We start from the raw sequence: 509,302 nt of genomic DNA, 5'->3' as shown, positions 1-509,302 counted from the left end.
GGGTCAACCTGCTCCTAACAAGCCACTTGCAGTGGCTGTATATTCAAACCAGGCAGCAGAGTGCAGAGCTCTGCTGATTATCCTTCCCTGAGAAAGGTTAGATTCGGTGCCTTGGAATCGGCCAAGGCACCTTCAGAAAGTTAAGTCTCTTGGCGTAAGGGCAGAGAACCTCCACCTTTACAGTCGGGCATTTTCCTTGCTTGAAAGGGCCTTATGTCCCCTAGTTCTAGTCTCACCTACCAGTGGAATCAACTTTCCTGCCTCTATCTTATCTATCCACTCCTTTCACAATTTTATATGTTTCTATAAGATCTCTCTTGTTTGTTTAAATTTCAATGAGTATAATCCCAGGCAACTAACTCTCTCCAGATTGTTTTTCAAATGTTAAACAGATCCTGTTCTTCTATTACAAAGTTAGAATTACAATGCACGGCGTCATTGAAACACTAAGTGCTCTGGCATTTTAGGGACTGATTGTGTTTCCTTGGGTGGATCTGCACAGAAGTCCTTTTGCTACATGACATATTCTATTTTCAAAGCCGTTTCCATGAGGCGGCATTCAGTTCCTGGAACCATGTCATAGCAAGGGGGATTAAAAACTGAATAGAGACTTGCTGGAAACCTGCCTCCCCCCAAAAAAAACTGCAGCTCGCTCTCTAATCAAGCATTGCCCACCTATGGAGAGCTCAGCCCAGTTAGAGTCCCTGTTGTGTGTCTTCCAATGCTGGTAAAGATTGACAGGCAGAGCAAAAATTGTTGGGGATCATTTTAAACAGAAACTGGTGCAAGAAGTAACACAAGTCCAATGGTGATCTCAAAAGATCAACAATGAGATATGGGAGAGAAGGACAAGAGTGCCCCTAACATTGTTGGTACAGCTAATGTGCTTGTGTTTCGATTCATTCCTGTGTGGGCTTCACAGGCTGACCTAGCATTTAATGGTCCACCGCTCATTGTCCTTGAAGATGATCTGACCTTGAACTGCTGCAGCGTTTAAGGAGTGGGTGCACCCACAATGCGTTCGGGGAGGGAGTTCCAGGATTTTGACCCAGTGACAGTGAAGCATTTCCCAGTTTAGAATGGTGTGTGGCTTGTTTCCAGGTAGTAGGGATCCCATGCTTTTGTGGCTCTTGTCCTTCTCGTTGGTCAAAGTGGTGGGTTTGGAAGGTGCTGTCTAAGGTGCCTTGGTGAGTTGTTGCGGTGCCTCCTGTAGATGGTACAAACTGCTGCTACAGAGTGAGAGTGGTGGAGTGAGTGAATGGTTGTGGATGTGGTGCCTAACAAGTGGGTGCTGTGTCCTGGACACTGTTCCCTCTAAGCTGTGCGCGTCTGCACACACACACACACACACACACACACACACACACACACACACACACACACACACACACACACACACACACACACACACACACACACACCACACACACACACACATTTTGCACCCAGTGCTCAAAGGAAATGAATGTGGCACAAAAGGTTTGTTACCTAAAATAATGTTGTACAGTAATTAATAATTATACTTATTGAAAATAATCTCTTAGCTAACTGTTTCTGTTAACTAGTTAGTGGGTTAAATAAGTAGTTAATCATACTTGTAGTATATTAAAACATGCCTATACAGTTTTATTAGCTATGAGCGATAGACTGTGCCAAAATGATCTTGAAACAGTTTCAAACAAACATTCAGTGCGCACATGCTTTTGCCACAGGAAAAAGAATTGCACCACATGAGATTTTTGTGCAAATTGACTACTAAAAATTAGAGGGAACATTGGTCCTGGATGGTGTCAAGCTTCTTGGATGTTGAAGCTGAACTCATCCAAGCAAGTGGAGAGAGTACCATCACACGCCTGACTTGAGCCTTGTGGATGGTAGGCAAGCTTTGGGGAGTGAGGCAGTGGATTCCTGACTTGCTCTTGTAGCCCATTGTATACATAGTCTCTGGTCAGTGGTAACTTCCAGGATATTGACAGTGGGGATTCAATAATTTTTTTAAATTTTACATTTAAATTTAAATGTAGACATACAGCACAGTAAAAGGCCATTTTGACCCACGAGTTCATGCCTCCCAATTTACACTCAATTAACCTGTGCCCCCAGTACATTTTGAATGGTGGGAGGAAACCGAAGGACCTGGGGAAAACCACACAGACACAGAGAGAACATACAGACAGCATGGGATTCAAACTCCTGTCCTGATCGCTGGTGCTGTAAAGGCATTGTGCTAACCGCTATGTTAACCGAGCTGCCCCGCTTGCAATGTCAGTGAATGTCAGGAGGTGAAAGCTCAATTTTTTCTTGACGGGGTCATGGAGGGAGCGGGGTGGCATTTGTGTGACATGAATGTCACTTGGCACCTTTTCTTCAGGTCTGGGTATTGTACAGGTCTTGTTGCATTTGGATGTGGACAGCTTTGTCATCGGAGGAGTCACTGGTGAGTGTCCTTACTTCTGACCTTCTGACTGAAGGAAGGTCATTGATAAAGCAGCTGAAGTGTCTGGGCCAGGACACTGTCCTTTGTCTGGTATCTGCCACTCCTCTATCTCTGACCATCACCTTTCACCTCTTCCTGGTTCACCAGTCCCACATGGGGCCTTATCCCACACCGTCTTAATGAAGAGTTCTGATCTGAAACATTGACCATTCTTTTCTTCCCACTGTTGCAGCTCAACCTGTTGAGTCCTCCAGAAGTTGTGTTCACCTGTTTAATTTTATTCTCCAAACATCACATGGGCTCCCTCCCAGATCAGCCACTCACTTACTTTGGAATGTGAGAGGAAACTGGAGAATGTGCAAGAAACCCATTGGGGTCAGAGGGAGAATGTGGAAACTCCATACAGACAGCATCGGAGGTCAGAATTGAATCAGGGTCTTTGGTGCTGTGATGCAGGGCCTCTACCCATTGTATCACCATGCCATCTTTGCTCATCTTGAAATCTCCCCTTCCTGAATTTCTCTATTTCTCTCTCAGGCAAGCAACCACTATTCCCCACCAGCTCCTGGTCAACCACACCCTCTTTGACATCACCTCTCCCACACTGATTCCTCTGAGAACACCATTCCATTCTCCCAGTTTCTTGATTACTGTCCTGATGATGTGCCCCTCCCTACAAATTCAGAATCCTGCCATTTTTATTCACACAGTACATGGCTATGTGTGTTCAAGTATTACAGAGAAAAGGTTCCATTAAAGTAGTGCAAGGGTAACATCATTTTACCAATGAGAAGTCCATTCAAGAGTTGGATTTAAGATAATCAGTGTGTGCACCTCCCTTATTTCAAGCCTCTTCTGTTACTAGATAGGGATGATGGTTCTACCTCTCCCATGTACGTGTCCCCCAAAGCAGCCCTTTCCTTCCTCTCCTGTTCCCCCTCTTTCCCCTTGTTTTGTAACTCACACTCTCCTCCTACCTACCACACACTTGACCTCTTTTTATCTCTAACTCCTCCCATTTCAGGTGAAGTGGCATTGTCCAGAATATTAATCCTGCTTCTCCCTGAACAGATGGTGCCTGACCTGCAGAGTATTTTGGGTTCTGTTTTATTTCGGGCTCTTGAACAGTCCTCACAATCGTGATCAATCTGGCCTTGCAATGTATTAATGGATCTTCCACTGTAAAATCACACACTGTAATGTGCTCTTGCTCTTCTACTTTGTATGGCTGCATTCATGTTAGAGCTGACTTGCTGGAATGATCATAGAACAAACTGTATGAGGTATAACCTGACAATATTCCTGAACTTAAGTTTGAACTTGAATAACTCCTTCATCGCACAGTGTGATCCTCCCCCAGGTGGTTTTCCAGGCGCCCTAGGTCACAGGTATTTTGCTGACAGCTAACGTCAGGCTAACCTGGAAATACTTCACTATCATTTTTCTCTCCCTCTTTAAATTTTCTGCCATCTCTCTTGATATCTCTCCTGCTACCTTTTTTAAAATCCTGGGATGTGTCAGGGGCTTACCTGATTTTTGGCTGCATAATTTCTCCACGAATTACTTTAAGACCAGTACTTTGATTTGATAGTTCCCTATCTAGTTTGATAGACTCTTCTCCTGTGAAGACAGATACCTAAATATTTGTTCCATGCCTCCGTGAGTTTTTAAAAAAATTGAACTTTAACTTATCCTGCTTGTCTGCTCTCCAATCCATTCTTTCTCCATCTGTGGATTTCTCTGCCCAATGCAGTTGAGGCTGCCTCAGTGGGTGTATGTTGATAGACTTTTTTTTAAATATTTTTTTATTTTTCCCACTGTGAAACATATCAACCAAAATTTATACAAATGTTTCTCATTAAATATACACAGTGGCATTTTCTCCCTTTTTCCCCCCCTCCCCTCCCTCCCCCCTCCAAAACCAATAAATATTCAACATATACAGTACAATAAAACCATAAAACAATGTCTTCACACAATGAAAAATAAACAAGGAAAATGTGTCATCTACTTTTACACACTGAATCAAGTCATTTTGTCTTCTTCTCATTTTAGGGGGTGGAGGTACGTTGATAGACTTAAGGGTGATGTGGAACAGGCAGGTAAGTGGAACTGAGTCCAATGAGCGTATTTGCCCTATTTTCCTTTGTAGATATTTTTATGTTTTTTTTAATATTGTGAATAAGGTTTAATTTTGAAAAGTAAAAAAACAATTTGGGCAGCCTCAGGTGTGCACCCCTGAGATGTGCACGCGCGCAGCTCGTGGCCCGGGGGTGGGGGGGGGCTGCGTGCGCGCGCTGCACGTGGCCGGAGGCTGCCCAGAGGGACTGTCTGTGCAAGTGGCCCGGGACTGTCAGAGCGCGCGTCCGCGCATGAGGGGCTCACACTGCTCGTGGCCTCGGTCTGCACTGGTGTGGGGGCGCGCCGGCCGGGAACGCAGGGGGGGGGGCAGGGGGCGAGTTGCTCCCAGGGCCGAGCGCGGCGCAGCGGGCGCGGGAAGGAGGAGGGTCCTCACCTCCGGAGGCTGCGGCACTTACACGGCGCTTGTGTGAAGATGGCGGAGGTGCTGCCAGCATCCCCCCGACGCTCAGGTAAGCAGAGCGGCCGCGCTCCCCCCAACCCCCGCTCGTTACAGTAAGGACGTTCAGCACACGGACGGACACGCGTTCAGGGTCATCGCGGCTGCAGGGAGAGAGTTGGGTGGTCGGTCCCGGGGCTGCGATGTGTGCCCACCCATGGAATCCCATTCCACCATCCATCCTTCCCTCTCACACTCACCATTTTTCTTGCCTCCGATGTCCAGTGACTGCCACCTCCCCGTGATGTTGGAGGGAAGAGGGTATATTTCAGTATTCCATTTATTGTCATGTTCTTCACTCAGGGAAGCAGCTGCCAGACAAAGTGGTGCAGGGAAGTACCCCAGCTTCCTGTAAGAACCTCTTGGATAACTAACTCCATGGATGGGAGGGGATTGGAGGGGCATGGGACAACTGCGGGCACATTATTCAGTGTGGACAAACTGAGCCTTGCTGGAGTTTCCAAGCTGGAAGACTTTGACTTTTTAGCTTGCCCAGTATGGGCTCACAAAGAGGCTCCACTAGTCCAGCACCCCTTCCAAGAAGAGAAAAAGAAGCAACCTTTGGAGACATCGAGAGTCCGTGGACTCTGCCATCTTCTCTGATGCTGTGTCCAGTCCCGCGGTGAACTCAAGCTCTGGACATCCAGAATACCCTCCACATCCCCTGATTCGATCAGCAAGCAGTCAGCACGTGAGGCCTTTGGGAGCCCTGCTTGTCATTGGCACTCCCACGGATCCTGGCCCTGATACTTGGTTCCCATGAGCCATTCCCCAGCACCCCGCTGCCTGGGGTGGAGTCCTTTGAACACTGCACCCCTTGCGGCTATCCCCTACCCTCCTTGCGGCTATCCCCTACCCTCCTTGCGGCTATCCCCTACCCTCCTTGCGGCTATCCCCTACCCTCCTTGCGGCTATCCCCTACCCTCCTTGCGGCTATCCCCTACCCTCCTTGCGGCTATCCCCTACCCTCCTTGCGGCTATCCCCTACCCTCCTTGCGGCTATCCCCTACCCTCCTTGCGGCTATCCCCTACCCTCCTTGCGGCTATCCCCTACCCTCCTTGCGGCTATCCCCTACCCTCCTTGCGGCTATCCCCTACCCTCCTTGCGGCTATCCCCTACCCTCCTTGCGGCTATCCCCTACCCTCCTTGCGGCTATCCCCTACCCTCCTTGCGGCTATCCCCTACCCTCCTTGCGGCTATCCCCTACCCTCCTTGCGGCTATCCCCTACCCTCCTTGCGGCTATCCCCTACCCTCCTTGCGGCTATCCCCTACCCTCCTTGCGGCTATCCCCTACCCTCCTTGCGGCTATCCCCTACCCTCCTTGCGGCTATCCCCTACCCTCCTTGCGGCTATCCCCTACCCTCCTTGCGGCTATCCCCTACCCTCCTTGCGGCTATCCCCTACCCTCCTTGCGGCTATCCCCTACCCTCCTTGCGGCTATCCCCTACCCTCCTTGCGGCTATCCCCTACCCTCCTTGCGGCTATCCCCTACCCTCCTTGCGGCTATCCCCTACCCTCCTTGCGGCTATCCCCTACCCTCCTTGCGGCTATCCCCTACCCTGTAGGTCCTTTCCCAGGCTTCTCTTTCTCATCGGCAGATGAGCCCCATGATCCACCCCCTGTCTACAATGAGTGAAAAACTTTTGAGGTTGAGTTGCAATGGTTTTTTTATACTTCTGCTGGGTTTGAGTCCTGTTTGTTTTTATTGCCTATCCATAATTGTCCTTGAGAATGTAGTGGCAAGCTCCTTCTCTAACCATGGCTGCCTGTCAAAACAAGGGGTCCCATCCTGTTGTTGGTGAGGGAGGGTCATGACCCAGGTGATGAAGACCCTACCACTTATTTGTAGGGTGTGTAATCTGGAGGGGGGATTCTGCAGGTTGTCCCTGGCACCTGCTTCCCTGGTCCTTGGTGGTTAAGGTCTGGAAGATGTGGGAATATCTTGGACGTAGCTGCAGTGCGTTTTGGAGATTGCCCATTATGTGTTGGAAGAAGGAATGAATGGGGTGGTAATGGGTGCTGGTTACTGGTCTTTGATGGCTCGGAGAGTCTTTTGCATGCCCTGAGCTGATGTGTCCACGCAAGTGGAGAGTACCATTGCAGTCTTGACTTGTACATGGAATGTCAAGATTGAGAAACACAACCCCAGGATACACAACAACAACAACAGTGTTGGTTGGTGATATGTGGAAAAAGGGGGAGTGGAGGAGAGGCAGGTTAGCAGATGGAATTGGGCGGGGGAGGGTAAAGGTAAAGGTTGCTGGGTGATGGGCGGGATGATGGCCAGCCAGATGGAGCCAGTGGGGGGAGGGGATAGGAAAGGTGAACCAGTATGTGGGTGATGGGCAGAAGGGGAGAGGAATGAACTCGGCAAACGGGAGTGTAGAGCTGGTTCAGGAAAATGGGAATAATGGGGACTCCAGTTCACGTACTGGGAGCAGGGAAGGGAATGAAAGGCAGCAGGTCCAAGTATGAGCTAGAAGAGCAGGAGAACTAAAGCACACGTCTGAGGCCAGAAAGTTAACACTTATGGACTGAGCTGATTGCTGGAAGCTCAGCGAGTAGGTAAAACTGGAAATAAAAGAGCCAAAGATAAAGTGAGAGAAAGCAGCAAGTTCGAAAATACTCTCTAATCCAGTACAATGGGTAGCATTTAAGAGCCTTTCAGAGAGGCACATGTGTCCAGACATTAGCAGGCAATGGATCATGAGAAAGCAGAAGGGAATTAATTTGGCATCATGGATGTTGCAGGGCCTGTCCCAGTGCTGTACTGTTCTCATACTGTTCAGCAAGACATTGTGAGCTGAAGGATCTGTCCCAGTACTCTGCTTTTCTGTGTTCAAAGCATTTACTGGTGAAAGGGTTGAAAGAAGACAAGAGGGTCCAAACTGGAAACTGACTCTGAGAGGCAGAGGGTGTTTCTGAGGTGGGGAATGAGTGCCCTGTAGAAAGAGAGACAGAAGTAAGGCGAAGATCATTGACCTCACCTATCACATCATTGAGCATTCAGTGCTATTTCCAGATTGTGCTTACTCAGTAGGCCCTTTCAAAATGCCATGTAAAATGGGGATAACCGGCCAACTTGCATGGTTAGAGACCCAGTTACATGGCGATTTGAAAGGGTCCAATTAGGTCAACCTGATCAGAACCCAACCAGGTTCCTGACCTACCTCAGGGGGGGGTCAGGGAACCCAGTTAAACTTACCCGGGCATCCTGCTCGGGTGGTTTGAAAGGGGAAATAGCTGATCCAGTTACTCTGGTGACATCAGCGCTTGCGTCACAGGGAAATCCCTGGCTGAAGTGCCACTGCCAAGATCAGGGAAAGAGAGGTCGCTGCTGCGATCAGTGTGGTGGGGGGGGGGGGGGGAATGGAGAGGTCGCTGCCATGATCGGTGTGAGGGAGAGAGAAAGCTGCTGTGATCTAGGGGAGAGTGGGGGGGACGCAATTGGGGAGAGAGTGGGGGGCCATGATTGGGGGAGTGAGTGGTCACTGCTGTTGTCAGGGGGAGAGTGGGGGGCCATGATTGGGGGAGTGAGTGGTCACTGCTGTTGTCAGGGGGAGAGTGGGGGGCCATGATTGGGGGAGTGAGTGGTCACTGCTGTTGTCAGGGGGAGAGTGGGGGGCCATGATTGGGGGAGTGAGTGGTCACTGCTGTTGTCAGGGGGAGAGTGGGGGGCCATGATTGGGGGAGTGAGTGGTCACTGCTGTTGTCAGGGGGAGAGTGGGGGGGCCATGATTGGGGGAGTGAGTGGTCACTGCTGTTGTCAGGGGGAGAGTGGGGGGCCATGATTGGGGGAGTGAGTGGTCACTGCTGTTGTCAGGGGGAGAGTGGGGGGCCATGATGTGCTGATGCTGCCAACATTGCTTAGTTCGTGGTGACGGCACAAAGCAGGAGTGCGGGAGCAATGGCCATCTTCCTTACCCATAATCCCCCTGAGCGGTTCCAGTGGCCTGGGAGATTAAGGGTAAGGAAGATGACCATTGTCCCTGCACTCCTGCGTCACCGCAAACCGGAGCAGCACATCACAGCAGCAACCACTCCCACCCCCCCCCCCCCCCCCCCCGCATTCGTGGCAATGGCTCATCGCTTGATTTGGGGTGGTGGCGACTGATGGTGGAGGGATGGCGACTGACAGGGGGAGGGGTACTGACAGCCAGTGTGTTGAGGGTGGGGAGACTGACAGCCAATAGTTCCTGTGAGTGCGTGACGCATCACTCAACATGTCATCACGGGGACAGGATCCCCCTTAAATCACTCAACATGTCATCGCGGGGACAGGATCCCCCTTAAATCACCAAGCTGACAATTTAACAGGTAGGTCTGGCTGCGATTTGAAAGATGCATCCTGCACCCATGACCAGTAATCGCACTCGGGTCCCAGGAAGGCTACCCGGGTGCTGCAATTTGAAAGCACCGAGTAATACAATGGACTGTGGAGGAATGGGATCTGAACTTCACTGTTACTGCTCACCCACTGCTCCTGTTGGCAGAGCTTTGACTAGTCTTTGTGATTTTAGATGTCCACCAGGCAAAGAGAGATGATCGTCAAAAATTGGCCAAGGAAAGGCGAGAGGAGCGAGACAGGTCTCTGGGTGAGTCTGTTTGGTTCTCAATGTTTGGGAAGGTTGCATCCCAGCTTATGCACAACACTGGGAGGTCTAGACCACTGAGTGAGAAAAAGCCAAGGGACTGTAAGTGTGTTCAGCTTCCCAAATCTGGAGAGCGCCCAGTGATGCTGCAACAGGTAAAAGCCCCTGCAGAAGCCCCAGCACATTCATGTGATGACCACCCCCTCCCGGACCAACTAAATGCATTGTTATTTCCACTGCAATGCCAGCCACCCATCAGCTCTAGAAGCATTCAAGACCGGAAGGTCAAATTGAATGGGGCTTTGATGGTGGGAGATAGAGGTAGAGGGTTGTTACTGAGGTTGGAGGCCTGTGACCACTACTGTGTCACAAGAATCTGTGCTGGGTCCACTGATTAGATGACAAATTGTTAGCAGGGTTAGTGAGTTTTGCAGTGGATACCAATGTTGGTGATATAGTGGACAGTGAAATAGGTTATCTGAAATTGCAACAGATCTGGAAAGTGGCCCAAGGAATGACAGATGGGATTTAACTCAGTCTAGTGTGAAGCATTGCACTTGAGTTGGTTAAATCAGGCCAGGGCTTGGATGGTGACCAGAAGGTCCTGGGTAGTGATGTTGACCATCGAGACTAAGGTTGCTGGCAGAGATTTGAGGAAATGATGAAGCAGGTGGATAGGGTGATGAAGAAAGTGCTTGGAAAGCTTGTCTTCAAAGTATCACTCCCTGTCCCTCACTGTGCACTGCCCTGGCAGTGAGCATCTCCTGTGCTGCCCTGCAGAACACTCACTGGTCTGCCTCAGGGATTATGGCTTTAATACTCTGCATCCTTTTTCGATCCTTCGCATGTTTCAGTCCTCAACGATTGGTTTCCAGCAGTAACTGAAGGATTGCTTTGCGGACTCTGCTGTCGGTTGCTCTGCTGTTGGCTGTGGTGTTGTGCTCCTGGCCCTGACTCTGGTGTCTCCTGCCAGCTGTGAGGGAGCAGCAGATCCTGCAGAAGGAGAGAAGGGCGCGCCTGCTCTATGAGAGGCAGATGGAGCAGCGGTGGAGGAAGTTGGAAGAACAGCGCCAGCGCGAGGAGCGGCGTCGGGTGGCTGTGGAGGAGAAGAGGAGGCAGAGGTGTGAAGAAGAGAAGGTGCGTGTAATAATCATGGAGATAAGTCTCCTGGCCAACTCCACCATGGTCTTGCTAAGCTAGTCCTGTTTTGCCTGCATTTAGCTCATACCTCTGGAAAACTTTCCTCTCCATGTAGCTGTCCAACTGTCTTTTAAATGTTGTAACGGTCTCTGCCTCTACCGCTTCCTCTGTCAGCTCAATCTGCATATCCACCACCCTCTGTGTGAATAAGTTGCCCCTCCAATCACTTTTAAATCTTTGCCCTCTCACCATTAATCTATGCCCTCTAGTTTTAGATTCCCTACCCTGGGAAAAAGACAGTGACCATTCACCTAATCCTGATTTTATAAACCTCTATAAGGTCAGCCTCACCTTCTGACACTCCAGGAAGACAGTTCTAGCCCTCTGGTCCCAGTAGCATCCTTGTGAATCTTTTCTGCATCCTTTCCATCTTAATGACATCCTTCCCGACGTTGGGCGACCAGAATATTGTAGTGTCTCTGCATTATTTATTTAGATTTCACAAAGTGATTTACTTTTATAATTGCTTAAATATTCAAGATTCTCTTGTTATGATTTATTGTCCTTTGTTTGTCCTGTAAAGCCACACAGAGGCACCACTAATCCAGGGTCACTATCAAGACGAGAATGAGAAACAAAAGAGGGTCCCCTGAGAGACATGGAGTGTCCGGTGATCCCACCACCTCCTCTGATGTTGCTGCCTCCTGTGCTCCTGTAATCTCCAAGGCAGCACGGCCTCTGGCTGGTCCAGCAATGAACCTGAGCTCCGGGTATCCAAGCCATTTCCTTTGCCCCTGTTTCTAAGTCCCAAAGTCAGGAAGCTGTCAGCATCCAAGGTTCTTTAAGAGCCCTGCTTGCCATCATGGATCCGGGTCATAATACTTGATTCCACCAGACTCCTGCAGCTTGTAGACGGTGCAAGTCCTTTGGTCACTGATCCTTTTGCTGGTCTGCTGCAGTGGTCTCCCACCCTGCAGGGGCCTATTCCAGGCTACTCCTTCTTAGCAGGGGTATTCTCCTACTCTGCTGACCTGTGGTGGTTCACTGCTCCCCTGGAACCTGCAACCTGTCATGCATGGGGCTATCTATGGCAATGAACTCTGTAGGTTCTATAAAAAAAAAACACAGCCAGACTCTTCTACAGGACTTTTAAACCTATCTGGGGGTGTTGGTGAATCACCAGGTGGTAGAACCCTGTGGAGGAGTGCTGTGCCTTCACTCCCTGCTCTTCCAGGTCTGCACCTGTTAACGTATTGGGAAGAATTGCTGGCTGGTGTTGTTGATGTTGATAAAGTAACCTTTCAGAATTTATTTGACAAAGTCCTGCATAATAAGAACATTTGAGGTACCTTGAATGAAAAGGGATGTGCAGGCAAGGACACAAAATGGCCAAATGCAGAATATAAAGAGAACCAGTGCTACCTTGCGTCTTTACGGTAGCAGATTAATCCAAGTCACTACGCAGGTTTATCAGAAAACATTCAATTATATCACAGAATGGTTGCAACACACAAGAAGGCCGTTCTTACCTTTGCTTTTTTGCCAGATCAACTTTCTAGCACCGTCCACAACCACTTCTTCAAAGCCTTGCAGGGTTCCTCTCTACAGTAGGTTTTCCGTGTCCCCATTGAGAGGCCACAATAGAAATTGCCCCACGCAGTGTTCCAGAGTCCACATATGCTGTGTATAAAAGTTTTTGTTCACGTTAATCTTCATTCTCCTGCTCTTTATTTTATGACCTCCTCCCCTCGACTAATCCAGGAACAGCCTCCCACTGTGCCAGCCCCTCATGGTTTTGTATCCTTCCACTGAAACTTCTCTTGGGCTTCTCTGCTTCAGAGAATACATTTCCTTCTACTCCATTCTATTATCATAACCTCATCCCTCAGCCTAAGAGCCATTCACATAGACCTCCTCCATACACACTTCCTACAATGGGGCTTTCCAAACAGCACAGACCTCCACCTGAGACCAGGCCAGTCTTTTATGAAAGTAGTTCAGTGTGACTTCTCTCCTTCGGTACTCTATTCAAAGCCTGGAAATGCTCAAACTGTAAAGCAATTTGCTGGAGGAACTCAGTGAATCAAGGAGCATCAGTGGGGGAGGGGGAAGAATGGTCAAATTCATCAAGTCTATAAGACTTAATGAAGGATTTTGGCTTGAAATATCGTCCATTCTCTCTTTTCCACTGATGCTGCTCTACTCGCTGAGTTCCTCCAGTAGATTGTGTTTGGCTTCATATTCCAGTGTCAACAGTCTCCTGTGTGTCTCATTGAACAAATGTTGACACCATCCTGTCCAGAAATGTGGGACAAATGACCTATTTTTTAGTCAGTAAGGATTAGATGAATTGAATTGTTTGTCACATGGAATGAGATATAGTGAAAACTTTGCATGTTATCCAGGCAAGTCAACATGGACATAGCAGAGCAGGTAGTGAAAGAATAAAAGCATAGAATTACTCAAATGTGCATGGTATAGTGTTGAAGGGAAAATCCAGTTAAACAGTGGAACCCATTGTCTTGAACCACTGGGAGGTTCATTCAAGACTAATAATAGCAGGAGAGAAACTGCCCTTGAATATGGTGGCTTAAGCAATGGTACAGGAGGGATATATTCAGATTGCTGGGGGATTGGAACCAATTTTGGTGGAGGTGGGATCAGTACAAACCAGACGGTCTTTACCTAGGCAGGACTGGGATTAATGTCCTTGATGGGGGTGACGGGAGGTGTTTGGTTATGTTTCTGGGGAGGGTTTAAACTAATTTTGTAGGGGAGGTGGGAGTTCATGTAGAAAGAAGAGGAAGTGAAATAGAGCCAGAATCAAGTTGAAAAAGGGAAAAGTAAAAGTGGAAAGCACAAACTGTTGGAGCGGTTGGCGCAGTGCTAGCAATCGGGACCAGGGTTCAGATTCCACACTGACTGTAAGGATGTTCTCCCCATGTCTGCGTGGGTTTCCTCCCACTGTTCGAAATGTAATGGGGGTTTAGGTCAATTGGGTGTAATCGGACGGCACAGGCTCATGGACCAAAAGGGCCTGTTGCTATGTTCTATGTCTAAATTTAAATTTTAAAAAAATTTAAAAATCAAATGCAAGAGGCAAAAGGGACCATCTTGCAATTCGATTGTAAAAAGTCAATGAGTGTGAGGGCATTCTATCTGAGTATCTGTCGTATTCAAAATGAGGTCAATGAGTTTGTAGCACAAATCGTGAAGAGGTTTGATTTAGTGGCCGTTTCAGAAATGTGTTTGCAGGGTGGAGATGACTGGGAATGACAGTGAGCAAAATAGTCTTAGGTTGTTGTATATTGTTGATAATGATGGGAATGAGTTAATCAGAATCAAGTTTATTGTCTTGAACATGTGTCACAAATTTGTTGTTTTGTGGTAGTAGAATTGTGCAGAACAAAGTCCAAAATCACTATAAATTACAATTCTGTAAATATAAGATTTAAAAAAAATATTTCAAAAGAGAGAAAAAGTGAGGTGGTGTCCATAGGTTCATTGTCCATTCAGAAATCTGATGGTGGAGGGGAAGAAAGTGTTTTCATAACTTTGAGTGCATGTCTTCAGGCTCCTGCCCCTTCTTCCTGCAGTGAGAGAAGGGCATGGACTGGGTGGTGAGAGTCTTTGATGATAGAGGCTGCTTTCTTGAGGCAACACCTCTTAAAGCTGTCCATGATGGCACTGACTGAGTTTACATCCTTGGTAGCCGGTTCCTGTCCTGTGCAATTGGCACCTTCATACCAGACAGTGACACAACCAGTCAGAGCACGTGGCCAGTCCAAAGGAGGACATGGTTTGTATCTGTTGTTTTGGCAACACTGTTTAATTCAAAAACACTGTGTGTGTGTGTGAGAGAGACGTGGTAATATATGGTAACCTATGACCATGTCCTTTGGAATGGGCACCCTGATTTATTTTTGTACAGTATATCTATCTATATCTGCACTTAAATGCTTATGTGCTGCAGGCAAAAGGTACTTTGTAAAACAAAACAACCACAATGTTATAATTTAATTAAAAAGAGGTAATAAATACAGTAAAATAGATAGTAAACCTCATAGTTATACTAGTGCAAAAAAAGTGCACATAGTCCTTTTGTGATATTGGATTAGTGTAACAAGGGAGAGCTATTAGTTATTGGAAATAAAGTGTTTTTAAGCCAACAGTTGCTGGACTTTAGGCTTCTCTATTACTTCAGCCTGAAGGGAACAGTAAGAAAAGGTTGGGATCAGGATGGTTGGAGTAATTTTTGATGATTGGCCTCACAGAGATGTCTGCAATGGATGGGAGGTCAGAGCCTGTATTGCCCCTGGCAATCTGCATTCTTGGGCTGATGAATTCCCAAACCAGGCTGTGATGCAACCCTTCCACCCTGTATTCCGGCTCATCATTTCTTGTAATACGGACAATTGTGGTGACATCAGCAAATTTGTGGATTGAGTTGGAGCCAAACTGTGATGTAACTTTACACAGGGCTCATGATGACATGCCAAATCTCCTTGGTCCCTTTGAAAAGTAGAGGTGTTGGAGTACCTTCTTTATAGCTGATTATTTGATCAATTGCTAAGAAGGAGCAAAGGCAGATGATATTTTGTGCGGCATAATGTACTTTGGTAGAACTACACAGTGAATGTTGGGGGCAGGGGATATTGAGCATCCAGAGTTCACTGAAGATGTTAGCACAGGTTGACAAGGCGATGAAGAAGGAATATGGGTGTCATATAGATACTGGAATCTGAAGGAACTTCATGGTCAACAGCATCGGTGGGGATGAAAGACTGGTCAAAATTGCATGATGGAACCTGTGACAGAGTATTTAGATATGGTTTGGGAGGAATTGCTAGAGTAACTTGCACACACATTTTAAAACACAGAATATTTGCAGGACCTTTGCTCTTTTGCAAAAAGCATTCTGCAACGAAGTATCAACATACAGCTTGCCTGGGAGAGCATGTGATTTTTGCAAGCAGACAGAACAGTTTTGCTCTCAGAGAGGGAGGGTGTGAAACAGAGAGAAAGGAGACAGAAATCAGTTCCTGAAGGACAAAGCTGGCAAACCTTTCGAAGACTGTCTGGTCAAAGGAGAAGACTGGCTGTATGAAAGGTGACCTGAAAGAAGGAGGATCATCAGGAGAACCCTGAAGGGGGCAAATTTCGTCAGCAAGACTGATTGGAAAGGAATCGGGTGCGGATGTCCTGGAACAAAAGGAATCTCTCTCAAAAAACCAACAAGAACTCTCCTGAGTGGTAACCATTTGCCTGCTAAGCACCAAAGATTGATGAACTTTGTTAATGCTAACTTCTGTGCATAGTACAAGAATTGCCTGCAACCAAGTGAGATTGGACTGTGATCCAAATAACTTTTCTAATCTTAAATACACATTACACACACCTGCGCTTAGTATTAGAGGGGGGGATTAAGTAGGTTAGTAATAAGTTAATGTTTATTTCTGTTTTTCTGTTCAAATATAATTAAAAACTACTGTTGTTGAAGTAACCCTTTGTGTTGTGGTGCATATTTATCGCTGCTGGTTTTGGGGTCCTCTGGACTCTGTAACAAACCCTACATCAAGTCTAAGAGTGCAAAGGGGATATAGCTAGTATATTGAGAACAGGTTGGGAGGAGGAGGAGTTGGACAGGGGTCTGTGGAAGGGATATCCACCATAGAGAGGTTGCTTGAGGACAAGCTCCTGTCGCAGTCAGCGCCATGCCTGGGTTTTGAAATATCAGAGCCTTTTGCTGAAGTTACTGAGATGTAAGCAGGCTCTTCTGCCAGCCAGTGTGTTTTGCCTGTTGGCCGTTATTCTAACAGGTCGAAGAGACGGGTCATTGATAGGTGATCAGTGTAAGTAGCTGTCTGTCAGGGGTGTTCATTGGTTGGCAGATTACTCTGAGCAGCAAAAAATTTGCTTCCTGAACACTTTTGGTGTATTTTATAGATTTTGGACTGCAGATCATGAAAATTGCCTTAAAAATTTCCTATCACACATTTTATTTTAGATATGACTTATTTTTCTGATTTTTCTGTCATAAGTCAGTCTACTTCTACTTCAAGCATACAAAAATCATGAAGTGCAATATGTCATTGAAAATTCATTTTCTGCATTCGCACTTGGACTTTTTCCCTGCTGATCTTTGTACAGTCAGTGACGAACATGGTGACCATGGAAAAGTGATTATCAGGACATCTAGAATCCATCAATGCTGGCCGACTATTGTTGGACACTAACACAACAGGAGAGGTATCCGATACTGAATACAAATGGAAATAGGCAGCAAAACATTTTTAGATCGTTTGAACTAACGCAATGTATTATTAGACATGCTAAATTCAATAAAAGTTACGGTAATTTAATGTTTCTCCAACTTCCTATGTGATGTAGCAAATCTAAAATTATCTTTGTGTTCAGCTTGAAGTTTTCTATCATAATCCCCAATTTTTTCAGGAAGCAAACATTTTTAAAAAAATTGTTGTTCATTGCTGTTGCTCAGTTTTCTGAGCATCTTCCTTGTCCAGTTAATTTAATAGCCAGTGCAAGGAACTCTTGGAGTGAGGAGTGTGATTGAACTGCTCCTCCATTACCTGGAAGTCATACAAAGTTAAAAGTCAAAATGTATTATCAGAGTACATATATGACATCACATACAACCCTGAGATTCTTTTACCTGTGGGCCAGGTGGAATTTCTACTTATTGGTCGTGCAAATGTAGGCAAGAAAACAATGTTTACAAAAGAGGGAAATGTAAACAAAATGACTGCAAGAATCCAGAAAAAAATATTCAGTAATAAACAATGTGCCAAGTAAGAGTCCTTAAATAAGTCTCTGATTGAGTTTGTTGTTGAGGAGTCAGATGGTGGAGGGATAGCAACTATTCCTGAACCTGGTGGTATGTCTTTTGGCATCTATACCTCTTTCCTGATGGCAGCAGCAAGAATAGAGCATCTCCTGGGTGGTGTGAACCCTTGATGATAGCTGATCCTCTCCAACGGCAGCATTCCATATAGATTTTCTCAATGGTATGAAGAGTTTTACCTGTCATGTACTGGGCTGTGTCCCACTACCTTTTGCAGAGCTTTCCATTTGACACATTGCTGTCCCTATACCAGGCTGTGATGCAGCCAGTCAGCACATTTCCACTACACATGTGTTAAAGTTTGCCAAGCTTTCTGATATAATACCAAACCTCCACAAACTCCTGAGGCAGTAGAGACGCTGATGTGCTTTCTTCACAATGACATTAGTATGGTGGGTGCAGGAAAGGTCCTTTTGAGATAGTGACTCCCAGGAATTAAATTTTCTCACCCTCTCCACCTCTCCAATGATCACTGGATCTTGCATCTCTGGAGATGTTGAATGTGAAGTTGTAGTTAGTACACCATCTCCCTCCTGTATGCTGACTCATCACCCCTTTTTTATACACCCCACTACTGTGGTATCATCGGCAAATTTGTACTGAGCCACACAATCCTAGGTCTAAAGCGAATAGAGCAGGGGAATAAGTGCACAACCCTGTGGTGTTCTGGTGCTGATGAACATTGTGGAGGAGATGTTCTTGCCTTTCTGCACTAACTGGGGGTCCGGAAGTGAGGAAATCCAGAATCCAATTACACAGTGGTGTATTGAGGTCCAGGTCCTAGAGTTTATGGATCTATTTTGAGGGAATGATGGTGTTGAATGCTGAACTGTAGTCAATAAAGAGCATCCTGACGTATGTATCTTTGCTGTCCAGGGTTTTGTGTGGAGCCAATGAGATGGAATCTGCTGTAGATCTGTTGCTGCAGTAGGCAAATGTGGAACTGATCCATGTCACTGCTCAGACAGGAGCTGATACGCTTCAACACCAACTTTTCAAAACACTTCATTATTGTGGATGTGAGTGCCACTGGTTGGTAGTTGAAGACCACACTCTTCTTGGGCACTGGTACAATTGAGGCCGGTTTGAAACAGGTAGGTTACCATGTCCTGTCAGAGTTAGATGTGGAAGATATCTATGAAAACATTGGTCAGTTGATCCGCACAGATTTTCAGTCGTCGGCCAGGTACACTTTCTGGACCAGATACTGATGCAATTGCACATGATTTTTCCCTTTTCCATAAATCTATAATGAAATGCGACTCTGCATAAGAAATCCAGGAGAAATACCAGGGAGTCATGAAAACAGAAAAGATGCACATTGATTATTCATGACTGTTTTCCAAAGGCAGAGAAATGTGTCAATTATTCTTGCTTGAATTGCTCACCAGCACTGCAGAATATGCAAGGCTCTACTTCAGTACAGCTGCTTTCTTCATGTAACATTTCGTTCCTCATGTGCATTTTTTTTCTTGATTCAGGAAGTCTGTTCAATTGATTTGTTAGTGAGAGAATGTTTATTGTCATGCACGTTGTACAATATATATTTGCACCAAAATTCTTACTGCTGCAGCCGAATTAGTGCTTTGTTTAGTTTCTAAAAAAACGTCAGAAACAAATGGAGAACCAATATAATGGGATCCTTAATTGAATTAAAAAGAGACAATAAATACAAAAAAAATCTAGATAACAAATATCCACAGTGCTCTAAAAGTGACAGCAAAAGTGCAGACATTCCTTTTGTGGGGTTGGAGCAGTGCCTGATAAGTGTAACAAGGAAAGATTCAAGAGCCTGATAGCTGTTGAAGATAGCAGTGACAAGAGGTTGCGACCAGGGTGATGGGCTCGTTTAGGATGTTGGCAGTTTTGTTGAGAGTGGGGGTTCGCCCCAGCCCAGTTGCTAGTACCCTAGCTCCTGATCACGAATCTTGAGATGGGTAGTGACTGTCTGGGAGAGTGGTGAGTAATATAAAGGCAGTGAGAAACCTGGTGCGTTAGGGGACTGTCCAATTTTCCGACACAATGTGAAGAACCTCATGGCAATGTTTGAAAAATGTGAGCCAACAGCACCTTGCAGAATACTTGGTTTTCCCACTGAAGGGTTTTGCTGCCTTGCACCATGTGTGTGGTTCCACTTATTGCTCTGCCAGCCTGGTGTAAACTGTGGGATGACTCACTCCATGCATTTGATGCCACATCACCCCACATTACATAGACTTCATTTGCTGAAGAGAATTGTGAGACCTCTTGAGGAGAAGGTGCAGTGTTATCCTAAATCCTGTTTTCCTGCTAACCACAGAATGGAAACAGGCCCCTCTGTAGATGTAAATGCTCAGGCAAAGTGATGGAGTTCTCCGCGAAAATTCATGAACATCCCTTGGGGTACAGGATGTTGTGAGAGGGAATTGTGCTGGTTACCTGGGTGCAGCTGCCTGATTTTTACCCCTCCTGACTCCCATTGCTGTTAAACCAGCACTGTGGGAACCCATTTTAGATGAACACAATGAGTTTATTGTCATACACAATGTTCAGGTGCACCAAACATCTTATTGTGGCAGATACACCATAGAACATACGACTGGAATGCCCTGATGAAGTGTTCCAGCCTGAAACGTCGACCATCCACTTTCTCCCACTGGATCTGCTCAGCCTGAATTTCTCGAGCAGATGTGTTCCTCTACTCAGCTGCACGATCGATGATCCCCTTTGCTGATGATCAAGACATGCCACCTCATGACACTGCTCGCAGACACTTCCTGAAGCTTCTGCCGTCCTCATTGATGCTTCTTTCACCAGAAACATTCACAAGCAGTACTGTGTTTGCTCAGAACTTGGGGTCACTGTGTCACTTGGTGGAGGGAGGGGGATTCATGCTGTGGGCAAGAGAAGGAGATGCTGGACAGGGATTACCAGCTGTCTGGCTCAGCAATGTGTTGAAAGGGAGGGTCAGGGGTAGGCAGATGGGACCTGGATACCATGTGGGTGGTGAGTAGGGGACAAGAGAGCTGAGGAGCTGCAGTGGTAGGAGGATAATAGGGAGGGTCTGGTGGTGGGAGAAGAGATGTGAGAGAGGGAAAGAGTGGCTCTTGAGAGCAGAGAAGAGGAGGTAGAGTTTGCATTCATGCACATGGCCTCTGGTCATCACCATTCCCTTCTGCTCTGATAAGCTGATGGTGAGCTGCTGTCTTGAACCACTGCCACCACTGTGTGAAGGGGCTCCTCGTGAATGTGACCCAATGTTCTGACCAGGATGCAGAGTGGTGCCTGCATCCTTCCAAGGAGTAGGGGATATTGGGAGTAGAATGTGCCAGCACGGAATGGCCACTGGTTATTTTTGGGAATGGCGCCTGCTACAGCTATGGTGTGTGAGGACAGGATCGAGCGAATGTTCAGGATTGGCCACCTTGTCCTCACCACGAGTGCCTGCAGACCCTCGACCTTACTCCCTCAGGGCCATGCAGTACCTGGTCACGGAGGTCCCATTCAGTGCGTGAATGCTGCCTCAGAATATGTACATACTGCCCGTGCGTCACACCACACACAACTCTGGCTCTCATTCCTGTCCCTATGAGAAGCAGTAACAATCCCTACTTTGGTATTCTGTGGATGGATGACAAAAAGTTGGTTTGCAGGCAGTGGGTAATCAAGAAGGCCAATAGGATATTGGCCTTCAATAGTAATTTTTTTTAAAATTTAGACATACAGCACAGTCCTTCGATCAATGAACCCATGCTGCCCAATTGCATCCAATTAATCAACACTCTGGTACATTTTGATGGGTGGGAGGAAACCAGAGCACCTGGTGGAAACTCACAAAGTCACAGGGGAAAATGTACAAATTCCTTATAGGCAGTGCTGGATTCGAACCCGGGTTACTGGCACTGTAACAGCATTGTGTTAACCGCCATGCTGTGTCGTCCCGGTTGAATCTCAGAGGGGGTGGGAAGGAATTTTTGCTCTAACTGTACAGGGTAGTGGTGAGGCTGTAGTTCTGGCCTCTACTTATGAAAAGATAGACTGACTTTGGAGATGGTACAGATGAGGTCACTAAGTTGATTCTGGAGATGAGGGGAGAGTGAATCACTTGGGACCATACTCATTGGAGTTTGGTGGGATGAGAAGGGAATTTATGGAAACATATAAAATTATGAAAGGAATTGAAACAAGGAGGTTGTTTCCAGAGGCAAATGAGATGAGAACTAGGAGACATAATCTCCAGAGTAATTTAAGACAGAAATGAGGAGGAACTGCTTCTCTTAGAGAGTAGTGATTCTGAGGAGTTCTCTGCCTAATTAATGCATTTTTGAAGACCGGGGAATTGAGGGTTATGGGGAACAGACAGATAAGTGAAGCTGAGACCAAGGCCAGATTAGCCAATTGAATGGCAGAGCAGGCTGGACGGGCGACATGGTTAACTCGTTCTCCTACAGTATTTCTTCTTGTTTATTGTCCATGGTAGGAACAAATCACCTTCAAATCTTCAAGGTGACTGCTATGCCATTTGCTAAAGCGTTGAACAGATTCTTGCATCTTTTCAAAAGTTAATGTTTGGATCAATGATAGAAACATTCGAGTTTATTTTTTTTACTGGAAATGTAGTTTATTAAAAATGCAACCAGTTTGTGCGAGTGTCTGCGATAGATGTGCACCGTCTGGACAGGTTGGCTGGCATTCGTGTTAAGGATCCCACTCAGTGATGCAGCTATTGATCCCCTGCACTAGTTCTCATTGCCTTGCGGTTAATGCTTGTTGGAGTATTATTCATGAGCGGATGCAGTCAGAATCTCCGATGATGTTCAAACCTATGACAGCAGATGCTGCTGTTGATGTAGACTGCTATTTGCATAGAAGTTCAGCATCCTATACTGTTCAGTCTTGCTCTTGGGCATGGTGTCATTGTCAGGAGGTTTGGGATGGTAAGTCGTTTTGTGGCTTGTTTTGGGTTGAATTCTGCAACCTTGAACGTTGTTACCTTTGCGTGAGCTCTCCTTTTGGCTTTCGTTCGAGCACGCGAACAGCGCCCACATCCAGTCAAAGTGAATCCACTGACACGGGCGCTCTTGTTTTTGTCTGTTGCATGCAATGCTAGGAGCGTCACGAAGCCATGATGCGTCGCACTTTAGAACGTAACCACCAGTTAGAGCAGCGGCAGAAGAGATGGTCCTGGGGAGGAGCAGCAGCATCCAGAGATGGTGAGTGAACCCACGCGGACTGCATTGCAGCTTGCAGGATGACAGGAGTGCGTGCGGCCTGCCTGAGAGCGGCTCTGGCTGCACCCAGCGCTTCAGGTTGTCGCCGATGCAAAGCAGCCGCTGATTTCAGAAGAGGCAAGCTGATTGAGTTCACCGAGCGGGGCTCTGTGCCCCCCTCCCTCCGCATCCCGTCCACCATGTGGACGTCTTTTCTTTGCTCAGCCCTACATTCCGTCTCCAGCCCCCCCCCCCCCCCCCAAAAGCTTTTATTTGGCACACGCCTTCGGTGCAGTGACTGAAAATCTCTGGATTTTCAGTGATTGAAAACTACATTGCATTTAATTATCTGGGCCAGATATATTAAAGGGGGATCTTTGGATCCACTTACAGTTCTAGTGACCTCCCTTTGGATGTTTTCACACCATTATGTGCATAATTCTGGCCTCTCCGAAGCAATTCATTCATCTCCGCTCGGATAGTGTATTTGCTGAGCACAGACTCCGACCTCTGCCCAATTTGAGCAAGTCACTGAAAACGCCGGCAGCCTGGGAAGGTCGGATTGCGGATGCAGTCCCCTCTGCAGTGCCTCCCGTGCAGAGATGAGTCGATTCCCCCCCGCCCCCGCTTCCCCGCGGGGGGAGAACATGGGCCGGTGAATAGACCGAATTGTGCTGAGCCAGAAAGGGGGCATTGGGCGAATTAGGGAACTGCAGGAACGAGCGAGACATGGGCCATTTTTCTGAGGTTATAACACACTGGGAGAAACCCAGGCATTGAGGGCGAGGAGCCAGGGTCTGAATTTGCTTGTCATGAGCTGTCGGTTGAAGTGTGAGCAATGATACTGTTCTGCGATTGACTTTATTTCCAATTCTGTGTCGTGTAGGTGAATCAGAAAATGCCCCACCCCCTCCTCTAGATGTAGCAGCCAACACCTATCCTCCAGAGCCCGTCGTCTTTGACGCTGCTGCTTCTAAGACTGGTATTTGGGAAAGTTACTCTTTATCTTGCTGTCATTAGTGCGTGGTCCACTTGTTCAACCAACTGTATCCCGCCCACTCTCCTCCTCCCCGGTGCTTGTCGCTGTTCGTTTGGTTTCTGATTGCTTTTTCTTTGTATTTCTTCGCTCCGTAGTCAGTCAGCATGGTGTCGTTGTACTTTGGGTGCTTGATACCAGGACATGCATGTGTGTGCAGTGTGGAAACTATTAAAGAATCCTTGTGTCTTTTTGTTTCGTGTCCAAGCAAAAGGTTTTAACCGACGTGTCCTTGCAGCCACAGCTCGCAGCTTCTGCCGCGAATATCTCCACACTTCCTCCTGTCCCCGCCTACCCCCGAGAGAGACAAGTGGTCGTGCTGCCCACTGCGGTGGGTTGGCCCCACTGAACCGCCTCCCCGCGACCGATCCAGCGCGCTGGTCCCCCAGCCCAGGTTCTGCCGCGGACTGAACGCTGCGCTCCAAGGACAGGAACGCGCCCGGGGTTTGAGATAACCCCCAATGAAACAGGCGTCGGTTGGGGCCACACCTCACTCCACTTACAGAGCACACACAGTGTATCAGTGGGTCCTTTCGGCCCCTCTAGCCTGGCCTCGCCATTACCGAGAGCATGGTTGATCTGGTTTCACCCCAAGTCTGCATTCCCACTCCCCTCCCTTTCCTATCTCCTCCCACTTGCAGAGAGCCCCACAGATTTGGGATCCTCGGAGGGACCCCGGCATTTCTGTCTGAATGTTTGAGCAGCAAGTCCAAGTCAGAGCTTGAGAGTGACAGGTTCCTCACCGGCCAGTGGAGGCTGATCCTCAGGTCAGGCCAACCATGATCTGGTTACTTTTGACGTTTGGGGGTCTTTGGTGAAACCTATTTATCGGATTCTACTGCTTCCTTCACTGGTGAAGAGGATGCAGTGTAAGGAAAACCAAAGGTGATTATAACATTTTGTAAGTGTTGTTTCACACAGTCCTCTTTACTTTTTATTAATCTAATATCCATTTCAAAACTTTATTCACTTTATCTGTTCTTGTAGACCATAAGATACAGAGGAGAATTAGGCCATTCAGCCTGTTGAAACAACTTCACTATTCAAATTGTGGCTGATATATTTTTCTTCTTAACCCCATTCTCCTGCCTCCTCCTCATAACCTTGAACACCCTGACTAATCAAGAGCCCCCACTCTAATAGACCCAGTGATGGCCTCCACAGTCATCTGTGGCGACAAATTCCACAGATTCAACACCCTCAGGGCGAAGAAATCAGTGGGATGAGGGCAAGCAAGAGAACGGGGGAAGGGGTCAGTGGAAGTTGGAGAATTTGATGTCATCAGTTGGAGACTATTGAGACAGAACACGGGGTGTTCCTTCAGTTTACAGTGGTCTCAACCTGGCCATACACAAGGCCATGGACAGACACGTCAGTGGGATGTAGAATTGAAGTGTTTAGTCACAGGGAGATCCTTGTTGTTGCAGTGGATAGAGTGAAAGTGCTTAATGAAGGGACCTCCCCAATCTGCGTCTTCTCTCTCTGATGTAGAGGAGGTCATGTTGTGAGCACCAGATGCAGTAAATAACCCCAACAAGTTCATAGGTGATTTTTTTGCCTTACTTGGAAAGATTATTTGGGGCCCCAAACATGAGGTGTAATGGGAGTGTAGCATTTCTTGCAGTCACAGGGATATGTACCAGGGGGTGATTGGTGGGAAGGGATGAGTGAACGAGGGAGTTGTGGAGAGCATGATCCTACGGAAAGTGAGGAGAGAAGGGGATGATACATTTGGTGGTGAGATCATATTGTATGTGGCAGAAATTGTGGAGCATTATATGTTAGATGTGGAGGCTGGTGAGGATGAGGTGAACCCTGTCTTTGTTACATCTGAGGGAAGGAGGGGGGAGAAAGAGAAATAGAGGAATTGTGGGTGTGCGCTAAGTTTATGGCAGTAGAGGGAAAACGACATTTTCTGAAGGAGAAGAGCATCTCGGATGTCCTGGAATAGAAGGCCTCATCCTGGAAGCAGGTGTAGCAGAGATGGAGGTATTGAGAGAAAGCAATATCATCCTCCTAGGAGATAGTGTGGAAAAAGGTGTAGTCAAGGTAACTGTAGGAGTCAGAGGGTTTATAGATGATGTCTGCAAGCAGCAGAATTTTATATAAGAAATAGCAGGAGGAGGCCATTAGGTTCATCAAGCCTGTTCCATCATTAAAAAGGTTGTGGCTGATCTAGTCATTAACTCAGCTCCACCTACTTGCCTTTTCCCAGAACCCTTAATTCTTCTACTTGGCAAAAAAAAAACATATCTGCCTCAGTCTTATATATTTAATGAGGCAGCCTTGAATGCTTCCCTGGGCAGAGAATTTGCCAGACTGAAACACAAAAGTCTGCTGATTATAGTAAAAACACAGAAATGTTGGAGGAACTCGATAGGTCTTGTAGTGTCCACAGGAGGTAAAGATGTATTGCTGGCATTTCTGGTGTGAGCCCTTCCTCAAGACATGATTCAGACCTCGAGGAAGAGCTCAGCCCCAAAACTCCAGTAATATATCTTTACCTCCTGTGGATGCTGTGAGACCAGCTGAGTTCCTCCAGTATTTCTGTTTTTATTATTGAGAAAATTCACTAGATTCACCACTTTCCTCCTCATCTCCATCCTAAACATCTCCCCTTGAATCTCTAGTTTTGGTTTGATTTGGGCATCACATTTGACAAAGAGGGTCCTGTTTCTGTGTTGTTCTATGTTCCATAAAATGTGGCCAAAGAGGAATAGACATGAAATAATCACGTAAATCAGGGTAACATTAAGCAACTGTAGGTGAAACATTCCATTCTGTGGCACTAACCTCTCTGGACATTTTACACACACCATGGCTTCACAGAGGATGCTGCAGCATTTACAGAATTCGTTGATTGGGTTTATTGTGACCTCTCTGCAATGGGCGAGTGTCTCTTCAGAGTGATGCCTCAAATTCATACAGTGCCATTGTGCCAACTTTGCCTTCATCTAATTGGCTCATACTTTGGGAGAATGTCACCCAATTAATTTGCTCTTGCCACACTTTCCCACTACAGAATTAAGTGGAAACCCTGGCACGGGAGGAAAGGTTGTCTGTTTTGTCATACGGGAAATGTTATTTTAAGGATCTTTTACATCAGGCATTCTTCATTGGGAACTGGATAGTGATTGAAACATGAAGAGAAATGAATTGAAATTAACTCCCAATTATTTCAATGAGTTAATTAAAATCACTGATATTAAGTTGATCACAGGATTTAGTTTTCCAATCGAGTAATATTAAATATCTGATAGAATTAGCCTTTGCAGTAATGATGGGTGACGGTCTGATCAAGGAGGTGCTGCTGAGGTAGCCACTAGTTTCTCCTTGTGCGTCAAGGCTGGACATCTCTCATTACTGTTTTCTCCTTTATGGCAGTGTTTAACTTTGAGCTTCTCACATTCTATCATGGGAAGCACCCCAAACATCACTGAGAGATACCAGGCCATCATCTACGGGAATTAAGGTCCTTGTCGAAAGGAAATCAGCCTCATTTTGTTTTGGAAATGGACATCAGTCACTTAGCTCCAGGGAGCCAAATCCATTTGCATTGTTGCTATTGATCACAAGTAGTGCAGTTAATGCTGTATCTCATGCCAAGGTTCCAATTCTTGAAGCTTTACTAATAGCATTGGGACTCATTGAGCGAAGGAATATCTAGTTTTCTTCTGGTTAATCTGCAGGGTGAAACTTCTGCACAGTGGTACACTGAATCGAGGAGGGGAATGGTGGATTTGTTGGGCTGGATCAGTCAGTCCAGGGACTCAGGACCCCCATTACCCTGTTCACCACCTTTGCTCACTCCTATTTTTAGGAAGAAGGTACAAAAGCTCAGAGAACAACACCTGTAAATTGAAGAACAGTTTCTTTCAATGGCTGTTAGGATCTTGAATCTCCCCTCATTACACTAATCACAGACTGCTCCAACACCACAAAAGGACTGTCTGTACTATTGCAAAGTCAATTATTTTTCACTAGGATTGCAATGAATGTATTATCTATTTTTATTATATTTTTAATTCAATTAAGTATACCATTGTAGTTTTAGTCATTCTTTTCTTTTTCAATATTTTATTGGCTTCATCAAATAAATGTTACATAGGTACATGACAATAAGATAAAATACAGTATTAATGAATCTTATAATAAAAATGTTATTGAAACCTATGTTACATTGAAAAGAAGTTTAAAAAAAAATACCTACTATACTAATTATCGATCCCCTCCCTTCGGAGGTTACTGGCTAAACACAAACAGTCCACTACTAATAATAAAAAAGAAGGTAAATAATAGGGTTGAAAACCAGAAACTAATTAAGTTAACTAATTTTGAAAGTAATCAAAAAAAGAACCCAGTAGAGAAAGTTAAAATTCATTTCAGTAGTGGAGCATCTAATTTTCTGTGCCATCTTATCAGACAACCACTGAGTGTGAGTGGGAGGGACAGCATCTTTCCATCTCATTAATGTGGCCCTTCTAGCGATAAGGAAGGCGAGGGCAACTACATGGGAATCTGAAGCAGTCAATATCAAACCTATTAGCCTACTTACTCCAAAGAGAGCAAGAAAAGGGTTTGGAGTCAAAGCAATATTAAGAACTAAAGACAAGGTACGAAATACCACTTCCCATAAATTGGAAAGAGAAGGATATAACCAGAACATGTGATATAGTGTACCTTCTTCAGTTAGACATTTATCACATTTAGAAGAGAGATTAGAATAGAATTTAGACAATTGGATTTTGGAATAGTGGGCTCAGTGTACAACCTTAAGTTGTAATAATGAATGTCTTGCACAAAGAGAGGAAGAATCCACTCATTTTGTCTTTTTTTTTATAGTGAACCTGTTCAGCTGCAGTAAGTAAGAGTTTTGGTGCATATGTTCATTGTGCAATGAATATGACAATAAGCTCATTTTCTTACAAGATTTAAAAGGCATTTAGACAGGTACCTGGATAGGAAAGGTTTAGAGGGACATGGCCCAAATGTAGGAATATGGGACTAGCTCAGATAGGCAAGTTGGTTGGTATGGGCACATCATGCTGTAGAACTTCAGTGGCTCTCTGACCCTGATTGAGTTGAAACCCGTCTCCCAGGGCAGAGCTGTTAGAATGTGAGGAATGCTGGAATGTTTAGATAAAAGTGGTGGTGCTGTGATGAAGGCTCGTTTTTGAGGAGAGGCAAGAGGATATGTTTCCAGAGACCTACAAAGACTGTTGATGCTGGTACCCTGAGCACACAGCAAGCGGCTGGAAGAACTCAACGGGTCAGGCAGCATCTGTGGAGAGGAATGCTAAAGGGTCAGGACCCTTTCTGAAGACTCGATGTTTCCAGCTTGCTGATTTGGTCAAGAGAGATATGGATGCTCTATGACTAGCTGTTATGTGTGTGGCATGTGCCTGGAATGTGGTCTGTGGAGGTCAGGAGCTGGGAATGCAGACTGACTGAGCCTGTAATGATTCAGATTTATTGTTAGAGTATTTACATGACATCACATATAACCCTGAGTTTCTTTTTCCTGTGGCCAGGCAGAATTTTTACTTAATGGTGGTGAAAAAAACTGCACTCAAGAAAGACACGTATACAAAAGAGAGAAATATAAATAAAGAAAGAAATATAAATAAAGAAAGAAATATAAATAAAGAAAGAAATGTAGGCAAAATGAAAAACAGAAAAAAAATTCAGTAATAAATAATGTGCAAGGTAAGATTCCTTAAAGGAGTCTTTGGTTGAGTCTGTTGTTTAGGAGACTGATGGTGGAGGGGTAGCAACTGCTCATGAATCTGGTGCTATGAGTTTTGTGGCACCTATACCTCTTTCCTGATGGCAGCAGTGAGCACAGAACATATCCTGGGTAGTGTTGATCCTTGATGATCGCTGCTGCTCTGCGATGACAGCGTTCCCTGTAGATTTTTTCAATGGTAGGGAGAGTTTTGCCTGTGATGTACTGGGCTGTATCCACTATCTTTTGCTGAACTTTTCACTCAGAGGTATTAGTGCCCCCATATTAGGCCCTGATAGAGCCAGTCAGCACACTTCTCACTACACACCTGTTGAAGTTTGTAGAGGTTTCTGTTGTCATATCAAACCTCCACAAACTCCTGAGGAAGTAGAGGCACTAACAAGGTTTCTTCACAGTGACATTAGTATGTCAGAAATGAAAACTAGAACCGCAGGAAACTCTCAACAGTTGAGGAAGGAGAAGCAGTGTTACTGGCGGAGACCATGTGCCAGAACTGGGAATGTGAATCAAGCCAGTGTTCTGTGGCAGAGTTGGAGGGTGAGATGTGTGAGGGGAAGTTCTACAGTAACACAAGAAGTAGGAACAGAATTAGGCCATTTGGCCTATTCAAATCATGGTTGATGTATTTTTCCTCTCAACCCCATTCTCCTGCCTTCTCCCCACAACCTTTGACACCCTTACTGATGAAGAACCCGTCAACCTCTGCTTTAAATATAACTTGGTGCCCTCCACTATCTGTGGCAATTCTCTGGCTGAGAAACTTCTCCACATCTCTGTTCTAAAGGAATGTCCTTTTATTCTGTGGCTGTGCCTTCTGTTTCTATACTCTCCCACCACTGGAAACATCTTCTCCAGCCATCTGAATATTCAATATATTTTGATGAGATCCCCTTCACCCTTCTAAACTGCAGCGAGTACAGGCCCAGAGCTATCAAACGCTGCTCGTACATTAACCCTCCCATCTCTGGGATTATTCTTGTAAATCTCCTCTGGACCCTCTCCCAATGTCAGCACATCCTTCCTTGTACATGGGGCCCAAAGCTGTTCACAATTTTCCAAATGTGGTTTGACCAACGCCTTATTAAAATCTCACCATTACATCCTTGCTTTTATATTCTAATCCTGTAGAAATGAGTGGCTGTCCACTCCATTGTAGAAACCAACCACTCATTTGATGACCCCCATCAGTATGCAGGGGCCACCCAGGGTTTTTGGTGGCCTTCACTTTAATTCTCTTTCCTATTCCCACTCTGCCTTCTTTGGCGTCCTGCACCATTCGACAAAGGCACTGAGCGGAGGTGAAGTGCGTAGAGCCATTCTCTCACAGTGGCAGTGATCCGGGTTCAATCCTGACCACTGGTACAACCTGTGTGGTGTTCTAGTTTCCTCCTCTGTCCTGAAGACATGCAGGTTGGTGGGATAATTGTCTGCAGTGAATGATCTCAATGTAGGTTAATGGGAGTTGATGATAATGAGAGTTTGTCATCATATATTTAAGTGCAGCGTACAAATACACTGAAATTCTTGCTTATTACAGGTATGTAAAATACATGAACAAACAATGAATAAAAGGACCACATCAGAGAAAATATATAATAAATATAAAAGAGTAGAAATTAACAGTAAATGTTAACAGTTGATGTTAATGGGAATGCCTGATTTGCAAAAATCAGGACTACAGGGAAATCGGGAGATGAAAAATGGGACTGGTAAGATTATTTCCAAAACCCCGAAGGACCTTGGTTATTATAAATATGGGTATCTTGAAGACCAGCAACTCACCTTCTTGATGCATTGCAGCCACCAATTGATTTTAACAATATCAAATAGCCTGTCACTCCAGTTTGTATAACAACTGGCCAATTCTGTAGCAATGTCATTCAGCTGTGACGTTGACTCACCAATTTCCAACATTTGTTTTTGTGTCAGATTCCCAAAAGCTGCTGTCTCCTGCAACTCACAGTCCCTCTCTCTCTCTCAAACTCCCCACAATCCCACAATTTGCTGATTGCTTTCTCATTAGCTTGCTGCTTAATAATGCGAAGTTTGATAGGTTTATTTTAATTTTGCTGATTAATGTCTTTCAATAATTTAGCGTGAAGAGTTTAGAGTTTATTCTCATTTGTCCTGAGATGCAGTGAAAAGCTTAGTTTTGTGATGACCAAATCAAATTTTGCTGCTTGCATTTCACCCATTCAATCAATTCCCATGTGTTGACCTAGAAGCCTCCTGAACAGTGCAATCTGGTGGGGATGGGTGGGGGTAAGTGGGTGGAATGCATCATCACAGTCCCTTTAGTGGATCTGAGTGAGAAGGTGGATTTAGAAGGAGAAGGAAGGAATTAAACTGGTGGAAAACATTTGAGCGATGTTTTAAAAACTCGGCTCAAACAGGTAATTGCAGTAGTTGTATAGGATGCAGAGTACATTGGGTGGGCATTACAGATGCACATTTTGACTCAGTAAGTCCATGCTCTATTCCCACCATCCCACCCATTGACGCTCATTCCTGCCTCTTTCTCTGTTGTGTTGGGCCCAACTTTGCTCCCATCTGTGCGTAACTTCTGTCCACTCTTTTAATGTAGAAGCTTCTTCCAAATTTCTGGCTGGACTTCCGAGATTCCCAGAAACAACAGCCTTAGATGGTCTTGTGAACAAGTGGAAGTGCCTTCTCTGCCATCCACCCTTCCCAGATTTTACAGCCCTCTGCCAGTATTGGCATTTCCAAAGAGCCCATCATCCTTAGCTGAATCATGCACTCTCTCTGTTCCTGTCGCTGCAACAACTTCAACACCTCTGCACCTTCTTATGGGATGCTGGGACAGTGCATGGGCTAATCAGATTAATTAAGAGCATCAAAAGATCACACATTTGATAGACACTGCTATAAAGGAAGGTAATTTCCCTCATCTAGGTCATCAAGTATTCATATTCAATTGTGAATCTTCATCTTTATTTTTTTTTAAATCTATTTTGAGATACAGCCTTTCTGGCCCACAACCCAGCGATGCCCAAATACATCCATGTGTTCAATTAACCTACTAACCCAGTATGTCTTTGGAACTTAGGAGGAGACCAGAGCACCCGGAAGAAACCCATGTGGTCACAGGGAGAATGTACAAACTCCTTCCAGAACAACAACAGATGTGTACTTGGGTCACAGGCACTAACTGTGCCTACCTTTTATTCCATTTCTTCTATGTATTTGTTTTCTCTGCAGTCTGAAGCATTAACTTGGAATTCTATGTCTATCTGGTCTCAGGTAGTCCCCTCAAGACCCCTTCCAAACTTACAAGTCCAAGTGGAGACAGAGAAAGTGCAGCAGCCACTTCCAGCTCACCAGGAGAAACCAAAGGGAGCCCAGTGTCAGAAGCTCAACAGGTAGTGGAAAGGCTTAGAATGTTAACTGTGTACAAGAATAATTAGTGTTGGTGTAATGTCAAAATACCAGGATTTCAGCTTTTCATGTGTTTTTTCTTATTGAACTAGTATGGTGAGTTTGGGTTGCTTCAATGGCAGACTTCCCCAATATTAGTGTTTCCAATGAAACAACTGTCCCAAAAATACAAATTGAATAGAGCGACACTTGTATTGAATTCAGATTAGACTAATAATCTGTAAATTGTTTTCAATCTTTAAAACTCAGCACTTATTTTTAATTGGATACATGGTATTATCCAGTCCAGGCCTGGATCTAGAATTACATGGGGAAATCGCATTGCCTTTAATCCAGCTCACTTCATGTGGGACATCTCTCTCTGTTGTTTCAGAATACTCATATTGCATTAAGGAACATACCTCCTTAACTCCATTTAATTTCAGTCTTTACCGAAGTTGTGATTGAAGTGTGTCTTATCAATAGACATCCTTATTCCTCACCATCAACACCTCAGTCTTGTGGACAGTCTATAGTCTATAGTTGATTCCACCACAAGTTGCCTTGACGTGGGAGAGTGTCATTGGTATGGGGGGGGGGGGGGGATCGTTGGTACGGGGAAGGAGGTCCTCAACATGGGGGAGGGGGTTCCTCAGTTCAAGGGTTGCCCTGCTTTCAGGCTTAATACCTTCAATAAAACTGCAGCCATTGGGAATATCCAGTATTCTTCACAGACATTTACGACCTGGTTTTTTTTTAATACAGTTAAAATGTTTTAAATGTTTATCACAGTAAAAATGTTGCTACATTAAAAGAGAATTACTATTGGCTAAAAATGATTAGCATATAGTTTACACAAAAATGCTGGAGAAACACAGCAAGTCATGCAGCATTCTTTATAGGGCAAAGATAAAGATATATAACCTATGTTCTGGGCCTGAGTCTTTCATTAACGTGTGCTCGCTTTTTGGCTCACTTTGAAAAGGAGAACTCAACGGTACCAATAAGAATCCCTGAAGAAACTGGTGACCTTGTGTTATCTGTCTCTGAGGCCAACATCACGATGTCCTTCAAGAGGGTGAACCCTGACCAGGTGTCAGGCCAGGGTTGGCACCAAGGGGGCATTCACGGGCATGGACCCCCAATGAGATATTGTGCCCCCCACCACGCTCACAGCCATTGCACGCTGTTACCCCTGCCCTCGGCCACATCACTAGTGTGTGTCCAGCATCAATAGAGTCTAGATTGACACACACTAGCGACTCTTCACTTGCCCCTGGCCATGTCTGTCGGCACAGGTAGGTCCCACGCATCTGACAGCAGCCCCCCTGTGCCCCATTTTGGCATATTTTTAGTTGATAGCAACCCCTTCCCCTCCCCTCCCCTCCACCAGCACCCACAACCCTCCCCCACCCACCTCCACACTCTGCTCCTTCCATTTGACAGGGGGGGCTTCTGCTCTGGCTCCTGATTTAACCCTGCACTTTTTTCCTAAGCCTGTACAAGCTCACACTTCGCTGTGGGGCTCCACAAAGTGTCCCCCAGTGGAAGCATAGAGGCAATATGTGGGGAAGAGGTGTTTGACTCAAGTGCTGGAAGTCGTGAGATGTGTTCAAGCCAAGATGTGTTCAAATTAGAGTATGTGCTGGTGTTAGAGCAGGAGATGTGTCCCATTGGGGGGTAAGCCAATGTTTGGATCAAATGCATGCTGGAGCCCAGTAATTGATTGGTAATGTCCAACAATTAATTTGGTTGTGCTTCCTTCAGTGGATCCTGATTCTTGTTTCAATATGACCAGCACTGCTCAATCAAAGATAACATTCAGACCCAATTTGAAGGTGAATGGGTATCTTCCCTGGTGTCTGATCGGTATTTGGCCCTGTACTAACATTAATAGATCACAAGGCTGTTTGTGTTGGAAGGAGTGGTTTCCACTGCAAAATGGCTGCATAGTCCAAAGTACTTTAGAGTGCTTCCAAGTTCCCAGTGTGGGTGTTATATAAATGCACATTTTTATTCTGCAGAATTAAAACAGCAAATGCTGGAAACACTTGGCAGGTCAGGCAGCATCTGTAGAGGGAGAAACAGAGTGAGTTGGGGTTTTTAGACTGCAGGCATGTAACGACACAATCAAGGAATTTAGCCACTACACGGGCAGTCTAAAAAGGAATGTGCAGGGCTCCTACAACTTTTTGGAGGAAGCCTGCAGTGTAAATTGTACCAGAAAAATTAGTTGTTGGGGGAGTCACGTGATGGAGTAGTGGCCGGACGGTGAACTCCAGCCCTCTCCAGAAAAGTCGGAAAAAACAAAGGAAAACACAAAGGCACAGAAATAAAAATTAAAGAAAAGTGAGTATAAAGGTGGAAAGAAGATGGCGACAAAAAAAGAAAAATCGAAATCAACGGTAAGAAGAGAGGAAGAGAAGACAACGGAGGAAGAAGGAGAAGGCCTTACCTGTTCGAAGAGGCCCGCGGTGGAGAGAGAAACCCACTCCCTCAGGTCGGTAGAAAGTGGACTACAAAAATGGCTCGCTGAGCCGAGTAAAAGTGCGCAACCGCGCATGAAAAAAAACACACCGACGGGAGGGGTGACCAGCTGGGGAGTCGATCTCCACAGCCGGCAACGACAGCTGCAGAACCCCTGCAGCAAGAGGAGAACACAGAAGACAATGAAAACAAGAAAGAAGAGAAGAAAAGGGCAACAAAGAAACAACAGATGGCCAACCCAGAGGAAGAAGAAGAGGAAGAGGAAGAGTACAGTGAAATAGAAGAAGAAGGGAAAGGCAAGATAAAGGATATACTTTCTCTTATTAAAGAATACATGGAGTCATTTAAAGAATGGCAAATGCAGGAATTTAATGATTTAAGAAGAAGAATAAACAACACAGAAGAGAAAATGAATAAAATAGATATGACCTAAACAGAAATGGGAAAGAAAATGGACAAGATGGAAGAGCGGGAAGCAGCAGTAGAAATGGAGGTAGAGGACTTAAAAAAGAAATTAGAGGAATCTAATAAAAAAGTTATAGAGACACAAGAACTGTTAGCTCAGAAAATAGATATAATGGAAAATTATAACAGAAGAAATAACATAAAGATAGTGGGCCTTAAGGAAGATGAAGAAGGCAAGAATATGAGAGAGTTTATAAAAGATTGGATCCCTAGGATCCTAGGATGTCCAGAACTACAGCAAGAAATGGAAATAGAAAGGGCACATAGAGCATTGGCCTTTAAACCACAACCACAACAAAAACCAAGATCTATTTTAGTAAAATTCCTAAGATATACTACAAGAGAAAAGGTACTGGAGAAGACAATGGAAAAAGTAAGAGAGGGCAACAAGCCACTGGAGTACAAAGGGCAAAAAATCTTCATTTATCCAGATATAAGTTTTGAACTCCTGAAGAAGAGAAAGGAGTTCAATACAGCAAAGGCGATTTTATGGAAGAAAGGGTATAAATTTATACTAAAGCATCCAGCGGTATTGAAAATATTTATTCCAGGACAACAAAACAGACTATTCTCGGATCCAGAAGAAGCACAAAAATTTGCAGAACAATTACAAAATAGACTGAGGGAAGAAGACGTGTAATGAGAGTAAAAATGACCACGATTTATATGTATGTGGGTAAAGAGGTATATGTGTGTATATGTATAATGTGCATACGTGAATGTATCCGTATTTAGAGGAAAATATAGATAGTATAGACAAGAATTAATAAGGGAAGGAAATGGAATAGAGGGAATAATGAGGGAACTAAAAGAGTGACCTTTGTTACATATGAAAAGTGAAATCTTTTCTGGGGGGGGCTGGGTGGGGAGGAGTTGCGGTCACTGCAAAATCAGCTGACGCTTGCGAGTGAATTCGCAAATCCAAATGGAGAGGGGAGATGTGGTTGTCCGACAAGGGATAAAGGACAACTCAGGAGGGGAAGGGGAGATTGGGGCTAAAGAAGAAGGAAAATGTTTGATGTTTTAGGAATGTTGTCTTATAAAGGGTTTAAAATAAGAAAACAGAAATGGAAAAGGAGGAAAGGTAATGATGGAAAAACGGAAAGGGAAGATAAACAAAGTATAAAATGGCTACGTTGAACTATATGATTTTAAATATTAATGGAATACATAACCAAATTAAAAGGAAGAAACTGCTAAATTTACTGAAAAAAGAAAAAAATTGATATAGCATTTGTGCAAGAAACACACTTAACTGAATTGGAGCACAAGAAATTAAAGAGAGATTGGGTAGGACATGTAACAGCAGCATCGTATAATTCAAAAGCAAGAGGAGTAGCTATATTAATTAGTAAAAATGTGCCATTTTAAATAGAAGAGGAAATAATAGACCCAGCAGGGAGATATGTAATGATAAAATGTCAGATATATTCGGAGTTTTGGAATCTACTCAATGTATATTCACCTAACGAAGAAGATCAAAAGTTTATGCAAGATATCTTTTTGAAGGTAGCAAATACGCAAGGGAACATATTAATAGGAGGGGATTTCAACCTGAATTTGGATTCAAATATGGATAAAACTGGGAAAAAAATTAACAGAAAGAACAAAGTAACCAAATTTATAATTAAATCAATGGAAGAAATGCAACTTTTGGATATATGGAGGAAACAACACCCAAAAGAAAAGGAATATTCATATTACTCGGCTAGACATAAAACATACTCAAGAATAGACCTATTTTTGTTATCAGCTAGTATGCAAGATGTAGTAAGAAAAACAGAATATAAAGCTAGAATACTATCGGACCATTCACCCTTAATATTGACAGTAAAGCTAGAGGACATCCCTCCAAGAATGTATAGATGGAGATTAAACCCCATGTTACTTAAAAGGCAGGATTTTAGAGAATTTATTGAAAATCAAATAAAAATGTATTTTGAAATAAATACGGAATCAGTGGAAGATAAGTTTATACTATGGGATGCAATGAAAGCATTCATTAGAGGGCAAATAATAAGTTATGTAACCAAGATGAAGAAGGACTATAATCAGGAAACAGAGCAGTTGGAAAGGGAAATAGTAAATATAGAAAAAAAATTAGCAATGAAGGAAGATACAACTAAAAGAAGAGAATTGGCAGATAAAAAAATAAAATATGAAACACTACAAACATATAAGGTGGAGAAGAATATAATGAAGACAAAACAGAAATATTATGAACTGGGTGAAAAAACGCACAAAATCCTAGCATGGCAGCTTAAGACAGAACAAGCTAAGAAAATGGTATTGGCATCAAGGAAAAAAGACAAACAAATTACATATAATCCAAAAGAAATTAAGGAAAACTTTAGAGAATTCTATGAACAATTATACCGAACTGAAAACGAAGGGAAAGAAGGGAAAATAGATGAATTTCTGACTAAAATTGAACAAAATAAATTAACAGAGCCATTTGGAATAGTAGAAATACAAGAGATAATAAAAAAAATTACCAAATAATAAGACACCAGGAGAGGATGGATTCCCAATAGAATTCTACAAAACATTTAAAGACTTATTAATTCTGCCCCTCCTGGATGTAATCAACCAGATTGATGAAACACTAAGCTTACCAGATTCATGTAAAACAGCAATAATTACAGTAATACTAAAGCAAGGGAAAGATCCACTCTCACCAGCGTCATATAGACCAATATCTTTACTTAACACAGATTATAAGATAATAGCTAAACTATTAGCAAACAGATTAGCAGAGCATGTACCGAAAATGGTAAATTTAGACCAAACTGGATTTATCAAAAAAAGACGCACAACAGACAATATTTATAAATTTATTAACTTAATTCATGCAGTAGAAGGAAATAAAGCACCTACAGTAGAAGTTGCTTTAGACGCAGAGAAGGCCTTTGACAGAGTAGAATGGAATTATTTGTTCAAAGTATTGCAAAAATTCAGTTTACCGGAGAAGTATATTAATTGGATTAAAGCATTATATAAGGGACCGTTAGCGAAAGTGACAGTAAATGGACATGTATCAAAGCAATTTAACTTAAGCAGGTCAACACAGCAGGGATGCCCACTATCACCTTTATTGTTTGCGTTAGCTATAGAACCACTAGCAGAATTGATAAGAATAGATAATAATATAAAAGGAATAAAAATAAAAGACAAGGAATATAAAATCAGTCTATTTGCGGATGATGTTATAGTGTACTTAACAGAACCAGAACTATCAATAAAAGAATTATATAAGAAATTGAAGGAATATGGAGAAGTGTCGGGTTACAAGATAAACGTAAATAAAAGTGAACCAATGCCTATGAATAATGTGGATTTCTCAAAATTTAAGAAGGAATTTCCATTTAGATGGCAAATGGAAGCAATAAGATACCTAGGTGTACAAATAAACAAAAATCTCGGCCAACTATATAAACTCAATTATTATCCACTAATGAAAAAATTACAGGACAATTTAGAGCATTGGAAAGATTTACCACTAACACTAATAGGAAGGATAAACTGTATTAAAATGAACATTTTTCCAAGGATATTATACTTATTTCAGGCATTGCCAATACAACTGACAGAAAAATTCTTCAAGGAGTTAAAGAAAATAATAAGGAAATTTTTATGGAGAGGGGGGAAACCGAGGATAGCACTAGATAAATTAACAGAATGGTATAAACAAGGAGGCTTACAACTGCCAAACTTTAAAAATTATTATAGAGCCGCACAATTAAGATACCTATCAGATTTTTATCAAACAAGGTAAAAGCCAGACTGGACGAGATTAGAATTAGATAAAATAGGGGAAAAGATACCTGAACACATATTATATAAATGGGATGAAAAATTGGTACAACATAGAAGTTCTCCAGTATTACATCATCTACTCAATATTTGGAAGAAGATTCATGTAGAAAGAAATAAAACAAATTATCAATTACCAAAACTAATATTGACGCAAAACAAGTTACTCCCTTTTACAATAGATAACCTTTCCTTTAGAGAATGGGAAAAAAAAGGGATTAAAAGAATAGAAAATTGTTTTTCAGGAAATAGATTCTTATCCTTTGAACAAATGAAAGATAAGTACAATATAACTCAAGATACAGCGCTGGCATATTACCAATTGAGATCCTACTTGAAGGATAAATTAGGAAGCAGTTTGAGTTTGCCAGAGGCAAGTAACCTTGAATATGTGATTACAGATACAATGATAATCAAAAGATTTATAACAAATATGCATATTAAACTGCAAGAAAAGGAGAATGAGGAAACAAATGGTAAAACTAAACAAAAATGGGAACAAGATTTAAATATAAAGATAAAAAAGGAAACATGGGAGAAATTATGTTCTGGAACGATGAGAAATACAATAAATACAAGGCTACGTATGATACAATATAACTGGATACACAGACTATACATTACACCTCAAAAGTTAAATAAATGGGACCCAACAGTATCTGATAGATGTTTTCGATGTAAAAAAGAAATGGGAACAACAATTCATGCAATCTGGACATGTGAAAAAGTAGAAAAATTTTGGGAAGATCTCAATCAGATATTAAATAAAATAACAGAAAACAATATACCAAAGAATCCAGAGATCTTTCTCCTAAGTAACATAAAAAACAAAGAATTTGGAATTGATTTAGAGGATGCACAAAAAAAATTTGTTAAGATAGCTCTAGCCGTAGCAAAAAAATGTATTATGTCAACTGGAAATTGGAAGATAATTTGAAAATACAACAATGGTATATAGAAATGAATAAATGTATTCCATTAGAAAAAATAACATATAGTTTAAGAAATAATATTTAAATATTCGAACAAATATGGGAGCCTTACATTAAATACAATAGCGAAAACCTACCGGGGACAATCATTACCTAAGTTGATGGAAGGAGAAGGAAAGAAAAGAATGGACTCAGTAGAATTTCTGGTGTATTTTTGTTGAGTGACAACATTGTCTGACTGGTTTAATGTATCCTAGATTGTATACCTTAAATGGATGGGGGGGGGGGGTGGGGGGGGTGGGTTGTCACTGTATATGTGTGAAAAGGAAAAAGTGTGTATCATGGCTAATGTGATTTATGGTGTGAAAAATAAAAAATTTTAAAAAAAAGAAAAATTAGTTGTTGGTCATTCATTCTACTGCACGTTCAACCCTCGGGACTGTTGCACTCAGGTACTTGCAGTCTAAAAAGGCACCCTGTGTGAATGACCACACGGGCAGTAATTATGTTAATTTTTTCAGCAATTTTTCTTGACATTGCAGTCTAAAAAACATTAATGTTTCAGGTTTCCAGTAATCTCCCCCCTTGTTTTCTCACCCCTTGCATCTCCTGATCCCTCTGACCCTATTCTTCCTCCCCTTTCCTTCTCTTTCCCCTCATCCTTTACTTGCCCATTACCCACCCTTCCTCCAGCTCCCCTTCCCTTCCTTCCTCCTGTTAGAGTGCATCTTCCTCAGCCCTCTGCCTCTTCCTCCTATCATCTCCTAGCTTCTCAGTTCCCCCTGTCTCCCTCCCACCTGTATTTACTTATCACCTGCCAGCCCATGCTCTTCCTTCTTCCTAAGAGGCCTGGTCTCTCCCACTACTGGAAACATCTTCTCCATGTTCACTCAATCCAATCCTTCCAAGATTCATTGCAGACATTGTTGCAATGATGCCGACTCACAGAAGGCTGAGAAATATTTCCTTTGCTTCCATTAAAAATACCATTGCCGAGGTGATGGATGTAGGTGCCATTCTGCGCAGGGGTTGACTTTCATCTACAAACCTGTCCTCTGATCTCCAACTCATCGATTCTCTACTTAAAAACCTACAGCATGGGAACATTCTTTTGGCCTAACCTGCCCCTGCGTACCAAAATATCCCATCCACAATAGTGCCACCTGTTTGAATTTGGCCCATATCCCTCTAAGCACATCCTATCAATGAATCCGTCCAAATGTTTCTTAAACATTGCAATAGTACCTGCCTCAACTATATCATCCAGCAGCTTGTTTCATATACCCTCTGTGTGTAAAAGGTTACTTCTTGGGTTCCTGTAAAATCTCTTTCCCTGCCCCTTAAACCTATGTCCACTGGTTCTCTAGGCAAAAGAGTGTGCATTCAACCAATCTATTCCCCTCATAATTTTGTACACTTCTTCCTCCTGTGCCTCAAGGAATAAATCCCTCGCCTGCTTAATCTGTCAGTACTTTACACCCAATTCCATGTGCTCTAGCTCTGTTACCTTTCTGTGTGAGACATCATGAAACCAAAACATTCACTGATTTCCCCTTTATCTATTCTACTAGTCACTGAGTTCAAAGAACTCCAGTAGAATAGTCAGACACAATTCCGCACTGATTCTACTCAATCTCACTTCTCAAGTTTATTTTTTATTAACCTTTCACTGTAGATTCCATTTTTTCCCGACCACTGATGTCAGGTTAACAGTTCTACAGTTTCCCGTTTTTTTCCCCTCCCTCTTTTCTTCAATAATGGAGTCACATGTGCTGCTCTCCAACCATAGAAACAATTCCAGAATGGATTTTGGAAGGTGATAACCAGAACATTAACCCTTCCAAAACTCTGCTGCATTAACTGCCCCCTTCTAGTGGGGAACAAAAATGAGTTAGGATGCTGGTTCTGATCACTGCATCTTGTCTGGAAGTCAGGTTGTTGGCAGCCAGGCTAAACTGTGGAGATTTCCTCCCCCCCCTCTGTCCCCCAACCACCTGGGATAGTGGAGCATGTCCTATGGCATGGCATGCTTTAACAGTCTAATTGATGTAAGTACTTTGACTCTGGTACGAGCTGCCAGAGGAAACTATGCTGGAGGGTACAACTTCAACCTTAAAAGACATTTGGAGACATATGAACAGGAAGGATATAGGTCAAATGGGAGGAGCAAAGAATGCCAATTTGGTCGGCATGGATGAGTTGGACCGAAAGGCCTATTCCATGCTGTTTGACACTATGACTTTCCTACAAGGGATGTGGCAAATCCATAGGTCACTGTTGCTTTATACTTTAACTCTCCTTGCATTACCGCAACTGAACACAGTTCCAAAGTTAACCCACAAGAATTTCAAGATCCCTTTAAAGGTGTAATGTTACATGAAATTTCCAATGCCCTAGTTCCCCTTACAGACTCCACCATCTTGGGCCCAGACGCTGCAGTTGCAAGATTATGAAACAAATTGCAATTGGCTCCTTTAACTCGCTGTTTAAAGACTATACGGAGCCATCAGTAGTTAGATTGGGCGGTAGAACCCTGCGGAGGAGCGCTGTGTCTCCTCTCCTTGTTCTCCTGGGGTCCAAACCAGTGGACTGATAATGGCAAAACTGTTCCTGCAGGAAGTAATAATCTTGGGCAGATTCTGCCCCAGATTCAAAGCGGCTTCTGGATCTGGTTGGGAAGAAAGGTCTTTGACAGTGACCTGATGTTGGAACCAAGATTTAAACACTGCCTTTGAGTTTGGGACTTTTTATAACAGATTGTTCTGTGCACATATTAAACTTTTATTTTATAAAAGAGGAGCAGAAAATATTTAGAATACCCAATGTGCGAGAAGCTGTGTCAGAGAGAAGCTGGGTTTATGAAACAATGAACATTTGATGAAATAAAGAGTTATGTTTGATTACCTTTTTTAAGATGGTTGAAGCCCCCCCCCCCCCACCCCCACCCATACACATCCAAACTGGCGAGAATTCTCAGCATTTGCATTTATTTGATGCTTTTGTATGATGAAATTTCATAAAATTTTGGAGTGAGGTAAAAATTATTTCTTTCAGACTGAGAAAGTGAAAAAAGAAAAGAAACACTCATCTAGTGTGACGTCTACATTCAGAAGATCCCAGTCTCCAGCGAACATGTCCAAGAGGTCATCTTCACCTGCAATGAAGTAAGTTGGATCAGAATCCAAGTGTGGTTTAGCTCAGTGGTAACTTCTTAAACCTCTGTCCACTTACTCCAGAGTCAGGGCCTGAATGGGCTGGAATCTGTCTCCAGCAATTCGCAGAGAACAGAGACAAGCCCTCCATTTCCTGAATCCTTTGTGGTGATGACCTGACCGTATCCCATCTGCTGTGGCAACTGCCTCACCGTGTAACTCTGAGCTGGGTATGACCGCCTTGCAGTAATGTTATATGTGGAGACGAGAACCAGTGACACGGCACGGAGACAGGCCTTTTGGCCCACTGAGTCTATGCCACTCATTTTACACTAATCCTATTTTATTCTCACCATGTTCTCATCAACTACCCCCTGGGATTTACCCCTCATCTACTGCTGGCAATTTACAGCAGCCCATTAACCCACGTCTTTGGGAAGTGGAAGGAAACTGGATGGGAGAAAAATGTCACAGGGAGAATGTACAAACTCCGTACAGACAGCTTCCAAGGTCAGAATCAAACTGAAGTCTCCAAAGCAAAGTAGCAGCTCCTCTTGCTGTGCTGCCATCAATCACAGCAGGGTTAAAGGAAGCCCAGTGTCAATACATCATGGAGCCCCATGTGATGAGATTTAGGTCCATTGCCCTGTTGAAGTGATGATAACATTTAAGCAGATAAGGCAGCATTTGAAGAGAGAGGAGAAAAATATGAGTCAACATCGGCTTGGGAAGGAGAGAAAACAAGTTAGTTTGGTTGCAAAGTCAGGGAGGGCAATTGTTAGACCAAAGGTGAGGCCGGCATTGGTGTGGGGATACTAGGGTAATCTAGATGACAAATTAACAGTGGCAGAGGGAGATAGAGAGAGAGAGAGAGAAAATGGAACAAAAGCTTTGAGAGGAGACCAGTTCAGACAAAGGAATGAGAAATGTTAACCTCTCTCACGTCCCTTTGAATGCAGTATGTAGTTTGGTACGTAATTCTATAATGCATTCACATCCGCAATGTACGCTGATCTGAAACCACAGTGTTAAAAATCCTGGTGTATCAATCCATGTCTATTCAATTGTACTTTATCCTTCTTGCCTGACCTGTTATGATGTGCATCCATGGATTATTTGGCTATAAAAGGCTCTGCAACATTTCTAGCGAGGAATATCAGAAGCGGGAACATTGGCTATATCTCCACTGAATAGCTTAAATACCGAGGCCAGTCATAGATCAAGATTTCAATTATTACCATGTGCACAAAATATACAAAGATATTTCCTCTCCCCTGTGGAGGCACACCAAGAGACCAAAATAATTCAACACACCTATCTAAGGGAATCCTTTCAGCGATATTGTGCATCCGTAGATCCCACCTCCTCCTCCTGTCCTTTCTGCCTTCCAATTTGTGAACTGCCAAGAAGCAAACCTGGGGCTTGCTTAAATAACATCTCATCTTAATCACTCACAGCTTAATCTAAAAGTACTGTTGAAAAAAATTGAGGTTTAGAGTGCAGTAAATTTAAATATAATTGTCTTGGAATAATCTGTAATGGATAATATATTAGATTTGATATTATAGATAAATAATTATCTTCACCACATAGGCTGAGACACCAAGCAGGTGAACTGATTATCGAGATGTACTTGTCAACCCACTTTCAGTTGTGAACATCAGTGCTCTCAGATGTAGGCTTTCTTGTCTAGGAAGTTTGTATTGGGATAAAATGTCATCACCATGTATTTTAAGCAGCATTTCCCTTCGCTTCACTCTGTATCTTTATTCTTAAAGGTGAACAGAAAATAAGAGTTTACTGTCATACAAGTCCTAGAGTAGGAAAGAGACCTTAGGGTTAGATTTATTTCGACCCAACTTATCCAAGGTGAATAAGTTGACACTCTAAACTAGTCCCATTTGCTTATATCTTTCTATATCTTTCTAAAGCAGCCATTCTCAATGGGGATCACAGCACATTTAATAGGGGGGTGGGATGGGGGCAAGGACAGAAATTATAAAATATTTTAAATGTATTTTATGTAGTCGTTAGGATAAAATTACGGAAGAAACCAACTAAACTTGTCTGCTTCACAGGGAAGGTAGCCATAAACTCTGAGCAGAATCCCAAGGGGGCCATAGAACAAAAGGTTGAGAAGCCTTTTCTTCCCATAAATCAGTGAAAATGTCTTTTGAAAATTATAACTGCACCTACTTCTGTAGCTTCTTCTGGAACCTCAATGCAGATATGAAGTACCCTCTGAGAGAAAAGGTGGTTCCCTTGGGTCCTACTTTAATCTCTCCCCTCTCACTTTAAACCTATGCCCTCTAGTTCGAGAATCATCTAGCCTAGGGGAAAAAAACAGTGAGCATTACATTTATCGATGCCCCTCATGATTTTATAAATCTCTATAAAATCACCCCTCAGTGCCCTTCACTCCAGGAAATAAAGACCCAACCTATTCAACCTCTCCCTATGACTCAACCCCTCAAGTCCCAACAACATCCTGGTGAACCTCATCTGGTAGGGTTGGAGGGTGCAGCTTCACTGCAAGTGTTGTGATGGTAGGGGGATGTCAGGTCGACCATTAGCAACAATTCCTCGAGGTGCTCCCATGGTGTGCTGTAGTGGAGCCCCTGAGATTGGTCAACTCACAAGTGAAGCTGTGACCACCTGACATCTACAAGTTGTGAATATACAAGTTAAAATTGCAGCTCTGAATTTTAAGATGCTAGATTATTTTACTGAGATGTATATCAATGCACAAAAGTAGCATGGTTAGTTTAGTGGTTAGTGCAAGGCAATTGTGGCATCAGCCACCCAGGTTCGAATCCCCTGCTATTTGTAAGGAGTTTGTACATTCATTCTCCCCACATCCGCATGGGCTCTCGTTTCCTCCTGTGTTCCAAAAATGTGTGGGGCTGGAAGGTTAATTGGGCTCATGGGTGATCCCTGTAGATCACTTCGATGGGATGGGGTGGGGGGGGGGGGGGGTTGGGTGGAGAGAGAGAGACTCTGGTGATCCTCTTTGCCACTCTTATGGCCCTGTGGATTGTCCTCCGATCTATTTCTCTCTACAGTAACCTTACCACACTATGATACAGACAGCCAGGACGCTCTTGATAGAGCTCCTCTAGAAGGTTGACATAAAGGCAGCAGGTAGCCTTGCCCACTTAAGTCTTCTCAGGAAGTGAGGAGAATAGGTGGAGGCTATAGAGGGGAAGTTGTGTGTTTATGATGGTTTGAGCTCCACATTCACAGTCCTCTGCAGTTTCTTGTGATCCTGGGTGAATCCGTTACCTTCCCACGCAGTGCTGCACTTTGACAGAATACTCTCGATGATGCACCCGTAGAAGTTGCTGAATTTCCTCAGGCTTCTCATCCCAAGAGTGTTAACTGAATCTGATGCAACTCAAGAATGGGATCCAGTATGTCACATGTATTAGGAGTGTGTAAAGATTTAATATTGCGAAGCAACTTTTGTTTTCTGCAGGACCAGTTCAAAGGTTCGGACTCAGTCTCCCAGCTCTTCCAAAGAATTCCCCCATTCTCCAACGTCCAGTGGGAAGTCTTCTCCCATGAGAAGACGGCCATCTTCCAACAACATTTCGGAGAGTGGGAAAAAGATCCGAGAGAAGGGGGAGGTAGCTCGGCAGAAGTCGGAGGAGGCTGAGAGTGACTCTCCATGTGCAACAAGTCCAGCGAAGGAACACGACAGGAAGAAGACAGCTGGGGGTGAAGGTGAGCACCACAACAATGTGCCCCAAACACCATCAGACCAAAGGAAAAGAAATGAGGACAGGCACCCACAACACCTGTAAGGGACGTAAGCTCGTAGTATTTTGTCAGCTGCTATGAAGGAGTATGGACTTTAAAAGGATAGCACGATTGCAATGAACTTTAACCAACTAGAACATGTTCTGGTGTTTAATTTAACACCAATGGGAAACAAATGTGGTGGAAAATTCCCAAGGCCCCTCACAGAAATAGTAACAAATACTCAAGTTGAGATATATTAGGGCACATGACCAAAAACCTCTCGCAGCTTAAAGAAGAAGAGAGAGGAAGAGAGAAACTTGGCACCTGAAAGCAAAGTTAAAGGAAGCCTGAGAGGTTGTTCCCAGATGTCACAGCTATGCCGTCAGTTATGTCCCACGGAGATTACAAAGAAAATGTACAAACACCCAAGGTCAGGATTGAACCAGGGGTCTCTGGAACTGTGAGGCAGTGCCTCTTCCCGCTGCATCACCAATTAAGCTAAGCAAAGCCAAGAACAGAATGGGAAAGGGAATAAAATCAATCATTACAGCACAGTAGGGGGTCTTTGGCCCACAGTGTGCCTACATATATAAACCTGCTCCACATCAATCCACCACTTCACTCCCTCACAGCTGACAAACCTCCATCTTTCTTAGATCCATGTGCCTATTGAAGTCTTTTAAATGTGTTTATTGTATCAGCCTCCACCACCTGCCCCCTGCAGGGTATTTCAGGTACCCACCACTCTCTATGTAAAAGAAAAACTTACTCTGATGTCTCCCCTAACTTTCCTCCATTCACCTTAACAAATGTCCTCTGGTATTGGTCATTGCTTCCCTGGGGAAAAGTGCTGGCTGTGCACCTTATCTATGCCTTTCAGGATCTTAAGCAGCTCTATTAAGTTACCTCTCAACCTCTGTCACTCCAAAGAGAAAAGCCCTCGTTTGATCAACCTTGCTTCATGAGACTTGTTCTCCAATTCAGACAACATCCTGGTAAATTTCCTCTGCTTCCTTTCAAAATCTTCTACATCCTTCCTGTAATGCGGTGACCAGAACTTAACACAGTAGATAACTAATCAGAGTTTTATAGAGCTGCATCATTACCTCGTAGTTCTTAATTTAATGGCCCAACCAATGGGGGCCAGCACATCATAGGCCTTCTTAACTATCCTATCAACTTCCAAAGCAACTTTGAGGGATCTGTTGGCTTGAACCCCAAAATCTTTCTGTTCCTCTACACTGCTAAGAATCCTGCCATTAACCTTGCAATCCAGCTTCAAGTTCAATCTTCCAAATTGTATCACATTACACTTTTTCAGTTTGAACTCCATCTGCTACTTCTCTGCCCAGCTCTGCCCTGATGCAATCAATGACATCTCAAACCTTCATGAAAGCCTACTGATTCCCCCCTCTAGTTCTTCGTCCAAATCATTTATAAAGATCACAAAGAACAAGGGTCCCAGAACGCCACCAACCACCAGGCAGAATGCGCTCTAACTACTATCATCCTTTGCCATCTGTGGTCAAGCCCATTTCATATTCATGCAGCTATATTTCCATGGCTTTCTGGATGAGCCTATCATGGGGGACCTTGTTAAACATTTTACAAAACTCCATATACACCACATCCAGTGCTCTACCTTCATTGATTTCTTTTGTCACCAGGCTCTGACTCTTTTAGCACTTTTTTCCCCCACTTCCCAGGCCATATTTTATAAACCGATTAGAGGTCTGCTGTAGGTTTTTGTGTCCTTTGATTGGAAACATTAACCCTCCATTTCCTCTCTCTTCAGGTGTTCAAGTTCCAATTCCAGTTTATTGTCATTTGACTACATATACAACCTGCCAAAACTGCTTATCTCCAGACCATAGTACAGACACACAGTACACCTGAAACAAAAACATCTACACATAGTGATCCAAAATAAATATATATAAAATAAGTTACGGTATGTAGGGTTGTTCAACAGTCTCACCACCTGCAGGAATAAGCTGTTTCCCGACTTGGCAGTCCTGGTTTTTAATGCTCCTGTCCTTCCTTGAAGGTAGTGTCTCAAAGATACTGAGGGCTGGATTGTAAGGGTCTCCAATGATTCTCTGAGCCCTCTTTGATCACCATTCCCTGTAGATATCATTGATAGAGGGAAGGGAGACCCAAGTGATTTTCTCAGCAGTTTTAATCACCCTCTGTACTGACCTCTGATCTGATGGCTACCATACCATACTGTGATGCAGCCAGCCAGGACACTCTCTATCGAGCTCCTGTAGAACATTGTTAGTATGGTGGCTGGTAGCCTTGCCCTCTTCAGCCTCCTTGGAAAGTGTAAGCGCTGCTGCACCGTCCAGACCTATGGGGAGGTGTGTGTCCAGGATGTGTCATTTTAAATGGATGCCAAGGAACTTTGTGGTCCCCCTCTCTATCTATGATGAAGCCATTGATATATAGTGGGGAGCAGTCCTTTGACCAGATGAAGTCCACAATCATCTCTTGTCTTGTCCATATTGAGGGTCAGATTGTTGCTCTGTCATCTGCAAACTTGATGATTCTGTTGGAGCTGAACCTGGCAATACAATCAGGAGTTAGCAGTGAGAATAGTAGCGGGCTGATAACGCAGCCCTGAGATCCGGCAGTGCTCATGGGGATGGGGCTTGAGGTTTTGCTGCCAATCCGGACAGATTGTGGTCTTTCCATCAAGAAGTCCAGGATCCAGTTGCAGAGAGGAGTACTGAATCCTAGCGAGGAATTTATCCACCAGCCTCTTGAGTTATGATTGTGTTGAATGCCAAGCTGTATTTAATGAACAACAGTCTAGCTAGTGAGGCAGCTTTCTCTCAGTGGAGGGTCAGGGCTATTGCAACATTTGTGGATCTGTGTGACCAATAGGCAAACTGAAATGGGTACGTTGTCACTTGTAGGTTCACTTTGGTGCGCTCCATTACCAGTTGCTTCAAAGCACTGGATGGTAGTCATTTATTCTAGCTGCTTTTGCTCTCTTGGGCACCAGGGTGATGGTGCCTGTCTTGAATATCTTTGGAGTGAGTTATTGAAGATGTCTGTTGGGACCTCAGTCAGCTGCTCTGCACAGTCCCTCAGCACCCGACTAGATACTTTATCCGGTCCTGCTGCTTTGTGTAGGTTTACCCTGGATAGGATCCTCCTCACTCCAGCTCCGGCTATTCAGGATGCCTGTTCCTCACTAAGGGCTGGGGCTTTCTTTGGCAGTCTGTTGTTTTCCACATCGAACCATGTGTAGAAGGTATTCAGCCTGTCAGGAAAGGAGGCATCGTTATCACTGACCTGCCAGTTATGGTTTCAATACCTTGCTACATGTGCCTCGTGTTGCCCACGTGGCACAATTGACTGTGGATCTTCTCTATGTACCGCTGCTTTATCTTGCTAATTGCCCAAATGAGTTTAGCTATTGCTATTCTGAGTACCATCTTATCACCTGACCTGAAAACAGCTTCCCGAACTTTGAGCAGTGCACGGATCTCCACATATAGCTATGGTTTCTGGTTCGCCCTGGCTGCGTGGTGTTTGGTCACCATGACATCCTCTATACATTTGCCTATGTAGCTGCTCATTGTCCATGTATACTCACTGATGTTCACATTTGTTATCTGTTTACAGTTCTTTATTTGTTTACATGTGTACGTTGTGTACAGTTGTTTTCACAACCAATAAGTGGTAATTCTGCCTCTTCCACTGAAAAAAGAATCTCAAGGTTGTATGTGATGTATTCTGACAATAAATCTGAAATCTGATGTGGTTGTTGAGAGTGGCAGCTCCTTGAATCTGCTTCAGTCCATGGTTCCAAAGTAGTCCTGCAGCTCCGCTGTGGCTTCCCCAGCCAAGTTCTGATCTCTCTGCAAACTGCTTTGACTCGTTGGGGGTGGGGGAGGTGAGTGGGGTGGTGGTTAGCCTTGTACACTCCAGGGATGTTTGTGTACACTTATATTAGATGTTCTCATCTCTGATTGGATAACGCCTGATGTTCAGAATGTTTAGAAACTTGGACTTCAGTTTCAACCTGTACAACATTTTGTTCTCTGAGTATCACTGACATTCATCCACGCTTGAAGCAAACCCTCACCTGTGGCTCTGCACTTGGTTTTAATTTTGTTCGATTTGGATGTCAGCACTCTGCTCTGGGTTGTCTTTGGCATTGACGTGGGTCTGACTGACTTGCGTTTCCTCTTTCAGATGCTTCCAGCACCAAGATCATGGCGGGAACAACTAATCCAGAGGAAGCAGCGAAGCTTCTGGCAGAAAGACGAAGGCTTGCACGTCTCCAGAAGGAGATAGAGGAGCAGGAACGACGGGAGCAGGAGGAAGCAGAAAGGTAGTGAGCGAGTCTTCAGTCACTTCCTGGGACCATAAGACGTTGGAGCAGAATTGAGCATTTGACCCATCAAATCTGCACCGTCATTCAAATCATGGCTGATGTATTTATCCTCCATCCATTCTCTTGCCTTCTGTCTAAAACCTTTCACCTTAACGACCCTTAAACCACCACTTTAAATCTATCCAATGACTTGGCCTCCTCTGTGGCAGCAAATTCTATTGTCAGCACCCTCTAGCTGAAGAAATCTCCCCTCATTTCTGTTCTAAAATGATATTCTTCTATGCTGAGGCTGTGCCCACTGGTTGTGCACTCTCCTCTACTGGAAACATTTTCTCAACTTCTATTCAACAGCCCCTTCAATATTCAGTAAGTTTCAATAACATTCTCCTTCCAACTTTTTAAATTCCAGTCAGTACAGGTCCACAACCATTAAAGGTTCCTTACACAGTAACCCTCTCATCCTTGGGATTATTATCATAAACCTCCCCTGTGAACCATCTCCAACACCAACACTTCCTTTCTTAGAAATAGGGCCTAAAATTGCAGGCAATACTCCAAATGTCGTTTGACTAACACCTCATAAGGTCTCAGCATTACATCCTTTCTCTTATATTCTAGTCCTGCAGGTGTATGGAAACCACCACCAGCAAACTCCTTACTGAAACATTCCCCATGATGATGTGGAAATAGGTCTCTGGTTCTTGATTGTCCTTGGTTCAAAGTCCTGGAATTCTCTACCTGGACAGTCCTGTGTTTCACCATCAACAGCTGGTCTCTCAGGGATGAGGTGGTCAGCTCTCTGTAAGCCATACACACATCCCAAACACAACCCAATAAAAGGATGCAGAAAAGACTCACAAAGGATGTTACTGGGACCAGCAGGCTTGAGTTATGAGTAACTGGGATGTTTCTCCATTTTAGTGGTTTATGAAATCACGAGGAACATAAGTAAGGTTGATGGTCATGGTCTTCTTCCCAAGATGAGGGATCTAAAACAGATATTGAGTTAAGGTGAGAAGGGAAAAGGTTTAAGGGGACCTGAGGGGCATCTTCTTCACACAGAGGGTGGTGGACATGTGGAATGAGCTGCCAGAGGAAGTGGTACTAATGTAGTGTTTAAAAAAACATCACAAACTGGTAAAAGTTTGGTAGTCAACTTGGTCGGCATGGATGGGCTGAAAGGCTTGCTTCTGTCCTGTAAAACTATGACTCCATCAATGTTAACAAATAACAAAGTCTGTGGATGGGACTAAAGGAAGTAGCTTATGTCTTGTCCTATATAGTTGGAAGATAGTTCTACTCATCCAGTGGTGGAAATGAGTGGAGGGGTCAGGGGAGGTGAGGGTGAGGTGAATGAACTGGGGAGCACTTTCCTTAGCCATCCTGAACCCACAGGCTCAGGGGTGATGGGTACGTGGGTTTCAGCCAATGCCAGGGGATGGGCAAAGTTTGAGTCTGTCTGGTGCTTGTTAAAGGAAAATGAAAGAAGAGTTGCAGAGAAAAGAGGCCGAAGAGAAGGCGCGGCATGAGGAAGAGCTGCGCAAGCTTGAGGAAGAGCGAAGACAGCAGGAACTGGAACATCAGAGGAGAGTAGAGGAAGAGAGAATCCTAAAGGAGCAGCAAGAGAAGGAACTCCTGGCCCAACTAGAACAGCAGGTGAGTGATGGGCTGAATTCCACTTTTGCATTAGATAGGTGGGATTGGTGCAGGTGGAACAATTTGGGTGACGTGAACATTAGGCCCAAGGGCCTGTGTCCAAGGTGTATGACTAAGTTTAACCTCTTCACTTCTATTATTCTTGCGTCTGACCATGAATGAGAATGGACAGAGAGATACATCAATCCTGGTGCAGTTATTATTGGAGCTCAGTCTTGTACAAGCTAAGTAAAATGTACAGTGAGATGGTTGCGTTAAAGGGATCATGATCCAAAGAATGGAAACTCAAAGCCAGTCATAACATTATGAAATGGAATTTAAGCCATGTTAGGCAATGAAAAAGTGGTAACCAATGTAGCCATCGCAGACAGAGTACAGAGGTGGCCAACATGGTGGAAGGCTCATTTCTTCACATCCAATGTACCTCCAAGATCTTGATCCCTGCTTCTCCCTTCCCCTATTGTCCCCCTTTCACCCTATCCTCATTATATGATTATCTCCCCTCTGCATTCTTCATCTTGATGAAGGGTCTCACCCTGAAATGTGGACCATTGTTTTTCTCCCACTGATTCGGCTCAACTCTCCCCTTTAGACTGCTTATCTTCCCTTTCTACTGTCAGGGTCTTGACATGCTGATTTCTCCAGCAGTTTGATCAAGTCATTCGTTTCTTTGAGTCTGGAGTCCCAGGTGGGCCAGACTGGGTGAGGTCAGCAGAATTCCACGCTGAAGGGTGTTGTTGAAGTGTTTTCACAACAGTCTAGTTGGATGGTATTCAAGGTTGCCATGGACAATTTCGACTACCAAATTACTTTAAATTAGTCAATGGCCATGGTGGGACTTAAACTCCGGTCTGTGGTGATCTTTGGCCCAGGCCTTTGGATTATTGGTGTGCTATCTGTACCACTGTCTTCCCTGGAGGTGAGGGAGTTAGCAATTCAGACTTTCTCCAGTACTTAATCCATGACTGATGTCCTTACCAGCTCCAATTTCCCACCATTTTTCATGGTCTTCCTGTCTGTGGAACTCTTTGTTCTTGTGCAACTTCTACAGAACTCCACGGACCTTAATGTGTAAAATTATTTTGATTTCATTCTGTAAAAGCTTAGATTCCAAACCCCTCTTATTATTTTAAATAAGTACATTAAGTTACTTTATATCTTTCTTAAACACAAGCCACATAACTTCAAAAATTTAATGTTCTAAATTCTGGTGATCATTTGAACTGCACTATTTCGTCTCTGCTGTAATAACAATGAAGAGATTTTTGAGATCTGGTGAAATATTATCGAGTACCACCAAAGGTGCAGGGTCAGGAATCAAGCTTTCGTTCCCATCAGGTAGACCTCCAGGCTAGCTGCTGGTCATATTAACAAAGCCCATCACTGCTAAGATTAATAACATACTTCACTGTGTTGAGATCTTGGATTGATTTCTGGCGGCAAGAATTGGAACGTTTTCTTCAGATTATTTTTTTCTTCATGACACTTGCGTTATTTATTAGGCCAGGATGCAGATCGGTGTAATGGAAGACTTTTGCCTCCTGTATTTCTCTGTCTTCAGAGGGAAGAAGCTGAAAACAAGGCTCGAGAGGAAGCTGAACGGCAGCGGCAAATGCGGGAACAGGCCATTCAGCAGATTGAACAGGAGAGGATGGAGAGAAAGAAGGTTAGTGGAGAGGGATGAGGTCAATCTCCTAATATAAGAAAGGTTGAGTTCAAAGAGAAGAATGAAGAAATATTTTATTTGACTGGACATATTCTTCTTCTTGCAGAGAATAGAAGAGATTATGAAAAGAACAAGACGAAGTGATGTTGGGGAGACCAAGGTAATAGAAGCTACAAACCCCAATCTTCTTTTGAGCTTCTTCCTCAATGTTTTACCATTCTGGAGAATAGTTTTATTACTGCAACTGGCTATTTTCCTTGAGTCAGGGCAAGAGGAAGTCATGGGGCTGTTTGCTCATCTTTTAACAATCCAGAAGGCCATTCAGCCTTTAGAATCTATGGAAAATTCACATTATTTCCTTGTACCCCTGCAACAATCTCTTACTCCCTTAACTCCCCATCAGTTCTTTTCCATTACTCGACATTAGAGGCCATTCACAGAAACCATTTAACCCACCTGCACTCTTTGGGACGTTCATGGGAGGAGACATGACCACGGCGAGGGTGACCCTCGCAGTCACAGGGAGAGAGTGCAAACTCCACACAGACAGCACCTGAGGTTATGGTTAAACATAGGTCTCTGGTGCTTTGAGGCAACTTGCTTGATGTGGGCTCTATCAGCAATTGCTTTGAATCCAAATGACATAAGCCAAGACGTTTGGCAATCAATGTAGGCAGAATATACTTCATCCTACATATCTCATATATCTGATAAATAGCAGACCATGGAACCTTGATGTAACCAGGTGGTCATAAGAAATAGGAGCAAGAGTAGGCCTTCTATCCCATTGAGTTAGCTCTGCCGTTCAACAGATCATGGCTGGTCTGGTTGTGGACTCTGTTCCACCTATGTGTTCACCATTACTCTTAATTTCTCTACTATGCAAAAATCTCACTGTATCTTAAACACATTTAATGAGACAGCCTCTACTGCTTCCAATGGGCAGAGAATGCAGCAGATTCAGAACTCTCATGGAAAACCAGTTCCTCCTCATTTCCATCCCAACTCTTCTCCCTCAAATCTTGAGGCTACATCCCCTAGTTCTATTTTCACCTACCAGTGGAAACAACTTCCCTCCCTCTATCTTAATTCAAACTTAATTTCAGAATTTTATGTTTCTAAGATCCACTTTAATTCTTCTGGTTTCCAGCAAGTGCAGTCCCAGGGCCTCAATTTCTCTTCAGAGGCTAACCCCTTCATCTGTGGAATCAACCTGGTGAAGCTAAAGTCACACATTGGAATTTAAGGTACCTGATTCTTCAATAACCACCCCACCCTCCACTCCCCCGTGAAGGGGCTGGCCAGTTAGAAGTCTGCATGACCAATCAGTACTCAGTCTCTGATGTTACAGTGTGCAGGCAAGCACTGCCATAGGCTCCCAAAGCATTGACAGTTCATCCACAATGACCGAAAATTCTCTCTGATTTGTGAGCACAGCTGGCAAGAGCATCATTTATCACTTCAGCAAGTAAGTTACTCCATTATGGTGGTCTGGCTTTGGTCAGGATGTGTTGATTTACAATCCATAAAATCCATACAAGAAACTGCTGAGAATGGTGAACGCAACTTGGGCCATCACAAAAACTGACCACCCCTTCACCAACTCTGCACCTCTCACTGACTCAGGAAAACTGTCAACATATTATAGGATCCGACCCACCCCGATCACACTCTCTTCTTCCTCTTCCTGTTGGGCAGAAGATGCATGAAACCACGAACCTCCAGGTTCAAGGACAGTTTCTTTCCTGCTGTTAACAGTTTCTTGAAAAGACTTCCTGTTGGTATAAGATGAATTGTTTAACTATACTTTTCTCTTTAATACCGTCCCCTGCACTTGTAGTTATTCTTGCAATGCTGGTTGTACTATTTATGTGACTAGGATTTACCTGAATAGCACGCAAAACAAAGCTTTTCACGATAAACAATTCAACTCAATTGGACGTCAAATCAGATTATTCTGATTGAACATGTGCAGTTATTCTTTGGGGAATTGCACATCAGCTTCCTGGAGGTATGTCTCCTGGTTTAGTTCATAATTTTATAATATTTCATAATACAGTCAGATGATGAACTTGATATATATTGTATGATGTACAATTACCAAAATTCTTATTTGCTGCAGCTGAACAGGAACCTGTAAATAAAACTAATAATAAATACATTGAATTTAATTAAAAGATACAGTAAATACATAAAATAGACAATAAATATTCACAGTAATCCAACTGCAAAAAAAAATTGATTTGGAATAATGCAGATAGTCTTTTTGTGCTGACGGAGGAGTTTCTGATTAGTATATCTAAAGGAGGTTCAAGAGTTTGATAGCTGTTGGAAATAAACTGTTCTTAAACTCGGAGGTACTGGTTTTCAAACTTCTGTACCTTCTACCCAAAAGCCGCAGTGAGAAGAGGTTATTACCAGGTTGATAAGGGTCCTTTATGATATTGGCTGCCTTCTTGATGCCACACCTCACACTGATGTCTTCAATGGATGCAGATCAGAGGCTGCGATGGACCTGGATAATACCTTCTGCAGACTTCTGCATGGGCACTTGAATTGCCAAATCAAGCTGGAATGCAATCAGTCAATATACTTTCTACCACCATGTACCTGTGGAAGTTTGATAGAATATCTGATGGCATGCCAAATCTCCTTAAACTCCTGAGGAAGTAGAGGTGTTAGTGTGGCTTCTTCATGGCTGCCTCAATGTGCTGGCTCCAGGAATAATTTGTCTTCTTTCGCAATGAGTGGTTACTAAGCTTTCACCTGCAGTGGTGACAGTTTCCCATCAGCAGATACCTGACATGGTCCAGTGGTCAGATGTTGCATGCAGTGGTCATGTCTGTTCCAAGCTCCATCTAACAGTTACAAGCTGAGTGGACTCATACAGCATAGAACTGTAGAAAGGGCCCTTTGGCCTACTGCATCCATCTAGAAGCCAATGCAGGAGCTCAGAGGAATGTCAGAGAGACTAGGGTTACGAGTTATCTGAATGGTGCCAGCAATTCTCTCCAGCTGACTGCAAAGAATGGAAAGGTTGATCTCTTACAGCCCAGGTGATTCAATAGAAGTTTAACATCAAAAACAACACTGATAGAAGAGGGGAGATTATTATTAAAACTTCTGAATGCTCCACTTCCAGAAAGAAGAAAGTAAAGTCGAGGTAGAGCCAATCGTGAACAGGGTAAAGGAACGTCAGACCTTGATTTCTGTGGAACCAGGTAATCTTTGTTACTGTCATTGCACATTACGCTGTAGTGATCATTCCATTGTGGAAAATAATGAGGGAGAGCTGTTGATTGTTACACTTCTGGTTTTCACTAGGTAAAGCAGTTTCTTGAGTTAATGATATTGTTGGGGAGTGGCAGATCCAACAAATCCAAGAATCAGTTCTTGTCCTTATATTCTGATGCAGCACAAAAATGGTGAATGACTTATTTTATATTCCCCTTCATGTGTCAGAGAACAAGTTGTCAGGATTAATGAAGTCACAGTACATTTCTTGTTCTTTTACATTGGCTCTTTGCTTTATATTTTAGGCAGGACTGTTTCTGCTCATCTGAAGCAGAGGATCAAAAGGAGCCCTGGTGTAGGACTCCCTAAAGGTTAACTTGCAAATTGAGTCAGTAGTAAGAAAGGCAAATACAATTAATTTCAAGAGGACTAGAATGTAAAAGCAAAAATGTGATGCTGAGGCTTGGTAAGGCATTGGTCAGACCACATTTGAGGTATTATGAGCAGTTTTAGGTCCCTTATACTCACTAAAGATTAGAAGGATGAGGGGGATCTCATTGAAACGAACCAATATTAGAAGGGCTGGATCGAGTGGACTGGGAGATATTTATAGAAATGGGAGAGTTTGGGACCAGAGGGCGCAGCCTCAGAATAAAAAGGCATCCCTTTAGAACAGAAATGAGGTGAAAAATCTGTGGAATTTGTTGCCACATGTGGCCATGGAAGCCAAATCATTGGGTCTACTTAAAGCGGAGGTTGATGCGTTCTTGATTAGTAGGGATATCAAAGGTTATGGAGAGAAGGCAGGAGAATGGGGTTGAGAGGAGAATGTACAAGCCATGATTCAAATGGTGGAGCTGACTTTGGGCTGAGTGACCTAATTCTACTCCAACATCTTGTGGTCTTATGATCTTTGAATATTTTTTTCTTGATGTAGCATTTCATTAAGTTATCCTTACACAAAGTGATTTGGTCTCAAATTCAACACAGGGATAGAATGACAGAGTATTGCATTTTTTGAAGTTGCAGTTAGATTTTGCCATGCTCATGTTACTGGTACTCTTGACCTTGCATGGAGAACTCACTTATGTGATCCTCCCTAGGAAGAACTTCAGCATCCTGATTAACCTTGTAAAGGAATGTAAATTCTTCAATTACTTTTCTTATTATTGATCATGTAGTATTGCATTTTGTTTTCAAAGAATCAAAGAAATGTTTGTGCAAAAGGTTTTGATTATCAGAACCAAGGCAATGAGGTATCAGGGTTGTACACTGAGCAGACTTTCAGAAATTCCGACTGGAACTCTTCTGGAAAAGAAAGCTGTCACCCTTGACCAGCCTGGATATGTCTGATTCTGCCCCTGGATTGAGTGATCCTATCAAATTACAGAACTCAAAAGAGATGACCTGACATCAACACCTGATGCAACAGTGCTGGCTCCATCAGTAAGGTGCAAAGACAAGAAATAAAACAACGAAAGATACCCAATGTGGTGATTAGAATTATGCTGGTTCAATGGTGTGATTCTCTCGAAGGCAGATATGAGTGCCCCGGCAGGAGTGAGGGTCCCTAAGGCAGATGTAAAGTCCTTTCACCAGATTGAGATCCTCCTCAACATGCTTTTTTTAAAAAATGTTGGTACAGAAAATATTTGAAATATGATACTTCTTGCCACTCTGCCCTTACTGTACACTTCCAGCACTTCTTATTCGGATGAAAGGGGCTCAGAGTTTAAATGTCAAATGCTTGTGGCTTTCGATGTTGCCTGACCTGCTGAGTTCTTCCAGCATTTTTGTGCATTGTTCCAGTTTTCTATCACGTGCAGACTACTTGTTTACCTCTGGAATATGTTTAATGGTTTTACCTCCTTCTGTGGTAGAGAATCCCTCTCAGTGAAAACATTCTCCACTCAGTCATTAATGGCTTTACCCTGTATCCTTTGGGAATCAAGATAAAACAGGTGTAATATTACACAAAATTGATTAGTCTGCTGAAAGGCAAAGATTCACCATCAGCAGAAATCACCCAATGCCCCTTAGAATCAGAGAAAGTGAAGCTTAAGAAACCCTCCCCAGAGTCATTGAGTGTCTGAGGATTAATCTCCAGTGCTCCCACGGCCTCCACAGCCACACAGACTTCAGTCCAAACCATCTGCACCCACTCGCATCCTGGATCCGATAAAAGGTACCCCTTCAGCCAGTCCACCACCATGGTCGCCGTCCCATATGATTGTCTCTTCTGCTTCTCCCTCTCAAATTGGGTGTGTTCTCCCTGTTTTCTGGTGCTCTGCACAAGTCCTCTGCTTCCTCGGAGTCTGCAACCTCGGGAGGCTGCTGCCGAACACAGGCGCCACTATCTTGGGCCCAGTGCCCGTGGCTGCAGGATTTTAGATTAAACAACCACCAGCTTCTTTGACAAGCCATTTAAAGCTTGAATGGAACCATCTGGAGTTGGTTTGAGTGGGGAAACCCTGTGGAGGGACTGCACCAGCAGCAGTGCTGCCTTTGTAGCAGCTCCAACCATGCCTCCATTAAAAAGAAACGTGTATTTGCCTGGAGCAGGCTCTTGGGTTGAATGGGCTGTTACCATTCTGTATCTTTGAATGAAGTGAAAGGTGCTTGCAAACCCTGGGTGGACAAAAGGTTATTTGCATTGGGCCATCGTGTGCAATATGGTACCTGTGGTACAGGTCCACTTCCCCCATGACGTTGAGGGGATCCAGACAAGTTCAGTGTAAGCCAGTTCCGAGTCAAAAGGGTGAGGCTGGAAAGAGAAGTCAATCTTCAGTGTGAGCAGGGTTAGGGTTAGAGGAAGTCTTTAGCCTGAGCATTTGTGCAGTAGGCTGCCTCTGAGTGCAGGGTGATTGTATTTGCCCTATTACCACTGATTCTTCCTCACTTTTCAGCGCAAGTAAAAGTAATTGAATAACAAACCAATTTGTTAGACGAGTGTTTGAAAATCTTGCCTGCTGGTGAATCTTGGGCATGACACTACTCTTGATATCATTGGGGCATATTTGACAATGGGGAAACAGTGTTCATGAACACAGAAGTTTTCCTTAAAAATGAAGCCACTGACATTGGTCCAGTCAGGACACAGACACAAAGTTGCTTTGCTCTGTGGGAATGCCATGTTCGGCATGCAGTGCCGATATTTAGTGCCATTTATTGATAATGACCAACAGAGGGAGTACAAACACCCTCGCTGTGACAGACAAATGAGACTGCGGGAGCTGTCCGGAGTGCTGAGTGGATACAGATGGAACACTGCTGCAGGTAACCATGGAGTCACAGTCATGTACTTAGACTGAACTGAACATTGGTCAAAATAACCTGCTATTTCCAGATGGAGAGGAAAGTTCTTCATCCAGAAACTCATCCATTCAAGATTTCAGCTACTGAATCAGTAGAATTTTCAGCCATTTAACCAAGAGGGACTCAAAATTTGTTTCTTTTATTATCCTTTCTACACAATGCACAGAATGTGTTTTCCTTTGTTTACCCTATGAATTCACACAAAAAGGTGACACTATCAAGACGAGAAAGGGGAACATGAGAGTCCCATCAGAGATATCGAATGTCTGAGGATGCCATCACCACACTGATGCCACCTACTCCTACATCCATGTAACCTCTGTAGCTGCATGGCCTCCTGTCCAGTTCAGTGGTGAACCTGAGCTTCAGGCATCCAAATCACTCTCCTCGTCCCCTGGTTCCAAAACCCTGATCAGGAAGCTGTCAGTGCCTGAGGCCCTTCAGGAAGCCCTGCTTGCCATCAGCACCCTCATGGATCCTGATCACGATACCTGGTATCCATGAGCTGGTCTCCAGCAGCCTGTAGCCTGGTGTGTGAGCCTTCTGGTTGCTGCTCCTTCCTGGTCTGTTCTGTGGTCTTTTGGGTCCTCTCCCAGGCTTTTCTCTTTTGGCAGAGGTTGATGGGGGGAGATGTTCTCGTGCTCTGGAACCCTGCGCTGATCTGCCTCTCTGCTAGAGCTCGCAACCTTTGTTGTCTGGGCTGCCAAGTGTGGGCGCAGCCATCTTGGGAATGGACATCCATGGGTTCTGTGATGTTTTTAAAAAAAACAAACCAGGTGCAACAAAGCAATATTATAAAAAGTACTCTCTATTTTTTTTTGAAGTTAACGGTTTCCTTGTATTTTTGAGTACTGTTTTGTGTGCTTGATAATTACAAATGCTTTTCCAGTTACAATGTAACTTTCAGTTATAAAATAGTAGTTTCTGCACTCTATTTAGCTAGGTGTAAGGTGAGTGACCCATTGTGCACCAATCCTAATTAAAGATGCACCAATGCAGAACACAATGGGCATAACTTTTGGAGATAATTGTAACTCTGCATCTTGTTCTCTAGTGGAGGTCAGCACAACGCTGGTCTGTCTGGATGAAAAGCAGGAGGGAGATGCTGAGACCTTGCCTGAGACTGTACCAGCCCTGCAAGTAGTGCCAGCAACTGAGCAAGTGGACGAGCAACCCAACAGTATGGACGAATCGACAGATGAGTTACAGTCAATGGATGTGAGGTAGGCCAGAGTGCTTCCAATATTGCAAAAATCAATCCAACTGTCTTAAATATATTTAATGAGTCAGCCTCTACTGCTTCCTAAGGCAGAGAAATGCACAGAATTGCTACTCTGGGAGAAGCAGTTCCTCCTCATCACTGTGTTAAATCTATTCTCTGAATTTTGAGGCTATTAAGAAGGAAAGTAAACTATTATATGATTCTGACCAAAATATTTGAAATCTATTCTGTTAAAGGTTGCTCTAGCGATTTCAAGTTAATATTTTGACACATCCTGGAAAAATAGTGTATTGCAATTGCACATCCCCAAAGCAAGAAAGTCACAATCGAAAGAACCACTATCTCTTTCCCTCCACAGGCTGACCTGTTGAGTTCCTCCAGTTGTATTTTGCTGTAGATTCCATCATCTCTTAGTTGCTTTAAACAAAAATTGACTTTGGTTTACTCAAACATTTGACTTGGGAAATGTACATTCCCATGACTACAATGTGACTGAGGGCCAAATAGATTATTATATTTGTATTTGATTGAATTGAATTGTTTATTGTAAAATGAAAAGCTTTGTTTAGCAAGCTATCCAGGCAAGTCAGCCCACACTTGAAAAAAGCAGGTAGTGCAATAATAAAACAAAAGTGCAGGGTGTAGTGTAATACTAAGTTAAAGAGAGAAGAATATAGTGTTACGCTCAGTGAAATAGTGCAAAGGGCAGTGTTACACAAAGTCATTGAGGCCATGTTGTGGTGCTATAGGAAGCCAAAGAATGTAGAGTATGATGTTACAGGAAGTCAAGAGGTTGAAGTATCACAGTAAGTCAGAGACTGCAGGGGTGTAGTGTTTCAGAAAGTCATAGAGGGCAGGGTGTAAGTCAAAGAATATGGTGCGACAGAGACAAAGTGCAGGTTCGAATACACTGCTGCCTGCAAAGAGTTTCTATGTTCTCCTGTGTCCATGTGGGTTTCCTCTGGCGGCTCCAGTTTCCTCCCATGTTCCAAGGATGTATAAGGTTAGCAAGTTCATTGTTCACTGTAACTCAAAATTAAAATTTTTTTAAATTCTGGTTTTATTCCTGGGCTTTCCATTTTCAGTGGAAAATTGGACTGTCAGACAGCAGCAACGCTGCTGAGAGGGTCTGGTCTCAGCAGGCAGCGAACCCTCAACTTTTTCACTGAAATGAATCTGATCCCCACAATGAGTATACATGTGTAAAACAAGGAGAACACTGTTAACTGGCAATGAGAGGTAACTAAGGGTTGTAACGATTGTGAAGGGAAGAGAAGCATGAAAGAGTGAATCTTTCCTAAAGGGTGTTTATAATTATTCACATCAGTTCGAATGAATAAATAACCTGAATTTATACAGTAGAGTTCCCGTCCATGATCTCAGGATATCCCAAAACATTCAATAAAATACTTACATTCTGTGGGAAATGCGGCAGCCAATTTGACCATCCACAGCAATAAATTATTGGGTTTAATTTTTTAAAATTTAGAGATACAGCATGGTAACACGCCCCTCTGGCCATGAGCCTACACTACCCAAATACACCCATGTGACCAATTCACCTACTAACTCCGTTCCTATATGGATATGGGGAGAACGTACAAACTCTTTACAGACAGCGGTGCATTTGAACCTGAGTCACTGCACTACCTGCTACACTAACTGTGGCACCTTTTAGTGTCGAGGGATAAACGGTAAGGGAGAACTGATTAGCTCTCTTCTGACATAATGCAGTGGCGGACTTTATAACCATCTGATCTTGGATAAAGTGCATCACCCAGAAGACCATGAATTTCTACTAGACCTGTTCAGGCAGTTGTCAATTGGGCAGGAATGTTGTGGGAATCCCCTATTATTGGGATGAGACCAGTTTTGGTTCACTGGATACCATGTAAAACCAAGCTTTTCACTGTGTCTCAGTACGTGACAATAAATCAAAAGTCACTAATGCAAGATTGTGTTATAGAGCGTGGAAACAGGGTCTACAGCCTTACTTGGGCACGCCAACCAAAATGTCCCTCCCATCTGCCTGCATTTGACCCATATCATTCCAAAACATTCTATCAATGTATCTATCCAAAATGTTTTTATAAACATTGCAATAGTACCTTCATGAACTACCTTTTTCGGCAGCTTATTCTATATACCCACGATCCTCTTGAGTTTTAAAAATAGCTACCCCTCACGTTCCTATTAAATCACTCACCCTCACCTTAAATCTATGTCCCCTGGTTACTAATTCTCCTTTTCTGGGCAAAAGGCAGTGCATTCACTTGTCCTCTTCCTCTTATGCGTCCCAAGGAATAAAGCCCTCAGCCACTCCCTATAGCTCAAGCCCACTAGTCCTGGCAACATCCTCATAAATCTCTGCACCCTCTCCTTCTTGACAACATCTTTCCTGTAGTAGATATTAGAAGGTGAATAGGGATGAAGTCAAGTCTCCAGAAGGGGTCAACAGTTGAAAAAAATGTATTAAAGGAAGTCAAAATAATTTTAAATAATGAGTTGAAGAGGAAAATGGGTTGATAGATTCTGCCATTGGTCAGCTCATGTTTCCGTATTATCACTAGGATTATTTAAATTTTTCCAAGGGCTTTGTGGCAGATGCTATTTCAACTGAGTTCTAGAACGGAGAGAAAACATCGAGTGGGAGTTTTTATTTTGTTCAGATTCAATGGGGAAATGTTGAACGATGTGGATGAACACATACTCCAACACATACCCCAATCACTGAATGTGCACTTGACCAGAGTTAGAACGGATGTAGGAGGATTCAGGTTGGGCATGAAAACAAAACTAGGAGGCCCATGTCTCATTTTGGATCGGGCCCAGCCAGCTCTTTTTGGTTTGTTTTGCCACAGTTGAATTTGGGGCAGTTTTAATTTTATACTTGAGCATATCTTTAGTTAAAAGCTGGTCCAAAGAAAGAGGAAAAGGTTCACATAATAGAATTATTTCCAGTGCTGAGGGGTTTTGAGAATATTTCTTGCAATTTATGAGATTTTTTTTCCCCTAATGAAGAGTAGTGATCTGGTTAGAGAAAACATTTGCTTCTTTTGGAATGAGTTTATATTTGGAAATCAAATGCAGGACAGAGACAAAGTGTGGGTAGACAGAGAGATAGGTTGACAGGGTGGAAACCTCATGACATGAGGAGAAACTCACTCATGGAAAGCTATCCCACAGGGGATGGCTGAAGTAGATATAATACCACAGGGCAGGAGAACAAGTGCAGGTAAGCAAAAAACCTAGCCCAACCCAGACTGATGAGCACTCGTGATCATACCCATAAAAGCTAACCGTACTTTGCGTAATATTTAATAATTACATGTAATATGTAAGAATGAATGCTGGGGAGGATTCATCAGGATGAAATTAAACACATTACTCATGAGATATATATAAAAAATTCTTCTTCTTTGGCTTGGCTTCGCGGACGAAGATTTATGGAGGGGGTAAAAAGTCCACGTCAGCTGCAGGCTCGTTTGTGGCTGACAAGTCCGATGCGGGACAGGCAGACACGATTGCAGCGGTTGCAAGGGAAAATTGGTTGGTTGGGGTTGGGTGTTGGGTTTTTCCTCCTTTGCCTTTTGTCACATATAAAAAATTACCTATGCACTAAATACTGGAAATAGAAGGTAAAGCAGCAGCTGCTGGGGTAGACAAAATATTAAGTCAAAGACCCTTCTCAACTAGGAAAGAGTGAAAATACATGATCATATTATCATTTAGTTAGAATACTTATTTTCCTCCTCAGTTCTGATGAAGGATTAGAAAATGCTGAGGGTTTCCAACACTTCCTCTGTTTATTGCAATTTACAAGCAGTCATTTTACATGTGAATATTGTTATTTTCTTCTCTGTTTTGGCAGTGAAAGGCTCTTTTTGAAACAAACATGAGATTTAAAGCCATGATAAAATTCTAAGAACAGTGTGTTTTCTGCATTAATAATAAAGGTATAATGGTGAAAATAAAAAAAAACTGCAGATGCTGGAAGTCAAAAATAAAAAGAGAAAATGCATGAAACACTCAGCAGGTAAGGCAGGGAACTGGCTAACGTTTCCAGTCAGATGCTCTGTGGATTTATCTCATCCTTTAGTATTTCTGTTTCTAGCCCTATGTCAAAGGATGAAGGTATTTCCATTCCCGAGTTCTCTCCACTCAACGAGGTGAGCCAAGCTGTGGAACTGGAGAAGGAAATGGAGAAGAATGGGTTGAGTGATGCACAGGCTATTGAAAATCTCATTGACCTGACGGGACATTCAACATTGAATAAGTTATCACAGGACAAGATCAGCTTGGATGACTGCAACAAAAACTTGATTGAGGAGCAATGCATTTCCATGGAGGAGAATCCTCTTATCACATCGCTGACTAAATCTGTTGAGGAAACTCATATGCAGTCATCCGCAGGTAAACTCTTCCACAAGCAAATAATCTCAGCAGGTTTGAAATCTCTGTCATTTGGGAAGTTGGTTAATTGCTGAATTCAGAATTGGGTTTTTGCAGTACAGTATGTTTTCCCCTTATCCGAAATTCCTTTAACCAAAATGTTCCATTAACTGAACTTTTTTGCGGCGTTGAAAAAAAGTTATCACCCATCTTGGCCATGTAGGGCTCTGATGCTCTGCTGGCGCCAGTTTGGTAACAACAGAGCTCAGAACCAGCTGTGAAGACAGACGCTGAATGTCGGCTCAGAGAAGCAGGCTGGGATCTCAAGCCATCAATGAGCGAATGGAGGAAGTCGGCGGGTCAAGTAGCACATGGGAGAAATTTGGACATCGATTGTCCTCAGTTCAGGGAACTCCCTCCCGCTCACTCTTTCCATTTCTTCTTTACCCTCTGCTGAACCTGGTTTACAAACTGCAGATCGTTGTCTTCCAGCTGCAAGCAGTCAGAAGAATCCTTTGTCTTGGTGTCTCCTGCCTCCCGGGCAGGAGCAGGGACCTCGGGCTGCTAGGCAAGAGCGGGGACCTCGGGCTCCTGGACGGTAGTGGGGACCTCGGGCTCCTGGACAGTAGTGGGGACCTCGGGCTCCTGGGGAGTAGTGGGGACCTCAGGCTGCTGGGCAGGAGCGGGGACCTCGAGGTGTTGGGTAGGAGCGGGGACCGTAGTCGGGACCGGCGGCAGTGGGGAGGTATCGGGGTCCGGGGGGAGGTGTCAGGGACTGGCGACGGTGGTGGGGAGGTGTTGGGGACCGGCGACGGTGGTGGGGAAAGTGATGGGGACTTTGACAGTGGTGGGGAGGTGGCGGGGACTGGCGACAGTGGTGGGGGAGGTGTTGGCGACTGGCAGCAGTGGTGGGGGAGGTGTCGGGGACTGGCGATGACGGCGAGGAAGTGTCGGGGACTGGCGACAGTGGTGGGGAAGTGTCGGGGACTGGCGACAGTGGTGGGGGAGGTGTCGGGGTCTGGAGACAGTGGTGGGGGAGGTGTCGGGGTCTGGCGACAGTGGTGGGGGAGGTGGGCGATGCCTGTTGCTATTGTTTTTTTCTGCTTTATTTCGTTAACTGAAAAAACCCAATAACGACAAACTGTCCGGTCCCAAGCTTTTCGGTTATGGGGAAATGTACTGCATTATCAAAAGCAAGTTTTAAACATGTTTGGTGAACAGTAAAATTGGAAACACTGGTTGTACCCTTGATTTAAATTATACAATTTAAAGATATAGAATGCTAATTATAATTTGCATGCAAATGATTCCTTCAAACCAAAGCATGTTTGCTTGAATGCTTCAGCAAGAAGTATTCCTTTAAAGAGCTTTAGCATTTGTGCATTGTACCATTATTATCTCCTAACAGGGTGTTTTAATTTCAGTTCATCTCCATTCAACAAGCGATGGAGGGAATGCACTTTACTCCAGTCAAGGATTAATAAACCAATTGTTGGAAGTCTGAAATAAAAACTGAAATGCTTGAAACATTCAGCAGGGTCAGACAGCAACTATAGGAAGAGAAAGAATTAATGTTTCAGGTCGAATATCTTTTGTGAGGATTGGAGAGGAGAGAAAATAAGTACAGATTTCTTACTAGAAAATAAAATACTTCTTTTCTCTCATTCTCACTTCTTACAAATGTTCTTCCACCAAAAGTGTTAAAACCTTTCAATGGATGCTGCCTTACCAGCTAAGTATATCCAGCACTTTCTGTTTTTATTGTTTCTATTACAGCTGTAGTTCTGTTATAGTATTTACAGAACATAGATGTACAGCACAGAAATAGGGCCATCTCAATGCCAATTTAAACTAAACCCATCTGCCTGCACATACCTGTCTGTCTGAATGTTCTTAGGTGTTGTTATATCTGCTTTCATCAATCTTCCCCACAGGCAGCCTATTCCAGGCACCTACATATGTCTGTGCTTAAAAAAAACTTGCCTTGGAATTCTGTTTACCTTCGCCCCCACCTTAAACCTATTCTGCCCTCTAGTGTTTTACATTTCCATCCTGGGGGAAAGACGGACTTCCAATCCTATTGATGCTCGATGTGCTGCATGAGAACAGTTTGCTGTAGACTTTAATCTTGTAGAGAGCTGCAACACTGAATTTTCTAACCTCCGGTAACTCGTGCTCTTTTATCTTTCTCTCTGGTTTTCCCAGCCTTTATGACACACAAACTCTTATGCATTTTGTCAAATATTACTGACGTTTTCTCTCAATCAATTTTATCCATTGAAAATCTTAATACTGTAATTCATGTACATCTTTTGATCTTAAAAATATTCCAACCCTCTGATCTGCCACAAATTATGTCTACTTTTTAATTTAACATTAAGGGCAACACTGTTAACATAAAGGTCCGTGCAATGCTATTACACCACCAGTGATTGAATCTGGCACTTCCTGCAAGGGGCTTGTACATGGCCTTGTACAATGCTCCGGTTTCCACCCACCTTCCAAGGCATATAGAGTTGGTTAATTATTCTTCATGGGTCTCATGGACCAGAAGGGCCTTCTACCCTGCTGTATCATTAAAATTAAAAAAAAATTAAATGATCCTTGACTTCTGTTAACCGTGGATTGTGCCTCTTTCTCATGGAATCCCTCTTCTAATTGGGATATATTCCTCCTGAGTGCGATGGTCCAGCTGTTTGAATCTCTGTCACACTTCATCAACTGCCCCATCTCTGAGCTTATTTTCCAGTCCATCTTAGACAATTTCACCTTCTTACCAATACAATTGTCCTTAGTTAAATTGAAGAAGGTAGAGAACAAAGCGAAGCTGGAGGGACTCAGTGCTTTGGGTCGAGCCCTTTTTATCGACACCATTTATCTCCATGGACGCTGCTTGATCCGCTGAGTCCCTCCAGCCTCTCCTTGTTCAGTCAGGATTCCAGCATCTGCTGTTCTTGTGTTTCTCTTCATCCTGTGATGTTCACCCTCAGTCTGCATTTGGAATTCAGTCATATTATGGTCCCCAGCTCTTCGGGGACCTTTGACTACAAGATCTCGCATTAATGTTGTAGTTGTATAAGACATTGGTGAGGCTTCATTTAGAGTATTGTATTTAATTTTGCTCAACAAGCTATAGGAAAGATTTTGTCAAACTGGAGAGGGAGCAGAGAAGGTTTACAAGGATGTTGCCAGGGCTTGTGGGACTGAGCTATAGGTAGGGCTTGAGCAGTCTCGGGCTTTATTCCTTGGAATGCAGTAGGACATAAGGTAATATTATAGAGGTGCATAAAATCATGAGAATAGATCAGGTGAATGCAAAGAGTCTTTTGCCCAGAGTAAGGAGAAGAGAACCAGAGAACAGAGTTTTAAGGGGAGAGATTTAATAGAAACCTGAAGAGGATGGTGGGTGTATGGAACAAACTGTTGGAGGAGGTGGTTGAGGCAAGTACTATTGCAAGTCTTAGAAACATTTAGATGATACATGGATAGGTTAGATTTAGAGAGATATGGGTCAAACACAAGTAGGTGGGACTAGTATGGGTGGGACATTTTTGGTCATAGGAAAGTTGGACCTGTTTCCACACTGTATGACAATGACTCTAGTGTACATATCTACCAACATTTGCATTTGCTGTGGCAGTACATATACTTTGTTTAAAATAAAAACTACAGAAAAATAACATCAGTGTACTTAATTGAAAAGAGATAATAAATGGAAATAAATAAATAAATATTGGTACTTTTACTAGTCCACAAAAAGTGAGTTGCAGTAGTGTGGACAAGTCAATGCATCACTAGGGTTGGTGTCACCCCCACCTCCACTCCAACCCCACTCCACAATGGACCTCCTCTAATTACTACTTCATTCTCAAAAGTTATTGATCTCGGTTCACAAATACTAAAACACCAGAAAATTTGACAAAAGCAGCAACTATAAAAACACCAGCAGCAATGAAAACAATAGCGCGTGCTTGTAGCGCATGCAGACGAAACCACATGATTCAAAGTGTCATTGTAATTGGGTAATAGACAGCTCTGACTGGAGTGCATTAGAAGGTTCAAAGAGTAAATCAGCATGGAGTTTTAGCCTTGCAGGTATATTGAGACATGCAAGCTGGGCTTATGAAAAATGACTTTGTTGTTATAACTAACGACAGATATTTTTATATTATAAAGAAGAATAAATTTCTGCTGAAACACAGCACAAAAATATATTTATAGACAGTCATTTTGGCGTCACCCTCTCTGGGGTCACCTGGTGCAGTCCGCACCTCCTGCACCCCCCTAGTGACCCCATTGTGGACAGTCCCTGATTAGTTCAAAAGGCTGATCAATGTTGGAAAGAAAACTGTTGAACTGAGAGGGGCTGATCTTCAGGCTTCTGCCTGAAGGTGGCAGTGAGGAGAGGTGATCTCTGAAGATGTTAAATTTCCGAGTTTGACGATGATATGAAAATAGGTGAAAGGGTAGGTTTGATAAGAGTAGTGTGATTCTGCAACTGGATAGAGAGTGTGTAATTGATTGAGAAAAAACTTGACAAACGGAGTATGGAGACGAGTGGGGTCATGCACTTTGGTGGGAGGGATCAAAATAGAGAGAGACTGCATGAGGGACTTTGGCGTTCTAGTACAGGCATCTCCAGCATATAACAAAAAGGCAAATGACACATTGGCCTTTGTTGCAGTGGAGTGGTAGTTCACAAATAGGGAGCTTTTGTTACAGCGATTAAGGGTGCTGGAGAGATCTCACCTGGAATACTGCACAGTTTTGGTTCCCTTACCCAAGAAAGTGTTGAAGGCCATCCAGAGAAGATTCACCAGGCTAGACAGTTTGGGTTAGTATTCTTTGCAGTTTAGAAGAACGAGCATACAAGATATTCAGTGGGCTTATTGAGATAAAGTGTCACAAACAAGGGGGACATAGCTACTACATAGGGATCTAGTCATTTAAAGAAGGTAGATAGAAATTTCTTCTCTCAATATAGTGAACCACTGGAACTCTCTACCCCAGAGGGTGATGGAGACCAGGTCATTATGTGGAGTTAGATAAATATTTAAAAGTTTGAAAATGTATGGGGAATTGGCAAAGAAGAGTTAAGACCAGAGTGGATCAGCCAGAATTATATTGAATGATGGGGTCAAATGGCCTCCTCCTGCACCTATTTGTTGTGTGTCCTTGTGTTGCATACCGTTATGGTTTTGGCAGCATGGCCTCAGTCTAATGGTGAGGTGGTCCGTGACAATTGGAGACCAGGCTCTACTGATTACATACATTTTGACCACCATGGATACAACCTTATCATTTTGCACTCTTCCTACCGTGTTTCCCACTCTTTGCACCTATCTCACCCCATCCCCAGTCTCACATCATTCCAAGTTAGCCTGCTCCCTCTTTCTTCCTGTCCTGATTCCATGCATGCTCTCCATTCCCATTGTCCCAATCTCCAGCCGAATCTCAAAGAACCTTACTTAAAGGTGGACAGATTTTAATAGCATTCAACATTCAGTTGAAATTTCACATTTTATGTAATGAATGTTAATTTTAAGTAACTCATCAAAAAATTTTTTAAAATTTGATGTGGTCCAAAAATAATATTGCATCCTGTAGCTTATGAAGTGATTTTTATCCTTTTCTAGAGCTCTAAACAGATGGGGCACCAACTTGAGCAGTCTCTTCGCAAAGAATAATGTAGCCTCTGTGAACCAACAGGAATCCTTCATGCAACAGGTCAAATTATTGTATTAAATGCATTTTTTTTAATTTAAGAAACTATGATTCTTTCACTGTTGATCCTGGCCAGAGTGGTCAGTTTCAACAACATACTTGAGTGTCATTCATTCTGCAATTAAATTTTATTAACAGTAAAATAAAATGGCAGTCACAATTACAGTCATACTCATCTTTAATAGCCTCACATTAATTAGGTGAAATGCTCCCCACATTTTCAGATGGTTGTGAATATCATTGCTTCTGCAGACTTCTCTTAATTGAAGCCTATCTATTGAATCGCCTCAGGAGAGAGTATATTTAATTGCAGTATGATTGATGTTTGTTGAAATACAAAGTATAAAGTAAGGGATAATGTCATGTAAACTTAGAAAACTCAGGTATTCTTCTGTGGCAACTGAATGTTAATTTTGACATGTTATATATGTTTTATTGACTCACTAAACATTTTGCGGCATATTTAATGGTTTTATAAATGAACTTCCTGCATTCTTCTCTTCAGTTGCTAAGAAGTGAACATAGCTCATGCACTGAATGTCGACATCACAACTGAGTACTTCAGTGGTGATTTCTCTTTAAGTGTATATTGTTATGCTCTTGTATTTTAAAAGAAAAAGAACAAATTCTGTATCTTAAGTCCTCTACACCTTTGTAATGCAAAATGTTTCATTAACGAGAAAACAAAAACCATTTCACAGAAACTTTCACCTGTTTAGGATTTTCTCTTGCACACAGCACCCCACCTCTCACCTTCCAAGTTTTAATCAACAAACTAATTCTCACTTTTAAATTGAACAAAGCAAACATAAGGGACTTGCTGGTTGGAAGTATTTTATGCTGTTGTTGGGGAAGGTACCCCAATTAAAAGAGCTAAGGAAATGAACATTTCAGCAAGGTAGGATGGCGAATCTGTGGAATTTGTTGCCACAGATGGCTGTGGAGACCAAGAAATTGGTTTGATTTAAAGTGGACATCCTTGTTTAGTAAGATTGTCAAAGGTTATGGGGGGAAAGGCAGAAGAGTTGAGGGGGGGAAAAAAATCACCAATGATTTGTATGGTGGAACAGATTCGATGGGCCAAAAAGCCTAAATCTGCTCCTACATCTTCTGGTCAGGCAGCATTCGTTGAAGAGAAATGAACAACTGTCCTTTTTTTTAAACAACAATAGATCCCATTGGCTAGATAATAACCTCATTTTGTTATTGAGTGGTAGCCAAAAATGTTTAAGGATCCAAGTAGGATTAGAAACCCAGACATGTCCTGACATCTCAAGGAATTGAAGATTTATATCCTTGGAATTGCTGTAGCTAAACATGGAGAAATGTCACATGCAGAAAAAAACGATTGAAATTATATTCTGATTTCCTTAGAGCTTTTCCCACTTTTTAGTTGTCGAGGAGGCAAGAAAAAGAACTGATTGATTGAGCAGGATGTTTAGAATGTCATATTCTGTAATCTCCAGGAATGCCACCAACCAGACTTGCCAGAACATATTGATGCTCTCAGTCAGTGCAGCACAAACACGATACCAAAGACAGGGTTTCTTTGCAGAGGTTTACGTAGCCTTTGTTAATCATGCATCAGCTTGAACTCAGGCAAGTATCTGAACCAACTCTCAGTGGCAAGTTGCAACTGAGTGCAGGGTTCATCCCAGTTTCAATTATTTCTTTCCTTAAATCTTGTTGTTTTGCTGCAAGAACTACCTGATGATAAATGTGAATGATTCCAGATGGAAAAAAGGAGACAATCTGAAACAGTTTGTGATTTAAAACAAAATGATTTCTAAACATGAACCTGACAGCCATATTATCATATTGCATAGAAAGTAATTTGCATATTTCCGGGTAGTGCCCTGGATTGTGACAAGTGGGCATAAGTGGGAAGAATTGTTTGCTGCTATGGTAAGCAAGCTTGGTTAGTTACCTCACAGTGGTCACCTTTCCAGTTGGAAAGGTTGTGTTAAGCAGAGTAAGACACTGTTGGGTTATTTTATCTCTGCAAAGACCATGATTGCTTGTTGCCAACAAAAACCATATATATTTCTTTTAGAAAAATGTAAACATGTATATGGCCAATTAATCAGCTGTACATCAGTTTCTGGTGGATAGTAGAATGTACTTATTAACTACAGAATTACTGTTATTTTATGTGACTATACACACATGTATGTCCTAATTGTTTCATTGCACTAATGGATCTATTCTGTCAATTGATTGTCAGCACAGCAGTTTGCATGTTACATTAGTCTGTTCAAATAATCTCATTTGAGGATGCTGCAATATGTACCACAACTGCCAAACAATTTCTGCCTGCAAGAACTAAAATAGTTATCTTTGGCCAATGTACAATAATTGTAGTGTATTTGCTGATGTGCTAAATCTCATTATAATGTAGAGCATGTATGTGTAAAACATCAATAAATTTTTACTGTAAATGCTGACATGTTATGAAACATCTGTTCCCAATTGATGATTTTAAACTAGAGGTAAAAGCTTTGATGGCATAAAAATCGCAAGGTAATATTTAGAAACAAAGGGATATGAACTGATGCCAAGACTTAAGACAACTGATTTTATGTTTAATAGAATTAAACTTTTAATTTTTTTTAATATCAAACATGTTCAGGTGTAATGTAGTGGTTTAGGTGTTGGAACTGTGCGGGTCAAGCAGCATTAAGAGAAAAAGGATGGTCAACATTTTGAGCTAGAACACCCTCAAAAAATTGTTTCAGCTCATAGACCATTCTTTTTCTCTTGATGCTGCTTGACCTGCTGAGTTCTTCCAGCAGGTTGTTCTGAATTCAAGATTCCTTCATTGTCATGTACCAATAAATACATGAAAACTCGCATTGCCTGGTGCCAACAATAAGAGGAAGTAGGGTCCCTTTAGAGACCCTGAGTGTCCATGAATTTGTCTCCAGTGCTCCCTGCATCCTCACAGTCTTGACAACCTAAGCTCCAGATCCAAACCTCCAATACAATCAGAAAATTTCAGTGCCCTTCAGGAGCACTTCTTTCCTTCAGCACCTTCTTAAATTCCAGTTCCAATACCCGGTTCCTATAAGCCAGTTTCCAGCAGCCTGCAACTTGGAGTCCTTTGATCTCATCGCCAACAGCTAGACAGACTCCTGTTTGATCCATTGGGAACCTGAACCCAGATCCAAACCTCAGACATTACCAGGAAGGCTTCAGCGCCCAAGACCTGCGTGGGTCCTCGGCTGCTGTGCCCCTCTCTGGTCTGCTGCCAGGGTCACCGTCCTGTAGGTCATCTCCTATGCTTCTTCTCAATGGGGGGGGGGGGGGTTCTTTCTGTTTCTGGAGCCCTATGCCAGTCTTCTGCTCCCCCAGAGTATGCAACTCCTTGAGGATGCCTGCCAGCACAGATGTTGCATTCTTGGGCACAGACCCCACAGTTGAAGGATTTTAAATAAAAACACTGTTGGCTCCTTTAAAAAGATGTTTGAAGCCTGTAGGGTGCCGTAAGCATCAAACCAGGCTGATGGACCCTGCAGAGGAATGCTGTGTCTCCCCTTCCCCCCAATTCCTTGATCTCTCTGGGTCCACACCAGCAGCAACGTTGCTGTTACAGCAGCGCCATTATTTTTTAAAAAATTAAAGTCCCACTATGACTTAAGTTTTGCAAATTAAATTGGAATTAATAGTACGAGCAAAATTGAATTTTGGATTGTTGGAAATGGCTAATTGGTTTGTATAGTGCTCGTCGAAAGAACCAAAGACTTGTTGATCCAAACCAAAGCTTTTATTAGCAAAAGACAGGAGCTCTTCACAGGTGGCCGACCAGTCCGGAATGATCCGACCTGGCTAGGGACACAACCCTTTAAGGCCCAGACAGTAGGCGTGGCTAAGCTCTCAGCCAATCGCTGTAAGCACAGTCATTACACTCGAGATACTGTAACTATATACATTGGTGATAGGTCTGTACTATCACATTCACCCCTTCTTGGAGAACTGACCCTGGGGTGGAAGAGCTGAAGAGGGAGAAGGGAAGGAAAAAAAACAAGGGAGAGAATGAATGGAAGGGGTAGGTTAAGGACTGTAGCAGTCAGGGGGTCTGACCATCCGGCGTGACCGCCGTGGTGCCGGGATTGAGGTTGCTGGAGTGGTGTCGCCAGCAGGCTCGTCGGGTGCGACCGCTCCTTCGCTCAATTCCCCAGCCGTGTTGTTGGCAGGGTGGCCCGGGTCGTTGGGGTGCTGTTGGTCCTTCTGTTCCGGCATGGGGCTTGGGGAATAAAGAGTTAGAGAAGGTTGGGTTGGGGGGGTTGCTGGGCCGACCGCGTCCTGAGCTAGGTCCCGCACCGAAACAGTGTCCTCCCGCCCGTCTGGGAACTCAACGTAGGCGTAATGCGGGTTCGCGTGGAGTAGAGTCACTCGGTCGACCAAGGGGTCGTTCTTTGAGTGCCAGATGTGGCGTCGCAAAAGGACAGGGCCAGGGACGGTGAGCCATGCCGGTACAGTGGTTCCTGATTCGGATTTCCTTGGGAAAAGGAACATCCTTTCGTGGGGGGTGGCATTTGTAGCGATACATAGGAGGGAGCGGATGGAGTGTAAGGCACTAGTGAGAACCTCCTGCCAGTGAGAGGTGGGGAGAACTTTAGACCGGAGAGCCAGTGTAACTGCTCTCCAGATGGTGGCATTCTCCATCTCGACCTGGCCGTTACCGCGTGGGTTATAGCTGGTGGTCCTGCTTGAAGTGATACCACACTCCAGAAGGTACTGTTGCAGCTCTGCGCTCATGAATGATGACCCCCTATCACTGTGGATGGAATTGGGGTACCCGAAAATGGCGAAGATACTGTGAAGGGCCTGTATCACTGAGGTGGCAGTGGTATCTGGGCAGGGCACAACGAACGGGAAGCGGGAGTACTCGTCGATGGCCGTAAGGATGTAGTTATTACGGTTGGTCGACGGTAGGGGCCCCTTAAAGTCTACACTAAGACGCTTGAAGGGGCGGGTGGCTTTGATAATGTGAGAGTTCCCCGGACGGAAGAATTGGGGCTTGCATTCAGCGCACACCGAACAGACTCAGGTAATGGAACGAACCTCCTCGACTGTGTAGGATAGATTGCACACCTTCACAAAGTGGGCAAACCTAGTGACCCCTGGATGACAGAGCGCCTCATGGAGTTTCTGTAGTTTGTCCATCTGTACGCTGGCGCACGTCCCCCTGGAGAGCGCGTCAGGCGGGTCGTTGAGCTTACCATGCCAGTACAGGATGTATTGTTAAAGGTGGAGAGTTCAATTCTCCATCTGGCGATTTTGTCGTTTTTTTTATCTTACCTCACTGGGTGTTGCTGAACATGAAGGAGACCGTGCGTTGATCAGTCAACAGTGTAAAGCGTCTCCCAGCGAGGAAATGTCTCCAACGATGCACCGCTTCAACTATGGCCTGGGCCTCCTTCTCGACCGAGGAGTGTCTACTCTCTGGACCCTGGAGGGTTCTGGCTACAGGCCGACCAGCCTGATTCAAGGTGGCTGCCAGGGCGAAGTTGGATGCATCGCTCTCGACTTGAAACGGGACAGACTCATCGATCGCGTGCAGCGTTGCAGCAGCGATGTCAGATTTGATTCGATCGAAAGCCGCTCTGGCTTCGGTCGAGAGGGGAAAGGAGGTGGTCTTGATAAGAGGACGCGCCTTGTCGGCGTAGTGTGGAACCCATTGGGCGTAATATGAGAAAAAGCCCAGGCAGCGTTTGAGTGGTTTCTGGGTATGGGGGGGGGGGGGGGGTAAGTCCATTAGGGGACGCATGCGGTCAGGATCTGGCATCACTACCCCGTTCTTCACCTCGCAACCTAGAATCGCAATTCGTGTGGTCCGGAAGACACACTTGTCAAAATTGTAGGTCAGGTTCAGCCGACCGGCAGTTTGAAGAAATTTGTCTAGGTTGGCGTCGTGGTCCTGCGCGTCGTGGCCGCAGATGGTGACATTGTCCAGATAAGGGAAGGTAGTGGTTAGCCCGTTCTGGTCCACCATCCGGTCCATTTCCCGCTGGAAGACCGCGACACCATTTGTGACCCCGAATGGTACCCTGAGAAATTGATACAGCCACCCATTCGTTTCAAAGGCCGTGAATGGTCGGTCCTCACAGCGGATGAACAGTAAGTAGTGGGAGTTGTTGCTCACGGTTGGCGGTGGGTAGGTCGTTGGTAGCGGCGGTCGGGCCCCAGCGGTCGTCAGCGATGGACACTAGGGCGAGTACCTGGTTGGCGGCGGCGAGTCCCCAGTCGGTCGTGGTGGACGCACCGGCGGCGGCAAGGGCAGCGGCAGCAGGGGAGCGAGCAGCGGTAGCGTCATCTCCGGGGGTGGCTGTAGTGGTGGCAGCAGCAGCGGTAGCATCGGCCCTGGGGGTCATCGTGGCCATGGCAATAGCGGGCTCTACAGTCGGGACCGAGGCCAGGTCGAGTGTTCCGCACAGGGGCGAGAGGTGGGCCAACATCATGGTTGCTAAGGTGGGCTGCCCCTTCAGGGTTCGGCGTCTCTGTGACATCAGGCGTTGTAAGCCCTTGCTCACATTGGACGAGAGCTCTGGGGAAGAAGTGTTTGAATGGGATAGTGGTGGTTGGGCTTCACACGAGGCACTGTGTTTGCCGGCGGCCATTTTAGACCTACAGACTGCAGCAAAGTGGCTGTTTTTAAGGCACTTCTGGCACCTGGCTTTTCTTGCTGGGCACTGGGACCTGCTGTGCTTGTCCCTCCCACAGAAATTACATTTTGGGTTCGCAGGGGGCAGTGTAGCAGCTGCCGACAGGCCGTCAGTATCTCGGGGGGTGGTAGGGTAGAAGGGCACTCTACTCACATCAGAACGTGGGGTCCAGTCCCTAGAGAGCTCGTTTGACTTTAAGGCTGCATCCTCCATTGTGATTGCAATCCGGGCCATGCCCTCTAGTTTTTCTACCCCTTGTTCGAGCAAGCGCAGCCTCACTTCGTTCGATCGGAGCCCGGCCACAAAGGCATCCCGGACGAGATCATTTGTGATCTCGGCAGCAGTTTTGTCCACACAGTTACAGTCCTTGCCCAACGCCTTTACTACTTGTAAATATGCCCTGCTGGACTCGCCGGGCTGTTGTTTCCTTGACGCAAGCACAAGCTGGACATGAACTCTGTTCCATGGTTGATCGTACAGTCCTTTCAGTACCTTTATGGCTGTGGTATAAGTGGGTTCATCCTGGATGTTCTCGTAGACTCTCAAGGACACCATAGACAGCAATGCCATTAGACGCTGGTTATTCTCCTCCACCTCAATGAGCCTTAGGAAGTTTTCAAAGTTCAACAGCCAGAACTTAAAGGCTTTGAAGGCTGTAGCTGACTGTGGGTCAATGTCAAGTTTTTCTGGCCGAGTCAGGCGCTCCATCCCTTTTAAAAAAAAATTCTTATTGCTAATAAAATTGTAGACCTCGTCGCAAGAACCAAAGACTTGTTGATCCAAACCAAGGCATTTATTAGCAAAAGACAGGCGCTCTTCACAGGTGGCCGACCAGTCCGGAATGATCCGACCTGGCTAGGGACACAACCCTTTAAGGCCCAGACAGTAGGCGTGGCTAAGCTCTCAGCCAATCGCTGTAAGCACAGTCATTACACTCGAGATACTGTAACTATATACATTGGTGATAGGTCTGGACTATCACAGTTTGTAAAAAATCTGTTCCTTCTGCTCCCTTCAGGGAAAAGGTAAGATGGCACCCCGAGGTTTAAGAAGTTTTTTTTTCACCTGCTCTCAGGTTCTTGAACCTCCCTGTACTATTATAACCCTAACCATAAACTACCACAGGACCACCAAAATATCTGTCTGCACTATTGAAACGTCACTTTTCTTGTACTGACAGCAACTGTGAATATCTATCCTTTTATATTTATCTCTTTCTATCTTGCCAAGTTGTGGTGACTTAAAATCTACAATTGTAGTTGGTGTGTCCTACAAACGTGTTCCTCAACAAATTTAAACATGGAGCATGGTAACAGGCCCTTTCGGCCCACGAGCCCATGCCACCCAATTGACCTACATCCTTGGTATGTTTGGAAGAAACTGGTGCACCCAAAGGAAAGTCACGAAGACACGTGGAAAACATACAGACAGTGTAGGATTCAAAACCCAGTCCCAATCACTGGCGCTGTAACAGCATTGCCCTAACTGTATGCTAACCGTGCCACAAGTACATTTTTTTTTCATAAACAGACCCTTCTGCACCACGAGCCTATGGCACCAACATATCCTACCTTTGGAAATTTCGATGCATCTGTGCATTTATACAAATAACAATAACCTCTAACCATCATTATCGTCATAAATGTTTTATAAGGGTGAAACGTTGCTCCACTTGGTCTGAACAATATGAACAAATTAACTTCATATTAGTTTTTACAATACACAAAACTGCTGGAGGAACTGATGTAACATCCATGGAAAGTAATAGGCAGTCGGCATTAACGATGCCAAAGATTGGGCAAATGAGGTGGGAAGGGAAGGAGGGAGACACGGCTGATCAGTGAATGCCAGTGAGAGGGGTAAGAAAAGAAAGGTGTAAAGAGGTAATCATCAACAACCAAATATAGTTCTCTGTTTTGTTGATGTTTAAACTGCAAACACTGTTTGGTGACTTTACCCTGCAGGCCTTATTTATTATTTTTTTAAAAGAACCTTTGGTTACAGGTAAAAATGGAAATTGTTCCTTTGCAATCATTTATTTTAAGGGGAGTTGCAGTGCTCAGTTGTCCACCCTTACTTGTGTTTTCTATTCTTGTTGCTTACAATATCTTTATGAACTCGCATCATTTGAGATTGCATTTAATTGAACCAAACTGGGAATAACACTGTAGATGTTAAAATTTACTTAGTTTTACAGTATCTATTAGATAAAATATACAAAAGATTCTTGGGCTTTCTGACAGTCTTTTCTCTTCCTGATTCTTTAAATTGTAGAGTTTCTGTTTCAAACATGAACCTTAGTCATTTGTCAATGGAATCAAATCTGGTTGCGTTTTGCCAAGAGACAGTGATGTAATTCATTATGAAAGGCTTTTCCACTTTAATGAACTGTATTTACATTATCATTCAAAAGGGAATTATGCAGCCATTTGTAAAATGATGTTTTTCTTTGCTGAAGTTTATAGAATTGTCAAGAGAGGAATCATAATTTTAAGAGGAAAATTAGACTTGAGAAGTAGAGCAAAATGGGGAATGCCAGGCTAGATCCCACCAATAGATTTCCTTTTCTATTCAAGAAAGGTGTAAAACCTGTTTCTGCTTTTTGCCATTACTGATGTCATCGGCTAAAGACTTATTATTAGATGTTTTCCAATTTAAAGATAGACATGGCCTTTCATTAAAATATGGTTTGGTTTTCCAAAATACTTGAAATATGAATTTCAATAATAAAATCACTCTCTTAAAAAAGGAAGGTAAACATAAACAAATAGAAATAGTTTATGTTGTTGTATGTGCAGGAGCATTGATAATTCAGAGTTTTGTATTCTTTGTATATTGGTACTTGCCAAAATGGCACTTTCATTTTTAATTAAATATACCAGAATGATCAAATCAATCTATGAAGCCCTTCTTTCTCATATCTCATTGTGTCTACATCTCTCATACTTCAGACACTTCAAGGGACTGGAACTCTTAACAGCTTCATGGAAAAAAACTAAAGGACGGGTTAAAACACAAAAATCTGCAGACACAGTGGTTGAAGTAAAGACACAAAGCTTGGGAAACTCATTTTGGGCTTCAGCACTTCATCAAGGTGTAAGAAAAATGTAGGCAGGTGCCCAAACAAAATGGTGAGGGGAGGAGCAGAGTCCCACGAGGGCACATCAGCAAACAGGAGAGGGAGGATGGTTCTGTGAATGGAGAGGGAAGGAGGGAATAGGGTGGAGAGCTGGAGGAAAGAAAACAGAGGTATAGGGAAGAGAGGAGAATGGGGAGTGGCTAGAAGAAACCAGAGGTCGATGTTAATGCCATCTAGTTGGAGAGTGCCCAGATGGAATATTAGGTGATGCTCCTCCAGTTTACAGGTGGCCTTGAAGTGAATGAAGCCATGGACAGACATGTCAGCGCAAGCATGAAGCACAGAATTCAAATGCTTGGCCACTGGGAAATCCCTATCCTTGATGTGGACAGGGCAAAGGTGCTCAGTGTAGTGATCTCCCGGTCTGCATCCAGTCTCTCCGATGTAGGCAAGCCACATTGGGAGCACCAGATGCAGTATCTAACTCCTGCAGATTAACAAGGGAAGTGTTGCTTCACTTGGAAAGACTTTGGGGACCCGAATGGTGGTGAGGAAGGAGGAGTGGGCGCAAGCTTGGCACTTCTGGTGGGTCACAGGAGGTGCCAAGGGGACAATTAGTGGGAAGAGATGAGCAGATAAGGGAGTCGTGGAGGTAGTGGTCCCTATGGAAGGTGGAGAGAGGAAAACATGTAGGTGACAGAAATTGCGGTGAATCATATGTTAGATATTTCAAACCCTCCTCGTTGGGTTAGGGTGGAATTGGCTATGATATTGGAACCTTGTCCCCATCAGTTTGTATTTAAATGGAATACTGTCTTACTACAGAAATGTAATGTACCAATTTTGAAACATTTATTAGAAATTTGGACTAAAAGGAATTTATTAATAGGATCAAAAGGTAGTTTATCAGTTAAAACCCAAATATATCAAAATAAATTGATTCCTTTTTCTTTGAATAATAGAGTTTTAGAAGATTGGTGAATTAAAGGAATAAAAAGATTGCAGGATTGTTGTGAAGAAGATAAATTTTTATCATTTCATCATCTTCAAGAGAAATGTGGGATTTTAGAGAATTCTCTTTGTTTATTATCAAATTAGGGCATTAGTGAAAGATAATTTTGGAAGAGAAATAAAAATTTCTAAGTTAACTAAATTTGAATTTATGGTTTCATATTTTTCAGATAAAGGTTTAATATCAGAAATGTATACATTATTACAAGATACAATGGTTAAATTTTTTTTTAGATACATCTAGGATTAAATGGGAGCATGATTTAAGTTGTGAGATTCGTCAGATGGATTGGGAAAATAGGTATGATGGGTTGACTAAATGTAAGATATAGTATGATTAATTATAATTTTATGCATCAGTTATATTTATCCCCTGAAAAATTGAAAAACTATGGATTTAGTAATTCAGATCTGTGTTTTAGGTGTGGATTATGTGTTGGAACATTTCTACATTCTGTTTGGTCTTGTGATAAAGTTCATCCTTTCTGGTTTAAAATTAGAAATTTCCTTCAAAATTTGTTTAAAATTCAATTTCCTTTCGATCCAAAACATTTTTTTGTTAGGTTATTTTACTCTGTTAGTGGACTTGGGGTTGGATAAGTTTCAGACAGCATTTATTCGTCTAGCATTGACAGTTGCTCGTAAATGTATTGCTATGTCTTGGAAAGATGAAGCGGAGTTAAATGTAGTTCGATGGCATAATGAGTGGAAGTCGTGTATCTAAATGGAGAAAATAACATTATTTACATAATGATGTTTTTTTGTTAAAATGTGGACACCATATATGAATTTAGTAATATTGTAAATTACTGAATGTTTTTGTTTATTCTTAATGCTTCCCTTTAGGGATCTGTTGTGGGAGGGGGGAGGAGATGGGTTTGTTTTACTGTTTTATTATTAGACTACTTATTCTGTAAAAGTCTGTTTATTTTTATTGAAAAAATACTAAATAAAGTTTAAAAAAAAAGAAATTGCGTTGAATAATGTGTTGGTTGCGGAGGCTGGTGGGGTGATAGGTGAGGACAAGGGGAATGCTGTTTTTGTTGCGTGTGGGGGTAGAGGAGGCCAGGGCAGATAAGTAGTAAGTGGAGACGATGCAGGAAAGGGCTAAGTTGATGGTGGTGGAAGGGAAGCCATGTTTTTGGAAGGAGGAGGACATTTCTGAGAGAAAGGGTTGCCTGAGGTTGGTTGGTTGTTGTAAATTTGTTGGCTGAAAATAAACATTCCCAATCTCTAGTAAACTTCTCTTGGACAAGTTGCAAGTCTATTCTGGACTCTGGTTAAGTGGTCTGTTGCTTGATACAAATGGACAGAGCTCTTTCCCATAATGTATGCCTTATTATTTTAAACAGGGTGCAACAATCAGCAAGGGCTTCTGATTAGTATGTAAACTGCTGTCTATTTTGGATGGCCACATTAAGTGCCAATTAACCGGAGGTCAAGGCTCCTCCATCTCTGATCATGTTTCAAAGACAAGGACTATGAAATGATCCTGTATGATGTACAATTAGTGGGTATATTTGTGAAGAATAGTTGCTCGTATGAAGATGGATGAGGGATAACATGAGGGATCAGTGAATGGAGATCAAGAGTGACAGTTGTCCAGTTACCTTTTCTTAAACAGGAGGATTTTGACTATGGCACGTAATCAGGTGTCCAAGTAATCTTTCTGTGAGTGTAAATAACCTGAGATTGGATTACTGACAAATGTGACACTTTAAACAGATGAAGGACATTTGTCAATAAAATACATGTTCACTTGTTTAAAAGTTTTCCAAGTGTAAAGAACGGATGTTTTAAGATCTTATTGTCTATTTATCTACTTGATCACAGCCAAGAATGCATTCATTCAACAGAGCAGGAGATGCCATGAGATGAATTCACCAATTCTGCCTGGAACCATGCTGCGTTCAAGCAAGCCCTGCTCAAAGGGAAATGTCAGGATTTGTGGTGAAGTCGCCGTGGTGAAGGGGAGAGATTTAACAGTAACTTGAGGAGCATTATTTATTTATTTACTTGTCTGTCTATTTATTTATTAATTACACAGAGGGTGGCGGGTGTATAGAACAAACTGCCAGAGGTGGTTGAGGCAGGTACTATTGCAACATTTAAGATAAAAAATCAGACACATGGGTAAAGATAGATTTAGAGAGAGAAGGCCCAAACACAGGCAGGTGGCACAAGTGTGGGTGAGACATTTTGGTACACATGGACAAGTTGGGCCAAAGGGCCTGTTTCCATGCTGTAAGACTATGACTATAAGTCAAATTGTTCAGAGTGTGGATAAAGGTACAAGAGCATGGTGTAGAAAAAAGGTGCAGTTAAAAACAATGCAAAGCGTTATCTTTTACTAGTGAGAGATCTGGTAACTTATATGTGTATAATAAAGGACTACATTTCCCAGTAGGCAATGCGTGCAGTTGGTGCAGGAACAAAATGGAGACAGAGAAGTCGATTGTGTTGTTGGTTCAACCAGCTTGAAAAATAGTTTAAGTTTTAAAACCCATGCAAGGAAATTCTTCAAGGAACAAACATATTTGATGTCAGAAGTGTGTGAGTAAGTTAGAAAATAGTTTCTGTCATTAATGTTAAATCCTCCCACACCATTGCAGTTTACCTGAAATCTAACTGATAATTGGAAATGCTTCAAACAGTGATTTAACATTTATTTAGAGGCTGGTGGACAGGAAAGACTGATGAAAAAACAGAAAGCATCTATATTTCCACACGTGATGGTGAAGATGCCTTGGACATCTATAACAGTTTTCAAATTGATGAGACAACATTCACGTTGGACACTCTGATGACAAAATTTGAGGAGTATTTTGTTTGAAGTAAAAACATCACTAATGAGAGATTCCAAGTTTTTCTCCTGTGACCAGAAACAAGGTATGAGCTTTGATCAATACTTAACCGAGGTTCATACACTGAGTAAGTCCTTTGAATTTGGAGATTTGAAAAACTCACTCCTTGGAGACAGAATAGTTTGTGGAATCCCAGATAATGGGCTTAGAGAAAGACTGTTGCATGAAAAAGATTTGATGCTAGAAAAGGCTGTGAATATATGTACGGCAAAAGAGACCACAAGAGCACAAGCTAAGGATCTGCAAGGTTAGAAACAACAGTGCATGCAGTGAAAACAGAGAAGCAGAGCACCAGGAGTTTCCCAAAGCTTCAGCAAAGCAAAGAGGTAGGCTCAAACTTTAGCAGGTGTGGAGGAAGACATAGTCCAAAGATGTCCTGCCTGTGTAAAGTCCTGCAATAAGTGTGGGAAGAAGAATCATTTTGCAAAGTGCTACAAAGCAGGGGCTACCAAGAGAAATATGCACATAATGGGCAAAAAACAGAAAGGAATTCTTTGTGGATTCACTACAGACTGCTGCTACTGGTAAAATGGAAAGGATTATTGCAGTGACTGAATGAGAGAGTAATTCCATTTAAGATTGACACTGGAGCCCAGGTGAATGTTATTTATGGATGATTACAAGACCCTCACCATAAAGAGCAAGATTTATCCAGGGAAATTAAAAGTGACAGGGTACACTGGAGAATACATTTCAGTAAAAGGGGGATATATGGTGATCTTCAAATATAAAGGGTGACATCTATAGTCATAGCTACTGATTGTAGAAAAAGAGTACAGCCAATATTAGGTCTGAGTGCATGTGAAGAGCTCAACCTGGTGAAAAGAGTTTTATAGTGGCTTCACAAACTAAAGATGAGCACACAACACTCACAGAAGAATACGCAGAGGCCTTTGAGGGGCTTGGATGTTTATCTGGTGTATACAAGATCCATGTGGATGCTCCTGTTGACCATGCATGCAGGAAAGTTTTGTTTCCACTTAGAGGCAAACTTAAACAGGAATTAGCACACATGGAATGGATGACAGTCATGTAGAAAATTGAAGAACCTACAGATTTGGTCAGCTCAATGGTCATTGTGCAAATGAAAAATGGAGCACTGTGTATATGTCTGGACCCAAGAGATTTCAATAAAACCATCAAGCAAGAGCATTTTAAATTGCTGACACGGGAGGAAATCATGTCCCAGTTTGCAGGTTCCAAGTGGTTTAGTAAGCTCAACACGCCATTGGGGTTTTGGCAGATGAAGCTCAATGAGGCAAGTCTGAGATTATGCACTTTCAATACTCCACAAGGAAGATTCTGCCTTTTTCGGCTATCATATGTGATCTTGTCCACATCAGAAATCTACCATAAAACTATCCACATGATCTTTGAAAGTATACCTGGAGTTGATACGATGGAAGGGTCAACCAGGGATGAACATGATACACGACTAAGGCAAGTGCTTGACATGACACAGAAAGTCAACTTGAAATTAAGTAAAGAGAAATGTGAGTTTGGCTTAAAGACAGTGACCTTCATACGAGATGTCGGATCTGAACAGGGGACAAAGCCTGATCCAAGAAAGACATCAGCCATTGAGGTCCCAAAACAAAGAGGAGGTGAGATGTTTCTTGGGGATGGTGACTTGCCTGGCTAAGTTTATCCCTTGTCTGACAACTGTGGCAGCACCACTTAGGTCATTCCTTGCGCAGAAGAATGAGTGGATCTGGTTGCACAAGCAAGAAGAGTGCTTCCAGGCACTCAAAAAGTCTTAACAAAAAAGCCTGTGCTAAAATTTTATGATCTGGATAGGCGCACCAGGATCTCGCTGTTGCATCCTGCCATAGTCTTTTTGGAGCAGTACTACTGCAGCAGCAGGAGGACAAATGGTAAACTGTGGACTATGCATCAAAGGCCTTAACAAATGCAAAGCAAACTATGCACAGATAGAGAAAGAGCTTATTGTTAGCACTTATGCATACAAAAGGTTCCATCAATATATTTATGGACAAGCTCTTGAAATGGATACAGACCATAGTCTCAGTTCTGTCCAAACCACTGAATGATTGGCTCATGAAAGTATAGCATATATTGATAAGGATGCAGAAATATGATGTGAAAATGATCTACATGTGAGGAAAATACATGTTTGCAGCAGATGCCCTGTCTCAAGCAGGAAGAGCCACCAAGAGGTTAATGCAGAGATACAGGCTTATATTGACATGATTATCACCTCACTTCCAGTATCCTGGGATAGAATAGAGCAGATCAAGAAAGCAACAGAGGAAGATGAAACAATGAAAGAGCTCAAAGATACAATAAAGAGAGGATGGCCAGCAACTGAAAATGACTGGCCAATGGGTATTCGGAATTATTGGGCATGCAGAGAAGAACTGTCAGTTGTGAAAGATATGGTCTTCAAAGGGATAAGGTTTGTGATTCCAGTGTTGCTACACAAGGAAATGCTCCAGAAGATACACAAAGGACAACTTGGTGAGGAAAAATGCAAATATATAGCTTGAGAGGTGATGTACCGGCTAAGAATGAACCAAGACATATCAGATCACTGCTTCATACAAAATATGCTTTACCTATTGACCAGTGCTTCTCAACCTTTTTCTTTCCAATCTCTTACTAATCACAGAGTACCTATGGCACAGGGATTACTTAAAGTGGTAAGTGAGTAGAAAGAAAAAGGTTGAAAACCACTGCTATAGACCAAAGCAGCAAGAAGAACCGCTTACATTGCACCCTGTACCAGACAGTCTGTACTTCAAAGTTGGTGTAGATTTGTTTGACTGTAATGGGAAGAGTCATATAGTGGTAAGACTATTTTTTCAATTACCCAGAGGTAGTAACACCACAGTCAACATCCAACAAAGCAGTTATAACTTTCATGAAAAATATGTCTGCAAGGCATGGAGTTCCTTGTGAAGTAGTATCAGGCAATGGTTCACAAATTTTGAGCATTGAATTTGAGTCCTTTGCCAATACTTGGGGGTTTCAGCATGTAACTTCAAGCCCACATCACCCAAAATCTAATGGCCTAGCAGAGAGTTCTATCAAGGTGGTGAAAAGCCTCATTAAAAAAGCACATGATGGACAAGAGGATATCCACAGAAGTCTAATGATTCACAGAAGTGCGCCACTATAGAAAGGCCTTTTTCCTGCCCCAAATGCTGATGGGTTGACTCATATGTACCAACCTTCCAATGTATGAAAATCTGTTGACACCTAAAGGAACACACAAGGTCAAACAGGCTAAAGTCAAAGAGAAAGAAAAACACAAACAGTATCATAATAAGACTGCCAAAAGCCTACCAGTTCTGAAGCCTGGAGTTCAAGTGTGAATCCGAGATCACAATTCTGGCACATAGTCCATTTAAGAATATGTGTCAGAGGAAAGAGGTCCACATTCCTACCAGATCCAGATAGAGGAAGGGGCACCTCTGAGAAGGAACTATGACCACAAGCTCCAACCCATGGTCATGACCTGTGAGAGAAACAGTAAGGTGGGAGACAGGAAGTAGGCCCTTTTACACAGAGATTGAAAGCCGGATTTTCTCCATCTTCAAGCCCTGAGTAAAAAAATATATCGAAGGCGGATTTGAAGGGGGGGGTGGGGTCCAAACTCACTCATCTGCAATCCGCCAAGAGGAGTACTGCCAGCGGTAGAGCATAGTACTCCATGACCAATCTAAAATTGTAGTGTTGATTTCTCATCTAGTTTCACATTCCAGTATCCATTCTTAGCATCTAGTTTGCTGAAATTTTGGATCCTGTTAGTTCCACTGTGATGTCTTCTAGTGTCGGTGTTGGGTAGTGACCCCTTTTATTGCTTGATTTAAGTCTCTAAGATCCAGGCATATTCTCAAGCAGCCATTTGGTTTTTCTTTGTCCACTATGGAATTTACCCAGTTAGTTGGCTTGGTCACTTTGGCTATGACTTGCATCCTTTCCATGTCCTTTAGTTCTTGCTCCAGCTTCTTCTTCAGCTCTAGTGGGACTTCCCTTGGAGCAGGGATGACTGGTTTGCAGTTTGGATCAATGGCGATGTGATATTCAAAGTCTCCAATTAATCATCAAAGGATTCTGGGTACATGCTCATGAGGTCAGCCTTGTTTGTGACTGGAGGTCAGTTCTCCAATGGAGTGTCTGTTGATCCCTTTGGGTATCTTCATCTGGATCTCATAATTGACAGAGATCAATTGCAACTCCCAGCAGCTATCCAGACCTAGAATTCCTGGTCCGTCTGCATCTACCACATAGAATGTACAGAGGATGTTCTTTCCCTTATGGCAGCCATTGATCTTAGTTCTCCCTAGCTGCTTGATCATGGGTCCACCGTAGGCCGTTAATGTGACATTTGCTGTTTCTAATGCACCGTCTTTTGGATGCCCTTTTATGGTGTTCTCTGGGAACAGCTGGCAGTAGAGTCTGAGTGGAAGGATGTTGCTTTGTGATCCAGTATCCAGCTTCAGCTTTAGGTTAAATATCATAGGCTTGTTCTGGATTTTCCTCTGTATTTGGATCCTTGTGTGCAACTCACTTCCTTCTTTCATCTCATCAGACATCTCATGAAGGTGTATGAATTCTATGTCCAGTATCTGGGTATCGAAGTCCTCATTGATGTTTCCTTTTATGTGGTGGATCTTCTTGTCTCTTTTATTTAAATGGAGACAAGCTAGGGAGTGGGGAGGAGCAAATGGATCTGGGAGTACTTGTTCACCGGTCACTGAAGACTAGCATGCAGGTTCAGAAAGCTGTGAAGAAGGCTAATGGCATGTTGGCTTTCATAAAGAGGGGATTGGAGTATAGGAACAGAGACGCCCTTCTGCAGTTGTACAGGGCCCTGGTGAGACCCCACCTGGAGTATTGCATCCAGTTCTGGTCTCCAATTTTGAGGAAGGACATACTAGCTATAGAGGGTGTGCAGCGCAGATTTACAAGGTTAGTTCCAGGGATGGCGGGGTTGACATATGCTGAAAGGCTAGAAAAACTGGACTTGTATCCGATGGAGTTTAGAAGGATGAGGGGGGACATAATTGATGTATACAAAATTATCAGGGGGATATACAAGGTGAAGTCGGATTACTTGTTCCCAATGATGGGGGAGACGAGGACAAGGCATAGTTTAAGAATACAGGGTAGGCCCTTTAGGACGGAGATGAGAAAACATTTTTTTACCCAGAGAAGTGTGAATCTGTGGAATGCTCTGCCACAGAGGGTGGTAGAGGCAGATTCGCTGATTATGTTCAAAAGAGAGTTAGATAAGACTCTAGTGCGCAAAGGAGTTAAGGGTTATGGGGATAAGGCTGGAAAGGGGTACTGAAGGTAGTGATCAGCCATGATTTGTAAAATAGCGGTGCTGGCTCGACGGGCCGAAGGGCCTACTCCAGCTCCTATTGTCTATTGTTTTCTTCATACCAGACTTGCACATCTTTGCCCAGTGGTTTGTTTTACCACAAGCTCGACATTTAGAACCATATACGGGGCATTTGTTTCAGTCATCGAAGGGGTTGTCTGGCGCACTTCCTGCAGGCCTTGGGGGGGGGGGGGGGGGGGGTTTGCACTTTTCTCATTGTGTTCTTTATAGCATCAACCCTTCCTTCTCTTTGCTGTGCGTGGGTCTGCATAGATAGGGATTTAATTTGCGTCCTCATGGCTACAAAGGCTCTGGCTGTGCCCATAGCTTTGGGCAACTTCAAGCTATCCTTCCCTACAAGAGACTTTTGCACTTTGGGATGGGCACTCCCCCACCTTAACTTTGCATTTTGCAACAACAATTTGCAAATTAGTGAGGAAGTTATCAACAGTTTCATCAGTCTCTTGCATTAAGCCTTGAAATTCATAGCGTTTAATTCTATGATTAGACCTGGGTTCAAGTTGAGAAGCAAACTTTGCAAATATCTGCTCTGGATCATTTTTCTCCACCTCTGTAAGCTCCCAGCTATTAAATAAGTCAAAGCTTTACTCCCCTGTCCAGAGAAGTATATAATTGACCTTCTCCTCTGCTGTTGCATTTTTAAAAATAGATTTTGAACGCTAAATTGCACTTCTGCTGAAACTTTTTAAATGATTCAACGTCTTCAGCCTCCCAGACCAGCTGTTGCTCTAGCCATTTTTTTCAGTCATGTTTTTTCTCTTCTTCCCCTTCATATTTCAGTGGCTTTATTCTTGTTCTCTTTTTTTAAAAAAATAACTTAGAGATGCAAGATTCAAATAACAAGAGACTACTTACACCTTACGCCATCCACCATCTCAGGAAACTGTCACTCATACGCATATACATACACCCCACAGTGGTGCACAACAGTTACAGTTAGAAAGGTGTATTCTAATGTGGTTACAAAATAGTTCACATTCTGACTATATAACACCCTCCACAATATGTTTAATGGATGACGTGCAGTGACTTAAAGACTTTATTCAGTACATCGCAAAGACCATGGGTAGTGATTTAAAGACTTTGTATGTTTCCAGTTAATAAATTTTAAGTAGTAACGTGGGATCTATTGTTACCATGATTAGTGGAAATTATGCTTAAATTCTCTGTAGTGTTTACATAGTGTTGGGTACTATCAGTTGCCCCAATAATTGCAATGACAAAGACTTGAGGGGAACGATAGGCTTTATTGCACAGAAGACTTGAGCTGGCCCGGATCCAAACTAGGGAAGTGTAGGGAAGGGAAGGTGGGCCAAACTTTATGGCCTGGGTCTCAGGGGAGGAGTCCAGGTAAGAGTGTCATCAGGGGACAGGCCAGCCTGAGTCAATTAGCATATGCAATCCATACCATTACATTCACTCCTTCTTTTGAAACAGAAACCCCCCCTCCCCTCCTTTACACAATGAGAGGGATGGAAGAAAGAAAAAAACAATTTTTTGTTAGAGGATTAGGTGCACCAGCAACTTCCTTCTTCTGCGGGACCGCCAGAGGGCAGGCATGTCCGAGCTCTGCTGTTTGGGAGGGCAAGCGGACCTGGTGGGGGGTGGGGGGCAGAGGAGGGAGCAGTCTGGGTCAGGGTAATGCTTGAGGGCTCCCAGGAGGAAGGGCTATTTGATGCCTCCTGGAGGACTGACTCCTGGAGAGGAGAGCCAGGTGGCTCGGCCTCCAGTATTGCGCTCTCGTGTGGGGTGGCCTGCTCCGCGGGATGGGCTATGGCAGGTAGAGCAGACTTGGGATCCCCGCCCCTTACCAGATCTCGGATAGGTTCAGTGTCATCAGGGGACAGGCTATCAGGATACCTCACAAACACATATTGTGGGTTGGCATGTATGAGGTGAACTGCTTCCACCAGTGGATCTGTCTTATGGCCCCTCGTGTGTCTCTGTAGCAGGACCGGCCCTGGGGGGCCTCTCTGAGGAGGAATGGAAGCACTATTTGCCAATTTCCTAGGGAAAGCAAACAAATGCTCATGCGGGGTGGTGTTAGTCAAGGTGCACAGGAATGATCGGATGGCATGAAGCGTCTTGGGTAAAACCTCCTGCTAGTGGGACACTGCCATGTTTTTGGACCTAAGGGCCAGGAGCACCACCTTTCAGACAGTGGCATTCTCCCTTTCCACCTGACCATTACCCCTTGGGTTATAGCTGGTGGTCCTGCTGGTGGCTATGCCTCTGGCCAGGAAGTACTGTCGCAGTACTCATGAACGAGGTCCCCCGATTGCTGTGGATGTATTCGGGGTACCCGAACAGGGTGAAAATACTGCGCAACGCCTTGATGACCGTCGCTGAGATCATATCCGGGCAGGGAATAGCAAAGGGGAACCTGGAGTACTCGTCCATCACCGTCAGGAAGTAGGCATTCCTATTTGTAGTGGGTAGGGGACCCTTGAAATTGACACTGAGCCATTCAAAAGGGCATGTGGCCTTGATGAGGTGTGCCTTCTCGGGCCGGTAGAACTGCGGCTTACATTCAGTGCAGATCTGGCAGCGTCTGGTCGTGGACCGGACATCCTCAACAGAGTACGGAAGGTTCCGAGTCTTGACGAAGTGGTATAACCTTGTGACTCCGGGGTGCCACAAACTGTCGTGGAGGGTCTGGAGACGGTCAAGATGCGTGCTGGCACACGTCCCCCGGGATAGGGCGTCTGGGGGATCGTTGAGTTTACCTGGTTGGTATAAGATGTCATAATTATAGGTGGAGAGCTCGATCCTCCACCTAAGAATCTTGTCATTCTTGATTTTACCTCGCTGTTTAGTATTAAACATGAAGGCTATGGCCCTCTGGTCTGTCAGCAAGGTAAAACGTTTACCAGCCAGGTAATGACGCCAGTGGTGCACTGCCTCAACAATCGTTTGGGCCTCCTTCTTGACCGAGTGACGTACCTCAGGACCGTGCAGGGTGTGGGAGAAAAAAGCTACTGGCCTGCCTGCCTGGTTAAGAGTGGCGGCCAGTGCAAAACTGGAGGCATCACTCTCCACCTGAAACGGGATGGACTCGTCCACGGCATGCATCGTGGCCTTTGCGATGTCTCCTTGGATCTTGAAGAATGCAGCTTGGACTTCCACCGATGACAGGAAAGTTGTGGATTTAATCAGGGGGTGGACTTTATCGGCGTAATTGGGCACCCATTGTGCATAATAAGAAAACAGCCTCAGGCACCTTTTCAACACCTTTAGGTGTTTGGAACTGGGAGCTCCATAAGGGGTTGCATGCGGTCGGGGTCCGGGGCTATGACAGCATGAGCCACGACACAACTGAGAAGGACCAGACAGACTGTGTTGAACACACACTTGTCCTTGTTGTATGTCAAGTTGAGAGACTTGGCCGTATGCAAGAACTTAGCGAGGTTTGCAACATGGTCCTGTTGGTCGTGGCCGCAGATGGTGACATTGTTGAGTTATGGAAACGTCACCGTCAGCTTGTGCTTCTCCACCATCCGATCCATGGCCCTCTGAAAAGCAGAGACACCGTTAGTAGCACCAAAAGGCACCCACAGGAAGTGAAAAAGTCTGCCATTGGCCTCAAAACCCGTGTAGAGCCAATCGCTTGGGTGAAGTGGGTGTTGATGATAGGCCGACGAGGTCAATGGTCGAGAAGACTCTGTATTGTGCGACCTTGATCAAGTCGGCTATCCGGGGTAGGAGGTACGCATCCAACTGGGTGAAGCGGTTGATGGTTTGGCTATAATCAATCACCATCCGGGGCTTTCCCGCCCCTGTGACCACAAGGGCCTGCGCCCTCCAGGGGCTGGTGCTAGGGGCTATAATCCCCTCTGCCAAGAGTCGCTGAACCTCGGCTTGGATGAACGCCATATCCTCAGTGCTATAGCGCCTACTCTTTGTGGCGATCAGCTTACAGTCCGGGGTGAGGTTTGCAAATAGTGACGGAGGGGCCACCCGCAGGGTGGTGAGGCTGCAGGACGGTGCTGAAGGCTGGGTTCTCGATTTGGGGGGGGCGTCCCCGTAAACTGAGGGTTATAAACGGTGAGCGGAGGTTGGGGCCCCCCAAACGTCATCGTCACACTCCTGAACTGACTCTGGAAGTTGAGGCCCAGAAGGATCAGCGCACAGAACTGGGGCACATGACCAACAATAAGAAGTCCTTATAACACTTCCCCCCCCCCCCCACCGTCAGCGACACCACACAATACCCCTGAATACAAGTCCGCTGGTCTTTCGCCGCCATCAGCACGGACCTGGTCATTGGCCAAATGGGGATTGAGGGTCTACGGGCCACCTCGGGGTGGATAAAGCTTTCTGTACTGCCACTGTCGAAGAGGCAGTTTGATTTGTGACAATTCATCTCTACCTGCATCTTGGAGTTCATGGTCGGGTGAGGGCCAGCTTGGTCCAAGGTGATAGTCTTCGTCGTCGGTGGGGAGGCCCGATGCCCAAGATGGTGGGGCCTCCATGTTGACCACGCTGCCAATGCCATTTAAGAAGGCGGAAGTGACATCATTGGGGCAGAAATGATGTTGTTGGTGAGGGTTGCTGTTGTGCAGAGGATGGCGGCGGGAGTGGGTAAAATGGCGCTCGCCTTACTGCACACGTGGCCGGCACCGGAAGCTCCTCAGCCATACACGCTCTGAGATGGGGCTCTGGACTTGAAGACACGTTGGTAGTGGCCATTTTTCCAGCAGCCCGAGCAGGTAGCTCCTTTCGCGGGGCAGAGACGTTGCGGATATCTTGCCTGCCCACAGAAGTTGCACCTCGACGATAATGGTGCTACTGCAGCTGCAGTTGGGTTGGCCATCCCCGATGTCGACTCCCTGGATGGCGGCCCTCATGGTGGCACGTACTGGATAGGCCTACTTCTGCCCGTGATTGACTCTGCATGACGCTGGGCTGAGTTTAAGGTTCTGGCCAGTTGGATCGCCCGTTTCAGCGGGAGTTGATCCTCCTCAAGGAAACCGCCCGTTTCAGCGGGAGTTGATCCTCCTCAAGGAAACATTGTCGGATATAATCCGACCTCAACCCTGACATGCAAGTGTCCTGGACCAGGTCTTCCACGCACTGGGCCCCCGGCACCGAACCTGTGGGGTTCCCCAAACAGTCTTTTCCCAGTGTGATCAGGGCTCGAACGAACTCTTCCACCAACTCACCAGGCTGATGCTTTCTGGATGCCAAGAGATAACGGGAGTAGACCTCATTGATCTTGGGCTTGTATAGCGCCGTAGTTCAGCCATCACCTCTGTGTAGGTTGAGCAGCTTCTGATGGCCTGGAAAGCCCTCTGGCCGACTCTTGCCTGTAGAACCTTTAGTCTCTTTTCATCCGAATTGACCACTCCAACAGCGGAAGTTGCTAAATCAGTTGACCCACTGCTCGAAGAGCTCCGATGCACCTGGGACTTGGAGATCCACTTCTAGCCGATCGGGGCGCAGCAACTTCTCCATTACCGGAGACGTTAAAATTTCTGTGCAATAAATTGTTGGGCACTATCAGTTGCCCCAATAATTGCAATGACAAAGACTTGAGGGGAACGATAGGCTTTACTGCACAGAAGACTGCAGCTGGCCTGGATCCAACCTTGGAAAGTGCAGAGAAGGGAAAGGTGGCTCGACCTTTCTGGCCTGGATCCCAGGGAGGAATCCAGGTACGAGTGTCATCAGGGGGCGGGCCAGCCTGAGCCAATGAGCATATACAATCCATACCATTACACATCGTTAAATTTAACTTTATACACAATTTTTTTGAGGGGCAGTGTAATGGGAACGCACGTGTCGTTGTTATAGACACGGATTACATTGAACGATGAGGTTCAGTTTGGCGCCATCTTGGCATGAATGAAAATGCTTAGTTTCTCTCGAGTGAGGTTATTTTCAAAGGGAAAATACACGACATGGCTGGGAAATAGGAATGATCTGGATTCTTTGTTGTGCACAAGATAAATAAAAGGACACGGAAAATACCCGAGAAGATCCGCTGCAGAACCAATCCCGCTCAGCACAGCAGCGCCACACCGGCAACAAGTGGCACCGACAGCGCGCCTGCTCGGGTCGGCGTCTGCGCGTGCGCACAGCCGTGACGCAGAACGGACATCGCCTCGGCCGAAGAGGGAGGTTCGGCTTGTTGGTGCTTGGGAAAATCGGCGGGGAGACGGAGGAAAAGGTGGGCGTCGATAGCGCTCATCCCATCTGCAACGCGTGGAACTCATCTGTGAACCTCGCCACCACTCGGTACGTTGCCCGGCGTTTACGCGAGGCTCGAACGAGGGGTCGGGCAGGAGGAACCATTAAATCCGGGTCTTTCGCCAACCGCCGAACGCCCGCTGCGCGAGCCGCGGCCCCCAGGTCGGGAGTGCGCATGCGTTCGGGCAGCGGCGTGGACAGGAGACGGAACCAGCTGTGGCGACCCTTTGCACTGGAGATCTGGGGTGGTGGCGCCGGGGAGCTCTGTATGTTCGGGGGGTGGGGGGTGGGAGGGAGATTGTAGGATGAGAGGTCTCCCCGGGAGGACAGTGAGATCAGCGGTTCCCCGTAGGGATTGTCTGTTCTATTATTTCTAATCGTAGGCCTTGAATACTTTATGCATTTGCAATTTGGGTTGTGTGGAATGATTTTAGCCATTATAGGGGAAAAATAAGAAGTTGTAATTGTGAATGTCCATGAACTTCAAGTTCTGATATGTTTGTTAAGAAATTTATATTTTTTTGTTTTTGGGCTACCATCATGATTGGCCATGGTTCTTCAATATTTCTGTTTGGTTACGGTGTGGAACTTGTTGTATGTTGTGTTTATATCACAGGGTTTCTTATTGCTTCTTATAATGGTTCGCTCAAGGTCAAGATCCCCAAGATGGAGGCATAGGTAAGCAAATTCAGTATTTTGAAAATGTATTCATTGAACCACCATGATACTTTAATTTCATAAATGTTATAAAACTGACCAAGCAAATGGAACCTTGTCTAAAATTCAGCGTGACCGTTTTAATGTACATTTCAGCAAAATGTAATGTTTTTCTTGTTTTGGAAAGAAGTGCTGTGTTTGATATTGGAGCTGTGGTAAGGGGATTGATTGTGTGTTCTGATCGTGATACAATTTATATCCAAGCTAGTATTTAGTCAGGGATTTTTGGAATTCATTACGTGAGTAAATTTGTGAAGTCATCTTTTCCAGAAGTGGTCCACGTTGTGAAGCATTTTAGATTTTCAGTGAAAGTAATTATTCTTGTAGTTGTGAAATATTGGATGGTTTGATGAAACCTGTTGATAGTTATTTTTAGATGAGACTTATTTCTAGCTGGTCTGTTTTTGAGGCAGAATCCTGTAATACAGAGAACAAGGTTGTGAACCCAATATTCTTTGGTTAACTTCAAGCAAAACAAATCTGCAGCTCCTTGGAAAGCATTTTAACACCATGGATGAAACTGAAGTAAAATGATATTAGATGTTATGAACGAGTTGGACTCTCCATTTAATTTTTATTTTTATATCATTTGATAACATTTTGTGCTGTATATTTGTGAATAAAGGTCTTTACTATTTAATATGTTGGACACTTGTCTGAGTTCTGGATTATTACTATGGGTTAGAAAATACAAGTGGAAGGAGACCAAGTTTGAATGGAATATGACTCAGGAGTCCAATGTTAATATATTGGTATCCTACATCCGTTGATTTTGGTACCAAGGTTTGTCTCTCCTTCCCTGGTTTAATAAAAGTAAAAGGCCACTTATTTTAACACAATATCCACAGATTTTGCTGATTAACTTCAAGACTTGTTTTCCTACAAAAACACTAGGATCTTGAGGTTTTTAAGTTGTGCTGTGTGAGTGTTGCTCACAAGAGTGATATCAGTATAGGACAGAGCAATGAAGGAGATTTCTTTGGAACAAAGGTTAATAACCAAAGACATCTCTAGTGAGTGAACATAAAATGTCCATAATGATGTTGAATAAGATGAGGGAAAATCAGTCACCTTGCTTTACCTTTCTTTATACAGGGATGAATTTGGTTTCGGCCTTGCCATTATCAATAAAAGTTTCACATTGACGTAGATTGGAAACAAGGTCAACCCCCTTCCTGGCCAAAGTTTTAAAAGTAAGCGTTTGGCTGACATATCTGGCAAGAGCCTTTGACTCTACAAGAACAAATACCAAATCCTTTTTTTTCCCTCTTGAGCACTGATATTGGGTTGTTAAGACTGGCAATATTTTGGTCAAACTTTTTCCTGATGGCTGTTTAAATAGATCATCCAAGTGTTTTGCCAAATTTTTTGTCAAGATCCTTGTTCTTTTTGCTTATTACCTGAATTTGTGGGACACTCTTGATGCAGCCCTTGTCTTGATATCATTTCAGATCTTTCTATGGAATTGTTAATTTTAGATGTGTGAAGTCTCTGCAGTTCAGCCAAGCCCAGAGAAATTAAAATAATTTACCTTGCTTTGCATTGCTCAGAATTTGCTGTGTATTTCCTGTTATCTATTAACAGTTCTTGCTTTTGAAGTATTGTACATGGTTGGTAGGAAATCGTAGCATGTTGACCTGCTTTTTGAAAACCTGCCAAGTCAGGAAATCTAAAATGAAAACAGAAATATCTGGAAATACTGCGAGAAAAAGAACTAGCATTTCATTTGTTTTGTCAGAACTGGGAAGAAGAAAAAAGTTTGCAGGGATGTCTGATGGTATAGAATCAGAAAATTCATGGGAATAAACTGCACAAAGGTGTGTGTTCATTCAGTAAATGGGAGCAGTTAGTGAGATCATAGACAAAATACAGATCAGACTGGGCATCTCCTCCACTCTTGGGAGGTGGAGAAGTTTAAAAAAACACGGAAACTCAACAAAGAAACAGTGCCAATATCACAGATGGACAACTGATGTAGAAATAGTGTTACCTGAAGTTGTAGAATTTAATATTAAGATCAGAGGGCTGCAAGTGTGTTCAACTTGAAGATGAGGTACTGTTTTTCAGGTTTGCATTGGATCTCATGGTAACAGTGTTGGAGGCTCTAGACTATTTGATCAGAGTGGGATTGAGAGTTAAAGTGGCAGGCTCTTGCAGACAGAGTGCAGATGTTCCATGAAACAATCTAATTTGCATTTGGTTTATCCAATGTAGAGGAGACCACATTGTGAACACCATATTTTACATGAGATGTAAAATGCTTTACTGAAGTGAAAGGTGAAGATAGACTTGGGACAGGGGTATGCTTCCATGCTGTACAACTAATGTGCAGGCACCACATAGACAGCAGTGGAGGTCATCATTTGATCTTGGATCACTGGAGCTGATGGGGAGTAATTCAACTTGCTACACCACTGTAGAGGGAAAATGTACTATTTTAGAAAAGTAAAAGACTGGGAAAATCTAGTATTCAAGAATGTGCATGATTGGAAAGTTAACCTGCAAGTGTAACAAATAATTATGAAAGCAGTGTCTTTTTTTAAAAAAAAATCTTTTTACAAAAATATTGAAGTGAGTCAATCTTGCTGAAATTGTATAGGTTTTCAGTGAAACCACACCTCAAGTAAAGTGAATTATCAGTAAATTGATTCATTTATTTTTATCTGACTACATTACAACACCAAGAAACAAGATTTCTCTTGACCATGGTGCACACACATTCAATACTCAGTTCATGAGGATATAATTTAAAATCACACTAACCATCCAAGACACTAGTGTACAAAACAATATGTGTATAGATAAAATACTTGTCACCGAGGACCAGAGAACAATTTTGTCGGGTTGTACTTGTACAATTAAATGACAAACTGACATGACTTAACCCATATTCCTGTAAACTATTCTTAACAATGTACCTGTCTAAATAGCTTTTCAATTTTGCATTTGTGCCCACTTCCACTGGCAGCATATTTGATAAACCCTTTACTTTAATCCCCTTTAAACCTTTTTGTTCTAATTTGTGCTCTCTAGTTTTAAAACCCATATCTTGGGGAGAAAGACTGTCGATTCACCTTATCCATGGCCTTCATGATCTTAATATACCTCTAAGGTCACCCCTCAGCTGCTTCAGCTTCAGGGACAATACTCCATTCTTACCACACTCTCCTTGTAACTCAAGCCCTCCATTCTCAATCGTATCTCATCTGCATCTGTTCCAACTTAATGACATCCTTCCTATAGCTAGGTGATTAGAACTGCACATGGTACTCCCATGTGTGGTCTTGCCCATGTTGCAATAACTTCTCAATCTTGTATTCAATGCCCTGACCTTGTATATCATGCCAAATGCTTTCTTAATTCTGTTTCCCTATGTCTCCATTTTCTTGGGACTATGTACTTTCCCACCAGATCGCATTAACTTTCTAGAGCCCTGCTATTTATTGTGCAAGTCATGTCCTGGTTTAACTTCCCAAAACACCGCATTGAATGAAAGCTAGGCACATGACAGAGGGTGTGCAAAGAATGTCTGGGATGAGAGGGATTGTCCTCCAAGTAGAGATTTAAGCAGACTGGGACTATTTTCTCAAGAATTTAGAACCACCAAAATTGTTAAAGGGCTTGACATGGTAGATATAGGGATGATTTTTTATTGATTGGGGTGGTAGCCGTAATATAAAGGAATGGCCATTCATGTTTGAACTGAGAAGAAATTACTTCATCCAGAGCAGGGGTCCCCAAACCTTTTAGACCGTCGACCCTTTCGGGGACAATGTGGTCCGTCATCAACCCTCAGGCATAGAATCCCATTGCTGGGGGGGGTGGGGGGCTGGGACTGTGGGGTTGGTGGCAGCGCTGGGTAGACCCCACATGCTGGACATTAATATATCCTCCATTCGGGGGTGTAGATCCTACACCCCCAAATGCAGGACAAATTACGGAGCAGAAAGGGCACTTACCTGCTAAATGCAGAGTTCTGGTGTCCGCAGGTCATGCGGGGCCGGCTGGCGCATGTGCGATGAGTGGGGAAGTGTGATGGCGGTGCATAAAGGTTCATGGCAGGTAAGCCTCCCCTCACGTGCTGGGTGGGGGGGGGGGTGGTGGCAGCAGCTGTGCCAAATTGGGTGGGGGTAGATGTGCTATTTTAAATTCCCCCCCCCCCCCCGAGGAACCGATATCAACCACTTTGGAGACCCCTAATCCAGAGGGTAAGCTTCTTTAAAATTCTCTCCTTGAAACAGTTGAGTATAACCAAAGAAGAGAATGGTAGACTTTTTAAAATAGCGGATTTTCAGTGAAATGTGGAACAGAGTGGAGCATTCACTAGGTGGAAAATAGCTGATTCCTGTTATTTCTTGTTATTAAAAGATGAAAGGGGTTGGGCGTGGCGTGGATGGGAGACATGAAAGGGCACCTCTCCCGACAACTGCTAAAAACCCGATTTTTCTTTTTCAAAAAAAATTGTTATTTTTTAAAAAATCAATTATTTTTATAAAGTGCTCTTAACTGCAATAATGAGAAAAATAAAGACACAGACAGTTTTTAAAAAAAAAAAAAAAAAAATGATCCAGAAGCAACCATCAGGAACTGAAGAATTTGGGCCTACCTTGGGGATGGAGCCTGGGGATTTGTCTCCTCAACATCCAGGTCCACAGAGACAATCTTTGGGGAAGGTACAGTTGATTCCAGTGCTGACTCCTTGGAGCGCTGGGGAAGGTTGTGCTGTAGCCTGGAGTTGACTTCCTCCAGACTATGAGGAACAACTGCGTATGCATGAGACTTCGCGCAAGTGTGCTATATCAAGCTCAGCCCGTGTTGCGGAGGGGACGGATCTCTCGCGGCCCGGTGATGCTGGACCTTTGAGGGGGGACCAGACCCTGTGGTCGGGTGGAGATGGTGACGATTTCAACAGAGGAGGAAGAAGGGGATGTCGTTGGTAGAATTGAGGAAGATGATGTTTATCCAGCATAGAAAAGGAAGAAAGTGATATTTAAGATTAGGCCCTTATCCAAGTATACTCAAGAGAAGTCTGATATTTCTAATTATCTTTGAATAATCAATTTACTGGCATGAAGGAAGAAATGTTAACTATTAAGACTGATGTGGCAGAATGTACAAGATAATGTTAAGATTGAAGAGGATTTTCCCGATTTTCATGATGTAGAGCAACGTAAAGAAAGGATGGAACAGCTGGAGGATTCTTTTACTGGATGGGAAATTCAACAAAGATTTATTAAAGAAGATTGATGCTTTGGAGAATCAGAGTGAAAGAAATTGTGTTTAAAATTGTTGGATTACCAGAAGATTTTGAAGGTGTAGATCCGGTGCAATTTTTTCAGAAGTGGATTCCTGATATTTTGGGAAGGGAATATTTTCCAAATGGTTTACAACTGGACAGAGTTCATAATGCAATTAAGAAAAAAGCCTTTTCCTGGACAACCGCCATGTACTGTATTAATCAGATGTTTGTGCTACCAAGATAGAGAACTGATTTTGCTGGTAGCAGTTCAAAATGCAAGAAAAAATCAGGGTACTTTGGTGGTGAAGAATAGTATTTTTCTATGCAGAACTGAGTCAAGTTATTATTAAATTTGTAAAGAGTTTAACTCTTTTGTGGAAGAAAGAATATAAATTTAATTTTGGATATCATGCTATTCTTAAAGTTTTTAATGGCGATTTTCACTCCGTGTTTTTGTGATGACTCTGAAGTTCTTACATTTGCTAACTCTTTTCCTGATAATAAACAGTATTGAAACCAGCTCAAGAGGAGAGAAGAAGAATGGTGTGCCATCATTTGGTTGAAATTGATATTGATGATGATCAAGTTAACAGAGACTTGGAGGAAGCTTATCATACTTGAAATGATTAACCTATTTTTTTGATTGTTCTGTTTGGGATAGGTGGTTTTGTTTGCTTCTCCTTCTGAATTAATTGGCCACTTTGTGGCATTGTTCACTTCCCGTATAGTAGTGGGAGGTAGTACTGTGGTACAGTATTTTTTTGGTGGGGGGGGGTGCGGTTTGTGGTTTTTTTCCTTGTTATTAGGGTCTGTACCTTTCTATTGAGGAGATGTATTTTTTGTTTGCAGATTGATCAAGGATTGGGCATGGAGGTTTATTCATCTTGTAAATTAAGATACTCTAATTTAAATTTTGATACTTTTAATTTTAATGGGCTCAATAATTCAATTAAGAGAATATTGGCTTGTATTTAAAATGTTGAAAGTTGATACTGCTTTCTTGCAAGAGTCGCATTTAACTGAGAAGGGACAACAGGAGTTAAAGAGAATGGGTTAGTCAGGTTATAGCCTCTTAATTCTAAAGCAAGAGGCATAGCTATTTTGATAAGAAATTATTATTTAAATTAGAATCAGTCAATGAATCAGTTGGTAAACTTTTAGTTGTAAATTGTAAAATTTATTCGGAATCATGGACTGATGAATATGTTCCTAATATAGAGGATGAGAAATTTATGTTAGATTCTTTTAATTTGATGCAGGCATATGAAAAAGTTGATTGGAGGTTGTGATAGTACAGATTCTATCACCAATGTGTATATGTACATATATACAGATGGTAGTCTGAGGCGCCTGCAAGCTCACACCAAGACAAGAGCAACTTGTCTGTGAACTACTCTTTGCAGACGATGCCGCTTTAGTTGCTCATTTAGAGCCAGCTCTCCAGCGCATGACGTCCTGTTTTGCGGAAACTGCCAAAATGTTTGGCCTGGAAGTCAGCCTGAAGAAAACTGAGGTCCTCCATCAGCCAGCTCCCCACCATGACCACCAGCCTCCATCAGGCACACTGAACTCAAAACGGTCAACCAGTTTACCTACCTCTGCTGCACCATTTCATCTGATGCAAGGATCGACGAAGAGACAACAGACTCGCCAAGGCAAATAGCGCCTTTGGAAGACTACACAAAAGAGTCTGGAAAAACAACCACCTGAAGAAACACACAAAGATCAGCGTGTAATGAGCCGTTGTCATACCCACGCTCCTGTTCAGCTCCAAATCATGGATCCTCTACCAGCATCACCTACGGCTCCTAGAATGCTTCCATCAGCGCTGTCTCTGCTCCATCCTCAACATTCATTGGAATGACTTCATCACCAACATCGAAGTACTCGAGCTGGCAGAGTCCGCAAGCATCGAATCCATGCTGCTGAAGACCCAACTGCGCTGGGTGAGTCACGTCTCCAGAATGGAAGACCATCGCCTTCCCAAGATCGTGTTCTAGGGTGAGCTCTCCACTGGCCACCGAGACAGGTGCACCAAAGAAGAGGTACAAGGACTGCTTAAAGAAATCTCTTGGTGCCTGCCACATTGACCACCGCCGGTGGGCTGATATCGCCTCCAACCGTGCATCTTGGCGCCTCACAATTCGGCGGGCAGCAACCTCCTTTGAAGAAGACCGCAGAGCCCACCTCACTGACAAAAGACAAAGGAGGAAAAACCCAACACCCAACCCCAACCAACCAATTTTCCCTTGCAACTGCTGCAACCATGCCTGCCTGTCCCGCATCGGACTTGTCAGTCACCAACAAGCCTGCAGCAGACGTGGACATACCCCTCCATAAATCTTCATCTGTGAAGCCAAGCCAAAGAGTGTAGGATGACTGTGATTGGCTGAGAGTGTAGCCACACTTACTGGCAGGTCTTAAAGGATTGCTCCTAGCCAGACCAGGTAATTCTGGACTGGTCGACCTACTTGTGATATGCTCCAGTCTTTTAGTTAATAAAAGCCTTGATTTGGATCAACAAGTCTTTGGTTCTTTCGACACGCATTACAGAGGTGACTTTAATTATTGTTTAGATCCATTATTGGATAAATCTCCAAAAAACGGTAACTAGGACTAAAATGACAAAACAGAAATGTTGATGAAAGAAATGAATTTTGTTGATATATGGAGGAGATTAAATCCTAAAGAGAGATTTTTTATTTTATGCATTTTGACATGATTTATTCTAGAAAAGATTTATTTTTAATATTGTTGGAATTACAAGGTCGTGTTATATTGGCCTCTGTGACAACTTCTCAAACTTGTAAGTTTGTAATGAATTATTGTGATGTCATATTAATCAAATGTACTTTTTAGTCTCTGTTGAATTCTGTTAGAAATTTTAGAAAAAGATTTAATCTCTTTTTCCAATTTATTAACTTCAAAAGAATGTTATTTCTTAATTTTAGATGTAAAGTTAATCATATGTCCTCTTAAGTATGCCTTCAAAGCATCCCATGAAACAAACTTACTATTAACTAAATCTATATTTTCAAAAATTGCTGTATTTGATCTCTTATAAAATAATTTTTAAAAGTATTGTAAAAAAATTTAAATTTTGACTAATTATTGGTTGGATTAAGGCTCTATATAAAAATCCTATTGCTAGAGTTGTGATGAATGGGCAGACATCTTTGCCTTTAACATTGGAAAGATCTAGACAAGGTTGCCCCTTGTCACTAGGTCGTTTTGCATTAGTTATTGAACCTTTGGCTCAGATGATAAGGCAAGATAATGTTATAAAATTAATTGTCATTAGTTGAAGTGGATTATAGTCCTTGTAAACATATTAAATTTAAATGGTCAGATCTATTTGGGTATTAAAGTAGATAGTAATTTGAATTATTTGTATGAATTAAATACTGTTTTATAAAATTAAGAATGATTTTAATCAATGGAAAGACTGATAATGTTAATAGGTAGAGTTAATTGTATTAAGATGAATATTATCTTAGGATTCTATCTTTTTCAATCATTCCTTGTAAGGTCCCTCAAATTTTTTTAAGATTTGAATTCTATTGTAAGGAAGTTTTTATGGAAGGATAAAATGGTAAGGGTGTCTTTACAAAATTAACTTGAAAATTTGAATTAGGGGGGGTCTACAGCTTCTGAATTTTTAAAATTACTATAAAGTAGGACAATTAAAATTTATTAATAGAATGTTTGATTTGGAAAAATCATTGGTATGGGCAAATATTGAATTATCTCAAATTGGTGAGAAAATGGATCATTATTTATAAATGGAATTCTAAGTTATTCCTTATAATTCACCTATTCTTATACATCTAATGGACTTGTGGAATAAAATAAACAAAGTAATGGGTATACAAGAGAAAATTTCAAGTAAGACATCTTTATATTAGAATAAGGTTTTTCCTTTTACGCTTAACAAGTTTTTGAAATTATGGGACCAAAAGGGAATTAAATTTGTACAAGATTGTTATGAAGCAACTTATTTTAATTCTTTTCAAAGAATGAAATAAAAATACGTAATATCATTAAATACTTTTTTGTTATCAAGTCAAAGCTATTATTGGATAATTTTGGACATACTTTACGGTTACCAAGATGATCTAAATTTGAAATTTTACCTACAGATGGTGGGAAGAAAGGATTTATATCGGAAATATATTTATTACAGAATAAAGTGCATAAGTTAGATTTGCATAAATCTAGGTTAAAAGGGGGAAAAAAAATTAGGGATAGTAATTAATCAAGATGATTGGAGAAGTTTATGTAAAGATAATACGACTAAAATTGTTAATGTGAGATATCGATTAGTTTATTATAAATTTTATACATCAATTATTTTTAACTTTGGAAAAATTGAAGAGATAATTTAATTTCAGATTTGTGTTTTAGATGCAGAAGGAAGTAGGTTATTTTTTACTTTCTACTTGGTTATGTGAAATGGTAAAACCTTTTTGGCAGCGACTTAAAGAATTTTTAAAGTTAAATTTTCATTGGATCATTAGTATTTCTGTGGGGTAATAAGTTTGGAATTAAGACTAACTAGAATTCATATTACATTTTTGAGATTGGCATTAGCTGTAGCTAGAAAATGTTTAGCGATTACTTGGAAAAATGAGCCTGATTTGAGTGTATATAGATGGCATATTGAATTGAGATGTTGTATTCAATTGGAAAAAATAACAATTTACATGATAATTACTTTTTTATTTGAAAACTTGGAGCCCTTATTTGGATTATATGGTTTTAAAATTTTGAATTCTCCGGCCACACTGTGGTGGTGGTGTTATTCTAATCCATGGTAATTAATTAAGTTATTATGGTTTATATCTCCTTTTTATCTTGGGCATTAGGTTTGTTGGTTATCGAGTTGGGTATAGGGGAGGGTGGGTGTTAGGGGGAGTAGTATGTCATATTTACCATACTTTTTTTGATATGTATGTATTTTTTTGAATGTATGGTATCATGGTTCAATAATATAAATAAAATATTCAAAAAAATAAAGGAAAAGTGAAGCAATAATGATCAAAAAATTAAGGAATGTGAACTGACAGGAGAGGCTTGGCAGATAAGAATTGAGGAATCAGGTTGACACCAGGTCAACAAGGAAATATTTAAAAAATGAATCTTATAATTAATAATGCAAAAACTTAGTGATTTAAAATTAATTGCACTGAAAAATGATGTTTATGGGCAGGATTGTTTCAAAATTATGCCTACGTACAGCTTCGGTGACCTTTTGGGCTTGACTAGAGTGTGGTATCTGTCACTATTATTGACCTTGTCTTCAGTCAGCTTACATTGATGCAACAATACATTGCATTGTTTGTGCTTGATCGCATGTATAAGAGTTTAAACTTTTCAAAACAAATTGTGTGCCTCTTTGTAATGTTGGAATGTGCTATATGATCTGCACATAGTGCAGATGATAGCTGAGTAATGCAAATATTGGCCCAAGTACCTTTTTTAATATCATGCAGTGAGATAATCTTGGTTTGCATAGCTGATGTATTTTGCTGGTTGACTTAGTTTGGGACTGGAAAATATGTCAAGATTTGCATGGTTGATTGTTGGAAATGGTTGTACAGTGGTATGTAAAAGTTGGGGCACCTCTGTCAAAATTTTTGTTACTGTGAATAGTTTAGTGAGTAGAAGATGAACTGATCTCAAAGTCATAAAGTTAAAGATGACACATTATTTTCAGCAAGAATCATGTATTGTATAATTTTAGAGTGGGGGGGGGGGAGGAAAGGAGCACCATGCAAAGGTTTGAGTACACCAAGAGATTTGAGCTCTCATAACTTTTACCAAGGTCTCAGAACATAATTGTTATGAAGCAACTTATTTTAATTCTTGTTCACAGTCATTGTTAGGAAAAGCCAAATGATACAAATTTCAAAGCTTTATAAATACCCTGACTCCTCAAACCTTGTCCCAACAATCAGCAGCCATGGACTCCTCTAAGCAGCTGCCTAGCACTCTGAAAATAAACGATCCGCACAAAGCAGGAAAAGTCTATAGCCCCGTTCACACTTGCAAGTGGTCCCAGGGATTAATAGCCAATCGACCTAAAAAGGGTATAGTGTGAAAGCAAAATCTTCTCGGCACTGGTGTGAGGTGACACCCTTTCATGCCGGGGATATACTGCATCAACCCCTAGTACAATTCCTGGTGTCTACAGATGCCAATGTTGCAATAAAGTGTAGAATGGATAATTGAATTGTGGGATAGAAATCACGTCATTTTATGCGTGAGCACATTAAACCCTGTGGGGAAATGTGCTGCAGACGTGTTGCAGTCCTAAGAAACACACTCCTCCTTTGAATATATTAAAAAAAACAGGCACATTGGGAGAGCATTACAAAAACTAATTTATCAGATCAGGTGTTACTTGGTGGTGAGATTTTTAAAATAGTTTAAATCAAGTCACATACACAAACAAATATTAAAAATGCCTTCTGCAAACTTGGGGGGGTGGAGAGGGGTATAGGGAGGTGCAACAGCTCCTCACCTTAATCTTGGAAGAGGAAACTGCTTGAGTTAACAGACACAATTAAAGATGGTCAATTTTGAGAGTCTTGTGTCGAAGTTCAGAGGGACATAAAATGGCCCATTAACAAGTTAAATACATTAAAAAGGAGACTTCACCAGCTCATGGACCACAATTTGCGGGGGTTGGTGGGATTAGTGCAAACTGTTGGGGCTGGGGTTATTTTAACCTGGCATATGATATCTGGGGTTAAAGAAGGCAAGCTACACATCTCACCCTTGTCGCCAACCTGCACACTGGGAAGGGGGATGCTGCACAATCCTTGTACCCAGTTTGCAACCTGTGGAGGAGGAAAGTGAGGTGCAGGAACAGAATGCCCCTTGTACCTCGTCTGCCCCAGATCCATCAACCACCCCTGGTCCCTTATTTGCTCCTGGTGCCTTCTCCACCCACTCCCCTCCCCTGCTATTACCTCAATCCCTCCCTCTGGCTCATCCCCTGCCTGCCAATAGTACCTCATCTGCCCGATAGACTGCAATTGACTAGACAACAGAAGTGGAACATATATGTATCACATCTCTTGTTGTACTGGAAACTGGTAAGACTTGTAATTAATGCCTTCAAAGTTAATTCTGGTTTGATTTAATGGTCATGCTGTAGCATCTTAATTCACATGTCTCAGCTCAATCCATTTCTGGAAATGTAAGAAGCCCACAAAAAGGCAGGGGTGGCAACCAAAATACATGAGCTCTTATCTGAAATAGATCAGGAAAGAACAGGACTGAAGGGAGAGACAACATCTGGCACAGCAATAGACTGAAAGTCAGGAATGTGCCACCGACAGACAGGAGCACTGGGCTGACAAAGATGGATTTGATAAGTGAGATTAGACAGGAGATGCAGGCTCATACTGCAATGATAATAGACCTGCCTCATCCATTAAAGTAATTGTGCAAGTCTGGCCTTGGCCCTGCACCATCCAGTCCTATTCCTTTTTGGCAGACCTACTTCCTCCACCTTGCAACTGACTTCCATCTCTTTCCCACCAGCTTCCCCCTCCTTCCAACTATCTTCTGCCTCCATACTGCCACAGGCCTCATTGCATATCCCTCCCTTCTCTGACCACTGTCACCATCCCCATTTTAATCTCCTCCCTCCTACTGCTTTACGCAGCCTTCCCCATCCCGCTACTGTCTTCTGGCTCCAATGATGAACCCCGCCTACATGCCAACTGTCAACACACCCTCAAGCAGGGCACACTTGTCACAGGGTGGTTTTGAGGGTTCAGCTGATCAATCCCTCATTGGTTCCTCCATTCACTTGCTTTAGGATGACAATGCCCAATGAAAAGTTTCACATGATTCATTTATTACTGTAGTCGTTTTGTTTGCAATTTTTTTAGTATGTTGAACTAATGATTTCCAGACATGTATCTGTGCATTACATTGCCTTGATCACTTCTGAAACCTTGTTAAAGATTGTTGGAAATGTTATTAAAATGTTAGTTTTATTCCAGAAAGCTTTTGCACTGTCTTTATTGACAATTTTTGTCTGTTTACACAACTGTTGCACATGATGCTTTAATGGTTATTAGAGGTTTATTTTAGAGTTCAGATTTTACAGTTGCACTATGTTCTAAGATGAGCAATAAAATTTACTTGTAAGTGAAATGACTTAGTTGTTATCCTCATTCTCACACAGGACTGTCATTATATACTCGCGTGGCCTGCAGACCATGGCCTGTTGCATCTCTGTAGGAGGTTCTTTTTGGAGGAGGCAGATCAGATGCAACAGCCCTCCATTCTTCCAGGAAGTGCTCCTTGTTAATCTCAAATATTATGCAAGGCACAGTAGGCAACAACAACCTCTGACACAAAAATGGTGTTAATTAATTTCAGCAGGCACCTCCAGCAACCTTTGAGATGGCCAAATGCATTCTCCACAACTACTGTTGCAGAGCTCAGACTGTAGTTGAATGTGTGCTTACGGGGATCAATGAACCCCTTCATCAGCGATTTTTCTCAATGGGCAAGCGTGCAGGTATTTTCACGCCGTCAACATTTCTGGAGACTTGTGATAAAATCATTGAGTGTGTGGGTTACTCAGAGCAGAAGGAAACAATGGCAGTGCCGACTCACCATCCCGTTCAAAGCAAGGGTCCGCCTAACACTTAAAATGATAACATGTACATGTTAAAGCATCATCATGCACTGTCATATTAATTTATGTCACTGGGGAAATAGATAACTGCCTGCATCCTCAGCCATTCTGAAAATTGGAGAGTTGTGAAGAACGCAAGAATCATGAGTGCGACCTGGTCAACCAGCATACACGTCTGTGAAGCTGGAAACACAAGGAAGCTAGAGTGACATTATGCTTACATTTTCAGATGAGGAACACTGATATTAATGGATGTCATCCATACTATATGGTTGACAACAGCTTGCAGAACAATGGAGTGCCACTCTTTTTGATTGTAGTATGGGTGCTGGATCATCCTGTGGGAATATGTGTGCCATTGATGGCACTTGCACACATTGGATATCCGCCCTTTCTTTCAAATGACTCCACTGTCTCCTGAAGATGCTCCCCATTCGGCAGCCTGATGAAATGTGTCATGAGGTTCTTTTTCACAGCGACTATCACCTGCCTCCTCACTGTGAATAAAGTGGAGATACCAACAACAAAAAGAACACTGATGGAACAATACCCTCCAGGAGTGACATTACACCACAAAGCTATTGCAATTCTAACCTGAGGTTCCAGAGGACTTAAGAATTTTGTTTTCTTGTGCCTCAGGTATGGCCCCAGTATCCCAGCAATGAAATCAAACGTCGCACGAGACATTTGTAGATTCTCACACCATTGGTTTTTTTTTAAAGACTTAATTCCAGAATACAGGTCCCTGAGGTCTCCCTCTTCCACATCCTTCTGTTATTATGTACCCTTTCAAGATGCTTCATTATAACCAAGCATTTTTATGGTGGACTCTTGACTCAGCCACTCTCTCCTCCTTAAACACATCACAGGTTAAATGCAAGATATTGTTAAAATTCTGCCACCTGCAATCAGGTATCAGCTGTCTTTTAAGTCCCGTTATTATTTTCATCAACTTGCAGATAAGGAGGCTGATAAGACCTGACTGGTGATAGATTCACACATCTTCAGGGCGTCCAAAGCAATCTGTCTGATGTCTGCCATTGTGCAGAATGAGATGATGTCACTTCTGTTTTTTTGCTTGCTGCGTCATGTGAATGCATGCAGTGTCCCATTTAGGAGTGGTCTAGTGTGAAAAGTGAAAATGTCATTCCTATCCCGAGACACTGAAGAGCCGATTTAGTGGGACACAAATGTAAAAGGGTCTTTTCAGAAGATAGCAAAGAGTTTTCAGGTGGCTGTTTCCTCAGTTCATAATGTCATTAAGAAATGGCAGTCAACAGGAATCGTTGAGGTGTGGAAGACCAAGAAAACTTTCCAAAAGCTGTTCATAGAAAGGCAAATCAAAACCCCTGCTTAACTGCAAAAGGTATTCAGGAAGATTTGGCAGATTCTGGAGTGGTGGTGTACTATTCTACTGTGCAGTGACACCTGCACAAATATGACCTTTGTGGAAGAGCCATCAGAAGAAAACAGTTCCTGCACCATCACCACAGAATTCAGTGTCAGAAGTTTTCAAAGAAACGTCTAAACAAGCCTGATGCATTTTGAAAATAAGTCCTGTGGACTGAAGTTAAAATAGAAGATTTTGGCCGCATTGAGCAAAGGTATGTTTGGAGAAAAAGGGTGCAGAATTTCATGAAAGAACATCTCTCCAGCTGTTAAGCATGAGGTGGATCAATCATGTTTTGGGCTTGTGTTGCGGCCAGTGGCACTGGGAACATTTCACTGGTAGAGGGAAGAGTGAATTCAATTAAGCAAACGTCACACTCTGGTTTTATATTTAAAAAAAAAAAGCTGGAGATGAAAAGAGGATGGCTTCTACAACAGGATAATAATCCTAAGCACACCTCAAAATCCACAACGGACTGCCTCGAGGTGCAAGCTGAAGGTTTTGCTATGGGCCTCACAATCCCCTGACCTAAACATCCCATCAAATCTGTGGATTGACCTCAAAAGAGCAATGCATGCAAGACAGCCCAAGAATCTAACAGAACTAAAAGCCTTTTGCAAGGAAGATTGGGCGAAAATACTCCAAACAATAATTGAAAGACTTAGCTGGCTACAGAAAGTGTTTAAAAGCTGTGATGCTAAGTACTGACTATGCAAGGTGCCCAAACATTTGCTTTGGGCCTTTTCCTTTTTGTTATTTTGAAACTATGAAAGATGAAAATAAAGTAATCTTAAAATATTTAAAAATGTGTCCTCTTACTTTATGCTTTTTGGAAATTGGGTCATCTTTTACTTGGCTATTCAGGGTAACAGAAATTTTCACCAGGGGTGCCCAAACATTTGCATATCATTGTATGTGATTGTCGGGTGACAATTGATGCTTGTGGTTGTTAGAAGGCAGTTATTTTGACTCCAGGTCATCACTATAGTAATTCCTCAGGATGGTGCCAGAGAAATTTTCCAGGATAGAATTTTCAACCCAAAATTTTCTCTGCCAAACTGAAATATGGATTGATGAACAATGTTGCCACTATTTGCCCTTGAGCATCACCCAGCGATCATCAAGAGACCTCACTGGGCCCTTAACAGTCAGTGGAATTGCTGTGATCAAGTCTCCTATCATCAGCATTCTGGGGATTATCATCAAAAATTGATCCAGACCAGCTTCACAGCTGTAAAGGGACATTTATTCTACAGCATATAATTTGACTCCAGTTTCTCCAAAGCCTTTCTGATGATTATTGGATGTTTCAGAACTTTGAATTAAATATTCTCCATTTGCTTGGATGGCTGAAGCAGTAGTAAAAGTGAAGTTCTAAGCATCTTCTCTGACAAAGTCATCTGCGACTTAAATGTGTACCCTCTCCACTATTAACATTCTTGAATTACTGCTGAAAGTTTCCAGTATTTATTTGATTACATTAGTGTCCTCTTCTACCCGGAAGGACAAAAGTCACATGGGAGATTCATCCATTTGGGTGTATATCATCTCTTCATTGTTATTGAACTCGTCTTGCTGCAATATTGGAACAATTTCATGGAATGAACATCAGTTCAAGAAGGTAGGGCATCAGAACTATCTTCTCAAGGACATTAAATACCAATTTTTTGGAAATGAAGCCTACATTCCAAAAATAGCCTTGAAAAAGATGAGATGTACCTCACTGCTGCTTTCCAGGAATTGAATAGCCTGCACTTTCACCCCATCTGTAAAATGCATTTTGTGAGGTGGTTAGCATCTGAAATCCCAGCATAAACAAAGAAATGTTTGATTTGAGCCTGATACTACTTCCTCTAATTGCATTTCTGAAATGAAGTCTATTTTTAAGATGCACTTACATTTCGCACACCTGAAAATTGTTGAAGTACGTGTATCTTTGTTTTTGAAGACCTCCAAATTGAAAGTGTTCAAATTCAATGGCAAATCCTCAATTGTTGGGACGCTGTTTTAACCATGATTTTTTTTTTAAACCTTATCTGTGTATTAGTACGAAACAAAAACATTGCCCTGTGGATTTGATAGCTTTGATGGAGTTTGTTAGGTACTTGTCATGTTGGTTTCTTATATTTGCAACCTTGAATATTTTTGAATACATGACTTTTTATATATTCATTGCAAATTATCAGAAATAGTTTTGAAACCGTTTCTTCTTTTTGGGCCACCTATTCTGACAATATACAATTTCATTGTGGCAGTAGCTGTTGCATATATTCTCTGCAGCATCTGTTTCAGTAATGCTGCCCAATGTAGAAGTCTAACATTGAATGAAAGTAACCAATCATCTTGTAAGAAAATTGCATACATTTGTTCTAATTAGCAATTCAGGGTTAAGGATCATTAATTTTAAATTTGTATACAGTTTTGGCAAGCTCTGGTATAATTTCTAATAAAAATTGTTTTAATGTTTCTGGTTTTCAAATACTGTACATCATAACCTTTTAGATATCAGATAGCATAGTATAATCCAAAAGTGAAAATTAATCATTTTGCAAAAGTAAAAAAAAATTAGAGTGAGGTTCATTATGTTTTTTTTTTGAGTTGTACCAAAATGTCCCATCTTCTCCAAATTATTGTAGGTCAATCTCGCCAACCTATGGAAGAAGCCAAGATTACCATGTTGAGAGACGGTTCTATCCGTCACATAGTAGTGAATTGAGAGGATTCAACCAAAGTTCTGGAAGACCTACAGAGTGGAGAGGCCCACAGGATAAATGGACTGAAATGGGCAGTGTAGAATCGCGATCAGGAGATGCACAATATGGCCACGTTCATCAAATTTTTGAGTATAGGCAGCCCTCCCCAATTACAAGAAGAGTGGGATCAGAACATACTATGGGAAGAAACTTTTACCCACAAGAAAGAGAAGGAAATCGATCTCATACCATTCTTTCAAGATCCGCTGAAGAGAATCCATACCACGACCATGATGAGCGGCATCATGACAGCAGTGACTGGCACGATGAATGGCAACGTGGCCAGAGTGAACACCATGGCCACAGTGAACGACACCATGATCATGATGAATGGCGTAATGATCACGACGACCGGCATTACCATCAGAGTTCAGAAATTCTGACCCATTACAAATCAACTGCTGAAAAATCTAAGATTGTTAGAGGTGATCCACAAATAAATTCATTTGATCGACCAGTCACCGACTCCTACAGTTGTGCAGAAAAGTGGTGTGACTCTGAAGGCTTTAGAAGTCACAGTTTACATGAGGAACGGCATTCAGGTCCTTTACGTTCTCCTGGAAGACGGTCTGAAGAAATTCTGGAAAGGAGCTCCTACCAGAAGAGGTATTGGGATAGATCCATTAAACCTGTATGTTTTGGTATAGAACCTCAACAGAATAAAATTGTATTTCTTTTTAAGTTGAGGATTTAAAATCGGAAAGCCCTTTGTCCTAATCTGAAAGTGCGATCATGTATTTGTATAAAAATCATCAGCTCTTTACCTGTAGTTTTGAAATACAGCAAATCAAGGGCTAGATGCCATTGCTTAGCAACCTGCTGAATGCCTTTCAGAAGGATAAAGGGTTAAATTAGTAACCACTGCTTTCAAGGCATTGCTCCCAAACTTCATGTTACCTAAATTAATTCTCATTGTCTTCTCTCTACTGCAAGTGTAAACTGCTTTATGTCAACACAGGTATCCAGAAGATGATGATGTCAAAGGGTACAGAGAAACATCTGGAAGAGGCTGGGTGCCTGGAAAGCATGAGACAGTAGATCATGAACGAGATTTGAAATGGAGAGGGGATAAAATGCCTCATAATAGAAAAGCCTACTCTTCTACATTATACAGTGACACTGAAAATACACGTCTCAAAGATGTGTCAAGAAGTTGGTATAGTGATAGTGATCGCTTTGAAGAGTGCATGCCGGTAAAGAGTGGGTTTGCGCATTCGCAAAAATATCCTGAAATGCACTCATCTTCAGAGCATCACCAGAGGTTTTCCAGTGAAAGACCGCAAAGATATTCCAGGAAAGATAAAGAATATATGACTGGATCCTCGAGTATTAAGGAGGTGAGTCGTTTTCACAGTAACAGCAGGAGATCGGGTACTGATCAGAACAAAACAGAGGGTCACCACCCTGTCTCGAGCAAATATCCAGTTCCTGAGCATTACTCTGACAGGTTTTCACGTGCAGGCAAGAAAGAAGTGAGCCCAAGATATGCAGCAAACCCTACAACAAGGGGACAAGTGGAAAGAGGAAGGGAGTTTAGAAGCCGTTCTGATTTTTCTAAGGACCAGCGTGATGATCCTCTGAAGCGATCAAGCCATAAATCTCATCACATGGAAACTTCACATTGTACTGCCAATAATGAACGAGACAATACAACAGAGTCCTTAACCATCAAATTAGACATGAAGAAGACTGTGAACAAGTACAACAGGTATTGTCCTAAATTTTTTGATCGCTTGAGGCTGAATAAAGAAATTTCATGCTTTTTTTAGCACCTAATGGCTTAAATTGTAGTATCTTTCTTCCTTTTGTAGAAAACACCCAGTTACCAAATGAATGTCAGCATTTAAAATGTTTCTTCAACTGTACTTGATCCAATGAAGCTCATCATACCCAATTGTTTTCTCTAATCAGGATAGCATTCTTCCCAGGCAAACTATTCTACTAAAGTTCGACAAATATCTCCACTCTTCATGAAAGGAAAAGGAACAGGAAAAATTCATTCAGAGGAATGTACAATGTTGCTACTTTTTTTCCTGAACGTTTACCAAGTGATTGGATTCTAAAACGCTTCAAATTCTATTGTGTGAACAAAGAACATTTTTGTTGGTGCAATCAACCAAAAAAAACCAAAGGGTGAAAGATACTTTGGTGGCTTCTTCCTTGCATAATGAAAATTGAACGGTGTCTCAAGTTGATACAAATTGAAAATGACGATAACTCCAATATCAAGCAATTTTATCAGCTGCAGTTTTTAAAAGATTGGTGAAAATTCTCTCAAACCAAGCATAAAATGAATGAAAAGCTATGCCAGAAAAGTAGCAATGGCCTTGGCCAGCGATTAAATCTTTTACCTGGTTAAACAAAATTCTAATTGCAAATATTCAAGAAAATGGTAGGGCTCATGCCCAAAACATAAGTAAGAATCTTTACCTCCGATGGATGCCGTAAGACCTGCTGAATTCCTCCAACATTTGTATTTTTACTACAATCACTTTCATGTTTTGCACCTTAAAGTTGGATATTTCTCTTGGGCAATACAAGTGCAGCAAGGAATGAGTTGGAATTCTATAGAACATTACAGCATGGGAACAGTCTCGTATGGTAACCTATTTGCCAAAGGTGATGTCCAAATCAAACTGCTGCTTATGCTTGATCATATCCCTCCATCCCCTTCATATTTGTGTGTCTAGGTTCTAGAAGCCTCAGACAACACTATTGTATCTGCTTCCAGCTTGTTTCTGGGACATAGCATTCTCTAAAATATTTGCCCTGCACATCTAAAACTTCCTTTCCTCTCAGCTAAATACGTCTTCTATTTTGCGCTGGAGAAAAGATTGACTGTCCACACTATCAATGCCTCATGATTTTATGTACTCTATTCAGCTTCCTGCACACTAGAGAAAACAAACCAAGTTTTCCTATCTCTCCCCAAAACTCATACCCTGTAAACTAGCCAATATCCTGTGGAGCCTCTTGCATACTCTTCCCAACCTCCACATTCTTCCTGGTGTGGAGTGACCAGAATGCATGCAATATTATATAAAAACACAAAATGCTGGAGAAGCTCAGCAGGTCAAACAGTGTCCTTTATGTAGCAAAGGTAGAAATACAGAACCAATGTTTTGGGCTTGAGCCATTCATCAGGGTTTTATATAGCAGAATCATGACTTGTTCTCATTGTCACACCTGATGAAGCTAAGCATGCCATTTGCTGCCTTTCCCATCCTATCACCTTGTGAGGTCACTTTCAATGAGCAGTGAATCTGCAATTCCAGATCCCTCTGCATATAAAAATTTGAAGGAGCCCTACCATTAATTGTATATATTCCCTTCATATACAGCCTCCCAAAGGGCAGCATCACCCTTGTCCAGATTAAACTTCATTCACCATTTCTTTGCCCATATTTGTAACTGACCTATATCTTGTGTATTCTTTCACAGTCCTCTCAAATGTCTACAGTTTCACCAATCTTTGTATGCAAACATACCCATGTACCTACTTTTTCATTGTATTGATGTACAATGCTCTCCACAGTGTTTGGGACATACTTTCTTTATTTGTTCCTGTGCTCCAGTTTTAAATTTGTAATCAAACAATTCGTTTGATTAAACTACCCATTCCAGATTTTATTTAAGGTGATTTATATATATTTTGTTTGACCCTTTAGAAATTACAGCACTTTGTATAAACAGTTTCCCCCATTTCAGGGCACTATAATGTTTGGGATATTTGGCTTCACAGGTGTTTGTGATTAATCAGGTATATTTAATTGCTTCATTGGTGCAGGTATTAGAGACGTTAGCTTCTAAGCTTTTGATCACCTTTGGATTTGCCATTTTTCAACACGAGGACCATGGTTGTGGCAATGAATGTCAAAAAAGCCATTGAGGCTGAAAAATAAGATTAAAACTAAGAGGCATCTCCCAAACCTTGGGGTTACCAAAATCAGCTGTTTGAAAAATCATTAAGAAGAAAGAGCTAACTGGTGAGCTTAGTGATCACAAAGCGACTGGTGGGCCGAGGAAGACTTCCACTGCTGATTTCAAACATTCTCATCATAATGAAGAAAAATTTGCGAAGGCTTGTCTGACAGATCGGAAACACTTTTCAAATGTCAATGACTACTGTCTGCAGAAGACTTCATGAACAGAAATACTGAGGCTACGCTGCAAGGTGCAAACCACTAGTTAGCCACAGAAGCTGGATAGCCAGATTACAGTTTACCAAGAAGTATTTGAAAGAATTTGCAGAATTAATTCAAAGGTTCTTATGGACAAATGAAGCCAAGATTAAAGTGATGGCAAGAGCAAAGTGTGGAGGCATGCAAGAACTGCCCAAGATCCAAAGAATACCACCACCACTGTGAAACGTGGTGGTGATGTTATGGCACTGTATATGATGGCAGTAGCAAAATGAATTCTGAGGTGTATAGAAACATATGCTCAAATTGAGCAAATCCCTCCAAACTCATTGGACGTTGCTTCATCCTATAGCAAGACATTGATCTCAAACATACTGCTAAAGCAACAAAGGAATTCTTCAAAACTAAAAATTGGAAAATTCTTGAATGGCCAAGTCAGTCACCCGTTCTAAATCCAATTGAGCATGCCTTCCATATGCTGAAGAGAAAAATTAAGGGGACAAGCAACTGAAACAAACAAGCAGGATGTGAAGATGGCTGCAGCAGATGCCTGGCAGTGTATCACCAGAGAAGATATTCAGCACCTGGTGATGTCTATAAATCAGACTTCAAGCAATCATTGGATGCAAGAGGTGTGCAACAAAGTACTAATCATGACTAATTTAATATTGTATAGATAACATTGCTATGCCTTGAAATGAGGGTACTGTATAAAAAGTTTTTATGTATGATCTCATGATTTATCCTTGTAATCCACTTTGATTGGATTGGTTAATGAGAAGCTACATTTTGTTGGATAAATTTTTGTCATGGCCTACCTGAAGATTATGGAAGGAAAGTCCACTATGAAAAGTTCATGCAACAGATTGAAATTTTGTACTGTTGTACTAAAATGACTTTTTTCAACATACATTATAATGATATTGAACTTTAACAAGACAGTATGGCAAAACCACTTTTGCTAATAAAATTACCTTTATAACCAACTCAGGAGAATTATTAACTTTTCATACCCTCATTGGATTTGTATAGTGGAGTCATCGGAGAACGGAGCAACTCGTGTATTGTTTGATCAAATTGGAAACACTAAGTGGAATTTGCAATTCTAATGTGCCTTGTGATCACAACCTTCAAGACTGCAGATTATCTTCTGAAAAAGGCCATTTAATGATAATCTTGCTTTCCTTTTCAACTGGTAATTTGATGCCAGGTGCTTTGAACATTGGATTTATTTGAAGAACTTGCATTAACAATTCATTCTCCTGACAGAGTTCAAATTTGATGCAAATACCTTGGATTGCGACTGCATGGTTCTCTCGTGATCGCAGCATTAAACAGAATAGACAACTTTTGTGTCTTGTTTTATATATGGAATCCAAGTTGTGATTTACTGAATTGTCAAAACAGTGTGATGACAGCTAAGCATTTCGGAGTGAAGCCTCCAATTTCAGGATGGTGGATCGTATTTTACTATAATTTTACCACAACTGAAAATGTTCGACTGTAAAATGATGAAATGATGAATTAATTGAAGATGACATTCAACTGATTTGGGGGAGTAAAAGCAAGCCTGGAGCATATATGGTTTACAGTTTCTGTATATATAAAAAAAAACAACTAATTTGTATGTTGCTTTTTTCCATTTCACATATTTGAAAGATTCTGGCTATTAATTCAGCAAGATCATGTTCTTTTGCTTGCTTCATAGTACATGAAACATTCTTGTCAATCTTTGGACATCTTACAGATGAAAATTAAAATTTTGGATACAGTTTGGGAAGAGCTCATTGAAAGAGCAGCATGCTGCCTTGCTGTCATCCTGGACTGCAACTAACTGAATTGTTGATACATCATTTTAGTTTTCCACAACCAGGCCCATATGTGAGTTGAGCAAAAACCTAACAATGGAGAAGTTTGGAAAATTTAGGCTTGAAAGTCATCTGACTCCCAAACCTGCTATATTTCAAATTACTGTTTCATCCTAGAACACTTTGAGAAATAAATCAAATTTTCATTTGAATGATTTAAAATCAACATCTTGAGAGCCTGTTCCATGGAGTTACCAGTCAAACATGAAGATAATGCCTATCTACAAGTATAGGCTTCGTGTTTGAATTCTGCTGTCTGGACAAGGTGAAATGTCATAATCTATAAATCATTACTACCTTTATCTCAATGTTTGCTGGAGGAATGATTGGGAAATACAGAGCGGACTTCTGAAAATTCAGCAATTTTGTTCCATTAACCTTGCTGCACTTCAAAGAAGCACTTGAGCACCAGCTTAAAATGGAAGATTTTAATCAAAAGCTGTCTCAGGACTACCCGATAGCAGATTATGGGATGTGAAAAAAATACTTTGAATTTCTAACCACAGAAGTATTCAGTATGAAATTTCTTTATATTCAGCCTCAGTTCTTTGTATTGAACAATGATAGATTTTGATTAAGGCTTAACTGATAAAATTAACGTTTTCCCTTAATCAGCTGAAAACAAATCCTCTAAATAAATCACTTGTTTTTTTGTAGTCATATTAAATTGTGTAGTATGTGCAGGAGTTATTTTACAAGAAGACTTTAAGGAAACCAAGTTCAGATCATTATACAAGGTATGGACATGATTTTTACAGTTGCACTTCCTATTCTGTTGCCTGTAAATGTAACATGAGTGACAAAAACTTTAACAAATTGGTTTGTTTCAAAAAGTTGGATAATGGGCTTAATTAGTCAAATTAATTTATTAAGTCCAGAATTTTCATTAGAACTAAAGTATTTGGTTGAAATTTTTAAGCCAGTATATTTAAACAATTCTCTATCAAATATGATATTGTACAGGTTGGCCTGTGTTTTAGCTTAATTTATCCTGTTTCTTTTGGCACTAGCTTTTGCCAGTTTTATGAGCCAAAGTACTTTACAAAGTTTTCTCATTAATTTATGTAGCATTAAAGTTTTTATGGAGGAAAATCTTGTCTTTTACAAAAAAAATACATCATTGTGTTCTTATTTCTGTACACCATACATTTTCAATCCAATGGGAAACTTGGTTCTTAACTGCTTCAGTGACAGAAACTAACCTGTCTCTACATTGGGTTTTTAATAAAGAGATGAGTTAGGGCGGCTCAAGGAACTGAGATTGCTCAATCAGCATGGGCTTCTTTGACTGGATTAGAATTAAGGCTCTTGAACTGATTAAGTTCGCAATGGACACAGGAATCGGTGGAGTTAACAATAGTGACAGGTTGTCAAAGGATACAGTAGGAAATAATTAATTTGTGATATGGGTGGAGAAATGTAGATGGAATTTAATCTGGACAAGTATGAGCTATTGCGCGTTGGGAAGTCAAACACAAGGGAAAGTATAGACAGCAAGACCCTTAGGATATTTATGTCCAGAGGGATCTTGAGGTGCAAGTTCATAGTTCTGTGAAATGGAGTAGATAGGCTGGTAAGGAAGCCATATGCAAAGCTTGCCTTTGATTGGGCAATGAGTATAAATTGGCAAATCTTATTTCATCTCTATAATACTTCTGATTTGAAGCATTGTGTGTAGTTCTGACTTTGGAGAGGGTTCACCAGGATTTTGTGTGGCTAAGAGTATTAGCGAAGAGGTTGGAAATATTTGGAGATTCTTTTCTCCTGAGTGATGGAGGCTGAAGGGAAACCTAAAATTGAGGTAAATAGTCTTTTTTTTTCCTGAAGGTTAAGCACTAGGTGGGGGGGGGGCATAAATTTAAGGTGAGAAAGAGAATGTTTAAAGAAAGATGTACAAGGCAAGAATTTATTTTTTTAAGCATAGTGCGAGGTGTCAGGAATGTGCTGCTTGGGGGAGGGGTGAGAAGCTGGGTAATGGAAGCAGATACAAGAGTGATGTTTAAAGGAAGTTTATACAGATACTTAAAACAGGCAGGAAATCGAAGGTTATGGATCATGTGCAGGCAGGTGGGATTAGACCGGAGGGCCTGTTCCTGTGTTGTACTATGGTGTCTCTCAGTGATATTACTGATATATAATCCATAATTGGGCAATATAGTTGTTTTTAAAATATCATTCTGCATTCTTGAAACAAATAGTACCACCTGGAAAATGTTTTTATGAATATTTATTCATTTACAATTACTAATTTCAATAACTGTTTTTCATATTTGTTTATCTACATGTGCATATGATGTGGCTACCTCTGCTCAGTTATAAATATTTAGTTGTGAATTTGTATGTGGGGATTTCTCCAGGCCTACTACATCAAGCCATGCTTCAGAGAGACTAATGTCTCGCGATTTGGTTAGTGTTGGCAAGAAACGGGATGAGTTCCATCATGTGTTTGAGCATATGGGTTCATCATTGAAGGCTAACCCGAATATTTCTTCAGGAGAATTTGCCCAGGAGATAATCACTTTGGTGCATCAAATTAAAGGTTGGACATGCATTATTGCATTGCTTTTTTTAAATTTAGTTGCCAAAAGTGCCAGTAGTATTGAGACAGTTTTGTTTATTGGTGGTTTAACTAATTAAGTTCTTAAGATGCTGTTTATTAGAAATAGTGTTAATTAGAATACATGCATTCTTCAGAATGGTTTAAAATGTTACTTTTCACTCTTGGGCTGCTTAAAATTTAACCAAAACTTGTCTGGTTGTCGAATGCTGTTTGATGAAATGAGTTTGAGGTGCAGAATTAATGGAGTTCTATATAAGCCAGGAGTTTTTCATTTATTGGGGAAACTCGTAGTGATGTTAAATTGGATCTGAAATATATAACTTGAGTTTTGGATCTATGGTGTCTATAATCTCATTGCACTGTAGAGTGTGCAGAGGAGATTAACCAGGATATTAATTATTTTTATTTAAAAGTTGCCTTATCCATAATAAATACTGTAAATTAAGCCTACATTATGAAAGTTTTTTCCCAAATCTCAGTTGGCTGGCGTATCACTGTATTTAAAAAAAAATGTACTACAAACTAAAGTGATATTTCTTGTGAGTATAATAGCAATAATATTTAGTAGCAGAATACAATTGCTTAATTGAGATTCTGTCTTGGCTCTAAATTCTCATTTCACTCTTTAATAAGAATTTTGTAAGGGCTTTTCCCTTATTTGTTCAAAATCTATTGATCTGCCTTGACCATCTGAGTATTTCTGAATGGCCCATTCACTTGTTAGTTGATGATACCTACTTCTATACAGATACAAGAAGCACTCTGACACTACCAGCCCTATAAAGTTGCCATTATATTCATGAGTCCGATTGATTCTTATTCAACTTGCTTCTGATAATAAAATAAAATTCTCTTATCTGTGGAATCACTCTCGTGACTCTGTAGCTTTATTGTCCACTAATGTCTTGCCTGAGGAAGTGTGTTTTCCAGTCTTTATAATTTTAGTGGCAGAGTTGTATGGCACAGAAGTAGACCCTTTGGCTCATCATCTATATCACCAAATACCTATTTACTTGCACCTGGTCTGTGGTCTGCAATGCTGTGGCAATTTGAATGTCCATCCAGATATTTCTCAAATGTGTGAAGGGTTGTAGTGTGGAAACAGGCCCTTTGACCCAACTTGTCCATGAATACCAAAATATCCCAACCACGTGAGTCCCATGTGCCTGATCCTTTCCAAGTGTCTGTCCAATTTCTTTCTTAAATGTTGCAATCGTACATACCTCAACAATCTCCTTTGGCAGCTTGTTCCATGCACGCATCACCCTCTGTTTTATGATTAAAAAAAAAGTTACCTGTCCCTCCTGTTAAATATCCCCCCACCCCATCACCATAAACCTGTGTCCTCTGATCACTGATTTCCCCCCCCCCCCCCCCAACTACTCTAGGCAAAAGACTCTGCATTCACCAGATCCTCATGATTTTGTATCTTGCACTTCAAGGGATAACGTCCTGGCCTGCTCAACCTCCCCCATGTCTTGTGCCTCTGTGTTCCTGTCAACATCCTCTTCAATATTCTTTGCAACTTCTCCAGCTTGACAACAATTTTCCTGTAGCACTTGCCTCTTTTACCTTCTCAGGCTGTGCATTCCAGATTGCAGCCACTCTCTGGGTGGGGAAAAGTAATCCTCATCCAATTCTCTTTAAAACTCTTACTCACTTTAAATGTATGCTTTGGTCTTAGACACATCTGCCGCAAAGTTATGATGGTTCTGATCTCGGGTTTTTTCAACCAGTTTCAATAATTTCAGCTTGCAATGCAAATCCGGGAACCAAACTCCATTGTAAGTTGGGGTCCACCTGTAAAGGCAGGCATCCCAAGTGATCTGCACCACTCTTTCTACCTCTGATGCCACCTTCTGAATCATTGTCTCAATTCTCCCAAGGGCATCTGTGGTGTATGTGCTATCCATATTAAACCACCCCAAAATGCATCACCCCACCCTTATTTAGTACAAAATTCCATTGCCTGTCCATCTTGCCATTTGATCAATATCATTCAGTAGCTATCACCAACCTCCTCACTGACAACATGAACAGTTTTTGTCACTGAAAACGCAACTTGGGTGTACAGATTTTCCTTAATCTTGTCTGCCATTATGGTACCTCTTCTAATTTTTTAAATCATTCCTACTCCCTCTACATTTCTATATATGGAACCTCCATGTTTATTTTTTAAAATAATCCTCTGTCCCTTGATGTATCAGGGTTCCCTACACTTGCTGTCTTTAACCTTCACCCTGATGGGGTATATTGACCCTGAATTTTCACCATTTCAAGTTTTAAAATATTCCAACTTCCAGAATAGATTTACATGCAAGTATGATGCCCTTGTAATGTATGGGACAGATTTTTAAATTTGCTCCTGTGCACCACAGTTTTAAATTTTTAATCAAGCAATTCACATGTGATTAAAGTGCACATTCCAAATTTTATTAGAGTATTTGTGTACCTTTTGGTTTGACTATGTAGAAATTACAGCACCAAATTTAGGACACTGAAGTATTTGGGACATAGCACTGACATGTATATTGTTGCAATATCCCTTGCATACAATGATTGCATTGATTCCTAGACATACCAGGTGCTGAGTATTTTCTCTGGTGATGCTCTGCCAGGCCTCTTCTGCTTGTTTCAGAGGCTTGTCCCCATATGTTTTTCTCTTCAGCATATGGAAGGCATGCTCGGTTGGATTTAAATTGGATGAGTCCCTTGGCCATTCAAGAATTTTCCAGTTTTTTAACATTGGAAAAACCCTTTTGTTGCATTAGCAGTACATTTGGGATCATTGTCTTAATGTAGGATGAAGCACCGTCCAATGGGTTTGGAGGGATTTGCTCAAACTTGAGCAGATAAGATGTTTCTATACACTTCAGATTTTTTTTGTGACTGCCATCAGCAGTTTAATAATGAAGACAAGTACATCAGTACCTCTGGCACCTTACATGCCCATTCCTTTAGCCATCCATTCAGCTGACTCCTCTTCTGATTCCTTTACTCAGTACATGACACTGGAAATAATACAGGCATTACAGTTTTTGAGAACCTGCTACTTAATCTGCTACCCAGGCTCCTATCCATGTTGTTGGTGCCGATAATCTCCATTGGACACTGGCTGTTCACTGTGCCTTGTAGTCACTCTGGCAAGCAATACTCCATTTTAAAATCTCATTTGTGGCAATGGAAATACCCATCACCTCCCTTTACACTGCTTCCACTATCACTAGTTCTCTTGCCTTCTCCCCCTCATTATGTAGTGGAGGCAACTTGTGCCACAAGCTCATTTGTTGCTGCTTTTCCTATATAAAACCTACGACCCAAGGACCTCGCTGCCACGTCCCAGCTTGCTTGGCCACGGCACACGAACCATGGGTGTAAAGGGTGGGGCCATAACTGTGCACACTGCACTCCACCTAAAAGCTCCTTTGTGCAGGCCCAAGGACATGTCCACGTCCTCCCCCTCAAAACCGTGCCTGCCTGTCCCGCATCGGACTTGTCAGTCACCAACGACTCTGCAGCAGACGTGGACATACCCCTCCATAAATCTTCGTCCGCAAAGCCAAGCCAAGGCAAAAAAAAAAGCCATGGGAGGACAAACCATCTAACAGTATCAACACAGTATATTGAGAGGGGAATGACCATGGGTCCAGATGGTCACCCACTGCTTTTCAGGCTGTCCAGCCACGGCTTGTGGTGTGACCAGCTCACTAAATGTGGTGTCCACAAAGTCCTCAGCATTGCAAATGTTCCATGGTGAGGCTATCCATCCACAGTTTCAGCTGAACTTGGATGCATTTCCTGCACATGTGGTTGGAAGGTATAATGAAAGTCTCCCCAATTTCCCATTTATCTACATAGTGGAGGAGGAGTATTTCACAGGTCCAAGTTCTCTTTATCATTCCCTTGAACTCAGCACCCCCCACTCCCATTTAATTTAAGCTGGGATCTTCTGCTTTAAGTACTAAATAGTATAAAGAGCTAAATAAGGTAGAAAATGCTTGAGCTGATGGTATTTGCCTTTGTTACTGCATTTACTTTGGGAATGAAAGGTAGAAATGTGCATTTGCTGCTTGTCGTCCTGCTCATTAAAATCCCCTCACTCATCAAAGCCTGTGCTCTTGACACCACTGTTCTCAAGATCCACTGTGCAAAATCATCCTTTAGTTTCTGTGCCTCTCTTATTTAGCGACTCAAACTTCTAATACAGACCATTTAATTAATTGAACTTCACTCGTTCATTCTCCAGAGTTTGATGGACTTGGGATATGCTGTGCACAAAAATTGCAGCAAAATTTTTATTATTCACTCTTGCAATGAAGATTCATAGTTGCTTTTGGTACTAGAGTGTTAATTTTTTATGACTCATGTACTGATTCATGCAAATCAGTTGAATACACGTATAAGTCTTTAAATAAAAAAACAGATAATTTTGCAATTTCCCTCGTGTCTTCACTTTCCATTACCATCTGGCTTTGTATTCTAAGCTCGTTTACATTGTTGATGGAGATCAACACTGGTTCACTTGATTGTAGCAAAAAACTTTAATTTTCTGTACTTTTAAAAAGTTGTAATTAATTTATTAATGTAGTATTGGGTCTGTCATGAGATTTTAAATTTTTTTAATTTAATCTTGACTTTTTAAGTGTTTTATGTAAAAGACTTATGGATGTAGTGATGCAAACATTTTGCGTTTTTTCACCAAGTTGTTGATAGTGATAATTGATTGATTTCTGTTACAGAAGATCATTTTAAGTCTTCCGATCTAACTTTGCATGATCGCTTTTCAAAGTTACAAAATGCACCAATTCCACAAAAAGAGGCAAAACATCTGGGTCCAGAAATACACAGGTATTGTCATAAAAGCCTATTTTAGTTTATAATACAATTTTGTTTTAATCCTTACAAACATGTTTTTTTATTTTTCTTTCTGAAAAAGACGGGTTGATGTGTCACTGGAAGAGTTGCACAACCGAGAAAGGAAACCTATTGGAAGAAAGGTGATATGCTCTATTTAATGTGATCCTATTTGTCTTCTTGTTCTATTTTGATTTTACCTAGTATAACATTTTGTGTGATTTAGTCATATAAAGTAATACAAATGAAAGAAAACTATCAACACTTCACTGAATCATGCACTTGTACCATGCTTAAGCCTGATTAGTCAAAAGTTATTCTTTGATACCAGCAGCAAAGCACAACTGGGGATGTCTTGAAAACTTTGCAGTAAAATAAATGGAAAAGTACATCAAAGCCAATAACAGTAAGGTAGGAATAAGTTAGAATGAGGCAAACAAATGGATTTTCCAACTGAAGGGACCTATAAACTATTGCCAATTTAATTCTTTGCACCTTGGCATAATGATAGATGTTGCTTTCCCCTGCTGTCATTAAGAAAACCCTTACCTGCAAATTAGCTGTTATCCCACCTACCCACCTCCACCCCCCCTGACACAACATGGATAGAGTTCCCTTGGTCGTCACTTTTCACCCCACTAGTCTCCACATCCATTACATCATTTTTCAATTATTCCATAACCAGCCAAATCTTCCCTTCCACATCCCTGTAAGATTTTCACGGGATCATTCTCTGTCTCCCTGGTCTGCTGTGCCTTCTCCACTTTCCATTCCCTTGAGCACTTCCTGCTGCAATCACGGAAGGTGTGATGCTTGTCTCTATATCTACTCTCACCTCCATCCAGGACCATAAATAGAGCTTCCAGGCGAGGCAGAGTTTTGCATGTACCTCATTCAACCTAATCCACTGGTGAGCCCAAACGTAGGTTGGGCAACTTTGCTGAGCAATTTTATTTTGTCCTTGGATGCAACCTGGAACTGGTTGCCAACCACTTTAATTCCCCTCACCATCAAGGCACTTTTGAGCTTATCCTCACCCATTGCCAGGGTGAGGCCAAGCGTGGACTTGAACAACATGTTTGCCTTGGGTAGCCTAAAAACCCACTGGCATGAACATAGAATTTTCTAGTTTTAGGTACCCTACCAACCCTCATTTCAATTCTGTTCCACCGTTTTCCTGTCCCTTGCTTGCTTCTGTTCTCACTTTCCTCAAATTTTCTAATTGGAGTCCTAGATCTTGGAACTGGACTTCCAGTCCAACTTGTTTTTGCTGATCAGGATGGCATTATGGGCCAGTCCCATTTTCCTGCATTTGGATCATATTCTTATGAGTCCTTCTTTCTAAATATATCTTTTGAACATCTTAATTGTACTCAGTTTTATAGATTCCTCCGGCAGCTTGTTCCTGATGTAGACTACCCTCTGAGTGGATAAAGTTGCCCCATGGGTCCTTCTTTAATGTCTCACGTTTAAACCTATGACCTTTTAGTTTGTGAATTGTATACACTGGGAAATAGATTGTGAGCATTTACTTTATAATGTCCTGCATGATTTTGTATAACTCTCAAATCCAAGTATAGTTTCACCAACACCTTGTACAGCTGAATGAGAGGTTCCTTGTTTTGTACTCAGTATTCTTCCCAATGACGGCAAACGTGCCAGATGCTGTCTACACTACCTTGTCTACCTGAGTCACCACTTTCAGGGACTTCTATTTTTGCATTCCGAGATCTCTCCTGTTGCACTCTGCGGGGCTCTTGTAAGGAAACTAGTTCTTTGCTACAGATCTCTCCATGAACTGTTTTGGTCCCAGGGCCTGTGCTACATTCTTTCCTTTCACTTCTTGTTTTGCATCTTATCTAGTTGTAATCTTAAGGGCCAATTGTGGTAAACAATTGGATGCCCCTGCATTTTTTACCGGAATTGAAACTATTAGGTAAACTGAATAAACTATAGCAATTGAATCCCTTTTCCAAAATAAGTACAGGTCGAGGACCCCTTATCTGAAATACATGGGTCCTGAAGTGTTTCAGATTTTGGATTTTTTTGGATTTTGGAATAAATGCTTAGGATAACTAAGCAGCGGAGTAGCATCAGCAGAATTACCTGTATCAGCTGTTAAACAAAAACAAACAACATTACTGTGATTTGATCAAAAGATTACAGCGCACTTTTTTTCAACGCAATAATGTTGCTGGTCATGTTACACTCAAACATGGCATTTAAGGTGAAGATGAATTTCAAATGAAAATAATGTTTGTACTTTCCAAAAAAAACTTGATCTCTGCTGTTATGAGCCCAGAGGACCCCAAAACCCAGCAGCAACAGAAATTCACCAAGACAAATGGTTACTTAAACAAAAATTGCTTTTAATTATCTTTAAACATGAAAATAGGATCACACTTTAACTTATCACTATTAATTTAACTAACCTAACTTAGCCCCCTTCTAATTCTAAGCACGTGTATGTAAGTTTAGAAAAGTTCTTTGATTCAAGGTCCAATCTCACTTTGCATTCCTCCAAGTTCACAGGTTGCAGGCAATTCTTATACTGTGCACAGAATTTAACATTTATAAAGTTCACCAGCCTTTGGTGCTTGAAAGGTAAATGGTTACTGCTCCGGAAGGTTCTTGACGGTTTTCGGAGAGATTTGTTGTTCCTGGACACAAACTGATCCCTTTTAATCAGCCATGTCGGTGTCTTGCTGAAGAAACTTGCCCCATCAGGGTTTTCCAGATGATGACCTCTTTCTTTCAGGTCATCACAGAGTTCCTTTTTGTTTCTCTTATTTCAAGTGAAACATTAGGCAGCCAGTTCTATCCTCTTGCATGAACCACAAGGGGTTTGACCAGGCTGAACTAAGCACTCACTTCCAAATGCAGTTTTTCTACAAGCTTTCCAGCTTACCCTGTTCCAGTCCCAGCTGATGCTGCTGACTGTAGCACAGCAGAACTGATCGATCTCTCTCTCTCTCTCTCTCTCTCTCTCTCTCTCTCTCTCTCTCTCTCTCTCTCTCTCTCTCTCTCTTCCCCTAGGTAACGCTTGTTTGACTCTCTCTGCTTGCAAAACCACATGATAACCGTCTTAGTACAGCAAGCTGCACTCCCAAACAACCTGCAACTCCGAACTACTCCTCCGATCTTTTTCATCTGTTGCTTTTCAAAACAACAATCCATTAGTGAAGTCTCTTGGGCATTCCCCAAAATTTTTGCAAAGGGCCCCAGGAGCTGCCCTGTCTGGCTTGAGCAGAGCTCCAGTATTTTAAATGAGATCTGTTTTGAAGTGTTTGTATGTGACCTACACTAAAAAAACCTGTCCCAATTTATCTCCGAAAAACATATCTATATTAAATACAAACACAATATAATCTGTCACACTGCTTACAAAAGAAAATAAATGCAGCACCAAATACTAGAAATTCTGTTGGATGGCTTTTTTCAATGTTTCCTCCAGTGTCATCACAGTGACCAATGCACGTAGGTCTGGTCGTGAGTTCTGACGATGGTTGTTAACAAACTGGCGCCAATAGAGCGTCAGAGCCACACATGGGCAAGTGAGGCCAGGAGTGGAATTTTTACTACTTGTCTCATGTTGGCGCTTAAAAAGTTTCAGATTTAGAAGCATTTCAGATTTTTAGGAAAGGGGTACTCGACCTGTATTAATTGGGGTAGAATTGGAAGGCCTGTAAAATGTTTCTATGATAACTATCGAAGTTTGCTTTATAAGGCTAGTTATATTTTACTTGTTTGCTTCTTAATATTCAGACAAGCACATGGGTTGCAGTAAATCCAGATGATCTTCGCCATGACATAGAGAGGAGGAGGAAGGAAAGATTGCGGGACAAATATGAGGAGCCATATCAAACTGTAGAGCACAGGTGACTTGAAATAATTGTTTCCATAGTTTCAAATTCCTCCTATTCTTAGGTTTATCATTGTCTGTCAATTCAAACTCAAGTATGATCATTTACTCTGGTCAGACTTTGCCTTGTAAGTAGAAGTCTTCTGTCAGAAGTGATTAGCAGATATGTCTGCTGATCATGATGTCAAATAAAATTTCTGCTAATTTCACTTGACTGTTCTTTGATCCTGAGATGCACGTCCATTTATAACATTTTGGTTTCTGGGCCTCTATAATGAGTTGAGATTCCCTGAGTACTGACAATAACCACACCAGCAGTGCGAATATAAGACTGCTTTAATAAACTAATATGTACACTAAGAGGTTTTGTCTCTCTGCAAGACGAACCTGGAAGGCTAGACTGTAGCTCTGGACTGCTTTATATACAAGGTCACCGGGATGACCCCTGGTGACCTAGTGGTGTAATTACATATCACCACTCCCTGTACTTGAACCAATGCTAACACTACCAGAGTGGGAGGGCTTTGAGCATTTGTCTTATTAAATATAGTCATGACATTTTATTGTAGATTTACTGGAACTGATATGTAGTGTTTTCTTCTGAAATATGTCAACTACTTTTAATAATGCAACAAATTCTGAATTCAGTCATTTATTAACTTTCTCATTAAACAACCCCTCCCACCTATAACCTAAATTAACGTGATGTAAAACCTGTATAATCTTATGCAACTAATCATGTGTTCCAAGGGTTTAATATTCTGCTATCTAAAAGTGCTGATTTCTGCTCTCCCTTCCCCTTGTTCCAGCCCAGGTTCCACCATCCCATGAAAACCTGCTAGGTTGTTAATAGAAAATATATTGTTTTGCTGTGTAACATTAAAAATGTGTTGGCTTGTTAATAGAATTATATCAAGTAGTCTGGAAAATCTGCTGGCCTAGCACTGCCATTCCATATTGCAGTTGCATGTTTGTGGAGAGTATAGTTACTCTGTTGATCTTTTTCCGGAAACAATAAATGTGACCAACTACAAAAGTCCCAGTCAAAAAATGACTGATGTTCAAAACCAGACTAATTTATTCAGACAAGCCTCAGACCCTTGCTAATGAGGTGTTCAATAGGTAACTTAAACTGGACTATTAATATACTTTGTTTATTTTCATTTTGTGTAGCTATTTCTTTGATTATGAATTTCAGTTGCCCAAGATTGAATGCTTTTTTTAAAAAATAGATCTGAGCGGCATGAGAAGTCTCATTCATCCAACCAAATGAAAAAGTCAAGAAATCCACACTTTAAAGAACCAAGATCAAGGCTTGTAGAGCACAGAGTGAGAATACCAAGAAAGCCTACCACGGTCAGTAAATTTTCCTTAGTGGATTAATCATTTTGAAGTTTGTGTTGTAGATGATAAATGATGGGGCATGTTGCTGGATATTTAAAAGTAATTTGTTATTTTAGCCTTTGTGATGTGTTTCTAGAAATTGTGTTCATTTAACATATTTGCATCCTATTAGAGGGGTTAAACCTAAATTAAAATTGAATATTAAGTGAAGTTTGTCCAAATTGCTTTAGCAATAGCTAGAAAATGTATTACTATAACTTCGAAGTGTGATAGATTTGGGAATGGAGAGGTGGCATGTGGAAGATTGGAGTTGTACACCACTTGAGAAAATGACTTAACTTGAGACAAATATCATATTTTGCAAAATATGGAGCCCATATTTACAAACTGTGGGTATGAATATTTGAATTAATCTCAGACATTCTCTTTCTCCTAAAGATCTGTATATTAGAAGACGTAGTAAGGAGCGTAGAAGGGTTAAAGCCTTGTGTTTTTGATTCTTAGTTAGTTTTGTTCCTGTCTCTTTGAGAGAACTATTGTTTGTAGTGTTACCATAGTGACTGATGTAATATGTCGTAATATTCGCCCAGGCTAATGGCTTGCCTCTCATTTTCTACAAAATGTGAAGGAAGCATGAGCACAAGAAATTTTTCTGTGAATTTTGTCTCTAAGTACTTTGTGTATCTCTTTAAAGTTTTTATATCTCTTTAAGATTTTGTATCTTTATATGCAATTTATATCTCTGTACATCTTTCTATCATTATACAGTAAATGCTGAGTTATTGTTATGAAAGTCTTGTTGCGAAGCTATGCAAAATTTTAATCTGTTTAATCAATAAATTAAAACTAAAGTAACAGCCACAGAGTTTGATTTGTTGGGTTAAGGAGATCGAAATTTGGGATATCGCAGTTCATGCTTTGGAAGATGATACTCTGAAATTAGGACATGTTAGAATAAGGAAAGTGTTGTCTCTAGAGCGCTCCTATTAAAGATATCTTGCCCCATTCTTGTTTTGTAGAGGATTGGAGGGGGAAGGATGGGAGGTTTATGGGAGGGGTTCTTTCTCTTCTAATCTTTTTCGTATGTATTTATAATGGACTTGTATTTCTGTAAAATGTGAATTTTTGTTTTTAAATTTATAAATAAAATTTATTAAAAAAAAACATTTGCATCCAATTGTGTGCCCAAGACCTTGCAGGGATGAAGATAAAATATTTTAAGAACTTTTGCTGTAGAATGCGAGGATAACATAAAGCTACAGCATGATATTGACCAGCTGGTCTGTTAAGCAGAGCAATTTCAGAATTAAATTTGACTTGTTTAACTCTACATAACTGCAGAATTAAATAAGAACTGCATTCAGGAGCTCCAACTTGCAATGGGGTTACGTTCTGGCAAACCCATCGAAAGTCAAAAAAATTGTACATTGAAAAAAAAACCCGCACCTGTCATTTTTATAATTAAATTTTGAATTCCTTTATTCCACACTGGAAAAAAAGTAATGTACACAGCTGAAAGTATATTGGGCATGAAGAATGTTTGAAGCATTGAGACTGCAAGCGTGGTTGAGTCACCATGGCGAGAGAGTATGCTGTATGGTACTCTCGCGATGGCCAGCATCACGAGAGAGTAGCGTACCACATATCACAAGCACGGGAACATTTCTGATTCAAAATTGAAAGTACGGATTTGAACCATCGTAATTTTGAAAAATCTTAAGTTGGACCATCATGTAGGCTGTATGCTGTTGTATAGAACAATCCAAAATGTAAAATTTTCACCTAAATGTTTGGGTGAAAATCAATATACAGAGTATAATATTCTTACCTTGACAACAAAGTCGCAACACTGCCACCATCTTCCTTCTGGCTCCGAAGCAATCTCACCCATACCTATGTAGTTATTTGCAAAGTCTCATCACTCCTTTGTGGGTCCATCTGCTCGATGCAAAGGTTACGGAGGTTAAAGGTTACGGAGAGAAGACGGGGACGGGGTACTGAACTTTAAGATCAGCCATGATCTCGTTGAATGGCGGAGCAGGCTCGAAGGGTCGAATGACCTACTCCTGCTCCTATCTTCTATGTTTCTATGACTGCTGTCTGCTCTGTACAGGCTTTAAACGGCATGATACAGGAGCTGACAGTGGTTTATTTTAAAATATCCAAATAAAATTTAAACCTGTAAATGATCGTTTGTTATTAAAATATTGTGATTTGCTTTTTACAATATCCACTGGTCAGTAGTAAGTGCCAGATTTTGGGGGGGATGGTCATTTTATTCAAAGGTTATCTCAATCCCAACATTTTAGTTAAAAAAAAAATTCCAGGGTTGTCCTATACAGCAGCATATGCTTTACTATGAAGTGATTATGTATTTTGGAAGGTTAGATGAAGGTAGAACAATCACAATAAACAGGAGAGCCTTTAAGAGAGTTTAGAGATTTGAAAGTGGCAGCACAGATGGGGAAGGTGGTGAAGATGGATGTGATCTTGAAACTTTATAAAACATTGGTTAAGCTAAAGTTGAAGCATTATGTGTGGTTCTTGTTTCCACCTGGGTGTATTTACACATTAGAGAAAGTGCAGTGGAAAGTCATCTAGATCTTAGATTGAGGCATTTTGTTACAAAGTGAGATTGGATAGATTGTTTATTTTTTTTCTGGAGTGGAGAGAGAGATGCTGAGGGTGACCTGATGGAGGTGTACTTGCATTAACTTGTTTAGGAATACTCAGGATGAGACTTGGTCTTATAGTGATTTCATTATTTAAATTATCTGCATGTTTGTCATTTTGATATTTTTTTTAGCCAACTATGTCATTGATTTATTTAGAATTTTTCAAAAGAATATGCATCATCTGGACGAAGGAAGAGTTTCAGCATTGAGTCAAAATATCGACGTCTGTATGGTGTTGGTTTTGGACGAACTAATCCAAGGATGTTCACCAAACACTTCAGGGAAGGGATTGTGAGGAAAAGGAGAGATGAAAGAGTAAGGATTTATTTCGTTTTTGATTTAATAAAAAAAAAACCATGGTAAAATATTATTGCATTGACATTTCAAGCTACTGATGCTAATGTGTGCTGCATACATTCCCTTTTTAGTTTACTAATTTTTCTTTGCATTCTGTTTCCAAAAATACAAACTTGAACTAGTAATTTGTCTTAACTAATTTGACTTTTTAAAAAAATATCCACAAGATTCAAATGAAGCCTGGAGAGTACCTTTTTAATACTTAGCAAAGGAAGGAGATAGTTCGGAACAAAACATTTCAGAAAAAATAATTTTTATAGAGTGCTTTAGAGTTTCTTTTGAGCATGTTTAATATACAATTGCAAATGTTGAAAACAAGATTTACAAATATTTCTCCTTGACACTTCCAGGCTTCTGCTCATTGTCCCATTACTTTGTGTTTGCTGACTGACTTGTCTATATTGCTCTCCTTTTTGTTTGTATAATTACAGCCAATGATTTGTGACCATCGCAGCCATATCGGTGATGCTTAATTGGAATATGAATTTTTTTGTGTTAAATGGATGTGGACATGGCTAGCATTATTGGCTTTTGCTGTCTGTCCCTAATTAACCCTGAACTGGATACAGGTACACAATCCTTTATCTGGACATCTAAAATCTGAAAAGCTCCCAAAACCAGCATTTTTTTCCTGGAACAGCGGAGGGAGGGAGAGAGAGAGAGAGATGGCAGTGTGACTTGGGTGGGTGGAGAGAGATACGGCAGTGTGACTCAGGCGGGGGGTGGGGGAAGAGAGAGACGGCAGTGTGACTTGGGTGGGTGGAGAGAGATACAGCAGTGTGACTCAGGCAGGGGGTGGGGGGAAGAGAGAGACGGCAGTGTGACTTGGGTGGGTGGAGAGAGATAAGGCAGTGTGACTCAGGCGGGGGGTGGGGGGAAGAGAGAGACGGCAGTGTGACTTGGGTTGGCGAGGGGGAGAGAGACGCCAGCACAACTGAAAGAGGGATGGATACGGCAGCACAATTCGGATGGGCTTAAATCTGGGGTAGCTGGCTTTTGTTCTGAAATCCGGAAAAATTCAGAATACACTGACCCCCCCCCCCCCGGCAAAGGGTTCCGGATAAAGGATTGTGTACTTGTAGTTATATTCAATCTGTTGGAGGAACTCAGTGAGTCAAGTAGCATCAATGGGAGAAAAAGAATTGTCAATGTTTTGGAAAGGAGCTCTTCATCAGGATTTATTTTCTCTCTCTCTCTGATGCTATTCAACGTGTCGAGTTTCTCCAACAGCTTGTGTTGCTTCAAATTTCAGCATCTGCAGTCTCTCGTGTGAATGGTTACGTTGATGGGTATGGAGTACATGTGTAGACTGGATGTGGATGGCAGTTTTCTTTCTATCTGGTGTTTTATAGATCCCATTTCTGATACCGATTTTTACTTTTGGATATTACAGGTATTCCCCGCTTTACGAAGGTAGAGCATTCCTGAGAAAACGTTCGTAAAGCGAAGATCCATTGACTACTATTGGAAGCAATTTTCGTAAAGCGAAAATCCATTATAAACCCATTATAATTTCTTTGTAATAGCCAACACAGGTTTCTTCATACAAGCGAATTTTCGTAATTCAAATATTCGTAAAGCGGGATTTACCTGTATTACATTTTGAAATGCAATCAGTGGTACAATCTGTCCAAACTCTGGTTATGTCTAAGAAGAACAGTTTGAACAACTTCACATGTGAATTGTTTCTATTTTAAGACAATTGTTAAAAATGAGAATGGTAATTTGCAGTATATCAGAGCATCTCATATTTTAAGTGTTTTTCTTCCTTTGTGTAGTGTTGACTATTTTTACTTGAAGCTTGGAAATCTAGGCTTTAAACACTAGTTTTAAATGATGCTGTTAGATGTAAAATTCAGTTAAAATTTAGTTTTGGTTTGAAATTTTCAACTAAGTGATTATCAAGATTACCTTCATTTAGCCCTGGATTTCTAATTATTTGATCTGTTCCTTAAAGCATGCAAGTTACTTGTGTACAAATTCAGAATAACATGTCTTCACACATGCATCCATATATTTCCAAGCATAAATGCTGTGAAACAATGCAACTTTGCCAAGCTCAAGTTCTAGATGTACGATTCAGACAATAGAAATATGTAGTAGGAAAGATGACTTTTCTTTCCCATACCCCTCTCCAAAAGTCATCAAGAAATTTAGGTACTTTTGATTCTAACTCTTGATTTTTATTTCCTTTTTAATTAGGAATTACCCAGCAGTACCACAGACAAGTAATTGCTCAGAGAGTGGAAGAGTTCAGATCTAACTGTTTATGAAGAAAATTCCCCAGAGGACAACTTTAGTTGAAATGAATCTGTTTGTTAAAGACTGCTGTGAATCCTTTCATTTATTCACCTTATTCCACTGTAGTTAGTGATTAAAAACACTTTTTAAAGTACCTTGAATAATTTGGACATTAGTGAAAATAGTTTTAACAGTCTGAGTAGTTAATTTAGGAGCATTGTTCTCCAAATGCTTTTTTTTCCTCTGCTGCAGTTTTAGTCATGATCTTGCATGATTAAATTACTGTGTACTGCACATTTGAAAACATAAAATATAGTGGTTAAATACCAGTTTGTTTAAATGTTATCACTGAAATACCAAGGGCTAAGGATAGTTACATTATGCTTGCAACATGAAAATTGATCAACAATTGATTGAAATAGGTGGAGGGAGTAATGTTTGAAAATTAAATGTGGATCTCTATAATTTCCCCTTAGCTACAGAAAATGCTTGGTGTTTATTGATGTAGTTGAATAAAAATGCTTTTGCTTGTATTCAAACTTTAAAGTTAGTTTTGCTCCCATAGTTGTGCTTTTTATGTGATCATGCAGTTTTGCATGTCCAAATAAACTGTTAATATTTTGGTAAAATAGATACAGTTGCTTGTTCTCTTATTCAAATGTGAATGGTTCTCCACTGTACAATTGTTTAGGATTAACACAGAATTTGGTTGATAATTTGGATGAGACGGGGGGGGGGGGGGGGGGGGGTGGAGGGTGTTACCAAAACAGGATAGAAATGAAAGATTACAAATCTAGAGAAGACATGGAACATATTATGAAAGAGCAAAGCAAGAATAGGGAGAAATAAGATTTTTTTGCGCTTTGATCTTTCACTTGTAACTCTTGATTGTTTTCCCCTATGACATAAACAAGTTGTTGGGGGAAGGAGCAGTGGGATGAGAAATATTTTTTTAAACTTTGAGGTCTTTATTCTAAACTCTATTCTTATGCTCATTCACAGGTTGGTTCTGTTCTCTGATTTAAACTTTTTCATGGATGCAGTTTGCAACAAGGAAAATTCAGTAGAGAGGCAGTTGGAAGAATTTATTCACATTAAAATTATGTTTGCTCTTCAATGGACTAAAGTGTCAGTGACTAATTAAAACAAAAACGATCTTAAAATTGGCTATGTAGACAAGATTCAGCTGTTTAAAAAAAACATGGATGTTTTGATTTTTGTTTTTTTAACACTTAGATTTGTATTTCCATTTTGAACTTTTGCAGAGTCCCAACTGATTAAATTGCCTATTTTATGAATTTCATTAGGTTTTGATAGTTGGTTAATTTTGTTTGCCAAGTGATGATCAAGTAATCATTGCAGTCATCCATGGAAAGAATTATGGGGATGTTGACTTTTCATCTACAGTTAAGTGCTTAAAACCATTCATATGCCAGTATTGTCATCTTTGTATTTTTGAGTAACATCTGAAATCAATCAAAACCTTTTATAAAAGGTCTTTGCAAGCATTTCTCTTTTGAATGGAATGATTGGCTTAAATTTATTTGTAGATTGTCCAATAGTTTAAATAGTCATATAACAATGAAACTGTTTTACAAATCCTAACCACTTGTTTGGTTTCTGTATTTGTATAAACCTATTAGTGACTGATTTGGGTGTGTAAAGAAATTTCAAGCATTTGATCTTCAATAAACTATCCAAGTGGTTAATTTACTCTATCTCTATTGGAAAAGACATTTTTCCCCATATTTTGTATGGAGGTTGCTTTAAGAAATTTCAAGCATTTGATCTTCAATAAACTATCCAAGTGGTTAATTTACTCTATCTCTATTGGAAAAGACATTTTTCCCCATATTTTGTATGGAGGTTGCTTTAGGTAGCTTTTTTTGGTAGTGATAATGTGTGGTAATACTTACAAAACCAAAACACCGGAAATGCTCAGCAAGTAGGGCAGCATCTCTGGAGAGTTAAACAGTTCTCATTTTAAATCAATTTTCTTTCATCTGAAAATTGCATGATTTGTTCATAGCTTTCCAATAGTTGATTGTGATGTTTTATTATAAACTGAAAGCTGTTAATTTCACTATATGCCAAGAATTGGTTGAAATTACTCAAAATATTTTGAAACCATATTCTTTCATTTAACTGGAACATATGTTTGTCACTACTTTGTCTTATTGATTTAAAAGTATATATTGAGTGTTGTTCAAACTACAAGTTTATTGCATTAAAATTTTGTTGCTTCAAACATATATTTGCATTGTTTACTTCATGCAATTCTGGCTGCTTCACTAAAACAGCTATTAAGTTAAATTCAGTCACAAGTATATTTTAAGTTTAACATGTATGTGTATATTTATCCTGATGGTTTTTTTAAAAATATTTAGTTAAATCCTTGCTTTTATTCCATGTTCTTGGGATAAATTTTCTCCAAATAAGGTTACATCTCTTCCATTTGAAACCCTGACTGTCTCTTTTGTCTTCCTGGTGAATCTCCTCTGTTCAACAGGGAAACAGTTCAGCACATGAAATTCCTTTGCAATGTTAAATTCTTTGAAACATTTTCAATACAGGTGCTATATTAAGTATTTTTATTGCCTTACTCCTGTTTATTTTGAATCACTTAGAAATGTTGGAATTTGCTTTTCATGTCAAACACAGTTGCAGAAGAGTGATACTGAACTGTTGTCAAAATTCCTTGAAACAAATATAGGAATAATATTTGTGCTGCACTGCATTATCCGAGACCTCTCAACTTAATCTCTCCTCCACAATTCTTTTCAATTTTCTTGACTGAAAAGTTTAAACTTAATTGTAAGAATTGCAAGGGTTATGGAACAAAGATAATATAGTAAAGCTATAAGGGTTATGGAACAATAGGGCAGCACAGTTGGCATTGCGGTTAGCGCAATGCATTTGCAGCGCCAGCATTCAGGATTAGGCCAGAGTTAGTCTAAGGAGTTTGTACATTCTCCCCCTTTCTACGTGGGTTTTCTCCAGGTGCTCCAGTTTCCTCCCACAATTCAGAGTAGTGGGAGTATAGGTTATTGGAGTGTAAATTGTGCAGCATGGACCCGTGGGCCAAAATGGCCTGTTACTGTGATGTATGTCTAAACTAAATGATCTGGGAAAAGTGGGGAATTATTTCCGAGGCACTAATCTACCAGTGTTCCTTTCACTTGGGCACTGGAAGAGCCAATAGTGACACTTCAGATAAAATGTTTCAAAAACCAACACATATGCATTGTTGTCCCAGTCTGCAGTGTTCATGTTTGTCAACTGATGTACTAGTACATCCTGATCAAACCGCATTCTCTGGTCCTCAGTGCAGATGTAACATACAGGCTATATTATACACAGTACATATGAACATAAGAATATTTGTTTTAATATAAATAGTAACAGTTGTTTTAGCAGTCATGCAGCAGATCCACTGTCTGGGAAGAAGCTGTTTCTCAACCTGGTGGTTCTGGCTGTAATATTTTTTCCTGACAGGAGTAGTCTGAAGATGCTGTGTGCAGGGTGGTAGGGGTTCACCCCGATTTTGCGAGCCCTCTTTAAACATCTATACCAGTAAATCACATCGATGGGGAGGAAGACTAGTAATCCTCTTCACTGCTTTTATGGTCTTGTGGATGGACTTCCAGTCTGATTCTCTCACTGTGATGCAGCCAGCCAGGATGTTCTTGATAGAGCTGTAGAAAATCATCAGAATGGTGGCCATAAAATAAACATGGAAAAATGGAATGTTTATTTTAGAATGTGGGCATCATATGCAAGGCTTGCCTTAAGGGACCTTGGAAAGGAGCTGGTGGTATATGGAACAAATACACTGACTAAATTGGAGACAGGTTTTGCCCAAACTAAAATTTCATTAACTTTCTGACTGTAGAACATGACAGCACAGTACAGGTCCTTTGTCTGACTACTATGTGCTGACCTAAAAATATTTTTTTTTAAACTAAACCTTCTCTTAGGCACATGGATGAAAGAAAAAAGTTTTAAATGTCTCATCACCACCACCCCTGACAATATATTCCAGGTTGTCGCAACTGTTACTTTTTTTTAAAAAAAAAAAAAAGACACTCCTGATGACTTAACTTTCCTTCCTTCACTTTGAACAGAAGTCCTCTGGTGTTGGCTACTCACCACCTTGGGAAAAAGGTACTGGCTAACCTTGCCTGGAGATATTTTCCAGTCCAGGCTATATCCTGGTAAATCTCCATAGCTTCAACCTCATTGTAATGGGGTAACTGGAACTGGACATAATATTCTAACTGTAGGTTGAGTACAGTTCACACGACGGATAAGTAGAAATTCTGCTTGGCCTGTACATAAAGAATCTCAGGGTTGAATGTGTTCTCATTTGTACTCTGAAAATAAATTTGAACTTGAAATGATTTGATCAATTACACTGGAGCAAGCAAGAAATAAATAATCCAATCTGCTTACTTGTTTGCCTGTTTTTGGGGCATTTTCCCATTGCTGGATTTACATTAGGAAGTACCCCTGAGAACATTGTCCATGGGGCTAGCACCCAATGCAGCACGTTCCTCTGCCTCACCATCTCCCTCTTCAGTGGCTTTATGGAAAATGAAATCGCAAGAATAGGCCCCTTGGCCCAGCTGTTTTAGTGGTTGGAGAATGCCAACTCCATTACACACGTGAAATATCTTTAATTAGCTGTGGCTGGGCATTATCATTCCAATTTCATCCATAGCTACGGGAATTTGCCACCTGTTTTGGATTCAGTTCAGATGAGAACTTGAGCGTTAAACAATAGAAAAAAGTGGTTTCGAATAAGTTGATAGAAAAACAACTCAATCATCCAAAAGTTACACTTGGTTCCACTGGGGCTCGAACCCAGGACCTTCTGCGTGTAAAGCAGACGTGATAACCACTACACTATGGAACCATACAGAAGCAAAGAATCACCAGTGTTCCCCACATCCATGCTTCTCTGTACTATGTTCCCTGGTTTAATATTTTTTTCTCTGAACGCTTCAGGGGCACCCCTATCGGGTGAGCAGAGCCAGAGAAATCTGTCTCTTACCAGCCGGGAGGTGAGGCGAGGGGTGTCACACAGAACCATAGGGAAGGACGGCCTGTTGCTGACTGCCTGGGGTTCGGTGGCAGCGAGGGCGGTCACTCAGGGTTCGGTGGGCGGGGCGGATGCTGTCACTCAGGATGTGGTGGGTGGGGCGGAGGCCGACACAGGTTCCGGTCACAGCGAGGGCTGTCACTCAGGGCTCGGGAGGTGGGGCGGAGGCCATCAGAGAGCCTGGCAGAGGATGAGGGCTATCACTCAGAGTTCGGTCGGAAGGGTGAAGGCTGTCACCCAGGGTTCGATGAGGGGAGCGAAGGCTGTCACTCAGAGCGTGGAGGAGGGACGAAGGCTGTCACAGAGGTGGAAGGACGGCAAAAGGTGTTTTTGTGTGCAATTCACAAATGTGTTTCTTTAGTGGCTGTCACTCTGGGCCCAGTGGGGGATGGGGGGGGGGGGGGGGTGGGGGTGGGAAGAGCTGGCTTGGCTCTATTAATAGTCTGGAGGTTATTCCTTATGGGATCCTGCATTTTAGTCATTCACATACCTCCCTGGACCTCATCTGCCTTGGAGCATTGTGGACCACCACCTTGCAGAAACAGGCCATGTTGGCCTTTCGAGTCTCACTAGAACAACTCCACTAGTTCACACCTCCCGCTCTCCACCAATAACCCTCAAACCCCCTCACCTCCATGTACACATCCAACCTTCTCTTAAATAACAGAAGGAGCAACATTAATATCTGAATTATTAGCAAGGAGCATTTCACTGCATTCTGTGACAAATTATTGGATTGAGGATATTGTTTCTGCCGCACTTCACATGTTCAGTAGTCTTCCCATTCTTTATGATCATTACAGGTACACACAGATATCCAAACAATAGAAAATCCACAAGTATATGAAACATTTCATTGAATATTTTAACCAATTGAACCTTCTCACCTGCAAACTGTCTTAAATGGATCAAAATGCTCAGAGGAACATGACCCAGTCCTCAGTAGTGGAGAGAGTCAAAAACTTCAAATTCCTGGGTGTCAACATCTCTGAGGATCTGTGCTGGAGTATCCATGTGAGGTGTCTGAGGAGATTCTGTATGTCACCAAAGACTTGTAAATATCTACAGGTGTACCATGGAGAGCATTCTGGCTGGTTGGATCTGGAGGTGCTAACTCTCAGTACAAGAATAAACTTCAGAGGGTTGTGAACTCGGCCTGTAACATCACAGGCACCAGACTTCACTCCATCGAGGACACCTCCAAAAGGCAGAATCTGAAAGAAGTAGCCTCTTTCCTTAAAGACCCCCACCACCCAGGTTGTGCCCTCTTCACTCTGCTACTGTTGGGAAAAAGGTACAGGTGCCTAAAGATGAGCACTCAATGGGACAATGACAGCTTCTTCCCCTCTGCCATCAGATTTCTGAATAGTTAATGAACCATAGACACTGCCTTACTTTTCATGCACTATTATTTTTATGTTTTTAGTAATGTTATAGTAATATTGCAAGATGGTTATAAGATGGTTTGCGTCATGATGCTGCCGCGAAACAACAAATTTCATGACTTTTTCATGACAATTAATTCTGATTCTGATCAGGACTGAATTTTAAAAGCTCGCTCACCAGCTGTGCATCAAAATGATGCTCTGCAAACAAAAGTAGAGCAGAAAATCATGCATTTAAAATATGCAGGTAATTTTATTAAAATTTGCATTATTGCCATGGTAACTAATTCTCATCAACTATATAAAGTAGAATAAGCCCATGCAAATCAAACCTATGAAAGTATATAAATAGAACTGTGTCTTTCACCTTTTAATGTTTGTTGGCCTTTAATAGAGCTTTTCATTTTATTTTTTCATCTTATGAAAGGGTCAGGATGAAGACTGAAACCACTTTGATGACTTATTTGAATTATGGATGACCTGTAATTGAATTGCTTGTTTTGTTCAGTTTGATCCACAGCAATTTAAAGAGGAATTTTGTATTGACACTGGGCTTTGGTGATTTTATGAAGAATTTCTCCTAAATGCATTGTAATTGTTCCACTCCCTTCTACTCCAACAAGATTATAAGTCCTTGAATGGACCTCTCAGAATCAGAATTTATTGTTGTGAACATGCCACGCAATTCATTGTTTTGCCACAGCATCACAGTGAAAACATTTATACAAACTACTTTACAAAATAAATAAAAGTTGTACAAGAAAAAGAAATAGTCAAAGAAAGGCAGTGTTTGTGGTTTATTGTTCATTGAGGAATCTGAGGTCAGAGGGGAAGAAGGTGTCCTTATGTCGCTGAGTGCTCATCTTCAGGCTTCTGTACCTTTTTCCCAGTGGTAGCATAGTGAAGGTGGCATGGTCTTTGAGGTGGAGGTCTTTGAGGATAGAGGCTGATTTCTTAAGACACTGCCTTTTGTAGATGCCCTCGATGGAGTGAAGTCAGGTGCCCATGATACACAGGATGAGTTAACAACCCTCTTGTTCTGGGTGTTGCCACCTCTGTTTTAGACATTAGCCCTTTTTTCACTGGCATCCCAGTAATTTGGCCATTCAGTGTCCTGGTTAAAAAGCCGTTTTTGCTCTTCCCACTGGGCCACTTTTAACCAGGACACTACACACTGCCCCATTAACCACAAGTCATCCTCAGGGTTAGGAGAGTCTACCTTCAACTGAAAATGTCCCATGTGACTTGTCCTTTTCACACCGGGTTAATCGGCATGCTAGCATCATTGGATACCAGGGATGTGAGTAGAGGTTGAGGCCATCAATCCCTGCCATGACTTGACGCTGGCCTGCTGATTGATTCGCTTTCCAACTGAACCCTTAACCAGTAAATTGCTGTCAATTCCTGGGACAAGGTGCCAGTGAAAAAGTGACAAATGATACAAACAGCTAGAATTAGTAAAGATGGTACCTTGCACTGCTTAACTGTACTTCTCTTTTTAACTTTATACCCTGAGCTTTTTGTTTTTATTTTTGCACTATCTGCTGCACTATGGACAGGTTGACTGGCCTGGATAGCAAGCAAAAGAAAGTTTTTCACTGAACATCAATACTTGTAACAATAAACAACTCAATTCAGTAGCCCCATTCATACTGGCATCTTAACTCAGTAATTAACCACTAATCTACAGTTAACTTGTCAGTGAGAACCCTTGCGAACTGACACGCAGGTGTCAGAACGCCCTGAGGATGTATCATCACTGATTTATTTTGAATTGGCGTACTGGTTAGCCCAGTGTGAAAGGTACAGGGGGCACACAGGACATCACTGCTGGAGGAGAGGCGCCTATTTACTCTGGGATACCGGGTAGTGAATGTGAAAGGGTGCAGAGAACCTGTTAACATTGGTTCAGTGTGAGTGGCAAAGAAACTGTTTTGAACCAGTTCATTGAACCACTAGTTAGCCAATTTAAATGGCTAACATTGCCTTCATTTTTCAACTCTTGTGGTCCCACTTATCAATTTCCATTCAGTGGGGTTATTAATTCTAAGCAAAGTAATTGTTAAAAAATTGTTTCCCCCAATATTACTAAAAAAAATCCTTTTCTTCCTCTGATCAAAGCAGGGACCTTTCCATAGGCTATGGCTATTTTTCATGTATTAGATTAGCTTTATTTCTTGCCTCCTTGCACTGGGTTGACATTGTGGGCCTAAAGTAGGGGAATCAAACAACAGAGGTTTTAGGTGACAGAAGGGTAGATTAATGGGAACCTGAGAGTAACTTTTTTTACATAAAAGGTGGTGGGTGCATGGAACAAGCTGTCAGAGGAAAGTATTATTACAATTTTAAGAAACATTTAGATAGGATGGCTTGAGAGAGGTATGGGCCAAAAACAGGCAGGTGAGGCAAATATGAGTGAGATTAGACATTTTGATTGGCATGGGCAGGTTGGGCCAAGGGTCTGTTTTAAATGATGTAAGGCTTTAAGTCCCACTATTAAGAATTGACCACAACATCTCAGCTGACACTGTCATTAGAGGTGAAATCCATCCATTAAAGACATCTAAGTGAGGCAGTGCCTCAAGGAGGCATCCAACATCATAAAGGACCCCATCATCCTGGTCACAACCTCTTCTCATTTCTACCTTTGGGCAGATGGACAGAAACCTGAAAACCAGCACCTCTAGGTTAAAGAACAATTTATTTCCAAAAGCGGTGGTTCTCAACTTTTTACTTTCCACTCACATATCACTTTAAGTATTCCCTATGCCATTGGTGCTCTGTGATTAGTAAGGGATTACTTAAGGTGGTATGTGGGTGGAAAGAAAAAGGTTAAAAACTACTGTCCTAAAGCTTTCAGGCACTACTGGTGTTGGTGCTGTGTAATTGCTCAGCAAAAGGGGGTGTAAGGCGCTCCTTCCATCCGATAGCCTACAGGTCACTTTTGGGCAAGATGCAGTACCTGTTCAGCCTCCCAATCAGGGCCACGTGAACCCATGGATTGCTTTTTTACAACCAGATTCTATAAATTGGAATTTATGGTTGCAAAACTAAAAACGCTGGGCAGATGAATCTGCAGACCAATGGCCAAGGTTACCCGTCCAGTATGGGCACTGCAACTGAAGAAACCACCAGTATTTTCCCCTTTATAATCATGAACTCAACATCAACTATGGTCTCAGCTCAAAGATGAAGCCTTCACCAAAGGAAAACAGGGGAGGCAACAACTATAATTCAGAAGGTCAGAGATCATGATAGATGGAGAGGCATGATCGCCCACACTGAACAGCAAGGCACCTGAATGACGATGATCAGGTTTTGGAGCTGCCCCTTGTAACATTAATCGGGCACTGCTCCGAAACCATAAAAGTGCCGTCTGCATGATTGCTGTCACCTTACCGTGAATATTTATTATCTATTTTATGTATTTATTGTCTCTTAATTCAATTTGTTTACTATTATAGCTTTTCTTTCCAAAAACCTGTTCAGCTGCAGCAAGTAAGAATCTTGGTGCATTTTATGCATTATATATATGACACTAAATTTATTATTTAATGATTCCTTATCACAATTGATTTAAATCTGATCAGGTCTGAGGGATGAAAGGAACAATTGCCAATACTCTCAGTGTTTCTAACAATTCTATCTGAACCATGTGGGAGAGATTCTGGAAAACAACAATTTTTGTAAAAATAACATGTTAATCAACTCCTTAACCTGTTGATTTATTTCACTGAAAGGAAAAATAGAATTCTGTTTGAAGCCTTCCAGGCAATATACTCCCACCTCCCAGCTTGGTTTACACCAATCATGTGAGTGCATATTGAAATCAGATAATGAGCACATCATTGCAGACTGCACACTGTTGGAGGAGACAGAGCATCGTATGGAGACTGGAGGAAAAGCACAGCTTGATTCTGTTGGCCAGTTGGTTCAAACACTGCAGAGAACTTTGGAATTGGTGCCTGGAGGTCAATCCTTCATTGTGTCACTGAAAGGGTGTGGCTGAAGTTGTGCAGGAGTCTGGAAAACTTTGGAATTGGTGCCTGGAGGTCAATCCTTCATTGTGTCACTGAAAGGGTGTGGCTGAAGTTGTGCAGGAGTCTGGAAAACTGATTGAGGTGAAGCTGATTGGATGTAATAAGGACACTCGGATTTTGCTGACTACCCATTGTCAGGTAATGGGGGAATTACTTACTAGATAAAGAAGATGTATGATATGCTTGACTACATTTTGTGGGGCATTGAGTATAAAAGGAAGGAGGTCAGGTTGCAGCTATGTAAAATATTGGTTGGCCTGCACTTGGAATATTGCATGCATTTCTGGTCACCTAATTACAGGCTTTGGAAGGGGCACAGAAGAGGTTTACTAGGATATTGCCTGGTTCAGAGGGTATGAGTTTTGGGGAGAGATTGGACAAACTTGGGTTGGTTTCTCTGGAGTGTCGGAGGCTGAGGGGAGACCTGAAAGAGGTTTATGAAGTCATAAGAAGCATTGATAGGGTGGGCTTTCAGAATCTTTTCCCCAGGGTAAAAATATCACACACTTGATGCATGCATTTAAAGTGAGATGTGCGATGTAGATATTTTTACACAGAGAATGGATGATGCTGTTGGAATTAGTGGTGGAAGCAATATAATAGTAGCATTTAAGAGGCTTCTAAATAGGCACAGGGATAAGAAGGGGATGGAGGGATAAGGATCACGAGCAAGCAACAGAGATTTAGTTTGATTTGGTATATTGTTGGCGTCATCGTGGGGGTATTGCTGTGTTGTGCTAGTTCATGTTCTTTGTTCTATATAAGATGAAGAATCTAGGACTTGCTCGTGATTTACCGAAAGGGGACGAACCCTGAACAAAGTGAGTCAGGAAACCTAGAGGTTGGAACTGAAACAGTTGGAGTTCCAGTACATGGTATTGAGATTGACAGGCTACCTCTTTTGATAATACAGCTTGATGAGATGAATTTGATGTTTATTGTAAGGTTTCAAGAAGAAGTATGCAGTTAACACTGTCTCGACGAAAGAGATTTCCAACATCCTGAGGCCATAAGATATTTTTGATGATTCCTATCTTTCTTGAACTAAAACCAAACTGCAACATTTTCCAACAATCTGCACACACGAGATCAGATAGACTAGTTTTCCTTGCAGCAGAGGAGGATGAGAGAAGACTCTTTGAGGAATACCAAATTAGGGGGTGCGTAGATAGTTGGAAACATTACCTCCCAGCGGAGATGTTCTAGAACCAGAGGAAATAGTTTCGAGTAAATAGTAGATTTGAGGGATTGGAGGAAGAATCTGCACCCGATCTGGAACACAAACTGTCCAAGGCTGAGAAAGAGACTCGTATAACCTTTAGAAAGTACTTGAACAAGCATTTGAATTGCCGAGGCACAATGGCTATGGATTAAAGTGTTGTAAATAGGATAGCTCATATGGATGTAATGGGCTGAAGGGCTTGTTTCTTTGCTTTGTGACTCTATAAATCCTTGTCACTAGTGATAATTGAATTGGGCGTAGTTGTTAGGTTCTCAGAGGGCTTTTGAGGGAGTGCTACTCAAGAGAGGCAATGTGAGTTAGGTGAGTAGGTGGTCTAATTGATTCCACATTTGGGAAAAGTTTGAAGAAATGTGCAGGAAAAATATTTCACACAGGGAGTGGTGGGTGCCTGGAATTGGCTAACATATCCATTTAAGCCTATCTTTTTCCATTAATCCTTCCAATTTTTTTTCTGAAACATTGCAATAGTACCTGCCTCAACCACCTCCTCTGGTAGCCCACTCCATGCAGTGGAAGCAGATACAATTAGTCGTGTTTAAAAGATACATTAATATTCAGTGGATGAAAGGATCTGGGTCATGTTGGAAGCAGTGTTTTAATTTGGGGCGGATGTTGTGGGTCACAGAGCCTGTTCCTGTGCAATTCTACATGGGAAGGATCTAATGATAATGAAAATAAATATATTGTCATATAGATTGTACATAGTACATTTGCAGTGATGTTCTCATTTGCTGCAACTGAACAGGTACTTGTAAAATAAAACAACAAAAGAACTAAAAGCAGCTATATACTAAACTCTTAATTGAATGAAGGGGAGGCAGGCCTCTTCAGCCCGGTTAAGCAACCTGCAAAGGAGAAGGACACTCCGATATAAAACCTACGACCCAAGGACCTCGCTGCCACATCCCAGCTTGCTTGGCCACGGCACACGATCCATGAGTGTAAAGGGTGGGGCCAGTACTGCACGCACTGCACTCCACCTAAAAGCTCCTTTGCGCAGGCCCGAGGACATGTCCACGTCCTCCCCCTCAAAACCGTGCCTGCCTGTCCCGCATTGGACTTGTCGGTCACCAACGAGCCTGCAGCAGACGTGGACATACCCCTCCATAAATCTTCGTCCGCGAAGCCAAGCCAAAGCAAAGAATTGAATGAAAAAGACAGCAAGTACAAAAAAAAATAGACAATAAATATTCAGTTACCCTCGTGCAAAAATAAAGTGACTTTGGATTAGTACACAGACCTTTTGTGGTGTCAGAGTAGTGTCTGATTAGTGTCACATCTGATGTGTATAGCAGTGTAATCTAGAAGAGATTATACTGATGGCTGCTAGTACACACAGCCCGGAAATAGCCATCTGGCCCAACCAATTCATGGTGCATTCATACTCCACGTAAGCCTCTTCTTGATCTTCCATCAATAGCCCTTGGTATTCCCTGCTTTCTCTCAGTCTGCCTCAAGCATTCCCTGTGGTGGTAGCCTTCACCTTGGTGCTTCTTGGGATCATGAATGACCTGCACCTGCTCTGGTTCTGCAGGCTCCAAGGTGACCCAGGAGACCAACATAGGAACCACAGACTCCTTCACAGTCGGGCCAGAAAGTGACTGCTGTAAGTCGGTGAGGTTCTCCAGTTCTTCCACTGCTGACTCTGAGCTTCTGTTTGCTCTCAATGCTTACCCTTGGTGACATCTCCAATCCTCTTCCTTGTGGAGTCTTTTGCCATAGGTTCCTAGGAGCTCTAGAAGATTAGATTGCATGGGATCCAAGGAGAGATAGCCAATTAGATAAATGAATGGGTCCATGGAAGAAAGAAAAGGATGATGGTAGAAGAGTGTTTTTCAGACTGGAGATCTGTGATTAGTAGTGTGCCTCTGGGTTTGGTGCTGGGCTTATTGCTGTTTTTCATTTATATCGATGATTTAGATGAAAACTTTCATGGCATGATTAGCAAGTTTGCAAATAACACTGGTAATGTAGATAGTGAAGACAGTACCCAAATAATTGCAGCAGGATCGTGATCAGTGAGGTAGGTAGGCAGTTGATGGAAGTTAATACTGAGAAATGTGAGGTGTTGCATTTTGGGAGGTCTAATTTGGGTAGGAGCTACTCAGTGAATGGTAGGGATGTGGGGAGTGTTGGATAGCAGAGGGATTTAGGAGTACAGGTATATGAAACATTTAAAGTGGTGTCACAAGTAGACAGGGTAGTCAGAAAACGCCTTCATCAGTCATAATCTTCTGTACAGAAGATGGGCTGTCAAGTTGCAATTGTGAAACATGTGGGTGAGGTCCATTTGGAGTATGCTGGAGAGGGTGTAGAGAAGATTTATGAGGATGTTGCCAGGACTCAGGGGGCCTGAGCTACAGAGGGAGAGGTTGAGCAGGTCATGGTTTTAATCATTGGAGTGGAGGAGAATGAGTGGTGACCTCATGGAGGTGTACAAAGTCATGTGTATATAGAGTCCTTTACCCAGAGTAGGGGAATTAGTAACCAGAGGACATCGGTTTAAGGTGAGGGGTGAGAAATTTAGTAGAATCCTGAAGGGTAATACTTTTTACACAAAGGGTGGTGGGTGTATGGATCAGGCACTGGAAGAGGTGGTTGAGGCAGGTGTTGCAATGTTTTAAGAAAAATTTGGAAGGATATGTGTATAGGTTTAGATGGATATAGGCCAAATGTAGGCAGGTGGGACTAATGGGTGTGAGACATTTTCAAATCTGTTTCAATACTGTTTGACTCTCAGTCAGTGGAAATGTTGCGTTCCTTTCTGGAAGTTTTGATAACCTGGTGGAATCTGAGCTCTGCTCTAATTTAATTTTGAGATGCAGGATGTATTAACAAGCCCTACTGGTCCACAAGCCAGATGACCAATGAATTTACTTACCTGTATGTCTTGAATGTGAGAGAGGACTAGAGCACCCTGAGAAAAACTCCTGCAGACTCGGAGAAAGTGCAAACTCTTTACAGACAGCGGCAGATTCGATCCGGGTCGCTGACACTATGATTAGTGAAATGCTTACCACTACGCTAACTGTGCTACCCCATCTCACACCTCTGTTGACTCTGTCTTGACTGAACTATGTATGCTCCAAGGAGGAGCATTTAAGGAGGTTTTCAGGCTATGCCTGGATTATTTATTGGAGAAGGGTAGGTGCTGAGTGTGAATGATCTGCTCTGTTTACCATATCCCAAGCACGACTACTCTTCAAAGCATCCTTCACAGTTGGCAAAGCCTTGGGACATCCTGAGATTGTGAATGGTCATATAAATAAGCACCTTTTTAAATTTGGCACTGAACAGGCACTTCATGAATCAGACGTTCCATTACGTATGTTATATTCATTAGTCAATGTTCAGGAGTAATTTGTCAAAACCATTTTTACCAATCTATTTATAAGCTGAAATCAATTCCAGTTTACCTCACCTGTTTGTCCAGATCATGACATGTCAATCATTATATATTTACCGACTTATAATCCTGTTTAGCCTTAACTGTGACGTCTTTAAGCCCCATTATTTATTTAGGGGTAAACCTCAGGTGGATGATGATTATGTATGAATGATAAATGAGAATGTGCTTCTTGTGGAAGTAAACCTTTACAATCTAAAGTTTTGTGCAGAACTGAATCCTGTTTTAGTTGCCAGGATGGGAAATGCTAAAGCAACCAAAACCTGTGCTTCACAATAGAAGCAAGGTAGGAGGATGTGGTGAGGGGCTTTATTTGCTGTATGCGTGGCGCTTGTATCTGGTTTCCACAAGGTTATGTTACAGTGATATTCATGAGTTGCCCTGGATCAACCAGTTCATGTCGAGATAAACAGTAGATGCTGGAAAACCAGAGAAACACTAAGTGCTGGGGGAACTCAGTGGGTCAGGCTGCATCCACAGAGACCAATGGACAATCAACATTACGTGTTAAAACCCTTCATCAAGTCAAGAGCTTCAGTTTGTGATCTGAGCTAACTTGTGAATTATTTTCATTTGCTGCTTTCACCCAAACCTTTTTTTTTGTACATAAAGAAGAAAGGTGAAGTTTTCTTGAGTGAAGTAGAATTTAAGGTGAGAAGATTGCACATTCTTGGAAAATTGTATGTTAAGGAGAAGTCTGGAGGAAACATTTTTGCCAAGGATTTTTGTGGAGAGAATGCAGGTTGTGCTCAGCAACTGGGACTTCCCTTGTTCCTTTGTTCTATTTCACTCACTGAAGACGACTGACTGAATCTGGATGTTGAAAGAGATTGAAAGTAATTGAAATGTTGTGATGTGAAGCCTTCCTTGATGTGATTCCAGCTGGTAAGGTTGGGAGCAGATTAAGGAGCACCCCCTCCTCCCCGGACAGACAGAGTTGTGGTGATATATAGTTCTGCCAGCAACAAAAAATCAGGTAAGAGTGGTGAGGCAGAGATGAGAGCATTGCTCATGTGTCACAGAGAGTGAACCTGCAGGCACAGTCACCCATTAGATCTTAATCTGTGGGAGCACATAGGAGTCTGCAGATGTCAGAATTTGAAGCCAAACACAACCTTCCGGAGGAACTCAGCAGGTTGAACAGCATCTGTGAGAGAGAAAGAACAGTCAATGTTTCAGGTTGGAACTGAAGTTAAATAAGAAAGTCTGCAGACACAATGATTATAGTTTACAGAAAAATACTGGAGGATCACCCCAAGTCATGCAGCGTTCTTTATCCCTTTCTTTGGCTTGGCTTCGCGGACGAAGATTTATGGAGGGGGTAAATGTCCACGTCAGCTGCAGCCTCGTTTGTGGCTGACAAGTCCGATGCGGGACAGGCAGACACGGTTGCAGCGGTTGCAGGGGAAAATTGGTTGGTTGGGGTTGGGTGTTGGGTTTTTCCTCCTTTGTCTTTTGTCAGTGAGTTGGGCTCTGTGGTCTTCTTCAAAGGAGGTTGCTGCATGCCGAACTGTGAGGCGCCAAGATGTACGGTTTGAGGCAATATCAGCCCACTGGCGGTGGTCAATGTGGCAGGCACCAAGAGATTTCTTTAGGCAGTCCTTGTACCTCTCCTTTGGTGCACCTCTGTCACGGTGGCCAGTGGAGAGCTCGCCATATAACACGATCTTGGGAAGGCGATGGTCCTCCATTCTGGAGACGTGACCCACCCAGCGCAGCTGGATCTTCAGCAGCGTGGACCCGATGCTGTCGGCCTCTGCCATCTCGAGTACTTCGATGTTAGGGATGAAGGCGCTCCAATGAATGTTGAGGATGGAGCGGAGACAACGCTGGTGGAAGTGTTCTAGGAGCCGTAGGTGATGCCAGTAGAGGACCCATGATTCGGAGCCGAACAGGAGTGTGGGTATGACAACGGCTCTGTATACGCTTATCTTTGTGAGGTTTTTCAGTTGGTTGTTTTTCCAGACTCTTTTGTGTAGTCTTCCAAAGGCACTATTTGCCTTGGCGAGTCTGTTGTCTATCTCGTTGTCGATCCTTGCATCTGATGAAATGGTGCAGCCGAGATAGGTAAACTGGTTGACCGTTTTGAGTTTTGTGTGCCCGATGGAGATGTGGGGGGGCTGGTAGTCAAGGTGGGGAGCTGGCTGATGGAGGACCTCCGTTTTCTTCAGGCTGACTTCCAGGCCAGACATTTTGGCAGTTTCCACAAAATAGGACGTCAAGCGCTGAAGAGCTGGTTCTGAATGGGCAACTAAAGCGGCATCGTCTGTAAAGAGTAGTTCACGGACAAGTTTCTCTTGTGTCTTGGTGTGAGCTTGCAGGCGCCTCAGATTGAAGAGACTGCCATCCGTGCGGTCGTTCTTTATATAGCAAAGATAAATATGCATAAGCCACATTTCAGTCCCGAGCCCTTCATCAAGGTATGAGCAAGAAGAAGGCAAGCGTCCGAATAAAATGGTGGGGGGAGGGGCGGGAGGAGGAGCACAGCCCTACAGACAAGAGGTGGATATGGTGGGGAGGACACAAGCTGAGAAGTGATAGGAGGGGGTGATTGTTCTCTGAATGGAGAGGTGGAGGAAAGGACACAGAGGACAGGGAAGAGAGGGAGGCAGGGGAATGGCCTAGTGGAAACTGGTGAAATCGATGTTAATACTATCTGGTTGGAGAGGATCAGATGGAATATAAGGTGTTTCTCCTCCAATTTACAGGTGGCCTTGGTTAGGCAGTGCGTGCCCTGGGCAGACACGAAGGCATGAAAGTGGGACTAATGCCATGGAGTCATAGAGTCACACAACGTGGGACTACTGGGAGATACCCGCCAGTGCTGCGGGCAAAATGAAGGTGATCAATGAAACAATCTCCCTGTCTGCGGTTTCTAAGTATCAACTGAATTTTGCTACTTTTGCGACAATTGTCAAAAGACAGCTTTTTCATTGCAATTGGAAAAATCCATAAAGTTTGTCTCAGCATCCCCACACACGGTGCTTGCAGAAAATGTTTGACTTGTGATGGATACGGTTCATAAGGTGTTAGGAAACAGGAGCAGGAGGAGACCATTTTGGCCTGTTGAGCCTGCTCCACCATTCAAAAAGATTATGTCTGATCTGGCTGTGGACTCAGTTCCCCTACCCGTGGAGCTCCTGTTCCTCTTTCTTGTAGTCTTGTGGTCTATCTTAACCATAAACTATCCCGAGACCACTAAAATATCTGTCTGTTTTTTCTATCTTGCACTATATGCATCTGTGAATATTTATTTATCTATCCTTTAACATGTTATCTCTTTTTCAGTCTTGGCATATTGTAGGAATTTAACTCATTATTGTAGTTGGTCTATCTTGCATACATATGTGGCTGCTGCAAGAAAGAATTTTTGTGTGCTTGTTTATGGTACTTTTTTATTTGACAATAAACTCACAATGAACTGGGGGGATCTCTGGCCCTTCTTCAAAACACAGTCAGGATTAAGGGTGCTGACTCGAGATGTTGACTGATTATTTCTCTCTGTGTACATTGCTGAGTCCCTCGCACCCAGTCCCAACCTCTTTGTCAAGCTGGAGAGGATGCAGAGAAGATTGACAAGGATATTGCAAGGAATTGCAGACCTGCACAGCACGGTTAATGTAGCAGTTACTGCAAACCTATTACAGAACCAGCGACCCGGGTTCGAATCCAACCTTGTCTTAAGGAGTTTGTATGTCCTCCCAGTGTCTACATGGGTTTCCTCTGGGTGCTCTGGTTTCCTCTCACCTTTCCAAAAAAAGTACAGGGGTTGTAGATTAATTGGAATATTTGGGTTCCATGGAAAGGGCCTGTTACTGTGCTGGCTCTCTAAATTTTAATTTAAAATTAACCTAAGCTGTAGGAAGAGGTTGAGCAGGCTTGGGATTTATTCCTTGGAGCGTAGGAAGATGATAGGTGTTCAAATTCTTGAGTGGAGTAGATTAGAAAAAGAGTTTTTTGCTCAAAGTCAGGAATCAGTAACCAGAAGACCAGTTTAAGACAAGGGGAAGAGACTTAACAGGAACCTGAGGGGGTAACCATTTTACACAGAGGGTGGTGGGTGTATGGAACAAGCTGTTGGAAGAGATGGCTGTGGCAGGTATTATTGCAATGTTTAAGAAACGTTTGGGCAAATACATGGATCAGATATGGGCCAAATGCAGGTAGGAGGGTCCAGTCGTCGTGGATTTGTTGATCCGAAGGGCCTACTCCCACATTGTATGACTCTATGACTCCATGACATTAGCCCTGCATTCTTGCACACAATTCATCTGACAGCCTCGATTCCAATGTATTGGTCAAAAGCATATTCAGCAGGTTTCTTTTACAAATTAATACAGAAATATGAAACTGCCAAAGCTGTCAGTGTAATAATTAATTTGGCTGTGAGGGCTGGGACCGGGATTGGCTTTCAGGTGATGTGGCTCACTTGTCTTTGCGTCGCTATGTGATGAAATCGCTCACCCGTGTAAGTGTCTTCTCATCCAGCATCACCACTTTTTCATCTTTTATGGTTCGGAACAGTTAACGAAGGTTTCAGGAGAGAAGAGATGTCTCTGAGCAGAAGCCTCCACCGAATAGTGGTATGACGTCTGGGCATTCCAATACGAAGAGGATTGATGAAGCTGGAGCAATGGGATGCAGTTCATCTGCTGTAACACAGAACCAGACAAGGCAATGTGACAGAGGTGGGTACTCTGCACTCCTTAAGCCTCAGTATTACCAGATTCCTTAGTTTATAAGTTCCAGTGCTGTTAGTCTTGACACCTGCTAAAGAGATGTGACAAAGTTGGGAAACAAAAGACTTTCAGATACAAGGAAAGGTGACATATAGTTGTTAATTGTACACAGAGTGAAAGGTGGTGAGTTTATTGTCATACACATTATTCAGTGTACATATGGACTAAAATGTTTACTCGCTATAGCCGAGCAGGTACTTGTAAAGAAAAACTGTACTAGTAAACTAATTGAATGAAATTAAAAGAGACATAAACTCATAAGGTAGATATAAAATGCCATATTAATCTGAGGTAAAAAAAGGATGTGTATTAGTGCAGATAGTCCTTTTGTTAGGTCAGAGGAGAATTTCAAGATCCTGATAGTTGTTGGAAATAAACTGTTCTTGAACCTAGGGGTGCTTGAATTCAGGCTCCTGAAGGTAGAGGTGATAAGAGTTTGTGACCATGGTAATGGGGCCTTTATGATGGAATGATTGGGTAGTCAGAGCCTGTGAAAGACCTGCCTATGGTCTGCATCCCTGGGCACTTGAATATTCTTGGGAGTTTGAGTGATGGGAAAGCTATTAGCAGCAAAGTTCCACAAATGTTATTGTTAGGTTCAAAACAAAATCTGCTGGAGGAACTCAGCAGGTCGGGCAGCATTAGTGGGAGAAAAAGAATGATTGACATTGGCCCAGAATCCTTCATCAAGACTGAGAGTGCAGAGGGGAGTTAGCCAGTACAATTAGGACAGATTGGAAGGAGTTGGACAGGACCAGTAAGGGATTGCTGAACCTGGGAGGGGTGAAGGATGATGGACAGAGGCAGGTGCTAGACAAAGGGAGAGAGAGAAAAACAAGGGTTATGTGGAAGAAGATGAGTCAGACAGGGTAGGGTGGGTGATGCTGCTCAGCCAGTCAGTTCCTCCAGCACATGGTGTTTATGCTCCAGATTCTAACCCCTGCAGTCTCCCATGTGTCTCTTGTACCCTTGGGTTGCTTGCTTTTCTATAAGCAGGTTAATAGAACACTTGATTCAGATGTTTGCTGGTGATACAAAAGTAGGCTAGGGAAGAAATCTGTAGACTGGAGGAAGGTGAGGTGTACAGAATAGCAACAAATGCATTTCAGTCCAGAGGAGTGGGAGATAATGTATAGGGTGTTGTATTGGGAAGAGTATCAGGTTCAAATCTGGACATAATCAGATGTAATTTTACTGAACAAACAGGAGACAAACGGGAGAACGTTAAATTGTGCTCAATTACTATATTACTTAAATTACGATATAATCATTCACATTGGACCTAAGTTGGACCCTGGCAATAGTGAACCTATACTTGACACGCTCACACACTTGAGCACATGCTCTACAAACAGGGACTTGCACACACCTACCTGGTTCCCTGAACCAACGGGAATGCGGTTCTCTCATGTAGTGATCAATTGCAGTACTACGGCTCAGCTTCAGTGTAGTGCACACCTCACCCGCGGCACTTCCAGCGATGTCTACAGTAGTGATCTGGCATGGACCAATGTCTGGAAGCTAGGACCATGAGGCAGAGAGAAAGAAATGTACTGTGCATCGACGTTTTGTACAGCTCTAATCTGGGCACCTAGCCAATAATGACCCTAGGTGATTTGAGTTAGCCAAACGCAAGGTGTGGACTAATGGGTGGCCAGTGTCCAACCTTGATTGACAGGTGATGTGATTTATGAATAAGTTTCAGACAGGGAAGAAATGTGACCACACGCAGTACTCACATTTCACTACATATCAAAAACTCTATAATAGAGAAAGTGGTGAGCACCAAGTTTCTTGGAGTTCACTTAACTAGTGACCTATCGTGGACACACAACATCTCCTTACTAAACAGTGACTGCACTTCCTGAGAAGACTGAAGCAGATAAGGCTACAAGCCACCATTATGTCAACCTTCTATAGGATTGTTCTGGCCAGCTGCATTACAGTGTGGTATGGTTGCTGCAGAGAAATGAATCGGAGGTCAATCCACAAGACCATAAGAGTGGCAGAGAGAATCAATGGAGTCTCCCTCTGCACCCCCCCCCCCCCCCCCACTATCGACATGATCTGTTGGGATCGTGTCTGAAGAGGGCGTGCAAAATCAAAGATGTATTGATGGGTGTAATTAAACAGTGGCTCACAAACCATTAGCATCTGTACACCCTGATTCTGCTCTGTGGAATTCTCTGTACTTCTGTGTGATCACTTTAACTTTATATTTGCTCTCTCTCCTTAGTCCAGAGCAGTATTTCACAGACTCTAGCTCCTTTTCTCCCCCCCTGTTTGCTGGACTCTGATTTTGTAGACTTACAGATTATTTTGTTCAGTTACTTCCGATGCAGTTGAATTGTCAAAGATTCCAGCTTTCTTAACAGGTAAGCATTTGTTATGTTCCGTTGAATGTCTATTCTTAAACATTTTAAACGTAATTAATGTTTTTGCAAGTCCTGATCACAAAAGCATTTGTGTTTCTGACACTGTGCAGCCACTCCCAGCTTTGACCAGTAAGTTCCAGTGTGGGATCACTTTGCTCTTCTGATTTCATTGGGGCCTTTGGGAATGGTGCAGGGGACCAATCAATAATACATCGATGTGTCTGCATGCTCTCTACAAACTTTAGTTGCTTATGTCACAATGTTCATGCACACATTGAAAATGTTTCTGTCAGCAATTACAACAGGCAAACCTAATGTCACAACACAAGAACAGAAGAATATAGGAGCAGGAAAGAATGTGACATATTGTATATACCTAAGTACAATGTATAGATGCACTAAAATTCTTACTTGCTGCAGTCACACTGGTACTCATGATACAACAACTACAACAGTATACAGATAAAGAGATGATAAATATCAAAGGATAGATAAATAATCACAGTTGACTGCCTTCTTGAGACAGTCTCACACAGATGGCTGGGAGGTTGGAGTCTATGATGGACCTGGCTATGTTTGCTACCTTCCACAGCCTTCTGCATTTCTGGCAGTCAAATTCCCAAACCAGGTCATGATGCCAACAGACAATATACTTTCCACAGTGCACCTGTGGAAGTTTGATAGAATATCTGGCTAAATGCCAAATCTCGTCAGACTCCTTAGAAAGTAGAGGTATTGGTGTGCCTTCTTCATGGTTGTCTCAATGTACTGGATCCAAGAGAGATTTTCTGAATTATGGACCAGACTTCAAGGAACGTGAAGATACTAACCCTCTCCCCCTCCATCCTATCAATGCGGACAGGTGTGTGGTCTCTCGGCCTCCCTTTCTAAAATCAAAAATCAGCTCCTTGGTCTTGGTGATGTTGAGAGCAAGATTATTATTCTGAACCCAACCACGATCTCCATCCTGTATTCTGGATCATTGTTTCCAGTTATTTGGCCAACAATGATGGTGTCATCAGCAGTGAGTTTGTAGATGGAGTTGGAGCCGCTCTTGGCGATGCAGTCATGAGTATAGTAGGAATAGAGCAGAGAACTAAGCACGCAGCCTTTGGGTGCCCCTCTTTTCAAACCTGTTTGCCAGGTTTTCGCCTTATCACTATATATCCATTTGCAGAATCACAATATTCCCATTGAAACTTGCCCTGAGCCAGCACTTATGGCCCAACCTAAATTGTTCGTGACAAGGTGGGGGAGAGCTGCTGCAGGCTCTGAGGTGTGGGAGGGTGATCCAGGAATTTGGCCCAATGATGGTGAAGGATTGGTGATGTATTTCCATGTCAGGATGGTGTTGGCTTTGAGAGCAACTTCCAGGCGGTGGCTTTTGCTGCCTTTGTCCTTCCAGCTGGTGGAGGTGTTGTGTTTGGAAGGAGCTGTCTCAGGAGTCTTGGTGAGTTGTTGCAGTGCCTCCTGTAGATGGTGCAAACTGCTGCCTCTGTGCGTTGAGTGGCTTTGAATGTTTGGAGATGTTGGGCCTATTGAGCAGGCTGCTCTGTCTCGTGTGGTCTCAAGCTTCTTGAGGGTTGTTGAAGCTGCACTCAGCTAGGCAAGTGGAGTCTGCTTTTAGATCAATTTTTGTTCAAGGCAAACTTGTAAACCCTACAATCAGTGCTGTGCAGATCATTGATATAATTAATATGCAACCTAAAGAATTGAGTGTCAGGAACCGATCCTTGGGGTATTCTGTTGGTTATAGCTTGAAAAGATATACAGAATATTTTTGCATATGTCGAGTCTTGAAACCCTCAAAAAGCACTCAAAAAATCAGGGGTCGACTTGTATGCCAGGTACAAAAATTAGACAAATTCAATTCGAAAGTTTCTCGATGTAGTTTTGGCATATAAGACGACCCAGCATCAAAAAAGAACCCAACCTACAAATTTTCAAGCTACCAGTAAATTAGAAATAAATTTTTATCCAAAAAAAAAACCATTTAAAATCCTTCAAAATCATTATCATCTGAGGCAAAGACCTTGGTAAGTACATCCAGAGTCTCATTGTTTATACCGTCATCATACTGGCCTGAATATGATGAGTTGGCTCCCACTTCATAATCAGTGTCCCACAATAAATCATCCTTCATACCATTTATTGCACTAGAGATGCTGCACTTGTTGAAAGATTTTATTACAGACTCTACTGGCTTCATATTTTCGTCATTTTTTCTGGAGGCTCCATGATAACAACGACCTTCCATCAATGCCCAACATCTCTATCAACAATTTTTTTGGGGGGGGGGGATTGACTTATATGCCTGATAAATGATAAAACCATGAAGATGAGGCTGAAAATGGGGACCCGACTTATCTGAAGGTCGACTTATACGCCAAAATATATGGTATTTGAACATTTAATCCTCCAAAATGTGCCCCAGCCTCTTGTACACCATCTTGTCAAATGCGTTTTTAAAGTTTTAACGATACAGCACAATAGAAGCCCATTCTGGCTATTGATACATGTACTGCCCAAACACACCCAATTAATTAACCTACCAACCCTGTACATTTTGGAGGGTGGGAGGGAACTAGAGTTTTTATATTGTGTATTATCTTTCATCAAAAACTCCAGGGATGGAAAGATGAGGGTTATATCCACTGAAACAAGAGGAAATGAATGAGAGGGGATCTCTGAGACATAAAATTCCAACAGGTTAGATGTAGGAAGAATTTTCTCAAAGCTGGCGAAATCCAGAACAAGGAATCACAGTCTAAGTCAGCTACTTGACTCAGAGAGTTGAAAATTTGTAGAACTCCCTACCACAAAATTGTCAAGGCTGGTTCATTCGATATTTTCAGATGGAAGATGGATGCGGCCCTATAGGCTAAAATTGGCTAAAAGGATTGAGGGGTATGGAGAGAAATCAGGAATAGGGTAGTGAGATCACATGATCAGCCATGATTGGGTTGAATGATGGAGCAGGCTGGAAGAGCTGAGTGGCCTCCTTCTCCAACTTTTTATATGTTTCTGAATCAGTTTTCCCCATGAGCTTTTTCGTCTTTTGCTGCTGGTTCCTGAAAATATTCCTGCTCCTCTGCTCTGCCACTAGTCCTTGATAATTTGGCCAACCTACTGTTTGATATATCCTTATACTTCAGTTTACAGGTTAACCATGGACAGATACTCTTTCTCATGGAATACCTCTTTTTAATTGAGATAAATTTCTGCCAAGTGTTTTGGATTGTATTTCTATCTGACAGGTCTCGTTCTCCCCAGGTTAATTTACCCAGTTCCCTCCAGACAACTCCAACTTCATACTGTTATCGATGCCCTTAAGCGATAGAAATAGGCCCTTCTTCCATTTAATCTCTCATCACTCATAGGTCCCCCATCACCCTGGTCACAACCTCTTCTCACTGTTACCTTGGGCAATAGGGACAGAAGCCTGAAGACTGACACCCAGGTTCAAGAACAGTTTCTTTCCAGCAGCCATCAGGATCTTGAATCTCTCCTTATTACACTAATCAGGAACTTCTGACTAATCACAGACCACAAAAGGATTAAATGCACTGTTGCAAAGTCACTATTTTGCATTAAAATAACTGGATATTTATTAAGTACCTATCTTTTGTATTTATTGTTCCTTTGTATTCAATTAGGTTCACTGTTGTAGCTTTTTGTACAAGTACAGTAAAATCCCCATTATCTGGAATTCAAGTAACCGACAGCCTCAAAATATAAAAATTTAAAATTGGCGCCCCCTTGGGGTTAATTTGCCAATCATGCAGCACGCAACCAGCAAATTCACTTATCTGGCATCTACCAAACCCAATAGATGCCAGATACTGGGGGTTTTACTGTACCTGTTTGGCTGTAGCAAGAAATAATTTGGTATATGTGTACATTGTACAATGTGTATGACAATAAATTCATTATCTTCTCCATCCCTGTATCTGACCCAGATCCCTCAGAACCATGTGGACCTGCGGTTGTTCACCCTTGACCATGTCTAGAATTCTTCCATGTTGTGATTACTGAATGTCTTTGAAGCAATAAATCATTTGGGCATGGGGTGGGTGGAGGGGGGTTCACAGGACTATGAGTAGGCACTCGCTGATAATGACCCATGATGTCAACTGTCAGTTCTGTCAAAGGGATGTGTCTTAAGGGACATCTAATAGGCCAAGGTATATGGGATCAAAGCTTAGGAGCTGAAGGCAGAACCAATGGGTATGTTCTGAAAACAGCCAGGATTATTTAATCCTACAGAGATACATCACCAGGATGTTATCCAGGCTGGTTAGGAGAGGAGGCAATCTAGGCTAATGCTGTTTTCTTTATGACAAAGAGCACTGAGGGGAGACACACTGGAAACTGCAGATGCTGGAATCTGGAGCAATACACAATCTTCTGGAGGAACTCAGTGGGTCGAGCAACTTGAGTGGGAGAAAAAGAGTGGTTAATAGTGTTTCAGAGCGGGTGGATGAAGTTGTATAGCATGGAGGGGTGATAGATGGAGACAAAGGCTGCTGGTGTTGGAATCTGATCAGAAGAGGTGACAACAGTGGTAATATAATGAAAGCTGTTGATGGAGAATTGTTGGGGATGGCCAGATGGAACCAAAGACAAAAGGATGGGGAATCCGGGAGACACACGAGTGGAAGGAACTAGTGAGAAAGGGGGATGAGAATGGATAGGTGTAGGTGGGAAAAGAGAAAAGAATGGGTAGCTGGGAAGAAGATTACCTGAAATACAACAATTCAGCATCCGTATCATTGGATATGGATTTCCCAGGCAGAATATGTGGTATTGCTCTCTGGTTTATGTTGGGCCTCACTGGCAGTGGGGAAGGTCCAGGATAGACAGGTCAGTGTGGGAATGGGAGTTGGAATGGCAAGGAACTGGGAGCTCAGGATGTATATTGCGGACAGAGGGTAGATGCTCTATGAAAATGTCCTCAAATTCAAGGACTGGGCGGGGGGATTTAGATGGATAAGGACCTAGCTGAGAAGTAGGGATAACCCATTCCCTGAATTATAGGCTGATAGCCCTATTATGCCATAAATCTCCTCCAGCTTCCTCTTATCCCAGTTGCTCTAACGTATCCTCACACTCTGTAGCTCTCATTCCAGGACCCAATCCCACGAATCTTCTCTGGACTCTCTTTTGTGCCTCCACATCCATTCCATTCTGAGGTGAGCTCACTACTCCTGTGTTTCATCACTGTTCATCATTACAGCCCTGCCTTTGTTGATAAGACCCGGAATTGTCTATCTCTTTCTCAACCTTCCTTGCCACTTCCAATGAGGCTACACGTGCACCCCTTTTAGAACAGTGTCCTTTATTCTTTCCCTTGCCTCTTCCCATTTTTCAACCCAAAATGCATCATCTCATATTTTTCAGCATTAAAATTTATCTGCCATGTGACTACTCATTCTCCCTGGTTGTTTAAATTGGTTGCAACCTCCCCTTGTTACATTAATCAAAGACTGCTCTGACACCACAAAAAGGACTGCCTGCACTATTGTAATGCCACAATTATTCTTTCCCTATACCAGCTGTGAATATTCATTATTTATCTTTTGTATTTCAATTTAGTTTATAAAATGTGTATGATTTTTTTTGTAAAGTATCTGTTTGGCTGCAGCAATTATGAATATCAGTACATATTCTTGTTGTACAATGTGTATGACAATAAACTTATTATTACTGTCTGTGTTATCATCACTTCGCAGCCATTAAAGCAGCCATACTCATTCAGCGCTGGTATCGACGTCACGTTGCACGGATGGAGATGAGGCAACGTTACACATGGAGCATCTTTCAATCTATTGAGTATGCCGGAGAACAAGACCAACTACAGGTGAATTTTATTCTAATTGTGTATTGAACCACAAGTATGCTCCGGTCACCACACAACAGAAAGGATGTGGTGGCAATAGAGAGCATGTGGAAAAGATGCACTGGGATGAATCCTGGAGTGGAGGGCCGTAATTACAAGAAAATGTTGAGCACCTCTGTTCTGCTGCTTCAACAGCAAGGACCTCCCAGTGGCCATCCCTTGTCACATGATATGTCTGTCCATGGCCTCAGTATGGCCTTATTGAGAATACTCGTACATTGGAGGAACTACATCTTGTATTCTATCTCTCCAGTCTCCAACTAGATGAAATAAATATCAACCTTGGATTTTGGCAAACCCTGATGAAGAATCATGCCCACTTTCCATGAATGCTGCGAGGCCTGTTGTGCCTGTGGCACTATACTTTAGTGTATTGAGATGTTGGATGTGGGATCTCTTCTCACCGGGTTGTAGGAAGCTGAGGGGTAACCTCACACTCTGTAGCTCTCATCCCAGGACCCAATCCCACGAATCTTCTCTGGACTCTCTTTTGTGCCTCCACATCCATTCCATTCTGAGGTGAGCTCACTACTCCTGTGTTTCATCACTGTTCATCATTACAGCCCTGCCTTTTATAAAATTATGGGGGCATAGGTAATTGGAGACTTTTTGCTGGGACAGAAGGATCTAGAGCTGGAGGGCACAGGTTTCAAGGTGAGAGAGCTGGAATCTTTTTGCTGGGACAGAAGGATCTAGAGCTGGAGGGCACAGGTTTCAAGGTGAGAGAGCTGGAATTTAAAGATCTGAGGGATGTTTTTTCTGTTGTGGTGGTGGCTAAATGGATTGAGGTGGTCGAGCTAATAATTATTAGTGTTTATAGGTGTTTAGACAGGTACTTCAGAAGGAAAGGAGTAGAAGGATATGGGCCCAATTTAGGTGAATGAGATTAACACCAATAGGCATCACACTCATCATGGATATGGTGGGCTGAATGGCCAGTTTCTGTGCCGTACGATTCTATGACAGATGTACAGCAATAGGTGAATAGTTATACAACCTTTGACTCCTGGAGTGTCTGTCAAGCCCCTGTTTACACCTTTATGCTCCTGATGTCCTGCACTCTGAATGCCAGATTCAACTTCTTACCTACATACCTGGTGCAACTCCCAGCAATTATCCAAATTACCACCTCCATCATAATGGGACCTAACATTTTTCCAACCAATGGGCATTATTCTAACTAGCTTATCGTGCCCTTACTTCCTCGAATAGAGTTGCTACACTTGTGGCTTTCCATTCCCCCACGGTCTCTTTACAATGCTAGGTATGGGGGAACCAGTACTGCTGAGCGGAAAGCCCTGCAAAAGGTAGTGGACACAGCACAGTACATCACAAGCGAAACTCATTTATGTACTCAGACAATATATTTGAACTTTGAATTTTCCCAGATATCTGTTGATGGCATGTCCTTCTCCCAGAGATTCACTGCTATTTACCTTTGCTGAGATTTGTGGAAGTAACTCTATAAATGTTTGCCATGGCTGACCTACCATTTTATCCTTGGGTCTGTTTTCCCAATTCGTCTTTAGCCAACCTTCTTCTACAATTCCAAGAACGGCAGAGTCAAGGTTCTTTAGATGCTCTAATTAACACAAAAGAGTATCTCTGTGCATATTCTTTTTCTGCTTTAGCACATTAGGGCAAACTGCTATTTGTAGATTGTTTGAAATGCACCAAAATCTTTCCTTTCTTAGAAGACCAAGGAAATTGGGCCTGTTCCCCTTCTCCCTGATCAACTTCTTCACATGTACCATCGAAAGCATACTTGCTTGATGCATTGCATTGTGATACGGGAGCTGCTCTGCTCAAAATTGGAAATAGCACAGAATACAGCTTAGAACAAAACTAAACCTTCCCTCCCCTCCGTGGACGTCATCTACACCTTCTGCTGCCTCAGAAAGGCATCGAATGTACTGACATGTACATGACACGTACACATCCCAGACACATTCCTTTCTCCTCCTCCCATCGGGGAGAAGGCTTTTGAGTGTGATAGCATGCACCAAAAGAACACCGTTTCTACCCTGCAGACATCGTACTTCTGAATGAATGCCATAACAGTTTGTATAACACTGCCTTTGCTTGGTGCTAATTGATATTCCTTTTCATTGTAATCATACACACTAAATTGTGCAGAGCTTATGAACGATCGAGATGACCTGTTAATCTGCTCGCAGAAGAACCCTTCTCATTGTACTAGGTATTTTATCACAAATAAAATTAAATGTCATATTAGGATATTTGATCTCCTCACTGTCTTGACTGTAGCTGTAACTGTACTTGTGACTATGCACTCAACACACATTTTGGAGTTAATGAGCCGTACAACCCAGAAACAGCCCCTTTGACCCATCATGTCCATGTTGAGGGTCAGCACTTGGTCAATAGCTCCTTGGCAATTCAAATAATTGTCCAGACACTTTATTAAATGTTGTGAGAGTCTCGACCTCCTCTGCTCCATTTTGTTTCATAACTGTTTTGAGCCTTTCGGACTCTGGCTGGTATCTAATTTACATTCCAGTATTGATTCTATTGAGAGATGTTGAGTTGAAAGTGCAGCTTTGGCGCAGATGTTCCACCGGGTGTCAAAGATTTAATGACCCAGTTTGTGTTTTTTTTTCCCCCAGCTGTCACACTTCTTCACATTTCTGATGGATCACCATGCCCGTCATCGTGCACAGCTCAGTGTGGCAAGCAATGGTGAGTTACAAAATTCTCCCAATAAATCTTTTCTTCTGCTATTGGTGGATGTGGAGAACATATTGACGAATGTGCATTTTAGTGGATACCTTGAAATTATTTCAGAATTATCTCGCAAAGTACCTTCCAAAGCAGCAATGTACTTGTTGAAGAAAGACTATACATTATAGCCTGGTTTAGGGAATTTGTGTACCCAAGAATTCAGAAAGCTGCAGAAGGGAGCAAACATAGCCAGGTCCTCCTGTTCACTGAATATGGCTCTGTGAGGCTCTGCCTCAATAAAACAGCCAACATCATGGAGTGCTCTAATCACCCTGGTCAGATCCTCTTCCCACTGCTCCCTTCAGAGAGAAGATACAGAGGCCTTCTGTAGTCCTCTAGAGATCCAACACCCCGAGGTTCAAGAACTGTTTCTTTCTAACAGCTATCAGGCTCTTCAACCTCCCTGTATTGTCCTACCCATAACCATAAAGTACTCCAGAGCCACCAACAGATCTGTCTGTTAATTTTATTTGACAATTCATGTTTATTGTCACATGTATGTAATATATATGATTTAACATGTACATAATGGTGTGATAGGTTCTGCAAGCAGACTTGTTAGACCTCTCATATATAGAACAACTAAGACATAGTACAGAAATGCAGGTACAGAGAAACATCAGTTAGTACAGAGCAAAGGGAGCATAATTTTACGGGTGAGGTGAATTCAAGAGTTTGATAACAGTGAGAAAGTCACTGTCCTTGATTCCGGTGGTGCATGATCTCACCACCCCTTTACTTCTGATGGTGCCTCCAGCAGGCCTCATGGTCGCTAATAGTGGCAAATTGGAGAGGCAGGTATCAGAGGGTGATCCAAGTCCCAGTGCAAAGAAATGAAGAGAATGTCTGGAAAAGGGCTGCACTCACTGAGCAACTAGTGTTAATGTCAATGAGATTGGTTTCACTCTCTCTTAAGGATGAATTATAGCTGCTATAATTGTTAATGTTTGATTATTTTAACAACATGACTGGCATAAAACTAATTGTACAAGGTTTGGCAGATGCACACAGTAAGCAGATGAGTGACAAAGATGGCAGAATCCTTTGTACATGTGCAGATATTGCTTTAAGCATGCAATTCATTAACATTTGCTCACAATTGCAATGCTAGTAATTCATTTTGAAAGTATGAGAACGTGAAAGCATGGATGTAATGCTTAGTCATTGGTCAGACCACATTTGGAGTATGGTCAGCAGTTTTAGGTCTCATATCTAAGGAAGGATATGCTAGAAGATTCAGAGGAGGTTTATGAGAGGATGGAAGGGCTAGGGTTCTCACTTGAGTTCAGAAGAGTGAGGGGAGATTGAATTGAAATCGGCCGAATATTGACAGTGCTGGATAGAGTGGATGTGGAGAAGATGTTTCCATTGGTCAGAGAATCTAGGACCAGAATAAAAATATGTCCCTTTAGAACAGAGATGAGGAGAAGTTTCTTCAGCCAGAGGGTGGTGAATCTGTGGAATTTATTGCCACAGAGGGGTAAAGAGCCAAGTCATTGGGTATATTTAAACGGAGATTAATAGGCTCTTGATTAGTTTAGGTGTCAAAGGTTATAGGGAGAAGGCAGGAGAATGGGGTTGAAAGAAAAAAATCAGCCATGATTCAAATGGCAAAGCTAGCTCAATGGGCACAGTAGCCCAATTCTGCTCCTACAGCAGATGACCAGAATCAATCCTCCGTGAATATTTTATTCATGTTTCCCTGCAGACATGCAGAATACTAACCAGGAGAGAGGTGGCACCAGTTCATCTGCACTCCAGGTCTGTTGTGACCTGCATTTAACATCATTTGCTTCTATGGGGGTTGGTTATTCCTGGCCAACCATGCTTGGGGATCATCACTGTTAGGTGGGATTCTTACTTGGAGAAATTCAGTCATAATCCAACAGATGGAGCTCTGCCCCATTGACTCCTCAGCCGTGTGTACACAAAGTATGCTAACCTACAGTTCCTCTTGCTAACCTATTGTTAGCAGCATAAAGTCATTCTTTCTCACAATGGTCTAGTCTTGAGAAAGTTTTTTTGTTCAAAATGTTGACTGACCATTTCTTCCCATGGATCCTGATTGACCTGCTAAGTTCCTTCAGCAATTCATTGTCTACTCAAGATTCCAGCTCTGTATCTCAGGCAGGTTAGTGCAGCAGTTAGCACAATGCTAATACAGCACCAGTGATGTGGGTTCATATCTGATGCTGCCCGTAAGGAATTTGTACGTTCTCCCCGCGTCTGTGTGGGTTTCTTCTGAGTGCTTTGGTTTCCTTCTACCTTCCAAATTCTTAAGGGGTGAGTAGGCAAAATGGGGTCACATGGGTGTATTTGGGTGGTGCGAGCTCATGAGCTGGAAGGGTTTGTAACCGTGCAATAGTTCTGAATTAATTTTAAATTAAATCATTTCATAAATGGCTCGGTAGACTGAGTTATTGATCAATATTTGCTGTATATAAATCACACTTTTTATCCTCCCTCTTCCAGGCTTGCTTTCTCAGCTCTTGAATCCTTTAGGAGATGCGTGTGACAGTGCAGAGTATGACCCTGTGCCAGAAGATTTAAACTGCAAAATTCCCAGTTATTACTCGGGACCACGACTTTCTTTTCCTCTCACTGCTTTTGATGCCAGTGCATTGCTTAAAGCGTTCAAACAGCGGAAAGTGAGTCAATGTACCCTTATACAAAGATTCAGGGTAAGAGTCTCTGAGGTTAGGGAGAGGGGGTTTACCGGTTCACCTAGGTGTGAATTGATATTTCAGCTTTTACAAAAGGAATCTCTTAGATTATTGACTCTGTGCATAGATCATAGAACAGCACAGTACAAGTTCTTTGGCCCGCGATGTGGAATACATAAACATATTTCACCATCAATCTACCCTTTCCCTAGCTCATTTCCGTATCCTTCCTGAAATTCATGTGCCTGTCTATGAGCCTTTTGAATGTCCCTATGGTACCAGCCTGCACCACCATCCCTGCTAATACATTTCAGGCATCCACCACTCTCTGTGCATTTAAAAAAAAAACTGTCTCTTACGCTTGCCTTAAACTGATGTCCTCTGATATTAGCCATTGCCCACCTGGGAAAAGGTGCTGGCTGTCTCTCATAATATTGTATACCTCGATTCAATCATCCTTCATCCTCTGTCACTTCAAAGAAAAAAGCCCCAGCTCACTCAACCTTTTCTCCTAGGCTCTGTTCTCCAATCCTGGCTACATCATGGTAAACCTCCTCTGCACCCTCTCTACAACTTCCACACCTTTCCTACAATGAGGTGACCAGAACTGAACATAATATTCTTGAGTTTCATAGAGCTGCAACATTACTTCATGACTCTTGAACTCAATCCCTTGACTCAATGAAGGCCAACACACATATGCCTTCTTAACCACCCTATCAATGTGCAGTAACCTTGAAGGATCTGTGGACTTGGACCCAAGGTACTTCTGTCTCTCCTCATTGCTATGAATCTTGCTATCAACCACGTACTCCGCCTTCAGGTTCTATCTTCCAAAGAGTATAATTTCACACATTTCCAGATTGAATTCCATTGCCACTTCTCTACATAACTCTGCATCCTGTCCATATCCATTTTTCATATTAATTTTTTTAAATCCAAATTCAATCTTTAATTTTTATTATAATTTAGAGATAAAGCATGATAATAGGCCATTCTGGCCCATGAGCCCAATTATACCCAAATGATCAATTAACCTACAAACCTGAATATTTTTGGAATGTGGAAATGCACTGAGGCACCTAGTATTAACCCACACAGACTTGGGAAGAACATACAAACTCTTTACAGACAATGGCAAATTTGAACCTGGGTTACTAACACTAATAGCATTATGCTAAAATGGGTGGAGCTGTTACAGTGCCATTGATGGGGACTGGGGTTCGAAGCCCAACTGTCTGTAAAGAGTTTGTACATTCTCACTGTGTCTTTGTGGGTTTCATCCAGGCATTCCGGTTTCCTCCTGCCATTCAAAATGTACCAGGATTTGTAGGTCTAATGGGTGTAATTGGGTCGCATGGGCTCATGGGCCAAAAGTGCCTGTTACAGTGATGCATGTCTAAATTCTTTTATTTTTTAATTGGTTTTTGAAAAAATAATAATATCAAATACATAGATACATATGATATAAAGTTCAGGTAAATTAAAATTACAGATAGCAAACATCAGTAAACAAGGTGCACATGATCCGTGTTGTCGATTTTTTAAAAAAAGGAAAAGAAAAAAGAAAAAAGAACCTGTAACTAATGTAATTTCTAACCCCAACCGATTATCTGAGTGATTACCATCAAAGCCAGGTGTGAACTACTATTTTCAATACTAATAGTTCAAAAAGAAGAAAAAGAGAAAACAAGAAAAGATTTTTAATAAAGAGCAAAAATAATTGATCTATAAATTTGGAAAATAATTAAAAAAGGAACCCCAAAGAGAATTTTTTTTTACTGCTTTTAGTGGTTGAGCATTAATTTTCTCTAGAGAGAGGGATGCCATCAAATCCAATAACTATTGTGTATGTGTGGGAGGGACAACATCTTTCAAAATGAGCCTTCTAGCTATCAGGGAAGCAAAAGCAGTCACATGGGATTGAGATGGAGTCAAAATTAAGTCCATTAGTCCAATCAATCCAAAAATACCAATAAAAGGGCTCAAAGAGAGATTTATATCAAGAATTAAAGATAGTGTCATAAATACCTCTTTTCCAGTAGTTACAGAGGGAGGGATATAACCAGAACATTATATCATATGTTCCGGAGTTGTACACTTATCACATTTAGAGGATATATTGGGGTTGTAGCGGCCACTACAGTAGATGCTACTAAATAAAGGCAAACACACACAAAGGTAGTCAACTCAAGACTGGTTTATTACAGACATACACAGACCTTTTATTCCCTGCCTGTTAATGAGCTCATTAGTGAAAAGCTGCTGGTCCACAGGACCAGCAGGTTAAAGCTATGAGCCATTAGCGCCCTACGCCTTTAGGCAGGGGCTTCATCTGATCCACTCGCTGTACTTTGGCGCCCAGTACTGCTAGCCAAGATGCATAAGATGCATGTGTCAGGTTTGTAATACTGCGCTGTACGCCCGCTACATTGTAAAATTTAGCTCATTGAACTTTGGAATAGTGGGCCATATGGACTACTTTAAATTGTAATAAGGAAATTCTATCACAGAGAGAGGATAATGTACATTTTTCAAAATAAACTCCCGTATATCTTCAGCAAACAGTTGTTGAAAGCCATGTTCCCAAACTTTCTTAATGTTAGATAAAGAACTATCGCTAAATCTTAAAAGTAGTTCATAAAGGTTTGGGAGCAGTTCTTTCTGATTAGGTCTAAAAGTCTTGGGGAAGCCTTAAATGTTAAGAAAATCCTAATCTGTAAATAGCAAAAGAAATGTTGATTAGGTAATTTAAATTCGGCATATAATTGCTCAGAAGAGGCAAGGTTTTAGTCTATATACAAGTCCAAGAAAGAATGAATACCTAACCTGGACCATTAAGTATATCCAATGTCTTGAATTGAGGGTTAAAACAAAACGAGTTATGTAAATTTGGCCTAATTAATGAAAATCTGTGATAACCAAAGTCCTTTCTAAATTGGAACCAAATACGTAGTGTGTCTAACTACTAAATTATCAGTTAGTGTGGAGAGCGAAAAAGACAATTGTGCTCTAAGTATAGAGATAAGAGTGTCTTTTAATGGATTTAATCTCTGCCAATCCATCCTGAGGCACCTGAATATTCATTATGAAGTATCCAAATAAGATGTTTGCTGTCCAGTAATAAAGTCTCAAATTAGATAAAGCCCAGCCCCTATTTCTCTTAGTATTTTGAAGGAATTTTTTTTTCAAATGGGGAAAACAATGGGACAGCTTGAAAAACATGCAAGCAGAATATTCATCTTAATAATATTAACCCTCCCTATTAACGTCCTCAAAAGAGACTATTAAGATAAGGATTTCTTAACATGATTCAAGAAAGTAAGAAAATTATCCTTAAACAAGTTGGTGATCTTTCTAGTAATAGTAATACCTAAACAATTGAATTGATTTTTTTTGCATGTCTAAATTTTAAAAGTTCTAACTTTATTGGGTGGTCAGTTGAAGGCTCTTCACGTTGAAACTGATCATTAAGGTCACAGGAACAAAGCCCTTGGGAAGGATGCAAACTTCTCTTGGACTCCACATGCATCTAACTTGGCCAAACTGTCACCATGGTACTCCTGTCAGCCCTTTAACTTCTCTAGCTTCCACGATATTCTGTTCTGATGACTGAGGGCCTGGGGCACACAGAGCTGTTTGGTGGTTAACAGCATCAGCAATTGGGACCAGATGTGGGTTCGAATCCCGCCCTGTCTGTAAGGAGTTTGCACATTCTCCCTGGTTCTGTGTTAGGGGCTCCGGTTTCCTCCCACCATTCAAAATATACTGCAGTGTAGGTTAATGGGGTGTAATTTGGGCGGTACAGACTCGTAGGGCCGAATTGGTCTATCCAGTGCTGTATGTCTACATTTTTTTTAATTAAAAAAAAAATTAATGAGTGCACCAGCACACTGTGTCCAGTTGCACTTCTAGCTGTCACCTTGATGTGGTTTGTTATTACAGCAACTGCACAGTTTGTACGTACTACAGCTCCTACAAGAGACCAAGAAAGTTGTGAAACAAATGCCAAACATCACCCACCTTTCAACCAGCTATTCCAAGGATATAACTGTCTGTGGTACGACATTTTATTTCTGGTTGTCATAGCAAAGATGATTTCATCCTGGGCCTTTGACCTGACAGAGTACCCATGACAGCGGTCTGCCATCTAATGGGTAATGGGAAAGCACTCCTTATTGAAGAAGGTCAACTGTAAGATGGGCTTTGATAACCAAGGTGCTTGTTAGTCACACGAGAGATTGCAGATGCCAGAATCTGAGGCAAAAAACATCTACTGGAGGAACTCCGCAGGTTGATTAGCATCAATGGTTGCAAACGAATAGTCAATGTTTTGAGCTGGGTCCCTTCCTTAGGACTGAGTGAGCACAGGGGAAATAGCTAGTACAATGAGAACAGGGTGGGAGGGGTTGGACAGGGGCGAGTAGCGGACTGTTGAACCTGGGAAGGGTGAAGGGTGATGGACAAATAGGGAGGTGGAGACAGGGGGAGAGAGGCAAGATTTGTTTTGTAAAAAAGCAGGGCAGGTGAAGGAAGGGACTTGACAAAGGGCCAGGCCTGAAATGTTGGTCATCCTTCACTTTGTATAGAAGTTGTGGGACCTGCTGAGTTTCTCCAGCACATTTTTGTATTGCACTCAGCCCTAGTATCTGCAGACTTTCTTGTTTAAATAAGGAAGATGAGTCTTACATGGAGGCTGTTGGACAGTGGGGGGGGGGGGGCAGAGATAAATGGAGACAAAGGCTGACTGTACTTGAATCTGATAAGATGATGACAAGAGTGGTATAATGGAAATTATTGGGGAGAGGGGGAGAGATGAGGATAGATGGATCTGATGGAACCAAATTTGGGAGGGGTGGGGGAAGGATGCAGAGGGGGGAAAATCCTGTTGATTGGAAGTGGATGGAATCAGAGTGGGAGGGGGATGAGAATAGAAAGGGGACAAGAATGAGGGAGAAATACAAAAGAAGTAGGAGCATTCTATGTCCACGTTACTGGGCTGTAGACTACCCAGGCAGAATATGAGGTGTTATTCCTCTAGTTTATGTTGGGCCAAATTCTGGCAATGGAAAGGTCTAGGACAGACTGATCAGTGTGGAAATGGGAAGGGGACTTGAAATAGCATGTGGCCAGAAGTTCAAGATGCCCATTGCAGATAGAGTGTGGATGGTCTGATATGTTATATAAGAAATAATAAAAGAGAGGGCATTAATGTTTCTTTAAATGTACCAGGGTCTTTTGGAAAATCTTAAGGAAATGCCTAGATTCCTGTCATTGCTCATTTGAAATCATCAAAGATACATACAGTTATTGTTAGAAAAACTAGTGAGCAAAAATTTTATTCTGTAAAATCCTGATTTATTTACAGCATTTGTTTTTAAAAGTGTCATTCTAAATGTAATAGCTTGCTGTGATGTGGAACTATGGGGCTCTGTAAATTATCAAACTGTTGGGGTACTTCGAGGCTGGAATCCTACAGCACCGAAAAGGTCCTTCAGCCCTACTTATCCATGCTGACCCAGTCAGCATTTTCAGCTCACCCCATTTGCCTGCATTTAGACCATCCCCTTCTAAGCCCTTCTTATCCATGTATCTATTCAGTTAAGCAGAAAAGTCTGCAGATGCTGTGTCGGTGCTGCACAATTGATCACCAAAGAGAGGGGTAAAGCGCTCCTTCCTTCTGATAGCCTACGGGTCACCCATGGGCAAGATGTAGTACCTGTTTAGCCTCCCAATCAGGGGAGCCATGGATTGGAGATGGTGGATGGCTTCTACAAGCAGATTCTACAATTTGGAATTTATAGTTGTAAAACTAAAAATACTGGGCAGGTGAATCTGCAGATCCATGGCCAGGGTTACCCATCCAGTATGGACACTACAACTGAAGAAGGCAACAAGAAACTATTTCAGTATTTTTCCCTTGTGTAATCATGAACTCAAATTAACTATGGTCTCAGCTCAAAGATGAGAGTGGAGCCTTCACCGAAGGAGCCTCATCCATTAGAGGATCTCATGAGCCACAGTTGAACCTTGACCGTTTTTCCAGCGACTGTCGGCAGATTAAAAGATACTTTAGAACATTTAGTTACAATTGGAAAAAGGAAAAAGAAGCAGAGGCAGACAGAGAATGAAAATGATTAACGTCATGGTTAAAAACAACTACAATTCGGAGGGTCAGAGACCATGATGGATGGAGAGACATAATCACCCTCGATGAATAGCAAGGAACCTGAACAAACACCAAAGTGCTGTAGAAACTCAGCAAATCACACAGAATCTATAGGAAGCAGTGTTTCAGGACTGATCCCTTCATCAAGACATCGCATTTACCCATCCAAATGTCTTTAGACTCCACTTCTACAGCTTCTTCTGGCAGCACGGTCCAGATAAGGACTACCCTCTGATGAAAAAGCTGGCCTCTCTTAAATCTCTCACCTCTCACCTTAAACAGATGCTCTTCACTTCTAGAATCTTCTACTCTGTGGAAAAGATCTGAGCACTCTCTTTATCCTTGCTCCTCATTAATTTATAAACCTCTATGAGGTCACCCCTCAGGGAGAAAAATCTCAACAGATCCAGCCTCTCCTTCTTATTGAAGTGCTCCAGTCCCAGCAACATTCTCATGAATCTCTTCTGCACCCGTTCTAGCTTAATGACATTCTTCCTATAGCTGTGATCAGAATTCCACTTGGTGTTCCCGTGTGTTGGGCCTGACATGTCTGTTTCTGTACTTAGTGCCCTGACCCATGACAGCAAGTGTGCCTAAAGCCTTCTTCACCACCTTGTGTTGCCATTTTCATGTAACTGTGTACCTGTACCCTTTCTGTTCAACAGCACTTTCCAGTGCTCACCACTTAACAAAATGGCATAACTTAAGGAAGAATCTGCAGGCAGAAGTGTTTGCCCTCTCCTGGTTTCCTGTCATTCCAGAAGCTCCAAGCACAAATAGGAAACTCCAAGCACAAATAGGTGTATGGGCAACTGTTAGATTATAGCGGGTACTCCCCCTCCATTGTCAGGCCATTACATAGAACTTCATGGACATTCAGCATGGACTCCGGTAACTGCCCATCCAGTGAAACACAAAAGTCTGCAGATCCTGGGATTGTAGTAAAAACACAGAAATGCTGAAGGAGCTCGTTCATAGGAGATAAAGATATATAACTGGCATTTCAGGCCTGAGCCCTTCTTCCAGGTATGAGTAAAAAGCAGGCAGGCGTCTGAATTAAAAGACTGGGGAGAAGGAAATAAAGGGCTACGGAAGAGCACGGACCAACAGATAAAGCGTGTTAATTGGATCTGGATAGGAGGACAGGAGAGAGGAGAGTTGCAAATTGATTGGGGGAATGGGGACAGGGGAGGGGGAAACCATAATCTCCCTTTAATAAAATTCTGCTGACTACATAATAGTCAATGCAGAAATTTCTCTCTGCCCTTTGACGTACAATTTGTTGCTCTCACTTTAATCAACAACCGAGTTATAATCAGCTCCTGTCAACTTGATGGACAATCTCCTGAATCCATTTGAGGTTACTTGTGCAATTGCTCACATTTTAACAGTTCATTTTGTGTTGGTGGTGAAAATTGAAGACTCTAAATAACTTCAGCATTCAGCTTGATACACTAGTTTATGGAATATTCATGTTTTCTGATGTCTTTCAGGTGATTTACATGGGAAGCTGGATGACCTATTGCTAATATTCTACAAGGTAAGAAAGGCAGTCCATTCTTGGATATGATCATTTATGAGTTTAGCTTTGCATCATTATCTAGTGCTTGAGAACTCACTGATTAAATAGGGCATAGCTAAACAGCACAGGAAAAGTCTCTGGTCCACCATGTCTGTACTGACCATGATGCCAAATGAAACTAATTCCATCAACCTACTCATGATCCCTGACCCTCTGTTCCAGCATGTAAAAACTTCTTAAATGTTGTTAATGTACCTTCTATCACCTGTGCAAAAAGAAGTTTGCCTCACACACCTTCAAATTTCCCCCTCTCACCCTGTGAGAAAGATTCTGACCGTCCACTCTATTAATGTCTCTCCGGATTTTTAATCAACTTGTATCAGGTCTCCCCTTAGTCTGTGACATGCCAGAGGAAAAAAAAACCCATCTCCTGAAAGCTAACACTCTCTAACCCAAGCATCATCCTCTGAGCCTCTTCGGAGACCTCTCCAAAGAATCCATGCCTTTCCTGTATTGTGATCAGGACTGCACACAGTACTCCAGATGTGGCCAAACTAATGTTTTATACAGCTGCAATGTGACTTCCAGACTTTTGATACCAGCAGCCTAAATGATAAAGGCAAGAAGTCCATGCACTTTCCTTATGACCCTACCTACTTGTGTGGTTCCTTTCAGAGAGTTATGGATATGCACCTCAAGATCCCTCTCCACATCAATTCTCCAACATTTCAAAGTCTCCTTATATTTGCCCTCTTTATTCAACGGTTAAACCTAAATGCACTTCAGTAACTTGGATGATACCTTGTAGCTAACCAATTGTGGACTGTAATGTAATTGCAACATTAACATTGTTGATGAATTAAGTGGAAAACGTGGGTGGAGAAATGGCAGATGAAGTTTAATCTGGGCACATATGAGGACTTGCACTTTTCTTTATTCAACAATAGAGTTATAATCTACTCCTTTCCACTTCATGGACAATCTCCTGAATCCATTTGGGGTTACTTGTGCGATTGCTCTCCTGTGGTTCAGACCCCCAGACCTGATAACTTCTTCGTATGCCTTCTGTGTTCCCTCTCCAGATCGACAACATCTTTCTTGCAGTACGGTGATCAAAACTGAGCACAATACTCCCTTTGGACCTCACCATGCTAAACATATTTTACAAATTATTTAGTTTGTCCAACAGAATGTCAGAATAAAATCCTTACTTGGAAAATTCTTGTCTTCTCAAAATGAATGTTAACATTGTATTTGGGACATGCAAAGTCTGAGGGAGGTGCTACTTAAATGAAATGCTCTTTCCACTTAGATTTCAGTGTTGTAGATTGAGTGTCTACTGAACTCTCCCTTTAAGTGTATATATTTGGCTTGACAGAATGGCCTCCCAATGCCAGAGAAACCTTACATCTTTAATGGGGACTTTGTGGACAGAGGAGAAAATTCAATTGAGGTTATAATCATCCTGTTTGCATTCCTGTTGATCTATCCAAACGATGTCCATTTAAACAGAGGAAACCATGAGGATTATATCATGAATATAAGGTGACTCTCAATTTTTTTTCCTCTCTGATATTGCCAGTCTTTGGAAGATTCTTTGTGAGGTAAAAGTGATTGCTATCAGAAGGGGCTCTGACCATGTGGAGGTAGTCCTACCTGGACAACCCAACTTTTGGGATGGGGTGGGTGGGGGAGATTACAATAGGCCTCTGAGGCTTTAATAACAGTGTAGTCACTCAGTTAGAAAATACAGTAAAGATATAAAAATGACAAAATATATAGTAAGACTCTAACAACCTGGTATGTGATTGTTCAAAATGCCTGTTAGTCCACCACCTGTTCACTCACTAATGCAGAATGTTAGTCAGGGGTAGATGTAGGGCCAGATCCAGTGGTCTGGAGTGGATCTAGAGCTGGGGTCCAGACTGTGGGCCATATTGAATGGCTGGTCCTGGGGATAAGGGATGCCAGAAGTTGGGATAATCGAGAAGTTTTCAACGGGACCCAAGCTCTGTAGTGATCGTACATTCCCCATTCCCTTCAAACAGACCCGGTTCCCTGGGGAAATTCATTACATTACCATTAATATTTTTTTAAAACCCTGAAATATAAGTGGGTTGGGGCATTAAAGCTCACATATTTCTTGGAGGTGTATAAAAATATCAGAATAATAGATCACAGAGTCTTTTGCCAGAGTAGGGGAATTGAGAACCAGAGGACATAGGTTTAAGGTGAGGGGGAAGAGATTTAATAGGAACCTGAAGGGTAAATTTTTACACAGGTGTGTTGGGTATATGGAACAAGTTGCTGGAGGAGGTGGTTGAGGCAGGTACTATTGCAATATTTAAGAAACCTTGGGACAGATAAATGGATAGGTATAGAGAGATACGGACCAAACACAGGCATGTGGACTGGTGTGGCTGGGACATTTTGGTTGGTGTGGGCAAGAAGGACCAAAGGGCCTGTTTCCATGCTGTATGACACAAACTTAACAGTGAGAAAGTTCATCTTATGGGAATTCCAGTGAGTCATCCCATACATATTTCTTCAGGTAAACTCATAGTACAAAGTTACAGAGAGATTGATTGGTGTGGAGCAAAGACCACATTATTTTTCTGGTGCGAAGTTCATTTTGAGACTCATAATGGTGGGAAAAAAATGGTCCTTGATTCTCGTGGTACATGATCTGACACTCTTGAATCTTCTTCACGAGGGGAGTGAGAGGCAGGTGAAGAGAGGGTGGCTGGGGTGGTATGAGTTTTTTAACACGTCGACTGCTTTTTTGAGGCAGTGGGAGGTATACACTTCGTCGATGGAGGGGATGGGGTGGACCTGCTTTTTGAGCTGTTATCATCTCACTTTGAGCATTTATCCAATTCCCATTTGAAAGTTATTGATGAATCTGTTTCTCAAAGAAGCCCATTCAGGTGAAATGTTCTACAAATGTGCCTCCCCTCTGGGGTGAAGGAGAATCTCCTCTCAGAATTAATTAGAGAGAGTAATTTAACAGATAATTTTGTTTTATCTTGAGGTTTATGATTTTATTTGAGGAAACTTGAGCCGTAAGTCTTTTACCATAATGTATTAGCTATATTGGTGATAACAACAGCCTGAATTCCCATCATTTGCTGATTTTTCACACCTGCTTATTATTTTAAATGTTTTAGATATGGTTTTCAAAAAGAAGTTTTGAGAAAGTACAAGGTAAGGAATTTTATTTTTTAAATTTCTTTCCTTCCTTGATTCTCATATAAATGATCAGGCAGCATTCAGTAGAAGCTCAGCAACACACTCCAGCAAATTTATTAAATACACGGGCAAGAAATAGATCAGGTGAAATGCACAGAATCTTCCAATCAGAGTAGGGAAATCGAGAACCAGAGGACAGAGGTTCAAGGTGAAGGGGAGAGGTTTAATAGGAACCTGAGGGGTAACTTTTTTTTACACAGAAGATGTTGGATGTATGGAACAAGCTGCCGGAGGAGGTTATTGAGGCAGGTACTATTGCAACATTTAAGGAAGATTTGGATGGATACATGGATAGGATAGGTTTAGAGGGATATTGGCCAAATACAGGCAGGGGGACCAGTCTGGGTAGGACATTTTGGTCGATGTGGGCAAGTTGGGACGCTTGGTCTGTTTCAAAGTTGAATGACTCTTTGACTCAAGTTGGGAGGAGTTGGGCTATTCTCTGTTCCCACACAACCCCTTCTGTCTCTTTACCGACCATCAGAGGATTCTTGAGGGGATAAGGCATGGCTGCACTAAGCAATGTGTCATGGACGCACAGATCCCAGGTCTGGAGCCTGGCATTGTTAATGTCCTTGTTGTCTTGGATTAATCTCAGAATGCTTGTGGTTGATAACTCTTAGAAATAAATGTATTTGCAAATCAAATGTGCCACAGCCTGGTGCCTTAAGCCTGTCATTCCTTTGTTTAGTCGCAAGGGAAGAGAATCCTTCAACTTGTCCAGGATGTGTTCCGATGGCTGCCTCTAGCCACAGTTATTGACTCTAAGGTGCTGGTGGTTCATGGTGGGATCTCAGACTCAACTGATCTAGATTTCCTGGCTTCAGTACCAAGACAGAGGGTAAGGGGAAATGTTATTTCATAAGTTCTGCTACTTAAACCAAGGTCAATGTCCAGCAAGGAAGATGGAAGGAAGGCAGAGGAGGTAAATTCTCTTTCTGTTTTATGTTATTCTGGTAATAAGCATGCATTTAACTCATTGTCCCAACGGATTTGATGTCATCACAACTCTTTCTTCCTTTCTGCCTTACCTAGCTAATACACACTAGAATTTATTCATGAATTCTCAGGGAGCCATTTCAGAGCTCTTACCCACAGAAAGTCTACCTCTTGGCTCAAAGCACAAGGAATTACTAAGGTTCTCCCATCACCCTTCCATGTTCCAGGGAGAAAAGTTTCAGTCTATCTTGTCTCTCCTTATAACTGAAGCCCACCCATCCCCCATCCCCCCCAGCACCATTCTTGCGAATCTCTTCTGCACCCTTCCAGCTTAATGGTATCCTTCCTTTAGCTGGGTGCCAGACTGCACCCTAAATGTGTGGTGTCATCCGTGTTCTATACAGTTGGAACAGGGTAGGGGAGTCAAAAACTAGAGGCTTAGGTTAAGGTGAGAGAGGTAAGATTCAAAAGGGACCTGAGGTGTACCACTTTTACAGAGGTTGTTGGGTATGTGAAACAAGATGCCAGAGGAAGTAGTAGAGGCAAGAACATTTATAATGTGTAGAAGATGTTTAAACGGATACATAGATATGAAAGGTCTCGAGGGATGTCGGTTGAACACAGGCAAATGTTGCTTAGTGTCGCGGTTAGCACATCGCTGTTACAACGCCAGCGACTTGGGTTCGAAGCCAGTGCTGTCTGTAAGAAGTTTGTAAGTCTGCATGGGTTTCCTCCAGGTACTCCAGTTTCCTCCCACCCTCCAAAACGTGTGGGGTTGTAGGTTAATTTGGTTGTAATTGGGCAGCATGGGTTTAAATGGCTGTAATCTACCGTGCTGTAAATAAAATTGTAAAAATGTAAAATGAAACTAGCTCTGGTATAGATGGGTTGGGCAGAAGGATGCATAACTCTGATTCTCTGACGGGGGGTTTCCAGAGATTCTCCCCAGGTTTTCCTTTATTTTTGATTGTGGATTTGCTAATGGACCTCTATACTGTTTCAAATTCCAACCAAAATACTTGGTGTTGAATATAACTTCCAATGCAATTTTATATATACTGGCATTATGATTGTGGTGAAAGGTTTATCTAATGAAAACATAAGTTTTTATGAATTTTTGTGTTTGTACCTTCCAGTTTTGATTTTTTAAAAGAAAGCCGTATGGTCATAACCCATTAATTAGCAACACACACACACACACCCACCCACCCACCCACCCCTTGGCTATCTCCTGACAAAAGCTCACATTCAAATCTGATATGCTATTTTTTTCTGATGATGTGCGTTAAATGATTTTACAGCTGGTGTCAGCATTAAAATTGGTGTATTCCTTTTAGTTTAAATCTCTACTCAGGCTGCATAGAAGTCCCAGCAAGTATGAAGAACTATGCCAGAAGAAACCCAACTTGGAGGGACATCCTTCAAAGATCTTAAACAGTGATGGGAATGTCTGTGGACCAAGGCTGAGTGATCAAGACTGCAAAACACAAACGTTTGGATCATCACCACCTTCATCTCCTCACTCCATCTTTTCTTGCACTCAGCCTCATTTGAGTGAAGGCTACAGGTCCCCAAGTGATTCCAAGTTCCAGTATGATCCAACACTGGACCTGAACAAGTATGTGGTGACTCAGAATGTTGAGTGCAATGGCACTGACATTTTACATGTGTCCCACCCAGACTGTGAAAAAGGATTGCGTAAAGTTCTACTGAGAGAAGAGCTGGAGTGGAAGCAGGTGAATAGGAGTTAAACGTACCCAAGTCTTGCTAATTATAATGAGTTTATTATCATACACACTGTACAATGCAGGTATGCACCAAAAATCTTACTTCCTGCAGCCAAACGGGTACTTACAAAGAAAAATCATCATCGTAAAGTAATTGAAAAGTGACAATAGATACACAAAATAGATAATAAATATTCACAGTAATCCTTGTGCAAAAAAGTGACAGCAATCACGCAGACAGTCCTTTTGTGGTTTTGGAGTGGTCCCTGATTTTCTAACAAGAGGAGATTCTGGAGCCTGATAGCTGTTGGAAAGAAACTCTTCTTGTACCTAGAGATGCTGGTTTTCAAGCTTCTGTACCTCCTGCCTGAAGGGAGCAGTGAGAAGAAGCTGTGAACAAGTATTTATCATATCGGAACAGAATCTCCAGCCCAATTTGTCACTGCCTGTGTCTACCTTTCTCCATGTCCCTGACATCAGATCCTTTAATGAATGATAATGATCACATATTTACTGTCATATGCATTGTACAATGTACATATGCACTGAAGTTCTTAGTTGCTACAGTCAAACAGGTACTTTTGTAAAAAAAAATTACAAAACAACTAAAAAATGAGTTCAGACTAAATAGTCATTGAATTAAAAAAAACAATGAATACATATATTTTCACAGTTATCCTAGTTCAAAAACATATGAAATATTAGAGATCTCTGTTCACAAGGCTCCCACCAAGTTCTGTGGCCCCACCAAGTTCCCTCCTTAAACCCCCATCTGGGTTTAATTTAATTTTAAGTTAACAGGCCCATCTGACCCACAACCCTGTGCTGCCCAATACACCCATGTGACCAATTAACCCACTAACCCATATGTCTTTGGAACATGGGAGCGGCTGGTGGAAACATAAGCAGACACAGAGAGAACATGCAGTGGTGGATTCTAACTCTGGTCACTGGCACTGTATTAGCATTGATCTAACCGCTACACTAACCATGCCTCCCACTCAACCCATAACAGAGACACATTCTCTTTCCTCTGTCAATATTTTTATTAGATTTTTATATAAGAATACATACAGAAAGAGAATGATGCATAAAAATGATACAACTTGCTATAACAGAAAAAAATGACATTATGTAACACTATTAATTTAAAGATAAAGTAGAAAAGAGAAGAAAAATACCCCAAAAATAATAAAAATAATTTTCTTATTCAAACCCCAAGCCATTTCAAAGTTGCATGGCTAATATAGAGTACATGATGAGTAAACGTCAAAAGATATCAAATCCACGAGAATCACAGATTACCTAATTATCGTCTCCATTAAAGGTTTGTGAATATAATTCAAAAAGGAGACCCAAAGATTTGAAAATTTTAAATTTAAAACAACTGTTGAATATCTAATTTTCTTCAACATTAAATCATGTAACCATAGATTATGAGTGGGCGGGACTGCTTCTTTCCATCTGATCAAAATAACACATCTTCCAATAAGAGAGGAAAAGGCTAATATATGACATTGAGATGAAGACAATTTCACTCCTTCTGTTCAACCATCCCAAACAAGGCCATTAACGGATCTGATGTTAGGTTTACATTAATATTTACTGATAAAGTATGGAAGACCTCTTCCCAATATTTGACAAGGGTCAAATAAGACCAGAATATTAGAATTAGTGAATGTCCTCATTCCAGCATCTGTCATGATAAGAGCTAATATTAGGATAAATATGAGCTAATTTAACTTTTGACATATAAGCTCTATGCACAACTTTAATTGTAGAGATGATACATTAACCAATTTATAAATAGAGTTCCAAGAATCTTCAGAAATTGAAATATGGAGCTAGATCCTGCTCCCATCTCTTTTAATTTTATCCAATGAAGCTTGCCTTGATTTTTATTCAAAAGATATTGACCTTTTCTGAGATGGTTGCAGATTGTAAATTGCTTCTATCAAATTCATATCAGGAGCTTGAAAAAGGTTTGATAGTTGAGAATGGAGAAAGTTCCTAATCTGTAAGTACCTAAAAAAAATAATAGAGAATTTGGTAAATTAAATTTGCTCAAAAGTAGCAAGATTATTATCAATAAATAAATCATTAAAATGTTTAATACCTAATCGGAACCATAATGAATTCTTTAGATTCGTGAGTGAATAAACAAGGATATTTGTTACTCCTTTAACAGAGCAACTGTCCCAAGTTGTCAGACAAAAACAAAATGGCACCAATTCACTGAAGGAGTACTTAGATGAAATGAACAAAAGCTTAGGAGTTTTATCAAGTGTCTTACTGGAGCAAAGAGTGCTGGGTAGTTGGAGAGATTTATGGGATCAGGAATCCAGAGAAGAGGTTTGAGCAGCCGTATCCCACCTAGTTGAAGATATCTAAGTATTGGAAAGATTGGGTGGCATGGTGAGCGTAGCAGTTGGTGCAACACTATTACAATGCCAGTGACCTGGGTTTGAATCTGGCCGTGTCTGTAAGGAGTCCACATCAGCATGGATTTCCTCCAGTTCTCTCCCCCCCACACCCCCCCCCATCCTTCAACATGTACGGGGGTTGTAAGTTAATTGGGGGTGGGCAACTCGGGCTCGTGGGCTGGAAAGGCCTGGTACTGTGTTCTATGTCTAATTTTTAAAAATTAAATATTTAAAAGGAAACCTTGAAGTTTGAAGTTCAGTTGAAGTTGGATACTTGAACAAATCTGAAGGATAAAATTATAGGTTAAAACAATCAGAGAACTCAACAAATTTATGGACCTTTGGACTTCATTCTGCTTTGCATTCTGATTACATCGCAGAGGCTGGACAATATAAAAGTGACTGTATAAATGATGACTTAAAGTATGTTGTGTGATCAAGGGAAATATGGAGGTGAAAGACACAATGATCTTGAATGTTAGAATAGATGTTATGTCAAAATATTGGCTGTAAACCAATACGCAAGATGCAAGTAGAATATTTGCGGGGAGCGGGTGGGGTGAGAGAGCATGTTGATCCAGAACAGAGTGGGAGGAAGAAAGGGTGGCAAGAGGGGGAGATAGAGAGGGAAAGGTAGAGAGAAAAGGAAAGAGGGGTGTGGTGATACGACCACTGGACTGTTGGTGACTACCTGCGCCTGTCCGCACTCCTGCACTTCCTGCTGCAGGGGGCAAACCATTGTACCTGTAGGAGGTAACCTGGGAGACTGGCTTCACTTACTCCCTGCCAATCACTGGCCCCACATAAAGGCTCATGCTGACCCTTGGACAGGAGCAGTGCATACGGAGCCAGAAAGAATACAGAACCTTGTGTGCAAGTTTTAAGCTAAATAAAGCCTTTCGTTGTTTGTGCTAGTTTGTTTGCACTGCAGTGCATCACAAGGGGGAGAGAGGGGCAGAGAGGGAGGCATAAAATAGTGGGGAGAGAGGGGCAGGGAGGAAGAGGGATAAAAGGAGAGAGTGGGAGAGAGAGAGGCAGGGAGGGAGGGGGAAGACAAAGGGAGAGAGTGGAATAGGGATAGGGAGGGCGGTAGATTGGGACAGAGAAGGGAGGAAAGAGAGAGGGAAGGAGAGACGAAGAGATAGAAAATAGAGGAAGGAGAGAGATCAATTTTAAAAGTTTCTGTATAAGTTACAGTTTATGTTTATCAATTATGCAAATACACTCAAATCCTCGTAGTTCTGAGCCCTGGATGAAACCATCAATATATTATCACAATATTAGTGGCACTGGTAATTGCAGAGACTCTGGATAAGGATACAGGGCATTTGCAGCTTTTTAGCATCTGTGATGGGATCACTGAACTGAATGTTGATTCAGCTGTTTCTTTTTCTTAGATTGTGGATGTTCTTTGGAGTGACCCAAGAAGTCAAACCGGCTGCATCCCCAACACCATGAGGGGGGGTGGCTGTTACTTTGGTGAAGATATCACAGAAAAGATGCTCAAAAAATACAATTTAAAGCTAATCATAAGATCCCACGAGTGCAAACAGAATGGTTACGAGGCGTGCCACAATGGGAAGGTGAAATAGAAATGTTCCACCCCTTCCTGTGATTTACACGGTTATTTATTAATTTGTAGTTAACCTATACCTGTGTTAAGTCACCAGCAGCTAACTGAAATATTTTTCATTCAGGTTATCACCATATTTTCTGCCTCTAATTACTATGAGGAAGGCAGCAATCAAGGTGCTTACATTAAACTTGGCCCTGACTTAACTCCTCACTTTGTAAAATATCGGGTTAGTAAAGCAACACGGAAGCTGACTCTCAAACAACGGTGAGTGCACAACCTTCTTGAACAGTTTGCTTGACTGTCCACCGACTGACATGTTAAATGGCAAATTGAATGGTCAAATGCTGGAAACATTCATCAGGTCGGGCAGCATCGGTGAAGAGAGTTGGTGCTTCAGTTTGGAGATCCTTCATCCAAACTAAAAAATGTAAATGGAAGTCTCAGGTGGGCCCTTTTTACAGGAAGGGTGTGGCCAAGTTAGATACATGTGCTGTTCAAGTGAAGTTTGCGAAAGGGTTTAACGACCAGTTGCAATGTGCAGAATACTGCAACTGATCACCAAGCACACACAGTGTAGTAGCTAGCACAACACTATTGTAGTTCCAGTGACCTGGGTTTGAATCCACCACTGTTGTAAGGTGGTTGAACTTTCTCCCTGTGACTGCATGGGATTCCTCTGGATGCTCCGGTTTCTCCCGCATACTAAGTTCGTATAGCATTAATAGGTGAATTGGTCACATGGGTGTATTCGGATGGTTTGTCTTTAGAACATGGGAGGAAACCCATGCAGTCACAGGGGAAATGTACAAACTCCTTAAAGACAGCAGTGGATTTGAATCTGGGTCACTGGTGCTGCAGTAGTGTTGCACTAACCATGCTGCCTAATGTTCTATGTTCCACCATTCTATGTGCTACTATGACCATAAACTGAAACTTGAGCTTAAGTGTAGGTTGACTTGATGGCGCACAAAACAAGGCCCTTCACTAAACCCAGATTTGGGGAGGTTTTCTTGCCTTGGAATACTCAGGATGCTCTTGCAGTCCCTCTCATTCACATCTAGAGCTGGGCTGCAACAAGTTGCACTCACACTTGTGGATATTGACTTGCTATGTGCTGGGAGGGAATGGAGGAGGATGCTTTTTACAGAGAGGTGGGTGGGTGCCTGCAATGAGATGCCAGCTATAGTGGTGGAAACAGATATGATAGTAGCCTTTAGGAGGTTTTTAGATGAGTAAACCAGTCCATATTACTGGGTTTTTGCTTTATTTAATCCCTTACATTTAAGTTGCCTCGTTGCTGTTGGTGGAATTCATGGTCTCTGGAACAAAGGTCAGGATCTCAGTCTGCTGGCCTAGAACTGAACCAGTGTGATGCTTTAGCTCGGCCAAGTGAAAGCTAGTGGCTGAGTGAGCAACTCGCAACACGTGGAGACATAAGAGATGTAGGAATCAGGAACAGAAGAAAGCATAGACTGAGGCAACATACATGGGGTGTGGTAAACCACTGTTATGCTATGAATGGCTGCTGCCATCTAGACATGCCTCCTGAGACTGATCCTACCCATAGCCCTTTGGATGCTCCTCATTTCACTCTGGCCTGATCAGTCAATGAGGTTGACGGCTGTTCCAGTCTATCGTCAATAAAAGCCTATCAGTTTCACAACTTCAGTCTTCTGTGATTATTGATGGTCCATCAAGGGGGAAATGGAGAGTGGAGTGTGAGTCAGGACTCTCCATCTGTGCACCTGTCTGTTAGGCCAGTGAGGACGGAAATCTCACTGCAGACAACATTAACACATTGCACTCCTGTTGATAACAGTTTACTGGAAAAGAGTGAGTGGGCAAATGAAAACCCCACCAACAATGCAGAGACCAGTTTCTCACAGGTGTTAAGGGACCCTGGAATAAGTGCAAAGTTACTCCATTCCAGTTAACCTGATTTTGGAGTTCAGAGAATGAATTTATAGCTTGTTAGTTCAAATAGAAACTCTGGGTTCAGAGAGATTTCTGACATGGCTAAGAAACAGGGACTCGTACACTTTATATATTGGAAGGGTAGTCAGTGTGAATGGAACCCATGCATGAAGCATGAACTGATCACTCATGAGCAATGTTTAATGCAGTCTTTGATGCTTACAGTAAATTTCTGGGCCTGCTTTATGACTTCCTACTTGTAAAGGATTATTGGATGTGAAAAATAGAGCCAGAAAGGCAAACCTTCTCTTGCATTGTTCAAGAAAGTCTCAGGAAGAGTTCAGGAGAAGGGGTAGACTCCACACTCCTGTCCACATTATTGATGCTGTAGTGGAAAGAGTAGGCAGCTTCAAATTATCTCCAATGACCAGACCTGGGACAAGAACATTGATGTGACAGTCAAGAAAAAGCACCCCAATGCCTCAATTTTCTTAAAGAGGAAGTTTAGCATGTCTCCCCCACCCCACTCCCCACCCTGTCCCTCAACAACTTCTACAGGGCCACCATTGAGAATATTCTTCCAGGATGCATTACAGTGTGGTATTGGAGCTGCTCTCCTTAAGATCGAAAGAAGCTACAGAATATGGTGAATGCAGCTCAGAACACCATGCAAACTTCCCTCCCCTCTAACGACTCTCTCTCCAAATCCCACTGCCTAGGAAAGGCAGCCAACATACTGAATGACCTATCAGACCAGAGAGACACTCTCTTCTCTCTCCTCCCATTGGGGAAAAGGCTTTAGAAAGAGTTCACCACAGGACAGTTTCTTCGCCCTAGACATCAAGCTCCCCTTGCTCCCCTTGCTTGGTGCTAATTCCTTTTCATTTGAATCGTATACTCTGTAAATGATACTCTTTACATGGTTCTATAGATGTTAGAGATATCGTGTTAGCTCGTTCATAAAAGAACCCTACTCACAGTACTGGATACTGACAAATAAACCTAAAGAAAGTCAAGATGTTGGTGCACTTTCCTGATCGTGGCTTCAATGTTTTTGTCCTGGGTCAATCATTGAAAATATTCGTTCCTAAAAACTTGAAGTTATCTCCTCTTCAACTTCACTGCCATTAATGTGGACAGAGATGTGGACTAAAGTTGATAATCATTTCCTTCGTCTCATAGATGAGATTGCTCATCGATGGCTTGGTTTCAGATTATTATCCATTCACTGATGTTGGCTGCTCTGAGCAACTTCACGTTTAATGTTCAGTCGTTCATGCCCACCACGCTTAAAATCTGATGCTTTTTTCAACTTGCTGAATAATTGGCTGCCTTGTTCTGTTCACCTTCAAGAGTGAGTGTGATTGAAGAGTCTGCCCTGACGTCCTTGCGTGGAAAGCTGTTTGCACATAAATCTGAAGTTATTAGTGCCTTCAGAGAGTATGACCCAGATTGTACAGGTAGGAACAGATAGGCCATCCCTCCTTTGCCTTGTCTATCCAATACCTTTGTTTTGATGTGTTTTCTTTTTATTGATTCTGGGTAGTTGTAAGATTCAATATTCATTTTATGGTTATGTCAAGAAAGCTGTCCATTGCTTGCCCTATGAAGAGAAAGAGTTGCAAAGTAAACTGGTGCCATTATTAAAGCAATAAAGGAGAGACACCTCAGATATTGAATGCCCATGGATCCTGCCCCCTCCTCCTATGTCACTGCCACTGGCTCCCCATAACCTCTGGAGCTGTACAGCCTGTTTGATCAGCGGTAAACCTGAGTTCTTGTCCCTGCATCCAGATCACACCTCCTTGACCCCTGGTTCCCAACCCCCAGAGCTTTAGGAGGTCATCAGTGCCCAAGGCTTTTCATGAGCCCTACTACCATTGGCACCCTTGTGAATCCTGGACGTCAATCCTGGATCCAACAAGCTGTGGCCTTTGGGTGTCAAGCCTCAAGCTGCAATCTGCTGCATTTGGCTGCTTGCACTCAATGCTGCAATATATACACCCCGTTCCTGAATGTAAACGTGCAGACAAAGAATGGCCAGAGGCACTCAGCAGGTCAGACAGCATTCAAGGGTATTTTCAGTCAGGACACTTTATCGAGGATCCTCATACAGGGTCCTGACCGGAAACATTTACTGACCATTTCTACCCCTGGATGTTGTCTGATTTGCAGAGTTCTTCTAGCAGTTCTTTGGTGATGCTCAAGATTCCATCATCTGCAGTTTGAGTTTTTCCTCACTTAATGTGCATGGTGAACATCATATAACAGAAATAACCCATTTATATTAAGGTGCCATGGGCATTCTTGTTCACATCCCTGATATGACAGTACCTCAGCTCACTCAGATAAGCATTCTGATATGCTTCCAACTCCATAAAAATGATTGAATCATGCAACAAAGAAATAAGCCCATTTGACTGATTGTGTCCATGCCAACTTTGATGTCTATCTCTTGCCTGCATTCGACTCCTATCCTTCTATGTGGTTCCAGTCTAAGTACCTGTCAAAGACCTTTTAAACATAGTGTTTGTATCTGCCTCCTACACTTCCCTTAGTTCCACATTCCAGATCCTCCCCACCCTCTGTGTTGGAAAACAAACCCTTTAGTCCTCCTTTATACTTTGCCTCTTTTACCATAAACCAATACCCTACACCTCCAGACTCCCCTACCTGGGAAGTGTAATTAAAATATCTATCCACCGTTCCCTACTCAGAACTTTAGAAATTTAAAATATATCTGAATTTTGAAATGAACAACTTTTTCTTATTAATTAGTCCCAGCATTTATAAACTGGTGATTAATTTTGAAATGTATTTTCCACTAATTTAAATGTAATATTGATTTTTAAATTAATACAGGTATACCCCACTTTACAAATACTCAAATTATGAAAGTTCACTTTTACGAAGAAAGCTGTGTTTGCTTTTAGAAAAGGATTTGAATGGGTTTTGAATGGACTTTTGCTTTTAGAAAAATAGCCTTCAATAGTAGTGAATAGGTCTTCATTTTATGCCATTTTGGTTTACTGTAGCAGACTTCAACAGGAATTTTATCTGAAGGCTGCATCTGGCAATTGGAGTCAGGTGACTCAGGCAGTTGGATTTGAAAAGATCAGATTAGCAGAAAGCTGATTACGCATTAGAGATCAGGTGATCCAGGGAACTTGTGACACAGGGTGGTATTAATTCACTTCCATTCAGCAGGCTAGAGAGATTATACTTTTTGATGGAGTTCCACACAGTACCTGCAGCAATGAGTACATGAATAGGAAAGGTATAGTGGAATATGGGTTGGACGCAAATAACTGGAATTAGCTTGGTTGGTGTGGGCCAAAGGGCCTAGTTCCATGCTGTAGAAAGATTAGTCATGGAGTCACAGAATTAAAGGGTCAAGTTATGCAGAAGGTGCTTGTATCTCCTCCAGTACCTTCAGGAGTTCTTCAATGAGCAAGATGTTCATGTTCCTTCCCACTTTATAACCATATAACCATTTACAGCATGGAAACAGGCCATGTCGGCCCTTCGAATCCACTCCGGTTCACTTGAACAACTCCACTATCTCCCCCTCCCGCTTTCTGCCCATAACTCTCCAACCCCCTCACATCCATGTACACATCCAACCTTCTCTTAAATGACAGAAGGGACCCTGCCGCAACTATCTCTTCTAGAAGACCATTCCATTCTGCTACCACTCTCTGAATGAAAAAGCATCCTCTAACATTTTTCCTAAAGTTTTGCCCCTTACTCTTAACATATACCCTCTTATTCCAACCTCCCCTGCCCTCAGGGGAAAGAGTCCATTTATGTCTAGCCTACCTATTCCCTTCATAATTTTAAATACCTCTATCAAATCCCCTCTCAACCGTCTACATTCCAATGAATGAAGTCCCAGTCTCCTTAATCTTTCTCCGTACTATAGATGCTGTAAGCCAGGCAACATCCTTGTAAATCTTCTCTGCACCCTCTCCACCTTATCTATATCCTTTCTATAATTTGGAGATCAGAGCTGAACACAATACTCCAAACCTGGCCTCACCAATGCTTTAAACAGCCGCAGCATCATTTCCCAGCTCCTATACTCTATACTATGATTTATGAAGGCCAGCATACCATATGCCTTCTTAACTACATATGCCTTCTTAACTACATGGGAATCCACCTTCAATGAACTCTGTACCATAACCCTCAGGTCCCTCTGTCCCTCTGCATACCTCAGTGCCCTCCCCTTAACTCCATATGTTCTATTTTGGTTATTTTTTCCGAAATGCAGCACCTCGCACTTGTCGACATTAAATTCCATCTGCCCTCTTTCAGCCCACTCTTCCAAACAAACTGAATCCTTCTGTAATCCAAGAAAACCTTCCTCGCTCCCCCTATTCTCGTATCATCTGCATATTTGCTTACCCAGTTAACCACACCCTCCAAATCATCAATATAAATGATAAACAACAAGCATGGACTAATTATTTTCCCTGTGCAATTTATAGGGAAGATTGCTCTCAGTCAGTGGGTCTCAGCTGTGGATTCTGTGCTCCATTTAAATGTGCCTTGGAGGACCTTGCGGCATCGACTGGTACGGACCAATGCAGATGGTAGTGTGGATTACTTCTCAAGCTTTGAATCTCTTCAGATTGAGCAGCCGATGAAAGAGGTAACATGACATTCAAAACTATTGAATTCAATGGAATTGTTCATGGTCACATGTACTGAGATACAGTGAAAAACTTTGTTTTGCAACCTATTCAGGCAATTTAACCCATGCTTAAGTACAGCAAGTAGTGCAATAATAAAACAAAAGTGTAGGGTTTAGTGTTACAGTGAGTCAATAGGGGCTTTCAAACTGCCTTGTAAAATGGGGTTAACCAGGTAATTTGCCCGGTTAGCACCCCACTCACAAGGCAGCTTGAAAGAATTTGACCTGGTCAGCAGGCTCCAAAATCAACCGGGTCCCTGCCCTACCACAGAGGTAGTCATGGAACCCAGTCAAACTTACCCAGCTCACGTCCACCAGTGGCTGTAAAACAAAAATGGCCAACCCAGATACTCCTGTGATGTCAGTGCTTGCATGCTGAAGTCACAGGGAAACCCCTGCTAAAGTGTCTGCTGTGATTGGAGGGAGTTGCTGCTATGGGGGGGGAGGGGCAGTGAAGTCACTGACATGGGGGGAGATGCTGTGATCAGTGGGGGCAGAGGGTTCGCCGCGATCAGTGGGGGCAGAGGGGTCGACTGCCACAGTGGGGGGAGCATGATTGATGGTGGGGGGTGACTGACAGCTGATGGGGGGATGGGGAGACTGACCACCGATAGTTTGCATGATGCATCACTTACACATCAACGCAGGGGTGGGATCCCCCTTAAATTGCCATGTTGGCGATTTTCTAGATTGGTTTCCCCCCTCCCCCCCAAGCTTGAAAGGAGCTGGAAGCACCTTTAGCCCACTAATTGTACCTGAGTCCCTGGAGAGCTACCCAGGAGCTGCAGCATAAAAACGCCTAATGAGTGCAGGGTATAATATTACAGTGATTCATTAGATAAATTTCAAAGGTGAGTGGGATGTGGCCTTATTAGCTAAAGAGATCAAGGGGGATGGAGAGAAAGCAGGAATAGGGTACTGAAGTTGCATGATTAGCCATGATCATATTGAATGGTGGTGCAAAGGCCTGAATGGCCTTCTCCTGCTCTGAATTCTATGTTTCTTTTTTTAAACAACTTTATTTATATTATTAAGAATATACAAACAGTTATATAAAAGCAAAATCCCCTATTACAAAGATATATTAATAAAGTACTTAACCATACATTAGTAAATTAGTAATATATTTATCTCCTCCCCCTCCCCCCAAAAATCCCTAACTACACCACATAATATATTATTGTAATGGAGTCTTTTACAAAAAAAATTAAGTACCTTAATATTACATTAAAAATATATATAATATTTAAGATATAGATATATCCACACATTTAAATATGGTTCCCACATTTTTGTAAAAAAAGAATAATTGTTATGCAACTTGAAAGTTATTTTTTCTAAATGAATACTATTTCAAATCATTATGCCATCTTTGATTATTAATTACTATATCGTCCTTCTATGTTACTGCTACACATTTTCTCGCCAGAGCCAAAGCCAAACGAATAAATGCAATTTGAAATTTATCCAATTTCAAACCCCTTAAATCCTTCAGAGAACCTAATAAAAATAATAAAGGATCAAGTAACAACTGTATATTATATAAACTTTCCAAAAATTGTCTAACTTTTAACCAAATATTCTGTACTTTATCACATAACCAGAGTATAAAAAAGTCCCCTTTTGTATTTCACATCAAAATCACAAATCCAAATCCCTAAAACCATATTTTTTCAATTTCTCCTGCGTCAAGTATAATTGATGTTGAAAATTATAATTCACCAAACCACATTAAGCAATCTAGTCACAGTGGCTTCATACATCTTTAACCAATCTTCCTCTAATATAAACCATTTGTAAATCCTCTTCCTATTTATTTTTAATTTTAAACAAATCAGATTTATTCAACTTGTAACAAACTATACATTTCCGAAATAAGTCTTTTCTTAGAAGGATCAGTAATTAATATTTGAAACCTAGTTAAATTAGGAAGTTTAATTTCTAGCCCAAAATTTTCTCTTAAGAAAGCTTGCATCTGATAATAAGCAAACAATATTTGATATTATTTTAAAAAAAGAGTGATATTAGAAATTTTTTTTTGCAACTGAACAAAAGAAAGAAAAACACCTTTTTCAAAACAATCTTCTACTCTTCGAATGCCTTTCAGATCCCATTCTTTAAAATAACGACTATCCATTGAAAATGGTATAATCCTATTTCTATATAATGGAGTCCACCAAGTAATCTTGCCCTTAGATCCAATCATAAAATCTCTCTTAAACTGCACTTCTAATAAATGTCTAAGTATAGGAATGTTATAATCTTTCAAAAAATTTAGTTTCCATTTATATATTTAAAAAAATTAACATCTTTCTCTGATAATTGAGACAGTTTTAGCCAATATTGGAACTTGTTCAGCATCTAACATTCAATTAATAAATTTCAATTGGGCTGCCTCATAATAATTTTGAAAATTTGATAACTGTAAACCTCCTAATGCATATTTCCATGTCAATTTTTGTAATGAGACTCTAGATAAATTATTCTACCATAAAAATAAACAAACCACCGCATTTAATTCCTTAAAAAAAGACTTTGGTAAAGAACAAGGGATAGACTAAAAAAGATATTGTATATGAGGATATATATTAACTTTTATCCAATTAAACTTTACCTATTAAAGTTAACAGTAAATCCTTATTTAAATCTGTCTTAATTTTTAAAAATAAAGGTATATAATTCAATTGATAAAGTTGATGGTCTTTCACACTTATTATCACTCCTAAATGCTTAATTTTATCAGACCGTTGGAACTACGTAACCCGTTTACATTCCGAATAGTCCTCATCTAACACTGGTAATAATTCACTCTTATCCCAATTAACTTTATATCCAGACATATTTCCATATTTCTCTAAACTTCCCTGCAAATGAACTAATGATTCCGTAGGATTTGTCAAATAAATTAATACATCATCTGCAAATAGATTAATTTTATATTCTTCCTCTCCCACCCTTAATATTAACATTCTGTCTAATAAATTGGGCTAAGGGTTCAATTACTAAAGCAAATAAAGCGGGTGACAATGGGCAACCCTGTCTAGTTGATCTTGATAACATAAACATAGAAGAAATTAAACCATTTGTTATCACCCGAGCTGAAGAATTATTATAGAAAGCCTTTACCCAACCAATAAAAACCGGACCAAATTTAAAATGTTCTAGTACTTTGAATAAAAAATGCCATTCCACATGGTCAAAGGCCTTTTCTGCATCTAAAACTGCTATTAAAGGTAAATTATGTTGAGTTTTAGATACATTGATTAATGTAATTAACTTAACAATATTATCAGCTGAGTAACAGTTTTTAATAAAGCCAGCTTGATCTACATGAATCAATTTTGGTAAATATTTCGCCATTCTATTTGCAAAAACTTTAGCCGCAATTTTATAGTCTACACTTAACAAAGAAATTGGTCTATATGAAGCTAATTTAAATGAATCTCTATCTTTCTTTGGAATAACCATAATTAAGTCTGGAAATGAAGATGTCTCAGAAGCTTGTACTAATACTTGTCAAAATAATGGTAATAATAAATCATAAAATTCCTTATAAAATTCTAATGAAATCCATCTTCTCCAGGTGATTTTCCATTAGGAATAGTTTGCAATACTTCCTTAATTTCCAAATCTGTAAATGACAAATCCAATTCCTGAACTTCTAAATCATTTAAAACAGGAAGATCTAATCCCATCAAAAATGTTTCTATTTGTTCCATATCTTGCTCAATTTCTGACATATAAATTTTGATAGAAAGAACAAAATTCATCATTAATTTCCTGAGGTTTCGTACCTCTTTTTACACCATTTATTGTCCTGGAAGTCTGTTCTGTTTTTAACTGCCAAGCTAAAGCCTTGAGATCTCTTTCTCCTAACTCATAATACCATTGTTTAGATCTCTGAAGCATTTTCTCATAATGATATGTTTGTAAAGTATTATATCGCATTTTCATATTAGATAATTGTATCTTTTTATCTTCCGAAACATTTCTCTGCAAATCTTTCTCCAATTCTTTAATCTCTTCCTCAAGTTTATTACTATCTGCCAAATATTTCTTTTTGAGCCTAGTTGTAAAACTAATAATCTGACCTCTCAAATAAGCCTTCAATACATCCCATAAATTTACTTTGAACTGAATTCTCATTTAATTGTAGAAACATCTTAATTTGATCTCTAAGAAAACTAACAAATTCAGATTGTTTCAACAGAGCAACATTAAATCTCCATCTATAACTAGTTTTGACCATATCTGAACGAATACTTGATATTAATAGAAGTGAATGATCCAATAGAATTCGACTTTTATATTCTCCCCTGTAGTTGAGCAGATATTTTTAAAAAAATCATTTCTTGAAAATGAATCATGTCTCACTGAATGGAATGAAAAGTCTTTTTCCACCGGGTTCAATCTTCTCCATATTTCCACCAAATTTAAATCCTTCATAACCATAGCTATATGTTCTGCCATCTTTAATTTTCTTACTGATTTTGGTGATTTATCCAACAAAGGTTCCAAATAACAATTAAAATCTCCTCCTACCAATATATTTTTATTTGCTTGATTCAATCCCAAAAAAACTTCAGTAATAAATTTTTCATCATTGACATTAGGAGCATATACATTTAACAATGTCCATGCTTCAGAAAAAATCTTACAATTAATCATCCAAGCTCTACCCTTTTCCAACGTAAAATCCAATGTAAAAGGTAAATTTTTATGAATTAAAATTGCTACTCCACAAGCCTTGGAATTGTAGGAAGATGAAATAACATGCCCAACCCAATCTCTTTTTAATTTCAAATGTTCTTTTTCAGTCAGATAGGTTTCTTGCAGAAAGGCAATATCCACCTTCATTTTCTTAATGTAATTTAAATTATATTAAGAGAATTCTATGTTTCTATTCTCTGGCTCTGACACCAGCACTGCCAAGTTGACCTACTCTCCTCAAGCTAATGGTGGGTGTCGGTCACACATAGAGTAGCAAGGAGTGCAGGTACATAGCTCTTTAAAGATGACAGCGCAGGTAGGTGGAGTAGTGAACAGTGTTTGGGACACCTTCCTTCATCGGCCGAGGCATTGAATGCAAGTGATGGAATGTCATGTTGAAGTTACTCAATACATTAGTGAGGCCACACTTGGAATGTTGTGTGCTGTTTTGATCACCTACCCATAGGAAGTTTGGAAAGGTACAGAAGAGGTTTATAAAATTGTGACCAACATTGGGGAAGTTGAGTTATCGTGAAAGACTGGAAACACCAGATCTGTTTTTCTTAGATCATAGGCAATTAAGAGGTGTTCTTATTGAGGTTTATAAAATCATGGGGGGCATATATAGAATGAATAGTAACAGTCTGTTTCCTAGAGAATGGGAAGAAAGAGCATAACTATAATGTGAGGGGATGGGATTCCGAGGGGACACTGCTTCATTGAATGGGTAGTGGAGGTATGGATCGAGCTGCCAAAATGGTGGAGAGAGGTACGTAAGTTTCCTTTTAAGAAACACTTAGATAAATCCATGGAAGGGAGGGTTATGGGCCTAATGAAGGCAAGTGGACCTAAAGCAGGAAGGCCTGTGGTTGAGGTTGGACACAAACAAGCTGGGCCTGTGGGCCTTTACTGAGCTGTGGAACTCTATGACTCTTGTGACAATCCAGCAGTTTTATTTTTACAGTGACTGAGATAAACTTTTAAATTTAGACATACAGCACAGTAACAGGCCATGATCTCATGCTGCCCAATTATGCCCAATTGACCTATACCCCCAGAGCATTTTTGAATGGTGGGAGGAAACCAGAGCTCATGCAGACATGGGGAAAATGTACAAGCTCCTTACAGACAGTGTGGGATTTGAACTCCAGCCTTGATCACTGTTGCCGTAAAGGTGTTTTGTAAACTGCTATGCCAATCATGCCACCCCAAATTTTTGGGTATTTTCAAATGATTTTATTTTTTGAGTCGACAGATGAAATCAGGCTATTCAGCCCAACTTGCCCAAAATTTGTCCTATTCTGTTCATGCATCTGTCCAAATGTTTCTTAAATGTTGCAGTAGTACCTACCTCAACTACATCTTCTGGCAGTTTGTTCCATACATCCTCTGCCCTCCTAGTAAAAATCTTACTCCCTCAGGTTCCTGTTAAATCCCTCCCTCTTCACTTTAAATCCAATTTGATTGGTTTTTGATTCACTGACTAGAACACAACAGCACGGAAACAGATGTTTAATTGCTGTAACAGATTGACTTTGGTATGCAGGTTCAACCAAACCTGATTGAAGCCATGTACAGACATCGTGCAGACCTGGAAATCATTTTCAGAATGATTGATAAGGACCATTCAGGTAAATGGAAGGAACACATCGAAATGAATCATTGAGTTAATAGCATCTTGGATATTATGGAAATTGTAATGATCTTGTCAGGTATGTGAGAAATTGCTTTCTGCTGCATGGAAGATCCGAGGATATTTAATTGCAAGGGACTGCAATGTCTAAATAAGAAGGACCCAATTCTCCTTGTAGACTGGTCAAAACTAGTGCACGTTAAAGGATGAGGTGAGGAGGGTCATGTTTGGGGGTTGAGGATTATTTTAAATCTGGAGGGTGGTGGAGTCTGGAACTCTGAAACCATTATCACATTTAGATAGGCCTTCGATGTGTACTTGACCTGTGGCCTGCAGAGTTAAGGATCCAGTGCTGGAATTAGAAAGGGTGGAACTTATTCATGGCACAGAGACAAGATTCCTTCCATTGTCATATAACAAATGCACTAATTTGTCAACTTTTGTCTGGTGTAAAGACGCAAAGTGACACCACTAGCCCAGTGCCCCTACTGATAAGAGAAAGAGAGGCAAAACAGAATCCCTTCAGAAGCACTGAGTGTCTGTACATTCGCCTCCTGTGCTCCTGCAACTTCTTCACTGGATGACCTTCTGTCTGTTTTAGCAATGAACCTGAACTCTCAGTTTTGAAGCTACTAACATCCAAAGCCCTTTGGGAGCCCTGTTCACTATCAGAACTCTCATGAGTCCCAGTGCCTGGATCCCATGAGCTGGTCTCCAGCAGCCCACAGTCTGGTGCGAGTCCACCAGCTGCCAGGCCTCTCACTGGTGTGTTGCTGTGGCCCAACAACCTGCAGAGTCCTCACCCAGGTTTTTCCTGAGTGGGGGAGTCTGTCTGTTCTCCCAGTCTGGTGCGAGTCCTCCAGCTGCCAGGCCTCTCACTGGTGTGTTGCTGTGGCCCAACAACCTGCAGAGTCCTCACCCAGGTTTTTCCTGAGTGGGGGAGTCTGTCTGTTCTCCCACTCTGGTCTTCTGCTCCCCAGAACCTGGAACCCTTGTGGCTTGAGCTGCCAAGTGTGGGTGCACACCTCCATGGTTTCACCGATGCTTAAAATAAAATCACTGCCGGCCCCTTCTACAGGCTGTTTAAAGCCTGTCCGAGGTTGTCACTGTAACAACTGGTCAGTAGGACTTCAAGGAGGACAGTGTCTCCACTCCCCACCCTCCTGGGTTTGCAGCAGCGCTGACATTGTATTTATCATATGTCTACGTGCCACTGGGTGACACAGAGCCACTGCCTTACAACTCCTGATACCCAGGTTCAATCCTGACCTCTGGAATCTCACTTTCTCCCTGTGACCATGTGTGTTTTTGCTGGATGCTCTATGTCCCAAAGACATACAGATTGATGGATAATTGGCTACTGTAAATTGCCCCTGGTGTGCAGGTACACACATATGCAGCTCCAGTTCTGAAATAACATAGAGAAGACTGCTGGAAGCTCATGGGATACGGTAGCAAGCACGTCCTGCGTGCTCACCCATGACCAATCAATCTCTCCCATCAGGAATGATCTCCATGGAGGAGTTCCGACAGACCTGGAAACTCTTCAGCTCCCATCTACAAGTGCACATGGACGACCAGTCGGTGGACAACCTTGCCCAGAGCATCGACTTCAATAGCGATGGCAGGATAGACTTCAATGAATTTCTAGAGGCTTTCCGCTTGGTGCAGAAGGACAAGGACAAAATTGTAAACATTTCCAGTAAACACTGAGGAAGAACACTTACCTTAAAAGCAGAACGCTCCAGTTTCAGACTTAACTCCATCTTGCCTTAACATCTTCAAGTTAATATAATTGTAAAATAAGTATCGCTTGTAATAAATGGGAAAATACAATTCCAAAATATCTCATCTTTCTGCTTTGTTCTCTCTGACCACTGTATATTCCCATCATCAAATAGAAATCTACATGTAAATGAATGAATACTGAAGACATAAATGGATTTCAGATGAATCAGTAGACAACAGTGATGAGAAAAATAAGATTGCCATTTCAGGCCAGAGCACTTCATTAGGACTATTCCTTTTCTCCTCACTGATGTTGTTCGAAGCACTGAGTTCCTTTAGAGGGATTGTATGTTGCTCTAGGTGTCGACCTCTGCAGTCTCCTGTGTTGGATCAACAGCTTGCAATTGTACAGCACAATTTAAAAAGTGGGGCATGGAGAAGTAATTGTGCCTGATGTGGGTGGGTCAAAGTCTCCGATGGTGCCCCATGTGAGTAGGACCAAGGTGTGGCACCTGGTTCTAGACCAAGATCTTTTGTGGACGGTGTCTGTCCATATGGGGGTGGGGGTGGGAGACCTGTAAAGGCTGCCCTTCCGGTCTGGGTCATAGGGTCACACAGCATGGAAACAGGCCCTTCAGCCGACAAGATGTCCATTTAAGCCCTATCCCATTTTACTGCATTTATCTCGTTTCCCTAAAACACTTTTCTAAAAACTCGCCCAAGTGCTTCTAAAAGATTGTAATTTTATCTGCATTTACCACCATCTTTGTTAGCTTGGTCCATGTGTATATATATATATATATATTTTTTTAAATTAAATGCCCCAGGGTCCTCTTTTAATTGTTTCCCTCTTATCCTAGAGCTGTCCCCTCAAGGTTAACAATGCATAAAGTAGGTCAGGTAGCATCCATGGAGAGCAGCATTAAAATTATGAAAGGCTTAGATTGAGATAGGTAACTTGTTTCCACATATCCTGGTGGTTGATCCAGCTTGATGATCATCAATCTCCCAAATATTTCTTCTTTGCTGACACACATTTGATCCAGATTAGCAGACAGAAACAAAGCATTCATTCAAGGCTCCATCCAAGACGTCTCTCAAGGGGTTCAACTCTTTCCTGAGCTACCCTCCTTCTTGTACATTTATAGAAGGCCTATGGGTGGGTTCTGTATGAGGGGTGGGACAGGCTGGGTGGAGTCTTTCTGTGGACAGTGTGTCTTCCTGTGGGTGGGCTCAGTGGGAGGGGTCTGTCTGTGGGTGAGTGGGGGGGGTCTGGGTGGGGTGAGTGTGGTCTTTCTGTGGTGGAGTGTGGGTGGGGCGAGTGGCATGTCTGTGGTCTGTCTGGGTGGGGTATGTTCTGTCTGTGGGTGGGGTGAGTGTGGTCTGTCTGTGGGTGGAGTTACTGTCAGCTCCGCATTGTCACAGTGGTTCCATTGAGCACCCACTGCCCATGTAGCCTGGGCCAGGGCCCCAAGATGGCTCAGGGACAACTCGGGTGGCACAGCTGTGCTTTAGGTTAACCTTGCCGGGGAGAGCAGGAATCACTGGGTCAGCACAGGTGCAATGGGATGAATGGCAGAGGAGTGCCCACGTCTTGCAGCAGACGTCTGGGTGGGGACTGGGAGAGGATCCAGAAGCAGTTCATCCCATGAGGATGAGCATGAAGGTGGGGGAGCGCAGCTCATTCACAGCCACTGGTCAGGCTGCTGCCATGGGGAATGGACCCTTCAATGCCAGGACTCCAGCCAGTTGCTTCCTCCATGTTTCCTGACAGGAGCTATCGGGATGCGACTGCTTGTTTGGATCTACCTGTTGCGGTGAGTGCAGTTGTTCTGTGTCCATTGTTTAGCAGAGTTTGATGTTTAGACACAGATTATCTCGCCCTCTGTGCCCCCATCCATGAATCTCCCTGTTGGCTATGACCCGACGATTGAAATGCAGGCATGTCTACCTTTCACTTCCATCACTGGTGCAGAAATCAATAATATTTGTCTTGCTTCCAACTCCGGACCCCTGAGCTTTCCAACTCCATACATGTACATCTCCATTTAGGCAGAGGGGTTACACATTATCATTCAGTAACATTGAGAGTGGAATCCATGCTGATATTAAGATTTATATTTGAGGTGATTGAATTTTGTACTCCAAGGTGATACAGGGACCTTCATCATCCCAAATTCCTCTCCGATGGAGGTACTCCCTCCATGTTATTGGATAAGGGGACACAGTGAATCTGAGGCACCTTCAATTATATATTTACAAGTCATATGTGTTGTAAATCAATGTATTTTCAGTTTTTAACCTGTTGTTATCAAGACTCTTAAACACATCTCTTACTAGTAAAAGATAACGCTTTGCATTGTTTTTAACTGCACCTTTTTTCTACACCATGCTCTTGTACCTTTATCCACACCCTGAACAATTTGACTTATAGTCATAGTCTTACAGCATGGAAACAGGCTTTTTGGCCCAACTTGTCCATGTGTACCAAAATGTCTCACCCACACTTGTGCCACCTGCCTGTGTTTGGGCCTTCTCTCTCTAAATCTATCTTTACCCATGTGTCTGATTTTTTTTTTCTTAAATGTTGCAATAGTACCTGCCTCAACCACCTCCTCTGGCAGTTTGTTCTATAGACCCGCCACCCTCTGTGTAATTAATAAATAAATAGACGGACAAATAAATAAATAAATAATGCTCCTCGGGTTACTGTTAAATCTCTCCCCTTCACCACGACGACTTCACCACAAATCCTGACATTTCCCTTTGAGCAGGGCTTGCTTGAACACAGCATGGTTCCAGGCAGAATTGGTGAATTCATCTCATGGCATCTCCTGCTCTGTTGAATGAATGCATTCTTGGCTGTGATCAAGTAGATAAATAGACAATAAGATCTTAAAACATCCGTTCTTTACACTTGGAAAACTTTTAAACAAGTGAACATGTATTTTATTGACAAATGTCCTTCATCTGTTTACAAGTGTCACATTTGTCAGTAATCCAATCTCAGGTTATTTACACTCACAGAAAGATTACTTGGACACCTGATTACGTGCCATAGTCAAAATCCTCCTGTTTAAGAAAAGGTAACTGGACAACTGTCACTCTTGATCTCCATTCACTGATCCCTCGTTATCCCTCATCCATCTTCATACGAGCAACTATTCTTCACAAATATACCCACTAATTGTACATCATACAGGATCATTTCATAGTCCTTGTCTTTGAAACATGATCAGAGATGGAGGAGCCTTGACCTCCGGTTAATTGGCACTTAATGTGGCCATCAAAAATAGACAGCAGTTTACATACTAATCAGAAGCCCTTGCTGATTGTTGCACCCTGTTTAAAATAATAAGGCATACATTATGGGAAAGAGCTCTGTCCATTTGTATCAAGCAACAGACCACTTAACCAGAGTCCAGAATAGACTTGCAACTTGTCCAAGAGAAGTTTACTAGAGATTGGGAATGTTTATTTTCAGCCAACAAATTTACAACAACCAACCAACCTCAGGCAACCCTTTCTCTCAGAAATGTCCTCCTCCTTCCAAAAACATGGCTTCCCTTCCACCACCATCAACTTAGCCCTTTCCTGCATCATCTCCATTTACCACTTATCTGCCCTGGCCTCCACAACCCCCACACGCATCAAAAACAGCATTCCCTTTGTCCTCACCCATCACCCCACCAGCCTCTGCAACCAACGCATTATTCACCGCAATTTCCATCACCTACAATGTAATCCCACCACCAGATATGTCTTCCACTCTCCACCTTCCATAGGGACCACTACCTCCATGACTCCCTTATCTACTTATTTCTTCCCACTAATTGTCCCCTTGGCACCTTCTCCTGTGGCTCACCAGAAGTGCCAAGCTTGCGCCCATTCCTCCTCACTCACCACCATTCAGGTCCCCAAATAGTCCTTCCAAGTGAAACAACTCTTGCCTTGTTAATCTGCAGGAATCATCTGGTGCTCCCATTGTGGCTTCTCTACATTGGAGAGGCCATCTGTAAATTGGAGGAGCATCACCTAATATTCCATCTGGGCACTCTCCAACTAGATGACATTAACATCGACCTCTGGTTTCTTCTAGCCACTCCCCATTCTCCTCTCTTCCCTATACCTCTGTCTTCTTTCCTCCAGCTCTCCACCCTATTCCCTCCTTCCCTCTCCATTCACAGAACCATCCTCCCTCTCCTGTTTGCTGATGTGCCCTCGTGGGACTCTGCTCCTCCCCTCACCATTTTGTTTGGGCACCTGCCTACATTTTTCTTACACCTTGATGAAGGGCTGAAGGCCAAAATGAGTTTCCCAAGCTTTGTGCCTTTACTTCAACCACTGTGTCTGCAGATTTTTGTGTTTTAATCCGTGCTTTAGTTTTTTTCCATGAAGCTGTTAGAGTTCCAGTCCCTTGAAGTGTCTGAAGTATGAGAGATGTAGACACAATGAGATATGAGAAAGAAGGGCTTCATAGATTGATTTGATCATTCTGGTATATTTAATTAAAAATGAAAGTGCCATTTTGGCAAGTACCAATATACAAAGAATACAAAACTCTGAATTATCAATGCTCCTGCACATACAACAACATAAACTATTTCTATTTGTTTATGTTTACCTTCCTTTTTTTAAGAGAGTGATTTTATTATTGAAATTCATATTTCAAGTATTTTGGAAAACCAAACCATATTTTAATGAAAGGCCATGTCTATCTTTAAATTGGAAAACATCTAATAATAAGTCTTTAGCCGATGACATCAGTAATGGCAAAAAGCAGAAACAGGTTTTACACCTTTCTTGAATAGAAAAGGAAATCTATTGGTGGGATCTAGCCTGGCATTCCCCATTTTGCTCTACTTCTCAAGTCTAATTTTCCTCTTAAAATTATGATTCCTCTCTTGACAATTCTATAAACTTCAGCAAAGAAAAACATCATTTTACAAATGGCTGCATAATTCCCTTTTGACTGATAATGTTTTCATAATGAATTACATCACTGTCTCTTGGCAAAACGCAACCAGATTTGATACCATTGATAAATGACTAAGGTTCATGTTTGAAACAGAAACTCTACAATTTAAAGAATCAGGAAGAGAAAGGACTGTCAGAAAGCCCAAGAATCTTTTGTATATTTTATCTAATAGATACTGTAAAACTAAGTAAATTTTAACATCTACAGTGTTATTCCCAGTTTGGTTCAATTAAATGCAATCTCAAATGATGCGAGTTCATAAAGATATTGTAAGCAACAAGAATAGAAAACACAAGTAAGGGTGGACAACTGAGCACTGCAACTCCCCTTAAAAGAAAAGATTTTCATTTTCGCTTGTTCCAAAGGGTTCTGTACAAAAAAAAATCATTTTAAATATGCCCTTCAGGGTAAAGTCACTGAACAACTTTTTGCAGTTTAAACATCAACACAGGTGAGTACTTAGTTGATGATAAATTATTACTACATGGGGCTGTTTGTCTTCAAGAATCTGTTAGCAAGGTATCACGTCCTCATACTCTTGAGTATCTTGTTCTGGCACGGTAGTTTCTTGCATGCTACGGAAGGTAATTGCTGTATATTCACACGTGCTGGTGCTCCTTAGATGTCCTTCATTGGAACTGCTTGGGTTGGTGTGTTCTAATGTGGCATACAAGATGTCTTCATTTCTCTGCATTTAGATTTCACAGAATTATTTCTTTATATTTTCAACAGAAATTAGAGTGGGAATTCAAACCAATGTATTTCGGAAAAGTGCATTAAAGCGTGACTATTAATACATTGTCATTTCAGAAGAGCCATTGCAGTATGCTTGTTAAGCAACTTATCTCTAGCAGACTTAATACAAATGCAATTCTAATCATTTTGGTTGTGTATCTCTATGAATATATTAATTTTCACTCATTTTACATGGGCTCTTGTGGGTGACCTAATGAAACATGAAACAGAACCAAGGCACTTCTGTTTACGTAAAGTACAAGCAACTTCAAATGAATAAAGTGGGAAAGATCATGGAAAGGGAGGCACAATAAATGGGTGCAAATTTCCGGTTAGGTCAAATATACAGCAATGAGTGCAATTTGGGCCATTTTATAGACATTTTCAGCCATATGAACCAAAATGTAGTTTAAGAAGTAGATTAAACTTACTGGTGTAAAGTTTAATTACAATATGATGTTATAGTACTTAACTGAGCCTCTATTTTGAACATGATGTAATTGGCAAAAAAAGCCACCGGGATAGAACTGCCACCATTCACTTGTGCAAGCCAGAGCCCCTTCACATGTCTACACATTTTCCTATCGAAACATTGTATTGATATAAGAAAATATGTACATAAAATTAAATTAAAAATCATAGATATTCCCTCTAGCTACCTATGTTCAGATATTATTCCCTAATGAAAATATTTATTCTATCTGCTATTATATTCATTAGGTATTTCTATTATAAACCAAAATAACAAAAAAGGTGACTCAACCGTGGATAACAAGGGAAATTAGAGATAGCATTAGGTCCAAAGAGAGAGCATATCAATTGGCCAAAAAAAGTACCACAACCGAAGACTGGGAGCAGTTCAAGATGCACCAAAGGAGGACAAAGGGATTAATCAAGAGAGCAAAAATAAATTACGAAAGTAAGCTTGAGGCAAATATAAAAACCGACTGCAAAAGCTTTTATAAATATGTCAAGAGGAAAAGACTGGTGAAATCCAGAGTAGGTCCTTTGCAGTCGGAATCAGGGGAATATATAATGGGGAATAAGGAAATGGCAGACCAATTAAATTCTTACTTTAGTTCTGTTTTTACAAGAGAGGATACAAATAACCTCCCAAGGATGTTGGGAAACATAAGAGACTAATGCAAGGGAGGAACTGAAAGAAATCAGTATCTCTAAGGACATGGTCTTGGGGAAATTGATGGGATTGAAGGCAGATAAATCCCAAGGGCCTGATAATCTACATCCTAGGGTACTTAAGGAAGTGGCCATTCAGATAGCAGATGCTTTAAGAATTATTTTCCAGAACTCGATAGACTCAGGATCAGTACCCATGGATTGGAGGGTAGCTAATGTTACCCCACTATTTAAAAAGGGGGGGGTAGAGAAAAAGCGGGGAATTATAGGCCGGTGAGCCTTACATCAGTAGTGGGCAAAATGATGGAATCCATTATTAAGGATGTAATAGCGGAGCATATGACTAGCAGAGAAGGGATCGGACGGAGTCAACATGGATTTACAAAAGGTAAATCGTGCTTGACAAATCTATTGGAATTCTTTGAGATGGTGACAGGTAAAATAGATGGGGGAGAGCCAGTGGATGTGGTGTACCTGGACTTCCAAAAGGCCTTCGATAAGGTCCTGCATAAACAACTGGCTTACAAAATCAAGGCTCATGGGATTGGGTGCAAAGTATTGATGTGGATTGAGAACTGGCTAGCAGGTAGAAGACAGAGAGTTGGGATAAATGGCTCATTTTCTGAGTGGCAGGCGGTGACCAGTGGGGTGCCACAGGGATCTGAACTGGGACCCCAGCTGTTCACAATTTACATTAATGATCTGGATGAAGGGATTGGATGTAATATCTCCAAATTTGCAGATGACACTAAGCTAGGAGGGGTTGTGTGCACGGAAGAGGGGTTCAGGAAGCTCCAGTGTGATTTGGATAAATTGAGGGACTGGGCAGATACATGGCAAATGCACTACAATGTGGATAAATGTGAGGTTATCCACTTTGGTAATACAAACCGGAGGGCAGATTACTATTTGAATAGCAATAGATTAAGAGATGGGGAAGTGCAGAGAGACCTAGGGGTACTTGTACACCAATCTCTGAAGGCGAGCATGCAGGTACAGCAGGCAGTTAAAAAGGAAAATGGTATGTTGGCCTTCATATCAAGAGGGTTTGAGTATAGGAACAAGGATACCTTACTGCAGCTGTACAGGACCTTGGTGAGACCCCACCTGGAGTATTGTGTGCAGTTTTGGTCACCTTATCTAAGGAAGGATGTTCTTGCAATGGAGGGAGTGCAGAGGCGATTCACCAGGCTGATACCTGGAATGGCAGGAATGACTTATGAGGAAAGATTGCGGAAATTGGGATTGTACTCGCTGGAGTTTAGAAGATTGAGAGGGGATCTCATAGAGACATATAAAATTCTGGCAGGTCTGGACAGAATGGATGCAGATGGGATGTTTCCAATGATGGGAAAATCCAGAACCCGGGGCCATGGTTTGAGGATTATAGGCAAACCATTTAGGACCGAGATGAGGAGGAATTTCTTTACCCAGAAGGTGGTGAATCTGTGGAATTCATTGCCACAGAGGGCAGTGGAGGCAGGTTCATTAAATATATTTAAGAGGGAATTAGATATATTTCTTCAGTATAAGGGTATTAAAGGTTACGGAGAGAAGGCGGGGACGGGGTACTGAACTTTAAGAACAGCCATGATCTCGTTGAATGGCGGAGCAGGCTCGAAGGGTCGAATGACCTACTCCTGCTCCTATCTTCTATGTTTCTATCTATGTTTCTATTAATGTTGGTAATTTTAGATAGGATGTTTAAACAATATCACCCCAAAGTGTTTTTTTTTTCTGTGTTTCACTCTCCCTCCATAAATTGGCATACATTGAAAAAGTGGATTCACATGTGGCTGTATGAGAAGCTTGCACCAGTTTAGCATGAGCCTACCCCACTTCTCAAATTGATAATCTCCTTGAGATTTTTAAAGCCATGAGTTACTGCAGAGCATGGAATTCAGAATAGAATTTACCTGATGGTGGAATAAGAATGGGGAGGGAAGGTGAGGAAAGGGAAAGGCTTGTAAAGGGAAAGTGAGCAGGAGTTATTGTGGAAATGCTGGGGGGGGGGGGGAGGTGTAGGGAGAAAAATGGTCTCGTCAACAGAGGATGCAGTCAGTAAGCGGTGGCTGAAGGTGTTCATTGAGGTTGCTGACGCAGGATGATTAAGTCTACCATTTACCTAAAATCAATATTGATTGCTATGCAAAATATTGAATGTATATCTTCATAGACTGCAGAGGCTCAGCTAGAATTTGTTTTCCTTTAAATAATGCTGAAGTAAGCCATAAACTTCTATAGCCTTAGTGGCTATCCACTACACTAACTGCTGCCCGCAGAATCTGGTCAAAAAAGTCATATGAAAATCATTTGTTCGCTGCATATTAAATAAAAACTACAGATGTTAAAAATCTACAAAAAAAAACCCAGAAGGTGCTGGAAACACTCAACAAGTGTCTGTGGGAACTGAAACAGAATTATCATTTCCAGTGGAAGACACTTCATCAGAAGTAGGAAAGTAAGAAAGAAATAGTTTTAAACTGTTGAGGGTGTAAGTCAAAGGGATCATCAGTGATAGGAGTAGGCCGCAGTTGTTGTGGGCAAAGGGCTGGGGTGATAAAGAAAGATTGTATTGCAAATAGCAAGTCAGATTGTCCAATGTCGAGAAAAAAAACGATGCACCTGTATCACAAACGGATGACTTGCACCAAAAATAGCCAGTTCTGATATAGACCAACATAGCAAATTATTGGAATCTGGAAAATTAGATGTTGACTCTGGGAGGTTGCAACCTGTCCAGATGGAAGATGAGGTACTGTTTCTCAAATTTGTATTGGGCCTCATTGCATCCACTGAGGAGTCAGAGATCGTGAATTGTGTGTGTTTTTTTCAATTTTTGTTGCTAATATCAGTTGGCAAGCAGTATGGATACTCACTGTTGACTTTTTTCCTTCCATTTCACCTGAAATAGAAAACATTTTTATTAAAACTATGATTATCATGGTGTTTGTATCAATCTACAACTCCCTCCTCCCACCATTCTCCTCAACCTCTGACCCCACTCCTCTGCTCTCCTTCACAAAGCTCCTCAGAGGCATTCCTCTGATTGTTGAAGGCATCCTGTCCCCTGTGTAGCCTCAGTCCTAGACAACACATTGCTGTTCAGGAAGAGGTGGGTGCAACTCTTTCAGTAGTACCCAATACCCCAAGTGTAAGGAAGAGCCACAAACAAAAGCATCATAAATTTTGTACACAATAATTTGATATCAGTACTGTTCTCTTTAAGCAGATTGTGGCAAAACATGAGGACCAAATTGATAACTCTGTTCATCAATCTGCTGAAAACCTTGCACTGTTGGTGATTCTGAATTCTGCACTTCTGCTTAATTCTAAATGAAAAGTGAAGCAATTCTAGAGAACACCAAACTATTCAAATAGATTTTGATCTTCTGCTCCAAGATCACAATCACATTGGTCTTTGCTGGTAAGCTCCAGTAATTTATATGGACTTCAAAGGAAAGTTGGGCTTTCTCATCCGTCACATAGTAAATGCAAAAGTTCTCAATCAATACGACAGACACATAACAGCCTTGCATCCAGTGATTACCATATTTCAAAGTGCCACACTTGCAAGATGTATATTATACCTCTAAGTAGTGGCTCTTGCATCCACAGTGATGAAGTGATTTGAGAGGCTGGTGTTGAAGAATATCAGCTCCTGTCAGCATGGTGACATGGATCCGTTCCAATTTGCCTACTGCAGCAACAGGTCTGTGGAAGATGCCACCTCACTGACTCTACACAAAGAGCCCTGAAACACATGGACAGCAAAGATGCATACATCAGGATGCTCTTTGTTGACTTCAGTTTGGCATTCAACACTGTCAACCCCTCAAAACTGATCAGCCAATTCGAAGACCTGGGGCTCAATACTCCTCTGTGTAATTGTATTCTGGATTTCCTCATCTCAAGTGAGGATTAGTAAGAACATCTCCTCCACAATCTCCATCAATATTGGAGCACCACAGGGCTGCTTTCTTAGCCCCTTGGTCTATTCACTTTCCACCTATAACTGTGTGCCTTGGTATCACAATTATGCCATCTACAAACTTAATGATGATACCATGAGTGGGTTGTATAAAAAGGAGTGACGAGTTAGCCTACAGGAGGGAGAGTGCAAGTTTGGCTGAAAGGAGAATTAACAACAATATCACACCCAATGTCACCAAAACCAAGGAGCTGGTTGTCAACTTTGGGAGGGGAAAACCAGAGATGATCTAGTGATCATTGGGGGGATCAGAGGTGGAGAGGGTGAGCAAATTTAAATACCTGGGAGTCACTATCTCGAAGGACCTTTCCTAGACCAATGTCATCGTGAAGAAAATAGATCAGAACATTAACTTTGTCAGGAGTTTGCGGAGATTTGGTAAGACATGTAAAAGATTGGCAAACTTCCACAAATGTGTAATGGAAAGTGTGTTGACCAGCCTGGTATGGGGCCACCAATACCTCTGAGTGGAAAGCCCTGCAAACGGTAGTGGACACAACCCAATATATCAGAGGCAAACCTCTCCCCACCATCGAGAAAATTTGCATGGAACGTTGTAGTCAGAGTGCAGCAAAAATCATCAATGTTCAAACCATCCAGGACATGCTCTATTCTCGCTGCTGCCATCAGGAAAGAGGTATCAGTGTCGCAAGACTTGTAGCACTAAGTTCAGGAACAGTTGCCACCATCAGACTCCTGAACAGACTCAATCAGAGCCTCATTCAAGGACTCTTACTTGGCTTTATTGAACATTTATTTCCTGCATTGCACAGTTTGCTTGTTTGCATTTCTCTCTTTGGTAGAACTGCCTTTACTTGAGTAGAGCTTTATGCACTACTGATAAACAGGAATTCTACCTGGTCTGGCCCACAGGAAAAAGAATTTCAGGGCTGTATGTGATGTCATGCATGCACTCTGACAATAAATATTTGATATTTGTATCCAAGCGGCTCAAATGAAAGCAACAAATTTGTTGTGGTTCAACAAATAAATAACTTCAAGCAAACAACTTTCCAAATTATTCACACATTCAAAAAAATCAGCACTGATACTTTGCTTTACCTCGATTAGAAACTGGATATTTGGATGCAAATACTTTGTTACTTATTCGACATGATACATTGTGAAATGAGGAGCCTATGAAATCTTCATGGTAAATCTGTACTGTACCTAATAACTTTGGAGATCGGCACCGGAAAGGATACAAGGAGGGGAAAGAATACCAAATGGAGCATTAAATGCAGAATAACAAATAATATTTTTCTATTTATTGGTTACTGCCTTAATTGTGCTAATTTCACTTTGCCAATTCTAGTTGCTGTGGATATATAGTTTTCCAGAAAGCCTTCTGTAATTGCATTCAAATTGGCAATGATAAATTGAATATTTTAGTTAAGAGAATGTATCAGACAAATGTATCGGGATTCTTCTGAGGTTAAGCATTAACTTTAACTTGCCGCATATCCTGACCAGAAGTCTTTAATATTGGATTTATTTTCCCTAAAGACTTGACCATGTATTCTAAGGCATTAATTATTCTCACTGGACTTTAGAGACCATTCAATTGTTCAAAACTCAATGTGGAAACAAGGAAAAATACTTACAGCTTTAAGCATCTCATACGCATATTCAGTAGTTATAGTGACTGCAGCTGACAGAAAGTAAGTCTTGAGTGAACCATAGAAGAGTGAAGAGCCAAGTTTGATGAAAGAGGTACAACTGTTGCTGGGAGAGATGGAATAAAAGAGACTGTTCCCTTCTGAACCTCTCCCGGGAGAGCATGGCAGGATATCTCTATGACAGCCTTAAACATAACAGAGTCACACCACTGAAAGCATGGCCTTGATGTCATTGTTCATTTGATCAGGGTGATTGAAGGTGCCCTTTCAGAAGATGATATCATTCTGCCACTACGCTGGCCCATGACACGGTATCACTCCTTGGCCACGTTGACGAACAGCCCGATGGAGGAACTCATTGAGCAGGTTCAGTGGAGGGGGAGGTTTTGGGGCAGTGGTGAGAGGAATAGAATTGTCATTGCCCAGGTCAAACTTCTTCATGCAGACTTATTGCAGTGAGAAGAGGTGTCTATCTAAGGAGGCAAGGGTGGGAGGCGTGAAAGAGGGTCTAGTAACCAGGGAGGACCAAAGGAATCCAGCAGATTGTGCTTTGCTCCCAGAATCTGCAGTTAGATGCGTCCCTATTGATAATTAGCTAGGTAGAATAACAGATGTATTTAGCAGTAAAATGTCTGTTCCCAGCGGTTGGTGCTGGTCTTGTTCTTGTATCACTTTCATCCTGAAGAATTTCAGGTGCTGCATGCTGCATGGCTGTAATCGTCCTCGATATTAATGTAAGCTAGACTTGCTGTGCACCATTGGTTCTTTACCGTGTGTCTCCAAAAAGCTTGAATCCCTGCAATCATCCTGGGATATTTTTCAGTTCTTGCTACTCTGTTGAAACCTTTCAGTTGAATTAACAAATTATATTTTGTATTCCCATACTAATAGATGTGCTAAGTATTAAATCAGAGAATAATTTGGAGATGTTCTGATGAATAAAACAATAAAGATGCAAATAGACGCTAAAAGGCCTCAAATGCTTTGGAGAGAAGAAAATCAGATTTATTGTCATGAACATGTCACAAAATTCACTGTTTTGCAGCAGCGTCACAGAGAAAAAAATTCTATAAACCACATTTCAAAACAAATAAGAATGCAAGAGAAAGAAAAAAGACAAAGTGAGGTAGTGTTTACTGATCATTCAGAAATCTGATGGCAGGGGTGAGAGGGTGAGAAGCTGTCCTTGTGGCACATAGTGCTATCTACAGGCTCTTGTACCTTTTTACCCCCCCCCCCCCCACCGATGGTAGAGGGTATGGTGTGGGGGTCCTTGACAATAGCGGCTGTTTTCTTAAGACACCACCTCTTGTATGAAGTGAAGTCTGGTGCCTATAATGGGTCAGGCCGTTAGCAACCCTCTGAAGTTTTTTTTTCCTGTCCTGAGCGTTAGCACCTCCATACCAGGCAGTGATGCAACCAGCCAGAACCCTCTCCACAGTGCTCCTGTAGAAGTTGAGAGTCTTAGCTGACATAACAAATCTCTTCTAACTCCTCACAGCATATAAGCTGCTGGTGATCCTCCTTCATAATTGCATCAGCATGGAGGCTCCAGGACAGATCCTAAGAGATATTGACGCCCAGGAATATGAAGTTCTTGACCCTCTCCAGTGCTGAGCCCTCGATGAAGACTGGTTTGTGTCCTCTTAATTTCCTCCTGAAGTCCACAATCATCAGTTTGGTTTTGCTAGCATTGAGTGCAAGGTTGTTGGGGTGAGACCACATAACTAGCTGATCTATCTCCTTCCCGTCTACTTCATCATTGATTCTGCCAACAAACCGTGTTGAGAGCATTTGAATTGTGGATAGGCACACAGTCATGGGAGTAAAATGAGGTACTGTTTATTTGAGAACCTTGCCTTGACTCTTCAGAAGGGCAAGCAAGTGGATCTAGTTAATTTTAACCCACATTTAGGGGAGTGAAGAACAACACTCTGAAACACTATGAAAGAAGAACTCGTGGTTTACAAAGTGGAACAATCCCAGGGGCTTGACCAAACATCCAAAGATGTGAGAATCGATGGAAGAAGGCAGAGATTTTAAAGTAGGTTTAAAGTAGGGGAATGATTTGAAGGGGCAAGCTTTTCTCGTGGAAAGTGCAGTGTATATGGAAAAGCCTGCCATAAAGTGCAGTAGAGAAGGGAATAATTACAATGCTTAAAAGATATTTGGACAGGGTCCTGCATAGGAAAGGTTTGGAATGATATGCGTCAAATGCAGACAAATGAGACTGACCCAGCGAGGCACCTTAGTCAGCATGGATATGTTGGGCTGAATGGTCTATTTCTATCCTCTATAACTCGATGATTAAATATTCATTAAAAGTCAATGACTCACGATGCCTCCTCCTGGGTACAGATTGAATTGCACCCTCTAAAAGATTTCTGTATAAATGGAATTCCAGAATTATAGCCAGCAAGACAAACAACCCCATTTTAAAACACATGGTTAAATATGATGTGGGATCTGTGGACTGAAAAGAGGATTGTCACCAAGGATACCTTTAAGACAGAATGAACTTATACGCATGACTTTGAACAATAAAATTTTGGAAACCTGGTATCATAAAGGGATACAATGCCTGGAAGATGGTTATGAAAAAAGACTTTTCATGTCGTTTGAACAACTGAAGAAGAAATATGACTTCTCTAATAAGACCCTTTTTTGTTACCTTCAGTTATGATTCTTCCGTAGGGCCAACTTGGGCTCTGAAATGACCACTGGGACGGAGAAACTACTCCATGAAGGAAATGTTTAAAAGTTTATTTCTAGAATGTATTTTTATTGATGAGTGAGAGCCAAAGCCAGGTTGGCATAAATCTAGGGTGAGATGGGACTTAGACACAACAAGTGACGATCAACTCTGGTCAGATCTATGTCAGGGATGTTTGTTGGCTACTATCAATGCCAGGTATAGATTGGCCTATTATAATTTTCTCCATCAATTGTATTTCACCCCACAGAAATTACACCAGTATAAACCTGAATTATCAGAGATGTGTTTTAGGTGTGGTGTAGAGGTTGGTTCCTTCTTACATTCTACCTAGCTTTCTGGTGTGACCCTAACCAAGATCCCAGGAGTCATCTTACTAGCTTGGAACAAATTTAGTGTTTAGATTTTCCATTATACCGCTGAGACATAACATTTTTTTTATTTCTATATTTTATCAGTGGACTTACTGATGAATTGAACTTTAACGTACAATGAAGAAAACATTGTTACAGAACCAGCAATTTTGCGACTTACAGAATCACACAGGTATCCAAATTAGAGCCACTCTACAATACATTCCCAAAATATTCACTATTTTAGATCAGTTCCCAATGTTTTCTTGGCTTTGGTCTTTCTAATATCCTGTCATAAATATCAAATGAACCACAGAGAATAGCACAGTACAGGCCTTTTGGCCCTCAATGTTATGCCAACCCATATATTCCCTGCCAAAAAGTACTAAACCCTCCCTACCCCATAACTCTCTATTTTTCTTTCATCCATGTGTATTTCTCTTAAATGTTCCCAAAGTTTCAGCTTCCAGCACCATCCCTAGCAAGGAATTCCAAGCACCCACGACTCTCTGCATAAAAGACTTAACCCTGATGTCTCCCCTAAACTTCCCTCCTTTAACTTTGTACATATGTCCTAGGAAACTGGTGCTGGCTGTCCACCCTATCTATGCCTCTCATAATCTTGAAGACCTCTATCAAGTCTCCTCTCATCCTTCTATGGTCCAAAGTGAAAAGTCCCAGCTCTGCTAACCTTGCCTCATGAGACTTGTTTCCCAATTCAGGCAACATGCTGGTAAATCTCCTTTGCACCCTCTCCATAGCCTACACATCCTTCCTATAATTAAGTGACCAGAACTGAACACAATACTCTAAGTGTGGTCTTATCAAAGATTTGTTGAGTTGTAACATGACCTCGCTACTCCTGAATTGAATCCCCTTATTAATGAAGCCCAGCATTCCATAGGCCTTTTTAACTATCCTATCAACCTGTGCGACGGTCTTGAGGGATGTATGGATTTGTACCCCAAGCTCCCTCTGTCCATTCACACTCTTAAGTAACCATCCATTATTTGGGTTAATGGTTTCTGGTTGTTGGTTCAGCCTTCTGGTTTCTCCTTCCCAAATGCTCATCTCACACTTATCTGGATTGAAATCCTTCTGCTACTTTTCTGTCTAACTCTGCATCCTGTCTACATCCTCTTGTAACCTTCGACAACCTTCAACTCCATCCACAATTCCTTCAACCTTCATGTCAACCGCAAACTTACTCACCCATCCTTTCACCACTTCATCCAGGTCATTTATATTTTAAAAAAATCACAAAGAGTAGGGGTCCCAGAACAGATTCTTGCAGCACTCCACTAGTCACCGACCTCCAGGCAAAATACTTTCCTTTCACTACTACTCTCTACTTTCTTCCTACAAGCCAATTTTTTATCCACACAGCCAAGGTTCCACTGATCCCATGACTTTCTAGATGAGGACCTTGGAAATGTCTTGTAGACCATATCTACTGCCCTACCCTCATCAATTACTTCTGTTAACTCCTTAAAAAACTCAATTAGACTCATGAGGCATGACTTTCCCTTCACAAAGTCATGCTGACTATCCCTGAGTAAATCCTACTTCTCCAAATGCTCATAGATCCTATCCTTAAGAATCCTCTCCGTTAGTTTACACACCACTGACATAAAACTCACTGGTCTATAATTCCCAGGATTCTCCCTATTACCTTTTTTTAAACAAGGGGACTACATTTACCATTCTCTAATCCTCCAACACCTCCCCTGTGGCCAAAGAATATTCAAAGATCATAGTTACTGCCCTAGCTATCTCTTCTCTCACTTCCCACAGCAGCCTGGGGTAGATTACGTTCGGCCAAAGGCACTAATCTTGATGTTTTTAAGAAAATCCAACACTTCTTCCTTAATCTCCACACTGTCCAGCACACAAGTCTGTTCTATTTCGACCTCACCCTGATCAAGGTCTTTTTTCCTTGTGAATACTGAAGCAAAGTCTTCATTTAGGACCTCCCCAACCTCCTCTGCCTCCAGGCACATGTTGCCTCCCTTATTCTTTAGCGGCCTCACCTTCATTCTCATAATCCTTCTGTTCTTCACAAATGCATAAAACGCCTTGAGGTTCTCCTTAGTCCTACATGGCAAGGCATTTTCATGCCCCCTTTGAGCTCTCCTAAAACCTTTCTTAAGTTCCTTCCTGGCTACCATATACTTCTCATGAGCCTTTCTTGTTTCCTATGTCTAATGTATGCTTCCTTCTTCCTCTTGACTAGTGGATTGACCTGTTTCATCAGCCACAGTTCCCCTTTTCCTACCATCTTTTTGGGACAAACCCATCTTGAATCCTGCTCAAGTGGCCCCTAAACTTCCTCCACATCACTTCTGTGTTTACACCATTAAACATATGTTTCCAGTTTATTCTCACTAGTTCCTGCCTCATCCCCTCATAATTAGCCCTTCCCCAGTTAAGCATTTTCTGACTTTGACAGTTTACATCAGGGGTCCTCAAACCTTTTAGATCTTCAACCCACTTCATGGAATACTTGATCTCTCATCGACCCCCTCCCCCACCCAGACATGGAATCCTGATGGTGGACTGGGGGGAGGGGGTGGTGGTGCTGGATGAGGGTGGGGGCAGTAGATGGGGGTGGGGGGGGGTGTCACTACCAAAGAACACATACATCTTTCTTCTACACTCAGTCCGTCCTCCCATTAGTTGTCAATGTATTCAAAGTCCAAAGCCAAATACAACATGGCGCCCACCAAGGCCTGCTCTCGCAAGAGGTTGGCCACAACTGCCATTGACACTATTTTCCATTGATCCGCCCCAGCTTTCCACTGCAAAATTTCAATCAAACCCCCCGCCTTACCCCCCCCCCCACCCCATCCCCGTGTTATCGATCCCCTTTTGATCCCCTGGCATTTATCAACCCTCGCCAGGGATTGATATCAACCACTTTGGAGGCCCCTGCTCTAAACAACAGCACAGGAAAGAATGAGTCTAAGGAAATAACACAATGGTAGCATTCATGATGATAAAGGTTAAAAAAAATCAAGAAAGGATAATTACCACAGTTAAAGACAAATGGAATTTAATTTGTGTCTTTGATAGGAATTTTAAGAAGGCTTTTAAAACAGCAATTTTTATTGTTGTCTCAACTGTTAGGATATTTTCTTTATTCTGAGTACAGGGAAATATCTCAGCCATTTTAGGTCTAATACTAAGAACAGCTTTTTCCAGAGAAGTTCCATTCCTTTGCTCATTTCCTGCATACTTGTTTTAATGAGTTATGTGTTCTGATAAACTTCTCAAATTCTCAGAACTGAATCAAATTATGTCAATTTTTCATTCACTAATTCGTAGGAAATGACATTCATTATACAATGGTGCCCATAATTAAACTGGAATAATAATCTGCTAATTTTCAGGAAGTTACTTTGAAGATAATTATGAGGAGGGAGGGAGCGAGGGAGGGGGAAGAGAGAGACAGAGAGAGAGAGACAGAGAGAGAGAGAGAGAGAGATGCATGTTTTATCTTTTGTACCTGGGGAGGAAGCATTAAATATCCCTGCATTTCCCTGAAAATTGTGGGCACTTTAAATCTTAGAACCACAGTATGATACTGCATAAAAGACATTGAGTCTATAGCAGAATGATGCCATTAATGTAATTCCTTCTTCACATCACTGTCAATTACTTTCCAAATTTCCTTTGGATGCTGCATCTGAATCTGCTTTCACAGCTCTCTGAAACAATGTAACCCAAATCCTGACATTGTCTCACTCTTCAATTTAAATCTGTGTTCTTTGCTTTCTGCCTCAGGAATATGCTTCACTGAAACCACACATGATTTTGAACACAATTGCCAGAACTCCTTTTACACAGATCCCCATAAATAAACAACTGTAATATTTCTCTCATCTATGTGCCTCTCTCTCGGATCTAGGATCTTGACACCTCTCCTAGACACTGTGCATCCAGATAGGGTCATTCTTCCATGGTGGGTGGGGGGAGGGTGGTGGTGGTGGAAAGATTGAGAATGGCTGTTGCTTCATTATTACTGGCATATTCTTTTTTACTACTTCCTTAAACAGATCCTCCCTTTGAACACCACCTTAACTATTTTAAAACATTTTTGCGTTCTATTCTCTTGTAGACTTTATTTTGCCTCGAGAGAGAGATCACTGAATGTGGCAGCATGGGTAGATATTATGGTAAAGAGGTAAATGGGATACTAACCTTCATGAGATGGGAAATAAAATACACAAATGGGGAACGTGTTACAGCTCTACAAAACATTGGTGGGGCCAACACTGAAATATTGTGTCCAGTCTTGGCTACTGCAGAATAGAAAGGATGTGATTGTTTTGGAGAGGGTGTAGAGGAGATTCATTGGGATATTGTTTGGGATGCAGTCCTTGTTACAAAGAGAATCAGGATGGGCTGAGAAGCCTGAGAGGGCACCTGATTGAAGTGTACAACATTATGGGGGCACATGGTATATAGCGGTAAACTTTTCCCTGTGGTTGACATGGATAGGATGGGGCAAAGGCCAGTGATGGTGCTGCAAGACCTTTTGGCTGTAATAGTGGAGAGGGAAGATGGACTGAATTTAGTATAATCCTGTCCATTAGACTTAAAATGAATATACCCCCACGCTCTCCCATTGAAAAATTCCATTTTCCCACTTTGTTATCCAGAACTAGATCAAGGATTAAGTTCTTTCTTGTCAGTGAAAAATACTGATACAGAAAGTTCTTGTGGTTTTTTTTCAAAGCGCGTTTTGTGTGTCACAAGTATTTCACCGCATGAGAATATATTGAAAACTGCTTACTAAACACTATATCCCAAATCTTCTTTCCTTTTCATTTAGTTACAGACATGCCATAAAAGTTTCACAGGCAAAGCAGCCTCCCAAAAAGTAGCAGCTCAGTAACTATGAAACTAAACAGTTGAAACTAAACAGTTAAATGAAACTAAACTAAACGAGTCACTTATTTGACTTCAGAACCCAGTTTTGTCATCATCCAACATTAAAACACATGAACCTTCTATTACATGCTGAACCAAATTCCTTCTCATTTAAGTACTGCAAACATTGGCTTGGTTGAGTTTGCCCAAGTTAGCACTGTCCAGAAATTTAACATCGACCAGACTGCACTTTAATTCATCTGCTAAGCTCTCAAGAGAATTTTAACATTCCAACATTAAACAATCCCTTTACTTTATTCTGCCATATAAAGCTCTATGATCACTATAAAACAATGGCACAGTATTTCCAAGCTGTAACTCATCTACTACACAAAGTCAGACTTACCCAATTCTTTATCATTGCCTTTTCTGTAAAGAAAGAGAAAGAGAATTAACATTACTCTCAGTTATGATGGGTTAGCTTTTATTTTAATAATTTTACTTTTCTTGTTGTGTGCACTATTTTACACTTGAAAGATGATCACCTGTATTTGACAGGAAAATTAGAGGAATTAATTGGGATCAAAGTTATCATGGATCTAGGGGTGAAAACTTGTATTTGACTAATCTGACGGAGCTTTTTTTGAGAATATTGCAAATAAGGGGAAATAGGGAGAAGTAGGTTTTTAATAATATACTGCACAGGAGATTGGTCAACAAGTTTGGAGCACACAGGATGGGAGGATTATATCCCACCATGGACTGAGAATTGTAATCTGGGCAGAAAGCAAAGAGTGGGAATAAATGGATCTCTCTCAGGTTGGCAGCAAATGACAAGTGGATCAGAGCATGGGCTTGAGTTATTCACTATCTATTCACAGCCATTAGTCTGTGGGGAACAAACGTCATGTTTCCAAGTCTGCTATAATGGGATTATGGAAACAGAGGACAATGTAGGAAGGCTACAAGGGATATATATACAACTTTGAAAAGGTAAGAAGATGTCAGAAGGTATATAACATGGAGAACTGGTAAAAGTTGAAAAGGGGTTTTTTTTTTAAATGGTAAGAGATGGGGTGGCATTGATATTCAGATTCTGAGGTGAGTTTGTTCTCATCAAAAAACTAAAAGGCAGGCAAGACAAATTATTAGAACTTCAAATGGTATGTTCATCTTCATCACATGAGGATTTGAATGAGGAGTAAGTAAGGTTTATAGGAACTATACTGTCCTGGTGGAACACACAGAGTGTTGTGTACAGTTCTGGGCTCTTTAGCTAAGAGGGATGTATTTGTCAGAGGGTGGGTGTAGCAAAGAGCCACCAGACTGGTTCCAGGGATGGCAGATATGTGCAAGAACAGAGAGAAGACTAGGTCTGAATTCAGAAAAAAATGAGAGGAGATCTCAATGAAATTTCAAAATTCGTACAAGGCTTGACAGGTTGGATGCAAGGGGATGATTAACTTGGCTGAGCATTTAGAATGAGCGGCATGGGTCTCAGAATCAGGAGGAGGCTGTTTAGAATCATAACATGGGGACGTCTTCACTCAGAAATTGGTGAATCTTTGTAATTCTCTATTTCAGAAGACTACATTAAAAAATGGCACCAGCGACCCATGGTGACTTACTGCAGGCTGTCTGCTTTGTGTGCAGATTTAAAAAAAAGAATCCCAGGGGTGTATGTGATGTCATATGTGTTCTTGGACAATAAATCTGAACTTTAAACTTTATAAATGCTCAATCATTAAAGCAGGGAAAATAATTATCTGGATGTTAGGACAATCAAGGGATAAGGCAATGGTGGAGCATATTCAAAGTCTGAATGCCCAACTCCTGCTTCTGATTTTAAAAAATTTGTATTAATGTTTATCATCGCAATTTTCCTTCAAAATATCCAGCTAATAGTTGTGTTAAGGCTCTCAGGATTGTTATAGCTGAAGGGTGGTCGTGGGGACAAGCTCCCACTGCTCCACAAATGGTGTACATCTCAAACAGCCTCCAACACCCCCTCCCCGCCCTGCAGCAGCAACCTTCACCCCCAGGCCCATGAGTCCATGCCATCCAATTGACCTACAACCCCCAGTACAGTTCGAACAGTGGGAAGAAACATGAGAGAATATACAAACTCTTTACAGACAGCATGGGATTTGAACTTTGGTCCCGATTGCTATCGCTGTAAGAGCATTGCAATAACCACTAAGCTAAACGTACCGCCTTGAAGGATCATCTGGCTTGGTCAGACATGAAATTTCCCTGGTGGAACACATCTTTATGGTTTTGTTTCCCCCAAAATGGAAAAGCATAGGAGGACCTTATCCACCTCGCTTCAGTCTTGGAATTGTTGGCCAACGACATGGCTGATGGGCTCCAGGCTGCTAAGAATGTGATGAGAAAGCTGTTCGCTGAAATGGTTTGCCATACAAACGGTGGTAATTCAAAACTGGATGGCATATGGAAGAACAAACACCCTCACCTAAATAAAGTCAATGTACAAAAACTTAAAAAGAATGGAAGTTTAGCCTTACCAAACTTTAGGTCCTATTATTGGGCAGTCAACATACGAAATCTTATGTTTTGGTCATGTTATATTAACCGTGAAGATTGTCTAACTTGGATTTCTTTGGAATTTAATTATGTTCCAAAATTTTCTATTATTTCTTTTCTCAGATCCTCACTTCCTATATCTTTAAATAAAGTAACTGAGAACCCAGTGGTTAAACATACTTTGAAGATCTGGATACAATTTAGAAAACAATTTGGCTCATTGAGATTTTCTCTTTCTTGTCCTATTTTTTCCAATTTTTTCTTTAAACTTTCCATGATTAATGTAGCTTTTAAATAATGGTATAGATTAGAAATTAAATGTTTTAAAGATGTACTTATTGAAGGAAGTCTTGCTTCTTTTGAACAACTGTCAGTTAAATATAGATTACCAAATACTCATTTTTTTCATTATTTACAGATGAGATTTTTTGCAATCTCAATTACATACATTTCCTAAGAGCATTGTTAGGAATTTAATACATATAATTTTTTATTTACATTCTTTCTATAATGGTTCAATATCTAACATTTGTAAAATGTTATTGGGAATAAGAAATGTTCCTTTAGATCAAATTTTTAAAAAAGCCTTGGAACAGGACTTACAGCTTTTAAACTCTGAAGAAATTTGGAATGCAATTATTAAATTAATTAATACCTCATCTTTATGTGCTCGCCACTCCCTCCTACAATTTAAAATAGTCCATAGGGCTCACATGTCCAAATTCAAACTATCTTGCTTTTATGTGAATGATTCTCCTTTTTTTAAATCTTTAAAAATTTTTCACACTATGAACCATATTAATCAAAATACACATAAATATTTCCCTCTTGAATATACACAGTGTCATTTTATCCCCTTTATCCCCCCTCCCTTCCCTCCCTCCTTCCCACCCCCCTCCCCACCCACTCAACGCTCAACATATATGACACATTAAACCCATTAAACAATGTCATCGCACAATGAAAATAAACAAGAAAATTGTGTCATCTACTTTTATACACTGCGTCAGTTCATTTCGTCTTCTTCTCATTCTATCATTTTAGGGGGTGGAGGTCCGTGCTAGGCCCTCTCTTTTGTGTTCCATGTACGGTTCTCAAATTTGTTCAAATAATGTGACTTTATTTTTTAAATTATATGTTATTATTTCCAATGGAATACATTTATTCATTTCTATGTACCATTACTGTACACTCAGGCTCTCTTCTGATTTCCAGGTTGACATTATACATTTTTTTGTTACAGCTAAGGCTATCATTATAAATCTTGTTTGCGCTTCATCCAGTTTGAGGCTTAATTCTTTACTTCTTATATTACTTAGAAGAAAGATCCCTGGATTTTTTGGTATGTTGCTTTTTGTGATTTTCTTTAATACCTGATTTAGATCTTCCCAAAACTTTTCCACTTTCTCACATGCCCAAATTGCATGTACTGTTGTTCCTGTTTCCTTCTTACAGTGAAAACATCTGTCTGATACTGTTGGGTCCCATTTATTTAACTTTCGGGGCGTGATATATAGCCTGTGTAACCAATTATATTGTATCATGCGTAACCTCATGTTTATTGTATTTCTCATAGTTCCGGAGCATAGCTTTTCCCATTTTTCATTTTTTATCTTTATGATTAGATCTTGTTCCCACTTTTGTTTGGGTTTACATCTTATTTCCTCATTCTCTTTCTCTTGCAGTTTGATGTGCATGTTTGTTATAAATCTTTTAATTATCATTGTGTCTGTAATCACATATTCAAATCTGCTTCCTTCTGGTAATCTCGGTCTGCTTCCCAATTTGTCCTTTAAGTAGGTTGCAAACATTGTACCACGAGTTATTTTCTATAATTGTACTTCATTTTTTCAAAAGATAATAAATTATTTCCCAAAAAACAATTTTCTATTCTTTTAGTTCCTTTTCTCTCCCATTCTCTAAAGGAAAGGTTATCTATTGTGAAAGGGATTAGTTGATTTTGCGTCAATAATAAATTTGGTAGTTGGTAATTTATTTTTTTCCTTTCTATGTGAATCTTCTTCGAGCAGATGGTGCAGAACTGGTGAACTTCTATATTGCACCAGCTTTTCATCCCACTTATATAGTATGTGTTCTGGTACCTTCTACCCTATTTTATCTAGCTCTAAACTAGTCCAATCTGGTTTTTCCCTTGTTTGATAAAAATCTGATAGATATCTTAATTGTGCTGCTCTATAATAATTCTTAAAGTTTGGTAGCTGTAAGCCCCCTTGTTTGAACCATTCTGTTAATTTATCTAGCGCTATCCTCGGTTTCCCCCCTTTCCTTAAGAATTTCCTTATTATTTTCTTTATCTCATTGAAGAATTTCTCTGTTAAGGGAATTGGTAACGATTGAAATAGGTATTGTATCCTTCGGAAGATATTCATTTTAATGCAATTTACCCTTCCTATCAGTGTTAGTGGTAAATCTTTCCAATGTTCTAAGTCATCTTGTAATTTCTTCATTAATGGCTGATAATTTAATTTGTATAGATGTCCTAGATTATTATCTAGTCTAATACCGAGTTATCAGATTGTTTGTGCTTGCCATTTAAATGGTGATTCTTTCTTAAACTTTGTGAATTCCACATTATTCATTGGCATCGCTTCACTTTTATTTGCGTTGATCTTGTACCCCGATATTTCTCCATATTCCTTCAATTTCTTATGTAATTCTTTTATTGATAATTCTGGTTCTGTTAAGTATACTATGATGTCATCTGCAAATAGACTGATTTTATATTCCTTCTCTTTTATTTTAATCCCATTTCTTTTCTTTTCTTTTCTTATCAGTTCAGCCAAGGGTTCTATAGCTAAAGCGAACAGTGAGGGAGATAGTGGGCGTCCCTGCCTAGTTGATCTGCTTAATTTAAATTGGTTCGATATATATCCATTTACTGTCACCTTCGCCATTGGTCCCTTGTATAATGCTTTAATCCAAATAATATATTTCTCTGGTAGGTTGAACCTCTGTAGTACTTTGAATAAATAATTCCATTCTACCCTGTCAAAGGTTTTCTCTGCATCTAAAGCAACTGCCACTGTTGGCGTCTTATTTCCTTGTACTTAACAAACTTACAGATATTGTCTGTTGTTTGTCTTTTCTTAATAAATCCAGTTTGATCTAGTTTTACTATTTTTGGAACACAGTCAGCCAATCTGTTGGCTAATAGTTTAGCTATTATTTTATAATCTGAATTAAGTAGAGATATTGGTCTATACGATGCTGGTATTAGTGGATCTCTCCCCGTCTTTGGTATTACTGTAATTATTGCTGTTTTACATGAATCTGGCATGTTTTGTGTTTCTTCAATCTGGTTCATTACTTCCAGGAGAGGAGGAATTAGTAACTCTTTAAATGTTTTATAAAATTCTATTGGGAGTCCGTCTTCCCCAGGTGTTTTATTGTTCGGTAGCTTTTTTTAATATATCTTGTATTTCCTGTATTTCATATGATTTTAACAATTTGTTTTGTTCCTCTTCTTGCAATTTCAGTAGTTCAATTTTAGCTAGAAACTCATCTATTTTGTCTTCTTTCCCTTTGTTCTCAGTTTGGTATAATTGCTCGTAGAATTCCTTAAAGTTGGGTTATATGTAATTTGTTTGTCCTTTTTCCTTGATGCTTCTTTTAGCTTGTTCTGTTTTAAGCTGCCAAGCCAGTATTTTGTGCGTTTTTTTCTCCTAGCTCGTAATACTTCTGCTTTATTTTCATTATGTTCTTCTCCACCTTATACGTTTGTAGTGTTTCATATTTTATTTTTTTGTCTGCCAATGGGACCCTTTGCTTTGCTTCTGACTCATCATTAAATCAAGAAGCAATAAGTAAGTTGTTAACCCCTATCATACGCTCCCTCAGCTCATGATTCATTTAACACAGTGCCAATCATTTGAATGGGGGTTATTGGACTTCATTTAAAAGGTAAAACTAAGGAAGCTTTTTATTTCCTTCTGCACTTTAACATATATTTATCTTTTTAATTAATGATGCTTAAAAGTAAATTTGTTATTTGTTGAATTTACTTTTGTAAGTTTCAATGTTTTTCCTTCAGAATCACTTAGAAACTGAAGAGGCAGTCGACAGCAGGGGCTGCCAGAGGGCAATATACCCTTTGTTACCACCTCTTGTAGTGCACTGTAATTCCCCCAAAAAATTGCAGCAGAAATTTTGCAGTGTGTGGGGAGTTGCAGTCTGCAGAAATGTAGTGTAGCCACAGGGTTGGAGGGGAAGTTGATCACGGCATGAGCTGCGTATGTCAGGAAACATGCCATCAAAAGATAAATAGAGCCCAAGATGATGGATGTCCCCAATTACTTCATTGTGTTTCACTTGACCAACACAAACATGTTCCACATGAGGCATCCTGAAATGCACTAAAGTTGATGTACATATGTCAGGCAGAAAAATCTATCAGACTTAAATTATTTTTTCCTAGCAAAGGATCAATTCCGACTACCAAAGATAATGATGCAGTTCACATCCAAATCCAACAAGACCTGTACAATATCTAGAACAGGGTTGACAGACAGCCAATTGCAGTACATCCAGTCATTTGCTTAGGTTCGTGTTAATTCTGGCTATGACCAACCTCTCAAAGCATTTTATCCCACTAATTGTTAGAGCTACAGGGTGATAGTAGTTGAGGCAGCTCCCTCCGCTGCTCTTAGACACCTTCTCAAGGCATTAATGCCCTTTTGAAGTAGGTGGGAACCAGTGTAGCAGTGAGAGATTAAAAATGCCCATGAACACTCTGGGTAGTTGGTTGGCACAGATTTTCAGTGCCAGGCACCCTGCAAGGTATGCCTTGCGAGGGTTCACACTCTTAACTGATTTCTGATGTCAACCTCTGACAGATATCAGGGTCCTCAGTCTTTGCAGAGATTCCATATTCATTGTTGGGTTCTCCTTCTCAAAATGGGCATAGAAGGTGTTCAGGTCATCGGGTAATGAAGCATTACAGCCATCTCTATGGTTATTTTCCCTCATCACGTAGGAAGGTAATGGCCTGCACTCCCTGTCATAAGTTGGCCATCTCTCTGGAATTGCCTCTGCTGCAGAGATAGCCTTTCACAAGTCGACTTCTTGTGGAGATCTGGATCCCTAGCCTTAAACACCCTTGATCTTGCCCTTGGCAAGATTCATCCAAGGCTTCTGTTTGGGGAACTCCTGGTATGCGTGCATTTGCACACACTTATCCATGGAGTGAATGCAATACACAATGTGGCTATGAGAGCAGGTCAGAGGCTAGGAATCCTGTGGCAGGTAACTTGCCTCCCAACTCCCCAAAATATGTCCACCATCTACAAGGCTCAAGGTAGGCATTGATGAATACTCTCCACTTGATTGAGTGCAGCTTCAATAACACTCAAGAAACTTAAATACCATACAGGACATACCTGGTCACTTAATAGGCATCCAATTTACAACCATTCACTCACTCTACAATCCATGCACAGTTGCAGCAGTTTGTACCCTAGAGGAAATGCTGAAGCCACTCCCCAAGACTCCTTCGACAATGCCTTTCAAACCCACAACCTCTACCAGCAGATGAGGCATGGGTAAACATCACTTGAAAGTTGCCTTCCAAGCCATAAACATTCTGCTTAGAAATATATGGTCATTCCATCACTGTCACTGGCTCAAAATCCTGGAACTCACTCACTAAAACCATTATGGGTATATCCACACCTCAAGAATATCCATCAATTCAAGAAGCCAATTCACTAATGTGACAGATTTTGTTGTATTTTGTATGTTTTAAAGGAGATAAATTGTGGCATGTTTTTAGTGTAGGCCACATACAAACACTTCAAAACAGATCTCATTTAAAATACTGGAGCTCTGCTCAAGCCAGACAGGCCCGGCTCTGAGTGCCTTTGGAAAAATTTTGAAGAGTGCCTAAGATACTTCACTAATGGATTGTTGTTTTGAAAAGCAACAGATGAAAGAACTCGGGGGATTAGGTTCAGAGCCGCAGGCTATCTGAGTCCAGTTTGCTGTCATATGGGTCATGTGGTTTTGCAAGCAGAGAGAGTCAAACAGGGGGGGAGGGGGGAAAGAGAGAGAGAGAGAGAGAGAGAGAAAGAGAGACAGAGAGAGAGAGACAGACAGAGAGAGAGAGAGAGACAGAGAGAGAGAGAAAGAGAGAATTCAGTTTTACAGTCCAGCAGCAGCAGCTGGGACTGGAACAGGGCAAACTGGCAAGCTTGTGGAAAAACGCCTATTTGAAGACAGGTTGTGAGTGCTTAGTTCAGCCTGGTCAAAGCCCTTGTGGTCCATGCAAGAGGAGAGGACTAGCTGTCTAATATTTCACTGAAAATAAGGGAAACAAAAATGAACTTTGTGGTGACCTGAAAGAAAGAGGTAATCATCTAGAAAATCCTGATGGGGCAAATTTCTTCAGCAAGACACTTACGTGGCTGATCAGAAGGATTAAGTTTTGTGGGTGCGCAGCGAACAACAATTCTCTCTCTGAAAACTGACAAAAACTTTTCTGAGCAATAACCATTTAACTTTCAAGCACCAAAGCCTGGTGAAGATTCATAAATGTTAAATTCTGTGCACAGTCGAAGAATTGCCTGCAACCAGTGAACTTGGAGGAATGAGAAGTGAAATTGGACTGCGAATCAAAGAACTTTTCTAACCTTATATATGCATTACATACTTTGGTTGGGCTTAGAATTAGAAGGGGCTTAAGTTAGGTTAAGTAAGTTAATAGTAATAAGTTAGAGTTTGATCCTTTTTCCATGTTTAAAGGTAATTAAAAGCAACTCTGTTTAAGTAACCATTTATCTTGGTTAATTTCTGTTGCTGCTGTGTTTTGGGGTCCTCTGGAATCGTATCATTAACACCTCCTCAAGAGCAATTGGAGATTGCAAATTACATACTGGTTCAGACTGAAGTGCACATCACTTAAATATTAAAAAAAATCCCCTATTGTACTGGGAACTAACAGATTACGAAACCACCGCACCTGTTAAGCATCAGCTATACATATATATATATATATATATATATATATATATGTGCAGGAGTCCTGTTTAAGGTACAATCTTAAGTCAACAGCTAATGCTAAATGTCAAGTAAACAAAAACCACAACTTTAAAAATATGACATAGTTCCTTTTTTTTGCACTGTTAGATTTAAGGACATTAACCTGTTTTTGATTAAGAGTGGTTTTATTTTCTCTAAATTTCAAAAACTAATCTTTTTATAAATTTGGCTTTTTGAGATTATTGTGATAATTTTGAATTTTCTATTACCTTCCAAAGATGTAAAGATGTACATGTTGTTTCTCATAATCTCTGGACACCCAAAACATTTTGCTGGCAACTGAACTTGCTTGACTAGTCCTTGTCATACAGGAAGAAACAGAATCCAACTTAAGACCGCAAGACACAAGAGCAGAAATAGGCTTTTCAGCCCATCGAGTCTGCCCTGCCAATCAATCAGCCCCACTGCCTAGCCTTCTCTCCATAACCTTTGATGCCCAGGCCAAACAAGAACCTATCAATCTCTACCTTGAATTCCTCGGCCTCCACATCCGCCTGTGGCAACAAATTCCACTGATTTACCACCCTCTGGCTGAAGAAATTCCTATTTATCTCTGCTCTAAGTGGACACCCTTCAATCATGAAGTTGTGCCCTCTTGTCCTAGACTCTTCCACCATGGTAAACAACCTTTCTTACATTTTCTCTGTCTATGCCTTTCAACATTTGTTTCAATGAGATTCCACCCCACCCCCCCCATTCTTCTGAATTCCAATGAATACAGGCCAAGAGCTATCAAAAGTTCTGCATATGATAATCCTTTCATTCTTGGAATCAACCTCCTCTTAATGTCAGCACATCCTTTCTTAAATGAGGAAACCAAAACTGTTCACAATACTCCAAAGTGAGGTCTCACCAGGGCATTATAGAGCCTCAACATCACATCCCTGCTCTTAAATTCTATTCCAGTTGGGCTGAATCTTATGTGCAACAATATGATAAGGAACGAAAATGAGGTTTCATAATAATTTTAAGAATTGTACATTTCCCCCATGCCATTCATCTCCACCATACCATGAGATTTCCCTATATTCAACTGAGAAAACAGATGGGAATTAATTGAACATTTGATTCAAAAGGCATGACTTCTGACAGTGCAGGCATTCCCACAATAATAAGCTACATGAATGTGCTCAAGTCTTTGTGTACTTCTCACTGCTCATGGAATTAGTTGTGAACCTGACCAGAGAAAGTCAAAGCTCTACATGACGTAAGACACATCTCCAACATTCCTCTACTTTCTTATCCAAACACCTGCTCAAACGATTTAAAAAATGTTATTTTATCTGCCTTTACTACTTCCTCGGGCATCTCCTTCCACATACTAACTACCTTTGTGTGGGAAAATATCCCCTTGATTTCCTGTTTCCTACTGATGATCAGAAGTCCACTCAGAATCATCTTCATTGACAAAAGCAGTATCTGTCATTTAGAGTTATGCTGGGTAATCCATTGACTTTGAAGTTTGGTTAATACTTCAATGTGTTGCTCCTTCCTCCTAAACACATCTGGCTCTGCTTTCCACCCATTGCCCTGCTTAAATTATCATCCTGGTGACGTGGTCCCAATGATCAAATCACACTTGGGATTCCTCTGGTTTTAAAATACATTTTTCTCTCCCATCCAGCAGGATGCTGTAACTCTTCATCCCCCAAACACTGAATTTCCATCACCTTGCTTTCTCTCTTCTGATTTTACAGATGTGAAGTCCTCAATTAATTCCTCAGACTATATCCTTGGCCTGCATTCTATTATCATCTCCAGCCATCTCAGGTCAATTTGTTCTCACATGAGTTTGTTCCTTTCTTCTTCCAACTCCACTGCTTCCACCATGGAGAAATGTATGCCATTTCATTCACAACTCTCAAGGTCTCATCTGTCCATCCTTTGGTAGTCCATTGACCAAAAAATAAGGTAAAACCCCTGTTATCCGGATTTCAAGGAAGCAGCAGCCTTAAGCAACCAGCAATTAAAAAAAAAAATAGATAGGTAGATATTAGTTTAAAATTGGCACATCTTGCCTTTCGTTCGTTAATCATGCAATATCCAATCTCAAGCAACCAGAAAATTCACTTATCTTGCATCGTCACTGGATACCAGAGGTTTTACTGTATCTGCAAGCATAAATCAAACCCTCCCTCAACTTCAGCTTCCATACCTTTGTCTTCCAGAGAAATTCCCACATGTTCCTAGTTTAGCATCCATGTTCCATATAATTTATGGTTGGTAAGAATTATTCCTAGTTTAGCTATCCAACATAAAATTTGACTGGACCATTATCAAACCTTGTTCCCATCAGCTGTAACTGCTCACTGGTTTCAAAATTATTAAGATATTATTAAGATAATCCAAATTCTTCTTGATTATCAACTGTTCAGCCCTGCCCTAACAGATTTTTAGGAGTTCCTGGATTTCTTCAATATCTACCCTGTTGCTCTTCTTCCTGTTTAAGTTTCCTCATAACAGCCACAAATACTCTGTAATTTTTTTCCCTGTCTCCTGCAATACATTCACTGAGCTCATTTCATCCATGACACCTGTCATATTCTCTCTTAACCCAGTTCTTATTTAACTGCTGGGTGCCAACTTCACTTCCTGGCATAAGACAATGACATTATAAACAGCTTCATCTCCTGGGTCCAATCCACATCCCTTGACTGTACTAATGCCCAAACAAATTATTAGTCTGTCTCCTTTCTCCCCAAAGTGTGTCTACAAGAGCAGCTTACTTTTGGAAGTGATAATCTAACAGTGAGTCCCTGTTTTTCTTCCCTGTGCTTCACAGAGTGCCTTTTGCTTGTACTTGTCCAAGTTCTTAAAAAGATGAAAGTAAAATTATTGTTTTTGGACTAATGACTGTTTTATGATCAATCTCATGCAACAGAATTTCACTGAATTTTGAAAGCACACAAAAAAAAGCTTTAGTTGTGGTCGCTAACTATTCGAGTCTAAATGATCAGACATCCTGTGCTTGTCTCTTGTAGAGTCCTGCAATGTTGCCTTCACAGTTTAGATTCAAGTTGCAAACAAAAAGTTGCATTGTGTGCCTCTCAAACATAGCAGCACCTATGAAGTGGCAGTTTTATCATATTGTCGTGCCTCCATTTTCATTTCAGAAATATTGCAAATTTTCTAAATAAACTAGATGTACATAATACAGAACATTTAAGTATCACCATTTCTAATTCAAGCTACTTGATTCCATTGCACACCATTCATTTCTCTTTATGTACCTTTCTCGAGTAGGCAGGCTTTTATGTGGGGTCTGTCCCTCAGCTTGAAATGCATCTGGATCTTAAATTTTTTTTAAAACTTCGGCTGTAACAGACCATTCTGGCCCATGAGCTGGAGTTGTCCAAAATACTCCCATGTCACCAATTAACTTACAAACATCATACATCTTTGGAATGTGGGGATTTAAAAAAACTGGAGTACCTAGAGAAACCCACACAGTCACAGGGAGAACGTACAAATTCCTTACAGACTGCGGCGGATTTGAATGCAGGTGAATAGCTCTGTTATAGCTTTGTGCTAACCACATCACCCATGTTCACCATGGACTTTTGTGGCAGCCTTTCTGGCAGCTGCCCCAGGATTCCACATCTCCTTGAATGCAGTCGTGGACTTTAGACACTGTCAGTTCATGGCATTCAGTCATGAGAGCCTCTTGCACTGGAAGACCAGCATCTTTTGGGAAAACTAATGGATGCCTATCATGAAGTTGACAGTCTTCCAGCAGTAGCTGCTATTTGTCTCAGTGGGTGTCCCTTGGAACAGCTCATAGTGCACAAGTGTCCTGATTCACACAACTATATGAAATGAAACCTCAACAGACCATGCTGAACACACATTGAACAAGGACACAGACAGTGATTTCAACCCAACTCAGCTGTTTCAAGGGACACATTAAGTAGTGCTGCGCAAGAAGGATCTGACAGAAAGGCCCTTCTCACGGCACTCTTTTGAAAGAACTGGTGAATAGACATCTTGACAAATGCCTTTAGCAGTGTGCTTGTGGAACCTCTAGCAGAATCCATCATCTCCTTTTCCTCCAGAGCCTCCTGGACACTCCATGCAGATCTCTGCCTGGTCGACCACAAGTCAAGTGTTCTTCTGCACTAACATTTCTGCCACGGACATAAAATCCAACTGAAAGGAACATTTCAAAGCTAAATGGCCAACTTTCAGAACACATGAAATAATTAAAGCCTCAGCACAAAGAAATGCTTGACATTTACATACCCAAGGACAATGCATAGTTTGATATCAAATAGAAAGATAACTAGCAGGATGAGGGCCACATGGATGCATCACTTCTCTGGAGAAGATCATGTCTCTACAAATACAATGAATTTTTAAATGTCAGAAAAATTGGAAGAGAATTCAAGGCACTTTCCTACATAAGGGAAGAAGCACCATTTGAACAATCCCAATATTTGGCCACATGTTCCATCTAGTTTTTTGCTGGATGCCCAGTTCCTGCAAACCACATTATCCGTACCCTCAGTTAACTGGAGTGGATGATGTACAAGACAATCAGTTATCCAAGGTCACAGGCAGTACAAAAACATAAGAAATATGAGGAGTTGGTATCACCAGTACCCTGTACATTTCCAGCAAAACCCCTCTAGCAATGAATGCCAACATCCCATTCATGCCTCCTGATTATCTGTTGCACCTGCAAGGCAACTTTTGCAATTCAAGTACAAGCTCTCCCAAGTCCCTCTGCACGTCTGCAATCTTTCACCATCTATATAATAATCTGATTTACTTTTCCTTCCAAAGTGGATGACTTCACATTTATCAATATTGCATTCCATCTGCCAGACCCTTGCCCACTCACAACCTATAATCTCTCTCTGTGGACTCTCCATATCCTCTTGTGATAGCCACACTCCTGTCAAGGGTACAAAAAGTACAACCAAGCCTCACAGTACAATTCAATTCAAACAGACTTTATTCAAATAATGCTAGCAGGAATGAGCAGTCGATAGTGTGGGTAGACAAAGTCACCTTGCTCAGACTTTGGTCTCAACCAAAGAACACAGTCACGGTACAATATTTAAGGCATTTTCCTGCAAACAAATTGGATATCATTTCTTTGAATGTATTGTTACAACTTATGTTTTGCATTTTGCACATTCTCTTCCTAGAGATAGGGAAATGGTTTGTTGTCAATTATTTATTCTTATGTGCAAGTCGTAATTAAGAGACATATTTCTTGTATACCTTCTGCGTGCCTGATTAGTGGTTTTCAATCAACACATGCAAATAGCTAGTTTCACTCTAATCTTAAATTATTAAAGTTAACAGTGGTGGCCAAAACTTCTGGGCAGAAACAATGTCAACCAGGGACTGAGTGGTACCGTCAGCATTGCTGGACAATTTACATTGCGTCTAACAGCTGCATTTGGGTGGGAAATGAATGGGCTGCTCCGTTGACTCTTATCGAGAAGTCAGTTAGCACTATTGTGTTAAAGATATCAGGCAAACATCAGGATATCTGGGGCCTGGGGGTTCTGTAGAAGAGGTGAGAATTGATTCCAGTCTGGGAGGTTTGTTAGCTTTAAACTTATGCCGTTCTCTAGAAGCTTCTTGACTGAGTAAAACTTATGCTGGTTTTCTTATAAACGATTTTTGTAGCTATCTTAAAAACATGACTTTCAACATTTTTACATTCCTTATGAACACAGCTTTCTACATTTCTACACTCTGCACAATTTGCTTTGCCACTCAGTTTAGTAAACAGGGCCTTAGTTTTGTTGCAAATAATTCTAAACCCGAAGCCCACTTTGAACTGATTTTAGATGCTCATCAATCTGCAGACTGACATGAGATTTGAGCTGAAGACAGTGATATGTAGAAGTCTAGTTTGTTCTGAAAATCTCAATGCCTGGGATCATCAGCCTTCTTTTGCCAACATCTTTCCTGATGGAATTGTTAAAGGGCCTAATGCAGCATGCAAATCAGACAAAGAAGAGCGGCTTGGCTAGCTTCATGTTTTGCATATTGCCAGGACAATTCTTGCACTCTACATCTAGACACTTGCCAATGAGTGTCAATCACTAAGTAAATTTTTCACCATCACAGCTATACAGTCAGTACCATTCTTATATGATCCATTTGCAGAGGCATGTGAATGGACTCAAATCTGACCACTTCGGAAGAGCAAAATAAACATACTTAACTGTATACATTCAGACCTTGGTGCACATCTTTAATATGACGAATGACTATTAGGGAATACAAACATTTGTGTCAGAACATGGGAGGCACCATGTAACCAAAAGTAATGTGCACTATTGTCTGGCATTCTCCCACAGTTGCATTTGCATTTTGCTTCACATAGTCAAAGCTGATGTTTGTAAACCACCTCTTTTATTGTATACTTTTGCTTCATGGAACAGAATAAACCACAGTCAAACATGCAACATAACCACAGCTTTACGATTTTAAGATAAACCAAGGGAAAAAATGCTCTAGTGGCTTCATTTATCCTTGTTTGTGGAAAACTTGACTTCATCCATCTTAGTTTAGTTAATAATTAGCTGCTGATTTTTGTATTTTCCATTTTTTCCTGCAGAGCATTTTTTTGTGAGTACCATTTAAATTAAAAATTGTGGAGGGAGGAAACGACTGCAACTTCAGTCCCTGCAGAAGAAATGAGCTGAAGTAATTGAGTATAGGTGAAGGAGGTCAGGAGAAGGAAATCTAGGACATGCAAATTACTGGAATAAGGAGAAGGAAAGTATTCTTTTCAAATTTATCATTTGATTGGTTTGTAATATTAACCAAATTTGTTGTATGAACTAATTGTCTACAACAATGAATTTGAAAAAGCTTGGGTTAACACGAGGTCGATCCAATTGTCTTAAAAATCCATTTGGTACCTCAGTCTCATTCAGAGACTCAAGTTACCATCTGTACCTAAATCCATGGCAATATAGTTGAATCTTAGTCACCCTCATAAAAAAAACAGCCACTCATCTCAAAGGAATTAGAAATGAACATCAAAAGCCAGCAACACTAACATCTTGAGAATGATTTAGAAAGAATGTGAAATGTGGTATATAAATATAAATGTCTCTTTTTTTTACATCTGGATTTCCTTAACTTTCTACTTTTATATGTTGTGTATATTTGCATATGATACATTCTTTAAATAGATTTTTTTTAAATGACCACAATTAACTGTTTCTTTAAAGCTTTTGGATTCAATATAGCATTCTACAACTTTGAGTAACTTGAATTCTGCTTGTATCTGTGAATATTGGCTCAGAGAGTTTGTTGTTTTTGTATCTCATTGTTTCTTTTATTTTCTTTGGGTGCTTTGGCCATATCCAGACTGATCTTGCAGACATGCCCTCTTGCTTTGTGTTTTCCATCTCCCACATTCTTTTGTCTTTGTTCCTTTGCCTTTATTCTTATTCTCCAACTGCTCTCACTAACTGGCCAGATAATGCGGTTTACATCTTATCCCCATGGTCACCCCAGTTTTACCTTGTCAGAGATTTCCCTCTTTCCCCATTCTCCCTATAGCTTTGAAATAGGGGTTATCAACCTTTTTTATTCCTCTCACATACCACTTTAAGTAACCCCATATGCCATCGCTGCTCTATGATTGGTAAGAGATTAATAAAGGTGGTATGTGAGTGGGAAAGGAAGGTTGAGAATCACTGCTCTGGACCCAATTGTTACTGAAATATTTTGCTTGAGAAAAATTGCCATTGGCCCATTTCCTTTGGAGTTATGAAACCGTGTACAGAACGAGTCAATTAGGTACAATTAAAACAGTGGATTTCAAACTTTTTCTTTCCACCCACATACCACCTTAAGCAATCCCTTTCTAATCACAGAGCACTGATGGCATAGGGAATACTTAAAATGATATGTGAGTGGAAAGAAAAAGGTCAAGAACCACTGATTTATAAGCTTCTTTTCTCTTTTTCTTGGCTCGATGAAGGCTCATTGACCTGAAACATCAGCTCTATTTCTTGTCACATAGGTGCACCTGATCAGCTGAGTATTTCCAGCATTTTCTGTTTTTATTTCAGATTTGCAGTGTCTGCTGTCTTTAAAAAAATTTCAACATTTTAAATTGCACAGAGCTTTAACTTTAACCAAAATTTGAAGTCACAGGTTCCTTAATGCCAATTTGATTGGCATGGCTTAAAATATTCCTCGATGTCAATAAGCGCAAAACTTACATGATGATGTTCTAACATTAAAAGTCACCATGCTTCTGAAATTGCAAGAAGAGGAGCAAAACAAATTAAGAAAATCATTTGAAATAGAGGAAATACAGGATATATTAAAAAAACTACTGAACAATAAAACGCCGGGAGAGGATGGAATCCCAATAGAATTCTATAAAACATTTAAAGACTTATTAATTCCTCCTCTCCTGGAAGTAATGAGCCAGATTGAAGAAACACAAAACATGCCAGATTCATCCAAAACAGCAATAATTACAGTAATACCAAAGAGCGGGAAAGATCCACCAACACCAGCATCGTATAGACCAATATCTCTACTTAATTCAGAATATAAGATAATAGCTAAACTATTAGCAAACAGATTGGCCGACTGTGTACCAAAAAAATAGTAAAACTAGATCAAACTGGATTTATTAAGAAAAGACGAACAATGGACAATATCTGTAAGTTCATTAACTTAATCCATGCAGTACAAAGAAACAAGACGCCAATAGTGGCGGTCGCCTTAGACGCAGAGAAAGCCTTTGACAGAGTACAATGGAATTATTTATTCAAAGTACTACAGAGGTTCAACCTACCAGGGAAATACATTAATTGGATTATATAAGGGACCATTGGCGAAGGTGACAGTAAATGGATATATATCAAACCAATTTAAATTAAGCAGAGAAGGAATATAAAATCAATCTATTTGCAGATGACGTCATAGTATACTTAACAGAACCAGAATTATCAATAAAAGAATTACATAAGAAATTGAAGGAATATGGAGAGGTATCGGGGTACAAGATCAACGCAAATAAAAGTGAAGCGATGTCAATGAATAATGCGGATTTCACAAAGTTTAAGAAAGAATCACCATTTAAATGGCAAATTCAAGCAATCCGATACCTAGGTATTCAACTAGATAATGATCTAGGCCATCTATACAAATTAAATTATCAGCCATTAATGAAGAAATTACAAGACGACTTAGAACATTGGAAAGATTTACCACTAACACTGATAGGAAGGGTAAATTGCATTAAAATGAATATCTTCCCAAGGATACAAGACCTATTTCAATCATTACCAATTCACCTAATGGAGAAATTCTTCAAGGAGCTAAAGAAAATAATAAGGAAATTCTTATGGAAAGGGGGAAAACCGAGAAAAGCACTAGATAAATTAACAGAATGGTACAAACAAGGGGGCTTACAGCTACCAAACTTTAAGAATTATTATAGAGCAGCACAATTAAGATACCTATCAGATTTTTATCAAACAAATGAAAAACCAGATTGGACCAGATTAGAGCTAGATAAAATAGGGGAGAAGGTACCTGAACATATACTATATAAGTAGGATGAAAAGCTGGTGCATCATGGGAATTCACCAGTACTGCACCATCTGCTCAACATTTGGAAGAAGATTCACGTAGAAAGGAAAAAAACAAATTATCAACTACCAAAATTAATATTGACGCAAAATCAACTAATCCCCATCACAATAGATAACCTTTCCTTTAGAGAATGGGAGAGAAAAGGGATGAAAAGAATAGAAAATTGTTTTTCGGGAAATAAATTATTATCTTTTGAACAAATGAAGTGCAAATATGGTATAACTCACGGTACAATGTTTGCATACCACCAACTGAAAACATATTTGAAGGACAAATTAGGAAGCAGGCTGAGGTTACCAGAAGGAAGCAGTTTTGAATATGTGATTACAGACACAATGATAATTAAAAGATTTATAACAAACATGTACATCAAACTGCAAGAGAAAGAGAATGAGGAAATAAGCTGTAAACCCAAACAAAAGTGGGAACAAGATCTAAACATAAAGATAAAGAATGAAAAATGGGAAAAGCTATGCTCTGGATCTATGAGAAATACAATAAACACGAAGTTACACATGATACAATATAATTGGTTACACAGGCTATACACCACGCCCCAAAAGTTAAATAAATGGGACCCAACAGTATCAGATAGATGTTTTCACTGTAAGGAGGAAACGGGAACAACAGTACATGCAATTTGGGCATGTGTGAAAGTGGAAAAGTTTTGGGAAGATCTAAATCAGATATTAAAGAAAATCACAAAAAGCAACATACCAAAAAATCCAGAGATCTTTCTTCTAAGTAATATAAGAAGTAAAGAATGGACTCGATTTGGATGGAGCACAAAAAAGATTTATTATGATAGCCTTAGATATAACAAAAAAATGTATAATGTCAACCTGGAAATCAGAAGATAGCCTGAGAATACAGCAATGGTACATAGAAATGAATAAATGTATTCCATTGGAAAAAATAACATAATTTAAGAAATAACATCACAGTATTCAAACAAATTTGGGAACCGTACATGGAACACAACAGAGAAGTTCTCCACCACCTAAAATGACAGAATGAGAAGAAGACGAAATGAACTGACGCAGTGTATAAAAGTAGATGACACAATTTTCTTGTTTATTTTCATTGTGCGATGACATTGTTTAATGGGTTTAATGTGTCATATATGTTGAGCGTTGAGTGGGTGGGGAGGGGGGTGGGAAGGAGGGAGGGAAAGGAGGGAGGAAAATGTGTAATATTCAAGAGGGAAATGGTTATGTGTAGTTTGGTCAATATGGTTCATAGTGTGAAAAAAAAAAATTAAAAAAAAAGTCACCATGGTTCACTACCAATTTTTCAAAGACTATATTTCTGATTCATTTCATGAATTCAAAAGCAGGAGGTATAGGTCAGCACAATTGTAATATTTAGGATGTACACAGATCAGAAAGGCAAATGGGACAAACTTGGGTATGCAACTTTGTGGGCAGAGACAAGTTGGGCCAAATAGTTCTATTCTGTCAACCTCTACAACTCTAAAATTAGAGGAAGGGCTCAGGAAAGTGGCTCAATAACTTTGGAGTATGTTTCCAACTTGTGAAAACAATCATGGTCAAAAGAAAATCAAAATCATTGGACCCACAATACAGAACACAATTCTATTTCACTGCATCTTAAATATTTTTCCTCATTGCCCAAACCAAATATATGTTGCAGAAGCTGCTCCCAATTAGCCGAGGGTGAAATTGAGTACTGTAGTTTCATCCATGCCAAAACTTCCTGGTCTATACAGGTGATCTCAGGCATTTAGAGTCATAAAGTCAATGAGCTGTACAACACAGAAATTGGACTTTTAGCTCAATTTGCCCATATTACTGCGATGCATAACTATTCCAATCTCTCAGCATGTTTCCTATCCAAATAATTTTCCAAACATCTTTTAAAAATATAATTGTATTCATCTTTACCTCCTCCTCTGGTAGCTCATTCCATATCAACACCATCCTCTGTTGAAAAACAGGTCTCTAAGATCTCCTTTAAATTTCTTCTCTCTCACCTTAAATCTGTGCCCTTGAGTTTTAGACACACCTATCCTTGGAAAAAGACAGTGACTATCAGCCTTCTCTAAGCTGCCTACAATTGTGTCCATAGGTGTTCAAGCATAATGTTAGCAAGGCACATACAACATTCATTGCAAGTGCTGCAAACGTCTTCAATCTAAATGGAATTTCTCAATCCCAAAGATACTCAGGTTCAGAATTTATTATCATGAAATTCATTGTTTTGTGGCAGCCTCACAGTGCAAACGTTCATATAAACCAACTTATAAAAATAAATAATAAAAGTGCATGAAAAGTCAAAGTCAGGCAGTGTCTTTGGTTCTTTGATCATTCAGGAATCTGATGGAGGAGGGGAAGAAGTTGTCCTTGTGCTGTTGAGTGCTTGACTTTAGGCTCCTGTACTTTTCCCCCCACTCAACGGTAGCAGAGTGAAGAGGCAATGGCCTGGGTGGTGGGGGTCCTTGAAAATAGAGACTACTTTCTTAAGACACTGCCTTGATGGAGTGAAGTTTGGTGCCATTGATGTCGCAGGCCAAGTTAACAACACTTGAGTTTTTTCTTGTCCTGTGCGTTGTCTGTACCAGACAGTGACACCACTAGCCAGAATGCTCTCCACAGTACACCTGTAGAAGTTTTCAAGAATCTTCAGTGACATACCAAATCTCCTCAAGCACCTCATATAGCCACTGATAAGCCTTCTTTGTGATTACATCGGCATGGAGGCTCCAGCACAGATGCTTGGAGATGTTGACACCCAGGAATTTGAAGTTTTTGCCCCTCTCCACTCCCCTCTCGATAAGGACTGGATTGTATTCTCCTGACTTCCTCCTGAAGTCTACAATCATCTCCTTTGTTTTGATAATGTTGAGTGTAAGGTTGTTGGCGTGACACCACTCAACGGGTTGATCCATCTCCCTCCTGTACACTTCCTTGTTGCTGTTTGTGATTCTGTGGTGTCATCGGCACATTTGTAGGTAGCATTGGAATTGTGCCTGGCCACACAGTCATGGGTGCACAATGAATGGGCTAAGCATGCATCCTTGAGGTACGCTTGTATTGATAGTCAATGAGGAGGAGACGTTGTTTCCAATTTATACTGACTGTGGTCTTCTGATGAGGAAGTCAAGGATCCAGTTGCATGGGGGGGGGGGGGGGGGGGGGGTTGCAGAGTCTCAGGTATTCATAGGAAATAATTTTGAAATTAAAGATGGCTGCAGGAAGAATCTAAATCTTGATTTTGGCCCACGAGCCTGTGCCGTCCAATTAACCTACAGTTTTGTGGGAGAAAACCAGAGCCCCTGGGGATACAGGGATAATGTACAAACTTCTTACAGACAGTGCGGGATTCAAACCCTGGTCCCAATCGTTGGCACTGTAGTGTTGTGCAAACCGTGCTGCCCTAAGATTGAGCTCACCCAAGATTTGAACCCAGAACCTTTTGCATCCAAAGTGAAAGTCAGACCTCCTAGACTAAACAAACAAGCCAGCTGCCAGACCAATGAGTTTTTGCATCTAATCTATACATGGCAGCTGCAACATTCTAATTACTTCACATCAATATTGACAGAATTTCTAGTCACATAGCTTAATAATTCCTTTCTTAGCTCAGAATGGAGTTTGCCTTAGTAAGTACCTATGATATACCAGGGGCACATTCCCATCCATACACTCTAAATGCAACTATTGCCATGTAAATAATTTCCTCCGAGTTTTCAATGGTGAATGCAATGAAGTAAAATTAGTAAAGAGCACAACCGAATGAACTTTACGATATATTGTACTTTTAAAATCTGATAAGCAAGCTGGACAATACACTATGTGTCACACAGCATTTTCAATAAGCTTAGTGGTGTGAGATGGAAAGAAGAAACATAGTTTCATGGGGCATTCATTTCATTAGTCTGCAGGGTTGTTCATTGTCAAAAGTCTTTTCCATGGCCATAATATAAAAGATTAATTTAAAACATTTCAAATTTAGACATACAGCACAGCAACAAACCCTTTTAGCCCACAAGCCTGTGCCACCCAATTAATCTACAAGCCGTTAAGTTTTTCAAATGGTGGAATCTATAGAAGACAGAATTGGCCAGGGAGGGGAGGTGATAAAATTAACAAGTTCCTATCAAAATTGAAACTACCACATTTAAACATAGAAGAACAGGAAGGGTTGAATCTCCCCTTCACAGAGGAAGAAGTAGCCAAGACATCGAGTTCACTGACTAACAAATCTCTGGGGGAAGATGGGTTCCAGCTCGAGTTCCACAGGGAATTTAAAGATTTATTGATACCTCTTTTTATGGAGGTGGTAAGCCAGGTGATTGAGACCCATACCCTTCCAGAATTCTTTTCAACAGCAATTATTAAGATAGTTCTCAAAAAAGGCAAGGATCCATTGAAACTGTCCTCTTATAGACCAATCTCATTATTAAATACGGACGACAAGATACTTGCCAAAGCCCTAACGAATAGATTGGCAAAACATTTGCCAAAATTAATAAATAGGGATCAAGCGGGCTTTGTGCAAAAAAGGCAGGTGGCGGACAACATAGGCAGACTGCTGAGTAGAATGCATCTGGCACAGTCAAGGGATGAGAGTGGCCCTGGATGTAGAGAAGGCATTTGACAGATTGGAGAGGGACTTCTTGTTCAAGGTACTGGAAAAATTGGGGCTAGGGCCAACTTTTATAAATTGGATAAAGGTGTCGTACCATGTGCCCAAGGTTAAAGTTGTGACCAATGGACAAATATCTTCAGCCTTCCCACCATCAAGAGCCAGTAGACAAGGGTGTCCATTATCTCCACCTCTATTCATACTAGCTATGGAACCATTGGCCGAGGCCAATTGCCAGAATCCAGACATCAAGTGATTTAGGGTAGGCCAGGAGGAACACAAAATCAATTTATTTGCATGGACCCAGTCAATTTGGTGGCCAGGCTGCATGCACTCAATTGCAGAAGACTATGGAAAGGTCTCTGGATACAAGATTACTAAGGGGGATTACAGTCAATATCATGAGAATAGGCATTTGAAGTGGCCACAAAATGGGATCAAATATCTAAGAGTTAGGGTAAATAATAACTTAAATCATTTATATAAGCTAAATTATACCCCTTGCTCAGGAGAATTGAGGAGGTCTTAAATGGCTGGATGACCCTGCCTATAATGCTGATGGGCAGGTTCAACTGTGTTAAAATAAATGTGTTGCTGAGGCTTCAGTACCTCTTCCAAATTTTGCCCATGGTGTTGCTCCGGGGATTCTTTCACATGTTAGAAGGTTTCTATGGAATGCCAAGGTAGCCAGGGTCGCTATGGAAAAACTAACCTGGGACTTTAGTCTGGGTGGCTTAAAGTTACCAGACTGAGAAATATTATTGGGAAGCCCAGTTGAGATATATCGCCACATTGGAGAGGGATGTCCTGAAGAGGGATAAGTCCATGCAGAAGAGATAGAAGTACACAACAGGTGAAGGTGTCTCAAATAAAAGGGGAATAGATAGCTGTAAGGTGGGCAAGAAGTAAAATGTTTGAAGGAGATTCAAGTGGAATTTGTTCACGAAGAGAGTGGTTGAAATCTGGAATGCATTGCATGATGACCCGACTTGGATTTCTGTGCTCATTTCTGCTTGCCTCATGACTGGAAGGACATGGTGGCCATAGAAAGGGTGCAGAGGAGATTTACAAGGATCTTGTCTGGATTAGGTAGCATGCCTTATGAAAACTGGTTGTGTGAACTTGGCCTTTTCTCCTTGGAATGTTGGAGGATGAGAGGTGACCTGATAGAGGTGAAAATGAAGAGAGGTCATATGATCATGTGGATAGTCAGAGGCTGAAATGGTTGCCACAAGAGGACACGGGTTTAAGGTGCTGGGGAGTAGGTACAGAGGAGATGTCGGGCATTTTTCCTTCACCTAGAGTGGTGGGTGCATGGAATAGGCTGCCAGCCACGGTGGTAAAGGCAGATATGATAGAGTCTTTTAAAGAGATTTTTGGATAGGTACATGGAGCTTAGAAAAATAGAGGGCTATGGGATAGCTTAGCAATTTCTAAGGTAGGAACATGTTCAGCACAACTTGGTGGGCTGAAGGGCCTGTTTTGTGCTAAAGGTTTTCTATGAGGTGATGGAAGCAAGACCCCTCACCACATTTAAACTGCCACTGGGCAAGCATTTGAATTATGAAAGCAGAGATGGCTACAAACCCAATGTGGGAAAATGGGTCAAGTAGAGACAGGTGCAATGGTCAGCATGGTGGTCTGAAGGGCCAGTTTCAGTGTTGCTTCAGCACTGGTCTATGACTCCATGTATCCAGAAGGAGACCGTGAAACTCAAAGATGAATGGTAGAATTCACTCGCTCAAGGGCCCGAGTTCTGGCAGATCTTTTCTCATAAGGCAAATAATAGCCAATGAGTAGGCCTCTTGCAAACTGGTGACATTTGGTGAAGACGTTCGGGGGTATCAGGCTCCATCAATGTCGATGTCAACTTGAACCAGCAGGGTGACGTGGGCATGTCCTCATTAGTGAGGGTATCAAGGGATCTGGGGAAAAGGCCAGAAATTGGAACTAGTGTAGAGTTGCTTAGTGTAGATTTACGGAACAGACTCGATGGGCCTAGTGGCCTGCTTCTGTTCCTTTTGTGGTCTTGTGACACTTTTACCAGCGCCAGAAGCCTGGTTTTCGAGGTGGGGCAGACAACTAACAGCCAGGTATCTCACCAGCTCCATGCCACTGTGGCTCCGGAAAGCCACACGTGGTACCACCAGCACTGCAGCCCCAAGGCCAATTTTTAATCCAATTTCTGTCACTTATAACTGAGGGTAGTCAACATTCACGAAGTGGTGCAGACCAGCCTGTCAAAGAGCTTGGAAATGCAGTTCCAGCGCTGTGTTTTGTCTCTGCGTGACCGGGCTCGCCAGCCAAGGGTCTCTGCTGGTCGGAGAGCACCGGGAGGTTTGAACAACAGGCGATGGCCACCTTCCAGGGTTCTGCTCATGAACACCCATTTCTTTATAGCAGACCCCATTTTCTAAGCACTTTCCAAGGGCGAGTTCTTCTGATCTCCTCGGATCCATGACTCGGAGAGACTTTGCTGGTCCAACATACCTGCCCCCGCGATTTACGTCCTAGATTCTCTCAAACAATACTAAGCGTTATTATTACTTGACTTTCGTAAGGACCGCGCAGTCAATCAAGGTGGGAACGGATGCAATCGCCGTCTGAGCATCGCCCTCCCCCCACCCCCTGAGCTGTTTAAGCTGCCGCTGACGGACTCCGAACATCAGCTACTTACTTTCCGACTTTCTTGCAACAGTTTCCCATAACGCGCGTTGGCCGAGAGCAGATCTGCACCTCGACACTCCGGCCCCTGAACCGAATGGGCACAGGCAACCCTCCCCAGGCGGAAGGAAGGATTTCGTTCCGAGGAAGAAGAGTTTTCGTTCAAATAAGGGCGTCATTTCCTCCGATCTGTCAGTGTCTGGCGGCTGTCACACTACACACACTCACACACACACTCACACACACACACACACACACTCTACACACACACACACACTCTACACATACACACACACTCTACACATACACACACACTCTACACATACACACACACTCTACACATACACACACACTCTACACATACACACACACTCTACACATACACACACACACTCTACACATACACACACACTCTACACATACACACACACTCTACACATACACACACACCACACATACACACACACTCTACACATACACACACACACTCTACACACACACACACTACACATACACGCACACACTCTACACATACACGCACACACTCTACACATACACGCACACACTACACACACACACTACACACACACTCTACACACACACACTCTACACACACACACTCTACACACACACGCTACACACACACACGCTACACACACACACGCTACACACACACACGCTACACACACACACTCTACACACACACACTCTACACACACACACTCTACACACACACACTCTACACACACACTCTACACACACACTCTACACACACACTCTACACACACACTCTACACACACACTCTACACACACACTCTACACACACACACTCTACACACACACTCTACACACACACTCTACACACACACTCTACACACACACTCTACACACACACTCTACACACACACTCTACACACACACTCTACACACACACTCTACACACACACTCTACACACACACTCTACACACACACTCTACACACACACTCTACACACACACTCTACACACACACTCTACACACACACTCTACACACACACTCTACACACACACTCTACACACACACTCTACACACACACTCTACACATACACACACTCTACACATACACACACACACTACACATACACACACACTCTACACATACACACACTCTACATACACACACACTCTACACATACATACACACACACTCTACACATACACACACACACACACTACACATATACACACACACTACACATACACACACACTCTACACATACACACATTGCACGCACACACTACACATACACACACTCTACACATACACTACACATACACACACACTCTACGTATACACACACTGCACACACACACATACACACTACACATACACACACACTGCACGCACACACTCGACACATCCACACACTGCACACACACACTCGACACATCCACACATTGCACACACACACTCGACACATCCACACACTGCGCTCACACACAGCGCCCTCGCACCCACGCGCCCTGCACCCATGCGCCCTGCACCCACACACTCTCTACACATACTCTACATCTACACTACACATACTCTACACCTACACATACACACACTGCACACATACTCTACACGTACACACATTGCACCCACACACTCTACGCCCACACACACAGTGGCCACACACTCTACACATTTGCGCCCCCGCGCGCGCTCCCCGCCCCCGCGCGCGCTCCCCGCCCCCGCGCGCGCTCCCCGCCCCCGCGCGCGCTCCCCGCCCCCGCGCGCTCCCCGCCCTACACACTCTACACACACACACACTCTACACACACACACACTCTACACACACACACACTCTACACACACACTCTACACACACACACACTCTACACACACACACACTCTACACACACACACTCTACACACACACACACTCTACACACACACACACTCTACACACACACACACTCTACACACACACACACACTCTACACACACACACACACTCTACACACACACACACACTCTACACACACACACACACTCTACACACACACACACACTCTACACACACACACACTCTACACACACACACACTCTACACACACACACACTCTACACACACACACTCTACACACACACACTCTACACACACACACACTCTACACACACACACACTCTACACACACACACACTCTACACACACACACACTCTACACACACACACTCTACACACACACACACTCTACACACACACACACTCTACACACACACACACTACACACACACACACTACACACACACACACTACACACACACACACTCTACACACACACACACTCTACACACACACACACTCTACACACACACACTCTACACACACACACACTCTACACACACACACACTCTACACACACACACACTCTACACACACACACACTCTACACACACACACACTCTACACACACACACACTCTACACACACACACACACTCTACACACACACACACACACACACACTCTACACACACACACACTCTACACACACACACACTCTACACACACACACACACTCTACACACACACACACACTCTACACACACACACACACTCTACACACACACACACTCTACACACACACACACTCTACACACACACACACACTCTACACACACACGTGTCATGTCATTCTAGACCGGACTCTATCTGGTCGCCACAAAACACCTTCCACATTCTTGACACAAAGCCGCTTCATAAAACCTGGAAACCTGCAGCAGATTGCAGACCTTTCGGCCCTCAGTCTTGAGCTGGCCTCCTCTAACAACTGTCTGCAATGTCCTCGCTGCATACCAACAAGATCCCCTCAAATTCCCAAATGGAGGTCGGTGACCCTCGACTTCTCTCGGGTTTTCTGCTGTGGATGTTTAGCCCGTGGGGTCACAATGGTTCCTTCAGTAAAAACTCCACACGTTAGGAGAAATGCATTACTATATAGTCAGTGTGACAGATTGTAAATGAAGCAGTTACTTGTTAAAATGTGAGAAGGGTGAAATTAATTTTTTTAAACCACAAGACATTTGTGAAGTTCTTGGAAAAATTACAATTGGAAATAAAATGCCAAGTAACCCTCTCGTGAAATAGTTAAATTTCACATTGATTTATCTGTTTTATTGAACGTTTCTTGTTGTTATTAAACCATTCGGCAGAAGTATTTATTACCGAGACGATTTGCTGAGTATTCATGATTAAGACATCAAATTAAAACTTCCATCAACATAGGAACTAGGAGCAGGAGTGAGGCTTCACCATTCATTGAGATCATGGATGATTTTCTCCCTCAGTGACATTTTTCCACATTATCCACATACCTCTCAATTCCTAGAATGTGCAAAACTCTATCAATCTCAGTTTTGAATTAAAGCCAGGGCAGAGAATCCAGAAATTCACCAGGTGAAGAAATCACTTGTTGCCTCAGTCCTACATGGCTCAACTCTGGTTAGAGAGTTCTGAGCCAGGGGAAACATCATCCCTGCATTCAGCCTGTAAGAAATTTTCTTCTTTAATTCTTCTAAACTCCAGAGAAAACAGGCCACCAACCCTGAAGCTGGGTTTTGACCGAAAATGTAGACTGTCCATTTTCCTCCATGGATAATACATTATCTTCCTTCAGCAATTTACTTTCTTCTTTAGATTCCAGCATCTACAGTTTCTTGTGACTTCATGTATCCATTCTCCTTATATGGGAAATTCTGGTACCGTCCAGCATCCTCCAGATGCACCCTCACCAAGAATCCATACATTACCAGCAAGACATCGTTACCCCTGGACTAAAACATTCCAACAAAGACCAACATTTGCCTTCTAGTTGCTTGAACATTGACGTTACCAAAACTCAAAGTCAGAAACTAAGTGATTATTTTCTGGATTTGACCATGCAGCCCTTTTCTGCACAGAACTCTTTCAGATGTTACAGCCCTCCAAGTCTCCTTTACGTCTCCTTTTTCTTTGTTCTGTGTACCTTTCTTTTCCAATTGGGGAATTTCCTTAGTCATTAATAAAAATTTCTTTTCCAATTGGAGAATTTCCTTAGTCATTGATATGAATATGAAAGCACAAACAGAGATTTCAGAATATTATTATTAAAGTCTGCCTGAAAACATTAACAACTATTGCTTTAGCCGAGGCCTCTGGCTACAGCTGAGAGCATCAGGACAACTTTACCTAAATCACTGTCTTCACCTTGCTGCCTACATACAAGTGAATTTATAATTTTTAGCAGAATACTTTGGCAAAATTTTTAAAGAGTTCACACCGTAAGGAGTTTGGTAGTTAAGTTACTCCACAAACCTATACATTTGAAAGAAGAACTTACTGAGGGGGAGAATGGATCAGCTCATTATGGAATGGCAGAGCAGACTTGAGGGGCCAAATGGCCCTGCTGACTTGGTGGCAGAGCCAAGAAAGGCGTAACATTAATTAACCAACTTAACTCAAGGCTTGCTGTAAATAAACCTCACATTTCAACACCCACTTTACAGCACTAAACAACTTCGTATCCCTGAAAGAAAAAAAGGAAGTACAAGGGAAAAAAAAACACTGTCTGTCTCATTCACCATTGTTACCCTGTGTTGATGTGGGATGAGGATGAACAAGTCCTCATCGAGGGCTCAGTAGTGGAGAGGATCAAGAACTTCAAATTCCTGGGTGTCAATATCTCAGAGGACCTGTCCTGGAGCCTCCATGTTGATGCAATCACAAAGAAGGCCCACCAGCGGCTAAGCTTCACTCCATCGAAAACATCTACATGAGGTGGAGTTTTAAAAAAAAAACAGCCTCTATCCTCAAAGGCCCTCTTCACTCTGCTGCCATTGGGAAGGAAGTACAGGAGCCTAAAGACGAGCACTCAGTGGCTCAATAACAGCTTCTTCCCCACTGCCATCAGATTTCTGAATAATCAATGAACCAAAGACACTGCCTTACTTTTTTGTTTTATACATTATTGTTGCAAGATGGTTCATAAATATGAATTTCGTGACTTGTTCATGACAAATTCTGATTCTATGTTGAATTTGCAATCTGGTGTTTAAATTGAGGAATAGAATGGTCTATTGCCACCTTGTGGCCATTTTGCAATACAATTCCTCCAGATGCCTTAACACTGCATAAGCAAAAGGTGTTCAGGAGGTCTAGTATTCTTCTGTTACTCTCTTAGAGCGCAGACAAAATCTTCAGCCACACCTAGCCTCTGCAAAGTTGGACCCTAAATCTTACACAGTGAAAATTTACATTGCTAATGCTCATGAATCAACTTGTTCCTTACGAATGCTTAGAAACTGGCATGGTTTGATGAATACTGCTGATTCAGCAACAACATTGTCTCTTTCTGAACCTGCCCAGAATTTGAGCACCCAACAATGCTACTTCCATTTTCTCCTCACATTACCTCACCTCAGATTTTGCTATTCACGTGCATTGCAAGGGTTCTTGTGGAGGGGAGAATTAAGGGTTATGGGGAGAAGGCAGGGACAGGGTACTTATAGTGAAAGGTTAGCCACAAGTGGCTGTGCTGGCTCAATGGGCTGAATGGCCAACTCCAGCACCTATCGTCTATTGAAGATATTGAAAACTTCATGAAACCCACAAAGAATTAGCTTAGAAATTGGAATACTATAAATTCTGATGGAAGTGGGTGTAAAGATTAGGCCAGGATCAGGATAATTGAATCTGTCTGGATCACAGCCCTTTCCTGCACCAGTGACCTTCGGTTGGAATCTGTTGCTGTTTCTAAGGAGTTTGTACGTTCTCCCCGTGACCATGTGGGTTTTCTTCCATGTTCTAAAGATGTTCAGGGTTAGTAGGTTAATTAGTCAGTACTCGAGCTGGCAGAGTCCGCAAGCATCGAATCCATGCTGCTGAAGACCCAACTGCGCTGGGTGGGTCATGTCTCCAGAATGGAGGACCAGCGCCTTCCCAAGATCGTGTTCTATGGCGAGCTCTCTACTGGCCACCGAGACAGAGGTGCGCCAAAGAAGAGGTACAAGGACTGCCTAAAGAAATCTCTTGGTGCCTGCCCCATTGACCACCGCCAGTGGGCTGATCTCACCTCCAACCGTGCATCTTGGCGCCTCACAGTTCGGCGGGCAGCAACCTCCTTCGAAGAAGACCGCAGAGCCCACCTCACTGACAAAAGACAAAGGAGGAAAAACCCAACACCCAACCACAACCCACCAATTTTCCCTGGCAACCGCTGCAACCGTGCCTGCCTGTCCCGCATCGGACTTGTCAGTCACCAACGAGCCTGCAGCTGACATGGACATACCCCGCCATAAATCTTCGTCCCTGAAGCCAAGCCAAAGAAGAAAAAGTCAGTGCAGGTTCATGGGCCAGAAGGCCCTTTACTGTGCTGTATTTCTAAATTGTTAATAATGTTCAGGCCATCACTGTTTGGTTGTTAGAGATGATTACATCTCTCAAGCCTCTATCAGGGCTGCCAAATTAATAACTAATTTCTTGGAAATTGAAGAGGTTAGAAGGGCAAGCAATCAGCAGGCTTGATAGTATTGATAATAGGTTGAGAGTCAGATGAAAGTACAAAGTAAACCACTTAAAAGGAGGAGCTACCTAGAAGACAAAGGACTCCCTTGCAGTTCACCAAGATAAGTTTAACAACAGCCTCAGCTTTTCAGTGATGACCTGCTTCTGTGCATGAAGTTCTGAAATGGGCCAATGACAATTTTTCTCAAGCAAAATATTTTGGTAACAATTGGGTCTAGAGCAGTGGTTCTCAACCTTCCCTTCCCACTCACATACCACCTTAAGCAATCCCTTGCTAATCACAGAGCACCAATGACATAGAGAATACTTAAAGTGGTATGTGAGTTGGAAGAAAAAGGTTGGGAACCACTGATGTAAAGGCTCTCCCAGTTTGTTAATGACCTGCAGGAAGGAATCTATTCTCTTTAGCCAACCTATCCAAGTGATATGCCACCATTATCAGGTTAGAAATGGGCATTAAATAACACCCTAGCCAGCAATGAATATTTCCTGAGAGTACATAAAGCTTTTAAACAGTCTTTTACTAATGACTATAAATAAATAAATACTAATCAAATAAACAATCAAATCTGTGGTGAATAGATTCCAATGTACGCAAGCATTTGTCAAATCGAAATAGCAGCAGCTCCACATTGATCTTTGAGAAAGTAGAGTACAAATTGTGTGGGGCGGATACTTTTCACAGCCATGGTTTGAAAATCTTGACAGGAAGTCTCAGTACATGCATCTTCCAGCTTCTCAATATAGTTCAGCCCTCCTAGTTAAAGCTTTTCACTGTCATCACCTCCACAAAGGCTGTTTCACTTTCCTTTCTCCCCACCTTTTACTGCAGTTTCCCCCTCAGTAAAACCAGTCACCAGGAAACCTCATCACCCCTCTTACCAGTGATGGGTCAAACAATCTCCTGCAGTCTCAGAGGGTTGATAATTGCTTAAAGTCAGGACAGTTTCATTTAAAAAATGCTTTGAAACCTTCGCCGCAGATTAAGACCCTTCTAAGCTTCTCCAGCTCCCAGCTCCAGAGACAGAGTAAAACACATGATGTTAGTGGTCAATATTAACTCACGTTGGGCACAAGCATACTTCTATCTCTTCCTTCCTGTTTTACCCTTGATCCACTGAAGGGTACTTTTAAATCTTACCTTCTCTCATCATCTTTATATGCATTTATTAATTAGTATTGGCAGGGCATACACATGGCAAGTCTTTATGATCCTGTTGCCCTGTTATGGTACCGAAGAGGCACAAAATAAAACCTAACGAGCCTCACTTGGGTCTTGGAACAGCTGGGCAATGGGTTTCAGACCACAGGGAATGTGAGGAGGCAGCTGTCAGCTGAAATGGTTGCCATGAGAACAGTGGCAATTCAGAATCTGATAGCATTGGACTTGCTGATTATGTATCAGGTCGATGTAAAGCAGTGGTATGTATCAACATGTGCTATTATAGGTCAGGAATGTTGTATATATAGTATATTCCAGACACTTCTTTGCTGCTTACATGAACTTGCTTTTCACCAGCTCATTAGTACTCAGTTATAAATGGTCATAATGTAGCGGCGGCTACACTGCTAACTGAAGGATCGCACAACCAGATGGGTTGAGTTCAGTGAGCAAAACTGACTTATTGCAGGCTGCCTGGCTGGACATATACTCCCAGCCCGGACCTGGCTGAGAACCGCGCTGGGGGGTCCCGACGCCACTGAGGCATCACGTGGGTCACCAAGTGCGGGCTTCTGAGCCCGGAGCCGAGGTCGGGAGGAAACCCCCAACGACGCCATTTTGGCCGGCTGCCCCGCCGCGTGCGTGACAAGCAGGGCCGATTCGCCTGCCTAATGGCGTAACACCACACAGCCCCCCCCCCACCCCCGAACCGGCAGCAATGTCTTTTTTTGCAGGGCGGCCTCGCTTCTTGGGTTGGGCCACAACTACTGGCTCGATGGGGTCAAGGTGAGCTGGCTTTAACCTGTCCACCGTAAACAGTTCCCTCGTACCACCGACGTCCAGTGTGAAAGTGGATCCTGAACGCTGGACGACTTTGTATGGCCCTTCGTATGGTCTTTGTAGAAGTGCTGTGGACAGGCCCCGCCTGATAAAAAAGTACTCTGCGGAGTACAGCTCGCTGGGGACTTAAGAGGCCCGTGTGCCGTGTATGGGCGGCGGTGGGGGCGTGAAGGAGTCCAACTGGGCCCAGGGCGGGGAAGTAGGCCGTGTGGTAATTGCTGGGGGTTGTGAGGTGCGTTGACGAACTCACCGGGTAGGGCTAGCAGTGCACCATAGACCAGCTCGGCTGATGACGCCCGTAGGTCTTCTTTGGGTGTTGGGCAGAGGTGAACTGGGTGCCTCGATCACTGGTGAGGTGGTTCAGGACGCCGAACTGGGCAAACCAACCATTCAAAAACACTCGGGAGCAGGAGTCTGTGGAGGCATCTGGATCACCTCGGGCCAACAAGTGGTGCAGTCTACCACTGTGAAAAGGTAACGGTTACCTCAGGAAATGGGTAAGGGTCCAACGATGTCCACATGTATGTGGCTGAACCATTCCTGGACATGTACTGAATCTTGTACAGGCGCACTGGTGTGCCTGTGTACCTTGGAAAGCTGGCAATGGGTGCAGATTCTGGCCCAGTCTGCAATCTGCTTCTGAAGCCTGTGCCAGATGAAACGTTCTGCCACCATACGGACCGTGGACCTGATGGAAGGGTGGGAAAAGGTCATGGATATGGTGGAAGGCTTGCCTGCGCCACTGCTGGGGAACCACTGGTCATGGGGTGCCCATGGAGACATTGCACAGGATGGTGCCCTCACCGTGAGGAGTTGAGAGGCCCTGGAACCATAAGCCCACGATGGCAGTCCTGAAGGCCCGCGTCTCCTTGTCGGACTTCTTGTCCCGGGCGAGCTGGTCGAAGTCAAGGCCGGGTGTCAACACACAAATTGCCAGTCATGAGAGTGCGTCAGTGACCACATTGTCTTCCCTGCCTTGTGACGAATGTCGGTGGTGAACTCCAAGATGAAGGAGAGGTGACGCTGTTGGAGGGTCGACCAGAGATCTCTTGCCATAGCGAGCGCCTGAGTGAGGGGTTTGTGGTCGGTAAAAATGGTGAAAGGCCTCCCCTCCAAGAAATAGCGGAATGACGCACCGCCAGGTACATGCCCAGCAACTCACGATAGAAAGTGCTATACTTGCGCTCTGACAGGAGAAGAAGTTGGCTAAAGAATGCCAGTGGTTTCCACTGTCCATTCACCTGCTGCTCCAGGACGGCACTGATGACTGTGGCAGAGGCATTGACGGAGAGTGCCATATACAGGTCGCTGCGTGGGTGGACGAGCAGGGTAGCCTTCGCGAGGGCATATTTCGTGGCTTCGAATGCCCTGCTGGCCTCTGGAGTCCAGGTGAGTGTCTTGTCTTTGGCCGCGATGAGGGAGAAGAGTGGCTGCATGATGTGCGCAGCACCTGCAATGAAGCAGTTATAGAAATTGACCATACCGCGAAGTCATGTAGCCCCTTGAAGTTGTCCAGGCATGGGAACTCCCTGACTGCAGTGAACTTCGTAGCGGCAGGTGTAGCTCCTTCGGCCATGATGGTATGGTCCTGGAACTGCATGGACTCTTTCCCGAACTGGCATTTGGCTGGATTGATCGTTAGGCCAAAGTTGGCCAATCGGGAGAAGAGGGTGCGCAGGTGAGACTTGTGTTGTGCCCCGTCTCTGCTGGCGCCCGAACAACATGGGTAGGAACTTGAACAAGCTGAAGGGGGTGATGATGCCGTTTTGGGTATGTCCTTGGGGTGCACCGGGGTTTGGTGATACCCACACATCAGGTCGACCTTGGAGAATACCCTCGCACCATGCAGGTTGGCCATAAAGTACTGGATGTGAGGGATCAGGTAACGGTCAGGTACTGTTGCGCCGTTAAGCTGTAGATAATTTCTGCAGGGGCGCCAGCCACCGGAGGCTTTCGGGACCAGGTGGAGTGGTGAGGCCCAAGGACCGTCGGAGCATCGAATGATCCCCAGCTCCTGCAGATGCGAGAACTCTTCCTTCACTATCTGGAGCTTATCCGGCAGGAGCCGGTGTGCCTTAGCATGGACCAGGGTGCCATGGGTGGGGATGTAATGAAACACCCCATGGCATGGTGAGGTGGTGGAAAACTGCGGCTTGAGGAGGGATGGGAACTCATCCAGGATACGCTGAAACTCATCCTTGGGCATGCTGACCGTGGCCATCTGCGGCTGCTCTGTGCAGGTGGCGTGAACCGAACGGATTGGAAGGTACGGGCATCTACCAGTCGCCTACCTCAAATATCAACCAGGAATCCGTGGGCGAGGAGGAAGTCGACATCCAGGATGGCGATTGGGAGGGACGAAATGGTGAACCTCCACAAGAAATTCTGTTGGCTGATCTGGAAGTGTACGGTTTTGTCTCCATACGTTTGAATCTCTGTCTAATTGGCTGCACAGAGGGGAGGTCCTCAAGGCCGGTTCCAGGACTCAGTGGCTGTGGCCGGGATAAGGCTGATCTGGGCCCCGGTGTCGACCGCTGACTGAATCCTGCAGGTAGAGAAGGCTGTGTTCTTGGCCAGCCCAGTTCGGCGTCCTGAACCACCTCACCAGTGATCGAGGCACCCAGTTCACCTCTGCCCAACACCCAAAGAAGACCTACGGGCGTCATCAGCTGAGCTGGTCTATGGTGCACTGCTTGTTTCCCTGGAATGAGCAGGGCTGATGACATTTCTGAGCCTTGGCTCCCCAGCACTGGTGGAAGCAGCAGAGGACTTAAGTGGATGGCTTGCTTCTGGCTATGATCTTTGAGGTCACGGCAGGGGCCGGGTGTTCCACTGCAGCACTAGAGGAAGGCTTGGCATGGTCATGGCTGGGATTTGTAACCTGCTGGACTGCTGAGTCCTCTGGGAATCGTTCGAGCAATAGCTCCTGAGCCTTTTGAGTGACCTTCCTAGGGTTGACGAAGCTCTTCTGGGACAGTAACGACCGGATGTCTTCAGGCAGATGGTCGAGGAAGATGCGCTTGAAGAGTGAGCATTTGGTGTGATCACCCATGAGTGCGAGCATCTTGTCCATCAGCTCGATTGGAGTTCTGTTCCCCAAGGTGTCGAGGCGCAGCATCCAAGTGGCACCATGGTGCCTGGAGAGTCCAAGGGAGCCGGTGAGCATCCGCTTGATGGTCCCGTACTTATCTTCCATGGGTGAGTGCTGAATGAGATGCAGCACTCATTTGGCGGTGGCCTGGTCCAGGCGATGACCGCATGGTAAAACTTGGTCGAATCCAATGAAATCTGATGGAGGTGAAACGGAGCCTCTGTATGGCTGAACCAGGTCTCTGGCTCCTGAACCCAGAAGTCAGGAAACTTGATGGCTATAGCGTTGATCAAAGGGTCATTCATGTCGGGTTCAAAGACGTTTGAACCTGTCAAGGTCACCAATTGTAGCAGCGGCTACACTGCTAACTGAAGGATCGCACAACCAGATGGGTTGAGTTCAGTGAGCAAAACTGATTTATTGCAGGCTGCCTGGCTGGTCTTATACACCCAGCCCAGTCCTGGGTGAGAGCCACTCTGGGGGCCCCCGACGTCACCGGGGTGTCACGTGGGTCACCAAGGGCAGGCTTCTGAGCATGGTGCTGAGGTCGGGAGGAAACCCCCGATGGTGCCATTTTGGCCAGCTGCCCTGCCGCGTTCATGACAAGTGGGGCCGGTTCGCCTGCCTAATGGGGTACCACCACAATAAAGTGATATAAGGTAATGAGAATGGAAGTTTTAAAGTAGTAACCAAAATAATATATAAATATAATTTTTAAAAATACTACGTTTTGATAATTCAGCATGGTTAAAGCTGATTATGAAGTTGATGAAGACAGTAAAAGACTATTATCCATTGGGTAAGGGAGCAAATCCCAAGAGAAATCTAAGAAACATACTTATATCGAATGTCCTGGAAATGTATCTGTATAAATATGCAGCCTGTGAGCCATGAGGCAGACTCTCGTGATGAGACTAGATGCTTGTGACAGTGCTTCTTGCTGTAATGGAGTTCCCACACTTTGCAAAGTGATTAAAATTTGTTTTGATAACTGTATTCATGTTTGTTTTCAAACAACCTCAGATCCACTTCAACCAATATATGCACTTTGTCTTAAACTTAGCTAATATTTCAAGGCTAACCAAATGAAATACGTCACTACTTGTTTCAGTTTTAATTACTGTCCTTTTTTGTTTCAGAATTAACTGCAGATTATTAATATGTGGGCTTTTCCTAACTGAATGTTATTTCTAGCTCTATTAGGTGAAGGATAATGATGAATAAAAGTAGTTTAGAATTCAACATCATGCAGATGAATGAATACCAAAAGATTTTCTGTTATTAAAATGACAATGTTGCAGTTTAGCCAGATCAGAAAACTGCCAATAGTTAAACAGAAAAAAAATTGTAGAAATCTGATCAAATTATTATAGCAGGACTTATTTAAGCAGTCAAACGTAGATTTAAAATCACTGTCCATTGAATTCACTGAAAGAATTCTGATCCATCATTGCCCTTTTCCAAATGTTCACATCTTGCCAAGGTTGAGAGCTTTTCACCTTGAGATGCTGAACTATGAAGGCTGGTTATAAGAGACTAGAAAATGACGACAAAAGACCGCAGAGCCCACCTCACTGACAAAAGGCAAAGGAGGAAAAACCCAACACCCAACGCCAACCAACCAATATTCCCCTGCAACCGCTGCAACCGTGTCTGCCTGTCCCGCATCGGACTTGTCAGCCACAAACGAGCCTGCAGCTGACGTGGACTTTTTACCCCCTCCATAAATCTTCATCTGCGAAGCCAAGCCAAAGATGTACTTCAAGAAAAATAAACAGAAAATGCCTTGGTTATCAAGAGAAGATAGAGATAGTACTAAAACTCAATAGATTTGAGAATTCAGGAAATTTTGGAATTCAAGGAAAAGGGATCTAGTCTTGAAAATAGGTGATAAATCAAGTGTAGAGTGAAACATAAGGCATACTGTAGCAAGCATGAGTGCAAGACTGCATGAATTTGTGAAAAGGTTAGTGGGTTGCTGCAGGAATTGGTCAGAGTGTCCCACATGTTCACAATTTGTATTCATGATTTGGATGAAAAGTACCAGGTGTAGTATATCCAAGAATGTAAGTGATGCAGAGCTATAGGGGTGCGAACTGTGAGAAGGATGCAAAGAAGCTACCAGGAATTCGAAGTAGGTGAAGTAAATGGGCAGTGACATAGCACATGGAACGTTATGAAACACAATGTGATATTATCCGCTTGAAATATATAGAAACTGGGTGCATTTTAAAATGGTGCATGACTAAAGAGTGACACTGGTCATAGCTGAAGGGTATTCATTTACATGAAGGTATTAAAGTTCATATGAAGGTGAAGCAAGAAATTAGGAAGAGAAATGCTGTTTGGCTGTTAGTGTAACAGGCACATAGATGCATCATCCTCCAAGGCATCATCGTTATTTGACTACATCTGGAACAATTTTCCTACTTGTGGAAGGAAACATGACAGAGAGAGAGTCCAAATGATTGCCCATCAACTTGATTTCCAGGTTGACCAATTTGTATGAGGTTAAACAGATTGGATTTGTGCAGAATGTAGAATAATGAATGGTAACGTAGCTCATAAGAGCAGGCAAGCATCTTATGGGGGGGGGTGTTGATAGAAGGGACACGGGGATGATGTTTCAACTGGGTTTATATCTAGGACCACAGCTTCAAAACCAGAGATTACTATTAATCTCTATCAAGAATGGTCAATGTCATCACTCAGAGGGTGGTGACAGAGACAGAAGTTTAAACATGAAAGTAGAAATCCGACTCAAAGGGCTGAGCAAAGGGCAAGGAAGCAAGTCAAAGGCTAGAATTCTCTAAAAAGAATGCTCAGTCACTAAGAATATTCACTGGAGAGGTTGATAGATTTTAAGGTTAAAGGGAATTGAGTGATATGTGGGTTTCTATACGAAAGTGATGCAGAGATAAAAGATCTGTCAAGCTCTTATAGAACAATACCACCTAATAACCTTCTTTCTGATGTTCATGTGAAAAATAAAGCAATTATGGTTTTTAGACTGCAGGCATTGTAACGGCACAATCAACAAATTGCCGTTACACGGGCAGTCTAAAAAGGAAAGTGCTGGGATTTTTAGTCAATTCCTGCACGGCGATTTATCCTGCAGGACCCCGACTACTTTTCGGGGGAAGTCTGGAGTCTAACTCACACTGCAAAACTCACCTCATGAATTCAATGTCCAGCTGATGACTCACGTAAAAGCACCGGAACTTAAGGAGTGCGGTGTAAATGACCACAAGGCGAGTAATTATGTGACTTTATGTTAATATTTTTCCAACATTGCTGTCTAAAAAAACACTATTGCATATAATGGGTAAGTAATTGTAAAGTCTTATTTGAAATGTCATTAAAGTTGATGCACTAATTAATATTTTTGAACAGTTAGAAAAATTACAAGGTTTTTTGTTTCTTGTTCAGATATTCAAGATAAAACGAAGCAAAAGATAAACCACATTTAAGTAACTGAGTGAAAACATTGAAATGCTGGAGGAGCTTGCAGTCTCCATAGGAGATAAAGATATATAACGGTCGTTTCTGGCCTGAGGCCCTCTTCAAGGTAACGGAGAAAGAGAACTGGCTGGTTAAAAAACATCACCGAGGCAGAAGTTTTTAAGACTTCAGGCATGTAACGGCAGAATCAAGGAATTTTGAGTCAATTCCTGCACCGCGATTTATCCGGCAGGACCCCTACAACTTCTTGGAGGAAGCCTGCAGTGTAAATCGTACCGGAAAAATTCGTTGACAGTCATCCACTTCACTGCACGTCCAACCCCCGCGACTGTTGCACTCAGGTACGTGCAGGCTAAAAAGGTGCCCAGTGTGAACGACCACACGGGCAGTAATTATGTTAAATATTTATCCACGATTTTCCGGACATTGCGAAATCCGACTCATCTTGTCTAAACTCGGGCTGGGTGGGAGTAAGATCAAGAAAGCAAGTCAAAACTAGCCAAAGATCCAAGAATGATCCGAGACGGTCTCTGTGGGGATCATCTAACAACTGATTCGGGGATCTTCCTGAGGTGCCGTGGCTGTTTTAATGTTAAAAACGGCTGTGTGTGTTTTAAAAAAAACACCTAAGGAATGGAATTTACTTCTCAACGGCCAAGAGCACAGTTTGGAACCAGCCCCCCCCCCCCCCCCCCCTACCAATGCCACACTATCAAGAAGAGGCCCCAGAAACAAAGTTCCTCCGTCTGGCTTCTGTCGCCTTTCCTGGCCATTTGGATGGTCTCGGAAACTGTTCATAAATTGCGTTTCTCCTGCTACCTCACACCAGTCCGCACTTTTACACGGGCAGTCTAAAAAGGAAAGGGCAGGGATTTTGAGTCAATTCCTGTACTGCGATTTATCCTGCAGGACGCCTACCACTTTTCGGGGAAAGCCCGCAGTCTAAAGCGCACCGCAAACTCACCTCATGAATTCGACGTCCCGCTGGTGACTCAGGCACCTGGACTAACACCCACAGGAACTTCGAGGGTGCAGTGTTAACGACCTCAAGGTGAGTAATTATGTTAATTTATCTTTAAAAAAATTCACTGATTTTTTTTCCCAACATTGCTGTCTAAAAAAACACTAATGTATAAAATCCGACTGCACAACTGGACCTGGAGAAGCAGTTATTTAAGATCTAACTGATAACACTGGTATTTGTGTTAGGACTTGTTCGACGCAAGTTCACACTGATCTCTCTGCTGGAGAAAGGAGGGTCCACGTACAGTCAAACGGATCAAATTATAGATGAATCTTCTGTCAGATAGTTGTTCAGGCTTCACACGTTAGAACAGTTCGTCAATTCTTGCTATTTGCTGGGCTTGGACTTTCTGTACGATGCCTCCCATCCCAAGGAGGCCCAAAACTGGCAAACACTTTCATCGATAGTCCACTGATGAATATACCAAGGTAACAATACAAGGAGAAAGTGTGGAGTTTGGAACGAGTATCTGCCGATGTCAAGCTTTCATTTCAATCCCGGTCCGTGTACAAATTATGCTTTGCCCACACATTCCACGGGTTGTATCTGTTCCAAGGTGCGCGGACTCATTAAAGTTGACCAGCCTGAATGGGCGGGTGTATTTACCTTTCTTCCCCCTTTCCATCAACACTCATTACTTTCTAGCTGGGAACTGGATCAAGTGTGTCGGTTAATCATTTTCAAACTACTGACGCGAGTGTGGCACTTACTTGTTGCCGTTCCCGTGTACATCGCTTCTCCTCCTTTGGGTGTGACAGGTGAACAAGCTTGATTCACAATCCCCTCCGTCCTTGCGCTCTCTCTTAATTGCGCCGGCCCTTCACACACTCCACCTTTCTGGAAGCGCTTCGTTCATTTGTCCCTCGTGTGGAAGGAACACAACTGGACCTCACCCCTGCCTTGAACAATCCGTCGTTTTGATCATTCGGTTGCACTCGTTATGGTAAATTTGCAGAGGACATCGTGAATTAATTGTAGTGCATTGGATATCCAGAAAATTGGACAAACGAGTAATTTGTTAGTTGTAATCAGGCCGCCGATTTAACACCCACGTTGCTGTGTAATTTGTTTTGCATTTCGAGAATTGGCGAACACCATTGGCGATGGGGGGATGTTCTCGGTCAAAATCATACAAAATTAGCTATTTAAAAAATATAACGATGCAGTCCTCCGTTCGATGAAATCCGCACATCTAACAGTTAATTAAGGAAATGAAGGGATTTGCGCTACTCTGACTGAGCTGAGCCCCAAAGTGACACGATACCAGGTAGTGCTTAAAAAACCCACACAGTACTGGAAATGCCCCAACGGGTCAGGCAGCAGTCAGGGAAAGAGAAAAAGAATGTTTCACGTCTTCATCATTAACCTGAAACGCCTGTTTTTCCTTCCACAGATGCTGAGTATTTCCAAGCTTTCTAGAATCTGCAGTGTTTTCTTTTGCCACAACAGTTTCCCTGTTGTTACAACAGCTACGTGTCACATTGCAACTGCACCTGGTTCCCGACTGCTCAAGTGAATGTATTTGTCAACCTTTCAAATTAATTTTGGCTAATTTTCGGAAATGTATCTAAGTCCCCCAAATCATGAGCGTCTGTCTCTTCCAGAGTTGGGTCTGTGTTAAGATTGACGTAGGCAAGTTCATGATTAAGAAGGGGGGGGGGGGTCAAGGGTTACGGGAGAAGGCAGGAAACTGTGGTTGCAAAGGACAGTAAATCATCCATGGAATGGCGAGCGAACTCGAAGGGCTGAGTGGCCTAATTCCGCTCCTATGTCTTATGGTCTTAAGAAACAAATTGCGCTGCAGTTAATTATTATAATTGCATCTTCAAGGGTACCTTGCATTGTTGATGACCATAGGAATGAGGTACATAACCGCTCACCGGATATACGAGAAACAAGACGGAATGAACTCCACAGGGGCAATTAAGCTACTTCAATCCCCTTTTACTTAATTTGAATAAAATACCATTGATCAGAACATTAAGCACCTAAAATGTTACCTGCTTCTCTCTGCACAGATGCCGCCGGACCTATTAAGTGCTTCTATCGTTTTTCTGTTTTTATTAGAGATCAGGCTTGTCCGTATATGTAACAATCCAGCAGCCAGTTGCCACACTTCCTGATTGTAAATAACCATATAACTGTTTACGGCGTGGAAACAGCCCGTGAACTCATTCCAATGTGATTTGAGTTGGACTCGTTTTAACTCATTTCAATGGTCATAATTTCCAACGTGAGACCAAGTTGAAGATGTGACGCTTCTTCAGGCCTATTTCTTAATTCTCAGATGCGGTGTGGCGAGTTTGGAGAACTGGGTGACTGCATATTCTATTACGCCCTGATGTTACATTCAAACATACCACCATCACCACATAGTGATCGGATTCCAGTAAATGCCGCCTGCAAATTTCACGTATCCTGTGATATTTGTATTCTACCTCCTTAAATGTTGGATACTTTCTAGTTTTATTTCCCCAAGAGGGACAACCATTGCAATCCGTGGCCCTTCCTTTAATCACAGGCTGAAGTTTTGTATTTTAATGTAAAACTAATATTTCAGTTCGGTTACTCGCCCTTATTTCCTCTAACCACTACCTGAGCGGAGGCGAGACTCACTGGCTGATGCTACGAGATTGAACCAACTGCATTCAGGTTGAAGGTGCAGAATTGGGCTCGACGATGAACTGGTCAGCATCGTCCATGGCGATGGCACTCTGCAGCTGTTGGCTACAAGGTAAACCGTGACCAGGCCACTTTGGGCAATTCGGATTCTGTTCGGGGTTAACTGTCTTTTAACCCTGTCTCCGTCCCCCTCCTCCCCTCCCTCCCCCTCTCCCCCCAGTAGCACTGCAGGTGGCGGCCACAGAAGCAAGCGTCAAGGTTATAAACGGTACGGTCAATGGCAGTATATTCCTAGCGGGGCCAGTCATTGGATCCTCGGAGCAGATACTAACCGTGGAATGGAAGTACTCCAACGGCTCGGTTTGGCGCTGTGTCGGCAAGTTGTTATCAGATTCGAGAACATTTCTCTTCAACTACTCGGACAGAGTTAACTTGTATCCGAATGGTTCGCTCTCCCTCAAAAATGTGCAGGTGAACGATTCCGGCATATATTCCAGCACAGTCACCGTTCAGAATGGAAAAGAGTTGACCCAGATCACCAAGGTGAACATATTCGGTGAGCATGTCCCTGCAGTCGGCGTCTGCTCCCGTATCCCTTGCAGCGCTTTAAGACCACTGTTAACAAATCTTATCTGTTTAATTACTTTAATAAACTATTCGGGAAGACAAAATAGGAAAGTAGAAAATGCTGAAGATACTAAGTTGGTCAAGCTGCAACAGTTTGTGGAGCGAGAAACAGTTTTACTATTTCAGAACGATGACCTTTTATTAGATTCTGGAAACATGAAGACTAAACGAGTTTAAGGGTCCAGAGAATGGAGGGAGGGGAGAGCAGAATCTAGGGGGAGGGTCAGATAAGGTCGAGGACAGGGGAGACGGAATCACACCAGTGGGAGGTGAAAAAATGTTGAAAAAATGACAAAGGGAAAATCAATTAAATCTGAAACGATTCGAAAATGGCAGAGAAAAAGTGAGATGCAAGGCTGGGATGTCAGACGACATATTTAGGGTTTCTGGCTATTTTTCAGGTTATTTTGGACCCAATGGAATGAATTCACAGATCACACTCGTATTTTTGTTACTATGTTCCAGGGTAACCATCATTTTACTTGAAAAACGATGTGTATACTTTTAAGGTTAAAGTGGTTTCTTTATAACTGTTAAAGTCACCATTTATTGACAGATATAAGTGACTAAACACTTCAGGTTGTAGGAACTGCAGGAAACACCACATTTTTTTCTGTTGACTGCAGTTTAAGTTGCTGTGGATGGCCAGAGGAACACCAAGGGAAATTCATTCCCGTCACACCATCTGCTCAGGGCAAAGCCAACCGAAAACTACAAAGGCAGGAGTGCTCATCAACCAGCTCAAGTTGGAACTTTTATTATTAAAGTTTGAATGGAAAATGAAAAATACATTATCAGAATTTTTAAAAAAAAAAATCAAAAAGTTGAATGGAGAAAGAGGCTGAGGGAACTAAGTTTTGAACCCAAGTCTATCTACCTGTCATGTATAGTGGATGGTATTTTTCGGGTTTATCTCTGACTCAAAGGTCATGTTCCAGGACCAGCATTGCAAATAAATAGAGATGTGCTAGGTACACCAGCCATAACAAGCACAAAGTTCAAGGGCAAGTCATGAACAGCCCCTAACCTTAGGATGAACTGGAACCAGCCTGACTCAACCACCCTGTCTTAAAGCAGAAAAGCAGGTCAGGAGCACGGGTCAGCTTATTCAGTACATCTGTGTTGCAAAAGACAGCACGGAAGTCAGAAGGTGATTGACTAACCTTTGTCAACTTGTGGGTAAAATATGTCTTTTATGAAACACAGACATGGCTAAATACAATTCAAAACAGGCCTGGTCCATTTGATCTACCTCCTCACTGGTTGACTCTCCTGCAGGTTTAATTCTTTAAAGGATCAACTGATACTTTGAAAGGATTCATCCATGGGAAAGGCCTGACGGTAGCTTAACTCTGTTTTTGCGGGGTTTTCTGACCTTCTCCGTGGCTTTGTCCACCTGGGTTACAGAGTTTCTCCTCTGCCCTCAACCCAGGTGGAATGGGAGACTGACTAACCGTCCTCACTGTATGACCATGTCCTAATTCACAAGCAGGTGTATTAATAACAGGCCATTTCTCATTAATTTCTCAAAGGAAATTTTGCTTTTGAGAGAATGGAGACAGAAAATAATGAATGGAGCAAAAAAGCAGAATTCAACCAAACCCACCACATCAAAAGTAATGAAAACAATGGTAAGAATAATGTCAAATCAGCCATCTACACTTTTTATAAAAAAAATATACTTTCTGCAATTTTCCATAATGCAATGCAGGTTTAGGAGATTAACTTACAAAGCTCAAGGGCTAGTTGGGTTTATTATGCAGAGAGAGAAATTTTTTTCTTATTTTTAATATTGTCTGACAATTATTAAAAACTAATTCCAACAAAACTAGTTATTTTATCTCTATAACTCGTTCTAACATTCTCTTAATTACTGGGTATGGTATTTGGAGGAAGTTACAATCTTTCAATAATTTGATAGTTTATCTCAATCTCATTATGAAGCCTGAAAGGAAAAAGAGTTATTCTTTTAATTAGGAAGTCCCTCACAGCAAGAATAATACACTTCCACTGCATTTATATGGGTTCTGAGATGAGTGAAGTCAACAAGGGAAATGCAGAAAGCTCCAGGCAGGGAGACTGGATGGGTAGTTTGTAAGATCATATACTCCTTCTGTCATTTATATTTCTATTTGGTCCCCCCAATGCATGGACTTGAGTTCTCAGTACTATTCCAAAAAGTTATTATTCACATGCCAAGAATTACCAAGGGTCAGTGTGGAGATGGTTTTCTTCAAGGAAGCTTTAAGCGCATCTCTCAGTTTTTTTTTCTTCATTCCACCTAGCATTTGCTTCTTTTGACAGAAAGAAAGGTCTGATTTTAAAGGTTTGATCAGACATGTAATTACCCTGGCCTGTCCAGGGGAACTATGACTTAGTCTGGGGATGTTTGCTTATGAGAGGACATTTGGGAGATGAATATAGTGAGACAATATTCATGGGCACTGTTTAGCTATCAAAGCCATGATGCTGTAGTAAAACTCTAATCCAGTGATTTTCAAACTTTTTCTTTTCACTCACATACCACTTTCAGTAATACCTATGCCATCGGTGCTCTGTGATTAGTAAGGGATTGCTGAACGTGGTATGTGAGTGGGGAGAGAAGGTTGAGAACCACTGCTCTAGACCCAAATGTTATTGAAATATTTTGCTTGAGAAAAATTGTCATTGGCCCATTTCCTTTGGAGTTATGAAACCGTGCACATAACAAGTCAATTAGGTACAATTAAAACAGTGGTTTTCAAACTTTTTCTTTCCACTCATACCACTTAATCAATCCCTTACTAATCACATAGCACCTATGGCATAGGGAATACTTAAGGTGGTATGTGAGTGGAAAGAAAAAGTTTGAAAACCTCTGTTTTAATTGTACCTAATTGACCCGTTATGTGCACGGTTTCACAACTCCAAAGGAAATGGGCCAATGGCAATTTTTCTCAAGCAAAATATTTCAATAACATTTGGGTCTAGAGCAGTGGTTCTCAACCTTCCCTTCCCACTCACATATCACCTACAGCAATCCCTTACTAATCACATAGCACCTATGGCATAGGGAATACTTAAGGTGGTATGTGAGTGGAAAGAAAAAGTTTGGAAACCCCTGATCTAATCAGTTATCTGATTCTTTGAAAATTTTGATGGGTTGGTATCTGGCTCAACAGGCCACTGTTTGCTTTGCTCTTTTTAAATTCACCAGTGAATGGTTCTCTGCACTCCTTTTAAATTCACTTGGAACCTGTTTCCTGTGCTCTTTTTATCTTGATCACAGACACTTTTCCCAAGCACCCTTTAAATATATTTGGACCACATTTTCAGCAATTTCCATTAAATTCATTACTGCCCTAGTTACAACAATCCCTTTAAACTCGATGAGTTATCTGGAAAATGTATATACCACTACATAACTAATTTATAAAAAAAACCAAATTCCTAATATAATGGGATATTAACAAAAGTGATTTGTAATACTCTAGAAAATCTGCCAGTCTACATTACCAAAATCCAGATTTTTGGAGTTTTATTTAATCCCTCTTGAATCAATTTTTACTTGTGGAATATATTTCATTCCAAAATTCTCATCAGATATTCCTTTTTTTTAGGTTACACTTTGGAAAATTGTGCTTATGTTGGTTTACTCACTGGAACAGCAATAGGACTATTAGTTATCATTTGTGTATCAACGTGGGCTATTGTGAAGTCTTGCAGGACAAGATCAAGCAAGCAAGGTAAAAACAGAAATCATATATTGCCATATTATTAAGAGAAAGATAAATTCTGCACAAAGTACATGTCGAGATTTAATAGCACAAATTTAAAAAAAAAGGATTAATTACATCCAGATTTAACCATAATCTAGAAATCTAGAGCATTTTTATATCACCAAAATATATCCTGGATATATATATATATATATATATATATATATTCTTTCTTTGGCTTGGCTTCGCGGACGAAGATTTATGGAGGGGAATGGCTAAAATATTTGACAATTCTTCACATTTTCAGATGCAGCTTTTCAGAAAATCTTTAATGGCACATTAATCAATTAATCTATGGAACCGTGTAGAGTGGGAATTTTAGGTTAAAACGACAAAATCAATCCATTAAGGCTGCATTTTTATGATTGGTTTGGTGATAAATTGTTTAATTAATGTTTAAATTTTAACATCACTGTAAATCCATGATTTACCACAAGGTGAGGGGAAGGGCCTTTTTAAAAAAATCTTGAATCACTTGGTTGTCTGAAAGACTCAATGCCTTGATAGATCATACCACAGCCACCTAGTAGCTATATTGATACATCACTGAAATTCATATAGAGCATATGATAATAATAGTCTTATTTTACTGAGGGACATTTAATGAACATATTGAATTTATGAAACCAATCATAAAAATGCAGCCTTAATGGATTGATTTTGTCGTTTTAACCTAAAATTCCCACTCTACACGGTTCCATAGATTAATTGATTAATGTGCCATTAAAGATTTTCTGAAAAGCTGCATCTGAAAATGTGAAGAATTGTCAAATATTTTAGCCATTCTTCTCATGCTGAGGTTTTGAATATAGAAGCAGGGAAGTGTTACTCCAGTTGTATAAGGCCTTGGGAGGCCACATCTTGAGCATTGAGTGCATTTCTGGTCTCCTAATCTAAGAAAATACAATCTTGCCTTTGAGGGGGTTTGAAAAAGATTGCATAGACTCATTGGAATTGAGAAGAATGAGGAGGAGGGGGGGGGGGTCCTCATTGAAACGTATACAATTCTGAGAGGAATAAACAGGTTAGATGCAGGAAGTATGTTCCCAATAGTGGGGAAGTCTACAACAAGGGATGACAGTCTAAGAATAAAGGAAAGCTACGTTGGATCAAGATGAGAAGAAATCTTTTTACTCAGAGTTGTGAACTTATGGAACTCCCTGCCACAGAAACTTGTTGAGCCTGGTTCCTGAAATATATTCTAAAGGGAGTTAGATGTGGCCCTCTTGGCCAAAAGAATCAAGGGATATGGAGAGAAAGCATAAATAAAATGTGGACGTCATATGATCAGCCATGATTGTATTGAATGGTGATGCAGGAGGATCTTCTTTTTTCAACGTTTCTATGAAAAATATACGCAATGCTCCCACAGAGATACACCTCAATGTTTTTTTTTAAAAACCATGTATTTAGTTCTATTTTATCATATATAGATATTAAGATCTAAAAATTGACAGAGTGGATAATAGGAATGAAGCCCAAAAGCTTGGTTAGAGATGAAAGATTAAATATGGATGAAGAGACATTAGAACAATAAATGCACATGAACAAAAGTGAAGAGATGAGAGAAATTACATTATTCTGATCATGATATTTCACTTTTTGGAAAATGTAGAACACGTGGTTGCCGTGCAAGTTGACTTGCATTAGTTGGGGGATTGAATTCAAGAGCTGGGAGGTAATGTTGCAGCTGTACAAAACTCTGGTTAGACCACACTTCGAGTATTGTGTTCAGTTCTGGTTGCCTCATTGTTGGAAGGATATGTAAGCTTCAGAGAGGTGGAGAGGAGATCTACCTGGATCCTGCCTGGACTGGAGATAATGTCTTACAAAGCAAAGTTAATCAAACTAGTGCTTTTCTCTTTGGAATGATGGAAAATGAGAGGTGACATAATAGAGGTGTGTAAGGTTATTTGAGGCATAGGTAGGTTGGATAATCACTACCTTTTTCCTGGGGGGGGGGGGGTGGTGCAATGGCCAATACGAGAGGACATCAGTGTGAGGTGAGTAGAGGAAAATTGAAAGGATGTGTCACTAGTAGGCTTTTTTTATGCACAGAATGTTGAGTTCCTGGAATGCATTGCCAGGAATGGTGGTGAAAGCTGAGACAAAGGAAGACTCTTAGATAGCTACACAGGCGTAACAAATATGGGGATCATGGGCTGTGAGGATTGGAAGGATTATGGTGGCTAGATATGGAGTACTTAATTTAATTTAGAGAGATAGCATGGTAATAGGCCATCCCAGCCCATGAGCCTGCGACGACTAATAACACTATGTGACCAATTAATCTACCAACTCTGTTCATCTTTGGAATGTGGAAGGAAACCGAAGCACCCAGAGGAAACACATGTGGTCATAAGGAGAATAGACATATTCATTCCAAACAGTGACAGACTCAAACCCAGGTCACTGGGGCTGTAAGAACATTGTGCTAACTGCTGCGCTAACCATGCCAACCAGGTTAGTGTAGGTTTAATTGAATATAATTTAGACATACAGTAAAGTTACAGGCCCTTCTAGCCCACAAGCCCGTGCATCCCAAATTCCCCAATTAACCTACAACCCTGTTACGTTTTGAAGAGTGGGAGGAAACCAGAGCACCCAGATGAAACTCACACAGATATGGGAAGAATGTATAAACTCCTCACTGACACCAGATTCAAACATTGTTGACTCACCGCTACGTTAATCCTGGTGCCCTGCTCCACTAGCCGTGCTCTTTACCCAGGTCGTCCCAACATTAAGGCTAAAAGCCTTGTACCGTGCTCTACTGTTCTATGTTTGTTTTTGGTAATGGATCTCGACCACAGACACTTCTTGCGTGGGGGGTGAATAAACCCACAAGTGCCATTCAACAATTTCTTATGTGATGTTCTTTACGTTGACTGCACACATGAAAGGATTATGGAAATAACCTCACATCTAAATAATGGAATGGACTTTAAAGGATGGCGTGCAATATAAAAGTTAACTCTACAGATGATTCATACAGAGAGTATTGAACAATCCATTCTATCAATTTCTGCACCAATAAATGTCATATAACCATATAACCATATACAGCACAGAACAGGCCAGTTTGGCCCTAATAGTCCATGCCGTAACAATTCCCCACCCTCCTAGTCCCACTGACCAATATAATCATATACAGCATGTAAGCAAAATTATCCTTTCTGAAAAAAATCTTAGAATAAATACAAAATGAATCCTTGGCATTCTTTAAATAATTAGTAATCATAATGTATTTACTTTTAGAAACAAAATATTACAAGAATGGCATTTTAAAATTACGTAGTCACAGCAAAACTCGTTTATAAAGCTACAAATTCTCGCAGCAAAGATTTGACGTGGTTTTGAGGGGCAATTTTGTGAACATCTGGAGAAAGTTTAGAAAAATTGACTTGGATATGGAAAGCTGATTCCATTGGGTTTAAAGTCTGTCTGTAAGGGAAAGGCTGAAACTGACCAAAAGGAAGATTATCTGGAATTTTCAAACAGAGGCAGTTTTCATTCAGTACCTGGTCAGTAATACAGGTGCTCATAGCTGCTGAGGGAAAAATAGATGCTCAGAATGAAGTGTCAATTGCAATTTTAAAACAACCTGCTTTAAGGATAAAACTGGTCCAAGTCGGACTTCAAATCATCAGAATCAAAGGCAATATTGTCATTGGCATGGAAAACCGGAAAGCAAGCAGGACGAAAAGGCTAAAGAGCAGTTGCTCTGATAGAGTTTGACGGGTGTGTTTAAATGATAGCGGTGATAAGTATCCAAGCATTATTTTCCAGTTTAAAATCTCCACCCAACTTAAAGTCCAGTTGGACATTTTAATTTTTGCTTTGCCATGCTTGAATGTTTATGTTTCAGAAATGTGCCAGGGAGAATCACTTTTTTTTAAAAAAACAAATACTTCAGAGCCAGTTTCTTTTTTTCTGTTGTAATCTTTTATTTATAATTTTAATATACTGAACAATCAAACCAAATGTAAAACATCTAGAAAAAACCTCTGTCCACCCACCCCCCCCACCCCCCGCCATCTTCTAAGTTTCCTTTATCTTTAAAAATGCCAAAGACCACATTTCCATGAGTCACACCTGCGCACTCTTTCTGTGTTCTTCAAATCGGGTGGAGGCTTCCACCAGACAGTTTCTCACACTTCCAAATTTCAATTGTCTCAGTCGACAGATCAGGTTATCACTTTCATCATTTTCATCATCATTTTCACACCGAGCACATCATATCAAAGTGAAAGTATTAATAAAGTGGGATTAGTCTGAGAAATTGCCCTCAATTCTCACTTTCTCTCTCTCTCTCTCTCTCTCTTCATTTCTTACCTCCCCCCACCCCCAACCCGCCTTAAGGAGTTCTAATGACTTGAAGCCCATTTAAGATAAAGATCAGGGGGAATTTCCTCTCTTATAGAGCTGAAAATCTTTGGCGTTCTTAACCTTTGAGAGTAGTGGATGTTGACAAGATATTGCCAAATTATAGAATCCAGACTTCAATAAACACAATGGTGATATAACTCCCTTTAAGATAGGATGACTGAAAGGGGGTAGTGGGTTTGTTCTTGGAAAAAATATAAAGAGCATAAAAAATGGAAGTACGAGTAGGCCACTTGGACCATGCAGCCATTCAGAAAGATAATGGCTGATTTGAGTTAGGTTTCAAATCTCTGCCCATTTACATTTGCCTCAGCTTGTCTATAGGCTAGTCATTGGTGCAGCTCAATCTTGAATACATTCAACTTCTTTGGCTCTATAGGGTAGAGAGTTCTAAATATTTACAACCTTCCAAGCAAAGAAATTCCTCCTCTTGAATAGGCAACTCATTGTTCTGGAATTAGGCCACATAGTTTTAGATTTCTTCTTGAGTGGAAGCATCCCATCGAATCATTCAGCATGGAACAAATCCTTTGGCCCAATGGGTCCAAGTCGATCAATATGGTATTCTGGACTAATCACATTTGCCTGCACTTGGTCTGTATCCCTCAAAGTCCCTGTGATCCACAAGTTTGACTAATTGTCTTTTGAATATTGTTATTGTGCCTTCTTTGACAGTTTTCCTTTGGCAGCTTGTTCCATATACGGACCATCCTCTGAGGCCAAAAAATATCCTCCCAGGTCTTGCCTAAACTTTTCCTTCTCAAGGGGGAAAATCTGTGAGCATTCACTTTGCCCATGCCCCTCATAATTATATAAACCTCTAAGTTCACCCTACATCCTCCTTCACTCTGGGGAATATAGGCCTATTATTTCCCTACAACTCAATCCCTTCAGTCCCAGCAACATCCTTCTGAGTCTACTCTGAAACCCTTCCAATTTGTTGATATCCTTTCTATGGCTGGGCAACCAGAACTGTGCAAACCACTCCAGATGTGGTCTCACCAATTCCTTGTACAGCTGAATCATGACCCAGCTTTCCAATGAAGCTCAATGTTCCAAATGTCTTCTTCAGCACCTTGTCTATTGTGATTGCCACTTTCAAGGAACTATGGATCTGTACTCCCAAGGTCTGTTTTTTCCTTCAGGACTCTGCCTTTCATCATGTAAGTCCTGGTTTGAGGAACAATGCCTCACACCTGGCAGAGTTAAATTCTATTTGCCACTTTTGGCTCACCTTCCCAATTGATCTAGATCCTGTTGTAAACTTAGATATCCTTCATCATTGTCCAATACACCACCTATTTTGGTGCTAGCTGCAAATTTATGAATGCAGTTAACTGCATTAATATAAATGACAAACAGTGGGGCCCTGTATTGACCCCTGCAGCATACAATTGAAAACAGGCCTCCAATTAGAAAAAAAAAATCCTTCCACTATTACCCACTGCCTCCTTCTACTCTGCTTGTTTTGAATCCAACAAGCTAGCTCACCTTTGACTCCATGTGATTGAACCTTCCAGACTAACCTGCCTTACAGGACCTTGTCAATGACCTTGCTAAAGTCCACATGTATAATATCCACTGCCCTGTCCTCATCAACCTCTTGGTTGCTTCTTCACACACTTATCCATAGTGACTACCTCCAATCTGTCTCTGAACATTCAAATTATGGTAGATCTTGGCCCTCAGAATCTCCTCCAGCAATTTTCCAATCACTGGCCCATAGTTGCCTCTCTTGTTCTAAATAACAGCAAATTTGCCACTCTCCAGTCTTCTGGCACTTCACCCAGGTGCAACAATGATGAAAATATCTCAGCAAGGGCCTCCACAATTTATCTCTCGCTTCCCACAAAGTGTGAGGATGCCTTCACAGGGCCTAGGGATTTGCCCACTGTAATACACTCCAAGGGTGCTAAAATTTCCTCTCTGGTACTTCTGATATGCTTCGACACTTCAACACTGGTTTCCTTCAGTTCTTTGGCTTTCATGATCTCCTCCACTGTAAAGACTGGTGAGAAGTATTTATACAAAACCTCACTCATTACCTGTGTAGATGGCCCTTTTGATCTTTAATGGAACCAATTGTCAAACTAGTCACCTTTTAGTATATTTTGGGAATCTGTTGGGATTCTCCTTTATCCATGGACATGTATCCCAAGGTTCCTCTGTTTATCAATACTCTCGCGTGCCCATCATTTACTGTGTTTGTCTCACCTTTATTTGACCTCACAATATGCATCACTTTACATTTATCAGATTAAATTTCATCTGCATTGGCCTGCCCAATTTACCATCTGATCAAAATTTTTCTGTAGCCTGAGGCTATCCTCGCTTTCCACAACATTAAATTTTTGTGACATCTGCAAATTTACCAATTCCATCCATTTGTTAACATTTAAGTAATTAATGCTTTGTAACAGCCTAACAAATCTAATGATCTATTTTTATATATTTTACTAGTTTACTTTCATAATCCATAATGACTCTTCATTTCTTGTTAGTCATACTTTCCTGGTTTCTAAATGTTTCCCAGTGTTCTGATGCACCACCACTGATGCACGCACATTGTATGGCTTTCTTTCAATTTGACACCAAGTTTGGTTCATCTGTACATTGTACTCATGGAATGACAATGAACTCTCATGCTATCAAATTCTTTGGTTAGCCATTTATAGATTATCTTTCTCATAGTCTTTATTTCTCCATCAAATATATCTTTGAAAATCCCTTTAATACCTGCTACTTACTATTTTACCATTTTAATTTATTTTCCAAGTCTTTTTTATCCTCTGCTATTGCTTTTATTTAAATTTAAGACATTAGTTGAGACAAAAATGACTTTGCGATTAAACTGTGAAATTCCATCATACTTACTAAATTATCTCCAGAGCATTATTTATCCTTGGATACTTAATCCTGACTTAATATTCATGGCCACATTCTTAGTGACCTGTTCCTTTAGGTAAATAACAACCACACCACAAAAGTTAAAGGCATTGATCATCTCTAACAAGACAGATGACTTTTATCATTTGTTATTTCATATCTTTAGCCAAAAGCTGAATCTTTTCTTAGTCTTTGAGACAAGATCATTTTTCATTACTGTGCTGATCTATTCCTTTATCAACAAACCACCACCACCTCTTTTTACCTCTTTGATTGTATTTGAAATATCACATTGGAATATTCAGCCCCATCTCTTGCAAGCATGTACCTGTAATAACTATCCAATATACTTGTGTAATCGTCAATACCGTGTAATAGTTGACCACCACCTTTTTTTTGGCCCAAAATTTGTGTTTGCATAAGACCTGTGTAAATGTTGGCCCCAATTGCCCACTCATCCAAGCTCCCGACACCTGGACTGCCTGCCCACCCAAGCTCCTGATGCTCTGAACGCAGATTCTCACCCTGACCGCTCATCCAAGTTCCCGATGCCCCAAACACGGACTCACCACCTGGTCCCAGCCATCCGAACTCCCGGTGCCTTGAACGACGCAGGTACTTACTGCGGTGAAAGGTATGACCCTTATAAAGGTCAACACCCCCCCTCCCCAAATTTGACCTGAAAAATTGGTCCAAAAAATTTGACAATTATACAAGTATATATGTTATTAATTCATATTCTTTCTATCTGTGCCATCAGTTAGTGTGTTGTGTTGTGAATACTGTATGCATTCAGGCAATACTTTTTTTAAACTTTTTTTCATTTTTTTTCTTGTCAAATCTATTTTAGTCACACATTATGCTTGTACGCTGTGCTCACATAGCCAAAAGTGTGGCTCATTTCTTTTCTCTGGGAGGACAATAGCTTTTTTTTTTAATCATACAGACTTTCCATATGGGGACATCACCAATATTGTTATGCTACAAATGGAAATTTTAGTAAGAAATATTATTTGAATTCATAGTCCTTTTATATCGCTATCCCTGACTCTCAACAGAATGAATTTAGTACCTGTTAAGTCTAAACCAATTTCCAGTGGCACTCGGTTCGTCATTTAATCTAAAATTATGAAGATGTAATACTCAAAATTACTTAACATTAATGTACCATATGGAGGAATTCATACATTATTCCTTATGCAGTACATTAATTGTAAAACTATGAGTAAGTATAATTGTAAAACTAAGAGTAAATATAATTTTATCCCCATCTTCTTGGAAGAAAGGAGTTACTTTGTGTTATCATTTTATCCCAACAGATAAAAGAAACAAAGCTAAACGATCAGAAGGAGTCATAAATTTGAATGATGACATCTATGAGAAAATGGGGAAGGTGCCAGAATAAGTGTCAATATGTAGGCCAAGATGTTGATCTGTGAAATTTAAAAATAAAAAAAATGACCATGTACAGATGAAAATGATCTTAAAGTATGTAAACTGGTTTTGTGCACATTTCTGTGTCGAGTTAGTGTTCTTGGTTAATCAGATTGGCACAGGAAGGTGAGAGATTTTGTTGTAAACAGGCATTCCACTTGCTCAAATGATGTCAGCGGCAGAGCTAAATTTGTTTTTCATGTGATTTACAACTATGTTGGTCTGAATTACAACTGGCTGTGTTCATAAAGTCCGGCTTCAATTAATATTGAAGGCTCAAACTCACTGTGACCTAGAGGTTAGACGTCTCTCCTGTGATGTTAGACAGAGTGCTATATTTAAATGGTCTAGAGCAAATTGAGTTTGGAGGCAATGAAGCTCTTGACCATGAAGCCTACACCAGATAGGCGTCGTTCATCCGAAGGCTTGCCAGACCAGTAGAGTGTGTAGCCCGCGCCGCGTTCTTGGAGGCTGCCTACATCTGCCAGGCGGACTTCACTGAGAGCGGCTATGTCGATGTCAAGTCTGAGGAGTTCATGTGCAATGAGGGCAGACCGATGTTCAGGTCGGTGGCTGTCAGCCTTGTCTAGCATGGTTCTGATGTTCCAGCATGCTAGCTTGAGTTTGTGAGCATCTTTTGAGGGGGAGGACGTGGAGGGGGAGGACATGGAGGGGGAGGACGTGGACCTGTCCTCGGGCCTGCGCAAAGGAGCTTTTAGGTGGAGTGCAGTGCGCGCAGTACTGGCCCCACCCTTTACACCCATGGTTCGTGTGCCGTGGCCAAGCAAGCTGGGACGTGGCAGCGAGGTCCTTGGGTCGTAGGTTTTATATCGGAGTGGCCTTCTCCGATATAAAAGAGCCAGCTCTTCAGCGCTTGACGTCCTGCTTTGTGGAAACTGCCAAAATGTTTGGCCTGGAAGTCAGCCTGAAGAAAACTGAGGTCCTCCATCAGCCAGCTCCCCACCATGATTACCAGCCCCCCCACATCTCCATCGGGCACACAAAACTCAAAACGGTCAACCAGTTTACCTATCTCGGCTGCACCATTTCATCAGATGCAAGGATCGACAATGAGATAGACAACAGACTCGCCAAGGCAAATAGCGCCTTTGGAAGACTACACAAAAGAGTCTGGAAAAACAACCAACTGAAAAACCTCACAAAGATAAGTGTATACAGAGCCGTTGTCATACCCACACTCCTGTTCAGCTCCGAATCATGGGTCCTCTACCGGCACCACCTACGGCTCCTAGAACGCTTCCACCAGCGTTGTCTCCGCTCCATCCTCAACATCCATTGGAGCGCTTACATCCCTAACGTCGAAGTACTCGAGATGGCAGAGGTCGACAGCATCGAGTCCACGCTGCTGAAGATCCAGCTGCGCTGGATGGGTCACGTCTCCAGAATGGAGGACCATCGCCTTCCCAAGATCGTGTTATATGGCGAGCTCTCCACTGGCCACCGTGACAGAGGTGCACCAAAGAAAAGGTACAAGGACTGCCTAAAGAAATCTCTTGGTGCCTGCCACATTGACCACCGCCAGTGGGCTGATAACGCCTCAAACTGTGCATCTTGGCGCCTCACAGTTTGGCGGGCAGCAACCTCCTTTTAAGAAGACCGCAGAGCCCACCTCACTGACAAAAGGCAAAGGAGGAAAAACCCAACACCCAACCCCAACCCCAACCAACCAATTTTCCCCTGCAACCGCTGCAATCGTGTCTGCCTGTCCCGCATCGGACTTGTCAGCCACAAACGAGCCTGCAGCTGACGTGGACTTTTTACCCCCTCCATAAATCTTCGTCCGCGAAGCCAAGCCAAAGAAAGAAGAAGAGCAAATTGAAAAGCCAGTCAATATCCCAAGGTGGTTTCAACAAAATCTCACTGAATATGAAAGGGCAAGAGATGCTAGAAGAAATCATGGAGTTTGAGACACCACTTCATGAATTTTATTAAATCAGATTATTGGGAAACAATTGCCACAAAGTCCAGAATTGTTTCTTCTAGGAAATGTTATGGACATAAGACCTAAAATGAGGCTGTCCAAGTACCAATTAGAATTTCTTAAAACTGAATTGGCAGTGGCTAGGAAATGAATTGTGGTTACCTGGAAGTTGACTCCCTTCTGGACATAGCCCGATGGAATGCAGAAATGTATAGTTGTGTTCCCCTGCAGAAAATTACTTGCAATTTAAGGAAAAAAAACATTATGTTTTTGCAGGTATGGCAGCCATATTTACAAATACAGGGTTGAAAACTTAAGGCACTTGTATTACTTTTGAATTCTCTATCTCTTTTTCTCCCATGTTTGAGATTGAAGTAGAAAAACGAATTGGACTTTCTGAACTGGATACTGGATCCCAACAATTCCTTTTTCCTTCTTTCTTTCCTCTATCTTTTCATTCTATTTTATTACTTCTCTTTCTGTTCTTTTCTAATTTTGATTTTCTCTTCGAGGGATTTTTGAATCTCCTGGCAGCATCCCACAGTTCAGGCAGCTTCTGTGAAAGGGAATTAATACTTGATGTTCTGGGTTGAAACCTTGTTTCATGATTGAGAAAGGAGAGGGAAGACACTCGCCTGTCCCAGGGCAGGGCACCCACCCATCTTGGTGCCAGGGCTGAGTTTCAACCCAAAACACTGTTTGTCCATTTCCTTCCACAGATGAATCCCACAGATAATCAAGTTGGGAAGTATTTCTGAAAATAAAGAAATTCTCCAGATAATAGGAGCTGAGGTCATCTGGGCCAACGGGGGCAAATTCTACCCTCTCAGATAACTCTTTCGAAGCAGACATGGAAAAGCTCATCCAGAAGAGATGTTTTACAGTTAATGTTGCTACCTTGTTTCTCCAGTATAGGATGTGATTGCACGCAAGCTGCCACAGCTGCCAAAGATCTGTTTGAGACTCCAGCTTTGTCCAGAATTGTCCTTTGGCATTGGTAAAGGCCTTCTGGAGGTTGTACCTGCATTTCCTGTACGTTTGTGAATACCCTGATTTGAATGTCACAGATCTGTTCTTCATTAAGTTGCTTCTATTTGGAGGAGTCACGTGATGGAGTAGTGGCCGGTAGGGGAACTCCAGCCCTCTCCAGAAAAGTAAAAAAAGGTAGAGAAAAAACAAAGGCATTAACACAGAAACCATAGCAAATTGAAGGTGAAAGGGTGGAGAAAATGGCAGCAAGAAGCCCACTCCCTGAGGTCAGTGGAAACCCTAAACTCAGGACTACAAAAATGGCTCATGGAGCCAAACAAAAGTGCGCAACCGCGCATGCACAAGACAAAAATAACACTGACGGGAGGGGGGACCAGCTGAGGAGTAAATCTCCACAGCTGAAACAGACAACTACAACACAACAGCAAGACTCACAACAGGAAAACATAGAAAATAATGAGAACAAGAAGGAAGAGAATAAAAATAGGAAATCAAAGGTAAACAATAGATGACCAACCCAGAGGAAGAAGAGCAACACCAAGACACTATTAATAAAAATAAGAAGACCAAAAATACCCCACAAAATAAAACAAACAACCCAACACGAAAACCAGAAGAGACAGAGGTAAAGGATGCAGATCCTGGAGTGGACTCAGAAGAAGAGGAGGAAGAACACAAAGAAATGGAAGATGAAAGGAAGGGCAAGTACATGGATATATATTTTTTTAAAGAATATATGGAAACAGTAAAAGAATGGCAGTCACAAGAATTCAGTGAAATAAAAAGAATAAAAAGTACAGAAGAAAAAGTGAATAGATTAGAGATGATCATGGCAGATATAGGAAAAAGAGTAGACAAGGTGGAAGAACAAGAAACAGCCATAGAAATGGAGGTAGATGACTTAAAAAAGAAATTAGAAGAATCTGATAAAAAAGTTAAAGAAACACAGGAGCTGTTAGCTCAGCAGATAGACATAATGGAAAATTGTAATAGAAGAAACAATATAAAGATAGTGGGCCTTAAGGAAGATGAAGAAGGCAAAAATATGAAAGAATTTATAAAAGAATGGATCCCCAGGGTCCTAGGAAGACCAGAATTACAGGAAGAAATGGAAATTGAAAGGGCACACAGAACATTAGCCCCTAAACCACAACCACAACAAAAACCAAGATCCATTCTAGTAAAATTTCAAAGATATACAACAAGAGAAAATATATTGGAGAAGGCAATGAAGAAAATAAGAGAAGAAAAGAAAACCACTGGAATACAAGGGTCAAGAAATTTTTTTCTATCCAGATATAAAGTTTTGAACTCCTGAAGAAGAGGAAGGAGTTTAATGCAGCAAAAACGACCCTATGGAAAAAAGGTTATAAATTTATGTTAAAATACCCAGCGGTACTTAAAATAGCTATCCTGGGGCAGCAAGGCAAACTATTCTCGGATCCAGAAAAAGCACAAAAATTTGCAGAACAACTACAAAACAGACAGAGAGATGAAGAGATGTAACAAGAACAAAAATGACAACAAACTATATATGTAATATATAAAAAAAATAGAGTATAAGTAAGAACTAAGAAGGGAAATAAAGGGAAGAAAGGAAGTACGGAGGGAATTAAGAGAGTGACCTTTGTTATATATGAAGATTAAAATCTTTTCTGGGGGGGGGCTGGGTGGGGAAGAATAACAGTCACTGCGAAATCGGTTGACGCTTGCGAGCGGATTCGCAAATCCAAATGGAGAGGGGAGATGTGGTTGCCCGACAAGGGACAAAGGGCAACTCAGAAAGGGGAGGGACTATTGGGGTTAAAGGAATTTTAGATATGAGAATAGTGGAAATATTTTATGTTTTAGAAATGTTGTCTTATAATGTGTTCAAAAAAAGAAAGCAGAAATGGATAAGAAGGGAAGGTGGTGATGAGGAAATGGAAAGGAAAGATAAACAAAGTATGAAATGACTATGTTGAACTATATGACTTTAAATATTAATGGAATACATAACCAAATCCAAAGGAAGAAACTGTTAAATTTACTGAAAAAAGAAAAAAATGATATACTATTTGTACAAGAAACACATCTAACTGAAGTGGAACACAAGAAATTAAAGAGAGATTGGATAGGACATGTAACAGTAGCATCATATAATTCAAAAGCCAGAGGAGTAGCTATAATAATCAATAAAAATGTACCAATCAAAATAGAAGCGGAAATAATAGATCCAGCAGGGAGATATGTAATGATGAAATGTCAGATATATTCAGAATTTTGGAATTTACTCAATGTATACTCACCTAATGAAGAAGATCAAAAATTTATGCAAGATAGCTTTTTGAAGATAGCAGATACGCAAGGGAACATACTAATAGGAGGGGATTTTAACCTTAAATTTGGACTCAAATATGGATAAAATGGAAAAAAAACTAACAGAAAGAACAAAGTAACCAAATTTATAATTAAATCGATGCAAGAAATGCAACTTTTGGATATATGGAGGAAACAACACCCAAAGGAAAAGGAATATTCATATTATTCGGGTAGACACAAAACATACCCAAGGATAGACCTATTCCTGTTATCAGCCACATTCAAGGGAGAGTTAGGAAAATGGAATATAAAGCTAGACTATTATCGGACCACTCACCCCTGTTATTGGCAATAGAGCTAGAGGACATCCCACCAAGAATGTATAGATGGAGATTAAACTCCATGCTACTTAAAAGACAGGATTTTAGAGAATTAATTGAAAGAAAAATTAAAATGTACTTTGAAATAAATACGGAATCTGTGAAAGATAAGTTTATACTATGGGACGCAATGAAAGCGTTCATCAGAGGGCAAATAATAATTATGTAACTAAGATGAAGAAGGACTACAATCGGGAAACAGAACAGTTGGAAAGGGAAATAACAAATATAGAAAAATAATTAGCAATAAAGGAAGATACAACTAAAAGAAGAGAATTGGCAGATAAAAAAATAAAATATGAAACACTACAAACATATAAGGTGGAGAAGAATATAATGAAGACAAAACAGAAATATTATGAACTAGGAGAAAAAACGCACAAAATTCTAGCGTGGCAGCTTAAGACAGAACAAACTAAAAGAATGGTATTGGCATTAAGGAAAAAGGACAAGAAAATTACCTATAATCCAATGGAGATCAATGAAAACTTCAGGGAATTCTACGAGCAACTATATCAAACTGAAAACGAAGGGGAAGAAGACAAAATAGATGAATTTCTAACTAAAATTGAACTACCGAAATTACAAACAGAGGAGCAAAATAAATTAATAAAACCATTTGAAATAGAAGAATTACAGGAGATATTAAAAAATCTACCAAACAATAAAACACCAGGAGAAGATGGATTCCCAATAGAATTCTATAAAACATTTAAAGACTTATTAATTCCTCCCCTCCTGGAAGTAATCAACCAGATTGATAAAACACAAAACATACCAGATTCATGCAAAATAGCAATAATTACAGTAATACCAAAGACAGGAAAAGATCCACTAGCACCAGCGTCATAGAGACCAATATCTTTACTTAACACAGATTATAAGATAATAGCTAAACTATTAGCAAACAGATTGGCTGACTATGTACCAAAAATAGTAAATCTAGACCAAACTGGATTTATTTAAAAAAGACGAACAACGGACAATATCTGTAAATTTATTAACTTAATTCATGCAGTAGAAGGAAATAAAACTCCAACAGTAGTGGTTGCTTTAGACGCAGAGAAGGCCTTTGACAGAGTAGAATGGAATTATTTATTCAAAGTACTACAAAAATTCAGCATACCAGAGAAATATATTAATTGGATTAAAGCATTATATAAGGGGCCATTGGCGAAAGTGACAGTAAATGGATATATATCAAAACAATTCAACTTAAGCAGATCAACAAGGCAGGGATGTCCACTATCTCACTCACTGTTCGCGTTAGCTATAGAACCACTAGCAGAACTGATAAGAACAGAAAATAAGAGGGATAAAAATAAAAGAGAAGGAATATAAAATCAGTTTATTTGCAGATGATGTTATAATATACTTAACAGAACCAGAAATATCAATAAAAGAATTACATAGGAAATTGAAGGAATATGGAGAAGTATCGGGGTACAAGATCAACGCAAATAAAAGTGAAGCAATGCCAATGAATAATGCAGATTTCACAAAGTTCAAGAAAGAATCACCATTTAGATGGCAAACACAAGCAATGCAATACCTAGGTATACAACTAAATACAAATCTCGGCCATCTATATAAACTAAATTATCATCCATTAATGAAAAAATTACAAGACGACTTAGAGCATTGGAAAGACTTACCACTAACACTGATAGGAAGGATAAACTGTATTAAAATGAACATTTTCCCAAGGATACAATACCTATTTCAGTCATTACCAATTCACCTAACAGAGAAATTCTTCAAGGAGTTAAAGAAAATAATAAGGAAATTCTTATGGAAACGGGGGAAACCGAGGATAGCACTAGATAAATTAACAGAATGGTACAAACAAGGAGTCTTACAACTACCAAACTTTAAATATTATTATAGAGCCGCACAATTAAGATACCTATCAGATTTTTATCAAACAAGGGAAAAACCAGATTGGACCAGATTAGAACTAGATAAAATAGGGGAGAAGATACCTGAACATATACTATATAAATGGGATGAAAAATTGGTACAACTTAGGAATTCAGCGGTATTACATCATCTGCTCAACATTTGGAAGAAGATTCATGTAGAAAGGAATTAAACAAATTACCAACTACCAAAACTAATATTGACGCAAAATCAACTAATCCCTTTCACAATAGATAACCTTTCCTTTAGAGAATGGGAGAGAAAGGGATGAAAAGAATAGAAAATTGTTTTTTGGGAAATAAATTATTGTCCTTTGAACAAATGAAGGATAAATATAATATAACTCACGATACAATGTTTGCATACCACCAACTGAAAACTTACTTGAAGGACAAATTGGGAAACAGTCTGAGGTTACCAGAAAGAAGCAATTTTGAATATGTGATTACAGACACAATGATAATCAAAAAATTTGTAACACACATGTACATTAAACTGCAAGAAAAGGAGAACGAGGAAACAAACGGTAAACCTAAACAAAAATGGGAACAAGATCTAAACATAAAGATAAAGAATGAAACATGGGAAAAGCTATGGTCCGGAACTATGAGAAATACAATAAACACGAGGTTCCGCATGATACAATATAACTAGATACACAGGCTATACATCACACCTCAAAAGTTAAATAAATGGGACCCAACAGTATCAGACAGATGTTTTCGCTGTAAAAAGGAAACAGGAACAATTCATGCAATTTGGACATGTGAGAAAGTGAAAAAATTTTGGGAAGATCTAAACCAGATATTAAATAAAATCACAAAAAGCAATATACCAAAAAACCCAGAGATCTTCCTCCTAAGTAATATAAGAAATAAAGAATTTGGACTCGATTTGGATGGAGCACAAAAAAGATTTATTATGGTAGCCCTAGCTGTAGCAAAAAAATGTATTATGTCAACCTGGAAATTAAAAGATAACTTGAGAATACAACAATGGTATATAGAAATGAATAAGTGTATTCCATTAGAAAAAATAGCATATAATTTAACAAATAATATTACAATATTCAAACAAATATGGGAGCCATACATGAAATACAATAGAGAAATCCTACTGTTGACTTCCATCACCTAAAATGACAGAAGGAGAAGACAACGAAAAGAACTGACTCAGTAAAATTTCTTGTTTATTTTTATTAAGTGACAACATTGTTTAACGGGTTGAATGTATCTTATAGATTGAACTTCAAATAAATAGGAAAGGGGGTGAGGGAGGGAGGGAAGGGAGGGGGAAAAATAGGGAGAAAATGACACTATATATTCAAGAAAAAAATGTCTGTATGTATCTTGGTCAATATGGTTTATAGTGTGAAAAATAAAAAATTGCTTCTATTTATTATTTCTTTTTACTTTTTTTTCTCTTCATGGTATCTTAATTTGTGTGTTTCTCGTTACTTTTATTGGATCAGAACATTGTCATTGTGTTCATGTGAATAAACTCTTACTTCATTCATCCAGGTTATTGGGCTGATTTCTGTTTGGTGAATAACTGCAAAGGTCACTTCTACTGGTTTCTGTCTGCTTCTTTCTTCATTATCAGCTGACTCCTTCCCTTTTTGTTCTTCCTACACTCCTTCTGATGTCCTTTCACTTTTAATTTCTTCTGGGAAATACACAACTTCTGGAAATTCCTACTTTTTGTTTCCTTTTCAATTTTTTCACGGATTTAAATGAGATACAGCTGGGGTGAGAATGTACATGATTTGGATGAGGCATGATCACAGCCTGGACAAAAGAACTAATGGTGGAGCTTGCTACCTCCCCCTGCCATTCTTCAATTTTTATTCTGATTCCTTGTTCTTTGCTTATACCTTGAGGAAGGCCTTACCTCCTATGGATGCTCCAGCATTTCTATGTGTTTTTATTACAATCACCGCATCTGCAGATGTTCATGTTTCACCTTACAATTATGATAATCGCTTTATCATGTGAAACCCCAAACTTGAGGCCAATCTCTAGATTTTGTGCTCTGCTACCACTTTCTTGTTCATGTGAGTTGTGTTTGCACTCATTTGTATAATCTCTCTTCCTTAATTAATGATGACCTTTGCCTCAGTGTATCTCCTTCCCAGGGGAAGGAGTATCCCTTCATTCCTAGCACTTGACGTTGGCTTTTCTCTGCTCTAACCAATTGCTGCCCTACCCCAATAGCATTGCCAGGAATTAGCAAGGATATTTCAGGATTCTCCCTGGTTTGCTTAAATATTTTGCTCCAACTCCCTTAATTGTGATTTTGTCTACTTTCATAGCTCATAGGGCTGCGGGTGAGGGCTGTTGCCACCTACGTATGCTCCCTGGAGATGGTCTTCACTCATTTCTTCGTATATTTGCTGCTGAAGCGAGCACTACTACTTAATTTCTTATCAAAAATTTCCAAACACCTCTTCATTACTGATATGCTCTGTCACCTCCCTGAAATTATGTGTGGGACTTTCCCATCTATCCCAAGGTCATTAAAGTTTTACTAGCACATCCTTTTAAACTAGTTTTCAGGATCTGGGTGACATTGTCAAAGCCAGCATTTATTGCCCATCTCTAATTTCCCTTGAGAATGTAGTGGTGAGCTACCATCTCGAATCTTTGGAGTCAAAGTTTGAAGTTCAGATTTGTTCTTAGAGTACTGTCCATCCATGATATCACATACAACCTTTGAGGTTCTTTTCCCTGTGGGCAAGTCTGAATTTCGACTTATCGGTAGTGCAAAATAAACTTCACTCAAAGAAAGATACTCATGCAAAAGAGTGTAAACAAAGTGACTGCAATACAGGAGAAAAAGTTCTTCAGTAATAAATGTGCAAAGTCAGAGTCCTTAAATGAGGCTCTGAGGTTTTCTTTAGGAGTCTGATGGTGGAGGGGGAGGAACTGTTCGTGAAACTGGTGGTATGAGTCTTGTGGCAACTTGTGGTGTGGAGAGTCTTGTCTATCATGTGACCCCAACAGCGAGTACCTAGTCAGAAACCGCAATACTTGCCAATCAAGGTGGACTCCACACATTCATTAGTGCATATCTGACCAATGGCCCATTTCTTTCTTCTTTCTTCTTTGGCTTGGCTTCGCGGACGAAGATTTATGGAGGGAGTAAAAGTCCACGTCAACTGCAGGCTCGTTTGTGGCTGACAAGTCCGATGCGGGAGAGGCAGACACGGTTGCAGCGGCTGCAGGGGAAAAATGGTTGGTTGGGGTTGGGTGTTGGGTTTTTCCTCCTTTGCCTTTTGTCAGTGAGGTGGGCTCTGCGGTCTTCTTCAAAGGAGGTTGCTGCCCGCCAAACTGTGAGGCGCCAAGATGCACGGTTTGAGGCGATATCAGCCCACTGGCGGTGGTCAATGTGGCAGGCACCAAGAGATTTCTTTAGGCAGTCCTTGTACCTTTTCTTTGGTGCACCTCTGTCACGGTGGCCAGTGGAGAGCTCGCCATATAACACGATCTTGGGAAGGCGATGGTCCTCCATTCTGGAGACGTGACCCACCCAGCGCAGCTGGATCTTCAGCAGCGTGGACTTGATGCTGTCGACCTCTGCCATCTCGAGTACTTCGACGTTAGGGATGAAAGCGCTCCAATGGATGTTGAGGATGGAGCGGAGACAATGCTGGTGGAAGCGTTCTAGGAGCCGTAGGTGGTGCCGGTAGAGGACCCATGATTCGGAGCCGAACAGGAGTGTGGGTATGACAACGGCTCTGTATACGCTTATCTTTGTGAGGTTTTTCAGTTGGTTGTTTTTCCAGACTCTTTTGTGTAGTCTTCCAAAGGCGCTATTTGCCTTGGCGAGTCTGTTTTCTATCTCATTGTCGATCCTTGCATCTGATGATATGGTGCAGCCAAGATAGGTAAACTGGTTGACCGTTTTGAGATTTGTGTGCCCGATGGAGATGTGGGGGGGCTGGTAGTCATGGTGGGGAGCTGGCTGATGGAGGACCTCAGTTTTCTTCAGGCTGACTTCCAGGCCAAACACTTTGGCAGTTTCCGCAAAGCAGGACGTCAAGCGCTGAAGAGCTGGCTCTGAATGGGCAACTAAAGCGGCATCATCTGCAAAGAGTAGTTCACGGACAAGTTTCTCTTGTGTCTTGGTGTGAGATTGCAGGCGCCTCAGATTGAAGAGACTGCCATCCGTGCGGTACCGGATGTAAACAGCGTCTTCATTGTTGGGGTCTTTCATGGCTTGGTTCAGCATCATGCTGAAGAAGATTGAATTTAATCACCTAATAAATACCTGGACCGGTCCTGCCATCTTACTGTACTATGAAGTCCAGAACGTGAAGTAGCTCTTTTTCTATTGCTCGGAACTGAGATGAACTCTAAGAAAGGTCGAGGGATCCAGTCAGCTGGTGGCAGTAGCACTAACCCTCCACAAGCCCTAAGCTTAAATATACTAACTCCTGGGCAGTGGCTAAACGTATGCGTGGTGCTATGACATGGGGTGGCAAATTCAAAGTTGTCCCACTCTGGGGTCAGCAGCACTGGAAATATATCTGGGAGAAGGCTGGGCAGCAAGTGCTCACAATCCACCATGTGGACATGCACATGAATAGTGAAAAGGTAAAGGCTGTACATAATGCCGCCCTGGACTGCATAACACCAATCTGCTCAGCCACCATGCACACTGATCACACTGACCTCAGTGCACTGGCACCAAAGACACATCGCCAAGAGCGGTGATGGCACATGATGGTGGGCAAAGGGTTTGGAGGTGGCACTTACTCATAATGAAGGCAGAACCACGTGGGGAATTGCTCCACCTGGCAGCAGGTCAAATCACGGGGCTGGCCAACAGGTCCACCAGGTCACATTCGCCACAGCATGGAAGCAGGCCAGGTCTGGCAGACAGACCACACTGGGCCTCTCCCATGCTAAAATAAAAAGACCTGTTTTAACAAGAGTGGACACCGACTTGGGTGTCCTGTGGCAGTGCCTTGTGAGAAGGCTGACCAGGACAACACCATCAGAGGATTACAGTACCTCTCCTCCATTTATGGAGTCCCATTGGAGATACAATCTGACCAGGATTCACACTTCACTGGGGCCAAAGCACAGAATTGGGCGGGTAGAAGTTGATATCTCTTGGCTGCTCTCCAACCACCCACAGGCATCGGGTTTAATCAAATGCATGAATGGTCTGTTTAAAAAATAATTGACACCCGAACATACACTGCAGGGGTGGTTAAATGTGCTTCAACAGGCGGAGTGGTCCAGTTAAATTCGCACCCTACTGGGCAGGGGGGTTCCCCACTCTCACACCACTTGGCAACCTCCGATGTTCCCAAGAATGATGAGGTCGACATTCAAGACACTGAGGGCTCCAGTAGAGTGTGGGTGCAGCAGCCAAAAGGTGCCGCTGAAAAAGGGGGAGATTATTCTGCATAGTCTGGGCGATTCGTAATGGGTCACGATACCAGGCGAATCCAATCTGTCATATTTCTACGTCAAGCAACTCACTAGGCATGATTGAGTTCTTCCAAACTCCCTTCCCATCCACCCAACTCCCCCCACCCCCAATCCCCCCTCAACCAACAGGAGAAGACTACCTTTCCAGCTGCTCCTCTTCCAGCCTCTGCTGATCAGTACTGTGGGAGCCTACGAATACACACGAGCCCCATCACACCAGATGGCAGCACCTGTATCACTCCTGCTGCACATGCAGCTGACTGTCTTCCACCTACACTGACCCCGCTGGACGACAGCTACAGCAGCTGCCTGTATGGACTCTCTAATCCAAAAGTTTTGGTAATGCCGGCGATCTTGCACTCCCCTGACCAGTTAGCTACCTCACTTCCAATAATCCTTGTTCAGGTGGGTGCTTCGGGAACTAATTTCTTTTTCCCTTTCTATACAATTGGCACACAAATAGACCTGACTCTCCCAGAGAGTCCACAAAAGGAGCACACCTCAGCAATGTGGTGAACCGAGATCAGTCAGCATCAGTCCAAGAAATTGGTGGGAATGCGAGCAAGAGTGGCATCCTGGCATGAGATGACCAACAATCCACAGCACAACAATGGGGTGCTCCTACGACATTCATTGGTATGCCCTGGATGCATGCCTGCTGGACTGACCCCTGGCTTCCCATGGGATTGCATGGTGGCAGCCATCTTCTGCTTGTCAACCTGTCCATTAATGTTGCCCAATTCTTGCTGCATGGAATTAAACATTGAACAATCTTCAACAGCATTTCTGAATTTATGACGAAAGGAAGTTCATTAAGCAGTTAAGAAACCTGGACCAAGGACATTGCCCTGATAATCCACAGGGGCAACTTTGGGCTGGGATGATGTTGCAGACATAACCATTCTCCTTTATGGAAGGAATGCCTCCAGCCATTGGAGTCTCTCACTGATGGTCAGATACACCCTTAGTTATTCAGAATTAGAGACAACAGCTGAAGATAGTGATACAACCATATATATGTGTACAAGGTCATCTGCATTCTCTTGCCCATCACAATGGTCTCAACACCCTGGACAAAGATTAACACAACAGGCTAGTCATCTGGCTGCATACTTTACCTTATTCTTAAAATTATGAAGGAAGCCATTCAGCCCATCAGGATAATGATGTTATTGTGACCATTTTCGGAAATGAGATATCCGATTGCACTAATTGCAGAGAGATATCTCTGCTGTTGACACCAAAGAAGGTGATTACCACAGACATAGATGCGGAATTAGTCCATTCGGCCCATTGAGTAGTCTGCTCCACCATTCGAATCATGGCCGTTGTATTTTTTCCTCTCTCAACTCCATTCTCCAGCCTTTACCCCTTAACTTTTGACACGCAGTAGTCAAGAACCTATCAACCTCTTCTTTAAATATTCCCAATGACTTGCCAAAAAAAATGATCTCCATGGCTGTTTGTGAAAACCTATTCCACAGATTCACTACCCTCTGGCTGAAGAAATTTCTCCTCATCTCTTTTCTAAAAAGAATGTCCATTTATTTTGAGCTCTTTGGTCGTAGACTATCCCACTAATGGAAACATTTTCTCCACCTTCCATTCCAGGGGTATGCCCCTTGGGCATTTTTATAGGTTCCCGTGTACCCCTAAAAATTAAGGATTAAAAAAAATTAAATTGTAATGTTTTGATATTATTTTATTATGAAATCTGTATGTGTAGACATCAATAAATTAAACTCGGGTAATTTATAAAATATCTTGACCCATCACATACATATCTTTTTTATAATTATCCATAATGATCATTACTAAGAAAAAGTACACAAAACAATTCAAAACAATGTAACCAAAACTAAACAGTACTAATGAGATGGTTGAGCTTGTTTTTTGGAAGCAAGCTCATTAATAAGAGGGGAAACTTTAGCAACTGCACAACGAAGATCATGTTCAGGTGTTTTGAGTTTTGATCTGTATTTTGATTTAATTCCCAACTCCACTGAAAATGCTGGCTCACTAAGCCATGTTGATGGAAATAACACAGTGCTCAAATAGCAGGTTCAGCAATCCGTCTGTATGAGTTTCGCATCGAAAACCAAAAATCATACAAATTCTTTTCAGAATATACATCATGCTGGAGTTCTACCAGCTCCTCTTACATACCTGTCCCAGCCTGCAACACCTGAACATTTGCGGTAAAAGAATTCCTAAGATACATAGCTTCATCTTCACCAAGGCTTGGGAAATAGCCACCAATTTCTTCTTCCAGCTTCATAAGATTCACAGTGACTAATTCTGTGAATTTGTCGGTCTTATATTGTGGATTTTGATCTAGAAATTCTGTTACAGTACTAAACAAAGACAAGGTATCAGACTGAATATTTCCCCTCCACAGCTGAAGTTTTGCAAGAAATGCTTTGAGCTTAGCTATAAATTCGCAAACTGTTACATCTGTTCCTTGGAGACACTGGTTTAGCATATTTAGAACATCAAAGATATCAATAAGGTAAGGAAGGTTAAGAACGAAGGAATGATCCTTCAAGGAAGTGACAAAATCTTGACACTTGTGGGAATGTTGAAAAAATTCTAGCAATTCTCTATGAAGCTCATAGACACGTTTTGTAACATTTCCTCGGGAAAGCCAACGTACATCAGTATGGAACATAAGTACACTGTGATCAGCACCAAAATCTTCACACAGTAAAAATAACTGGCTGTTAAGAGCACTCCCTTTTACATGGTTAACCATCTTGACCACCATGACCTTGGATGACAAAACAAACAGATGCATCATGCAATGCCTAAATGTCACACGAGGAGCTACTTCCATGACACGACCTCTAAAACCAGACCTTCGTCCTAACATAGCTGGTGCCCCATCAGTTGTGCAGCCTCTCAGATTTTCCTACTTCAAGCCATGTTGCTTGAAAAAATGAATCTATCATTTGAAAGATATCATCTCCTTTAGTTATTGCTTCTAGTGCTGCATTTATCAAGAATTCTTCCTTAATGCCTTCATTTCCTGCATACCGAGCAAATAACTGAGCACAAATTGTCATATCTGTGGACTTACCAAGTTGAATTGCAAACCCAGTTTCAGACAGAAATCTTGCTAATCACTTGCTGAAAAATATCTATTGACATTTCTTCTATTCATCGTTGGACTGTATTGTTAGACAGGGAGATAGAGTTAAGCTTTTTTACAGATTTATCTCCAAGGACACAATGTACCATTTCTTTTGCAGCTGGAAGAACAAGATCTTCCCCAATGGTATAAGCTTTCTTTTGTTTGGCAATCATAAGTGAAACTTTTTTTATTTTTCACACTATAAACCATATTGACCAAGATATATACAGACATTTTTCTTCTTAAATATATACAGTGTCGTTTTCTCCCCCTTTCCCCCCCTCCCTTCCCTCCCTCCCTCACTCCCTTTCCCATTTATTTAAAGTTCAAACTGTAAGATACATTAAACCCATTAAACAATGTTGTCACTTAATAAAAATAAACAAGAAATTTTACTGAGTCAGTTCTTTTCATTATCTTCTCCTTCTGTCATTTTAGGTGGTGGAAGTCCACGGTAGGATTTCTCTATTGTATTTCATGTATGGCTCCCATATTTGTTCGAATATTGTAATATTATTTGTTAAATTATATGTTATTTTTTCTAATGGAATACATTTATTCATTTCTATATACCATTGTTGTATTCTCAAGTTATCTTCTAATTTCCAGGTTGACATAATACATTTTTTTGCTACAGCTAGGGCTATCATAACAAATCTTTTTTGTGCTCCATCCAAATCGAGTCCAAATTCTTTGTTTCTTATATTACTTAGGAGGAAGATCTCTGGGTTTTTTAGTATATTGCTTTTTGTGATTTTATTTAATATCTGGTTTAGATCTTCCCAAAATTTTTTCACTTTCTCACATGTCCAAATTGTATGAATTGTTGTTCCCGTTTCTTTTTTACAGCGAAAACATCTGTCTGATATTGTTGGGTCCCATTTATTTAACTTTTGAGGTGTGATGTATAGCCTGTGAATCCAGTTATATTGTATCATACGTAACCTCGTGTTTATTATATTTCTCATAGTTCCGGAGCATAGCTTCTCCCATGTTTCATTCTTTATCTTTATGTTTAGATCTTGTTCCCATTTTTGTTTAGTTTTACCATTTGTTTCCTCGTTCTCCTTTTCTTGCAGTTTGATGTACATGTTTGTAACAAATGTTTTGATTATCATTGTGTCTGTAATCACATATTCAAAATTGCTTCCTTCTGGTAACCTCAGACTGTTTCCCAATTTGTCCTTCAAGTAGGTTTTCAGTTGGTAGTATGCAAGCATTGTATCGTGAGTTATATTATATTTATCCTTCATTTGTTCAAAGGATAATAATTTATTTCCCGAAAAACAATTTTCTATTCTTTTCAACCCTTTTCTCTCCCATTCTCTAAAGGAAAGGTTATCTATTGTAAAAGAGATTAGCTGATTTTGCATCAATATTAGTTTTGGTAGTTGGTAATTTGTTTAATTCCTTTCTACATGAATCTTCTTCCAAATGTTGACCAGATGATGCAATACCGCTGAATTCCTAAGTTGTACCAATTTTTCATCCCATTTATATAGTATATGTTCAGGTATCGTCTCCCCTATTTTATCTAGTTCTAATCTGGTCCAATCTGGTTTTTCCCTTGTTTGATAAAAATCTGATAGGTATCTTAATTGTGCGGCTCTATAATAATATTTAAAGTTTGGTAGTTGTAAGACTCCTTGTTTGTACCATTCTGTTAATTTATCTAGTGCTATCCTCGGTTTCCCCCGTTTCCATAAGAATTTCCTTATTATTTTCTTTAACTCCTTGAAGAATTTCTCTGTTAGGCGTATTGGTAATGACTGAAATAGGTATTGTATCCTTGGGATAATGTTCATTTTAATACAGTTTATCCTTCCTATCAGTGTTAGTGGTAAGTCTTTCCAATGCTCTAAGTCGACTTGTAATTTTTTCATTAATGGATGGTAATTGAGTTTATATAGATGGCCGAGGTTTTTATTTATTTGTATACCTAGATATTGTATTGCTTGTGTTTGCCATCTAAATGGCGATTCTTTCTTAAACTTTGAGAAATCCGCATTATTCATTGGCATTGCTTCACTTTTATTTGCGTTGATCTTGTACCCCGACACTTCTCCATATTCCTTCAATTTCCTATGTAATTCTTTTATTGATATTTCTGGTTCTGTTAAGTATATCATCTGCAAATAAACTGATTTTATATTCCTTCTCTTTTATTTTTATCCCTATTATTTTCTGTTCTTATCAGTTCTGCTAGTAGTTCTATAGCTAACGCGAACAGTGAGGGAGATAGTGGACATCCCTGCCTTGTTGATCTGCTTAAGTTAAATTGTTTTGATATATATCCATTTACTGTCACTTTCGCCAATAGCCCCTTATATAATGCTTTAATCCAATTAATATATTTCTCTGTAATCTGAATTTTTGTAGTACTTTGAATAAATAATTCCATTCTACTCTGTCAAAGGCCTTCTCTGCGTCTAAAGCAACCGCTACTGTTGGAGTTTTATTTCCTTCTACTGCATGAATTAAGTTAATAAATTTACAGATATTGTCTGTTGTTCATCTTTTTTTAATAAATCCAGTTTGGTCTAGATTTACTATTTTTGGTACATAGTCGGCTAATCTGTTTACTAATAGTTTAGCTATTATCTTATAATCTGTGTTAAGTAAAGATATTGGTCTATATGACGCTGGTGCAAATGGATCTTTCCCTGTCTTTGGTATTACTGTAATTATTGCTGTTTTGCATGAATCTGGTATGCTTTGTGTTTTATCAATCTGGTTGATTGCTTCCAGAAGGGAAGGAATTAATAAGTCTTTAAATGTTTTATAGAATTCTATTGGGAATCCATCCTCTCCTGGTGTTTTATTGTTCGGTAGTTTTTTTTTATTATCTCCTGTAATTCTTCTATTTCAAATGGTTTTATTAATTTATTTTGCTCCTCTGTTTGTAATTTCGGTAGTTCAATTATAGTTCGAAATTCATCTATTTTGTCTTCTTTCCCTTCGTTTTCAGTTTGATATAGTTGCTCATAGAATTCCCTGAAGTTTCATTGATTTCCGTTCGATTATATGTAATTTGCTTGTCCTTTTTCCTTAATGCCAATACCATTCTTTTAGTTTGTTCTGTCTTAAGCTGGCACGCTAGAATTTTGTGCGTTTTTTCTCCTAGTTCACAATATTTCTGTTTTGTCTTCATTATGTTCTTCTCCACCTTATATGTTTGTAGTGTTTCATATTTTATTTTTTTATCTGCCAATTCTCTTCTTTTAGTTGTATCTTCCTTTTTTGCTAATTCTTTTTCTATATTTGTTATTTCCCTTTCCAACTGTTCTGTTTCCCGATTGTAGTCCTTCTTCATCTTAGTTACATAACTTATTATTTGCCCTCTGATGAACGCTTTCATTGCGTCCCATAGTATAAACTTATCTTTCACTGATTCCGTATTTATTTCAAATTACATTTTAATTTGTTGTTCAATGAATTCTCTAAAATCCTGTCTTTTAAGCAGCAAGGAGTTTAATCTCCATCTATACATTCTTGGTGGGATGTCCTCTAGCTCTATTGCCAATAATAGGGGTGAGTGGTCCGATAATTGTCTAGCTTTATATTCCATTTTCCTAACTTTCCCTTGAATGTGGGCTGATAACAGGAATAGGTCTATCCTTGAATATGTTTTATGTCTGCCCGAATAATATGAATATTCCTTTTCCTTTGGGTGTTGTTTCCTCCATATATCCAAAAGTTGAATTTATTGCATCGATTTAATTATAAATTTGGTTACTTTGTTCTTTCTGTTAGTTTTTTTCCAGTTTTATCCATATTTGAATCCAAATTAAGGTTAAAATCCCCTCCTATTAGTATGTTCCCTTGCGTGTCTGCTATCTTCAAAAAGATATCTTGCATAAATTTTTGATCTTCTTCATTAGGTGAGTATACATTGAGTAAATTCCAAAATTCTGAATATATCTGACATTTCATCATTACATATCTTCCTGCTGGATCTATTATTTCCTCTTCTATTTTGATTGGTACATTTTTATTGATTAATATAGCTACTCCTCTGGCTTTTGAATTATATGATGCAGCTGTTACATGTCCTATCCAATCTCTCTTTAATTTCTTGTGTTCCACTTCAGTTAGATGTGTTTCTTGTACGAATGCTATATCAATTTTTTCTTTTTTCAATAAATTTAACAGTTTCTTCCTTTTGATTTGGTTATGTATTCCATTAATATTTAAAATCATATAGTTCAACATAGCCATTTCATACTTTGTTTATCTTTCCTTTCCGTTTCCTCATCACCACCTTCCCTTCTTATCCATTTCTGCTTTCTTTTTTTGAACACATTATAAGACAACATTTCTAAAACATAAAATATTTCCACTATTCTCCTATCTAAAATTCCTTTAATGCCAATAGTCCCTCCCCTTTCTGAGTTGCCCTTTGTCTCTTGTCGGGCAACCACATCTCCCCTCTCCATTTGGATTTGCGAATCCGCTCGCGAGCATCAACTGATTTCGCAGTGACTGTTATTCTTCCCCACCCAGCCCCCCCAGAAAAGATTTTAATCTTCATATATAACAAAGGTCATTCTCTTAATTTCCTCCTTACTTCCTTTCTTCCCTTTCTTTCCCTTCTTAGATAGATACACACATATACCTACATACACACATACATATAGTTTGTTGTCATTTTTGTTCTTGTTACATCTCTTTATCTCTGTCTGTTTTGTAGTTGTTCTGCAAATTTTCGTGCTTCTTCCGGATCCGAGAATAGTCTGTTTTGCTGCCCAGGAATAACTATTTTAAGTACGGCTGGGTATTTTAAAATAAATTTATAACCTTTTTTCCATAGGGTCGTTTTTGCTGCATTAAACTCCTTCCTCTTCTTCAGGAGTTCAAAACTTGTATCTGGATAGAAAAAAAAATTGACCCTTGTATTCCAGTGGTTTTTTGTCTTCTCTTATTTTCTTCATTGCCTTCTCCAATATATTTTCTCTTGTTGTATATCTTAGGAATTTTACTAGACTGGATCTTGGTTTTTGTTGTGGTTGTGGTTTAGGGGCTGTGTGCCCTTTCTATTTCCATTTCTTCCTGTAATTCTGGTCTTCCTAGGACCCTGGGATCCATTCTTTTATAAATTCTTTCATATTTTTGCCTTCTTCATCTTCCTTAAGGCCCTCTATCTTTATATTGTTTCTTCTATTATAATTTTCCATTATATCTATCTTCTGAGCTAACAATTCTTGTGTCTCTTTAACTTTATCAGATTCTTCTAATTTCTTTTTTAAGTCATCTACTTCCATTTCTATGGCTGTTTCTCGTTCTTCCACCTTGTCTACTCTTTTTCCTATATCTGCCATGATCATCTCTAATCTATTCACTTTTTCTTCTGTACTTTTTATTCTTCTTTTTATTTCACTGAATTCTTGTGACTGCCATTCTTTTACTGTTTCCATATATTCTTTAAAAAATATATATATCCATGTACTTGCCCTTCCCTTCATCTTCCATTTCTCTGTGTTCTTCCTCCTCTTCTTCTGAGTCCACTCCAGGATCTGTGTCCTTTACCTCTGTCTCTTCTGGTTTTCTTGTTGGGTTGTTTGTTTTATTTTGTTGGGTATTTTTGGTCTTCTTATTTTTATTAGAAGTGTCTTGGTGTTGGTCTTCTTCCTCTGGGTTGGTCATCTGTTGTTTCTTTGATTTCTTATTTTTACTCTCTTCTTTCTTGCTCTCGTTATTTTCAATGTTTTCCTCTTGCTGTTGTGTTGTAGTTGTCTGTTTCAACTGTGGAGATCGACTCCTCAGCTGGTCCCCCCTCCCGTCGGTGTTATTTCTGTCTTGCGCATGTGTGGTTGCGCACTTTTGTTTGGCTCCGTGAGCCATTTTTGTAGTCCCGAGTTCGGGACTTCGACTGACCTCAGGGAGCGGGCTTCTCTCTCCACGGCGGGCCTCCTCGTACAGGTAAGGCCTTCACCTTCTTCTTCCGACGTCTTTCCTCCTTCTTTTCTTCCCGTTGTTTTTGGCTTTTCTTTGCTGCCATTTTCTCCACACTTTTACTTTCACTTTGTTTTGGTTTTTATGTTTGTGCCTTTGCTTTTTCTCTATTTTTTTTTAAACTTTTCTGGAGAGGGCTGGAGTTCCCCGACCGGCCACTACTCCATCACGTGACTCCTCTCAATCATAAGTGAAACTTCATAAGATGCCTTCACTGCTGCACTGGTTTGTTGGAAAAACCTTCCTCTTTGTTTCTTGAACATTGCTTCTTTATGCTTGAAAAAGTCGAGAACTTTGTCTTTGAATTCCGGATGAGCTCTTCTCCAAATGTTGAGTGAGAAGGCTTGGTTTCATTGAATCATTGCCCAGTGTTTTTTGACAAAGTGCACACAGTGGAATATCCATACCATTGTTTACTATGAATGTAAACCCGAACTGTAAGTAGGTCTCTGAATATTTCCTTCTTTAGCTCATCATTGTTTACCTTTTACTGAACGATAGAAAGAAAAAATAAACTTTTTGTTGCAAGTGTTGCATAAGAAGTTAAATATACATAGCGGTAACAAAAACTATATACATAGCGGTAACAAAAACTATATACATAGCGGTAACAAAAACTATATACATAGCGGTAACAAAAACTATATACATAGCGGTAACAAAAACTATATACATAGCGGTAACAAAAACTATATACATAGCGGTAACCAAAACTATATACATAGCGGTAACCAAAACTATATACATAGCGGTAACCAAAACTATATACATAGCGGTAACCAAAACTATATACATAGCGCTAACCAAAACTATATACATAGCGCTAACCAAAACTATATACATAGCGCTAACCAAAACTATATACATAGCGGTAACCAAAACTATATACATAGCGGTAACCAAAACTATATACATAGCGGTAACCAAAACTATATACATAGCGGTAACCAAAACTATATACATAGCGGTAACCAAAACTATATACATAGCGGTAACCAAAACTATATACATAGCGGTAACCAAAACTATATACATAGCGGTAACCAAAACTATATACATAGCGGTAACCAAAACTATATACATAGCGGTAACCAAAACTATATACATACCGGTAACAAAAACTATATACATACCGGTAACAAAAACTATATACATAGCGGTAACAAAAACAATGTACATAGCGGTAACAAAAACTATATACATAGCGGTAACAAAAACAATATTCATACCGGTAACAAAAACAATATACATACCGGTAACAAAAACAATATACATACCGGTAACAAAAACTATATACATACCGGTAACAAAAACAATATACATACCGGTAACAAAAACTATATACATACCGGTAACAAAAACTATATACATACCGGTAACAAAAACTATATACATACCGGTAACAAAAACAATATACATACCGGTAACAAAAACTATATACATACCGGTAACAAAAACTATTAAAGAAATGACAAGAATTTTTAAAATTAATAAAACATTTATTATTGTTATTTTTTAAATTTTAATCAGGCTTGGGTTTAAATATCTTTTTTTACTTGAGTTATAAAGTACGATTACATTATGATACCACAGATCCTACGTAATGTATAGTATCGTAGTATACTGGTACTTCATTTTACTGAGACACCCCAAATTAAAATTATGATGCAATATGGATAAGGAAACTGTCAGATACCGTATTCTCATATATTACAAATTACAGCTATTACCTCCAGCATTACCCGAACTGACTATAATTCAATACATTTATTTATTACTGAATATATGAATTTATGTGCAGATAGTTTGGGGTAATGATAGGCTGCTCTGTGCTTGGGTGGCCCTGTACACAGTGTCAGTGACACAGCCTGCCAATCCAGGCAGTATCATGACAGATGTGTCTCAACCCTTGCAGTTACACCTCTTAGTATATTAATAATAGGAGTAGCACTAAATCTCACATGACATCGATGTTACCAACCCAAGACACATCTTTGTTAATTCCTTACCCTTACATCACCTCCACCCATACTGGTCATAAAACACCACAATTCACTTTTACATTTTCAAGTTGTACTGTACTCGAAAGTACTCGTAAAATGGTCGAGTACTTGGAGTCCAAGTAACATACAAGTACATGATATTGTGCACTTAAGTATGAGTACATGTACCAACTTGGACCCAAGCCTGGTATTGATATGACATTTAAAAAATATTTTTTAATATCAATTTTGGATATTCTTGTCTTTTTCATTTATTTTTCTTGTGTGTGTAGTAAATTTTTTATGCAACACTGGTAACAAAGCTACGGCAACAGTGCTGGCGATGAGTAACATTATCGCACCTTCACTAGTTGTGAGTCTCAATCGGACTGAGAGTGAGTGACTCAGACCAGTGCCACCTGCCACTGTCTCGAGTCGGTATACACGTCCCGTACCTGATCTTTTCAGGCCCGGTACAGATTGCGGCTACGGGAAGTTTCATAATAGTGAAAAACAAATGGTATTCACCCTACTCTTAATATAATTTAAATAAAAGTTTTGCTCACTAAAATGAGGAAATGAAAAAAAAACATTATGCAATCTGACTGCAGATTACAACACCATGTATTGTACAGTAGTGGTTATTTTCTCAGACCCAATGTACCCCCTGAAAAGTGTAAATGTACCACTGGGGGTACATGTACCCCAGGTTGGGAACCCCTGTTCCAGTCTAACCAACCCTTTCAATATCAGGCACGTTTCAATTGGACTCCATCCGTTCTTCCAAACTCCAGTGAGTACAGGCCCAGAACCAACGGACACTCCTCATTTGTTAACCCGCTCATGCCCTAGATCACACTTGTAAACCTCCTCTTTGTCCCTGTCCACTGGCAAAGGGGCCCAAAAGTGCTCACAATTCTCCAAATTCACCAGGGTCTTTCTCAAATACCTCTTCACAGGGGTCAAGGAGCTGCATATGATAATATGCAGGGATATTATCATCACCCTGCATGACAAAACCATCCAGGAGATGGCAACAACCACCATGGCCTTTTTTCTTGAGCTTTATGAAAGTATTTGATTTGATTAATCAAGAACAACTGTGAAGTTTCTTCTTAAATTATATCAAATGCTGAAATTTTCTGCCATTTTATGTCTGCTTTCAAAGACGTGAAAGCAGTGATCTTCATCAACAGGTCCATAATAGTCCCAAAACCAGCGCAGACCCAATGTTATGAACTCAGACAGCAGCAACTGGAATTTGCCAAGAGAGTGTTATATTTAAAATAATATCTTTATTATTAATAATATAAAACCTTATCTAACTTATCTCAATTTATCCCCCAACTCTGCACAAATTTACGTGTGTGTGTGCGTGCGTGTGGAAATGCCCGAACTATCACAGCTTAGGCCCAATTTTGGAACACCAGTTCAAAGTTTAGACTGAGAAATCCAGTGTTGAAATGAAGACTTTTAAATTGATGTAAAGAAGTGGCCACGAAGTAGGTAGGATAGACAGGGCGACAGCATGTTGTAAACTCACAAAATCCTTGTTGAGTTGCTTCTAGAAAAACGTCCTTTCAGGCAAGTGGTAGTCAAAATTCCCCTTTTCTTGGCATGGGGGACATGAAGCGAGTGACTTCCACAAAGCTTCCAGAGCCCTTTTTCTCTAGTTACTGTGGGGTTCAACAATTCCCTTCAAAATGACATTTCCTTTGGCTATAATGGGATTCAACAAGTCACCTTCAAAAGTGCCCTTTCCTTTGGTCACATGAAGTCACTTCAGCATATTATTCCTCAAAGAGCTGCTGCTCCTATGCTGCTTCCTTAAAACAGCCCCTGATCAAACAGTGTACTATTTCTTTAATATGTTGGCCACATTACTCTGCACTTGTGTTCCAGGAACATTTATTCTCTCTTTAGAAGTAGTGGATTGAGTACACGCTGCCCACAGTCAGTCTCCAAAGTTTGCAGGGCTTGCAGGTCGATTTAGTTAGCTCTTAAAGTGACAGTCCCACGAAAATGAACTGGGAGCACGTAATAACCGGTGGCGAGCAATTCTTTTCATAATTATTCTCTTCATAATTATTCTCATCACAATGCTACACCTCAGCTCCAATAACTTTCCTGCTGGAATAGGATTAATCTACAGGGCAAATGGTACACAGTACAAACTACACCACCTCCGCTCTAAAACCCAGTTCACTATTGTTTCAGTAAGCAGAAAATGTTTGTGTGTATGCACATTTGGAGGCTAAATTCCACCATCTCCTACTCTACTTCTGTGCTATTGAGCTGTCTTTCCTCCTCCTCACCTAAGGGCAACATCAACAACCTGTGGCCCTAGTCTCTCCTGTCATTCTGCCATGAATTAATCATCTTTACTTGAACCTCCTTTGCTAACTGGTCATAAAATTAGATCACATTGCTGGGTGCTGTTACTCCTGGGTGGGATCGATTTCATTACAATATAAAAGAACTTACTGCCCGACTGCATTGGGTCGATGGTGCTATCTTGAGCAACCTAAATCCTGGAACTGCCCTCTCACAACACCATGGAAATAATTTCACCTGAAACTACTCACAATTCAGGAAGGCAGCTCGCCAATACCTTTTAAAGGTCAACGAGGAATTGGCAATAAGCACTGGCTGTGTCGCAAAAATGAACAACTTAAAAACAGTCTCCATGCAATGATTGTATTTCTAATTCCCCACCCAAAGAGGAATAAGCCAGATTGCTAGAAGGTGAAAAATCCATGTGCACTGTTCAGGACTGCTCAGTCTGCTTCATTACTTCCTTTTCTGTTAGGTCATTGTGACTTCCTTCGAACACATCAAAAGTCACACTGTATGTGTCCTTCATCAGCTATTAATCGGCCTGCTGCTATGGCCTGACACTGATACAAAAATAATAAAGAATTATAAAAATTAGGTTTGATTTCTCGGAAATGCATTAAAAGCGTAGAGACCAGAGTGTAGATGATTACCGATACACGAACCCAACACACCAAGTGAGAGTGAAAATACAAGAGGATATATGTGAAGATCATTGGAACGAGCCTTATGCTTGGAGGAAATGTGGTCTTCCTGCCTGTCTGGAATGTGTGTATTGTGGGTGGTCACATGTCCTCCCTGTCTGAAACTTGTTCAGAAGTCAGATCCCTGTCAATCAAGGTTTGACACTGACCACCCATTCGTGCACACCTTCCTATTGTCTAATTTAAATCACTTAGGGTCATTATTGGCTAAAAGCACAGATTAGCTTTGTATATATCACCAATGCACAGCACCTTCTTTCTCTCTGCCTCATGATCCAAACCCAGGACATCGTTCAATGCCAGTTTGCTGCTATGGACATCGCTGAAAGTGTTGCAGGTAAAATATGCACTACAGTGAAGCTGAGGCGTAGCATTGAAATGGATTAATACTTGCAGAGAGCTGCACCCTGTTGGTCAGGGAATCAGGTGTATGTGTGTAAGAGTCCCTGTTTATAGTGTGTGAGTGGGTCAAGTATAGGTTTACTGTTGTCAGAGTCCAACTGAAGTCCAAGGTGAATATCTATGTCATTGCTTCAGTGAAATAGTGATTAAGTACGTTTAACATTCTCCCCTGTTTGCCTCCCATGTGTTAATTAAAGTTAAGTGTGATTGTAGCACTGGTGTCCAGACTCATCTCTCTGTGAACCCACCAAATCTGATACTCTTCTCAACTCGACAATTGGCACTGCAACCAGTGGGGAACCATGTACGAGTTAAGTAATCAGGGCACACAGAAAGCTAGAATCCCTGCAACATGACTGTTGTGAACTGCAAGAGGCAGTACAGTACAGATTTCCCAAGGGCAAGTGACCAACTTAGAAATTAAAATCATGGAGGAAGCTTCCAAGCTAATTGAAACACTGCAGCAGCAAACAGCTCACTGGTCTGGCTCACAGCTTGATTCAGGAAAAGTCCAAGCTATTGGCCAGTGGGTAGAGGAGATCAATACATGTTTGGGGAATGGGTATATATGGATGGATGGTTAAAAAAACCTGAGGAAACGGAGTCCCACGACACACTTCCTCCTCCCTGCATGCCCGAGCCTTTACAAGCCCGATCAGTGACCAAGTGGACCCAGACATGCCACCAGGGCATCCCACTGACCCTCTAAAATTTGGAGGTGCCCGAAAAAGGGGAGACCTCGAGTAGGCACGTAGGTGGTCACTATGAGAGTGAGGGGATCTATACCACCAGTGGCCATGCGAACAATTAGTCATGCTGTTGCTTCACTTGGGAGATGAGGGGGCTCCCAATTCCCTTCTCTCTCATTGGGAAGCAAGTGCCCTGGGCGGTCTGTCTGACCAGCAGATGATTGTCAATGCCTTGTGGGCACCATCAGAAGGGGTCAATGATGGCACCACACTGTGGCAACAGGTAGTGACTGTAGTCTGGGCCAGGTTTCCTGCCCTCCTAGAATGGGGCCAACATGGCCAGCTGTAGTGGTGCTCCATTGGCATTGGGTCACGGGGTGTTAAGGAGTGGGCACTGATCATGGGTCTCTACAGGGGTGCTTGTGAGCACCACCTTCCAGGAAGCACGAAGGAAAATGGTGCCTTGTTGGGCTATTTAGTCATCGCCACATGCCCTGACCTTAGAGGGGTGGCCTTGCCCTCATGGGATTGGCAACCTGGAAAAAATGTCCAAGAAGCTACTACCCTCCTGGAGGGATCTGAGTACATGGAGCAGAGACCTCCTGCTAGTATTTTCAGGGCTGAGGGGAAGTTTGGTGATGTCATCTTGCTGGTGACTTACAGATAAGTGAGCTCTCTGGAGACAGCATTGTGGGGGTAGGCCCCGTGGGGGTGGAGCTCCCCACACGCTGCCCACTCCGACCTGGACCAGCTTCCCCTTTGTTCTTCCCCCACTGGTGGTGGCCCCTGACTAATCTATCTTTTGAGCCCTCCCAAACCACCACCCCCCCCAGCTGTTCCTCTTTTCTATGTGAGAGTCTACAAAATGCTCATCAACACAGACAGCAACAATCCCATCACTGATATCAGCCAACACCCTTACTGCAACTCTCTGGCAAGAGCTTTGCCAGGGATACCTAAATCTCAACATTGGGTATTCGGCCACATCCTTTGATATGCATTTTCCAAGTACAGCCTTTGTAATGGTCCTTTTTTTTTTGCACCTGAGCTTTGGTATCTACTCTCAGCACACTCAGGAAATTGAAGTTTCAGCTTGTAATTGGAATGTAACAGATCTTAGTTACAATGCTACAGATCACACATTAGAAGGAAATATTGCATTTTTAAAAAATCACTCAGCAAGGACAGTGTCCCCACCAGCCCTTCAAATAACAGTGTAATGGATTTGTGTTAACCTTTAATTTGATGTTAAACTATATTTCTTTTATAAAAATGTCTTAGTAAAGTGAATTATAGAGTTAAAATATTGTGTCTGTACTCTTAGTAAGTTAGCTGTGGATTGGTACAGGGTCACACACAGGTCACAGCACATTTATAGAGAACCACTGTTTTCAGAGAAAGGAGTTCATTCTTGGAGTCTTAGACAGAGAGAGCTTAATTCTTCAAGTACTGCAGAAGGAAACTATTGGCTTTTAATCAAAGCCACTTAAGATGAGACCAGAGATGAGATCGGAAGTTGTTATGGATATGGAATTGTGAGAGATGAGTAAAACTGATATAAAAATATGAAGATGAGGAAACTAGTATAGATATATGTGTAATAAATAAAGCCAGTATGAATAGGATAAGGATAGATAATAGACAATAGAATGTAGGAAGTAAAGTTAGTTTGGATAAGATAAGGGTCTGCTAGCCTTAGACAGAATTAGCAAGTTCTGCATATAAGGTTGTAGCCCTGAGAGTCAGGAAGGTGTGAATTAGAACAAAGGCAGGTTTGTGAATAAGAACAATGACATTATGGGACACCGACAGGATACCCCCTGGTCCTCCAAGTTCACAGAAACAGCAAGTAGGCAGACAGGATTGCCTAATGCCAAACTCATCTAGGAGGCAGAAGAATGTAAGGGGGAGGGTATTCCTATACTGAAATCAACTGTATAAAAGTTGGGTGAGTCCCATTGTATGTGTGTATACCCAGGGTAAGGGGAAGCACCCAACTTTGCATTGTTGTATAATAAATGTTCTTTGTTCTCAATTTTTGTCTCGAGCAATTTCTGTGAAGGTACTTCTGTTTCTAACAGAATGGTTTTGACAAAGGAACAGAATATTTGTAGAAATAAAACAGATGGCCATGTGGTTTCCAAGAATTGGGACTCAACTTGATGATGTAATGGTCACATGATTTGTAGAAATAGATTACTGAATTCAGACATTTTGAGTTCAGTTTTGGAAGAGTTCCATTTGGAGAGTATAGAAGTTAAAACCCCTGTGATACAGGGGTTGAAATCTTTTTTAAAAACAGGGTTGAGTTACAGTAACCAGAATGGGTGCTGTTGTGTGTTAACTTCTGGGGAAAGGGGAACATAGAATCAGTGGCTTTTGATATAATGAAGATCATTTCACTGTCTCTTTGGAAAAGAGGACAGATTTCTACTGGGTCTATTTTTGTGCAGCCACTTCATTTGATCCTTGTCTGGGTTTGTGAATTTTTCATGGAAGAAAATAGCCATTTCATTTAACTCTTATCTGAGTTTATGAATTCATTGTGGAAGAAAATAGCCATTGTGAGTAAAGGGGCCTGAAGATAAAATGTTTAAAATCACTTTATAATTTCTAAACTGAGAATTTGAGACCATGAAGCAAGACTTAAATGATGCTGAACTTTTAAAGATTGACTTTTCAGAGTTGGACTTTAATTACACACACACACATTTACATTCGCGCATAGTGGGGTTAAATTTAGAGTTTATTAAGTTTACAGATAAGGTAAGTTATGTTGTTAATAGTTTAATTAAAAAACTATTATTTTGAATTTACCATTCTCTGGTGAATTTTCCATTGCTGTTCCTGAGTTAGTGCTAACAAAGTCCCTTTATTCCCAAAAATAATTGCAGGGTTGTTGTTAGTTTGTAACAACAGAAACAAATACCTCATGGTGGGGGGCACTTCAGAGCTTTAATTTAAAATCACAAATTGGCTAACTTTCCATCCCGACTCCTCCTGGTTATTGTTGCAGGGATCCAACACAGGCACTTGTGGCACCCACTTAAAGAGAATGTAAGCAGGAATGGCATCCTGGTGTCAGACAACATCACAGAAAAATGGGGTGCTCGAGGTATACCCCGGATGTACACCTGACCCCTACCTCACCACAAGATAGCATGGTGACAGCCATTTTGGTGCTATGCTTAGGGAGTGCTCAAGTGTGAGGCCAAGGTGCAGGATGCACAAGCCAAGAGAGGTCTCTGGCACCTGATGGATGACCTTGCACTTCCTCCTCACAGATGTTGGTGGTAAGCGTGCACACATTTGCCGGCCAAACCAGAGAAACCAGGCATGCAAATTTATTCCTCTTCCTTCCCCTCTGACACTGCGGAGCAGCTCCCACAGCACCCAGTTCCATCAGAAACAGTGACCCTGTTTGGTTGAGTGTTGGGAGGGTGGTGGGAGCTGATGAGGCATTGTCATTGAATTTTATTATGTGGCTTGCACAAGCAGCAACTGTATTTTTTTTTACCTAATCCATTAATCCTTTGTTAAGATAATTCTTTAAACATTCTTTCACAGTCTCACAACCACAAATTGCACATAATGCTAGCAAAACCAAAGAGCTGATTGTGGACTTTGGGAGGAAATCAGGAGATCATGAACCAGTCCTCATCAAGGAATCAGAAGTGGAGAGGGTCCTCTTCCTTACCCATTAAAGTAATAGGTAGAGTCATCCACTTTTTCAGATCTTCTTCAACTTTATGAAGTAATGGTAAAATAATTCAATGTATGTAGAATCTTTAACTTATCATCCATCCTGATCCTTAAGTACTTAATCCTAAGTGGGTGTTTCTCTGACATTGCATAGAGTTTCCTTTTGTAAAGGGAATAACTTCACTCTTATCCCAATTTATTTTATATTCTGAGACTTGCCCATACTCTTCCAACCTAAGATGTATTTGTCTTAAAGATGGTTTTGTTAAATATATCAGTACGTCATCTGCAAATAAACTCTGAACACTTTAATAATTATTTCTGAAAGTGTTTCAATCACCAAAACAAATAATGCTGGCGACAAAGGACATCCTTGTCGACTAGATTGTTGTAAATGAAATGGAGCAGATATATGCCCATTTGTTACTACTTTAGTCTTCAGACTAGTATACAATGCTTTAATCCAATTTATATCACTTTGTCCAAGTCCAAATTTTTCCAATACCTTAAATAAAAAATCCCATTCCAGTCTGTCAAATGCTTTTTCTGCATCCAACACCATGCCCACACTTAAATCTCTTTTTTGTGCTAAATGAATAATACTCAGTAATCTGGCTATGTTATCAGCAACTAGTCTCTTCTTAACAAAGCTTGTTTGATTGGCATTTATTCACTTACAAAGTAATCTATTTATTCTGTAAACCAAAATCTTTGCCACAATTTTATAATCTGTATTTAATAAAGATATTGGTCGATATGAAGCAGGTTTCAAAGGGTCACAGTCATTACTGCGGTTGAAAAAGTCTCAGGTAATCTATGTATTACATAAGATTGTTGTATCATTTCTATAAATAAAGGAGTTAATAAATCCTTAAATTCCTTATAAAATTCAGATGGTTTATCATAGTCAAAACAGTCTCATTGTTTTCCATCTGAGATACTCTAACTTGTTCCACAACTTCTTTTACTGTTTTAACTTCTTGATTTATTTCATTCATATTCACCTTATTCATGGTCTCTGTTACTTTCTGTATTTCTATTTTCATTTCATCTTTCATATCATTTCTCATACTTCTAATTTCTTTAAATATGTCCACATTACTCACTTTAATTGGGAAATTATCAAACCAGCAACCACAAAGAAGGCTTATCACACAGGGGTAAAGATGAACAATTAATTTAGCAAAAAATTCACCTTCAAACTTTAATTGAAAATCCCCCCCTTTTATAACAATGCCCACTGGTTACTATGCAAATTTCTATAACAGTGTAAAACTAATCAATTCCCCAGCCTAAATATTACATATATAATTAAAGTCAAAGTTATATTTCCAACAAGCCCACAGAAAAACTTAGACACAAAACTTCAATCTCAAGCAAAGCAAAGATCATAAAGATAATTTTGTTTGTTTGGTAAACTGAAGCCAAAAGATCTTAGAGAGAGAGAGAGAGAGAGAGAGAGAGAGAGAGAGAGCCACTGGTTTGGTCCGGATCCTTCTGACTGTCTTCGGAATGTTCATCCTTTTTGAAATCCCAACATTCTAAACTGTCCTCCAGACCATGACTGATGCTCTGGGCCTTCTTCCACTCCACAGCACCCCCAATTGTAGTTTATCGTCCAAGTCCAGAAATTTTTAGATCATTTTCTGCACATGCTCAGTCTGTCTCCCACACTCTCAGCAGTCCACCTTCACCTTGGCTCTTCAAGGCAAACTGTCATTTTTTAACATAAAACCACACAACACTTAGACCAATACACAACACAGAACTCTGTAACACTCTGGCCACCCTCCAGCCAGATGGATTTTACATCGACTTTTCAGGTTTCTGCTAACCTGGTCTTCCCCCCTCCCCTTGATCGCTGCTGTCCCCTCCCTCCCTCCCCCAACTATCACCTCCTGCCTTGCTCCCTCCCCTTACTCTTTTGTTCAGATGCCACAGAGTGATGAGAGTTTTTCAGCTGTGCTATAATAAAGGACGTTACTTGACCTGCTGCTTCGCCATTTGAGCAACTTTTAGTGACTTCTATACATCCGCCTCAAAGTGTCATGCTCCTTGCAGTATAGATCTAGAAGGTGGAGTGATAAGTTATCTACGAAGAAGAATGTTATGTGAATTACTATAAGGAAAGTGCGGAATAACCGGATCTAATGAGTACATGAGTAATTTTTAGAGAGCGAGTTTCAGGAACTCAAGCAAAACCATGCCACTGCAAATAGAGTGGGAGTAAGTTAGTCTGTGCCAGACGAAACATTGAAACAAGCTCAAGATCGCGGACCCAACGACTCCTTTGGCGAATTGAAATCCAATGCTTGGACCGCTTGACGTTCTACAGATGAAACTCGTTGCGCTCGCCCTGCTGGTCTCTATAGTCCACGGTGAGAACCGTTCATCTTTTCATTAATTCAGCATGTTTTGACTGAGAATGATGGTGAACTGTAAAATTAGCAAGTCAGCTGTAAATACACAGTGGCGAGAAATGAGGCGCAGAAATGTTCAGATTGAAACTTTTTTTCTGCTTGCATTCACACGGCGAATATCTAGTTAGCTACCACTTTTCGTTTATTATCTTTTTTCATATTGTGGGTGATTTAATGTCTACTGTTGTATTTGGTGCCTCGTGTGCTCCTATTTGGTACAGCAAGTGAGAATTTCGGTGCATCTTTACATGGCATTTTTGCTACGAGAATCACTGAAATTCAGCGTCATTTACCCTTCTTGGGAAAGTTTTTTTTACATTGTATCTGGCAAACCGTTTAATTAAAGTAATGCAAGTAGGCTTCCCCCCCCCCCCCTCCCATTGATGTTGGGAGAGATACGAACCAGAGGATATGGGTTAAAGATGAAAGGGGAAAAGTTTAGGGGGAATATTAGGGGAACTTCTTCACCCAGGGAGTGGTGAGACTGTGGAACGATCTTCCAGCTGAAGTGGGTTCAGTTTTAACATTTAGGTAAAATTTGGATAGATACTTGGATGGAAGGGGTATGGATGGCTATGGACTGGGTGCCGATGAGTGGAACTAGGCAGAATAATATCAGCAGACTAGAAGGGCTGAAGTGGCCTGTTTTCTATGCTGTAATGTTTTATGTTTTCTATTGGGAACATGCTGGGTTGTATACCACTGTGGGCAATAATTCTAGGGTGGGAATAGTTTCAAATAGAACAGAGTGTAAAAAATAAGAGGGATTAAGAAAATCAAAAGAACCTGAAATGCACTTCCACAAATACAGAGCATAAAGAATAAATGTTGGAAATATTGATACGTAGAATAGTAAGAAATATTGCAGGAATGACTGAACCTAGTTGGAACTAAATGATAGTTGAGAAATTAATTTGCAGTGTTCAGTGTGTGTTATGAAAGGTCAGGGAAATAAAGAAAGAATGGAAAGTATTACATGTCAAAAAAACGAGTTGAAAAGGAATTGATTAATTAAAGCGGTATTACTTTGGTTGATGAAATTGAAAAAATACGAGACAAAATTACCCAACAGGCCATTAAATCATCCAAAAGCAGCTGATAGGAAACACTGAGGTAAATTTGTGACAAATTTTCATACTCATTCAAGGACAGTGGTTTTGAATGCAAGTCCCGTGTACAAATGTAGTCACATTTCTATCTATCCCCCACATTCTTAAACATCTGATGAAGTCATGTATCACTCCTGTCAAGGAGTTGGGCTACCTCAGAGAATTCCAGCAGAACCAGGTACTAACCAGATCAGATGGCATAACGCTTATTTTGAAAATTATTTCATTGTTGATGATCTTTCAAACCAAGTTACTTAAAAAAAATATTGGCTTCATAGAAGCCCTGTGAGGTTTGACAGACTCCTGAGTTGGGAATCATTGTACCAGGGGATTTTAGTCTTCCTCATGGGGATTAAAATGCAAAACATTTGTGAGAATTTATTGCTTCAGAGGGAGAATTTACTGAAATACTGAGAGACAAATTTCTAAAATTTCTAAAACAGAAATGTAAGGAACCACAATGGGCTTATAGTCAAAATTAATGACTTCTGACATATAGTGAACTTTAAAGTAATGGCAGACAAAGGTATAAAAACAAATGTGTTTCTTTCAATAGAAGATTTTAAGACTACAGTACCTACATTAAGAGCAAAAACTCCATAATGAGACAGTCATTTGAGCCCAAACTACACACAAAAAATTGGTTTTCTAAACTTTAAACATCAGCTTTTACAGCTTTTCTTATTAAGCTGCAATGTCAGACAAACATCTTGCTTTAAATTACATTTTACTAAAAGGTAAACAATATTAGTGAATCTTTGGGTTAATTCTATGTGAATCCAGAAGGTCAAGAGGTACATGTTTTATTGTGTATGGTTTAAAAGTCAACCAGTTTTGATACTGATACACCCATCAATTACCACAAAAGACTGAGGTTGTGAAACTGATCGGCTTTAATTGACTATAGATTGGAGCAGCAACCAACCTTATCGACTGATCATGGCAGAAAGAGTGGAGAGTATGCAAAGGGATAATGGGTAGGATCGGTCTCAGAAGGCATGTCCAGCAGCAGTAGCTAAATACAGTATAACAGTGGTTTGCCACAGATACTCAAATATGTTTTAAAATATTCCAATGAATTAATTTTGAGTCTCCGTTGGTGATAGCGCCTGGTTCTTGGTGTTTTACTGTCTTTGTGGGATCTGAGCCTCCAGCCTGAGGGAATGACTTCTTTAAAAAATACATGGTGGTACTGCTGGGGCTGCTGTACTGCAGCGCTGCCTCTGGTTAAGCCCGAGAGAGTGGCGAGCGAAGATACAATGCTGCTCTGAAGGGTTAACCATGTGGTGCCAAAGTCAATTATTTCATTCAGGCTTTAAATGGCATGTTAAAGGAGTAAATACTGTCAGAAACCTTTCACATGATTCAAACACAGTCTTCATTTGTTTACAAGGACAAAAACAACTTCTAATTTATCAGTTTTGAAATGTCCAAAAATCTTCTATTTTCTCAAGTTAAATTTTACAGAAGCAACATTTCTTATTGGGCTTCATCTGAATCTAATCCATATTGTGGGAAGTGGAGTACATTGTGATTTGCTTCCTTGAAAGATGATTTTTATTATGAGAATCTGAATGTAAATAAATTCAACAGCCCCCAAATGAGAATGCTAAGCACCATTCATTGTGTGAGCCGAGGTGAATTTCAGGTCAGGATACAGTGATGACGATTCTATAAACTGAGTAATAAACATTACTAGTGTTATCAACATCCTACAGACTATTATTAAAAATTGTTTATTTCCATAGAAGCTACAGAATTAGTTTGATCAAACCTTGACAGATTCCGGTGAATCGTCATTTATTTCCCCCTACTGTCGGTGCAGTAAGCTGAGCCAGCACTGGCCCAGTAAAGTAAAACAGATGCTAATGTTCCACCACAGAGAAATTAAAATTCCTTGTCAAAAATAGAACTTTGCAGCACAGTGTGAGCTGGTTGGGGGCCAGGGCGGTGTGGGGGTTATACTGTACTCATAAATAGACATAGAATTATGGAGGATAGTAAGAATCACCTCCGTCAGAAGCTTTATCTATACTTTGGGGGGGGGGGGGTGTTCATTATCTATAACATTATTGTTCATCTTTCGGGTCGCTCCATGAATGGAGAGGAACCTGCAGACAGTTAAATGTTTTCAAAGAATGTGGCTGAAAATAAATGAAAATGCTTTCAGGTTTATAAATTCATGCAAGTAAAGTTTGTTCAGTGCAAGTACAGTTTAGTACTTTTGTCTTTATTTAAACTGTTTATTCTTAATGTAGGTGTATTAGTTAGGCATTGTAAGAATCTCAAGCAACCAGAACAACACTTATCTGGTATATAGGAATCCCCAGATAAGGAGTTTTTACTCTACATATATACTTCCTCCTTCCTGACGTGCTCCAGAATGTCACCACGTCCCCCTTTAACCTTTGCCCTCCATACTCTTCTCTCACATGAATACTGCTTCAGCATTGATCCCTGGGTACACCACTGGTTACAGACACAGACAAAAAAAACACTCATCCCCCACCACCATATACCTCCCATCAATGTCAATTTATGGTCTATTTTGCACAAAATGTCTAGGTTCCTTAATGTTCTGGACTAGCCTACCATGCAGGACCTTATCGAGAACCTTACTGAAGTGCATGTCTACCACACTGCTTTCATCTTTTTAATTTACTTTCTCAACAAACTTAACCAGATTTGAGACATGATCTCCCTTGAACAAAACCCTGCTGACTCCTAATCAGTCTCTGCCTTTGCAAATTATCATATATCCTCCCCCTCCGATCCTTTCCAATACCTTTCTTACCGCTATGTAAGGCTCACTGGCCTGTAGTTTCCAGGATTATCCATCCCACCCTTTTTGAATAAGGGGACAACAGTTATCCTTCAGGAAATGCGAACATTTCCCTCCTTTGTTTCCTTTCGCATCCTAGACAGATCCTGTCTACCCCCAAGGGAATTATCCACCCTAATGTGCTCCAATATTTTTAACACTTCCTCCTTCCTGATACAGATATTCTCCAGAATGGCACTATGTCTCTCCTTTAAATCTCTGGCCTCCATACATTTCTCCCATATGAATAGAGAAGAGCTTAAAATCTCTCTAAAGAACATAAATACCCACAGTTTTGGGAATCCTTGGCCCATGACTTGATGTGGAGAGCAGCACTCAGCATGAACTTGGAAGTCCATGCACTAGGATGACAGAAGTCCAGTGTAAGGGGTGGAAAGAGTGGTTATCTCAAACTACCAGCAATGTTATTTCAAAACCAACAAACTGAAATAGAAGGAAATTATTCTCTGTCTTGGAGAACAGCCAAAGAAGAGATCCTAATTTCCCCAGAACTGAAGGGGTAGTTGGTGTGATTAGAATCACATGGAGGTCAAATTGGATAAGGCTGGCTCACTTTCATGAGCACAGGTATACCGATCAATCAGATGGATTTTTTAATGCTGAAAATAAAGCAACCAAAACATTATTATTAAGACAGATGCTCTGATTATAATAGCAATCCTGTTAGTAGGACCGTGCAGTGAGCACATTGGCTACTTTGTTTCCTACATTAGTGTTATCTGATAAATAAATATCGGCCAGAGGAGCAAGTAAACTTCTTTGCTTTCCCCCCCCATGTTGTCAAGACACATCTTATGTTTTTCTAAGAGACCAAAAGGGAGTTCCTATTTCAACGTCTGATTTGAGAGATGCCAGTTCAAACTGTTTATCATTCCAGCTATATTGTCACATGAAAATGAATCTAGGGCAATAATTTTCAAACTTTTTCTTTCCACTCACATACCACCTCAAATAATCCCTTTGGCCTAGGTGCTCTGTGATTAGTCAGGGTATGTGAGTGGAAAGAAAAAGTTTGAAAACCACTGTTTTAACCGTACTTAATTAACTTGTTATGTGCACGGTTTCATTACTCCCAAGGAAATGGGCCAATGACAATTTTTCTCAAGCAAAATATTTCAGTAACATTTGGGTCTAGAGCAGCGGTTCTCAACCAGAGGATACACAAAAATCTTAGTTATAGGCTTTGAACCCTCAACTGACTCATGCTTAACACTGCCTTCACTGAAATGTAGCCAGCATAGTTGTATATCTCTAGTTGAATTGGGGATAAATGTTAATTTTTTTTTTTGCAATATTTTATTCTATTTCTATTTCACAGGTAAAGGTCCAGATGTGGAGACAAAAGAAAATTTGATAGCAGTTTTAGGCGAAAATCTTACCTTCACCTGTAAAACACATTTAAAAGATATCCTACAGGTGACATGGCAAAAGTTAAATGGTCAATCGGAGGATAATATTGCCACTTTTAATGAAAAGTTTGGACCAAAAGTATTTGGACCATTTATTGATAGAGTTTCTATTTTGCCATCAAACCACCAAGAATCTGCTCTTGTACTTTCTGGAGTGAGGATTGAAGATGAAGGATGTTATCAGTGTCTCTTCACAACATTCCCAACTGGATCAAATATTGGGAAGACCTGCCTCACTGTACTTGGTAAGATTTGTACAAATAACAAAAAAGTATATTTTAAACCACTCAAGTCCACTTGACTCATTAAATCATTTTGTTCTACAGTCTCTACATGATCATTTAATCATGTCTGCATAACTCAATACCTCAGATTTTTAAATTAATTCTTATATTATTCAAACAGATCTATTAATATACCTACAACAATTTTGTTAAGTCTCAAGTCCTTGTGGTATAATTGATTGCCCCCATATTAACACCATCGATGAGTGTCTATTCTGTAATTCTAGTACCTCAAGTGGAAATCTAATCTTGTCATAAATACAACATTTGCAGTTTTAACTTCAAAGCCCTATCAATATCGAGTTACCTTGTTTCTGGAAATCGCTACAATTAATGAATAATTGCAATCTAGCATTGTCTATTAACTACTGAAAGTTAAATTTAGATTGATTTCAAGCATGTGTCTGATGAATTGTTGATTAATATTTGAGATTTATGATTTCCCATGTAGCTGAACAGCAATCGGACCCTTCTTTTGCAGTTTATAGCACACAAGTTTAATTACATCATGGATTTTGTGCATTGCATTATATATTTTAACTATTTTTAATTTCCTAGTTACATTGCCAGAAATTCTTCCTGGGTCAGTAGTTGTTTCAGTACTTTGGAGATCTTGTAGATAGTTTTGAAATGCTTAAATTGCAGGACTGGTAATTTAGAAATTAACTTAAATTTCACTTGGTACCTGGGTTTTTTAAATAAGCGAGTTAAGTAATCTTGAATTAAAATGAAACTAACCATGATTTGTGCTACTGGGACAACAGATCATAGAGCTGCTACCTCACAGCTCCCAAGATTCGCGCTTAATCTTGATCTCTGGTACGGTCCGTGTGGTATTTGTGCTTTCTCCCTCTAACTATGTGGATTTCCTCAGAATGCTCCAATTGACACCCACATACCAAAAATGTGCAGATTGGTAAATTAATTACCCGCTGTAAATTTCCCAAAGGTGTAGAAAAAAGGAAGAGACCTTAAAAAGACAGGGAGAATAAATTGAAAATAGCATGAAAGAATGTTTGATATTTAGTGCAAACTTGGTTGGTTGCATCAGTCTGGTATGGGAACACCAGCACCCCTGAGGGTAAAGAAGTACAGAAGTCCTCCAAAAGGTGGTGGACACAGCCCAGGACATCACAGGCAAACCCTCCCAACTATTGAGTACATCAACAGAGAATGCTGCCATCAGAGAGCAGCAATTATTAAAGACCCACACCACCCAGCACATGCTCTGTTCTCGCTGTTGCCATCAGGAAAGAGGTATAGGTCCTACAAGACACACTACCAGGTTCAGGAACAGCTGCTACCCCTCAACCATCAGATTTCTCCATGAAAAACTTAATCAGAGACTCATTTAAGGATTCTTACTCGTGCACTTTATTGATTTTCTTTTTGTTCTCTCTGTATTGCACAGTTTGTTTACATTTGTTATCTGTTTACAGTTCTTTGTTTGTTTACATGTTTTACACTGTGTACAGTTCATGTTTTGCACTACCAATCAGTGGTAATTCTGCCACTCCTGCAGGGAAAAGGGATCTCAGGGTTGTATGTGATGTCATGTGTGTACTCTGACAATAAATCTAAAATCTGAATGATTTGTACAATAGTAAAACAGCAAAGTCTCCAGACACTGGTTGAAGTAAAAACACAACGATGGCAAAACTCAGCAGGCCAAACAGTGTCCTTTATAGCAAAGATAAAGATACATTATCAACGTTTCACATTTGAACCCTTCTTCAAGGTCTGGACGAATGTGGGCAGGCACTTGAATAAATGGTAGGTGGGGGTGGGGCAGGGGAAGGAGCACAGTAGATAAGGGAAGGAGGGCATAGCAGCAAACAAGGGGAGGAAGGACGGCTCTGTGAATGGAGAGGGAAGAAGCTTGAGAGTTGGGGGAAAGAAGAGGAATGGAGAAGAGAGAGGAAGAACCGGGAGTAGGCTAGTAGAAACTGGAAAAGTCGATGTTAATGCCATCTAGCTTGAGAATGCCATGACAGAAAATTAGGTGTTAATCCTGGAATTTATGGGTAGTCTTGGTTTGACAGTAAATGCCATAGGCAGATATGTGTGGTGATGTGATCACCAGCCTACTGCAGGGGGTGACCTTTATACCTGCAGGAAGACCACCTAAGGGGCTGACTCCACCTAGCTGGCTGTCAATCAGCCAACCTGAATATAAACCTGAGCTGGCTCCTCCTGAGCCAGTCACATGGGGAGCCACCAAGGCTTGAACTGGTGTTCAGACTTTTACTGGAATAAAGCCTGTTGTACAGTATGAGATTTGTACTTGCTTGCTGCTACCTCAGTGCACCACAATTTATTCTAGTAAAAATTTTAAAGCGAGATCATGGAGAAGTTTCTGATGATCGGGAGCCTGGAAATTGACCCCAAACTTCTGGATGCCCAGGCATGCTTTGAGATCTGAAAGCACGCGATTGAGGTGATAATCCTAACACAGGCAGAGGTGATCAACACCAACCAGAAACAATTCATGATGCTCCACACCAAGCTGGGCCCATGAGCTTTCCAGGCCATCAAGGACTGTGTGGACTACGAACCTATGATGGCCATCCTGGAGAGCATGTACAAGCCCCTGACAAATGTGGTCTACCTGCTCAGTATCAGATCCCAGCAGCCAGGTGAGATGGCAGATGCCTCTCTGGGGGCCCTGCATGATCTAGCCTGCCTGCGCCGAACCGAGACCAGGGTGACCGAAGGAGAAGTGAAGCTGCTGATCCAGGATGCCTGCATGCGAGGGCTGTGCTCGACGAGTGCCCGACAGAAGCTGCTGGAGGAAACTATTGCCTCACTTACCAGGACAATGGAAGTAGTCCACTCCCTGGAGGCTGCACCTCACATGCAGAGGTCTTTGATGCCCAACTCCCCCAACCCATGGCCTGGCAGATGCAAATGACCACCGTCGCCAAAGGGCCCTAGGTGGAGGAGACTATTGCAGCTGCCAGAGCTGCTTGCCCCTGTAAGTACTGAGGGTCCCAGTGGAGGTCAGACAGGTGGTCCACTGTGACCAGCTGGGAGCCCTCATGAATGCCACCATGTGCAAAGACTGGGCGACGCCATTACTTTCCCTGCCACTTCCACCTTCACTGCTGATGTCACTTTTGGCCTAGCCACCGACCCGCATCACTGTCGTGTGCTTGGTCCAGACACTGCCATCTTCCTCCGGATGACTTCCGCCCACACCAAAGACATCACTTCTGCCTGCTCAGATGAGTCACCTCCTACTTCTCTGCCGGTGGGTCACCTGATGGCACCTGATGCCATGTGCGTCTACCGGGCACTGCCATCTTGGGCCAGCCAGGCCCCGAACACACATCGATGGGATGATGTGGTAAACATGAGTGCATACTCAATCACCCACCCATTGCACCCCACGCCCTGGAAAGAAGCTGCTGGCCACTTCTTGCCTCATCCATTGGGGAGCAGCGACTCAGACCCTGAGATGATCCTAGCATCCACCACCTTAAAAAGGGACATTCCCCATGGACTCGGGCACTCAATGATGGATATTGCTGTCAATGGGAAGGTAACAAAATGCCTGTTCGATAGCGGTAGTACTGAGAGCTTCATCCACCCGAATCTATCCCATGAACTTTTCCATCGCTTTCAGTGCCCAGGACTACTCCAACACAGCCCTCGGGCGTTGCTCAGTGGAATTGACAGGGGGGGGGGGAGAAACATACCAAGGGTTCAGGCTCCTGGTCATGCCCCCCTCTGTGCCCTAGTCCTCTTAGGGATAGATTTCCAGTGCCAATCAGAACTATGCCTACATCAGGTCCCCCAGTTCTGTAGGGACACTGTCTCAACCAGGGATCTGGCACCAGCAGGGCCCCCCCCCCAGCATGACAACTACCCAGCCCAATCTCCCCACTATGGGTACCCTTGGCCCACCCATGATCTGGGGGTCGATCTCCTCCCACTGTCCCTTCAGAGACCCCCACTCCTAGTGGACCACACCCACCCAGCCAACCCCCCCCCCCCCCCCCTCAGTGGACAGATGTACAGATAGACATCACGCTGCCCACACTGACGCCTGCCATGGGTACGCTGGACCCTCAGGAAGCAACACACCCCCCCCCCCAACCTTTGACCAGAAGCCAACCCTGCGAGGTCCCAGAGACTCAGACGGCCGCCGGACCACCTGAATCTGTAAATACCACCCGATACCATTTTACACACCCCCCAGGACAATTTTAAGAAGGGAGTGAATGTGGTGATATGACGACCAGCCTACTGCAGGAAAGGGGCTGACTCCATCTGGCTGGCTGTCAATCAGCCAACCTGAATATAAACCTGAGCCAGTCACACGGGGAGCCACCAAGTCTTGAACTGGCATTCAGATTTTTACTGAAATAGTCTGAGATTTGTGCTCAGCGCACAATAATATTCCCAGCACAATGGCTGGGAATGGGGCACAGAATTAAAACTGTACAATGTAATCCACTGAGGTCATTGGAATGGACTTCAGAGCAGACTACCACATGTTGGTAAACTAAAGTAACAAGTATGGCAGTACCAACTGGGGATGAATAACTTCCTAATGCTTCCTTAACACAACATTAACAAGAGAAACATGAATTTTCCACACAAAGAATGACTCAATATTGCTTATCATGAGTACCACATAAGAGAGAGAGAAAAAAAATTGTTGGGTTATCTCTGGTCTTGTTCCAACATTTATTGGAATGACTTCATCATCAAGATCGAAGTACTCGAACTGGCAGAGTCCGCAAGCATCGAATCCATGCTACTGAAGACCCAACTGCGCTGGATGGGTCACATCTCCAGAATGGAGGACCATCGCCTTCCCAAGATAGTGTTATATGGCGAGCTCTCCACTGGCCACCGAGACAGAGGTGCACCAAAGAGATACAAGGACTGCTTAAAGAAATCTCTTGGTGCCTGCCACATTGACCACCGCCAGTGGGCTGATACCGCCTCCAACCGTGCATCTTGGCGCCTCACAGTTCGGCGGGCAGCAACCTCCTTTGAAGACTGCAGAGCCCACCTCACTGACAAAAGACAAAGGAAGAAAAACCCAACACCCAACCCCAACCCACCAATTTTCCCTTGCAACCGCTGCAACTATAACTGCCTGTCCTGCATTGGACTTGTCAGTCACCAACGAGCCTGCAGCAGACATGGACATACCCCTCCATAAATCTTCGTAATGTTCACGATACTCAAGGTATTGCTGTTTGAATCATGAGAGATGAATTAAGGTACAGTAACCAGGAACTAAATACATACTGAAGTATTTCTTGGTCTCGGGCAGCCATTCTCAATGGGGGCCCTATGTTCCCCTGGGGGCCAGAGCATATACAAGTAAAATCTGGAAGGAGAGAAGTATGCAAGAAACCAAAACTTGATTGCTTCACAGGGAAGGGGTCCCATAGACTTGGAGCAGAGTCCGGGGGTGGGGGATAGCCAAAAGAAGGTTGAGAATGGCTGGTTTAGAGGTTAGTTCTTGCCCAATGTCAGGAGTAATCTCTTCAGCAACAGTAAAGTGGTACACAAATTGTCTCTTGCACATGACCAGGAAATAACAGGTATGGTGGGAGTGCCATGCTACATGAGGAACTAGTATGACAGTTCGACTGAAGACAAAGATCAGCTACCTTTCACCTTCTGACATGATTTGCAGGTAAATAAAAATATTTTTGGTGTTTTTTTTGGTGATAGCCTCCAGCAGACACTGTCAGATACCTGGTTCAGATGTTCCTGTGTCAGAAAATGGATCACAAGATGAGGCATCAATCAACTACTATCAATCAGATTAAGATTCTTTAGTTAGAAACCAATGGAAACTTACTATTTTCTTTGAACAGTCTCTGGACCCAGGTGTTTAATTATGGCCCCAATTTATCATCTCATTTGAAAGACAGAACTTCCAATAGGGTCCTGTTCCTTCAAAACAGCACAAATGTGCATGCCCTGGGCTTGTTCTTGAGATTGGAGTGGATCAAAATTGCTGGGAGTCCTTTTGTCAAACTAAGGTTGATACAATCAACTATCCCAATATGTAAACCTCAAAATCCTTTAGAGGAAGCATTAACTGTATTTTGTTTCCATTTTGCAGCAAAAGGTTCAAATGAGGAGACACAGGAGAATAAGACAGCAGTTATAAATGAAAATGTTAACTTCAGCTGTACAACAAAATTAAAAAATATTCAGCAAGTTACTTGGCAAAAGCTACATGATCAATCTGAGGAAAATATCATCAAATTTAATGCAAAACTCAATACATTCAAGTTACCTAGTGGTAGAGCTTCTTTTATATCAACAAGTAAGCAGAAGTACACGATTGAACTCTCTAGAGTAAAGCTTGAAGATGAAGGATGTTACCGATGTCTATTTAGCACATCTGCTATTGGATCAAGTTCCAGGAAGACATGTCTCATTGTAACTGGTAAGCCAAATACATTAATGAGGGCAAGAAATGAAAGGCATGAGCAACATAACTGAATAAAAAAATATTGAAAGCAGTCAGCAGATCAGGGGAGAGGAACTGAGTTTTCAATGATCTGGGCAAATATCCCACTTGGAAATTGGCCGGAAGGACAGAAGTAGAAATTTATCCCAGTCCATTGTGTTTCTAAATACATTCCACTGAAGTTAATTGAACCAAATTTGAACAAGGGAACCAATGTAGTCCAATATAGTTCACTAATTAATGGTGCAAAGACCCCTCTGGCTTGGTATCTTATTAACAAGGGAATGCTTACTATAGACCCACTGGAACCCTAGTTCCAGTGCTCCCTTACACCCAGAGAGGCCCTAGTTTCATTGCCCCTTTCCCATCTGCAAAGACTCTAGTTCCTGTGCTCCTTTCCACCCCCAGAGGCCCAGGTTCCAATGCTTCCTTTCTACTTGCAGATGCTATAGATCCTGTCCTCCCTTTTGACCTGAAGATGATCTATGAAAGAATTTCCTGAATTTGATTGTTTATATTCATTATAGCTTAGAAGAATGAGAGGAAATCAGCTTGAAATATTACAAAATTCTGACAGGGCAAATAGACTTGTTTTGAGTGTCTGCCCCTTGGCTGGGAGTTGTCAAAAATGAAGGGTCACAATCTCAGGAAATAAAGACATTTGAGCCTAAGGTGAGGAAAAATGGAAGTGATACAGAGGAGTGTTACCTTCCTTAACCACACTTCCAAAGCAATAGGCAGGACAGTATGAGAAGAAGACAGTATGAAAACAGTATGACCATTAATAAAGTTTCGTTGAGTTGAAGCATGGTATGAACGTGTGGATGGTTGGGTGAATTTTTCCAAAAGCAAAGAAATTACACAGTATTCCTTGAAAGTGGAGTCACAGGTAGAGAGCTTTTGGTGCATTGGGCTTTATAAATTAATGTATTATGTGCAGGAATTGAGATGTTATGTTGACAATGCATAAGTCATTGGCAAGGTGGGAAATGAACAATGGAACAAGAGCCTCTGTGGGTGGGGAGCATTAGAATCAATATCAGATTCCTGCCCTCTCCCCAAACCTTTCAAGCTTTTTACATCAAGATATTTTTAAAAACTTTTAAAAATATCTTCATGGTAATGGATTCCACAGGTTCATTACCATCTGGGTGAAGACATTTTTCCTCACCTTAGGCTCAAATGTCTTTCTCTATTTCCTGAGATTGTGACCCTTCATTTTCAACAACTCCCAGCCAAGGGGCATACACTCAAAACCGGTCTATTTGTCCTGTCAGAATTTGTAATTTTTCAAGCTGATTTCCTCTCATTCTTCTAAGCTATAATGAATATAAACAATCAAATTCAGGAAATTCTTTCATAGATCATAAGCTGCACACAGCATTTGATGTATGATAATATCAAGTTCCTGCATAATTAGACATGCAACAGGACATCCTTCCTCCAGTACTCAAATCATATAAATATATAACAATTACAGCAAAGAAACAGGCCATTTTGGCCCATCTAGTCCGCCCCGAACTAAGTACTCCCCTCTAGCCCACCTACCTGCACCCCGTCCATAACCCTCCATTCCCCTCCCATCCATATACCTATCCAATTTTTCCGTAAATGACAAAATTGACCCTACCACCACTACTCCCAGAAGCTCATTCCACACAGCCACCACTCTCTGAGTAAAGAAGTTCCCCCTCATGTTACTTCTAAACTTTTTCCCCTTAACTCTTTTTTAATTTGTTTGTATTGAAACTTACCGACCGTCACCCCTACCCCCCCCCCCCCACCTTAACTCTTAACCTCTTGTTTCAATCTAGCATTGAAGGCCAGACTACCATCTACCTTCTTAACTGTTAGCTGGACATGCTTGTTTTCTTTCTACAAGTGGTGGGCAAAGACACCCAAGTCCCTTTGCACATCAACACCTCCCTATTTAATCTTCCTTTCTGTTTTCTTACCCACATGGATAACTTCCCATTTATTCACATCATGCTGCATTTGGCAAATTTCTACACACTCATTCAGTTTCAGCTGGCTGAGTTCTTCCAGAATTTCTTATTTTGTTTTATATTCCAGCATCAGTAATTTTATTTGTTTCCCATCCATTCATTCTCTTTCATTTCCTGCCTATTAATCAAATTTCGATCTGTGCCAATTATTATTATTCCAAGGCCACGTACTTTAATTTTTACTCACTGACCTGGGAAATATCTATTCCATCACTTATGTCCTGAAATAGTTCAGTTGGTTTGTTAAGCATGATTTCTCTTCCCGAAATCCATGTTGACTTTGTGTAACCTCACAGGTTTGTTTTGCCAAGTATCGTGTTCTCTTTTCCAAGTTTTTTTTCCCCCCAGTGACTAATGTTAGGCTCAACAGCCTGTCATTTTCATCCTACTCCCTCTTTAAGTAATCGTTTTTTTTGCTTGGACAGTCCTTCAGATCAAGGATGACTTGCTTCTACTCCTGTTTTCTGGGTTCTAAGGAGACTAATGAGGCCAATGTGGGAACGGCAGACTCTGGAGGTAGCTTATAACAGTTATGTGTTTAGTTTGTAAGATAGAACACATCCTTTGCCACTTACACTGGGTCTTTGTGTTTTCCCGAAGCAATGCCTTGCTCTTTTCATCATCATCCAGAATACACTTTCTCCACTCTGACATGGGCCATTTTACCTTAAGGAAGCTTTGAGCAATCCCCCCCAAATAACAGATCCTAGAGAAGAGACTGTGCGAAAAGTGTAGCCAGTTGACCAAGGTTGACTGAGAATTACATTGGGCCTCAGTGCTACGGATGTTGGTTTCAGCATTGACTCATCGACCCTTAGTGCTTTTATCACTGACACACTCCTATAGGTGGAAACTGTTCCATAACACTGGAGAACAGATTTGTAAAGGTTTGCTTCCTAAAAAAAATGGGGGATTTTGATAGACTTCAAGCTGAATACAATGCTAATTTCAGATTTGCTGTATCATGTAGGAAGTGGGAGAAACATTAAATTAACTTTTTATTGAATTGAGCCTGTTTAATCACATTGATGCACATTGCATTAGTTGAGGTGACCCAGGGTCAGCACCAAGGTGGGAGGATGGGGGGCATCCATGGCATTGCCCCCCAAAACGAGACATTGTGACCCCCCCCCCCACCTGTTCATGGCCATTGCCCTCCCACCCCCACAAATGATGCATGGTGCCCTGTAGCCTAGCATCTAGTGTCACAGTGAGATCAATGGCTATCTTCATTATCCATAATCCCCCACACAGCTGGAACCATTCTGCCAGTGTTAGTGCCAGAGAATTTACATGCCTGTCGGTCGCAAGGTTGACGATATAAAGCAGGAGAAATCCCCGGGCGCCGTGGGTGAGGAGAATGGGGCAGGAAGGGTCAGTGCAGCGGCCTGTGATTGTGCAGTGTCACAGTCACCCTGCAGTGCTGAGGGCCTGTTGAACTGGTCTCAGTCTCCGCGCTGAGTGAAGCTGTTCTCCTGTGCTGCCTTCCTACCTACCGTCTGTCAAGGAGATGTACAGAGAAGGTTCATGATAGGCAGCTGATAGCTCTGCATTTTTACTTTATCTTTTATGTGCGTGATTTTTGTTTACTGTGTATTGTGTGTGTTTCAGTCTGTGTGTATGTATTGAGTGTTGTGTGTGTGTGTATGCGTGTATGCACCATGGTCTGGAGAAATGCTGTTTCATCTGGTTGTAATATGAACAGACAGATGATAATGAACTGATTGGGACTGTTTATCGCAGTCTACCACATAACACTAATGGGAGACATTGAAACCCTGGATGTGCTCTGTGGAGCATACACCTCGGACAGTGCTGGAACCCTTCAGAGGACCGAGAGCTCCTGGAGAAGACCAGCCCGCATGCTCCAAGACCAGATGCAGATGCCAGAAGCGAGCTCACAAGCACGTGTAGGGCAGCATCACCTCCCCACCCATCCCCCAAGGCTGCAGGGTACACTTAAGATTAGTGTAGCACTCATGGAAAGAGAAAAATTGCATCAATGATGATGAGCATTTCAACTAAAAATATGGAATTCAACTCTTGAATTTCAATACCTTATCTGGATTTTTATCTCCCTTTCACTTCCCTCGGATTTCATGGATCCTGCTATTTTTTTTCCATTATCCCTTCCGATCTTGCCCTCTTTTATCCCCAATGCTCAGTTCTTAGCAGAGCCATTAACAACATACCTGCCCCATCTCCCCTACCAAATGATTCATTCTTATTTCAAAGAAAAGCTGCAGGATATGACATACATTCTGAGCTGGAATTTCCTTGTGAACAACAATTCCATTTGAAAAGTTTCATAATCCCAGGGAACAAACATGCTTAGGTAAAGATTTCCAGTAGTAGATTTACATTTTATGCTCTTCCATACTGCACTACAACCTGAATTCAAATTTATTAATTCGAAAGACTTATCCATATTTTTAGTTGTTTAATACTTTATGTCTTTCAGCAGATGGATCACATCTTAGATCGCAACATAATTTCTGGATTATTTCAGGACTGCTAGCAATTACAATATTTTTTTAAATTTCTCTTTCCACTGGAATAAGAAGAGGTGATTAAAAAAAGGTAAGGAAACTATTAGTTCGCACAAAATTGATCCAGTCTATTAAAGTAAGAGACGTCCAGCACTTTTTTTTCCAGATACTTTTCCAATCATATTTCAGCTTGAAAAATATTTGAGTCGTAGCTCACTAAAAGATGAATGATTGATAACAATGTGGCTAGATCAAAGGGACCATCTGTCTTTGAGATCCATCGAAGCCATCCGTGATTTCTTTTTTTATGGCAGAACAGAAACAGAACGGGGAGTAAACAAATTGAATTAGAGCCAAACTTGGTGAAGTGAAATAAAGAGAAGATGGCTTAACAAATGAGAGATAAACAATAAAATATCAGAAAATAATGTTGAAATGTTACACTTAAAAAAAAATTCAAGTTCAATCCTGCCTGAATGAGTTTCATTGTAACTCAGCGCTGGAGTGATAGATTATACAGTGAAAACTTTAATCTCAAAAGTGATAGATACTGTGAAAACTTTAATCTCAAAAGTAACAGGTTACCTTCTGAGTTTGCAATGGAGTGATTATGAGTGAGTAAATAATCTTCCATCAGGTGGGTAGGGTTAAATTAATTACCGAATATTTTCCATTATAATGAAAGTGTAAAAAATCTGAAAATAAACTCATGTTTACCTTCTTGCAAATCTATAAATATTTTGAACCTAAAATCTAATGAGCACTGTACCATCAGTACATGGGGACTCTCAAAATGCATGTTGAAATTTAATGTACATCTTGCATAATCACCAAGCAAATTTTATTCTCAAGGTTTCTTGGAACTTAAAACTATAAATTCAGATGGTTTCAGTAGATCAACTAAATTATAAAAATATATAGAAATGTTTAAAAAGGATGGATTTAATATAATGGTGTTGGTTCACCTCCAAGGTGAGTGAGTAATCCTGACAACACACAGAACAACCTACCATAACCTGTAACTCACATTGCTAAATGACCCTTCCTAGATCATTATATCTACTGCTTTTGTACATGTATTAATTGTAAAGCCAGTGATCAATTGACATGAAGAATTTGTCAATCTTCCCTATTTGTTAAATTGAAAATCATAGTTTAATTAATCGGCGATCAAGGAAAGAAATGCATTTTAGATTAGGTGCCCAAAGTGTTTTAAATGAAAGCCCATCTGTTCACCCTTGGTAAAATAACCATCCACACCCTACCAACTGCCTCCACTACTGTACTTCCCACACCACAACCTAACATTTCTGAAGCCCAGCAGAAGTCTATGACTTCTGACCGCTGTACTAACTTGATTGGACAATCTTGGCAGTAAAGTATGATGCCTTGGATGGTTCTGCAACCAGGAAATTAAAGAAAAAAACAGGATAGATGGAAAATAATATTATATTCAGCATATACTAATTACATTTTGTAATGTTATTTAAAACTCACACAAACAACAAAAGGAAAAGTTGGTATCAATCATACAGATTAAATGGAACATTGTTCGGGACAAATAGTGCAAACATCTTCAGAAAGCCTCACTACAAATTGAATGATTGTCTGCTTGCCTGAAACTATAGAACGGTGATGCATTTATGGAGGGAAATTCTGTAAAATCACTCAAGTCTAAAAGGGGGATAACAAGGGGCTCCAACCTATTTTGATTATTATGTTGTTTTGAGAAGAACTAGTCTATTATTTAGATTTATTGTGGGGAAAATGTGAGGTCATGGTCTTCAGCAGGAAGAATCAAAAGGCCGATTATTATCTAAATGGAAAGGGATTACAAATGTTATGTTCCTTCTGTGGCTTCTGATGAAGTTGATTTAAAGAAGTAAAATGCACAAGTCTGCAGTCACCATGGTTTAAGTAAAAACAGTGTTGGAAAAACTCAGTGGATAGAGCAGAGATAGATACATAACCAACATTTTGGGCTTGAGCCCCTCATCAAGGGATGACAAACTGTAGGCAGGCACTGAAACAAAATGATGGGTGGAGAGGCAGGGCAAGGAGCAAAGTCCCAAAGGCAGGGGTTAATAGGCAGATAAGGTATACTGGGGAGGGGTAATAGCTCTGTGAATGGAGAGGGAAGGGGGTGGAAAGCTGGACAAAAGAAGACAAAGCCAATGGAAAGGAAGGGAGAACAGAGTAGGCTAGCAGAAATGTTAATGCCATCTGGTTGGAGCATGCCCAGATGGAAAATTTAGTGTTGGTCCTCCAATTCGTGGGTGGTCTTAGTTGGATAGTTCATGAGGCCATGGATAGACATGTCAGCAGAGGAAAGGGGCGCAGAATTGAAATGGTTGGCTACTAGGAGATCCCTGTCACAGATACGGACAGAGAGGAGGTGCTCAGTAAAACAATCTCCCAGTCTGCACCCAGTCTCTCAAATGTAGAGAAGGTGACAATGGGAGCACTGGAAAACTCCCATGGATACACAAGTGATGTTGCTTCTCGAAAGGACTATTTGGGGCCCAGAATGCTGGTGAGGGAGGAGATGTAGGCGTGCGTGGCACTTCCAGCAGCTGCAGGGGAAGATGCCAAGGGGGCAAGTAATGGGAAGGAATGAGAAAAGGGAATCATGGAGGGAGCAGTCCCTGCAGAAGGTGGAGACAGAAAGATGTGTCTTGTGGTGAAATCATGTTGTAGGTGGCAGAAATTGCAGAGGATAATGTGTTGGATGCAGAGGCTGGTGGGTGAGGACTTGGGTAATTCCTGTTTGTTATATCTGGGGATAAAGGGAGCCAGGGCAGATGAGCAGGAAATGGAAGCAATGCTGGCAAGGGCTGAGTTTATAGTGGTGGAGGGGAAACCACATTTGTGGAACAAGGAGGTCATATTAGATGATCTAGACTGGAAGACCTCATCTTGGGAACAGGGAAGAGATGGATAAATTGGGAGAAAGGAATAAAATCTTTGCAGGGAATTGAGTGCAAGGAAGCGTGGTTAAGGTATTTGTGGGAGTTAATGGGTTTGAAGCATACATCAGTGGAATGTGTGTGTCCTGTGATGGAAACAGTGAGATCAAGAAAGGAGAGAGTATTGCAGATGCATTAGGGCAGCACCAATGTAGTCATCGATATAATGGAGGAAGAGATGAGAGGCCTTGCCAGTCTAGGCTAGCAGTATGGATTGTTCCACAAAACCTATAGACAGACAGCCATAGCTGGGACCCCTGCATGTATCCATGGCTATTCCTTTGACTTGAGAAAGTGGGATGAGTCAAAGGAGAAGTTATTGAGAACATGTTATCCCAGGCAGAGGAGGGTGGTGGTGGAGGGACACTGGTTAGGTCACTGGTCAAGAAAGAAACAAAGGGCTTTGAGACCTTGGACATCCATAATGAAAATGAGGCAGTCAAGTTCATGGAATTGGAAGTCATTGAAGAGACGGAGGGCATGTGATATATTATGGATATGGGTGGGGAGGTATTGGACCAAGGATGAAAAAATAAAGTTGAGGTAAGATGATACTAGTTTGGTACTGCAGAAGAATGTGGAAAAAATGGGTCCCCCTGGGTTTGTGTATCTTGGGTAGGAGGTAGAACCGGGCAGTGCGGGGATGTTAAACAATCAGGTTGAAGGCCATGGGAGTGAGGCGACCCTTGATGTGCTGTGGAAGGGGTAAGTAGGAGGAGGTGTCTGAGAACTGTCATCTGGCCTCAGCGGTCAGTGCACCAGACCGCACCTGCACCACCCTTGACTGTGGGTTTAAAGTATTTTTCAGCTCTACATATTTTCTTTTTGCTTCACGTCCATGTTCATTTGTTAATTTTTTTAAAAAGTGCTAGAAAAACCCAATGTTTTAAGCGGTGGGTAGGGTGATGGGAGGGATTAGAGGAAGGTGCAGGCATTTGAATTGAGACACTGCATCAGGAGAGCCTGCATCCTCCACTAGAATCCTTTCCCCATTCACTGGCTGCTCCAGGTTTCCACCTATTCAAAAATGGAAAAATTAGAATGCAGAGAACAAACTGGAGTCGTGTGGTGAAGTCCAGAGACCAGAAAAGAGCTTTAAATGAAAACTGACAGCAACTTGTAGAACAAACAAACTCCTTTTCACCTCCTTATTCATCTCTGTGCCTCTCAGGTGACCACTCAAATATCAGACCCCATGCCCTTCTCTACTTGCTCATCTGTCCTACTTTCAGAGCAACTCTGTTCCTTGGCCTCTTCCATTATGGAAAGTACAGATTCTGCATTCGAGGCGTCAGTAGCTTCGAAGGGCGGGCTGCCGGGGCCAAGGCAAGAGTCTGCGGTCAGAGAATCAGGAGCTTGGATGGGCAGGCGGCCGGGCCAAGGCAAGAGTCTGAGGTCAGGGAATCCGGAGCTTAGATGGGCAGGCGGCTGGGGCCAAGGCAAGAGTCTGCGGTCAGGGAATCAGGAGCTTGGATGGGCGGGTGTCTGGGGCCTAGGAAGAGTCCACGGTCAAGGCGTCAGGAGCTCTGATGGGTGGGCGGCCAGGATCACACTTTGTTAATTTTACTGCCCGTGACACAGCCCACTAAAACTACCTCTGTGAGCACCAGACCGTATGATTTCTGTCTCAACCAACACATTTCTGTGAGCCTCACGTCATACTGTATGTCAAAGCCGCATGTGGTTCACAAGCCACAACTTAGCCACCCCTTGTCTCGAGTCTCATTGTTTAACATGCTTCCTACTCTGAAGGGCAAGAGAGTACAAATGGGGTTTCAGTCTAGCCCATATTATGATCAGCCTTTCTGAAAATTAACTTGTTTGAAAAAAAAAATCCAGGTTATTATCTGTATTTAATTTTTCCCATTGCCATGGTCGGATTTAAACTTAAAAGTCTCACAATTATTAGGACAGGCCAATGAATTACTGATCACATAGATCAACAGCTTCACTGCTGCCACCTGCATCCTCATTGCGATCTCTAAGGCTTCACAAAGTATATTTTAACACTTGCAGAAGGTCTAAATACTGAAAATAACTGAATGTAAATTCAATGTTATTTTAGGAAGGCAAAATCATTTTTACTTCAGGGTGAGAATATAGTAAAAGTGAAAAACAAAAAGTTTTTCATTATGTGTACAGTGTGTGGTTATTTAATCACTATTTGTGTTGCTTTGCTTTTTCTTTGGATTTGTTTGATGATTCCAGATTGCATTGATTATTAACTGGCTGGCAGAGTTCATGTCACTGACTTTAGAAGGAAATCAACTGGACGGGAATATTACACACAGTGGAAAGCAAGTCAGTAAAATGAGAATGTCTCATGAATAAGAACATTGATACAGCCAATGAGTTTATTATTTTATGACTATGTTGCCCCAATGTGTGTATGAACAGAAAGTTTGAGGCCATAATACTTCCTATGGATGTGGTAAATGGTTTAGAAATGTACTTTTGATACAATCACATGAGGAAATCCAGGAGCTGCTGGCAAAGAAGCGAGCTGCCCACCAGGCTCACCTTACAAAGCCGTCCTGTCCAGAGAAGAAACAAGCCTTCCGTCGCGCATGCAGCCATCTTCAGCGCAAACTCCGGGAGATCCAAAATGAGTGGTGGACTAGCCTCGCCAAACGAACACAGCTCAGCGCGGACATTGGTGACTTCAGGGGTTTCTACGAGGCTCTAAAGGCTGTGTACGGCCCCTCACCCCAAGTCCAAAGCCCGCTGCGCAGCTCAGACGGCAAAGTCCTCCTCAGCGACAAGATCTCCACCCTCAACCGATGGTCAGAACACTTCCAATCTCTTTTCAGTACCAACCGCTCAGTCCAAGATTCCGCCCTGCTCCAGCTCCCTCAACAGCCCCTAAGGCTAGAGCTGGATGAGGTTCCCACCCTGGATGAGACATATAAGGCAATCGAACAACTGAAAAGTGGCAAAGCAGCAGGTATGGATGGAATCCCCCCAGAAGTCTGGAAGGCTGGCGGCAAAACTCTGCATGCCAAACTGCATGAGTTTTTCAAGCTTTGTTGGGACCAAGGTAAACTGCCTCAGGATCTTCGTGATGCCACCATCATCACCCTGTACAAAAACAAAGGCGAGAAATCAGACTGCTTAAACTACAGGGGAATCACGTTGCTCTCCATTGCAGGCAAAATCTTCGCTAGGATTCTACTAAATAGAATAATACCTAGTGTCGCTGAGAATATTCTCCCAGAATCACAGTGCGGCTTTCGCGCAAACAGAGGAACCACTGACATGGTCTTTGCCCTCAGACAGCTCCAAGAAAAGTGCAGAGAACAAAACAAAGGACTCTACATCACCTTTGTTGACCTCACCAAAGCCTTCGACACCGTGAGCAGGAAAGGGCTTTGGCAAATACTAGAGCGCATCGGATGTCCCCCAAAGTTCCTCAACATGATTATCCAACTGCACGAAAACCAACAAGGTCGGGTCAGATACAGCAATGAGCTCTCTGAACCCTTCTCCATTAACAATGGCGTGAAGCAAGGCTGTGTTCTCGCACCAACCCTCTTTTCAATCTTCTTCAGCATGATGCTGAACCAAGCCATGAAAGACCCCAACAATGAAGACGCTGTTTACATCCGGTACCGCACGGATGGCAGTCTCTTCAATCTGAGGCGCCTGCAAGCTCACACCAAGACACAAGAGAAACTTGTCCGTGAACTACTCTTTGCAGATGATGCCGCTTTAGTTGCCCATTCAGAGCCAGCTCTTCAGCGCTTGACGTCCTGCTTTGCGGAAAATGCCAAAATGTTTGGCCTGGAAGTCAGCCTGAAGAAAACTGAGGTCCTCCATCAGCCAGCTCCCCACCATGACTACCAGCCCCCCCACATCTCCATCGGGCACACAAAACTCAAAACGGTCAACCAGTTTACCTATCTCGGCTGCACCATTTCATCAGATGCAAGGATCGACAATGAGATAGACAACAGACTCGCCAAGGCAAATAGCGCCTTTGGAAGACTACACAAAAGAGTCTGGAAAAACAACCAACTGAAAAACCTCACAAAGATAAGCGTATACAGAGCCGTTGTCATACCCACACTCCTGTTCGGCTCCGAATCATGGGTCCTCTACCGGCACCACCTACGGCTCCTAGAACGCTTCCACCAGCGTTGTCTCCGCTCCATCCTCAACATCCATTGGAGCGCTCACACCCCTAACGTCGAGGTACTCGAGATGGCAGAGGTCGACAGCATCGAGTCCACGCTGCTGAAGATCCAGCTGCGCTGGATGGGTCACGTCTCCAGAATGGAGGACCATCGCCTTCCCAAGATCGTATTATATGGCAAGCTCTCCACTGGCCACCGTGACAGAGGTGCACCAAAGAAAAGGTACAAGGACTGCCTAAAGAAATCTCTTGGTGCCTGCCACATTGACCACCGCCAGTGGGCTGATAACGCCTCAAACCGTGCATCTTGGCGCCTCACAGTTTGGCGGGCAGCAGCCTCCTTTGAAGAAGACCGCAGAGCCCACCTCACTGACAAAAGGCAAAGGAGGAAAAACCCAACACCCAACCCCAACCAACCAATTTTCCCTTGCAACCGCTGCAATCGTGTCTGCCTGTCCCGCATCGGACTGGTCAGCCACAAACGAGCCTGCAGCTGACGTGGACTTTTTTACCCCCTCCATAAATCTTCGTCCGCGAAGCCAAGCCAAAGAAGAACATGAGGGAACCTGAGGTAAAGTTCAAGGAGTGTAAAAGAACCTGGAATCTTAAGATCCTACCAGGAATGATGACTGTAAAACAACCAATTTGTAATAAAAGCCCATTTTGTACAATAATATATTTTAGAGAAAGAAATATGTCACTCTATCCCATTGTTGTGCGCAAATGCAGCGAAAAAACTGAGTTAACAGGCTGTGAGCTCATTTAGCACAACTGATTTACTTTGAAGTTTTGTGTGCCGCCTGGAGCCTGCCCCTCGTGTAAGCTTGTACGTGCTCTTCCAGTCTCCACTGGAAGAGAAGGACCCGTGGTGCCATCTTTGCCACGGTTGCCTGGCTGACTGCACATGACAAACAGGGCCAGTTTGCCGCTGCGATTATGTGCGCCTCCACACAACCACCCACCCCCTACCCCAGAACCGGCACTGGTGGTCTGACAGTGCATCGTGGGTGAGATCTGCTGCTTCGGTGGCTGACCTCTACGTACTAGCAGTGGGGCCTTTATCAGCCCTGACAAGTCCAAATGTGCTGGTTTGAGGCAGTCCAGGGTGAAAAGTTCCTCTCTGTCCCCGACGTCGAGAATGAAAGTAGATGCATTGTAGGGTCCCTCATAGGGATGCTGGAGGGGTGGTCTATATCCACCCCTCTGAACAAACACAGTCACAGGAGTTTAAGTCTGCTTTGTAATTGGAGGTTGGGTAACAATGTCATGATGACAGTGGTGGTGCAAGCGATCCCAGTTTGTCTCTCACAGTCTTTCCAGTACGATAGCGGTGTCAGAGGTTTGGCCTGGCGATAAAAGGAGGAATTGGCCTGGGACTGCAAGGGTCTCGCTGAGACTAACTGAAGACATTAGGCTCCTACACAAGCAAATGTGAGGAGATCTTGAGGTTGTCCTTTGGTGCTGTGCAAATACCGAGAAGGACCCATGGCAGTTCGTCCACCCTGTTTGGCCTCATTAGCCTTGCCATCAGTGCCAACTTAAGGTGGTGATGAAAACGCCCGACTAGTCTGTTGGACTGGGGATGGTAGGCAATGGTGTAGTGTAGCTGGGTGCCCAGAAGTTTGGAGAGTTCGTTCCAAAGGGTGAAAGTGAATTGGGCTCCCCAGCTGGTAGTTATGTGCATTGGGACTCCAAAGCGGGAGACCCAGGTGGAGAGGAAAGCTCTGGCGCAAGTGTCAGTGGTGGCATCCAGGATGGGTACGGCCTTCGGCCAATGAGTGAATCTGTCCACTATTGTGAGCAGATGGCGCGACCCTCGGGAGACTGGCAAGGGGCCCACTATGTTGAGGTTGACATGCTGGAAACAGCGAGTTGATGTGTTAAACTGTTGGGAGGCAGGGCTGGGTGAGCCGCTGAACCTTCGCCATTTGGCAATGTGTGCAGGTTTTTGCCCATTCGCTAACTTGCTTTCACAACCCGTGCCAGACCAACTGGGAGGGTATCATCTATACCATCATTCGGATGGAGGGATGGGAAAGGCTGTGTAGCGTATCGAAAACCATTCATTACCACTGAGCGGGGACAATCGGTCAGGGTTGGCCTGTGGAGACGTTGCAGAGTAAAGTCGCGCCATTGGTATCCAGTGGGAGGTCTAGCCTTGGGTGTTCACTTGGGCAGCGGCCTTGTAATGCAGTTGACTGTGTCTATGAGCTCATGCTTAGAGCGGAGGACATCTGCTTGTGTCGCGACCATACATAGGTCATTGAAATCCACATTTGCTTGTGTAGGAGCCTAATGTCTTCAGGCATTTGCTCGAGGAATGCCTGCTCAAATATGAGGCAGGGTTTGTGTCCCTCTGCCAGGGTGAGCATTTCATCCATGAGGGTGGACAGCGTCCTGTCCCCAGGCCATCTAAGTGAAGGAGCCTGGAGACCCTTTCGCATAGTGAAAGCCCGTATGTGCTAATGAGGAAGTTCTTTAGAGAAATGTATTTACCTTCCTCTGGTGGCACCTGGATGAGGTCATCAACTCGTGAAGTAGCTTCCTGGTCCAGCAAGCTGACGATGTAGAAGTATTTTGTCGAATCCGAGGTCATCTGTATGATCTGGAACTTGGGCTCTGCTTGGCCAAACCAAGTCCAGAAGGTTGGCAGCTTTAACGCAATGGTGCTTACAGCTGCGGGGCCCATTATGCTAAGTCTTCAGAACATGGAGATTCGTCAGGGTCACCAGTGTAATGTGTTGTGCGTGAGCACAACAAAAGAACGGAAACAGCAGGCTGCGAGCTCGTTAAGCACATCTGATTTACTTTGAAGTTCACATTGCAGTCTTTAAGGCCGCACAGATCCCACCCCTTGCATCCCAGAAGTTGCGTCACACTGATGTAAGCGCATATGCGGTCTTCTGGTCTGCACCGGAAAAGAAGAACACACGATGCCAACTTTGCCACGGCTGCCCCACTGACCACGCGTGACAAGTGAGGCTGGTTTGTCACTGCAAATTTTAATCTAGATTCTCCAATGTGCTTGCTGATTAAAGAATAAAGGCGGCTGCAAATTAAGTTGTGCAAAAGGTGGAACATGATCTACCTTTTCTTTGCACACACCTTCATATCCTTGTGAAGGACGAAGGGGCATATGCTCGACAACAGGTCACCAAGAGGGTCCCCAGAGTCTAGTATCAGGACGTGAGATCACTTTCATGAGTGAGCATCTTAGACTTTGCAACAGTGTAAAGGAAATTCCACATTCACATTCAATTTGTCACTGACATAATCTTTGGTTGACAAATCCAGCCTTCCATCAGATATACCAATAGCACATGTAGACTCCAAAGAATACATTTCAACCACTTGGACACATTGCCACACAAGCAGACCACATACTCAAAGAATTATTCCAGTAATACAATTCCTTGTACAATTGTAAACTCGCTCTGTTTGCAATTCACATAACAGACTGCCTTACTAAGTTGTGACCAATATGGCAGTGCATGACCATATTAGTCACAGCTCAGTGTGGCATCACACTGCCATTGACAGTCATCTAACCTCCAGCTCGTATCTGATCCCTATGTTTCAATGCATAAGAATAAAATTAAAGATGTTCAGAACAGTGAAATGAAGAGTGCTAGATCTTCTCTATTGGACAGTGCTTTGACACTCAGGCCCCAAAAGTGGTGCAATTATTACTTCCATTTCACTACATATTCACAGTCCAAATAAATAAAATGTCACAGTCTAAGATTCCTCCTACCTTTGACTGTTTACCAAACCTTTCACAACCTTTGCCACAGTAAGGTCATAAAGCCAAATGAATGAATACCATTGTAATAAATGGAGCAAAGTTTTGCATGGATTTCCTCCAGAGGCCAGTCCACAATTCCTTCTTTCATTGACTGTTCCATTCCCATTCATATTTTTTGATATAGAGCATGGAAACAACTCCTTTGGCCCAATTAGTTTATGCCAACCAAGTAACCTGTCCCTATCCATGTACCCGTCAAAGTTTTTTTAATATTGTCATTGTTGCTGCCCCTACCACTCCTCTGGCAGCTCATTCCATATAACCATCACCCTCTGTGAAAATGTTGCTGTCGGGTTCACTTTTAATATTTCCCCTCTCACCTTAAATCTTGGCCCTCTTGTTTCAAACTCTCCCAGTCTGGGAAAAAGTCAGTTACTATCTACCCTTTTTATACCTCATAGTTGTATAAATTTTCATACGGTCACCCCTCAGCCTTCTTTGCTCCAGGGAAAAAGACCCATCTGATCCAATCTCTCTTTATCATTCAATCCCTCCAATCCAGGCAACATTTCTGTGAATTTCTACACCAATACAATCTTAATCACATCCTTTCTATGACATGTTGACCAGAACTGCACACAATATTCTAGGTCTGGCCTAACCAATGAGTTGCACAACTTAACATGATGTCCCATTTCCTCTTAATACCTCTACCAATGAAGGCAAGCACACAATATGTCATCTTCAATGCTCTGACAACCTGTATCACCACTTTCAGGGAACTATGTACTTGAACCCTCAAGGTCTCACTCTTCAAGCACAGTCTTGTTCTCTTCCATTCACAGTTTATGTCTTGCTCTGGTTTAATTACACAAAATGCATCACTTCATTTTGATGCAAATTAGATAACTTCATTTGGAATTCCTGACTTTCACTGAACCTCAAAAAGGATGTTGGTAATTTTTCAGTAATTTAAAGTAACATTTCCACTAAACCGATCAAAAAATAGTGTGGAAATTTATTTCCTTTTTTAAAAACCTTACATCCATTATTACCAAAAAAAAATTCACTTCTCAGATCTGGTTTTGATTATTAAAGAGGGATGCTCAAGATAAAACCCAGGTTTCTCAGGCCCCAGGTCAGATTTTGGATATAAATTCCATGGCCTTATTTCTTTCAATTTTGAACTGAAGGGGGCAAGAATGGATCATCCTCCATTATTCCCCTGCTATTAATGAGTGTTTTGGAGAAATTGTCAGGCTAATCACCACAATTCCATTCCAAAATCCTCAATAATACCAGTAACAGGGTATCAGACCTACAGAAAACTCCTTCCTCCATTGAAAGCCAATATGTATTTAGTGGATACATCATAATAATGGTTATTATTAGATGAGCATTTGGGACCAAACTATTGATCCTGAAAGATGGGGAACTTAAATTCAAGTACATAAAAAACTTAATTGGAATAAAAAATGAAGTAACTGGATTGCTTGTGAAAACTTTGTCCTTCCTTTGTCATCAATTCAATTGCTGGGGATTCACTTCAAGTAATCAGAGGAATTTTTATATTAAAAAATAGTATCATAAATAGAGGTCATGAGCCTAGAAGACTCACCAAAGTGGTTGAATTTTAAAGTCATTTGAAATGATATAGCATTTATTTTGAGGTGGTAATTACCTTTGAAAACAAATTTTGGTTTGCTGGCAGTGTCTACAATCAATGAACAAATTGAAGAAATTAAGGCAAATTGAGGAAATAGCCTGTAGCATCCAGAAAATTTTCGCTTTGTTTACACAAGTCAGAGAATTTTCAATGGTGAACTAAGCTTTAATATCTGCTTAGCGACCTCTAATGCGGTAAAACTAATTTTGTGCATTGTACTTTCCTTTATAAATATTTAAAAATATGAGGATTTTTTCAATTAAAAAGTTGCAGATCAGAAACTTTCTCTCTCTCTTCATCCCTTCAATGTACTTTCAGTGTGTGCCCTAACTCCTCTACTGCCTGAAGCCCTTCAACCCCCACTTCAAAGCTTGATCCTGACTTTTTTTTCCTCTCTCTCCATTATCCCTCTATCAGAGTTTACCTATTGGAGATCCTCACATTAAATTGGTAGGTCACTAGAGGTGTTCCATGGACCATTACTATACAGTATTACCAGTCTATAATTGAAAAGTTTTTTTTACTGATACTTTGGCTCCTAATTCAATCACTTACATATGTTTGCATCTATATTTGGCACCTTGTATAAAGATCATATGATTTTTTTTTGCTGCCTGTTAGAATGTTTAATATGGCTGCTCAGCCATTTTGATGATGCCTCCCACCTCTTTGTGCCAAGGACCTAAAAGAACTGACATCTGACAGCAGCAGGTGTCAGAATAGGGAACCTTTTGCACCGAAACCAATACATCATTGAGGTTGATCTTTTTTGCTGATAGGAGGAAACAGCATTAGTTTGCTGCAGATTTCAAATTATTGGCCATGATGCCAAATTACAGACACAAAGGTCATTTGGGTAACAAAAACCAATTTTCATATGAGGTGTTTTGTGGAAAGAGTGAATGACCTACATTTTTGCACGTATTATGACAGTAATTTCTGAAGGAGTTTCTTTCATTTTTCAAAAAACAATTTTCTCCCTCCACTACAAATGTCATTCATCAGACACACCTGCTGTACCTCAGTTATGACTCACCATGCAAATAAACTGGAGCTGTCAAAGCTTGTGTCTGCTCTTACAAATGTTTATAAATGATAGGGATAAAGGGGTTATTTTCAATATACTGTTTAAGTTGGGGGAGGCATGTGGTGAGGAGGATACAAACCGTTTACAGGACTGAATTTAAAAAAAGACAAATGAAGCATAATATTGGAAAAACAACTTGAACATTGTGGAATGAAGAATGATAAAGCAGATTTTTATTTAAATGGAGAAAGACTGCAGAAAGTTGCAAAACAAAGAGAATGATAAATGAAACACAAAGAGCCAGAACGTGGGTGCACAGGAAGGCTGATAATACTGTACTTGTATTTCAGGATCATTAGTTTTTAACAACAGGGAAGTCTAATAACTTTTAATATGGCACTAGTTAGATCTTATCCAGAGAATTGGGCAGATAGTTGTCTGTTCAAGCCAAAATGTGTTCCAATTAAAGGCAATTAAGAGAAGATTCACTGGGATAATTCTTTGTGTGGGGTGATTATATTATGAAGAAAGGTTGAACAGGTTGGTTCTGCACTAAATGGAGTTTAAAAGAATGAAGGATGATCTGCATGAAACATAATTCTTAGAGGGCTGGATATGATAACTATTATGGGGATTTTTCTCTTTGTTGGATATCAAGGACAGAGGACATGGTCTCATTTAACCTCAATCTGATATGAGGAAAGATTTTTTTTTCTCCCAAAGTGTTGTGAGTCAGAAAGTAATGGTGGTTGAATTCTGGAATATATTTAAAACTCAGTAAAGGATCTGAGGGCTTTGGGTCTTGTGCAGGTAAGTGGACACTAGGAATGTTAGATCAGCTCTGTCTTTACTGAATGGCAGATAGCCCACTTCTGTTCCTGCTTCTTATAGCTTCAAAGGCTCACTCCTAGTTAAGCTAGTGAAGTTATCAACACATGGTGGATTTTAGGGTTCTGGCCGAAACATAAACACAGACATATTCTTCCAAATGTTACATTGCTTAATAAAATGACAGTATCTTTTGCATTTTAGTCACTTGTATTAATTTAAAATATGACTTTTCTTTTCTTAGATTGGACCTTATTTGGAGGTTAAGGCACCTTATTCGACAAAAGCTCTTTAAATGAAGAAAATTAGAAAATTCAAGCAGACAAAGAATATCCCCCAACCACCCCCCCCCCCCCAATCTTCTTGATGGTTTCTCCCTCTATTTGTCTCTTCACCTACCGCACCTTTTATCCAATACTCTATCACCTCTGGGTCCCTCTCCCAGTTTCTTTCCCCCTTTATTTCTTTAATTTTATCTATTCTATTTGAGTCTTGATAAAGGGGTCAGACCCAAAATGTTGACTGACCATTTCTACCCATGGATACTGTCTAATCTGCTGAGTTCCTTCAGCAATTCTTCATCTGCTTAAGATTCCAGCACCTGCAACTTTTGTGTTTCTGATAAATTCATTGCAAGCACTTTGACTTCAAAACAAGATTTGCAAGAACTGAAACTAAGCACAGAAGTTGCTGATTCTACATATGTGTTGATGGAGTTCCTTTATAGGATTGCCAGAGAGTTTGAATGAAATAATACACAGTAGCACATTGCAATTATATGTTTACACAGTTCAAATAAAATTCCTTTGACATAATGTTAGCATTAGTGAATTACTTTTAAACAGCTAATGTTATCCACAAACGGAACAATATTTTTATTTGCTTATTATTACCATGTGAAATTAGTTCTGTTGAAAATTCATTTATATCTAAAATAGAAAACTGAATATAGCATATATCCTGTTCTCCACATATTGCATTATATACATTGTAGTGATATTTTTATTGTGAATTTAGAAGCTCTTCTTAAATAAAAATTTCCAAATAAATAAATAGAAGAGTAGAATAATTTCTGACCATTCATTGTTGTTTATTTTTTCTGTTGGGCTGAAAGTTACTCAATCAACTCTTCAGTGGAGGTTTAGTCCAATGTTATTGAAAAAAACCGGAATTTGTAAAATTCATTAAGGATCAAATTGCTTCTTTTCTGGATTTGAATAGGAATACAGTTCAGAGTAATTTTACTTTATGGTTTGAAGGCGTTTTTATGTGGTCAAAAGAAAAAAGAAATTTTTGGCGGAGAGTCAGTTATTGAAAAAAGATAGCTGATTTGGAAAAAGAATTTCAGAGGAATTATACAGAGGATAATAAGGCAGTTTTAACTAAATTGAAGTTATGATTTAATACATTACAAACATATCAATTTGAATGTTTGATTCAAAGATCTAAGCAACGTTATTATGAGTTAGGGGATAGAGCCTACCTTAGTAGGATTGGCTGGTATTTCTGAACCTTATTCACATCAATTTGTATTTAAGTGGAATTCTTTTTCATTACAGAGATATAATGTACCAATTTTAAAACATTTGTTAGAGATTTGGACTAAAAGGAATTTATTGATAGGTATGAAAGGTAAAATATCGGCTCAAGCTCCAATATATCAAAATAAATTGATTCCTTTTTCATTGAATAATAGATTTTTAAAGGAATGGCAGATTAATGGAATAAAGTCGTTGCAGGATTGTTTTGAAGAGGGTAAATTTTTATCATTTAATCAACTTGGAGTGAAATTTGGAATTCCAGTGAATTCTTTGTTTGTGTATTATCAAATTAGAATGTTAGTGAAAGATAATTTTGGAAGAGAAATGAAAATTCCCAAGTTAACAAAATTTGAGTTTATGATTTCTCATTTATTAAATGAAGGGTTTATTTCTGAGATGTATGCATTGTTGCAAGACACTATGGATAAAATAAATTTAGATAAATCTAGGATTAAATGGGAAAATGATTTAATTTGTGATATTAATCAGGCCGATTGGGAGACTATGTGTTTTGACGGTGTGACTAAATTGCTTAATGTAAGATATAGTATGATTAATAATAATTTTTTGCACCAGTTATATCTAACCCCTGAGAAATTGAAAAAATATGGATTTAGTAATTCAGAGTTGTGTTTTATATGTGGATTATGTGTAGGAACATTTTTACATTAATTTTGATTTTGTGATAAGGTTCAATCATTTTGGCATAAAATTAGGGAATTTCTTCAAAATTTGTTTAAGATTTAATTTTTGTTAGATCCCAAAAAATGTTTGTTGGGTTGTACTACCCCATTTATGGATTTGGGGTTGGATAAGTTTCAGACAGCATTTCTGCGTTTAGCATTGGCTTTAGCATGTAAATGTGTTGCGATTTCATGGAAAGACAAGGTTGAGATATATGTAAATCGTTGGCATAATGAGTTGCGGTTCTGTATTTATATGGAGAAAATAACATAAACGCATCATAATTACGACTTTTTTGTTAAGATGTGGTTGCCTTATTTGAAATGTATGAATTTAGTAATATCTTAAATTGTTGTATGTGTTTCTTTTATTTTCTTAATGCTTCCCTTGTGGAGTTTGCTGAGGGTGGGTGGGGGGGGGGGGGTAATTGTAATTTTCATTTTTATATTACAGACTTTGTAAAAGTTTCTGTTTTGAAAATATTAAATAAAGTTTAAAAAAAATTCTAGCACCTGCAGTTAAGCTTCAACATACTATTTGTTCCCGTTCCGCATATGTGATGCTGAATGTACAGGAGAGGCATGTTTGTGTAGCTTCATTGCAACAGTTTTCCATTGTCACATTCTGCCACCTTAATGCATCTACCAAGTAAATAAATCACTAGCTCTTTGGATATATACAGTGTGCCACTGCATTTCTGAAGGCTTTAAAGTAATCACTCCATTTGATGAATCTTCAGCATAGAAACCAATTGCTCATATAAACCTAGTCTTCAGCACTCAATACACTGAAATATATCTATCGATGAATGAATGTGTCTGAACATAGAACATAAGACAGTACTTCAGCCCACAATGACGGCATCAAACATAAATCCCATATTAAATTAAAACTCTGCAGCTTATTCATGATCCGCATCCCTCTAGGTTCTGTGTATTCATGATGTAGTGGGTGCACACCGCCACCGTCAGTTCAGACTTACCTGACACATCGCAGGCTAGCAGTGCTGGGTGCCAAAGTACAGTGAATGGATCAGATGAAGCCCCTGCCTAAAGGGACAGGGTGCTAATGGCTCATAGCTTTAACCTGCTGATCCTGTGGACCAGCAGCTGTTCACTAATGAGCTCATTAACAGGCAGGGAATAAAAGGTCTGTGTATGTCTGCAATAAACCAGTCTTGAATTGACTACCTTTGTGTGCATCTACCATAGTAGCTGCTACAATGTGTCTAGAACTACCTTACTATATAGCCTGAATATACCTAAGATTGTTGGATCTCAGAAGCTAAATAGGCTCAGGCCTGGTTAGTACTTGGAGGGGAGACCAACTAGGATAAAAGCAACGAGGTGTTGTAGGTTTCTGTGAGGGGTGCTTTCATCTAGAAAGTTAAAGAATTTCATGTACAAGACTTCAAGAAGGGAAAATCAGAGTTGCATCTAGTGATCGTTGAGGGCTCAGAGGTGGAGAGGGTGGAAGTCACTATTTTGGCAAGATTTTGTGGAGGTTTGGTATGACATTAAAAACCCTGGCAAATTTTGACAGTTGTGTGTTGGAAGGTGTGCTGACCAGATACATCACGGTCTGTGGGGACACCAATCTTCCTGAGGCTAGCGTCAAGCCCTCCGAAAGGTAGTGAACACAGCTCAAGACATCACAGGCAAATGACTTCCAAGGTGGAGGCACTGTGGGGGTGTGTGGCATATATGAGCCAAGTGCATCAGTACTGGGAGAACCTTGCACCTGATCACTAGGTACTTCCCTGTAATTGAGAGGGAGCACCACTCAGGTAGTCCCAATTTCTGGCAGACCTTTGGCATCCATTCAACCCAAATTTTCTGCAGGGCTCATCCCCTCCGAGCCAGATCCCCAGCACATTCAAGTAGTCAGACCTGACTGTGAAGGAGATAGTGGACTGGTTAAATCTGAAAGCATTGCCTCCCTCTTCTTCTGGTTAATGCTGTTTGTGCCAGATTATGTTATATTTTATATTTTAGATATGTTTTATAGGAGATAAATTGTGGCAGGTTTTTTTAGTGTAGGGCAGGACTTGAAGTTTGCAGATCAATTTTGAGGGGATGATAGTTTTGAATGCCGAACTGTAGTCGATAAAGAGCATCCTGATTTATGCATTTTTGCTGTCTAGGTGTTCCAGGGCTTTCCACCATTGAGAACTTCTACAGAAAACAGCGGCAATCCTCAAGGATCCACATCACCCAGCACACGCTCTGTTCTCGCTGCTGCCATCAGGAAAGAGGTGTAGGTGCCACAAGACTCACACCACCAGGTTCAGGAACAGCTGCTGCCCCTCCACCATCAGACTCCCCCACAACAAACTCAATCAGAGACTCATTTAAGGACTCTTTCTTTTGCACTTGTTTTTTTAAAATTTTCTTTTGAATGGCGGAGCAGATGTGATGGGCCAGATGGATGACTCCTGCTCCTGTTTCTTGTGTTCTTATGACAAAGAACACTCTGCCTCATGTGGCTTACACTACAAACCCAGCCTATTCAGTGTATGATAAAATTACTGACAGCCCAGGGCAACATTTTTGGATGATAGATTATTCCCATGAAAACCCTCATCTTGATCGCTTATGGTTACAATTCTGTAGCCTTAAACTGCCCCTAAATAAACCCTGTCAATCTCTCTTAGAGACTTGGGTATAACTAGTGAGAAATGTAAAACATTATCCAGATTATCTTCTGAGGCTGGATATTGCCAGGGCAGAGGCAAGACAGGGAGAGTGTGGACTTTAGGAGAAGTGAGTGACAAGCAGATCCAAGGATTCTGATACTGTGAAAAAATTCATGGTAAACACAGTGAGGATGTAGGAAGGCACAACCTTTGGAAACCAGGATGTTGGCAACTTAAACATGAAAGTAACATGAATAGCTGCAGTGAATAAAGGGTCTCTGATTTAAGATCAGAGTAGTGTTTGAAGGTGCACTTTAACGGAACTTGCAGAACAAGTTGCCAAGCTCCCCAACCCATCCTGTAATCCCTTTCTTCACAAAGTACCCCAGCTGGTAATGGCAAATGCCATTGGGCTTAGATCACACTCATTCAGTTCCAGACAAGCCCTCATCTTCCCACTCATGGTGCACTCAAAATGGAAAATAAACACCAGGATGGCCTTGAAAACCTCTTGGCTATTCTATGCAGTCGTAGGCCAGCCCAACATAAATGAAAATAGATCTGCACCCATACCATTTATCTACTCTGTCATACAACCTGTGGCAGAGTCAGATGTTACCATCAACCACCTCAGAACCCACAGATATGGAGCAGAAACAAGTCTTCCTCAACTGCTTAAGAACAAAAATCTATCTCTGAATATCCATGGTTTGCTCCTTCCATCCTTTATGCTTGGATCCTTAAAATGTGAATGGTGTCAGGATCTTGGCTAGTGGATATCAGATGTATTGGCACAGTGTGTTTGTCCTTATGTGAACTGAATGCTTATCTTAATATATCTCAGGGGTTCAATGTAGGAAAAGTACAAAAGTGTGTTCATGGTGAGCAGTGAAGTTGTGGGGGGAGGGGGTAATGGGAGTGGGAGGGGAATAGAAGGAATATGAGCTAACTGCATAAATTAGGCATTTGACTGAATGTGGCATTAAAGAGTCCAGAAGGAATACCCAGCTGAGTACTGAAAACCTGTGTTGACCAACTGGCAAATGCTTTCATGGATATCTTCAACATCTTATTCCACCTGTTTTCAAGAGGCTTCGATTGTATCGGTGGTGTCCAAGAAGACTGCCTACCAACTAGTGGCACTCACATCTAGAGTGATGATGCAGTGTTTTGCGAGGCTGGTGATGAAGTATACTAGCTCCTGTCTGAATGGCAATATGGATCCATTCTCATTTGATTACTGCAGAATAGGTCTATGACAAAGGCCATCTCACTGGCTAAACACAAAGCCCTGGAACACCTAGACAGCAAAAATGCATAAATCAGGATGCTCTTTATCGACTACAGTTCGGCATTCAAAACTATCATCCCCTCAAAATTGATCTGCAAACTTCAAGTCCTGGCCTACACTAAAAAAACCTGCCACAATTTATCTCCTATAAAACATATCTAAAATATAAAATATAACATAATCTGGCACAACCAGCATTAACCAGAAGAAGAGGGAGGCAATGCTTTCAGATTTAACCTGTCCACTATCCCCTTCACAGTCAGGTCTGACTACTTGAATGTGCTGGGGATCTGGCTCGGAGCCCTGCAGAAAATTTGGGTTGAGCAGATGCCAAAGGTCTGCCAGAAATTGGGACTACCTGAGTGGTGCTTCCTCTCAATTGCAGGGAAGTACCTAGTGATCAGGTGCGAGGTTCTCCCAGTACTAATGCACTTGGCTCAGATATGCCACACACCCCCCCACCCCTCCACAGTGCCTCCACTTTGGAAGTCACCTGAGTTTTTTTCTTGTTGTCATGCACAAATTAATGAAAATGGTCCTATAAATGGTTATGGTACAATAACTGAATATGCAAATGAATATGATACTATGAATATGGAAAGATTTTGCACTGTATATATATTTATAATTGTAAATAAAGTTTATTATGAAATTTTTTTTTAATGTAATTTCCTGGAGACTGTGACCCCAACATTTCTTTTCCTTTAATATTTATTGTCTGTTCTACTCATGGCCTTTAATTGGAAATAAATTATTGTTAGTGTGTTTACAATTGGAAAGCTGCAACAAGTAAGACTTCATCTGAACATAGGACTTATGTCCATGACAATAAACTCTATAATTTATTCATACATATATTTATTTATCTTTAAGTTATTCTCTCCATCACCAGTGTACAGTGTTCCAACATGTATTTCCTATAAAATACATTTACTTGCGTAAGTAGCTTCTTATATATGATCTTTATCCCATCAGGAACAAAGGCTTTAGGTAAAGGGAATTCCACTCCTTGCATGTTTTCTTTCAGGTCACATAACATCTTGAGGTAGAAGTATTTTGTCATTCTTTCATCATTGCTAACTCCAAATTCTGGTGCTCCACATTTTATGGGTACCTTCACTGGGAGGTTTGGAGCAACTCAAGAAGGCAGTTCACAACCACCCACCCTCTCAAGGACAATTAAGAGATGAGCAAAACTATCTGTCTTGCAAGTACTGTTATGATCCTGAATAAGAAATACATTTTAAATTAAAAAAAGAATATAGACATACAGCACAGTAACAGCCCTTCAGCCCATGAGCTCTTGCTGCCCAATTATATCACAATCCGTGGTGCATTTTGAACAGTGGGAGGAAACTGGAGCCCCCAGGGAAAACCCATGCAGACATGGGGAGAATGGACAAACTCCTTACGTGGGATTCAAACCCAAGTCCTGATTGCTGGTGCTGCAACAGCATTGCGTTAAACCATTACGCTATCCATGCCACCCCTAAAACTAACGGCCAGAGTGGGGCTTAAACCCATGACCCTCGCATTAAAAGTCCCATGCTCTATCAAATGAGCTCAATGGGCTATTCCTATATAAGTAAATCAATATATTGCTAAGAATGTCACCTAAAAAGCTAACATTTTTAGGATTTTTTTCGTTTCTTGTCAGCTGCTACGGATCTGCACAGAGCAGGGAGTGAGCTCACAGCATTCTTGCGGGGTCTGTCCACCCAGTCCGATGCCGCCATCTCTGTTCAAGCTTTAAATGGGCTGTTAATGGAGCTGGTGGTGGTTTTATTTGAAAATCCTGCAACTGTAGGGTCTGATCCAAGATGGCGGTGCCTATGATTGGCAGCAGGCACCAGGGGTTGCAGATTCTGGGGAAGCAGAGGACTGGTGCAGGGCACCAGAAAATGGGGAGACCATCCTCCCATTTGAGGAGCAGCAGAGGAGATGGCCCATGGGATGGTGACCACAGCAGAGGACCAGTGAGAGGTTCTGCAGCTGAAGAACACACAGGTTGTGGGCTGTAGTCAACTCGAGGCAAGGAATCCATGCAGGCTGTGGGCTCAGTGGTGGATTAACCATTAGGCTGAGTTGGCTGAAGCCTAGGGGTCTGGAGGGTAAGGGAGGACAAGCCACCTGAGATATTTCTGTGCTTTTGCATTTATTATGTTTACCATGTCCATGACTGCAGATTGTAGGGCAATACACAAATGTGCTGGAGCAGGTCACACTCTATGAAGTAAAGGGTAGCCTTGTCTTGGTTTATCATTTCACACTTCTTGTGTGGGTGAAACCGGTGACTGTGGGCCAGGGTCAGTGTCGCGTCATTGCCGGGGTGACGCATGCAGTGGTTTCTGGGAGCTGGCTGCGGTAGCATGAAGATTTGCGGCATGTGTGAGGAGGGGACTCAGCCTGTCCAGCCTGTCACCTGTGGTAATAAGTGAGCCATGGGAGGGGTGCACAGCCAGCGGTGTCTGACTGGTGGCTGGTATTGCTAAATGTGAGGCCATAGCAAGTGGCATCTGGGTGGCCAGGCCCTCGCTGGGGAGTGAGGGTTGGCAGGGGCAGCCTGGGCTGTGGCAGAGAGCGAGGGGCAGCAGGGTAGCCTGGACCCTTGGGTGGGACAAGGTTGGGGGGGCCTTACTAAATCTCAGCCTAGGATAGTTAATCCACTAGTGTGTGGGCTGCTGGTGACTGTAGTCGAGGGATTCACAGCAGGCTGCAGACTGCCAGGACTGGCTCAAAGCTGGCTGAAGGGGTACCTGGTGTCGGAACTGGGATGCGTGAGGGTGTTAAGAGTCCTGAAGGATTCGTGATCATGCTGGAGGTTCTGATAAGGGGTTCGGGCTGCTGATGGTTTGGAATAGACTCGATGTGACTGCAGAGGTTGCAGGAGTGCAGGAGGCGAATCCATGTGTCTCTAAGGGGACTCTCTTTTGCTTTTCTTTCTCTGACTATAAGAAGCACTTCAGGCAATTTTTGCCAATGGCAGACAGAAACAAATTTTGTGAAAAATTGCACTGTCTTTATTACATGGCAATAAATTGAATCTTTAATCTAGAATCTTGAATATTTGACATAAATTCTCTTTGATACAATAATGTGTTATTGCTTGGAACAACTGTAGTGAGTAGTTTTAAGTTACTGACTCACCAAACACTCATAAGTAGTATGTAATTTCATTTGTCTGGATTTTCTGGAACATTTTGTCTCTGTGGAGTAGATAGTGCGTTGCTTTAATTCACTCACAAAAACAACAATTTAGTCTTGTTTTATATTTAGGAAGTGATTCAAATAGACTAATTTAAGAAACATCCTGTGGAGATACGCCATTAGGTAGGTGAACCAGCCCGCACTTGGCGACCCACGTGACGTCCCGGTGACTTTGGGGCCCCCCCAGTGCGGTTCTCAGCCAGGTCCGGGCTGGGAGTATAAGACCAGCCAGGCAGCCTGCAATAAATCAGTTTTGCTCACTGAACTCAACCCGTCTGGTTGTGCGATCCTTCAGTTAGCAGTGCAGCCGCTGCTACAATCCTTTGTTTTAACATATCCATTAACCACATGATGTGCCTGCCAAAACTAATGACAGACCTATTTGGCAATATTTGTTTCATTTTCCATCAGTGCCATCTCATCAACATGAATTGTGCATTGTTGGTGCATTAAAACAACAAACATTCTTTAGAGTTAAACAGGAATAAAGTTACCCTTTTCTTCCTAAAGATGCAGTGGTAGATTAACTATCACCTGAGATAAGGATGAGCTTTAGTAAGGCCCCACCACACCAACTTTGCTCCCTTGTTTCATTGTGCATGATGCCCTCACATATTCTAAATTTATCCACTGGGTAGGTGCAGGGAATACACAGGTTCATGGCCAGTGTAATGGGTGGGGGGATTCGCGGGCCAAGCTCCCCCAAAATGAGTGATTGTGTCCCCCCACCAACCCACAGGCCAAGCCTTTGGCACAAAACTTTGCATGTGCGAAGGGCAGATCACAGGATCATGCAGTCGACCGTGCAATTCCTCGGAGATCACCCCATTCCTCTCTCCCAGCTGGCGGTTGTTCTTTGGGATGAAGATCCCCACCTCCACGTTGATGAGACCAGTGCAGACTCCCTGCCTTGCAGCTCCGCTCCCATTGCTCCCATTCGGGCTGTTGGAAAACACCGTGCATGCTCCTTAAGTCACTTTCATGTTGTGACTGTGCCCTTGGCTCCTTCAGCAGAGATAAGGTCCATTCTTGTCATGGGGTTTCTGGGTATTTCTGGTAGCCATGAAACTGGCCGCTGCGCTGTTTGGTGTTCTGTGATGTTTGCCCCGTCACTTTTCAAAAGTCTAGTGCCCCAGGTTGGTTTGGCATTTTGGAGCCTTGATTGATCGAGTGGACCCAAGACTAACGTGAGGCCACATTGACAAGTGGTGTATCAGTGGTTTAAATGGGTCCCTTTACCTTCCAGGCCCCTAGGTTTCGGCCTACTCAGCCTAATGGTTAATCCGCCACTGTATAAATGCTGTGTAACCTACTGAGTTTCTCCAGCATTTTTTGTTATCAAACATTCCTCGGTAGATCACTTAATGGCACCCAGTGCATACCATTGATGACATTCATATTGACTGATTTACTAATTTTCATCCTTTAAAATGATCTTTGAGGCTATCTTCTAAATAATGTTTGTATTGTCTGCTTGTTTCCCATTTATCTTACCATGTTTCTCAAGAGGGTAATATGTATTCTTCAATGTGAATGCTTAAATGAAAGGCATCACATCAGTGTTCTTTCTCTCACTGAGTGAGATGCTGAACATTTCCATTATTTTCCATCTTTTAAATTTCAAATTTCCAGCATCTTAAGGTGGATAAGAGGAGCTCTATTGATGATTCCTGCTTTTATTTCACTCAGGAGTGTACTGTGGGCACAAGGCTTACGAACAAGTTCATGTGTAAGCAGTAGGTGGAAAGATCACACTTACACTGAACTTTCTTTCATAGTAGCTGTCACTCACAGTATTACCAAGAGGTGCCATGAGGGCTCGTAAATCAAGAGAATAAAAGGTTGCGAATGCAGGCATTATGCATTGCAAGCTTTTAGAGTAAGCGTACATTTCCAAATGTCTAGGACAACTAAAATATCAGTTTGAACATCACTCGTGTGGTGGGGCTGTTCACCTTTCTCCTGCTTCTTTGAATGTGCCAGCATGTCTGGAAATAGTGCAAGGGGCATCCACTGAGTCGGAGGTGAATCAGTGGTCTTGATGTCCTTCAGGGCATACGCAATCTCTGAGGTTCAGTGGAAATTACATCGTTTCCCTTACTTGCATGTTTTAACATTCAGTTATGTTCTGCTCTCTTGGAATGTTGGATTTCTTTCATGTGTGTAAGAAGGCTCTGGGTTGTCTCAATGTCTGTTTACAGATTCTTAGAAAAGACACATGTCCAGACAACTGAAGTTGTCTCTCTCTGGGGTCCATAGTAGTGTTTTTTAGACAACAATGTTGGAAAATCTGTGAGAAAAAAAATTAACACAATGACTCACCTTGTGGTCGTTTAAGTGGGTGTTAGTCCCGGTTGAGGATGGAAGCGCTGATGGAAGCATTCTAGGAGCCGTAGGTGATGCCGGTAGAGGACCCATGATTCGAAGCCGAACAGGAGCGTGAGTATGACAACGGCTCTGTACACGCTGATCTTTGTGTGTTTCTTCAGGTGGTTGTTTTTCCAGACTCTTTTGTGTAGTCTTCCAAAGGCGCTATTTGCCTTGGCGAATCCATTGTCTATCTCTTTGTCGATCCTTGCATCAGATGAAATGGTGCAGTCGAGGTAGGTCAACTGGTTGACCGTTTTGAGTTCAGTGTGCCCGATGGAAATGTGGGGGGACTGGTGGTCATGGTGGGGAACTGGCTGATGGAGAACCTCAGTTTTCTTCAGGCTGAGTTCCAGGCCAAACATTTTGGCAGTTTCCGTAAAACAGAACGTCATGCGCTGGAGAGCTGGCTCTGAATGGACAACTAAAGCGGCATTGTCTGCAAAGAGTAGTTCATGGACAAGTTTCTCTTGTGTCTTGGTGTGAGCTTGCAGGCGCCTCAGATTGAAGAGACTGCCATCCGTGTGGAACCGGATGTAAACATCGTCTTCATTGTTGAGGTCTTTATTGGCTTGTTTCAGCATCATGCTGAAGAAGATAGTAAAGAGGGTTGGTGCGAGGACGCAGCCTTGCTTCACGCTGTTCTCAATGGAGAAGGGTTCGGAGAGCTCATTGCTGTATCTGACCCAACCTTGTTGGTTTTCGTGCAGTTGGATAACCATGTTGAGGAACTTGGTGGGGGGGGGGCATCCGAGGCGCTCTAGTATTTGCCAAAGCCCTTTCCTGCTGTCTCTGCTCCATCCTCAATATTCATTGGAATGACTTCATCACCAACATCGAAGTACTCGAACTGGCAGAGTCCGCAAGCATCGAATCCATGCTGCTGAAGACCCAACTGCGCTGGGTGGGTCACGTCTCCAGGATGGAGGACCATCGCCTTCGCAAGATCATGTTCTAGGGCGAGCTCTCCACTGGCCACCGAGACAGAGGTGCACCAAAGAAGAGGTACAAGGACTGCTTAAAGAAACCTCTTGGTGTCTGCCACATTGACCCCCGCCAGTGGGCTGATCTCGCCTCCAACCGTGCATCTTGGCGCCTCACAGTTCGGCGGGCAGCAACCTCCTTGAGAAGACCGCAGAGCCCACCTCACTGACAAAAGACAAAGGAGGAAAAACCCAACCCCAACCCACCAATTTTCCCTTGCAACTGCTGCAACCGTGCCTGCCTGTCCCGCATCGGACTTGTCAGCCACAAACGAGCCTGCAGCAGATGTGGACTTTTTACCCCCTCCATAAATCTTCGTCCGCGAAGCCAAGCCAAAGAAGAAGAAAGAAGAGTCCCGGTGCTTTGACGTGGACAGTCTGAGTCATCAGCTGGACGTCGAATTCATGAAGTGGGTTATGTCATGCGATTTAGACTGAGGGTTTCCTGCAGGATAAATCGCCGTGCAGGAAATGACTTTCCTTTTCCTTTTTAGACTGCCCGTGTAACGGTAAATGTCGCTGATGGTGCCGTGACAATGCCTGCGATCTAAACACCCTAAGGGGTGGATCAGTTGAACCTCTGGTGTGCAGTCAGAGACCACACATTCCGGCCCTTTGACTTGCCACCACCATAATCTGAAGACAAACTAAACTGTGGGGGGGGGGTTTAAAATAAAACTGGGAGTTTGAAGCGTGGGTTTCTCCCGCATTGTGGTTTTACTTCACTCACGGTGTTTGCAGACTTTTCGTCCTTTGCTGCTAATCGGGGAGTCGCTGCTGCGCTACCCCCCGGACCGCGGATCCAGGGTTGGAGCGAGCAGCACCGAGGGCCGTGACGTCATAGACCGCCGCTGCTGCGCTACCCCCCGGACCGCGGATCCAGGGTTGGAGCGAGCAGCACCGAGGGCCGTGACGTCATAGACCGCCGCTGCTGCGCTACCCCCCGGACCGCGGATCCAGGGATGGAGCGAGCAGCACCGAGGGCCGTGACGTCATAGACCGCCGCTGCTGCGCTAACCCCCGGACCGCGGATCCAGGGATGGAGCGAGCAGCACCGAGGGCCGTGACGTCACAGACCCCCCGCTGCTGCGCTACCCCCCGGACCGCGGATCCAGGGATGGAGCGAGCGGCACCGAGGGCTGTGACGTCACAGACCACCTGGCCATGCAGGCCTCGTCACCAGGACGACGGTCGAACCCGGGGACCCGCGTGGCAACCGTAGACATAAACAGAAGGGACCGCAGTTTCGGATAAGGGGCTGGCGTGGTGAGTACACCTGGGATGGGGCTCCGATCGGCCGGCCTGGGCTTTGCAAGGAGAGCAGGCCCGGCCCGCGGCGCGTCTCTCTCTCCCTCCCGGACACCGCCTCCCGCCTTGTTTGCTGGGTAACGAGCGGTGATTGGCGAGCCCCGGCGCTGCTGCCGGAGGGAATGGCTGAGATTTGCGGCGCGGTCTTGTTTGGCGCCCTGTGTTGCCGCGATCTTTCATCCGCACTTGGGCAAGGAACTGGGAGACCCCGAAGACGTCGGCTTGGGTTGTGTGTCTGTGCGCGCCTGGAGGGCCGGGCAGGGCTTGGACATGGAGCCACTGGCGTCATTTCGGGGGAGACCCCCAAAATGACTGTCTAGAAAATAAATCTTTGAGCATTGTTTCAGCAGAAATTTATTTATATATAAATATACCTGTATTTTTTGGAAGCTCAGCTAACAAGGCTAAAATTCTATGCTAATTTACTTATTGAGCCTCTAATCATTCTATTTATTACCTAATTACAATGATGCTTTGAATCCTGGCTTCATCTGCACTTGCTACAAGCATGAGCTGTTGTTTTTGTTGCTGCTGGTGTTTCTATAGTTGCTGCTTTTGTCAAATTTTTTGGGTTTTTTTAGCGACAATATTGTGGCCATTGGTATTTGTGAACCTATATCGATAACTTTTTTGGGCATGAAGTAATAATTAAAGGAAAAGGAGGAGGGAAAAAAAATGACAAATTGGCTCAGTTACTCAGTCCATGGGGAGGGGTCAGTCAGCACACTGGGTGACACCAACCTGAATGATGCCACTGGTTGGAGCTTTCCAACACTAGAAAATGTTCTTTTTTTGTAAATCTTATTGAATTACTTTTGTTTTTGGCAAAACAAAAATAATTGAGATTTTGGACAAAATCTGTTCCAGAGAGCTCCAACTGAGTAAGCTGTAATTCAATTGCATTGTAGTCGAACTGATAACGTCAGGCACTGCTTGTCGATATAATGTTATCCAAAATTAGTGTACTTAGTTTCAGAAGAAGTTGCTGCCCATTTCAGATGCAGATGACTTTCTTCCTCAGAAGGTCATGAATCATTTGATATATGTATCCCTGAGAGCTGAGAAGGGTCATTGTCAAATTCAAGGCAGAAAAAAAACCCCACAAAAGCTGTAAAGGCTGGAATCTTGAGCAAAGAATTGCTGGAGGAACTCACTAGGTCAGATATTATGGTCAGAAATGGTTTGGGTTGGAATTCTTCATCAAGAATGAAGGGAAGGAAGTGATATCCTGCCTTCCTACAAACCTCTCCAATCCCACATTTTCCACTTGTTTCACCCTTCCTTGTTTCCTCCCTTTCTTTCTCTTAACCCCTCTCCCCTCCCCTTGTGCTGAAGAACATCTCTCTTCTTCTTTGGCTTGGCTTCGCGGACGAAGATTTATGGAGGGGGTAAAAGTCCACGTCAGCTGCAGGCTCGTTTGTGGCTGACAAGTCCGATGCGGGACAGGCAGACACGGTTGCAGCGGCTGCAGGGGAAAATTGGTTGGTTGGGGTTGGGTGTTGGATTTTTCCTCCTTTGCCTTTTGTCAGTGAGGTGGGCTCTGCGGTCTTCTTCAAAGGAGGTTGCTGCCCGCCAAACTGTGAGGCGCCAAGATGCACAGTTTGAGGCGATATCAGCCCACTGGCGGTGGTCAATGTGGCAGGCACCAAGAGATTTCTTTAGGCAGTCCTTGTACCTTTTCTTTGGTGCACCTCTGTCACGGTGGCCAGTGGAGAGCTTGTCATATAACACGATCTTGGGAAGGCGATGGTCCTCCATTCTGGAGACGTGACCCACCCAGCGCAGCTGGATCTTCAGCAGCGTGGACTCGATGCTGTCGACCTCTGCCATCTCGAGTACTTCGACGTTAGGGATGAAAGCGCTCCAATGGATGTTGAGGATGGAGCGGAGACAACGCTGGTGGAAGCGTTCTAGGAGCCGTAGGTGATGCCGGTAGAGGACCCATGATTCGGAGCCGAACAGGAGTGTGGGTATGACAACGGCTCTGTATACGCTTATCTTTGTGAGGTTTTTCAGTTGGTTGTTTTTCCAGACTCTTTTGTGTAGTCTTCCAAAGGTGCTATTTGCCTTGGCGAGTCTGTTGTCTATCTTATTGTCGATCCTTGTATCAGATGAAATGGTGCAGCCGAGATAGGTAAACTGGTTGACCGTTTTGAGTTTTGTGTGCCCGATGGAGATGTGGGGGGGCTGGTAGTCATGGTGGGGAGCTGGCTGATGGAGAACCTCAGTTTTCTTCAGGCTGAGTTCCAGGCCAAACATTTTGGCAGTTTCCGCAAAGCAGGACGTCAAGTGCTGAAGAGCTGGCTCTGAATGGGCAACTAAAGCGGCATCGTCTGCAAAGAGTAGTTCACGGACAAGTTTCTCTTGTGTCTTGGTGTGAGCTTGCAGGCGCCTCAGATTGAAGAGACTGCCATCCGTGCGGTACCGGATGTAAACAGCGTCTTCATTGTTGGGGTCTTTCATGGCTTGGTTCAGCATCATGCTGAAGAAGATTGAAAAGAGGGTTGGTGCGAGAACACAGCCTTGCTTCACGCCATTGTTAATGGAGAAGGGTTCAGAGAGCTCATTGCTGTATCTGACCCGACCTTGTTGGTTTTCGTGAAATTCATCAAATCATTGTTGTTACCAGGACACCAACATTGCAGAATCTCTTGCTGTCCAATGTTAGGGCTGTCGTTGCCAGGCCATACACATCCTCTGTCTCCACACTGTCCTTAGTTATATGTAACTGAACCAACATTAGTATTAACTAAGTTATATTTATGCATTGATATTTTGGTTAATGTGTTAATGTATTTGATGTATTAATCAACACCATTCTAAACCAGAAAGCCCATTACTTTAACGGCACTCAGCTTTCCTGAACACAGGCTTTTAGTCCCCATTGATTAACACTCACTGCTTGGTGGAGCTTGTCCTCAGCCTTAACAACTTGTCCTTGGATACCTCTCAATTGTACCTGATCCCAGATGTAGCCTTAGGCACACATAATCAGCTCAAGCTATGTCTTCCTTTTGATTGGGTATGTGGAAGAGTACCTGTTCTAATCCTACTCAGATAATAATCCCCAACTCTTCCTCCACTACATTGGTGACAGTTTTGCTGCTACCTCCTGTACCTGTGCAGAACTTGACAATTTCTTAGTTTTTCTACCAACTTCCATCTGGCTATTAAGTTTATCTCAATTGTTTGACACCTCTCTCCCCTTGCTTGACCTCTCTATCTCCATCTCGAGACAAACTGTGCATGGACATCTATGACAAAACCATGGCCTCTCACAGCGACTTAAATTTTAACTCTTTCTGCCCTTTCTCTTGTAAGGATGCCATCCATTTCTCACAATTCCTCTGTATGTGTTATTAGATTATGCCATCCTCTTCAGCTCATCTGAAATTACCTCTTTCTTTAATAAAAGTGGATTCTCCCCTCCTATTATTGATAAAGCCCATGACCGTATCTCTTGTACTTCTGCCCTCAACCTACCTGTTCTCCAGGCGGAACAAGACAGGATTCCTCTCTTCCTAACTTTCCATCCCAGCAGCCTCCACATCTGACACATTATCCTCCAACAATTTCTGCCAACTTCAGTGTGATCCCATCTTTCCCCTTTCTACCCCTATCCATTTTTTGTAGGGATAAGTCTCTCTGAGACTGCCTTGCCTGCTCTTCCCTTCTCAGCCACTCTTCCACCCCCTTAGGCACTTCCTGCTGTAATTGCAGAAAGTATAAAGCTTTTTACTACATCTCCTTCATCTCCATCCGGGGACAAAAACAGATCTTGTAGGCGAGACAGCTTTACATTACACCACCCAACCTAAACAACTGCATTCCCCACCCCCCCTCCAGGAAACAGGAAAGCGGTTGAGACCATATCTACAATGTTATTGATTGATAGTACAGTTTAAGGAACCAATGGCCTATCCCTTTAGTTGCTTTTTCCCGGATATTTTTTGGTGTAGGAGTAAATCATCATTTCCATCTGGCATGTTTAAGATCCTCATGGGAGTGAATAGCATTGAAACAGTACTTTATTTGATGGCATACCAGACCCTCCCATTTTTAGTGTGAGATTTCAGAAAAAATTTGTTTTAGTATATTTACCTTAACTCACCGAAGCCTCCTCACACACGATAAAATCCTGTCTGCTGCACGCTGAGACTCATTCTGCTTCCCCTTCACCATACAAACGGGGGCGGGAGGGAGGGAACCCAGTGCAACAGGAATGATGCAGGACCATATCAAGGGGCAACTGATTAATTGCTTGTTTTTTAAAAAAAAAATATTTTTCACACTATGAACCATATTGACCAAAATACACATAAACATTTCCCTCGAATATACACTGTCATTTTCCTCCTCCCTCCCTTCCCCCCCCTCCCCTCCCTTCCCCCCCTCCCTCCCTTCCCCCCTTCTCACTGGGGGAAGTGAGCAGCGGTGGTGACTCCAGAAAGCACGGACCACCCAGAGGAAAGGTGGTCTGCCAAGCTGCTGGCCTGCTTTCTGGACATCCGCATCACCTTTGCAGGTTTCTTGAAGCTGAGTGAGTAGTTAGAGCATTTTCCCCCTGTCACCATTTTGTGGAGGTAAGTCTCCACTACGTTTGTATTTTGATGCCAAAAATGGCAGCACCAAAATGTCACTTTCCGTATAGGACCAAGGGTGGATTTTTAAGTTTTTTTTTTGTCTGGGGAGGTGGGGTCCTATGTGCCATTAAATATAGTACTTTGTTAATCCCACTTCTTTGCAGCAAGTTAGGTAGGCCATTTGCAAATGAAGCTGAAAAGTTCATGATGGCTTTGCATCTTCACAAAACTCCAACAATTTCCAGTGCTTTGCTCTTCACTGAGAAGGGGAGAGATCTTCATTGTCATAGGGTGGTTTGTTGGATGATCTATTATTTTCTGTATAGATATGACTGACCTGTAAAATATTTCTAACATTTGTTCTTGTTGAGTTTCACAATGATGTTATCTTTCCCCCTTCACTTATGATGAAAGGTCATTTGCACAAAATGAAATGTTACCTACTTTTCCTCTATGCAGTTTTCAACTGACTTGAAGGGCATTTCCAGCAGTTTCAGTTTTTGTTTTAGATTTTTTGTTTTTGAAGTATTTTGGAGTATTTTTGCTGAAATTTAGCCAGTGTTACTTTGTGGGCTATTAATCGTAACTAAATAATTGGAGTAGAATCCATTTATTTACTCAAGTGTTGAACAACTGGTGGCCATGGAATTGTATTTGGCATTTTTGTAAATTAAATGAGCTATAGTTCATTTTCCTGCCCAGGTAGGAAGTGCAGAAAAAGGAGCGAAAGTTGGGCAACATTTGTTACCTGTCAGCTGTAGCAGGGCATAAATGACCTAATCTGCAACAAAATCAAATCCGATGCAGTAGAAGACAGCAAAGCTTCTCTCCCAGATGAACTCGATACCTTTTATGCCCAATTTGACACCAGAACAAGGAAGAACTACTGCGCACCCCCATGTGTTTTATTGATCCTCTATTGTCAGTATCCGAGGATGATGTGTGGACTGCCTTCTGGAGAGTGAGTCCAAGGAAAGGATCCGGTCTGGTTGGATTACCTAGCCGAGTACTGAAAACCTGTGTTGACCAACTTGACAAATGTATTCAACTTTCCCCACCTTTCTGAAAATCTGTATGGAACGCTGCCTTTGGAGAGCAGCACAAATCATCTAAGATCTGCACCACCCAGGACATGCTCTGTTCTTGCTGCTGCCATCAGGAAAGAGATGTAGATGCCATATGACACATACCACTTGGTTCAGGAACAGTTGCTACCCCTCCACCATTAGACTCCTGAACAACAAACTCAATTACTTTGCACTTTATTTATTATTGAATTTATTTTTCTGCATTACACAGTCAGTTTATTTAGATTTTTTTTCCTTGTTTACATTTCTCTCTTTTGTATCCATCTCCTTTCCTGAGTACAATTTTTTGCACTATTGGTAAGTGGACATTCTTCATGGCCTGCAGGAGAAAGAATTTTGGGTGCCATGTCAGGTTTGTACTCTGACAATATATCTGAACTTTGCACTTTGATGTATATTGGAAGTATGAAATAAAAATGGAAAATGCTAGAAATACTCAGCATGCAGTTTATGTGACTACATTTTATCTTCAGACTAACTTTTTTGATTTTGGTTTTGTACCATTGGTGGCTATTCAGAAACAGATAAACATATGGTTATTTGATCTGGTAATAATTACAATTGCAATTCACGAAATTACTTGCTTGAGATAGCTTGAGGTCAACAAAACATTATCGAAGCATTTTACTTACTGACCATCAAACAAGACTTCTTGCTTGATCCACCGGGAAAAACTGACCCCTTCTCCAATTCTCAAAAAAAGCTCCTAGTCTATGACTTTCACAGAATACAGCAAAAATATGAAATAAGCAGTCCTGTAAATATACTAATACAGTAATTCTATCATTTTGGTTCCTACAATCTGGCCCCTAATTATTATGATTAAAATAATAATTACCAAAACAAAAATGAAAAACCAAAAAAGAATACATGGTAACAAATCAATTATTAGAATTGTAAGATTTCTCAATATCCAGCAAAAGACAAATTTTGGTAATCACCCGAATCCAAAAAAAAATGTTTTAGCTTTGATCTGAACTTGATGAACAAACTTTCGATTGTCTTGAAAAGTATCAATAATTTTCCCAATCAACCATAAACTCCGAGGAGCTGAATCATCCATAATGATCACCATATCATGAGGTGAGAAACTACGCTTTGTAAACCATTTATGTCGTTCTCCTAACATAGGAAGATATTCTTTTACACATTTTTTCCAAAACAAATCTGACATAAATTCGATCTGCTTCTACTTGTGGCGAGAATATATATCTTCCTTTCAAAATTGTCCAGGTGGCATCGAAGGCTTAGTCTTAAGAAGTAGAAGATGATTTGGAGTAAGAACTTCAAGATCATTTGGATTTGTTGAAGCCTTGGTAATTGGACGGCTATTGAGAGTAACAATTTCACACAAAACTGTTTGAAGACCTTCTTCAAGATTTTTTATTTTTAATATAGAATTTAGAATTTTTCTTACTGAACAAATTACTTTTTCCATATACCTCTATGATGCGATCCAGTAGGAGGGTGGAAAATCCAATTAATACTCTTTTGAAGCATTACATCATGAATTTGATTCTGCTTCCAATATTTAATCGCTTCCTTCAACTCCAGTTGTGCTCCAACAAAATTGATACCATGATCATATCTTAATTCTTTCACTTGACCACGTCTGGCTATAATTTGCTGAGGACCACTGATAAAAGATGTGGCAACTTTTAAATGAATTGCTCTTATAGCTAAACCAGTGAAAATCACACTATAACATTTCACAATACTTCTTCCTCTTTTAACTTCAAAAGGTCTGAAATAATCAATTCCAACATAAAAGCACTTTGTTATATCTGTGAATTAGACAAAAGAAGCTTTTATGCAGGTCAGAGAAACACAAAATCTACAGATACTGGAATCTTGAGAAAGCTATGACCTGGAAGAATTAATCAGGTAAAACACAGAATTCTTTGGACATCGTGGTTTAAGTAAAACACAAAAGAACTCAGCAAGTTGGGCAGCATCCATGGGTAGAAATGTTCAGTCAATGTTTTTGGTTTCAATCGTTTGGGGTGACATTAAGGGGCATAAAAGCTGTTGACAGGCTGAGGTAAAGAATGGAAAGAGTGGAAGCAGATTGCTGCAAGAGTTACCTACAGTTAGAAAAGTAGATGTTCATGCCATTATGTTTGAGGATATCCAGGGGGAATATGATGTGCTGTTCCCTTTGGTCCTCACACTCCTTTCCACCAGCCTCTAAATCTGACAGAGTATCCTCCAACACCTCCAACTTCAGCACAATCTCTCTAGCAACCACATCTTCTCAGCATCCCTATCTATTTTTCACAGGGAAGACTCTCAAAGACTCTCTGGGCTGCTCTTCTCTCCCTATCCCTTCCATCCCTTAGGCACTTCCTTCTGTGATTGTAGAAAGTAGACAACATCTCTCACGCCGCCTTCCCCACCTTCATCCAAGGCTGTGAATAGACCTTCCAGATGAAGCAGAGCTTTACGTGCACATTATCTAACCTGTTCTACCACATTCAGTTTTACCGAGGCAGTGTTGTTAGCATTCAAATCGAATGCTGTCTAGAGGGAGTTTGTACATTCTGTCAGTGTTTGCATGGGTTTCCTTCGGATGCTCTGGTTTTATACCACCCTTCAGGTTACTAGGTTAATTGGTGTATTTGTGCAGCATAAGGGCCTTTGAGCTGGAAGGGCCTGTTACCATGCTGTTACCATGCTGTATGACTATATTTATTCCTCTATATTGATGAGACCAAATTCAGATTTGATGACAACTTTGTGACTACCTATGCTCTGAGTTTGTGGTTGTGGGATTGAACATTCTGTGGCCAATCATTTCAACTCTCCTATAATTCCTACATAGATATGTTTTATTAATTGTCAGGATGAGGCCAAACGTGCATTTGAGGAAAGCATTTTTTTAAATTGGGATTCATTAGGTGTTGCCAATTTATTCCCAATTTGTGTCCAACCTTCCCCCTCAATGATGCACTTTCCTCAGTACAGAAATGAAGCATAACGTGATTTGTGAGCAAAACTTTGGATGGTCATCACTGGCATTAATGTAACATTTACAGTTGAACATCCTTCTACCCATGCTAATTAAAACTCTTTTCTTTCTTTCCTCTGTTCCTTGTTCATGTACTTTTTCCTTTCGCCCTAGTAAATCTGATGATATAAGAATTTTGTATCCATATGGTGTAAACATAACACACGTCATGTTTTTGATTTAATTTAGTAAAACTAATTCTCAATGTTAATAGGAATCATTTTTTATCACTGCATTCAACTGCACAGTTCTAAACTCAACATGTAGAATATGAATGAGGAAAAGTGACTTGAAATTCTGGAAATATGAAACAAAAACATAAATGTTGGAAAGGCTCAGCAGGTAAGGTAGCATTGGTGATCTGTTTCTTTTTTCACTGATGCACTCTGACCTACTGAGTTTCTCCATCCAGTGTTTTGTGTTTGCTTATCTATTCATCTGGGTAGAAAGAACCTGGCTATTGACATCAGTAATAAAATAACAATTTGTATCATCTTCATACTTGTTTAGTACGGTACAAGTATTCAAAATAGTTAATCCTTTTATTTTCATGGTATAACATTGTTTTTGATAAGTTTGAAAGTACCTACTTGTAAACTGCTTGATGCAAGCTTTCTTCATTCCATTACAGATATTGTTTCTTCACTGAAGTTTGATCCTCCAGGTTTTCAGCGAAGAAATGTTTAGGCTCATGGCGAACTGCTGCTTATGGCTAAAACGTTGGCGAGAACCCATCCGGTATGATTTTAAACGTTTACTTTGGACTAGCTATTAACGATGAAGTTCTACATGATAGGTTTGCATGCAACTGAATTTGATATGAAAGTCACCTTGCATGACAATGTAGATATCAGTGTACTAGAGCCAAGGATATTTCCAAAACCAATTCTCACAAACTGGCAAGTATGGGTTTTCAAAAGTTTGCAAAGATGTGTTTCCTGTATGTTAGACAGTAATTTAAATTAGAATGATCATGTTTATTGTTATATACATTGTTTAGTGTGTATTTTCCAGAATTATTACATGAGGAAAATAAAACTGCAATAGTATACATTAAATTAAAAATAGACTATCAACCATTGCTCTACCCATGCTAGTATCCTTCCTGTAATTCCAAGGGCTCTCAGCATCTTGTTTAGCACCCTTGTGTGTGGCACCTTGTTGAAGGCTATTTGAAAGTCCAAATACACAGCATCCTCTGCATCTGCCATGTCTATCCTACTTGTGATCTCTTCACAAAATTGCAATAGATTTGTCAGGCATGATTTTCCTTTAAGGAAACCATGTTGACTTGGGCCTATCTTTTCATGCATCTCCAGGTATTCTGTAACCTCATCCTTACCAATCGACTCCCTACAGCTTCCCAACCACAGATATAATTTCCTTTCTGCTGCTTTGCTCCTTTCTTAAACAGTGGAGTGACATTTGCGATCCTCCAGTCCTCCGGAAGCATGCCAGAATCCATTGATTCCTGGAAGATCATTACCAATGCTTCCACAATCTCTGCAGCTACTTCATTCAGAGGGTGCATTCCATCCCATCCAGGAGACTTATCTTCCCTTACACCATTTAGCTTTCCAAATACCTTCTCATTTGTGATCTTGACTGCACTCACTTCACTTCTGAGAGAGCCATGAGAGTCTGATATGCTACTAATGTCTTCCACAGTGATCCAAATTATTCATTCAATTCCTCTGCCATCTCCTTGTCTCCCATTACAGTTTTCTATCGATTCGATGTCTACTTCGAACATTCTTTTACTTTCTATATTTAAAAAAACTTTCTGTATCCTTTTTGATATTATTTGCATAGCCCCTTTCATAATTTATCTTTTCTTTCCTAATCACCTTCTTATTCTTAGTTGTCTTCACTAAGTTTTTACAAGAACCTGATAGCTGTTGGAAAGAAACTGTTCTTAAACTTAGACATTCTGTTCTGGAATTGTCTCTTTGCATTGTTAATGGCCTTCAGGAGGTTGTACCAGATCTTTCTGTATATTCTTGAATCTCCTGATCTGAAACCTAGAAACCTGATATTCTAAAATTTATGGGTCTGTTGATTCATTCATGACTTCTGGTTAGTGTATACCCAATGTTTTTAGTTGGGAACACACTCATCAGTGGATTTCCTTATAAAGTTGGTAACCACTGTGGCATATTCATTTAGATCTGCCATCAAGTCCTTGAACATGGCCTAGTCCACTAATCATGAAGCCACTCTTCTGCCTTCCCAGACCATCTCTGTCCAGTTTTCACTACTTTCTCTGTACTCTTCACCTTCTGCCTGTATGCAGGAAGGAGGACCACAGCTAGGTGGTCTGACTTTCCAAAGTGTGGGTGTAGACTGAAGTGGTATGCATCCTTGATGGTGGTGTAGTAGTGATTGAGAGTGTTTAATACCCTGGTTTTGTAGGAGATGTGGTATGGAGTACCTTCTTTAAGTGCTGGAGAAACGCAGCATGTTGTGCATCATCCACGGGAAGTAAAGGATAATCAGTATTTTGGGCTTGGGCCTTCAGTAAGCTGGCCTCGTTGAAGTTTCTGATGAAGATTAAGAAGATATTAGGATGCACCGTATGATGTTTGTTGATCATTGTGTGTAGATCGTCCAGTTCTAGCTTAGTATCTGCCTAGTGAAGGGTACAGACTGTAATCAGGACAACAAAGGTGAATTTCCTCAGGAGGTGGAGGGGTCAACACTTCAGCACCAGGGGAGCAGCCCTGGCACAAGATTGGTATGTCTAAACACTATGTAGAGTTTATCATGAAGCATACACTGCCACTTTTTTCTTTACCTGAGGAAGTAGTCCAGACTGTGGGGTGAGGGTTTGAGCCATGTCCTTGTGAAGCAGAATACACTGCAATTCCTCATGTTCTTGTGGTACAGCAGTCTTTCCATTTAGCCCTCATTTTTATTTTCCAAACATTATACATTAGCCAGAAGGATACTAGGGATGGGGCACAGGATGCTGGGGGGAAGGGCACATGCCCCTGAGCTTCAGTTTTACATGGAGCCCACTCCAATGGCCACATTTCTGAAGGCAATGCTTGCAGGATCTGTTTTTACTGACCTTGTGACTAGTAGCTCATTTAAATGACTTCAAACCATGTTAGTCTGAGCAATGTTTTATTTTTGGTAAAACACGGAATTCTGTTGACACAGTGGTTAAGTGAAAAAAAACAAATGCTGGAGAAACTCAGCAGGTCAAACAGTGCCTTTATTAGCAAAGATAAAGATACATCACCAATATTTCAGACTTGAGCCCTTCATTAAGGTATAGGAGAACATGAGAGATGTCCAAACAAAAGGGGGAAGGAGGGGATGGTGAGGTTGGGAGATAATAGGTGGAGGGGAGGGGGAAGACTGCAGGAAGTGGGGGGGGAGGAGTCTAGGCTAGGTGGAAAGAGAAAGGAAGTAGGAAGTGGAAAATAACTAGTTAATGGGGGTGGGGGAGGCAAGCTAATTAGTGGAATATAGTGAGTTCGTTGTTCATGTCCTGGGGTTGGAGAGTGCCCAGATGAAAAATGAGGTGTTGTTCCTCCATTCTGCGGGCGGTTCGGTTAGGGTAGCGTGAAAGGCCGTGGACAGACAAGTGAGCTTGAGAGTGTGACTCAGTTGATGATGCATCTTTATCTTTCCTCCGTAAAGGCACTTTTTGACCTGCCGAGTGTCTCTAGCATTTGAGTGTTTTTCAATGTTTTATTTTTGGCTTTGTCCATAGTTTGACTTTGTAACAGCACCGATTTAACATAGCTTACAAAAAACTAAAAGTATACACCACTCTAAGAAGTCAACTTTCTTTTATTATTCTCTAGACACATTACATTCTTCAAGTCCCCAAACACCTCCCAGCTAAACACCTCCCAGCTAAACTCCTCTGACCTGCTGAGTTTCTCCACCTTCCTGCAGTTCTCCCCCCTGCCCCCCCTTCCCACTATCATCTCCTACCCTCACCACTTCCCCTCCCCCTTTTGTTCAGACATCTCTCATGTTCCCCCACGACTTGATGAAGGGCTCAAGCCTGAAACATTGGTGATTGATGTGTCTTTACCTTTTCAACATAAAGACATTGTTTGACCTGCTGAATTTCTCCAGTATTTGTGTGTTTTTTCTCTTCTGACCTTGTCATTGGTTCACTGCCGCACAGGGTGATCCTGATGCTCTCACCCTTCTCTTGACGAAGGTAAGTACGCGACCATGACAACAACATTCCAAACATTGATGACTTGGCTTGGTACACTGAAATCGTAGAATGGTTAGTTCCTTTAACTGGTTTAAATTAAGCCTGTCTGTAACAGTGATGTTCTGTGCTGTTTACCTTAGCTTTAGAACGTTTAAACACGAATATTGTAGCAAAAGGGGTAGGTTTCTCTGCTCTGCTGCTTGCAATGTGTAGCCTCTTCCCAGTACCATCTTGGGAAACAAAACTATCAAATGAAAGGATTTAATCATTTCCAACATTAAATATTTACTTCATATTCCGTTTGTGCTTCAATAGCTTCAGTGATTTTATTTATTTGATAACAATATAAATTTGGTTGAGATTAATCTAGCAAAGATATTTTTAAAAAGTACTGTGGATGCTGGTAAAATGATTTGTGTTCTTGCATTTTCATACTTGTTTAACACTTAATTTTTGTTTTGTTGCATGGAATACCTTAATTTCTTGCACATTTGTGATTGCGATGAGAGGAAAATAAACCATTTACTGTGAATTAAGTACCACAGCTTGTCTTCCTTCCTTCACTCAAGCCAAATTGAGTACATTCTCATGAGTACTAACTTGCTTCAGGTTCACTAGTCCAATTGTCCTGGGTTGCCTTTATTCCAGAAATGTGTCGCAATACTTTAGTGTGGCCTTGACCACATCCAATGTAGTGCTGAGACCATGTCCCTCAAATGTCGCAACAACCTTTGACAGAAAGTAAGATTCCATCAGTTTTGTTTCCTATTGAAGTCTATAAGACTTTATATATTTGTATGATTGTTAAAACTATTAGAATTCTTAATTTTAAAAAGTAGAAATAAACAACACAAAATCTAATTTTAGTTCTAGGATAGGAATCTCCATTCAGATTTATGGGTCTTTCCACCAACAGCAGGTTTGGTTGATTTTCCCCATTGTAGTGCTGGGGAATTCCAGTGCAATGTGCCTCTAATATTCATTTGTACTTTTAAAAACACTTCAGCCCATTTCCTCGGGCTCCTCTGAGGTTCAAGATCACAATCTTAATATTGTTGGTAATATTTGGAGTATTACAATTAATATTCAGTTAATTTGTGCTTTTGAAAATTAAAATGGATATTAGGACATAGCAATTTTTCATTTGCAGTTTTGTTTTTGTTAAAATGAATACTACAGAGCTACAGCTTGGTTGCCTCTTGAAAAAATCATTTAAAATACACATGCACGTGCAAAAGAGCACACTGCTTGAAATCTAAAATATGGTGGAACTGAATCTGACACTGACAGAGAGGATTAATTTAATTACAGCATGGTAATAGGCCATTTAAGCCCACGAGTCCGTGCCACCCAATTTACACCCCATTAACCTACAGCCCCCAGTACATTTTGAACAGTGGAGGAAACTGGAACTCCGGGGAAAACCCTCGCAGACACGGGGAGAACGTACAGAGGCACAGTGCAGTCTTGAACCCTGGTCTGGTTCCAGTTGCTAGCGCTGTAAAGGCTATGCCAACCTTGCTACCCTAAGCCAATGGTTGAGTACAGTGATTTCTATCTAACTGGTGTCGCCAGACCCAAGAACTTAAATGTAATAAGCAGAAGAGTTTAGAAGAAAGAGTTGATAAAAGAAGGTACTATAGGCACTCTGGTGTTTCATTGTTTACTTCATGTCCCCAAAATTGTTATTGGACTTTGTTTGAATTGAATGATTTTCCACTTTCTTCTTTAAGGATATTATCATCACATCCACAAAACTTATTTTCATTCCCCTATTCTATTCTTCCCTTCTCCCAACCCCTAAATTGCTCAAGATCCTCTTGTGGGGTCTGAACTGTGGCCGTCTTTGCTGCAGGAAATGTTCTTGACTAATTTACTCACATATTTCTTTTTTTTCAAACTTTATTTAAAAGATAATAAAAACATTACATACAGTATAGAAATAATAAAAAAAACAGATTTTGCATTAACACCCATCCCACCCTCCCACCCCTACAGCTCCTTAAGGGGAGCAAAAAAAATATAATTTTTAAATATAAATATAATCTAAATGTTAATAACATTTCAAAGTATATCTAAATGCATATATTTCAAATACTGAGACCACTTACTAACAAAAGAAGAATTATCATGTAAATTATAAGTAATTTTTTCCATAACAATACATGCTTTCAATTCATTATGCCAATGTGATATATTAATCTCAGTATCATCTTTCCAAGTACTAGCAACACATTTATGCGCTACTGATAACACCAAACATACAAAAGCAATTTGAATTTTATCCAATCCCATTCCCCTTAACGAATACAAATTTCCCAACAAAAAAAATCCTTGGATCTAACGGTAATATAAAATTATATAATTTCTCCAAAACTACTTTAATTCCTTGCCAAAATGATTGAACTTTAACACAAGTCCAAACAGGATGTAGAAAAGTTCCAATATATGAGCCACATCTAAATCAAGAATCCGAATTACTAAACCCATGTTTTTTTTAAACTTTTCCGGGGTCAAATATAATTGATGTAAAAAATTATAATTAACCATTCCATATCTTACATTAGTCAATTTAATTACATTGTCCTGACACGTATTCGCCCAATCATTTTCGGGAAAAATAAATACTAAATCATTCTCCCATTTAAGTTTAGATTTCTCCCAATCTGTCTTATCCATACTATCTTGTAACAAATTATACATAACTGAAATATAACCCTTTTTCAGAATAGAGGAAATCAAAGATTCAAATCTCGACAAAGTAGGTAAAATCATCTCTCTACCGTAATTATCTTTTATCAAAGCTCTAAGTTGATAATACGCAAACAAAGAATTTACAGGTATATCAAATCTTTCTCTCAATTGATTTAAAGAAAGAAATTGCCCCTTTACAAAACAATCTTGTATTGTCTTTATACCTTTAGAATCCCAAATATTTAAATAATTATTAAACATTGAAAAAGAAATAAGCTGATTATATAATGGAGTTAAAATTGATCATTTATCTTTCGACCCTAACACCCTGTTTTTTTTTAACCAAATCTTTCACAAATGTTTCAATATCCGCATATCATATTGCTGTAACAAAATCAAATTCCAACGAAATATAAATTCATGTATTTCAACCCTAGAAATACACGCTATCTCCACTTTAGCCCAGATGGGAGGCTGATCTAAATCCATCAATCTACTAATAAACTTCAACTGGGCCACTTCATAATAGCTTTGAAAATGTGGTAATTGTAGTCTGCCCAATGTATACTTTCATGTAAGTTTATGCAACGCCACTCGAGCTAATTTACCTTTCCATAAAAACTCTCGCACTGCTTTATTCAAATCTTGAAAAAAGCCCTTAGAGAGTAAACAAGGTAATGACTGAAATAATTATTGAATTTGAGGGAAAATATTCATTTTAATACAATTAACCCGACCAATCAAAGTTAATGGAAGATCTTTCCACATTCAAATTTGCTTTAATCCATCTTAATATAGGTACATAATTTAATTGATATGATTGATAATTCGTATCCATAAACGCACCTAAATATTTAATTTTACTTGTCCACCTTAATTTTGTAATTGTTTTAAATTCAGAATAATCTCCCACTCCAAAACGGTAAAATTTCACTTTTATTTCAATTAACTTTATATCCCAATAATTCTCCAAATTTTAACAAACACTCTTGCAATTGTTTCAATGACTGTTCCGTTTCGGTCAAATATACCAACACATCATCCGCAAATAAGTTAATTTTATATTCTTCATTCTTAACCCTCATCCCTCTAATTTCTTCATTTTGTCTAATAGCCTGAGCTAACGGTTCAATAACCGACGCAAATAAGGCTTGTGACAACGGGCAGCCCTGTCGAGTTGAACGAGTCAATTTAAATGGTAAAGAAATCTGTCCATTTGTCACCACCCTAGCATTTGGGTTCGTATATAAAGCCTTAACCCAACCAATAAAAGAAGGGCTGAATTTAAATTTCTCTAACACTTTAAATAAAACATTCCACTCAACCCTATCAAAAGCTTTTTCTTCATCTAATGCAACTACCATAGGATGGTTAGGTTGCTTTTAATATACGCTAACCAAAGTAATTAATCAAAATGTATTGCCTGATGCATTTCTAATCTTAATAAAACCTGTTTGATCAATATGTACCAATTTAGGTAAATATTTATCGTCTGTTAGCTAATGCTTTCACTATAATTTTATAATCTACATTTAATAAAGAAATAGGTCTATATGAAGACACTTTTAATGGATCTCTATTTTTTTTGGAATAAAATGAATAAAACTGGTCATTAATTTCCTGAGGTTTATGTAACTTTTGAATTCTTATTAACAGCATTAATAATCCGAGATGTCTGTTCAGCTTTCAATTGCCAAGCAAGTACCTTATGAGCTCTTTCCCTCAACTCATAATAATGTTGTTTAGATTGATTAATTAAACGCTCAAACTGATAAGTTTGTAAAGTATTATAACGTAATTTCAACCTCGCTAATATGACTTATTTATCTTCTGTTACATCTTTCTGAAAATCTTTCTCTAACTCAGCAATCTTATTTTCTAACTCTAAACTTTCTGCCATATTGTTTCTTAACTTTCGTAGAATAACTAATAATCTGCCCCCTCAAATAAGCTTTTAAAGTATCCCATATTACAAAATGACTATCCACAGAATTAACATTCTCGGTCAAAAATAAAGAAATATGTTCTTTAACAAAAGTAACAAACTCAGGTTTTTTCAATAACATTGCATTAAACCTCCATCTAAACGACGGACGTACTACCTCCGAACTTTCACAAGAAAAAAGTAATAATGAATGATCTGATATAACTCTACTTTTATATTCAGCTCTTAATACTCTACCTTGTAAATGTGCTGATACCAAAAATAAATCTGGCAGCATTCCCCTCTGAAGATTCCAATTCAAAGGGTAAATTTTTATGTATCAAAATTGCTACTCCTCTTGCCTTAGAATTAAAAGAAGAAAAAACATGACCAACCCAACCTCTTTTCAATTTCAAATGTCCTTTTTCAGTCAAATGTGTTTCTTTTTTAAAAAAAAAACAGTATCAATTTTAATTTTTTGATATATATAAGACAATATTCTCTTTCTCTTAATTGGATGATTTAATCCCTGAACATTAAAAGTTGAAAAATTCAATTTCGACATCTTTTTAAACTACTTGTATATTTGCACACTATAAAATGTTCCCTCTATAATTCCTCCCAAAAATTACAGAAAAATACAAAAAAAACCACCCAAAGGTAGTAATACCGTAAAAATCTGGGTGTGTTAAACCTACTAGCGGCAGATGACTATCAAAGTTTTCAGTGTTATCCCACCCCCCCCCCCCCCCCCCAGCCAGATACATATTTATTATTTAATCAAACACAATAAAAGATAGTGCATATATTAAGCCCAATGATTCCAAGCCCAACGACTGCTCCGGATCTTCAACATCAAGAAGACTTTGTGTCAACTCTTCTTTCTTTCCATACTTTCCATTTCCATTTACCCTCCTCTTAGGAGGCAACGGAGGAGAACACCCATTTCTTCACAATTCCGGCAAAGAATTAGTAAAAACCAAAATATCATGATCATTCTCAAAGAATTGAGATTGAAAATTTCCATAAAAAAACCTTCAAAATTGCAGGATAATGAAAAGCAAACTTATAGCCTTTTCACCACAAAACATCTTTGGCCGTATTAAATTCTCGTTGTCTTCTAATAACCTCTTGGCAAATCGGCATAAAAGAATACTATTATTTTGAACCATTAATGGAGACTGATTCTGCAGTGCTTTCTGTACTGCCATACGTAAAATAATTTCTCTATCTTGGATTTTTAAACAACGAACCAAGACTGCCCTCGGTGTTTGTCCTGGAAGTGGTTTTCTTCTCAGAGCTCTGTGAGCCCTATCCAGTTCCAAGCCTTCAAGAAAAAGCTCTTTACCCAGCACCTCTGGAATCCAGTGCTTAAAAAATTTTATAGGATCAGCACCTTCAATGCCCTCTGGAAGACCAACTATTTTCACATTATTCCTTCGGCTTTGATTTTCCAACGAATCAATCTTCTTCATTAAATCCCATTTTTTGAATTCCCCAATCTACAAAAGAAACTTCCACTTTTTCCATTTTTTTTCTTTATTATGTTCCACTTGATTTTGACACTCAGAAAAGGCTGTTTCAATTTTCTTAAAATTATCTTGCACAGTATCAACTGATTTTATACATCTATTAATTTCAGTCTCAACTACAGTCATTTCCTGTTTCACAATTGTCATTTCATCACACAGGGTATTCATTTTTATCTTCATAAATCCTTGATTCACTTGAGTTGATATTTGTTTTGACATATTATGCATTTGACAAGCAATCCCCTCCAAAACAGTAAACACTGAATCCATTCCAGATTTCACTTCCACTTTTTGAGATCTACCTCCTTTAACTACAGGCTCCTCCTCCTGGACAAATTCCAATAAGGTAAGTTCCTCTTCTTCCTCAGTCATCGTAGGTCCTTTGGCTGAACGGCTGCGGATCTGGACACTCGACGCCGGCGCCCCAACCTCTTCGGGACGCCGGCGTTTGGGCTCCCCCACAGCCCATACTTTATCTAGCAATTCTCGACCCCAGGATGCCCCACGCAGGCCAGGCAAAGCCGTCAGACGCGCAGGAGCGTCCTCTGACCATACACTGCGCGCTACCGGCCGCCCAGCGGGTTCGCGGGTCCCCTTGTCGGCTGTGCCGCCCGCACGCACGGCTTCACTTGAAAGCGGGTCGGCAACGGCAGAGCTCACCAAGGTGTCGGCGCCATCTTGCGGAGGCAGGATCGGCGCCGGAGTCAAATTCGAACGGGTTGGAGTCCTCTGAGGCTTGGAGACTCCCAACGACGATTCCATGGATTCAGCTATGCAGGTAGGCCTCAATTCTTCCGCACTTTTGTATGGTAATTTTTTCTGAAGTTGAGGTTTAACTTTTTTCACATTGGATGCCATCATAAATCACTGTTATTTAAACAACTGTAAATATTATTTTTAACCACTTTTATGCTTTTTAAAAACCAGGTATTTAGCGATCCAGCTGGGGAAAGGTGGAATACACATCTTTCTTCTATGCCATCTTGTCATGCCCCCTCCTCACATATTTCTGATTACTTTGAACTTCATTTACTCACAGACCCTTAAAATTATTGATAAATCACTGCAAGGTTTTGTTCTTTCAGCTTTCCACGTTAATTGCTCCCTGAAATGTGCCTGAGGATCCATATCCTTTGCTTATTTTGCTGGAACATGCAAGAGCATTATTGTTGTGGTGGTAATATAATTCTGAAAAAAGTGATTTTATTGGTAAACAATATATCAATGATTTATATTTCTGGGTCACACATTTTAAAATTGTTTATTTTTCTAGTCTGGAGAATGAAAGAAGTGTTCATAATTAATGCAAAATGTTTATTTCACAGGAAAGTCACTCTAGTGATGGTGGGATTGGATAATGCGGGAAAAACTGCAGCTTTAAAAGGGATTCAAGGAGGTAAGGAACCTCTGGAAATACATTGAGTTTTTAAGCTAAGTCTGCCTCAAAACACTAAATGTAACTTGATTTTTGTTTATCAGGATGTTGTGGCTCCTCTTGATTTTAATACTCAGAATTTATTTAGAATCATTTTAGTCATTTAATTATATTGCACAAGTGGCATTTTTTTTTTAGCCAAGAAGGCTTGGTACTTGCACAGAAGAAACCCACATTTGAAGTTTCCAATATTTGATGAGGATGTGATTAGAATATTTTTATTGAGTAGCCATACACATACTTTTCAGCTTGTGGTCAGTATATGTTTTTTTTTATAAACTCAGCAACAGATAGGTAAAAATAGTAAAAAAAAAGTTTTCTGTTGTGGGGAAACATTTTTCAATTTCCTGGATCTGTTTGATTGATGGAACCTATTTAAATATCACTGGCAGTGTTAAGTGGCAGCTTGCAATTTTTAGAGCCAAAAAGCATTTGATGGTCCATTGGCTCTTTGAAATGTATTTAATGTCTTTCAACTCAAAATAAGCTTTGAAAATAATTTTCAAAATTTTTCTGGTGTTGTCTTTCGTGGTTGCCCACAGACTTAACAATACAGCAGAGGAGGTCCTGGTAGAGCATTCTTCCAAAAATTGATCCTCTTTCCCTTTCAATGCATATGCTGTGGCAGGGATGGGATTTGCTGGGTTATCCAATGCCACTATATTTCTTGAATTTACTAACCAAACATTCATTTACCAACCTAACATTTTAGAAAATCTAATCTCTGGCAAGTTGTATTTCAGCAGATTGCCACTCTTGCCAGAAATCCAAGAAGTGTAATTTGATTGTTTGCAGGTGGGTGCTGTCTGGCAAGTAGATTCACATTATACATCATTGATTTTTGGTTGTGTGTCAGCTGGAAATTGAGGAAGTACAGCTGGTTAGAATGTTTTAAGGCAGCCATTCTCGACCTCCTTTCGGCTATAGCCCCCTTCCCTTTCTGGGTAAGTTTGGTTGGTTTCTTCTGTACTTCTCTCCAACTGACTAAAAAAAAAATTAGGATTTCAGTCCATGGCCCTCCTTAAATGCACTGTGCGGCCCACATTGAAAATGGCTGCTTTTTTAAGATGGATTCTAATGACTACATTTATTCATTCGCTGATACTCTAACTATGCCAGTTCTGTGGTGTTTAGGTCCTGCTGCTCTTGATATAAAGGTGATATTTTAAGTCTAGTAAGCCCCTTTTCCTTGCTCTGTGCATTACCGTGGTGTTTTGCATAGATTTTTGGTAGGTGCTGTAAAACACCTCTACACTGAAAATATTACATTCAGATTGAATTTTGGATTACAATTTTTTTTTGACTGCAATAGGAACGTTAACTTGAACTTTAAAATTTCTTACTTTGACCTTTTGCCTCCTATACTGTTTCAATGTAGCTTGAGGGAAGCGCCTAATGATTAAGTTGGTAACTTTCTATCCTTTTACACTAGTCTTTTGAGCTCCAGATCACAATTACTTTGACTTTTTTTTGTAAGACATTTGCATTTGAGATTTACAACTCATTTGGACCCTTTTTTCTTGCCCCAATTATCATTCTGCAATATATATTTACCATAATTCCTCCTGCCTTTTGCTCTATTGTGGAACTTCTATTTTGATCTTTGCTGTCCTTTCCATCCAAACGTGATTCTTAAAACCATTTGCATCTCTTGTATTGTCCAGGTTTTTATATAGGGCCCAGTTTGGGGGTGGGGGGGGTGGGGGGGGGGGGAGAGAGAAAAGAGAAACTACACCACATTGACCATTGACAATCCACAGTTGAGGTCGTCAAGAATATCAAGTTTCTTGGCATGCACTTGGCAGAGAATCTCACCTGGTCACTTAACAGCAGCTCCATACCCAAGAAAGCCCAGCAGCACCTCTACTTCCTGTGAAGGCTGAGTAAAGTTCGTCTCCCACCTTCCAACCTCACTACATTCTACAGAGGATGTATTGAGAGCATCCTGTCCAACTTCATCACTGCCTGGTTTGGAAGTTGTACCTCCTCAGACTGTAAGACTCTGCAGAGGATAGTGAAGTCAGTGGAAAAGATCATTGGGGGCTCTCGTCCTACCATTAGGGACATCTACAACACTCGATGGAGGCGAAAGGCAGTAAACATTGTGAAGGACTCTACACACCTATCAAGTAAATTGTCCTCCCTTTTCTTGGTAAGAGGTTCTGCAGTACACAGACGGTTATGTCCAGATCAGGCAACAGCTTTTTCTCCCAAACCATCAGGCTTCTGAATTCTCAAAACATTTGTCGATAGAGTACCGTAGACTGTTACTGTATACGTCTTTTAATATTTGAAATGTGTTTAACTTCTGTTCTAAGTTATATTTATGTAAATATGCTTTGTGGACCTGGAGAAATGCTATCTCGTCTTTACCGTGTGACTTGACTTTCCATATATCCAGATAACCACTTACAGGTTGAATGTTGTCCAGGTCTTGCTGCATGTAGCTGTATATTGGGTTAAACATTTCCAATGAACCTTACTTCTGATCTACTGGAAGTATGGTTAATGATGAAGCTGAAGATGGTCAATCAGACTTAGCCTACTGTTCTGAGGTATGCAGTGATGAAGTAGAGATGGGACAATGAACTTACAACTAAAAGCACCCACTGAAGTTATTCTACTTAATAACCATTTCTTTCACTTGTATCAGGGCTCCTTGATATATTTGCACAAATGTTTTTGTTATGGGCCATCATTTTTTTTTTGTCACCTCTGAAACTTGGCTCTTCTGTTTCATCCAAAATGAAATCTGAACCCAAGTGGTTCTAGTAAAATCCAAACTGGACATCCACAAGTGGGTGTACAGGTATTGATGGCACCTTCCAGCACTTCATTGATGATTGAGGTCTGAATTGAAGATCCTGCTTATTGTACAGCCATACGTTGACTTACACTCGATCAGGCAATGACCGATCGGAAACATGTCCGAAGTCACCATGTAAAATATAGAGGTTTAGGTAAATATGTATGTGTCATGGTATCTTTTGTTGTACAGTGTACTTCACCTATAATTGACATGCCCAAATCTATTTGCGTCCCCACTTCCAGAATGTAATGCAGGCACAAGTAGATGCACGACTGTACTGTATTCAGAATGGTATTAGTTTTTTTTCCCTACATCGTTGGGGAAATGCCAGTATTGTAACTGTATTGGGATGGCTTGGCTAGGTTATGGAACACTTTCATTTAGTATAAACATACGAGAAGGGTGGAATGCTATCAAATGGAAAATTGACATTGAGCTGCTTTTGAATTGGAGCACAGGACCAAAAGTTCAATCAAATGGAGGCTTTAAGTATTGTGCTCTCGATGGGAAGAGTTAGGAAATTGATGTGGTGTAAGGAGGGGGGAATTTATGGCACTTTAGCAGTTGAAGGCACAGCTGTCATGTTTACATTTGGAATGTGCAATAATTATAAATATACATGCTGAGATAGATGTACATGGCTGGAGAAGGAATAGAAAACTGAACAAGTGAACTAGTGATGAGAGTTTTAAAATTGAGTAGTTCAGATCTGAAACTCTGGATAAATGGACTTAATTTTGAGTTATGTTGACATCTGGATATCTCATAGTCTCACTGCATTCTCATCAGCTCTCCCCACTTATTATCAATTTACAATGGTCAGGTGACTTACCAACCTACAAGTCTTTGGGATATGTGAGGAAACCAGAGGTAAATGAAACATTAGATACTGCCTGTCCTTAAATATCTAAAGTGTTTTTATTTCAAATTTCTGGCATTTTGTATATTTTTTGTTTGTTTTACAGAATCCCCAGAGGATGTGGCTCCCACAGTGGGGTTTTCAAGAATTGATTTAAAACAAGAAACATTTGAAGTCACCATTTATGACTTAGGAGGAGGTAAAAAAATCCGAGATATTTGGAAGAACTATTATGCAGAATCCTTTGGTGTTATTTTTGTTTTGGACTCCAGTGATATTGATCGAATGGAAGAAGTTAAAGATACTGTGGCCAATGTCTTGAGGCATCCAAAGGTTGCTGGAAAACCTGTCCTCGTGTAAGTATCTTGACTGAATAGAGAACAAAGCACATGCAGTTGTATTTATTTCCTCCAATTCTTGGTTTAAGAAAAAATAATAGTAGGAACATGGGCCTCCAGTAGCTAAACACCAGGGTTAATATGCATTCTGCTTCTGTGCACACAAGGCTCAAATTTTCTGTGCAGTTATAGGTAGGACAGAATCAAAATGTTTGGTGTATTGTATTAATATGTCAGCTTTAAAAATCCAAGCTCAAGAGGAAACTGGATCATGTAATTTTCTGCAGGTAAAGTAAACCTTTCCACTCATAATTAAAATGTCATGATTTTTTTCTTGATGATTAAGGATGGGGGGGGAGCGGTATAGAGGGCCATGGTTTGGGTGCAGGTCAATGGGACGAGGCAGAATAATAGTTTGGAATGGTCTAAGTAGACTGAGGGGCCTGTTTCTGTGCTCTAGTGTTCATGATTATGATGGAATACCTGACTGACTGTCAAAATATCTCCAGGATTAATGGATGAAGTCCTAACAATTGTATCAATTTTATTTATGGCAAGGAGAACAAGAATAAAAACTAAAATGCCTCTGAAAGATGATCACAGGAATCATGAACCTCCTGAGAGTTTCTTGCCCTGACGTTTTGACTACACTCTGATAATTGAACTTTCTCAGGCAGTCCAATGACAGGGCTCCAGTGTCCTACCATTTACCAACAGTTACAATTGTAAACTTTCCAGCAGAATCTTTTGCCAAGCTTCGTGACTCCAGTCATTTCAGTGGAGAACAATGTTTCTGAAAGAAACAAATTACAAACCATTTAAAAATTAATTAGAACCATAGAATGTTGCAGCACAGGAAACGGGCCATTTGACCCTTTTGGTCAGGGCCGACCAATAAAACTAGCTAGTCCCACTGACCTGCTCTCATTCCATAACCCTCTAGACCTTGCCTATCCATGTATTTATCCAATTTATTTTTAAAACTCAAGGTTGAAACTGCATTCATTACTATTCTATTTAAATGTTTTCAAGATTTTCTTCATTGATTTCAAAAATTTACTTGTTAATCATTTTATAGATTTTGATTAGTTTTCAATGTATATGAATGCCAGAGACTTTCACAAAAAGAAATGTCTTCAGATACGAGGACAGGATCTGTTCTTTATAGCAGGAAGGACCTGAACTGTGAGAACTTTGTCAATTAGGAAGTAACTTTGGGAATCATTTTTAGAATACAATGGCTTAGTGACCCAAGCTGGTCTATTCTAATGCCCTATTGTCCATTCATTTTTCTTACCTTGCAGAAGAATGGTACCAGCTTCCAGCAGTATTTGGCACTTGTCACTTTGTGGTCTTTTGGTTTGCAGCAAAAAACATTAACCATAATCATATAACCATTTATGGAGCGGAAACAGGCCATGTTGGCCTTTCGAGTCCGCACCGGTTCACTGATTTTGTACGCCTTCTTCAGGCATTGGTCCCGGCTGATGTACAAATTTATCACCTAACTTGTTCCAGGATTTAAAATTCTTAATTAGCTACATTGGTGAAGGAATAAAATATGATTTGCTGAGGGGAAAACCTTCATTTGGTAAAAAGTTTCAAATGTAAAGTAATTATAATGGAACTGTGACATTATTCATTTTTTATCACTATCACTACCTCTGGAAACTCTTTCCTAATACCCATCACCCTCTGTGAAACATTCACCCCTCAAGTTACCTTTGAATATCTCTATACCTCGTGCACTACTGCACCCATTGTCAGTGGTGGTGACATCAGATTGTCATTCTGGAACGTGTGGAATGCGAGTGGTCCAATGGAGTCCCTGGATGTGTCTTGCAAGCCTGTGCAGATCAGCTGGTGGCTGATTCCACATATATTTAATCTCTCACACCGGAACTATCATGACCAATCCTGAAGAAATGCATCATAAATGACTATCGACCCGTGGCTCTGATATCCACGTCGTCATGAAATGTTTTGATATAATTTCTCACCTCTTGGCCAATCTTGGCCCACTTCAATTTGATTGCCATCTATGGGGTTCATGGCAGTCATTGTGTCTCTGACTCTCTACCTGGCCCTGGTTTCCAAGGTCACTTATGTTTAACTGTTTATTAACTGAATCTTTAATACCATAGCCCCTAGTAAAGTCATCCCCAAACTGAGACCTTGGCTTCAGCACCTTCCCTCTGTAACTGGATCCTTGACTTCCAGTCTAACAGATTGCCTCCTTCCCAATCATATTCAAAATTGGTGTCCATAAGAATGAGTGCTCAGTCAGCCATCCTCCCTCCATATCCATGACTGCATAGCCAACTCCATCTTGATTCACTGACAACACCAAACATGTAGGCCAGGTTCAAATGATGGAATACAGGAAGGATTTGAGAGCCAAGTGCAGAAGAAGTGCAGATGCAGAAAATTCACATCAGAACATCTTACAAATCTACCTCTCCTCCATCTGCACCTCCCACTTTATTGGAAAGGCATGCACGCGGAAGAATCCTTCCAACCATGGCCGCCACATTCTCCCCTCCCCCCTATCAGGGAGAAGGATCAAAAGTGTGAGATCATGCAACAACAGATTCAAAGACCATTTCTTCCCTCCAGCCATCAAGCTCCTAAGTGAACCTCCTAATAGTGATCTCGTGCTGCCCTAACTACGTACTAATTAATCCTTTCACTGTAATACTACACACTGTAATGTGCTCTTGCCCTTCTACTTTTATATTACTGTATGAATGTTAGAGTTGACTTGTTGGACTGCTTGTGAGATGAACCTTCTCTCGCTCATGATTTTCAAAACCTCAAAAGTCACCCTTATCCTCCATAGAAATCTTTTGTTGCCAATTTGAAATGGCAAATCTTATTTTCAGCATTTAAAATTGTGACTTTAAAATAATAAAATAAATAGCATCACACTTTCATAAAAATGGTCCTGACTTTATAGTTGCATTGAGTATAAAACTTAGTATTTATTGATTAGTTTTTATTAGCATGTTAAACCATAAAATGATGTTATGAACTTCAATGTCTCCTCAAAGCTAAATTTGTATGTCTGTGATTAATATGCAACTTCTGCCTATATTTTAATCCATTTGTTCCACTCTGTAAAACAATTGTGAAAAATTACTTTTTGGTTGGCTGTATGAGAATTTGTTTTAAACCTTTAGTGATACAACACAGTAATAAGCCCTTCCAGCCCACAAGCCCATGCACTCAAATGCACTCGTGTGACCAATGATCCTACTACCCCATATGTCTTTGGATCATGGGAGGAAACTTGTGTGGAGACAGGAAGAACGTACAATTTCCTTGCAAAGAGTGCCAGATTTGAACCCGGGTTGCTGGTGCTGTGATAGCATTGTACTAACTGCTACGCCAATTCTCCTCAACTCAACTAGTTTGTTTCGTATCTTGTGTTGGTAAGTATAAGAGAATGCTATTGTCAATAGAGAACAACAATTTCAGAAAAAGTGATACTAGCCTGTACAGTGCTCCCCATGGTTCTTTTGAGCTCAGTGATGAGCACAGGCACTTCACTAATGGATATTGAATGGAAGGATAGCTCAAGCAGAGTGGTCATTGTGTGAGTGGCCCAGTGTAGGAGTGGAAATTTGAGTCTGGGTCTAGAGGCTTCAGTGAGTAGAGGCTTCGGTAGTGGTGCAGGAGTTGAAGTCTAGAAAAGACAGTTTTTTAAAAAAACTTATTTAATAGACAATGGGAATGGCTGCCAGGGCAAGGAATGTTCCTCTTGAAGAATTTGGATAGTCACGGAAGCAAACATATCCCCAATGACTATATTTGCAAGAGATGCATCCAACCACAGCTCCTTACAAACCATGTTAGGGAATTGGAGCTAGATTTGGACGAACTGGATCATTCAGGAGGCTGAAGGGGTGATGAATAGGAGTTACAGAGATGTGATCACACCTAGAAGGCAGGAGGAAGGTAGCAGGGTGAGAGTCAGGAGAGGAAAGGGAACAGGCAGGCAGTGCAGGGTACCCCTGTGACCATTCTCCTCAAGTACCCCTTTGAATATCTGTATATATTGTTACTGACAGGGATCACAATTTCAGTAAAATTATATTTAAAAAAAAAAGTACCCCTTTGGATACTGCCAAGGGGGAATGATCTATCTGAGCAAGTGAGCAGCCAGAGCAAAGCACTGTGGTCGGCTCTGAGCCTCAGAAGGGAAGGATGAACTTGGGTAGAGCTAGAGTCAAAGGGGACGCGATATTTAGGGGAACAGATAGGAGACTTTGCAGCCACGAAAGAGACACTAGGATAGTTTGTTGCCTCCTGGGTCCAGGATGTTGGCCTGCTGAGTATTCTTCAAAGGAGTGTGAGCAGCTAGAAGTTGTCGTACATTTTGGTACAAATGAATCCTCTTCAAACTAATTTGGACCCCGAGCCTGGGGTGGGGTGGAGGTCATGCAAAGTGAGTTAAGAAAGAGGGTGAAGAGCAGGACCTCCAAGGTGGTAATCTCAGGATTACTCCAAGTGTTTCGAGATAAGGAAGGTCAGAACGGGAAGGAAATGCAGACAAATGAGTGGCTGAAGAGATGGGGCAGGGTTTCAGGCTCTTAGATCATTGGAACCTTTTCTTGGGAAGGGGTGACCTGAACTGGAGAAGAATCAATATCCTGGCTGGGAGGTTTGCTAATTCTGGTGGGAGGGTGGTTAAAATAGATTAACGGGGTGGTAGGAATCAAAGTGAAGAGGCAGAGGAAGGTATACAAGCAGAGACAGCTGATAGGAAGTTTGTGTGGAAGGACAGGCAGATAGGGCAAAATTGCAGTCAGTGAAATGAGTTGTAATGCAACAGGGAAATGGAGTTTAAAAAGAAAAGTGACAAATACAGGGCAAATATATAAATGCACGCAGCATAATAAATAATGTGGTTGACCTTGTAGTATAGCTACGGTTTGGCAGGTATGATGTTGTGGCCATCATGAAGTCGTGGTTAAAGGATGGATGTCATTGGGAGCTGAATGTCCAAGGATACACAGTGTATAGAAAGGACAGGCAGATAAGCAGAGGGGTTGTGTGACTCTCTTGGGAAGGAATAACATCAAATCATTAGAGATAACGTAGGATTAGAAGATACAGGATCATTGTGGGTTGAGTTAAGAAATGGCAAGGGTAAAAAGACACTGTTGCAGTTATATACAGACCAAACAGTAGCTGGGATGTGAACAACAAATTAAAACAGCAAATAGAAAAGTTGCATCAGAAGGGCAATGTTATGGTAGACACGGGGTTTTAACATGCAAATAGATTGGGGGAAAAACAGGTTGGGACGGAATCTTGAGAGAAAATTTGTAAAATGCTTATGAGATGGCGTTTTAGAGCCCACAATTTAGTCAAAAGGATTCTGACTATTGAATCGTAAGTCAAAAGAAAACTATTTAGTCCAAAAAATTTGGACTATTGATTCGTTCATCAATAGAAGACGGATTTGAAGACATAGAAAGTTGGAAATTGGATTTGGAAGAGAAGAATGGATCAATTGGGCATTGAGCAGATCGATAAAGGAGGTACAAACATCAACAGCACCAAGACCAATGAAGAACATTAAGCCTTCTGTGTGTTTATTAAATTAGAAAACAGTTTGGTGAAATTTCCACTTGTTATGGCTTTGAAAAGATTGTTGTGCATATTTGGTTTCTGAGGGCGACAATCGAGTGAATGGAGGAAGCCGCTGTGGTAGCTGCTAAAGAAGTATGTGCCGCGAAGATTAAAATTTATGAACTTGTAGAAGAATTGTGAAATTGGCAATTAGAGACAGATGGAAACAAAGCGACTCTTCAAGCAAGACTGAGAGAGAATATAGATAAGGTTACAGTTGCTGGGGATACAAATCTCACAGAATTACTGCAGATTCCAGTAATAAAAATTAAGATCAGCCACAAGGACATGTCTGAAGCTGTGCCACAAGATGGTGGTGAGGAGGATGAAGTGTCCAAAATGGAGATGGTCAGATATTAAGGCAATGTCTGATGTACAAGACCTAAAAGGACCTAAGGATAGTGTGTTGACTGCTAGGAGCAAGAGAAGTTTTAGATCAAACTCCAGTATAACAAGTACTGCATCTACACATGTAAAGATTCAGAATGATGCGGCAGGCTTAAAGTGGAAAAAGCAATGCTTCAGTTTAAATTGAACATAGAAGATAAAGAGGAGAGGATTAATTGACATGGACGTGGTGGTGAATGTGCATCAACTGCGGATGGAAAAGCAGCGACCGAGAGAAGAGGAGCAGCTGTGGATGGAAAAGGAGCTACAGGAGGAGCAGCTAAGAATGGAGGAAATGCAGCTAAAAAGGCAAAAGGAGCAACTGGAACTGGTCGAAAAAATACTGTTAATGAGGCCAGGACACAGGCACTAGAAGATGGTGATATTTTGTGCTTGAAGTAAATGATCAAAAGCAAAACATTTTGAGGAAAGACTTCAGAAAAAGAAAATATGAAACACCAAAGCTGAGCCAGTGCTACCACCACAATACGTGCTTGGTCCTGAGCCAGTGATAGAATCACAGGACATGCTTGGCCATGAATCAGGCAGGTTAGGGCATGGGGCTGAACCAGTGCCGTGGATGCAAGATCCTGAATTAATTGGGTTGTTGCAAGGAGCCAGATCTCAAACACATGATGGCCACATTAATCAGAAATGGGAGCCAAATGCCTTTTTATGGAGGGTCATACCAGGCATTCCAGCAAGTATTAGAAATCTGGGTGAACAAAGTAACATACGCCGAGGCACAACAAGACAAGATGAGATAGCTGCATCATTAATGTAGTTACAGACTCTCTCTGCCCAAGAGAGAGACTCCACTTTTTGATGGTGACCCCTCCCCACCCTTTGAATTCCAATTGTTTATAAAAACTTTGAATGCAGTATTAAAATTAGCTGTCAAACCCAGGAGGATTGATAACATTATTTTCAGGAGTTCATGAGAGAACCACCAAAAAATCTTGTAAAGAGTTGTCAACATATAATTAGGATTCCTAGGATTCAAACCGGCTTAAATGGTTACTATTAGAGAAGCATTCTGGCGACAAGTATAGAATTTCTACAGCTTATTTATAGAAGGTTCTTTCATTGTCATTAATAAGACCAGAGGACATGAAAGGTTTACAAGCTTGCTCCCTCTTTCTAAGAGGATGTTGCAAAGTCATGAGGGAGATTGGCCATCTTTGAGAGTTTGACATAACTTCATAATATGGTTATGGAGGTCAAGTTGTTGAATTCCAAAAAAGAAACCGTGTCAGCTACTTTTAAGGATTTGGTGGAGTTCATTGAAGGGCAAATAGACGTTATCACAGATCCAGTGTATGGAATTAAAGGTACTCAAACAGTGAGTAAAGGAGCTGAAGTCCAGATTGTATCCTCAACCAAAGTTGAAGAAAAGTACATTTGCCATCTCTGACAGTGGCGGATAAAGAAATTAAGAAAAATGAAAGTTTGCCTTTTGTTTGTTCTGTAATGATAAGCACGATTTGGGAAAAGTGTGTACAGATGGAAAAGAAGATGCGTAGTGAGAAAATAATTTTTTTGAATGAAAATGGAGTACATTTTGGCTGTCTGTGTAAAGGACACACCAGCAAAAACTGCAAAAAGCAACTCAGCTGCACCATATGCAGTCAAAAACACCCTAAGATACTACATTTCCTTAGGGAAAAGAAGAATATAGAAAAGGGACAAACAACAATAAAAACGGTGCTGAAGTTTCAGTATTGACAAGTGGTCTTACTGAGCCCAAAACTTAGTCTCTGTGCAGGTCAAGGAAGTGCCATAGTACGTACTTGTGCATTTTTTGCGCCATTTGTACTGTGGGGCTAATGAATAAGCCGTCTTCAAGTAAGAAGTACAAAGAGTCTATTGAAAACTATAGGTCAAGTTGAACACATAGATGTATGAAGGTTCTTTCTCATGATGGGAGAGTCTAGGACAAAGAGGGCACAAATTCAGGATTGAAGGGCATCTGCTTAGAACGGAAATACATAGAAATTTCTTTAGCTAGAGGGTGGTAAATCTGTGGAATTTGTTACCACAGGCGATTGTGGAGTCTAAATTATTGAATTTATTTAAGATAGAGATTGGTAGGTTCTTGCTTAGCCAAGCATTAAAGGTTATGGGGGAAAAGGCTGGGGAGTGGTGCTGAGTGTGAAAATGGATCAGCTCACGATTAAGTGGCGGGGCAGACTTGATGGGCTTAATTTAGCCCATTTCTGCTTTTTCGTCTTATGGTCTTAAATGGTATTTTAATGTTTTCTCAAATGTTATCTTCAGTTGAAATAATTTATTTTTAGCTGCTTTTATTGTCTTTCTTTCTGATGTTTCTCCCCTGATGTGCTTTTAGATGAATAAGTATTCATGTGAATTACATCTAATTACAGGAAGTTAGATGCAACAAGTGAAACACCAACAACATAACTTTGTGCAGAGACTTTGTTTTGCATATTTTCTTGCTTGGTTGATTACATCCTTGCTTTCCTCTGTGTATTCTTTTGTGTTCAACATTGCTCTTTCAATGTTGTTTAGAGAGTCACTTTGCTCTTTCACCAAAAGTGAAATCTGCACAAAGAGATCTTGCAGCTCTTTGATCTGATTCTCAAGGCTTATTAGCTCTTTATGGCAGAATTCGATTTCAGACACGTGTTGTTTAGTAATTTTGATATCACTGAGGAAGTTTTCATTGAAAACGTACCACTTGTTATGTTCAACCATGTTGTTTAGCTCCTCTTCGGATGTTTCTTTGCCAATAACTTCAAGCTGACGTTGCATGAATTTTTTGCATATTTCTTGTTTATTAGTTAAAACTGTGTTGAATTCTAACATGGCCATCTGATATTGCTTAAACAGCATTGAATATTGTGCTTTCTTAATTCTTGAAACAACTGCATCTTTGCCACACTCTTCCTCTGACTCTTTGGCATCTTTTGATAAAGAATTTAATTGCTTGTGGATGGACTCAGCGCGGACCTTGAGACCTTTAATAAGATTGGAACTGTCCTTTTTTATAATACTGAACCGTCTTGTGAAAAGCACTGTGGCAGTGCTTTGATCACATAGTTTCTTTATATAGTTTTTAAGTTCATTAATGTCATTTTGAATTCCTTGTGTATAAGCTAAGAAATTCAGTATGACTGGTTCATTTTCAAAAATGATGACTTGCTGTTTAAAGGTCACATTAACTTCATTTTGCTTTGTTTTTCCTCTTGCATTGTCTGTTGAAAGTTCAGTCTCTTTTGCCCATTGCCTAAGCTCTCGAAGTCGGTCTCTCATTTTGCTTCCTGTGGTTAATTGTGGGAAGGTTTAGCTCCCATTAGAACTACTGTGTTCTCTTCAGATTGCTGGTCTTTGAATCATTACACATTTTTTTGATCAACAAAACGAATTGCTGGAGGGACTCAAAGGGTGGAGTAGAATCAGTAGGGGAGAAGGGAAGGAATTGCTGACATTTCAGATTGAGAACTTGCATCAGGTTTCAAGTCTGAGAAAAGAAACTTTTGTAAGTTAAAATGTAAATCATTTGAATATTTCTTTAGCAACTTTCTTAGGATCACATTGATTTTCTTTAAAAATTAAGGAAAGTTTCTATTTCTTGATGGAGATGATCTTTTCATGAGAATACAATGTTGTAATGCATTTTGAAATGTGCCTTAACATCAAAATGCTAATTTAGTCCTGTTTAAAATGTTAACAATTGTTTTAGAATACAATTAAGACATTTGGTCAGGCCACATCTCTGGGCAGAGAAGCAGTTAAAGTTTCAGGGTTGAGATTCTTTGGGAAGCCGAAGAAGAGCAACTTATTAAAGTGCCGCATGGGTGGGGGAGGGGTATGACTATGATGGAGTAAAATTGGATGACCAAGGGAGTAAAGCTGTAAACCAGGTTGTCTGGAGAGCAGCTGGAGAGTGGGAAAATAGGCAACCAAAAAAAAATGTAGGAAATGTGCAGGACAAATATTTTACACAGACAAGTAAAAGGGCTGCCAGGAGGAGTGGTGAACACCGATACAAAAGTAGGAATCAAAAGGATTCTAGATGGAACAGTGTCCAACGGGTGCAGGAAGCAGATATTTTTGTTTGATTTGAACATCATGTTTGGCACAAGACGAGCTGAATGGCCTGTTCCTGTGCTGCACTGTTCTATGCTCTTTAATGCTACTTTGAGTGTAGCCACCGCCCTCCAACCCCAGGCTCGGGGTCCAAATTAGTTTGAAGAGGATTCATTTTTAAAACCCAAGGAAGGCAAGTGAAAATCATTATTACTGCTGTTTCATTATTGGTGAAGTATTAGGTCATATTTTTCAGAATAGTGTAACATGATTGCAATTGCGTAACACTGTGGGAATAACCAATTTTTGTACATTTAACATAAAAGATAAATAGTACTTTCTACACAAAATTTAAATTCTTCAGATATTGTGAATATTCGTGAGGAGCATTCTGTTGATGGAGAGATACAACACAGAAACTATTGATGTACTAAGTCTATATTGAACATCAAAAATCCTTTTTTACAATATTTTGGTTTCCTCTTCCATCAACTTCCACACCAGATTCTATTTCTCCGCTGTACAGTAGGAACAATTTATAGTGGCCAATTAACCTACCAATTCATACATTTTTGAGATGTGGGGGAGAAAAACTGGATATCCGAGTGGAAACCTATGTGGCCTTTAGAGACAGCACTGGAGATCACGGTTTAACCTGGATTTGTGTTGTGTGGCAGCCACTCTAAAAGATGCACAATGGTACAGTTGTAGATAATTTAATTTGGAGTCTTAAGTTACACAGCACAGAAACTGGTTCTTCAGCCCATTTTGTCCACCTTGACCAAGCTTTCCACCTCATCTACTCCCATTTACCTGCATTTGGCCCTACGTGTCTTTTAAATACTGTAAATGTACCTAGCTCTGTCTGTGTGTGTGTGTGTGTGTGTGTGTGTGTGTGTGTGTGTGTGTGTGTGTGTGTGTGTGTGTGTGTGTGTGTGTGTGTGTGTGTGTGTGTGTGTGTGTGTGTGTGTGTGTGTGTGTGTGTGTGTGTGTGTGTGTGGTGGGGAACTACCCCTCTGATACCTTTTAAATGTTCCCCTCTCACTTTAAACCCTTGCCCTCTACTTTTAGAATCCCTTACCTGGGAGGGGGGGGCGAGAGAAATACTTGTGACCATTTACCTTATCCATACTCCTCCTCAATTTATAATCCTCTTTTAAAGTCATCCCTTAGTTTTCTATGCATCGGTGGGGGGGGGGGAACAATCAATCTAGTTAAACCGCAGAGCCCACCTCACTGACAAAAGACAAAGGAGGAAAAACCCAACACCCAACCCCAACCAACCAATTTTACCTTGTAACCACTGCAACCGTGTCTGCCTGTCCCGCATCGGACTTGTCAGCCACAAACGAGCCTGCAGCTGACGTGGACATTACCCCTCCATAAATCTTCGTCCGCCAAGCCAAGCCAAAGAAGAAGTTAAACAGGAAAGTCAAAAGATGATGTAATTGTCATTCAATACACAAAAATGCTGGAGAAACTTAGCAGTTCATGCAGTGTTCTTTATTTTGCAAATGTTTTGGTCCTGATATAGCTGCCTATATCTGACATACACCTCCATATCTTTTCTGAGCAGATTTTCAATATTCGTATATTTGGAGACATCATTTTCCACTCGGACTATCCTTAAGTAGTCCTTCTTGCCTTTTCAAATGCTGAGAGATCTTGATTTTTAGAATCTCCTCCAATAATGAACTGATGTTTGACTCACTGCTGTGTAGTTCCAGACTTCTTGCAGCCTTTCTCAGATAAAAACTCCAGTCTACCAGCATGTCACCTGAGCTCAGTGATGAGGCAAATACCTCTGTCATGGCTCTCACAATTCCATCCCTCGCTTCCCACAATGCCCATTCTTTAATGATACAGCACAGTCACATGCCCTTCCTGCCCTTGAAACCCGTACATTTTTAAGGGTAGGAGAAAGCTGATGAACCTGGAGAAAACTCTCACAGGGAGGAAGGGTCCCTTCTATCATTTAAGAGAAGGTTGTTTGTGTACATGGAGGGGGTTGGAGAGTTATGGGCGGAGAGCGGGAGGGTTGAGCTAGTGGAGTTGTTCAAGTGAACTGGTGCGGACTCGAAGGGCTGACATGGCTATAATGAGGGTTCCTTAATCCTGCCAACCTTGACATTCACTGAAACAGGTATATGCTGTCATTGAACTTTTAAAAGCCTCCCACTTGCCAGATGTTGCTGTATTTGCACAGAGCACCCCACCCCTCCCCCCACCTCCAATCAATCTTTACAAGTTCTTCTCGATCCCTTTCAAAATGATCCTTGCCTCAGTTTAAGGCTTTAATTGTGGAGCGGTTCTATCTTTTACCATCATTGTTTTAAAATCAATTACGGTCACTCATCCCAAAATGCTTTCCTACTGACATTTCAGTCACTTGCCCTACCTTATTTCCCAATAGGAGGCCATTGTTGTGTGAATTCTGGTATGACTATCTACATTTTATTTGAGAAAACTTCTGGAGACATTTAACAAATTTCACTGTAATTTGCACATTCTTTAAATCGTAATTTTAATGTAGAAGTTGATGTTGAAAATATCTATTTGGTTGATTTTTTTTGGTTTTATTCTGGTGTATGTTTTAATCTATTGGTTTGTGTTTTTATTATTAACTCCAGCTATCCTTTGATACATGACTCAATTGAGGAAAAATCTCAGTTTTCAACTTGGACTTGTGCTTTGCCCTAAAATTAAGAAATAGGATTTCTGAAGCAATTTGCATTCCAATGTTTGTCATCAAGAACATTCAAACAGTTGTTGCAAATTCAATGTATATGTCATAAATGTGAGAAAATGAAAACCACTTTTAGAAAATTATTCCTGTAATATTAATTTACAAATTCCCTTGAGTACAACTTTCCTTGTAAACTTGCATTAACTGGTGAACCTAACCCTTGTACAGATGAGGGGGGGAAAAAACTGGAAAATGGCCAACACAAATCTTTTGCAAAAGTCCTCTACTCATAGCAGAAATTAACTTGGAAAAGATGACAGAATTATGGATTTTTGTTTATCTCCTTAATAAAACAAAATATATGTGGTCTTGGAGGCTGAAACAAGCATGCATTTCGATATCATTTATAAGTTTCTTTCTCTCTTGATTGCAATAATACTGCCAGAGAGACTAATGGGGGAAAAAAAGCACCCATGAAAAAAGATAAGAATTCAATTGGTTTGATTTAATCTTTTTGTATCTATCTCTCACACCTTTATATTTTAGAAATAAACTCTTTCTTGCTTTTATTCCCACAAAAAATGTTATTTTATATCAAAATCTTTTTCCCTAAAGATATGTATATGCTCTGCATTTGTGTCGAATTTCAAAACATGAACCACTTCAATATTTCCCAGTATCTTTGGCTCTTTCAAAATCAGTTTCAAAAGCTGAACATTATCACTTTTCCTTTCCACCATAAATTTTATGTTACATTTCACCATAATTGTTACTAAAACATTCTGACTCTAAACTGCTCTACCATTCCCTGTGTTGTTCCATCAAACATTTCAATGAGAGATTCTCTTTAATGTAATAAAATATCTGAATTTTACTGGAACATAATTTGACAAAACTGATGTATGATATGAGAGTTTATTGTCATTTACTCAAGCACAATATTCTTGCATTGTACATTTTATGTCCTTACTTGGTGCAGCCATACCGTTAAGCAAGACACAGCAACAACAGTCTAAATTAAATTACCACAAGGCACCATGAGGCAAAAAAAATATGATAAATATAAAAAGATAAATATTCTCAGTTTCAGATGGTGTTTTTAAAAAAAAAAAAAATAAATAAATAAAAAATGTGATGTTTCAGTAAGGCAGAATTTTTTTTGGTGGTCCCTGAGAGCCTTATGATTATATGTTTTTAAAACAAATGAACCTGTTTGTGTGCAGCAAATAAGAATTTTGGTACAAATGTACCTTACACTTGGGTGTATGACAATAAAGTCTTCATCATTATAATACTGTTATTTACCTGGTCTTACTCTGCACAGCAATACCTCTGTCACTTTGTTTTTCCAGTTTGAGTACTCCTTTTACCGCTTTTGGATTTCTCCCCTTATTTGCTTTACTCTTTTAAATCTCATTTCTGTCTCTTCAAAGATTTTGGAAGCCTGAGCGAAAGTCAGTTTCCAAAATATTCAAAATACTAAAGGTGCTTTCAGCTTATTAAATGTACTACTCCTGTTAATTTTGTCATAGTATAAAGGATTTTGAGTACTTAAAATTCATAAAGTAATTAATAGTGCAATATTTAAAAACAGGGCAATACAGTTGTGATCTTTTGCTCGGTATAACAGCTGTAGAAAAACTTAATACTGTCTTTGTTCACAATAAGTAGATTTTTGCCACTGATATTTTCATAAAATGTAGCTGAGATTTATACAGTACCTGTTTTCAATCTTAGCTGGAACTCTGGCTCCCAGGATATATTTTTAAAAAATGAAGTACGCATGAACAGCAACTTCAACAGAGCGTTTCAAACTTGAAGAATGTTGTAGCTCATAATCTGTGGCTTTTATTCAAAATAACTCCATCTTGTAAAAACAACTTTCAACTGTTTGAATTTGGCAAGCTTCCAAAAGATGGATCCAAATGATTTAGCTTGTCCTAATGAAGTCAAGAATGAGAGATGTTCTTGTTTTTTTTTGGTCTGGGAAGCTGGTTCTGTCTGCATCTCTTCAGAGGAATATACTTGGCATGACCTGTAGCTTGATGCTTTTAAAAACAATTCCATAATTATTGGGGTAATAAATATAAGGCAGTGCCTACAAATTCATTGTTTATAAGTTCCAAATACATTGAGAAACAATCAACTTGGATAATGTAATGTATTTAAATAGTGCAAACTAATTTGGCATGTTATATCTCATCTTGGAAATTCCTGTCTGAACAACCTTTTCACTGAGCGGCCTCAGATATGGATATCGGAGTTCATTATTTCTACTGTAGTAGTTGTTTCTAGGCTGAAAGAGATGGCAAAAAAAACTCTCGGTTGATTTTATAATGACAAATATAAGTTCCATTGATTTCTATTTTCCTTTATAAATGGAAATTTATTTAAACGTTGTTATATTCAGCCTCCTGTTTTCAATGAATTATAGTCAAGAATATTAAAAAGCAGGGACTTAATAGTAATTCTGAAATCTTTTAAAGGAAAATAAAAACAGCACTTCTGAAAAATCTGAGTTGCAGTTTGAGTTACAAATAATAGAACTAACTAGTGCTTCCAAACCTGATGAAGCAAAGGAATTAATTTTTTTACACAGATAAACTAAAGATGCAAGAACATACCAGATAGTTTGTATCTGAACTGACAACAATAATTAATAAACAATCTTCCTGAAAGAAGTAAAAATACAAAACTGGTAGAGGAATTCAGCAGGTCAGTCATGCAGTGTCCATAAGAAACCAATGTTTCAGGGCAGAAGGGCTTAGGCATTAAATGTTGGTTATAGTGGTATATCTCTACCTCCCATGCCTGTTGTGTAACCTGCTGAATTCCTCCAGGATTCTTGGTTTTTACGACAATCAAGCATCTACAGACTTTTGTGTTTCACTTCCTGAAAAAAAAATTGTGAGAAAATAAAAGACTGCACGGGGTCAAACAGTTGGACCCATCTTGAAAATGACCAGATAATTTAACCAAAAATAATCAGATAATGTGTTTATTTTAGATTGGCAAACAAACAAGACTGTGATGGAGCTCTATCAGAGGCTTGTATCATAGAAATCCTTAAGTTGGAGAACTTAGTCAATGCAAATAAATGTCGCTGCCTAATAGTAAGTACCAATATATTCAACTACTTAAATGAAAAACTCCTTTCTTTTCTCCTCATTATTAAATCCTGCATGTTACCAAAGTAAATCTTTGGCCCCCTCTACTGTCTTGACAGTTTTCCTAAACTAAGATACAGCAAAGGGAATATCATATGTGTTGACCAATGTTCTGGGTCTGTGGTCAACCACTTGAGCATGAACCTAGTTTGGGAGAAAAATAGCAGGAGTATACATCAAAAATGGAAACCTTGTCTATGGACGTCATAGACATGTGACTGAGTAACAGAATTTGATATCCTGAGGATGATTTTGAAAAACTGGGACCAATTTTTGACATTTGTTGAATTTAATCTGCCAATGAAACTAGAGATAGTTAAACTATGAAGTAAAGCAGAAGTTGCCATTGCCATTGCTCATATTTTTATTCCCCATTTGTACCAATAGAAACCATGTTGTGCTGTTTGGGGATATGGAAAAAACGTGGACCAAGCTATTAAGAAAGGCCTTACTTGGCTTTTAACCACCATAGCAAAAGATTATGATGGCCTTCAAGATCGGGTTCAAAACGATACAATGGAGCAGAAGGCACAGGAAGAACAAGAGAAGCAAGAACGTGCAGAAAGAGTACGAAAAATACGTGAGGAAAGGTAAAGGACATGCCATCACACTTGATCAATTTAAATTATTTCTGATCTTCGAACACTATGACCTTTTGAGAAATTTCTTTCCTCCCTGTGATATGAATGCAGAGTAATTCCTATTTGTGTTCCTTCATGATGCAAGCTATATTTGTAAACAAGTAATGGTATATTCACATGTTTTAAAATCTAATGCATTGAACTTTTATTGTATCTTTTAATATAGTAACCATTATAAGCTGCTTCATGGGAACATTATCAAAAAAGTTTATTCTAAATTACGAGGAGTAATTAAAGCAGATTCTCTTGGTTAATTGGGAAGGTTTTAGGAGGGGCCTTCAAGGAAAGGAACGTGGAAAAACTTTGGAAAAGAATTTGGAGCTTGGCACCTCTGCCAACCACAAATCAGGATGGAATTTTCCATTTCTCTGCATGATGAGTTCTTGGGTCCTCTGATGTTGGATCGGAGCATTTATCATAATTTCTTGCTTTTATGTAATGTATGAGTCATCAAGTGAATGATGCCATAGTTTACTGGTAAAATTCCTCTCACTAGAAAGGAATTTGATATCCCCGGAGGTCCTTTACAGTGTCCAGAAAGGAGTTGTTACATTCTGAAGCAGACTGGATTCAGCTGTAGTTATACTCTTCCTCCCTTGTGTTGTACAGCCAAATATAAAATCCCTGAGTATCATGATTGCATTGTCCCTTTAACTATTGAAGCTGAACTTGAATCATGTGTATTTTCACCACATCCATTGGGAAAGATGAAAGTAATATGTTTGTGCTGTGATTGCCTTAAAACAGTGGTTCTCAACCTTTTTCTTTCCATTCACATACCACTTGAAATATTCCCGATGCCATCGATGCTCTGCAAGGGATTGCTTAAGGTGGTACGTGAGAGGGAGGGAAGGTTGAGAATCACTGCTCTAGACCCAATTGTTACTGAAATATTTTGCTTGAGAAAAATTGTCATTGGTCCATTTCCTTTGGAGTTTTCAAACCGTGCACATAATGAGTCCATTAGGTACGATTAAGACAGTAGTTTTCAAACTTTTTCTTTCACCCACATACCACCTTAATCAATCCCTTACTGATCATAGAGCACCTATGGCATAGGGAATACTTAAAGTGGTATGTGAGTGGAAAGAAAAAGGTTGAGAACCACTGCATTAAAAGCTGCTCTGCTAATTGGCAGCCCCCTTTGCTCTCCCATTGTGTTAAGATGTTAAAATTTAATCTTCAAAATGAGAAAAATTCTATCACTATGTGTAAATGTTATACCTTGAGCAAGATAAAATAACATTTACCAGTATAAATACATAAAGACTCTGATTCACATGAACAGATCTCTCCAGATTTTTTGTCAATCCTTATTTTAACACCTTTGCACGTGATCCTGTCATTATAAAAGACATATATTTTACTAAAGTGCAAGCACTGCTCAAGAGAGTTACCACACTAATAAATCTGAGCACAAGAATTCAGGTTGTTAGTGGATGTTATTTTGTTCATAATTTCATAATGTTTCGAGAATTCAAAAGTTTGAAGAAATAAAGTTGTCAGAATCTCATCTAAATCTAACATTCACAGATGGATGTTTCTTTCTGGAGGGAAACCTACCCTATTTACTAGACTGGCCTATAAATGTCACACTAATATGGTTGGCTCAGAAGCCATGCTATCATGTAAGACCACAGTTGTATCTAATCGCTCTAGACCAGCCATTCTCGACCATTTTTTTGGTTATGGCCTCCTTAGGACTCTGCTCAAAGTTTATAGGCCCCCTTCCCTGTGAAGCAGTCATGTTTATTTGGTTGCTTCTATACTTCTCTCCTACTGACTATGTAAAATGTGTAAAAAAAATTATTTTATAAATTCAGTTTATGGCCCTCTTAAATGTGCTATGCCGCCCCCCCAACCCCCCTTGAGGGCGTGGGGGGAGGGTTTTTGAAGCCCCCATTTAGAATGGCTGCCCTAGACAATAACCATCATAAGCACTTACTGAGAATTTTTTTTCCAAATCTTATGGCTCAAGACAATGACAATTCACAGGGAAATGTGATTAAAATTGTATTTTTCCAGAGAGCAGAAAGAAAGGGAAGGTACTGAAAAAGACGATAACTCTTTAAATCAGTTTGCCGATGATGAACCAAATCCTCAAATAAATCCCTTTCAACCTATATCCAAGGTTATTTCTGTGGTAAGTATTGATCTGCCTAAAGATTGTCTTTTATTAAATGGTATGTCATTTAAATATTGGATTTTATCATTCACACTAAGATCTAAACTGAAGTTTGAGGTTAATCATAATGTAATTTGATTATTCTAAAATAACTATCTGATATAATGTAATTACAGGTTTACAGTAAAGTCTGCCAACATTTCTCACAGTTTTATTGTTTAGTCCTCAGTTTCTTCTATTCCTCATTCTTGCTGGACTTTTTTGTTCTCTTCTACATCTGGCAACTTTTTATGTTAATCTTCTTTTATGACTGATATATAGCAATAGTTTAATTCCTCTGCCATTTCCTTTATTCTCCATTTTAAATTCTCCTTTCTCCACCTGTAAGGGGTCCACATTTGCCTGTGCTAGTACTTTTTTTCTTACGGTCAATTTTATGTTCATACATCTAATCTTATGTTTTACTTTTATCAATTTTGTGATCTACTGATATTTCTGTCAGCTGCACATTAAAAGTATTTTTACTGTTGTTGATCTCAGAATGAAGAGAAAATCAGAAGGCAGAAGGAAAAGAACCAAATAAAATCTAATGAAGAACACCTGCAAAACATTGTCGATAAGGAAGCACCCAAGATGGAAGAAGGTATTGGAGATGATATTCAGAATGCTGACCAAGTTAAATCAGATGCCAATGCAGAAGCATCAACTAAGCAGCGAGAAGAAGAAACTGGACATGACCGGAAAATTCCAGGCTCTGGTAATTAAGCTAATAAAGTTGTTTTGGCTCCATAGCTCAGTGGTAGAGCTCTGGTCTTACAAACCAGGGATTGAGAGTTTGTTCCTCGGTGGGACCTCATTTCTGTGAGGGGTGCGGGATAATGTACACTCTGTCTTTCTTATGGTAGACAAAGTTAAAGAATTTCCCGTATGTTACATTCTAAATGTAGTATTACGTGACCATAATGGAACGTTTGCTTTTTAAAAATATGAATACATTGCAATATTCTTGGGCAGCAACTATGTTTTAATTGGAATTGACATTATTTAGTGTTCATTAAAAATGTTCATATTTTTGTTCTGTGTTTAAAATGACTTATTTAATACAATGACAGGGAAGAAAAAGATCAAGAAGATTCGAATGAAGCGAAAGAATAAGGTTGAACCTATCAGTACTGATGACGATTCTGAAAATTCAAGTCCATCTCCTTTGACTGGTAAGTTTAAAAAAAATCCTTTTGTTCTGACAAATCCCTAAGAAAATGTATTGTTTGAAGTAGTCACCAAAGGAACAAATGCTGCATGACCTGCTGAGTTTCTCCACCACCTTTGGGTATTGCAAACCGATTTAAATAGTATGTTCATATTAAACTAAATAATACATTGCAGTTGGTGAAATTAAATTATTATTGTTTTTATTTATTAATAAGATTGGTTAATTCAGCTCTACAGACTCTCCCTCCATCTCCAAAACAATAAACTGACTTCTATTTGTTTATATTCAATAATGTTGGTTCAAATGTATGCAGACCAGGAAGAACCCAAGTCGCTTTGTGTTGCAATCACCTCGGAAAGGGAAACAGTCTGTAAGGATTCTTTTTAAAGTCCTTTGTAATGATCTGTACCAGAAGGTACATTGCCTGCTGATATTCAACCACATATTGTAAGAATTAGTGCCTGGGTAAGATAAATGTTCGTTAAGACTTGTATAATTGTACTTAGCTGAACTTTTGTTTTAAGAAGTGTATCAGCTTGGGGTAAAGAAGAAGCCTGGTGTTGTACTATCCAAGTAAAAGCTTAAGTATCTTAATAATGTAAAGCATCACAAAGAAAGCTTGTTTTTTCATGTTCTTCATCTTGAACTGATTTTAAACTGTATTTTCATTGCTTGCTGTAGTAAAATGGTAGCGACTAAAGATACTGGATGTGACATCTTTTTCTCTTCCTTTCAAAGTACTGCCTGTAACCATTTGAAACTAAACATTGTTTCCTTTTTTGAATATTTTATTTTCAAGACTCATGTAAGTCCAGATGAACAATATAGAACATTTTCTTGTTACGCAATATAATTTACAGAGTCCAGTAATTTTTTTAACCACCTCTCCCCTTATTCTCTTCCCTCAACTTGTATAAACAGTCAATAACATAAGAAAAATAGTCTAGTATCATCAGGATCTATGACCTTTCTCAAACATTGTTTCTAGATTAAAATATATGGGATGATTCGATGCTTGTACATCAGGTAGAATTTGACTATTTTTTTGGTTATTCTTCAGTACATTCATCAATTAGAAAGAAACCTATTTTGTGGGTTTATTCTGCAAAATGTACAGAACATTTCTAACCTCAGAATGTCCTGAGATTTAGAATTTACTCCACAAATCGGTGAATTAATTCAGCCAGCCATGGAGGTTACTTAACTAGGTCACCTACCTCAGCAACATATGAATAACACGAGCATAAGAGCACCAATTTCTGCATTTTCTGGAATATCAAGGTTATTTTAAAGTCGTATCTTTTTTGATATTGTCACTAAATATATTTCATATATTCCTGGATACTTTTAAAAATATAGATGTGTTAGAAAGGAAAAAGTTTGGTTCAAAGAATAGCGGATCTGGACTCAGGCTAAGTGCAGAAATAATCTTACTTGATGGACACGTAAGAGGATCGCAACAGGGATAACACATGCAAGCATTCACTCTCTCAGAAGCACAGTACAATCCAGTCACATCAGACTTAGTATTACTGATACTTGCAACTGTTTAGAGACATCACAACCAAGGACTACAATATGTTACCTGCTGTTCCTTGTCTAACGTGGGTATGGCTCAGATACTATCTGCAACTACAAAGAATACAGCAGTGCTGATCTCTATGTGGAGCACACCTTGTCAGCACTCCTCCAGCATTGTCCTTCTCAGGGCCAAAGAGCTACTGCACTTGGTGGACTGTATAGTGCAGTAAGCTGACAACAGCACTGGTACCTTCTGTGAGCAGGTAATGCAAGGTCATCTGGCTTTCCCTTAATCCGAAATACCGCTGCCCTTTCTTTGGCCAGAATCTCTACCACAGTGGTTATTCATCTGGGTGTTCCATCATTTGGAGGCATGCATCGTAGATGGCTATCCCGTGTGAAGCCAGGGGACGGCCCAGCAGGTGTGCATCCAGGGCACACCAGTATTGTTGTATAGCTGGGCTATTTTTTAAATGCTGTTCCTGTTTGCATTCCCACTGTTCACTTGAACAAGTGCTGATTAAAGCATCTATACAAGAAGCTTCTGTTACTCTTGTCAAGCTGGGTTGGTGTAGGTGGAAGACCCTCAGCTGCATGTGCCAGCCGCGATCTGGTGTGGTATTCATAGGGCTCTACAGAGCCGATCAGCATAGGCTGGAAGGGGAGCCGCTTGAAAGGTGGTCTTGTTCTGTTGGGTGGGGGGTGGGGGTGGTTTAGGAGTTCTGTTGGTCAGTGTGGTAACGTGAAAGGTTTGATTTGCCCAGTATTGCGACCCATCACGCATCACCTGGACCACGCAGACTAACGGACTTCTCTGAGTCTTGCATGTCAGTTTTGGGGCCATTGGAGGATGCCAGGTAGCGTGAGAGTGGAGAACCCCCCCTGTCCAACGTGACGTAAATTTAACTGGTTTACTGCCTGCTGGATTCCATTGAGCCACCCCTGCAATGTATGTTTGGGCACCAGTGTGCAAATTTTCTCTAAGTAGACCATTCATTTGTTCTATTAAGCCAAATGCTTGTGGGTGGAAGGGGATGTGCAGCAGTCCCAAGGTACCAGCCTCCACCACCCATTTCTGTATTTTTGTCCCCATGAAGTTAGTCCCCTGGTTGGACTGTACCTCCCACGGTTCTCCATAAATGGAAGAGAGGTATTGTAGCCCTTTACTGGTACTATCCTGGTCGGTCCTCTGGCAGGGCACTGCCACCAGGACACCCGAGTGTGTTGACCATTGTGAGGATGTACTGTTTTTCATTTTGTAATGGGAGCGGCCTGACAGTTGACCTGCCATATCTGGCCTGCTCCCGAGTCGTGGCTAACATGACCTGCTGGACCCCTTTGCAGACTCATGGTTTGACCTATTAGCAGGTGGGGCAGTTGTTCACAGCAGTTCTATCCTCATTGTGTGTGAATGCCTAATCTCCTGGAATTTTTCGAGGACGTAACAAGGAGGATGGACTTGAGAGAGCCAGTCGATGAGGTGTTCTTGGACTTTCAGAAAGCCTTCCATAAAGTCCCACACAGGAGGCGAGTTTGCAAAATCAAGGAGCATGTTATCGGGGATAGGGTACTGTCATGGATAGATAATTGGTTGAGAAATAGGAAACAAAGGGTTGGGATAAACGGGTCATTTTCTGGATGGCAGGATGTGATGAGTGGGATCCCGCAGGAGTCGGTGTTGGGCCCTCAGTTGTTTATCATTTATGTAAATGATTTGGACGAGGGGATAAATATCTGCATATGCAAATTCGCAGATGACATTAAACTGGGTGGTAGTGTAAAGAGTGAGGAGGATGTTCAGGAAATTGCAAGGGGACTTGGACAGTTTAGGGGAGTGGGTGGAAAGATGGTAGATGAAGTTTAATGTGAGTAAATGCGAGGTTGTCCATTTTGGAGGCAGAAACAAGAGAGCAGAATATTATTTAAATGGAGTTAAACTAGGGAGTGGGGTACTGCAAAGGGATCTGGGTGTACTTGTTCACCAGTCATTGAAAACTAGCATGCAGGTTCAGCAAGTGGTGAAGAAGGCGAACGGTATGTTGGCTTTCATAAAGGGGGGATTGGAGTATAGGAGTAGAGAAGGCCTCCTGCAGTTGTACAGGGTCCTGGTGAGACCTCACCTGGAGTATTGCGTTCATTTCTGATCCCCATATTTGAGAAAGGACATACTTGCTATAGAGGGAGTGCAGCACAGGTTTACGAGGTTAGTTCCCGGGATGGCAGGATTGTCATATGCGGATAGGTTAGAAAGACTGGGATTATATGCGATGGAGTCTAGAAGGATGAGGGAAGACATGACTGACATATTTAGGATTGACAAAGGACTTGATAGGGTGAAATCAGAGCACCTGTTCCCAGTGATGGGTGAGACTAGGCTAGAGGGCATAGTTTAAGAATACAGGGAAGGCCATTTAACACAGAAATGAGGAGAATTTTTTTTACCCAGAGAGTTGTGGGTCTGTGAAATGCATTGCCACAGAGGGTAGTGGGGGCAGATTCATTGAATGGATTTGAGAGAGTTGGATAAGGCTCTTGTGGGCAGGGGAGTTGAGGGGAGGGTTATCGGGATAAGGCTAGGATTGGTTTTTGAAAGGGAAAGATCAGCCAGCACCTATTGTCTATTGTCACTGTATGCTGTGGGATCCCAGATGCTTGCTCTTGCCTATGTTGCCAGTGCACAGAGGTCAGTGTGATTGATGAGCAGGGTGGCTGAGCAAATTTGTGCTGTCCATGGCAGCATTATGTGCAGCCTCTGCCATGTCTCTGGTGTGCGCATCCACACAGTGAGCACTCTGTCCAGCTTGCTCCGAGATAAACCACTAGTACTGCTGACCCCAGAATGGGTAACTGAATTTTCCAGCCAGAGTAGTACCATTAGGCCATTCATTCAGCCATGTTGTTTACCACTGCTCAGGAATTGGTGTTTTTTTTTTAAAAAGGATGGGGCCATGCGATTTCTCAGAGGGTGTGCCTCCGCGACCAGCTCCACCAGCTGATTTTTATCCCCCCCCCCCACCCCATCTTGTGTAAATGTCTTACCTGTGGTAGGGTGTCGTGCCGCTGCCTTCCAAAGTTGCTTGCCACTCTTTCACCAGTTGGAGCCATCTATGACCCAGGCCTGACATTTCCCAGTGGTGTCTCAGGATAGATGCCATAAGCCAAAGGCATGACTCCCCTTGGTTTCGGAAAATCCTGGGTTCTCAAGGAAGGATGCCATGTGGTACCCAATCTTTTCTGTCTACAGGTCCAAACTGTCAGCCCAGTCTACCAGTCTCCAATGGTCTGCCAGTAAACCTGCAAACCTACTAAATCCCACACTATCATCAGTCCACATGGGAATTCTACTCTCATGCCCCAAGGCTCCCTTACTAGCTGTGGGGCACTTCCTGCTGGTCTTGTTTGCGACAAAGTATGCCATAAATCACACACGTGACAAGAGACTCACGCACATGCTAGTTAGTATCACTTCAAACATTGTGACCGCACATGTCCAGCCTCAACTCCTTGAACCCTGCTCGCACTGCCAATTGTTGTATCAAAAGGGAAAAGTTCAGTGGGTCCAAAGAATAGCTGCTCTGGACACAGGCTGAATGCAGAAATAATCTTTATTGAAACACAAGGAGATTGTGATGGGGATAACACACACAAGTATTCTCAATCATCCAACACAGTGCAAACAGTCACATTGGATTTAACACTACCAATGCCAGTAACTGCTTACACTCTCACAAGCACAGTACAACCCAGTCACACCAGACTTAATACTACCGGTGGTAGCAACTGGTATACAGACTTATCACAACCAAGGACAATATACCACCCAGCATTCCTTGTGTAAAGTGGGCGTGGCTCAGATGCTATCTACAACTACAACAGAATACAATAGCCCCGATTTCTACGTAGTGCGCACCTGACCAGCGATTCCTCCAGCATTCTCTACAGCAGGTTTCGTCTCAGGGCTGAAGAGCAAAAGAGAGCTACTGCACGTGGTGGACTTTATAGGGCAGTAAGTTGGAGGGTCCAGCTCAAGTAATAACTAGGTCATTAAAGGGATCAATGATCAGGTGTATACCAATGGGTGGGCAGAGTCCAAGCTTCATTGGCAGGTGAAGAAACTTCCAACTAGGTTCCAGACGGAAAGGCCACATGACCCTTTACAATCCATGCTGCAAGATGTTACATAATTCTCTCTCTCTCTATTGTTTTTTTCTAATTTTACTTCAATAACTTTTTGCTCCTTTTTAAAATTTCTTTCTTGCTTTTTTGAATATGGCAAAGATCTTCCATTTATGTTTAATGGCTATTTTGTCTGTCTTCCTTTAGCTGGCTGGGGTACTCCCAAAGTTACCAGACTTCCAAAACTTGAACCTCTTGGTGAAACCGAGCACAATGGTATTTTTTTTTTCCCAGCATTTATTGTTGTTTGATTCTACTTATTTTGAGACCCATTTAATTTAAACCTAAGAATTTAATTTGCATCCAATAAGGAATTTCAACCTAGACAAAAAAATCCTGAATTTTTTGTGTTGTTTTCAAAGCCTTAATGTATTATTTAATATTAAAAGTAATATAGAATGACTAATATGCATAATTGAATTTTAAAAATTCAAGAGTAACAATTTTGGAATTATTTGTCTGCAACAGCATCACGATATAATGAAATGTATATATTAGTCTTAACTACTGTTGCAACATGCCATATCTACTCGAATGTAAATCCATGTTGAAATCCATATTGTAGAAACAGGAATACATCTGTAAACTATATACAGTACCCTCCATAATGTTTGGGACAAAGGCACTTTTTTTTTCTTTATTTGCCCCTGTGCTCCACAATTTTAAAAGTGTAATCAAGCAATTCTCGTGATTAAAGTGCACATTCTAGATTTTATTCAAGGTTGTTTGTATACATTTTGTTTTGTCCATGTAAAAATTACAGCACATTTTTACATGATGTTTTGTGACAGCATCAAAGTGCAAACATACATATTATAACCATCTTACAACTTTACTATAAAAATAAAATAACAATAGTGGATGAAAAGTAAGACGGTGTCTTTGGTTCATTGATTATTCAGGAATCTGATGGCAGCGGGGAAGAAGCCGTCCTTGCGCTGCTGAGTGCTCGTCTTCAGACTCCTGAACCTTTTCCCCAACAGTAGCACAGTGAAGAGGCCATGGCCTGGGTGGTGGTGGGGGTCTTTGAGGATAGAGGCTGGTTTTTTTTAAGACACCACCTCGTGTAGATGTCCTCAATGGAGAGAAGTCTGGTACTTGTGATGTCGCAGGCTGAGTGAACAATCCTCTGGAGTTTATTCTTGTCCTGAGAGTTGGTGATGCCTTCGTACCAGCCAGAATGCTCTCCACAGTTGACCTGTAGAAGTTTCGAGAGTTTTTGGTGACTTACCGAATCTCCTCAGACACCTCACAAAATATAGCAGCTGGCAAGGCATCAACTTGGATGTGACAGGATAGATCTATGCTCGGAACTGAACTCTACACTCGTTCATTCAGCTGTGCAAAGAGCACAATTGATAGTCAGAGTTAACCTGATAGATTTTACTCACAGAATAACCTCTCATTGTACTGGGTAATAATGTGGCAAATAAACAGAATAGTTATTTTCCCAGTCGTGATTTACTCGTAACATGAAGATAGAAGTAGGTGGAAAAACACTAATGGCATGTTTTCAGAAGGAATTAAACTTGCACAATGGCTTTGTATTTTTGATTCTAATTAGAAAATATTATTGCCTATACTATTAACAGCACATTTCCCATTCAACCATTTTTTAGACTTTTTCAAGAAGCTATTCCCACCAGTACAAGCAAGTCAGAAACCGAATTCTGACACCCACGATGTCATCTCCTAGCGGTATGGATGACCTGTGGGACCTATTATCAAGAAGGAAAAGAATTGAATAGTGTTCCAGAAAACAAACAATTATATTCTGCATTCAAGGAAGCTACATTGAAACCTCATTGCCCTGATATCAAATGGAAGCAATGGCTGATATGGACAGTCTTTAGAAAATTTTTGGACCTATTTTGCCATCTTCGTAAAAGAATGATGTGGTGAGATGACACATAATTATCTTTCTGCTTAAGCCAGAATAGATTGAAAAACTCTTGAAACACTGAAAACTGACAGAAAAATCGATTATTTTCATGACATTTGGTCTTTATATAGCACGAAGTATTTTAAAGTCTTTTGAGCTTAATATCCTTTGAGCAATCTTCCGAGAAAATGCAATGCAGTCATTGGACTAATTATTTTTTGAACTGTAGTTGTTTTAGATTTGGTTCAAAATACAGGCCAGAACTTAAAGATATCTTCTGATTCTGATTGGCTATACAAATGATGATACAACAATTATTTGCTCCCAAAAGTAAAATATGTCACTTTTAAAAAAAAAAAAAAAAAAATGACATTGCATATAATTACTTCCATAGTGTGTTTTTTTCCTCATTCTGTGGAGTTGCCTCTGGATAAGCTCCCATAATGGCTTTAACATTATTCCAGGTTTTATGTGCAGTATCACATGTTCTGTAATCACAAAATTAATAATAGCTATGTTGATTACAGTCAAATGAAAAAAAAATAGACGTAACATCTCATTCTGAGATGGTGATCAATCTGTTTTTGCAGATGACATAACAGGTATGTCAGTCATCATTAAAGATGAATGTAGAATTTGGGGTTTATCTTCATAAACAGTCTATATTGATTTATAATTGTTTTTTTAAAGACTTCGATAATACAATTACACATTTGTCAAACAGCTCTGGTTATTTTTCAAGCACTTTGTATATCTAAGAAAAGAATGATAAAGTCACAGAAAATATTAGGAGCTGTGAAAAGTATGTGCTAAATTACTTTATAAGATAAATAATAATAATAATATAAGGGGCTTGTGTTTTAGATTTGGAATTTCATTTGGATAACAATACTTTCACAAGTAATGTATTTAATATCCAATATCCATTCACTTGTGATTGTCACTTCAGTTTAAGGGTCCTGAAATAATTTGCTTGTGTATTTTGAGAAAGATGGAAAGACGAAGGATACAGGCTGCTGTCTTGTGTCATGAACTGTCTTTCTTTTATTTTCCAATATCCCCCTGTAACTTTTTTAACTGCGCCAATCACAAAACCATTAAACAGCGGGTATATTTGTATGTAATGACTAAATCTTGATTGTTTTCTTCAACATGTGAAATGATCAATCAAGTATGGGGAGATTCAATTTTAATATAAAATTTTCAATCAAATATACAGTAAAGATGCTCAGAATTTGTAGATCACATAATTTTTCATAGTGGAGAATTTTCATGGGTTTTGTTGTATCCACACCATTTCATATTTTCCTCCTCCAATGAATTCATCTTGGCTCACCTGAAGACATTGCTTTTATTTAGAGCATGAATACCAGTAAATCTCCTGTAGCTTACTGAGCAGTAACTCTATAATTATAATCCTGAACTGACTTTGTCACAGAAATACCTAACCAGTTGCAATAAATATTCTCAACTCAAACCAAGCCTTCAATTTTCCAATTTTCCCACATGCAGTCAGTCCCATGGATTGTTCTTGACTGATTCCCCCTGTTTTTGTTGGAATCCTTGCTTTCACCTAAACAATCTTGCATGCCTTGGGATGACATTGTCATATTTGTCACAATGTAGAACAGGCCAATATGCTTGAGGCACAACTGAAACTATGACTTTGTACTGAGTGCAACTAATAATGATTTAATTTTTAAAATTTAGAGATATAGAAAGGCCTTTTCAGCCTGCGAGCCCATGCTGCCCAATAACATAAAATTAACCTACACTCCTGGTACTTTTTGAACAGTGGGAGTCCCCAGGGAAAACTCACACAAACACAGGTAGATTGTACAAACTCTTTAGACAACAGCATGGAATTCGAACAACCGTCTCAATTGCTGGCACTGAAAAGGTGTTATGCTAACTGTATTCATTTTGGAAAGAACATTTAATTGTCAGATTTATAACATTAACTATTTGTATTGAAACATTGATATTTATTATTGTAGATTTCTTACTGAATTTTTAATACAAAACACTAAGTGTATGAACTTGCACAGACAGTTATTTATTTTATTATGGAACAGCCAAATTATTCATGATGTGCTTTGTTTCAAGTACATTCTTGGTCTGCATTAGTTTTTCTGTAAATAAAACATTATATATCCAATCTTTCAAATACCATTGATAAGTATTACAAGTTAAATATTTTGATTTACAATGCTCTGTCCTTGAAAACATTTAAAAATAACTCTCCATTATTTTGAATATTATTGTAGTCTTATTTCTAAAAGTCATTTAAAAGTATACTCATTAATGTGTTTTTGTTTGTTGTAAGTTAATACTATGAAATAATATTTCAAATGTTGTAAAATTGTTGTATTCAGAAGCTGATAGCTTTATTTTTAACAGGTTATTAAACTTCAGGGCTTGATTTAATAACAGTGAATTTTGTGTGTTTTTTAAAAAAAATAAACTAATTACTTTTAACAGTGCTGATGGTGTTTACTCAATAGTAATGTTTGGAGATTAGTGTATCCTTTTGCCCCTCAATTTACAATTGAGAATGATTTAGACACAGAACCTCTGAGTAGATTTGTTAAGTAAATTGAATCAATTCTAAGTGACCTGTTTTGTACTGATTAAAACTGCAATTCTGCACTCTGCACTGTTTTAACTACCGGTACTATGGGGTAACTAGCTCGACAGCTTGCGAAATTGGCTTTTTCACTATACCCTCCGAATATGTGACACCAAACATGATACTGTAACAGAGTTAAAATGTGTTTTAATAATTTTTATTCTCAATTCTGTGTAAATGTTATCTCATTATTTACTGTCATTTTAATAATTTTTATGGTGGGAATGAGTTTGGCGGCAAAGGGGCAGAAAAGGATTAAAGATTAGAAACAATGGTTATTATTTTGTCTTCTACAAGGAGTGAATAAATGCTGGAAACGACTCTTTCTATGCCCTATGCAAACCTATTACAATACCATGATTCATTTTCCTGATAACAGTCTGTCAGCTTTGGTTATGCAGAACTATCATTGTTGTAACAGTTAATGTAAATATTTCTGTTCACTAGATATTTATAATCTCAAGTTCTTTCCAGGGTCCAATATTCAAGACTTTGTTATTCCTGATTGTTACATTTTCTGGTTCTTAACAGATCCAGCTACTTTGACAAAAATCATGAACTGAAGCATTTTAAGATAGTTGTGCTTGATAGGAACAACAAATAATCACAAACTGTGGTGGTTAAAATGTTCATCTTGTATAATCCTTTTTGGGCATTAGACTTTTCTGTGTTAATTCAGACACTTGAGATGCTTAGCACTTTAACTGTTATTAAAATTTTCAAATCACCAACTACATGTCCAAATTATACTCAGTTTGCAACTACACACAAGCCATGTTGTTCACAGGTCTGATCCCATAGGTTTGAGCAGGATGATTTCAGACCCACAAAGAACATCGTTGGGCACTATCAGTAGCCCAATAATGACGCAGATAGAAGACTAAGGGCTTTATTGAGCAAGAGACTGCTGTCCCTGGTCTAGTCTAGGATAAAGAGAGGGGACTGGATCTTTATGGCCAGGGATCAAGGGAGGAGCTAAGGCAGGGAGACAGCCATCTCACCACAAAGATGTCACTAGGTAGATAGAGTTTTAAAAAATTAAATCCTGTGCTGGAGAAGTACAACAGGCCTGTTGATCAATGGGAATTCCTGGCCCATAACTTCTCAAAGTGGGGAAGAACTATTTGGGAGCCTCAAATCCTCACATTGGAAGGACATGCTTGTCTAGTACCCCTCGCTCCATCATATTGGCCTCGTAGGTCACCTGGGAACCTTAGTTTGGGGTGGAAACCCATCATGAGACAGTTTGTCACCGGTGAGAATCTTTTAACCATCGGCCCTCCCCAAATCTTTGATCATGCAAACTGGAGAACACTAAGCCTTCAGTGCGTCACGTTGCATGTGACAAATACACTTGGACTTCATTTGCCAACGTTGCTTGGTCCCAGGACGGTGTTGCCACATTCCTGGGCTCCACGAGAAGGAGCGGGACCGGGAATAGATCGTCATGGAGGCGAGGGAGGGGCAGCGCCACGGCTTTGCCGGATCCTGCAGCGCGCCGACTGCCCAGCCGAGGGCGCTAGAGGCTGCGGCGCCGCCATGATGCGAGGCGCCGCTGGCGGCGGTAAATGCGCTGGGCTGGCTTCACTTCTCTGGCGACTGGAGTCTTCTGGGGTCGCTGGGCAGCTGGGGCGGATGCGTGGCCTGGGCTCCGGGGCTGCCGAAGCACGGGTAGGAGTCGCGAAGGACACCGGTCCGGTTTTGGGGACGCTGAGCTAATGGGGTGGTGGAGAGAATGAAAAGGGGTACAAGTTCAGGGATGTGGGGGTTGAGGGGGGGGAAAGAGGGGGAGGTAGGGGAAGGGGGAGGTTGGGGTAGGGGGAAAGAGGGGGAGGTAGGGGTGAGGGGGAGGTAGGGGTGAGGGGAGGTAGGGGTGAGGGGGAGGTAGGGGTGAGGGGGAGGTAGGGGTGAGGGGGAGGTAGAGGAAAGGGGGTGGTATGGGGTAGGGGGAAAGGGGGAGGTAGGGGTAAGGGTGGAAGTAGGGGAAAGAGGGGAAGGAAGTGGTAAGGGAAAGGGAGAAGTAGGGGAAAGAAGGGGAGAAGTAGGGGAAAGAAGGGGAGAAGTAGGGGAAAGAAGGGGAGAAGTAGGGGAAAGAAGGGGAGAAGTAGGGGAAAGAAGGGGAGAAGTAGGGGAAAGAAGGGGAGAAGTAGGGGAAAGAAGGGGAGAAGTAGGGGAAAGAAGGGGAGAAGTAGGGGAAAGAAGGGGAGAAGTAGGGGAAAGAAGGGGAGAAGTAGGGGAAAGAAGGGGAGAAGTAGGGGAAAGAAGGGGAGAAGTAGGGGAAAGAAGGGGAGAAGTAGGGGAAAGAAGGGGAGAAGTAGGGGAAAGAAGGGGAGAAGTAGGGGAAAGAAGGGGAGAAGTAGGGGAAAGAAGGGGAGAAGTAGGGGAAAGAAGGGGAGAAGTAGGGGAAAGAAGGGGAGAAGTAGGGGAAAGAAGGGGAGAAGTAGGGGAAAGAAGGGGAGAATAGGGGAAAGAAGGGGAGATAGGGGAAAGAAGGGGAGGTAGGGGAAAGAAGGGGAGGTAGGGGAAAGAAGGGGAGGTAGGGGAAAGACGGGGAGGTAGGGGAAAGACGGGGAGGTAGGGGAAAGAAGGGGAGGTAGGGGAAAATAGGGGAAGAGGGAAGGTAGGGGTAAGGTTGGAGGTAGGGGAAAGGGGGAGGAAGTGATAAGGGAGGAGGTAGGGGAAAGGGGGAGGAAGTGATAAGGGAGAAGTAAGGGAAAGGGAGAAGTAGAGGAAGGGGGGAGGTAGGAGTAAGGGGGAAAGTAGGGGAAGATGGGAGGTTGGGGGAAAGTAGTGGAAGAGGGAAGGTTGGGGGGGAAAGTAGGGGAAGAGGGGAGGTCGGCCCTCTTATGTCTCAAAATTTATGTGCTCCCCTTCCCTGTGAAGCAGTTATGTTTAGTTGTTTTTTTTAAATCTTCTCTCCTACCGACTACATTAAAAAAACATTTTCTGATTTCAGTCTGTGACCCCCCCCCCCCTTAAATGTGCTGTAGCCTTGGGTGGTGGGGGGGAGTAGGGAGAGGAAGGAAAGGAGGGAGTGCATATGAATCCATTGGAATCAGGAAGGAATGTGGGAGAAAAGGTGGTGGTTTAAAGGATGGTAAAAGTTTGTGGGAATTGAAGGGGAAGTTGGATGGAGTTTGAATCAAGTCAAGTCTATTGTCATCTGATTGCACAAGTGCAACCCAACAAAACAGCATTCCCCGGTCCTTGGAAACATGCAGACACACACACACACACAAAACATATAAAGGACAAGTATTCACATATATAAATAAATATTGTTTCATGAATATGAGAGTCTTTGATGGTTCGTGTGAGCAGTTCCTTTAGTCGTTTAACATTCTCACTGTCCGTTGGAAGAAGCTGTTCCTCAGCTTGGTGGTACTGGCTCTGATACTCCTGTTCCTCTTTCCAGACGGGGGCAGCTGAAAGATGCTGCGTGCAGGATGGTAGGGGCCCGCAATGATTTTTTACACCTTCTTCAGACAACAGTCCCAGTAGATCATGTTGATAAGGTGGGGGAAGGAGTGAGGCTCCAGTGATCCTCTCTATGGCCCTGTCAATAGACCTCTGATCCATTTCTCTGCAGAAACTGTACTGAACTGCAATGCACCTAGACAGGACACTCTTGATAGAGCTCCTGTAGAATGTTGACATAATGGTGGCCAGTAGCCTTGTCTGCTTCAGTTTTCTCAGGAAGTGAGGAGATGTGTGTCCAAGATGGGTCACTAGTTAAGTGAACTCCAAGGAACTTTGTGCTCTTCCCTCTCTCATGTCAGAGTTATTCACTACAGTTTATTTCCATACTTCATTCACACATATAGCATTGTCTATGGAATGGTTTCACCCATACTTTTTACCTCCCCTCTTTTTCCTGTCCTACCTACCTTCCTAAAGGAAAGGTCACAGACTGTCGGGTTGGTAGCAGATCATCAATCACTGTCACACCTCATGGATGTGTGCTTAGTCTGCTCCTGTTCGTGTTACTGACCCATGACTGTATTGCCAGATCCAGTCCAACTCTGTCATCAAGTTTACAGATGACACAATAGTAGTTGCCTCAACAGCAACAATGATGAGTTGCACTACAGAGAAGAGGTGGAAAATCTCGTGATATGGTGTGAAAGTAACAACCTGAGTCAACGTGGACAAGATGAAGGAGGTGATTGTGAACTTCAAGAGGACCAGGAAGACCACTCTCCACGTCAGCAATGCTAGAGTGGAGAGCACCAAGTTTCCTGAAGTTCACTTAACCTGTGATCTATTGTGGACACACAAACACTTGTCAGGAAGGTATAACAGTGACTGCACTTCCTGAGAAGACTGAAGCAGGCAAGGTTATTGGCTACAATTATGTCAACCAACAGGAGCTCTAACAAGTGTCCTGGCCGGCTGCATCACAGTATGATACAGTTGCTGCAGAGAAATGGATTGGAAGTCAATCCACAGGTCCATAAGACTGGCAGAGAGGATCACTGGAGTCTCCCTCTCCTCATCGACGTGATCTACCGGGATCATTATCTGAAAAGGGTGCGCAAAATCATTGAGGAACTCTTTTACTCAGAGCCAGCACCACCAGGCTGCGGAACAACTTCTTCCCAAGGGCAGTGAGAATGCTGAATGACCAAAGGAACTTCTAACACTACCATCCGAGACTCATTTTCACAAAGCAACATCCATCTATTTATTTATTTGTATACATGAATACTTGTCCTGCATATGTAATTGCTTGGCTGTATGTACATGTGTTATGTCTGATTGTGTATCTGTGTTTTGCACCGAGGACTGGAGAGCACTGTTTCATTGAGTTGTGCAATCAATTAACAATAAACTTGATTTGTCTTTGTAACAAAACAAACTTGAGTGCAAAGCTGCGATACACAAGGGTGCAGTGATCATTGAGATCTGGGGCTGGAGCATAGCATAAATGGGAGAGTGTTGATGAATGGAGAGAATTTGGGGTTTCAGGCCATGGTTCTCATAAAAGGGAAATATAGTTGATACAGTAAAAACACAGAAATTCTGGAAGTACTCAGCAGGTCTCTCGACATCCAGAGGAAGTAAAGCTATATTACTAGCATTTCAGGCCTGAGTCCTTCATCATGCTTTGAGTAAAACGCAGGCAGGAGCCTGAATGAAAAGGCTGAGGGAAGAGGAGCTCAGGCCAACAGGCAGAAGGTGATAATTAGACATGGAGAGGAGGACAGGAGAAGAAAGATGATGATTGATTGGGGGAGGGGTATGGCTCTGAATGCAGAGCTGGAGGAAGTTAGAAGGATGCCCGCACACGTACACACCAACTAGAGGAAAAGGGTCATTGGGATAGGGAAAGCGAAGCCCCTTTTCCATTGGCACCCTGTCCCAGGAATTAAATGGGAATTTACTGGGACAGGGTCCAGTGGAAAAGGAACACTGTTTGAATGCCAGTATCAAATGACATCATTTCACACCAGGAAATTAACCACCTCCACCCCTAATCACATCCCCGGCATTTGCTGACACCGGTGTGCTGATAAAACTAATGGAAAAGGATCAGCTGAAAGTCGCCCATTTTCAGGTGAAGGTAGAACACTCCTATCCCCAGGAATGATTGTGATTAGTGGAAAAGCAATTAGTTTCCCACTTAAGGGTGGCCCAGTGGAAACAGCACAAAGGAATTCCTATCCCGGGACACTGCACAGCCAAATGACTGGGATGCCAGCGGAAAGGAGGATAGGGATAGGTGAGGGTGGGAGGATGGAGGAATGAATGGAAACTAGAAAGTTGATGTTAATACAACCTGGTTAGAGAGTTCCCAGTTGGAATATGAGCTGTTCTTCCAGTTTGAATGTGGTCTCAGTCTGGCAGTGCATGAGACTATAGACAAAAATGTTGGCAGGGGATTGAAATAGGTTGCCACTGGGAGATCCCTGCTATTGCTATGAACAGAGTGGAGGTGTTCAGAGAAGTGATTTTTCCAGCCTACATACAATCTCTCCAATGTAGAGCAGACCACAACGGGAGCACTGGATACAGTTGATGACCCTTGCAAGTTCGTAAGTGAGGATTTGCTTCACTTGGAAGGACTGTTTTGGACCCCAAATGTTGTTGAGGAAGGAGGTGTGGGCACAAGTGCAGCACTTCTTGAAGTCACTGGGATTGGTGCCAAGGGGACGATTGGTTGGAAGGGAGGAGTGGATGTGGGAGTCATGAATGAAGCGGTCCCTGTAGAAAGGATTGGACACAGACTGGAAGATTGCTTTGCTGAACACCTTAGCTTTGTCTACCGCAATAGCAGTGATCTCCCAGTGGTAACCCATTTAATTCCCTGCCCCAATCCCTCATCTCTATTCATGGTTTCATTTGTCAGTTTCCATTGGCATTGGTATTTAAAATGTATTTCTGAAACCTTAATATCAACAAGACAACCCACGTCAGCTGGGCCATCCATTTTGCAGTGAAGAAAACATATAGCTTCCTTGCTTTCATACATGAAGGCATAGAACATGCCTCCAAAGTTATGTTGCAACTTTGTAAATGACTAAAATAAGATGAACTTGGAGTATTATGCACAATTCCAGCTGGTGAACTGAAGAAAGGATGTGATTGTCCTGGAGGAAATTTATCAGAATCAGATGTTACCTGGATTGGAGAACTTCAGCTATGGGGAGACATTAGATAAATGGGGTTTGTTTGGCTTGGACTTAGAGGCTGAGGGGGTGACCTGACAGAATTTATGCAGGATTATAGGAAAGATAGGGGGGATAAGTCAAAATCTTTTTCTCATTGTAGGAGTATCAAAACAAGAGGGCATGGATTCAAGGTTAGAAAAAGCAGTTTACAGGAGGAATTGAGGTTTTTTTTAAACACAGAGAATGGTTGATATCTAGAACATGCTACCAAAGAGATGGCAGTCAGATGTAATCACTTTATTTAAGAGACATTTAGACGGAAACTTGAATTATAAGGTATAGAAGGATACAGACCTAATGTGGGCAAACCAGATTTGTTTAGTTGGCATAGATGTGGTGGGTTGTAGGGTCTATTACCCTATTTGGAATTTCTGGTGAACAGCATATAGAATAAACATTAAGGTTAGGGTTAAAAGTAAATTAAAACAAATATAATGTCAAAGCTGAACAAGCAAGGAATCTTTTGCTCTTTTGAATTTTCTATTCATCTTTAGATCAAGAAGAATAAAAAGTCTCACATCCATCTGAAGCCATTGAAACAAATTTGTATACCAGTTTTGGAACATTTTGATAAAAAATACAGACAAGAACATGGAGAATTGTGGGATAAAGTCAGGTAATGAAAGATTATTTCCTTTTCAGTAAATAGTGAACCAAGGCAAGAATTATTTTAATATCCATCAATATTCTGATTTTATGCCATAGAAATGCTCATGTCAATTTATCATATCTTCTAATATCACATGTGCAGAGATACATTGAAAAGCTTTGTTTTGCATCAGCATATCAACCCATAAATACAGAATTGCAGGGTGTAATCTGATTTGTTCGCATTAAGTCTGTATCCTTCTATGCCTTATAATTCAAGTTTCTGTCTTAATAAAGACAATACAGTGAATATAAAAAAAAAGAAAAAAAGTACAGTTAAAGCAATGTAAGAACAGGATACTTTTTTACATTGTACTTGGACATGTCCAAAATTAAGACCCTTTTGGATAGAACTGGGTCTATTTTTAGAATGAGTTACATAAGTCAAATTTCCACAGGATCCAAGTGTTTTTCTACTTGGGAATATATTTAATTTGAAATTGGAATTGAAATTTACAAAAATTATAAATAATTTATAAAGATTGCCCTAGCAGTGATGGGGAAATGTATAGCAGTAACATGGAAATCTGATGTTTATCTGAGGATGGATAGATGGCATGCTGAAATACATATTTGTATAACACTTGAAAAGATTACATATAAATTACGGAATAAATTTGAAAATTATGGGAACCATATCTTCAAATTGCAGGAATTCGGTTGTTATCACCCAACCTAGTCTTTCGATTCCTTAAAATCAAGATGTGCTTTGTGGATAGTTTTATTAATCTTTATTTTTATTCATTAATGTCCAGATGTTTTCTTCTTTCTTTTTTCTTTGGGGCTGAAATTTATAGGTGGGGGGGGGTTTAAATCACTATGCATTAATTATTAATATTTTGAACAAGTCAGTTATGTATAACTTTAATGCGTATGTAAAAATTTCAATAAATTTTTCAAATAAAAACAATGTAAGGGCATCATCTTTCACCTGTGAGAAATGTTTATACTGCATTAAAATGTTGGTAAAGGTTATGCGGCATGGTTGGCATAGAGGTTAGTGCAACACTGTTACAGCACCAGCGATCAGGACAGATGTTCGATTCCTGTGATGTCTTGGAGATTGTACGTTCTCCCTGGATTTTCTCCCGAGGGTTCCAGTTTCCTCCCACTGTTTGAAGCATAGCGGGGGCTTGTGGGCTGAAATGGCCTGTTACCGTGCTGTATGTCTAAATTTAAAAAAAAAATAAATATAAAATTTAAATTTAAAAATTTGGTCAGTTCTGCCAGATTGCCTTGATGTCACACTTGGCCAAATGTTACCTAAGTGGTCAACAGCAGTCACTTCTACCTCCCTAGTTGTGTTCAACTTTTTGTTTCCTACGTAGACAAAAACCTGGAGTCTGCAGAATCTTGGGGCTGGGGGTAACTTCCATCACTTCCAATAACTGGTGATGAGGGGAATCTAACATTTGAGTGATTTGACAACACAGTGTAGCCACTACTACTCCTCAGCAATGACCCACATTCACTGTGCCAGGTAGAGTGCACACTGAGCCCATGTCTTGGCACTGAATAGTCAGACCATTTTCCTTGGTTTGCCTCACACCAGTCTCTCAACACCAATCCGTGGAGCTAATCATTGTGCCAGGCTCTCAGCCAAGCATCATATAACTATGGAGAGGACAGAAGTTTGGCCAAGATTCCCAGCTCTTAGTAACACTCTTCCCTTTTTGTGCTTAATGAAGAGGGGAGTAAAAACCCTCCCAGTTCAAAAACTGATTTTGGTCCAGTTTCCCTTGTGCAATTATGTTAGACATGTCCATGTTGGCTTAGGCTCTGATCCTTTAGCCCTTTTTTGCATCATTTCCTTTTTTTTTAAGTATTACCCTGTTGTCAATTGCAGGGCCTGCCTCTAAAGACCATGTATCTGTTTAGTAAAGATTTGTACTGTACCTGTTATATTTTCACTATTTGTAATAAAATAGGTAAATAGTTTAAAATTAGTAAATGTATACAGTATGTTTGCCATTGCAGAGATGTGGAAGGACAGGCAAAATGGGTAATGGCATAGTTGAACACCTTGCAACCTCAGCCACTGAGAAGGATAAGGGCAGAAGGTGTTTGGGACCTAAAACTGCCCCTGCAAGTTGCATACCTTCCTGACTTGATCGTTGCAGGATTCTGGAACTCCATTACCCTGAGGGAGGACATTGACCAAAAGGACTGCTACAGTTCAAGTGGGCAATTTGCCACCATCTTCCTGTGGGCATTTGGGGAAGTGCCCAAACGTTGATCTTGTCACCCCGATCCATTAAATTCATAAATAAAAAAAAACCCCGGCAAGTAATGTAGTGCATATAGTAAATGTTGCTCATGTAGCCACGAGGCAACAGTGGAGGAGGGAATGAGAGTGTTGAGGGCAGTGGATGGGGTATCAGTTAGGTAGACTGTTTTATCCCAGATGGCACCCAATTGTTTAGGTGATGTTGGAGCTGCCCTTTTTGAGACAGTATCTCATTCTAATGACAATAATGGAAAGGGCAGTATGGATAGTGCAATGCTGTTACAACACCAGCAACCAGGATTCAAATCTGTTGCTGTCTGTAAGGCGTTTGTTCTCCCCATGTCTGCGCAGGTTTTAACCGGGTTCTCCAGTTTCCTTCCATGTTCAAAATGTATTGGGGATACAAGTTTATTGAGTGTAATTGGGCAACATGGGCTTGTGGCCGAAAGGGCCTGTTACCATGTTTGGTCTTTACAAAAAAGACCTGTGGTGTTAGGAGAGGGATTCCCAGTTCTAGAATTGTTCTTGATACCATAGAATTTGTATAATTGGCCCAGATTTTCTGAATAATCGTAATGTCCAGAATGTTGATGATGGGAGACTCCTCAATGATAATATGATTGATTGCATGTATTGTTTTGTAGGTTGTGTTATAGGGTTTGTTACCTTGCATTTATTGTGTGCAAATGTAACTTGAGGTTGCGTGGAAATTAATGCCCTATACGTGGAACTCTACTTGTGGCTATATATTTTGGGGAGTACTTCTGGTCTCTACCCACATCTAATTAGTGCTACATCTGGAGCACCTGCAACTAATTAGCACAGCAAAATTATAGGATTTGCATCTAATGAGCATCACAGGAGTTGACCTACCTATGTCTAATTAGCATGACAGCCATCCTGCAGGAGGAGTTGAACTGGGTGATTACCATTGTGACTTGGACTCTTTCAAAAGGAATGAGTATTCATCACATTAGTCAGTGACCATTCTGGGGAAAAGCTCTGTCATTTGGCTTTGAAAGGCTCATTAATTAAAAAGTGGGCTTGGTCTTTTTATCCAATGCAATAAGTTTTCGATCAACGAATAAAACTATTCCACTTGGTTGAATGGAAATATGGTTAGCTAGGCACATGTATCCTCTGTTTACCAAGCTATTTGCTTGCAGTTGATCTTTTTTTTCTATGGTGGCAATGGAGGAAAAAAAATGAGCAATGATTTGTGTATGAAAATACAAAATCGTCAACTTAATCTAAAAACTTAATTTCAGAAGTAGCATGGATTATAAAGCTGGACTTTTGGGAATTTTAGCTTTGGATATTTTGTTCTATATTCTATTGAAATTTGTGGTGTGTTAACAGATAAACAACTGCACTTTTGCAATGACTGGATGTTATTTTAATATTATATTGACTCTGGTATAATGTTTGTCTATTGAATTGTGGACTTTCCCAATAGTTAGCATACAGTGAAGATTTGGTATAGTTCTACAGTACAGCAATTTGAAGAATTATATAATTTGAGTCTGTAAACGAGTAGAGTAATATCTGCAGAGTACTCATTCCTTAGTTGAAGGTCATTGTGAAGGTACACATTGTGGGGGATGAATACCATTTAAGAATGGTCTTTCAAATCACTGAAGAATTAAAGATTTTTAAAAAATTATACAATGAAATATAATTGAAAATTATATATGCTTGAAAAGGAAATTAGATCATAGCATTTGTTGCATTATCTTTCAAACATTTTATCATTGGGCCAGTAATTACATCGATACTGGAAAATAATACCATGAAGATACAGGTGTCTAATCTTTTATCCAGGATCCTCGGGACTAGACACCTGCCGTTGTTTGGAATCTTCCTGATTCCGGAATCATTTTAAAATAGCAGTCGCTTTAAGCAAATTTGATGTTTCAAAATAGGGGCCGCAGGGTGTTAAATGAATTTAAATAAATAAAGACCATAATATCACTCACGTTTTTTATTTTAAAGTAAAACTTCAAAATAAAACTGGCTCAGATCCCCGTCCATGCCGCCCCTTACCTTTGGTGGAAAGGTGACTCTTGACCCTGAGCCCAGAGTTCACTCGCGGTGGTGGCTGGCTCTATGCAGGAGCAATGGCCGTCTTCCTTGCCCATTTTCTCCCACGCAGCAGGAACCGCTCTGGCACTGACAAAGTGGTTCCAGCTGCGTGGAGGATAGTGAGTAATGAAGACGGCCATTGCTCCCACATTGAGCCACTGCTGCGAGTGAACTCCGGGCTTGGCAGCACTGTACCCCTGCTGTAGTGTCGGGAGTTAGATGGGGGGGGGCAATGGACGGCTGGCATGGGGTGGGGGTGGCGAACGACGGACAGCCGGGGGCTGGCAACGGATAGTCAGGGGTGGGTGCGACTGACGGATGGCCAGCGGCTGAGTGGTGACCGATGGGTGACTGATAGAGGGCCGTGACTGACGGATGGCCGGGGGCTAGGAGCGAGGTGGTTGGGTGTTTTCATTACCAAAAATAAGTGCCAGGTTTTGGAGGTGGCTGGTGTTCAGAATTCCAGAAAAAAAGATTAGGCATCTGTAATTATTTATCATTCTTCTTGCTGTTTTGTATTTCATGTCTAATGTCTAATTTTCAATTGGTATACAATCTTTAGTAAATTTAATTTTTAAAGCCTAGGTAATTTTCCATGCACTTCCCAGTTTGTATGGTAAAGTGAGATTGAACATAAAATCACAATGTAATTGTGCAGAGATGTAGTTCTTTCATGAGAACGAAGTATTATAGTTGCAGCTTGTCATGAGTATTCACAGAGGTGCTGATGAGATTAGAATTGCTGAAGATAAAATTAAAATGTTCAATCTATATGCATTACCCTCAAGCATCAATTTGACTCGCTTAATAGTGAGCTTCCCTTTGGACCAGAAGTTGAAGGAAATACCAGTTTTTTAGCTCCTGTTACTTGTGCCTAATGAGGTCTCAAAATCATGTCAGTAAGATCTCCTTATCGAGGGTTTAGGAAGATGAATAGATCTCTTTGGAGTTGAGATGGCTCTAAAACACATGGTGACACAGGAATTACAAAATTGTTAATTTTCATCGCAAAGTTGATAGTGAAGTGACCCAGCAATTTTTTTCCATTGTTTATTTCTTCGATTGATGAGATGTTCTGTTTCATTGGTTACCACCTGTCAATGGTGCTGTTATTTCCGCCGATGCTGTGTGAAGATTGTGTGTTCTAATACTACTGTAAAACCCCTGGTATCCAGCACCTATGGGGCTTGGTAGATGGAGGATAAGTAAATTTTGTGGTTTGCTTTGGATTGTGAGATTGGAGAACAAATGGGGAGGCGCACCAATTTAAACTTACTTTTTTAACATATTTATTTTCTGTGGTTTTTTTTTTGCTGATTGTTTGAGACTGCCAGTTGCTTGAATTCTATAGTTGCTCACTATACCAAAAAAAATGATGGTCTGTCAGAGTCTTTTTTGCTTATCTTTCAGAGAGGTGCTGCTGTTTCCATGTAGTTGGCAGTATGGCGTGCTTGTGAATAAGTTCAGCGACTACGAAGCACTTGAACAGTTTCTTCATTCACAGGGTTATTGGAATTTTCTCCAAGATGCTTTATCAATTTCCCAGCACCCTTTGCGATGTTACATTAGCGAGGGTCAGAGCCGGTTCCCAAGACTTCTGCATCAAGCTGAAAGGTTGAAGGAATATTACCTACTGAACGCAGCCTCTCTGCTGCCTGTCCTTGCATTGGACGTCCAAGATGGAGAGTGTGTATTGGATATGTGTGCTGCTCCTGGAGGGAAATCTGTGGCAATAATGCAGTATGCCACTCCACGTAAGTGTTGTAATATTCCAGGTTGCTTATTTTCATGCTTCTATACTGTAAATTTGTGATTACTGCACATGTCGGCATATAAAGTGACTGGGGATAGTATCACGGCTACAGAAAAGGGGGAAGGCTGTAGAAGGATTGTCCACTGAATCATTGTGGGTGGAAGTTAGAAATAGGAAGGGAGCTATTCACTGGGATGGGAGTAGTCTGTCGGTCCCCAAATAGCCCTCGGGTCACCAAGGAGCAGATAAGCAGGCAGATTTTGGAATGGTGCTGAAATACAGGATTGTAGTTATGGGTGATTTCAACTTCACTAATATTGATTGGCACCTACTGACTGCAAGAGGGATAAATGGGGCTAAATTGTCAGGTGCGTACAAGAAGGATTCCTGATGCAGTTTGTGGACTGGCCGACTAGAGGAGAGGCCACACTGGGGAATGAACCTGGTCAGGTGGCGGACCTCTCGGTGGGGAGCATTTTGGTGAGAGTGACCACAACTTCCTTATCTTCTACATAGCTGCGGAAAAGGTTAAAAACAGTCAAACTGGGAAAGTGCTTAACTGGGGAAGAGCTAATTATGAAGGGATGAGGCAGGAACTAGTGAGAATAAACTGGAAACAGATGTTCAAAGGTGAAAGCACAGAAGTAATGTGGAGGAAGTTTAGGGGCCACTTGAGCAGGATTCAAGATGGGTTTGTCCCAAAAAGTTGGTAGGAAAAGGGAACTGTGGCTGATTCAATCCACTAGTCAAGAGGAAGAAGAAAGCATACATTAGACTTAGGAAACAGGAAAGGCTCATGAGAAGTATATGGTAGCCAGGAAGGAGCTTAAGAAAGGTCTTAGGAGAGCTTGAAGGGGACATGAGAAGGCTTTGGTATGTAGAATTAAAGAGAACCCCCAAGGCTCTAAGTATGTGAAGAACAGAAGGATGTTGAGAATGAAAATGGGGCCGCTAAAGGATAAAGGAGGCAACATGTGCCTAGAGACAAAGGAGGTTGGGGAGGTCCTAAATGAATACTTTGCATCAGTATTCATGAGAAAAGGACCTTGATCAAAATGAGGTCGAAACTGAACACTCTGTGTTGGAAAATGTGGAGATTAAGGAAGAAGTAGTGTTGGATCTTCCTAAAAACATCAAGACTGATAAGTGCCTGGGGCCGGGCGCAATATACTCCAGGCTGCTGTGGGAAGTGAGAGAAGAGATAGCTGGGGCAGTAGCTATGATCTTTGAATCCTCTTTGACCATTGTTTGAGTCCAAATTTGAAAAACTATAAATAAAGTATTCAAAAAAAAGTGTGGATGAAAAGAGGGACCTTGGGGCACAAATCCGTACATTCCTCAAGGACCAGAGATGATATCAAAACAGATGTTTTTAAACTGGATGGGATTGGGATGTGGAATGCACTGAAAAGTCAGCAGAATGGTTCAATTGGTAAAGTGGCAGTTTCAGTCCTTGATGGAGATTGCATATCTTCCTTGTGACCTTCTGGGTTTCTCCCGTTCCCATCTCAAGTGCCAGAGCTACATAGGTTCATAAGTTAATTGGCCACTTCCACATTAAGTGTCAGATTTCTTTGTCAATTTAGACATACAGCGCAGAAACAGGTCATTTTGGCCAGTGAATCCGTGCTGTTCAATTACACTTAATTAACCTACACCCCTGGCATGTTTCAAATGGTGGAAGGAAATCGGAGTCCCCGGGGAAAACCCACGCAGACATGGGAGAATGTACCAACTCCTTATAGACAGCACGGTATTTGAACCCAGATCCAATTACTGGTGCTGTAACGGCATGGCGCCAACCGTGCTTCCCTGTTTAGCTGTTTGTGAGTGATTGTTTCCGAGATGCTTGAGATGCTCCATGATTTCCAGTCTCCCTGGATCTACATTGGTAGAATAAGGATTGCTCACTAAAGACTCTTTTGATGCGGAATTTTAATCTTCTGAGTACTAATTGACATTCCTGTTTTCCTATATAACCATATTCGGAGCGGAAACAGGCCATGTTGGCCTTTCAAGTTCGCACTGGTTCACTGATTTTGTCTACAACAAATGACAGAAGGAAAACATGAGGGGTGGTCACTTTTCTTTACTTAACAGAAATACATCTCAAATATCATTTTTTTTTTAAATCTATCCAATTCACATTTGAACAAATCAATACTAATACCTCAAGAGATTGTGTCCAATATTATATTTGACTTTTAGATTGTGGCTCTTGCTAAAGTTACAATCTACCCAAGTAAACCCATCTTAAAAGTTCATGCAACAGAAGAATTGAAACATTCAATTGCCATATAAAAGATGCAAAAGAAATGGAAATATATTTGTTGCAGCCAGCATGGTCCTTTCCATTTATATTCAATTGGCAGTACATTTGATTGATGCATGTTCTCCCTGCTTTGAAATTTTAATTACAACAATTTGCATCAAAAATCCTTGATATACATTTGAAAATAGCTCATCTTATAGTTAATAGATTGGAAATCTCCATCAGGAGCACGGCACCTGTTAAGTGCTACACTCATTTCTCAGTTCAATTAAAATCCATATCTTTGGTAAACATTATGTTTCTATGAACATACACTGCAACACTATTGCTTTGTGACTGAAGTCAAGAAGTTCTTGGGTCTGGATTAGTGTCAATGAGTCTAATGTCTGTCTGTTCATCCAGTAGCTTGCTGGGGCCTGGTAGAAGCAAATGGACCATTACAATATGCTATACTGAGAATAGCCTTCACTGAGCCCCACTGGAGGTTGTTCTGGAGCTCGTTCTGTGAATTGCAGTTTGAATATTATTGTTTGGTAAAGTGGCGACGTGATGAAATATACTTCAGAATAATCATCCACAGTGCCTCTTGGTAGAATTGAAATCCTTTGCAATCAAAGAAGACCTTGCAGAGAGAATTGTGCTATTCCTGATAACCCGGATTGTGTAGTTGACGGCCATATTATCCCTACAAAATTTCAACTTGGAGCTCTTCTTGGAGATAGTTATGATCATGACCACCTTGAGGGCATGTGAGGTTTCCTCAACATGCTAGGCCAGTGGTTCTCAACCTTTTTCTTTCCACTCACATTCCACTTTAAGTATTCCTTATGCCATAGGTGCTCTGAGATTATTAAGGGATTATTTAAAGTAGTATGTGGATGGAAAGAAAAAAAATTGAAAACCACTAATTGGCTCATTATGTGCACGGTTTCATAACTCCAAAGGAAATGGGCCAATGACAATTTTTCTCAAGCAAAATATTTCAGTAACAATTGGGTCTAGAGCAGTGATTCTCAACCTTCCCTTCCCACTCACGTACCACCTTAAGTAATCCCTTACTAATCACAGAGCACCGATGGCATAGGGAATACTTAAGGTGGTATATGAGTAGAAAGAAAAAAAGTTGAGAACCACTGTTCTATGTCCTCCAGGAAAGAGGGCCTGGAATGCCCTGAGCCTTTTCGGTGTTACAACTCGTAATTGTTGGGTATCTGAATCTGCTGCAGTCCACAAGGGACTGAGGGCTGCTGTGAACAGACAAGGGGAAGTGTGTCTTCAATTAATTATCCTTAAAAATCCTTATTAAGGTATCTAATTGATCCAAATCAGGCATGACTATTATGTTCAGTGTGTCTTTAGATGTACAGATTAATTGGTTAGAAGAAAGTTGGGTTCAAGAGCACTAAGAGGCTGAAAGGCCAAATTTTGTATTCAATTTATTTCTTAAATTATCAGTGCCAAATTAGTGATTGGTCAATAATTAAGATTTCTCATCATTTGTACGTAAATAGACATGTCTTCACATTTTCTAGCATGTCCTGATCGTATCTACTGATGTCTGTAAGGGTTAAAATGACTTACAAACATATTTTTGCAAGAAACCAGCTGGGGAATGTGGTCTACAAATTACACATGTATATCTCCAGAGTAACAGCCTTTAAGCCAAGATCTCTTTTTGCATGATTGAGATAAACCGTTTAGTTTCAAGCTTTGCTTTGTACTTTTTAGAACCAGGGACATAAAGACAGTCCTGATAATTCTTTTTAACCATTCTTTTGAACGTTCTATTGAATGTATTAACATCTTATTGACTGTTTTGTTAATTATTTTAAGTATAGTTTAATTGTTTTATCAAAGTTCTTAACGCATAATGTTCTAATAAATAGTGAAAAACTCAATGCTACTTTAAAATGGACTTTCAAATGAGTCAAAATAACACTGCATTGTAATGGAGGATTTAGACCCTGCTTTTGCTTATGCAAGGCTGAGTATCAGTAACCTACTTTGAGAAGAATGTAAGAATCAGCAGGCAGAAGCTAAATTCCACCGTGGGGCCCAGAGATGCAGTTATCTGACAAAAAGATATCTGGTACCAAGAACGTTTAATCTTCCTGCTTGTTAGCCGGTTGCTGTTTGAGACTGATGGGATTGTTGGTCGCAGACTGTCAGGCGAGACTTGAAGCTAAGTAAACCATTGTATTCAAAGTGATAAGCTAGAATGGGTATTATAAACCATGGTCCCGCTGCTGAAGTTTGAGACTCTGAGGGATGGCAACATCTCTCAGCAAGAAGAAGAACTTCTAGAGTCCAACCAACGTCCTGGTCGGGGGAGGTGGAGAAGCTGCTAAAAGTGTGCGGTCATTGCCTCGCTTTGGCAGTTGGGACCAGTCCAGGCGTTGATAAGTATAATTGGGAAGGGCTTGCATATTGTAGTTTGAAATCAGCTTAAGATTTTGTAACAAAGATTTGTATAAACTGAAGTGCTCTCGGCGTGTATCTCTGTTTTCTTTCGGTAGCTCAAACACAGTGACCAATCTAAAACGAACAAAGTGAGAGGTACAAGTTTACCCAGGACATGCATGCTGTTCAAGCAATTATAAAGGGAGATAGTTGTAATAATGACTCGTGTGTATGAGTGCTGAATCTTTCACACTTGAAAGAGGTCCCAGGAATTAAGACCAATTGGCCTAAAAAATAGTCTAGTGTGAAACAAAAATCTTCTCAACTGCCTTGATCCCTAGTACAATCCCTGGCGTCTGCAAACAGGCAAGTGTAGAACAGGCTAATTGCATTCTGGGATAGAAATTACACAAGTTTTTGCATGAATGTAGGAACATGAAAGAAGAAAAAATTAAAATTAAGTTATAAACTTTGCCATGGGAAAGTAACAGTGGGGAGAGAGAGGGGAAATAAATAGCAATAAATAGCAATAGCGGACAATTTTAAACAGTGTGGAAAAATTGGTAGTGCTCTAGCACACAATTTATAAAGACCAAGGGAAAAAGCGATGGTGGACCTGACTTTGCCTTGTGACAGAGAAACCCCTCCATGAGTGCTCTATGCATGCAGCCATGCATACAACCAGTTCTCTGCTTCTCTTTCCCTCAGTCCTTTTCAAGGTTTATAAAGGTTGGCACAACAACAACAGGGGTGGAAAGGCTCATACTGTGCTGTACATAAAGCTTAATTATTTAATAATTAGGTATGATTAATTTTGTTCAAATATAATACATTGATCAGGATTTAAGACAGTTCCATCATCGCTTGATGTATCATGACATCACCTGTAGAAAGTAGAAGCTCCTTGCAAGTGTGAACACATGCAGTGTCCCAGTTAAGAGTGGTCAATGTGAACAGCAAAAAAGCCATCCCTATTCCCAGGACACTAAATGGCCGATTTAGTGAGACACAAGTATAAAGGGGGCTATAGACTTATTAAGTTCTACAGCATGGAAACGGGCCCTTCACCCCAACTTCTCCATGCCAGCTAAGCCAGTCCCATTTGACTGCATTTTTCCCATATCCCTTTATTCCTTTCCTATCCATGTTCCTGTCTAAATGTCTTTTGGATGTCACAATTACACCATTTCTACCACTTCTTCTGGCAGCTTGTTCTTAAAACCTATCACTCTATGTGAAGATCGATCCCTTTGTGTCTCTTTTAATCTTTCCTCTCTCACTTTAAATCTATGCCCTCAAGTTCAGAATCAGAATTTGTTGTTATGAACATGTCATGAAATTCATTTGTTTTTCGGCAGTGTTATCGTGCAAATATTGCTATAAATTACATTTAAAAATAAATCAGTGCAAAAAGAAGATAAAGTAAGATTCCCTTACCCTGGGAAAAAGCTAGTGACTATTTATGTGATATAAATAGTTCCATTGTTTTATAATCCTCTTGGCTGCATACTCTCTATGCAACCTCTCCTGGTAAATCAAGCCCACCAGTCCTGGTAACATTCTTGTGAATCCTTTCCAGTGTAATAATATTTTCCTATAGCTGCATGCCCAGATCTGCACACAATACTCCCAAGTGCAGTCTCACCAACATCTCGTACAGTTTTAACATGGTCTCCCTGCACCTGTGCTCAAAACTCACAAAGGCTAGCTTGCCAAATGCCAAGGCTTCATCACTCTGTTTGCTCAGGTCTCCGCTTTCATGGAGTCAGGCACCTGTGCCCCCCAAGTCTCTTTATTCAGCAGTTTTTTCCAGGGCCCAAATATTTACCATGTAAGCCCTGTCTAGATTTAACCTACAAACCATCTTGCTCTTGACTCGGTTAAATTCCATCTGCCATTCCTTGACCAACTTTTCCAGTGCATAATAGATCAGCCATTCTCTGTATGAATGGGCCATAGCCCATTTAAGTAAAAGCCTGGTTTTCACCTTGCGTAACATAAATATTTTTGGCTTTTTATGTAGTCCGAATCATGGGTCCTCTACCGGCACCACCTACGGCTCCTAGAACGCTTCCACCAGCGTTGTCTCCGCTCCATCCTCAACATCCATTGGAGCGCTCACACCCCTAACGTCGAGGTACTCGAGATGGCAGAGGTCGACAGCATCGAGTCCACGCTGCTGAAGATCCAGCTGCGCTGGATGGGTCACGTCTCCAGAATGGAGGACCATCGCCTTCCCAAGATCGTATTATATGGCGAGCTCTCCACTGGCCACCGTGACAGAGGTGCACCAAAGAAAAGGTACAAGGACTGCCTAAAGAAATCTCTTGGTGCCTGCCACATTGACCACCGCCAGTGGGCTGATAATGCCTCAAACCGTGCATCTTGGCGCCTCACAGTTTGGCAGGCAGCAGCCTCCTTTGAAGAAGACCGCAGAGCCCACCTCTCTGACAAAAGGCAAAGGAGGAAAAACCCAACACCCAACCCCAACCAACCAATTTTCCCTTGCAACCGCTGCAATCGTGTCTGCCTGTCCCGCATCGGACTGGTCAGCCACAAACGAGCCTGCAGCTGACGTGGACTTTTTACCCCCTCCATAAATCTTCGTCCGCGAAGCCAAGCCAAAGAAAGAAGGAGAGAAGTACTGAAGAAACCAAAACTTGACTTCTTCACAGGGAAGGGGTTTCATAAACTTTGAGCAGAATCCTAAGGGGGGGCCATAGCCAAAATAAAGTTGAGAATGGCTGCTCCAAACCACCCCACTACCTTTATCTTGTTGAGTTAACAATAAGTCAAAGAAAACCATGTTTAAAAGTCACCTCTGGATTTGCATCTTTAGTCACTGCCAATTTATTTCTTAATTATGCCCAACTTAAGGAAGAGCTGTATTTCAAAACAAAGTTGTGGGATCTGCATTTAATTCAATATAATTGAACAACAACTATAAATTATGCTTGTTTTATACAGCAGATTCTTCACAATATAAATTTGTTGACCAAAAAATTACTTTGTAATATTTGTCTACATATGAATATAAATATCAGGGTATTAATATCATTAAATATATTTTTGACGTATTTTTGACATATTTGATCTTTTCTAAACCTTAAATATGGTAGATTCACTATTTTCTTTTAAAATGAATGCTTCAACATAATGCCAGATATTTTCTACTTGAACAGTTAGCTTTAGATAGCATATGCAAATTTAGAATCCATTAGATGGCTCCATTAATTTTCTAATAGACATGACTATTCTAATAGACATTTTCTAATAGACATGACTGCGAATGACTTAAAAGCTCTTTCTTCTAAGTGGATTCAGACTTTTCCAGGTAGATTGTTTTACTGAAATGCTTTTGAACTTTCTATAAATTTTAACATCTCCAACATTAGTAAAACATGAATAGTTGCAGACCAGGTTGTGTAAAGAGACACTTGGAAATGAAGTAGCAGTCGGTTTATTTAGGAAGTCTAACATTGAATCAACGTTGTCAGGAGTGCATTAGACCTCCGACAATTTTTATTTTTATTTCAGGCATACGGTCATTAAAGGCAATTAAATCTAAGTTTTTAAAAAATTTTTATTTGTTAAAGAATTTGATATGTTTCTTAAAACAAAAGAATAAGAATCTCTTTTAATCAGAGTTTTAATGTTTCCCATACTAACCTGCAAGAATGAGAACATGGTTTGCAGGGTCATATTTACTCTGTAGAGAATCTCAAAAAAAAAGAGGTCCCTTTCTGAGAAAGCATGTGTATCAAGGCAGGCAAACACTTGAAGGATCAGAGGACCCACAGCATATGAAGAAAAACTTTGAATTCTCTTCCCATTCTTGAACCTCATTTGAAAATGGAAGGCAGCTGAACCTTGGGATGGTGTAAACATTGAAATTTAAAATACCAGTAGCTGGGTGCTGGGCAGAGGTGGGTGAACAGGTAGTTTCCTTTTGTTTTATAGTGACATCGAGGTGGTCGAATAACATTTAAGACAATTTGACATTTAAAAAAAGCAATTGTGATACATTATGATGCTAGATTGAGTATCTGATTCTAATATTTGGCTTGTGGTGAAGTCTTTTATTATGCAGAGAAACAATTAAAATCAGCTACCCAATAGAACTTTTCAAACTCTTTAACAAATGAAAATAAAATGCAGTTTCATATGGTGCCTTTTGTAGTTGTGTGATGCTTTAAGTACAAATAAAGCCTCGTCATTGTTGTGGGAAAGCGCTGCAATCTATTTAGTCATTAAAAACTATGATGGGCTGAATTTGGGTGAACAATCAGGTATTCTGTATGGCAGTGTTAGATAAGGGATTAAATATCATTCAGGGAGATTTCACACTTGTCTATTAATAGAGCGTGGAATTTTTTTGCATTTACCTAAGAACACAGATGGATTTTTGGTTTAAAGTCTTTGATAGGGCAGCATTGCAGCAAAGTATAGCCTGATTAAATATTATGCCAGTTGAGGAATTCCAGAACAGGTGACATTTCTCCTGAACATCTAAAATTTGAGTGTATGAAGCTTTGGTGCAAATTCACCATTTCATCTGGGAAGAGGATGAATGCCATTTGATTGTGGGGGAACTCTTTTGTGTTTCAACAAAAATGGGCAGAAAACAATATTGTAATCTACAAGAATTGTTTTCTTGATTCACAGCAAGATGTTTGCAGCTGTACAATCTCAGATTTGTTTCTCTTTATTTAATAGGTAATTTATATTGCAATGAACATGACATTTTGCGTCACAAGTGGCTGAAGGAAACACTTGAGTCTTTTGTACCTAGAGACCTGAGGGGGTTAGTTTCTGTGACCAACAAGGATGGAAGAAATGTTGGTCCACAACAGCCCCAAGTGTTTAACAAGGTGAGTCTGTATTTTTATTGTGCTTCATTGGGCCATACTGAAAAACTGAGTATCAAATCTTCCCATTCCTGCGCAGTTGAGATGGGTTTATGCCCAAGGGCCAGACAGCACTGAAATGATTTTTGTGTTTGGCTGTGATATAGAGTGCAGGTGATACAAAGGTAACAAAAATTATAGAAAAACCTGATCAAGTATGAACGTGGAAAGAAAGATTTATTAAGTGCTCTGCATTTAAGTGGTAATGTGAGCCGACCATAACTATTGTCAAGTTCTGATTATCAAGAGACGATCATTACTGTCAATGTGGAGGGAAAAGTCCTTCTTAATAAAATAACTCCCTTTCTGAATGTCCAAAGTCCTTCATAATAACACATGTCCATGCATTCTGAATTTTTCTTATAATTGCCTTTTTCTGTGGCATTCTGGCAATCTAGAACTCCTTTAAATTCCCAATGTATCTTCAGTAGTGGCTCCATCATTTGGAATTTATTGTCATGAACAAGTCATGAAATTCAATGTTTTGTGGCAGCGTCATAGTGTAAACGTTCATATTATAACCATTTTTTTGACGTTACTATTAAAATAAGTAAAAATAATAGTGAAGGAATCTGATGGCAGAGGGGAAGAAGCCATCCTTGTGCTGTTGAGTGCTCGTCTTTAGGCTCCTGTACCTTTTTCCCGATGGTAGCATGACCTGGATAGTGGGGGTCTTTGAGGATAGAGGCTGCTTTTTTATGAAACCGCCTCATGTAGGTGTCCTCGATGGAGTGAAGTCTGGTGCCTGTGATGTTGCAGGCCAAATTAACAATGCTTGGGAGTTTATTCTTGTCCTGAGAGTTGGCACCTCTATACCAGGCAGTGATGCAGCCAGGCCGAATGCTTTCCACTGTACACCTGTACAAGTTTTCAAGAATTTTCAGAGACATACTGAATTCCCTCAGATATCTCACAAACTATAACCGCTGGCGAGCCTTCTTTGTGATTGCATCAATGTGAAGGCTCCAGGACAGATCCTCGGATATGTCGACACCCAGGAATTTGAAGTTCTTGACCCTCTCCACTACTAAGCCCTCAATGAGGACTGTGTTGTGTTCCCCTGACTTCTTTCTGAAGTCCACAATCATCTCCTTGGCTTTGCTGATATTGAGTGCAAAGTTTCTCTTGTTACACCATTCAACAAGGTGATCTATCTCCCTCCTGTATGCTTCCTCATTGCCATTCTCTGACAACTGTGGTGTGGTGTCATCAGCCAACTTGTAGAAAGCATTGGAATTGTGCCTGGCCACACAGTCATGGGAGTATAACGAATAGAGCAGTGGGCTAAGCACGCATCCTTGGGGTGTGCCTGTGTTGATAATCAGTGAGGAGGAGACTTTGTTTCCAATTCATACTGATTGTGGTCTTCTGATGAGAAAGTCAAGTTGCAGAGTGGGGTACAGAAGCCTAGAGTGTGTAGCTTCTTGACCAGCACTGAGGGAATAATAGTATTGAAGGCCGAGCTGTAGTAGATGAAGAGCAGTCGTATGTATGTATTGCTGTTTTTGAGGTGATCCAGAGTTGTGTGGAGTTCCAGCCAGCGATATTGCATCTGCTGTGGAGAGATAGTGATGCTAGGCAAATTGCTTAGGTACGTGTTAATTCTGGGCTTGTCCAGCATTTCATCACAGTAGAAGTTAGTGCTACTGGGTGTAGTCCTTGAGACAGCTCACACTTCTTGGATACTGGGATGATTGAAGCCCTTTGGAAGCAGGTGGGAACTTCTGATTGTTGCAATGTGAGGTTCAAAATGTCTGATCATTGATGTCTTATAATATTTGATAATTGATATCTTATTTGGGACTGAAGTCAGTTATTTTGGATTTGGGTGGCATTCTGCCATCATTCATCAATGGTACAATACTACATCTTTGCCCATTTGTAAATAGTGATTGGTTCTGTTTTCCCTTGAAAGAGGGAACATAGTTTCATGATAATAGGCAAGTAATTTAAAGCTGAGGTATCTAGAAATTTATTTTTGCAGAAGGTAGTGAATGCTTGGAATTTCTACTCCAGAGAATTGGGGAGTTGGATTGGTTTAACTATTTAAAGTGAAGGAAGATACAATATTGAATAATCAGGAGATTCATGGCTGTGGAAATTTGACACCAAGGAGTTGAGGCCTGGGGTAGATTGGCTCTAATCATGTTACAGAATTTAAGCAACTGGCAGCCTCAAGCAGCCAACAAAAATATCGAGGAAAATAAATAGGTAAAAAAATATGCATTTAAAATTGGTGTGCCTTGCTGTTAGTTTGTCAATCACACATCGTGCAATCTCAAGCAACTGGAAAGTACATTTATCCCACATCCACCAATCCCCATAGGTGCTGGATACCAAGGGATTTACTGTAATTGATGCTATGGGCTTGAGAGGTTGGGTTGTCTACTGTATATGCATAATAGTCAATTTCCCTGGGCCAAAAATCGCATGTTTTCCGTATGACGTGCAAAAGTCGACCCCCCTGCCCCCGTCATTTTTGGCCCTGCCCACCACTGGATCTCCCAACACCTCAACGACAGACTGCTACCCACCCAACAGAGCTCCCGACGTCCCAGCCACAGTCTTTCTCCTTGGTTCTGGCTGTCCACCCACCCAAGCTCCCAACGTCCCGGCCCTGGCCATCCACCCATCTGAGCTCCTGACTCCCTAAATGGACTTAACACCTTGTCCCAGCCATCCGAGCTCCCGACACTTCGAACGATTCTGTTAATTGCTGTGGTCAAAAGGATGACCCATGAAAAAGTCTACCACCTCCCCCCACCCCCCAAATTTTATCTAAAAAAAAGTCCAAAAAATTTGACTATTATGTGATACTTATATTGTGCTGTTGAATTTTGGAACATCCATGTACTACTGACACCAACCACATGGGGGTGCTATGGTGTTAGATTCAACAAAATGAAAGAAATGGTCCATATCATTTTGCAAATATATTGTTTTTATACCTTTGTGCTTTGGACAAGGATAATCAGACCAAGCACAAGTATATTTCAGTTGGTTGCCATCTTAATGTAGTTTCGATGACAATAGTATAGTGTAATTTATTTTCAATAATAATATTAACCATTTTAGTTTTTTCAGATTTCTTCCCTATTATTTGTAAATTACAATTAAATTTCATTATATCTATGAATCTGCATGGCCATAGAACTCATTAGCTGGATGCAAACACTGTAAACCTTTCCTCCCGATATCTTTTTTCAAATCTGCTATTTATGTTTTAACTAACTCCTACTGGATACTGGACTTTTATCTCCATTGATACATTGAGCCTGGCACTGTCAGAAATTGTATTTTGCAATATATGTAAACCTTAGAAATAGTACCTGTGGTGTTTAGGATCTTGTACTGTTGCCAATCTTGTGTTATTGCTAGGCAAATAACATTTCCACAATTTTCTCAAGATAGAGTCAACATGTCAACAACTGCAAGTCCAAGATTAACTAAATAAGGAGTTTCCCCAATTGTCACAAATAGCTTTTACAATTCATTGGAGTTACAGTGAAAGTATTTTTTTTACTCTCCTTTGGTCAGCACTACTTGTAAAGTTGCTCCCTGACTAGTCAATTTTTGACAAATCTCTACCCTAGGACATCTGAGAGTACAAATAATTTCATAATTCAAGAATTCACTTTCTCTAGCCTTTTTCAGCTCAAGTAGAAATAGCTGTTTAATTGTATTTTCATTTCATGTTTTGTGATGTTTATAGAGTGGAATGTGATACTCTTTCTGCTGCATATTATTTTGCAAAATGATGACAAGTTCCTTGTCACATTATTAGCTATTCTTTAAAGCTTTGAGTTACGATTTAATTTTTATTTGGGTAAACAGTGCCGATAATTTGGCTGGATAAGTTATCTTCCTGTTCCTCAGCCTGTGACGAGATGGCCACTTTGAATAAAATAACTGTCACCTGGACATGCACACTTTTTACATAACCTTATTGGGTTTTTTTAGGTCCTTGTGGATGTCCCATGTTCAAATGACAGAAGTTGGTTATTCTCTTCTGATGTCCTTAAGGCTTGCAAAAGGATTGTACATACACCTAATCTACCTGTTTTGCAGAAGCAATTACTGAGGTATGAGGAGTAAAATCTCAAAGTGCATCTGTTCATTTTTGACATTTTAAATGGAATAATTGTTCCATAGTTTGACCACTTAATTGAAGTATTGGACACAATCTCTTGAGGTATTAGTATTGATTTGTTCAAATGTGAATTGGATAGATTTTAAAAAAATGATATTTGAGATGTGTTTCTGTTAAGTAAAGAAAAGTGACCACCCCTCATGTTTTCTTTCTGACATTTGTTGTAGACAAAATCAGTGAACCAGTGCGGACTCGAAAGGCCAGCATGGCCTGTTTCCGCTCCGTAAATGGTTATATGGTTATATGTTTTGATTAATTATTAATTGGGCAACAACTCCACTTTCATGTTCAATGTAACTGCTAAGATGATAGGTGAACTACATGAATAGTCTTCATTTCATTTAACTACTCCTAGTAAATCAGAAGCTTATCTTAACCTTAATTAAAAGCTTGCTACAAGAGGCTCTGTTCTTTCATTTGCTTTAAGTTTATCTGCCATTTTGTGTGTGGCATTTATTATTTAACAATGATATTTGTCTTGAAAAAAAAATGCTTGGAGTCATACAGCAACAATGAACAGTTAACGTTTCAGGTGGTCATTATTGGGAATGAGAGAAGAACAAGTTAGTTTTCAGTAGGAGAGAAGAACAAAGAGAATATATCTGAAGTGAATCCATGTATGTAAATACATGTAATGACAAGCATGTTGTACTGTGTCTACTGTGTAGTCATTGATGTGGCAGTGGGTGTTCCCCATCCAGGCAGACCACGTAAATAGAAAATGGAATAACTGAGCCAGAATGGTGACATGCAGAAACAGCCATTTCTGAAGGATAATTAAAAGTTGGAGAATTCAAAATTGAAATCGGAAGGCTTTTATGGGATCATTTGTTTTAATATGGTCTTTATGAGAAGTGCCCATTTCTGTAAATCATGTATTTCTTACTGGGTGCATTATGTTCATTTTTTATATTTACTTTTTTTCTGTCAAATTGTACAAATTTTAAATTATGATTTTATATTGATTTTAATTCAAAACATTGTGTGGAGTTTAAAAAACAAGAAAAATAATGATTTCTGATAAAACAATCAACAGTACTGTATTTGATTGTCATTACATTATTATAGATGGTTTGTGATCACACTGTTATTTTATTTGTGACATGTTCTTTCATGTGTGAAAGGGAATATTATTCCAAATACGCTTTATAAAACTAGAGCGTTCCTGTGAAAACTTTCGTAATCCAAAATGGCGTAAAGTGAAGACCCATTCACTACTATTGAAGACTATTTTTGAAAAGTGAAAACCCATTCAAATCTTTTCATAAAGCGAACACGACTTTCTTCGTAAAAGTGAATTTTCACAATTTGAGTATTGGAAAAGTGGGGCATACCTGTATCTCTTTGGTGATACCTGACCACTTTTCTTTGGCTTCCATTCACAAAAATTACAGGAAATATGAACTGCATTATTTAGTCAAAAATATACTGGCACTCTTCATCCACCAAACTTGTGCAATTTCCAGAAAGAGGCAGATTTTAAATAATTCTTTAATTATGGCATATATATTGGTCTAAACTGTTATTAATTTAAAACAACTGTAATGTGGAAGTTTAAATTCTGTAATTAGAATGAGAAGAAATAAGAAAAGGCCTTGCAGCAATATGTAAAGCAGTTTGTAATATCTTTTTGCAACGTGAAATACAAGTGGGCTGAATTTTGTCATAAATAATGTAAAAAGTCTAAACAATGAAGATCATACTGCTGCTACCAGGATTCTCAAATTTTCAATTAATTATAATGTTATTACTGTGCCTTGGTACATGTGACAATAAAGTTGAACTTGATTAACCACACAAATCAGAAAATTGCTGCCTGAAGGCTCCAGATCTTCAGTGCTGGCTGAAGTGTTAACCATGGTTACAGTGTGGAAAGTGCTGTGTTTAACTTGAAGGATTAGGAATTGCAAGAACCAAAATAACTTTGGCCTCCTCTATTCAAGAGGAACCACCATTTTAAGATGTGAGAGGTCTTACTTATTGCCATTCTTGATTTCTTTTATCTTTTAAATATCACTATAAATTTACCTTTCTTTTGCTTTTTTTCCCTATTTGATTTATGATTTGAATTCATGTGCTAAGTAACATATCATGGATTGGACTGTGAACTTGTTCATAATTATCATCAATAATTGGTAAGTGGTGGTGGTAGTGGCCACAGCCAAGTTATCACAGGCAAAACTCTCCCCACTATTGAGTACATCTAGAGGAACTCTGCCATCAGAGGGCAGCAGCCATCATCAAAGACCCACACCACCCAGCACAGCTGCTGCCATCAAGAAAGAGGTATAGGTGCCACAAGACTTGCACCATTAGGTTCTGGAACAGTTGCTACCTGTCTACCATCAGAGTCCTCAATGACAAACTCAATCAGAGACTCATTTAAGGACTCTTGTGCATTTTATTAATTTTCTTCTGTTCTCTCTATATTGCACAGTTTGTTTACATTTGTTGTCTGTTTACAGTTCTTTTTGTTTACATGTTTTATGCGGTGTACAGTTTTATTTTTTGCACTACCAATTAGTGGAAATTCTGCCATGCCTGCAGGAAAAAGGAATCTCAGGGTTGTATGTGAGGTTATGTATGTACTCTGACATTAAATCTGAAATCTGAAAAGTAATTGATAAAAAAAACTGTTAAATGATTTGTGCATATTCCAGATGCAGTATAGAGGTTCTTAATTTAGAGCAAATTTCAATATGAAACCTATGAGAAACTCACCTGGCAAATGTTACATATTCTAGCCTATTGTTTTTTTAATGGTACAAGAACCTCAGGTTCTTTTAAATTAAATGATATGTTTTTATAGCAGTTTTTTTACAGTAGGGATCCAGAACTACATTTTCAATATGGACATGATTGAGAGGGTTATGCTGTGTATAATTGAATGTTTTAACTTTTTTAAAATCTGTGTGATTATGTCAGCTTATCAGGTTGTTTACGAATCCTGGTGCTTCGTCTCAAAACAGGTGGCTCCTTTGCAACCTTGGGAACTGGTACAGGTCCTGGGTCAGTAGTGTGGGAAGGACTGACTTCTGGACCCACTCCAGAATCGCTAGCGTGAGGCAGTGGAGCCTCAGCATGGCCATCTGAAAGCTGACTATGGGTCACAGGCTGGGGGGATGAGTCCAACCTCTCAGGCTCACTCTGAGTAGGGGTGTGAGAAAGGGGTGAACCAGACAAGGCCAGATCTCTTAGGGGTACAGTGTCAGTACTCCCGTCTGGGAATTTAACACAAGCGTAGTTGGGGTTAGTATGCAGTAGCTGAACTGGTTGGACAAGGGGGTCTGTTTTACGTGCCTGAGCGTGGCTCTTCAGCAGCACGGTTCCAGGCTCAGATAAATGGCTGGCAAGTCCATCACAGTTCCTGATTTCCTAGGAAAGGCAAACCTACGTTCATGAGGTGTTTGATTTGTTGCAGTACACAATAAAGACCGAATAGAATGTAGTACCTCCTGCCACCGGGTAACAGGGTAACCATGTGTTTTTAATGCAAGATTAACAGTCTTCCAGACTGTAGCATTAGCCCTTTCAACCTGCTCATTGCCCTACGGGCAAACAGGACAGATTTTAGTCAGTTTCCTGACTTCTTCCAGAGAGTAAGGAAAGTTGTTAGCCCTTATGTAGTGGAAGAATCTCGTGACTCCTGGGTGGCACAGTCTGCTATGGATCTCTCTTTTAGCTCCTCCAGCTGAGCACCAGCAGCAGATCGTGACAATGCGTCAGAGGGATCATTTAACCTGCCCGGTCTGTTCTGGATCTCATAATTATAAGTTGAGAGTTCTATTCGCCAGCGTGCTATCTTATCGTTCTTGATTTTACTTTTGTGTTTAGTACTGAACATGTGGGCTATAGATTTCTGATCAGTGACAGGAGTAAATTTTCTGCCGGCTAGTAAGTGTCTCCAGTAGCGAACAGCTTCAATAATAGCCTGGGCTTCTTTTTCAATGGCTGGATATTTAAGTTCAGGTCTGCGTGCGGGAGAAGAATGCCACAGGTCTGCCCTTTTGATTAAGGGTTCCTGCCAAGACACAATCTGAGGCATCAGTTTCCACTTGGAATGGGACATCCTCGTCAATGGACGAGAGTGCAGCTTTGGCAATATCAGCTTTAATTCTCTCGAAAGCCTTCAAGGCCATTGGAGAGAGAGAGAGGAAAAGATATAGTGTCAAACAGAGGGCGTAAGCAACTAGAATTCGTAAACAACCTGATAGGCTGACATATTCATAAAACATCTCCAAGGGGAGTGTCGTTAACAGTAGAGATAATGCACAGCCAATGTTAATACAGCAAGGCTCGCCAGAGGGGAGACAGGCAGCTTGGCAGACATTCACCACACTATGATTAACAGAATATTCTGGAAACATTGAAGAGCCATTTTTAAAAAAAAAGTCTGGTGTAGATCATTCATCCTCACGAGTATTCTGTAATTCAGGAGTTCATCTGATCCTTTAGCACAAATTCACCTCGACACTTCATCTTTAAATTCAATTGGTTTCTAAATCTTAGGAATTTAAATTATTAGCCTATCAGTCAGCACAGAATCCAAACCACTCACTCTCTTTCAAACTTTTCACCATTTTCCGTCAGTATGCTTTGCAAGTAAAGTTTGTTATTTTACAACTGTGCTTGGAATTCTTTGTCTCCAAAAAGAAAATTGATGTAATTCCATACACAGGAAAACATTTCATGTGCCATCATTGTGGAATATTTTTCTCCGATTACAAATACAAATATTCGGATTAATGACATTGAATTTGAATCAATTATTTGCAATTGTTTGTCAAGGAATTTCCTGTTATTTCATCAGTGGGATAACCAGTTATGAAGTTTTGAATTATCATCTTATCAAATTGAAGTGACTTATATGTAACGGTTGGTACGTCATTGGATTAATCTGGCATTTAAAAGAAACAATTGTGATACATTTTTTGTGTTTGAGTTTAAATTTTTGGTCAAGAGGGCTGTATCTGCCTCAGGAAATTTTGCAAAATACCTAAAATCTATTTTTCAGATATTTACTATCAAGACTAGCTTTACTGTCCAACACTTGGCGAGGGGTCTGAATGTATTAATCTAGAGCAGCAGTGGCCAAAGTGCAACCCACGAGCCACATGCGGCTCTTTGACGTGGCTTGCGGAAATATATTGGCTGAGACAGGAATCGTACAAGCTGATGCTCACAGTGGTTGTCTTAGTGGGTGCGCAGACGCGTGATTGTGGCTGTGTTGCGGGTAGTAAAATTAGCGGAATTTTAGTGTGATCCAGGCTGCCCACCCTCCGGAGCTCCTGACGCCTTGACCGTGAAATCTCTCCTAGGTCCCCCAGCTGCCCGCCCATCTGAGTTCCTGAACTCGGACTTACTACCCAGCTGCCCTGCCATCCAAGCTGCTGACGTCTTGAATACGGACTTACCAATATAAACAAAATATTTATGTACTTTTTGATTACTGAAACTAATACAAATTATCAGTTTAAAAATTACATACATGATTAAATATTATTACACACATGCATTTCCTTATATAACCATTTTGTAACAAAATGTGCATGAAAGAGTAAAAAGGTGTATGTAATTTTTTTCATGTCTTGTGGCTCTCAAACAGCTGATGTATATCGTAAATGGCTCTTATGTTAAGCAAGTTTGGCTACCACTGATCTAGAGTGCCCCAGTGCTATATTTTCCTACCTTTTTAGAAGGTTGATTTTTAAGCACAAACAAAATGATTTATATTTGTTTTAAGTGTATGTTGAGAAAAATATAGTTGTTGGACCACCTTCTCCTTCCACTTGTGGAATTCAACTCAAACTGGTTGTGCAAGTGTCTGACCCATGGATTAAAATGAATAACATCTGGTGTGGTCTACCTTTATTTGGGTTTGAGAGATTATAATAGATGTAATGGCTGTCACTGGGATTTGCTCTTGCTTTCACATTCATTGTATGCAAACATTGACAAAACTGAATTGGAGCCAATGTGTAGTAAATGGTGTGAATTAAACAGTTCATCTGCAAGTGAATTGATCATCTGTTTTGGCAAAATGTAATGTGAGAATTATGCTAGCAGCTTGATTTTACTGAGTATCTGCATCAGCAAATTCTTAGAATGTAATTGGAGAGAGTGATGGATATTGTGAATTTGGGGTTCTGGAGTCAAATTTTTAATTGCTTTGATTTTCTATCTGAATCTGCCTGCTTCCATTAGGTGGCACTATTGATATTGTTCAGAGAAATGATCTTCCCAAGTAATTTGTAGAGATGAAAATGGTCAAAACTGACCATGGTTTATTGTTTTAAAATAATTATGAACCATTAAGTATAGTAGATATGCAAGGAACAGTATTAGTGATTACATGAACACTTTTGGATAAAAATTCACTGCTTTGAATGTGTAAACTACTTTTTTGACAAATCGGAGACTGTCCGCTGTCGGTTATAAAAAAGATAGTTGTGGCAGGGCCCCTTCTATCATTTAAGAGAAGGTTGTTTGTGTACATGGAGGGGGTTGGAGAGTTATGGGCGGAGAGCAGGAGGGTTGAGCTAGTGGAGTTCTGGTGAATCGGTGCGGACTCGAAGGGCCGACATGGCCTGTTTCCGCTCCGTAAATGGTTATATATGGTTTATATGACTCACACTAAGCATCAAAAGCAGAGTCTTTTCCACTTGTGTACAAGTCATGTTTATTCAACCTACCCCCACCTCAAACATCCAGCCTCTGAAATCCCCGCAACTCAACCTTATTTAGTGTAAACGCCCTGCCTGTGTGAATGGTCATTCCGTAAGTAAATATGCTAAGTTATTATGGGAAATTAATGTTATCTATGTGTAAAAAACCATATTTGATGAGCAGATGCCATCTACCAAAATAGGTGCCCAGTTTTGGAGGTTGCCGGTGTTCGGAATCCTGGATAAAAGGTTAGATACCTGTATCAAACAATGTACTCTTCAGGCTTGCACAACAGTACTGATCAGGCTTTATAAATGTATGGAGCAAAGCTGCTTCTGCTTCTGTTATATATTGGATACAATGATGACATTTTGAATTGGGGATTTTGAAATGAGTAGATAGTATTGATAAGAGTGTTTAAGCTATTTGTCTACATTTATAAGATTATGGAAATCCACCAAAACTAACTTGTTTTCTGCAATGCATTTGAAATTAGGTTGAGGTTGATGTTTTGCTCTATGTGTGGATTTGTTGACTTTGTTTTAACTGAAAATTTGAGGCATAACTGAGCTTTAACTTCATCCTATTTAATGCTTAATAGCAATCCTGACAGTCACCGTTTAATGGAAACTCATTTTCAATCCATATTATTATTGAATCAGCTCTTTTTTTTAACTTAATTGGTTTTTCAGGAACTCGCAATTCCAGTAATCCATTTAGCAGAAGCTGATCATACTTAGGATTGCATAAGATTTGTATGGAGAGGTGCTTACTACAGACTACCAAACGCCACAGTCTTTTGTGGTATAGTTAACTTTCAAAACTGTGTCAGATGATTGCTATTTTATTAATGTTATAAACCTGTGGAGTTAATTGAGTATAAATTGGATAGGCTTTTTCATTGGTTGATATTTTACTTAATATCCCAATGTTGTATCTTTACCATCCTACAGTACTTTTGTGTTAATTTGTGTTGTAAGTTAATATAGGTCTAACAGCTACTGCTTAAAAAATTGATCGTTGGTTAAAGCTATTTCATTTATGTCCAAAATGATGATGGCAGCTCTGCAGTTAGAAGGCATAAATGGGTTGAAACAATAGCATTACCAACTTGTACTGTATTGAAAGGATGACCTCAACTTGTACAAGTGAATTGCATATATATTTCTATGAATATTATGTTCTTTTTATTTGTACAAATGTCAATTGATGTAATTTCTTTTTGTGCTACTTGACATCATGCATTTCCTTAAGTCTACAATGTTTATGTTGGTCACCAGCAAGTTTGAGCATGTTTATTTTAAATATTATTTTATTGTTTAATACTCATATTAAAGCAGAACACATTGAGCATTATGTAAGGAATAATTGAAACCACAATTTTATTGATTGATTACTTGCATTAGACAGTGACTATCTGTAAAACCTGACACAATTTTGGGAAGAAGGTTTTAAGTGAAGTGAGTTCTGAATTTTCCAGTTAATGACCCAGAAACAAGATTTGGAAGTAAATGTTTTTTTATAATATTGTGAACTTTGATTGTAAGTCTACCTGTGGTATTGTCAGAGCACTTCAGAACGATTGAGATCTACTGTTGTGGCATTCCTGGAAACACATTTAGGAAATAATGCCCTGTGGAGGTAATATTAAATATGTTATTGCTTAGTTACAAAAAAAATGTTTTAAACTTCTATTCTGGATTCGCTAGAAATTGCCTCATTTTCTTTGTACTGGTGGCTTGCAGGTCGGCTGTTGAGGCATTGTGCCCCGGAGGGACAATGGTTTATTCTACATGTACGCTGTCTCGAGCAGAAAATGATGATGTTGTGGCCTCTCTCCTGAATTCTTGTGACAACATTCAGACTGTGGATTTAACAGACTTGGCTTGTTCCTTTTCTCATAGTTTCACATTTGCGGAAGACGTACAGTATGGACAGTTAATTGTGCCAGAAAAGGGTAAACCTTGGGGCCCGATGTATGTCAGCAAATTATGGAAAACACATTGACTTGAAATCAAAGTATAAACTAAAATGATGGGTATGTATTGACAATGATCATGGCGAGATTAAAAACTTTTTAAATGCCAAGGTTAACTTGCAGTAATTAAAATCTTTCTTCACACATGGAAAACTTGCATACAATTATAAAGTTCAATTAATAGCTTTCAACATTTAATTATATAATTGATTAGATGTGTAAATATTCAGGTAATCAGTACCTGAATATATATTGTACATGTGATAATGTCAAGGAAAGATGAAGATTTCTTTTGTAACCAAACTAAATTGACATTAATAAATTTCAAAAAAGGTGCCGTGCCATTTTCTGTTCCTTATGTCGTTCCAGTAATATTTTGGTGAAAATCATAATTTTATGAGATTACCGAAGTCATCATTTTCAGCAAGTGACATATCAAGTAGTGTAAAGACCGGTTTAAATTGCCAAAGCCCAGTAGTCTACATCACAGGGTATGTAAGGAATTGGTCTGAGAAGTAGTGGATCCACTGGTTGTTATTTTTCAATATTGTTTTGAATTTGGAACAGTTCTGACAATTTGGAAGAAAGCTAATGTTCTCCCATGTTTTAAAAACTGGAGGAAAAGATGAAAGAGTATCATATTAAATAGTAGAACACTTGGAAAGAGTGACATGATTGGGGAAAATGTCAGCATAAATTTGTGAAAGGGAACTTGTGGTTGATAAATCTACAGGAAAAAGTTTGAGATGCAACTAGAGGAATAAATGGAAAATAACCAGTAGATTTGGTTTATTTGGATTTTAATAAAGGTTTCAATAAGGTTTGACAGAAGGAGATTAGCCTGTAGAATTAAAACATACGAGATTGGAGTTACGATGCCGAAATGACTGGTTGACCCAACAAGGAACATAGCCCTAATAAATGCATAGTTTTCTCAGTAGAATGCAGTGACAAGAATAATATTCAAGATGTGTATCAATGACTTGGATGAGGGAATTAAAAGTATGACATTAAACTGAGTAGTAAGATGGGGAGAAGCTCCAGTTTGATTTGGGCAGCTTGAGGGAGTGGGCAAATAGCTGGCATTTGTGGTATAATGTGGTTATCCACTTTGGCATAACTGGAAAATTGTGATCTGAATGCTGAAAGATTGGGAAAGGAAGTAGTTCAAGAAGACTTGGATCACTATGTTTCCTAGCTCGTGAAAGTAAGCATTTAGATGCAGCAGGCAATAAAGGCAACATATTTGTATGCTAGCCTCCAATAATATGAGGATTCGAGTATCTAGGTATTGAACAATGCCTTGGTTTTGGAGGGGGAAAAGTACCTTCAGTTTTGAGCTCCTTATCTGAAGAAGGATGTTATTGCTGTGGAAGAGGTTCACCAGTGGTCCACCAGACAGACATTCCTGTGATGACAGCGCCAGTGCATGTAATTTATTCTTACATGCTTGAGAGGGGAACAAACAAAACTATTACAGGACCAGACTGGTATGATGCAGGATGGATGTTCCTGATGATGGGACCAGGAACTGAGAAATTTCTTCTCCTGAAGGGTACGAACCTGTGAAGTTCTCCATCAAAAAAAGGTAATGTAAAGGAAGTAATGAAATATTCAAGAAGGAGTTGGGTCATTTTTCTCAGAGCTTGAGGATCAATGAATATGGGGGAAAAACTGAATGACACCCATGATTATATTGAGTGGTAGAGCAAGGTTAAAATGTCAAATCGCCAGCTCCTTCAACAGTATACTGTGAGGTTCAAGCTCGGCATCTGAGGACCACAGAGATGGCTTCAGTTGGAGGAGTTGCAAAATGGCACCAGAGCATGGCGACTCTTTGAATGGCACGCAAAAGAAAGCTTTTTTTTTACTGTATCTCGGTGCATGTGAGAATAATAGTAAATCTAAATCTTCACTGGTGTCACAGGAGCAAGACTCTTTTAGTTTTTATGTACATGAAAATCAGGTTAAAGCAAAATCTGAATAATACACGCATTAATATCTTCTGTCTAAAGTTGACATCTTCAGTAACAGAGAATTAGAATAAGGAAGAATAGAATACATGACTGGGGTCATTGAACTTTTACTGGCATGGGCCTTCAATTAAATGGAAGGGATGGATGGTGTTCAGACCCACTTATTGCCTCCTTCATCCAGCATGATAAATGATCTTTAAAACTATGTCCTGTGGACATCTGAAGAAAGAAGTGGTCTTTGGTCACTGATGCTGGACATGTGCAAATGCCTACTATTGGCTCCTTACCCTTTCATGTGATTTTTTTTCCATCAATAATAAAACACAAGAGTATATTTTAGCTAATTCATACACATTGTTGCCAATAACCAAAAAGAAACTTCTCTATTCCAATCTTTTTACCTCTCAACTTGCAGGCTGCTTTGTTATTTATTGCCTCCCAACAGCTCATAGATCTTTGTGCTGAAATTATTTAAAATCTAGTGGAAAATCTTTACAAGTTTGCGAACCATTGCATTCCAGTAGAATGATCAGTTTCCTGCTCCTTTGCCCTTTCAACACTTAGGTGTTTTAAAGGTCTGTATACTGTAACAACCTCCTCCTCCTCACTTCATGCCAGCTACATCCATAATGCAGAAAAATCCCATTTTTTTAATTTTTAAAATGTACCTTTTAAAATGATTTTCAAGTTTATTTACAGCACCGTAGAAGCTGATTCTGGCTATATAAACATGTGCCACCCAATTACACCCAAATTAACCTACAACCCTGTACACTTTGGATCCACACAAGTAAAATATCAGCTCATGGAAATTATGGAGCAATTTGTCAACTAGAGGAGCTTCCTTTCTGGATATAATTAGGTTTGAAGATTCTGAAATACGATGCTGATTGAGGTGGAATGCAGAGATGATTCTGGCTTTAAATCATTGAGGTATGTCTGAAGCTGTAATGTGTTAATTACCCTAATGGCCAATACCTAGTAATATTGAAAAATCACCAGGAATCTCAATGTAGATCATGTAATTCAACTCCAAGCTTCTAATTTTTCTGGAACAAAATAAATAATCATTTAAGTAAATTCCTCTGTTAATTCTCAGTTTGGATATCGCTGATGTGACGCAGTATTGCTACCAATAAAAAGCATTAACCAATGTATATTTTTAAAAAAAGTTTCTTCCAAAATTGGAACAGCACCATGTTTTATCAGATCTCTTCCACTTTTTGAGATCTGATAAAAGCTTCTTTTATTTTGCCATTTGTATTAAGAGTACCTCAATCTGATTAGATCTGTATGTAAGATAGGATAATGATTCAATAAATCAGGCTGACCTTTTCATCTGTAACCTTTGTTGAGTGATTTAATAAACACACCAAAATGCTGGAGGAACTCAGCCGGTCTTTCAGCATCTATAGGAGACAAAGATGTGTTGCCGACATTTCGGGCCTGAGCCTTTACTGATTTAATAGTTAAAGTTAGATAAAAGGAAAACAATACCAGCAAGAGTCTGGGTCAAAGTTTTAAACAATCCATTCATCAGCACATGTAAAAGGAAAATACATGTTCAGTAAGAATAAGCCTCATTCGAAATAACATGCTACGTCATTTTTTTCCTGATCTCTTCAATGATGAGTTGAATTATTTCACACAAAATTAATATTTTTATTCTGTGCTTTGCATTGTTTAAAAACAACTGCATCTGGCTTCAGTTGGCAATATTGCTAGTGACCTGGCACATCCCTTTTCCCAGCAATTTCCGTGTTTTAGATGCTGGTAGGAAGCTCGTGTGATTGGTCATCCACATTAAATATAGTTATTTGCCTTGGCTCATTTTCATTTTGAAGTTTAAAAAGCAAATGGAATAAAATAATGAGAATAGCTTAATTGGAATTTGCAATCAGTAACATAGCAAAGGTGGTCACCTCCTCTTACAGCCCAGGTTCTGAAAGAATTAACTGCAATGATGACAAATACTTTAGTGATTCCCTGGATTCTGAAACCATTCCAGCAGATTAGAAGACAGCAAGTGTAACACTACCATGTTAAAGAGCGTAGCGAGGACAGTGGAATATAGATCAGAAAGGAATAAGAAATCTGGTAAATAATAATATGATTAGGTAGAGTTCTCATGAACTTTTAAGTGAAAACCATAGTTTTTTTTTAGAACCAGCAAGTGATGGTTTAGAAAAGAGGGTAACCAGAAATTACTGCTAAAAGTGAGCCTTTTTTCCCCTTTCTACCAAATGCTGGAGGAACTCAGCCAGTCTTTCAGCGTCTACAGGAGACAGAGATACATTGCAGATGTTGCGGGCCTGAGCCCTTCCTCAAGGAATAAGCAGAATGAACAAAAAACAGGAAATCTCAGAATACAGACAGTGCTGGGCTGGGGGAGGGGTCTCAACCAACAAAAGGTGTTAATTAGATAGGATAAGGGGAGAGGAGACAGGGAAAAGGGAGAGAGAGACAGCTGGTGGAAGGCAACTGGTGAAGAAGTGGTGGTGGGCGGGGTTAATGAAAGCCAGAGAAGTTGATATTAATGCCAACTGGTTGGAGAGTGCCCAGTCAGAAGGTGTTAGACAATACAGAGCTTAAATCTTGCTCCAGAGAGCACTGTTCTGTGGAGGACAAGTTTGAATTCTGAGTTTGCCATCCAGTAGGATATGTGAACAGAGTGATTGTTGTTGGACACTACCTTATCATTGAATAGGTTTTGAATTCCACTAAAATAAATCTTAGGTTCAACCCATTTGTTGCATATCTTGTTATGGCTGTGGAGTTAGCCATTCTTGTGGGCTATCACATAGTTAAATTATTTTTGGTAGTAAATCACCACTGCTTCATATAATTCTCCAAGGGAAGTCTGTGCAGATACACAAGAACTTTTAAAAAGCTTGCATGTCTTCTATATATCTGTACTTGCATGTTTGTGTCTGTAAAATACAATTTTTCCATTGGACCTCTGAACTCCACTATTATTCTTGTACTTTCACTGTGCTTTTGTAACACATTCTTGCTTCACAGCTTGCCAGCAGAGACCTGGGTTTATTGCCAATGCTTTTCCAATGGTGCACCCATTCTGCACTGTAAGTTTAGCCAATGGGCTCCATTATTTTTCTTGTAGCCATGATTTTGCATTTTTTTTAAGCCAGCTAGTTCAGGGAAGACGTCTGCCATCACTGTGCAACCTGGATGCTCTCTCATTCCCTTGACCTCGTGATGTCCTATTAACTTGTAGCTTCCCTTTGAAATGGATCAGTAAACCACTCCGTTCAAAAGGCAGTCAGAAATGGCCGATGACTTCCATGTCCAGTGAAAACCCATTTACAGGGGAGGGGTGCTATCATCTGATGGGGGAAAATATGCACTCTTCTGGGAATTGTGTGTTGATAGATGGCCCTGTAATGATCCACAATTAAGACATGAATATCTTGAGCATTCTCCATGGTCAAAATGCTGCACAACGAAAAAATTCTCCACCAAATGATGACGATTGAGAACTGAATTATTTCCCCAATATTTACTGTTATGAAAATTATTTCTCCTAACACCTTTTTTCTTTAAGAGACTATATCAATGTCACGTTGCTGTATTTAGATCCAACTCCGGGACAAGTCACCACTTCACAGATTTTATTTTCTTAAAATAGCGCTGCATTCTTCCGTTATTTACATACTCCTTTTCTTCTGCAGATAGTCTCTAACTTCTCATTCTAACCTGTGCTGATGGCATAAGCTAATGCATCATGTTTCTTTACAAGCACTATAAAAGCTGCTATTTGTCTATTGTAATTTTGATCCATTTGTGCTCAACTATATTGTTCATTTGCTACTAAATCAGAGGCTCCTTTCAGTGAAGAATGGACACTATTTTATTATACTGCTCTCTCTTAAAACCTCTCAATACCTTTAAGAGAGATGCAGCAGGTGACCAGCAGAATTCCTGGCAATATTATGATACAACAGCAGTGTTGTAAATCAAGAAGTCCTCTCAATTGTGACAGCAGGAGATCATCTGGAATTGTCATCTAAACCCTGTTTTCAGGAACTTCTATCCAATTAGACCCATTGCAAACATCGAAGAGTGCCATTCAGTCTGTTGTGCCTCCACTGTGTCTTTAAAAAAAAAGATGCCTCATAAACCCCTCCTTATACCCCATAAGACTCCAAATTATTCAGCCCTACTTACCTATTTTGTGATAGTTCCCGTTGCATTTGAATCCTGCACTGTCTGTAAGGAGTTTGTATGTTCTCCCCATGTCTGTGTGGGTTTCCTCTAGGGGCTCCAGTTTCCTCCCACCGATTAAAATGTATCAGGGGTGTAGGTTAATTGGGTGTAAGTTGGGCAGCACGGACTCATGGGCCGAAATGGTCTGTTACCGTGCTGCATGTCTAATTTTTTTTAAATTAAAAATGGATTCAGCTAGTGATTCTGATGGTGGATTAGAATGCATCCCATCAGATCAGGAGGTTTATTAGCATGTCTAAACTTCCTTCTCTTTGTGTGCTATCCATTATCTATTTTTCCTCCTCCTATGCAGCAACGTGAACTCCATGGTGTTTTAAGATAGCAACAAGTAATTATTCAGTTCCCCAGTCTCTGCTGACAGAAGTCTTTCTTGTGTGTGTCCAGCTGGTCTTTAATAATTTATTTATTTTGATCTTTCAGAAGGATTTTGGCTTCCCTTGTAGGGGTCTAGCTGATCTTTTATCATAGTTTTTCATGTATTCTTTTGGAGATGTTATTCCAGGTTAGTTAAGGGGGGGAACTAGTTTACTTAAGATGTAGCATCTCAAGATTTTCAAGGTTCCTTTATTGTCATGTAACATTACACAAAATTGCCTTTTGACTGCAATAAGGCAGACAGTGGCTATTACTGTCACCCGCCACCCCTTACAGTGCGAGAGAAAGATAAGCAAAAATGAGTCCCTTCAGAGTCACTGAGTGTCCGTGGATTTACCTCCAGCGCTTCTGCAGCCGCACAAACTCCTGTTTGATCCACCGGCCACCCGAGCTCCCCATCCAAACCTACAATACAATCAAGAAGCCTTCAGTGCTCAAGGTCATTCAGGAGCATTTCTTGCTCTCATCACCCTCGAGTCCCAGCTCCGATACCTGGTTCCCATGAGCCAGTCTCCGGCAGCCATGTGTGTTCCCCGACCGCAAAGTGCCCTCAGCTAGTGTGGGTCCCTCACCTGCTCAGCCTCTCACTGGCCTGCCGCCATGGTCACCATCCTTCCCAATGGAGGGTGTCCTCCCCTTTTCTGATGCCCGCTGCTCCTCCGGAGTCTGCTACCCCTCGTGGCTGTTTACGAGCATGGGTGCCACCATTATGGGCACAGACCTTATGTTTTCTGGATTTTAGTTTAAAAAAACGCCGATGGCTCTGATAAGCTGTTCAACACCTGTACGGAGCAGCCTACATTAGGACAGGGAGGTTGAACCCTTTGGAGCAGAGCTGTTTCTCCGCTTCTGGCTGCTTCAAAAGGCATTTGATAAGAAGCTACACAAACTTTTTTTTAAAAGTTGTGAACTTTTATGATCAAATGCCACATTTTAACTTCAGTAGAAGAAAGAGACCAGGAATAAATGTGAAATTTTGAAGTTACATTCTTACTATTTGAGTGCCTTAATAATATATACAGTATTAACTCTAGTAAAGCATAGTTTGAGAGCAGGGACTCTTTTTGCTGTGCTTGTACTTAATATTTTGAATGTTAATTTGACCTGATGAAAAATGTATCCGAATACTGGGAGTAGATAACACTCATTTAGCTAAGTGGGATCCACTTGTACTTGAAGATGCTATAGCAAAGTCTGATAATTACTGAAGTTTGAAGTTGACTGGCAAGCAGCATTTCCTGTGAATTAATGACAGCATCTAAAATAATGTGGCAAGGTGTTGAGAATATGTGAGAGCAGCTTATCACCATGAAGTCTTCTCTTGCATCATCCACGGTCAATTTAATTACTGTTCGAAATATTTGAATGGAGATCTTTATGGAAAGAACTGAATGAATGTATTACGAGCTTCTGTTTTAGTAAAAAGGGATTATCACTGAAAGGGATAGTATAGACAGGAGGGACTGAATGGTCACAGTTAGCATTTCACACAAGTACAACACAAGTCACAGCCCAGGGATAATTCAATTCATTGGAAGAACTGAGGGAAGGCTTGTCACCGTCTGTTCCAGAATTTGATAAATTTGCCAAGACATTGTGATTTTGCAAAGGGGAGACTGATGCTGATGGCTGGAGGGAAAATAGCTTTTTGAAGCAGCTCTTGTGCCAGCCATTTTTGTGGAATTCCGAGCAAACCATGGTCTGTGAATGACTGGGCTTTTCGGTGGATTGACCTGTACCAGGAGAATTCTTTTAATTATGACTAATAGTGGAGGTCACTTAAGGAGGACTGCTTCATTTTTAAGTGTGACTAGCAGTGAAGTTACTGGGAGAGACCGGTGCCAAGGTCTTGAAGCTTCGTAGAGGCTGCCCAGTTTGAGTCTTGCCTACAAAAGGACCAGGAGTGTTATGATACAGCTTGTGTGGATCGACATTTCTTCAAAGGCAATGAAAGAATAATCCATGTGTCTGGCAGCCACAGCTCCAATCTTCCCTCAGTTCATCATTGAAGTTTGATGCCCAGAATTAATGATGAAAAAAAAAAGCTGGACATAGTACATATGTAAACAAATAAAGAAATGTAAAAAAACTGCAATGCAAGGATGAAAAAAATTAAGTGCAAAAGGAATTGATCCCTGATTGAGTTTATTGTTGAGAAGTCTGATGGTAGAGGGGTAGCAGCTGAAGAAACGCAATGGTGGAGAAACTCAGCAGATCAAATAGTGCCCTTTTTATAGCAAAGATAAAGATATTTAATTGACGTTTCAGGCTTAAGCTCTTCATTTAGGTAGCAGCTGCTCCTTAACCTGGTGGTTCGAGTCTTCGGGCACCTATGCCTCTTTCCTGATGCTAGCAGCAAGAACAGAGCATGTCCAGGATGGGGTGGATCCTTGATGATTGCTGCTGCTGCTCTCTGACAGCAGCGGTCCCTGTAGATTTTCTCGATGATGGGGAGGGTTTTGCCTGTAATGTCCTGGGCTGTGTCCACTCCCTTTTGGAGGGCTTTACGCTCGGCTATTGATGTTCCCCATGCAGCCAGTCAGGACACTTTCCACCACACATCTGTAGAAGTTTGCCAGGGATTCTGGTGTCATACCAAACTTGCACAAATTGAGTAAGTAGTGGCACTTGTGTGCTTTCTTCACAATGTCATTTGTGTGTTGGGTCCAGGAAAGATCCTCTGAGAAAGTGATTCCCAAGAACTTAAATTTGCTCAACCTCTCCACCTCTGATTCCCTAATGATTGTATACCTCTGGTTTTCCCTTCCTGAAGTCAACAATCAGCTCCTTGCTTTTGGTGACAATGAGTTGAGGTTGTTGTTGGTGCACCATTCAGCCAAGTTTTTAATCCCCCTCCTGTATGCTGACTCATTGCCCCCTTATATACAACCCACTACCAGTGAATTTGTAGATGGTGTTATTGTCGTACCAAGCCCCACAGTCATCGTTGTAATGTGAGTAGAGCAGGGGGTTAAGAACGCGGCCCTGTGGAAGAAATGTTCTTACCAATCCTCACTGATTGTGATCTGAGGGGTGTTGAGTCCTAGGTCTTGGAGTTTGCTGATCAATTTTGATGGGATGATGGTGCTAAATAATTAACTGTAGTTGAAAAAGAGCATCCTGATGTATGCATCTTTGCTGTCCAGGTGTTCCAGGACTTTGTTTAGAGCCAGTGAGACGGCATCCGCTGTAGATCTGTTGCTACGATAGGCGAATTGGAACAGATCCATGTCGCCACTCAGACAGGAGCTCTGCTTCAACAGCAGCATTTCAAAACACTTCATCACTGTTGATGTAAGTGCCACCGATCAATAGTCATTTAGGCAGGTTACCACACTGGCAAGAGAAAAGGAAATATTGTCAACTGTCTTTGAATAGAATATAATTGGTGTTATCTGCTATGCCACACAAAATGCAAAGTTACAAAAAAAATCTCCATTCCTACTCTGGAAGAAAATTGAAACTGACATGGCCATAGTCATTTTGATAGACACTTGAAATAGGTCCTACTGTGAGGTTTCCAGTTATGATTGAAACAGGTCATATTTAGAGAGGATAGTTTTTCTAGCGTATCCTGCTTTTGTTTCAGAACTCTGGCATCTGCAGGTTTTTGCTTCACATTAAAGTGCTCTCTTTTCCCCATCAAGTTTCAAATCAGAGAATTTCCTTCAGAGATTGCATGGGGCTTCCAGCTGGATGTTCTCCCTCTCCACCTCCATCCTCATTCCCCTGCTCAAGCATTCTTTTCACAGCATAGTACAAGCCCTTTGGCCCTTGCTATTGTGCGGGCCCACATATTCCTTAAAAAAAATACTAAACCCTCCCTAACCTGTAACCCTTCATCTCTCTCCCATCCATGTGCCTATGTTTCTGATGCTCCTATCATGAGATTTTGACTATACCCTACTGATACCTCTCATAATCTTAATTTTTTTTCAGGAATATGTAGGTCGGTACAATATCGAAGGCTGGGGGGCTTGTACTGTGCTGTATGTTTGCATCTGTCGAGGAGTAATGTGCACATTGGGGATAAACAAACTTCTGCAGAAGCTTCAAATTAAATTTTAAATTTAAACATACAGCACAGTAGCAAGCCCTTTTGGCCCACAAGTCTGTGCTGCCAGTTACACCCAATTAATTTACACCCCCAGTACGTTTTAAAGGGTGGGAGGAAACTGGAGCCCCTGGAAGAAACACGGGGAGGAGGTACAATGTCCTTACAGACAAAAAAAATAGTTGTTTGGCAGGAGGTAAATTATTCTGACCAGTAATTTTAAAGAAATCTGAAAAGCACCATGCACTCTTAAATACCATATAAATGAACTAGTGGGACCTGTGCAGAACCTTCAGGTGGTTGATGATCAATTTCAGTGTTTCTTTTTACTGCTGCTGAGGGGGCATAAAATGGAGCTTTGACCTTAAATGATTTTACATACGTGTGGGAAGCATGGTTAGTGCAACACTGCTACAGCGCTAGCAATCAGGACCGGGGTTCGAATCCTGCACTGTGTGTTAGGGGTTTGTACATTCTCCCTGTGTCTGCATGGGTTTCCTCCCACTGTCAAAACCTACTGGGTTGGGTAGGGTAATTGAGTGTAATTGGGCAGCAGGGGCTTGTAGGCCAAAACTAAAATTTAGACCTGTATGTCTAAATTTAAAAAAATTAAATTTGCTTCTTTGGAATCTTTTTCACTCTTTGCAGCCAGCTAATGGCAATACAGAGTTAAATTCTGCAGTTATATTTTACATGAAGTTTAGAAAAAAAATGTCAGCCTTATTTGATCCTCCAGAATTCAGAAAATAAGTGTAACAAGAATGCCAGATATTAATTTTCTGTTCATGGTCATGTTAAATGATTTTTAGTTTCTCTGAATAAATCTCAGCAGCATTTGGAGGTGAGATCAGGTTCTAGTGTCACACCAATGTTATCTGTCGGAGACCAAAGTGGTGTTTAAATTATCCATCTTGTGGATTATTTCCTGTCTCCTGCTTGGGTTTTCTTCTTAATGGATGAGGAGATCTAGGGATTAATCACCAAAACCCCTCGCAGCCCGAGTGACGTCACTAGTACTTCTCATCTAAAATTTTCCAACCTAATTGGAGCTTTAGTCCCTCCAGAATTAACCAGAGTTCATAAAATCTGAAGATTTAATCTATATGATACTTGATCAGCCCTAAAAAAAAATAGTGAATTATAAATGTCCTTTGCCATTTAAAAAAATATTTGCAATTTTAATGGATAATTAAAATATACCCACAGCTATCTGCCTGGATAGTGTGGAATTTGTTTTTCAATCTCCATGGGAAGTCAAGTCGCCATGCAGAAAGCATGTTAGTGACCATTGACTGGAGGTTATGTGTGTGGTCCATCCAGACAGCAATACAAATGCTACTTAAAAGTGGATGTCCCATTCATGTGGCATCTCCACTAATCTTCACGCAATATAAGCAGCGCGTTTGTCTGTTATGTTGGAGGGTGGGTGAAGGGGGACGGCGGCACATGGAGAAGGTTCATGGTAGGCAGCACCAGTAACCCCCCCCAATTAGTTTTCGATCTTTGATGGTCCTTAATGATCCCTGCTAGTTCTGATGGCGACCCTATGCAGAATTCTTCTGTTGTCTCTGTGCCTACTTCTTCTACAACCAGGATTCTTCACCACTTCTGCATTAATCCTTCTTCTTCCTCATGGACACCTTGTTCTGGTCTTCTGCCCATTCTGGACCTTAAAGTTTCCAACTGCTGTTAAGACATCAGCCATCTCCACTTTACCACTCACTGCACTTATTCTAATAGCACCTCATCCACTCTCTCCACACCAATCCCAACCTAACTACCAAACTCGCAGACAAGGGTTATGCTGTTGTGGTCTGGCACACTGACGTCTATCTGTGTCAGACCACAACTCTCAGGCACCTCCTCTTACCCCACCAAATCTCACCGAACCATTGTCTCAAGCACTATCTCTATCACTTCCAGTCATCTCCCTTGCACAACCTCCAACCTTATTATTTTCCCAACCCCACATTGCTCAGTTCTATATCCAACCCTAACATCAACAAACCCAATTTTCACGTTAGGCCCATTGTTTTCACATGCTCTCACCCCACTAAACTGCTATCCACTTACCTCTACTCTATTTTGACTGCTGGTCCAGTCCCTCCTGACTTCATCTATGGTACTTCACATGCTCTCCATCACTTCAGTAACTTCCAGTACCTTGAACTCGACCACCTCATCTTTACTATGGACATCCAATCACTATACACCTCTAACCCCATGTAAGGCCTCAAATCACTTTGTTTCTTCCTCGACAACTGACCTAACTAGTCCCCTTCACCACCACCCTCCTTTTCTGGGCAGAACTTATCCTCACCCTCAATAATCTCTCCTTTGACTTCACTTTCTCCAGGTCCAACTCAAAGGGGTAGTCATGGGTACCTGCATGGGACCCAGCTATGCCTGCTTTTTTGTTGGCATGTGGACCAAACCATGCTACAAGCCTACACAGGCAAGGCTTCTGATCTCTCACTGCCTTTACTTCAGTGCTGCCTCACGCATCCGTGATCAGCACGTTAACTTTATCCACTTTGCTGGCAACTTTCACCCGGACTTCAAATTCATTGGGTCCATGTCTAGCAACACTCTCCCTCTTGGGAGACAAACTCTTAAAAACATCTTCTACAAACCCACCAACTCCTATTGCTTTCTTGACTACACCTCTTCACACTCTGTAATGATTCTATTCCTTTCTCGCAATTCCTTCATCTCCCATCTGCTTCCAAGAAGGAGGTCTTCCATGTGAGATCCCGAGATGTCCTCCTTCTTCAAAAAATGTGGCTTTCCCTCCAATACCATCAACTCTGCATCACCTGCATGTCCTCCGTTATGCAAACATTGCTCAAAAGGACAGGATTTCCCCCTTATCCTCACCCCCCCCCCCCTCTTCCATTCTCTGCCTTCTGCAGGAACTGCTCCCTCCACTCCTCTCTTCTCATAATGTTCCCCCTAGACCACAGTAAGTGCTACACTTGTGCCCACACCACTATTCAGGGCCCCAAACAATCTTTCCAAATGAAGTAACACTTCCCTTGTGAATCTGCGGGGGTCATCTACTGCATCTGGTGTCCCTGTTGTGGTCTCCTCTGCATCAGAGAGGCAGGTCGCTGACTAGGAAATTCCTTCATTCAGTACCATGGCTCTGCCTGCTGTAATACCTGGGATCTCCCAGTGGCATCTCATTTTAATTCTTTACCCCATTCCTAAGCTGATATCTCTGTCCATGGTCTCGTGCACTGCCAAACTGAGACCACCTGCAAATTGGAGGAACATCACCTCGTCTTCAGTTTGGGCACCTTCACTTTTCTGGTTTCTGTTAGCTTTACACCCTCCAACGTTTCTACCCTTCCCCATCCCTGTTTCTCCTTTCCTCTAGCTCTAGATCTCTCTTTCCCTCTGCATTCTCAGAGCCTCCTCTGGTCAATTTTCACCTTTCCTCCCCTGTCCTATCCATGTCCAATGATCATCACCCTTGGTCTGTGTGCCTCCCCCTGCCCTTTCTTCCATTCTCTCCAATCTACAATCATAGCCTCTGCAGACTTTCGTGTTTCATTCCCTATTCAAAAATTGTAATTTTTACTTTACCACATTTTCAAGTAGATTCACATTGGGCATATTTGTTTAGTGGTAGCAATGGAAACCTGATCTCTTGCCCATTATATGCCCCATTCAGTTTTATGGACTTTAATTGAACTGAGAAATGGGTGTAGCACATAACAGGTGCCGTGTTCCTGATGGAGATTTGCAATCTATTAACTATAAGATAAGCTATTTTCAAATGTATATCAAGGATTTTTGATGCAAATTGTTGTAATTAAAATTTCAAAGCAGGGAGAACATGCATCAATCAAATGTACTGCCAATTGAATATAAATGGAAAGGACCATGCTGGCTGCAACAAATATATTTCCATTTCTTTTGCATCTTTTATATGGCAATTGAATGTTTCAATTCTTCGGTTGCATGAACTTTTAAGATGGGTTTACTTGGGTAGATTGTAACTTTAGCTAGAGCCACAATCTAAAAGTCAAATATAATATTGGACACAATCTCTTGAGGTATTAGTATTGATTTGTTCAAATGTGAATTGGATAGATTTTTAAAAAAATGATATTTGAGATGTGTTTCTGTTAAGTAAAGAAAAGTGACCACCCCTCATGTTTTCCTTCTGTCATTTGTTGTAGACAAAATCAGTGAACCGGTGCGGACTCGAAAGGCCAACATGGCCTGTTTCTGCTCCGTAAATGGTTATATGGTTAAGTATCTGAAACTTGATAGGCAGATCGAAAACAAGCAATTGTTGAGTAAAGTCTGACCTAACTACACAAACTTATTCATTCTACAGCAATTAGGAACACCATAGGTAAGTGGATGGGAGTATCCCACAGCACCGTGCTTGATAAACACAGCAGGTAGTGAAATTTGTACAAACAAGTACTGTAAATGCCTCTTTGATAAGATATTGTCATTGGAATTGTACTGGTTTAAATAGCCAAGATTTTTTCTTTCAGTGTCAGAAAACTCTTGGTAACTATTCCCAAAAACTGTAGGACTTTTGCAGTGATTATTTTTCCAAGGGTGCAAAACTAATGTCAGGAATGGTAAATTTTCTAAGGAGCATCTTCATTTTCAGGTAATTCCTCCAGACAGTTATTATTCTAATAAATGCTGCAGAAATATAATTTAACTAAGTGAACTGTCGGAAGGTGTTTCAGCTGTCTTTTATCTTCTGTTGAGCTTTTTATTAGCAGTCTGTTGCAAGACTAAAATTGCTGCTATTCATTGGTGTTAAACCCTTTAAATGACTTCATTATGTCCCCCTTTTATATTTGTTGCCTGGCAGCTGTAATAATTAATGACACCCTTGTCCTTTTTCAGCACCTTTCATGAGTCTCATGTCAATCTTCCTACTACCAATCAGGCAGTTGTGATGGAACCATTCTCCAAAGTATTTCTGATGTGTCCCAATGATATGCAACAAGCAATTAAGAAGCTTGATGGCATAATGAGTGGAAGTCGTGTATCTCTATGGAGAAAATAACATGATTTTTTTTTGTTAAGATGTGGACACCTTATATGAAGAATATGAATTTAGTAATATTGTAAATTACTGAATGTTTTTGTTTATTTTTAATGCTTCCCTTTAGGGATCTGTTGTGGGAGGGGTGGGTTTGTTTTACTGTTTTATTATTAGACTACTTATTCTGTAAAAATTTTTTAAAAAAGAAGCTTGATTAAATTTATTGAAATTAAATGCATAATTGTTAGGTAAAAACATCATGAGCTGGGAATGTAGAGGGAGTCACCCAGTGCTGGGCCGTAACAAGATGCAGTTGTGACCTTGTACTCTCAAGATAAGAGTGGGGATGACAAATTGATGTGCAGGAAACTAGCAGAGAAGGATAGCAACAGTTTATTCATTGGACAATGTCATGGTATGATAATTTACTAAGTACGTATCCTAAGGTATATAAAAAACACCACTTGCTGATAACGGCAGAATGCGCCTTCTCCAACTAACACTGTTAGTTGCAAGTGTTACAATCCGGCAATAAAGAACAAAGAACCTTGATTTCGACTCAGTCTGGTGTTTGACTCACTCATTCATGAACAAAGCAGACCTAACATAATCTATGACACTTAATCTTTACTTTATAAAATAAATATGTACAAAAATTCAAATACTGATGCACATGAGTACCATTTTTCTGAATAGTGATTTTTGAAATAGAAATTTCAGATATTAAAAACTGAGTAAGTGGGTGCTAACCCACCCCCTCCTGGAATATATAACCATATGAAAACTGCAATCCAAATCCATGTGGTCCTTTTCCAATAGACTTGAAAAGGACTAACCACAAAGTTCGAGAGTTGTTGGTGGTGGGGTGGGGTGCAAGGAAATGAGAAGGATTCCAGTGTTGCAATGTGTAAGGAAGGAGGACAAAGCATTGGGAAACTACATCTTGGCCAGTTATCGCTCTATACATTGAGATAGATGTATATTATCAGCTTGGTTGCGAGATAGAAAATCCCAGACCATGAATAAACTTACAAAGTATTGTTCTAACTGTCCAGTCCATTACTAAAGGTGTGTAATATTATGGGGAGACAATAGGAGAATGAAGTTGGGGGGAAAAAGTACATCAGCAATGCAAACTTGATGGGCCAAATGACTTAATTCTGCTTGTGTCTTATGGAAATGTGAGAGTTAGTTAAATTTTAGATTCTGTGTATGTTGTAAGGTGAATGATTTTTGAAGCTTGAAATTCCAATTAGCCTTAATTCTCTTTACTGCGTGAGTACAGATCTCCATAATCAGAGTACAGGCAAATCCAACTTGAGTGGTGCTCCAGGAATGTGTTTATCTTTTGGTTTTGTTCACTTCCTTCTCTATTAAAGTATTTTTGATGTATGTACAATGCACTCAAGCATTTGCAATGAAGATTTACTTGACACCATTTCAAGACTTGTTTCCTACCAAAGACTTAATTGAAAATTAAAGTTTATCACTGAATCTCAGTACTAGTAACTAAACAATTTAAGGTAATAGCAATAAAGGTCCCAACACCAATCATGCAGTACATCACTGGTCACAGGCTTCCAATCACAAAAGCAATCTTTACCATCACCCTCCACCTCCTGTTTCCAATTTGTCCACTTCCTTTGGACCCCATGAGCTCTAAACCTTTAGGTCAATTATTTTTTAATAAAATTCAGTCAGATTTGCAGTTTAATAATTGAAACTATTTCAATCACTGTTTTACTGGAAAGTTTCAAACTGCCTAATAATTTATGTGGAGGCATTACTGTATTTTACCCTTGAAAGCCTTGGGTCAGTTTTGCAGACTAGTCCGAGTTCAGTGCCTGCCCATTATTCATGCTGTCTGTAAGTTTCCTAGCCAGGTTAATAATCTGCTTTCCAGGAGTTCTGATTTTGAAAGGGATGGAGCGTTTAACTCGGCCAGAAAATCTTGATATCGACCCACAGTCAGCTACAGCCTTCAAAGCCTTTAAGTTCTGGCTGCTGAACTTTGAAAACTTTCTGAGATTCATTCAGGTAGAGGAGGATAACCAGTGTCTAACAGCATTGCTGTCTATGGTGTTCTTGAGAGTCTACGAGAACATCTAGGATGAGACCACTTACACCGCAGCCATAAAGGTACTGAAAGAACTGTATGATCAACCGGTGAACAGAGTTCGTGCCCGGCTCGTGCTTGCGTCGAGGAAGCAACAGCCCGGCGAGTCCAGCAGGGCATATTTACAAGTATTAAAGGCGTTGGGCAAGGACTGTAACTGTGTGGACAAAACTGCTGCCGAGATCACAAACGATCTCGTCCGGGATGCCTATGTGGCCGGGCTCCGATTGAACAAAGTGAGGCTGCGCTTGCTCAAACAAGGGGTAGAAAAACTAGAGGATGTGGCCCGGATTGCAATCACAATGGAGGATGCAGCCTTAAAGTCCAACGAGTTCTCTAGGGACTAGACCCCACATTCTGATGTGAGTAGAGTGCCCTTCTACCCTACCACCCCCCGAGATACTGACGGCCTGTCGGCTGCTGCTACCCTGCCCCGTGCGAACCCGAAATGTTATTTCTGCAGGAGGGACAAGCACAGCAGGTCCCAGTGCCCAGCAAGAAAAGCCAGGTGCCAGAAGTGCCTTAAAAACGGCCACTTTGCTGCAGTCTGTAGGTCTAAAATGGCCACCGGCAAACACAGTGCCTCGTGTGAAGCCCAATCGCCACTATCCCATTCAAACTCTTCTTCCCCAGAGCTCTCGTCCAATGAGAGCGAGGGCTCCCCTGCACGGCAACGCCTGATGTCACGGAGACGCTGAACCCAGAAGGGGCAGCCCACCCTCGCAACCATGGTGTTGGCCCGCCTCTCGCCCCCGTGCAGAACACTCGACCCGGCCTCGGTCCCGACTGTGGCAACCGCCGCTGCTGCTGCCGCCACAGCCACCCCCGGGCCCGACGCTACCGCCACTGCTGCCGCCGCCACAGCCACCCCCGGGGCCGACGCTACCGCCGCAGCTGCCGCCGCCACAGCCTTGGTTTGGACCAACAAGTCTTTGATTCTTTCGACAAGCTCTACACTTTTATTAGGAAAACACAGGAGCTCTTCACAGGTGGCCGACCAGTCTCACTATCAAATGCCTTCTGTAAGACCTTCTCTTGATGGTAGAGATTCTTTGAAATACTTCAACTCAGTGAACTGTGAATGATTATTAACTTTTTATTCAAGCTTGAGATTATTGGAGTTTTGGATACTATGGGAATCAAAGAACAGGAGGTTAAGGTCGGGTAGGATAATAATGAATCATGGAAGAGGCACAAAAGATTTTATGACCTAATCTTGTTTCTGCTGAACTTTAACATGAGCCAAATTGCTGATCACTACAGCACCCCTTGAGCTCGTTACTACCATCTCTGCTGTTGGAGCACTGTAGTTCCATTGTGTAGTATGTATGTTGAATCATTACACAGCAAAATACAACCCCAGTGTTCTCTGCCATTTTTATGGTCCTGTAGATTGACCCCCGATCCATTTCTCTGCTGCACCCATACCATACTATGATGCACATGGCCAAGACACTCCCGATAGAGCTCCTGTAGAAAGTTGACAGAATGCTGGCTGGTAGCCTTGCTCACTTCACTCTTCAAAGTAAGTACAGTCACCATTGTGCCTTCCTAACAAGTGAAGAGATGTGTATCCAGGATTGGTCACTTCTTAAGTGGACTCTCCCTGTTCTCCACTACTGAGCTATTAATGTGTAGTTAAGGGTGGTCATCTCTGGTCCTCCTGAATTCTACAATTATTTACTTTGTCTTGTCCACATTGAGACTCAGGTTGTTATTCTCGCACCTCATTTTCTCTGTATTTCGATTCATCATTGTCGATGAGGCCACCTACTGTTGCGTCATCTGCAAACTTCATGATTCTGTTGGAGCTGCTTCAGGCATTTCAGTTGTGAGTTAGTAGCATGAAGAAGAGCGGGCTGAGCACCGAACCCTGAGGTGCTCCGGTGCTCAGCCGACCCAGACACACTGTGGTCTTTCCGTTGGGATGTCCAGAATCCGGTTACAGAGATGGGCAGTTACTAGTCTAAGGCCATAAGTTAATATTTATATGTTGATGAAGTTGGCTGACAAATAGCAGATTTAATCTTGATAAATGTGAGGTGGTGTATTTTTTGGGACTGCTAATTAGGCCAGGACATAAACCATGAATGGTAGGTTTGAGGGAGTATTAATGAACAGAGAGACCTTGGCAAAGAAGTCCAAAAATCCTTGAAGGTTGGCAATGCAGATTGGTAACATTGTTAAGAAGGCATAAGGGGGTAGTGGTCATCATAAGTTGAAGCACTGATTATAAGACCAGGGAATTATGTTCTGCCTTTATAAACATTGTCAAGTATTGCATACAGTTCTGGTCACCGATAGCCCTGGAGAGGGTACAGAGAAGATTCACTAGAATTTTGCCTGGGACAGAACATTTCAATTACGAGGAAAGACTGTAGTTGCTAGGCCGGTTTTTCCTGGAGCAGAGGAGGTTAGAGGTTAAGGACCTTAACCTCCTGTCCTTTGAGGTTAATAAAATTATGAGTGCAGGAATTTTTTCACCTTTATCAGAGGTGAATAAAACTAGATGACATAGATTCAGGGAAAGGGACAAGAGGTGTCGAGGGGACCTGAGGGGAATGTTTTTCATCTTGAGAGTGGTGAGCTCCAAGATGGCATTGGCAGAGAAAGTGGTTGACATAGAATTGCTGAGAATGTTTAAGATGTATCCAGATGAAAACTTAAATCATCTAGACATAAAAGACTATGGGCTAGTGCTGGATTAATACTGATTGGTGCTCACTAGTCAGCACAGATGTGATGGGTTGAATGGCTAATTTCTATGCTGGTTGTCTTTAGGATACATGTTAATTCTGTGATGTAGGAGAAAGTACAGCCACAGTACAGCTGTAAAATAGCACCTTTACAACTCACCTGTTTCAAACAGGCATCAATTGTACAGGTGCCCAAGAAGAGTGTGGTAACATGCTTAATTGATTATCAACCAGTGGCACTCACATCAACAGTGATGGTGTTTTGAAAGGTTGGTGTTGAAGCATATAAGCTCCTGACTGAACGGCAACATGGATCCATTTCCATTTGCCTGCCAGAGCAACAGGTCTATGGTGGATACCATCTCACTGGCTCTACACAAAGCCCTGGAACACCTGGACTGCAAAGATGCATACATCAGAATGCTCTTTATTAACTACATTTCGGCAGTTAACACCATCATCCCCTCAAAACTGATCAGCGAACTCCCAAGACTTGTGACTCAACACCCCACTGAGTAATTGGATCCTTGATTTCTTCACCTTCAGACCACAATCCACAATCTCCATCATCACCAGTGCATCACAGGCCTGCATTCTTAGCCCCCTGCTCAACTCGATTTACACCCTTAACTGTATGACTTGGTACGACAACACCATCTACAAATTCGCTGATGCTACCACAGTAGTGGGCTGAATAAAAAGGGGCGATGTGTAAGGATACAGGATGGAGATTGAAAAACTTGGCCAACTGGTGTACCAACACTAAGCTCGCACTCAATGTCACAAAACCAAGGTGCTTATTGTTGACTACGGGAAAGGAAAACCAGATGTGTATAAAGTTTGGTAAAACATTGGAAGCTGTGGAAAATTTCTACAGATGTGTGGTGGAAAGTGCGCTGACTGGCTGCATCATGTTCTGTACGAGGACACCAATACGCCCAAGAGTAAAGCCCTGCAAAATATAGTGGACACAGCCCGGGACATCACAGGCAAAAGCCTCCCCACCATCGAGAACATTTAAGGGTTACGCTGTTGTTGGTGAGCAGCTGCTGCCCCTCCACCATCAGACTCCTCAACAATAAACTCATTCAGGGACTCATTTAAGAGCTCTTCCTTTTGCACTTTATTGTTTATTTTCCTCTCTGTCTTGCACCATCAGTTGTTTACATTTCTTTATTTGTTTACATGTTTATATTGTGCACTACCTATCAGTGGTAATTCTGCCTGGTTCGCAGAAAAAAGAATCTCAAAGTTGTATGTGATGTCACGTATGTACTCTGACAGTAAATCTGAATCAACGGTTCATTTGTACACAGCTAGTTTCAACAAGGAGCCAATGAATGAACAAACACAATCTATTTTGTCATTTGGTTAATAGAACAATATTGATGAGGATACATGTAGGATTCTGATCATCTTTGACTAGTGTCGTGGGACCTGAAGTACAAATATATCACACCATATATCAAAAGTGAAGACATTTATAACTTCCCTTTGATCAGTGTATTCTCCTCTTCGTTTCATTTTTCATCTAAGAGTTATTTTTAATTAATGTAATGAAGATGTTGGCAGTCTCTTCAATCTGAGGCGCCTGCAAGCTCACACCAAGACACAAGAGAAACTTGTCCGTGAACTACTCTTTGCAGATGATGCCGCTTTAGTTGCCCATTCAGAGCCAGCTCTTCAGCGCTTGACGTCCTGCTTTGCGGAAACTGCCAAAATGTTTGGCCTGGAAGTCAGCCTGAAGAAAACTGAGGTCCTCCATCAGCCAGCTCCCCACCATGACTACCAGCCCCCCCACATCTCCATCGGGCACACAAAACTCAAAACGGTCAACCAGTTTACCTATCTCGGCTGCACCATTTCATCAGATGCAAGGATCGACAATGAGATAGACAACAGACTCGCCAAGGCAAATAGCGCCTTTGGAAGACTACACAAAAGAGTCTGGAAAAACAACCAACTGAAAAACCTCACAAAGATAAGCGTATACAGAGCCGTTGTCATACCCACACTCCTGTTCGGCTCCGAATCATGGGTCCTCTACCGGCACCACCTACGGCTCCTAGAACGCTTCCACCAGCGTTGTCTCCGCTCCATCCTCAACATCCATTGGAGCGCTCACACCCCTAACGTCGAGGTACTCGAGATGGCAGAGGTCGACAGCATCGAGTCCACGCTGCTGAAGATCCAGCTGCGCTGGATGGGTCACGTCTCCAGAATGGAGGACCATCGCCTTCCCAAGATCGTATTATATGGCGAGCTCTCCACTGGCCACCGTGACAGAGGTGCACCAAAGAAAAGGTACAAGGACTGCCTAAAGAAATCTCTTGGTGCCTGCCACATTGACCACCGCCAGTGGGCTGATAACGCCTCAAACCGTGCATCTTGGCGCCTCACAGTTTGGCGGGCAGCAGCCTCCTTTGAAGAAGACCGCAGAGCCCACCTCACTGACAAAAGGCAAAGGAGGAAAAACCCAACACCCAACCCCAACCAACCAATTTTCCCTTGCAACCGCTGCAATCGTGTCTGCCTGTCCCGCATCGGACTGGTCAGCCACAAACGAGCCTGCAGCTGACGTGGACTTTTTACCCCCTCCATAAATCTTCGTCCGCGAAGCCAAGCCAAAGAAAAAAAAAGAAATGAAGATGTTATTTCATTGCTTATTTTCACTTTTGCAATGCCTTTTTTCAAAAGGTAAAACTTAAATCTTAATTCTATCTAAATTGTCCTTTTGGGTGTATGCTTTATTATTTCTTCAGCTTAGATGATTATAGATCTGGCTACTTGTTGAGAATGGAGGCCTGAAGCCAAAAATACTTTGCTATCAAGTTCAATGATTCTATATTGACATATGAATTTTTAAATATTCTAGATTGATAAAAGTGAATAAGCATTACTTTTTCTAATTTTATTCATGGGGTGGGGGTGGGGAGAGGGTGGCTTTGGACATTACATTCAGGCCCGGTTATTTTGTCCATCCCAAAATCTCAGTGGTACTGAGGCACCTCTTTGAACTGCTGTGGTTCTCCTAGTGAAGCCATTTCCACGACACTGAAGGCAGTGGAACTCCAGGGTGGATACAGGATCAGTGAAGGAATAGTAATGCATTTCCAAATTTGAATGGTTTTCAATCTGGAGGGGATTATGGTGCTCTCATGTACCTGTCCTCCCTGATAGTAGAGGTCGAAGATTTAGGAAATGGTGTGAGAGCAGCCTCGATGCATTTTTTAGGTGGGACACAATGCAGCTACTGCAGGCTGGTGATGGTGGGAATGAATATTTAGGGGCCTGGCATCTTCACCTCTGAACATTTTTCTGTACAGGCACTTCCTGGCTTACAAACTATGTGACTTACGGCCATCTGTACATACGACTGAATTTTTAAAAAACGAAATATAAAAATAACACTGTTACAGTGAAAGTAGGGGCCTATCTAGAAAATAAAGTCAATGGCAGGGGTGGCCAACCTCTTGCGAGAGCTGGCCTTGGTGGCCACCATGTTGTAATTGATGAACAATTACGAGGATTTTTGATGTAGGACCATTTCGAGATATGACCGGTCAGTCAGAACGGAACACCGACGTAAGATATAATGCTAAGTCAAAGAAGGAGCAATCTAGTGGTGCAACCAAGGAACTGTTAAGGAAGTGTGATGCAAAGAAGGAAGATGTTGGGAGTTGTGGGAATATTATTGTAATCCTGTCAGTCACTTCAACATCTGCACATGTGGCAACAAGTAGTCAGGAGCTGTCTCAGTGCACCGCCATTGACGTGAAAGGCGCCCGAGACCCCAGAATTATCTGAATGGAAGCACAGATACTTCATCACATTCTGCCAGTCATCAAGTACTGAAAGATTCAATTTTGAGAATATCATGTATGTGTCACCAAAAATTAAATCCTATGCTTGACACTTTTTCAGTTGTGATTTAACAATAATGAAAATACCCAGTGAACAAGTAAAGATCAAAATGTAATCATCTAAACAAAAAATGGCCAATACATGGGCATGTGACATCCAACAATGATCAGCAACTGGGACAATGGCCAGCTGATGGAAGAGTGGGCTGAACACACAAAGTAACACTGAAAATATCTTACAAAATGTTTGGAGCAGGTGGGAGGGAAGTGGAAAAAGAATTATGTACAATGTTTCCTCCAGAATAAATGACATAGAAAGAAATTTAAAAAAGAACTCAACATGATCTCATCTAAGGTATACCATTTTCATTATTTTATGTGAACTACTTTTTGCCTTTGCAGGTTATTTTCAGTAACCCCAGAAAGATTTGTGTTGGAGCATATAATTTGGTTCAGAAATGTTCTCTGATATGAGAAGGACAAACCAAGGTAGGACATACACGGTGCATGGTTGGGCACTGAGGAGTGCGGTAGAACTGAGAGATCTGGGAATGCAGATACATAATTCCCTAAGGGTACCATCGCAAGAAGATAGGGACGTAAACCCACCCACCTGGAAAACAAGGATTCCTATGTTTGAATGCTGTTTATTGACTTCAGCTTGGCATTCAACACAATCATACCTCAATACCTGATAAGGAAGTTGAAACTACTGGATCTAAACAACTCCCTCTGCAATTGGATTCTCAACTTCCTGTCGGGGAGAACACAGGCAGTCCGGATCGGAAACTGCACCTCAAAGATCATCATACTGAGCAGGGGAGCCCCCCAGGGCTGTGTGCTCAGTCCACTGCTGTTCACTCGGCTGACTCACGACTGTGCAGCTAAACACAGCTCGAATCACATCATCACGTTTGCTGACGTGGTGGGCCTGATTAGTAAGAATAATGAGTCAGTGTACAGAGATGAGGTGTAGTCACTAACGGACTGGTGCAGAGCTAACAACCTATATCTGAATGTTTAAGAAAAAAAGCAAAAGAGATGGTTGTCAACTTCAGGATGGCCTGGGAGAACCACCCTCCACAGACCATTGAGGTTGTCAAAAGTATCAAGTTCCTTGGAGTCTACTTGGCGGAGAATCTCACCTTGGCCCTTAACACAAACTCCATAGCCTAGAAAGCCCAGCAGCGCCTCTACTTCTTGCAAAGGCTGAGGAAAGTTCATCTCCCACCCTCCATCCTCACTACATTCTACAAAGGATTGTTTTGAGAGCATCCTGTACAACAGCATCATTGACTGGTTTGGTAGCTGTACCTCCTTGGATCATAAGACACTGCAGAGGATGGTGGTCAGTGGAAAAGATCTCTCCCTTCCATGAAGGACATCTACAACCCTTGATGCAGGCAAAAGGCGATAAGCATTATGAAGGACTCCACACACCCCTCAAGTAAACTATTCGCCCTTCTGCCATTTGGTAGGATGTACTGCAGCACTCAAGGCCCGTATGTTCAGATTGGGCAACAGTTTCCCCCCCCCAGCCCATCAGACTCCTGAATTCCCAGAATATATGTACGTAGAGTACCTTGGTACCGGGGACTCTTATAGTATACATCTTAATATTTTATGTGTTTAACTTCTATCTTAATTTATATTTATGCCAATATGCTCCATGGTCCTCGAGAAAAGCTATAATCTTTACCGTGTGAGCATGGAATTAACAATAAATAAAGATGGCTTGACTTAAAGAGAACTTTTGGCACATTAACCTTCATAAATCAAAGGAGTTGGGATATTATGGTAAAGTTGTATTTTGTGTTCAATTTTGGTTACCTAACGCAAAGGTTCAAAAAGTTCATAAGTCCCTTTTATTGTCGTGTAATAATGCATTAAAATAATATGCATGATATACTTCAACTTTTGTCTGATGCAAGGCAAACAAAGAGTCACTATGAGCATTGCCTGATCCCCCAAAATTAGGAGAAAGAGAAGTAAAAGAGAGTTGCTACGGGAAAGCTATCAGTAAGATTGAAAGAGTTCAGAGAAGACTTATTGGGTCAGTGGCATTAGGCAGAAAAATAATTTGTCAGGGACTAGTAGGTCTGAAGGGCCTGTTTCTGTTCTGTAATGTTCTATGGTCCTAAGTGTCTATATTTGTCTGATTGAAAGAAAAATGCCATCTTGGATGACCTGGGAAATAGTTAACTTTAAAACAATGAACAGTGTCAGCACTCCATCAAAACACAACATTGGTTCTGTGCAGTGTAACAGACATATTTAGACAACAGACATTGATACCTGTCCTATGTTGGAGTAAGCTGCAATATTCCTCCATGGAACAGTGCACAGTCCAATTTGATATGGCTAGAGGACATTCCTGTGATTGACAGAGTACTTATTTTTGACTGTCATTCAAGCTAGGAGATATGGATTGTACGAGTGCCAGAGACGAGAGCAGTTCCATTTTGTTAATGTGATTGAAATAGGCAAATGTAAGCTCTGTCAGTAACTACAATAGCACCAGAGTCAGGTAGCAGGATGGGCTAACATAAAACCATTCCCCATGATTATTGTTGTGAAGCTTGAAATAAATGAGAAATCAAATAATGTTTTTAAACAAGCTTGTGTTGAATTGCACTTCACTTCACATATTCAAATTTTGTGAAAAGGAATATACAGTAAAACCCCTGTTATCCAGAATTCAAGCAATCGGCAGCCTCAAGCAACCAGCAAAAAAAAATCATGGAAAATAAATAGGTAAAATATGGAAGTTTAAAATTGGTGCATCTCGCCAATAGTTCACCAATCGTGCATCTTGCAATCTCAAGCAACCTGAAAATTCACTTATCCAGCATCCTCCAATCCCCATAGGTGCCGGATACCAGGGATTTTACTGTATTTCCTTTTTACCTAGAAAATAATAGTTAGTGTGCTTGGTGTCTTGTATATAGAATACCATGAACTTAGGCAGGCTATCTCTATTTTAAAACCTGCTTGATTTGTGAAATGTGAGTTATTTAATGCTTAACTTACAAGAATTTTGCTTTAGTATTGAAGTAGATTTGTAACTAATTGCATTTTGCATATGTTGGTAAAATTGTTTTTACGCTCACTTTTTCTCCCAATAGAAAGCAAGCGGTATGGAGCACAATGATTTGGAATATCAATTAGATAAGAAAGGTCAAGATCATTACGAACAATCTCAAGCATTTTGCACAATTTCTAATGAAACCATTCTTTATCCACTTGATGGTGTTGAGCATCATTCTATTCTATTCACACAGCTGGGGACCTAGCCAAGGCTGATACATTCTGCTTGAATCTCATTAGATAAACATGGTTGTAACTTGGTTGTAACTGTAACCTTCCATTCTCTCTGAAATACAATAGGCTGCAGACACTGTGATGTAGTAAAAACACCAAAAAGCTGGAGGAACTCAGCTGGCCTTTTCAGCATCTAGAGGAGACAAAAGCCCCTTTCACACTTGTGTCCCATTAAATTGGCCATTCGGTATCCTGGTATAGGAATGGGGGATTGGCTTTTCACACTTGACCACTCCTAACTGGGACACTGAACCCTTTCACACGTGCAAGGAGCCATCCCCGGGGTTAGGACTGTTCTACCTTCTACTGGTGACGTCATGACCTGCCCTAAATCCTGATTAATGTATTATGATCGTATATTTGAATAAAATTAATCAAGCGGGAGGGGAGGGTGGGGACAAAAGCCAGAGAAGTCTATATTAATGCCATCCAGTTGGAGGGTGCCCAGTTAGAAGATGAAGTGTTGTTCTTCCAGTTTACAGGCGGTCTCAGTCTGGCAGTACGAGACCATGGACGGACATGTCATCAAGAGAATGGGATGGAGAATTGAAATGGGTGGCCACGCTATTACATATGGCGACAGAGCCGAGGTACTCAACAAAGCTATCTCCAAGTCTTCGTCCTGTCTCTACGTCAGAGCTCCAATGGCTTCAGTTAAATGATCAATCCCATTAGGCATATTCAAATTAATTTTGAAATGATTCTGAAACATTTTTATCTTTGTTACCACAATTATTGAATCACACAATATCAAAGTTATAGATTTCTAACATAAACTCCATGGGAGTTATTTAATTGGAAATTGTTATTTAATTAATACTGCGAGATAATTCTCAAGCCCTTTTCGCAGAAGAACACTGAATAATAAACAAGTATAACTGGCATTATGGTTGAAAAATTGCTAATATTCCTGTTATTTATACTCCTTCATCTCTGGAGGGTGATTTCAGATGTATCCAGAAACCTTAGTTCAACTCAAAGCAGATGAGTTGAGATTTATTTACTTTGGATTGGTTCTCGAGAGCCATGTATTCAAAGCAAGTCATTGCCATAAGTGCCATCATTTTAGCAGCCTGTGTACAAAAGGTTGGTATTGACTTGTAGTTATAAAGCATGAGATATTTGCTCCCTCTGCTGTAACCATGTAATCTCTGATCTAACTCCTGTTCTACTGATAAGTAATTCAAAGTATATTGTCGACACAATCAAATGGAATAAAAGGAATACATGAAAATGGAGGAAATAATCTTGACTCAAATATTAACATGTCTTTTGTTCTAAAAAATGTCAAATCCAACTAAAGAAGTTTTCAAGGCCCCCTAAAATTAAAATGCTTGAAGAAAAATGCTCATTAACTAGATATAATCAATGCAGATTTTTCAGTACTTATTCATTTATCTTAATCAGAAGTAATGAAGTAGTTTTCTATTACACTGATGATGGATCCAGATGGATCAGTGGAAGCTGTCAGATAATTTCCTATTACATATGATTGTGGTTTTTGGCTTATGTGGCATCTCCGGATCCACATCTGTTCCTAATGAAGTAGCTGTACAAAGAACATTTGAGAACAGTCTAATTACCTTTAATTGAGACTGCTGAGTTAATTCATTCATTATTGTAATCTCTCATCATGGGCATCTGTGTCCAAGCTGTACTCTGCAGCAAAGTAAATCTGCAAATGAGCTCAGGTATTTACAAGTGGTTTCAGCTGGAAGTCATCACAGAACCAAAAGTCCAAGCTGTCCTTTAATCAGAGAAAGTCCCACTGAAATCCACTGCTGAACAGAAATCCAACACCCAGAAAACAAAGTTTATTTTGCACGTATATTGAATATATTTTTGGGGAGATTATTATACTCTTCAGTGAATGATCTTGGGGTCATTTCCTTTAGATTTAGAGTCCACAGGTACCATTGTCTTTAGTTTGAAAAGGTTTGTTCGGCTAAGTTCCACTGACACAATGCATTATTATATTGCAATATTTCTCTAAACCAATATAGAACAAAATCTTATTTAAGATATACAAATCTGCTGGAGAAACTCAGCAGGTCACATAACATCCATAGGAATTAAAGGATTGTAGCAACTACTCTAGTAGAGCTACTAAATCAATTCACCAGACACAATGGCTAGTCAGCAAAGACTGTTTCTTCAAATTTGCCTCTTTTAAATCCCTTCCAGCCTGGACACCCGGGACCAGAAGTGACATCACCCCATGCCTACAACTCACTTGAATTGCATGTGACTTAAAGTGAAGATGATGGGAGGCACGTGCCATCTTGTAAAGTCCCTAATGTGTTGCGATTTGGCCTGCGGCGCTGCACGGCCTTTGGACCAGGTGAGTGAGCGACGATTAGGCCCACGGCGCTGCGCGTTCGTTTGGTCAGCTGCACGGGCGACGATTCAGCCCACTGTGTTATGCGGCTGCTCAGCCTGCTACACCGCACCCCGCCCCCCCAAAATTTTGGCCCAAAAGAGATGAATCAGCTGTGCGTGCCTTCGGTGCATGCCCTCCTGGGCTGGGGGCAGCGAATAGGGATACTAGGGTCCACATTTGCTGGTTTGAGTCTGTCTAGAGTAAACAGTTGAGAATGTCCCCCAATGTCTAAAGTGTACACAACCCCATCCCCTTATGATCACGTGGAAAGGGCCATCGTATGGTCGTTGCAATGGCGATCCTGGGGCCTGTCTATGCACAAACACAAAGTCAGTGTCGAGGAGGCCTGGAGGCACATGCTGTTTGGATGGTCCATGCCAGTTGGTTGGAATCGGTTTTCTTATTCCGACATGGTGTCAAAGCTGCTGAAGCACGTCCAGATCGGAAGGGCAGGAGTCAGGCGAGAAGTGAATGTCACCTGGAACTGATAGAACTCAACCATAAACCATTTCTGCGGACGACACTGGCATGACTTCCTTCGGGGTAGTGCGCACTCCCAGCAGAGCTCATGGAACTCATCTACCCATTTTGGCCCAGTGAGTCAGGTGCAGTCTTGAGTTGCCGGTGGAAACGTTCCACAAGACCATTGGGCTGTTCGTGGTACGCTGTGGTGTGGTGCAGTTGTGTTCCACAAAAGTACGCAAAGGCAGTCCATAATGTGTGTGTGGGAGCTCCAAATCTTGAGATCTAGTTGGCAATGAAAGCTCTGGTGCATGTCTTAGCATCGCTGGATGGCAATGGGCTGGCCTCTGGCCATCATGTGTATCTCATGTTCTGAGACACTAGGTCTATATGATCATGCTCAAAATGTCCTTGCACTGCTGGGAAAGACTGGAGAGGCGCCTTGGTGTGCTGCTGTAGTTTGGAAGTTTGACAGTAGCTATACCTCTGGACCACTGTGCAATGTTTTTCTTAAATCCATGCCATATATATTTAGTTGTCGTGAGCTTGACCTTTGCTCTGATGGAGGGATGGGACAAGTTGTGAACTTCATCAAAAGGCGCCATCTCCAAGATGCGAGGTCTACCGGCTTAGGGTAGCCCATAGACATGTTGCAAAGCAGACTCGGCCCACCTGGTTGTGGTGCCACAAGTTGTATTTCTAAGTTTGTGATGGAAGTTCTATACACCTGAACATCCGGGTCCATGGCCTGTGCACTTGCCAATTCAGAGTTATTGACGCACTGCCAGTCTGGACAGAATGATGGTGACCAGATGGCTTTTTTTCCTGAAACTTGACGCACATCTGTAGTGAACTTGGAAATGTACGACAAGTGGCATTGCTGCCTGGCCGACCACAGGTCCAATATCTTGCTAAAGGCAAAAGTGAGTGGCTTATGGTACACGAAAGTGATGAAATGACAGCCCTCCAAAACGTATCTGAAGTGTCGTGTGGCCAGGTACAACACCAACAGCTCTCGATCAAATGCGCTGTACTTCATTTCTGATGGCCGTAGGTGGTGGCTAAAGAAAGCCAAGGGGTTGCCAATGGCCGTTGATGGACTGTTTGAGAACCATGCCCACTGCTGTATCAGAGGTGTTTGTGGTGAGTGCCAGGATGGCGGTGGGATTAGGATGCACGAGCATCGTGTTGGCCAGAGTGCCTTTGGCAGCTGCGAACGCAAACTCCGCCTTTGCAGTCCAAGTAACTTCTTTGCACTTTGTGGTGAGGAGTTGAAATAGTGGGCGAAGAATGTTAGCGGCTGCCGGAATGAAACGGTGATAGAAATTCACCATGGCCAAAAATTTCTGCATTCTCTTAACCATGGTAGGTTTCAGGAAAACACGTACAGTGTCCATTTTGGTGGATAAGGGAAATATATCTTGTGCCCTAAGAAGTCGATGGTGGTTCTGCCAAACTGGCATTTGCTAGAGTTGACGGTAAGTCTAAATTTATCCAGCCATTGGAACAGGTGGCATAAATGCAGTTGGTGATCTTGCTCATTTTGACTGGCAATGAGGATGCAAATCCCTGCCCAAAGCATCCACAAGCCGCTGGAACGTTTGAGCGGCGTTCTTCAAATCAAATGGCATCCTGAGGAATTCAAAAAGCCTGAAAGGAGTAATAATTTCTGCTTTGTGAATGTCATCTGGATGGACTGGGATTTGATAATATCCCTTGACGAGGTCAACTGTGGAAAATTCATGGCAATTGTGCAAGTGGGCAGCAAAATCCTGTATGTCCGGAATAGGGTATCTCTCGGGTGTAGTTATATGGTTGAGCCTGCGGTAGTCACCGCAGGGCCTCCACCCACTGGTGTTCTTGGGCACCACGTGTAATGGTGACGCCCAAGGGCTGTTGGAATGCCCAGTGATACCCAATTCCTCCATGGCAGTAAATTCTGCCTTGGCCTGATGTAGTTTATCTGGCGGGAGATGACAAGCCCTGGCGTAAATCGGTGGGCCCGAGGTGTCAATGTAATGAGACGCACTATGGACCATTGTCGAGAAATTGAATTTAGGAGAGAGCACACCAGGAAATTCGTTGAGCAGGACAGCAAAGGTGTCAGTGCATAGAGGATGCACCTCAAGTAGGGAGACTTGTCGTTTGCTGCTTTTCGGAGGGTACGTTTGGAAAGTAGTGGCGTTGACTAGCAACTAGCAGGTCGTGGGCCTGGAGGAAATCTGCACCCAAGATGGGCTGTGAGATGAGCCAAAATGAAATCCCAATGGAACACTGCCTCTCCTATCTTAATCATGATGTGTGTCATGCCAAAGCTGGGAACGGAAGTCCAGTTTGCAGCTTGAAGGGCGAATCCTTGTCACTTCTGCGCCTTTCTGAAGTATGTTGGTGGGAGTCAATTGAACTCAGCGCCTGTGTCCACGAGAAATTTGTGCTTATGAGCGTCATCATGAAGATAGAGGAGGCCAGTACTCGTGCCAACTGCCGAGGCCACTACTGGCTGCTGTCGTTTCCTGACAACGTTTCAGGCTTGCCACTGCCGCTGTGGTAGCCACATGGGGGCATGCATTTACAGGCATTTTTTCCCTCACTGACGGTGGTAAAAAAAGACCATTCTCAGCGCCTGTCGGTACGTTCATCCCTTTTTGTTTGAACCGTAGCTATGGGCGGTCCACAGGGCACGGGAGATGTCTCTGCCGAGAACACGGGCTGTATATGAACAGATTCTTGCCTTGGTATGTGGTAGTGTCTGTCAGCCTCCCGGGTCATGGGAACAGCTGAAATCAATGTTTGCTATTAGTGTGGAGAAAAGAAAGCAATTGGAATGAGCATCTGCTAGCGCGAGCATTTCATTCATTAAATCGGACGGATTCCTGTCGCCTAGCCCCTCCATATTCAAAAACCGCATGCCCCGTTCATGCCTGGTTAATTCCAGAGTGTCCAAGAGTATCTGCCGGAACCTAGAGTATTGGTTTTCTGCAGGGGATGGCCAATAATTTCATGTACTTCAGCTGCTGTATCAGCATTCAGTGCCCTGATGACGTGCCAAAACTTTGTGTCTTCAGCTGTTACTCCACAAAGGCAGAACTGGTTCTCAGCCTGGTTCAGCCACATTCGAGGCTGGTGGGCCCAGAAAGGGGGCTGACTGTGGTAACTGCAGCTGCTGCTGTTGTTGCGTCCATGTTGACTATGGATTCAAACCTCGGCCGAATCTTGCAGTCGGGATCACCAGCTGTAGCGACTACTCTAGTAGAGCTACTAAATTAATTCACCAGACACAGTGGTTAGTCAGCAAAGACTCTTTATTCAAATTTGCTTCCTCTTTTAAATCCCTTCTGGCCCATATACCTGGGACTGGAAGTGACATCACCCCATGCCTACAATTCACCTGAAGAACACGTGGCTTAAAGAGAAGATGACGGGAGACCCGAGCCATGTTGTAGGTAAATACCTAACTCCTTAATGTGCTGCGATTTTAGGTTGTGTGGCCTTTTGGCCAGGCGAGTGAGCGGCGATTAGGCCTGCGGCACTGTGTGGTTGTTCGGCTAGCTGCATAGGCGACGGTTCAGCACACTGTGTTACAAGGCCACGAGGCCCACTAAAGGACAACCAAAGTTTTGGGCCTGGGCCCTTCATCAGGAAAAAACATAGACAAGGGGGAGAAGGGCGAAGGGAAGGAGGAAGAGGGATGGATTACAAGCTAAAAGGTAAGAGATAATAGGTGAATACATGTGAAATAGGAAAAAAAGGCTGAGAATAAGCATCTGCTGTCAATTTTAAACCAAAGTTATTATATGTGGTATTAGTGCTCTTACATTTTCTAGGCTAATATATAACTTATCATAATGTCTCTGTAAGCTTTCTTCGTATAGGTAATGGATTTCAGACGCAGTGGCAGTAGGTCAGAGATTTCCCCTGAGCTCCTTCCAGTAAACTCTGTGTGCTGGTAAACTTTTATATTAAAATAAGATACCTACCATTCTTTTATAATTTTTTTCAGATGAAAACACCTTTCAGAGATTCCTCAGGTCATGCATTTTGTATATAAACTGTAACTATATAATCTGTTGCAAAGAAAGCTCTCGGTGCACAGCTTCCAGTCATGCAGTTAGTGTCAGGATGAATAAATTAAAGCTTAAAAACTTTGCAGCCTTGTTTTACACAATATGTTAATTTTAATCAATTCGAAGATCAAAATACTGAACTGGAAATGAAGTAAAAATAACAAAGTACTGTAGTTAGGAAACATTGACATTTTTCAAATTAAATTTACATCGAAGTTTCACTGGAGTTGAAAGTGTTGTCCAACCTTGAGCTATTTAGAGAATTTGTTTATTCCATTATTAGGGGTAACGTACTGATAAGGCAAGCAATACATTTTAAAACATGCAAATTATGTCATATGCATAATCTTATTTCTATCATAGGAAATGTTTTCTTTTGCTGTCTTGAAAGATGTAGTTATTGCAAAAATAATTAGGTTAGTTAGTCTTTATATATCCAAACAGTTTACACTTCGTGCAGGTGTCATTGTATATTCATGGTCTCATTAGTTTTAACATTGATTAATTGTGCAAATCAACCTCAATTTGCTTACAGAACCTAACATTTATCCACTAACTAAAAACACGTGTATGTTTGTATTTGGGAGTGTTTAACCAACCACTGTAATTGAACACATTTTACATAATATTTCTGTCCAATAATAATATAAATTATGATTTAAATGTTTTTCCTTTATATGCAGTGATGCCAATATGTAAATGAACATTTCATAAAATAAAATGGAACTAAAATATTAAAATACAAACAAGTTAAATCTAACAGACTTGTAAGCGGGTGCACACACATGCACAAGCACACAAATACTGTCATTATGTTAGAATCAAAATAAATTTAAAGTGCATTAAAAGTAATTAATCTTCAACAGAACTATTCAGAAACATGAAAACATAAATTGTATATGATAAATGTATGTTGTAACTGGCATTCTAAGTTAACCATCTATAGTTAGGACTTTGACATAGCTTTATATATATTTTTCTGTTATCTTGACCATGAACGCAACAGTCAGCAAATGGGTAATAGGTTCAAATATATTATGGGGGGGGGGAGATGATGAAAATCATGCAACTCAGTCGGGCATATTATGTACTCTTTGTGAAAGTTTTCATGTACAATGAAACCCTCCTGAGAATGAAACAAACTAGTTTTCTGACTATTCTACTCTCGAATTGGAAGCTGTTTTCCCTTAAACCAGCACAGCAGTCTCTGGACTGTTTACAGCTGTGTTACTTTGTACCTCACTCTTCTACTCTATTGGTATGGGGTTCTCGCTATCCCCAGGTCCTCATACTCATCCTCAAGCCCATAGAGGGGAGGGTAACTGCTCAGAAGCAAATTGCTTATCATAGATTAATTCAATAACTTGTTTCTCATGTGGATTAAGGAACTGTCTAATGTAGTTCCATCCATTTGTTTATTTAGTACATGTACGCATATGAGATGACTTGTTATGTGCTTTCCTTGAAATGTTGTATGTAAGTTTATGTGTTAAACGATAAAAAAAAATTTAAAAAGAAGCAAATTGCACTCCAGTTTATAATGCGCCGAAATTGGGATTTTGAGCAGAATTCTCCCCCTTGGGGCTCATTAAATCAGTAAAATAGGTAGGTACTCTTAAAAATTAATTTGGTAAGATGGAGTGACCCTCAATATAAACTCTCAATTTCTTAAGACAATCCATAAATCGTTGAAACTTATTAATATTCTGCAAAGTCACTTGGGTCAATTCGAAGAGAATTCTTCAGGCACCTGCTGCATTAGTGGCAGCAGAATAAAGGGTTTGCAAATACTGTGCTCTACGACCTGAGCTGCCTTTCCCTAGAGATTACTTGCTGCAGGCTTAAAAATTCTCCAATGGAGTGATCTCAGGCACGTATCCTGCTCTCATACTGCTCTTTTACGAAGTTACTAGGTAAAAGAATCTGCTGTAAAATGCTGAAGTTTAACAGTGAAAAGTAAAAGCAGGCAAATTACTGTGGGGAATGTTCGAGCAGGCAGCAGTCAGGAAACTTTTGGAAAATTTAAATTATGAAATTAAGATCAGCACACACACATTCAAAATTTTCTACACTAAAGCATGAATAGAGGTTTTTATGGCCTAGAAAGTTTTTCTGCAGTTTAAACTGGAATTAACATAATATACTGAGAATGACCCCAATGATAGCCTTTTATGAGACTATTGGAGATTGATCTTATAACTTGCGTGATGAGTAAATGCATAAACATGTTTATCTAAATAAAATTTCTATCCCTTTATGTTCACTTACACACTGGGGACAATAAAGGGCAAAAGGATATGCATTTCTACTGCAGCCTTCTTTATGTCCCCAAACACCAAAGAACCTTTAAATTAAAATGCCTCTGTACATGGTAGGCTCATTGGTCATGTAGCCTGAGTTTGTCTTATGGCTTTGAAGATGTGTCAAAGAGATCACTCCCAGAGCCCAATATGTAGAGGGGAAAAGGAGACAAACTCAGGGTTAGAATCATTCCGCTGGCACATAGTAGTCCAAGTCCACCTCAGTGGCCCAGGTCTGATTACACTCTTTTACTCAGAGTTTGGGATCAAGGGTCTGTAAATTGAACAGAAGGTGGTGATAATGAATTTATTGTTGGATACACAGTACATATCCACAAATTCTCCATTGAGTCCTCATCTCTTAGTGTCAGCATCATGTTCCATGTTGATTGCTGTCTTATGGCCATGAGGTCAAAAGTCAAGTTTATTATCATCTGATTGCACAAGTACAATTCGACGAAACAGTGTCCTCCTGTCCTTAAGCCTTTTCATACCGCTGGCAAGCAGTGATCCAACTTGGACCTGGGTGAAATTCCCAGGAAGGCAGGATCAATTATGTCATTCTCCCAGCCTTTCACACCGCAGTTCAAATTCCCTCTAATTTGGCCTCCCCAGCAATTTAGGGGGTCCCGCTCCAGTGAAGGCACATTATGCACTTACAGGAGTAAGAATAAGTTTTCCTTCCCCTCCAACCTACCCTACTCTATGTCTAAATTTAACAAATAAATAAATAAATAGTTTGAATGCATTTAAATTTAGATTTTAAATGTTCAGATTTGTGTGAAATTGAAGTGGTGTTACCAATGTACAGGCAGTCCTTTTCGTAGTGTTTGAGAATTTTGTGATTGCTGTTGTAAGGAGAGGTTCTAGAGCCTGAATGACATCAGAACAAAACTATTCTTGAACATAGAGGTGCTGGACTTTAGGCTCTGTATCTTCTTCCAGAGGGCAGCAGTAAGAGGAGGCTGTGACCAGTGTCATGGAGGCTCTTTGTAATGTTGGCTGCCTTCTTGAGGCAGGGCCTTGTATGGACATCTTCAAACGATGGGAGGTCGATGCCCATGATAGACTTGGCAAGTTTTGCTACCTTCTGCATTCCTCAAATTACCAAACCAGGGTGTGATGCAACCAGTCAGTATACTTTGTGTAGTACACCTGTAGAAGTTTGCTGAAGTGTTGAATGACAAGCAAGTCTCTTTAGAAAATAGAGGCATTGGTGTGTCTTCTTCACAGTTGATGTACTGGTCCAGGAAAGGTCTTCCTTTATGGATATGTGGACTCCCAGGAACACGAAGGTTCTAACACTCTTCACCTTTAGCCCATCCGTGCAGACAGGTGCGTGATCACCTGGACTCTCATTCCTGAGATCCTTTGTCTTGTTGACAGTGAGACCAAGATTATTGTTCTGGCATCACAAAGCCAGTTCTCGATCTTCATCCAGTATTCTGACTCATCTTCTCCAGTTATCTGGCCAACAACAGTGGTGTCATCAGTGAATTTATATATTTCATTGGTGCTGAACTTACACAGTCATAGATATACAGGCAATAGAGCTGTGGATTCCACAGGCAGCTGTGGGATGTGTTAATGGTCAGTGAAGAGGGGTTGGTGTTGCTGATCCTCATCATTTAAGGTCAGCAGTTGAGGAAGTCGAGGATCCAGTTTCCTAAGTTTCCAGATCCCTAAGTTTGATCATAGGTTTTGCTGGCGTGATGGCGTTGAATGCTGCTTTTCAATGAACTGTTGCAACTGTAGAAGGTACTGGTGAGACCGCACCTGGAGTACTGTGTCCAGTTCTGGTCTCCATATTTGAGGAAGGATATACTGGCTTTGGAGACGGTCCAGAGGAGGTTTACTAGGTTGATCCCTGGGATGAAGGGGTTGACTTATGATGAAAGATTAAATCATCTAGGATTGTATTCATTCGAGTTCAGAAGAATGAGAGGAGATCTTATAGAAACATATAGGATTATGAAGGGTATGGATAGGATAGATGTAAGAAGGTTTTTTGAGTTGGCCGGGGAAACTAAAACCAGAGGATACAGTCTCAAGATTCGGGGGAGTAGATTTAGGACAGAGATGAGGAAAAATAATTTTTTCCAGAGAGTAGTGAATGTTTGGAATTCTCTAACCAGGGAAGTGGTTGAGGCTGCCTCATTAAACATATTTAAAATTTGGTTAGATAAATTTTTACATGATAGAGGAATTTGGGGATATGAGGAGAAGGCAGGTAGGTGGAGTTCGGTCATAAATTAGATCAGCCATGATCATATTGAATGGCGGAGCAGGCTCGATGGGCTATTTTTGGCCTACTCCTGTTCCTACTTCCTATGTTCCTATGAACAGCCAAGTGTAGGTGTTCTTATGGTCCAGGTGATAAAATGCAGAGTGGAAGACCAATGAGATGTCTTATGTTGTTGACCTGTTGTGATAATCGGCAAATTGAAGTGAGTCCAGGTTCTTCTAGAGACAGGAATTGATTTGTTCCATAGCCTACCTGCCAAAGCACTTCATCAGGGTACATGCAAGTGTAACCAGCCATTAGTCCTTCCAGTAAAATAATATAGAAAAGAGATCATTGATTTTTCCAGAGAAAATGGTTTATTCTGAGGTATAGGTTAGGAGCATTAGTTAAGACCTTATTTGATGACATCAATATTTAAGTCTAGAACACTTTATGTTGCTCCCCTGGAAAACTATAGTGCTCTTCTTTAAGCTTGCAATTAGTTTAATTGGAAGAATGTGAGTCTCTGAGAACAAATTAGGAGAGGGAGGATAGCCAAAAGAGCAGGAAATTCTGGGTTGTGTTTCTGGGTAGAACAGAGGGACTTACCTTGTGAGTAAGGTCAAACACAGACTAACGGGTGGCAGAGCTGTGGAAAGTTTTCATAGCCCTTAGTGAGTTGAGGGGAAGCACAAGCAGTGCAAAATTCCTCCTTTGAAAAGGTTTACCAAATGTTACCAATGACATTTACTGTATATTTCTTGATTTGCTTTTGTCTTATGTATATAAAAATGTCAACACTCTGATGGATTCCATTATTACAAATCTACTGATTGCAGATTCTTACATCAGCTATTTTGGGAAAACAGTCAACAATGTTCTCCCCATGTCTGTGTGAGTTTCCTCCGGATGCTCTGGTCTTCTACGTTCCAAAGACTATGGGTTTAGTTGGTTAATTAGTCATGTGGGTGTTTTTGGATGTTATGGGCTTGTGGGCTGGAAGAACCTGTTACTGTGTGGTAGTTCTACATCAAATTACATTTAAAATTATGTTGTGGGCACAAAGTCACTACCTATGGGAAGGTACGAATGATTATGACCTAATGTTTGCTCTTCATCTTTAATCTTTGCCAAGAAACATGGAATGATAGGAGACAATATTTCACCTTAACACACAGAGCCCATTGTTATTGGCAATTGTTGATTACCTGCTGACGAAGGTTCCTTGATACAAAAAGTTGGGAATAGTTTTTAGGATTAACCAAAATAAATATAAGACAGATCAAAATATATACAGCAATCCTTCAACCATCCTGATTGGGAATTGGGCAAGACCAAAAAAAACCAAATTCAGAATGATCACGTGACGAAATAACGGCTGAGTTTATGGTGTTAGCAGTCTGATGAATCCTGTTGCAGCCAGTGTATTACTGATCTATCTGATTGAATTAAGTGACTTGTCCATATCTATTTTAATACATTGATGCACAACTAATCCTGCATACACTTTGTCCTTTTAAGGACATTTATAAATTCAACTTGTTGTGCTGTTATTTTCAACGGGCAGTTTCTAGGCTGTTATTGTTCATTTCAAAGAATCTTGAAAGAAAATACCAGTACATAAAATGCAAACACTGGTGTTTTATTGCCTTCCTCTACATCAGATGAAAAGTTACACATTGCATTGATGCGTGCTGATATTAAAATAGAAATTTATTAGAGAAGAATTACAGTGGCCCAGATTTTCTTGAGAAATGATAGGAGTTCCATATGAAACAGCCAGCATTTGTTACTGTGAGGAAGAGTACATGATCACAGAGGTCCTAAACTTCCTGAAGTGAGCTCGCTAGCAATTTCCCAGCTCTGATTAGATGTTGGGCGCTCACTGGAACATCAACATGCCTCAGGGAAACTGCCTGCTAAACCTTTATTGGGTAAGAACTGGCACATATCCAGCAACACAACTCAGTTCAACGGACAGAAACAATCAAAACGAAGGAGAACTTGTATCTTTTGAATTAATTTACTAACAAGTGGGTTCCCATCATTAGTTTTCTAGTTCGTATCAGTGTCAGAGACATTCATAAACATGGAGGAGAAATATTTTAAAGTTTATCCCAGAAAGTTTTCTCAAACAATATGTAGATGGTTCTTATAGACAGGCAGCAACAATGGATCTCTTCTTGGTTAATAAGGCCAGCAAGTGACGGAGTGTCCTTGGGAGGGCACTTTTGGAAGAGTGATAATAATTCTATTCGTTTTAAAATAGTATTACGAAGAAAAGACTGCTCCTCTTCACATTAAAGTCCTGAATTGGGCGAAGGCTGATTTCAGTGGGATCGGACATGAAGTTGATTGGGAGAGGCTGTTTGCAGGTAAAAGGATGCCCAGAAAGTGAGAAATCGAAGGAGTCCAAGACAACCTGTTCCTGTCAGAGTGCAAGACAAGGCTGGCAAGATTAGGGAACTCTGACTAATGAAGGATATTGAGGTGCTGTTCAAAAAAATAGGAGGCAAATGCCAGGTATAGTCAGCTGGGGCAAGCAAATCCCTTGAGGTGTATAAAGATTGCAAGAGTTTTCTGAGAGGGCAACTGGGGCATGAGATGACTTTGGCCAATATGATAAAGGAGAATAAAAGATATTTTATGAACATATTAAGAGCAAAAGGGTAACAAGGATGGGAATAAGGCTCCTTAAGGATCAACATGCCCAAGTGAAACATGAAAGTCTGCAGTCACTGTGATTGTATTAAAGCACACAAAAATTCTGGAGGAACTCAGCATCTATAGGAGGTAAGGATACACAGTATTACCTACATTTCAGGCCTGAGCCCTTCTTCAAGGTTTAATAAAGAACAGGAAGGTGTCACAATAAAGACTGAAGACTGGCAGAGGGAGGAGTCCAGATACGATGAGAAGAGGTGGAATTGATTTTGGCTCTGTGAAAGGAGAAAGAGGATAAAGGGAAGAGAAAGAGAGCTGGGGAAAGCTGACAAGGGGAAGAAGATGGAGGGAAGGGTTAATGGAAACAGGTCAAGTCGCTGTTAATGCCAACAGGTCAAGTCGCTGTTAATGCCATCTATTTGGATAGTGTCCAGATGGAAGATGAACTGTTGTTTCTCCAATCTGTGGGTTGCCTCAGTCAACAGTACATGAGACCATATCAGCAAGGGAATGGGGTGGCGAAATTAAATGGGTCACCACTGGAGAACTATGCTATTGTGGCGGATAGAGCCAAGGTGCTCAACAAAACAATCTCCCAGCCTGTGTCCAGTCTCTCCGATGTAGGAGAGACCACAATGGAAGAACCGGATGCAATAGAAAACCCTTGCAAATTCACGTGAAATGTTGCTTTGCTTGAATGGTGGTGAGAGAGGAGGTGTGGGCGCAAGTGGAGCAGCTCCTGGAGTCACAGGGGTAGGTGCCAAGCGGATGAATGGTGGGGAGGGTGGAGTATACATAGAGGAAGCGGTTCCTGTGGAAGATGGAGAGGGGAATATGTAATTGGCCGTGGAAATAGCGGAGGAGGATCTGTTGGACTTGGAGGCTGGTGGACAAGGCCTTGAATGAATATTTTGCTTTTGTATTTACCTTGGAGAAGGTCATGGGAATAAACAAAATAAATTGTGATGTCTTGAACCATATTCACAAAGCAAAAGATAAGATAGATAAATCTCTGGGACCTGATCCAGTGTATCCTAGAATATTGTGGAAAGCTGGGGAAGAAATTACAGGGGTCTTGGAAGAGATACATATTTCATCTTTGAAGTACTGGAAGACTTGATAGTAGCTAATCAATTTTTATTTGAGAAGAATTCCAAGGATAAGTCAGGGAACCAGTCAAAGTTCAGAATTATTGACAGAGTACATACATGATATCAGATACAGGCAGAATTTCTACTATCGATAGTGCAAAAAAACTGTGCTCAAGAAAAGATACATATACAAAAGAAATATCAACAAACTGTGCAATACAATAATAAGTAATGTGCAAAATAAAGTCCTTAAGTGAGACTCTGATTGAGTTTGTTGTTTAAGATTCTGATGGTGGAGAGACACCAACTGTTCCTGAACCAGGTGGTACGAGCCTTGTGGCACCTATACCTGTTTCCTGAAGGCAGCATTGAGAACAGAGTTCCTCTTTAGGAGAGCGGATCCAAGAAAATCACCTGGAGTATGTGGCTGAGCGCTGAAAACCTGTCTGACCAACTTGCCAATGTTGTTACGATATCTTCAACCTCTCCCTCTGACAGAGTGGTACCCACCTGTTTCAAACAGGCCTCAATCATACCAGTGCCCAAGAAGAGTGTGGTAACCTGCCTAAATGACTCCCAACTAATGGCACTCACATTCACAGTGATGGAGCGTTTTGAGAAGCTGGTGTTGAAGCATATCAGCTCCTGCCCGAGAGGCAACATAGATCTGTTCCAAGTTGTGTCCCACAGCAACAGGCCTATGGCAGATGCCATCTCACTGGCTCTACACAAAACCATGGAACACCTGGACAGTAAAGACATATACATCAGGATGCTTTTTATTGCCCACAGTTCCACATTCAACACCATCATCCCCTCGAAACCCCTCGAAACTGATCAGCAAACACCAAGACCTGGGGCTCAATACCCCACTATGTAATTGGATCCTGGATCTCCTCACCTCAAGACCCCAATTGGTGAGAATTGGTAAGAATATATCCTCCACAATCTTCATCAGTACCAGATCACAACAGGGCCACACGCTTAACCTCTGCTCTACTCGTTTTACACCAATGACTCTGGCTTAGTGCAATAATCATCTACATATTTGCTGACAATACCATGGTCATGGGTTATATAAAAAAGGCCATTGAGTCAACATGCAGGAAGGAGAGTGAAAACCTGGCTGAATGGTATACTATCACCAAGATCAAGGAGCTGATTGTGGACTTTAGGAAGGGAAAGTCAGAGGTGTACAATCCAGTGATCATTGGGGCATTAGAGATGGAGAGGGTGAGCACATTTAAATTCCTGGGAGTCACTCTCTCGGAGGACCATTCTTGGATCCAACACGTGAATATCATAATGGCAGGACTGGACAGAATGGATGCAGTTTCCAATGAAGGGAAAATCCAGAACCTGGAGCCATGGTTTGAAGATAATAGGCAAACCATTTAGGACCGAGATGAGGAGGAATTTCTTTACCCAGAGGGTGGTGAATCTGTGGAATTCATTGCCACAGGGGGCAGTAGAGGCAGGTTCATTAAATATATTTAAGAGGGAATTAGATCTATTTCTTCAGTATAAGGGTATTAAAGGTTACGGAGAGAAGGCGGGGACGGGGTACTGAACTTTAAGATCAGCCATGATCTCGTTGAATGGCGGAGCAGGCTTGAAGGGTCGAATGACCTACTCCTGCTCCTATCTATGTTTCTAAGAAAGCATGTCAGTGCCTCTACTTTCAAACCCCTCACTTCAGGGCACCATAATATCTGGGTCATCGTAATGGTATGCATATTAAAGTAGTCATCTTCAGCACTTTGTTGCATATCCCTTGTATGCAATGACTGCTTGAAGTCTGTGATTCATAGACAGCACTAGGTGCTGAGAATCTTCTCCGTTGATGCTCCTGCCAGGCCTCTACTGCAGCCATCGCCGGGGCTTGTCCCCTTAAGCTTCCTCTCATATGCAAGGCATGTTAAATTGGATTTAGATTGGGTGACTGACATGGCCAATCAAGAATTTCCAAATTTTAGTTTTGAAAAACTCCTTTGTTGCTTTAGCAGTATATTTGGGATCACTGTTTAGCTGTAGGATGAAGCACCCGGCCAATGAGTTTGGAGAGATTTGCTTGAACTTGAGAGCAGATATGATATTTCCATGCACCTCAGAATTCATTTTGCTACATCCTTCAGCAGTCACATCATCAGTGAAGATAAGTGCGCCAGTACCAGTAGCAGCCACACATGCCAAGGCCATAACACCCCCACCACCATGTTTGACTAATGAGGTGGTAAGCTCTGGATCTTGGGCAGTTCCTTTACGCCTCCACACTTTGTTCTTGCCATAACTCTGATGCAGGTTAATCTTGGTCTAATTTGTCCACAAGACCTTTTTCCACAATTCTGCAGGCTCTTCTAAATACTTTTTGGCAAACTATAATCTGACTTTCCTGTTTCTGTGGCGAACTAGTGGTTTGCATCTTGTAGCCTCTGTATTTCTGTTCATGAAATGTTCTGCGGACAGTAGTTATTGACACATCCACACCTGCCCCCTGAGGAGCATTTCTGATCTGTCGGTCAGGCGTTTTGGGATTTTTTTTTTCATTCTCTTGAGAATTCTTCTGTCATCAGCAGTGGAGGGTCTTCCTTGGCCCACCAGATCCTTTGCAATTACTGAGCTCACCAGTAAGCTCTTTCTTCTAACTGTTTTATTCTTTTTTTTTTCAGCCTCATAATGGCTTCTTTGACTTTCATTGGCACAACTTTGGTCCTCATGTTGAAAAATGGCAACTGCAGACTCCAAATATAATCAAAAGCTTAGAAGCAAGAATAACTTTCTTCTACCTGCACCAATGAAGCAATTAAACATACCTGAGTACTCACAAACACCTGTGAAGCCAAATACCCCCAAAATTAAGGAGCCTTGAAATGCTGTCATTTCTACATAGTCAAACTAAAATGTATACAAATAATATTGAATAAAATCTGGAATACGCATTTTAATTACAGTGAATGATTGATTACAAATTTAAAAATGTGGAGCACAGGTGCAAATAAAGGAAAAAAGGTGTCTTTGTCCTAAACATGGAGGACATTGTGGTGGGAAAGTGGTCAAAGAACAGTAGATGGAAAGCTAATCCTACATTAATCCAATTTGTTCATGCTTCATTCTCGTGAACTCCTCCCTGATTCTCCTACTCACACTAGCAATTTACAGTGGCAAGTTAATCTTCCAAATTCCCCATAGAGTCATTGGAAACCGCCCTTCAGTCCATCTTGCCTCATCGATCCACATATCCCACCCATCTTTGTCCCACCTCCCTGCATTTGGCCCATAATCTATCCTATCCACCTCCTTTGGGTTGTGGGAGGAAACCCATGCAAACTACACCCAGGTAGCTTCCAAAACCAGGCTTGAACCAGGGTCACGAAGCTATGAGGCTGAACTCCACTAGCTGGGTCACTGAACAAATGATGTGCAATTTCTTTCTGAGGGAATTTAGTGCATAACCAATTTCCTTCAACAGAACAAGGAAAGAGCACTCTTTCCAAGTTTTGATGATGGATTTTACACCTGCAACATTAGCTCTGATGTAACCTGGCCCACCAGAGAAAGTTTTGAGCATTCTCTGATTTTGTTGTCAATAGTTTTGTAATGTGCAAAGCCAAAGTGACTTTAAATTGCATCCTTGATTTTTAAATATCTCAATGTTAGAAAATTATCAACATACCAAAGTACAGAGTACCTATGGATAGATGTTAAAATTCTCAAAGATACACTACACTTAAAATCACCAATGCCTGAAGAGGGCACACAAAATCAGTGAACCGGTGCGGACTCGAAAGGCCATCATGGCCTGTTTCCGCTCCGTAAATGGTTATATGGTTATATATGGTTATATTTAATCTTTTTCAAAGCAACTCTTAATGGCTGGATAGATTCAATCCCTTCATTTAGGCATCTGTTCAACGATGACCAACGATTCAAGGACTGACTTCCCAGTTTTTGTTTCGTAGCTTCTCTCTACAATTTTGTTAACATTTGGTGGCATTTTATACAATGTTATGAATTATTTTCTCTTCCACAGAGCAACGTTTATTGGCATCTTATTTTGCATCTGACCTTTATGTGAAAGACTGGGGATGTTTGATCATTTCAAGGCACAATTGCATTTATCTTGATCGCACAAGCGCAAAGTATATCTCATAAAATGAAACTAAGGTCTCATTATTAGTAATGGGATCAAATCCATTTTGGGGCATATAATCATAGCCATTTGTGTTACATTTTGAAAAATTATTGTTTTAAATGAAATGATTGGATATTTGTATACGGTATTCTTTCAGTGCAAAATGTAATATAAAAACTGCTGAGGGTATTGTTATGTTACAACACTGGCAGATAAATCATTTGAGTAACGTGAGTCACATTCTTATCCTGTTCTGTGTCATTTTTATAGGTGTCAGCTCATGCATTGCCAGACCTGTGATAAAGACTCCACTGTATATACTTTGCAGATCTAAATGCATCATATGCTATCCTGTAAATTTATACAAGGCATTATTATTTCTCACATTTTTCATGTGTTTTAAAAATGTCATGTTGCAAAATTAATTTGTCAAGACCATCACTCCTCAAACTCAATTATTCTTCAACCTACAAACCTTATATAATAATTTATAAGCCTTTCACCGAGGTATGGTCTTTTCTGCAATAAGTAAGGAAACGATGTAACGAATGGAAGACATCAAGCTCGTACACTAGAATTGACGCTGCAATTTGATTGAGTTTTTTATGAAGGGACTTTTTAACCTAGCACGCTAGTTGGGAGACAACTGGGATCAGTTGCAACTTTGATTTATACCACGACTGTATGTAAAGCTACATTCCAGCAGCAAACTGTATTTAAATGCCAAAAGTTACAGGAAATTCTCATTTGTGGGGAACGAACAGAGGTCAGTGATTTTACACCAAAGCAAGTTGAATATCACGCGATCAAGCAAATGGTTTGTATCATTTACCACAATCACACACTGTGACTAAACCTTAAATGTAGGAACCTTACATAATTTTGATGGTAAAACTTATTTATCCAATCCCCTCATTATTTAAAATGATCTACCCAAAAGCAATAATTGCAAAATTCAGTTAAAACGACTTAATTGATTTGGTTGAGCTTCATAAGTACATGAAGTAGTTGCAATTGGTTTTTTTGTGAATAAACCTTTTTTGGGGAGAATAACCGATGAACTTCAGGTAGTTTCTTTGAGGAAAATAAACTACTTATTGTTATAAGTAATACTTGCCATGCTTTTAATTGTAACTTCAATGAAGATATTTATTAAATAAACTTTTCGTGCGCCTATAACTCAAAAAAAAATTTATAATTTTTCTGATGTCATTTATTGGAATATCAACTGTGAGAGAAAGTAACCAGAATTGATTTGTTCTATTAGTTTTCTGATCTGGTTTAGCTTTGGTCCATACTCCAACTCCAGAGAAAAGTTATTGACAAGCTGCCGTGTGGGATAAAGGACAGTGGAGAAAATATCAGTCAGCACAGGGTCATATAAACTTCAATAGGAAAGCATTAGTATTTCATCCCCAACCTCTGTATCAATAAAACTAGACGCATATTGAATCAGATTCTATGACTCCGGCGACAAGCAGTGACACTTGTGTGTCCAGTTGCATGGGCCTTACTTCCATTACTATCACTGAATCCACCACATCATCTGATCAGGAACTCAACCCAACCAGCTAGCTAAATATTGTGGATATCAGATAAGGCTTTGAAGCTTAGTATTCTGGGATGAATCGGTCACCTCTTGACATCTCAGAGCCTTTTCAATCATCCACAGGGCGTAAGTCAGGTATCTGATGGAATATTCATTTGTCTGGATCAATGCAGCTCAGAAAACTTGATACCTTCTAAGACAAAACAGCCTGTTTGATTGGCATCCCATCGTTCACCTTAAACATTCATTCCCTCCACCAGTGCATGTCAATATTGTGTACTATCTACAACCTGCACTGCCGTGACTCATCTTAGTTTCTCCTTAACTGCGAGCTCAACCTCAAAGATAGACAAGTGCTTCAGATTACCCTGTAAGTCACACTGACATCCCTTCATCCTGAGACTTCCTTGGTCAATAGCACACTGAGAATACCTTCAACAGCAGGGGTTCAGCTTTCAAGACTGTGGCCCATTACCTTCTTCTCAAGGCCAATTACAGATGCACAATAACTGTTGACCTTAACAGTAAAATGCGCAGCTCCTAAAAAATTAATAAGAGCCACCGAAGGCTGACAATTTAACTAGCTTTACCACTCTAAATGCTAAGCCATTGAACTGTGACTTACCTAATGTAGTTATGGAGAAAGAAAAAAATATTATGACCCTATTTAGAGGGGCTAACGCTTCCTTCCTGTATTCTAATGTGCAACCTGGTGCATGATCAGGGAACTGGTTCCGATTTGGGATGTAAGGTCTTGCTTTTGCCAATGCTGTTGGATTTGGCTCTTTTACACAGAAGAACCCTTTGTGATAATACATAACATCCAGAGCTCTTTAAAATTTTACTGACTTGTGGGGAAGCAGTGTGTAAATGGAGTGTTAAATTCGGTTCAGCTTTCAGACAGACAGACTGGAAGCTTGCTTTTTTGATCTATTAGTTGATCCCTTAGGGCACTGATAGAGATGTTGCAATTAGGATGCAGCTAGCTTATGTCAGGGTAAAACTAATACAGGCATTGAGGGAAGGAAGTTAGCCAGGGTTACTGATACTTGTTAACTTCTGATGACCACCAAATGAAGATAATACGAATACACAGTAAAGTCAGAATTACAACTCAGATTTCAGGTATATTGTCAAAGTACATCACATACAACCCTGAGATTCTTTTTTCTACAGGCAAGGCAGATTTACCACCTATTGGCATTGCAAAGCAAACTGTACACAGCATACACGCAACAACAAGCAAAGAACTGTAAACAGATAGCAAATATAAACAAATGGACTGTACAATACAGAGAATTTAAAAAATAATAATTGCACAAGTTCTTAAGTGAGTCCCTGGCTGTGTTTGTGATGGGAGCAGCTGTTCCTGAATCTTATGGTGTGAGTTTTGTGGCACCTGTACCTCTTTCCTGATGGCAACAGCAAGAACAGAATGTGTGCTGAGTGGTGTTAATCCTTGATGATTGCTGCTGTCCTCTGATGGCAGTGTTCCCTGTAGATGTTCTCGATAGTGGGGAAGGTTTTGCCTGTGATGTCCTGAGCTGTGTTCACTACCTTTTGGAGGGATTTATCCTTATAGGAATTGGTGTCCCCATACCAGATCATGATTCAGCTGGTCAGCACACTTTTCTACCTTGCATCTGTAGAAATTTGCCATGGTTTCTGATGTCATACCAAACCTCCACAAACTCCTAAGGAAGTAGGATGCCATTAGTGTGTTGTGACCAGGAAAGATCCTCTGAGATGGTGAATCCCAAAAACTTAAATTTGCTCACCCTCTCCACCTCTGATCCCCCAATGATCACTGGATCATACACTTCTGGGTTTCCCTTTCTAAAGTCAATAATTAGCTTCTTGGTTTTGGTGACATTGAGTGGCAAGATTGTTGTTGGTGCACCATTCAGTCAGAATTTCAATCTCCCTCCTGTATGCTGACTCATTGTCTTTCTTTATACAACTCACTACTGTGATACTGTCAGGAAATTTGTAGATGTGTTATGGTCATACCAAGCCACACAGTCGTAGGGGTAAAGTGAGTAGAGCAGGGGGCTAAGAACACTGCCCTGTGGGGGTCCGATACTAATGGAGATTGTCCTGACTTTCTGATCATCTGTCTTTCAAGGTGAAGACATAGACATGAGGAGACACAGACATGAGGAGAACCACTGGCACTATTGACCTTTACATGAGCATCAATTTGACACTGTCAGAAGTGAGGAATTATTAATGCTGGAAGGTTTTAGTCTAAGAGTATGTGTGTAGGTGAAAGAAATGAATCAGGAAATGGCTTGGTTCATTGCAGATATTGCAAATGGTCTACATTCCTGCAGTATTAATACTACTTCTCTTTTTACAGGCAAGAATGTGAATTTTAAAGTATTAACAAATGTAGAGTAGCAGAAAACATTCCATTGTGTGTTGATAATTCAACGAGGCTAAAACAAATAGTGAAGAATAACAACAGGTCCATATTTGGCAAAGACTGTAAAAGACTATTAACATGACCCGGTATAACCAATCCTAAGAAACACCTGAAGAAACGTACTTATATAAAAAATTCTGCTTGAATGTTCTGGAAAGTTGGAAATTTATCTGTATCAATATGCAACTTGTGAGCCACATGACAGACCCCCTGGGGATGAGATTAGTGACAGGTAGTAGTGCTTCTTGCTGTAATGAAGTTCTGAAGCTTTGCAAAGCAGCAATAAAGCAATTGCAGCTGTATTTGCGTTTGTCAAGTATTCACAGGTCCACTTTAACACATGTACTGACCGACTTGTAGAGTGTTTTAGACATTTTCAGTTTATATTTCAGACTTTCAATATCTGCAATTTTTCTTTACTTTCATTTATTGCAAATTATTGCGGGTAATTACAATCTACTGGAGCTCAATTGGCAATTTCTAGAGGTTTTCTAAAATTAAGCACAAGATTCGTGGTCTTTCTCTGATGTCCCTGCACTTACAGAAGAAGCTGTTGAAAATTTGTCATTTTTCTAAAAGGTGGAGTGATCACGGAAGATTGGAATGTCTCCTTTTGGATCTTTGTGTTTTTTCTGAACATTAGTCCAAATTTCATAGTTTGAAAAGGAGCAATAAACTGAACAATAGCATCTGATATATGCTTTGCATCTTGATTGCTATTAAGGAATGCAGCTGTGAGCTGCAAGCTATTGAAAGCATTATTGTAGATTTAAGACCACTGATTGTACTCTAGGGATAACAGATCAACAATAATAACTGGTAAATATCAATTTCACACCATCACGTTACCAGCAGATCAGTTTTTCTCTGCACTTTCAATAACTGTTAATGATTTAGCTTTCAATGTGATTATCAACAGAATGCTGAAGTAATGTGTTTTCTGATTGGCATCAATGGCTTCTAGATCATATTACAACAATTACTGTATGTAATTCATTTCAGTGGACCATCATTTGTAATTTATTTGAGGACTACATTAATTACATATTAAAAAGATGCACTTCACTCCCACTATTTTACTATGCAAATATACTCTTATCCTATTTAGTACCTACTTGGGTATTTTGTTTCATTAAAAGAATTGCATCAACTTCTTTGTGGTCAAGTTCTTCCCTCTTATAGCTAACCATAATATGTCATTTGTAAATGAATGGATCAGCTACTAATAAAATGAAGCAAATTAATTTAGGAAAAAATTGTTGTACCTCAACATTAATTTCCTGAGTTGGGAAAACAACCTCCTATGTTGGAAACCTACTTGCTTAATTTAAAGGCTTGGTTGCCTGTTGATTTGTTTTTAGCGCGATGCACGAATTCAATATTCCTTTATTGTCACAAACATAAATACACACCATTTGCTTGCCCATAAAGTCCCACAAAGAGGCCTTTTCACAAAGGAAACACAGAATTTGGCAAGTTCAGCACATAAAATGTTGACACGATGCTTATTGGAGATTGTGATAACAACAGCCAGCGAAAAGGTAGCGTGGAATCAATTCAATGAAATGATTAAAATTTTTTAAAATTTAGGCATACAGCAGGACAACAGGCCATTTCAGTGCACGAGTCCGTGCTGGCCAACTTTCACCCAATTAACATACACCCCCAGTACATTTTTGAACGGTTGGAGGAAACCGGAGTCCCTGGGGAAAACCCACGGAGACACAGGGAGAATGCACAAACTTCTTACAGACAGCATGGCATTCAAATCATGGTCCTGATCGCTGGCGCCGTAAAGGCATTGTGCTGTAAAGGCATTGCGCTAACCACTAAGCCAACCGTGCCGCCCGTTCGTGAAATGGTAGACTCTTGATGACTGCAATATGCAAACTGCCAAATGTTTACATTTATACCAAAACCTGGATTCTGCAATACCTTCTGCGCCCCTTTGTCAATTTGTTTTCAATACCTGTACTGTTTTCATTTCTGCCAAAATGACTGACTGAACTAGCAACAAATGAGTTTGGATGGATGGATTAGAATTTTAAGAAATGGTTAGTTAAAACTCACTCAATAGTACTTTGAGCAATTCGTCCTAAAAATTAATCAGTGTCAAACCTATGGGCTCACCCTGTCTGGGTTCACCTACTCCCTTCCCTTCTCCCATCACCACACCTTTTCCCCATCACGCACCCACCACAGGACACACTGGTTGGTGCAAGGCCTGGTGATGAGCCATATTGAGCTTCTTGTTTGAAGTGCCTCAGGTGAACTGGTGGCATCCAGTCCTCCCACAACTAATTTCACCAACAAATCTTGATTATTTGTTCCTTCCTGGTTGCATTTTTAAGGTAAAAAGTAAAACACGACAGTCTGCAGACACTGTGGTTGAAGTTAAAACACAATGCTGGAGAAACACAACTGGTCAAGCAATATAGCAACAGTAAAGATACATCCCCAATGTTACGGGCTTGAGCCCTTCATCAGCATATGAAACAATGTCAGCGGGTGCCTGAACAAAATAGTGGCAAGGGGAGCAGCACGATCCCAAAGGCAGGAGGTAATGAGGGTGGGAGGGCACACCAGCAAGCGGTGGGAGGAGGGATGGGTCTGCAAATGGAGAGGGAGGAGGCTGGAGAGTTGGAGGAAAGAAGACAAAGGGAAAGGGAAGGAGAATGGAGAGTAGGCTAGCAGAAACCGGAGCAGTCGATGTAAATGCCATCCGATTGGAGAGTGCCCAGACGGAAAATCAAGTGTAGTTCCTCCAGTTTATGGGTGATCTTGGTGGGATATAATCTGAGGCCATGGACAGATATGTGAGCGTGGGAGTGGAGCACGGAACTGAAGTGGTTGGCCACTGGGAGATCCCTGTCACAGAATGAAGGTGCTCAGCGAAACAATCTCCCAGTCTGCATACAGACTCTCCGATGTAGAGAAGGCCACAAAAGGAGCACGGATGCAGTAGATAACTCTTGTAGATGCACAAGCATTGATTCACTTGAAAGGACTGTTTGGGGCCCCGAATGGTTGTGAGGGAGGAGGTGTGGTATTTTTAAGGTGACTTTTGGGATTCAGCTTTTATACAGGAGTTTGAATGTTCTTGGCACATGAAAGATTTGACCTATGCACGTAATAACAAGGATAGAAGCAACCTGCCTCTTTAACTGATGTGCCCTTGAGCCCTATCAGATGTTCTTGTAGTAGGTTAAGTGAGTTGACAGAGTAATTGTTAATTTGATTGTTTTCAGAGATTGT

General features: G+C 41.1%; 9 protein-coding genes, 2 long non-coding RNA genes and 1 other non-coding gene across 48 annotated transcripts; 7 read left to right on the top strand and 5 right to left on the bottom strand.

Moving 5' to 3' along the window:
• Positions 1 to 9,358: 9,358 nt before the first annotated feature.
• LOC138739980 (MAP7 domain-containing protein 2-like) lies at positions 9,359 to 75,542 on the top strand. Its single transcript, XM_069892436.1, has 16 exons — positions 9,359 to 9,437; positions 9,538 to 9,930; positions 10,583 to 10,746; positions 22,701 to 22,803; positions 23,687 to 23,782; positions 32,844 to 32,962; positions 43,709 to 43,818; positions 47,282 to 47,529; positions 51,754 to 51,892; positions 53,371 to 53,551; positions 55,113 to 55,217; positions 55,324 to 55,377; positions 58,360 to 58,438; positions 62,821 to 62,989; positions 67,103 to 67,401; positions 73,017 to 75,542. Exons 1-16 carry the CDS (start codon positions 9,359 to 9,361, stop codon positions 73,022 to 73,024), a joined length of 2,346 nt encoding a protein of 781 aa, XP_069748537.1. The 3' UTR covers positions 73,025 to 75,542.
• Positions 75,543 to 96,436: 20,894 nt separating this feature from the next.
• LOC138738716 (BCLAF1 and THRAP3 family member 3-like) lies at positions 96,437 to 143,195 on the top strand. 7 transcript variants are annotated; one of them, XR_011341704.1, is made up of 12 exons: positions 96,458 to 98,331; positions 98,900 to 98,961; positions 116,928 to 117,650; positions 118,003 to 118,752; positions 125,412 to 125,593; positions 130,354 to 130,462; positions 130,551 to 130,611; positions 134,234 to 134,346; positions 135,563 to 135,686; positions 138,506 to 138,664; positions 140,100 to 140,185; positions 140,909 to 143,195. XR_011341704.1 is itself a non-coding variant. In XM_069889472.1 (12 exons), exons 2-12 carry the CDS (start codon positions 98,921 to 98,923, stop codon positions 140,967 to 140,969), a joined length of 2,343 nt encoding a protein of 780 aa, XP_069745573.1. In that variant the 5' UTR covers positions 96,458 to 98,331; positions 98,900 to 98,920; the 3' UTR covers positions 140,970 to 143,195. The 7 variants fall into 7 exon arrangements, 6 of the variants coding, with proteins under 6 accessions (XP_069745578.1, XP_069745579.1, XP_069745573.1 ...); XM_069889472.1 differs by having other exon boundaries at positions 140,100 to 140,119; XM_069889476.1 differs by having other exon boundaries at positions 140,100 to 140,140.
• A 1,124-nt stretch (positions 143,196 to 144,319) lies between these two features.
• LOC138738718 (uncharacterized) lies at positions 144,320 to 146,092 on the bottom strand. Its single transcript, XR_011341705.1, has 2 exons — positions 146,001 to 146,092; positions 144,320 to 144,642 (listed from the first exon to the last, which is right to left on the bottom strand). It is a non-coding gene; the product is annotated as an uncharacterized lncRNA (long non-coding RNA).
• Positions 145,790 to 145,862, bottom strand: trnav-uac (transfer RNA valine (anticodon UAC)). The gene has a single exon. It is a non-coding gene; the product is annotated as a tRNA-Val (tRNA).
• A 112-nt stretch (positions 146,093 to 146,204) lies between the features above and the next one.
• Positions 146,205 to 206,920, top strand: LOC138738713 (serine/threonine-protein phosphatase with EF-hands 1-like). 11 transcript variants are annotated; one of them, XM_069889466.1, is made up of 19 exons: positions 146,205 to 146,372; positions 158,831 to 158,963; positions 160,647 to 160,810; positions 163,189 to 163,236; positions 168,969 to 169,096; positions 171,763 to 171,835; positions 174,350 to 174,525; positions 178,486 to 178,600; positions 182,203 to 182,249; positions 183,610 to 183,776; positions 185,399 to 185,435; positions 186,172 to 186,321; positions 187,757 to 188,155; positions 191,967 to 192,152; positions 192,267 to 192,409; positions 195,413 to 195,519; positions 198,550 to 198,713; positions 204,994 to 205,096; positions 206,603 to 206,920. In XM_069889466.1, the coding sequence occupies exons 3-19, from the start codon at positions 160,708 to 160,710 to the stop codon at positions 206,809 to 206,811; spliced, it is 2,355 nt and encodes a 784-aa protein (XP_069745567.1). In that variant the 5' UTR covers positions 146,205 to 146,372; positions 158,831 to 158,963; positions 160,647 to 160,707; the 3' UTR covers positions 206,812 to 206,920. The 11 variants fall into 11 exon arrangements, 9 of the variants coding, with proteins under 9 accessions (XP_069745567.1, XP_069745566.1, XP_069745564.1 ...); XM_069889465.1 differs by having other exon boundaries at positions 174,350 to 174,558; positions 205,012 to 205,096; XM_069889463.1 differs by having other exon boundaries at positions 174,350 to 174,558.
• LOC138738715 (uncharacterized) lies at positions 194,983 to 199,110 on the bottom strand. The gene is made up of 2 exons (XR_011341703.1): positions 199,056 to 199,110; positions 194,983 to 195,662 (listed from the first exon to the last, which is right to left on the bottom strand). It is a non-coding gene; the product is annotated as an uncharacterized lncRNA (long non-coding RNA).
• Positions 206,921 to 211,307: 4,387 nt separating the features above from the next.
• LOC138738710 (uncharacterized) lies at positions 211,308 to 364,260 on the bottom strand. Of its 17 annotated transcripts, XR_011341690.1 has the most exons (6): positions 253,701 to 254,010; positions 243,007 to 243,051; positions 227,631 to 227,653; positions 217,267 to 217,430; positions 216,556 to 216,581; positions 211,308 to 212,492 (listed from the first exon to the last, which is right to left on the bottom strand). XR_011341690.1 is itself a non-coding variant. In XM_069889458.1 (5 exons), the coding sequence occupies exons 1-5, from the start codon at positions 253,864 to 253,866 to the stop codon at positions 212,434 to 212,436; spliced, it is 288 nt and encodes a 95-aa protein (XP_069745559.1). In that variant the 5' UTR covers positions 253,867 to 253,988; the 3' UTR covers positions 211,308 to 212,433. The 17 variants fall into 17 exon arrangements, 8 of the variants coding, with proteins under 8 accessions (XP_069745559.1, XP_069745558.1, XP_069745557.1 ...); XR_011341692.1 differs by lacking the exon at positions 243,007 to 243,051 and having other exon boundaries at positions 253,701 to 253,982; XR_011341693.1 differs by lacking the exons at positions 217,267 to 217,430; positions 253,701 to 254,010 and adding an exon at positions 245,026 to 245,060.
• LOC138738709 (uncharacterized) lies at positions 268,754 to 317,427 on the top strand. Of its 3 annotated transcripts, XM_069889452.1 has the most exons (7): positions 268,754 to 269,115; positions 269,684 to 269,825; positions 272,359 to 272,532; positions 272,641 to 272,976; positions 274,580 to 274,678; positions 276,647 to 276,772; positions 317,246 to 317,427. In XM_069889452.1, exons 3-7 carry the CDS (start codon positions 272,478 to 272,480, stop codon positions 317,380 to 317,382), a joined length of 753 nt encoding a protein of 250 aa, XP_069745553.1. In that variant the 5' UTR covers positions 268,754 to 269,115; positions 269,684 to 269,825; positions 272,359 to 272,477; the 3' UTR covers positions 317,383 to 317,427. The 3 variants fall into 3 exon arrangements, with proteins under 3 accessions (XP_069745553.1, XP_069745554.1, XP_069745555.1); XM_069889453.1 differs by lacking the exon at positions 268,754 to 269,115 and having other exon boundaries at positions 269,477 to 269,825; positions 272,644 to 272,976; positions 317,246 to 317,426; XM_069889454.1 differs by lacking the exons at positions 268,754 to 269,115; positions 317,246 to 317,427 and adding an exon at positions 285,397 to 285,555 and having other exon boundaries at positions 269,477 to 269,825.
• Positions 319,069 to 353,376, top strand: LOC138739829 (nectin-1-like). 2 transcript variants are annotated; one of them, XM_069892374.1, is made up of 5 exons: positions 319,069 to 319,758; positions 325,070 to 325,405; positions 331,539 to 331,868; positions 336,363 to 336,478; positions 350,996 to 353,376. In XM_069892374.1, exons 1-4 carry the CDS (start codon positions 319,689 to 319,691, stop codon positions 336,434 to 336,436), a joined length of 810 nt encoding a protein of 269 aa, XP_069748475.1. In that variant the 5' UTR covers positions 319,069 to 319,688; the 3' UTR covers positions 336,437 to 336,478; positions 350,996 to 353,376. The 2 variants fall into 2 exon arrangements, with proteins under 2 accessions (XP_069748475.1, XP_069748474.1); XM_069892373.1 differs by having other exon boundaries at positions 336,360 to 336,478.
• A 137-nt stretch (positions 364,261 to 364,397) lies between the features above and the next one.
• arl13b (ADP-ribosylation factor-like 13b) lies at positions 364,398 to 418,945 on the top strand. 2 transcript variants are annotated; one of them, XM_069889450.1, is made up of 11 exons: positions 364,398 to 364,725; positions 374,077 to 374,183; positions 385,104 to 385,174; positions 388,988 to 389,237; positions 404,987 to 405,092; positions 405,534 to 405,736; positions 407,813 to 407,930; positions 408,453 to 408,669; positions 409,025 to 409,126; positions 414,970 to 415,038; positions 416,442 to 418,945. In XM_069889450.1, exons 2-11 carry the CDS (start codon positions 374,125 to 374,127, stop codon positions 416,516 to 416,518), a joined length of 1,272 nt encoding a protein of 423 aa, XP_069745551.1. In that variant the 5' UTR covers positions 364,398 to 364,725; positions 374,077 to 374,124; the 3' UTR covers positions 416,519 to 418,945. The 2 variants fall into 2 exon arrangements, with proteins under 2 accessions (XP_069745551.1, XP_069745552.1); XM_069889451.1 differs by lacking the exon at positions 414,970 to 415,038 and having other exon boundaries at positions 364,399 to 364,725; positions 416,442 to 418,944.
• Positions 397,562 to 398,717, bottom strand: LOC138739828 (syntaxin-19-like). The gene has a single exon (XM_069892371.1). The coding sequence runs from the start codon at positions 398,514 to 398,516 to the stop codon at positions 397,632 to 397,634; it is 885 nt and encodes a 294-aa protein (XP_069748472.1). The 5' UTR covers positions 398,517 to 398,717; the 3' UTR covers positions 397,562 to 397,631.
• A 1,838-nt stretch (positions 418,946 to 420,783) lies between the features above and the next one.
• nsun3 (NOP2/Sun RNA methyltransferase 3) lies at positions 420,784 to 455,431 on the top strand. The gene is made up of 6 exons (XM_069889449.1): positions 420,784 to 421,004; positions 426,499 to 426,620; positions 432,372 to 432,715; positions 442,103 to 442,257; positions 446,254 to 446,375; positions 454,855 to 455,431. The coding sequence occupies exons 1-6, from the start codon at positions 420,873 to 420,875 to the stop codon at positions 455,114 to 455,116; spliced, it is 1,137 nt and encodes a 378-aa protein (XP_069745550.1). The 5' UTR covers positions 420,784 to 420,872; the 3' UTR covers positions 455,117 to 455,431.
• The last annotated feature ends 53,871 nt before the right edge of the window (positions 455,432 to 509,302 follow it).

The sequence above is a fragment of the Narcine bancroftii genome, chromosome 7 (genome assembly GCF_036971445.1).
Source record: "Narcine bancroftii isolate sNarBan1 chromosome 7, sNarBan1.hap1, whole genome shotgun sequence".
Classification (NCBI taxonomy): Eukaryota; Metazoa; Chordata; class Chondrichthyes; order Torpediniformes; family Narcinidae; genus Narcine; species Narcine bancroftii.
The sequence above is the reverse complement of the archived record's forward strand: the minus strand, read 5'-3'. Positions and strand labels throughout refer to the sequence as shown.

What these genes read in the sequence shown, in the direction of transcription:
- LOC138739980 (XM_069892436.1), top strand. Translation starts at nt 9,359, where the DNA reads ATGCATCCTGCACCCATGACCAGTAATCGCACTCGGGTCCCAGGAAGG. An exon ending in TTTGATGGTGGGAGATAGAG is followed by an intron (nt 9,931 to 10,582) that starts GTAGAGGGTTGT and finishes GTCTCCTGCCAG; the next exon opens with CTGTGAGGGAGCAGCAGATC. An exon ending in TCATCTTCACCTGCAATGAA is followed by an intron (nt 43,819 to 47,281) that starts GTAAGTTGGATC and finishes TGTTTTCTGCAG; the next exon opens with GACCAGTTCAAAGGTTCGGA.
- LOC138738716 (XM_069889472.1), top strand. Translation starts at nt 98,921, where the DNA reads ATGGTTCGCTCAAGGTCAAGATCCCCAAGATGGAGGCATAG. An exon ending in TCCCCAAGATGGAGGCATAG is followed by an intron (nt 98,962 to 116,927) that starts GTAAGCAAATTC and finishes AAATTATTGTAG; the next exon opens with GTCAATCTCGCCAACCTATG. An exon ending in GTATTCCCCGCTTTACGAAG is followed by an intron (nt 140,120 to 140,908) that starts GTAGAGCATTCC and finishes CTTTTTAATTAG; the next exon opens with GAATTACCCAGCAGTACCAC.
- LOC138738713 (XM_069889464.1), top strand. Translation starts at nt 160,708, where the DNA reads ATGACGTCTGGGCATTCCAATACGAAGAGGATTGATGAAGCTGGAGCA. An exon ending in CAAGGATATAACTGTCTGTG is followed by an intron (nt 178,601 to 182,202) that starts GTACGACATTTT and finishes GATGTCTTTCAG; the next exon opens with GTGATTTACATGGGAAGCTG. An exon ending in GTATGACCCAGATTGTACAG is followed by an intron (nt 195,520 to 198,549) that starts GTAGGAACAGAT and finishes TGCAATTTATAG; the next exon opens with GGAAGATTGCTCTCAGTCAG.
- LOC138738710 (XM_069889455.1), bottom strand. Translation starts at nt 253,866, where the DNA reads ATGACGCCCTTATTTGAACGAAAACTCTTCTTCCTCGGAACGAAATCC. An exon ending in TGTTGCAAGAAAGTCGGAAA is followed by an intron (nt 216,582 to 253,700) that starts GTAAGTAGCTGA and finishes TTTCTATTTCAG; the next exon opens with GTGAAATGGAAGGAAAAAAG. An exon ending in TGGAAGGAAAAAAGTCAACA is followed by an intron (nt 212,493 to 216,555) that starts GTGAGTATCCAT and finishes ATCTAAATGCAG; the next exon opens with AGAAATGAAGACATCTTGTA.
- LOC138738709 (XM_069889452.1), top strand. Translation starts at nt 272,478, where the DNA reads ATGAACTGGTCAGCATCGTCCATGGCGATGGCACTCTGCAGCTGTTGG. An exon ending in CTGCAGCTGTTGGCTACAAG is followed by an intron (nt 272,533 to 272,640) that starts GTAAACCGTGAC and finishes CTCTCCCCCCAG; the next exon opens with TAGCACTGCAGGTGGCGGCC. An exon ending in CAAAAGTAATGAAAACAATG is followed by an intron (nt 274,679 to 276,646) that starts GTAAGAATAATG and finishes CCTTTTTTTTAG; the next exon opens with GTTACACTTTGGAAAATTGT.
- LOC138739829 (XM_069892373.1), top strand. Translation starts at nt 319,689, where the DNA reads ATGCTTGGACCGCTTGACGTTCTACAGATGAAACTCGTTGCGCTCGCC. An exon ending in GACCTGCCTCACTGTACTTG is followed by an intron (nt 325,406 to 331,538) that starts GTAAGATTTGTA and finishes TCCATTTTGCAG; the next exon opens with CAAAAGGTTCAAATGAGGAG. An exon ending in GACATGTCTCATTGTAACTG is followed by an intron (nt 331,869 to 336,359) that starts GTAAGCCAAATA and finishes TATGTCTTTCAG; the next exon opens with CAGATGGATCACATCTTAGA.
- arl13b (XM_069889450.1), top strand. Translation starts at nt 374,125, where the DNA reads ATGTTTAGGCTCATGGCGAACTGCTGCTTATGGCTAAAACGTTGGCGA. An exon ending in GCTGGAAAACCTGTCCTCGT is followed by an intron (nt 389,238 to 404,986) that starts GTAAGTATCTTG and finishes TGTTTATTTTAG; the next exon opens with ATTGGCAAACAAACAAGACT. An exon ending in CCGGAAAATTCCAGGCTCTG is followed by an intron (nt 408,670 to 409,024) that starts GTAATTAAGCTA and finishes ATACAATGACAG; the next exon opens with GGAAGAAAAAGATCAAGAAG.
- LOC138739828 (XM_069892371.1), bottom strand. Translation starts at nt 398,516, where the DNA reads ATGAGAGACCGACTTCGAGAGCTTAGGCAATGGGCAAAAGAGACTGAA.
- nsun3 (XM_069889449.1), top strand. Translation starts at nt 420,873, where the DNA reads ATGATGCGAGGCGCCGCTGGCGGCGGTAAATGCGCTGGGCTGGCTTCA. An exon ending in AATGCAGTATGCCACTCCAC is followed by an intron (nt 432,716 to 442,102) that starts GTAAGTGTTGTA and finishes TTTATTTAATAG; the next exon opens with GTAATTTATATTGCAATGAA. An exon ending in AGCCCCAAGTGTTTAACAAG is followed by an intron (nt 442,258 to 446,253) that starts GTGAGTCTGTAT and finishes GGGTTTTTTTAG; the next exon opens with GTCCTTGTGGATGTCCCATG.